Source organism: Sander vitreus, chromosome 20 (assembly GCF_031162955.1).
Source record: "Sander vitreus isolate 19-12246 chromosome 20, sanVit1, whole genome shotgun sequence".
NCBI classification, from domain to species: Eukaryota; Metazoa; Chordata; class Actinopteri; order Perciformes; family Percidae; genus Sander; species Sander vitreus.
Window position 1 is genome coordinate 2,731,785 of NC_135874.1, and position 544,619 is coordinate 3,276,403.

Below are 544,619 nucleotides of genomic sequence, written 5' to 3' on the forward strand. Positions count from 1 at the left end.
TTTAAAATTCTGATTTCATAAACTTTAGGCAGAGAGAAAAAGGAGAAAAGAATAAGGGCTAAAAGGCACTTTTCTACCAAAGCAAATAATGAAAAATCATCATGGAGACTCGCAGGAAGCAGTGGCATAATTATTTAAAAATAGTAAGAATCTTTAAGCCTTGACACAAAATGGAAAAAATGTTTTTTGAATGTAAACAAAAAAAATGCTCATACAGTGAATTCTCTGCACCAACTTTCAAGAACTTAGATGTATATAAAATCTTTTTGTTGTTTTTGTTTTATAAAAAGACATGATATGAACACAGTGTAGAAAAGGCCCGCAGGTTTGGGCTAAGGCAGACAGGAGCCGAATGCACCAAACAGTAGAAACAATGTTAACAGCTGCCAGCTGACGACGCTTAGTTAGATCTCAAAGTCGTAAGAAAAAAAAAAAGCGTTAGTTCTGGTGAGGCAAAGTGGAAAAAACAGTTTGTAAACGGAAAGAAATCGGGAGCGTGAAAAAGAAAACTCTTCTTAATTCCAACAGTGTGACGAGAAAAAACAGAAATCCAGAAGCTGTGAGGTTTTTTCTTTTTTCTTTTTGTGTTGTTTTTCTGTATTTATTTTTTTTTTGCTTGGTTTTTGGTAAAAAATAAGGATCCGTGCTTGCAGGCGAAGAAGAAGTTAAATAAGATGTGACAAACAAAAAAACAAAAAAAAATAGAAAATTAAAGCATCTTTAATCTTCACTTTTGGTGCTTTTTTAAGAGTTAAAAATTCAGTGACGTTGAAGACATCGCAGTTTTTTTCTATCTCTTTGATTCAGAAAAAGGTCCCTTGTCCCTCTTGCGTGTTCATACGTAGTGGTCTTTAATGTCCTCGCTGAGCTTGGCGGCGTTCAGGTTTTTACACCGGTTGTCTTTGGGGCTGTACGCCGTCCGGTGCGGCGCCTTGACCGGACCACTGCGGGATGTGCAGATGACCCCTCCCTTACCCATCCCCCCCCTGTCCTGCGCCGCTGCTACGGCGCACTTCTGTGGCGGACACTTGTCCCCCATGCCCAGCGCCCTCTCCTCGTCTTCCTCCGGCTCGCCGTCCAGCTCCCCTACCTCCTCGCCCTCTGCCCCGTCGCACGCTCGGTCCGACGGGCCCATCAGCTTCTTGCATTCGTACTGAATGTCTTTGCCGCGGTTGTTCCGCAGCGGCTCCAGCTGGTTGTTGACCGTGGTGTCCTCGGAGCGGGCCGCTCTCTCACGCTCTTTCTTCCGCTTGCGCGTCCACCAGACACAGACGACGATGCAGAAGATCCACAGGAGGCTGAAGACGACGCACAGCACTGGGACCAGGTAACCTGAAGGGGAGGAAGTCGGAACCAGGATGTTAGAAAGGACATTTCTCTGGAAGAGCTATATAATATTATATTGATTCTTTAGACAAGGATACAATATTTACTGATATCTCAAAGTCTGCCACGATACAATTTTGATTTGATTCATTTTAGGGGCCTGTGACTGATACGAGACGATACATAAGCCCATTCAACACGTTATATACAGTATACGTATTTACAAAATCCAACTAAAATATGATTTGACAATTTTATTACTGAGCTCTTCCAGACATTTAAATTAAAAACAAACTACTCTTTCTTATACAATGAATAGATATAAAGTGGGAATTTCAAAATAAAGTTCGATCTGACAGATGACGATATGTATCTATATTTTCACTTTGCATCGATAATATTAGATTGTTGAGGACTTAATCGATATATCGTTACACCCCTAACCAGAACCCCCCCCCCCCAGCCGTTGCTGCAAAGAATTTTTTTTAAAAACGTTTTTTAAGCAAAGGACCCCTTAACTGAAAGAGAGATGGAGCATTCTACAAATGGTATACTGTATAAAATGAAGTTGCATAACAAACTGGGCCTACAATAACGTGTAGGGCGGCTTAAAGCCTTTATACATTTTTTAATGCATGTTTTAATGTTACACATACATGTGGCACAGTGAATCCTCAGGATGAACTGTATCTCTGGATGGCTCCCTTAGTGACTACCTTACCTATAGACCAGTAAGCCTATCATCAGTAAGGATTTTATATTTGCTAATAATATAATGGATTCATGTTAGGACTTATTGATTTTTTTTTTTTTACTTTTAAAAATTAACAATAATTTGGTGGCCACCCCTGCATTGACTCTGAGGACCCCCTAGGGGTCCCGGACCCCCTGTTGAAGATCTCTGGTGAAGCCAACAGAATTACTTGATTTTTATTTCCATGTTCTTCCCACTATATACTACTCCACCTTTTTAACAAAGATGTAATTGAATGTGGCTCACCAACAGGCGGCGGCTCAACCGGCGTCTCCACTTTGATCTCCACCACGGCCAGCATGACGCTGCTGTTGTGGCGTTTGGACAGGGCACCAATGACGGCGCTGGCGGCCTTCTGGATCTGACTGCGGTCCCGATCACTGTCCTTCGATCGCCCGTCCTGCTCAAAGGACTGCACGGTGGAGAGAGAGAGAGCGAGAGAGAGAGATGGAGGACAGGAATCAGTTAGTTTTGCGTTAACACGGCATTCCACATGTTGAAAATGACCGGCGTGAGTGTGTTCACATTAGAGAAACGGAGAAATGGTATAAGTGAAGTTTGGGGTTTGTTGCATTCGAGAGGTTTCTGTTTGACAGTCGATTCAGCATCTATTAACATACAGACATACTGTACATACATGCTCTCAACTGCATCGCTTGATTTAGAATGTATGTGTGGTTGTATGCGTAGTATGTAATGTGTATGAAAAAAAAGAAAAACGTATTTCAGTGCATATCGTCGTCGTTATATCTCCATATTGCGTCATTTTTTATTTTTTTCCGTAAATCTGTGGTATAGGTTACCCTTCACATCTGTCTGTGGGTTTCACAAATGTTGAAACCAGGACGAGGCAATTTCATCTGACTTTGTCTGAGTTAAATAGCTCAATCAACGGCTGTCAATCGATTAGAAGGGTACTAAACAACAGTTGGTGACATTAAAGAATGGCTTGTTTAATGCTAAGGCCATATGGTCAAAATGAAATGATTTAATAATAATGTATAACAATAACAATAACTAATTTCAGTAGTAAATTGCTGTTGAACCATCAGATGGGAAAAGGACATTTACAATAACTTCAAATGCACCACGAGGCTGTAGTTTACCAGTTTCATTGAACGCACCATTGTTTCTCCGACGGCAGCTGCAGATTGTTACATCCCGGTGTTGAATCCTCTACAGTAAAACAGTCAAACTTTACACCGTTTAGCGTTAGCGGTCAGCATTGTAACCGTGTTTAATCCAGCTACTAGCTAGCTAACATTAGCTGCTGTCGAGTATAGTGTTAACTAGCGTCACGTGCAGCTGTGTTTGTGTTTCAGAGCATCAGAGAGAAGCGCAGACATATCAGTGGCACCAGACTTCGGTAGCCAGGGTTGGCAGGAAGCAGATTTTTACAAGTAAATGTTCCAATCAATGATCCAGGCAGAACATTCTCGTTTCCCTCCTTCATTTTACAGTCCAATGGTGGCTAGAACGGCTCCGGGTCAAACGTCAATATGGAATGGATTAATCTGCGTTATTTTTTTTAACAGTTATTTTGACAGCCCTAAAATATATATATATATATATATATATATATATATATATATATATATATATATATATATATATATATATATATTGTATAGATTGTACATATAGCAAATTGTATATTGTAAGGGTCAGGACGGGAAGTTCAATTGATAATCATTAAATAATGTGGAGAAGAGGTAGGATTAAATAATGTCTATGCTGGTTTCTTTTTATTTATTTTTTGCTTATTTGTGAACAAATTTTTACATTTTTCTGCGTTTTTGTTTTGTTTTCTTTTATTTTGATCGTTGTTCATTCATTGCTTGTTTTAAGGAAGTATTGAGCATCTGAAAGTTCACTACAGGGAACCCAAATGCACTCTAAAACCTTGTGGTATGCTTAAAAAAAATGGTCGGCGATAATGTAGAGAAAAGCCCATTTGCACGCGGTTTTAGTGAAGAAACTGACAGCACAGATTCAATCAGTACAGTAGAGAAAGGAAAATAAAGCCCATTTGCCAAATGGTCAGAATGTTGCTTGAGGCTATGTAGGACAACAAAAAAAAGAGAAAGAAAAAACACACACACATTCATCCGTCAGAATAAAAGAGATTGTCCTCCTAACATCTGGCTGTAGCCCCCCCCCACTGAGACCACAGAGGGTGGAGTTAATTGCCTAATAAGGTGCTGAGGGTGAGAGCAAAGGGGGGCAGGGGGGGATTAGCTGTGCTGTGCAGTTCAATTAGGACAAACAATAGAGAACAGGCCAGCTGTGCTCCCCGCTCGGCCAGGGACAAACACTCCTCTTTTCTTCTCCGGAGAGAATCAGCAGCTCATTCACACACCTCTAGCCCCGCCCCCAGAGTGACTGACAGACCGCATCGTAGCCACGCAGACCAACCACGCAACCTCAGTACTGCTGACTGACTGTGTCCAGAAAGATCTACTGAAAGTTAGCATGGTTTCATATTTATTATTGGATATTGCATTGGCATTTAACTATATTTCAGACGATTGGAGCTGTAACAATTCCAAATTTGACTGTACAATTAATTGTCTCAGAAGTAATTGCGATTAACAATCTAATTGTCTCTCTCTTGTCTTTTTTATTTATTTTTTTATTTGTTTGGGCATTTCAGCCTTTAATGGAAAGGACCGCTAGATATGAAAGGGGAGAGAGAGGGGGAAGACATGCCGGAAAATCGTCCAGGTTGGACTCGAACCCCGGACCTTCTGCGTCGAGGCATACACCTCCATACATGTGCGCCTGCGCCACCAACTGAGCCAACCTGGCCACATAAAAATATTTCTTAATGTATTACAGGAGTGGTGAGTGAATCCGAAGCAGAGGGACAGACACAGAGCTGTAGCGGAGCCAAAGTAGCACACATTTTAATTAATTAACTTCATTGGTTATCAGGCAAATAAAACGCTGACGCAGATAATCTGCAAACTGCCAAAAAACGGCCGAATAATCAGCCATGGCCGATAATTGTTCTATACCTAGTTTAAAGGACATTGTGCCTGAAGAAAAAAAGCTAACTTGGCTCTCAGACAGCGTGTCTGGGTGTTGCTTCCAAACATTTTTTTCTAAAACTACTTGAAGAAGCTACTTGACACAGCCTCAACATGTCAAGATAAAGCACACACACACACACACACACACACACACACACACACACACACACACACACACACACACACACACACACACACACACACACACACACACACACAGAAACATATTGAACCACTTGTTTCTTGCTCAGGTTGGAGGCTTTGCAGCAGAGCGTTTCAGGGGTTTACACACAGAAAGCCTTTTGGAAGAGAATAAATCGACACAAGCGGCTGCACGCTGCGTGGCTTCGCTGGGTTTATAAAGATTTCACCCACACTTGGATATTAGCGCAGACATTTTGCTGCAACACGAGTCGTCAGCGAGTGGGAGTGAGTTTTTTTTTTTTTCCTTGTTGTGGGGTTTGGGTGAATGTCAGGTTCGCCACTGCTTTTCCTGTATCTGTCGCTCAAAACAGGCCCGCAAACATCAGAGGAACAAGAACTAATCCCCTCCATTAAAAGCTTAGAGCCCCGATGAGACTGATTTCCCCTCTGAGTCTGGGTGGCCGAGGGAGGAGGGAGGGAAAAGAGAAAATAGGAGAGAGAAAGAGAGGACCGAACATTAGAGAAAAGAGAGGTAGAAAAGACAGCAGCAAAGAAAAGAGTGAGGGAGAAAGAGAAACAGAAAGCGAAAAAGATAAAGAAGAAGAGCAGAGACAAAGATTAGCAAGGTGTCCCAGCAGAAATGCTTAATCTCATCCAGATGTTGTTAGAAGCTTCAAACACCTCTCCCTCTTCTGTCTTTTCCTTTTCTCTTTCTTGTTTCTTTTTTAAACAAAGAGGGATGAGACTCAAAATAGAAAAAGTGCAGATTTTACTGGACTCCTCTGGAAACGATTTGCAGTGAAAAATGAAGTGTGATGTAACAAAGAAGGGAAAGAAAAGATGGAAAGTGAGGTGGAGAGAAGGCAGCGGCTTTCAATTCTGACAGTGTGTGTTGCTGTGTATATATACCTGCTTGACGATTTAAATATCAAACTCATTAATGGGTTAATCATTTCAGGTTCTAACTTTCAGTATTTATCTCTAAGTAAAGTGGTCATTTTTTAGGCCAAGGACCCCTAACCTGAAAGAGAGACTAGCAGGGACACCCTACTACATATATTGTATAAAATGAAGTTGCATATTAAACTGGGCATACAATACAATGTAGGGTGGCCTAAAGCATTTATACATACATTTTTATGGTGTCCTACTACAATACTAAGCTATTAAGATAATAATTAATGGGAAAGGGCAGCTGTAAGTTTTTCATTTTTTTTTTTTCATCCAAGGTGCAGTCAGAAGGTCGCCTGCGGCGAAGTGTGTGTTTATTGGGCCAACACTTAATATCAATGTGTGTGTGTAATAATCACCATGGCAACCTCCACGGCGTCACTGTTGGAGTAGGACTGGTCACAGAGGATGAGCAGCGCTCGCTCCTCCGCCAGCGTTCGAGTGACAGGGAGGTACCGCAGCTCTGAGCAGATCTTCTCTACAGTGGTTCCCTGCAAAAAACACACACACACACACACACACACACACACACACACACACACACACACACACACACACACACAAAAGATTAGTATCTGCATTGCTGGCGAGGAACAATCCATTTAGAAGTCTCCTAAGTCTGTTTCAGATGCAGCCAGACTGCTTAGGCCCAGCGGGGGGACGCTGTGGCTCAGATCTCAGATCAGTATCTTGTCAGAATGAACCGATTCATTTCCATTCATAAAACTTCATTCAGAGCTTCCAGTTAAGGTTTCATGATACAGCAGTAAACAACAGGAACACCATCTGGACTAACAAGAGAAGAACAAAGCTTCATTAAGGACGTCCGCCACTATGAGTCATATTTCTGTGTCTCTCTCTCTCTCCCCTCTCTTCCCCCCTCCCTCACCAAGAGCCTGATTGTGCCTGATGTTTCTGCCTGTTTAAAGGAAGTTTTTTCTTGCCACCAAATGCTTGCTCCTAGAAGCAATTGTTGGGTCTCTGTAAATTATAGTGTGTGGTCTAGACATACAAATTCAAATTGCTTCATTGGCATGAAAATCAGAAAAACAATATTGCCAAAGCATCAAGGATAATACAATTCAATAACAATGAGATGAGAAACATACTCTATCTGTAAAGTGTCATGCGATAACTTCTATATGATGATGACATTATAAATGAAATTGAATTGAACTTTATGGGGTAAGTTTATGGACTTTATCTATGCAGTAAAAGTCTTCCCCCTCCACAAAACAGCCAGCAGAGACAGCTTCAAGTAGTCCTAAGTGATATTTTGTCTTTTCAAGGCGGCTGTCAGCTTTTTTCTACCACATACAAAGTTTTTATTTTTCATCAACCCAAAAAAAAAAAAGGTCCACACACTGATAAAAAAAAACTGCAGCTTCACTGCCATTTCTTCGCTCCATGATTTGTTTTCTCAGCCTCCGATGTCTGCATGGAGGAGTTACATGATGTGTGGCAGGGTTGGATGAAGTGGGGGTTTATATCACGAGACAAACATTTTCTACCGACCCTGGGTTGTTAACATCCAGCAATTATCAAATGTTAACAATCCAGGGTGGGAGGACTCTGAGTTTTGATATATTGTTATGACATGACACATCCACGAGCATGACAAAAGACCTGATGGTTGGATTAGAGGCCTGCTGGTGGTTTTCAAATGTCTCTCCAGCCTTATTTCAGACTTTTCTCTCAGCGACAACTCGCAGAAACTTATAGTCCCAGCAGCGCTATCAGGGCTGATAAAAACCTGCACCCTCTGCATTCACAGTCTGGCTTGCATTTAGAACATTGAAACCATAAAGCATTATGTTTAAAGGTCATATTTCAAATATTCTCTTGTTAAACATAAAAAAAAATTGCTAGGGCTATCTTTGCCATTGTTTCCTCTTTTATATTTGTTTAGTACCGAAGAAGGAAGAATTAGAAACTATAAAACTGTGGGAGCTGTGTCAAACCACAGATTTTCACTCTGAGAAGCTTTGTGAAACACCAAACAAAGTTATTAAAAAAAACAAAAAACAGAACATTTCAGGTTGCTCAAAGGCAAAGTGGCAGCAGCTGTTGAAGCACTGAAGCATTCTGTTGTTGATGGTCGAGCCCACTTCCTTCCCACTACGATGTTTTGATTATTTGTCAAAAATGGCGTCCAAAGCAACATCTTGAAATGACTTGTTGAGTCCACCAAAAATAAATAAAAATGTACTAAAAGTTACAATGAACAGTGGTGGAAGAAGTATTCAGATACTAAAAAGTACTAATACCACACTGTAAAAATACTCTTGTTGCAAGTCAAAGTCCTGCATTGAAAATGTTACTTAAGTAAAAGGATGCAAGTATCATCAGGAAATGTACTTAAAGTATTAAAAGTAAAAATACTACACTAGAAAGTGTGAAGGATCCAAACAGTTGTGTGTTTAATGGTCGTAATGGTAGGTCGTTATCTTGTTGGCTAGTTTCATTTATAATAAAACATCAGATTTTATAAACTACATGTGTTTTGTGTGCAAAAATCTTAATGTGTAAAGTAACTAATAACTAAAGCTGTCTGATTAATGTAGTGGAGTAAAAAAGTACAATATTTCTCTCTGAGATGTAGTGGAATAGAAGTAGAAAGTGGCATGAAAAGAAAAGACTCAAGTACCTCAAATTTGTACTTAAGTACAGTACTGGAGTAAATGTACTTAGTTACATTCCACCACTGGCAATGACATATCACAACATTATAACTTTTCTTCTTCATCCACACACAGAAAGTCCCTCACCTGCGGCACTTTGTCCTTTTTAAAGATGAGCGTGATGCGAGCACAGCTGTTGTCAAGGTACCCACTGTTGGGCTCGCACTGGGTGTGCACGGGTGTCGGGGGGTCGGGCGTTGAACACACGCCCCACTGGTGGCAGGGCGGTGAGAAGCAGGTGAGGAACTGATGCTCCACACACTCGTGGCTGGCGGGGCAGGGCGGGGCGTCGGCATCCGGGGGGGGCGGAGCCTTCGGGAGGAGGCAGGGCCGGCGGCCACACCTCACCTGGAAACAACATGGACAGCTTCAGTCATTCACTGCTTTTGACTTGTGTGCCACTCAGAAAAGTGGCTGTGCAAACAGTCTCGGTAGGGAAACAATGACACAAAGATGGCATTAGACGGGAGTAGACATGGGTCGGTTACTGGTAAGGTTTCAAGGTATGCCGCGGTTTGAAAAAAAGTCACTGTTTCAAAACCACTACAATTTTCCTTTTTAGGGCCAATTCCAATACCAATTATTAGTTAATAAAACCGATAACTGATATTTGGAACTAATGAAAATCTTTAAGTCAAAATCAACATTTTTTGGAATGTTACAAACTCCAACACAAAAGTTTGTTTAAATGCTTTAGTCAATTATTTAATATAACTGAAACTTTAAACATAATACACAGTACACAAAAATGAATAAATAAAAACTAAAATAGCTTCCTGAAGTTTTAACATGTAAACATTTGTTTGCAGGTGTTGCAGACTGCTTACAGAGCTGTAGCCGAGCCAAAGTAGGACACTTGTTAATGAATTTACTTTATTGGTTATCGGTCAAATAAATCACAGATACAGATAATCTGCAAATTGCCAAATATTTGCCCCAATAATAAATAATACTACCACAAATAATGTGAGTCTCTTTCACGATATTCGCAGCATTTCACGATGTGTTTATTGTAAGGATCGACCGATACTGGTTTTTCAAGGCCGATACCAATTATTAGTAGTTAATGAAACCGATAGCTGATATTTGGATATGCATTTACAGTGAAAATAAAAATCTTTAAGTCAAAATTAAGATTTTGGAATGTTACAAAATCCAACACAAAACTTTGTTTAAATGCTTTAAGCAAGTATTTAATAAATGAGAAACTTTCAACATAATACCCAGTAACAGATAGTGTTGTGGGGGGGGGACATTAAGTCAGACTCAGTGGAGAGTGAAACCGAAGCAGAGGGACAGACACAGAGCTGAGGCCGAGCCAAAGTAGAACACTTTTTAATTCATGAACTTTATCGGTTATCAGGCAAATAAAACGCCGATACAGATAATCTGCAGACTGCCAAAAAAACGCCCTGATAATCAGCCAGGGCCGATAAACAGTCTATCCCTAATTTATTGCACAGGCTGATATTGCAATGACGCTAAAAAAACAATGTATTGTGCAGCCCTATTATGCAACGTCATTATTTGATTAACCCTTCCTTGCGAGCCTGACCTTGGAGCAGCCGACGTATCCGTTGACACACTGGCAGGCGTTGCACTCCTCCTCCCAGCGGCTGCCGTGAGGAAACTGCAAGCCAGCGTGACGACACGACTTCCCGAGGCCGATGACTGGGGGAGAAGAAAAGGAGACGTTGAGAAAACAAAAAGGCAAGTGGCTGGGTTGTCAATCTTCTTCTTTACTTAACCCATCAGGAAAATCCACTGGAGCTAGTCAACTAACTGTTAACACAACATACTGTAGAGCAGAGATCTTCAACAGGGGGACCGGGCAGTGGCATAAGGTCATACTTGAATATATCTCACTTGATTACTTCACTTGTGTTTCATAGAACATGGGAGCCTTTCATGTCCTACACTGGAATGGATATTTCAACTACTCTCACCAGGAGGTTTATGTAGGATTACATTTGTGTGTCTATATATGTTTATGTATATATATGTACGCGTGTGTATATTTATATTTTTTGTCATATAACATGACGTAACACCTGAGTCTCTTCTCATGTAAATATTTGTCTGGATCTGTGAGCCGAGTTTAGTTTAGTTTGTTTTGACTGGATACATTTTGTCTATTTTTGCTTGTTTTTTGTTCTTATTTGGGGGTTGCTACACACACACACACACACACACACACACACACACACACACACACACACACACACACACACACACACACACAACAGGGGGTCCGGGACCCCTAGGTGGTCCTCAGAGTTACTGCAATTAACTCACTGCATTAACAAAATGCAAAAAAAAAACATTGATGATAGGCTTTCTGGCCTAAAACATGATTTATAAAATCATGCCAACAACTATTATTTGAATAGCTTGTATAAAGGCATGAGGCTGCCCACACGTTATTGTAGGCCCAGTTTAATATCCAACTTAGTTTTATACAATATGTAGTAGGGCGTCCCTGATCTGTCTCTCTTTCAGTAAAGGGGTCCTTGGATAAAAAAAAACTTTGAATACCACTGCTGTAGATATTTATGGCACTTACACTCCTGACAGCGCGCTCCAGCGTGTCCCGGGGGACAAACGCAGCGGTAGCCATTGATTTCATCCACGCAGGTGGAACCTTCGGCACAAGGAGATGACTGGCACTCATCTATGTCTGGAAAAAAAGCACACAGCTGTTATTTTAAACACGTGTCCTCAGGCACAATTTAGACTTTTACACAGGAGCTGGAAACAGACTGTCCAGGTAACAATGAGGATCTCTTATTGATTTTTTGTATAAATGACCTTTTTAATGAAATGGAGGAGAGACAAACAGACTCCTCTTAACTTAAAAATGTCACACAGGTCTAGGGCTGCACCATATGAGGAAAATATGCGATAAAGTTGTTGAATGTCGTGATACCGATATTACTTGCGATACAAAAACAGATATTAGTGTTTTCAGTTCTGCTGCTTTCAGTATTCTGCTAAAATACAAAACAAACTGCTTGTTGAATTTAAAACAAATAAAAGGAAATCATTTCCAACATTCTTTAATTGAACAAATTGAACATTGAATTGAATATAAAAGGCAGAACTAAAAAAAGAATATCCTATTTTATAAACGACGTGTTTTGTGTGCAAAGATTTGCTAAAAACACAACTACCATATTCATTTCTGTTCATGCTTTACAGGAAAAAGGTTCTAAAGCGTTGTACTTAGCGTCTTCATGAATTCATAGGTGTGTTTTGGGCATAACATGCAATAAACCAATCAGAGTGTCATCTCCCATTCCCTTTAAAAGCCAGCCGCGTTTGGACCTTGGGGCATTGCTATTGATGCCGGATTTGCACCGTAATATTTTTATTTGTAATCTTTTGTGTACTGATGCCCTGTGTGTGTAACAGACATAGTGTGCACATGCTGTACACGAGCCTAGGCGCATTTTACTAATTTGCTGTTAAAATAACAATGAAATGCTGCGCTACTGACTTTAGACCAGGTTTTTGTTGGTCAATGGCACGATTGCTTCCCACTGCCTCAAGATAGCAAATACGCCAAGAATGCACCTGAACACACCTCCCTGTAAGACCAGCACGCCCATGGGCGCAACGATGGCCGCAGGTGCATTTGCTATTTAAACGACGTGGGCGCTGGACGGGAAATTGACAACTGTGTCAGTCTTGTTGCATTTGTTTTCGGGGATTGTGTGCTTTTCTTTTGCATCGTTTCTGTTTTTTGGGTTGTGTGCTTTTCTTTTTGCGTCGTTTCTGTATTTGCAGCGCTTTTGTGTATTTGGTTGTGTTGTGTGTATTTGCAGCGCGTTTGCTAAATGCTGTAGCCTGGCTACGCCCTCCTACGCACTTTCGCTCAATTTTCATTTTCCTTCAGTACTCCGTCTGGGTTGGCGGTATATTCTTGGGTTTTCTCCGGCCAAATATTTGGCGGTCCAACCAGCGAACAGAGGGAGTGGCTGAGAACGATGACGTTGAGGTCGTGACGTGCGCTAGTTTGAGTTATAGTTCCGTAATGTCGGTGAAGAAAGATGCGGTCCGTTGTGGCAACACTGCCGAATATCCAGAAGTTAAAGCCCGGGCAAGAACGGTCTTTGCTGAGTTGTGTTGGTGGCCATGATGTTGTGGCCCTCCTCCCCACGGGGTTCGGGAACAGTTTGATTTTCCAGCTCGCTCTGTTAGTGGTGAAGGAGTTGGCTAAGGCTAACGCTAGCGATGCTAAGCCGATAGTTGTCGTTGTCTCCCCTCTTGTTAGCCTGTTCCTACCAGACAGTACATAGGAGGGCGGAGCCAGGCTACCAAAGTGGATCTGGGCAGATCCAATAGTTTAAACTTCAACAGAGTACCCGCCTTCAAGGAAGTTAACACTTGTCAATGGAGAGTGGCCAGACTCTCTGTACAAATGAAATGGACCAGAGTCTGGTAGGACCAGGCTATAAATGCTGCGCATGTGTTGTCAAATTTAGGAAGATGTTTTCTCACTTTGCTTGTGTTTTGTCTATTTGCGTGTGTTTCATTAAGTTGCAGTGCGTCGGCAAAAGTCATGAGTAATCTGTTTGGTAGGGCTGGGTATCGTTCAAAATTCAATATCGGTACTGATGCCAATACCAGGACTTTGAAACTGGTTCCTAAACAATCTTTTCGATACCAATTTTATAAAACAAAAATAAATTCAATCACACAAATCACACATTAAGGCACAAATCTTTATTTTTCACTCTAGTGTAACATTATTAGAGCTCGGTAGAAGCACGCTGCATGCTTATTGGCTCACTGACGCGGATGAGATTGGGTATTGAATGATGAGGCATTTTTCGATACTTAATATAGAGAGGCAGTCGGTGCCTCAAAAGTACTGAATTCGGGACACAGCCCTAGCGTTTGGACGAACTTTAGATGTTAAGTACAGGTGGCACAGCTGGGCGTAGTAACATCAGAGTGGTGTGTAACGCCCAAGACGTAAGACTTAATGCCATCACTTTCTTTATGAATACTGACTCAAGCAGGCAGTATTCTCTGAAGTCATGGCCTACAGCCAGTTTTCTGCCAGTTGGATTGGGCTGTTATAAATTGATGATGCTAAGCTCAGTCAGAATTCTGTAGAAAAAGTAGAAACCCTATTTGACCTCAGTGTGCACCGCCTCTATGGAGGGAGTATTTATTCATAATTCAAATTGAAAGTCCAAAGTCTGCTATTTCACCACTAAATTCATTTCTGAGACTGGTTTATGCGAGAAATTAACTGTGTACAGTTTGAATATGGGCAGTTTTACAAAAATTGATGGCCAATTGCACATTTGCTCCGATATGTTGTCGGACTTGGAAGCTCCAGTCTTAGGTGACAGCCAGCTGGCGGTGGCCGGGATCGCTTGCTTTCCGGCAGCCAGTAATACTCACAGCAGCCGCTGTCAGCTGGAAGTCGTTTCAGACCCCCCCACCAGCCGTTGGGCCACGCCTCCTCATTTAAATTGACACCTGTCACTTCTAAATGAAAAGCTTAATGTTAAATCAAAATGTAAAAGGTGAATCTTAAAATGTCAATGTCAAATGTAAAACGTAAAATTCAAAAGATAAATTGTCAAATTGAAAATTATAAAGGGGAAAGGCTAAAATAAAATTATTTCTTTTTTTCTATTTGAGATTTTAATTTAAGTATTTCCATTTAAGCTTTTACATTTCACATTTAATTATGGCATGATTTTTCCTAGTAGCGTAGTAAAATAATACTATTTTTAATTTGATCTTGCTTCGTTTTCTCTTTGGACTTTCAATTTGAATTATGAATAAATACTCCCTCCATACACCTCTGCTTTCAAGACTCGCACCTTCTGAGGAAACACTGTTTGATCACCTGCCAGCTTGCTGACAGGAAGCCCACTCTCCACCTCTGCACATACCAGGGAACAAACACACAAACACACACACACTCTCTCTCTCACACACACACACACACACACACACACATATGTATTTCTACCTTAAGAGTGAACTGTTGGAGGCATTCCAAATGAAGCATTATCCACCACTTTAACCTTCTTCTTGCCATGCTTGTTTCAGTCACACCTCCAAACACATATTTCTCTGTTTACGTAGTTCTTATGCAGCCCACGGAAACATTCCTTGCATCAATGATGGTGGGCTGATCCACAGATTTCATTTCAGGCTACATTCATTAAAGTGGATTAAATCTGAGTCAAGTCAAGTTTATTTCATCCATAAAAATGGAAATGACAGTGCTCATACACGCCTTAATGCCCATAAAAAGATAGAGCAATACAATAAATACAAATACAATACATAAATACAGTACAGAAATTATAAAAATGTACGTTTAAAGTGCTTGTTGTGCTGTCTGATAGTCTGAGGTATAAAAGAGAGAGCATACTGCCTACCGCAGCAAGATTCTCCGCTTCTGAGACGCTCCCGGTGTGGTATGGCACGTGGCGGAGGACGGAACAAAACCGCAATGCAGCTGGAACGTAGCACAGACGCGGCCAGTGGAGAATCAGAGTTAGAATCAGTATGTAGTATGGAATTAAGAAAATTAGGAGTTTGTGGAACAGCTGCATGTTTGCCAAACAATAAACCACGTCGTTCTCATGCCTACAATTAGTGTCCTCAGTTTCCAAATGTTTTATTGAGTGTTGTTAAGTCACTTGACCCCACAATCTTCTGAACATAGCCATACTGAGAAATCCAGAGAGAGTTGTGTGGAGCTGATAGTCTTAATTAGCTTTGTAGTGACTCATTTGGCAATGGCTTGAATGTAACGGACGTTCATTAATATCAAAAAGTTACGCACTAAAGCTTTAAAATTGTATTGGTAGTCACTTTAATCCATGATTAGGTTGCAAGAAATACTGTTGCTGTGTTTATCTGCAGTTTAAGGGTTAACCTATTGATATGATGTGTGCATTCCGTCCCATGTCGGTGCTATAAGTTTCTCATATATTCAGGGGTTGTTCTTCACAGCAATGGTTCAGGAGCCTGAAGGATTTATGACCCAACACGTGTTGCTGGTTTAGTTTAAATCAGAGCACAACATGTTTAAATGTAAACCAATGTTAGCATCTCTGTGTGACATGGGGAGTGTGTCGTCGTGGTTTTTCAAGTGAGCAACATCACTATGCAGAATCTCCTGAAAGCCACAAATATTTAACCTCAAAGGCAACCCCATCCCACACGCGACTACATGCGCCCCCACACCCACACACACACACACGCACACACACACACACACACACACACACACACACACACACACACACACACACACACACACACACACACACACACACGGCAGGTGGCATTGAGCAGGTGTGTGTTCAGTGTGTGAGCAGCAGATAACACCGGAGCCATGATGGTTTACTGCCTTTATCACCAGCAGCACCTGTCTGTCCAACACATCCCCATACCTAACCGACATAAAAAAGGTAGATTTACAAAGACTCCCAAAAACAACATGTATAAGCGTTCTATTTATGGCCGCATGGCCGTTTTTAACAGGTGACCCTTAACACTGTTTCAATCATGTGACTGCTCTATTTGACGTAACAGCCGCTGTTATAACCACGTAGTTAATGTTGTGAAACGGAGCTAGTTAAGTTTAGGCAACAAAAATACTTGGTTAGAAAAACATCAGGGTTTGGCTTAAAATGACTCACGTAAAACATAACGCCACTGCTGTCACTGCGTCATGGACTAAGGTCCGTAAAAAGTCGGTTAATTTCAGAAAGCGACAGTTGACTTTTGGTTTCACATGGGAAACGAACCCCGGTCTACTGAGTGAAAGTCCTGTTTTTGTTTTCTCACTTCCTCGTTTACTCCTGCGATTATTACTATGGCCACGAGAGCTCGCCGCCTAACAAACGTATATATGGATCGTTCGATCTGCTTGCACAATCGAGCTATAGAGTCGCTTTCCTGTCTGTCCATCTGTCTGTACGTCTGTCTGTCAGTTTGTCCAAGTCTCTTTTCCTAAATACAATGATATGAAATGCAGGCTTGACAAGTTCTGATAACAGACGTTTCTCAACGTACAATTGCAAGGAATTTAGGGATTTCATCATCTACAGTCCGTAATATCAAAAGATTCAGAGAATATGGAGAAATCTCTGCATGTAAGCGGCAAGGCTTTAAACCAACATTGAATGCCTGTGACCTTCGATCTCTCAGGTGGCACTGCATTCAAAACCGACATGATTATGTAAAGGATATTACCACGTGGGCTCAGGAACATTGGAAAACCATTGTCAGTTAACACAGTTCGTTGCTACATCTACAAGTGCAAGTTATAACTCTACCATACAAAGTGAAAGCCATACAGTATATCAACAACACCCAGAAACACCGCCGGCTTCTCTGACCTTGAGCTCATCTCAGATGGATTGACGCAAAGTGGAAAAGTGCGCTGTGGTCTGACGAGTCCACATTTCAAAGATTGTTATCAGTGCAAAGTTCAAAAGCCAGCATCTGTGATGGTATGGGGGTGTGTTAGTGTTCATGGCATGGGAAACTTGCACATCTGTGACGGCACCATTTATGCTGAAAGATACATACAGGTTTTGGAGCAACATATGCTGCCATCCAAGCAATGTCTTTTTCAGGGACGTCCCTGCTTATGTCAGCAAGACAATGCTAAGCCACATTCTGCACGTGTTACAACAGCGTGGCTTCGTAGTAAAAGGGTGCGGGTACTAGACTGGCCTGCAGTCCAGATCTTTCTCCTATTGAAAATGTGTGGCGCATTATGAAGCGCAAAATACGACAACAGAGACCCCGGACTGTTAAGCAAGAATGGGAATAAACACCTACAATTAGTGTCCTCAGTTTCCAAATGTTTTATTGAGTGTTGTTAAAAGGAAAGGTGATGTAACACACGGGTAAACATGCCCCTGTCCCAGCTTTTTTGGAACGTGTTCCTCCTCCAGCATCTCCATATAGATAATGAAACACCCATTGGTGTAACTTTTTGGATTACCAAAAATTTGAAATATATGAAAGCAGCAATACAGAATGCCTCGGGGTCTTACTGCATTATATATTATATTTTGAATTGTCACCTGCCGCCTGAAGTTTGCGTTTACATAACATAAATGCAAACGTTTTGCTGGGGGAGGACCTCCCGCTTCATATGTGCCCCCCCCCCAAAAAAAGAAGTCCATGCTGAGCCAGGAACAACACGGGTTAAGGTGAGATGTGAGGAGTGTGAATAAAAAGGCGGATTGGTGAGGTGTTCACATTACTGCTGACGCTGTACTGGACTGCTGTGGTGAAGAGGGAGCTGAGCTTTACGGCAAACAACATTTGCTGCATCTCTTCCCCCTCTCTCTACCACTTTCCTGTCTTAAAGGGGCGCTATGCAGTTTTGGCCATTTCTTCGCTGTTTTCTCGCTTTTTGCTCGCAGGTTTCTCTATAGAGTTCCCGATACAGCTTCGGAATAGATATTTGGCAGCTCCTATGTTTACTCGTGTCTGACTCCTCGCTCGGTCAGTCTGCCGTTTCCTCTTTCTCTGTTCCTCCGACAATGCTTCCTAGCTTTCTGCTTCTTTTTTGCTGGCTCAGCCATGACGATAGTGTGAAAAACTCCATCGCTTGTTTCCTGAATGGGCGTATGTGTGCAGTGCCGTGAAGCAATTCGTTAGGCCTACATACTCACGCCATACTTCCTGACGCCTTCGGCCGTCGGCTCGCTGGCCGAAAGTTGCAAGGGTGGTTTTTCCGCTCACAGGCGCGAGGGGGAGCGAGACGACCACCATTCAACTCGAAAAAAGTCACATAACCATTCCAGTGACTCCGAAGATGTTCAGTTAAGGTAAATTAAGCTAAAACAAAACTGCATAGTTCCCCTTTAATCTGTCCTATCCAATAAAGGCAATAAAAGCCCTAAAAAATAAGCAATGCTCTATTTTGCACCACAGAATTTAGACAAAAATTTGAGGAGAACGTGCAGGTCAAAACGAAAAAGAATAGAGTGTGTATCTGTTTAACTGAAGAAACCTTCTAAGTCGGCCCACATGCTAAAAATCAGATCCAAATGTGTCTGTCCGTCTTTCCTCCAATTCTGCTTTAGCGCTTTGACTGATAACAGATGTTATGCCGAGTGTCTCTCACCTCACTGCAATTCTGTGGAGGCCGAAGTCTCTGATTTCAGCACTAAAACCTCTTAACAAGGCCAAACACACAAAGCAGGTCCCTGTCATCTTACACAGCAGCATATGGGCCCCGGTTCCCACAGCCAGCTCCATGTAAACATCTCATTAAGGAGCCCTCAGCCATAAAAGGAAGGGACAAAACGACACCACCTCCCCCCTCCTGACAGACAGTGTCAATTAGGCCCCCGTCTGAGATTGCTGCAGCTCCTCTGAAGCTTCAGGTAATCACTGCAAATGAATACCTGCGCAAGCTCAAGGGTCTTTCTGTGAACTCTGAAAGCTTTTGAAAAGGTATGGATGAGGCTCCCTACATCCTGCACGCCTGAGAAGTCACATCAGCGAGCATGTGGATCAGATATTTATGTGTTGAACATCTAATTATAAGTACATAGCTATACACATGAACACTTGAGAGACAAAGAGAAGTACAAACAACAACTGAGAGGAAAAGAAAGGTCTCTTTTCAAAGCAGGTTTCAGTGTTGTGAGGGGTGAACAGAGGGGGGCGGACACATCAGGACCTGGGTCTCTGAACCATCGAGTGTTGCTCTGCTGGGATCTCAGAGGAAACACAGTAGGGCTGCTTGATTGTTGAACACATCATAATCACAATTATTTTGGTCAAGATTGAAATCACGATTAACATGATAACTCATTGTCTTTTGGAAAAATGTTGCAATTATTGAACTTAAAAAACTTTGAAACAGTTAAACAAATCAACAGTGAAAACACCTTGAACTTGTTTTTATTCAGACGAGACAACACTAACTAACACTAACTTGCAAAATGTAGTGTGCAAAATAATTATTTGCACAGCCCTAAAATGCAGCACTGAATTGAGAGACCTGGCGGTCTGAGAGAGGGATTCTGGAGTTTGAACCACCTGAATGGATGGCAGGTATCATGTATATCTCATCTCAGTCTGATCTGAGACTTATCTGCACTCTGCCTTTGTGTTGTTCATCTGATGGCCCTTCTGCTGTGGCAGCAGATAGTGTTGGAAGAAACCTCAGTAAACTCACAGGTGAACAAGAATGTCTTTGTGGATTGTATTAAAACTAGTGATCCTTTTTTTGTTTTAGGGGATACTTTGCCGATATTCAACCAACTTTGCATCATTAATAATGTTGGTAGTATTTATAAATGAACGATGGTTAACTTCCCTCCATCTTACCAGTGCCCATCTCCCTACTCATAGGCCAGCAAATAAAAACGCCAAACCAGACAGCTTGGGCTCAGATATGTCTAGATAGAATGCCTTTTTCACCCATCTCCTTTTCTTGTAGCAAATTAAGGTGAAAATAGCTGGAAATAAGCATGCATTTACACACACTCAGGCGGCCGAAAACGCAGGTCTTCCCATTCATTTTGAAATGGGGGTAGTGCGCTAAGGCTGGGATGGTGGTAGTGGCCGGAGGGGGCAGCTGAAAAGTTGAGACCGATTCAACTTTTGGAGAAACGCAACTATGGTGTCAGGATTATGTCATATCTCGCTGGCGGGAGAGGGAAAGAATGGCACCTGCGCGTATAACACTAAGCAGCACGTGTACAGAGCAGCAGCCACTCTCGAAGTTGAACGAAACTGACGTTTGACATTTTGGGGGCGGAAACCAAGAAGGCACTGGCCCTCTTATGATTGGTCACTTTCAAGGTGATCTCACCCACAGAACCTCCTTAGTTTACCTTGATTAACAGCTATCGGGAAGCCCGGAGTTGGTGTCCTGGCTGAAGACGTGTTTTTCTGTCTTTATTAACGATGTAGCGCAAGATAGCACCGTAAATAAGTGTCTCTTATCCGTTCTGTTGTTGGGAATCCTTAAATCCTTCACGCTTGCAGATGCCTGTCCAACTCTCGATTGTTGAATTGGTGCGCGAAGAGTAATATCTACGTGTGTGAAATTATATAATTTGCTCGTGAGCATGTTTTATCGTGCTCGCGAGATATGACATAATCCTAACGCCACACGCAACCCCACGTGGCCAATTATGTGTGCGTGGATCAGACTGCCACAAGAAAAACAGAAGCACTGAACTGCCCAGGAGTTTGTGGAACAGCTGACTGTTTCCTCAGTCCCTCCGTCTCTTTTCTTTCACTCCTTCTCCGTGAAATGAAGCTGCCTTCAAGTGCGGTCGGAAATGTTGAGATATATAAACGATATGACGGTAAACACCAATTGTGAAATATAAAGTCTACTTGTGCTACATCGGGGCATTAAAGAACACAATAGCACGTCACACAAACGGGCCGTTTAAGTGACAAGTCCACCGCTACACAACCCTGCGGTGAATCGCCGGATCAGCCTATCAGTGTATGGCTCCAGAGTGTCCTAACCTGCCGAGGTGTAGGCCTTAACAGTAAATGTATAGGATTTATAGGCTGTCCATTTCTTTTCAAACAACGTCATAAAGCTGAAATTTTAATGACTTTTCCCCTGACAATACAAATATTCTATGAGCTTATCTCATGTTGAATGTACAATTCTGATTCTGCAAAGGGACTGTAAATGCAGCCATGACTTAAAAAAAACTTAAAAACAGTTTCCAATTGGAAAATACTCAACTAAAATACCCATTCTTTGATACTATACTTAGCCACAGTACTTGAGAAAAGGAGCTACTGTACTTTCTATCTCTGAACTGTCTGCTGTCATGCAACAGCAGACGCAGCAACATGTTGGAGCCTAATAAAGACTTCCTGACCTGAAGAATGCCAGTCAGTCTAAACATGTTAGTTTGTCCTGACAAAGACTTGCATCAGCCTTCATTTTTCTTTCCTTTCTTTTTTCTTTCTTTTTGACTTTGCACAACATCCTTGGTGGGAGGTAAAGCTGGGATGCGGGAAAGGCTTCACTCTCATAACCATCACCAGAACCACAACCAGGAGCAACAAGTGTGTGCTTGACTGCATATTTGTGGAGGTGGGAATGTTTGCCTTGGCTCACACGAATATTTCTGGTTAGGTACAGTAGGTGACAGCCCACACTGGATTAATTCACAAGATATAAGGATGTTATATGGACAGGCTCTTTTGTAACACCATAAAAAGACGTCAATTGTCTCTTTTCACTGGAAATCTACATTTTTGTTGCGTTTATTCTGAGAAGATCTCTCATCATTGCTTTTTTTGCTTTCTCTTATCAACAGAAATGGGAGGGGAAAACTGTGAATGCCAGTTGCAGTTTACTGCATTGTGTTTAGATGATATAGAAAACCAGGGCTAAGCTCATATCTAAATTATGATTCATGACGTGGACTGTCGGTTCAGGCTGCATTCAAGTGACAGCACAGAGGGGAAAACTGCATATTGTCTCGGAGCAACAGCGCTGTATACGTCTGCGTTTACAGCCTAGTGGTAAATGATTGAGGTGTCCTTTCAAGGCGAAACACACCATTGTTTCACAAACAATCCACAATCTGACGCAGGAAGTGAAACACAGGACACAAATACAATGAGCAGCGCGGCTGCGGGTTGACGACAACAGAACGGCGGCTCCACGGAGCAGTGGGAAAATGTTCCTGTGTGCTCTCTGGAGCACCCCGAGCACACACAAATACACAAACACATACAGTACACATGTGTAAGGGACTCACAAGCGAGCACACAGACACAGATACTGTACAAAAAGATATCGCACAGCAAACTTCAACAAACCGTGAAGATTAAAAACTCATGTATGCACACATTTTCACTCTCCTGAGTCATGGCTTTTTATGATAGTGGTGCTGACAAGAAACACGTACTGTAGGGCTAATTATAGAAGTACTCTAACAAGGAGTCAATGCCAAAATGATTTAAAGATAAAATAAATTCATTTCTTAAACATGCTTAACATTTTTTACATTTCTTAGTAATATAAAGTGTTAAGAAACTACGTATTTGCATTTCTTTTCGTCTCGTTTTTGTAAATAATGATAGTTTTGTTCCATAATGTCCATATTTCAGAAAATGGACATCATTAGGCAAAGTATGTTCATATATTATGATGGAAATATGAATACAAATGTTTTGCAATTTTCTACTTTCGGCTACAAAACACTGCAAAAAATACACTGGAATAGATTTAGGGTAATTTCAAAGATGTTTTCAAAACAGCGGTCATGGCCAGACACATGATATTTTGACACTTTAAATACCAGTAAAATTACAAATTACTAATGTTTTTTTAAATGTTAAAGTAAATTAGGGTTTCTGCAGGTTTCACCAAGTCAAATTTAAGATTTTTTAAGACCTTTTTAAGACCATTTTGAATAAAATTTAAGACCTTTATCACAACATCAACTGAGCCCTAAATTCAGTTTTTTCAGTATCGCTAAACTTGCACTTCCCCAAAGCTGAAGAATAAAATCAGTTTTATGTCTGTGGTACAATCTGAAAGAGACTGGCACAAAGAACACGAAAGCTGATTGGCTGCAATATAAGTTACATGTTGGTCTCATTTGTAGTCGTAATACAGCGAAATTATATTTTGACTAGCGAAAGAAACAACTACAGCACCACGGAATAAAAAAAAATTAACATAATGAAGTAGCGTTGCATGGACATAGGAAAATGAAGACCTGTTTAAAATTATTTAAGACCTAGAACACTAAGAATTACATTTTTAAGGCCTATAATTTTGATTTTGAAATTATAGACTTTTTAAGATCCTGCGGAAACCCTGTGAAGAAATATATGGGAGAGGTACTACATATATTTGTTATTTTTTTGTTGCATTTAAACCTTTCTTTAACTGAATAAAATGCAGTCGGACGGAAAATGTATAAATAATACAGCATCTATGCCATAGAAATAAAATGGATAGAAAGGCCATTGGACTGTTTGCCGTGGTCATTTGATTGGTACAAAACAAAATGGCGATTGTTGTTAGTTGCCACGGTGACAATACGCGTCAGTGGAGCCGTAAACTGTGTTGTAGCTTGCTGGGAGGAGAGCCGCACGACGCAGCTCGGAAGATGGGAGTGAGGAGGGACCGTTAGAGCCAGCGGCAGTGGGTCAGCGGACCGCTAACATTAGACCCAGCCCGCTGTTCAGCTCATTCTCTGTAACCAATGCCGGTGAACAACTTGTTAGTAGGCTAACGTTAGCTTGCTAACTCCAACTTACCCCCCTTGCCACATCGTTCACAGAAAACGAGCCAAATAAAGTTGTCACTCGTGGCGATAGCAGTGTGCTCTGTGTGGATGAAGCATGAAGTTAATTTGACTCATTTAGTGGCTGGGTCTCTGCCTTGTAACGTTACTACTCCAAGTCCAAGTCCGTTGCTGCAAAACCCATGGATGTATTTAGGTAAAACCTCAGATACGCAACTCGCCGGAAGTCGGTTTATACTGAAGTTTATACATTACCATGGCAATGGCACACATGATGGCTGCCGCTCTGACAATTCTGCTACGTTGATTTGAATGGAAATGGTCTTTCTATCCATTTTATTTCTATGATCTATACTAGGGCTGAAACGATTCCTGGAGTAACTCGAATAATTTGATTACTGAAAATTCTCGATGCAAAATAATTTGCCTCAAAGCTTGTTTAATTAATGTTACCAACGTTGTTTCGCTCACGGTGTTTCAGCACGGAAGAATATTACTGTCGCGCACCGCGCTAACGCTGCTTGCGACACATGCCATGAAGACTGACGGCAGCGTAAATAGTGAGGGGCTAAGAGAAGAGACAGGCTGGAGAAAACGACAAAGTGTCCAAAGTTTGGAATAATTTCAAACGTAATTAAAACGAAAACTCTCTACAGTGTGTCTACTGAAAAATGGAACTCGCTTACCACAATAACAGCACAACGTCAATGCTTCAGCATTTCAACAGAAAACATTGAGTCTAACTTAATCATCCATTCCACGAAGCGGACCTGACAAAAGAAAATCACAGAGTCATATGGACGATGAAACTACACCAAACACAACAACTACCAAAAACAAAGACAAGAAAATACGTAGTGGTGACCACAATTTGATCTAAACAGCCGACTCGTTGACTATCCCTTCGGAAAAACAGCCGATTGTTGTGCACCAATCTCTCTCACTCTCTCTCTTCACAGAGAAACAGCTGATCAACGATCTACTAGCATAAGTGTAACAGAGCTATGTAGCATTGTTATCAAATATATAAATGAAAATAGGTTAAGTATAATGAATATTTACATATAGGCCTATATACAGATCAGTCTCAGGTTGAAATTTGTAGTTCTGAAAGTTAAGTTGCACAACTTAAGGCAATGTTTATGTATGTTTAATGTGTGCCTTAGTTTGAGGTTGTTATTGCATTTCAGAAAATGTTTTCTTTAAAACAATGTCATATGGCACTTAAATGCACTTAATAGGTTTAGTTTTTTGAGAAATGATATTGTAAGCAATGTAGGCAATAAAAATGTTGCTTTTTCCGAAAATTAAACCAAACTATTGTATATTATTGCTCTTCAATAAAACAAAAGTATTTCTTATCCGATTACTCGATTAATCGATGGAATAATCGGTAGAATACTCGATTACTAAAATAATCGATAGCTGCAGCCCTAATCTATACTCTTAAAAAGAGCCATTTGTGCTCTGTCATATTCATATCTGAGACTGACAACGAACAGTACTAAATCTGATGTTGGATATGACCAAGATAATCTCATTCACAGACGCATCAAGTCGGCAGATAAAGTTAGACACAAGATTTCCTACTACAGCTTGAAGTGTATTAACTGATGTAGACACAAATATCTGACTAGATAAACATCATAAACCTAAAGCTTTGGAGCTGATCCGAGCAGGGGCCTTTTCCTCAAACCACTTGACTTTTCCCTCTGTTCAACCTTCCTGCTGGACTTGGACCTGATCCGGCTCTCGTTTTATACAAGAGAAACTTGCCTTGCTGCCAGCGTTTTGATTTCTTTATTTAGCTTCTCTGTATTATTTATAAAAGAACACAGGAACAATCAGGTGGTAGTCTAGGAGCTGCATTGTTTACTAGAAGTTCTGTGATGTAATCTTGTCAAGTGTAATTGCGGATGCAAGATATAGTGTTGTTTAAGGCGTAAAATGCCAGACGGTTCAATGGGGCTGGGTTAAAATAATCCAGTGTCCAATTCAAATGTATCTTTGTCGGAGTGATCTGATATCTATTCATACGTTCTTTTAATCTATGCCTTTTCACCATGACGTATAACCCACCACAAACTTTTTTGGGGGGTCAATTCTTAATGTAAACATTAACCTGGTGCATTATAAAACACATTTGAGGGTTGCTTCTTGCTTGTACAATTTACAAGCTAACTTATTTGAGAACCTCTTTTATATCCAAGCAAAATTTGTATTATAACTTGAAAATTCCCTAACCTAATTGATATGGAATCGAAAATGAATTGGGAACTTGTGAATTGGAATTGAATCGGGAAATCATTGGCGATACCCAGCCCTACTGATGAACCTTGCATCTGATGATACATGAACAGGTGTTTTCAACTTTGGTCCGAGTAAAGTGGCGAACTTTTTGAAGTCAGTCGACTCACACAGTTGTGTAGACATCCCAGTATTAATCCACATGTTAACCCACGCTTCTTTCCGCTTTTGGTGTTCCTGCGTATGTACTAACCAGCAGCTATCGGGTCGCCGGTGAAAGCCCTCCTGTAGTGTTCTCTGTCCTGCTGTTGTCTCCGTCATGCTGCCTGGCCCTGTATCCATACATCCATGCCCGTAACGTTACCGGGGTTAGCTTCTGTTTCGGGGAAAGGGGGCTTTGCGTTCTCCTTAAGGTAAGCTAGGTTAGCCTCCTAGCTTGTGTGCGCTTCTCAAATGTATTTTCAAATTCGTGGAATTTTTCCCTGTAATAAATTGACCACATATTTTACCACCTTCCACTGCAAGGCACTTTATCTGACACACTCATAATCAAATAGGACTGCCGCTTTCTTCCTACTTTCGGTACCGCTATGATGCCAGGCGAGAGGCATGGAGCCACGGACATGTGCTCAATTTGACGTGGAATGTCGGAATTTCGGGGTTTCCAGTCGGAAACTATACATGTTTACGGGAAATGTCATGCTCAGAGAGATATAACGTTATTTGATCTATGAAAGATCGACAAAGACGAAAACTAAGAACATTTACTCGATAATTTTATTTTAGTTAGTTTTGCAAACAGACATTACAGTTTTAGTTTAGTTATCGTTTATTTGTAATGCCTCGTTTTTATTTTTATTTCAGTTAACGACAATGTTTTTTCCCACCTAGTTTTCGTTATTTCATTCGTTTTCGTTAACGATTATAACCTTGGTATCCACCAAGTTCCATAAATTGGGCCGCTAGTTTTTTTTCGTAATCCTGCTGATAAACGAACCAAACTGAAAACGGAACCTTCTTGGTGGAGATAATTAAACATATCTGAACTTACAGCAACTTTAAAACTTCATGAATCCCACCTGCTGAGAAGTTGGAGTTTTATGCTCCCTGTACTGACTATGAGAGAGCCACTAATAGGGTTGGGTACTGAAACGCGGTGCCAATAGGGCACCGGTGTCGACGTAAACGGTAATAATGAGACCGAATAAGAACAAAAATTTCGGTGCCTCATTTCGGTGCCTGACTTTACACTACACTCAACAGCAGGTAACGTTAGCCTACCTTTAGCTAGCAGCTGGATTAAACACGGTTAAAATGCTGACAGCTAACATTAAACAGTGTAAAGTGTGACTGTATTTCACTGTAGAGGATTCCAACACCGGGACGTAACAGTCTGCTCTGCAGCTGCCGTTGACGGAAAAACAACACATACACTCACTTGAAACAGGTAGCTTCGTGGTGCATTCAAAGTTATTGTAAAATACCCTCAGGTGGTTGTTTTGGTCGTTCAACAGCAATTTACTGGTGAAATCAATTGTTATAAGTTATAGTTATTACATTATTATTAAATCTTTAATTTTGACCATATGGCCTTAATATTATAATATTAATATGGCAATAAACAAGCCATAATTTAATGTCGCAGACTGTTGTTTAGTAGTACCCTTCTGTTTTTTTTACTTTCTTAAAAAGTATCGGTTCAGGCACCGTTTAGACACCGGCACCGTTTTCAAAAGTATCGCTTTAGCACCGGGATCAGAAAAAACCTAAACGATACCCAACCCTACCCACTAATGATGATAAAAGTTAATTTAGTTCACTAACTAGCGTGTTGGCAGAAGCTGAAATTTCCTACTTTTCAAATGATAATCATGCCTATACAACTCTGTATTGTAGATATATTTATATTTAGGTATATGTATAATGTTTAATTTAATTTGTACAATGTGATTGCATGATTCCAATAGTACTGAAGATTTGTCTATAAATCTAATTTGACTTTTACATTCAAACATTTTCAGTGTCCCCCAGAAACCTATGTTAGTTCTGATATGTTCTGTTAAACTCCCAGGGTTTCTCTAATGGCAGTGCATGTATTTATAGTGTGTATGTGTTGATGAGTATGTGTCTGAATTGGCTTATTTGTTTCTTAAATGTTGTTTATGTGTGGTCAAAGTGGGAAAGATGGGGTCTTCATGTTTGTTAAGCTGCAGTGCATTGCACACACAACACTTACACATAGTGCTGGGTAATATATATATATATAATATATATTATATCAGCATATAATAAGATGATAAGATATACAAGACTAGATATCGTCTTACATTTTGGATATCGTCCTTTGGTGATAGACACATAGTGTTGTCTTTTCCTGGTTTTACAGGCTACATTACGGTAAACTGATGTAATTTTCTGACCTTACCAGACTTACTAGCTGTGTAATTATTTGCCTTTACTCACTTAGTCATTGTATCCACATTGCTGGTGATTATTTATCAAAACTTGTGTTAATATTTTGTAAAAGCACCAATAGCCAATCCAACAATATCGCCGCATTATCAACATCAATGTATTTAGTTAAAAATATCTTGATAATGGATTTTCTCCATATCGCCCAGCTGTGTGGATGGTGGTGTCAGTGTGAGCAGTCTGTGTGTGACTGATGGATTGGGTAACGGGTGGATGGTTGGAAGATGAAGTTGAAAGCAGTCACAGGGAGGTGATTTGGCTTTGAGGCTTTCGATTCAAACCAGGCAGCACGGGGTAAACACAATGAGCCGCTCAGAGTGCTCCATCATCAGACCAACAGCACTCACACTGACCTTCCATCTCTGTGGCTCTCTTACCGCACGCTCTCTGTTCTCTGTTTACCGTCAACACAGATAAGAAGCCGCTTCAAACTCTGATTCTGTTTATTTGTCTTTTTGCTTTTGGATCTCCAGCAGAGAAGCTGCTTTATTTGTGGCCACTTTGTTGGAGGATTCCTGCTCTAATCACTTTGAAACTTGATGCAGCAGGTACTCCCATGGATGCATGATTCTCTTAAAATACTTCAAGGGGGAAAGTGTTAGCACTTAAAGTGTGATTGGAATGGAAAAAAACCCAAATGTCCTTGTTCTTCTAATGCCAGGATCAGACTACACAATTTTTTTGTCTTTCACAACAGTCACTATGTCAGACTAGACAGACATATTGCCAAAAAATCTTGCCGTGTCTTGGACAGAAGAGTGGCAACACTACAAGTATGACACTGACCAGCCTCTACACCGATTATCGCGTGCTGTCATGAAGATCACACGCAAGTTCATACGCTTTGGTGGAGCAACAGCCTCTCAAAAACTCACCAAAATCTTTTAAACTGACTGTTGTCAATCTGAAATAAATACAGATTCAGCAAATGCATGGCCTATTTCTCGCTTAAAATGTTTTCAGAAACACTAATCAGGTGCAGCCATCGTGGTTGTAGGAGGGTGTAGCCTGTTTTCTTTGCTCATCAGTGGTCAAAGTGTAGAGAAACAGTTAACTGCTAGTGGCTAGCCCACTAGCGTGCAATGCTGGGAAGCGGGGCAATCCCTTCCGTGAAAAAAACCTATATGGGCACCGTGTTGGGTACCGAACCCGGTACTTTTACCGGTACCGACCAAATCACGTTGGTACTACCGAGTATTGGTTCACGTAAAATCAAATGGTGCCAAATTTCGGTACCTGAGAGTAGTAGTAGTAGTCTGTAGTAGTCTGTCCTCTCTGCATGTTGACAGAGAGCAGAGGTCCGACACACACGCGCGCGCAGAGGTGCGGACGGAGCAAACTACGTTGGCTCTGCAGTTTTGTTGAAGTCACAGAGAGTCACGGCAATGCCGATAAATCGGTTTCAAGTGTGGTTACAGTTTTTCAAAACTTCACGTGATATGGTATTAATGGCGAGCCGAAAGCATATACTTCCTCTGAGACGAGCAGGCACAACGGTGGTTTCTAATGCCCTGGGGACTGACTGACAGGCTGAGGTTGCAAGGCAAAGCAACTTTATTTCGACAGCACCTTTCCGCAACAAGGCAATTCAAATTGCTTTACATGAAACATTAAAGAACAATTAAAAACGGTCATGATGAAAATAAAACAGGCTAAAAAAAGAATAACATACAAATACAAGAATAAAAGTTACAGTGAGTAAGAAATTAATAATTATTCAATTTAATAGGTCGGAGGGACGGGTTTGGGAGGAGAGAGGGAGGGGTTTTATTTTTGTTTAATTTCAGTCAGTGTAAAATATTCTAAATAAATAACATAATGTTCTAAGTAAATAGGTTTGGAATTATTTTTACAACTGAAATAATTTTTTTGTAATTACAGAGGAAAAGTACCAAAAAAAGTACCGTTGGGTCCCGGGAACCGTAAAATTCTGACATGCTAGACTTTCTGCGTCGTGAAGCATCCCAGATTATGTCACACTACAAGAGGTAAAGACACATATTTGTTGGTCCTGACCCTCATTATCGGGCATGACTTTGAACATTTGTCTGTCAAAAACGGGCTGAATTTGTGTAGTCTGATCCTAGCATAAGGAGTCCTTTCAGTACTGCCGCGCCTGTGGTAGCACTTTAATTGAATGATTTGATTTAATTTCAATTTCCACTAGGATGAGATCCTTTTTTTCTTTTTTTAAATCAAACTGCCTGTGGAAATGTTCACGAATCAAACATCATATTCACATTTTTGCATTGATTGTTTAATCATTCAGGAAACAGAAATACCCTTAAATTTCCTTTCTCACTTCTAGGTTTCCAATCACCGTTTATTTAGATTTTTATCAATTTGTATGCAAGTTCTTTGTGATCTTATGTGTCAAGCACAAAGCTCTGACATGGCCTTGACACAACAGAGCTGCGCTGATTATGCTGAGAAAAAAAAGAAAAAGAGTGAGGAAGACAATCTGATAGGAATGCCGCTGGAATTCCCCGGAATCTCCTCCACTTTCCCCCCATCACTGTTTCACGAATCCGTAAGGAGTCTTAATGTGCAGCACAATAGACAAGGGGAGCTATTCTGCGACCATAATGCAAGGAAACGTTACCTCAGCGCAAAAAATGTCAGGACTATAGAGGCCCCCCGTCCTGGAAACAATCAGGGAGGAAGCTAAGGCAGGTGCCCACCTCCTGTGAAAATATCCTAGCGCAAAGGGAAGGGCTGGGCATGTCTCTGGCTAAAGCAGCAGCAGCCGCAGCAGGGCAATTAAAGCAGGCAATGCTTGCAAACACATATCATTGCACTAAACTGCACATGCAAAGAAACCCATGCCAATTACTGTTACAGCTCATCACTATATGCAAATCATTATACTCTGACAAAGCTACTGTTATGTACTGTAAGGGCTGGGCAATATATCAATAGTATATTGACATCAATACATGAGGCTAGATATCATCTTAAATTTTGGATATCGTTAAGTGTCATCTTCCTTGTTTTAAAGGCTGCATCACAGTAAAGTGATGTCATTTTCTGAACTTACAGCCAGAGCTACTAGCTGATTTATTATTTGCTTTAACCCACTTATTCATTATGTCCACATTATTGGTGATTATTTATCAAAACTCTCATTGTGTTAATATTTTGTGAAAGTAAAGAAAAGAAGAAAAAAAAAAGAAAATAGTCAACCCTTCAATATCGCCGCAATATCGACATTGATGTATTTGGTCAAAAGTATTGTGATTTTTTTTCCATATTACCCAGCCCTATGTACTGTACTATATATGCATATCTTAAGGCTCTGACACACCAACCCGATTATCGGTCGTCGGACAGTCTGGCGAGGTCGGTGACTCGAGTCTGTTCGGTGTGTCAGTCGGAGGAGCCATCGGCATCCATTTTGGCCGATTTGACTTGTTGAAACGGCCAGCGGGCAGTCGGACTCAATGACCAATCTGATTGGTGGAGTGCTAGCCCTTGACTAGCGAATCAGTGCTTCTTCCACAAGAAGAAGCCCGAGAGCTGACAACGCCAGTTTCTTCTTATTGCTAGCCATCGTATTTTCTTCCGTTCAGCGAGTAATGACAACAACGACCCTTCTTGACTACTATCACCACTCTCTGATGAAAACAATGACTGACGACAGCGTGCTCTGTGTTTACCATAGACTGTATATTAATGGACAGAGCATGTGTGATGTCACCCATTGGTTTGTGGAGATCTGCTTTGAGTCGTCGAGTTTGCCGTTAAGGGCGCAGCCATCCTGGTTGCGAATGTGACGATTTTAGACGAGAGGGAGGAGTGAGGGAGGAGACACGTTACGTTACACACTTTCACTAGCAATCACATTATAGCCATGCCCTAAAACACCCCCTGCTTTATCGACGATTTTAAAATCAACGAGACCATAATTCAAAAAATGAACATCATTCTGTGTTGCAGAAGACTTAAAACTAGCGATTGAGACCATAAACTCATTATGAAAATGTTTACTGAGGTAATAAATCAAGTGAGAAGTGGGTCACTTTCTCATAGACTTCTACAGAAACCGACCTCCTTTTGCAACCGCACGTGTTTCCCCCTGCTGGAATTCAGATAGAATGCAGGTTTAAGGCACTTCCGCATTTGCAGCACTTCGCCGAACCGCATGCTTTGTCCATTAATATTATACAGTATATGGTGTTTACTAGGTCTAGAGAGATGTTCCGTCATTTCCGGTTTTCATTTTTGGGGCGACAATACAGATTATCGGTGTGTTCCGAGGCACTTTTTTGATAAACAGGAGCCGACTGATCAGTCCGACTGCCTTTTCTGCTGATGGTCAGCCGTCGGGTTGGTGTGTCAGAGCCTTAAGGGAGTCCTTTCAGCGCTGCCGTGCCTGTGGTAGCACTTTAATTGACTGGTTTGATTTAATTTCAAACCAATTATAGAAAATGTTCCACTAGGATGAGATCATGTAATTTTTTTTTTTTTTTTTTTAAATCAAACTGGTTTCAAAATGTTCTTGAATCAAACATATTCACATTTTCATTTTTGGATTTATTGTTAAATCATTCAAGAAACTAAAAAATCCTTAAATTTTTAAAATAGCTGTTTATTTAAATGCTCATCAAGCTGCAATTAAAGCATAAAGCAATAACTGCTTGGCCACAAATCACTGCACTAAACGACACGCATCACCAAACACAGGCACTCACATGCACACGGTTTCGTGTTTAACCGCAATTAATTTCTAACATTAGCGTATGAGGCGTATGACTGGTAATCTTTGATTTTGTTTAGATGCGCCAAATTGTAATTATATAAGTGATTATTGGTCAGACTGTATATTTGTATTATTTTAATTTTAAGTTGTTGGCACTTGAGCAGCCTTGTTCATAGCAACAAAAATGACAAGAGGGATACAGTTCGAAAAAATGTTTTATGATAATTAAGAGGCGTAGTTTACTTCATAGGCTGTGTATTTTTGTTACTACATTATCTGGGTCACATAACTGATATACAGAATAAACTAAATATGTACCCTGAAAAAAGTAATAAATAAATATTTTTTAAATTTGACTGAAAGAGACAACTATATTGTTAATCGCAATTATTCGTGAGACAATTAATTGTATGGCAACATTTTGAATTGTTACAGCTCTAAATGTCTCAGTGGGAAATAATCCATTACAAGTCCTGCATGCAGATTGTATTAGTTTAAGATAAACATGTTTTACTATGCATTACAGCTATCAGGCATTCATTAAATGTGTGCCCTGAGCACATTGCTGCTACCATTTTTTAATTCACATGACGTTCTGTAACGAGCTAATCATTGTGAAAAGGTAGAGTCTAGTTTCACTGTCAGCTGAAAATCTTTTATCTCCAGTTTTCTGGATTTTAATACTTTGAGAAGTTGCGGAAGAAAGGATGAAGGAAAATAGGCCAATATAACCAAACATTTCCACAGTGAAGATTGTATTTGTAAGTACAAATACACACACAACTTAAAAAGGGAAAAAAAAGAAACATGAACCTCTTCTCGTTTAATCTTAGCTAATTTAAAAAGCTGTTTTAGTTATGGAATATTCGAAAAACAAATAAGTAAATATCTATTCAGACCAGTGAGGGAAGAAGTATTCAGGTCCTTTAGATCAGTAAAAGTACTAATACTGCACTTGAAAATGTTACTTAACTAAAAGTATCATCAGGAAAACGTACTTAAAAGTATTAAAGTAAAGAAAAAACCTCACATTTTAGAAACTGGAACAGTTGTGTGTTTAATGGTCTGATCATCTCATCTGGACTTGTAGGCCGTTATATTGTTGGCTAGTTTAATTTATAATAAAACATCAGATTTTATAAACTACGTGTGTTTTGTGTGCAAAAATCTTAATTTGTAAAGTAACTAATGCTGTCAGATTAATGTAGTGGAGTAAAAAGTACAATATTTCTCTCTGAAATGTAGCGGAGTAGAAGTAGAAAGTGTCATGAAGAGAAAAGAACAAGTACCTCAAATTTGTACTTAAGTACAGTACTTGAGTAAATGTACTTAAATGTTACATTCCACCACTGATTCAGATGAGACATGTACATCTGAAAAATGTGTCAGCCAATACTGGAACATAGGAAAACTTAAAGCGCCCATATTCTGCTCATTTTCAGGTTCATAATTGTATTTTAAGGTTGTACCAGAATAGGTTTACATGGTTTAATTTTCAAAAAACACCATTTTTTGTTGTACTGCACAGCTCTCTCTCACTGCTGCAGGTCCTCTTTTCACCTGGTCTCTGTTTTAGCTACAGAGTGAGACCTCTTTTCTTCTTCTTCTTCTGTACTATCTTTGATTGCACATGCGCAGTAGCTCAGATGTAGATCATGTCAGCTAGCTAGCTCCATAGACAGTAAAATAAAGGCTGTTTCTCCAGCTTCAGTCAGTTACAAGGCAGGATTAGCTGGGAGACTTCTAAATGAGGGCGCACATGGAAGTAGTTCTTTTGTAGATTATGGTGAACTTGTGTGTTGTAGCAGTGCTTTGCTATTGAGAACCCGGTAGCATGCTACGCTACGAGCTAACGGTTGCGGTTAGCCAGCTCGTTTCGGCTTGTAACGCCACAAGCCGTGCCGATTTTGAAAAGCTCACCCGGAGACTGAAGGCAGGACACATTCAGAAACCATATCTCACTCAGAACAGCATGGATGGATTTTGCTCAAAGTTTGTATGCGTATGGAAGCACCAGAGACACAAAAGAACACCCCAAATCCCAGAAAGTGTTTTTTTCATAATATGGGCACTTTAATAATAATATATTTTATTTTTTAAATAAATGTTATCTTGCAAATGATTAGGTCTGTGTGTTTAATAAACTTTATACTAAACTGTCGTTCCCCTGAGGCCGTGCTATGTTATTTTGCAAGAATTCATCACTGCTTTTATATCCAACATGTCAACAAATATTCTGCCAATCAAAGCAAAATTTGAAAATACCAGAATGAAACAAAAGACATGTCTTATTATTATGTGAAGTTTCAACATTCAATTCTGATCAGAGATTTTCATATGTGAGATCCTGGGCCAGTTCATGGTCCCTGGGACAAAAACTCTCCATGAAGGGGATAATGCAGGTGCAGTCACCAGCGTGTCGAGGCCTGCAGATCTCTCGAAATTAAAGTGGTTTCAAATCAGCTGGCACACATCAAAAGGTGAGTACACACAAATCACAAAAAACAGATTTTCACGCTCACTTCTCATGTCAAGGCAAAGCCACGTAGGTGGTTTATGTTTCATTTACTGAGGTTTTGAGATATCCATCTTTGAGACTTCTGCTGACCTTAATATAGCCTATATCGACGATGTTTCATTTCCGATATTGTTCAGGTGCCGCCGGAAATTCCGCCGGATGTCCCTTCTTTTCGGCCAGATATGGTTTATGAGGGCTATGGTTAACTGCTCCTCAGATCTCTGCAGGGTAAATCCAGACAGCTAGCTAGACTATCTGTCCAATCTGAGTTTTCTGTTGAACGACTAAAACTACTTTTGAACGTACACATGTTCCACCAAAACAAGTTCCTTCCCGAGGCTATTTTGCAGCGGCACCGTGGCTCCGTCCGGTGCTTAGCACCGCCCAGGACGATTGTGTTTGGTTTAAAGAAATGCCAATAAACCAGAGCACTTTTTTCTCCCATCCCAGAATGCTGTGTGGAGACTAGCCAGACCTTCTTCCGCAGCGCAGGAAGATCTATCCTAAATATAACAGAGCTAAGTTGTTGTTTTATAATCCTCAGAAGTATACAACACAACATGATAGGTTGATGGCTTTATTTGCAGTGTGAAAGCTCAGAAAAAGCAACCTTGATCCGAAAAAGAAATGTGTTTGTGTAAAAGGCTTCAATTTAATTTTCTTATTTTTTGGACAAAAGTGAACTCTTTCCATTTTTAATATATTCTCTTGGTAGCTGGCCCTGCTGGAACTTTTTTGGCAAGACCAGTGCTCATTTTGTTGAAGGTACCAACGTTTCAGCAGCCTTTTAAAAATAAGATATCTTTCTGGAAGAACAAATTTAGTCTCAAAGTCCAAATCTAATATTTCTTGCAGGTCAGAGCGGTTGGGCTGAAAATAAAGTTAAAAGGAAAATGTCTTCATTGGGCATTTACAGTAACATACAATAGCACTGTCTCTGTGCTATTGTTGTACTTCAGTACAAAAGGTTGTTGAAACAATTTGTTTGACATAATCAAACTATGTATGTAAACTGTTAATTGAGCCACACTGCGTTGAAGTTTGGACTCTGGACTCGCAACTTTACGAGGATTGAATCGGAATTGGAACAAATCTGGCAAACTCTGTATTAAGACTCCGGTTATTTAAGATAATGAATTGCTTTGCTGTGAACACCTTTCATCTTGAATGCTTTTTGTAATAAAGCTAAACAAATAAAAAAAAAACGGATGGTGCTTGTTTTGGGTTACCCTTCAAGCAAACAATTACATACAATTATTTGGATGAAATGCTACTGTAAAACAAGCTGGATATCTTGGATTGTTTAGCGTAATAAGGCGTGCCAAAAATAAGCTCAGCATGGCACCATTATTTTCATAAAGGATTCCTCTTAAGCTCTCCTCTCTTTGAGGGTCATAATCTACCCAACCACACATCAAAAACAACACCCACCCACAACACTTCCTGTCTGTGACATGATACGTGATGACGATCCAGACTACAAACGTTTGTGTATCGTTCGATAAATTACAGGCACATTAGAGGCACCGAATACAGTATTTTCTTTTTTCTGTGCTCTGGTTTTTATCCGACATAATGAACAACTAGGCGTCCCACGAGGGGTGGCAGGTATCTAAACTCTGTGGCCTCCCGGAGGACTTCCTTTAATGTCTTTGTGCAGCCGTGGATTTGATACCCTCCCTGCTTTAAATTAGACCCCACTACATCCATTAGTCACATAAGCCTGTTAAAATGTCTCTTCAGAGGGAGGGGACCTGCACATAAAGGTCTATACCTACCTTTTGTGACTCTGAAAACTAAGAGGACATGGAATTTGATTGAGCATGGATGTAGCATCTCATTACTGGCTCTAGATGCGAAAATTGTGTTTTAACTTTCAGAGCATGTGTAGTTTGTGTGGAGTAAGTACCAGTGGGATCACGGCATCGCTGCAGTTTGGATAGTGTCAAGTTGCTGCTGAGATGCGCTCCAATCAGGGGCCGGGGGGGGGGGGAATCCACTGCCATCTTTGGACACCAATGATGGTTCTGGATCATGTCAAAAAAAGTAGAGATTAGTTTTACTGTAGTGCGAAAACCTTGTATCTCTTTTTGGTTTACGTAAAGAAATAATGAAAAGAGTCAGTGCAGACAAAGAAAAAAATGAAGGGGGATATAGCCAAAATGATTACAAAATGACACACTGAAGATAATGTTTTTGAGTGTTATTAAATGTGTAGAGGCACAGAAGTCGCAACAACCCATGACTGGCAGGACGACAAGGCAAAGCCGAAACCCAGCACAAGCTGCCAGACAACAGATAAACAACATCAGTCATCAAGTGCACTGGTTGGATCCGGTTGCCAGCACCAACCGCGGCCTGATTACTTCTACCCTTAGCTGATTTTCGGCCCAAACTGGCCCAAGTTCACACCCTCACAACCTCAACAAATCTAGTAGCCATAGCTGGGCCTAAGCTGGCACACATTTGGTCCTCAATGGGTGCACATTTGTTTCAGAATCCAGCTGAATATGCCAACACTCATTTTGACTCAGCTGGCAACCTCAGAAAGTCTTTTTGTACACTGTAAATGTACATTGCATTTAAATGACATTGTTTGTTCTTTAAGTTTACTTCCAAATGCATTTAGGTTCCCTTGTTCCCCGTTTCTCTCTGGCTTTGCCCTCTCACACTCACTCCCTCTCCAACAGGAACCCCCAAACATGAAAGTAATTTTCACTTACAGTAAAACTTCGAGAAATTGTGGGAGCTGAAGGTGAAAAAGCCAAGGCTGTGTGACTACATGTGTTCATGGGTGTGTGCATGCGTTTATCGCTGGTCAGGATCTTAAGAGGGTGCAACTGCATTGTTAATACACGGCCATTTTGTGTTGCACTGAGTGATGGACGGCCTAGAAATGTATGTTCCCCCCAGCTCTCTGAGGAAGGTTGCAGTGGGCCGCACTCGGGTGGGTTTAGCTTAAGGAAATGACACTTTCTCCGGCAAGATCTCAATCTGGCGGAGCGCGCTGCCAGGCAAAACAATGCGGTGTTGAAAATGGGAGTGGGCCACGTTATCCAACACCGGCCGGCCCGGTTCTGAACCAAAGGAGTGGTCCGGCTGGTGGGCCTGATAAGCACCTGCCACAAGGCTGAGGAGGAGGAGAAGGGAGCGCCGTGGTACAAACCGTTCTGATTAACACCCAGAGTGACACATGCAAGATGTCACCCAACACCAAATCCTCCAGGAATGAAATTACCAATTTTTTACAATTTTACAATTTGTAAAAAGAAAAAAAACAGGGACTTGTTTACAGAGAAGAGGTGACTTATTTAAGGTGTGTGAGTGGTCACCCAGAAAAGATTGTTCACCTGAAGATTAGATTAGAACGCTTCCAGGAAGAACACAGGGAGGAACAGGAGATAAGAAATGCAGGAGATGAGCTATTACCCTTACTGCATCCTTTCAGATGGATGAACACATCAGAAAACCCAAATAATAAATAAAAATATTAAAACGACGAGCAAAGGTTTGGGGACCTCTAGTAATTTGTAATAATTACGGAGGTCTGTGATCTCAAAGCTATAGTGCGTAGTTTCTGTCTCCCCCATGAGGAATTCTAAGTAATGACAACAACACTGTCGGCGCGTCCACATGATACAAGCCTTCCGTGATTGCGCACGTGCTTCCACCCCTCCTCCACGCAGTTACTAGTAGCCAAGGACTACCAAGGAGGATTAAAAAAACATGATGGGCTCTTCAGAAGAGGTAATTATCTTCACTCGAGCTCCTGCGGGGGAAAGTCACCGGACGCCACAATCCTCTGAACATAGCCATACTGAGAAATACAGAGAGAGTTGTCTGGAGCTGGTAGTCTTAATTAGCTTTGTAGCAACTCATTTGGCAATGGCTTGAATGTAACGGACGTTTATTAATATAAAAAAGTTACGCACTAAAGCTTTAATCCCATGTGAATCTGCCATTTAGTAAAAAAACTGAAATTAGTACTGTGTGAATCGGCATCTCTGTGATTTGAGGATGTATTGGCTGTGTTGGCAATTCTAAATGAAAGTTTTGATAGTGCCTTTACATCATATCCAGGGGATAATGTCAGCAAATTTGAGTAAAATACAGACTTTGCTAATCCGGTGTGAATGTGCCTCATGAAACACAGACATGGGGGTTCATTTCTAAATCATATGATGGGGTCACCAGGTAATACTAGTCCCATGCAAATAAGGCTAAAGTGTGGATTCATGTTATATATTAAATTATTTCAATTACCATTTTTCTAACCTGTGAATACCAGTTAGCTACATATCAATTAGGTAATACTAACTGAGAATATCACACTTATACTATAATATGGAAGTAGACAAGATCTCATGTCAGCCAAAGTCCAATGTTTAAGATAGATTTGATTTCATCACCCGACATGACCAAAGCAACAATGCTAGATAAGATATTAGTTCTGTCTACAAATTATGTTTGTTATGATGCTGCCTTCAAATGTAACTCATAGATGACATCTGAGATGGAAAACTGAATACACATGGAATTCAAGTGGTTTAATTAAAATGCCAAGACAGTGTAAACAGACTTTGACTTGTTGCCTTTTTTTTAAATGATGAACTGCTGTTTTTGTTTTTTTCTTCAAAGTTGGTGCTGCGAGTGTCGAGTACAGCGCCATTACCCTCTCAGATCCTAATTACAGAGGCCAACAGTGGGACACAGACAGCAGGAGACATGCCTGGACATGTGGACGTAGTGGGCCCCCTGACACGCACACACGCACACACACACACACACACACACACGCATGCACGCACGCACACACACACACACACACACACACAACTCTGTCTGTCACTCTGTCTTTGAAAACCTTTTTATGGTTTATTTAGTCCTTTTGAACTGCTAAATGGGTGTGGTTTACCACATTAGAGAACACAATAAGCAGTAGTGTAATCACAGGAAAATATTGTTTCAGTTTGTTCAGTTTACCTTCCTGTGAGTGACAACTTGCTTTAAACACTGAAAACTCCCAGCCATCTGGTCCGAAGCTGCATGCTGAAACTCACCGTAAAAAAAAACAAAAAAAAAAAACGCTGAAAACCACTCTGAGAGTCGGGTCACTTGGAGTTAATCTGGCCTGACAGAACTCTTAATGGAGCACAAGAAGGTTTTATTCTTTGTGTGAAGCTGCTCAGAACCTGCGAGGTGACAGACAGCGTACTTACAAAGACTAAAATGTCTCCACAAGGATGGAAAGTTCAGGCATTGGTCTAGGCTAAAATATCTCCATAACTGTTAGATTGATTGCCATGAAATTGTGCAGAGACATGCATGGTGCACAAAAGATGAAGCCTACTGACTTTGGTGATCTCCTGACTTTTTTTGAGTGCCATCAACAGGTCAAAATACTTACATAACCAGTGAAACATAAACCAAAGTATTGGACATCTTGACCGGATGATGGCGCAAGAGGGAAAGTCAGGGGATTACCAACGTTATAACAGTTTATACTGAAAGGAACGTGAATGTGTGTATCAAATTTTATTACCATCCATCCATAAATTGTCAAGACATCTCAGTCAAAACCACAGATGTCAACCTCATTGTGGCGTTTGAGGGAAAAGTCAGGAGCTCACTAAAGTCAGTATGTGGAACATGAAAGTAGTGACAGACAAACCAACATTGTCATCCCTGGAGCCATGCTGCTGGCATGGTGATTAAAAATTATAGATTTAATAATTGATAATGAAAATAATCATACAGTGCAACTCTACTCTAGACCCACTGTGACCCTGAATTAATATAGTTTAGGAAAGGGATCAGATCAAATCAGGATCAGGTTTAGAATGGATTGGGGAATACATTTTGTCAATGAAAGTGTACTAAGTATACTACTATAAAGTATTACTAGGCAGCCATGCGTGTGTGTGTGTGTGTGTGTGTGTGTGTGTGTGTGTGTGTGTGTGTGTGTGTGTGTGTGTGTGTGTGTGTGTGTGTGTGTGTGTGTGTGTGTGTGTGTGTGTGCCGTCCCACTGCCTCACATGAGCCATGGAGGCCGGACACAGGCGAGTGGCTTCTGACAGGCATTTTAAACCCCTCCTGCCCTCTCCACCGTGTGGCCTCGACGATAATGGGAACCTGATCGGAGGGAGAGCAGAGCGGGTGGCAGAGGTGGGGGTTGGGGTGTGGTCCGTCTTTTGTGAGAAACTCTTCAAAGCGCTGGCCCTCCTATTTGTCCACTGGAGCTCTTTGTAACGGTATCCTCCACTGTCATTTTGCTCCTTTATTTTTAGGCAGGGCTATTATTGCTCCCATACCCCTCACATACCCTGAGGCTTTGTGTGCAGGGACAGGGTCAGGTTTTAACTTTTTTTTTAAACCCTGTTCAGAACAGTCTTTTCTCCCTCCTCCACAAGTTGTGCGCACGGATCACAACAAGCGCTCTGCTAACTCCAGGTCTCACTGGGACCGACCCATTATTGCACAACCCTAGTCGGACTCCATGACCAATCCGATTGGTGGAGTGCTAACCCGCAAATGACGAGCGGGATGAGCGTGACTAAGCCTAGGCCTGCACGATTAATTGTTATAAAATCGCGATCTCGATTCTCCCTGTTCACGATTTAATTTTTAAATAACTTAGATTTTTTTTATGACTTTGATTCTCATTTAATTTTACGAGCCCACTGCATCACAAAACGCTACTACTTTCTTCCGTGAGTTTTTAACATAGACTGTATAAAAAAGGTTTTAAAGCGCTCCCAAATGCTGCACTGCTCTCCCTTCTCTTCATTGAAGCCTCTGTGTTTACAGGCTTGTGGTGATGCTCAATGTGCTGTAGGTGCCATAATACATCTATGTTTGGTACTGCCAATTTGTTTTGCTTTGTCATGGTTCATGTGTGCAATAAACATTACACTTCGTGAGAAAAAAATCGTGGCAGAGAATCGTGATATCAATTCTAAGCTAAAAAATAGTGATTCATATTTTCCCCCGAATCGTGCAGGCCTAACTAAGCCTCTCAAAATCTGACGAAAATCTTTTAAACTGACCTTTGTCGATCTGAAATGAAGACAGATTCAGCATCTGCATGGCCTATTTCTCGCTTAAAATGTTTTCAGAAACACGTTTCGGCGAACTATCTTCGTAAAATATGAGACCGTATTCTGAACGAGCCGCCATTATGCCCGGTTGAAAAATCCGGGAGCAGCCAGACTCACGCGATGCGTTCGTCCAATCAGCTGCCGGTTTCAATTTTTTGGGCGACAATAAAGATTACCGCCGCCTGCTGTTATGGAGACGTATTACACGCTCAAGTCGGCGTCGCTTCGGTGTGTTCTGAGGCACTTTTTGGACCTCGGGGAGCCGACTGATCAGTCCGACTGCCTTATCTGCAGGGGCTTCAGAGGGGTGCTGTGGGAATGATTACACAAAATTAATAAAAAAATAAATGAATGCAGCTTTAATCTGGTGATTTATTATTAGCCTTTCATAAAGTTAGGGGACTTGCAGGAGACAGATTTAATACAGAACATGCGGGCTGGCATTTATGACATGATGCCTGGCAAAATGCATTTATTTTTTTATTACAATCATCTACCCTGCAGAAACATGTCATTGCATGTACTTTAGACTACATCTGAAAGATTTGGTGTAACTAGGATCAGATTAATCAGATAGAAGCCCTTGTGCAAAAATGACATGTGGGCCCTTTTTGACCCAAAGTCCCAGAAACCAAGCAGTACTAGAATTGTATCCCACTACTACTCCAGGTTTAGTGTTCAACAAGTGCATCATATTAGAATATTATCGACTAAAATATTATTGGTATTAAAACTAGATTTTGAGACGGGGCACCTTTATAAGAGCTCCTTATTAGGTAGGAGCCACGATTGCCAGACAACTTAAAGCCTTCACAGTCGTCCCTCGAGTGTATTAGCAAAGATTTAGAAACTTGCTACTTACCAACACAACTAAGTTGTGCACTGTTGTGCAGAGGTGTTACATTTAGGCAAACTCAAAGTGAATCAACACACCAACAAGACATATAAATATGTACAGTACTTCACTATCAATCAATCAATCAATCAATCAATCAACATGTATAGTGCTTTACAGCAACCAACAGGTATACAAAGTCCTTTACATCAAGGACCAAGAATAAAACTGAATACAGTAAAATCAGAAAAGGTTACATAAAACAGGAGAAGCATTAAAAGCCATTCTAAATAAATAAGTTTTGAGTTTGAATGTAAAAAAACTACATCTGTAGTAGTGTGAAGGTCAGGGGGTAACTTGTTCCAGAGTCTTGGGGCAGCAACTGGAATAGGCCGATCACCCCACAGTTTATACCTTGACCTAGGGTCCTGTAAAACCAGTTGATTGGATGGCTGTAATGACTTGTGCTTGCGAAGGGTTAAAATCTCGGACAAATACTCCAGGCCAGGCCATGTAAGGCCTAGAAAACAAACATTAAAATTGATTCTAAAACGCACCGAGAGCCAATGGAGGGTGTAGAGAACGGGGGTAATATGTGCATGTCTAGAGGTATTTGTTAAAAAGCGAGCAGCCACCTTTTGCACAAGTTGAAGGCACGAGATGGAGGTTTGATTGAGACCAACATATAGAGCATTACAATAATTCAGTTTTTACTTAAATTTATACTGAGAGCAACAACAGGGAAACAGATGGGCCGTTTGTAGAAGAGGGACGACAGTGTTTTCGGGGATATGGTGACAGATGCGTAGTAATGGACAGAGCCCTACAGTCCCTGCCTTGCTTGCCTGTTTGTCTTTCTGGTTGCCAGCCTGCTCACTTGCCAGTCTGTTTGTGTCTACTTCCTGATCCTGGGAAGCAGCAGTGCATGTCACCCCCCTCCCCACATCACCCTGTTCCCCTGTAATATCTGACATGAGTAGATGAATAATAGATCAGAGGCTTAAGCTGCCCCGTAACTCTACCCAAGTCCCAGGACAGGAGGCAGACCAGCGGCTTCAGCCAACAGGGGACGCGTGACCTCAGCAGAATAGCCATTCAGTGTGACCGTTGATGAGTAAAAGCTGTATTATTACCGCCAGTCAAACACCATGTGGTTGATATGGACGCTTAACTGGCTGGTGCCCACAACTGTAGCGTCAGTGTGCGTCCAGCTGCTCGGCTGCACACAGCTGTGGAGGCAGAGCCGCGCGTGTGTGTGTGACCCGCTGGCTGCTCTGAGGCTGGGAGGGGGAGCAGTTCAGACTGGGGCTAGGAATGGGCCGGTATGAGATTTTGACGGTGTGATAAACTTCAGCTAAATTATCACGGTTTCACGGTATTGCTGTATTATTGCTATTACAGCTTTAAAATGTATTATTTTCAAATGTCTGGGTGAAATACAACAACTCCTTTTCCATTGAACACAATGGATTTGATTTTTAAACACACTGCACACTGACAGGGAGAGGGATTTTTAAACTGCACTTTCTGTCCTTGACCACTTAAAAAACAGGTCATACCTTAGGAACGGTATGCCGAAATGTTTTAGTTTTAGGTTTTTAAAACCGGGACTTTTTTTTTTTTAATATACCTTAAAACCAGTAACCAGCACACACCTAACTAGGGCTTGACCATGTATTGTGTTTTTATATCGTCATGGCGATATCAACTGCCGCAAAACAATATTGCGAAAGGCAGTGACATGTCGCGAAAGACACTCTGAGATTTTTTGTGTTAGTTGAGAGAAAATATCAGTAGAGAACTGCAGTTTAAAATGTAACTGATATTTCTTGTTTTAGTTCTGCCTTTTATATTCAATTCAATGTTCAATTTGTTCAATAAAAGAACAAATTCAACAAGCAGTTTGTTGTATTTTAGCAGAATACTGAAAGCAGCAGAAATGCAGAACTGAGTACACTCTAATATCGCTTTATTTATTCAACTATATCTCACAGTCTGACTCAGCAGGGAGTGACAAAGATTGGACACCAAAGACACTTTTTTTTAAACAGAGCCAGGGGTTACGTCTGCATAAGACCACCATTTATTGTCAGGTGAATAAAGTTCCATATTAAGGTCATATTTTGGTGATGACTACTGAGCAATTCAATCTGCTGATGAAGACCATGACATACAACTAAAAGCCCTTAAAAAAATACTTTTTCAAGGACAGGCATTAACTTAACGTTCCTTGCCTTTTATAGTTTATTTTTGATAAGAAACACAAATATAGAGGAAACACTGGATTAAGGCTGGGTTTGAGGTACTGTATTTAACTAAAAGCAGTATGGTGTTACATTTAGCCATTACGTATGCTGAAGCTAAAGAGGACTAATGCGGAGAAACTGAAGCGGAATAAAGACCACATAAAGGAGGGAAGGATGCAAGGGACGGGAAATGATTCAGGGGAGAAGGACGACAGCTATGTTTGATCCTACGACAGGAGAGGGGAAGTACTTGTCTTTCAACTGGAGTGAGAGGGTTATTCCGCTGTTGGGGATGAAACAATAAAAAAGGTTTCTATGAGATATAAAGTAAAAGGTTGCAGCGGTGCTGTGATGAATGGAAAAACAATTTACACGATGAGTCAACCTGCAGCTGCACTCAGATCCATGATCTGGCAAACAGAGAAGCTTATATGTGGCTAAATGTAAATGAAAGTGCATTAAATGTCATCTTTTTACAAGACACTTGAAATGACTTGAGGTGTAAATGAGAGGCAGAGTTAGGTGACATTTCCCCTTATTGGATGGATTTTTTCCCCTTTAAGATTTGGTCAAACTGTACAGATGTCATAAACACCTGGCTAAGATCCAATTACAATGTGAGCCAGACCAGATCCAGATTCTGTTTCTGCATTCACATATCTCATTAACGTGCATTTCTTGCATTTTTTTCTAATCCAGATATATCTGAATAAGCCTGCATATGTGCAGTAAAACCAAATAAACAAGCTAAGGAGGCTAAAAACCAAAAAGCTCTGTAGAGCTGTAGAGTTGGTAATAATTGCCTGTTACTCTAGCTTTCACATTATACATTCATTCATTTGATTTTATGTTAGTAAAAATCTTGATCAACAGAGCTTTAAAGCTGTAGTGTGTAGTTTCTGTCCTCCCCGTGAGGAATTCTAAGTAATGACAAAACTGTTGGCGCGTCCACATGATACAAGCCTTCCGTGATCGTGCACCACCTCCCACCCCTACTCCACACATTTACTAGCAGCCAATGAGGACACAGAGGATCAAAAAAACATAATGGGCTCTTGAGAAGAGGTCATTATCTTCACTTAGACCCAGCCCGCTGTTCAGCTCATTCTCTGTAAGCGATGCAGCATGAAAGCACGGCGAAACCAGCAAGCCAGCCGATGTTAGTTGGCTAACGTTAGCTTGCTAACTCCGCCTTAACGTTACCCCGTCGCCACATCGTTCACAGAAAACGAGCCAAATACAGTTGTCACTCGTGTTTATACTTTTACTACTTGTTGTTAGGATTGTTAAGTACGTTGGGGTTGAGTAAAATATTGTTTTCTGTACCGCTATCGAGGCTTCTCTTGCGAGGCTTTGCTAGTTCGTCCGAACGGAACATAGCATCCGTTCCGGAGTTTTCACAATAAAAGCATCCAGCCGTTTAGTTAGTTGGAGGCTTTAAAGCATATCATAGTTAACAGGAAGTGCTGTCTACGTTAGCGGTAACTTAACGGATGGGAGAAAATGTCTGAGAATCCCATATAATAAGTGTTTGAATCATTTTTCTCTGCTTGCATTATTTGAGCTTAAATGATATATAGCCATATTCTGACTATTGTTTGTATTACGTTTGGTAATGTATATTACTGTTTAAGGAGGAATGAGTATACATGTTTGATTTATTCATTTGTATTTTGTTTCTCTCTTTATAGAAACCACACTCACCATCACACTCACATTCACTCACACAAGAAAGAGAAAGGAATAAACATAATAAGAACCATCTCTCAGCTCTTCATTTCATCCTCTGGAATATTTGGCCTTGTGTTCTGGCCGACACACCTGAGTGTACCTGGTGATAAACCCAGAACTAGCACCTAGACTGAGCGTCTACCCATTATCTCCACAACAGTGATAGCAATGTGCTTTGTGTGGATGAAGCTTTAAGTTAATTTGACTCTTTAGCGGCTGGCTCTCTGCCTCGTAGCGTTACTACTCCACTGCTCGTTTGTCCGTCAGTTACTGTTGTAATTTTACCTGATGAAGGTCTAAGACCGAAACGTATTTTCTAAATAAATAATTGCCTTCCCGGGGATGGATAGCTAGATATACTGAGGTTAGACCCATGAGGGGCAGAAGAGAGGAAGTAGAAAGACAGAAGATGGTTAACCTACAGCTGAGCCAAGCTCACCTTTTCTCTCTGAGGGAGAAGAGGAGTAGACTAGCCTCCGATGCCTCCTGGGTGAGCCATATCCATCAGAGTGGATTAAATATCAGCTAATCAACTGTAAAGTAGCTACACCTTTTAAAGGATCCCTTGGTAAATCAGCCTCTGCCGGGTAGAAAGTGAAATTGTAGAAAGAAAAAAAAAAAGTTAACACCAACATTTAGAAGCAAAATCCATTGTTATGTCTACAAAATAATTTTAGATATAGTATAAGTTAAAGTTCAAGTCACCACTACCTCTGGTGATACACTGCACACTGGCGTGAAACGTATTACTTTGTATTAAGGAGTCTGGAGATCCTTCTTTCTTGTTGAAGGGGAAATCTATTGTTGGGACACGTTTGTTTCTACTGCATTTTATTAATGTTGATAGTGTTTGGATGCTTTCAACGGTTTGCTTGAATTCTGTATTAGCAAAACACAAAAAAAGAATTATAAAATGATAAATCTTTACCCGACAAGTGACTTTTGTGCATGGACAAGTGAAACGTAAATGAACTTGTCCAAAGGACAAGTGCCTCAAAAAGTTAATGTCAAGCCTTGATAGCCATACTGAGAAATCCAGAGAGAGTTGTGTGGAGCTGGTAGTCTTAATTAGCTTTGTAGCAACTCATTTGGCAATGGCTTGAATGTGACGTTCATTAATATAAAAAAGTTACGCACTAAAGCTTTAAAAAGACAAAAAGAAAAAGGAGTCTTCCTGTTTTGTCAAAGGCTGGGCTCTGAGGAGAAATCCTAGCCGGCATTGAGTTGAATAAGGAGTCGATTACAACAGAGCCCAATCAACACAGTGCATCTGATTCACACATTGACCAGAGAATAATGCAGCACGCTTGGATACTCACACAACAAATGCATGGAGAGGGCGCATACACACACAAATACACAAACACAAAAACACACACACACACACACACACACACACACACACACACACACACACACACACACACCGGCCTCTCCGGAGAGGATCACGTTTCCTTCTGTGTCCAGTGGCTTATTAAACATTAAGCTCAACAGCTTCCCCACAGGCGGGGGGAAAGGCCTCCCCCACCTTCCTGCCTCCCCTCTCTCATTACAGCTGTTGAGGTATGAGACAACAGAAGCACGGCCACAACAATGGAGTCGGAGGCCGATAGCCAATCCGTATGTTCGCTGTAGCATTCGCCCGGCGACAGCAGGTAGGCCTGAGTGGGTGAGATTAACTCTGTCCAGAGTAACGGACATTCAGCTTTTCATGGGGCTGGTCAACAGGAGTGATGTGAATAATGTTATACAGTACTCACTCTAATTCATACCGACAAGTAATCTCATACACCTGTGTATACTTTACAGATCAATAACAGATGTCATTTCAAAATAAACCCAAGGAAACTGCAACCGCAAATCAATCAGTCACTTCAATTATCCAAGAGTAAATTTGTGTACCAAATAGCAATACCAAAGAGGCCTAAGGTTTACCTTGTTAATGGAGGTTTTCTCCAAATACTGCAACCGACTAACTTAATGTTTCATATGTGAACCAACTTGCTCTGTGCATCTATTTCTGTTTTAGCAGACTGAATAGTCTAATATGCTGCCAGGTAAAAACAACAGATAAGAAAGCCTTCTGGAGCTGAAACAATTAATCAATTAGTCAATTTGAAGTTATTTGGCAAAATCAATCATCATCATTAATGACTGGTTCAAGGCTTTGTGTGTGTAATGTGAATAGTTTCTGGTTTCTTCCATATTAATAAACTGAAAAGGTTTGGGTTTTGGATTGTTAGTCAGACAAAACAAGCTACATGTCAACTTGGATCCCAGAAAGATAAGTGAATACAAGAGGACATCCCGGGACCGCCAACACTGACCAACATGAATGTAACAACTGAATCCTGCCAAATAAATCGATTTGTATATATATAAATCTACGGTTTCTCTAAAATGTGTTGGAGAAAAACAAACCCCTTTTTGATTCTACTCCTCTCTGATATAATTTTAACATTATTATTATTATTGTGACTATATTTTAAAAAGGTCAATACAAGTATTACGTTATTACTCTGAGCGCAGCAGCGTCTGAGCGGGTTTCTCAGCTTCTCGTGTTTGGTGTTGTGGCGACACTCCCTCAAGTGTGTGTCACCTGATACCTGACAACAAGCAAGCAGTGTGTGTGTGTGTGTGTGTGTGTGTGTGTGTGTGTGTGTGTGTGTGTGCGTGTGTAGGCTGAATAAAGTAAAACACTAATCAGCTGCATGTTACCTTGCTACCGTTGCCTAGACACCAGTGCCACCTGCTGGCAGCAGCACAAAGAGATATTACTAACAACAACAATAAAACGTTATGTACATACCACCAAGTACTGTTCTTACAGTAAGTAAAATGTTCAGGTAATTGTACTTTACTTGAGTATTTCCATTTTGTGCTACTTTATAATTCCCCTCCACTGTTGTGGAGAATAATAGCAATGTTGATTTTACTCTTAATCATAGCTGCCAACACTCCCCAGTTTTTCCCGGGTTTCTCCCGTTTTTTTAGCCCTATCTCCTGGTTTGTTATTTCTCCTGGGAAACTCACGGAATTTGCATGGCCCAAACTCCTTTATAAATAATTGGACCAATATGTTTGTCTAATGTTGACCAGTTGCCAGATCTTGTATGAAACGCAACCTGTTCACACAATCCACACACCATATACAATTTTCAACCCGTTTGTCACCTCAACCTGGCAACCTATAACCCAGTTGATGAAAAATGGCAGGTGAAGGCGGTGTTCCTGCAAAGAAATCGAAATATAGCTGTAAACTTCAACAGTGTTGCGCGCAATCCCCCCGGTCACGCCGCCATGCTATCCCGGATTTCGAAAACCAAATGTTGGCAGGTATGCTCTTAATGAATTCCTTTCTTTCTAGTTTTATGCAAATAACCAAGTACCTAGTGAAAATTTGTATCAATATTACTAATAAACTAATAAAATAAATCTGTAAAAATAACCAGTGACCACATTTAACTCCATCATGGGATTCCCGCGGTACGGGAGTCAATTTCACCGTTGTTAACATGATAGAGACAGAATAGAGCATAGAAAGCAACGGGAGCAGGCGGGAGCGGGATGGAGAAATGTGTGTTTTGAGTGTGAGAAGATCTCCGTTAGGAATTACGTAATGAAATCGCCTAGGCCTGCAGGTAATGCATGTATAGTGTAGCCTAAATTTCCAAGGTGACCTCAGTGATTTTACCACGATTAACCAAATGCACACACGCAATATCAACTGGCTAGTTATCCTCTAGACAGTGACGGACAACGTCTCTTTTTCTTTCTCTCTTTTCCGCTGGGTGGCGCGCGAGCCTGCTCGCGGTGTGAAGCGTGTGTCCGCGACAGAGTCCCCAACAGAGTCTGATAACTGTAGACAACATAGGGAACGAAACGGGAGCAGGACGGGATTCGGGAGTCTTTCTCTAGGGATTTTGCAGGACAGGACTTTTTTTTCGGGATTTGACGGGAGTATTTTCGTGCGCTCCGGATGGGATGGGAGCCACAATTGATTCCTGTGTCACCCTCTACTGCTGTGCAACCAAACATTGTTAAAACCAACAGAACCTTATTTAAATAGTAGTGGGAGATACCAATGTTTCTGAAGATACCAAATATGTCGGGCTGAATTTGGGGGAAATGTGTATGAAATAGGGATGTAACGATTACCGGTGTAACGGTAAACCACGGTAAAAATGTTGACGATAACAATTACAGTTTTCATTTAAAATATCATTATCACCACGGTGGATTACCACGGTGTGGAAACCGTGTGTTCCCAGCTTCATCCCAGTCTCCTGAAATTGCCGCACGTACGTTTATTCATATTTCATGTTCTGCTACAATGTGGATTAAGTTTTGCCCGTTAGCCTACGACATGACATTTATTTGGAGTGAGAGAGATATATTATCGCCTTAATAATATTGCTGTTGCTGTGTTTCTTATTGCATAGCTGATAGATGTGCAGATTGTTTAATTAATATTCAGGTTGTGTTAGGGCTATTTGCTAGCAACGTGCAATCGCCAGTAAACAGATAACAGATTTGTGTTACTGAGCAATCTGTTACATTTACTGTATGTTAATTCATACAGAGAAATGAATGTAATTCTTAGTATTGTTTCTTGTTATATGCTGGTGGCTATAACATTTCGTTTTGGTAAATAATGTTCATAGTAAATCAGATGCTTATTAATGTGTATTATTATTTGCTTATATTTCAGAACCACATCCAACTTCACATGTAACGTCAAATACAACTTCATAGTTAACTTCATGTTGGAGTTGTAAATAAATCTTCCTGGATCTCAAAGTCAGACATCTCTGGTTCAAGTTCTTGAAGATGAAGATGCACAATATATCGGGGGTTTTTTGCACAATAAACACATCGCGAAAGGCTGCGACATATCGCAAAAGCCACTCAACATTTTTTGAGTTAGTTGAAAGAAAATATCGGAAGACAAATACACTTTAAAATGTAACTGTCATTTTATGTTCAATTCAATTTGTTCAATAAAAGAATGTTGGAAATGATTTTCTTTCAGTTTTTTTAATTCAACAAGCAATTAGTTGTATTTTAGCAGAATACATTCTTGCATATCGCATATTTTTTTCATATCGTGCAGCCCTAGTTAAGAAATCTACAATATTTTCATTTGATGGAATGATGCAGTTATAAAAGAACCAACGTTTTAGATTTGGATGATATAGCTTCAATGTACAGTCAGAACAAGCTGATAAGACAATATGTGATAGGAGATGGAGATGATTTGTCCAATCATAAGGGGAAAAAAAGGGGGGAAACTATGTGTTAGATAGTTAAAACCACATATCAATCTAAGCTTAAAAAGCAGATCAGTGCAGAGCAAAGACAGCAAAAGCACTTCCTAGATGAATAAAGAAGAAGTTCAAAATGAAACAACAGACCACTGACAGACCACTGAGTCTCATCCTGACATAAAACGTCAAGTCTTCTCACAAAGGCCTCTATACCACGAACACTCACTTTGTGATAGCTGTAGAACCTCTACCGAGCCTCGGCTTCACTTCAAAGTTCCCAGCCATCATATGACTCTGATCTTCATCCTTACAACATCAAATTCCAGGAAACATCTTCCTCCCATTCGTCTTCTGCAGCTCCTGACATGCATCAAAGAAACCAGTCATCTCTTCTATTTCTTCATCCTAACAGTTAAGGCAGGTATTGGTAATGCATTAGCGGGGCGCAGACAGTGTAGCAGACACTTGAATGATCTAATTAGCAGTCATATTGGATTAGTCTGACTCAGAAGAGGGGAAGAGATGAGACAAGCCTCCTTCAGGGCCCCTCAACGTCCTCTTGAACCACAGTCTGGAGTCTTTGGGTGGATATTTAAGATTAACAGACCATTTTCTCTCTCTGAAGAGCAATAAGATAAGTGAAGAGGGGGTAAGGAAGCAGGAAGTAGCCTCACATTGCAGCCTAAGCAGTGTAATCACTCCATCAATAAGATACTTATTCTAATCAAATCTGTGATAGTTTGTGAATTATGCAAATAAATAAAAGAGTTCAGCTCTCTTAACTAAAATAAAAAAGCAAGCATGGCGGGGAATAAAAAAATCACTAATCAGCGAAGGTGATACCAACAGGGCAAAGAGCCCCAGACCCTAATGGACACAAAAGGCCCCAGATGTTGCAATTACTTTGTGGCAATTGGATTCATTACATATATTTTTGAGGTAAAATAAAAGCACGATAAAAACTGAAATGGTAAAAGACTTAAGGTCACTTCTGCATTTTGATCCATGCTGGCAGTGTTGTTGTAGGGATGGAAATGTCAGTTGGTCTGATGATCCACCACTTTTGTTCTAGAATGAAATACCACAACTATTGGATGGACTGCCACAAACTTTCTGCAGACATTCGTGGTGCCCCAACTGGTTTAGGTGATCAGCTGGCATACTCAAGTTCCACTAGCAGGTTCAGAGTCAAAATGACCAAAAACAGTACTTGCAGCTAATTTTTGCCCAGAGGACATCTTGCAGGTTAGGTCAGGCCCTCCTGTAGCTCTGGCCCATTTAAACCACAGAGCCCAGACACAGGGACGAGCTGTTCTTAGAACTCTCTTACATTTACAGATTAGTACTAGATACTAAAGTAGATTAAAAACACTCACAGATTTAAACGTTTAAATTCACATCAAAAAGTATCATTGCATGCATCAAATACAAGACTTACACAGTCCTATCTATATATATGGTGTACATAAATAGCCTACTAGGCCTAACTTACAGTATACCACATAGGCCTATTTATTAGTGCGAATGATTTATTATACAGCATAACTTAAAATCCATTAATGACGGGATTCTGCTGAACACTAGCAGACCTGCACAGGCAAATATTCATAAATCACACAAATTCTCATTCTGAGTTTACTCATTTCAAATACTGACAAAAAGGGCATTTTCGCATTGCTGTTTGCAGAATCTTGATAAAAATGACCACTGCGATAAAATTAGTTGCTGTTTGACAGCGTAAAGAACTATGAAGAGACATTTAACCAGCAGGAAAGAGACCAGCAACCGAGACAGACACAGAGACAGTCAAAATATATATTTAACTCACGTTATTTAATGTTGAAGCCCATTCTCCTTTTTCATGGAAATGAAGTATCCACATTTGTAATGTCCCACTGCACTTGTTGCTATGATGGTCCTCTACTCCTCTCTCCATCTACTGCTAGCTAACACGTTAGCTTACATTAGCATAATTAGCAACACTGAAAGCATGCTAACTCTACTGTTTTTATTATTATTATTATTATTATTATTATTATTATTATACTATTAAAATACTGTTTTTAAACCTCCATTGTTGGTTGTGAGGCCAAATGCGGCTGGCTTCTCAATTCGTTTATTTTTCAGACGCCTGTCTATTCTCGGTTTCTTAGCGGTTTGACACTGACCGCATTTACGTACTATTTCCAAGACTGTATGGCTGCAGCCTGGAGCGTCCCGTGTCATGCCTTCCCGCCTGGTGCCGTCTCCGAGCTTCTACTTTTCAAAATAAAAGCTCGCGTCTGGAATAAAATCCCCGAGCTTCTACTTTTCAAAGTAAAAGCTTGCGTCAACTATCATGCTAATGAATGAAATACTTTAAAATATATTTGGTGATTTTTTAACTAAACAGTAAGATAAATGCAGACTATCATGCTAATGAATAAAATACTTGATATATTTGGTGTTTTTTTAACTAAACAGTAACGGCAATCATACAAATGAATAAAATACTTAAAAATATATGTCTGTCTATAAAATAAATGCAGATTATAGGCAAACAAAAAAATTCATCTATGGCTAAACCTGAGCTCCTCCTGTCTCATGCCCTCTGCCTTCTGATGCAATTGTATTTGCAGCAATGTCCCAGTGAAGTGTGAAAACAATATAGACTATAAAAATAAAAAGGAGTCTTGGAAAGAGTGTAACATGTTTATTTTTGTATTCTTGTGTGCAGATCCTTGTTATCCCTCCTCAGGAAATCCGCTCAGTGTATGTTTTGGTCATTCGATTTTCATTTCATTAACAGATATTAAAAAAAAACAAATGGCTATTTGATTTTCGTTTTATCCTTTTTCTTGTCAAAAGGGAATGTGAACATTTTAAACATGCTTCGATTCTTATTTCCTATTTCATATAACATAACATAAATTAAATCACTAGAAAACAGAAATTAAAAAATGCCTTTGTCTTTCATATTCTGCAAAGAAAAGAAAATATGAATAAAACACGAGCGCGGCAGATTCGTCTGATTCCCAGCTTAGCTAGAGCGGGTAACGCCAGTTCTGCAGACAGACCAGAGTCAGTCAGCACCGGGGAGCGAACATAGAGCGAACCGGAGACCCAGGTCATAGGGCTGGTGGCTGTTGCTACAGTTGCAGCGGCAGCGGACATTATAACATTAGACCCAGCACAGGAGGTCTGATCCCATGATCTGATCCCGAACCGCCGGTGACTTTCTGCCAGATCAGCAAGCTTAACGATTAACAGAAATGCTGGGATCAGACTTACGCTGTACGGTAACGCTAATGTAACAGTAACGCTACAGCCGCGGAACTGAAAGTCTATTTCAGCTGGTTTGACTCTCTTCGGGCGAAGCTGTCTGCTGCGGGTAGAGACAGAGAGTCTGAGGAAGGCAGGGAGAGAGGGGAATAAAGAAATGTATTGAATCGAATGACCAAAACATACACTGACCCTCCTTGATTGCAAACGTGGTCACGAACTTAACTGTGACTCCATCTGGAAAATAATTCGCGATTTTGTATTTTGGCCCGCTGAACTTACCGTTGGACACGCTTCGGCATGAGACGGGATGGCATGACATGGGACGCTCCAGGCTGCAGCCATACCGGCTTCACTATTTCAGACGATGCTAACTTCACCTGTGTTCTTCGGTGGAGCTCGTTAAGTTGCAACGCCATGTTTGACCGCAAAGATTGGATGGCATTTCCCAACCGTTACCAAGGGGGCGCTGTTTCACTCATTTGAGACCGGAACAAAGTACAAAGTGCCTTTGCTTGTGACAAAAAAATAATAAAATCGTATTATTATCTGATATTATCTGATGTGCCCTGTAAATCTGGATCCTTTTTGTTCTTCCTTTTTTTTCTTATTTATTACAGTTGTGTAAGGTTGGATATTGTTGTCTGTTATGTTATGTTTGATTAAAAGAAAACACTAAAAAACAATAAGTAAAATATCTTACAGAATCAGTGCTCCACCCTCTTTATTTTTGTATGAACACAAACTCGTACTATCAACACTAGTTTTCCTCATCAGTATGCTTTTGTCATACAAGGAATTTGTTATTGTACTGGTGCCGTAAATAACATAGTAGCCTAAGAGAAAATTGAATGTAAAGAAATTAAAAGAAGTAATGATCCCCTCTTTGTTTTTGTATGAACACAGAATCAACACTATCAACAATAATTTCAACTATAATCAACTATAAACATAGTAACAGAAAATGAACTAAAACATATAAAAAGTACTGCAAAAATCAAGAACATTAATAGAAAACTTGTACAATATATCTGAATTAAAATGAAAGAGCTGTGCTGTTGGTTTGACCCACCACATGGAGGAGCAATAATCCCACTTTTCTCACTAGTAAATATTTTCTATCATTCAAACATTCATATTAGCAATGAGAAAACCACAGTGTATAACAGATATGTATAGGCAAAGCACAAATGTATTCATCACAGAAAATGTATGCACAGACTTGCATGGTTGTTGCTCTGACACTGTAGGTATGCATGTTATGTTTGAAATCTTACAAACCCTTTAAAAAGTAGAAATGAGAAGTCCTATTCCAACCATAAACATCCGCCATTTACAAAAAAGTCACATTTGTAATAAAGTTATCATCAAGTATGGCTTTTTAAAATGTAAACCAGTGTTGAAATTGGATAATTAATGAGACATGAAGCTCATCTTAAGTTCATTCAGGAAGACACACATTCCTCTCTCTCCCAACCTAATCAGCTGGATTGTCATCAGCTGAATGTGGGCGTTTTCTCTTTCAGTTAAACTAACCAGATTTTGCCACAATCTCTGTGAGCTATCATGTTGTTGCATTCAAACTTTAAATCTGTTCTACTCTCTGCTGCTGGCAGTGACCCTCCTCCCTCCTATTCACCTCCAGTTCTCATCATTCCCAGCACCCAGGGTTCCTCCATCAGAAGCTCCGCTTCACATCACATTCATCCAGATCTTCAGGCTTCCTTTATCCCTCCATCACCCCACCAGTGTCTAGACGCCATCGGTGTAGTCTCCCATCGCCAGACCTTCGACCACATCGCTGTGGAGGAGGGTGTGGCTAGTCCACACAGCATTCCAGGATAGGAGAAAAACTTGCTCTGGTTTATTGGCATTTCTTTAAACCAATCACAATCATCTATAATATAATATGGCGGTGCTAAGCACCGGTTGGAGCAACGTTGCCTCTGCAAAATAACCTCGGGAAGGAACTTGTTTTGGTGGAACATGTGTACGTTCAAAAGTTGTTTTAGTCGTGCAACAGAAAACTCAGATTGGACAGATAGTCTAGCTAGCTGTCTGGATTTACCCTGCAGAGATCTGAGGAGCAGTTAACCATAGTCCTCATAAATCCACCAGAGTTAAAAATGCCAACACAAAGTAAGTGGAAGGTAACGGACATCTGGCCGAAATGAGGGACATCTGTTTGAATTTACGGTGGCACCTGAACAATTCCGGAAGTGAAACGTCGTCGATATAGACTACCATCAGAGTGATATTCTTATATAGCCACGGCCTCCATACCCCTTATAATGTAACATTGCGATGGAGTCTAATCACCAAAGACTCTAACATATCAACCTATCATGCACCATTTTCATTGAACTTATTTCACTCTTAAATTAAGTCTCTCCTGATTGAAATAAAAACGTTAAAAAGTAAAGGAAATTTGTGTTTGGTAGATTATTTTTCTGTGGTAACAATGCTTTTTGGCAATAAATCTTATACCGTTGGAAAGCCTGTTTAGTTCCCTTTCAAATGGTGCCCCATTTGTAAGGAACATGCATTTGTGGGATGAGCAGCAGCGCTAAGTATGTGGGTTGCGCCCATGAAAAATTTGCCAACTCTTCTCTGCAAATGCCAAACTTTTCTGACATTGACTCGTTTGGTGTTTGGTGGATTGGATGATTCTGCCAAAGTGTGGAGAACGCTATGCTGATTGCTGCACCGATAGAGTAACACCTTTTGGTGGAGACAGTGTGATGGTGTGGGGCGGCATCTCCCTCACTGGAAAAACAAGGCTTGTCATCATTGGAGGCAATCTCAATGCAGAGAGATATAGAGATGAGATTCTGTAACCAGTGGCAATCCCATATCTCCACAGTCTGGGACCAAACTCTATCCTCCAAGATGACAACGCTCGCCCCCACAGGGCAGATTTTATCAGAGACTACCTCCAGAATGTGGGAGTGGAGAGAATGGAATGGCCTGCCAGCAGTCCTGACCTCAACCCCATTGAACACTTGTGGGATCAGCTTGGGCGTGCTGTTCGTGCCAGAGTGACCAACACAACCACGCTGGCTGACTTGCGACAAATGCTGGTTGAAGAATGGGATGCCATCCCACAGCAGTGTGTGGCCAGGCTGGTGACCAGCATGAGGAGGAGGTGCCAGGCTGTTGTGGCTGTGTATGGTTCTTCCACACACTACTGAGGCTCCTGTTTGTGAAATGAATACATTGTTAAATTGCCAATATGTCTTGTTTCTTCAAACTTCAATCATCCAATCCACCAAACACCAAACGAGTCAATGGCAGAATAAACTGTTTGGCATTGGCAGAGAAGATTTGTAAAATGTTTCATGGGCACAACCCACGTACTCAGCACTGCTGCCCATCCCACAAATGCATGTTCCTTACAAATGGGGTAAGTTTACTTCAGGATAACTGACAATTACATAAAAATGGTTTTTAAAACTTATTTACAAAGTTTGCAAAACAACATAAGGTAACTGCTAAATATGAAAGCTATGAAATTAGCAATGGGATGTATAATAAAGAAGGGTAAAAAACACATTAATTAGAATCCAAAGAAAACAAGTCCACACCAATGCATTACCACTATGGAGATTTGCTACGTTAAAAAAAAACAAAAAACAGTGATTCTCTTTCCAGAACAATAAATGGTTATTCTACTAGGTAGAGTTTACAGGACAGATGATCAGAGGGGCAGAGTTTTTATCACCATCATTAAAAGAGGGACAGAAGACTGGGAGGAGTTTTCCAGTAAAGGAGCAGCCAGTAAACACCCCCACCTTCTTAGATATCGACTTCAGATGGAGAGCTACAGCAGCCTTTTGTATTTGTCAAACATAAGTTCCAGTAACCATTCTTAGGGCTAAAAGTGAATAACACCTTTCTAATGGCAGACACTCTGGCAACTCCTAAACCCCAATTAGTTTTCCTTTTGACCTGAACCTCGAAGTAAAATCTGCCTGAAGAAACAATCTGCTTCCCTAATACACAGAGAAGATTAGAAAATCTCTTTGGGTTATCTAGTCTTGTTAAGACCATGATGCACTTTTTTCCCACCTTCAGACAGGATGAGTTCAGGATGTGCTGTATCAGGATCGAGTGTGACGTATACTGGGGACTTCTGGAACCTCTTCAGCTCAGTGCTTTGAGCATCTCCACCAACTGAGCAATAGCTGTTCTCACATTCCCCTCGTATTAAGGTTGACAAACTCTGACCTCTGTCCAGATTTTGGTGGGTGTAGCATGGGTCAGGGACTGGAAGTTGTGGATGATGTTAAGGTGGTCTTCAGACCATAAGAGCTGCTCCACCTCAGTGCTTCTCATCTTCAGTTCAGAGATTTCCTGTTCCAGCTCTTTGATGAAGCCATCAGCCGTCAGTTTCTCCGTCTTTCTGTCGTCTCAATGAATTTGGCCTGGTTTCTCTTAATAGCCTTCTTTAGCTTGGTGAAGATATCAAAACTTAGTTCTATCTCTCTGTCTACATTTTCCCTGCTGACCTTGACTGAACGTTTGAACTCTTGTCTCTTCAGTCGTCTCTTCTGGATCATCTGCTGAATTTCAGCCTCTGTCTTCCCTATTCTTCTTTCAGAGGAATAAACTCATGTGTCTTGTGGTCTAAAACGGTGCAGAGCACGCAGACACGTTTGGTCGGTCTTACAGAACAGCTCCAGCAGTTTATCGTGCTTCACACGCATCCTGCCTTGCAGGTTCTCCACAGGGTCAATCAGCTGATGTCTTTTCAGACCTGAAATGGTCAGATGAGGCTCCAGGTGAGTTTCGCAGTAGGAGGCCAGACACACCATGCAGGACTTCAGGGCCTTCAGTTTGGTTCCAGTGCAGACGTCACAGGGAACCTCTCCTGGTTTAGCAGCTTCTTGCTGTGTCTCCGCCTTTTGTTTAAGCTCTGTTTTTTTTTTCCGTCTGTAGCTTGAGTTATTGTGACATACCTTTGGCATAAGATACATTTAATAAAAAGCAAAGTACAGGTAGCAGTAAACAGCCACTTTGCAGATATAGGAGACTTTTAAACTTTTTTAATGCTCTGTTTTTAAATGGGAGTCTATAACAGCTAATAGAACATACATTAAAAAACAAGCAAAAGAGGTCAGTCTTTGACATGTAAGAGCATACTGTATTTATTTTTTAAATCTTATTTTAAAAGTTGGCTTAACACTGAGAAGATGCTGTCCCCCCTATACTTATTATTATTTAAGAATGATGCATTCTTACTGCACTTATGTCGGTGTTTGGTGTTTTAAGCCCCCAACGTCGTCTTCCAGGCAGCGCTGCCTGGAAGGCACTAGGACTAGTCAATGGTTAGGGTTAGGGTTGAGGTTAGAGTTAGGTGCCTTGAGGTCGACGGTCACAGCGTTTCCTTGAAGTTGACATTGGGGGCTTAAAACACCATCGAGCACTTACAGTATGTCCAGTAATTCAACAACAAAATGTACCTATTCCAGCAAATGCAAAATGTCAACTGTCTCTTACAATACAGGATACTGTACTATAATACAATATAACTACACTGCGCTTTGTGCTACACTGAGTAATGTTTTCCTTGATTCATTTCTTCATCCATCCATTAATTTGTTCCCAACCTTCCTACCTGCATTTCTTGTTTTTTTGCTTCTAACCCCATAATTCAGGTTTGAACTTAGAACTTGTGTTGAAAAAGATACTTTTCTGTTGTTGATGCTGTCTTAACTGAGGATATTTTCCTACAGCATTTTCTTTTTAGATACCAGTGTGTGATTTTGATACTGTTTTGGTGTTTGTATCATTTATTGTATGTTATCATAAATGTTCTTTTTTTTTTTTAAACAATCATCAAAATGATTAAGAAACACTGTAGGGAACAGATCAGGGTGGCAAAACCTTTTCATTAACCTCTTAACTTGATATTTCCTCTTTACCGCATCTGAGTGGACCCCAAGGCCACACACACACAGACACACACACACACACACACACACACACACACACACACACACACACACACACACACACACACACACACACACACACACACACACACACATACACACACACACACACACACACACACACACACACACACACACATACACACACACACTCCAGTGCTTGCCATGCTAATGACATGAACTACCATATACACACAGACCATCTCACTCATTCACTCTCAGGTGGTCAGCTCTTAATGAGCACCGCAGAGTGAAAATCACTATCACACACACACACACACACACATACACACACACACACACACACACACACACACACACACACACACACACACACACACACACACACACACACACACTACCTGCACATGATCATATGAGCCACATTAATAATGTATGAGGAGAAAAATGTTCTGAGAAAGGGTTATTAGTGTTTCTAATTAATTGGTCTTTCTGCAGCCTGGGGAGGTGTTTGAGTGCTTCTCATGAGAGGAGGAGGAAGAGGCAGAGGTGGAGGAAGAGAAGGAGGAGGCTGGGAAGGTCAAGTAGAGAAAGGAAAGGAGAGACAAAAATTGGAGAAAGCAGTAAGGGGTGAGAAGAACAAAAAGGATAGGCCTGAAGAATTACAGTGAGGGGTAAAGAGAATAAACAATAAAAGAGAAAGAAATGTAGGGGGAAAAAAGTAAGGGTAGAAGAGGAGGGAGTAAGGAAACAAAAGTGGAAGATATAAAAACTAAAGTGGTGGAAGAGGGAGAGGGAAAGTGAAGGAAGAGGAGAAACCAAAGAGGGAATGTCAACTAAAAAACAAACTAATGAGATAAAGAAAGGAGGCTGAAGAGTGGGAGAAAGAGGATGGACAAATAATGTAGAGATTACATTGCATTTATCCATTTTACATATCTTTTCCTTTGCAACAATGTGAAATAAACATTATTTTAAGTTGAATATATTGGTTAAAAGTGAGAGTGAAGCAAAGTAACAGATGATGTAAAGTCAGAGAAACAAAAGCACTGATTAGTTTACGTTGGCAGAGGGCGCAGTGTTGTATTTCCACCACTGGATGGTGCTGACTGACCATCCGTGTTGTGTTACTGGGGGGGTCGCCAGGTCAGCGGTCAATGCTTCTTCTCACTTTTATTCACGCACAAAGAGGCAATTTGTCTTAGTTATCAGTTATTTGAGGACACAGTAGTGTATGTGGCTCAGCTTTGACCAGTGTGAGGTTTTGATTGGGGATATTAGTTCTGGTAATGTTGGGGATAGAAAACATTTTGTAATAATGTTCAGTTTTTGTTAAATTGAAAGTTTCCATGGTCATTCATATCATGCAAGTCTTCAGGGTTTTGTTTCATGAATTTAATTCTGAAAAGGATCAAAAATATAAAATAAGGCACCATGGTGATGTCACCATGGTGCCTTATTTTATATTTTTTCCAGTGTAGACCAGGACAACCCTCTGTTTTTACACTGTTACATCTACTACAGCTACTACTGCCACAAGTACACAACTACAGTACAATTACTATTACTACTCCCTCTGCTGCTTCTACTTTTACTGCAGGGCCCCCAAGCCTCTTTGGCCCTTAGCAGGATTTGACTATCTCAACTCGGCCCCTAAATGTGCAAATTTCTCAAGTAACAAGTAACAACTTCGGTTTCTGGCAGCTGAAATCATTTAAAGCAGAAAACAAGCAAACAAAATCAATCATTTTACATTAATCTAATCAATCTAATAACAACTTACTCATGATGGGTATTTTAGAGGCTGATTCCAGTAAAAATAGACACTAGGAAACAATATACAGAGGAAGTCAAAGAGTTACATTATTAATTACATTTGTGTCTGAAGGGAGCCCTGGTGGCTAAGCAGCCTCCTAGTTCTTTCTCATGCTAAACAAAACTACTACTGCCAGTACTACTACCCCCAACTGCTGCTGCTACTAGTATTTCTACAACTGACACTACTGTTGCTCCTGTAATAGAGAACTATTGCTGATTGCCATTATACTCCTCACACAGGTATTATTTCCTACCTCCTCATCATCATATCATAGACTTCCTGTTCACCTCATTGCTCCACTTCCACCTCTCCCACACCTTCATGATTCACCTGCACCATCACTCAGATATTACATGTACATTTATATATATATGTTTAAGCCTGGGCTAGCTTTTAACATAAATGAATCATGAATAAATACTAAAATACATATAAATTAAAGGGCCAATTCAGATCTCATGCAGTGTGGTTGTATGAGCTACTTCTCAATAGTCAGTGTGTTAGTTACAATAGATGGCGTTCGGCATGCCCCCAGTTTGGAGAATCAGGCAGGAATACCGACACGGAGGATAAGCAATGTCCTGCTGTGGCCCGTCCACAGCAGGACATTGCTTATCCTCAGATAAACACATTAATCTCAGCAGATAAACACATTTTAGACACCTAAAACATCTCTATCAGTTTAAGTGGACGCTATATTTAGAGTATTTTTAGCGCTTTACCTTGCTGTCAGACAGCCCTTTACAACGGGGAAGACGTTATCTCTGCTCTCTTCAAAGCCACCAGACTCCTTTGACAAAAACATTTTACCTCACAGAACACGAAAGTGTTATCGTGTGACTTTGGTGTTTTAAAGCTATAGTGCGTAGTTTCTGTCTCCCCCATGAGGAGGGAGCGTCCAAGTAATGACAACAATTCTGTCGGTGCAGCCACATGATACAAGCCTTCTGTGATTGCTCTTCTCCCCCCTCCACGCAGTTGCAGGTAGCCAGGAGGACATGGAGGATTGAAAAAAAACATGATGAACACTTTAGATAAGGTAATTATCTTTACTCGAGTTTCTGCGCCGGACCCCACAATCTTCTGAACACAGCCATACTGAGAAATCCAGAGAGAGTTGTGTGGAGCTGATAGTCTTAATTAGCTTTGTAGCAACTCATTTGGCAATGGCTTGAATGCAACGTACGTTCATTATTATAAAAAAGTTATGCACTAAAGTTTTAAAGGGTTATTTTAGATTCACCAGTCACAAAATAACACAAACTAACCAATTTCCCCTGAATGTGGCACAAAGACTCCAACTAGAGTTTTTCATTTAATCTTTTATTCCTTCCTGGGAAATAAAGAAACTTAACCCTGTGAAGTGAGCTCTTTATTACTGCTTGCTAATTATGAGGCCGCTGTGCTATCATTAAAAAATTAAAATATGAATACTGTGATATGACAGTTAATGGGCTCCTGGAATCTTCGTTTCCATAGTAACAAAACATAATGTGTGTTAATATTTGAACAGGGCTGAGAATTGAACTACAGGCCAACATAATGTAAGGGATAATCACCTCAAGGAAGGACAATAAACAGTTTGATATGCACGGCTTGTGGACGGCTTACCGCCTTCGTCTTGGGCGGTAAGCTGTCCACAAGCCGGGCATATCAAACTGTTTATTGCCCTGCCTTGAGGTGATTATCCCGTTTATTCTACTTCTTGCTTGCCAACATAATAAAACAATTCAAATACTTAAATAATTATGCTTTTTCTTATTCATATTGCATGCTTATTAAATGTATACTCTGTTTGAGTTCATCTCCCTCAAAAAGTAGTCCACTTTAGAACTACGTGAATAACGTTAGCTCAGCTGTAGCTAATTAGTTTCTATAGCAACCACAGTCCAGGTCAGTTGTCACTGTCAGTCTATCCTTCTGGTGGCTCTTCCACTCGATGAAAACCTTGATAGCAAAGGCAGTTGGCTTTTTTGTGTTTGATTCAAGGGCCCTGTCTTCAATTGTACGCAGCTCCTCATCTGTCAGATCTCGGAAACGGGGACCCTGGGCCTCGTCTTTTTCTTTTGTCATTCCGTCGTCCTCGTCGCTCTTTAACCAGTCCTCAAATGTTTCTATAGCAACCACACAAGGCTGCTTCTGATCAGTAACGTTAGTTTAATAACGTAGTTGCTACATTGCATCTCGCTTGCGAAACTATGTATCGACTGACCCTCTGATAGATTACCGACACATTTTAGAAACCTTTTTAAACAAGGTTTATTTTTACAATGGACCTCATGTTTGAAATTTCTGTGATAGAAAAAAAATACAAGCGGCGTATTGATCTACTATTTGATGACGCTGTGCTCAGTCAGCGGGCAACCTGCCGGGTTAATGCCATCCTCCCAGCCAATCAGAATCAAGCATTCTTAAACAAAGTAGAATAATATTAAATAATATCAGTGTGGAGGTGACTCTTGGCCCGTCGCAGGGCACTCAGTCAGAAACACACCGGCTTCCTAATGATGAAATAAGCGACTCTTTCCTCCCTTCTTGTCGTCTCAAAGAGGAGAGATTGATTCTCTGATTCATTCTCTGGGATACAAAAAAGCTTAATGTAGCCTTTCACACTCCCACCTCCTCCTCCTCGTCTCTCCATCTTGAACACAACACCTCGCTCTCATGTTCTGGGTTAACTCAATTACACCCAATAATCGGCCTCTCCCTCACATTTCTGGAATCACTGCCAGTGTGAAACAAAGCCTGATACTGGAAGTCCACTCTGCAACCAGGAACGGGATGGGATGGGATGGCACCCGCCCCCCCCCTTTTTGATACCATGGAATGAGCACTGGAATTGTTGTTTTTTTTTTAAAAGTGGCAGACTGAGCCTATAGAAAATGTGTATTGAATTTGGATATACAATTTGTTTAAAATGAAAACAAGTGAAACTAATAATGAATGTGATGTTTTAGCAGAATTACATTGTGTTGTTCTATCCTACCCAATATTTCCTATATTTCTATGCAGATTAAGAAGTCAGGTCCCACCCTATCACCAACTCTGCAATTCTAACGTGTTCTCTTGTCTCTATGAGCTCGTAGTTTGTGTCAGAAGTGGAAGAAGTATTCAGATCTTTTACTTCAGTAAAAGTAGTAATACCACAGTGTAGAAATGAGTACAAGTAAAAGTCCTGGATTCAAAATCTTAGGAAAAAATACATAAATATTAGCATCAACATATACTGTACTGTACAAAAAGTGCGGAATGCCAATGTCAATTTCATTGCTACAGCACCTTTCATTACACGCAAACCCAAAGTGCTTTACATTAAAAACAGCATACACTTTTTTATACAGTGTGTACTCTTCAAACATGAGCAGAATGAGAGAGCAGAATGCCTCCATGGCAGGGTCTGCAGGGTCTGCACCTTCCCTTTCTCCACCTCCACCTCCCCAAAGCCACTGGAGAGCGCTGTGAAGTGGCAGATGAAATATTAATCTTCTTGAATTGATGATAGAAGACAGCGGGTGGGGGGAGAGAGTGAGAGAGAGAGGAAGAGAAGTAGAGAGATTGGCTGGTGAGTAGAGGGATATTAAACCAAGACATCAGGAGAGAGGTAGAGGAGGAGAGGGAAAAAGGAGTAGCAATGCATGGTTCTCCTTTGCCTCTATCCTTATTAACACCTGCAAATGAGTACAGTAGATGTTAGTTTTTTAATTAAATCGATGATACAAAAGGCCACATGATCTGCTCCATTTGTGGGTTAAAGTAAAGATGACTTGAGATCCTAACGCAGCTGTTGAAGTAATGTTTTACTGAATTGCATAGTTGAATAAAAACACGTGAAAATACCTTAAACCTTGAACAAAAATGTCAAGTAAATGAACCATGAAACATCACAGCGATACAAACAGAAAATTAATTTTACGTTTGTTTTTATTCCAGTTGACCAGGTGATTTCAATCTCACGTGAAGATTGACAGAAGATAATGTGCTCATCGTTTGTCAGGGCTGAACTCAGGCAGCACAGATTCACGCTGCAGCGAGAAATATTCAGAGGTGACTTGTTTTACATGTCCTGACATTGAAAAAAGAAAATGATTCTGATAAAGCAGCCCGTGTCCATATTGTGCCCTTGTGGAGAACAGGCAGGGCGGAGTTCTGCTCCTGAGTTTAAAGGGGAGACAAAGAACGGCACCTGAACCCCATTAATCGTCTCCCACAGTGCTGATTTCTCTGGCTTAGAGTCAGCAGGAGCAGCAGAGTGGAAAGAGAAGACACGCTGAGGAAGTGTTTGAATCCGTCCTGACAAGACAGGCAGAGTGTTACAGTGACCGGTGCCAACAAAGGGACCAGTCGAGTTTCTAAAAATAAGCTGCAAGGTAGACTTTGTCTAATTTGATGCGTCAGTCTCAGTTTACCAGTCTAATACTGTAGCTCCATGGGTACAAAGGGGTAGGTTTTGTTTCAACATTGGGAGGGGGGACACATTGTAAGACCTCCCCCAGAAAGTTTTGAGTGTCATCATTTCCTACATTCTGGTGAATTCTGATGCAACAATTTGTGCCTTTTCTGCATCAATTTATGATGCTAATTATTTTATGGTGCTCTAAGCGATGTTGGGTGACGTTACTTCTTGTTGACGTTTGAAGTATTGTCAAACACTACAGAGACTAGCTTGCCCCTCCCCCCTCCTCATCCCGTCCCCTCCCCCTCCCTTCTGTGCTTCTTGAAAAAGTCATGAACACGCATTGTGGATGTAGCCTACGTGCTAACGCTGCTGCGGTGATGGCTTAACCAAATCCGTCTTGTTGGTTATTGGCTGGAACACTGTTATGTTTGGTGGTGCAGGTTGGCACAATTTGTTTTTGTTGCAGTTTGTGGAGCCTGGGCTGTCTACAGAGACAGTGTTTTTTTTTTTTACAGTGTGTTCAGGGGACAGGCAGCTAGCGGATAGTGAGGAGATGTTTGCTGTATGTGACAAAAAATGTTGTAGCCTAAAAAACGTGTGACATCGAATAGAGCACCTTTAATTATCATTATTTTTAATGTGTCTCCTGTATTGTTAAACTTGCTGTATCTTCAAAACATCACACGTGAGAGAGTAGAGTCATGCACTGCAAGGTTAAGATGGTATGCCCCACTATAGGGGTGTCTGAAATTGTTAGGAAAACATATTTACATGTAAGAAGGATATATAGCCTACATGTCCATGACCTGAACCGTTGTTTTCACCTCTTTTGGGGAGTGGGTGGTCTTTCATAGACAAATGAAGGGGGGAGAAATCTACCTCTTTTGATTTTATTGAGGGGGACATTACCCCATACAAACCCAATCGGTCTATCCCTACCGCTTTCATCAACATTTTTCTAGCAACGTAGCAGGCAGCTGTTCTCAAAGAAAAGATGTGATAAACCCAGTGCTCAGCAGCAAGTAGAAAACAGCAGACAGACACAGTTAGAGACTATAGCTGGTGAACAGAGTGGAACATTTAGCTGCTAAAGAGACCGATATTTTACTTAGGAGATGGTGGAGATCAAAACAGAGCTAAAAGAGAGAGAATGTTGGTGTATGTGAAAGAAGGTAAATCAGAGAGAAGGTAGAAAAAGGAAGAAAAAAACATAAAATAAAATCCAAAGGAAAAATACCAAGCTGAGTTCCTGGCTGGCTTCGCAGAACCGATTATTGCAGGATAGCCTCATGCATTAAAACATAACTTTCCATGAGAGTAAAATGGCTGTAAGCATTGACAAAAACATGGCTCCAGAGACTGTATCTGTGTTGTTTTTCTTACAGTATGTACAGTTTATGAGCTCATCTACAGCCTGTAGCTGTGAATGATTTCTGGGATGTTGCTCATTAGAGTCATTTATACACAAACACCTACATCTGAGATGTGCCCAGCAAAGCCAAAGTCATGTACTGTTGACCACTGAGCAGACGCACTGCAGCAGTGGGGGGTTAAGCACCTTGTTCAAGGGCACCTTGATGCTAGTTAATGAAGGGGTGTGTGTGTGTGTGTGTGTGTGTGTGTGTGTGTGTGTGTGTGTGTGTGTACAATCCTACTTTCTTAAATCTGAATTTGTTTGAAAAAAAAATGTCCTGTTTTTACGGTCTCCCAAAAACAGGACAAGAGGATCACACTACAAAATAAAACAGGAAACAGAACATCAGAACAGAAAATCACAATCATGACATATATATGGCTCTAATATGAAAGGATCCATGCTGTTCAAGCTGTTCTGTTATTATATTAAAAGAACACCAAATATTGGTTTTTGACTTATATTGTCATGGTTTGTCAGGAAAGGCTTGGACCCAAATGCAGTTAAGAGGTAATTTATTAACAAAAAGAGTCTTACACAAAGTCCTCAGGAAGGTAGCCAGGCAGGACCAAACAGAAAAAAACGGAATCCACAACAGGAAAGATCAGCACGGTACACAAAAACAGAATCCACGACAGCACAGAGACAGCATCCAACAGAAAACACAGCAACAGAATAAAATGATCCAACAAAAGACAAGGGAGACACAGAGACTAAATACAAGAGGTAACGAGGACTAACAAGGGACAGGTGATACAAATAAGACAATCACAAGGGCGGGAAACTAAAGACAGGAAGTAAACTAGACAAGACAAGGGAGACAAGACACAGAAGACTACAAAATAAAACAGGAAACAGAACATCAGAACAGAAAACAGAAAATCACAATCATGACATATATATGGCTCTAATATTTAACTGAAAGAAAGCTGTGCAGGAAAGCCATATTAACAACAACTATGGAAGAAAGCAGTGATAAAAGGAACGAAAGGGAAGCTGAATGTAGAAAAACATAATGATCTTATAGACCATGATGCATTGCTGTAGATTAAATTAGCCAACAGTTAACACAAGTTAAAATGAGTACAAGCTTAAACATCTGCAGCAGTAAGATGCAACATACACATTAATGTAGCAAGAATATGACTCCAGAAACATCAGATATACATATATATAAGGGGAAAACACTGACAGGGAACATTCTGCTGCCCAATTAGTGCTTTTACTTTAGGTACTTTAAGTACATTTTGCTGCTAATACTTTACTTTGCTACTTTTACTCACAAAATATACTTTTTTACATAGAAGTTTTACTTCACTAAGGCTTTGAATGCAGGACTTTTTCTTGTAGTGAAGTATTTTCACAGTGTAGTATTAGTACTTTTACTTTGCTAAAGCAGGGGTGTCAAACTCATTCAAGAGCCACACTGGAAAAGAGAATCACATCAAGGGCCAATCCTGTAGAGTTTATTGACATGTATACATCGAAAAAAGTTAAATATCTTAGACTGTATTACTGCATGTTGTTTTTTTCCGTCATTTTTGTTGCTGTTTCCGACTTTTTTGTGGCTTTCTCAGGCGTTTTTGTCATTTTTTGCAACATATTTTATTTGTGTTTTTGTCACTCTTTTGGACTTTTGTCGCACTTCGGCCGACATTACGCCCTACAAAAGTCAGCAAAGAGTTCCTTAGCCATCATAGAGTTTAGAAAAAAAAGCTTGTTTAACAGTCTGAATATGAAAACTCTCTGCTTCTGTGGGAATTTCTGAGTTTTAAAGTCGGCAAATCTGCCAAATTCAGCTCAGTTTCCTGTCCTTTTGATTTGGTGCACAACTAGGCGGGTCAAAATGTATTGTGAACCTTAATTAATATGCAGGCCGAATCAAATTCTGCGAGGGGCCGGGTTCGGCCCCTGGGCCGGGTTCGGCCCCTGGGCCTTGAGTTTGCGGTAAAGCATCTGAATACTTCTTCTTCCCTGCTTAAAACAACTCATATGAGTTGTTTTCTGACCTGCCACCTCTGAAGTTTGGTTTTCGGCTGTTTGTGAGCAACTAAAACTACTTTGAGAAAAGAAACCAACATTGTCTAGAAGATGGGCAGAAACCAGAAAACCAGTCTTCAGAAACAAAGAACATGAGTGAAAGAACATGTTGTTGCAAACCAACCCCTGCAACCTCTGGTCAGGACAGATTAATGGCTGACGGAATCAGGATTGATCCGCAGAGTGCGTGGGAGGGACAATATAAAAAAAGGTTATAATGGTTCGTTCTGTATGTTGCACTATTTCACTATTTCTAAGAAGAGGAGTGTTTTTTTGACCCAGCACCTCCTCCTCCCGTTCAATCAATATAAACAATAAATGTTCAAAATGTAAATTGTACTATAACGCAGGTGCAGCTCCCGGTGGGTCCCTGCCCTCCCTGTCACCCACCCCCTAACGCACACTCCCACGCGCCTGGCCTTCTGGGTCAGCGTTACAAGCGGGTCACCAGAAATTGATTTGCTACATACCCCCGGCCACATCAATCACCCATTCATCACTTCACCCGGTGAAGGCTGACGTCTGGTGAAAATCAACTCTTAAAAAAAACTAAGCACCATCCGCTTTGATACACACACTTCTTAGTTTGTTCTGTTGTCTGGCTGCGTGTGAGGCCTGTTTTAAAGCCATTGTTGGCCTATAAGCTCACTTACACATCAACCATCAGGCTGTCAGAGATGATCGGGGGGGTTTACAGATGAAATGACAGCTTTCATCCACAGACTAAACACATTGATGCTGTCATTTATATTGTAATTTAGGGATGAATATGTGAATGAGTTTTGTATTAATCTGCTGTAATAACTACAGCCAGACTGTACAGCTTTGGAACAGCTGTTAATGTAATCATAATAATAATAATAATAATAATAATAATGTAATGAACCATAACGGTAATGGAAATTGACATTTATTACTGTCTTAATCAAATTAATCTAATAAATTCCCCTTAGTATACCAGGACAAATGCCTTTCAAATCCCCAGTGTTGAATGAATATAGTGTATGTTTTATTGTCATACATTCAGCTTCCGTCTCTGACTGCCTCCTAGAAATCAAATCCTGGTTCACTCAAAATTTCCTCAAACTTAACTGCAATAAAACTGAATTTCTTCTCGTCGGCACCAAGTCCACTCTGGCAAAATGCAACAACTTCTCACTTACAGTTGACAACTCCTTAGTTTCTCCCTCCCCCCATGTTAAGAGTCTGGGTGTCGTCCTTGACAGCACTCTATCATTCAAATCTCACATCAATAATATTACCGGATCATCACCAGAACCCCATCCATCCAACACATCCCCCCCTGTCCTTCAGCAACCGCACTGGCTCCCTATCAAACACCGCATATACTTCAAGATTCTCCTCCTCACTTTCAAAGCTCTCCATGACATGGCACCTCCTTATCTCTCTGACTCCACAACTACATCTAGCATCTTTTAAAATCCTTAAAACCTTCTTTTATAGGAAGGCTTTTATGAATATTTAATACGCTGTTGGGTTTTATCATCCTGCCCTGCCTGGCCCATTTAATGTATGTCTGTGTACATTTACAGGTATGTCTGTATGTGTGTATGTGTATATATATATATATATATATATGTGTGTGTGTGTGTGTGTGTGTGTGTGTGTGTTTGTGTGTGTGTATATGGTGCTTTGACACCTCTGTTTTTTGTATTTTACTTCAATGTTGTTGGCTGTGTTGTTCTTGGTTTTATTTGCTGTTTTTCTTTAAAGCACTTTGTAACCTTGATAAGTAAAGTGCTATAGAAATAAAGTTAATTATTATTATACACCCCTACCCGTACTCTCCGTTCTTCCTCCTCCATGCTCCTCATCACACCTCCTGCACGGCTGTCTTCCATGGGGTCCAGAGCCTTCAGCCGTGCAGCCCCACGTCTCTGGAACTCACTCCTACAAGCCATCCGTGACACTGACTTTGTGTCAGGTTCACTTATCCAGTGAAATATGTAACAATCTATGTGATGGATTGCCACCAACTGTGTTGTGTTGTTTGACCCATTCAGCCCCCCAACAAGCCTCCCTACGGGGACTTTAGGTCTTTCGTACTACTCGCTACCGTTGTTGCTCTTCATACTACGTCATCTAACAGAGCTGCGGTCGAGCTACTGCTCTGCCCGCCGGACGGAGCCCTGGTGCCTCTGCAAAATAGCCTCTGGAAGGAGCTTGTTTTGGTAGAACATGTGTACGTTCAAAAGTTGTTTTAATCGTGCAACAGAAAACTCAGATTGGACAGACAGTCTACCCTAGTTTACCCTGCAGAGATCTGAGGAGCAGTTAACCATAGTCCTTATAAATCCACCAGAGTTTAGAATGCCAACACAAAGAAAGCGGAAAGTGATGGACATCCGGCTGGAAAGAGGGACATCCAGTGGAATTTCCTGGAAGTGGAACGTCATGGATATAGACTAGTGTCCGATAAATTACAATAAAGTTAAATGTGAATTCATGTGGTCCTGTTTACAAATCCAGTTTGGTTTGTAGCAGTCGCAGTTGGCACAATTCATATACAAGAATGCCTAAAAGCTTGTCCTTTCACATAAACCAAAAACATGTCATAGCACGCACACACATTTCCCACAGACATGTAACCATTACCCCATCAGCTGCCCGTTCACATTTGGGACAAACAATGCTGCTGTGTGTTTTTTTCTACCCTGAGCTGTGATTAAATTAGGAAAATGGAGGGGTGAGGACGGTGGCTGCCAGCATGGGGGAGGCTAAACAGGGCCAACACAAAAGAATTCCTGCTGCCATTCCACTGATGCCGATGTGGTCATTTCGACAAACTAGAGGGGCAAATGGAGGCATCTGGGCTCTGGGAGGGAACAAAGGGGCAGACTGTCGGCCCACCGGGAGCTCATCTTAACCCTGGACACGCTTGTTACCCCCAAAGCTTTTTAAAGAGGACATGGGAGAAAAGAGAGAGAGTTGAAATAAAGTCAGTGGCGGAAGATGCATTCAGATCCTTTACTAAAGTAAAAGTACTAATACCACACAGTAAAAATACTCTGTTACAAGTAAAAGTCCTGCAATGAAAATCTTACTTAAGTAAAAGTATGTAAGTATCATCAGGAAAATGTATTTATTGTATTAAAAGTAATAGTTCTCAATGCAGACAAATCCTCCCATTTTAGAACTTTCTAAAAAGTTCCAAACAGTTGTGTGTTTAATGGTCTGATCATTTCAGCTGGACTTGTAGGCCATTATATTGTTGGCTAGTTTCATTTATAATAAAACATCAGATTTTATTATTTACATGTGTTTTGTGTGCAAATTTAATTTGTAAAGTAACTAGTAGCTAAAGCTGTAACAGATGAATGAAGTGGAGAAAAAAGTATGAAAAGAAAAGACTCAAGTAAAGTACCTCAATATTTGTACTTAAGTACAGTACTTGAGTAAATGCACTTTGTTGATAAAGTACACAGAGGATGGTATAATGAGGCTTTTTTTGGGGTGGGGGGGACAGGTTAAGAAGGAAGAGACAGATTGGGCAAAGTCTATATCACATTTATTACATTGTAAAGCTATTTACTGTGCAATGCATTCTCACTGCATTTGTATTTTTATCCCTCCTCCTAAAATGCATTTGTGTTGTATTGTATTGTGATTGTATCTTGTATTGTACTGTAGTATTGTATGTTGTAGTATGTTGTACTGTATTAATAGTATTGTGTTGTAACTGTATATAAGGTACCTGGCTGCGAGGACATCTTAATTACCCCGCTAAGGATTAAAAAAGTAAAAAAAAATCTATCTATCTATCTATCTATCTATCTATCTATCTATCTATCTATCTATCTATCTATCTATTAAAACAAAACTATCAATATGTGTTTATAAAAGCAAAGGATCTAATGAATGTGTAAGGTGCTTTCTGTGACAAACCCACAGAGAATATTCATCACCCCTGCAGCTCTACGGAGCTTTTTAGCCTCTTTTAGCTCCTAGCTTGGAGACCAAAACTGAGCTAAAACAAAAGTGAATATTGGACTTTGAGTTATCAGTGGGCCACAAAGATGACTTCAAATAAATGCTTATATTTCTCTGTGACTGCTGAATATGTTGATAGGCTGTAGCTGTTTGTTACACATAAAATCGCTTAATTTTTCGAGGGTAGTGTTGATAGTCTCAAATCGCATCACAGGCCAGAAGTGGAGCCTGACAAGCCAGACCCACATCCAGATGTTGGGTCTGGGAACTCACCATTGGCAGGGCTCAAGCCGAGGGGCGGGATAAACGGTTGTCTTTCAAATTCCCACTGCACGCAATAGGATATTGCTACAACCAAGTAGCGCAACGAAGAAGGTAGCGGAGCTAGTTGATAGATTCAACTTTTGCCATATCCGGTCGGCAAGAAATCTTCCTTTTTTAAGAACGACTTCAGTGCCGTTCTTTGTTCTTTTCTTAAAGAAAAGCTTAACTCCAAGTCTTCCAGAGTCATGGCCGAAGCCGTCTCAAAAGACCGCCGTTCGCCAGCAGCAGCAGCCATAAGCCCGCCCACCGACTCTATACACAGTGTGATTGGCCCGGTCAGAGTTTGGTTTTTCCAGCTCGTAAGCCAACGGAGAGTTGCTAGACTGACCCTGGCTGCAAATTATATTTGCTAACGCTAGGCTGCGTCTAGATTTCTAGGCTAGGAGCGGGCTAACCATGGCTGGAAACACATTACATAATGGTGGGTAGTAGTGAAACAGCTCTGGTGGCAGCTCAGACCAAACCAAACGATGTATCTTTGGACATTTAATCATCAATGTTTTTGGGAAGTTTTCAAATTTAAAATTAAAGTACAGTTAATTGCTAATTTATTGTGAACCACCTTACATTATTGCCTGTTATCTAGTACATTCATTTTGTACTAGCTTACCAAAATAATGCATCATTAAGGCAAGTGCAATACTTAGTTTATACAGGATGCAGGGTTCCCCCTGTGTATTGCAAGCCCGGTAGACCCAGCAGGCCTAAGATCATTTCTTTTTTTGGTTGGGAAACTTAGTCATAGTCATATTTTGACATCTCCAGTCAGTTTTTAGCATTGACTTAATATAGGGTCCTATGGAATCTGTCTTACAGATTTTTTATATTCTCAATTTTGCAATTCCCTCCATGATTCTGTTACTACGGACGCTATAGGGCCCTGCCATAAAGCTGCCATCATTCTGTTACTGACCTGTGCCGGGCCCCTGTTAAAGGCAAATAAAAGAACACTCTGGTAAGATTAGAAAATGACATCACTTTACTGTAATGCGGCCTTTTAAACCAGGAAAAGACAACACTGGTCATACTACGTTATCTAAAATCTAACACGATATTTATATTGATATCGATATAATTCCTATATGTTACCCAGCTCTAGTTTAACGTTGCATTGAGATTACGTATGGCTCCTGAGCAGCTCTGCCTCTGAGAAAAAGTTGTAAATAAATTGAATTTAGAGGCCAAACATTCATGAAGGCCGGGAAAAGGAATGAGAGGGTAGTTTAATGAGTGAGAATAGATGAAAGCATGGAGCGCACGACAAAGTAAGACAGAAAATGTGAGAAAATGAATCAATTATTCCAGGCAAGAGATGCAGAACAGCAAACAGCTGCAAGCAAAAAACGACTGCACCTCAGTCCTCTGAATGCCTGCTGAAAAACCAAACATGAACTTTACGAAACATGCACTCTGATAAACATCCAGACACACACACACGACATGCCAACACACACATGACAGCAACACTGGAGGGGGTGCGAGACACAACAGCTGTCCTTTTTGAGAGGAACCACAATGGAGGAGCTCTGTAGGGGGGGGCAGCACCTGCCTCTGCACCCTCCCTCCACCCTCGATCCTCCCTACAGGACAGGACTGGCTGAGGAGGGGGAAGGCGTGCTGTGCCTCCAGTCGGGAGCCATCTATACCCGTTCAGCTGCCTCATCTGCATACTGTTTGACTCGCTGCTTCTAATTTAGGCGCCTTCCCCCTTTGAAGGGAGATGTAAACAATGTCTCTTTTCATCTTGGCGAGGATAAGAAGATGACGGATTCTAGGTCATTAACCCCCGGAGGACTGACGGCTAACTAACAAAGGCAAACCTGCCGCCGGTTGAAAACCCGCCTGGGTAATCACCCACAACAGTTGAGACTGGTTGTCCAAAGTGTGTGGAAATATGCAAGGCACACAAATTGTGTGAAAACTGTTACCATTTCAGGATTCAGATAGCAGGTATTTTAAAATGTGGGGAGGGGGGTTGCAATCAGAGTTTTAATCATAATAGTAAACGCTCTGCTGTCTAAACTGTGTAATTTTGGGGGAAAAAAAGATAACTCCATAGAAATGGGGGCTAATATACTGTGTTGATGTGAAGGAATTTTCCGTAATGATTTTTCACAGGTGTTTATCCGTATTTTTATTTTTTTGATTAACAGAAGTTTCAGTTTTCAGATTAGCAGAAATGTCCGTAAACTTAACGGAAAAGGTACTAGTAATTTTCTACCAGGACATTATCTGTTTTTTCCTGTCCTATACTGTAAATATGGCAATTAGTTCTGTTTCTCTACGTGTATTTCTCTTTATTACATTTTTATGAATGTCTTGTACAGTAACATGTACTTTTGATTTTGTATGTCTACATTTGTGTATGTCCTTTGGTTGTATATATAAGCCGTTACACGTTTTTTTTTTTTTTTTAAAAGAGCTATATTTAAGTTTTTACAAAATGCAAGTTATGAACAGTAGGCTACATAGCATATCAGAGAAAAACAAAACAAAGCAGACATAATTAATAATAACAAGCTTAACTAATGAAATGTACCAGTGCAAAAATTGGCTATTAAAGTGCATCCAGTACAAAGAGTCCTTTGTAAAATGCATATCGTAAAATACATATCATAAAGTGCATAGAGTCTTTCGTAAAGTGCAGTATATCACAAGGTCAATATATTCCAAGAAAGTTCTTCTTCTCTTTAGTTCAGTGAGCACCTATTTACATACGTCATCACTGTTTATGTCTGTTGTATAACCATACAGCATCTCGTCTTCCATAACTTAAAACATACAATACATATGATAATTTGTATCAGTTCCTTGTGTTTCTCTGGTAGAATCTCATCTATAATAGAGTACATTACAGATTTATATGAAAGGTCAACATTTACACCATACACTTTTAACTTGTCCTAGACTTCTTTTGTTCTGTAACAGTCCATTAAGAGATGCTGTTGGGTCTCATCTTCGTTGCAGTAAATCATTGGAAATTTTGTTGTTGTTACATAGCAACTCCAACGCCATTCCAGTCTATCTGAAGTTTTTCATATTCATACATAAAATCACCATTAATGAGGTTATATTCAGGACTTTGTCTGGCTCTCCCTCCCCTTTTCCTCCACTTGGAGCGGTCACCGACCCAGAGAGCATTCCTGGAGATGGCTGCTGTAACATTTTTAACAAAAGCAATATTCAGTCTTATACCCATTTCTACTGCCCCTAACCCCCCATATTCTTTGCTTTTATACATAATTTCTCTTTTTGTTACTTCTCTTGTTACATGTTTCCACACCCTCACATGTATTTCTTCAATGTCATTTGTTTTTTTGTGGTCTATGAAACATAAACTAAAACTAAAACCAAATAATTATAAACTGAAGTCATTATTATTATTCTTCCCTCTTCTTCGAGAGGGAGTTTATTTTTTTTATTTATCAGAAAAGAGTGGTCATACAGGTGCATGTTGAAACTATATTTTAGAAAACAGAGCATCACTATTTTGAGTGGTTGGTATTATTCCACCTCAAAGATGGTGAACTTGTAAGAGCAATTACTGTTCCACTAACAATATTACTGTGTAATCTAAACTATGTAACAGCTTAACATTTTATGTGTGAACCCGTATGTCTATTAACAAATAGATGCAAGTTGTCAACTCATCGACATGATATTCAAGGAAATAAAACAATGATTTTATACTACAGTCTGTACAGTGTATGTTAATTGTACAGATTGTTTGCCTTGTGGTGACCCCAAAAGATGAAAGTTCACCAATAAGAGAAACACTACACCCCCCCCCACACACACACACACACACACACACACACACACACACACTCATATCTATCCCACACCATCACTTGCACTGTGACCCTGCATATTCTCCTGCAGCGATGCTCTGCATATTTATAGGCAACACTTGTATGTGGATATTGATGTAGTATTTATGAGTACTCTTCTGTGTGAGATAAGTACCTCTCCACACGTGTGTGTGTGTGTGTGTGTGTGTGTGTGTGTGTGTGTGTGTGTGTGTGTGTGTGTATATGCGTGAGTGAGTACATATGTCCAGTACTGTATGTTATGTGCATGCAAAGAAGAAAGAGATCCTCCCTGGATCTCTAACATTTTGTATTGAAAAACACTACACATGTCCATCTGAGAAATTACATTTACTTGAAGTAAACTTAGCACAAAAAGTAAGGAAATTTGTGTTTGGTAGATTATTTCTCTGTGGCAATAGACATATTGGCAATTGAACAATTTATTCATTTCACAAACAGGAGCCTCAGTAGTGTGTGGAAGAACCATACACAGCCACAACAGCCTGGCACCTCCTCCTCATGCTGGTCACCAGCCTGGTCACACACTGCTGTGGGATGGGATCCCATTCTTCAACCAGCATTTGTCGCAAGTCAGCCAACGTGGTTGTGTTGGTCACTCTGGCACGAACAGCACGTCCAAACTGATCCCACAAGTGTTCAATGGGGTTGAGGTCAGGACTGCTGGCAGGCCATTCCATCCTCTCCACTCCCACATTCTGGAGGTAGTCTCTGATAAAATCTGCCCTGTGGGGGCGAGCGTTGTCATCTTGGAGGATAGAGTTTGGTCCCAGACTGTGGAGATATGGGATTGCCACTGGTTACAGAATCTCATCTCTATATCTCTCAAGCCTCGTTTTTCCAGTGAGGGAGATGCCGCCCCACACCATCACACTGCCTCCACCAAAAGGTGTTACTCTATCGGTGCAGCAATCAGCATAGCGTTCTCCGCGTCTTCTCCACACTTTGACCCTACAATCCAACTGCCGTAGGTAGAATCATCCAATCCACCAAACACCAAAAGAGTCAATGGCAGAATAAGCTGTTTGGCAATGGCAGAGAAGATTTGAGAAATTTTTCATGGGCGCAACCCACATAGTCAGTGGTGCTGCTCATCCCACAAATGCATGTTCCTTACAAATTGGGCACCATTTGAAAGGGAACTAAACAGGATTTCCAACGGTATAAGATTTTTTGCCAAAAAGCATTTTTACCACAGAGAAATAATCTACCAAACACAAATTTCCTTACTTTTTATGCTAAGTTTAGCTTGTTTCATGTTTAAAGCAACAATCCATCACATTCAATACCCTTATTTCTATTATAAGATCTACAGTCATGCTAACAGTTCTGTGGGGCTGTACTTAGGCACAGGGTGCTTTGAGCTAAATACAGCATGCTAACATGCTCACTATGACAATTGTAACATTCTGATGTTTAGCCTCTCTAATTTTTACCATTAGTGTGTCCCAATACGTAGAATAGTATGTCAAATGCAGCATGCCAAAAATACCAGCATATTCTATTGCTCCTGTCACATTTTACAGTATGCAAGCCAGTATGCTTTTCTGGCTATTTTGACCCACAATCCTTTGTGCAGCATCAATCAAAAGCAAGAGCGTCAAAGTTCAACGCACAATGTAATGAAGAAGTAGTATGTCGCAATTATATGCATACTGCATGCAACAGTATGTACTTTGCAACCTGATCTCACAGAAATACGTGAAATGAACACGGCCCCTTAACTCAAAATCTGTGGCAGTATCGCAAAACATTCCGTGATGGGCCCACGGAAGAATTCCGTGAAATGAACACGGATCCCCGAAAATTCCGTGATGGGCCCATGGAAGAATGGCAGCTGCAGTACTTACTAAAAGTAAGAAGAAAAAGTATGAGATTTAGAACTCAGCCTGTGTTTATCATCTTAGTTGCTAGCATTGCTAACATTTTATTTACAGTGGAAAGCCCGGGTAATGAGCTGCCAGTCCTTTTCTATTATTTTACCGATTTATTTCTTGTGCAGGAAATTAAGGAAACTTTTCTGGAAGCCAGAGCCCCCGGTTGTAATGAGGTCTAAAAATAATTTTAGAAAAATAAAAGATGTCATCGCTATGAAATCAAAACAAAAGAGTTGAGCCTTCAAATAGAATCCTTTTAGGATCTACTGACCCAACAGAAAGCAGAGAGGAACACAAAGCCCTCGCAGCTTTATGGGGTGGGCGGCTTTAGGGGCGAGTGTGTGTCAGTGAAGTTAGTTGGGGTTACGAGGGGCGAAAGTGTGTGTGTTTGCAGGGTGTGTATTGGGGTCAGGGGTTAACACACACACACACACACACACACACACACACACACACACACACTGCCTGGCTTCTGTCAAGCCACTTCTCGATCTGTCTTTTTATTACCTATAATGCTTTTAAGCTATTGCTGATTTAATTAACTCTTCTAACTTTGTATTTTTATTGACGTTGGTTTTACCCTGCAAGTTGTTTTATGATGTTGTGTTTGTTATGTTCTTTTTTATTTATATAGCCTGCTGTTGTTTATCTATGTATCAAGGCATACTTCACCCCATCTGCCCTGGTTGTAAGACACTTTGGGTCAGCTTGTAGCTGTTTTAAATGTGCTATATGAATAAAGATGACTTGACTTGACTACATTTCCTTAAGCTGATACTTATATCCAAAGCAACTTCCAATAAGTGCATTCTTCTTGTCAACTTTTAAATTAAACGCCAACTACTTTAATAATCAATTCAATCGGTTGGAGTCATTTTTTAATAAAAAAAGAAAAGAAGAAACTCTCTGATTCCAGCTTGTTAAATGTGAATATTTTCAAGTTTTCTTCACTCCTCTGTGACAGTAAACTGAATATCTTTGAGTTGTGGACAAAACGAGACATTTGAGGACGTCATCCTGGGCTTTGGGAAACACTGATCGACATTTTTCACCATTTTCTGACATTTTTCCAAACAACTAATCCATTAATCGAGAAAATAATCGCCAGATTAATCAACGATGAAAATAATCGGTAGTTGCAGAGCTACACAGGAGTATCCCAAATCCACCCAATATGCCTAAATATGTCTGACTGTTGAGTTGCCATGTAGGTGGATCAAATGTTCGACGCTTCTATGCTGAGCGTGTGCTGACAGGTCCGATCCAAGGCCGAATACTGAAGGAAAAAAAAACCTGAGGGGGTTGCCTGCCACAACTTATGATCATCAATCATTCACAGGCATGCAAACTGTGTTTGCGCAGCAGGTTTTGGGTCTACCCTCTGATCTGCTTCACAACACAGGAAAAACCCCCAGAAGCATTAAGACAGAAAAGGTGTTTGATGAGGCGTTAAAGCTGCAGAGCCGATAAAAGTCGGCTGTAAACGCAAAGAACAGAAAACACAAAGAACACCTGCTCTTCTCATGAAACACACTGATCAGGGGAATCCCACTTATAAGCCATTGATTTCAGAGGTTAAATCCACTCCAGCCATCACACAGGAGAAACAAATACAAAGACGTGGTTAAAGAGGATTTCTGTTCGGCTTTGATACAACTCAGACATTGGGCATTTCCCCTTTCCCAGTTTGTGCATTCCCGAATCCTCTCCTCGATTCCTCTCCTCGATTCCTCTCCTCGATTCCTCTGCTCGATTCCTCTGCTCGATTCCTCTGCTCGCGTCTTAATCCCGCCCACAGGAGATTCAAGCCGAGCAGTCAAGGAAGAGCCCCGAGGAGAGAGGAGTCGAGGCAACAGCCATTTAACAAACTAATCTCTAACAAATCTCTGCCCTCCGAGCCATCATTAAAAGCAACGTCAATTAAATATGACTTGCAGCAGCACTGTATCAGCTGTCTATCGTTCTGTCATACGCTGCATTTTCTGATCTCTGTCAGAGGAGCAAAAATTCATGACAACTTTTGTATTTACTTTGAATTCAATTCACAACGTGGATAAGAATGTACAGGGGTCGTACATTTTTATATGTTGTATTTAACACACACACACACACACACACACACACACACACACACACACACACACACACACACACACACAGGCCTATGCTTTTTATAATATCCTATGGCCTAGGCCTATACACAGTATGGCTGTATATTTAGTGTAAAACACTACAAATGTTTGTATGTAAAGAAATATGAAGTCTAGGCATATATTATAAACACACAAGCACACTATCTGCGTGGATTGGCTCTTTATCCAAATAAGCTTAACATCTACCACCTTCCACACACCTGAATGAATTATTTTCTCCAATTTAGGGACCCGCATGGACCCTGGGAGTCCCTGCAGGCTCCGTTGCTTTTTAAATGATGTATTGTATTAATGTATAAGTGTTTTCTATAACAATTTACTTTTAATGATTAGAGATGCTGTTTGTAAAAGTTTCCATGCGCGCAGAAATGCCACTGCAGCTAATATTGTCAGATATTTAAGCAGCAAAACTAACTGTAGTTATAAACTGGACAGAGCAAACAAAACTAGACCTTTAGATTCTAAAATAATCCTAATGAAGTTAAACTGCCGTTTCTCTCGGTCGATCTTACAAATGAAGCTGTCTGTCCGACAGCAGCTCTGCTATGTTCACCTTTTACGTTAATAATATTTTCCTTGTTGATTGTGTATTTTTTCACACATACATCAGTGTATCCTCGGAGGAGCCTCCTCGATGCTTGACCCTCACTCCTCAATGTGCATTTTAGGAATTGGGACGTCCTTCAACATGACGCGCTGAGAACGATTTCCGGGTCACAATCCGGAGGATCAAGGAGTCAAGGAGGTACAAATTTAGGAAATGGGAAAGGCCCATAGAGGCAAAAGTTATGAGCTTCACAACACACACAAAAACACAGAGCTTACAGCAGCACTGGAAATAAAATCCACAGAAAGCTGGGCAAAGTTATACAGTTAAACAGAAGAGGCAACTACAGCCTAGGGCGTAATTTCCACTGGGGACAATGGGGGACATGTCCCCCAACTTTTCAAAATCTTGTTTGTGTCCCCGTCACTTTCAAATTGGGAACATTTTTGACGCTATAGTATGACTCTCTCAAGTCTTGACGATCAGGCCCCTATATTAAACAATAAAGAAAGTGACATAGTTTAGGACTTTTCTTTCTGGGAGAATTTATCATTACATCAACTTAATCATTTCCTGGATTTTGTATCACCATAGTCCCTAAATGTATGTAGAAATGCAGGAAGTGGGATCCTCTGGACCCCCACTTCTCAAACTAAAGTTACACCCTTGGCTACAGCTGTACAGGTTTTACATATCTTCATCTGTCTTGATAATGAAACATGCATGTAAGTGCAGGTTTAATGCACTCAGAAGTCAGTGGCATTGGAAGGTGATCAGATGAGGCAGGCCACTAGTCTGGCTATCACCAGACCAAGCTCAATCTTTTAAGATTGAACATTAGTCTGGGGAGTCTGCTCTGTATTTTCTACTGCACAAGAGGCGTGATCAACGGGCATAGTTCAAACAACTCGTGCAATTGGATAGTCCTTCAACCAATCAGACCAATGATCCGGGTGATGTACTTGCCTTTGAAATCTCTTAAAACAGCAGCGACAGCGGCATCAACGGGTTGCTACGCTTCGGTGGCCGCCATGTTGAATGTAAACAAAAAGCTGCTTGCCGTTGCTTCTCTATCGTCATCGTGTTAAACCCGCCAATAGTGTGATTGTTCCACACAGATTTGTTAAGGATAGATAAACGTACAGGTTTCCAGCCTGAGCTGCAGGGCGAAATCAAATCGCCGGCAGATCGGGCTGGGTTTACCCAGTCTAGCAGACCAATCAGGAGGAGGATTTCAGACAGGTGTAAAGGACATCTATAGATTGTCTTACACCACCTCGCCTTGCTTTCTCAAGCTACACATGAAAAAGCTACAGAGAAAATGCCAAACTAGCACTAGTGGCAAATAGGGGTGTAGAAATGAATCATTGCATCGATGCATTGCGATGCGGACCTGGGCGATTCTGCATCAATGCAGCGACAGATCACAATCGATTACTGCCTAATGATGTTACTTGTTTGTTTTTCCGGTCGCTGCTTTTTTTTAAGTAAGTGTCCACAGATCAAAAGGATAACAAGGGTTTCATCATCATCATCGTGAGGAAATGTGTCCATTTGCGATTCGTCAAAATATTTCACTAAAAAAACAAAAATGTTAACCTTATGGTTATGAAAAGTCAGCAAATCAACAAAGTCAGTAGAATTCATTCTCTTTGCACCATGAATGTCTGTACTAAATGTCATTGCAATTCATCCAGTACTTGTGGAGATATTTTACTCTAAGCGATGGATGGACTGAGCAACTGACATCAGCATTCTTAGAGCCACACTGCTTGCATGCTCAAAAAACAGTACAAAATACACTTTTTTAAAGAATTTCTTTGCACTCACAGGTAGTACCAGACTTTCCGCTAGAACAAATTGGTGCTGGTCATGGGACCTGTAAGGTTTCATTTTACTGGTCAAATGGGAAAAGTTCAGGTCAAATATTTTCCGTGTTTATTGGGCTTAAAACCAATTGATAGGCAGGATATATAAAGAATAATATAATCAAGGAATGTAGATTAATACTATTTTTATTGAAATGTAGGCTACAAGCTACAGGCAGAGAGGTCAAAACAATGTAATCAATGCACATAACATTGTGCCTTTCTGAATTATAAGGCCTATTTTCTATTTGCTAGGCAGAGGAGAGAAAACAATACAATCTACAGTACAAACAAACTCATAAAATTAAAATTCATAAAATTATCAAGTGCCGACTTGAATCAAAATAAGTGTCTTTCTGCAACTCGCGATGTGCATAACCCTACAGTCACATTAGCTACAAAAGACAGCGGCACACACTCGCTTGATGGGCATTCCTGGGCATGCCTAGCCGCTTCTGTATCGATAGTAGCATGCTATTGCCTGGTATCTGCAAGAGGTCCTACAAGTCACTTCAGAGGTATTGTCACAAGAACGATGTTTTTGGATTTAAAAGTATTTATTTCTCGATAGGGGTAACAAAATATATGAGATAAAATGCCAACCATATCAGATATGTACAGAAATACAATGTCCTGAAGCGTTTCCGCCATCTTGAATGATTTTCTTCGACTCAAGCAATACGTCACGCTGCCCTCACGCTGCCTTCACTCCAATTGGCAGTCGCTTTGTCGCATCACTCAGCATTTGCATAAAATATATTTCTTGTCTATTTTGGCGCCGCCTTACTCGTGGCAACGGCAAGCTCGTCGCAAATGGCCACTCCCATTGAAAATGAATGCTGCTTTTTCGCTGTCTCTTGTAGCTAATGTGACTGAGGGATAAGCCTCTGCCTCACGCGGCTGCACTGTTTTGCTGCAGTTCTCTCTGCTGGCACACTGGAGACGGGTTTTACGCAGGCTACCTTGGCCAGTTCGACCCAGTCTGGATAGATTTCACCTTGCAGGATGTTGAGAAAGTCAAGCCTCCGTAACCACAGATAGCTGTCATCATATATGGTGTCTGGATGTGCGTCTGTGGCATTAACGTTAATGAGAGGGGCTGTAGCTGGTGCCGAATCCTCCTCGCTGCCAATTTCTTGGCTTCATTTATGTTAGACCGGCCGCTGCTTGGTGTTACAAAAGTAATACATAATATTTCCCTGTTTCGCCAGGGCTTGGGCTTTGACTTTCCCGCTTGCTTGTTGCCATTTGTTGTAAAACTACGGTAGTCTTCTGCATTCAATCAGAGTGAGAACGCAACATGTAATTTTTTCTTTATCGCTTACGCTACAGTCTACAGTCATTTCTAAATGAAAAAATATGATTGTTCATTGTTTTAATAAAACAAAAGATATGAGAATCACTGTAGCCTATTTTAACACAATTCAAATTGAGGGAATTATTTCCACCAGTCACCCTGACCGGAGACAATTAGAATGACCGGTAATTACCGGACAACGGAAACTCAGAGTAGTACATTACAACTTTTGTTTAACGAGCCCCCTTTAGGTGTGCTGTAACAAAATACACTTTTGTGGTGTCGAGATTTGACTTTCTTGCACTTGCTGTGAATTTCAACAGAGCAAACATGGAAACAAACTTCAAGTGATACAAAAGACATCCATGCCAACTCCCCATGTAGTTTAAGAGCCTGCTCTGTCTGCAGATAGATCACCATCTATTGTGAGATGCCAAAAGTTTTCAAATCTTTGAAGTTATCAACCTGGTTTCTGATACTTCTCCAGACTTTTTCCAGACCTGTGTGTGAACCCGGAGAGGATAAAGCAGCGGTGTGATGCACCTGTCTTGTTTCCTGAGAAGCTTCTTTATGCGTCAGCTTGATTTTCTTCATTGTGATGTTCAGATAAGGCAGGCGTGGGAGGCGAATGTCCCAATTCTTCCTCGTTCATGTTACACTGTATCCATTTAGCTGACGTATTGACACAGAGTGCTTTACGCTGAGTGAAAAATATGAATAAGATCTGATTAGCTCAGTCCGTAGGGAGTTGGGCTGGTTAGGTTCAAGTTCAAGGTTCAAGTCCTAGGCACCTCCGAAGAAAGGAGGTGGATTGGTAGCTGGAGAGATGCCAGTTCAACTCCTGGGCACTGCTCTTGAGCACGGCACTGAACCCCCCCCCAACTGCTCAGGGCGCCTGTTCAGCAGTCACTCACTCTGACATTTCTCCATTACCGGTAATTTCCACTGGATGCGGAACGTCTGCGGAACGGCTCCGGAAGGTCAACGGAGTCATTAGGTTTCCATTAAAGTCAATGTGTGTATTTCCACTGACTGCGGAACGTCTGCGTCCCTACTCCGTCCCAGCTCCGGCGTTCCGCAGCCCTCCGGAGCAGATACGCAGAGCTTCTATTTTTGCCGGACGGCGGAGAGCTCCGCAGCAATGCAGCACACGGCAGATAGTGCGGGACAGGAAGTCGAGCACAGAAACAAAATAAAAATCTGGTTAATTTTCAAAATAAAATATACTGTGCTCACGGCGGATCATATTTCTCTGCACTACACCTTGAAAACACAGCACAGAGTTGTTTTCCCTCTACTCCTCTGGATGGAAACTAACTGTTGTTGGTTTTGTGGTTCTATTCTACGTGAATTCGCGAGAGATTGTGGGTCCCCGTGACTACAGCTGTCAGTCATGGCCACAGCCGTGCCGCAACAAATCCGGACTTGGTGGGTATTGACAGACGGCGGAGCACGCTGCCGTTCCGCATCCAGTGGAAATTGCCGGTTAGTGCACGTATACGACCTGAGCGTGTGTGTGTGTGTATTTCAGGCCTGTGTGTAGTGTGTAATAACAACACAGTGTAAATTGTATTTTCCCCATTGGGGATCAATAAAGAATATAAATTATAATTATAATTATTATTAAGAGGTCAAGGGTCAAAGTTACCAACCAGTAGAAGAATGTAATCTTGTTAGTAAAGCATCAGATAAAAGAATGAGTCAAAGAATGTTAGAAAAAAACTTTAAATGTTAGATTTTATGATTTAAATAGCTTTTAATTGTGTCCTCGTTATCAGATCTACATCACTGAATCACTAGTCTATATCCACGGTGTTCCACTTCTGGGATTGCTCCGGTGCCGCCGGAAATTCCGCCGCATGTCTTTCATTTCGGCTCTCCGTTACCTTCCTCTTTCTTTGTGTTGGCGTTCTAAACTCCGGTGGATTTATGAGGGCTATGGTTAACTGCTCCTCAGATCTCTGCAGGGTAAATCCAGACAGCTAGCTAGACTATCTGTCCAATCGGAGTTTTCTGTTGCACGACTAAAACTACTTTTGAACGTACACATGTTCCACCAAAACAAGTTGCTTCCTGAGGTTATTTTGCAGAGGCGCCATTGCTCCGTGCGGCGCTTAGTGTCACCCAAGATGATTATGACTGGCTTAAAGAAATTCCAATAAACCAGACCACGTTTTCATCCCATCCCAGAACGCTGTGTGGACTCGCCAGGCCCTCCTGGAGGGAAGGAAGGAGGAGGAAGGTCTGGCAATGCGAAACTACTGAATCACTAACAACAGCTGCATCTGTTCAGAGGTGGAAAGTAACTAAGTACATTTACTCAACTGTGTACTCAAGTACAGATTTAAGGGTATTTCCATTTTCTGCCTCTTTATACTTTAGAAGTTACTGGTACTTTATAAATGATTTTTGCAAGAACTTAAACCTTTGCCAATTTTATGTTACAGAATAAAACATTACCCCAGATTGACTCAGTGTTCTGTGATTTTATTAAAAGTGCAAGTTGAGTGTAGGAAAAACAGAAATGGATGTGTTTTCTGATATCTCTCAGCCTTTCCCCAATCCCACTTTAGGTCAACGTGCATTATTAAGAGCCGCATCTCTGAGAAAGTACCAGCGCTGTGTCGAATGAATAAATTGTGATGGCAAATAGGATGTGAGTGAGAACTGGGTCAGAACGACTCGGTACAATATGACTCAGCATCATCGCCCGGCTCTCTATTTCGCTCCCCCTCCTCCTCACTAAGCTCCCTCTCACACACAAACACACTCACTCCATTAAAACTTCTAAAGCTTCCATTTCCTACATTTAGATGCTCAGCGTGTAGCGGCCTCACTCTCACCCTGCTGCAGCATGCTAATTGAGCCAGGAGTAGGAGGAGGAGAAAAGCCACAGTTGTGATATTCTCTCGCTATAAATCAGGCTTTTCTTTGTTCCTGCATTTCTCTCCCACACGGACATTAAATAACACCAACTCTTCACAAACATGCTGCTTTGAGCCTCTTTACAAGACTATCAGTGCATGTATTTTAAGCACGGGTAGCCCCATTGGGACACGGATCCCATTAACATTAATACAAAACTGAACGCTACACAGGGAATTGAACTCTTAAGGCGACAACCACACAGGACTACCCTTTCCCACTGGCCAAAAAACCCACTTACACTAGGGTGACCTGATTTCCCTGAACTAAAACCGGGACACTTTGCGTGTGACCGTAGTGCTCGTGCACCAGGCTTGTGCACAATTCAGAACTGAATTGTGAAGGACTCCTAAATTCCAATTCCATTCTTGAATTTGAATTGATGTCAAAAACAGGATCTAGAATTAATCTTCAAATTTGAATTAATGGAAGCAGAATTGCAATTCAATAAAAATTCAAAGTCATTCATATACATAATTTAAGTGAAGTGTTTAACAATGAAGCTTTACAATATATGTCAGATATGATTGCATTACATATTCTATAAATGATATTAGTTTGAACTACTTGTACAGATTGCATTAACAGGAAATGTTTTCCCCCAGCAATGAATGTGTAAAGCTCTAGTCACAGAACAAATAATTAAGTTTGATTTATTGTAATTGTAATTTTGTGGAACATGATGGAACATGACACCATTTCCCAGAATGCTTTACTTTAATCAAGTATTTAAAATGGTTGCCAAACAATTTGAGGTGGACATTTGTTTGAAGCCTCTTTTCTACACAATTTGATGGTCAACACTTGACTTTTTAAGTTTCAGAAGTGCCTTACAACTTCAGATTACAAATGTATATAGATTTGACACCTGTAATAACAGCGACATGGAAAATAATAGCAGGCCTAAAAGGTCATCTGTACTAGTTCATTTTGAAGAACAATTCCAACCAGAACACCTGGAAACCACCGAGCCATATGCAAGCCCTGCAGTGCTCCAGTCTGTAGCTCCATCAAGGCTACTTCAAATTTCAAAAGGCATCTACAAGTAAGTTAACAGACAGACAGTCTTTTATTTTGAAAACCATCTCTTGATGGTATTATGCTACTGATAGTTGATATCATCAGTGTTGGGGTCACTACTCAATAGCGTGTAATACACATTATTCACTTAAAAAAAAAAAAACATAATGCATTACCTTACTTGTTATTCTCTATGGATAGTAACTCATTACTCTACTCATTACATTACTGTAGTGCAACACAGCAAGAGCCTGGCATATAGCTTATAAAGGGCTTAAACACACCTTCAACTCACAACACAACAGTAACAGTAACATTAATGTGTTACATTACTCAGTTACAGCCAAATGTGATTATATTATGGCATAACTTCGTAAGGAGTTACCCCCAACAGTGACTAGTTACGTGTAATGAAATTGTTATTAAATTACAAAATTAATGTAATTGTATTTAGTTGTATTACTGAGGTAAAATGTGTAATTCAATTAGTTACTAATCAAATTAAAAGGAAATTGCTTTGCATTGATAAAGTAATCCAAACCACATTTATAATGGGTAACTTATAACAGTAAGCAATTACATTTCCAAAGTAATCTTCCTAACACTGAATGTATGTGAGATTCAACACATTCTTTCTGTTGTGTGACTGTGTGGAATTTCTTTGAATTTCCCTTAATTCCACTTCCTGTCATTCCAATTCCAATTCCAATTCAACTTTCTGTGGGGCGGAGTCAATTCAATTCAAATTCCAGTTCATGAATTGAATGGAGGCCAATTCTGAAATTCTGAATTTTGCACAAGCCTGTCATGCACGCATGCGTTTTTTAACGTGAACATGTGCCAGCCCAGGTCAGACATAGACACAGACTGATTAGACACAATTTTGCCAACAACACGCAGGCCTACTGCTCACAACATAATGGGGTATCTCAGTTAATATTCATAAATGTTCTTGGTATGTAGCCTACATATCTAAGAAATAATATTAAAAGACACTGAGTGAGTTTCGTGTGGGACCAACTTTATTTTTCAGAATTAAAGCATTTTTTTGGAAAATGCACCCACTGAACTTGTAAAAAACTTTGTGAAAAGGTATTTTTCATTGCATTGCACTAAACGAATTATTTGGACCTGCTGCCACTGGCTTGAACTAAAGTTATGGTAACACTTTACGGTAAGGGTACATGAATTATGAATTCATGCATGAATTAATTCATGATTTGTGCATTACTTCATTCCTTTATATCTTATGAATCATCAAGTTGTGTTCAAATCAGAATGTGCGCAATGATGACCACATTTGTTTTTGTGATAAATAATCATGATCATGTGCCCACTTACCTAATGCTTTATAGTTGTGTTGTTCATGTATGAGGTCACGAATGACAGACTATGAACATGTCAATTCCTGATGATTTATGGGATATTAAGGAATGCAGTGACACATAAATCATTAATTACATAATGCATAATAATACATAGGCCAATTAATTCATGCATGGATTCATGATAATTCATGTATCCTTACCGTAAAGTGTTACCAGTGTTATTCTAATCAACAACACACACGCACACACACACACACACACATGTAATCTCATTTGATAGAGCAGATAGCTTCCCTATTGGAAACATTCATTCCGTATACAGTTTTTGTTAGAGAAGTGAATTTGCTCAAGAATCAATTTTTTGGCTGACGGCTCCTCTTGTCAGTCCACGTGTTGTTCATGAGCGAAAAGATCCGCTCAACGGGAGCATTTGTGCTCAGTAGACACATGGCAAACTGACAAAGGAGACCTACATTTTTTAACGGAATCAGCGCTCGTCACGGACCTGGAGGGACTGGTTAAAACGATACGGATAAGAAGAAGCATCGTGACAATGGGACATTTTAGCGTCCTGACAGGCTTTTGTCGGGACTCGGGACACGCAACTCAGAATCAGGACTGTCCCGGTCAAACCGGGACGTCTGGTCACCCACTAACATCTGGCTTTTGTCGGAGCGGGAAAGGTTACAATTGGCATTCACTCCCAGGACAAATGACTTGGGGCACGGGTATTTCTCAGGTCCAGCTCAGATCGGCAGTGATGGAAACAGGACACCCGGGTAGATATACGCCAATTTTCTGTCATCTCGGCCACAAATTATGTCAGTCCCCTCAAGGGGCAGCAGGATGGCTCAGTTGTTAGCACTTCTGCAGGCAGGGCCTTTCTGTGTGGAGTTTGCATGTTCTCCCAGTGTTTGCGTGGGTTCTCCTCTGGTTTCCTCCCAGCAGAAAGAAATGCAAGCTAGGTAAATAGGACTACAGTTGAAGATTAGCCGTCTGGCTGACACTGGCGCATTTAGAAATGTTGATTAATGTGCATTGTCCTAATCAAATGAATACATCTTACCAAAGCTGCGCTTGAACATCACACTAGTCGGCACCGAGTTTAAAAGAGACTGAATAAGTAACAGAAATAAAAGAAGAACTAACCACTTTAACATTTACACAAGCCTCCATGATGCTTACTGACCCTATTTGTAAGAGGAATGTATCGCAGAGTCAGTACGTAGTGTGTGTGTTTGGCAGTGTCTGGGGAGTGTGTGGTCTGAGCAAAAGGAGAGTTTATGTTTTTTTTTTTGCGAAGATATCAAGTGAATGTACAGAAGAGTTTAGCAGTTTTGTGCACTGTATCAGAAAGATGTAGCGGGCAAATTTAACCCTGTTTTCCGGCACGTTTGTGACGTCGAACATGACGCAACAACAGACAGAAGTGTTTCCCACAGGTTAAAGGGGTGATTGAATGCAAAACCGATTTTACCTTGTCAGAGTTGAATAATGACAGTTTAGTGGGTAACTAGGACACCTCTTTCCTCTGCAAATATCACAATTTGAAACTGCCTCTGAAAACGGGCAAATCTCAACGAGCTGCCTAGTTGACGTCAACTCGGCGGCTCCTCCTCATTTGGCTCTAGTCTCTATCTTTGTCATGCCCAAACATTTACATAGGATACACCACTGATCTGAGATCTCTGAGGTCTTCTGAATAGGTTGCGCAGATCTCAGAAATTGTATACATTGTTCATCTGCTATTTTACCACTAAATTCACTTCTCAGACTTTTTTATGCGAGAAATCAACTGTGTATGGGCTATGTATGGGCCGTTTTACGAAAATTGATGGCTAATTGCAAATTTTGTCCAACTGTGTGTCGGAGTTCAGCGGCCGGTGCTGCCTGTGTTGCTGCCTCGCCGCCCGGCCTGCCTTCCTTCACAGACCCCGGCCTGCTGGCAGCCCACGGCACTCCATACCTGCGCAAAGTCTCAGTTTTTGGGTTAATGGACTACCAAACGCTGCTGCCCTGACAGAGCTCCAGGGCCTGCAGCTCCCCTCTTCCTGCTAAATGGCTGGTGTGTGTGAGTGAGAGCGCGGTCAGCGAGCTTGTTACGCCAGCAATCTCTTACCGCAGGTTCCAGTTAATCTTATAATGTGTGTAATTATAATGTGTTGAGTTATTTAAACAAACGATCGGGGAAATAAACGCCTCTTGTCCCCGAGTCTCATTGATAGAGCCTGCGGCTGGATGGAGCTCTATCAATGAGAGCTAGCTGGCCTCCTCTTAGAATTCCTCTGAAATTCACAAAAATGCATTAAATTGAAATCGGACACCATTGTTAGTGTGACGAAGGATGGCCTCTTCAGGCAGGTAAAACTGGCTGCTTGAGAATCAGCCAATCAGGAGCGGCGCTGCGCTCTGCTGTTCGCTGAGGAAGACTGCTTGAGTTTCTGTTTCGGGAGAGTTTGGAAGAGAGAGCTGGCGTCGAAAGACTGAGCAGTTATATAGATGGATAAAGAAGATAGTGTTGCTGTATTTATTTCTGAGTTCCTAGTTTGTGTGCATGCAACTACCAGTAAGTAATACTGACGTTTTGTTATTCGTTTTTATCTTATAATAATGTTACACTGTGTTTGTTGCGATGCGATGGTGTGTTGGCACGTTGCTGCTCGTTGCGGAGCCTCGCGCTGCACGGGTGTTTGTGACACTGCGTATTGGCGGAGGTGTTGCTTTGTAAGCCTTACGTGTCTCAATTGGAAACCATTGTATGTTCTTGCACAATGTGTAACGTTGTTTATGTTGAAGAGGAGTTCTGCAATTCCTGATTGTTGTATGTTCAGCTTAATTTAGCATGTGGTGTATTGTTGCAATTAATGTGCAGCAAATTAATCTTTGAAGCGATATAATGTACTGAAGCATGTCTAAGTTTGTAGTTGCTTAGTAATGAGCATTTGTTATGACACTGCATTTAAGTCATATATAACAAAATTATAGAGTAACTTCTTGATTGGGTTTGTTTTATTATATACCTGCTAGACATCTAATTATTATATATACTGATGTATGCCTGTATCTCTGTTTCAGAACCACACACATACTTGATCATTTAGTCCAATAAACCAGCTAAAAGGAACATCTTGTCTGCATTCTGATCGATGCCCCCTGGCGGCCACAATCTTTTAAAGACCAATCACGATATATATATACAGTCCTTTTCAATCACCAAAACAGTTAGCTTTATAAGACCTTGAGGTAGATGTTATATAAGTGGCGTGACGAAGTTCAAACTGTAAATATACTCTAATTACGCTGAAATATAACTGTAAATATAGCTACTCTAGTTATGCCGGCAGCTGGCAGCCAGCCAGCTCCGTGGAGCTCCGCGAAGCCCCGAGTATTCCAGTAGTTCAGTACCCAGGGAAACGGTGACTTTCACTGGGTATGGAGGTTGCCGCTTTCTCGTCAGACTGTGTGGAGCGCCTAGCTAAAGTCCGACACGTCTTCTCAAATTTGCAATTATCCATTCATTTTCGTAAAACGGCCCATATTTGAGCTTTATATAGTTGATTTCTCGCTTTAAAAAGTCTCAGAAGTGAATTTAATAACAAAATAGCCCGACAAACAATGGATAACTTTGCAGTGTCTGAAATATGAGACCTGCTGTCTCGTCTCCAATGTGTTTCTATGTGGTTCGCTCAAACCAATCAGCGCGCAGCTCATCTAAATATTCATGAGCATACCATATTTGGAAGAAAAGCTCTTTTTCCAAATAGAGCCAGATTCACAGGGTAGTTAAGGGCCTAATAAAATAGCATTCGGGCAATTTTCAGCCCAACCAGGGTTGGGCTATCTAATGTAAATTATTGTTCATTTTGTTTGTCAGAACATTGTGTTTTAATCTGTGTTTAGAGGATCCTAAACATGCTGTTTTGATGTCCTGTTGCACTCATTAAGATCTCATCTTAGCAGATTTCTGTAGTTTTAGTTGTAGTTTAAAACTTGTATTTATATATTTATATATATATATATATATATATATATTTTATATATATAATATATTTATATTATTTTTATATTTTTTGTTTATTTATAAACAGCCAATTTAATAAAATTAGGGGTTTTATTCGGGCTCAAGTCCATAAATACAGTTAATGGCTACAGGCACAGAGAACTGAAGGCTTGGTTAGCAGCAATTAGCTCCGTTAGCGGTTACCTGCGGTCAGCTCCGTTATACGCTTGTGGAGGAGACTGCTAGGGACAGGGTAACAACCAGACTCTGATAACTGACGTTCGGGGAGCTTTCACAGCAGTGTGGCTGTTTAATTAGCTAGTACAGTTAATCCCACAGTAAGACCACCAGCACCAACATTGGCGCTGTCATGCACGCGGCCCGCGACTTCACGAGGGGAGGGAGGGAACCTATGCATGGGAAACACTGGGCCTATCGGCTATTTTTAGCGGGTTTATCTGTGTTTAAAAGAAACAGCATATAGGTATTGGTGGAAAAAAGGGTATTAGATTATTCTGAAATGGTTTGGATGTGGTGGCTGCTCAATGTCAACATTTTGGAGGGGCCTGTTTGCACTTCAAGTGGCACAACACATTCAATCATTGTCGCCATCCTCAGTTTCACGAGCTAAACTGCTTCACTGTATTGGGCAAAACTAGATCTGGAAGTAGCTGCTATACATGGGTAACGTCGTTGACAAGATGATAAATGTCTGCTGCATGAGATAATAAATGTCTCAGAACTCTGTTCTTCCAGAGAGAAAATCATGTACCCACTTCCTTTCATTTCAGAAAGGCAGGAGCAAGCAGAGCAATTGCCACTTTTATTATCGCAGCAACAAGCCAGAAACATGTAGTTTCATCATTGCTTGTTTAAACTGCAATATGTGTTGTTCGTGCACTCAAAAGGGTTTAAATCATTTTGGTTTGGTGATGTGTAGCATGGCCTCTAGAGGCCAGTTCAATCTTCACAAAATGCATTTGTAAGAGCCCTGATGTGCTCCAAAAAAAACACCACGCATACATTACACACATGGGCACTATGAATAAAAAATTTAATAAGTGTCCTTTTTGCAGCTTTAAACCTTTACCTGCTATTTAAAAAATCTAAATAAGGTTAAAAATTCCCTTTTTTATATTAAAACTAAAATACAAAGATTGAGCTCCATGACTCTTACAGCAGAGGCATTGATTCTCTCGCTGGCTTTTCGTGCTTGTTGTTGCTTTTCTAGTCAGGCGACAGGGCTAACCACTGCACCACTGTGCCACCTCATTGTTGTAAAAGTTTGTATTCAAATGATCCAACTCATATCTGACGTGTTAAAGGAGATTTCAAACCCCTTTAATGCTAGTATCTTTTTTTTTTTTATATCCGTATTTCAGCAGTGATTGTGAAAGTATGTGCACATGTGCCTTCAAGTATGCAGGAATGTGGAGGAAAAGTGTGCGGCCACAATAACCAGACATGGCTAAGAGGCCCTGGCTTTGCATAGCGCCCTTTTGTTGGTTTCTATTAATGCCTGCTATGTGGGCTCTGGGGGAGGCGTCACAATGAAGGGGTGAGGGGGGTGTGATAATGGTGTTTTGGCGAGAGACGGAGCGGAGGAGGACTGACATTGAATCGTTTAAATTGCTATTCTTGGGTGAGTGGGAGGGATTGATTGACTTATGAGGTATGAAAAGGACACACCTGCTGCCACAAGGGGTGTGTTATCTGGATGTGTACCTGCAAATGCCTGTGTGTGTTTCAGGATGTGTGTATCAGTTTGCATCTGTTTGTATTTACAAAATATGTGTAGTTTACCTGTATGTTTCCAAGTAAATGTGTGTGTGTGTGTGTGTGTGTGTGTGTGTGTGTGTGTGTGTGTGTGTGTGTGTGTGTGTGTGTGTGTGTGTGTGTGTGTAGGAGGTCTCTGTCAGGAGCATCTGTTTAGGCACGGGCCAGATGGAGTGTGTGTGTGTGTGTGTGTGTGTGTGTGTGTGTATGTGTGTGCGTGCATGCGTCCGTGCGTGTGTGCGTGCGTGTGTGCGTGACGAGTCTTGTGTGGAGGCACGAGCTCCAGTCCTCCTCCTCTCCTGCCTTCTGCTCCGCTGCTCCAGTAAAAAGGAGCCCCCCCCGGGCCCAACAGATGTGTCAGTTTAACACCAGAGGTCCCTGGAGGAGACAAAAGGAGGCGGGACAAGAAAGGGTGACTGGCTGACCTCTGACCTCAGCTATAGATACACACGCTTCATATGTAGGCAGGGAATGGCAACATTGGGCTGAATGGGCACAATGGAAACACGCTGCCAAGTCACTGAGGACCTCTGTTAGTTTTGAGCCAATCAGAGAGCTGGTGCAGATATTCCACAGGGAATTGAGGCTCAGCATTAGAGGGTCAAACTGTCAATAAAGAGTTATTGAAGAAGCATATGGTTGTAATGTGAATGTAAGCACATATCTATATATCAATATTTATATATATTTTATATATGTGGAACACTGTTACAAAGCATGTTGGATTGCCAAGTGTACTGAGACCCAAAGAAGTCCAGGTCACGTTTTCAAACACATAATTCATGATGATGCACCGGGCATTCAGAACTTCCAATCAGATATAACGGTGCAGTCGTAAAAAACAACAAAATGCATCCAATATTTAATGAATCCAGTGTCTTGATTGAAGACACTTACACATGTGGACAGGAGGAGCCGGAGAACAAGCCACAAACCCAGTATTGCTAAGATTATTGGAAGAATACTGCAGGCAAAAAGGACTATAGCGCTCATCTGGAAGAAAATGGAGTCACCTACAGTTGGTGATTGGATCAAGAATATGGCGCAATGTATGTCCACGGAGAGAGTAAGATATGTATTAAAAAACAAACTGGGGGTGTATGAAAAAATCTGGAAACTATTTGACCAATATATTTTTTTTTTAAAAAGGATAGGGGAGCTTCTACAGAGGGATAATGCATTGTTAAACAGAAGTTGTAATGTGCATGGCCGCTTCCAGCTTCCATAGACGCTTCTGTTAGTTAACTCCAGCAGATTAAAAGATATTGTTGGAAGAATCTGAGTTTTGTGCTGGCTTGCAGTGACAGAAAGCTATTCTTTTTTTCAGTTTATAAGGACAAATGCATATTAACGGGACTAATGTGATGGGATTAATGTGACCAGTGGTCAGATTTATAAAAAAAATGAATACATTTTGGTGCACATACCCCACTATAATGTTGTCATAGGCACCAATAGGCACCCTTGTTTGTTGAAATATATTTTTCTACCTGAAGAGTTCATTTGGTTGGTGATTGGTGATTTGGTCATTTTGTTGATGACTTTAAGTGGGTGTGATACCTGTGCATTCTGACTAGCTATATGACTGTATCTGTTGATTGCAATTATAGAACAAAACGCATTTACTCATCGGGGAGAAACATAATATCAGCATCATGAATATTGTTTTCAAAGATTATTACGTTTTATATTCCAGTCCTTATTACCTTTCTGGTCTCAGTAGTCCAATCTACTTGTCTACTGTCTGCTGCTGAAATGATGGGATTTTGCTTCAGGGATCAATAAAGATAATCGTATCTCATTGCATCTTATTTTATCTCACACACACACACACACACACACACACACACACACACACACACACACACACACACACACACACACACGACCCCCAGAGGGTACTACAGGCCTGCAGCTAACAAGCTACCGGTCTTTTGATGCTTGTTAGCATTAAAAAGATATCACATCTACAGTGTCTGTTTTGCATTTTCCTGTCAGCAAAGACACGTAAAAGCTAAAATTACTCTGACAATGAGAGGCAGATAGAAAATAAATGTTTACTGTTTAATTGATGTATTCCTCTGTGAGTGTGAACTTCTACTCATTTGTGTACTAAGCTGTTTTTCTCACACACTCAGACACAACATATCTGCTTTTGCAACCTTTGAGTCTGTTGTGATGGATAAACTGACATATACAAGGGTTAAAACAATGTGTCATTGTGCTAATACATCAGGCGATGATTAAAAATCAGATATCAGATGATGAATACCGGAGACCATCTGTGATGACAGAGATTCCTCCCTGATCACAGTCCATATGAGTAATAAGTGTTTCTGCTGGACGTAATTACCAAACTGTAAAAACAGCACTGGCTGACACATAACAACTACACAATTATAAACCGGAAATAGGTGAGAAACCACAACATCTATAAAATGCATCTTCATCTTAACCACTTTACTGATTCACACGGAATATCCAGTTGCAAAAAGTGTGTAGTGAATGTTGAAGGTCATTTGATCACAAACCTGATTCGTCCTTTTTTCCAGCAAATTGTATTTTGCCACTGAAAAAAATATCTGCATGTTAATGAAGTGTGTAGAAGAGAAGGTTGAACTGATTTGATTGCAGCTGCACACACACACACACACACACACACACACACACACACACACACACACCACCACCACCAGCAGCAGCAGCACTGTAATGTAATATGTGTCTTCAATATACAACACACAGCAGCTCTGGGAATTGTAGGAGAGAATTAGCTTCCAGTGTGTGTGACTAATCCTGAGCACATCTGTTTATAGGTGGGAGAGTGTCAGCGAGAGTGAGTGTGTGTGTGTGTGTGTGTGTGTGTGTGTGTGTGTGTGTGTGTGTGTGTGATGCTGTGCTCAGTGTAACCTTTGTTTACCTTAAACACAGGAGACAGATGCTGTGGGCTCTGCTCTGTTGTGGATCATTCTGTATTTTACAGTAACTTCACTGAAAGGAGGCACAATAGGACATTGAGGACGTGCATTTCTAATTACACTGCAAAGTTCAGCTGCTCTACATTTGTATGTTTGTGTAGTGGAGGATAAGCCCCACTATTTAGGGGTGTTATTAGTATAGTTCTGCTCTGAACGACTGGAAGAGTACAAGATCTGGGTCTGTACGTCCCAGCGCAATTGGCCCCAGTACCTAATTCAGTAAGTATGTTGTCACCTATCTGGTTGATCTCTCTGATCAATGTGAAGCAATGAAAGTATGGTAGGATGGGCTTCAGGACTCGTATCTCTAACACGGTGACCACCTGAAGTGTGATGTGCTCCTAAACCGAACTTAAGGTTTGCACAATCTCCCCCCTGTGTCTCGCTCATCTGAATCAGATCCACTCATATAGCCGTCTGATTCGCGCGAGAACTCATGAATCACCTGACAACTCATGAATCACCGACAACTCAGAAATCACCGACAACTCATGAATCCCCGACAACTCACGAGCCCTCGTTGACTCGTGAGTTCTCGAGTGAATCCCATGGTCATGGAGTGAATCCGGGCTTCCGGCTCTGAGTCGGGTCGGGACTTTCTCTCCGCACACTCAGGCGCTTGAGTTGACTTGTGGAGTTGCTGTTGCCTACGAAATTGTAAGTTATAAAGCTTTTTGCAGCTAAGATGGCTAGCATAGTAGAAGCTAATGTTGCAAGAAGCTAATGTTGTGGCGCTGTTATCGTTTTAGAATGAATTGTAGTAGGACTCAACTGAACCGGGTTAATGATACTAGAGACTCGCGATTCGTGAGTCAATTTAAAGACTCAGGTTAAAGATCCGAGTGAATCACGACTCGAACAGGTCTAGTCCGTAACAGTATTACAGCCTTAGCTGCTGACGCTCCCAGTCCACAGTCAAAGTAGGAAAAAATAAACCACACCTCAGTCTCTGGTGTAAAGCACAGCTCTCAAGTGTCAAGCATTGAGCGTGACAGTCACTCATTTCGGTCTTTTGTCACGCACTCCCGCCATACATTGTATTTCTCACGCGGAAAACTATTTATAATATATTTAATATGCCGCAGCGCCCAAAATTTCTCTGGCGCGCCGCTCTCACTATGGAACCGGCAGGAATCAAGCGCGTCTCCCCTGGAGTTCTTAGTTGAGCCTGCCACTAATCAGCCAATCAAAAAAAAGAAAGGGCTACACAATAGCCAATCAGAAAACAGCACTATTGTATCTGGGTAAGATTTAACACAACAACCAATGAAAAGAAAAGCATATAGCAGCGTACAGACACTTCCCTAAACGTTGTCTCATTCAGAGACCAGAGACCCAAACAGGGCTCTGAGTCTGTCAGACGGTCTGAGATCTACTGCATCAGCAGAGCAATCACGTAATGCACAGCAGACTATGGTGCAGGTAGATTATTGTCTGAAATATAGTGACTATTATAACTTTAATTTTCTCAAAATATCACAACTCCTCCAAATCTCAGAGAACACAGATATATTTTGAATGTGCACAAAGTTTTGAACATGAGCAGAAATCTTGCTCAAACTTAACAACATTACAGTCCAGGGGTTTATTAATAAATTAAAATGAATTAATGTATCATTGAGGTGAATAATTGTCATATGCACATTTAAGGAGGTTACTTCCTCAACAAAAGATGCAAAAGAGAAGGGAAGAGTAAATGATGTCTAGGCGACGTGTGTGGTGACTCAGATGTAATTAGAAAAGTGGATCTACCTGAGAATAAATAGCAATACAGAATGCCTGAGAGCCTTATTGCAATATATACCATTATGTTTTTATATTGGGATTGTAATCTGTTTCCCTTTACATAAAGATATTTCCACCATAAATTGATTCAGAAAAAGATAGAAATAAGTGCATACAAATTCACCAGAATGCAGGAAATGAAGTGTTTAATGCTCAAAATTCTCTGGGGGAGGACCCCCAGACCCCACGCATCATTAGTCATCATGCCGGATAGAATGTCACTCTTGCCTGTATTCAAAACTTGAGAGCCCTGGTAAAGTAATGAACAAAAATCCGTGACGACAGAATATTCAGAACGGTGTGCCGCAGATAAAACCAGGTTGACGTCTGGCGTCTGGATGGCAGGGAATCCTAACTTCAATATTCACTCACAGGATAACGTTCTCTTTGCAGGTGCGGGTCTGTGTTAAGGCGAGGTTGCTCTTCAACTCCTTCCAGTCACGAAAAACTCTCCTTTAGAGCTTAACTGGCCGCTGAGTAAAATTAGACAACGCTCCTTTCCACACTCTTAACCTTTTACCATCAAGGCCACACGGAAGGTGGCTAACATCAAAAGACTCTGTCGCTATTGCTAATAGCTTCGCCGACCTTTGTTCAGCTGTGGAAATGTGTCCTAGTCGACGCGAACAGATTCGGCCCTTACTTAAAGCTTAGTTACTCCGACTTGTTGTCCGTCCCTCACACAATAATTTGGTTCTTTTTTTTATTCCGTTCAAGCGAGAGTGGGGCTCTCCAGTAAACTTCTGCGTGCCTTCCTTTCCGCCCCCACAACTCCACACTTTTCTTCCTTTTTTCACCCCACCCCACTATATTGACCTTAACTCTTTACTCCTGATAGGGTGATACACCTGTCACAAGTGATGTGGGGCATTAACTATCTGTACCGTTACATTTGTGTGTGTGTGTGTGTGTGTGTGTGTGTGTGTGTGTGTGTGTCTGACTGAGAGGGACTCACAGAGCGGGCAATGTTAACAAGCATCATGAGACCTGTAGCTTGTTAGCTGCAGGCCTGTAGTACCCTCTGGGGGTCCTGTGTGTGTGTGTGTGTGTGTGTGTGTGTGTGTGTGTGTGTGTGTGTGTGTGTGTGTGTCTGTGTGTGTGTGTGTGTGTGTGTGTGTGTTTTATTTGCCAGATTACTGATAAAGTTCATTAATTAAAAAGTGTTCTACTTTGGCTCGGCTACAGGTCTGTGTCTGTCCCTCTGCTATGGTTTCACTCCCTACTGAGTCTGACTTAATGTCCCCCCCACAACACCATCTGACTCTCTGTTACTATTATGTTGAAAGTTTCTCATTTATTAAATAATTGCTTAAAGCATTTAAACAAAGTTTTGTGTTGGAGTTTGTAACATTCCAAAATCTTAATTTTGACTCAAAGATTTTCATTTTCACTGTAAATGCATATCTGTTCCAAATATCAGTTATTGGTTTTATTAACTTCTAATAATCGTATCGGCCCTGAAAAAACAGTATCGGTAGATCACTAGAACAGAGTGGAGCATTTACAAGCTAAAGAGGCAGATATTTCCCTCAGGAGATGGTAGAGACCAAAAACAGAGCTAAAAGAGAGAATATTGGACATTCATCAGGTGGACACAAACACAAAGACTCCTTAAGAATCATCATATTGCCCCATAACCGCTGAATGTGTAAATAGGCAACCATTTGCTAACAAGTTCTCTAGAACAACCAGGTTAATCGTGTTTACAACTTGTTCTACCGTCCACAAGTTGCAAAGAAATCAATTGATGTAACTTTGTCACCCAGTTAAACTTTGGCAATTTTTACCATTCAAATTCACATCATAAACCAATGACACACCTTGTCTTAACAGTGGATATCATTTCAGTTTCCCACACTTTGTCTCTGCCGAACTAAACACTGCACATCCAACCGTGCTGGTTAGTTTGCTGCCAGTCACATTATAGTATTGAGTAGATGGTGTAACTGTTTGAGCTTTAATCTTGTGTGCTATAAGACTAAGATTAAGACATACTTTATTGATCCTGCAAGGGGACATTACATATACATATATATATATATATATATATATAAACTTAGCACAAAAAGTAAAGGACATTTGTGTTTGGTAGATTATTTCTCTGTGGTAACAATGCTTTTTGGCAATAAATCTTATACCGTTGGAAAGCCTGTTTAGTTCCCTTTCAAATTGTGCCCAATTTGTAAGGAACATGCATTTGTGGGATGAGCAGCAGCGCTGAGTATGTTGGTTGCGCCCATGAAAAATTTGCCAAATCTTCTCTGCAAATGCCACAGCTTATTCTGCCATTGACTCGTTTTGGTGTTTGGTGGATTGGATGATTGAAGTTTGAAGAAAAAAGACATACTGGCAATTTAACAATGTATTCATTTCACAAACAGGAGCCTCAGTAGTGTGTGGAAGAACCATACACAGCCACAACAGCCTGGCACCTCCTCCTCATGCTGGTCACCAGCCTGGTCACACACTGCTGTGGGATGGCATCCCATTCTTCAACCAGCATTTGTGTCACTCTGGCACGAACAGCACGCCCAAGCTGATCCCACAAGTGTTCAATGGGGTTGAGGTCAGGACTGCTGGCAGGCCATTCCATCCTCTCCACTCCCACATTCTGGAGGTAGTCTCTGATAAAATCTGCCCTGTGGGGGCGAGCGTTGTCATCTTGGAGGATAGAGTTTGGTCCCAGACTGTGGAGATATGGGATTGCCACTGGTTACAGAATCTCATCTCTATATCTCTCTGCATTGAGATTGCCTCCAATGATGACAAATGACGTTTTTCCAGTGAGGGAGATGCCGCCCCACACCATCACACTGCCTCCACCAAAAGGTGTTACTCTATCGGTGCAGCAATCAGCATAGCGTTCTCCGCGTCTTCTCCACACTTTGACCCTACGATCCAACTGCCATAGGCAGAATCTGGACTCATCACTGAACATAACGTTCCTACACATGTTCAGGTTCCAGTGCACGTGTTGCCGACACCAGCGCAAACGGGCTTGACGGTGAAGGGCAATGGCAGAGAAGATTTGGCAAATTTTTCATTGCCGCAACCCACATACTCAGCGCTGCTGCTCATCCCACAAATGCATGTTCCTTACAAATGGGGCACCATTTGAAAGGGAACTAAACAGGCTTTCCAACGGTATAAGATTTATTGCCAAAAAGCATTGTTACCACAGAGAAATACTCTACCAAACACAAATATCCTTACTTTTTATGCTAAGTTTATATATTTATATATATATTAAGGCTGTCAAAATAACGCGTTCATTTTGATTAATTAATCTGAGAAAAAATAACGCGTTAAAAAAAATAACGCAGATTAATGCATTCCATATTGACGTTTGACCCGGAGCCGTTCTAGCCACCATTGGACTGTAAAATGAAGGAGGGAGACGAGAATGTGCTGTCTGGATTATTAATTGGAACATTTACTTGTAAAAATCTTCTTCCTGCCAACCCTGGCTACCGAAGTCTGGTGCCACTGATATGTCTGCGCTTCTCTCTGATGCTCTGAAACACAAACACAGCTGCATGTGACGCTAGTTAACACTATACTCGACAGCAGCTAACGTTAGCCTACCGCTAGCTAGTAGCTGGATTAAACACGGTTAAAATGCTGACAGCTAACACTAAACGGTGTAAAGTTTGACTGTTTTAACACCTGGATGTAACAATCTGCAGCTGCCGTCGGAGAAACAACACAGACGGTGCGTTCAATGAAACTGGTAAACTACAGCCTCGTGGTGCATTTGAAGTTATTGTAAATGTCCTTTTCCCATCTGATGGTTGTTTTTGTCGTTCAACAGCAATTTACTAGTGAAATAAGTTATTGTTATTGTTATACATTATTATTAAATCATTTAATTTTGACCATATGGCCTTAACATTAAACAAGCCGTTCTTTAATGTCACCAACTGTTGTTTAGTACTTACTTACTTAGTTTATCTTTTCTTTTTTTACTTTCTTAAAAAAATGCCCATCTTAAAATAATCGGTTCAGGCACCGTTAATTATGTATGCGATTAATTTTGATTAATTAATCACAGAGTATGTAATTAATTTGATTACATTTTTTAATCGATTGACAGCCCTAATAAATATATATGCTACATATAGCTTGCTAGCTTGTAGTGCTGCCTATAATCCTAACGACCCTTGAAATCATTTTGCTTTGCCACTTTCTGACTTGTTTATTCTTGTTGAGGGGGGACAGGGAAGGACAAAAGTCCATTGTGTGCTATTCTGTGCTTTTTAGTTTGTGTGTCTTTATGAGTTAGTGCAAAACCTAGTCGCTTTGTCATTTGCTGCCATCCCAGCGCTGTGATGTGAGTCTAATCACAGAGCTGCTCAGGTAATTATCATGTAAGTAACCAGGGACAAGGACCAGCCAGCACGCACACACACGCACACATGCATGCACACATGCACGCACAGAATATTTTCCATTCATTCCTCTCTGATGACTCTGTCCTCAAACGTCTTTCTTCTTTTATCTCTTTCTCATTTTCTCCTCTCCCTTCCTTAATGAGGCAGCTGCTGAGGTGATTGTGTCATGTCTGAGGGGTGTCGAGGATGAGTTTGTTTGTGTATGTGTGTGTTTAAGTGTGTGTATGTGTGTATGTGTAGCACAAGTGGAAACACCTTGCGGTCGGGCCCGTACTGTGAGTCAACATGAGATAAGGCGAAGACGTCTTAGAGAGTTGTCACTTGGACAGGAAAATAGACACAGACTGACTCGCCCGCTCTGTGAGTCCCTCTCAGTCAGATACACACTCATTCACAGCAAAAAATAATAGTTAAGATGAGTCTAAATCCAAGTCACAAGTCATTTAAGACATGTCAAGACAAGTCATATACCAAGTCATTTGAGAAATGTTCATGTAAAGTCCTAAGTCAAAGTCGAGACGAGTTCAAGTCATGGGTCGAGTCCTTTAGGAAAAGGCCAAGTCAACTCTCAAGTCCAAGTCAGTCGAAACAAGTTCAAGTCAATTGAATGGTGATCAAGACAAGATTAAGTCAAAAGTCAAACTTGATGGACATAAGTCCCAGTCAAGTCTCAAGTCAAAAGTCAAACTTGATGGACATAAGTCCCAGTCAAGTCTCAAGTCAAGGTCAATCAAAATGTCTCCAAGTCAAAACTCAAGTCTTTCATAACAAGTCTAAAGTCAAGTCTCATCAATGTAAATTGTGAAATTCATTCAAGTTATTTGAGACAGGTCTACTGTACTGTAGGAACAGTTTTTCATAGCTAATCTCAGTCAAGTCTAAAGTCCATGAGCGCAAGTTTAATCGTCACAAATCGAGTCTCAGGTAAAAATCTGTTTTGACAACTCAAGTTTCAAGGTAATCGAGAAGAGTCCATGTCAATTTAAAAGTTACTTGAGACAGGTCCAAGTCAAAATAAATCCGTACAGGTTCAATTGAAGTCACAAGCCATTCGTGAAATGTCCAAGTCAAGTCTTGAGTTCAGATCAACTGAGACAAATCCAAGTCAAACAAAGTAATAATTTAAAACAACTTATTAGAGAAATCATTATTATTATTATTGTAATAGCGTGAAATCAGATATCAGACACTAATCTGACTTGTCAGAAATCAAGTTGTGCACGTTCCATCTTAGGCACCAAATGTATTTGCAACATAAATTGAAGGTGACACACCTGCAACTAATCTGCATGGGCGAATGTGTTTTGGAGGAATTGTACAGTCATGCTGTGCATATTAAGTTTTTTCTCAACATAACCACAAACTTTTATGATTGAATGTGTTTGTACATCTTTTTGTATTTATTTTGCCAACATAATCAAATCCTGTTTTTTCAGCTACACCACTTGATTAATGTTTTGATAATGATAGTAAATGATGAGAGTAAAAGTACAATGCTTAACCACTTGGTTGAGAAAAACCATCTTGGTTAAGCAATAAATCATCCTCATCATGGCCTCAGAAGGACCTCAATGTCAATGAATGTTCCTTAAGTGAAAAAAAAACCCCAAACAGGAACATAAAATATGTGTTTTCGTACATGACAAAGTCACATTTGTAACATCCTCAGATAACCTTCCCTCTTTAATTTAATCACCATCAGCTGTTCTGTAAATGGCTCTCTAATATACCACACGTTGCTGGATGCACACAATTTCCACTTACACTCAATTACCTCATCTGTAATGCAGCAAACAACAAGCAAACACATCCTCCCTCCTCATAATTGACTTACTGTATTCTAGCCCACTGCTGCTGCCTGAAAAAAACACTTTGCAATGCTCCAATTTTGTGTTTTCTCACAAACCCAGTATCAAAATGGCTGTGCTCTTTCAAAAACTAGACATGCACAATTTGGAATTTCAAAAGGTTAGTGCAGAGACGGATTTATAAGTGGGCTAATATAACAAACTTGCACAGCAGATGCAATAAAAACGATGTGCCCTGAGACTGATATTGCTATAATTAAAATAGTTTGACCTGTATAAACTTCCAGTTAATGACAGATGCAGTACATTAGTGGTAAATATCTTTACTTCTTGTATTACATTTCTGAATTGCTGAATTGCTTATGCCCGCCCCCGTGACTGATTATTGCCAGGCTCAACTGGACAGCTGCAAGAGTTGAACCCTTGACCTTCTGTTTTTTTCATTCAGTCTATCAGACCACCCTGCCTCTGCAACCACCGGCAACATACCTGCATCTAATGAAGATCTAATCAGATCGAGCTTTTAGCTTTTTGGGTGCTCCCATCCTCTGGAATAGCCTTCCATTGTATATTCGACTATACATACTTTTAAGTCCCTGCTAAAGACACACCTTTTACTCTGGCCTTTGGTCCTAGCTGAGTCTGGGCGTCAAATGTCTTTTAATGTGTTTTGTTGTTCCATGTTATTTGTAACAATGTATTTTTACGTGATCATTTTTGTATTTGATATTCTGCACGTTGGTCAACCACAGTTGTATCAGAATGTGCTATATAAATACATTTGACATTGACGAAGCAATCAGGTTTCTGCACGATGGCGCATATAAGCAGAATGTACAAGTACAGGAGCCCCACTACAAATCTAACTTACTGAAATGTTCCTTAAATTGGGTAATAAAAAACAATATTCCTTGCCGTGTAAGGAAATACCCAGGCTAATTCTTTATGTCTTATTATTCGCTTTCATGGAAAAGCAGCAGGAATCCTGAGGTAGAGTCAGCTTGCTTTGGTTTGATCGAAATGAACAAAGGTGTTGGTTGGAGAAGATTATACATGCTGGGTTAACCTAAACTGTAAATTCTACACAGTGTCTCTTAAAGTGGCCAAATTATGCTCATTTTCAGGTTCATAATTGTAATTTGGGATTGTATCAGAATAGGTTTACATGGTTTAATTGTCAAAAAACACCATATTTTTGTTGTACTGCACATTGCTGCAGATCCTCTTTTCACCCTGTGTCAGATCTCTGTTTTAGCTACAGAGTGAGACCTCGCAACTTCTTTAACAGCTTTGTTGGCAGTCGCACATGCGCAGTAGCTAGGTAAGGATTACATGAGCTAGCTAGCTGTTTCAGGATTAGCTGGGAGACTTCTTCTAAATGAGGGCACTTCCAACTTTGTGTGGAATACCTGCAGAACAGGGACATGTACATCTACAAAATAAATTGTATAGAACTACTATTCTATACAATTTATTTTGTAGATTAGGGTGAATTCGTGTGTGTTGTAGCAGTGTTTTGCCATTGAGAACGAGCTAGCATGCTAATGCTAGCATGCTAACGGTTAGCCCCCTAGGCCCCTCGTCTCGGCTAGTTACGTAGAAAGCGTGCAGATTTTGACCAGCTCACCCGGAGACTGAAGGCAGGACACATTCAGAAACCGTATCTCACTCAAAACAGCATGGATGTTTGTTTTTTTCAAAGTTTGTATGCGTGTGGAAGCACCAAAGACACAAAATAACACCCCAAATCCCAGAAAAAGTGTTTTTTTCATAATACTTTAAGTGCTCATATTATGCTTTTTGGCTTTTTCCCTTTCCTTTATTATGTTTTATATCTTTTTGTGCATGTTATAGGTTTACAAAGTGAAAAGGCCCAAAGTCCACCCCAAAGGGACTTACCATCTTCAACAGAAAACACTGTTCACAAACTGCTCCAAACAGCTCTATTGTAGTCCACACGTAACACATGTTATAATGCTCGCCTAGCTGCTAGCGTGGCACGCCCTCATACTGACTGGCTGGTTGTCCTTACCTAATTACTGCGCATGTGCGACTAGCAACAAAAATGGAACAAAAGTGAGATGCCTCACTCTGTAGCTAAAACAGAGAGCTCAACACACAGGGTGAAAAGAGGAGCTGCATGCAAATGCGCACACAATACAACACTTCCCGAGTGTCACACAACACCACTCTGACAGAGGATAAAATAGTATCCACCATTACTTTGATGGAATGGATGTTGTACTGTATATTTTAAAAGACTACATAATAAATGTTTAGAAAAGTACTTTTCCAAAATGTATATTAAGATATGTGAAAGTTTTCAGGCATGAATACAGTATAAGAATGGTTTAAATCAAACTTGACAGACAGAAGGGTGTCCCAGGGTGGCTGCTGATCCAAAAAGTTAATTTGAAGCATGTGTTTATCATGATAATGTCTCTCTCTTGCTGTATGTGAATGCCTCTCCTGATTTCTGCAAACGTTCCTCCCCGCTGGCTCTGTACCCAGATCTGCTTTAATGAGCCAGGCATGGCCTTGTAATCATCAGGCCCCGGCAGGTCGGATTCCTCTGGAAACTCAATGCAGAAAAAAACAAAAACATTGTAGAAACTGTAAAGGATCCAAACAGTTGTGTGTTTAATGGTCTAATCATTTCAGCTGGTCTTGTAGGCCGTTATCTTGTTGGCTAGTTTCATTTATAATAAAACATCAGATTTTATAATCTACATGTGTGTTGTTTGCAAACATCTTAATTTGTAAAGTAACTAGTAACTAAAGCTGTCAGATGAATGTAGTGGAGTAAAAAGTACAATATTTCTCTCTGAAATGTAGCGGAGTAGAAGTAGAAAGTGGCATGAAAAGAAAAGACTCAAGTAAAGTAACTCAAATTTGTACTTAAGTACCTCGAGTAAATGTACCTTAGTTACATTCAACCACTGTTTTTTATAAAGTGATTAATGGGTTTTCATCTGCAGGATTATGCTGTCAGAGCCCCGAACAGGCAAACATCTCCCAGTAGCTAATAAGCAGCTGTACAGAAGGAAGAAAGAAAAAGAAAAAAATAGACATTGTGCCGTAACCACATCTAAAGTCAGAAATAACCATTTCTCCTCTGACTGAGTGTGCGGATGATTCCAGACAGCCTGTCGAAACGTTCAGTCGGCAGATCTCATGTGAGCCAAAACCGCACAATCACCTCGTCCTAAAGAAATCTTTCATCTCCACTTTTACTTTTAATCTTTACTTTCCCCGCTCTACTGCAATATGTTAATTCTCATCCTCACTGCTGGGGAATCCCCCTCTCATGAGAAAATAAACAGGGTGGTAGAGAAAGATGATTGATAGAAGATTAAAAAATAACTACAATATACATTTGCTTCTGTTAGTATTTTGTAAGTATTTTGTTTTCCCAAATCACGTTTCCCTAACAGTAACCAAGTAGTTATTTTCATCCAAATCATACTCTTTCCCTAAACTTAACCAAACCTTAAGCACAGCGGCATCGGATCACAGAACAGATTTATTTTTTCAACCGGGATTTGTAACAGTTTTGAAAGGCACAGCTTCATCAGATCAGAAAACTGTCTCCTGCATTCACTTTCTTGGCAGTGCGTGTTAAGGGGGTAGGGAGAGGGGGTTAAATTAGAAATGATTCAAGTTATTGGTTGCTTTTGAAGCAGGAAGTTTTACATCCAATCACATAAAATCAGACGATACACAGGCAGTGTAGTGATATCCCTGCAGTTGTGGTCTTGACCAATTTTGAAATAAAATCATGAGTCCTCTTCATCCGAGACCGAGACAATGTGGCCGATTCCTAGACTAGAAGGTCTTGAGTAGGGATAGACTGATTATCGGCCCGTTTTTTTGGCAGTCTGCAGATTATCTGTATCGGCGTTTTATTTGCCTGATAACCGATAAAGTTCATGAATTAAAAAGTGTTCTACTTTGGCTCAGCTACAGCTCTGTGTCTGTCCCTCTGCTTCGGTTTCACTCCCCACTGAGTCTGACTTAACGTCCCCCCCCCCCCCACAACACTATCTGACTCTCTGTTACTGGCTATTATGTTGAAAGTTTCTCATTTATTAAATAATTGCTAAAAGCATCTAAACCAAGTTTTGTGTTGGAGTTTGTAACATTCCAAAATCTTCATTTTGACTTAAAGATTTTAATTTTCACTGTAAACGCATATCGGTTCCAAATATCGGTTATTGGTTTCATTAACTACTAATAATCGGTATCGGCATCGGCCCTGAAAAACCAGTATCGGTCGATCCCTAGTCTTGAGTACTACAAACTGGGTGAACGCAATTTGTTTCCTGTGAAATCTTAAACCTTGTGGTGTCATTGGGTTAAATATGACCCGTTTCCAAAGTTTTTTTATATCAATAATATGAGTTTCTTACAACCAAATTGCCCCAAAATAACTTGGATGCATGGATGTACGTTTTATGGAACCCATGCAACATTCTACGCATGTGCAATTAATGATTACTTCCATTGAACTTTGGGGGTTTTATTCAATTTCATTGCATTTGAAATTAGTTTTTAAACGGTGTCGTAACTAAACTTTAACATAAACCAGTCTGTGATTGACTCAACATCCTCTGATCTTAAAGGGGTGATAGAATGCAAAACCGAGTTTACCTTTTCATAACTGAATAACGACAGTTCGGTGGGTAAAATAGGCATACATAGAACCTCAAAGTCCCATTGACACCTCTTTCCGATGCATGGAGACGCGGTGTGCACAGAGGGGAGGGTGTGTGTGTGCTTTGCTCGTTGTAAACCAACCAATCAGCGTGCAGCTTATCTCAATATTCATGAGAATACCATATAAGGGAGAAAACCTATTGTTTCTTTCTAGTGCCATTCCACAGGGTTGCATTAGGGAGCATAGAACAGCACAGGGGTGCCATTTTCAGCCCAACCAATGTTACATACCCTATATAATCATTCTATCACCCCTTTATAACTCAAGCCTTTATCAATGCTACTTAATATGGAAAGGACTCAAAAAGATGGAAAGAAATAACGGACGCAATTTCTTAACATATCGCGAAGGATATGGCTCCAGTAGCTACAGTGGAGAGCAGTGGATTTAAACACCTAGTTAAAACTCTCAACGGGAGATACACCGTGCCATTGTGGACATATTTTTCACAAACTGCACTGCCCAACATGTATAAAACATGTAGCAAAAAGGTAGCTGCGGAACTGAAGTTTGTTCAGTACTTTGCAGCCACATCAGACATCTGGTCAAGTAGGACAATGGACCTATACTTGAGCCTTACTTTGCACTACATTGACGAACAAATGCCTTGAGACGGCATATTTTCCAGTCGATCACACGTCAGAGAGGAATGCACAGAGCCTGAGAGACATGTAGAAATATAAAAATGCTCTAATAGTGCCAATAATCTGATTTGTTTATATTTAAAATAATTCATAATTTCTTTCTTTAAACAAAAAAAAGGTATAATGTCATATAAATTAGGTTTATTGATAATGAATTTTAAAGTAGTAGTAAGTGTTAAAAAAAAGCGACAAAAGCATTTTAAGTGCGACCATGTGCAGAGTTTTGTGTTTAAGTTGATACTAATAAGAGCCGTCATCCTGAGTATTCCAGGTCAACTCCTCAGCTATTCAAATGCTATTTTATCAAAACGTCTTAACAGTGTTGATGTGAGTCATGGTTGATGCCAGAAGGGCTTTTTTTTATCTTTCAGATCATTCACTATCCACAGATGTCACAGGCAGTTTCAAACAGTGGACGTTTCGGAGAGGATAAAAGGAAGGACTGTAATGCTTTGGCCTCTTCCTCCCTGATCGTTCTCCTCTTTGATCAGCAGCAGAATCACTTTAATCACCGAGTACAAAGGCTGTGTGCATAAAACCAGACTTGGCTAATTATTGCTGACACATTACAAGACAGTTACACAACACAGAATTGACAGAACTGAATACTCGGGTAGCGCAGATAAAAGCATAGTCCAGGAAACATTACCAACGTTATGTAGAAATAATGGAAACATATGAGACTCACAAGCCTATAATACTCGCTACATCAAACAATAAATTGGAAGGGGTACACCAGAATATGCTGCTTAATATTGGAACATCCAGTCATATCCCAATAATAAAATTCACTGAACTGTTCTAGATTTAACGATTTGTCATTCAGGTTTCTGCAGAAAATACATTGAGAGGATCTAATGGATTCCACAGTGCCCCTTCAGTTTTCAGGATTGAAACAGCATGTCTGTGAAGAAATGGAAAATTAACATGTAGTAGAGACCGTAGCCACGCTCTGCATATCGGATCCACTTCAAGTTAAATGGTTTCTTCCACAATCAGTTAGCATCTTGTTTCACACCAGGAGACACATTGAGCTGAGATTGAAAATGAGTTTTACCTTGTCAGATTCTGTCCACTGAAGCATTTGCTTTTTATTAAATGACAGCAACCAATTGTCTGTACAGTATGTGTTTTCGGTAGCCATTTGGGACGCTCCTCTTGATTTATATTGTGTTGGGTTTAAACACATAAAAGCCATGCTAACAGCTTTGTGACACACAGCAGTGCTTCACGCTAAATGCTAACATCGGAATACTAACATGCTCAAATGACAATGTTCGTGTGGGTGTTGTGTGTACCATGGTCACCATCTTAGCGCTTCAGCATGCTAACCTGTGATATTTAGCACTAAACACAGCTGTAATAGAGCTGAGGCTGATGGGACTGTCAGTTTTGCAGGCTATAAACAACTTAAGAATAGATAACAGATGTCAAACAGCTTGTCACCCCAAATTTAATTTTGTTTTCAGTTAAATTTCTTATGTTCAACCTTTTAATACTTTCCACAAACCTTCCTCAAAAATAACTTTGTACTTTGGTATCACTGTTATTAAGTTGGCAAGTCAGGTAAAAACCATGCTAACCAACATAATAAAGTGGAATAAAGTTTCCAATAATATATAATGATGGATTGAATGAATATTTACTTTGGTTAAAATGGACCTTTTCGTTTCGTTCTTTCCTATAATTTATACCAAGTTACATATTTGTTTCTGGGAAACATTGAAATTTATGGACCTGTAAAAATAAATGTTACCAACTTTGAATTTAAAGGCCTATACATGTTTCAAGCTGATAACTCATAATTACGCCCTAGTATGTAGTATTACCTGGTCTGGACTATGGTTATCTGCTCCTCAGATCTCTGCAGGGTAAATCCAGACAGCTAGCTAGACTATCTGTCCAATCTGAGTTTTCTGTTGCGCGACTAAAACTACTTTTGAACGTTCCACCAAAACAAGTTCCTTCCCGAGGCTATTTTGCAGCGGCACCGTGGCTCCATACAAAGACGATTGTGATTGGTTTAAAGAAATGTCAATAAACCAGAGCACGTTTTTCTCCAATCCCGGAATGCTGTGTGGACTAGCCAGACCCTCCTCAGCGCTGTGGGGGAAGGTCTGGCAATGCCCTACTACTAGTAGTAGTAGTCTAATAGGGACCCAGTTTGGGAGTCACCATCAATATCCAATAAAAGCTGTACTACATACTGTACTGTACTCAGCCTGCTGCAATAACACAATATGTTACATTAATGATCCATAATGTTTCTCTGTGTGATAAAAATACAACAGTTCAAGCACAGTATAGTGTCTCCTGATCACACCGCACCAGACTGGCACACTGCAGGGCTGCTAATCTCTACTCTGTTTCAAAGCCACAGCATCATTTACATCTTCTCTATTGTTTCCTCTGTGCAAATGTACAAGATAGAGCTGCTTAAAAGACTTACTGAGACACAGATATGAGTGACGTTTCTGAGGTCAGACTGGATGCTTATTACTGTGTAATGTTTGGTGCCTGTACTCTGTCAGAACGTGTTGTGTGTGGGCTTTAAAAAAGACAAAATCACTGAAATCACTTGTTATGTGTGTGGTCTCAAACCGTACCAAGTGTTGTAGTGTATTTTGTGTTTCCAGCATTGGTTAGAGTTGCGGTTCTGGCAACCCAAGAACTGAGCCGCTCCATTCAATTTACATTGCAAAATTTACATTTTCAGCTGCTGCGCATCCATGAACATTTTACTTTAGAATTCATCCACATGAATAACACAAGTTCCACTGGTGAAGCTTATTGACCCCCTTTCAACAAAATTGTCCCAAGAGAGCTAGGAGCTAAACTCTGGAAATAAATCAGGAACTAAAAAATCCATTTGCACATACTTCCTAGCATTTCCACTGCAGCTGAAGAACCCTGAAGATAAAGGTAAAGTACCTGGGCAGGTACCAGGGGTCCGTTTCAGAAAGCAGGTTTAGTGTAAACTCTGAGTTTGTTAACCCTGAGAGAGGGGTTAATCCAGCCCGTATCAGAAAAAGAGGTAACTTAACCTAGTAACTGACTCTGTGAACCTAATCTGGTCAGGAGCAGGTTTTCTTCAATCATTTTCTTCTCAGTCTCCTCCCTCTGACACAGCGCTCTTTCATTTCCTCATTCATTCATTCAGTCTGTATCAGGCGCATTTTAGCACAGTTTGTTATCTGCATGAATAAAAAAAAAACAGGGTTGGTTTATTAACCATGTTAGGCAGGCTATACGTTTTTTTTCTCAAAACACGGCATTACCTTCTGTCGACGATTCCGTTGATGAAGAAGCTGTTTTACTTCGCAGAGAGTTTAAACATATGTCGGGAGATGATACTGAGGCCCCGACTATATATATATATATATTTGCAGTCATATACCACACTCACACCATCAGGATGCTTCACCATCTATAGCTCCACTCTGTCTCCCTCCTCACACATCCACAACATCAGGAGTTATTTTTGACAGCAACCTCTTCTTCGAAAGGCATGTCATCAAAATCATCAGAACTGCCTTCTCCCACCTTAAAATCTGTATCAGTATTATCTTATGATTTTTATGTTTGTTTATTTGCGCACTTGACATTTTCCAGAAATAAGTATCACCTACTTTATTTATTTATCATTTTTGTATTACATTATCTGCAAAAAATATTATATGTGGTGGTGACAAAACCCGTATTAAATATGTACAGTTAGGTGATTATGGCATTTAAACAGGTGTCTGTCACTCCAGCCGGGCTGTGGTTCTCTGTCATGTCGTGCTGCTGAAGCTCAGGGTGGTGATGTTGTTCTAATTGGTCATCTGAAGCATAGACTGTTAATATACAGTCTATGATCTGAAATAAACTCCTCATCGCTAGCATCACCGCAGGCACCGCCAGGCTCTTTATTAGCGTCGAGCCGACATTTGAAAAAAGTGGAGATGGTTGGAATATTACTCCTAAATCCTCTCTGCTATCCTTCTCCCTTTTAGCTTTCCGTTTTGTGGCTCCACTGCTCCACCGTTTTTTTTTATCCATGTTGTTTGGTTTGTTGATGTCCTCTCCTCTCATTCTTTCACACTATCCTCTACCGCCTGTCTTGCTGCTATCAACAGTTTCCGCGGTAACCATAGTCATCAGACACAGCCGACAGCCAAAAAACTGATCCATGATACTTTTTTTGTGTGCAACAAAATTTTTATTAACACACATAAACACAAACACACACTCATTAATTCATTTGATTTTAATTTCATTTTAAATTAAAAAAAGAAAGAAAAAAAAAGGATGAGGCCACACAGTTAAGTGGGGTCTTGGAGGCCCCCTAGAGGTCGGAGGCCCCCGGGCACCGGCCCAAACATATAATAAATAATAAATGATAGGTTATGGATCATCCATTAAATCATGTATATATCAGAAAATTGTTTGCAAGGTTGAATGAATTTAAACTGCAAATAAAAAAAACTTGCACCATTCTTACGTTTGTTACCGAGACCACCGCTTACAGGCTTTTGTTTGGTCCGCTTTAGAGTTGGAATAAGCTTTCGCACCGCCTCAAACCAACCAGACTATCCAACGAAGGCTCCAGGGTTCAGTTTAAACGGATCAGACAGCTCAGGTGTAAAAGCATTCTCAGTGTAGTTCCCTAGGTTCAAACTGTGCAGTCGAGGGCAAAGTGGCTTTTTGTGTTTTCAAACATTTTGGAAGCACTGGAACCTGTGACGTGACGACAGGCAGCCCAACTGCCCTTTTGGTGTGACCTAAGCACCAAAATGAAACTTTGTGATTCCCCATCACTGTATGTGAACAGGCTGCCTTTCATGTTGGCCCAGTCTGTGCACACCACCGCCTGGGTGTGAGCTGGAAACCAACACATCTTTCGCCAACCCTAAATCAAGTTGGACTTTTTTGGACTTATGGTTTTGTTTTTTCACCAGAGATGCCTGTCCACATTAAAGCAATTCTCTCACTGTGATGGTGATGTGGGAATTAAACAGGACAGTCTGCAGTCCACGCTCTGTCACTTCATTCAAGGGTCTCTGTTTGGCCTTGCATCATCTGAACTGTGTGTGTGTGTGTGTGTGTGTGTGTGTGTGTGTGTGTGTGTGTGTGTGTGTGTGTGTGTGTGTGTGTGTGTGTGTGTGTGTGTCTGTCTGTGTCTGTGTGTGTGTTTCTGAGCAGTCGTCCTGAGTCTCATTGGGGAAATACAGACATAAAGTGAGGATACGTTTACCGTGTCAGACAGGACTGTGGGTGGAGGACAGGACAGCCGTGTGCCAGCTCCCTGCATGCTGTCAGGAGCTATCTATGTCTCACACACACACACACACACACACACACACACACACACACACACACACGTGCACACAAGTTAAAAAAACTCAACACACGCTACAAAAACAGATGCGCAGACACAGTAGTAAAAAAACGCATTCTCAGACACAGACTCACTTCCATGTCACATTTACAGACACATGCATAAACATCACAGACACACACTCATCTCCTATCAAACACACACGCACACACACACACACACACACACACACACACACACACACACACACACACACACACACACACACACACATGAGCCCTGACAGTCGTGTTGGCTCTCGTCACACATGACCAGGAACATGACTCAGCTTCTTCTTCGCCTGTTTGTCTGCTAAAGCCGCGGCCACACTGAATTCTGTTTCATTTGAAATCAAAGAAAAGATGCTTCACTGTCGCTGTGTGTTTGTCTTGATTGAAAGTCCTTAAACCTCAGATTGCTTTTGTTTTTTGTTGCTTCTCTTGGTTGCACTTTAACTCTCCTTTGTCAAATAGCCTTTAGCCTTCGTTTTTTTACTGTATATCATATAAATTAAATAGTTAACGTAACAGTTGGAACATTTAGGGAAATATGCTTTGACATTACCTTTCTTTCTAAGATGAGAAGATCAATATAAGGGAAGTTTGGGGTCCCCTGCTGGAGCTGCTACCCCCGCGACCCGACCCCGGATAAGCGGATGAAGATGGATGGATGGATGGATGGACGTCTGAGTTAATTACAGAGCTAGAGCTATTAGCTTAGCTTAGCTTAGCATAAAGACTGTCAACTGAGGGAAACGTATATACCCTGGTTCTGTCCAAAGTGAAAAAAGCATAATGATTGTATTTCCTTTGTACCACAGAGCTAAAAGAGATTTTATATTGGACTTACATTCAACAGGTGGAAACAAACAAGACTCCTATGGCATAAACATAATTTTGCTGTGTCTGTTAGATAAGTAAGAAGGCAAATGTTACTAACATGCAAGTATAGAACTTTGAGATGAGAACTAGACTTTGTAAGCCATAATATTATAGTGGCTATGTATCTGTCAGCTCTGTTTGGTGTTTTATTGGGCAAATATCTAATCAAATCAGCTTGACATCCGTTTACTGGAAACAATTTGAACTATTGTATTTTTACATTTAGACAAATTTCAGATTTTGCACGTTTAGCTGACGTGATGTGTTTTGACTAAAAGACACACTTTACACTGCAATTGAATTTACTGAAATGAATGCCTGCATTGAACTGAATTGAAAAATGTCTTCATTTTACAATTACTACCAAAATTACAGGACATTTCGAAAAAGTTCTTAAGAAATTACAAGCTTTTAAAAAAAGAAAGCGTTGACCGTATTCTTGCACAAACCAATGTTGATCTAGCCTGGTCCTACCAGACTCTGGTACATTTCACTGGTCCAGAGAGTCTGGCCACTCTCCATTGACAAGTGTTAACTTCCTTGAAGGCGGGTACTCTGTTGAAGTTTAAACTATTGGATCTGCCCAGAGTCACTCTGGATCTGCCATAACCAATCGCTAACGTTTGGTCGTGATGTATGTCATGCGCATGTGCAACAAGAGGGGAGACCTACAACTATCGGCTTATATTTAGCATTAGCATCGCTAGGTGAAGGACACCACTAACGGAGCGAGCTGGAAAATCAAACTTTTCCTGAACCCCGTGGGGAGGAGGGCCACAACAACATGGCCACCAACACAACTCAGCAAATATCGTTCTTGCTCGGGCTTTAACTTCTGGATATTCGGCATCTTTCTCGCGCACGTCCTAACGTCATCGTTCTCAGCCACTCCCTCTGTTCGCTGATTGGACCGCCAAAACCCAAGAATATACCGCGATCCCAGACGGAGTACTGAAGGGAAATGAAAATTGAGCGGAAGTACGTAGGAGGGAGCCTTTTAGGGTAAAATACCTCAGAAATGCCACAAAAGAGGTGAGTCAGAAGAAATCACATCTTTACTGACTGAACATCACTTCTGTTCTTCTCAGAAAACAGCATTTAAGAGGCAGATTACATTTCAGAAAGCATCCTCCAAGACACATCCATTATCTTTAATGTATGACGTAAAAACATTTCCATTTGGTGATTAATCCATTCACTAAAGATGACAAAGGTCCACCCTTTCCGCTTTCCTGAGGTAAATATTGGTTGGGAATTTCTCCAAATGGCAAACATGTACCTTCTACCTGCATATACTGTGTCAGTGCAGCTGAAAATAAAAGCGAGGGGAACACAGTGCTTGTTTATCTCCAAGTATAGAGTAGTATTATTGTGTTTAAATTGGGGTTATTATTTTGTCTTTGTCAACCAAAGATAGCAGGAGCTGCATTTTCACCTCCTCCTGCTCTGTTTACTGTGACGAGAGGACAGATTTACCTTTTAGTCTGTTTGTGTACAAAGATTTACTGAGCTAATATATCAGCTGCAGCCGAGCTCAGAGCAACGACAGAGAAAGCAAATACTTTACTAACACATACACAGGACTCACATACAAACACACACACGGTAACACACACGGACACACACACCTGCACACTTTTCTTGTAAGATGACCTTGAATGCTTTGAAAGGTGCCTATAAATAAAAGGTATTATTATTATTATTATTATTATTATTATTATTATTATTATTATTATTATTATTATTATTATTATTAGTGCAGAGAGTGAAGTTGTTTAAATGAGCGGCTCTCCAGAAGGCTGCAAGCAGCACAGGCCAAACAACCTGCCCGTTCTCAACTGGCACTGCACTAGTGTATATTATAGTAAAACTTAAAAGTTGCTGCTTAATTTGTAAATGTTATGACGCTTTCAAATATTCACTTCCAAAACACAGATAACATGCTACTAAAACATGATGCATTTCTGTCATTTAGCTACCTAACTGTCCACAAAGTAATCACACAGCTCACATGGAACCACTACAACATCTTAACAGTGAATGCTAATAGTTCTATATTATTTCGAGGTTTTGGCTAAACTAAGGATTTGTTTACAACCTGTCTGATTGGCTGCTTTCTCATAATGTTCCCAGGCCTCAGCAGTTAACTGGGTGAGTCCAGTGTTTAACTAACTGATAGAAAGGATGGACAAAACTACAAAAACAAGACAAATTGTGATAAAACTGGAATTATCCTTTAAGAAAATTACCTGCAAGATGAGCACATTTGGCAAAAATAGGAAACACACACACACACACACACACACACACACACACACACACTTCCAAAGGCATTTTTATGAATGATGGATTGCCTGGTGGAGGAAGGAGAGAGGAAAAAGCTGAATATTCACAACGCCTTTTGAAGCGGACCTCCTCCGGCTACATCAGACATCAGTCGTATGGGGAAGGTCAGAGGAAAGCTGACTCACGTTAAAATGACCACCTCCCACTTGGCCTCCCCCCCCATCCACCCATCCATCCCCTCCTCCGCCTCACTACGCCTGTCCGCTCAGCATGTGACACATCCCATCTGTAGGCAGACAGCGGCACAGAAGATAGGCTACACACGCACACACGAGCCTGCATTCATGCGTTAACACACAGGTACAAAAAACACAACGTGAGCCAGGAAATACACACAAGAACACACAGTAATCACACTCATACATGCACAGATTAAGAAATGAATAGGAAGGAAAGCATGTGCATTTAAAGAAAAAACAAAACACATTCAATAGCTTAAAAACTACTATCTACTACTACTACTAATCACATGCACACTGTACAAACAGGAAGAAAAATACACACACACACATACACACACACACGCACGCACACACACACACACACACACACACACGTCAGAACCCAACTGCTGCTTCATCACTCAGGTTCATCTCCCATTCAGGATTGGCTGATTCAGTTTGGCAAGTCATGTACCGTGAACCACGATTAGCCGACTCACGGGAGCTTGCTAATCTTCACACATATTGAACCGGCTGCTGGATCCTGAATACCAACAAGGTGTGAAATAGAGGGAGGATGTGTAATGGCCATGATTTTATATCAAACTTCACGTCATTTCTTCCCCTTCCTTTCCTTCTTTTTATTAATTGCTTGATTAGAAAAGATAAAATAATTAAATACAGATGCATCTGAGGCTTACATGGAAAAACTGCTTTAATTACTACGATAATACATTGCAAAAAACATTGACTGTCTTGAATGTGAACTAATTTCTTTATTGAGTACGAACCATTAATCTTGATTCAGCTCAATGTCCCCTAACTAGCTTCTTCTGTGCTTTTAAGTGCATCACCTCAGGAAAAAAGTTGAACATTTAGTTGGGCCTGAAGCTAAAGGCTAATGCATACTAGCATTGGCTGTGGAAGTTTCCAGCTAATGTGATTGTTGCTCAGAATAAGACCACACAGTTCTTCTGAGTTCTTCTGGCTGATTAGAGTGCCGCTCGGGTTGGAGTTGGGTGGAGTAAATTGTCTTACACTAATCAGCCAAAATAACTAAAAACACCTGAATGAATGGACCGTGGATGTGGCCCTGGTGATAATAGCTTTAGTCTGGATCAATGGAAGTACATTTCCAGGATGAAGCTTGACATCCGGCGTGTGGCTCACGTGATGAACGTCAGGCTTTGTCCCTCCGCTTCCGCTCTCTGTGTGTTGCCGTTCTCAAACTCCCTTCGCTAAGGGAAACAAACTTTGAGCTAGCTATCAATTTGGATTGTGCAACAAGGCAAGCATGCTTGGTTCTTTCGGGACATGATTGTAAAGATTTACAAAGAATATGTTTACGGCATTTCCTCTCTAACTGGGACGTTTTGGGACCGATTGGTGTGGACAAGTACCCATAGCGATGGTGGACAGCGATGGTGGAAAGAGCAAATGAGGTTTAACCGTGTATCCAGCTAATTTAAATAGCTCACGTTACTGTATTGTGTCAACAGTTAACTTCATATATTGTATGTGGCGTTTTCTTTTGCGTGTCTTTTTGTGTGTCTGTTATCCTGTGTGTTGCATGCTAAGGTTGGTCATAACTACAATAGTTTGAAGTAGTGGGAAATGAAAGCATTTCTTTTCATCACCATCTGTTTTCTCAGTGTTTGTTGCAGCTTCACACTGATTACCTCAGCTCTGTGCTACATGACAGCTCGTCAACATCAGTGACAGGTTCACAGCGAAAGTTGTCCAACTGAGAAGGACTGACAACATGCTTCCTTTTCGTCTCCAATCACAGCCTCTAAAATGCAGCCAATACATAACCAATACACTGGGGTTTTAAGTGTTGGTGGTAAACAATGAGGACACGTTAGGTTCAATAAATTGATGCCAGGTGTTATTTACTGATACTTCCATGAAATATTAAAAAAGGCTGAGTTAACTGCATTGTATGTGCATGTGCTTGTGTGTGTGTGTGTGTGTGTGTGTGTGCGCGAGCGAGACAGAGAGCTACATTAAAACGACAGCACCTAACTCAGCACAACTGTTTTCCTCCGACAAATTCAATTTGACGCTTCCTCAGCAGAGCATGATGTTCTCAGATGCATTCGGCGGTGCCATCTGTGACGGAGCACGCCACGTTTTCCTCGGCTCTGCCGTTCCTGCGACTCGTCTTCTGAGGGCTCAGATGTACTGCAGGCTCAGCTCGCATACAGCGAGAGAAAAAAAAGGGGAGAGCGGAGGGGATGTCAGCGGATCTAATTTGACTTAGGGACATGTTTCCTCCTGGGGGAAAAAAACAGAAAACAGCCTGCCAGTCTGTCAGTCGCCCTGTAGCTCTGCTCCAACGCCTCTGAAGTGATGCCGTGTGTCTGGAGAATATTAGAAAGTCCTTTCCGAAAAACTGGGCCTCAACTTCAGCTCATGTCTCAAGTTTCATTAAGTAGACGTCAGACCAGTACATTGGTTGCCTGAAAATTGGGCCATTCGGTGTCAGTGTGATGGATGTCAATGACAGACAAATAAAGACATTTAATAACCAAATAATCTTGCATATTGGTGGTTTTCATTTATTCAGCTCTTCAATTGTGTTTTCTGTAATTAATTTTAAATGCTTAATTACACCGTGGTCTCAGTGCTCTCAGTCTCCCCGCCTTTTTAAAGCTTCTAACCCACCAAGAAAATATAAATCATGCAAAATCTCTACACTGGGCTTCAATGAAGTCTCACATGATGAATATTTTACACCAAACATTATAATAGCATGGGGTGCATTTTTCAACTTGCTAGCAGATTGCAGCATTTGCATGTCAACATGCAAACAATAGCTTTTTTTTTTTTTATTTGTTCGTTTACATGCTAACATTCACCTAGAGCATAATGCTTATTAACATATCACACATCCATGTTGGCCTTAAGCTCACACAGTCCAGCTCAGAATGATGATGGACGTTGAGCTAATTCTGACAATGTAGAGTTTAGACAGACATGCTGAGTTTCCCTAAAAATGGCCACCACACTGTATGCACAAGATAAACCTATTTGGTTTCGATAACAACATGGCACCATTCTTAAGACATACCTTTGTTTTGTTTTTTTTAGAAAAAAGAAATTGGGTCTTATTCTATTCTCATAATTGTGTTCATTGTCACTAACTGTGGCTCATGCTAACTTTGCACTCGCCACCTCCATTGTAGAGATTCTTGAAATGTAAACTCAGGTAAAACCACATATGAAGCTTATTTAGTTAGCTCAAAAGTAGATCCCTATACAGTTTGCAACAACAGCTAACTTTCAGTCAGACACTTCCTGTCCGGCTGTCATGGTTAGGACACAGCCGGACAGGAAGTGAAACAGCGAGAGCATCCAGTCAATTTACCAAAGGACAGTGGCGCTGGCAGGATTCTATTTTATGGTACGCAGAAGAACCGCCCACCCGCTTTTAGGCTACCTTTAACGTTAAAGGTCCCATGGCATGAAAATGTCAATTTATGAGGCTTTTTAACATTAATATGAGTTCCCCCAGCCTGCCTATGGTCCCCCAGTGGCTAGAAATGGTGATAGGTGTAAACCGAGCCCTGGGTATCCTGCTCTGACTTTGAGAAAATGAAAGCTCAGATGGGCCAATCTGGAATCTTCCCTTTATGTCGTCATAAGGGGAAAGGTTACCTCCCCTTTCTCTGCTTTGCCCGCCAAGATAATTTGGCCCGCCCATGAGAAAGAGAGAGACATCATGGCTTGAAAACAAGCGAAGCATGGCAGTTGGTCAAGGCCACACCCCTACCCTCCACCTTTCCCCCCCCCCCCTCTCCTCCTCAATAGCATTTAAAGCCACAGACACAGAAATGGCACATCCTAAGTAAAGCTCATTGTTAACTCAACGTTAACAAGACACCACCATAACTCAAATACCAGCCAACAGGCCATGTTTACACATTCATTATTGCAGCTCTCAGTAGCTCATATTTGCCAAAGAGAGAAATGCACCACACACAAACAGCCACACGAGTTTGCAGATATACTTTTGGAATACCGGCAGACTACTAAAATATGTAGCGGTGCGCAGAATGTTTTCACACAAGCCCAATCTGGGGCTACACATTTAATAAGGATGTTATGCAAAATGCATAGCTTCTATTTTCAGGGCTCGACAGTAACGGCACTGGCCCCTCTGCAAAATAGCCTCGGGAAGGAACTTGTTTTGGTGGAACATGTCTGCATTCAAAGGTTGTTTTAGTGGTGCAACAGAAAACTCAGATTGGACAGATAGTCTAGCTAGCTGTCTGGATTTACCCTGCAGAGATCTGAGGAGCAGTTAACCATAGTCCTCATAAATCCACCATTGTTTAGAACGCCGACACAAAGAAAGCCCAAGGTAATGGATATCCGGCCTGAATGAGTGTAATCCGGCAGAATTTCCATTGGTACCGGAGCAATCCCGGAAGTGGAACATCGTGTATACAGACTAGGATGCGGGCAATCATGTAACGCTAGCTGCCTTCTAGCTACTGTTGTAGTGCTAATGTTAATGCTACCATCTGCAGCACTGGTGTTAGCAGCAGATTCACGGCTCTGCTTTTCGCTGCTCTCGGCAGAATCTTCACTGCAGGTTGGGGCAGTTCGCTTATTAGGCCTCATTTTAAAAGCCTGAACAATTTTTTATGTTTGTTTTTTTGCTTATTTAGGCTATGATACAGGTAAGCTCAGCCATTGTCAACTTCAAAATTAAGCGCCAGAAATTGTGGTCGTTTGCAACCAGTGACGCAACCATCAGCCTTTAAACGTTGCTTCTAACGGCTAGTGAACAAGGGTAAAGTTAGAGAATGGATGAACCCAAAAATGCACCTCTAGCACATTATTCAATAAAATAAAGACAGGATTTGCTGTTGTCACAGTTTTATTTTCAAGATAAAATGTAAACAAAAAATTTTACAATTTAAAAATCCTGAAAAAATATAAATGCAGAATCATGAAAAGAATGTAGTACAGGACTACGGCTGCAGTCAGTGTATCTTTTGGTCATTCAATTTTCCTTTCATAAACAGGTATTAAAAAAGAATATAACTGTTTTTCATTTTTGTTTTAAAATACAAAATTTGAAATTGAAATACTTAGGCATTTTTTTTCATTTTCATGGTCAAAAGGAGATGAGAGATATTTAAAATATGCTTTGATTTTCATTTTACATTTCATTTAACAAAAAAAGAAAAAAAGAAAAAAAGGCCAGTTTTTCATATTCTTAGACTGGATGTTGTAATTTCTAAGGCAACAGCGCTGGTGTACCAGTGTTGCTTTCAGCACATGCTAAAATGACTTTGGGACATAGACTGTTAATATTAATATGTACAGTCTATGCTTTGGAACCCTACTCTGATGATGCTTGAGAGGACTTTTATTTCATGTCACATTTATTTATTTCCCTCTCCCTCCGACTTTCCGTCTCTTAGTACAGGCATTATGCAACAGAAACTCTTTCAACTGATCTAGTCTCCTAAAAGTCTCATCTGTAACATATAAAAAGTCCTAAGAAATCCAAATGGTGAAAAGTATTGAAAAATACTGAAATCGGTGATGCCAATTTCCCATTGCAGCCCATGTTAAAGAGACACTACAGGTGAATAGGGAAAATATTTTAACTAACACATATCACCATGACACTTCCCCAGTTGATTATTGACATTAAGACTAGGGGCGCAACGGATTGCAAAACACAGTTCGGATCACGGTTTTTAATTCACGGATCGGAAACATTTTCGGGTCAGCGCAAAAAAGGGGGGAATTTAAATGATTTATAAAAAAAATTTACCTATAACAATAATAACTTCTTTCACCAGTAAATTGCTGTTAAAGGTGCAATATGTAACATTTCTGCATTAAAATGTCTAAAAACGACTATACCTATGTTAAATATTTTCCACTATCCATATGTTTCCAACAATGTTCAAACCAAGAAAAATCGGTTATTTTATTTTAATGACACGGGACGTTTCATTTAGTTGCCTGTCAGTGGCGTCATAAAAAACCTTTGACCCCTCTGGTTCCTCTAACTTCCATCAAAACGTGGAACCCAGATCATACGTTCAAGAGTAATTGTAAATCATACAGTGTCACAGAAAGAATAATACTCAGCAACCGTAATACATCTTGCATCTTGCCACACAGCATTGTTTGGTCATTGATTACATGCCACTTACAACACAGTAATACAGCAGAGATCTTATTTATTGATACATTTCAATGTCGATTGATCCAGCTTAACGTTATGTGCTACGTTGACAAGTAGCTCATATCTTATAAGGTTACAACACCGTTCAACACGCTCACGAAGTTGTGCTGAAATTCTCCCCCCTTTAGCGTTTAGCAGTCTTCTTTAAATTTATATAATAATAATAATATAAATAATGGTATTTCAGTATTTTTCAAGTTTGTTTATCCACTCAAAACAACCAGAGGATGATATATGTTGAGCCTGCTTATTTATTTGGTTGATTAATTCCAGTTATGACTTCTAATTACTTGTCAGTCAAACCTCTGCTGTAAATGATAAATAAACAATGATCTAATCCGACACTAGCTGGAGTGTTAATGCAGCTGCACGGAAAATGTAATGTTTTGCTCCGTCTAATGCGAGGCTTACTTCACAAACATCATCAGGGCTTTAACATATTTTACCACATCACCTGTTGTCCATTAGGGAGGTGGATTTAATAACAACTTTCACCTGGGCACATCTGTTTCTTCATACACAGCAGGATTACAAGTTGAAGCACATTATATTCAGATCAGATCCGGTTGTTGCAGGTTTCCTCAAACTTCTTGATATTTCAGCCTCAATCCCTGTTAATGTGACTGTTGAAATTACATTAAGGAACTTTTTAAACTGCAAAACAGTAAAAGAGTTCAAATAACAGCAAAGGCATATTGAATTAGACTTGCGACAAATAGAGTAACAAAGGAACAATCGGCTCTGTTTTGCTGTTATGAGAATTATGTTTCCAAAGAGTTAGCAAATTACCCTCTTAGCAGCAATATGGAGCCTCTATTATCTCCATTTAGTGTGTTGCACACTCCATTTCAGACAAAGAGATGGAGGGAATAGAGATGGAGAGAGAGAGGGAGGGGCGAGAAAGAGAAAACGGAGATTAAACGGACCATTAGACCAAAATGACTCCTGTGAAGAGGGATCAGAAAACAAACAGGGCTTTAGAGAGCTGCTGGCAGCGTTAGCGGAGGCAATTACCATCATTATTATTGTGATCATGTTTACAGCAATTATTCGCTGTCTATTACTGCCACACCGTGATACAGCAAAACTGTTTGGGGGACAAGGGAGGGGGGTTGCTGTAAATTTAGTTAGTTATATTAAAACAGTTAGAGATATATTGAGAAGATCTGAAACGGGACGTCTAGTGTTCTCATACAGGACGCATCACACTGAACACCTCTGTTAGCAAGAGGAAGGACGGAGAACGTTAAAGGACAAAGAGAGAGAATTAACGTTTCAAATTTGATTGTTGTTGTGTACTAGCTTGTTTGTCTGTAACAGACATGATGCTGTTCTCTGAACAGGATAATTAGATGAACACATTCTGACCTCAGTGGGGCAGCATGTTAAATAAATGTAGGTAAGTAAACTTTATTTTTTATAGCACCTTTAAAAGCCAGAGTTACAAGGTGCTTCACAGGTGCACATTAAATACAGTACTATGAAATACTAATAAGAATTGTAGGGGACGGTCAACAAGAGAACATAATGAAAAGAACATAGAGCCATTGGAGTAATTTGTTCATGCCAGTCTAAAGAGATGGGGTTTTAAAAGCTTTTTGTTGGAGGACGTAGTCAGCTGTTATCTTATATAAAGCTCAACAGCAATCGCCCACTTCATGTATGCCCTGGTTCCAGACATAACCACTCATTTAATTTCTCCAATCACAAAAAAATAAAGAAACATTATTTGCCGAATAAATAATGAATTGCGATTAAGTTTTAGGTCATTTTATGGTTGCAACCCGCCACAAAACGAGTTGAGTTTTAGTTCATTTCCGCCCAGTATTTCTGCTCTGTTTGCACACATGGCGGGTGTCAACAAAGACAGATGGAAGTGGACCAACGAGGAGACAAGAGACTTTTTGAATTTAATTTGTGAGCAAAATATAACGCTGTCGTTCCCACACCACAGGCCGCCTCCGTTGTCGTCGGGCATTTACGTGCATCTGCATCTGCATCATCACAGCAATGTGTTGATAGCGTCGTTGTTTTCTTATTATAGCTTGATATGTCGCTATCAGCTGGCACATAAGCACTATTACAACTTGTGCAATATGGTAGATGGCGCGATCCATTTTGGCTAGCAAAACTTTGTTCGCAAATGCTTGCTTGAACGAAATGAATGGAAACACCTTAAAATGTCTCAAATCAATTCGATATACCAATTTGACCGCAAAATAGCATGTGACGTCATTACGCACAGGTTTTTATTCACTTTAAAGCCGTTGGATGGAAACACACTTTCACCAGCTTTATTCGCATGAGTTTTTTTTACCAAACTTCAGATAATTCGATTGACAAGTGAACGGAAACTTAGCTGGTGAGTTTCTGAAGAGAGAGAGCGCCAGGCAGCATTAAAACAAAGCAGTAAATCAGAGAAATAAAATGTTGTTTTCGCCGATTTATCACTCGAAATGCAACTGTAGCAAGTATCTCACCATCATTAACGTTATCCAAATTCACAATTAGAAACAACAAATAATATATCCAGCTACAAAAAAGACGGAAAGTCGAAAGTTAGACAGAAGTACAAAGAGTCAGTGGCCATGAAGATGATACACCGTCTCGCCTCTTCTCATTGGTTTAAACTGGCAGCTTTCAGAACGCTGCAGACCGCTGTGTTGCATGTAGCTGCAGGATTTATCTCGTCTCGTCGCTAATCTTTGGTCTGGACTTGCTACCGCACACACAGTGAGATACAGAGTGAAATTGTAAGTTGTTGTTAGTGACTTTTACTTGCTTCACTTCAGTTACATTTACTTGAGGTAAAGATAAAGGAACATTTTAGTTGGCTATAGAAAACAATAGTCTAGCTAGTGTAAACGAGTGAAATACAAGAAACAGCTCGTCTAGTAAGGTATCCGAAGCTCTCTATTCTTTACCATTAATATAGTCTGCTTTCTCTATAGTATTAAAACAATATCAGTCCCTAAATATCATAGTGTCACTGTTAATGCTATTGTACCAGTATATCCTTCAATTCATTGAACAAATGGATACTGAAAGATATTTTAGGAGAGAGAGAGAGAGAGAGAGAGAGAGAGAGAGAGAGAGAGAGAGAGAGGCACCAAGACATAGCCTAAACTCAATTATTTCATGATATTTATTATATATGCTTGAGTCTGACCAACTTAACTTTCTGCATTCCTTTGCTGTAATAAATTAAACAAGTATGTAGATGTTGCCTAAATGTAGACTAGGCTATATATGAGTATACATACATACATACATACATACATACATACTAGAACTTTTATTCTTCTCGCCATCAGGTTATTAATTCAGACATACTTTAAATCCTTGTCAACCATATTGCAACGAGCTAGTTCAGCGTATCATGCCTGACTGGAGTAGTGTGTTTTTCTTTAGGAGTGGGAGGGGCAGACAGCATGTTGCCTGTTTCGTCATTTGGGCTGCCTTGTTGAGTGCAGCGGCACTGAGAACATTATATTTCACATAATTGAAGCTCTTTTTTAAAAAATGAAATAGGATTAGTCCAACAAATCGTTCGGTTTGTAATGCACACCTAACCGAAAGCCTCGTACCGAACGGTTCAATACGAATACGTGTATCCTTACACCCCTAGTAATTAAATAGTCTTATTTTGACCTGCAACGTATCTAATAAAGAGAGGGATTAGGTATGGTATTACTTTACCACACATTTACATGGGCAGATAGATAGCGGTTAAGTCTTAGCCTAAAGAAGAACTCAGCAGGCCTGGCCTAAGTAAATCCCCCCATGCAGCCTTGATGTATCTAAAAGCTAACTTTAGAGTTTGTAAGTAACCCCTCTTTTAGAAGAAGTCTCCCGGCTAATCCTGCCTTGTACAGGCCGAAGTTGGAGAAACAGCTAGCTAGCTCATGTAATCCTTAGCTAGCTACTGCGCATGTGCGACTGCCAACAAAGCTGTTACAGAAGTTGAGATGTCTCATTCTGTAGCTAAAACAGAGACCTGATACAGGGTGAAAAGAGGAGCTGCAGCAATGTGCAGTACAACAAAAATATGGTGTTTTTTCAAAATTAAACCATGTCTGTAAACCATATTCTGATACAATCTCAAATTACAATTATGAACCTGAAAATGAGCATAATATGGCCACTTTAATATATTTCTCTGAGCAGTATGAACAATCATGTCAATAAAACTGAAATTAGCTCTTAGCATCTCCATCGTTTACACACAGCTGTTCTAGTTGTAGCTAGTCTGTGTTACAACTCCATTACGTGAGTTGTCTGCCAGGGAAATCACGACACATATGATTACGTTTATGTTACAAGGTAGACAATCCTTTTTCATCATTGACGCGAGGAAAAGTATGCTAGACGTCGTTCTAGCGTTATGCACAACCATGCTATAGTTAGTCAAGCAACTATAAAACTTCAAATTTACACAAATAGGCAGAATTACCTTTTGAGAAGAAAGCAGGGAAAAAAGGATTTCTTTTTAAAATCCTTGCTCCTCATGAGCTCTTTCCATCTTGGAAAAGCCACTCCAATATTAATTTTGGTCTTGTTGCTTTGCCTCTCGAGTTGTCGTTTTAATTCTCTTTTTAACTTCCTTGGCGACGCCGTTATCTTCTCCCCCTCCTTGGCATTCGTCACGGTGCCACTGAGTGTAAAAGCGCGAAATGCGGAGGTATGTCCCTCTTTGGCTAATGTAGGCTATTTTAAAGATGGAGGCGCAACATGACGGCCGTCATTCGAGCAAGTCGCTCGTACGTATTCTGAATGATTCTGAATGGCAGTTTCTACGCGTACAAGAATACTTTGATTAGTTGGTGGAAGTAATTACACATGAATGAGTACATATTTGTGAAAGAACAAGTTTTTTTTTTGCTAAGAATCAACTAAAAAAATTACACAATGGAGCTTTAAACAGAGATAAGACAAAAACTGTAAAGTAAACCAGATTTTTTTTCTAATAGCTGAAGGTTTTGTGAATAGTTTAAAGTTTGAATGACATCTGTAAGTGAAAGTATGTGGGAGGAGTAGCATTTCAAAGTGGAAGAAGCCTGAAGAGGATTGGAAGATTGCTCCATTGACTTTCAACGTAAAAAGAAAAAAAGCTTAATATTTGTAATTATAAATGGTAGAAAAAAGTTGAATAGAAGCACACATGTCCTTAAAGAGCTCAACACTTTGATACGTGAATGGTCTTTGTAGCTGGAAGTATACAGAACTTTAGGCAACCGTAAGTTGTATGGAAGAGTCAGATAACAATACTGTTATGCTGCTGAATCAGCATTCACACAATAAATGTATGAATATAAATATGCAGTGTCAATGCAGTAATTAAACAATAAGATATATATATATATATATATATATATATAAAATAAATCATTTTGTACATACTACATACATGCACAAACAATGTATATAAGGGCATTATGCATAAATAATAATAAATATATATATATATATATATAAATTTAGAGGTTAGAGTAAAAGTGCTACACACATAAAATACATGCAAATTATCCACAAACATAAATAAATATTCATATACGCGTGTTCTGCAGAACAATATAGCAAGCATTAGCAGTTATTCACATTTCATGCAAAAAAGAAAGCATATTTTTTCCTTTTTAAATGTGGTGATGCTCAACGTTCTCACTTTATTCCGATAAATGTTAAATATTGTGTCGCAGTCTGACAGCGAGAACAGCAGCTCTGCCCTTCAGTTGATGACGACCTCGTCAACCAAAGGTGAAAAATATTTCCACAGCAGGTAATTAACTTCTTAATGAGAACGAATCCCAGAGCTGCGTTCGCCGTAGCCATGGCGACAACAGCAACATATTACATGTGGTGGATTTAACACACACACACACACACACACACACACACACACACACACACACACACACACACACACACACACACACACACACCAAAGATGGATCTATATTGCCTTGCTATGCTGATGTTGACAAATGAGCGTCTTTAGCTTTGCGCCCTATTAGCGTTGTCCTTTATATACGGGCGTCCAGACGCTTTTCATTTGATTTGTCTGAAGTACGTCCAGCTGGGTCAATGTTTCATTTTTTTTTACCTCCTTGAATGACTTAATTATTAACCTTTTTGTGCACAGTGATAATAGCAGCACTCTGCTCTTCCTCCTCTCATCTTCCATGTTTCTTTCCATTTCCTGCCCTCTGCTATCTCATTTCTTTCTTTTACTATTCCCTCTGTCTTCATCTCCTGTTTTTTTCTTCACCTTTCATTCTCACTTTTCGCCCTCCCCTTGCTCCCTCATTCCCCTTAGTGGTCCTTCTCTGTACAGCCTGATTGCTCATAATGACTCTCAGTCTGTTTCTGTGACTAATTGGTCTATTAGAGTGGGATGGAGGCCGTATGGTAACCAGGCAGCCTCAGTCATGGTTTCCAGTATTTGCTTCCTCCCCTCCACTCAGCGTGTCTCGTTTGTGTGATTTAAAGGGAATGCGTGGCTCAGTACGGAGCACGGAACACCAGAGTGCCAGGTTTCAGGGTTTGATTGGTGCAGTGGACCCATTGACCCGAAGAATGGGTGAATTAATGGAGTTGTAAAGATTTAAAAAGTCATCTGTTTTTTGTGAGTTGATGAGAGAAATATAACCCCAGTGTAAAGACAGTTTTACACCAGGAAACAGTATAACAGTCTTTACATTTCTAGCTATACTTAAAAGTCCCATATTATGCTAATTTTAAGGTTCATACATGTAACTATGGTTTCTACTAGAACATGTTTATATACTTTAATGTTCAAAAACACATTATTTTTCTCATACTGTCTGTCTGAATATACCTGTGTTCCCCCTCAGTTTGAAACGCTCCGTTTTAGCGCCTGTCTCTTTAAGTGTACATACTAGAATTAGTGTAAGTACATATTCAGGGATATGAGGTTGTAATGGATAAGATATGGTGCTGTACAGAGACATAGTTGACAAAATATTACTTGTATATATACATATATTGATTACAATTAAACATCATGATGGCACAAGATATTAGAGCAACATCATGAATTATATTATATTATAATTGTTTAATATCAATTGTGTGTGAGAGTTGAAGCTGCAGTCAGTGTTTCTGCTTCCACATCACACAGATAGAAAGTCTGAGCAGAAGTATAACTCATGCTAAAATGCCAGCTTGCATGTAGCTCTTGCTTGTAGGTGTGTGTGTGTGTGTGTGTGTGTGTGTGTGTGTGTGTGTGTGTGTGTGTGTGTATGTCTGTCTGAGCAGCTCGGCCGCCTAAACACTTCCCCTCGCATCACATCAGCACGCTAAGCTCTTACATAACCAACACCCTGGGGAGCTCTGACTCCATGACCCAGACCAGAGGAGAGGAGAGGAGAGGAGAGGAGAGGAGAGGAGAGGAGAGGAGAGGAGAGGAGAGGAGAAACAGTAGGTGCATCTCACTTCCCCTATTTGATAGCTCCTCGTTCCTCGCCTGAACCGGTAGTTGTTCTGGCCCTCCTTTTATTCCTGCCCCACGGAGCGAGGATGGAGGATGGATCTCCGAGGAGCTATGAGCGAGGATACGCGAGAGCACCCTTTCCTGAAGCCGTGCAGCTGAAAGCTGTTGCTAACTCCACCCATACAGCTGACGAATTCACGACGCTTCAGAGGAAAGGACGTCCCATCCCTCTAAAAACACGTTTCCTTTCTCCTCACATGATTTCCTCGCATCTCTCCCATGCTTCCTCGGTGGGAGGGACTAAGATGCGAGGAAGGGAAGCAAGTGGAGGAGCCAGGGATGCAATTCAAGGGAAGTGAGATGTACCTAGTGAAATAGGAGATTTTAATTAAGGAATGGAGAGAGGACTGGAAGGAAGAAGCAATAAAGTGGAAGTAAGTGGAAGAAAAAGGGATGCAGATAGAGAGAGATAGAAAGAGAAAGAGGTGGAGAAGGAGGAAATGGGAGGAAAGGACAGGAAGATGGGAAGGGAGAACAATTAACATTAGACACACAGGAGGATAGAGATAGCAGAAAAAGAAAGAGAGAGATGGAGAAAATGGAAAAGGAAATTAAAAGGAAGGAGGGTGTAGAGAATGGTGCTGAAGAGGAAGAAGAGAAAAAGAAGGACAAAAGGAGATTGTGTGCAAAAGAGAATAAAAAGTGAGAATAAAGAGTGAGGGGGAAAAGAAAGGCATGTGGAAAGGAAGTTGGATAATAGAGGGGAAAAAACGGAATTATAAGGTTAAGAAAAGGATAGAAGAAGATGGAAAGAAGAGTACTGAAAGAAAGAATGGGAGGAAAGTGAGGGAATGACATGGAAAAAACAAGGAAGGGAGAAATAAGGGATGGAGATCAAGAAAGAGATATATAGAAGTAATAAACAGTAAACAGAGTATGGTAAGATAAAAAAAGTGAGAAAGGTGAGAAAAGGGGAAGGATGGGGATTAAACAGAGAGAGAGAGAGAGAGAGAGAGAGAGAGAGAGAGAGAGAGAGAGAGAGAGACTTAGGAAGGAGAAGTATTGAAATACAGGTAAATTGTAAACAGATGAAGAGATGGAGGTGGAGAGGTAGCTGAGGTATCAGTCGGTCCCGTTCTGACAAGTCCACAGTGTGTGTGTGTGTGTGTGTGTGTGTGTGTGTGTGTGTGTGTGTGTGTGTGTGTGTGTGTGTGTGTGTGTGTGTGTGTGTGTGAGTGACTGTGTGAGCCTGTTGAAAAGTTTTTGAGATATTCTGCTGAGTAATAAACAGGGTTAATAGCTCAACTTTCTTGGCAGAAGTAATAATATTCCATGGACAAAAAGTCCAAGGCAATATCTGTTTTCAGATCACAATATTAATCTGGTGTCAATATATTTCCCAGCTGTAAGTAAACACAATTCTGCAAATGAAAAAGGTCAATAACTCCGTGATCATTACAATCCCTGAGATCAAGAGGGAAAAGAAGAGAAGTTCACCGATGCTCTACGAGGAGTTTCCCTGCTACGTTTGTCATGTCTCCTCCTGCGGGGCTGTCACAGGTCTGGACAGGAGGAGGAGGAGGAGGTGGTAGCCGGGCAGATTTCCAGAATAAACCCAACAGCACAAACCTCTTAATTATGAATAATTTATGGGGTCTTTAAAAAGCAGGAGTGTGTTGTCAACAGGAGCCCCTAGTAATGAGGCTGGGCAGGAGTGTGAGCAGATGGGAGGATTCTCGCATGATAACTGTGATGCAAACTCACTAATGACTTACTGTAAAGACAGTGTGACTGACTGTGTGTGTGTGTGTGTGTGTGTGTGTGTGTGTGTGTGTGTGTGTGTGTGTGTGTGTGTGTGTGTGTGCTTGCATCACTTGCCACTGCAGTCAAGTGTGACATCTGGAGAACGGAAGAAAGAAAACCCCTCAAAGAAAACTTGCACAGTGAGCTGACACTCCAACTTTACACCAACACAAACACGCACTCTTGTCTCACACGCAGCCAACACGGACTGAGAGACAACTGAGCACAAATGAGTGGGACCCCCAGACTAAAAGCAGCACACCGCGTCGTTTGTAGTTTTTTTTAGGTTTCTTTGTGGTCTCTTTGTAGTTGTTTTGTATCTTTTATGTGTTTTTTTGTCAATATGCATTTTTTCCTAGTTGTCTAGCATCCATGTGTTCTATGTTTTCTTTTAAGGGGTCATTTTGTGTCTCTTTGTGGTCTTTTTGTGTCTCTTCATTGTCTTTATCTTTGTAGTTGTTTTGGGTCTTTGTGGTCATTTAGCGTGTTTGTCATTTAGAATCTTTTTTGTGGTCATTTTGCATCTCTTTGTGGACATTTTGTATTGCTTCGTAGTTGTTTTGCGTCTCCTCGTCCCAAAATCGTCCCAAAAATCAACCATCTACGTTCTCAGCCAATCGCCAATATATTCATCTATTCCCAACCCTAACACACAAGCACGCGCACACACGCAAACGTGCACACAGCCTTTCCTCCATCTGCCCAATGAGAAGTCATGTGTGTTTGTAAGTGTGATCATGAGCCTTCGTGAAAGACACTTTTGAAGAACAAAGAAAAGAAATGGACTCTTAAGAGCGCCTGTACAAACGCACGCACGCACACACACACACACACACACACACACACACACACACACACACAAATCCGGCCAAACACAAGACAGAGTGGCACTTGGAGCTAAGTGGTATTTAGCTCAGAGAAGCCCTGAACCGGACCCACAGCACTGACTCTTTTTTCGAGTGTAATTCAAAGGAGATGAGCAGCTAATTAACAAGCCAGTGAGGAGAAACCTGAGGCAAAGAGAGAAAACTGGAAGGAAAAAGAGGAGAAAGATGAGAGCCACATCCAGCAGTCAGTTGGAGGAGCTTTTAATGTGTTATTTTTGTTTGTATGATGTATAATTTGTTAAATGACATGAACAACACTGTGATAGGCAAATAAACATGTCACTAAATGTCATTTCTTTATTCATTTCAGACAAAGTAAATGTAAATAAGTAAATACATTTTAGTTTTCCGTGCTCAATGAAAGATGCCAAAATAGTCTTTAAATCATGATACAAGAAGGAATTACTCTGTACAGAAGTGTCATTCAGTTGTCAGCAATCAAACGCAGGGAATGTGTAAGTATCCACATAAAAAAAGTCTCGCTGCGAATCAAAGAATCCAGAACGACTTAACGAAATGAGTTTGATTTCACTTGGAAGAGTAAACAGTTTCCTGTGTGCATCATCAGGTTCAGTTATCAATTAGAGATATCACACGGGTGATATAACGAACAGACTACATAATGTTGTAGGTTAATATTATGCATTATTAAATGTATATATATATAAATTACATATTAAAATAGGTTTACAATTATCCAAAACAACAGTGATAAACAGACACGCAACTAGCACAAGATTGTATTGTGTGTGTATTAGGTAACTAATAACCTAGTCCAACAAACAAAACAATACACGTCTCTCAAACTATGATGAAATTGTTTCCGATTCTAAGGCTTTCTATATTAATAATAGTAGCCGTACTTAAAATGATTTGTAGTTCCAGATACTATCTGATAGATAATGTTTTTGTATCTTTACCACAAAGAGTACCGTGCATTAATGTTTGATGCTTATTCCAGTATTTTAGTTAGGTAGGTCGGTAGATAAACACACTAAAAAGCGAGTATGCTTCTTGATAACACGCCAAAATGGCATATGAATTGGCATGTCATACATACGCCACTCCATGAGATCAGTCTGCATAGTGGGAGAAACAAAGTGTCTCTCCTTTGCTTTCTGACCACGGTGGGAAATCTTTAGCAGGAAAGGTTAACCTTCTCCTTGATTTCATGTTGTTTATGGAGAAGGAGAACCAGGAAATGAGTTGGGGGAAATGCAACGCTACCAAGCCACGGCCGGGCAATGTGCGTCGCCACGACGTGTAGTTACATTTTTCGAGAGGTGCACGTCAGGCTACAATGTAGGGTCCAGCGTAGGGTTGGTATCTCCACGTACCTACGTACGTAGCCATGGCGCAGAAGCATAAATCACACAGTAGTCATTGTATCCACATTATTGGTGATCATTTATCAAAACTCTCATTGTGTTAATATTTTGTGAAAGCACCAATAGTCAACCCTGCAATATCTCCGCAATATCCACATCCATGTATTTGGTAAAAAATATTGTGATATTAGATTTTTTTCTATATCGCCCTGCTCTAATTGGCTCCTTTTCAAAATTGTGCTATCTTTCAATGGAAACATGCAAAGATGGAAACTTTGCATGGACACAATGGAGCCCACATTTCCTAAGCTCTCTGCAGGCTGTGTTATATCCCCCAAATACCCTGTGGTACCCACATTTGGAATAATGAGAGGCAGCGGGGCAGAGAGAGAAATGGTGGGGGTTGGAAGGCAGGTATGTCCTCTGGACTGATTCAGAATGACCTGCTGTGAGAGGGTTGGCGGCAGCGTAGATAAGAGAAAATTATGATCATTACAGGAGCGGGGAGGCAGGAAGTGTCCGACACATTTCCTCTGTCAGCGATCAACTCATTAATCTTCCGCTGACCTTCAGAGGTCAGTCAGAGACCAGGAGGACTCAGTTTGACTTTCGGAGGCACTCGCGCTAAGGTGCATAACATGATAACATCAGTCCAAACCTCTCCTAAATGTCAACCTCAATCAATCAAATGTCACCTTTCCACCGCCAGAAAGAAGAAGAATGTCACGCAAATATTACTGTTAAAGAGAAAACATTATTAAGGTTAAAGGTGCTTGAAACCACACACTGCTTGTATTGTTGTACTCTAAACAAAGTCTGTTGGCAACAGTAGAGAAGATGGAACGATTGCTTCCGGTATTTGTGTTTCTTAGAAAAACCTTATAGGAAAAGTCCTCTTTGCAACTGGAAACAAAAAGAACAATCCTTCATTTTAAAACCATTAACAAGACCATGAAATAATGGGTGTTGTAATTCTTTTCCTTGATTTGACAATAATTAATTGAGTAGTAGTAGTGCCTGTAGTTTCCAAAGAAAGACTTGAAATGAAAATGGAAATGGAAAGGAAAGAAAATATAAGGTAAAGGAAATAAAAATGAATGAAAAGATACAAGCAATGAAAAAAATAAGAGAGGAAAGTAAAAATAACAGAACCAAAGAGAAAAGGAAAGGAACTATAGGAAAGGAAATATAAAGTAAAAGGCAGGAGATATGGGAAAGGAATAAAAAGGAAATACAAGACAAGACAAAAGCAAAGGGAAGGAAAGAAAAGAAAAAGGACAGGAAATAGGAGACAAGACAAAAGAAAAGAGAAGGAAAGAAAAGAAAAAGGACAGGAAATAGGAGACAAGACAAAAGAAAAGGTAAGGAAAGAAAAGAAAAAGGACAGGAAATAGGAAAAGGGGAATGACAGCCAGGAAACAAAAAGGACAGGAGAGGAAATTACATTTAGGAAAGGAAATGGAAAAGGAATGAAATGATACAAGCAAAGGAAAGATAACAGAAAACGAAATCATGAAGTAGGAAAGAAAAACAAAGGAAAGGAAATAAGAGTAAAGGAGATATAGGAAAAGAAAGGAAAGACAAAAGCAAGGTAAGGAAAAGAACAGGAAAGAGGAAAAGGGAAAGGACAGGGGAAGGTAAGACGAGGATGTGCTGATGAGTGTTTCTGCCCGACAGGTTTGAAGGATGGGTTTTTCTTACGGAGATGAAATTTCTCTCCCCATTACTGCTGACAGGAGACAGATGACTCACAACAACAACAAGTGCGGAGACAACAGCCAGCGGAGCGAATCCCAACAACAACACCATCACAACACACCCAAGGTTAACAGCTCAGCGCTGGCATTCGTCTAACCTAATATCATCAAAATATGAGTTCAAACTGTCAGAGGGAAGGAGTCAGTCACAGGGCTTTAAATACTCCCTGTAAGAAACGAGTGTGTTGAGGTTAGATGTTGTTTTTTTGTTAATTAGTCAAATAATTCTGTTATTTGGCACTTGTTTCTTAATATTAGGCCTCCTGCACACTCCTCCTGCGTGGCCTTTCTGTTGCGTGTCAGTTGTGTGGCGGCTGCGTGGCGTTTTCTATGTCTTTGCACACCAGAAACGTGTCTGACACGCCGCTGCTGCTGCTGCTGCTGCTAGCCTTGTCTGTACACATGTATGTTTCCCATCGATAAAATGAAATGTTAAACATAAATATATACTGATTTGATAACAGCAAAGACAACTTTGGCAGTATTGACGGCAAAATAGGCTACAGAATATTTTGTTATGTAATGACAAGTGCAATATTTAAAAATCAATAATTATTATTATTATTTTTTTTAAATTACATTTATATCTACATTTATGTATTTATGTCAAAATGACATATAAACATCTGTACGTATTCTATTTTGCCTGGAAACGCTTCCAACACGCTTGCGTGTCGCGTGAATAATAGGCGTTGGTTCTATTTCTAGCATGCACACATTTTCGGTGCGGCTCGAGCTGCGCCTGAGACGTGCGTGTCACGCAGGCAGTGTGCAAGCTCTAACCTGTTAACATGGGAGCCGAAATAAAAACGGACATGCCACGCAGCTGACACGCTCACTCCACGCAGGCAGTGTGCAGGAGGCCTTAGGCATCTTTAAGTATCCTGGGATATGCACTTTAAATCCTTAATACAATGTAATATATTTAGAGGTATTATTGGTAACATTATTATCGGGACCTTGTCACATCTCGCACCCATGTCTAGGTCATGTTTATATTTTCTTTATTATATTTGTCTCTTCCTGTTTAATTTTGAAATTCACTCTGTCTCTCATTCCAGGTCACTTCACTTCTGGTCTTTGTCTTTGGCACTTCAGCGCGCGGTGTGTTTTCAATGTAAGTTGCCAGATCGTCTTGAACACAGAGACCTGCATTTGCGTCACTACAGCTATGCTGTGCTGGAAGCCCATAGCAGTAGAAGTCTTCATATTAGGGTTACACAACCAACCCATTACTAATGTCTCACTTGTCATAGCCTAATGCTTAGAGTAATGTATCATGAGTTTAGATAGGGAGACATTATCAGGGCACTAATTGTTCATGGGAACACTCAACGATCAGCTTAAGAACAGTTACTTGATGTTATACATTATTTAATATACTAAGTTTACAATCTATTATGCATGAATACATGCATCAGATAAGATGACTCATGCACTAAAACCACTTACCTATTGCTCTTACGTTTTAAATGAAGGTTTTGGGGGATTTAAGTATTAATGGCCATGGTAGTATTTCAAGTAATTGTTGTTGATTGTACAGCTGGACAGTAGATAGTGTTACAGTCAATAGACTTTCTTTAATTCGGCTTACTTTGCTTAGCTGCTGTGCATGACTATAAGAAGTATCACTGAATACAGTGAGTGCAATGAAAGGAAGAAGGGACATTTCCTCTCACGTGTCTGTTTAAATGGAGTGGGATCACTGCAGTGCAGGAGCAAGCTTTCACAGTGCCAAACTCTAAAACCGCTTAAAACCTCTCTGGCCTAGGCATGCATTCTCTGAGTGGTTTGGTCAGCAGATTAGATGCACAGTATCATTTGGAGTCTCCATGCAGAAACACTCCTACACTGCACTGTCTTCTGCCTTCCTTCCAGCTTCCTGTTCAATTTGTGGTGGCCTGTGCATTGTATTACTGGCTACATACAGAATGCGTAGGTAGTTGAGTGTATCTGCATGTCTTTGGATGCGTGTACATTGTCTCCCTACAGCGAGCATTGTTTTGTGGACATGTCCTGATGCATTCTTACAATACATGAGTCTGTATTTATAGATTAAACCCAGCCGGTGTGCAGCGGCACGCTGCGCTCGGTCATCTCTGTGCGTCTCTGTTCTCTCCACACCCTCCTGCCCTTTTCTGAATTATTCATCCGTTTGGGTGAAGTAACAGACATCTATAATTCATTCTGCCTCCCTGGTGTCAAGCTACCAGTGCAGCTACAGCGCTGTGAAACCTGAAGGGAGCGCTGCTTTGGGCTCCAGCACGCCGCTTTAGCTGGCTTACAGTATGCAACACTTTGTAACAGTAGCCATTGTGGGGGGATTTGCATAAATTGAATAGGAATTTAGCATTTCAATGCTCCTCCAAAAAATTGAGCAGTGTTGAAAGAGAAAATGAGTTTAAATCCAAACTGAGATTTTCACCCATTTTCAAATTATTTGATGACTCTTGTTGTGTTTTCTGGCAGTGAAGCTCAGCAGCTCTCTGCGGCAGCAGTCTCGCTCCACACTCACGCCTACACCCAGAAAATATTTGCTGGCATTAAAACTTACTGATTTATAAAACTGAATTTCTTGGTTGCCCTTAAAGCACTTTACTGCAATCAGTGAACATTTGAACTTCACCTTTGTACAAAGAAATGTGCTGTGAAGCTGCTATCAGATGCTAATGTTAATGTGATTTTAGTCAGTTTTTTCCCCTCAATCCTTTTTCCGTTTAGAATTGTACTTTAAACCAGCAGCTGATTACAGCAGGTTGTGTGTGGTTATCTCGGGGTTAACTGCTGTTCTCAGGGTCAAGATTAAACTTTTAAGCTCAACCTTTAAATAAGGCACTACTGAGATGGAAGAAGGAGAGTCGGAGCTCTGAAAGGCAATTACACTGAAGGTGCTACATGTACTGTGGGGTTTTACAATGTTAGTAAAATTGAGTTGTATGTCTCATATTTGTATGAGAGTATGTCTCATAAGTTCTAATATGTATGAGCTGTGAGAATTCAATAAAACATTGTTTTTCTCTTCTCGGACCATTTCATTTGTAAGCATGTTAGAAGCCAGTGATAAAACAATGAGAATAATGGGATTTTTTTTTTAAGAAATTACAATTTTAGTTTGACACTGTTTTTTTTTCTTCTTCTGTTTCACTTTCTGGATTGCTCTGGTGTCGCCGGAAAATCCACCGGATGTCCCTCATTTCCGCCGGATATTCGTTACCTTCCTTATTCTTTGTGTTGTAATTCTAAACTGCAGTTTATTTACTATGGTGTTAACGCTACTAGTTATAGTAGCGTTATTTTGGCACGGGGCGAAGCGGGCAGCCGCCCGAGCAGTTGTATCCGCACTGACGGCTCCTATAGTGGTCTTTGCTCCAGTCTGGCACCGGACACCCTGCGATGCCATCCAGCTCTGTGGCTCGGCGCGCTATTTAGGATTCACAAGGAGGAGCGACACGTGCGGCCGCGGGCACATGCACGGAATGCGCGCATAGGCAAGCAGAGGCACAGGTGGATGACAAAAAACAAAGGCGCACTGCAGAAAACAAATGGCTCATGTTTTGGTATTGAAATGTTGTGTTTAATGGAACACTGATTGGGAGTCAGTTTCAGCCTCACAGTGCATGTGACTGTAGAAAGAATAGCACACATCAGGTGATTTTGTGTGCGCTTGAATTAAAAAGACAGAGGGCGAGCTGTACGTACATTTGCGAATGTAGCGTTATCAGCGCCATGGCCAACCCGCAGAAAGCGCACGCTGTAATACTTCAGCTTACGTCGTATTTACCAAACCTGCAGTTCATCAGGTAATCAGCGCCTTTCTCCGCCCACTATACCGTAAATTGCGCTGTAGCAAAGCGTTAAGTACTGGTGCTATGATAGCCTACGGCTGAGTGCAGACTGCGATATTGCCACTGCTGATGCTTTGACTGTTTAAAATGATCCTGATGCCAATATTTGTAATGTAGCGAGGAGTTTAAGAACTGCTGAAATGGAATGTGAACGCTGAGTCGGAGATTCAATTTCATCTTTGATTTCTTCCAGTAACTGTAATATTGCATGGCTGCTTAATCTGTAACGCTTAATGATTTTATGTTCACTCAACTGAAAAAGTGTGATCCTTGTGGCAAAAATCCTTTCAGTTCGTCTCCTTGGCCTATGTCTTCGTCTTGCTTGGATTACTGCTGCCATTTCACCAGGAGGCAGATGCTGCTTTTAAGAAGCGGAGAATTTTCACTGCAAAATAGAGGCGCGCTGTCACGGGAGGTTTTTGTACATACCGTTAGGCGCACATCTCTTTATGGGAAAGTCCCACTTTCCCCTTCACCCTCCCATGAATGTATATGCATGCCACGGAAAAGCGCAATTTGCCATTTTTAGTTCCCGCGACAGGCAGTCTGCGCTTTTACCCTGTTTGTACATACCTCGCCATGCTTTTAAGTGCACGTTGCGAAACAAATACGCCTGAAGTGGGTGCAAAAGCGTTAGTACATCTGGCCCAGAGAGAGAGAGAGAGAGAGAGTTAGTGTGTAGTATAGCGATCAGTACAGTATAGAATCTATGTGACACCTATGTATTCAATGCGTGACATTATGAATTTTCTGTAAACTGTTTAGGCAACACGTTTTCTTTGTTCATGCCAATAAAGCAAAATGATTTGAGACAGAGAGAGAGAGAGAGAGAGAGAGAGATAGAGAGACAGAGATAGAGAGAGAGAGAGAGAGAGAGAGAAGGGAAATAAATAGAGAGCATAAACAAGCAAGATAATTTCAAAAGATTGGCATTCTCTCCCCAATCTGCTCATTTCATACAAAATGTGTGTGTGTTTGTGTGTGTGTTTGTGTGTGTGTGTGTGTGTGTGTGTGTGTGTGTGTGTGTGTGTGTGTGTGTGTGTGTGTGTGTGTGTGTGTGTGTGTGTGTGTGTATGTGTGTGTCAGTGTGAGCGCCTGTCCTACCAAAGCAGAGAATTAGCTCCACACATATTTCATTACAGGCTAAGTCTTAAATATCTTCGGAATATGTGGGGTGGGGGGGCCCGAAAGGGGTCTCGCCCAGGGTGTAATTCAATGTAGAACCGCCACTGGGTTAACTGCTCCTCCAGACAGCTAGACTGTCTGTCCAATCTGAGTTTTCTGTTGCACGACTAAAACTACTTTTGTTTTACGAACACATTAGGGCTGGACGATCGAAATTCTGAAGCTGTTATCAACGTATTTTTCCCATGACGATAATTTCGGTAATTTATTCCTGTTGATAGGCCTACTTTCTCAAAAACATTCTACCGCGTGTGTAGTCATGTGACTTTGCCCTGACCAGTCAGCTGCATGGAAAGCATAATGGAGGATAACTCTAACACCGAGTCCAAGTCAACTGAGCAAACGCAGGGTCCGTTGTCTGGAAACATTTTGGCTTCAGATGTTTGAAGTCAATTGTAAACTGAAAAACCGTGTCAGTGACCACAGGTAACCAATCTGTTTCACCACTTACAGCACAATCACTTAACAGAATATGAACAGTGCATGGCTCAAAAAGAGAAGTGTCCATAACTCAAGCCTTTACCAATGCTACTTAATATGGAAAGGACTCAAAAAGATGGAAAGAAATAACGGATGCAATTTCTTAACATATCGCGAAGGATATGGCTCCAGTAGCTACAGTGGAGAGCAGTGGATTTAAACACCTAGTTAAAACTCTCAACGGGAGATACACCGTGCCTCTGGTCAAGTAGGACAATGGACCTATACTTGAGCCTTACTTTGCACTACATTGACGATGAATGGAAGCTGCACAACAAATGCCTTGAGACGGCATATTTTCCAGTCGATCACACGTCAGAGAGGAATGCACAGAGCCTGAGAGATATGATTTCTATGTGGGAACTCACAGAAGAAAACCTCGTGGCCATTACCACAGACAACGGCGCTAATGTTGTCAAAGCTGCACAGCTCAGTGGATGGACTCGGCAGTAGTGTTTTGGACACAGGCTGCACCTTGCAATCGGTAAGTGCACATCAGCTTAAACGACACAATGCTAAAATATTCAATAATCTAATTGGGAAACACTATATTGAGTCATCATTAGAGTAGAAATATAAAAATGCTCTAATAGTGCCAATAATCTGATTTGTTTAAGTAGTTTAAGAGGTGTTTTTCCTCTTTTATTAAGTTATTTTTGCCTTGCTTTGAATTAGAAATATAAATATTTGAGCCTATTTACAGTACAAACCTTGCCAATGAACTATGAGGACAAAAAAATGAATCACAAAATTAAATTAATTTAAAAAAATTTAATTATCGTTCATTTTTCGTTATCGAGGTAAAATGTGCAATTAATCGTGATTTCGATTTTAGGTCATATCGTACAGCCCTAGCATGTTCTACCAAAACAAGTTCCTTTCCGAGGCTGATTTGCAGAGGCACCATCATTGTGTCCGGGGCTTAGCACCACCCATGACGATTGTGATTGGTTTAAAGAAATGCCAATAAACCAGAGCACGTTTTCCTTCCATCCCGGAATGCTGTGTGGACTAGCCAAACATTCCTTCGCAGCGCTGTGGAGGAAGGTCTGGCAATGTGAGACTAGCCATTTAGCAACCCATGTTGCTTCCAGCGTCGTTACAACATCCACAAAATCCTTTTTTTAGACTGTTGTTTCTTCCACCATCTAATATTGCCACAGAAACGAGACGACAGAGTCCACAGCCATGCTAGCAGCTCTGTGAGGCTGTAATCAGACACAGTGCCGCGAGCTAAATGCTTTGTTTAGTTTGTTGCAAATGTTGCATGCTAACATTTGCTAATTAGCACTAAACACGGATGGGAATGTCATTAGTTTTGCAGGTATTTGGTTATAAACCAAAGATTTGGACAAATTCAAATATTAACTGATGGTGGCCTTAGATGAAAAGTTGAAATGACTGGTTAAGGGTGGTTTCAGGGGGAAGAATATATTGTAACATTTAAATAATAAAAGAAGAAATAAAACTTTTTTTCCAAAAATATGAAATTATTTAACTTGTCTTTAACCCATACAACTCATAAAACGTGATAGCTGAGCAATCAAGGCATCTACAGTATCTGTTTCTATGGTGACAATCGTTTCAAGATTCAAGATTCCTTTTGTTGTCATTCAGCAAAACACAGAAATGTAAAGCATGAAGGAAATTAGGAGCATGGCTCCTTTAAAAACACAGGGTGATAAAATATGTATAAATATAATATATAAAAAAACCAGAATAAATAATTTCCAGCAGAATATTTGTCCGTACGACGATGTGATGTATTTCCTGTTTGGAGTAGAGAGCGGTGAATGCATAACACCATTTACCGGCATGTTACCGTGAAAATTTATCTCATTAAGGAAGTAAAGACGTCACGGGCCTTCAATGTTTAAACATTTAAAAAGTACTAGCTTTTGGTTGCTACAATTTTCTCTTTCCTCACTGTAAGTCTCTCTCTCTCTCTCTCTCTCTCTCTCTCTCTCTCTCTCTGGATAAGGGTGTGCACTGAAGGTTTTAAAAACGTCAAAATGTAAATGAGGTCTGGTTTTGTTCTGATTGGAGCAGCGGCATCTTGATTTGAGTAATCACAGGTTGCGTTTGTTCGCCTCGTTCAGCGAAGCCACTCATTCTAATGAGCGCACTAGACTCCCAGCTGCCTCTGTTTGGGTTCACATTATTTACTGAGCAATTAGCCATGAAGCACACGCTTTGAGCACAAAGTGATTGTAAAAAGTGATAGAGCAACTCACTCCTTACTTACAGCAAGTACACACACACACACACACACACACACACACAAACGCACAGGATGCCTGAAAACTATATTTTTACATTTATGTCTCATTCAATGACACACAGTAACCAGAGTTTACATTTTAGTCAGCAACTTACAGCTGATGTGATAAAAAAGTTTTGCTATCCAGGGTGCAGTGGAGTTCAAAGACTGAAGGTCAAAGATAATAGAGCTGAGAATAGAAAGGACAATTGGTTTTGGTTTAGTCTTGCTGAGCTGAACTAGATGAGATTTTGATGGACTCATGCATTAATACCATCCGTCTAAAATAAAAAAAGAGGCTGCAAAGGTGTCCCATCCACCTCTGATGGAGGTGACTTTGCATATTACCTTTATTTAGTTTTGTGATTTGTTTTGTTTTTTGTCTGAAATACATGAATTTGTAAATTTTCAAAAGAATCCTGACACTAAGCTAACGTTATGTCCAACGTTACGTGTGTTAGCTTAATTACATTAACAGACATGTAGTTAGCCTAAAACTGACATTTGGATATTTAACTTGGTAACTAAATGCTTGCTGCAAACGTAACGTCGGACATAACGTTAGCTTAGTGTCAGGATCCCACAGTCTCCCCATTCTTCTTGCTGATTCCTCACATCTGTATCCACTTTTGTTTCCGTAAAAGCTCGGTTTTCGGGTCAGCAGCTTATAAACAGACGAGCATCAATTTGGGAGCTTGCATGCTACCACTCCTTCCGTCTCAAATGCTTTGAAAAGGCTGTCGTTTATATACATATATATATATATATATATATAATATCACCGGGACCGAAAGGATATTTGGAGACCTCCCGTCTCATGCCCTCCCGGCTTGGTGCAGTCCGCAAGCTTTGACTTTTCAAAATAAAAGCTTGCGTCTGGCCTGTTATGTTTTTGTACAATGTTTTGGATGTTTTTGAACTAAACAGTACGGCAATCATGCTAATGAATACAATTATTTTTTCATCAGATGTCTTAGTTACAACACGATGGAGCTAGCAAAGCAGTTTTGTGTTTATATGTGTGAGCGGGATTTGTTCAGTTTGGGAAATCCCACAGTCTCTAAAGCTACAGTTCAAATTGTCTGTCTGACTAAATAGGGAGGGACCCATGTGCTAGCGATGGGGGCTGAGACTGAGAGAGCTACATGGAGCTACATGGATAAATATGCACCGAACAAGCCACTTTGAAATGTTGCTGTTCTCACGAAATACAAAAGTTGGGTGACCCTGCCCCCTAGACAAAAACAAATTGGATGACCCTCCCCTCAACAAAGAATAAAAAGACATGACCCTCCCCTATTTTCCTCCGGTGTTACCGAACGGTTCCTTATGGACACAAATCTCCTGAAGGTGAAGGTTGTGGGTGATGGAACTCTGACTGTCCTGATGCAGAGAACTGGACCTGTTTCATCATGGGAAACAGGGAAAATTATTAGGCTGTGACTCAGCCCCTCGGTGGAGACAAGGCCTGCATGATTGACATCATTTTGACATCTACCTGGGGAGCTCTGTGATTGGCCGGCGGTCCCGTGGAGAGGGTTCTCATCACAGGCTGTTGTTTTGATATCTCCCGGCTCCAGACGTCGCTCAGCACTTTCCGCTCGCTTAACTGACAACGGCAGCTTGCAGAGAAATGATACTGAGACCTGCTCAGCCTGTTAACAAATAACCCTGCTGCTTACTGTACATTTACACATTACGCCTCTGCTTGATCAGTAAATGTTAAAGTGCAGTTTAAATTCATTCAGCACGAGAACAATCTGAAATCAATGAGCAGAAACACCATCAACTTGTTGTTTCATCAAATATATAGCCATGCTGTGGTTCTGTGAGTGATTGGTGGATCTATTCTCAGTATCAACACTTTTTTTTGATAATTGATTATTCTTTTATTTTTTAGGGGGCAAAAAAAATGTTGGACTGTTGATTTGACCACAAAAAAGCCATTTCAAGGCTTCATCTTTTGGCCCTGGTAAAATTACACTTAAAAAGTTTCATCCTTTTTCTGACGTTTTCCAGATAAAACAACAAATGGATTAATCAAGCATATAATCATCAGGTAATGTGAATAATTGTTAGCTGTAGCCCTAGTTATGGGATACCAGATTAAGGAAATGCTTCTGTATAGAGAGTAGCAGAAACAGACACTAAAAATGACACTGGATGTACTAAATATGAGACTTCTATCCCCCTATGCATAATTCACATTGCCTTTGTCTCTTTCTTCAAATTCATTCACATATGTAATGGATATGTGAATGAATGTTATGTATCTATGCCTGAGTTCATGTGGAAGTTGTTGCTTGGTGCACAAAAACACTTCACCTCCTACAAAAGATGGCTTCTCAGGATGTAACGCCATTTGTGAAGATGGTCTACTACCGTGTAAACGTTGCCTTCTATTAAACTTTGTATTTTTTCCAAGTGAGACAGTGTGCAGGAGTTTCTTTTTTCAACTTTTGACCTGCTTGTCCCCCTCCGACGAACCTGTCTCAAGTTGTAGCTATGTGAAGTATTTTTCTGTACTACTACCTACTTCTACAATCAGTGAGAGGTAATGCCCTTTGCCTGGATTGTCTGAGGTGTCCAAAACATTGCCACCACTGTTTATTGAAAGTTATTCTACTTTAAGTAAATAAGTTTTAACGCATCCTAAGTCAGTAATCATGCAGCAGGGTAAATCATGCAGCGGAGGCTCTCTTGTTCCAGAGAAAAATACACTTAGACAATTACCTTGGTCCGCCATGTTATCTCTTGTCTTTTTATTTCTTCATGTTTTCCCTGCAGTCATGAATATTCAGGAAGAAGATATTTATGGCTGCTAATGAATATTCTGCACAAAGTCTGCTTCGCAAATTAGGCGAGCGGGGGGAATTGGATAGCCACTAGGTGCTTCTCTCAAGGCAACAACAGAGAGGAAAATCCACTAACCCTGCTTCTGAAAGATTGTTATTACTATAGTTTACATGCCTACGGTCACAGATAATACGTATATAAAGGAATGTGCTGCAGCGAGAAACTGGATCATTGCACTATAATATATCATGAGCACGCCAATAATCTTTTTTAGATTTCACAATCCTTGAAATTGTGGGACATTGCCAAATTTACCATATGTTTTACCATATAACATAGAAACAATGTTTAAGGATAGAGAAGGGGGATATTATTTAAGAGGTACATTTTTGTGTTTCATGTTTAAACCACCTCTTGTATGAACTACTCTAAAAATCATGAGTGTTTCAGATTGTGGGGTGACCTTGTGGAACGGACTGAACAATGAAATCAAACCGAGCCATAGTATGATACGGTTCAAAAATAGATTCAAGAAAACAATACTTTACCAATACAGAAAGAAGGAGACCTAAATATAGAAATGTAAATGTAATGTACGTGTATAGTTGTGTAATATTGTTGTGTGTAAATGTTGTATGACCTACAATTTTTGTATGCTGTATATGCATATCTATTTATTTTTTCTGTAATATGATATTGTGAAGTAGGGGCAGGACTATATAAGCATCATGCTTACGCTTGCTCTTTCTCAAACTCATCCTTTTTTTTAATCTTTGGTAAAAGTTGATTTGTCTACGTTTGTGATTTTATCTTTGTCTTTTTGTTTTGTTTTGTTTTTCTCTTTTACAACTTACTGTTTGTTCGAGATAAATAGAAATATCAAATCAAAATCAAATAAAACATCTGGCGGATGCTTTCAAAACGTGGTCGGAATCCCTCCATCCATGTGAGCCAAACTGATCTCATGTTGGTGATAAAGCTTCTTAGTAAAGTATCAATAGCAGAGCAAAGAGCAGACACAATAATCTATAAGCAGTTTGATTCGCCCTGCAAGCATTTTCATAAACTTGTGGATGTGGACGTTTTCTCAAGGACAGTGTGTCTGTTCTGGGCTCCTTTCTCACTGCTCTCAGGAGCAAATGAATCCCTCCACGCCAAAAGCACACACAAAAAGCAAAAAATGAAATCTATTTTTGGAGGTTCATTAAAGCCACTTCGATGTTGAGCACCGCACCAACATTCTGACTGGAGTTAGGGGAGGTAGGTGTGTGTGTGTGTGGGGGGGGGCAGCATGTTCCACTCACCACTGAAATTGAATGCTTACGTTTTGAACATGCAACTCCAGCATTACCAATGAGGATGTGTAGCGTTAATCAAAAGGCGCTGCCGTGGGTGCCAATCAACATGATTACAGAGAGGAACTGGTTAGGATCACCGCAGCAAAGGATGCTGGGAGCTGGGCACATGATTGTGTGTTAGGGTGTGTGTGCATGTGTAAAAAAAAAAAAAAAAGGAGAGAGGGATAAAGGAAGATAAATAGGGACAGAGAGACAGGTGGTAACAATTGCTTAAAGTCCCCCTCCACTCAAAAATGTGTTTTTCTAATGTTTATGTCCCCTAAAATGTCTGAACTTGACCATACTACATTATGTATGTGCAAAGTTTGTCACTAAAGAGGTGTTTTCAAACTTCTCTCCTGAAGGGGGAGATGTCTGTGCACTTCACTTAAATCTGAGATTCAAACAAATCATGCTAGTTTGATAAGGTATGTCACTAATCTGTTAACCAACCGCTGTTTAATTTGCAAAAGCCAGCAAAGAAACCTGAAAGCTCCAGCGCAGATCGAAAACACACTGTCATCATCGCTGTCAGCCACTGCCACAGTGGCGCTTCTAGACCATTTCAAATGGAGGGGACAGAATGGGGACACATGCGATTTTAGTGGTACTAAATATTTTAAGCACAAGCTTTCCACCATCCCTATATAGGTTTGGTTCTACAAAAGACTAACAATACACATATAATAAACACAAGAATACTCATTCAGTGTTAATCTACTTTTCATCTATCACTGCACATGAATAATATGCCCTCTATGGGGATAAAGGTGGGGTTAAAAATGTATGAAAATATTTGCCTCAGAAGTGGGTCGTAATTGGAGAATGCCCCCGCCTCCAGTTATGGAGCCAGCGACACAAACAGACCAAATGCACTCACTGAAGACGTAATTATCTTTTAATTTTTATGATAGTCTTAATTAGCTTTGTATCAACTAATTTGGCAATGGCTTGAATGTAACGGACGTTCATTAATATAGAATAGTCGCACACTATAGACATTTTTCACGGCAGACATGTTGACATGTCATAGTAGAAAAAGCACAGGTGTATTCAAACCCATTAATGATGGCCGCATTCCACTTAGGAGAGGCCCTGGTATTGTTCATGCTGACTCACTGAAATAGCTTACTGGGACACTTGATGGAACTGAGCCATCGTTAAGGCTATCAATTTTAGCTGTGCTTTTCCTACTATGACAAGTCGAAATGTCTGCTGTGAAAAAGGTCCATAGCATTAAATGCACTACTGCTGGAACCAATAAGGATGTTTATGATACTCAGTTTATACTATACCCATGCACTTGAGTTATTAGAACTACTGTTGTACTGTTGTAATCATTTTATTTACACCAAATCTTTTAAACTACCGACAAATCAGTGTCTCCTGGGAGGCCCGCTTGAATGCCTGGGTGTCTCACATTGAATTTATGTTTGTTTGTGGAGCTTTGAATTGAGCTCTAAATATAAATGATCTACAAAAAAAACTCATTTTATTTCACTAAAAAAATAAATTCTGGATTTAGGTTTCGTATATCTCCACATGCAAATAATAAAGACTAAACAAAACAAAACAAAACACAGACAGAAAAGGAAAGACAAACTATTGTGCCTGTCAGACCCAGTTCACCCCCAGAGGCATAAAAACATCTCACTCCAAAAACCGGAAAAGACAGAGAGAATAGAAAATCAAGATGACAAACAGACTCAGGTGACAAGGCAGCAGAAACCAAATGAAGTCAAGTTTGCTACTGACTGTGAGTGTATAATGAAGTGTGTGTATTTTTGAGGGGAAAAGCTAAAACTCCCTTCCTCTATCTAAGTCTCCTCCTCCTGTCGGGCATGTTTGGGTATCATGGTGATTGGAGGGGAGCAGCGGCTCTGCAGGCATCTGCTCATTTTGTTAGGAGCCGTGTGCAAGTAAACACTTTTAGCTCTCTACCATCTGTCCAAGCTCAGATCTGCATGAGAGTTGGCAGACTTGGCTGGAAGAGACAGAGAGGAGGGAAGAAAGCAGAGAAAATGTGATAAAAGGAAACTAGAGACAGGGAGAAAAGAGGGGAGGGAGAACATGGATTTCTGTGAATGTCAAATGTTGTTGTTTCTTTGCAATTAGATTTTTATCTAACGTACAATCGAAAAATGTCCCGCAACAATCAAACAATATAGTGCCAACCCTGACTTCTGGCAAACCTAAACCACCTCCAACAACCAAATTACTGCGGAAAGAAGTGTGCGCAGCGGATTAACAAAACATAAAAAAGGTTTTTATTGCCTAATAAAACCAAATGAGAAAACTATTTGTCTGCATTATAGGGATGTTCATCAATACCAATGACTCTAGAACTAATTAAGAGAAATGTATTTGCAAGGTCTCAAGTTTCTCAATATGTTGTATCGTAATATATTAAAAATATGTTGACCCACGGTGCAATAAGGACAAGTACAACAAGTATATTATAAAAGATAAGAAATATATACAAATAAAGATAAAAAAAGAGGTAATAAATAAAAAAAATTAAAAAAAGATAAGTCCAACCGAGAGCTAGACTTCTGCTGGCCGACTAGTGACTGGGGAACCATATACATTACACAGACGTTGACACAAGGAATTTCTTTTTTTCTACAATATAAACGTCATTACTTATCAACTATCAACTTAAGCTCTGTGTCATTTGTGTCGTTGGTTTGTTTACCACTCAAAGTGGGATCTAGTTGGCCTAGCTTTCTGACGTTAGCACTGATTCCCACTAGACATTAAAATGTGTGCATGTTCTTAAACACCTGCGACATGGCAAATGTTGGCTGGCTACTGCCGCTTGTGTGTCGACTGAAAACAATGTCAGATGGATGGGCTATTCCACTACTAACTGGTTAGAGCAGAGGTCTTAAATGTGTTTTAAGCCAAGGACCCCTTAACTAAAAGAGAGATGGAGCATACTACATATATTGTATAAAATGAAGTTGCATAATAAACTGGGCCTACATTAACATGTAGGGCAGCCTAAAGCCTTTATACATACATTTTTTGTATAGAATATTAAGCTATTAAAACAGCCTACAAATTGTTGGCATGATTTTATATATCATGTTTTAATGTTAACGCTCAGATACCTAAGGTCATTTTTACAGTTCATTGTCCGTCTGGTTTTATTTTCTAAAAAAGCTTGTAAAACATCAACCCTGTTGTCTACAGTCAATTTATGAACATCATTTTTTTTCAGGAAAAACTGGGCTATTAGAATATTTGTGCTGCAGTGAGGTCACTTGAATGTAAAAAAAGTTGTATGACCTTAAAGACAAATAAATAAATAAAATGGAACATGAATCTCACAGATATGTATTGATATCACACAAGCTAAGCCAATCTCCTGTATAAATCAGTTCCCATATGTCTTGGGAGTCAAACTGTGAAAAAATAAACATGACTTATACAGTTGACAAAATATATAAATTTTTTCAAAAAAAGTCCAGACGCTTTTGCACTCATGACATTCACTTATGCCAATAATCTAATAATAATGTCATATTTATTGAAATCACACACACAGCAATTTTCTAAAACAGTTCTCCTATATATTTGGAGTCATGCAGTGCAAAAATAAACATAATGAACATTATAATTTATGTAAAAGGACAAACTATTTAATTTTCTTCAAAAAAGGCCCAAATGTGTGCCACATCTCAAAACATTCTTCTCTGTAGAACGGTAATAGACTGGAGTGACCTACCTTGCCACTCTATAGCCTTTGTTCTCGCTTGGATTCGCTGGAGTGATCCATCTTTCCACTCCATAAACTCTTTGTATGATGGACCTGCCTTCCCATTGGTTGAAAGACGTCAACACAATCTCGCAAAGCATCATGGGATATTCAAAATGGCAGCTAGCATCGAGCTAGCGGCAAAAATGACGGAAAATTGATAAATTATGGACATCAAGTGGATAAATCTTGGATATAAGCGTTTGGATTTATTGCTGAAGATCTCCAAAAAGAGGCACAACTTCCAGGATGGATAGAAAACCTTCTGTAAAGGCTACAAAGACACCAAAGACACCCCTGTGATGGCTAACTTGGTAAGTGGCTAAATTAAACCGTTATCAAATTATCTAAATATTAATCAGAGGTGCCGTTTCGTACGGTACCGTATCGTGGACGATCCCTTAGGGCTCTTAAGCATCCATGTGGCACAGTGTATCCTCAGGATGAACTGGACCTGGGGATGGCCTTAGTGACTACCTTATCTATAGGCCAGTAAGCAATGGGGATTTATATTTGCTAATAATATGTTGGATTAGGGAGGACACCCCCTAGAGTTGAAGATCCCTGAGTTAGAGCATAACAACCTATCCCAAAAAAGAAAACCGCTACAATGATAAACACATGAATAATGAGGTGTACAGAAATCTGGTTCAATTATCAGGCTAACTCAGTAAGAAATAACTGACACAGTAGCGAGGTTTCTTGCTTTCACAATTCACTATGTCTTGCTTGACAAAACAGGAACATTTTTGGGACAGAAAAAACAATGAAATGGATGATTTTCCTGAATTGGGAAAAAGATAATCACATCTTCACAGCGTTCTAAAAATCATGAATACTCCTCCTTAACCTGGATTTCAATGCCAGACTAGTCTGGATCAACAAAAGTACATTTACAGGACAAAGCCTGACATCATGTCAGGATGTGTCCCTCACCTTCTGCTCTCTGTGTGTTGCCGTTCTCAAAATCTCTTTGCTACGGAACACAACAACACTCTGAAAATGGCAAGTTTTGAAGAAAATTTGGATGGTGCAACAAGGAGGCCTGCTTGGTTCTTTCGGGGAATTATTGTAAAGATTTACAAAGAATATGTTTAGGTAATTTCCTCTCTAACTGGGACATTTTGGGACTGATTGGTGGGATTGCTGTGGACGAAGTACACACGGTGATAGAATGGTAAGAGCAAAAGATGTTTTACCATGTATCCAGCTAATTTAAATAGCTCACGTTACTGTTTTGTGTCAACAGTTAACTTCAGTTAATATTGTATGTGGTGTTTTCTTTAGCGAGGTGCAAATGTTCCACCAAGTTACTTCCCGAGTCTATTTAGCAGAGCCACCGTCGCTCCGTCTGGAGCTTAGCGCTAGATCACAAGACGATTGTGATTGGTTTAAAGAAATGCAAACAACCCAAAGCCTTTTTTTCTCCTATCCCAAAATGCATCTGTGGTGTAGCCAGACTTACTCCACAGCGCAGCGAGATGGCAATGCGAGAGTAATTCCAGACCAACATAGTTCATAAGACAAGAGATAGAAAGAGAAAGAAGGAAAGCAGCAAAGGGGAATCAGGAGTGAAAAATTCTGAATTAGAACAAAGGCAATCTGCCCAAATCAAAGCATGAGAGCTGCAGTGTGTGTTTACGTCTGAGTCCATCTGCTTGTCTTTATGACTGGTGTTGTCTGTCTGTCTGTCTCTTTCTAACCGTCTTTCTGTTTATCAAGCCCTAAGATACACAGAACAAAGGGGAGCATATGAACACATGGGCACACCCATCCAGAGCTTTCCATCTAAAACTGTGCTTTTTATATCATCACTGGATCAAATCTAAACATCTGCCTTCTATTTTTGTCAGCCCGCCATGATCCAGGCCATGTTGACTTTGACATAATTAGTTGTCTTCAATGTTAACCGTCTGGAAAACAGCAATCAGTTATATTTGTGAATTGCCAAGGAGCATAACGGGGGATTAGAGCTGTACCAGCTAGTTCACTGTTCTGTATACTTATGGATGATCTGACTGTCAGCAGGATATTATGAAATGTGGTATTGGCTATCATCAGTGAGATCTGTGTTAGGAAAGATTATGATGTTTGTAAAAGAACTACAACACAATTATTAGCTTCGGTACTCAGATATGTTCACTGATGGGAAATCTCTGACATTCAAGCTGTGATGAAAAGAAAGAAATCTTGTGTTAAAGGTGATATGACCCACTGCAGTTTGTTTAGCTGCTAACCAAAATCAGAAAGGGGATTATTAAATAGTTGCTAGAGATGAAGCAGCCTGTAAACGGGGAGAGAGAGGAGTATGATATGCAACAAAGTTCCAACAAAATGCCAAACATTTCTGGTTCTAGCTTTTCAAATGTAAGGATTTACTGCATCTCTCTGCTTTATATGATTGAAAATCTTTGGGTTTTGGACTGTTGGGCAGACAAAACAAGGCATGTGAGGATGTCACTTTTGGATATGGGAAGCTATGATGAAAAAAAAATTCTTCCATTTTCTGACATTTTAGGTATTATAAACAAATCAATCTATGAATAATCAATGTCAATCAATCAATAAAATAACCGACTATCAATATATTGTGATAGCTGTTACAGCCCTCACTGGATCATAGCAAAGTTTAAGTCCTATTAGCAAAACTGGCATGTTCTGAATATGATTGGATTTTACTAGTCAGCTGGAGTTGATCAGCTGATGTACGAGCCATTGGTTGTGGTACCGTATTAAAAATGACGATACCAATACTAATAATTATTTCTAGATCTGGAAACAAAAAGTATCGAAAGCACGTATTGTTTTACTGGAGAAGTATCTATATATTACTTGGTACTGGGTTATTTCGGTCGATTCCGTCAAGGTATTGAATACCGATACCCTGACGGCCCCAGTCGGGATGCATGAATGAAACAGCTGATGCAAGTACAACATTCAGCGCTCTGCCTGAACTAACAACACTCCATGACTTGGGGTTTGAGAAATATGTACTTTTTTTTAAATGACAAAGAACTCATACATAAATATCTGTTTGGTTTTATTTATTTTTACTCATAGAAAGGTCGGAGTTCAGACTTGTAATCCAATGCAGCAGAAGTCAGAGAAACCAAACCAACAACATCTCACTAGAGCCTGAGAGAAAAAGAGGATGGGGGGAGTTAATGCTCTACAAAAAGCTCTGATAAAAAAAAAATTAAAAATCGATATGATCATTATTATTACTACTACTACAACTGAGCTGTGGGGAAGTGGCAGCTGTTTCAGGTCATCCCTGCACACACTCAGGTACTCTTATTAATTAGAGCAGAATGGATTTGGCCAGCTGAATTTTATTCTCTGTGTGCACAGCTGCTGAGGCTGGACAGGGCGAAGGGAAGATGGGGAGCAGAGAGACTGAGATCTCACTCTATTAGCTTCAAAAAGAGAAGTCAAGGTACGGGTGATCTTTATGCCTAGATTTTTAAAACCAGATTGTGCCAAACGAAAGGGAATTGAAGGCTGTTTAATTTGCAAGGCCGGGCTCTTAACCAGGAAAAACTGGAAACTCACTCTTTTGAAAATTCAGCTTATAGCCTGAGAAAGAGCCAAACTCCCTTAAAATAGACTCAACATGAGAAATGGAGGCTGCAGGGTCCGTCAAAAAAAGCAAAAGATCGTCAGCGTAAAGGGATTTTCTAGTTGATATTTATGGAGCTTCCTCCCACACCAATAGCCTTATGAGGCCAGAAGAGAGGAGCAACCTGGATTTCTGAAATGTCTATTGTGTTGCCATAGATAGAACATGCCAGGGGCTTCGATGGGTAGATTGCTAACAATTTATCTCCCCGCAGACGGGACCCCCAGACTGGTAAGCCCAACGCCCACATCTCCCTGCTCCCCTCGCTCCCCTCCCACGCTGTCTGTCTGTCTGGAGGAAGGGGAAGCTTTAGTGTTTCTGCCCCCAGGGCTTGAAAATACACACTGGCAAGAGGTCTAGTAAAATATACGAACAGCAAAAACATGTCTGCTTTTTATTTTTAACAAAGGATGAAAATTAGCTTCCAGCCAGGATGTCTGTAAACATCTTCTGTGCCAAGTGTGTCTTGTGTTTGAACCAGCAGCTCCAGTACAGGAGAGTTCACACAGAGACAACACAGGTAGCCATGCCTGGAAGGAGCAACTTACCAAGCCCAACAATGTTTGCCAACAAAAATGTTTGTGTGTTTAGATAGTGGGAAGTTCATGCTCAGATAACTGATGCCTGGTGCTCATGTGGTCATACCCAGGATAAAGTGCTGTAACGTCAGTATTTCCCCTACCATTGTTTTGGCCGATCCCCCACCCCCCCCTGAAAGAATGATAAAATTATATAATTATGCTATATATAAAAAAATAAAAATAAAAAATAAAAAACAGATGCGCGAGACAAAGCTGTTTTCACACATACAGGCAATCCGCTTCTCATTCCTCGCCTTAAAAATTCAATTAATTCACGTAATGTATGAAGAGCGGATGTTCCAACACTACGCTTTCACTATAATCAATGAAACTGGCTACACTGGACACGAGAGCAGCACGTAGTGGTGCATGTGCTCCGCGGAGATCCGCTCTACAAGCGTAAAAATAGGACAGTCTTCTATGTAAGGTGTGTGCGGCCCTTTTACACAGAAATGGATCATAAAGTGTCATTATTTCTTTTAAATTAAACTACCAATATACAGGACGGGAATGACTTAATGACTGTGAATGAATGTATTCCATTTTGAGTGTTTCTGTTTTTATTTCTTGTTTCCCTCACCTCCGTCCTCTGATAACAGCTGACAGTAAATTTACGTTTTCACAGTGTTCTCAATGCTTCGGTTAACATTTAGGGACCCTCATTATGCTACCGTTGAAGTTTGGTGATATTTTGAGCCTTTTTAGTATGTATAGTATAGCAAGTATATTGTAAGCTAATCGGCGGTCCGTGCTAGCGTCTTTCAAGCTAAAAACTCATTCGATTAGCATGAAAACATGTCCCAGAGAGCGACAGAGTGGGTACACAATGAACCTAGGGGTTATTAGCAGATGCTAATAATAATAACCCCTAGGTTCATTTTGCGCCGGAATTGTCCTTTAAGTTTAGGCACCAAAACGACTACTTAAGTTTAGGAAAAAGATTGTGCTTTGGATTAAAACATTCCCGAGCAATGAACAAGCTTTTCCTGGATAAAAGTATTTTGTTTTCGCCGCAAAGTGAATTCCGTCGTCAGGCTTGAAAGCGTTATGTTTGATGTTGACACCGCGTTGTGCTATTTCATTTTGAGATTATTGTCCATTAGATATTGAAGTTCATAAATACGTGTTTTGGCATGGCTGGCTGAGGGGCACTATCCATGGTATTGAAAGGGGATTTAATTCTTGCATGTTTTGTTTTGCATGATCAAAAAACATCCCCCCCCCCTGCTTTTTTCACAGTCTTTACTCTAATAGTTTGTCCACCACATTTATATCAATGAGCGTAAATATTAGACCTCTCAGTAAGGCTGTAACGGTTTGTGCATTCCTGATGCGTGTAATGCTAAATACAGTACAATTTTCAACAACTATCAGATGCATTGTCATGGCACAGATAATCCTGTTTCTTGCAGAACGAGCCAGAATGTTGATCACTCGACTTTTCATCTAGTGCCGCCTAGGTCAAAATGTCCACTTCCAACATCTCTGACACACTGACTACCTCTAAAACTAATAACCAAACTCCGCAGCTAGTTTGAGATTAACTGTTAAAAAGATAGATGTTGGGATCCTGGGTAGCTCACCCGGTAGAGCAGGCGCCCATATATAGAGGTTTACTCCTCGACGCAGCGGCCACGGGTTCAATGCCGACCTGCGGTCCTTTGCTGCATGTTAATCCCCCTCTCTCTCCCCTTTCATGTCTTCAGTTGTCCTCTATAAAATAAAGGCCTAAAAAAAAATAGATGTTATCATGCTAAAATACCAAACATTAACATGTTGGGATACTTGCAGATTAGTTTATTTTATTTAATCTAGATTTTTCATGGACAGTGCGAGCCAGAATTAGCCTATTGCTTGCCAGATGTTAAAAAGGCAACACAAAACTACTTTGAGACAACTGAACTAATCCTAACAAGGCTCCAATACAGCGCTGAGCGACTAAACGGACTACAGCATGCAGAGATGAGCTGTGATGGCGTAGCATCAATATGTCTGTGAAGCAGTGTTGCCATTTTTGCCATCCGAATTTGAAAATAGTACTACAGAAAGTTCCACATCAGCTGTAGTTGTTTTCGAAAATGCTCTAACAGTGCTCCTCTTTACTAAGCTAGGGTTATGCTTGCCGTATATGCCAAATGGAAGGGGGACCAGACGTATCTGCTGATCCATACTTATATTTACTTAAACTTTCATTAAATATTTATCTGACACATTAAAGTAACATGTAGCCTTCTTACTTTGGCACATTATTCTGGCCAGATACTTGATTTAAATGCTCAAGGCCCTGACTAAAACTATAAAGTTTATAAGCTAAAATTACAGTATGATTATGCACCAGTGTGTCTCTATGATAGAGATAAATAATAATTATAAAATAATAGAGTAGTATGAATAGTAGCAGTACATACATTACAGTAGAAGGGCCCTTGTCCCTCACATTTACTCTAAACTAGAAATCATTATTGTTGACTATTCATACGTGCCTGGGATAAAATTGGGATCCTCGCTCAGCACTGAAACATTCAGGCATTGAAGACTGGCTTCTCATCCCCAGCTGCTGGATCCTGTTGATCCTGTCAGCCTGTGTGAGATCCACCGTGGAGCTCAGAGGTAGAGATGACACCCGACATGTGGGAGCGATAAGGCCTGATGGCCGGGTCCTGTCTGCTGGCACTACTGACTGTCCCATTAGTGGAGCTGAATGACTGTATTATACTGCCACTGCAGATGGTTCAGCTTCCACGTAATGTAGGGCATCACACTCAGAACCGTGATGGTTAATGTTCGTCATGTCACTTAAAACATGCATTAATCAATTTCTTTTTTTATTTGCATTAAATCGTATGTCATAGCGTAATGCAAATGATTACTTCCTGTGGGAATATCAGATGCAGTTCTACACAGCTTTTTATCCTCTCTCAGCGCCTGGCTTTGGTTTTCTGGCACATTTATTGTTTGTTTGTATTGTATGTTTCAGTTGTTCATCCAGGGCTGGACCGACAATTATTTTGATTATCTATTTGACAATTCTTTTCCAAATGGATCCTTCACTTGTTTTGTCTATATTCGCAATTCACTGTCATGATGTCTTCAAATGTTTTGTTTAACAGTCCAAAACACAAAAATATTCACAATACAACAGATATATCCAGCAAATCCACACATTACAGAGGCTGGAGCCAGAGAATGTTTGGTGTTTTTGCTTGAATCAATGACCAAAATAATGTACTCTACCTGCTCAGCAGCAAAGAGTAGACAGACAGACAGAGACGAGCTGGTGAACAGAGTGGAGCATTTAGCAGCTAAAGATTGTGCAGGTGAGATTAAGAAAACCCATAGGGGCTAGAAGGAATCTCACCTAAGGAAGAGAAGAAAAAGAATATATATATATATATATATATATATATATATATATATATATATATATATAATGAGCAATTACAATTACAAGAGTCCTAAAATCTACAACTTGAACACAAGTAAGCACTGAATTTAAAAAAAACAAGCATAAGGTTGGCTACATATACAACAAAGGCATAAAATAAAATACAAGAATATATATAAAATGAGAATATGTGGACTTATGTGTGTATGTGTGAGTAGTTATGAGAGACAGGAGGGACAAAAAAAATCAGATATGAATAGCTCAGATCAATACAGACAGTTAAGTTTGGTTATTCAGACAGGTCCTAATACTCTTTTTTATCATTTTTGACAGAAGTTGACTGAAATGCAGTGTTGATATAACCGTTTTAAAGCTGTGCTCCCCTGTATCTAATAGAGAATTGGCAGAGCCTTGTACAGAACATTGGAAGATGTATATACTTATTTGCAACCCGTTCTCACTCCGAACTCGTAAAATACGGACGTTTGGACAGTGGCTGTCAGCGTATGAAGCGACGAAAAAAGCGCCCTTCAGCGCTTTGTGTAGAATGTATCGGGGAGAGCAGCAGCTACACGGTGTTTGAAGATGACGTAACACTAAGAGCGACTACGGTAGCGAGTAGTATATAAGGCCGAAATTCCGCGTAAAGAGGTTGGTTTTCCTAATACCAACCGTCCCTTTATTCCCGCGTGTAACGGAAACATAAGCCCACCTACGACCTTTTCCTAAACCCAACCGTCCCTTTATTCCCGCGTGTAACGGAAACATAAGCCCACCTACGACCTTTTCCTTAACATAACTTAACAAAAGGTACGCCAATAGTCCCGACCAAGGGCGTTTATATAAAACGCGTTATATGACACTAAAGGAGACTTTTACCGTCAATAACAATGACAAAGGCACCTGACCAAGCGTCCGTATTTTATGAGATAGGAGTGAGAATACAGTATGTTGATATTTGGCATGTTGTTGTATTATAAACTTGTACCTCAGCATTAGACTGAAAAAATACTACACAATGCAATGGAAGGGACGCTGCCTGGTGCAACATTTTGAAAACACAAGTTTGGTACTTTTAGAAGCTTTTTAAAGAGAGGGGCTGAATGGTCAGTCCTGCTGCTAAATGTGGCAATACTGCAACATTTGTTTTGCAAAGTATATAGCTTATCAAGGTAGAAGGGATAAGTAGCTCCCCAAATAATATTGCAATACATGAGTTATGGATATATTAGGCTATGATAAAGAGTAAGTAAACATTAGTGATGAACCAAACTTCGAAATTTGCCGATGATGCCAATGGATTTAGAAATCTTACTACAAACAAAATGAATATGCTTCTTCCAGCTTTGACTATCATCTATCAGGATTCCAAGAAAACGTGTAGATGAAACCTGGGCAATTGAATCATTTCCAATGCAAATACAAGATTTAGATTTGCAATACTTTTTATTTTTTACTTTTTATGTAAATATGATGAAGTTTGTGTTTTTAACATCAAGGGATACTTTGTTTAACTGAAACCATTTAGGGATCATTCAGTATTTATGGAATGGACCACCGGAGGAAAATAGGGGCGGGTCATGTCTTTTTATTCTTTGCTGAGGGGAGGGTCATCCAACATTTTTCAAACCAGAGGGCCAACTTTTGTATTCATGAAACAGCAACATTTCAAAGTGGCTTGTTTGGTGCATATTTTTCCATGTAGCTCTTAGTCTCGGCCCTCCTTCGCTACCAGATGGGTCTGACCCATGAGTTTGCTGGGGGGCAGGGGGAGCTGCCCCCCTGGTGGCTGAAAATAATTATTGCATTGTTTAAAAAATGAGTGGAATAATTACGTCTGGCATGATCAGATATTTTATAAATATCTTAAATAACACAAAACAAGGTAGGTAATACATCTGATTTCATATACTGCTTTAGTAAAAAAAAGTATTTCCTGGCTGACAATGGGAGCAGCAGGACGTTAAAAAACGAAAATGACTGTTGTACTATGTCTGGATATCTTACCGTGCCAAGGTTGCAATAAAGGTTTCCTAAATGCCACATTTGATGTCAGCTTACTAATTGATTGCGGGTTTTGTGTAGATTTTGACTTTTATACGTTTATTCCACTTTGTTTAAACGGCGAAGTGGAGGAAGCCTAGTGACGAGTCCATAGCAACCAGTTTGTGTGTTGAATGTTACCCAGAGTGCCTTGCTGAATGGTCTCAATATTTTATTGTTTTATTTCATGTGAATACTAGTTTACTAGAGGAGTAAGTTAGTATTTGAAGTAATGCAGTAAGTGTGCATTTAGTTTCCATGCTTATTGTGTTTCCACAACAATGTTAGTGAGTAAATCTACTGAAATGGCCCCCCCACCATAACAGAGGAGTGGGATGTGTAAGATGAGAATGCAGAGGTTTAATCACATATGTCATGGCTTCATCAGGTGGTCCCAATGAATGATAAGGATGCTATGTGAATGGGATTCTGCTTTTTTTTCTCCCCCATTATGCAATAATTTCAAAAGGATGAAAAGACAAAGCATAATTTCTGCAGCATCAACATGCCCATAATTGGAAAGCTGGAGGTAAACAATATAAAAGACTGATTTGACCGTAAACAATAAAAAAAAAGACCACTGATATGAAAACAACAAATGTTCTTGTAACCAAAATAACACTACCCCCCCTGCAGGTACTCGGCAGGCCTCACTGTAAGGAGTACCATGTTTCCCTCAGGCACTATTTCAAACCTTCCTCATCTTACCCCCCACCTTCAAACTCATTTTTCCCTTCCTTCAGTGTGAACTGATTCATGGAGCTTACAAGCATGTTGGGTGTTATTGTGTTTGTGCAGTTTGCTCTGTGTGCAGGAATGAGGGTTATTTATACTGCCACCCTGCAGGGTTCAGCAGATGAGGACTTGGTGCTCGGTGCTCAGATGCTAAAACACGATCTTGCATGTGACAGGAGAAAGAGATGATGAGAAGGACAGAAGGATTGTTTTCACATCTGCGCTTTCCTAATTCAAGAATGAACTGTAAAGGTCCTCACTACTGTATTTAATATTTGATGTCATCTTCTTTGCAGCAGGGACTGCAGCAGTATTCTCTTCTTGCCTGATTTGGAAGCTTTATGTCTTCAGTCTGGTGAAATACATCATCAGTCGGATTGATGTCAGTCAAGAGCATTCCTGTTTGGCCATAAAAACTCCTTGGTCATCTTCTCTGTATGATCAGGATCACTGACCTGCTCCATTGCCCTAAAATTATTTGGAGATACTGTGTATAAAAAAACAAAAAACACTACACTGTTCACCCAACAGCATACCTGCCAACACTCCAGATATACATGCTTTTTCACAGTTTCTGATCTATGTCCATACTGTTGTGGATTTTCTTAGGCCGATTTGTCGAATCAAAGAATCTTCAGGGAGACGGGATGGTGCAATAATAAGATCTTCATTCAATTGATAGACCCTGAGGATTTTCTGCAGAAAATGACTACCCTTCCTTCAGCATTTGGTCCTTTTAACTATAGCCACAAAACAGACATACTCTTCTTATTAGCCAGCAACCAACATCCTCATATAAGGTCACTCAAATGCCTCATGCTCTTCTTGTTGGATTGACTTCCAGATATAGTTCTCAACTTTGTTCAGAACCCTTCTTAGGCAGAAAAACAAGTTACATAAGAGTTTTATGACCAGGGTCAAGTTGACACAGAAGAATAGGACACATAGGTTAACCATATAAGTTAAAGTACTAGATTCAAATAGGATTATAAGAGATAAAACAAAAGTCATACTTATATGACTTTTGTTTGTAGGATGTGTCGTGGTAGTAACTGCCAACCCAACCCAAACAACCCCTCTGCCTTGCCATGCGTCACATTTGAGCTCCGGTTCAAGTCAGAGTCAACTGAACTGAAAATGAATAAAGCAGCTCCTAAAAAGAAGAATTACGCGTCACATTACTGTCCTCTTGGTGCGAGACCTTCCCATTTCTAGCCATTAGCCACGTCAGCAAACACTGTGTGTTTTGCCAAGTATGCCGGGCAGACTTTATCGTAGAACATGGTGGGAAAAATGATGTTAGCAAACATGCTAATTATAGCAAACCATTCCAACCAATCTCACTCTTTTTCACAGCCCAATGTTGGCAGGTAAAGACTTTCAATTGAAAGGTGAAAGGTGTTCCTAGTACTTTTTAATTGTAGACAGACAGAGAGGCAGACATAATGAAGATAAAACAGTGACACAGCACCATCTGAGCTGTGTATCTATTTCTCGGTTCTGGGATGGACCAGTGTGCAGGTTGAGGGTTGATGGAGGGTGAGTTATGGGTCCCTTTTTTTCCTCGGTTGGTGATATACAGCTTTGAACCTGTAAAAATCTGTGGAGGATATAGTTGGGTCATATGGGACCGGCAGAAAAAGCCATATGCTGACAAAACAAAAGTGTTGACACCACATACAGTAAGAAACAGCGCCTTTAACAGTTGGCACTAAGTCAAATCCACAACAGCCTGCTCCCTGTTGCAAATGACAGTGACAAAGATAAGGGGACATAAAAAAGTAGTGGTGGATTTTTCTAATATGTTTTCTATAGGATGCCCGGGCCCCTGATGGAGGACAGCAGGCTTACTGACTTAGCAGTAACGACGACGAGGCTGACAAAGACTGAACGCTGGCCCACAAACCTCAACTCTACACAACTGTTGTCGTGATCCCCAACTGCAGCCAAAATAGTCTTGGGCTCTGGTTGTATGTTTTTATATGTCAGCCCTAAGATCATACAGCATTTGTACGTGTCTCTGACTTGTTTTTTAGCATATTGTTCGTTTCAGACAAAACATACTTTTCAGTGAGAAGTTAATTTTTTCGAAAGAAAAATAATCATCACAGCCCATATGATTAAAATTAGACAGTGGGGTTTTAACAGGTTATAAGTGCCCAGGAGCAGTGAAACACTCAGTGTATAAATGAGCGTGGAAACATTCAGTGCAGGTAAGAAGAAGAAAAAAAGACAACAGTTGTGAGTATTTTTGCTTATTTGCCAGCAGGGAGATGTTACTCTGCAGCTTCAATAAAATCCCCCTGCTGCTCTTACCCTACATCTCTCTCTCTCTCTCTCTCTCTCTCTCTCTCACACACACACACACACACACACACACACACACACACACACACACACACACACACACACACACAACCAGCTCCCCTGAGGGAGATTCAGCAGGTTCAGTGCACATTTCCATGATAAGAGTTGAGATGACAGCCGTGGGCCTGTAAACGGCTTCTGTTAATAGGGAAACATCAATCACGCACAGTAGCCGCCTCCCAGGTGCCACTGACCTCTGCTGAGACCACAGCTCTTCCACACTTCCTCCTGGATACTTCCTGTGTGTGTATTTGTACATGTTGTATTTACACTGAGAAGCATAAGCCTGAGTGTGGCTCCCCGAGGCAGACTCAGGTCCAGTATGTTTTTTTGTTTGTTTCATCTGCATGGCCAGATTTACTCCTGGCATTAGAATAGCCACACTGACTAAATATGCGTCTATAGATTTAGTCTTGATAGAAATCCAAGAGAAAAAAATTACTTCCTGCTACATGCCAAATGCTGTTAAATTTTCTCATTGACTGTGGCAGGTAGTCTCTCTTGAAGAAGTTGTTGAAGCTTCTATTATGGAAGTTTGGTTGTTCATGGCCCCAAAATGCAGCTCAGAATTGGCCCGCATGTATGCAATATGTCTATTTCATTCATAAAATAACTTTAGATTGCGCAATGTGGTTTTACGTCAGTAGCCTAACGTTAAATTACGTCCCCCTTCCATTTAGCGCGGACGTTTTATAGGAATAAAGACATAGTCCGTGTTTGTGTTGGCGTACTATTTTCTTTTCCCTTGTCCCCCTGTAACATTACTTGTGTAAAGTGTCAATGGGTTTCATGAAATACGCTATATTAATCTAAGTTATTACTTATTATTACTCTTATATATTATTATACTCTTATACTTACTCTTATTGCTTTGGCTCGTGACACAGTGACAGTGATAACATTGTTACCCGGTTTAGCTCACGAGACATCCAAAGTAGAATAAGTTACCGTAGTGCTTAATTTGTAAAGTGGGAGGTCCCGGAGAGCAGAGGGGGGGTGGATCCGGCGACTCAAAACGGGGTTTGGAGGTAACGGAACAGCGTATTTGAAAAAGTTAAGCAAACTTAGTTGTCTTTTGACATTTTTCCCCTGAGTGAAATGAGGCTATAACAGCAATCTCAACCAGCACAAGCGCTTGTGTCACTTGAAGTGCAGCGCAGCGCTGTTGAAGTGCCTCCCCTCCCTCCATCCCTCTCCCCCCTCCGTCTTACCCGGAAAATTCACCTTAAAATGCATCGAAAATGCAAACAATTTTTGTGGAACTTCAATGGGGAAAAAAAGGTGCCGGTACTCTCTTGCATTGGCAAATCATTATGACATTTGAGATTTCTACAGTGAAAAACAAAACTTGGAGATATTGCTGGTGCAACAATGTATTGTTATTTATTAACAACATAAATGTATGTATTTATTTAAACAAGTTGTGTGTGTGTGTGTGTGTGTGTGTGTGTGTGTGTGTGTGTGTGTGTGTGTGTGTGTGTGTGTGTGTGTGTGTGTGTGTGTGTGTGTGTGTATGTGTGATTCTCTTGACAGCTTCAGTCCCCTCTCTGTCTGGCCAGCAAGTGACGGGATGCTGCTACATGTTTTGCAGCCCAGTTTGTTATCTTTTAAAACTAATACATAAAAAAAAAAAAAAAACATAATTTAGTCCCTTGACCAACAGTCAGGCCATCCATGTGTTTCGTTACTCACGTTATTGTTGACGTCGGTGTCATTGACTAAGGTAATGTTAAGATTGGTAGCTGCAGACTCCTCATTAACGCTAGCTGTTCCGCTCACATCAACATTAACGTTAGTTTGAAGCTCATGAATCATACCTGATGTTTCTGGTTGGACTTGGACCTCTGTTGATGCGTCTGGCTCTGGTACACGCGTTCTTTTAGTACCTTTCTGAAGCTAGGCTAACATAACCACTTACAAACTCGACACACTTGTTTTTAGTTTCTAGGTTTTCAGCAGCGAAAAATCTGTTACGGTCAGGCTGCAGGCATCAGACAGCTTTTCCGAACTGAGGTAAGTCACAAAGTGCCCTCTGGGTAGTGCAGTTTATGTAACGTTAGGATCAATCTATCTGACACTGACGCTTTCTCCGTCAGTGGTCGAGTACCGGCTACATGCGAGAAGTAGCGGTACGCAAGAAAAAGTGCAGGTACGCTAACAAGACAGATAACAACATTGAACACTACACAAACAGTAATTTATTTTTTTCATTTAGGCAATTCATTTTTCATATTGACACAGAAGGTGCCAGATCCAACAAAAAAGGTTCCGGATCCAACGTCGGAGGTGCCGGAACATGTTCCGGTGTGTTCCGGCTCAAATTAAGCCCTGCGTATGCAACACTTGAAATGCAACGATGCATCTGTAACGTATTCTGTTATTGTAAATGAATGATTTTCTGTCTGAGCAAAACATTCATATGACCTCCCGGTAACGCTAACTCAGTAATCTACAGTGGGTAATACAGCACTGTAAAGAAAAGACCTTTACGACAGCAGGTGTGGTTAAAACTCTACCACTTTTGTCCAAGCGTCCGCTAGAATCAACACAAACTGAAAGTTACATATAGCCCCTTTAAGTAAAAGTAACATTACCCCAGTGTAACTCTGTTACAAGTAAAAGTCCTTCAGTCAGAATGATACTTAACGTAAAAGTACAAGAGTAGCATCAAAATATACTTAACGTAAAAGTACTCATCATGCAGAATTTCAGAATAATGTATATTATATTATTGAATTAGAATTTTTGATACATTAATGTGTATATTACTTAAAGTAAGGTGTGCAGCTGATAGAAATTACTTTATACAGTATACTGCTTTTTATACTCCCCCCCATCAATAAAGTCTTATAATCTGTAATAATACGTCACTATTTATTTGTTGATTATATTTTGTATTTTTAATCGGAAATTGCATACTAACTAGTAACTGTCAAATACATGCAGTGGAATAAGTAGCAAAACATTTAAATACTCAAGTAAAAGTACGTTACAAGTACCTCCGAATTGTACTTAACAGTCCTTCCAGAAAAATGCTGAGTTTTTTTGTGATTGTTGCGGGCAAAAATCCTTGATTATGCGGCACGTTTTCTTAAAAAATGTGATGGAATATGTGGGATATTTATGCAATTTTATGCGATGAAATTGCAGGAACTTGCAAAAACTGCGGTTTCATCGTGGCTTCATCGGGGGGTTTGCAGCTTTTTGATGATGTTCACGTCGCATAATTACGTCACTTCATAACGTTCCCATGGCAACAGGGGAAAATGGCTCTTGTGTGAAGTAAACGCAACATTTTTCAACTTTCTGCTAAGATATATGTGATGTTTTTGCAACGAAAATGCGGGGATTATGAAATCATGCAAGCCCCGCATATTTTGCGCGGAAATCGGCAATTTATGTGCCGAAAGTGCGGCATATTTGAAAAAATGCCCCCCGCATACATATGCGGACTTTGGCTGATTATGCATTGAATTATGCGATTGCATAATCGCGTTTTTCTGGAGGGACTGACAGTAATGTTACTTGAGTAAATGTACTTTAGTTACTGTCCACAACTGCTGCAAAGTAACTAACTGTCGGATTATTCTGGCAGAGTAAAAAGTTAAATATTAACCTTTGAAATGTAGTGGTAGTTTCTTATACATCTTTCATGTGTAAGAAAATATACATACTGATTGGTTTATTGATCGATACGGGGCGGGATACGGGGCGGCGGCTAAACCCAAAACAGGTGTCTAACATTCATTTTTTCAGTCAGATCAATTTCTTTGATTTAGCTACCAACAAGTGATGCTCTGCTACTAAGCTGCACCATAATAAGAAAAACTTGGAAATAAGGAAAGTATGGAAGAGGATAAGGGCCACATGCGAAAAATGGATTTGAGTTCAGAATTATGACTTTATTCTCAGAATTATGACTTTAATCTCACATTTCTGACTTTATACTCAGAAGTCAAATATATTTTTTACACTGGCCCTAATCCTCTTCTGTAGATGGGGCATCCTGGTGGCATAATGGTTCCGGCGCCTACCATACAGTATACTGTAACTGTAATATGGTATAATTTTAGCTGGGGACCTTTGTCATATTTCCTTTTCTGCAAATGTTTTCTACACTGTCAAGTCTCAAACAAAGGCAAAAATGCCAGTTTTAAAAAGTGTTATCTGTTGTTTGGTAAAACTTGACTTCATTAGTAACTGTGTATAAAATTTACTCCCTGCAGGATGCAGTCGAGCTCAAGTTTAAATTTGTGAGATTATAGCTCATTTCGCTGCTGTCAAACCTTTTATCACCATCTACTTTGCATCACAGTTGGCCAGAATAATCTGGAAGGTTTTAACAGTCAGCATGGTTAATGTGTCCGTGCAGTTAAGTGTAGTTTATTCCTCCCGCATGCTGAGTTATAGTAAATAAAAAGTCAATAAAAAGGAGAAATAGAACGTCACCTATAATCAGGTGTAAATCTGCTGCAGCTAGGAAGGAATCCAATTCTGTTAAGATAAAGGAGCAGTATGACAAAGTCAATGTGGATTTTAGTGTTTTCTCTGTTGAGAGAGCATTGAAGGAAGATTGGTTGTCTATTAATTGTGACGGTAAATCTGTCTTCACAGAGATCTTATCTTGTTGTTATTGTTATTAACACTGAAAGAAAACCTGCAGGAATTTGATGTTTCCCATAATGTCATCGTCAGGGAGAATAACAGCTCTGTTGCTGCATCACAGCGAGAGAAAAGGGAAGCTGAGTGAGGATAAGGATGTTAGATGAGGATAAGGATGTTAAAACATCCAGAGATTAGCTCAGACTCAGACAGGACTTCATCTTCTAATCCCTGCCCTCCCCTGGAACTCTGCGAGACAATGACAGGGATTTGGGAAGCAGCTTTACCTGGTGTGGTGCTCCGAGAGCCTGACAGGGTGCAGATAATCATCACTTCCTCTGCTGACAGGAAGTCATTCCTCTCCTCAGGAAGTTCTCGGATCAGACCCGGTCAACGTGTGTTTTTTTTAGGGTGACTGCTGATGTTTGTGGCAGTCGTGACTTCCTCAGGAAGTCTTGAGAAACACTTGGCTTCTTCCCGTCAGCATGACTGTAGAAGAGAGAGGGGAACAATAAATGAGGGGAAGAAAATAGGAAGAAAAGAAGTGAACTTTTCACCTCTTTCACCTTTTAATTGTTGACATATTCCGTGTGAACTTCACGGGTCGTTGTTCAGGCAGCAGCAGAGAAATCATTCACTGGGCTCGTTTCTAACACCCCAGGGCTTCTCCACACATGACACAGGACACACTCGCATGAGCCAACACCACTGCAAAGAATAATATTATGGTACAGTACGGAGACTTTATTCCAGATAGAGTTTACATTATTTAATCTCTCAAAAATCCTTATGACAAAAGAAAAAGATAAAAGAGGAGAAAGTACTTTATTGATTCCAGGGGACAAATGAAGTGTTACAGCAGCACTAGAAACTGACTAAAGAGTACAGATAGAAAGCTTTATTGTCATTGTACAGAATACAACGATTAGGAGTGCTACACCTGATCAGTGCAATAAAAAGACATCAGAAAACACCAACAACTTCAGCAAACAAACATTTCTCTAAAAGTAACCTCAAACTTAATTTGCCAGTGCAGTAAAATAATTTGACTAAAAATACCCTGAAACAAGCTTTATGAATCTAGCGTTTAAAGACACACACACACACACACTGACTAATTTAACAGGACAGACTGAGTGAGGCGTGTGAGCCAGCAGGCCGAGTGACAGATACATATGTCAGAGCCGTCGCCCCGAAGACGCTGTCTGCTGCAGACTGCTGACTGTAGCAACGCTGAGATGGGAAACAAATCCCAAAAGATTGCTATTTTGTCACTTGTAGCAGGAAAGGCAGCGAGGAGAGCCCAACTCCATCAAGGTATTCATGGAGACGACACACAAGAGAGGGAGAGACAACCTGAACTCATAACGCCGTGTTTGGCTAAAAACCAGCGGGAGACAAATGCTGAATAAAGTCTGGGGTTTATCTGCGACCGGAGGGGGTCGAATGAGCTTTGTTTTTCATCTGTAATGAAGGAGGATCTACAACAGATCCTTTCAAAGCTTTCCCTCCAAATTATGCATGAGATGAATATTTCATGTTGCACCAGGAGGGCAGGCAGGGCTTTATGTAGCAGCAAATGGCTAAATTAACTCTCTCTTCCCCCCTTCTTCTTTTTCTTCTACCTGTGTGATCGTCTTAGACACATCCACACCTCGGCACCACCTCCCGCTGCGGGACACAAGTCGCTCAGCTTGATAGAGCTGTCACATCAGCCTGTCATGCTCTACTTAGCGTCACAGCCGGCTAGAAAAAAGGTAGGGAGGGGTCAAAGGTCATGGCAGTCCTTTCTGTCCTAGACACTGTATTACACTGAAGGGAGACATGAAACAGAAGGGAGGAGAAGAATAGGTGTCTTGTCAGCTTGTTTCATTGTTGCAGATATACATGGAGAAAAAGAGAGCTGACTGTTCTGTAGCAGATACAGTTGTTTTCATCATTTGAAGTTGCAAGATGAGGTCCAGGGTCATTTGGATGTGAGCAGTCTTTCATCTCCAGCGAAGACAGAGGACACTGTGAACACTCAAAGCTCGACGAGGTGTTTTTTACTGGACCGAGCCAAAGGTCGGTTTCTGTAAAGGAACAAAAGGTGTTCATTTGAAGAAACGTTTTATTTTAGATTTTTTGTGGCATTTTTAAGCCTTTATTTATGAGAGCTGAAGACATGAAAGGGGAAAGAGAGAGAGGGGAATGACATGCAGCAAAGTGGCGCAGGTCGGAGTCGTACCGGCGGCCACTGCGTCTTGGAGTAAACCTCTATATATGGGCACCTGCTCTACCAGGTGAGCTAACCAGTTGCCCATTTTAGATTTTTTTTAAAAGAGAGAGAGAGAGAGAAATGTAACAGCAGAGCCAGAGTCCTCCCTGCTGCTATATGATCTGAGTCGTGTCCACTGCAGCAGACTGGAATATAAAACATGCTGGAGAGGAAGAAGGAAGACGCTCTCAGCATCAGAAAACACAGATGCTTCTGTAACTCGAAAACTAGATTCATAAAGCTTGTTTCAGGGTATTTTTTGTCAAATTATTTTACTGCACTGGCAAATTAAGTTTGAGGTTACTTAGAGTAAGAAACTGCGTTGAGAAAAAGAGAAATCATCTCACCCCAATGGCAGAGTTTTTCTCTCATGTTAATAAGAACAAAATAGGTTTCTAGGGTGATGTTTGGGACTGAATTTCTTATTAAGCTGATGAAATTATTCTAGTGGGTAATCTAGTGGGTTAATAGATAAACAGGATGTCTCATGTGCAACTTACATCAGACGGATGAGTCTCACACCTTTTTCTTCCTCGCTTCTTCTGCGAGAGAAATTTCCCTGTAAAAGGAACTGAAAGGAAGCCAACACACGCACACACTCAAACTAGAGTTCCCATAATTCCACAGTACCAGGTGGGTGGCTTTGTGCAGAGGAGGCAGGCTTGACCAGTGCTATTTACCAGCTGATAGCGCTGACAGACGGCCCACATGCTACAGCTAATTCCAAGCCATTAGTCACCCACACGTCCAGGCAGGCCAGCGTGCTCACTTGGCACCGAGCGCTGTTTTATTTACGTGTTGTAACCAGTAATTTGGCTTCCGAGCAACAATTCACTCTCTGAGCTGCCATCAGGACAATCATCTTTCACTACGAAAAATATCCACCTTAACAGTGATCTCACTTTGCATAAATAAATTTCAAGCTTCTTGTTTGTTTCTGAGTTCAAGTGAAAGAAGTGACACAAACTACTTAATTTAGAGTTACTCACTCATTTTAAAGAAATTATTTAAGAAGTAAGATGACACGGGAAAATAACCCAAGCGTGTCGCACCTCTTATTTTGATAATTTCAGTGTTTTTGCAGCATGGGTAGTTTTAGTCCTTTCCCTTTAAAGTAGTGGTCCCAACCCAGGAGGGTTCCTACACATATATGTATTTCTGTTTTTCAGACATCATTTGGAATACTCAATGCTTTTTCCTCCAAGGCTTCTTAAAATCCTCCAAATGTAACAATTTGTTAAGGAAAATTCTCTCTTTGGTTGACCTGCTTGCTGTATAATTACCTCACAGAACTACCTTGTCCTTGTCCCTGGCTCTTACTTCATGTTCCATGCGCTTGGTCTGAACTTGGAAAAACTGCTTTTAGATTTAGTGCACCTGACTCGTGGAACAAAATTTCTTTCTTAAAATCAACTCACTTGTTCCTTTTGGACATTTCAGAAATCAGATTTTGGACCTCCAGACTTCTGCTTGTAGTTGCTTTACATAGTTGTATTTCTTTTGCATGCTTATTATCCTAATTTCTTTATCAAATTTTCTATTTCTGAAAGTTTTCGTGAATTCTATGTTCTTATGATGGTGTTGCTTTGCTTTTCTGTGTTGTTTTCTTTGTCTTTGTAACATGTAATTGTGAATGAGGGCTGCCCCTTAAAGATCTCTCGAGTATAAATAAAGGTTGAATGAATGCATAATTTATGTCCACACTAAGGCTGTAATCTAGATGAGGGGTCACAAGTGCCTCATTGCATAATTTAAAGTAACCGCAAGCCTTAAAGGTTGGGAACCACTGCTTTTTCTTAGCCCAAAGCCCATTGTGTGGAAGAAATCCAGAGCTTCAACTGAACAAACTCCATCTGATGATGAAGGCCGTGAGATGTGACTGAAAGCTTGGAAAATATCCATTTAGTTGATTTTGTGGTTGAAGCTTTTGGTCAGACTGCCATTTCCCAGATCAATAATTAACCTATGTGGCCAGAAGTATGTGGATACTCTGCCTACAATAATGTATATGTTTGTCTAAGGCTGTATGGACCCCTTAGTTCCAGTGAAGGGAAATCTTAATTCTGCATTATACAGTGATATTTTAGACAACAAAGTGCACAGCCCTTTCCTATTTCAACATACCAAAGCCAGCTCTATAGCTGAAGAAGCTGAAGAACTTGAGCCCTGACCTCAACCCCATCCAACACTTTTGGTCTTATCAGCCAACACCAGTCCTACACATCATCAACCTCACCAATGCTCTTGTGTCTGAATGGGAGCAAATCCCAGCAGCAGGTTCCAACATCTGGTGGAAAGAGTCAGCCTGTTCTCATGAACCATACGTTTGAAAAGCTACGTAAAGTTAAGCACTGTAATTCGTATGATTTCCACATTTTTTGCTGTATGCACCATATTGACTGCCGGTGTATAAGAACGCCACTGGCCGCATAGGGACTAACCCTAGTCTATGGTCACAATGTTCCACTTCCGGGATTGCTCCGTTGTCGCCGGAAATTCCGCTGGATGCCGTTACCTTATGCTTTGTGTTGATAATTTAACTATGGTTAACTGCTCCTCAGATCTCTGCAGGGTAAATCCAGACAGCTAGCTAGACTATCTGTCCAATCTGAGTTTTCTGTTGCACCACTAAAACAACTTTTAAACGTACACATGTTCTACCAAAACAAGTTCCTTCCCGAGGCTTTTTTGCAGAGGCACCGTGGCTCTGCTCGGTGCTTAGCCAAGACGATTGTGATTGGTTTAAAGAAATGCCAATAAACCAGAGCACGAAATGCTGTGTGGACTAGCCAGACCCTCCTCCGTAGCACTGTGGAGGAATGTCTGGCAAAGCGAGACTACTAACTCTAACCCTGCCAGGGAGCGGTGTTCGCTTCCTGGAGAAAACAAAAGACTTTCACCCAAGAAATCCAAACCACAATCTTTTTCCTAAACTTAACTGCATTGTTTCAATGCCTAAATTTAACTTTCGTCGCCGCATAACGCTTACTTTTTCTTGCCTAAACTTAACCGGAATCTCAACAATTTGCAGTGCTCACCCAGTGTAGACCTATTCTCTGGTAACTGAACCACCAACTACCGCTGACCTGACGGAGCACCATGTGGAGCACCATGCGGAGCACCATGCGGAGCACCATGCGGAGCACCGTAGCCGGCAGCAGGAATCTCTGTAGTGGCTTAAAACATCTAGCTACTGCTGCTCGGCGTCACGGAGCTCTGTAGTTGAGGTCAGGTGACCAGCCGACGGTCTCCTAGTTTTCATATGATATCATACGTTTTAGTGTGCATGACTTTTCGTTCGATGTCATACGAACCCGTTCATGAGAATGCGTTGAAAGAGTGGAAGCTGTTATAGCAGCAAATAGAATTATACCTGTTCCTTTGGAAGGATTTTCAACTATATTATATATTATTATTATTATATCCCTATATTGTTTATGGTATCCACATACTTTTGGACAAATAGTGTAATAGCATTACCTGTCCCTTATTTTTTGGGTCATTTTCAGCCTTTATTTAGACAGGACAGCTGGAGACATGAAAGGGGAGAGAGAGGGGGAATGACATGCAGTAAAGGGCCACAGATCGGAGTCGAACCCAGGCCCGCTGCGTCGAGGAGTAAACCTCTATATATATGGGCTATCCGGGCGCCTGTAATTGCATTTCCTAACTTGTGTGAAATCCCTCAACCTGCCAGTGGTATACCGTCTTTGAGAGCTGAAAGTTCTGGTTTAACTTCCTGGCCTTCTCTGCTAATGGTTATTTTGCTCCTCTTAAAGTATGTTAGTGTGCGTCTGTGTCTTCACCATTTCCAACTGGAGCAATCATAAAGCAAGCATGTATCAATCATAAAGTCTTGATACATGATTCAAACCCCTCTAACTAGAGAAAAACATTTTCGGGGGGAAACTCTGTGTCACAGTAAAGCAGGTTTCCTAACTCTTCTCTCACCCAGGAGGTTATCTCAGACGAGCGGCTTAAAATAGAGCAAAGTCAAATTTGGCACCGTGACGCTTCAGGGAGCCAGGCGCGCTTTCAAAACGCTGAATTTACACTGCTCAAATCTGCCTCTTCTGCATCTGTGACACAGTTTGGATCTTTGAAATGTTGTCCAAACAAATGGAAAAATCTGACTCCATGTGGGTTTCCATATTTAGACGGCAGTGCCAGAGGACAGGGACGGGGCTAAAGTTAGACTTTAATGGCTGCCGCCTGATAAGGTAGAACTGCAAACCTTATCAGCACAAATAATGATTTATTCTGGAAAACTTATTTAATACATTTTTTTGCATTAAAACTAAATACTATTGTATGTGAATATATGTTAAATACAAATGTGAATAGTTTCTCTTAACCCTTCTCTAAATCAACCATCTGGTTATTTGTCCTTTGGTGTTTGTGTTTGTAATGATCCTATTTGTTTAAAGAGCATGATGTATTGTTATATCGGCTTCACATCAAGTGAAAGCAAAGATTGACAGCTTCAGAGTTTGGGGATTTTATTTAACTTCTCATAGGAATGAAAGGCTCTATATCACAAGATGTACACTATTTTGACCCCCTGGCTTACAAAAACACAAAAAGTGAGATTTTTTGGATTGGATCCTGCAGTGTAAATCCGTCTGCAGGGGCTCTCAGCCCGGTGAGCCGCCATGCTGTCAGAAATCACCTCTAATTACCGGCAAGGTAAATCCCCCGGTAGAAACGGCTTAAATCAATTAGCCCACACTCCAGACGGCAGGGCTCAATCCTCGCCGCCTTTCTCACGATCCGGCAGAACTGTGGGAAGCTGGTCTGATCGCCTGCCCTCCCCCTGAGGCCTCATTTCCCCCTTCCTCCTTCCCTTCTTTTTCTCATCCCTCTGTCCTCGCCAGCTCAGGCACATCCACTACCAATCCAAACAAACAAACAGAACAGAGATCTCCTGTTTTATGAAATTATAAAAAGATAATTTCACTGACCACACACATCAGCTGAAAATATGTCTCTATAGCTCTCGCTGCGTCTCTCCTAGGTGACCCCTTCACTGCTGCCAACTTATCCTCACGATTTAGTGAGTCTTTCACACTCCACCAACGCAACAATGACAAATAGGGGCAGGCCAGAATAATAGCCTGCTAATATATCAAACACCGGTTTTCAGCCAAGTCTCCCCATGTTGATAACGATGGACTATGTTCTCTGACAACAGCTACATAAAAAGTGGTTTGTTAAACCTGTAATGAGATTTTGTCTTTATTATGCATTTCTCTTTTTTAATTTATATGTCTAATTATGTCGTTTGCCAAGTCATTATTATGTTATGACTCAGATGAAGTCACTCTGGCTTGAGGACTTTGCCTGAGTCATCAGTGTCCTGATAGTGTAAATGCTATTTTTTAGGCGTTTTTTTCCAAATATTCTTGGCTTGAAAGTGATCAAATCTAAATACATTACATAATTTCTAAACCACTGTGTTTTACCATTGTTAGTATCAAAATATCACTATCCATATTCGGTTTCTCATATACTTACAGAGCTCTACATTAACTTTTAAAAGTGGTTGCCTGGCTGGCAACCAGGCATCAGGCTTTGGTTGACAAAAAAAAATTAAATTATAGTTGCCATTTTTAGTCCCCTTATATTTTGAGTAATTAAGATACATACAGTTCTACGTCAGCTTAATGAAGAAGTTTTGACATAAAAGAATAAAAGCTTTACAGAAGAGGATTAGGGCCACATTTTATTTGAGTTCTGAGTTTAAACTCAGAAGTCATACATTTCTTCACACGTAACCCTAAAACTCTTCCGTACTATTACAGTAACTGAACTAAATTATTCTCTTAAAATTGTTTCCACTGTTAAACAATTTAATTTGGGTCCACTGGTTCTGACTGTAACAGCAATATTGAAATAGCTTACCACCTTAGCTAAATATTTTTTCTGTGTAATCCTAATTTATTGTATAATGAAATACTTATTAATATTTGGATATCAACCGGAGCATGTTACAGCTGAGGGCCACAGCACCTAATGAAGGTTGTGTACAGTACGTCTGACAGCATCTGCTCCAAAGCTGATGCTACAGTATGGTCATCATTAGTCTCGCATTGCCAGACCTTCCTTCACAGCGCTGCGGAGGAAGGTCTGCCTAGTCCACACAGTCTCTCACAAATGTCTCTGGTTTATTCTCATTTCTTTAAACCAATCACAATTGTCTTGGGCAGCATTAAGAAATGCGCTATATTAATCGTTGGTTGCTACAACAAACTCTTAATGCTTTGGCTCGTGACACAGTGACAGTGATGACGTTACCCGGTTTAGCTCACAAGAAGGCTAAGTTACCGTATACAACACTTGAAATGCAACGATGCATCTGTAACTTATTGTAAATGACTGATTTTCTCTCTGAGTAAAACATTCATCGCAACTGTATGACCTCCCGATAACGCTAACTCAGTAATCTACAGTGGGCAATACAGCACAGTAAAGAAGAGACCTTTACGACAGCAGGTGTGGTAAAAACTCTACCGCTTTTGCCCAAAGCAGCCGCTAGAATCAACACAAACTGAAAGTTACATATAGCCACTTTAAGCTTCCAGGCAAAGTTCTGCAGAGGTTGTAGTGGGACTCAAAGGTCAGAGTCAGTTTAAGGTTTACATCTAGCTCCAGATTTAGCACCAGTTACCCTTCACTCCGCAGCTAATACTGTTCTTGGTGCCAGCAACGTTTGGGTTATTAAATCACAGATTAAACTTAGCTGATCCCTGCGGAGAAACGAGATGTTGCAGCAACAGCAGAATAACAGGATTCAACAGGGGAAAATAAACCAGAATAGCAGCATACAAATAGAATGTAAAATAAGCAGGAAAACAGAATACAAACGATTGGAGGCTTATGTAAACACATTCTGCTGAGACTTACAGGACAAAATGTTAAGTAGGCTGCACGAGTGGGAGAGAATATGGATTGCTAATATTTATGGATTTAGCTACATATGTACCTGTCCTGAGCAAATGAGAAAAAAAAAAAAAAAGCTAAAGGGCATGTTGGCAGGAGTCGTGAGCTCTGTGTTTTTGGTTATTAGTCCGCTTCTCTGCCTCCAGGCCAAAACTAAATCCTAAAACCACTGGAATGGCACTGCCCTTGTTAGCACAGATTTGAAAATGTAAGCCCTTGTTAACCATCAACTGCAGGAGGGAAAATGAAAGTGAAAGGCACACCCTCCCCCCAACTGACTTTAAATAAGTGTAACAGTAGTCTCCCATTGCCAGACCTTCCTTCACAGCGCTGTGGAGGAGGGTCTGGTTAGTCCACACAGCAGATGGGAGAAAAACGTGCTCTGGTTTATTTAAACCAATCACAATCGTCATGGGCGGTGCCAGGCAAAGCCACAGTGCCTCTGCAAAATAGCCTCAGGAAGGAACTTGTTTTGGTGGAACATGTGTACGTTTAAAGGTAGTTCTATTCGTGCAACAGAAAACTCAGATTGGACAGATAGTCTAGCTAGCTGTCTGGATTTACCCTGCAGAGATCTGAGGAGCAGTTAACCATAGTCCTCACAAATCCACCGGAGTTTAGAATGCCAACACAAACAGAACGGAAGGTAATGGACTGGCTGAAAAGAGTGAAATCAGGCGAAATTTCCGACGGCAATAGAGCAATCCTGGAAGTGGAACGTCATGGATATAGACTAGTGCAACAGTGACCAGTTAGATGAGAACATTTGGAAAAGAATAGTGCATGCTGTTTAAGAAAAAAATAACTCTCCAACAATCAATTCAGGCTGTTTTTTTAAGGTTTTAGATGCAGATGCATCTGGACTCTCCACTGCTGTGCTGGAGGAGAGTAAAAAAAAAAATAGCATGGATCTTTAGCAGCAGAATTTCTTAGGGAGAAATCATTTAATATGTCAGAGTTTCATCAGACCTTCCCCCTCCAGTCAGAAGTAATTCAAGCCCAGACAGAAAACAAAAGCACTATTAAATTCATATTGAAGCAGCATTGGAAACATTTTGGAGTATCTATTGGTTATTCCAGCTGTGGTTTCACAGAAAAGATTCAAATATAAATTATACAGGCTTTCAAATCAACATCAACATGTTCCCATTAACATGTTAGCATTCATTGTTAGCATATGATCACAGTAGAGGTTGAGGCCAGAACCTAGTACGGTACAGTACCAACAATGTTTTTTTCAATATATCCTAATTATAGTTTGTGCATCATGCTAACATTTGGCATGTTGGTGTAACAGAATGATTAGCATGGTTACTTTAACACGTTATTAGCATGACATTCTAAATTATAATTAGGATTGAACTTATTAGAGGTTAGAGGTTCCAGACCAAACAGACACATTTGGTCTAGTGATGTCAGGCTATCGGGACGTCCCGGGTGGCATTTTAAACTCCCTCAGCAAGATTTTGTTAGAAGTCTAGGGATTGGAACTAGCAACCCAACAGTCACATCCTGCCACCACCGTGCCAGGCATACCGTCATCTCTGGCTAAATTAAGGTTAAACATCCACATCACCACATTTCTGTGGCATGATACCGTGCTGTCAGGAGGGATAAGTTATCACCTCCACTCTCCCATAAACAGCTGACACTTTCACTGTTGTGTCGTACACAATTTGAATTGCGTGAGCCCTGAAAAGCCCTGTGTTCTGGCCCTGCGGCCCCCTCCTCCTCAACACAATGTCCCTGCAACAGCTCGCTCCATACGCTCAGGTAGGAGAGCTGCGATCATTAATTGATGACACAGAAGCCAAGCATCCTGTTTGCTGGCGTGTCCGTGAGCCTCTGTGGTCATTGTCTGGAAAACAATTCATGCAAAAAGTGGAAGGTGGAGTGATGAGGCTCGCCGCAGAGTCCAAACAAGCAGCCATTCACCGCTGTGTCAAAACAAGGTCATGTGGACGTAGCTCATAACGCAGCGTTCCCACGCAAACAGGGGAGTCTGCAGCAGGCAGCGTGCAAGCCCGGGGATGAATGATTTATCTGCTGAGAGGGAGGCATACAGGCAGCTAATGGAGCTGGATGTACAGCTGCAGAGGATGGAGGGAGGAGGAAAGACAGGAAGCCGAAACAGAAGGAGACTCTCACTTCTTCTTCCTTTGTGTGTGTGGCAAACAGACCAGACAGCTGACATGTATGTTTCTGTTTCTGTGTGTGTGTGTGTGTGTGTGTGTGTGTGTGTGTGTGTGTGTGTGTGTGTGTGTGTGTGTGTGTGTGTGTGTGTGTGTGTGTGTGCGTGCGTGCGTGCGTGCGTGCGTGCGTGTGTGTGCATATACCCATATGTGTTTGAATGTTTATTTGGTTTTTAACAAGAATACATCAGCAACTTTTTTGAAAATCAATTAATTTGTTTTTTAAGAAAAAAACTCAAATCATTGTCTGTTTTGTATCATTGCTAACTGAATCATTTTGGGTTTTGGGCTGACATCGGAAAACCTTGGATTATTTTCTGACATTCTATCAACCAAATGATTAATTGACAAAGTTATTGGTACGTTAATGTATAAATGAATATATTTGTTAGTTGCAGCCCTGAGTCGGTGACATAATTATATGAATAAAAGCCCATTTTGAGACTCTAAAACTGAAACACTAGTGATCCAACTTTCATCTCTTGGCCAAAACACGCAGATGCTCACTCCCTAACAGGAAGTGAGGTGTTACATTTAGCATGTTGTCTGGAGCTACAATGCAAATAAACAGATTCACTGGGACAGACCAGGACTGAGTGGGAGTGCTGTTACTCTATGTGTTACTTTTAGCCATGTGTTACTTTTGTGCAATGTCTCTATGGATAGTAATGCTTCAAACTATCCCCTGAAGTTAAATACTAATGACTTTGTTGATCCTCACATGGAAAATCTGACCTGTAGACATGTCAAACACTTCAAACATGACAGAATATACAGGAATTACTGTAATTACTAGAATTGTTGGGACTTTATAAATTATAGAGTGTGGTCTAGACCTACTCTATCTGTAAAGTGTCTCAAGATAACTCTTGTTATGATTTGATACTATAAATAAAATTGAATTGAATATTACTATAACTAATGACCAAATCGTCTTATAGTGAGGGACTGTGGGAGGGACCCTTGGCACCTGTTAGCATTAGCATGTTATTGTGCTAGTTAGATGGTTGAACAGCTTTGGAAACCGCCTCCACACAGTTTGGATCAGCTATAAACACATGTGCCTTCGGACGCGGTCGATAGTGTTGCTTTCGTCAACAAAAATTATGACTAAATACATAAATATATAATATCAACAAACCTTTATCACGACAACAAACTAAATTAAGTCTGACGCAGAGAAAAGGACCGATGGCCGGCCAGCCAGGGTTTGTCTTTGGGAGAAGAAACGACATTTGCAAAAACTTTCATTACATAGAACTGGAAAAGAAAACGGAATGTGTCAAAGATGGGAAAATGCGGCCACAAAATCACAGGAAAAAACACCACGAACCTTAAGAGACATCTCAAGGCATTCCATAATGAAATTGAGGTAAGTCAAGACATTAACATAATGTTACATTCTATTTTAGAAAGCTCATGCCAACTCATGAGGCTGTGGTTAATGTGTCTCATTTTAACGTTAGCTTTAAACATTAGCCACTGGAGCTGAAAATGACTGAGACAAACGTGTGTGACTAGCGTGTGTGTGTATATTTGTTTGTGAGAGAGTGTAAAGTGGGCTAACATGTGTGACGTGTGTGTGTGTGTGTGTGTGTGTGTGTGTGTGTGTGTGTGTGTGTGTGTGTGTGTGTGTGTGTGTGTGTGTGTGTGTGTGTGTGGTGAAGTAGGTTCTTAGTTCCTACCTGACTGACTGACTCCATGTGTACTAAGCATCCCTTGTTGGCCAAAATGTTGGTTTTGTCTATACTACTAGGTACTTATTATATATATTGACTGGGTTAAATAGAATTGCATTACTAAAAAGAGACTAAAATACAATTTTCATTGACTAAAACTAGACTAAATTTCATCAGTTTTCGTCGACTAAAACTAGACGAAAATAGTCATGGATAATTCTGACTAAAATGCTCAGACTTTTAGTCTGACTAGACTAAAAAGAGTATGAACGTGACTAAAACTAATAAAAACTAAAATGACAGGTTGACCCAAAGACTAGACTAAAAGTAAAATTAAAACAGGCCGCCAAAAACAACACTAGTGGTCGAACAAACTCGTTCTTTCAGCATAGTCTAATCCTAACCGACTGTAAAGGGACTGTTACAGGATGCCTAGTCTATATCCACGACGTTCCACTTCCTGGATTGCTCTCGTTCTGCCGGAAATTCCCCCGGATGTCACACTTTTCGGATGTCTGTTACCTTCCGCTTTCTTTGTGTTGAAATTTTAAACTCTGGTGGATTTATGAGGACTATGGTTAACTGGTCCTCAGATCTCTGCAGGGTAAATCCAGACAGCTAGCTAGACTATCTGTCCAATCTGAGTTTTCTTTTGGAACGACTAAAACAAACTTTGAATATACACACGTTCCACCAAAACAAGTTCCTTCCCGAGGCTATTTTGCAGATTCATTGTGGCTCCACTCGGCGCTTAGCACCGCCTAAGACGATTGTGATTGGTTTAAAGAAATGCCAATAAACCAGAGCACGTTTTTCTCCAATCCAGGAATGCTGTGTGGACTAGCCAGACCCTCCTCCTCAGCGCTGTGGAGGAAGGTCTGGCAACGCGGCACTACAGGATGCCTCATTTCCACTGCATGTTTCAGTTACTTCTTGACTCACTTTTGGTTTTCCACTGCGGGTAGTACCCCTCAGTGTAGGTGGGATTCTCGCCATAGTGACATCACCTATAAAGCGACACTCACTGGATCCTTTCATCATCAACAATCTCTGCATTTAAAAATGGCGGGTTTGTGCAGGATGTCCCACTAGTGATGGTTCTCTCTGACCAATCAGAGGTCTGCAGTGCCAAAAAAGTACCAGGTACTGTCCACAACTTATGACAATGGAAAACCAAAAAAGAGCGAGTGGAGGTGGAAATGCGGCATTAGTTTTCTAATTTTAGCATTTAGCTGAGCCTTATTACAGCTGAGGCTGAAGACGACTTGTAAACAGTTGGAGAGAGCTAGCTATCATCTATCTATCTTTCAAACATCATACAATATACAACCTCCCCACTGACTGATTGTTAGGAATAATTGTAGTAGCTACCTTGTCATGTTCAGCTGCCTTTATCGTTAACATCACCATATTTGTTCCCCAGAGTCTCTCCAGCAGGAACTTCGCTGTTTTTTCAGTGAAAAAAAACGAAAACAAAGAAGTTGGTAGTAAGCGTTAGCAGGGACGGACACATCCATGGAAAAACCCATCACACATGTTTTTGAACCACACAGTTTGACTGACTGTGATCTCATGGAAATGTGGAGCAGAAACAGCAGTTAGTGCTTAGCAACGATGATGTTGATCAAACAACAAAACAATACAGAACTTGTGGATAAGCAAAGTGACTGCGCACGCACACACACACACACACACACACACACACACACACACACAGAGCTGTGTGGTGCTGAGGGTTTCTAACCTTTGTTCTCAAGGGCGCCACTGACAGGATCGGCCATCAGTGATGGAGGAGAGCACAGGGCAGCCAGGAGATGGAGGGTGGAAGATGGAGGGAGGATGGATGGAGGGAGGCTGGAAGGAGGGAGACTCTGGGCACTCACACTGCAGCTCAATGAGCCAGAGCCTCTCGGATGAACTTCCATCTGCTCACCACTCTGTCACCTAGGATCATAAACTCAACTGCAGAGGATGGAATAGATTTAAATACAACACATGTAATACATGTAGATGAGAATTTGATTTGTAATTTGTTATTTCATTTTTGTTATACAATTTTAAATAAGGATCTGCAGGGAATTTTACAATAAAAAAGTACTGCACATGGGAGAAGTTAGCCTTCAGGGCTTTCTGCCAGAAATCTTGTTAGGCTTGGGCAACAAAACCACTTGGTAAGGTTAAAGAAAAGATCACAACGCTTTCTGGCAGAAAACACTGAAGGCTAACTTCTCCCAAATGTTAAAGTACTGCCAATTGTTATTCTTCCAACCAGCTTGCAGGTGTACATTCTGATCAATGTATTGATCAAAATGTAAACTCCACCATCTGTACAAAAGAGAAGAAAAGATCCTATACAGTCTGAAGCTCACAGCTAGAACATTCGGACTGAACAGGGATCAGGGATGTTTGTTCTGTCTTTTTTCTGTACATCTCACCATTTAATCACGGCCAGAAAACTCTAAAGATGAGCTTTTCACTCTCAACTCTCTGGCTACGCAAAGGTTAAAATGAACATAGAGGCAGTGTTAATCAAAAACGGTGTTTTGCTCTCTAATAGAATGAGCATAAATCAGTTTGGGTTTATTACCATCACTGGGTACAAAGCCTGTGTTTTTTTTTGTGCTAAAACATTTCTTTTATTGACATTTGTTTTCATAACACAGTTATAGTGTAGTCAGTAGTCTATATCAACGACGTCTCATTTACAGACCGCCCAAGACAATTGTGACTGGTTTAAAGAAATGCCAATAACCCAGAGCACAGTTTTCTCCCAGCCCAGAATGCTGTGTGGACCAGCCAGACCTTCCTCCGCAGCGCTGTGGAGGACAGACTGGCAATGCGAGACTATACAGTCAGTAGAATAGAGTCACTAAGAGAGAAAAACTGAAACTAAAAGTAAAAAAAACTTCCCACTTAAGAGTCACCCCCCACCCCCTGGATCCAGGCCACAACTCTTAACAAGTAGTCATTCCAATTAAAAGGCTTTTATGGTTCTCTGCGACCGGGCTCCACTTTTCTATAGTTGAGTCCTTCGCCCCATGTACACAGGCTGTCCATAGTCTTAAAGAGCCCCTATAATTCTCATTTTCAGCGTAATTCTGATACTGCCCATTGCTGCAGTTCCTCCACCTGAAACATTCTGTCTGAGCTCTTGGTCCACCTTCCTGCAAAGCCTTGCTCAGGTACCAATGGGCAGCACATATGAGAAACTGGGTTGGCTTTGTCAATGATATCACTAATGGAGGAATTTCAAACGGGAATGTGGGCCTGGCGTTTTCACGCAGTTGAGAAAAAGAAAGAAAAAAAATCCATTTGGAGTGAAAAGTGTTTTTTGTACTTTATACATCTATTACATACACAAAAACTGTATACCACACTAAAAGAAAGGAAAAAATCCAAAAAAGCATAATAGGGGTTCTTTAATTGCACAGTATCTAGGTACATTAAAACGCAGACAGTGTCAAGCACAGTGTGCACAGATCATTTAGTATAACGGGCGATTGAGGCATGTTGATCTCAAACACATCAGAGAGGTTAGAGGCAGTCCTAAGCCTGTGTTAAATGTTTCGAGACTGGTCTTATTAAGAGTGCAGGCTGATAACAGTGGATCTGTCGTCTGAGACGAAGAGGAACTAATCCCATACATGTGACTGCGCTGATCACACTGCCAGCATCCCCACAAACATGCACGTCAGTTTGTTTTCACTGAAAATCGACCACAATCAATCTGTTTATTTGTTTCTGTATTGAAAATGTGTCAGTTTAGAAACTCTTCAGCAGTCAGTGGTCTTCTTCCACTGCATGAGGTTACTGGTTCAAATCCCCTCACAGCTGACAAACACCAGGCCAGGAAAATAAATTAGGTGAAACTTCTCTGTGCCCTTTGTCTCTGGAAAATACATTTGTGCATTTGCCACTGAATCCTCTCTGAATTGGACACACCACTGACCAGTGAGGAAATAATGGGCCGCGCTGCACTGGCAGAGTTTCCAGGCCATCAGGTTGGCAATCATGCAGCCGGCAGAGGGAACAGGCTGCTGACTGAAGCTCGGAATGAGTTTGGCTACCAGAGAGGGCTTTGAAAAGGTAAAACAAAGTAGGCGATCATGAAAAATATGATGAATTTCATCCAAAATTAGAGTGATTTATAGTACAAAATTAGATTCAGATGATAAGAGTAACTGGTACAATAAATCCTTGATTGAGAAAATTATTTTAAAAAATTCTGCAGACTCTGAATGTTTAAAGATTTAACTTTTGCCTTTTAGCAGCAGTTTGTAATATGTCCATCTATATTTCTGTACAGTAGCACTTATTGGTCCTGGCCCAGTAATGCTTTGGTCTCTGAGGAACAAGAGGCAAAGCTTGTACATTATATTGCCCTCTGGAAATAAATGGGCATAAAGAGAGCTGGTTAGAGAAGGGATACAGTTGCATGAACAGATTACAGGTTTTTGTAGCTTAAACCGGGCATCTGTAATGACTTGATGATAGTTGATATATTGATGAATCTGTATAGTACAATACAGGAAAATGTTGATGTATTGGCAAGATATATCCCAAAAAGCATTTTTCACCTATACAATTATTGGAAAAATGAGTGGCTGTAAAACATAGGCCTAACTAAGTAAGTCGGGCTCCATAATACCAACTTCTCTTACCTTTTTCCCCCTTTTTGATCTAAACCCAGTTATTTGTCTCTGTCTAAAGCTTTGGTGTCTTTTTCAATGTGCCATCCATTTTTTTAAACTGATTTTCTAACAGCTTGGTTGTGTGTGCACCTCTTTGTCAAACTAAGCACCTTGGGTTTTAGAGCCAGGGCATTGTGTGGCTCTGATCATGTTTGGCAAAGGATTGCTGCACATTCAGTGGCTGTCCTTTTAGACAGAGATTTCGATGAGAGCTGCATCCTCAAAGGGCAGTGGCTTTCTCACACATTGTATCCATGCTGACGTGTGTAAGTTCACTTAAGAGCTTCCCCACTGACACAAGCTACTGCATGACTTGCTCCCATGTACGAGCCAATGTATGAGTTTACTGTAAAGCCGGAGGGTTTGTCTCATAGCAACATATAGTCAACAATGCACCACAGCGCGTTGAACTTCTGCTGTATCATATTGCATCATCATCTGGCAACAGGTTACCATTCCAGTTCCAAACACCTGAAGCTGTGCTGGTTTGATGTTGACGCTGCTGGAAGCAGCAACAGACAGACCGTCTTATACGTTTCTGAAGAGCAAATCTCTAAGTCTCCCCAAAGCTAATCAGAATATTGTCAAACTTTGGGTTGCTAAGCAACAAGGATGATGAAGCACACCTCAAGCTCCTTAAGGGCTCTGACGGCTGACACTTGTATTGGAGAAGAAGAATAAAGCTTCTCTCGGATCATCACCAAACCAAAAGTCGGACGAGAAGAGAAGTTGCCTCAGTTAAGGCGCCAGGTGTTCAACCTGCTCTGCAGTCAGACCCCTCTCTGCATCCCTTTGTCTTACTCTGTCTCTTTCAATCTCACTCAGGCTCACTTGCCCATCCCCTCTAATTGTCGCTCACACTCACACACACACACACACACACACACACACACACACACACACACACACACACACACACACTCACACACACACACACATTCATTTGTCCTGGAGACACAGAAATAACTGCAGTAAACTAAATGTAAAACTTAAACAGTTGGTGCAAGAGAAACACATGCAGACATTCATCTAAAACATATAGACAAAAAGGACACTCACATGCACACACCGTGGCTTTGATACCGTTTATTATTATTTTTTATAAATTTGGTATAGAAAAAGTATTTTTTAGGAAAACAATACTTTTTTCTATACCAAATTTATAAAACAAAAAGAAATTATAACATTACGGCACTAATCTTTTTGTTTATTTTTCAGCTCCTACTATGTGGGGCCCGTCTCTCTGTGTAACTTAAGAGTTTTTCCTCCGTCCCTCTGCGATGTGTAACGTTAGCCAATCACAAACATTATTAGAGCTTGGTAGAAGCATGCTGCTGCATGCTTATTGGCTCACTGACGCTGATGAGATCTACAACTTAGGTATTGAATGACAATAGTCTGGCTATCACCAGACCAAGCTCAATCTTTTAGGATTGAACATTAGTCTGGGGAGTCTGCTCTGTATTTACTACTGCACAAGAGGCGGGATCAACGGGCATAGTTCAAATGACTCCGTACGCAATTGGATAGTCCTTCAACCAATCAGACCAACGATCCGGGTGACGTACTTCACACACACACACACACACACACACACACACACACACACACACACACACACACACACACACGCAGGTGGGCTGCAGCACAGCTCCCACCCTGTAATTAAATTCTGTCTCCCACCTGTGTTACAGAAGCAGATCTGACTCAAGGTAATTACAGGGCTGCAATGGAACAAAACAACAGAGGGAGTACACACACCTGCCTCAAAGCAACACCATGGGGCCACCATATATACACACACACAAACACTATCAGTATGACTTGCATCATACTGCTGTGTATCCCCATCAGGGTCTCGCTGTAAATCTGCTGCCGGTCATATGTTTCAGCATCCTGCTGCTCTTTCAAAGTGATGTCCTGTTACTCCTGAATCACTCTCTGAATGCATTTATACTCATATATCATATTCAGATACAATCCAGATTCAATGTATGCCCTTTCATTTGTGCACCACATAAGATTTCCAATAAAAAATGTATGTGCCCCAACGCACTCCAACTACTTTCTTTCTAAGTTCCAAAAACATCAACACGAAGAAAGACAAGCTAAAGAGAGGGAAAATAAAGGAGAATAAATTAAATGAGACAAAAGAGAAGAAGGAAGCATTGGAGCCAACCATTTCTGATTTGAATCGTGCTACAAAGAGACAAACAACCAACCAGCAACTAACACAGACACAAGGATGAACACAGGCTAAAATTGACCAAAGTGTGACTACTTGTGACTACTACATGCAACTACTGCAATCTTGAAAGGGTTACAGTGTAAAATACGCAGCTTGGAGAGATAGATGCAATAATACCTTTTAAACCTGTTAATTGTTAGTGCGTTCCATTATATTGTGCACTTATATTGTAGGGGGTGGGCGTGTTCATCACAGTTTGAGCGGAAGTGATAACATTATATTTCTTCACCTGTTCACCTGAGTTTTTTGGGCTTTGACAGAGAGGGGGTGAGCCTTGGAGCGAACACTTTCTGTTGACCGCCGCACTAACGCGCTCATTTCGACTCACAAAGTAACTTTACATTTGGTAACTGCGGTACTAGTTGTATTTTACGTGTGGAGGAATAAATCATTGCAATACAATCACAGTGTGTTTATGCATCGCTCAGTGTTTAGTCCCTCGCGGCAGCACTTTGTTGGACTACTTGCAGACGCAACATACGGGTTCCACGTCTCTGAAGATGTGTACATTGTGTTTGAGTCATGCACATACATGTGTCAGTGTGTGTGTGTGTGTGTGTGTGTGTGTGTGTGTGTGTGTGTGTGTGTGTGTGTGTGTGTGTGTATGTGTGTGTGTGTGTGTGTGTGTGTGTCCAGTTGTGGGGAAGATTAACGCATGGCTGTCATGGGAGTTGTCTCCACAGATGGGGCTTCACTTATTCCTTAATGAATTCAATTACAGAGATGGGACCATACATCAGAACAGAGCTCCGAGCGAAGCACCAGAACTCATCTGTGGCTGCAGAGAAACAATTCAGAGCTTCCTGCTCCTCCTCCAATCGTTTACTGAGTCACGCACTGAGCCAAAAAACGTCCAGGATTTATGTTTGTGAACCGGGGGACGACAGGAGCTCGGGGCTCGGCGGTGGGGGGTTCAGCTCGGCTGTGGAGCCAAGAGGCTGGATGGCTCCGCAGCCAAGACTAATTCCTTCATTTTCTACGCCGTTCACACTGATTTGGTTCAGCTCTCTCTCTGTAGCACTCAGCAGTGAGGGTCACACTGTGGCATTTTCCCATCTGAGGAGATGCAAACATTGTCTGCAGTGGCAGGGGCCAGTTCCACATTATGTGCCTGTTTTTTCTAACTGCTGCAGTGGTGGAGGCCTATTCTCAGTCAGATACAACTGCCCAGCTGACATATTGTCACACTAAATTACCAAACTAACTGTCCAAACCGCTGCTCTGAGCAGCAGTAACTCACTGTTGCTTTCAGTAAATGTAAAAAAAAAACAACAACAACTTAAGGATAGAAGAAGTAAATCAAACACTGCCTCAGACTGGGACATGAGCTCTGACCTGGTTTAGAACAGAACCTCTTCTTTTACAGCTCTATTAAAACCCAATAACCCTAATTGGCCTTATTGACCGCCGCAGCACTCTATTCAGTATTCAGAGGCCTGAAAGACTTCACATCTTGAACTGCAATTCACAGTTTATAGAGAAAACCTGCCTTGACTTTGACTTTCACTGAAAGACAGAACCCACATGAATGCCATATTTCTACTGTTGACCTCATTATCGCCATGACAAAAGATAAAACAGTTGATAACTAACTTTCCAGAGTGATAAAATCCTGTCAGAGTATTATGAAAGCATGCATTAGAAGATGATAAGATGGTTCCTCGAATCTTAGCCTTCTAATCACACCAGACGAAATAAAATTAAACCTGAAGTAGACATTTGATACATACTGTAGATATAAACAAGCTGTGTAATAATTATCTAATTATCTTTTTATTTAACGTGGGCAAAAAACAAAGGCGTTTCAGCTGGAAGCCATGTTGATGACCGCTTCCAGCTGAAACGCCTTGGTTTTTTAAATAAGAAGATTACTTATCTCGTAGCATTGGAGTTTTTGTTTTCTTCAATCTCTGTCATTGTGCAGCCAATACACTGTTTAAAATTAGGAGCTGTGCGTGCCACTTTCCATTATAGCCTTACTAATTATTAAATAACCAATGATTAATAACTAAGGAGGAAGTAGTGATTTGATTTGATTGTGGCCCATATATGTTACCTATTAATCAGACAAACAGTAACTAATCAAAGATACGGATAGCTTAATGACAACAGCTTTGCTATGTGACCGGCAATATTAGTATTTAAAAGGAGAGGCCGCAGAGGAAGTTGGAGGCCACAGAAAGTCAGTTTTCCTTTTTTTTCTTCCATTTTTAGATTGATTCACTCAATTTAAAAAAACTCCATTTTCATAAGAGATAGATACTGGATTTGTAAGGATGCAGCTCTCATCGACATTCATATGATATCCTACGAATACGTATGCACACCAATTTGTATGATATCCTACGAAATGATGGTGACCGGACCTGGTCATGTGACAACCGGTCACATCACAGAGTTTAGCGGTCTTTACAGTTGAGTTTAGCCAACAAAAGGTGATCGTTATGCGGCGAAGACAGTTAAGTTTAGACACCAAAATGACTAGTTAAAGGTGCAGTAGGTAAGACTTCTAAAACTAACTTTCTGTCATATTTGCTGAAACTGACCCAATGTTCCGGCTCCTCTGGCTCCACCTACAGCCTGTAGTGAGATTTGCGAAAAATTCACCGCTCCCTGTTCAGATGCTCCAATCATGGCCAGGGGGGGGTTTCTAACTGTGTGTCAATCACTGCTCATGCACACACATTCATTCTCCCTTGTGAGGGGAGGGGCTTAGGAGACCGTTTGGGCTTTAGCAGAAAGGGGGGGGAGGGACTGAGAAGATGGTGGTTTGGGTTAAAACGCCGGTACGTGGGCACGTGTTTAGCTCACCTGGTAGAGCGCGTGCCCATATATAGAGGCTCAGTCCTTGACGCAGAGGCCGCGGGGAGTTCGGTTCCAACCTGTGGCCCTTTGCTGCATGTCCTCCCCCCCCTTTCTTCCATTCCATGTCTAAAGCTGTCCTGTTAGAAATAAAGGCCTAAAAATGAAAAATATATATATTTTTTTAAAACCAACCAAAAAAACACCGGTAGCGTTAAGTAGTACTTCTGGGACACAAATTCCCGTTTCCTGGGTGAAAGTCTTGTGTTTTCCCCAGGACATGAACTCTGCTCCCCCGGCTTGAAAGCCCTGTGTTTTAGGACCCAAACATTTACCCCGACCCGCTCCCTACGCAGACCACAGCGTTGTTATACAGCAGCAGTCACTGTGCTGCTGACAGTAATAAATACGTGGAATACATATGAATTACAGTGCATTACTTTTCGTAGCGATACGTAGGAATGGTTCATGAGAACAGCTCGCACTTTTAGACCTGATGTTTTGTCCTTCAGAAGCACCCACTGGACCATTGTTACACACGCCCCGCCAACCCTCCACCCCCCTTCATCTACCTGACGGGAGCCTTCATCCTGATGATGGCACAGAACACAGGCACCGAGGGCAACATGAATACCTCCATGTGTTTATTACACAATGGATGCTATCGCCTGCAGTGAAGGGAAGGTTAGCGAGGAGACTGACTACAAAACAGAGCGCAGGGGAGAAAGAATCCCTCAAAGCTAAGGTCCCGGGAAATAATTGGGGTGAGGAAGGCAACCGGGGAGGGAGGCTGTGGTGTTTGGGGAGGGATGTGGCTCGGGGCGGGGTGAGTTTGATTTGCTGATGCAGGAAAAACGCAGTGCGGAGTAGAAAGACAGGGAGGCAGGGTGGGATTATTAGGAAAATGGCTCTGGCAAGAAACGAGGCAGCCTGGTCCAGGCCTGGGAAAAGAAAAATGTGTGTGTGTTCCTGTACTTCTGTTTTTGTGAGGACCAATTTCAGCTTTAGACCTTGAGAGGGCAGACACTTTTAGAAAGCAAGGGCATTTTTGGAAGTGCAGGGAATGATGAAAAGTGAGGACACTTACAGAAAAAAAAAAGAGATATTTTTAGATTTTTCTTTTTCATGCATCAGCATATCAAACTCCCCGCTGAGCCGCATCACTCTCCAAACGCCACGATATATAGAAAGTAAACTCAATTTTTTAAAGTGTGAAAAGCAAGAACGTTTTTGAAAAGTGAGGACAGTTTATCAATCCTCGCTTCTTCAAAGCTTCAGAGGTGAACCATGTTGTTAGGATGATTAAGGGTCAGGGGCCAGGCAATGCATTAAGCTAATGATGGGTCCTCACTAGTATGGAAGTACAAACATGTGAGAGAGAGAGACAGACACACACACACACACACACACCCACCCACACACCCTCTGGGGAGAAGTAAGCACTGTGGCTAAACTGCAGCTGTCAGAGGGGGAGGGAATAAAAGATGGAGGGAGGACAAGGAGAGGAGAGTAAGTGTTGGGGCACGAGAAGAGTTAAGGATGGATGGGTATTAGGAGAGTAAACAAGGTGATTTTAGTAGAGATACAGGGGACAAAACAGAAAAGAGTAGATTATTGGAGGGAAAAAACCAATGGAAGGATGTTGGGGAGAAAAGAGAGAAAAGTTGTTTGCATGAAGGGAAATACAGACAGAAGTAAGGAAGGAAAGAGTGAAGGTGGAAATAAAACAAAGTGAGGATAAATTATTGGAGGGGAAAATATCAGAGTCAAAGTCAAGAGTCAAAAGACACAGAGGGACTAGACGATGGAGGGATGCTGGGAAAAGAAAGAAAAAGAGAAAAGACGAAGAAAAGTTGGATGTAGAGCAAAAAAGTGAGACAAAGGTGAAGAGGAGGTAGACAAGAATGGAAGGAAAGAAAAAAAGACAAGAAAAAACACCTCAGGAGAAAAAAACAGCTTTTACTTTGTTCTCTGTAGTGACGGAAACAGGAAACAGGAGGAGAAGGAGGGAAGATAAAGGGAAGATAAAGGGAAGGAGGAAGAGGAGAAGGACTCGCTTCTCTTTTTAAATCTTTCCTTAGAGTCATGCTTGAAGCTTGAAAAAAGAAGAAGAAAAAAATCTGGCTCAGCTCAAAAAATCAACTTGCATAAAAGGAGATTTTTCAGAGGCGAGGGAATCCTCTCTCTCACTGGGGGGGCAGGTAGGTCACAAACACTGCAACTAAACAGGCTACTTTATTTTTAATTCCTCGTCCCTCGGCTGCACTGTAAAGGTTACTGTTAAAGTTTGGTGTCAGACGAAGGTTGAGTTTCAGTGAAACTTCTGTGTATGGGGGTGGGGGGAGGGAGCTACGTAGGTACATTCGAGCGAGAAGGGATGGGTGGAAAAATGAGAGGGGGGGCGAGTGGGAGAGCAGGCTCAGAAAGCTGACCTGACAGCACAATTACAAAGCATCATAAACCATGAAATTATTTTCCGGGTTTGGAGAAGAGTCAACCTAAAAAGGGACGCTAGTGGAGGGTCATACGGAGTGTAAGTTATTGATTTCTCAAATCTTTCTGTTCCAAAGGCCTGAAGCGGCGGCGTGTTCCAAGTCGGGTTCAGATGTTGGCGGGTATGAAGGGTTGATAATTCCCAGAGACAGCCCAAGGCTTACACATGACATTTGCACACCGACTAATAATCTGTTAATAGGACTAATTTAGCTGCAATGCAAATGAACTGGTCATGGTTAATGGTGCTTAAATCTTGGCATTTCTTTTTTTTTAGAGCCGAAGGCCCTATTGAAACTGAAGGAATTCTTCCTTTCCTTTCCTCCGGCAAATTAATCACCTTTTTGAGGGGCTTAACATACTCAAAAACTCACCAAAATTGGCGGTCGCATCAAGTCTGGTGAAAATGTACGTATTTTAATGGGTTTGGGTGTGGACGCACAAAAAATGGCTCACTAGCGCCCCCTACAAAACTTAAAGAATTGAGCTCTTGCAGTACGTTTAACGTAGACCCACGAAACTTGGTAGACGTACAAAAAAGCTCATTGGAGCCATACCGTAAACCCAACAGGAAGTCCGCCATTTTGAATTGAAAGTTCAAAATTAGTGCGATTTTGGCCACTTCCACGTCGTACTTTAACCAACTCCTCCTAGAGATTTCATCCGATCAACTTCAAATTTGGTCTGTTCCATCTTAAGACCTTAAAGATGAAAAGTTATTAAAAGAAAAACCTTTCGTCACAGGGCATGGCCGTGGCGGCCATTTTGTGCGTTTCGCCACCGAAACAGGAAGCGGGTGTAACTTCAGTGTACATTGTCCAATTGGCTTGAAACTTTTCACGATTCATAAGACTAGCTCTGAGGACATTTACCGGCCAAAATTGATTCTAAGTCATAGCGCCCCCTAGTGGCAACAGGAAGTAGGCCCAAAACTATACGTGCTATACTTTAACAAACTACTCTGAGAGATTTCATCAGCTCGACTTCAACTTCAGTCTGTGTCATCTAAAGACCTTAATGATGAAAAGTTATTAAAAGCAAAACTTTTCGTCCAACGGTGTGCGCGTGGCGGCCATTTTGAGCATTTATGAACAAAGAAGTTGTTGTAACTTGAGTGTACATTGTCGTATCTGCCCGAAATTTCTCACGATTTACAAAGGTCCAGGCCTGAGGACATATACAGGCCAAAATTGACTTTTGATCATAGCGGCCCCTGCTGGCAACAGGAAATCCGCCTTACATGACAAACCTCATCCGATTTACATGAAACTTATGTGTGGTCTACATGTCATACTGAGCCACCCCCTATACTTTAACCACGCCCACTTATTCAGACCACGCCCCCTTTAATACCATTTGAACCGTTTAAGGTAGAGGCTTGTGTGAGGTGTCATTGAACTCAGCAGAGAGTTCCTTCTTCATTGGTGACGATTTGCAGTGTCTGAGTGCCGTGCAAATGCATGGCTGCAAGGAGCAGCGTCCAGCAGTAACCCCGACGCGCGCAGAGGAGCGAGGGCCCGTCCAACGCTGCTTGCAGCTTTAATTATAACTATTTTAACTTAGGAAATATTAAAAGATGAGACTCAGTTAGACTTCCTTATTTAGTAAACGTCTTCACCATTTAAAAGGTTACAATTTAAATCAGTTGGACAAAATTAAAACAAATGACGGCATTTTTTGAGGGAGCAGGAAGTCCTTGGGAGATTTTACCCAATTTCCCCCACTTGGGCCATTAAACTTTAAATCAGATCTCATGTAATCTGGTTCCAAACGCATATATACTGCAGAATTTAGATAATTAACCAGCTATAGAATATAGGTGTTCCTAATGTTGGGGTTTAGTATTACAGCTTGAATCTGTGTCATTCAAACTAAGGTATTGATGCAACATTTTTTCTCTTGTGACTTTGACTCCTTATGGTAGTTTCCCAAAAGAAATGAACGGCAATAAAACAGCAATATACGCTGATCATCCCCCAGTAGATCACAGACTGCATCACTTTTTCTTTGGTATTGTTTACAAAAGTCTGCACCATTGGTAGAGACTATAGTCACATACAATATTGTACGTGACTAAAACAAAGGCCTGAAAGTCCCAAAGCATTTCCAAAGAAAAGTCAGATTGACAGATAGACAGTGTCTATGGCTGATGCTGGAACAATAACACTTTTTGGATCACCATTTGCCTCAACAAGACAAATCATTGCGTGTAAAGGCTCAGTATACATCATGTGACGTAAGTGCCTCCTCAGTTTCAGATTTCCTCCCACTCTGAGGAGTGACTCACTTTTCTATAGAATCTCTTCACACACACCTGGAGACACCTAATATATCTGGAAACAACAATACCTTCAGAAAACTGTGACGCTGTGCAGGTGTTAAGTGATCCAGCATTACCAGTGAAATCTGTCTCATCTGATCAAAAGCATCCCTGATGATGGTAGGCGGTGTCGGGTCATGAATAGACCTGCTACTGTAGTCTGTCATGAATGGAGTTCAGGATGAGTTCAATTCTACACAGTGTGTGTGAGACAAACCCCCAGGGGATTTAAAAAAAATAAAAAAACTCACCCCCCAAAAAAGGGGAAAGAAAGTTGATAGAAACAGGTGAATAGACATAAAAGCACCAAGTGAGCATAAGATGATAACATTAACAAAATCAAGAAACAACATGAAGAGAAAGTAAATAGTAAAATGAGATACTTTGACGCAGGAATCCATCCTTGGTGAGGAGCACAGTTGTATTTAAGTCCAAGTCAAATCTCTGATAGTGTGTAGGCGCTGATCATTAACCACGACGTCTCCAGTTTAAGTTGGCATATCGTTACCCATCCAACATCGTCTGTCTAATAAAGGCACACAATGTTCAAAATAAACCTTAAAAAATAAAGGTCAAGTAAGTCAGTCTCAAATCATTCAAGACGAGGTCAAGTCATTGCCAGACCTTCCTCCACAGCGCTGCGGAGGAGGGTCTGGCTAGTCCACACAGAATTTCAGGATGGGAGAAAAACATGCTCTGGTTTATTGGCATTTCTTTAAACCAATCACAATCGTCCTGGGCGGCGCTAAACGCAGGACGGAGCAACAGTGCCTCTGCAAAATAGCCTCTGGAAGGAACTTGTTTTGGTGGAACGTGTACGTTCAAAAGTTGTTTTAGTCGTGCAACAGAAAACTCAGATTGGACAGATAGTCTAGCTAGCTGTCTGGATTTACCCTGCAGAGATCTGAGGAGCAGTTAACCATAGTCCTCAGAAATCCTCAGAGTTTAGAATTACAACACAAAGAAAAAGGAAGGTAACGAGAATCTGGCCGAAGCTAAGGACATCCGGCGGAATTTCCGGCAGCAATAGTGCAATCCTGGAAGTGGAACGTCATAAATATAGACTAGTCAAGTACCAGTGACGTCTGCAGTAAGTACGTTTTCCTAAGCAATGTGCAAGTCACATGACAGTCTGTCAGGTCTTGAAGGGATAGGTCAGATGTTTGCTCAGTGTGGTTGTATGAGCTTCTTCTCCATAGTCAGTGTAGTTACAGTAGATGGGGGTTGGCTCGCCCCCAGTTTGGAGAATTAGGCAGGAATACCGACATGGAAGATAAGCAATGTCCTGCTGTGGACGTCAGCAGCAGCTAAACACATTTTAGACATCTAAAAACATCTATATCAGTTTAAGTGGACGCTATATGTAGTATGTAGTAGTATGTAGAGTATTTTTAGCGCTTTACCTTGCTGTCAGACAGATCTTTACGACAGGGAACTGAAGCTGTTATCTCTGACTAACCGATGGAGGCAGCGGTAGAGCAGCAACTCCTGTGTTCTGTGAGGTAAAATAAATTTTTTGTCAAAGGAGTCTGGTGGCTTCAAAGACAGCAGAAATAACAGCTTCAGAAAATAAGCAACCGTAAAGCCGTTGCGCTGATATGTCAACATAATGGAGTGAGCATGAAGTAATAAGTCTTTTAGACGGTTACACATTTCCTCAAAAAAGAAACAAGCAATATTTTCCCCACTGTTTAGTGAAATCTTTATTGTAGCAGCAAATGCACACAACAATATGCAGATGTAACATCATGACTTATAGCAGCGACACAGAGGCAGTGGAGTTTAATCAAGACGCCTCATTAAATACTGTTGTGTGGACACAGTGTAAAGGCCACAATCATTTGCACCTCCCAAGTACCATTTTTCAACACAAAAATCATAAAATCTTAAATACAAAATAGATCTATTCTCTCATCGGGTTCCCTCTCTCGTTTGGAAAATATAACATTGTAGAGAATGTATGTACATCCTGGCTTTAAAGCCTCTTTGGCCCGTGACAGGACATTGAAGAATATTAAACATAAATCAAATAACACAATCTCATAAATTAATCATAGAGAAGCAATTCCATCAAAAAACAATTAAGAAAAGCCTGAACCAAATTAATGGAAACTTAAAAAAACCAATCAAACAATTTTTGGATTTAATAACAACTCAGCAAACATTGGCACATAACCTGGGATTGCTTAAATTGTTCAAAAGGCAACATTATTGTAATACTTAGCAGAGCAGACAGCATGGATCGGCCCACTTATCACCTAAGGCTTTAATAAATATTGATCTGAACAGTGAGGTTGTTGATTGATCTTACGCTACCTGATTGTTAGATGCTTGTTTCTAAGTACATGTCACTGTTGAGAGACTGTATAGGATACTAGCTTTGTGACAGAATTAGTTATCAGGAAGCACTTTAGTAAATATTTGAGTGTTATGAATGCATAGTGCAAGTCCAAGGATAATATGTTTTGCATTTTGTTCGACTTTTCTCTTTGCTACATTACACCTCAACAAAACCACAGTGAAAAAAGAGGAGATACAGTTAAAAAATCATCCTGATGAGTGCTTCACAGAAAACACTGATATGGTATTTTGCAGGACAAAAGACATCTAGCTTAAATGGATAGTTCAGATGTTTTGCAGTGTGGTTGTATGAGCTACTTCTCCATAGTCAGTGTGTTAGCTACAATAGATGGCGGTCGGCACGCCCCCAGTTTGGAGAATCAGGCAGGAATACCGACATGGAGGATAAGCAATGTCCTGCTGTGGACGGGGGCAGCAGCTAAACACATTTAGACACCTAAAAACATCTCTATCAGCGCTTGTGGACGCTATATTTAGAGTATTTTTAGCGCTTTACCTTGCTGTCAGACAGCCCTTTACGACGGGGAAATGAAGCCGTTAGCTCTGCTCTCTTCAAAGTCACCAGACTCCTTTGACAATAACAGGCATGTGTGTCAATGTGTGACTTTGGTGTTTTAAAGAGTTAGTTCAGATTCACACAATAACACTAACTAACTAACTGATGGAGGCAGTGGTAGAGCAGCAACTTCTGTGTTCTGTGAGGTAATAATATTCTAAATATAGTGTCCACTGATATAGACGTTTTAGGTGTCTAAATGTGTTTAGCTGCTGCCCCCCGTCCACAGCAGGACATTGCTTATCTTCCGTGTCGGTATTCCTGCCTGATTCTCCAAACTGGGGGCGGGCCGACCCCCATCTACTGTAACTAACACACTGACTATTGAGAAGTAGCTCATACAACCACACTGAACAAACTTTCAGTTTTTAAATTTTGTGAAAAAGTTTTTTTTTTTTTTTTTAGATCTTCATTACTATAACTATTGTTTCAGCAGCATTTAAATGACTATATTTCTGTGTGAATCCTTACTACATTAAAATATAGTCATTTCAATGTGGTTGAATCAACAATTATATGGAGTCTAGTCATCTAAAAGTTTAGCCCTCTTTTTTATGTTTTAATGACTTCTGACCTGCAAATCCACAAACCAAAGGTCACTGGAATATTTCCTACATTTGATTTTGCGGTATTACCACCACAGCTGGCCTGTGACCCACACTGATTAATATACCTGAATCCCTTTATTTCCACTTCACCATCTCTGTCAGCATCCAAGTAGTGCGTCCTCCCAGTTCAGTCCAATTGAGATGCCAAATGGGACAAGGAGTGTGATATTTCCAGCTTTTGTTTTCTTGCGCACACAACCCATTTGTTCCTGATGGGAATTCCTTGTTTCTTTTGGCATCACCGCTGCAGCCATTGTGTGTCCCTGGTAGTAAACATGTGATACACTTTCAAGATTCAAAATAGTCCATACTAGTTGGGGATAATAACCCAGTGTAGACCACTGCTAGAATCAATCGTCGTAATCTCCATCACTTCCATATTCTGCAGGGTGGGACACACAGAGGGACAGATTAGATACACGTCTTTTACTATTATTTCTGATGTTTTGGATTAATATTACCGCTGCATGTTGCATTTTACTGTTGTAGATGTACGGCGAGAGATGCTTTAAGAGACAAACACTTTGATTTCAAATGACAGCTCCCATGTGTGACGGTGAGTGGAACTGCACGTACTTAGTAAACAGTAAACATGCTTACTTTCCACAGAATTGAGAGAAAAGTAAAGTCCACAGAGATGCTGTGTGCTGTGTGACTTCATGGAGAGCAACAACAGGTCAGACTAGTACAATGTAAAAAAGTGTCACTTGGCTCTCTGCAGGAGGAACAATCCATCAACGGAGTGACAGATTCTGGATTAATCTCCAGTGCCGGCAGGCGTCCGTCCTGCTCAGCTGTCTTCAAGTCTCTACCAGCTCCAGAGGTGCAGCTCTGAGGCTGGCCCTGACCTCATTGGGGAGGGGGCAGAGTACAAAGAGTTCCCCTACAGGAATCAATTAAGTAGCTCAGGCCTGCTTTTTTTTGCGGCAGAGTTGGGGGCCTTAACTTTTAACAACCAGAGACGTAAAGTGAAGAAATGTAATCTTACCGAGGGCTCATTAAAACATAGCAGGAGTCTGAGCCCAAACAGAGCCATGACCCACAGACGCACAGTCATTAAAAGAGTCATTCAGACTGTTTCACAATCCAGACACTCTCAGTCCTACTGAGAAGTGACAAAGCAGTCTGCCACTGTTCATGTCAACTAGACTCAAATGTGCAAATTATGTCTCTCAGCAGACTTGTTTTCTTTACATTCAAGAATATAAAGTCAAGAGTTCAGATTTATTCCTGACTGTTGTGCAGCAGTCTTCCTGATTCTCTTGTTTCAAGAAACAAACAAAACAATTGATAACTTATTTGTCAATGAGCAGAAAAATGTATCAAAAACAACTTAAATAGATGATTATGTAATTATTGCCAACTTACCAGTCAAATATTGGGAGGTTTCTGCTCCTCCAATGTGCTTGTCGCTGCCTCTATAGCCAAATTACTTTTTTTGTTGCCTAATTGTTTGTGTAATTACTTACAAACCAGAATAAGTTTCAATTTATGACGAAAAACGAGTGATGGATAGAAGTCTGACAGACCACGATGGGTTTAAACTGACCATTGCCGCCCAGCAGCTCCATGGCACTGACACAAGCCTCCTCTTCCTCCTCCTCTTCCTCTTCAGCAGCTGCATCGTCGTAGACCACCGGGCCGCTCTCCACCACCACTCCGCTGGCGGGGGCTCCCGCTGCCACCGGCAGGGGGTTGGAGTTGGCAATCTGGGCAAACAGGAAATATTGTTTGGTCGGTAGCAGATGTGCGTTGTGGAGTATTTTTTAATATTTTCCTCTGCGTGACACACGAGTTTCCCCGGGGAAATCTAAGCTAGATCTGGTTTCATATGCCCCACTTCCTTTAAAATGATAAAAATAATAAACAGTAGTATGGTTGTGATAGTGTGTGTGGGGAGCTTTGGGGCAGGCGAAGGAGATATTTCATCTGCCACAGCATCCCCCGTATATATATGACTGAATACAGCATTACTTTTATCATCTTACATTACATTATTATCTCATTTAGGATTCTACTTATAAAACTCTGCAGTCAACCGTGTACTTTGAATTGTACAAAAGGGTCAGAAATTAACCAGAGATCCTCGGGGGGGAAATAACCTTCAGAGTTCATGAAAAGCCAGTGAAATTAAAAATGAAGGGCAGAAATGTAATCAGAGGGCCTTTTTTTGCATTTCACCCTTTTCAGATTGTCTTGGCTGAGCTGTCAAATGTTTACGCATGAATATGACCACTTCCACCCTGTGGGCAACCGCAGGGGATTCAAACTGTAACTGTAACCAGGAGAGTCTTTCCAGATGCATGCTGGGAGACAAAAACTGAACCTTTTTTTTGATCAGAAAAGAAGCTGCCTGAAACAGAAGGAAATGTTGGCAGCAGAAAGAGAAGATAAACAACTGGTTTAAAAAGTCAGAGGACAGGGAGGGGACTATTTTCCAGCAGTGAAAACGATCACAAAAGTGAGTGTGAATGTTTCATATTTTAGTTTATATTCCCACAAAAAGGACCGCAGTTCCATCAAATGAACACTAAAAACCAAACTAAAAACAGTTAAATAAAATGGCCACTTACACAGGCGTGAATACAACAGTTAGTTTGGGGTCAGTTTCACGCAGGGTAGTTCCATTTAACCAGTGACAGTTAACTGCTTGGACGTAGCTATTGTAGTCGAACGACGTAGCTGTCCCTAGTGTAACAATACTACAGGTTATGGTCTGATCATCAGTTTTAATAATAACTTTTTTTCCCCATCAGTTTGGTGGATGACTCTAAATACTACTATACTGATGAGCCTCAGTCACTGTTGCTATGGAGAAGAAGCCAGTCAGAGGCCCGTGTGAGAATGCTTCATCGTTGCAGTTGGGAACAAAACATTATTCCAAAAGATTGATCCAGAATCTTCAAGTGAAATGATTTATACTGCTGAAATGGAAACTACAGTTTATTACATCTTGGGTATTATTTTGGTAGCTCTGGCCATCAGTTCTTTGGGTTATGGTAACATTGTACTCGCCTAAGTAACTGCTGCTCTGGGAACATGGTGACATTGCCAAAATAGGTCCACCTTTAACTGCATGTCAAAGTAAAAGTGAACGCACCCGTAACTTTGGTACGAGACTCAACTACGGCAAGTACAGTAGGTCAAAGTGTGTTGGATGTTTGCAACAGACACTTGGGTAATTATTTTTCCGTTTGTCTTTGTTGTAGCTTCAAAATAAGTTTGGCTAACCGGGGGACTGTTGCACAAAACTAGGATAAGGGATTAGGTCGGGATATTCAAGTTATCCTGGATGAATTTAGCCTTGACGTGGTTGCACAAAAGTAGAGGCACCTAAATTACCATGGAGATTTATTCTGTGCAGCTAGCCTGACCAGGCTAACAGCCAGGATTTATTAATCCTGCTGCCTTTTCTGTTCACTCAGTAGTGGTTTTTACCTTATTTTTATTAGCCTGCAATATAATACAACAGGTGTATATTGATGTTCAGTTAAGCTCTGTTATTATTTAAAGTTGTGACCATTATTTTTATAATTATTCATGTGACAGTCATACACAATGCGTATTCTCCATTTCTGCATCAGTAAATCTGTGATCAATACCGCGGTCTATTTAAGAAAGCCGTGAACGTGCACTTATCCCAGCTATCTACACCTGGCTTGACATAGCTTCACCTTCTCATCCTGGCTCGGCAAACGTGCAACCGATTAAGCCGCGATGAGCGGACCACACTAAGTCAAGCTGTGCTTTTTCATTTATCCTGGATTTCTTCATTCTACTTTTTTGCAACCCCCTGGTCTCACTGCTCATATTTCATCAAGTTTCTTCTAGTTTCAGCGATGTCACTATGTTCCCAGACCTTAGCAATAAACTTGGTGAGTTCAATGTTATTATTAGCTATATTTTTAAGTACACAGTTTCTTTTGAACTGATGACTCAACCAGGAATGTTTCATGTCCAAATCCCCTGCCATTGATTTAAACTGGAGGTTAACATGTTGACCTGTTCTTTGCTTGAGGTCTGGTTATACGACTATAACAGACACCTGGCAGCCAATCAGAAATTACTTTTGTACATAGCCATTTAACATATCAATATGGCTCCACTGCAGCCACACCAAATCAAGTCCATGCAGACCTATTGCACCTGATGATGAGTGATTCAATACGATATGTTTTTAAAACGGTGCTGCTGTCGGACACAGAAAATTCGGATCTCATTCTAAAAAACCACTTCAATCTGAGCTGTGCTTGTTTTGCTAAGCGATGAACTGTACAGATATCAAAAGGCAAACAAACTGTGACACCAGGAAAGTCAGGCGTGCACGGTGAGGAGGATTTCATTTCTACCCGAGAAACTAATAAAATATCCAAAACCAGACTTTCACTTTGCTTTCTGTGTAAATGCTGCAGATCATTCCAGCTTTGGAATGAAACAAATCTACCTTTGTGCAGAGGACACCCATCATCTTTAGTTTTTTCCACAGCGACTAAAAGGAAAACCTGCATGTTATCAATTTCCCTTCAGCCAGGGCTAATTATAAAGCTGGAAGAGAAGCAGGTGGAGGGTCCACAGTGTGACCGAGAGATTTTTCTGTTCTCCTCAGCAACAGGCTGTTAAAGTCTCTGCTGGGGCCCTTCCTTTCTGCCATCTCTCCCTCCAATTTGCCTCCTTCCTTTCCTCCCACATTTCTTTTATTTCATGCTTCCTCTAGTTTGGCTCTTTTTTCCTTTCTATCCACATCCTTCCTCACTTCATCCTTCTCTCCTTCCTTTGTTCCTTTGCGCATTGATTCTCGTTTTGGCTCCAACTGTCCCTCAGTCCTCCCCACTTTTCTGCACTTCTGATTTTTATATTCTCAGATTTTGATTTTACCCAACAATATGAGCAGAAAAAAATATCCACTGCAAAATCCCAGTGCTTTCCTTTTTCCTTCCCTTCAGTCCTTCCCTTTCCCCTCTGTGGATCCCTGCTGACTCTAACCCCACCAGGCTCCCCGTCACAGGAACTGGACACGTAATTAATTGCTGGTGAACACAGGCAACAATGCGAAAACATAAAGAAAAATAGTTAAAAAGACCTCATAAGAGCATAAAGACGGTGCTCCAGACTAATTAGGAGGTGAGAGCTGTTAAATGGGTCAGGATGAAGGGTCTGGGAGAGGAGATAAAGCTGGGGAGAGGGACCAGCAAAATGTTTTTGTGTTGCTATTAGACATTACTGTTCACATGAACTAATGCTGCACTACAAACATTGTGTCTCATGTTAGAAGCAGAGACTCAAAGTGGAGTATTTACACTGTTAGCCGTCTGTGTCTCAGTGCTTTAACGAGAAAGATACACGGCTCGTTAGGAGTGAGAAGGCAACTCCAACCAACTACAGGAAACAAGCGCTCAGAGGGTTTTATGGGTGTGAGGATGCTGACATCTGATCGCCTGCAGTTACTCATGCATGGAACAACTTGCAGAACTAAATTAACGGAGAGTAAACCACAGTCTGGATTAATGCCATGTCTCCAAGTGTTTTAAATGGCATGACAACCAGGAAGTATAAATTACAGAAAACTCCAAAGTTAAGTTAATCATGTCCTTGTTGGTTTGGTTTTCCACATGCTGCACGTTTTGTTTAGCAGTTGCTAGGTTCTGGCCATGATTAGCGTCATAAAAACTTTCTACGATGCAGAACAGAGTTGCAATAAAACTATTTTCTGCATAAATCGAAATGTAAAGTATCATATAGCAATTACTAAGTTAAATTTGGGACAATTTGCTCATATCGTGGACTGCACTGTAGCTGTATTGTCATTTTTACTCTACTATTTAATCTGTTTTATTCTATTTTAGCTTATTTACATTATTTGATGTTTCTTTTATACCGTGTTTGATGCCTTTATTTGTCATGTAAAGTACTGTGAATTGCCTTGTTGTTGAAAGATAATAAATGTGCCTTGATCTTTAAGAAATGGCACCTTGTGTAACTGGCAGATCTTAAAGAGATAGTATGGCTCTTTTGCAGTGTGGTTGTATGAGCTACTTCTCCATAGTCAGTGTGTTAGCTACAGTAGACGGGGGTCGGCACGGCCCCAGTTTGGAGAAAGGCAGGAGTCTGGCTGCTACATTTTAAGCTTAAGTTTATTTAAATTCAAATCGACAGGCATTTCTGACGGGAAACAGAAGCCGTTATATCACTCCATACTTACATACAGTCATTTTACTTCGCAGAACACGGGTTACTTCTCCAAACTGGGGGCGTGCCGACCGCCATCTACTGTAGCTAACACACTGACTATGGAGAAGTAGCTCATACAACCACACTTCAACAGATCCAAACTATCCCTTTAAGTCTTTGATAACGTATACAAATGCAACAATTGCTCGGGCTGGTTCTCACACTGATGTTAACAAAATAATCCTAACTTGGGTTCATCTTATCTGTTTTAAGACAGGAAGCGCTGAACAATCACAGCTGGTTCAGACCTCTGCCTCTCTGCTTTATCGGGTGAAAGAGAAGGTCACTGCGTTTCTACAGGACGAGCTGAAAACGCTGCTCACCATGTGGTTTACCACCGCCCCGCTGGCCAGACAGCGTCTCTGAGAACCCAACTTCAAATAGACTCCGCAATCAATTGCCAAGACTATTGCTTGCATAAGCAGACTATAGCTGCCACGCCAGAGTGACTGTCTGCAGTTCAAAGCCCCTCTCCCGTGACCTCATCACCCCTTTCAGATTTCTAAGCCTCTCTGAAAATCCCCACGTCTCACCCTGTGCTGTCTGCTCCCTCCACTGGAGCTTCAGACCAAATGTGGTTCAAGGGAGTAGAGGAAGAAGGGAGAGGGCAGTAGAGAACAGCTGGGACACTTTCAATTGGTAGAAATGAACTTGTTACTCCTTCTCTGCCTTGTGAAGGGATTGTTTCCTCCCTTGGCTTGTTTGAAAAATGTACAAACTAATTGCTGGATCACTGAAGAGGGTGAAGGAAATCAGTTTGTTGTTAAGCGCCCAACAGAACAAGTTTGGCAGTGACACCCAACGCACAAACATCTCTTTTCAATCTGGCCCTGCCGCTGCAACATTACATAACACGAGCTGCGAGCGTGGAGCAGCCTAAGCCAATGGCGACGGCCGTTTGCTTCCAGTTCCCAGGGGAAGTGAGGGAGTTGCTAAGTAACAAGCCTTGTTGACCCGGCCCCTCGTGGCAATGTTTTTATACTGGTTGACAGAGCCTGAGCTCCCCATTCAGAGCTGCCAACAGCACATGATGGAGAGGGAGACAAAGACAGAGCAGGAGGAAGAGATGAAGAGAGATGAAGGGATGGAAAGGAATGTGGAGAAGGAGAGGAAATATAAAAGGAGAATTACGGGAAAGAGAGGACAGCAGCAGAGCAAAACATTAACAAGAAGACATGAGGACACGAGGGAATGAAGCATGAAGTGAAATGGTGAGAAAAGAAGAAGAAGAGAGGGAGATTCTAATAGGAGAACAACAGCAGGAAAGGGTGGAGGAATATATGGCAGAGGAAGCACTCGTTTTGGAACTATTTTACCCACTGTAAAGTTTTCTTTTAGTAACCATTCATTTCCTCAACACTTCTACTCTTTTACGAGTTGCAAGTGAACGCACCATTAAGTCCAGTCTGTGTTGTTTCTCCGAGTCAGCAGTGGCAATGGTGCAGTTAGTCTCCTCTGTGTTTTTAGCTGCAGACTGTTGGATGTCCCACTGTTGGAATTCTTTCCAGTAAAATACAGCCACATGGCAATTTAGCTGTCAGCATTTTAACCGTGTTTAAGCCAGCTACTAGCTAACGGTAGGCTAACCTTACCTTCTGCCAAGTGTAATACGCTTCACATGCAGTGATGCTTCTGCTGCCTGTAATGTCCGTTTCGGAGCACCACAGAGCAGCGCAGGCATTTAAGTGGCACCGAAATCTGCGTTGCTATTCGGTCCAGAAGATACCGGTCGTTTTAGGCACCGGGTTTCGGTACCCAACCCTAGTTGTAAATCAGCGTAAGAACACTGTAAAGCCACTTACACTGATCAACGGTAAAATCGTGACTTAGGGTGCAGAGCATAGTGCAAACACTTCAGAGGCAAAGTGCAGTGTAGGTATACCGTAAATCACGATAAGAACACTGTAAAGCCACTTACACTGATCAACGGTAAAATCGTTTTCACACATACCTCATTTGGTCCGGACTTTCGGACTTTTCAATTTGATCCGAACCAAAATTACAGGTGTGTAACCTCCCCCGGACCACGGTCCGGATCAAAAGACCAAAGTTTGGTCCGATAAAAAGAGGTGGTCTCATGGTCCGGTTCGTTTATAGTGTGAAAGCATTTTTTGGATGGTTCGGACTTTTGGACCAAATACAAGAAGCTCTGGCAGGCTCTCCTTGTGTTACAAGACCGGGGAATAGCTCGGTGCTTAGTGTGTAGGCTACATGAGTGTGCGACGGTGAATGTGCTCAGAGCAGACAGCTGTCGGCTATCAGAGCAGAGAATACATCAGCAGTTTATTTGTTAAGTGGTAGTAAATGTACAGTGTAGGTTTCCGTTTGTCTCTGAATAAATGCTCCAGAAAGAAAGTTCCCGTGTCTTGCTTCTCAACATCACAGCAAAACAAAAAGAGCCGCAGCAGTAGGGGAGAGCAGCAGTCAGTTGAAAAAAACTCCGACACAGAGAGAGGATACGAGAGGACGGACAAGCCCGTCTACAACCCAATCAATTACAAGTATCTGGAGACGCAGCTTATGTATGTGATGACGGCAGGACGTAGTTTTGTCACGTACAGATCTTTAGTGCGCTTGCATAACTGCAGTGTGAAAACAAAACTTACCGGGTCAAATGTATACAACGTAACAAGAACATCCAGACCTTGGTTGTCATCATAAAAAAAAATTATTTTTTTTAAATGGCACAGCCAGCAGAACGCAGAGTGGTTTTACAGCTGATCATGTGTAAATACCATGTTGCATGTTGAACTGTACTGATACTGTATATTCATCGAAATATCATCAAAATCAAAAAAATTCATAAACGCCAACTTTTCAACAGACCTTAGTCCAGTCTAAATAGACAGCCAGGTTTTTCCTGCTGCTCTGTGTTGCTCCAACAATAAGCTGAGAAAAGAGCATGCTGAGTTTTGCCTTTTTCTCCCAGAACAAGGTATCTTTGTTAAGAGTTTTATGTCTATCTGAGCTTCTAAGTGCCTTCACTGTGAGTCACCCAACGCTGTACTGTATATGCTGAAAAAAGAACGGGACCTTAACTTCCCAAACATTGGACTCATGAAATAACTCCTGCCACTTTGCTTCTTTATGGAGTGACGAAGAGGAACATGGCAGTAGTTGTGAAGAGCGAGAAGTAAATCATCAGAAAGAAGACAGATCAGCAGTAATGTGAAGCAGAAGGCGAAGAAAGGATAGTTAGGAATGTGTAAAATGAGATATGGGGGAATAGAAAAGGAGCAGCACAGAGTGTATATGAAGTCCAGAAAGCCACTGTTAAGACTTTGAAGATGATGTGAAGCTACCTGTGATTGAATTTGGGTCCAATTTAAAATCAAATTAAGACAAAGTTGGGAAAAGTGGCCTGTATCTCCCTGAAGATGGCTGCTGAAAGCTGTTAAGCTGTAAATGGGCAGCATGAGGACATCCTGTTCAAAGACATATAACTGGGTTTAGTTAAGCAGATAGGGCACATATTGTATTCTTTCTGGATTCATCTAAAAGCTGACGATGGGCCAACAGAAGCCCATCACTGCAGGCTGGTAAAAAATAGCCCTCTAAAGTGCTGTTTAAGACATTTTTATGTCGGAGTTTAAGGCTGTATTTATTTTAAGACCCTGTCAGAGATTTTTAGGAGCAGTGAACGCCCTGGAGGGAGAACGAGAGTGGAGGAGGAGTAATAATGGAAGGGCAAACAAAGACGAAGTGAGGTTCACCTCTCACACGGTCTGAGTGGAGATTCATTTATCGCCCGTCTGCTCTGAAGGAGATCTGAGCAATCAGCAATTAGATTTTAATGGCCAAGCAGGAGAAACTGATGGGGAATTACAGCCTCTGTTACAGTCACAGCTTCATTATGTGGAGACAGGAAGCCTCTGGGTTTGGATCTCTTTGAGAAAAGGTAAAAGTCTGGTGATACTCGGAGTCCATTGCAGTGGCCCGGGTTCAAATCCAACTTGCGGCCCTTTGCTGTGTGTCATCCCCTCTCTCACTCCCCCTTTCCTGTATATCCACTATCGCATAAAGGGAAACCCCCCCAAAACATAATCTTAAAAAAAATAAAAAGTATTGTGAGTGTGTGTGTGTGTGTGTGTGTGTGTGTGTGTGTGTGTGTGTGTGTGTGTGTGTGCGTGCGTGCGTGAGTGAGTGAGAAGGAAAGTGAGGCAGAGAAGATAACAGTGACTGAATAACTGAGTGAGTGTTTTAGAGGAAAAAGCAGAAGGGGAAGTTATCTGTTAGAGTGATTGACTGGGTGACTGAGTATTCGTGCGTGCGTATATGTGTGTGTGTGTGTGTGTGTGTGTGTGTGTGTGTCTGTTGAGTGCAGGAGGGCAAAGCGGGGTCTAAGTGGGAGAGTGAGAAGGCCAAGTAGAGGGCGAGTGAGTGATGAAGACGAAGAGCAGATGTGGTGAAGATGGACGAAGGCTCACCTGCTCCACAGCCAGCTTCTTGTTGGGCTGTCCGCTGATGAACGGCTGCAACCTGCAAGACAAACACCACAGTGCCTTCATTTGTTGCCTTCATTTCACTTTTTTATTGGACATATAAGGTAACAATCCTATTCTGCTACCTTGCATCTTGGATTTAAAGATGTTAGATTCATTCAACGTTTCAAATATCTATCATCTGTTTCATTTGGCACTGGAAATGTAGAAATGTAAGGGATACCGAATTCTGCCATTAACTAGGGGTGGGAAATACCAAAGAATGTGGTTTTAATCTGATACCAAGTAATACCAGGGCCAGAATCACTGTACCAATACTGATACTCTTAGTATTAAAAGTGGCTAAGGTACTATCATGTAAAGGAGAGCCATGTGTCATTAAAAGGCTACTTCTGATTTCATTTCACTTTCATCACTGAATAGCTTTCCATTATGCATCTCTTTTTGCTATTTTATGTTAATGACAAATCAAATGTAAATGCACTTGTTCTTTTTAAAGCAAGCCCAGGATCAGACTCTCCTCTTGAATTAGGAAACAGGACTAAATGCACCAGTGAACTTCACCAGAAGTGCTTTTTGGGTGGTCGACAAGCTTCAGAAACCCCTCCCCCCGACACCTTTCAGACGTCAGCTTTGGGGCACATTTCCGAAACCATCAACCCAACATACACTGCCAATTCATGCAGTGGATGTGAGACTATAAGCTGGGTTTGAACTTCTCTCAACAACTATTTCTTTCACTTCAAGATACTGTCTGGAAATGTGAGTCCCATATTTAAACAATATCGTGTTTCCCCTGACTTTGTGACAGCAGGCTTTTCATTCTGCCTTTGAGTGTGGCCGTTCAGAAACCAACCCTAACAGTCTACAGCCATGCTAGTAGCTTTGTGAGGCTGCACTCAGGCACAGAAGTGCTTTATGCTAAATGCTAAATTCAGCATATAGTAATACAATAGTAACATGCTGCAGGTATAATGTTTGGCATGTTCATCACCTTAGTTTAGCATGTTAGCATAACAACAGTCACTAATTAAACACAACGTACAGTTGAGGCTGATTGGATGTTTTTTTAGATTTGCAGGTATTTGATGATGAAGCAAAGTATTGGACAAAGAAGTTTTTAAGGATTCAGAGGATCACCAAAGTTATTAGGATTCATCCGCTGGGCACAAAGGACATCTGTACAAACATTTGAAACAATCCATCAAAAAGATGTTCAGCAAAAAGAAAAGAAATTCTTTTTATGTGTACAGTTCCTAATCTTAAACCAGGACAGGCACTGGTAACAGCAAGAAAAAACATGGGTATCACAGTCGGCTTCAGGGGATGAAAATAGTGACATAGTTATTAATAACCACTGTAATATTAAAAGTCATATTGAACAACGATTGCTGACTCTTGCCATCTTCATAGAAGGCACAGCTGGATATTATTAACATTCGAGGGCTCCTTGCAACCTGTATTACAATATATTAATATATTCATTACTCTTTTTATTGCAGGATTTACTGTTGACACAATAAAAGTTGAGGATTTCATTTCGATTACTACCGCTGCTCTTTGAGTCTCTTGGCTTCAGGCGACCGGCTCAAATTACCCGGCAACTGATGGGAGCGACAGAAGAAAAAAAAAAAGTGCGTGCGAATGTGAAATGAGACCAGAACTTTGACTGACAGGCAGATCGTCTGTCTGTGAGCGCAATCTCTTCCTAGACAGTCACAGAGATAATCAGCCATGAATGTACCACCGGCAGTAATTCCTTAGCAGCCGTCCCCACCAACCCAGTAGCTGGAATTAGCACAGTTCCCGGAGGCTCCCCGCCCCCTTCCCTGCCCACCCGGCCCGCTGTGGAGCCCTCCCTGGAGGCTTACAGTAAGTGCTCAACTCTCACTGATAAGAGAGAGAACGCGACTGAGCTTTTAATTAATGTGCTTTAACCAGAGGAAAGAAGGGGGGAAGGAACGGGGGAGGATGGGTAACAGAGAATGTGGCATCTTCACCCGCAAAACGACCCCCCTCCTTTCTCAAAGCTCATTAGAAAATCCCAGCCAGGCCGGCGAATCGCTCCCCGCTGAGAGAACTATTCAGGGCCCGGTACATGTGCAAGACTATATTCGCTCCCCTGGGCCCTGACCCGGACACTGGAGGGAGGGAGGGAGGGAGGAGCGAGGGATGAGAGGAAGGTAAGCAAACAGGCAGAGAGGTGGGGAAAGGGTGAAGAGGAGAAGGAGGGCACAGGGATAAAGGGTACAAAGGAGCAAGCAAATAATGAGATGGACTCGGGGCACCGAGAAGGAAATATAGCACTAAGAAAAGAGGGGCGGAGAGATTGAGGGTACAAGGCAGCAGAGAAGGAGGTAAGGAGGGAGGTAATAAGGAGAAAATGGTTGGAAAGGGAGCGAGGGAGGAGGAGGGTGGGAGAAGAAAAGATGGGAGGAGAAAAAAAGAGCGTGTTCGAAGAACAATCTGAGAAATCGCATTAAATCTCATCAAAGATCGTTGACCTGCATGTGACTCCAATTCCATGTGGATCAATAATCAATACAACAAAAATAATTCCCCTTCACCCACTGTCACTGATAAACTGCCCAGACCCTGCTGGTCGCGGGTGCTGTTATCACACGCTAAGTTCACCAACTTCTGACATTTACTGAGATGGAAAACATAACGTTAATTAAAGGGATATTTCACCGTTGGAAAGATGAATATATCTTTACATTGGGTCACTTATGTAGTAGAAATGTGAATTTTTTTTTAGAAATTGGTGGCTTCTAGGCCGAGAAAAGCCAGAAAATGTGTTTTTGGCTCATGTGGATGAAAGACACCAAATCTCAGAATGCACTTCTTCGCTGCTTTAGCGTCTACTCCCAAGCCACGCCTACCGTTTACAGACAATGAGACAGTCAACTCAACTGTGTTTTATTGTCATTTCAACCATATACACGAAACAACGTTTCACCATGGCTCAAGTAGTTACACAATTAAAATATATAAAAACCACATTATATAAAAACGACATACGAAACAGGCTACATTTAGTGCACACACATTATATGCTCCGTAAAGTTCAGCTAACACATAGCTACTAGCATTAGCGCTTGGTGGGCTATAAACACCGAGTATAAACAGCCGTAAATTTGCGTGCAATGTAGAATGGTCGGCATTTAACAGTCACAAACTCCACCAGCAGTTAGCAGTTAGTTGGATACAAGCACCCCATTTCTGCACCAGGCAGTCCGTGTTAACACAGCCCACCTCCACTAGCTCCACTGGCGACAGAGCAGCCGGCCAACAACAAAAACACAGCAGTCTCTGAACTCGCGTTGAGAGTTTCGTTGAAGTCGGATGTAGTCCAGTTTGTTGTCTAATGAGCGGACACTTGCAAGCAGGATTGATGGAACAGATGGCCGGCTAGCGTTAGCTTTCCACCGGCAAACTCTTTCAACGTTCCCCGCTGATGATGTCCCTTTACCGGCCAGAAGCATCGAGCAACACCGCTGGTCTCCATAGCAGGCGGGCGAAACTCACGTAGTGTGTCGACTATTCCGTCTGTAATAAAGTGTCCTCCATATTCTCTGATCTGTACCAATGTATCCCAGTGGTACACGTGTACATAAAAAATAATTATGAATATTATATTCTATTTCTGCCAATAGACCCCTCCTAAATCCAACACACTGGTTATTCAGATATTCCACAATAATCTATCATAGATTAAAATCCTCCAAATCCGCAATCGCACATAAACTGGACCAAACTGTGTGAGCCAAAATAGAAACCAATGCTTTCTCCTGTTCAGTATTACAAATATTTTCATTTTAAATTCTTACTGAGAGTCTCTGGAGTCTTTTACACAGATATTGCATAATGAAACTAGGAGCTGCTGTGTATAAAGTCAAAACACACACTCTCTCTCTCACATACATATCCTCTCTCTCTCATTACCACATTAACTTCTCCCATGATTTCATTTCCTGCATTAGAGCCATTTCATATTAATGTAACAGCCCGTCATCTTATAGATCTTTTAATCATGCAGTGTGCTGTTTATGCTGCTGTTTATTATGTTGTAGTTTAGCTCGTTAGCATCGAGGTGAGACATTCCTACAAGCATCTTCTTGTTTTCAATCTTGCTCACTGGTGATTGCACCCGTTTCTTTTATTTTAATCAACTTCCCACCATGCTTCTGTGTTTTAGTTCTGCATAAATAAACTGAGACAAACCAATGTAAAGGGAATACTTTCATTATTCATACGATAATCTAATCAATAACATGACGAGAAGGAAGGATGAGACAGAGGAGAAATAATCTGCAAAATGGGGGTTGAATAAAATTAGTTCTGCGATGAGCTCGGATGTACATAAATGAAGATAATAATCTGAGCTTCCAACTCGATTTTCCAGCTGGGGACTGGATCCTCCGAGGCACACACGCACACAGAGAGAAACGCGCACACACACACACATAGCCTCCTTCAGCACAATTAAATCAGGCATAATCACAATAAACCCACACACGCAACTAACTGTGGTGCCCACTCATACTTTCCCAGAGACGAAAGTACACACAAAAGTATACATACAATGCAGACTCACACACAATCTCTCACAAATGAGAGAGTTGTGTCCATTCAGACTGCAGTGCATTGTGGGCCGGTGTGCAGCTTGGCAGGAGAAGATGTAGATTAAGCCAAAAGAACTGATTGTGTTTTCTTCTGCTCTGGCTGGCTGGTCCGTACAGCACTGACCCCATTCAGTGCGCACACACGCACACACACACAATAACCCAGTAACCCATCCGTGGCCGTTTGATGAGAGCTGTGACATTTCTCCAGATGGATGGGATTTCTGGGTCATTTAGCGGCCGGCTGAGCACTGCGGTGCTCGGTTCGTCCGTCTCTAATATTTTTGGGGGCCGTGACTGATCTTGTGAACAGAGATTAGCCACTCATTGAGACGGGTGGCTCTTGATGGCTGTGGGCTAAACACCAACACCTTTGCATACACACACACACACACTTTACATTTTTTATATAATTATCATATATTCATATATTGTGTGTTTCATAAAGTATCGTAGTGTGTTATAAGGCAGTGATGACTCTGTGTGTGTGTCGTCAGAGGCTGGTGGTGTGACCAGAGGGGAGGATCACAGTTTTGTACACCACTAATCACATAAATGGGGAGGATCACACGCTATTTGATCTTAGAAGCACTTCAGTTTCTGACATGATTTGATGCTTAAATTCCAAAGATCCAATCTGATTTTCCCTCTCTGACTCTGGGACGGTGCAGTGAAATCGCCCTTTAACCTCACCCAGCAGCGTTACTCTTTGTCATCTAGCTACGGCTGCATTACAGCAAAAAGAAAAAGTAAAAAGAAACAATTACAACTGAATTTACAGACGAATGTATCATTGAATGGACCTTAAAGTGAACTCTAAGTGAAAAAAGCATTTAAAACTATAAACAAGAGGCAGGTAACAGAATTAATTGCACGCTTTGATGTTTCCAACTTTTTAATCTGTATTTAGGAAAATGTTTCTCAACCCTCTTCTGTTCTCTTCTTTGAAGAATAATACACCACACAATATTTCTATTCTACACATATTATGCAATAAACGTCTCTCAAACTGAACCGTATACAAAATGTAGCTTCTTCACAGGAGGGCTGGAGGAGGACCTAAGCAGTATAACAATGGGAGGTAAAAGGACAGAAAAAGTACAAAATATAGAGAAACAAAAAAGTGATTAAATTAATAAAATATGTATAACAAATTAAAGAATAAATGACGATACATAATAAACAAATAAAAACATTGTTTTTCAATTGTTTTCAAATTTAATAATAATAAAACATTCTCAACCCTTTACGACGGGGAACTGAAGCCGTTATCTCTGCTCTCTTTGAAGTCACCAGACTCCTCTGACAAAACCAGTCATTTTACCTCACAGAACACAGGAGTTGCTGCTCTACCGCTGCCTCCATCCACCTAAGCTTTTAAAATACCAAAGTTCACGTCTTTTATTAAAATGAGTTGAGAAGCCGGCAGCAAAGCCTAACTTCACTTAAAATGTTATCAATCAGAGAAAGGTTATCCCCTCGTTGTAAAATGTTTACTGTACCTGCAATGAGTAAAATGCAGAGGAGGAGATTGAAATTAGAGCTTCCATCTCCACAAAACCATCTGGTGAGTGTTTGATGGGCTATTTTGTTGTGTATGTAACGTACATTAGACAAAAGAAGGGCTGAACACGAGTCAGATAACTCAGGTCCGATCCTGGTCGTTAGTGTGAAAGAGGTAATAGAGGCATCAGTATTAAATTGAGACTGTTTTATAACCAGTTAAAAGGTAATTGCAGCTGCTTTAACCTGTTCTTGATATTATGTGACAATGGGAAAAAACAAGCATCAGCAAAATCCTCCACAGAACAGAAGCCCGTTTGCTGCATAGTTTGGGGATTTATTGACATTTTGGTAAAGGAAACGTTCCTTTAATTAGTATGCAACAATTCTTAAAACTTTATCAAGAGGAAGTGGGCATTTAAAGTTGTAATCCCTCCCTGTGGGACGAGCTTCCCACCATCAGCAGGAAGTCACATCATATTAGTATTCGAGACCATGCTCCAGACTTTACTCAGCTCAGTCTACAACTTGCGTCCTTTCCCAAATGTTCATTTTCTCCTTATTTTACTTCCCTGCAGTCTTTAATTCATGCAGGTTTCCTGAGAGGGACCCAGGTTACTGTCTCCTCTCGCATTCATGACTACATGTGTTCTCTGTCCTCTGTAAGCACTTTAGTCCTGTTTCTTTAGAGTCCTTTGTTAACGTGGTAGATGTGTTAATGATTTTCTAGGAAGGCAGATGGTCTTCTCCTATTCACTCATTCAGGTCACCTCTTTGACTTCATCTCACTTAGTTTTAGTGCAAAAAAAAAAAAAAAAAGTCATTCCATTGACTTTCAAAGCTTTTACTTCAAGTACAGAAACAAACTAGCACTTTGTTTTTTGACTGAGTGATTTTTTTTTTTTAGATGTTTTGGTTCAAGGATTCTTTCAAAATCAACAATAGAAAAGAAGTCAAGATCATCTGAAACATGTAAATCACAATGCTATTCATCACATTAAGTTTCTGAAACATTTTATTAGGGCTGCAACTAATGATTATTTTCATTACTAATTAATCTGCCAGTTGTTTTCTTGATTCACCTTTTAATTATTTGGTCTGTAAAATGGCAGAAGAAAAGTTTAAAAGTTGCAAACAAACTCCCGCACACTGTCAAACTTGCAAAGATAATACAATGAAATTAATAATGAAATAGATGTGCAAAGTATTTCCTAAGAAGGTAGTTTAAAAATTGTCCGTCACAGTGTCCCACAGGTCAAGATGACATCTTCAAATGTCTTGTTTTGTCCGAAGAAACGTCAAAACCCCAAAGATTTTCCATTTCATGAAAATCAGTTTTGTTTTGACTTAAAATGACTTACAGTAAACAATAAATCCATTTGTGAATTTGTTGTCGTTTAAATTATGGTTCTGTTTCATTTCAGCTCTAATTGTTAGTCATCCATCCATGGTTGCATTTCTTGAATATATCTTGAAAATGATTGTAAAATGTTGTCCCGCTTCCCTTTGCACAAATAGTTAATCAAAATGAGAAAAAAAAGAATGAATTGAATAAATAAAGACGGTCAATATGAGTCTTCATAGGGTGAGCAGCCTCTCACAATCAAAAACAAGGACTGGATATCAATCAGAAATACAACAGAGGCGATATTTAGTGGCTGATTATGGCAGCATATGTTATGTGTGTTCTCTGAAATGCTCTCCAGCTGACATGCTGGAGGTACGAGCGTTCTGCGTGACAGCGGCGGTTAACCTGCGCTCACTGGGAGAGTCTTGGACTCACTTGTGGAGGTCAGAGGTCAAATGGCCCGCGGCGGCAGACTTCTCGGCAGAGCTCCGTCTCCATGGCGACCATTTACAGCAGCGGGGAGTGGCTCCTGACGCACAGTAAGGGCTCACCGTGCAACACAGCGGCCGTGTATTAATCACTCCCCGAGGAAAACAATGGGGCCATATGGAGCGCACAAACACACGCACACACACACACACACAGGTTGCTGTCGACCACCTCCAGATCTCACAACACGTGGAGAGATGTGAAGCTGTGCTGAACTGTTTTTGTCGTCTGTTCTGCTGGTTTTTTATCTTGTGCAAAAACGGTAATAAAAACAATATTTTTGGGGCGTCCTAGTGACATGCAATGTTTAGGATGCATACCATATAACGCCAAATCGCCATTTACTTCAGTGGCGGAAGTAATCCGATCTTTAGTGAAGTAAAAGTTGCAGTACCACAGTGTAGAAATACTTTGTTATAACACATGCAGCGGTGGAAGACATAGTCAGATTCACTTAAACTTACTGATGCCACACTGTGAAAATACTCCACTTCAAGGAAAAGTCCTGCATTCAAAATCTTACTTCAGTAAATGTAAAAAGTAAGAGTACTCATTATGCAGGACATCCTATTTTAGAATAATATATATTATTGAATTATAATCATTGGTAGATTACTGTGTGTATAACTTTAATGTTGCGGCTACTAAAGGTGAAGCTTGTTTTAATTAATGTATATACTGCTTAGCTTATTCTATCATCATATTATACAATTTAATTGTTAATAATATTTTGTAAGAATCTGAACTTGTAAAGTACCTAGTAACTAATGGTGCCAAAAAAAATTTAGTGGAACAATATTTCCCTCTGAAATGTAGAAAAGTAGATGTATAAAGATGAAATTACTCAAAATGAGTACAAGTACCTTAAAATTCTTACTTGCATACAGTACTTGAGTAAATGTATTTAGTGACGTTCCACCACTGGTTCCCTTTGCTGCAGGTCATACCCATCTCTCTCCCCATGTTTCCTGTCTGTCTCAAGAAAAAAATGATCTCAAACAGTAACAGAAATGAAATGCATCTTTCATGCCATTGAGGACTCCATTAAAACCATTAGGCAGCACTGCAAGAATATTTCAGCCATTTTCCAAACAAAGTAAGCATACTATTCCTTAGAAATCAGTGTCTGTAATCAGAAAAATTAACCACAAGTTTTTTTCTGGCACTGGCTGCTCACTTAGCCCATAAAAGTAATCCAGGATCTGAACATTGGCATGAGCAACACATTTCATCAGACTCATAAAAAAAGACAACAAGCCATAGGGCTTAAAAGGGGCTCTGTGGAGTATTTTTATAAACAATTAAAAGTGTTTCACTTCCCATTTACTTTTTTAAATCCTGCATTTTAAAAAAGCAGTCTTGGATGTGAATGGCATCACACACGTGTTCCTGAGCGCCCACAATACAAACAATAAGGGAACCCACATGTAAAAACATCGCTCCATAGCGTTACCAGGGGTCAAAGACAATTCAGACGAACTCTCAACATTGTACTGATAAATACAAGAATATGGTGATTCGTATCTCAACACGTTGACACGTATCTCAATCACAAACATTATTAGAGCTTGGTAGAAGCATGCTGCTGCATGCTTATTGGCTCACTGACGCTGATGAGATCTACAACTTAGGTATTGAATGACAATAGTCTGGCTATCACCAGACCAAGCTCAATCTTTTAGGATTGAACATTAGTCTGGGGAGTCTGCTCTGTATTTACTACTGCACAAGAGGCGTGATCAACGGGCATAGTTCAAATGACTCCGTACGCAATTGGATAGTCCTTCAACCAATCAGACCAACGATCCGGGTGACGTACTTTACACACACACACACACACACACACACACACACACACACACACACACACACACACGGGGCTTGAGTTGAGCTCCATTCTTTTGGCCACCAGCAGGGCTAGCCGGTAAATTAGGCTTTCACCAAAGCCGGTCGGTAGTAAGGCAAACACATCCTCCTTTTGTAGGAATTGTTCCAGGGAAAGTTTCTGTTCCGTTTTTAGAGAAAACTTGCCTTTGAAATCTTTTAAAACCGCAGTGACATCAACCGGTTGCTGCGCTTCGGTGCCCGCCATGTTGAATGTAAATAAAAAGCTGCTTGCCGTCGCTTCTCTATCGTCATTGTGTTAAACCCGCCAATAGCGCGCCAGGTGGATAAGCCAGTTTGTGATTGGTCCCCGCAGATTTGTAACAGAGGAAGAATAGAAAAATGTACAGGTTTCCAGCCTGAGCTGCAGAGCAAAATCAAATCGTTGGCAGATGGGGCTGGGTTTACCCAGTCTAGAATGACGAGGCATTTTTCGATACTTTAGAGGCAATTCGGTTGGTGCCTAGAAAATATCTGACCTGTAACCACCTCTGCATTTTCACTTTGTCAAAGTATTAAGAGCATCAGTGCAACTGCAACCTGTGGGCCAGAGAGATCAATCAGCTGCTGTGTGTGCAGATGTTCATGATGCTGAGAGGTCCAAAGAGTTCAAAACCAACATCAGCACTGTGTGACAAAACCATGCCTCCTGATTCATTTCAATGAGACATTGCATGTTCAAGTTCTGCTGGAACACAATGCAACACATGTTGTTAGCCAATCAAGTAAGTGCAAGCACACATTCCCCTTAGACGGCTTTGTAACGAGAATTGTCGATGTGTAGCTTTTTGGGATCTGATCTGAACTTTCGGTCCCTATCTGTTCATATAACCACGTGCAGTGCAACAAGTATTCAGATTCTTTATGTAAAAGTATTAATACCACACCGTGAAAATACTCCACTACAAGTAAAAAAAAAAGTGCATTCAAAACCAACCATTCTTAAGTAAAAGTATGTATCAGCAACATCTTCCTAAAAGTATGAAAAGTAAAAGTCATAAAATCATATTCTATAAGATCACCAGGTTTGTAGTGTCACTGTCCTGTGAGAACCACATATCTCTGAAAAGTCAACTTTTTATGGTGTTAAAAAACAGCCCTGTTTTCAGCTTTGTGACAGTTTTAAATTTTGGTTTACATTTTGTGAAGTTATTTAAACTTTTAAAAAGATTACCACTATAAAAAATAACTTTAATATCAGCTGTTGTGCAGAGCCCGAACCAGGCACACGGCGTAGGCTACATGCAAGTGAAGGCGCCCACCATCCCGCCAGTGCTCCGCAGTAGGGGGGGGGGGGGCAGGCGCCATTCATCTGATAAATACAACGCAGCGGGGGAATAAACAGCTCCGTAAGAAGGAGGGAATAATTCTGGAGCCTTTGCTCCACTCACATGCATTCAGCAGGCACACAGTCCTTATTGAATCAGACAGATAGGCTACTGAACACTGCTTATTGACAGTAACACGCCTGCGGTGATGCGGTGATAAGCCTGACTTTGCGGTGGGGTTCACGTGACTAACGGAAATGCTGTAACCGCGACAGCCTTATAAAAGAGGCTTCTGGTCAGTAATTTAGTCTGTATTCCAGCTTATGTAATATTCTTATGAAATAATAGACCCCAGGAAGAGTAGCTTTTGTTTAAGACCGACAGAAGCTAATGGGGATCTTAATGAACAAACAAACAGATGGAAATGATACATCACTGATAACCGGTTTTACAACGAGGTTACAGCTTTATCTTTCCCTCTGACGCCATCTCTCTCTCTCTCTCTCTCTCTCTGCCCTCTCCCCTCTTTACGTTGTATTAAAAGCTCCTTGTGTCTCTTTTACCTACTTCACCTCCTCAAAGCTAGAGTCAAAACTCAAAAAACTTTCTGAATGGATTATATATCAGCTGTGAAGATGCTAATGTGTTTTTGTGCAAAAGTTACATTTACTTAAGTTGAAATTATTAGGTACCATTCTGGGCAACACTTCATTTTAACCCCCCTATTTAATATATGTATTTGAACAATGTTTTGTAAGACATTGTAACACTGTGATGTAGTTGTATATTGTACAATGTATTTGCCAACAACTATAAATCCTCATATAAAGCAAGAGATAATGACTAGTTAACCTCAATTATAAAAAGATTGACTTCCTGGAATCATAATAAATAAAAAAATAAAAAAAACAATCCCATTTCTAAAAACACAGCAGCACCGTGAGGCAAGTTATTTGTGAATGGAATAAAACCACTGACAGCACTGCACCATCAGTGTGTTCCTAATTCACCTTTCATTACAAAGACACATCGCGGTCAATCTGTCCTCTCTCTCCTTCAGAGTACACTGTGTATGAAAATGTCTGATGGCTTGTGGGATTTCATGTGTTTACAAGCACATAGTGCACACGCTGACGTTCAGATGGCCGATGTCTCCTGATCTCTACCGGAGGACATGGACACCATCTTTTTAAAGATATTCCCTATAAATCCTTTTTTCAATATAAAAAACATTGTTATTTAGTTCACTGTGATGATGATTTATTTACAGTGGAAATATTAGACGTATGTTACTGACAATAAGAAGATTCTTCTTCAACTCGATACATGTAGTCTTCACTATCAACAACCTTCACCAGCATCACAAACTTGTAGGAGAAAACGTGAGCAGCCCAAGCTGACCAATCTCACTTTAAAGGCTTGCTTTGCAGGAATTGTCACTTACTGAATGTCAACACAACATTTAAAGTTGGCCCTCCCTCCCGCCAGCTCAATGACACCAGAAGTGCACGCCTCCTGACCACAGTTACCCAGTGACCCACCTGCAGCATCATACACAGCAGCCAAAGTGACTACTTTGGTTGCTGTGTATGACAAAGTCATACCAAGACTACAAAGAGTAGACTAAGTAGACTACAAAGTCTACTTGGCATTTCGCGATATTTGGTTTTTTTTTACGCTGTGCCCACCATTCATAGCTTCCTCTTGGATACGTGCTTGCGCATGCATGGGAACCACACCAAGGGCACAAAAGCTGACAGACAGAAACGTCCTGGGGGTGGTTTCACAAAAGCAGAATTTATAAATCCAGGATATATTCAAAACAATAATAGTCACAACTTAAATAATAACAGAGCTTAACTGAACAGCAATATGCACATGTTGTATTTTAATGCATGCTGATAACAATAAGGTACAACCACTGCTGAGTGAACAGAAAAGGCTCCAGGATTAATAAATCCTGGCTGTTAGCCTGGTCAGGACCAGGCTAGCTGTACAGAATAAATCTCCATGGTAACTTAGGTGCCTCTGCTTTTGTAAAACTGAGTCAAGCTAAATTGAGTCAGGATAACTGGGAAATCCTGGCTTAATCCACTATCTAGGTTTTGTTAAATAGCCCTCTGAACACGGCTCTCTGTTGATACAGACACTGTCACACACTTCCATTCCATTCCATTCCAGTGGGCCATAAGTGATGACTGAGAGGAATTACTTTTGTGTTAGCCAATACATTGTTTTTTAGGAAGACATATTATATCTTTAAAACGTAGTCTATAGAGCTGTGTATCAGTACACTGAAATAACCCAGTACCAAGTAATGTTGTAACTTCTTCAGTCAAACGATACCTGCATGTGATCCTTTTTGTACACAGATTTTTCTCAATTGGTATTGGTATCACTTTCAGAGTAATGGTAACGATTCCCAACCCTAGTAGTCTAACACCTTAATGCAGAACTGTACATTTACCTTGAGTGCAAAAGAAAGTGTATTAAATTGCATCTAGATAGGAGGCTTTTCTTCCTGCCAACTAACTTGCAAAGGTGCTGCTTCCTTTCTATTTCTGTTTACTTTAACATTTCAGAACAAATACAACTCTCCTATCTGTCCGTTTCCCTCACTCTTTCATGTCTTCCATCCTGAGTGCTCTCTTTGGCTTTGCATCTCTCTCTTGAACACAAGGGCTCATCAATTCAATGTACTTCATGACAACTAAAGCATAAGCATTCACTTTATCTCTTCTACGCCTCTTCTGCTACTCTCACTTCTGTAACGCTTCAGGACACTCCGCTGGCCGATCCAGACTCCCTCCTCTTCAACACGGGGGTCAAACTGGGACAGCTGCTCCTCCGTCCTCTCTCGTGCTCATTCTCAATTCTCTAACCTGCACTTCCATCCAAACAGAGCATTTTCACCTTACACAAATTTACGCCACTCTCCCAGCCTCCCCCTACTGTCTGTCTGTCTCACTAAATATCCTTCCACTGGCTTTTTCCCTCTCGTCTGTCTCACCTTCCTCACTCCACCGCGACTCTCTCCGTTAGGCTATCAGTCTCTGCTGAGCTTAGCGGCTCGTTCCTAATCAGCTTACTGCCAATGAGACTAAGCCTGAGCTGAAAAGGCGATTGAGGGAGGCAGTTTAGCCACTGGCTGACAACTGGCAATAGCTGGGGGGATGGTGTCAATAAAACTTAGCAGGGAAGGGGAATAAAATATTAAAATGAAACTAATATATCATCTTGGGTTTTCAAAGAGTGGAGACCGACTTGAGAGTAAAGATAAAAAGGGACAAAAGAGGAAGTAGCTCAATGTCTTGCAGTGTTAAAGCGTCCCTTCTCGTGGCTCCAGGGGGAAAGTCGTCAGCTACTAAGCTGCAGCTCTGTGAGGCCATGAACTACCACAATAGTATCAACTATTTTAGTGTCTACATTTTCAGTTGCTGGCTGGCTGTTTTTTTTCTTTTCTCCGTGGCTAAGCTGTGGATAAAAACTGAGATGTTTTTCAAATGGCCCAGTTTATTCCAGCCCTGGCTCTCCCATTAGTTACAGTGCGAGGCACGCTGCAGAACAAAGCTTTGGCCGTTGAAAGCTGTTTGGATGGAAAAGGCTGCGGAGGGGAAGCTGCTGTCGCTGCTGCGAGCAGAGCTGAATGTCCAGAATCAAAGCCATGCTCTCATTTCTCTGTGCTTCATGAGAAATGGGTTCGTCTGAGGAGGGAGGCGAGGGGAGATTAAATATGTCAACATCTCTGTAGATAAGAGTGGAAGCTAAAGGCCTAAATGTAAATGTATGTGAAATTTGCTTCGTTTAACATGCGACCAGCAGTGGAACATCTCCACAGGCCTGTGAGCCTCTGGCATGTACTGTCATGTATGGACTAGCACAACATGGCATCACTGGACAGATTGGGAGGCAAAATACTTGAAGTACCCAAATCACTGAGGAGTCGAGCTCATGTTAACATTTTATCTCATCAAGCCATTACATCATGCATGACTGCTGTTAAGTAACAGATGTATAATTCCTTATTTGGTTCAGTTTCCTTTCTTAAGTTTAAAGTTCAGATGTTCCTTTTCACAATACATCATGCTGCGTAACAGTTTAATGGTTGGATCCCATTGCTTCCTATAAACTTCTAAAAGAAGAAAGCCAACAGTTAATTCTTGAGATGTTTCCTGGGATGTTATTTGGTACCAATTGTGGGAGAAATGGAGGCAATGTCAATTAAAATAGTTTCTTTTTTTTTTTTATTCTAACTTCTTCACAAAACAGCAGGTCAGCTGAACATGCAAACATGTACAATTCCTCTACAACCTAGTATTTTAACAATTCTTTAGAATGAAGTCCTCCAAACAGAAATTACAAAACTAACTAAACAACTGTCTAATGATTCTCATGACTTTCTCAGAATTCGTACCACGAAAACTTCTCAGGAATTTACTAAGAATCTACAGGACTCGTAAAATAAATGGTCTTTACATTGTACGATGGCTACTTCTGTTCTGTCCACTCTGTATAAAATATGCAACACCTATTAGACATGTGTTCGTCCTGGAAGAGTTTCTCCCATTTCAGTTTCCTGATGAAAGTTTTTTGTTCTTATCCAACGGTGGAGGGATAGAGGAAGTCAAATAGTGAACATTAATAGTGATTATAAAGCCCTCTGGGATGAAGAGCTTGGCAATGACAGAAAGTATTTTTACTGAAGCACTGCAGTTAAGTACCATTTTTGATGTACTTACATTTTTTTATGGGAATTTATGCTACTTTATACTAGTACTTTAAATATTGTGCTTTGTACTCCACTACAGTTATCAGACAACTGTATTTACATGCAGATTAGGATTTTACTAATTATCTTCTAAAATATGATACTGTAGTGAATGTGACCTTTATTGGTTAATGTAATATGTTGTGCATGTAATACGTTGGTTTAGGGATTGCGGTCCCTTTAAGTGTGTGATGACGTGGGACCCGGGGGTTGGGTTGCTGGGCAGCACCATTTTCTGAATGAATTGTTTTCCCTATATAAATAAACGAGACACGCATTTGTGTGCTCAACGTGAGACGTTGTCTCTTGCAAGTTACTACAATTTCCACACTGGTAACCGCCGTTTGGTTGACGCCGTCACGTTTTGTTCTTATATGTGCACCCTGAGCTACAGTGACTCTATACGGATGTCTAGCATGCTCTCGGCTTCTGATGACTTCAACCGTCTGCTGGCCAGATTCCCAGCCCTCACTCAGCCTACTTTCTCTGCATTTGCCGTGAAGCATGGTGTGGAGCACCATCTTGCCACTACTGGTCCGCCCGTCTACGCCCGTGCTCGGCGCCTCGACCCGGCTAAGCTTGCCGTTGCAAAGGCTGAGTTTGCAAACATGGAGCGCCTGGGTATAGTCCGCCGGTCCGACAGCCCGTGGGCGTCGCCCCTCCACATCGTCCCTAAACCTGGTGGCGGTTGGCGCCCGTGTGGCGACTACCAGCAGTTTAATGAGGCAACAACACCTGACCGATACCCGGTACCGAACATAAAGGATTTTTCAGCGCAAGGTGATTTTTTCCAAGGTGGACCTCGTCCGGGGATATCATCAGGTGCCGGTACTCCCACTGGACATTCCCAAGACGGCGGTGATCACGCCGTTTGGGCTGTTTGAGTTCCTGCGCATGCCGTTTGGCCTTAAAAACACGCTCTAACTTTTCAACGGCTCATGGACTTTGTTTTGCGGGACCTACCTTTTCTTTTTGTGTATTTGGATGACATTCTGGTGGCGAGCACGTCCATATCTCAGGTCCTGGAACACCTCCGGACCCTTTTTGAGCGGCTTAGCCAACATGGGCTAATTGTCAACCCCGCCAAGTGCCAGTTCGGTCTCTCCACCATTGACTTCCTGTGACACAGAGTCACCAAGGATGGTGCAGTTCCTCTTCCATCAAAGGTGGAGGCGGTTGTTCAGTTCCCATGCCCGCTCACTGTCAAATCCCTGCAGGAGTTCCTCGGCATGGTGAATTTTTACCATCGCTTCATCCCTCGAGCCGCTCAGCTCATGCGGCCCTTGCACGAGGCCTTGCAAGGTAAACCCAAGCATATTGTGGACTGGACTGTGTGCAGGGACAGGGCTTTTGCTGCCACTAAGGTGGCCCTGGCGAACGTCTCCATGCTGGTGCATCCTTATCCTGCAGCCTCCATCGCCATCACCTCGGACTACGCTGTCGGTGCTGTTTACGAACAGTGGGTGGGCGGGGCCTGGCAGCCACTGGCTTTCTTTAGCCGTCAGTTGTGCCCCAGTGAGCGGAGGTCCAGCACTTTCGACCGGGAGCTGCTGGGTCTCTACCTCGCCATCAGACACTTTCGTTCCCTGCTGGAAGGTCGACACTTCACTGGTTTTGTGGACCACAAGCCACTGACTTTTGCCATGGCCAGGGTGGTTGAGCCATGGTCCGTCCACCAGCAACATCATTTGTCCTACATTTCGGAGTTTACTACGGACTTACAGCACGTTGCCGGTAAAGACAATCACGTGGCGGACTGCCTGTCACGGGCTGTGACGGGGGCTGTCCATCTTGGTTTGGATTACAACCGTGTGGTAGCGGATCAGACCACGGACCAGGATGTGCAACTCCTGAGGACCTCTGCTAAGGGACTGCGGGTTGAGGACGTTGTTTTTGGCGAGGCCGGCACCACGCTCCTGTGTGATGTTTCCACAGGCAGTCCTCGGCCAATCGTTCCCACTGTATCGAAACAACATGTTATTGATGCCGTCCATGGACACTCCCACCTGGGTTCCAAAGCATCACAAAGACTGATTGCAGCTAGGTTTGTTTGTCTAACACCTGTGTTGAGTGCCAACGGGCCAAAGTATGCCGCCACGCTAAAGCCCCGTTGGAGTTGTTCCCAGTTCCAGAGTGACGTTTTGACCATGTAAACGTGGATCTGGTTGGTCCTCTGCCTTCCTCTCACGGTTTCACATACCTGTTAATGATGGTTGACAGGACCACCCGCTGGCCTGAGGCTGTGCCACTGACATCTGTGGGGTCTGTCGAGGTGACACGGGCATTTGTCGACACCTGGGTTGCCCGTTTCGGCACTCCTTCGGACATATCCTCAGACCGGGGGGCGCAGTTCACGTCAGCTGTGGAGTTGCACGGAGCCTCGGAGTAACGCTCCACCGCACAAACGCATATCACCCGCAGGCTAACGGACTCTGTGAACGTTTTCATAGGTCGATGAAGGCTGCCCTGCGTGCCAGCCTCAAAAACGGCAACTGGGTCAAAAAGCTCCCGTGGGTGATGCTGGGCATCAAGACTGTGCCAAAGGAGGACCTTCAGTCCTCATCCGCAGAGCTTGTTTATGGACAGCCGCTGCGGGTTCCAGGGGATTTTGTCCCTAGCACCACGGTTCCTTGGTCTGCTGCTCTCCAGAGGTCTGTTCTGCTGGACAATGCAAGGCTTTTCACTCCTGTCCCCACTTCCCATCACGGCCTCCCTCAGTTGCACGTCCCTGCTGGGCTGCAGACTGCTGACCATGTGTTCATTCGCCACGATGCCCACACTGTTTGCCTCCCCGTTGACTGTTTGAGTCCTCTTCTGATGTGGTGAATTCTGGGGGGACGTGTGTAGTGAATGTGACAGACATAATTCACCTTTATTGTTTAATGTAATACGGTGTGCATGTAATACGTTGGTTTAGGGATTGCGGTCCCTTTAAGTGTGTGATGACGTGGGACCCGGGGGTTGGGTTGCTGGGCAGCACCATTTTCTGAATGAATTGTTTTCCCTATATAAATAAACAAGACACACATTTGTGTGCTCAATGTGAGAAGTTGTCTCTTGCAAGTTACTACAATTTCCACAATACATTGTTATAGATTAAACTACCCAACAGTATAAGTAGTAGTTGAAGGCCCACCTAGGGTCGGGCTATATGTGGTGTGTGGCAGAGGTTTATATACCTGTCCCTATACAAAAAAACATTCAATAAAATAAAAGCTCCACTGCAACAAGCTGCAATACTGAAATGCTGCTGTTAATTTATTGGACATTAATAATTATTTAATGCTTTTGTTTTCCCTTATTCTTCTTGTGTTTTTGGAGTTTTATATTTTGCTCCTGAAGAACTGATATTTGATTTTAACTGTACTTTTACAGTTTTACATTATATCACTCTGAAAGGGTACTTAATTACTTTGTATACTTATACTACTACTTGAAAGTTTTTCCAGGACTTTAAATTGCAGTATTTTTACATTGGTAAAGATGGGGGCTATACAAATAACCTAACCACATGTAGGAACTCTGTTTCAAAATTGCACAATCAGCTTTTTAAACTAACGTTTGCTGAACCCTTAATTCCTAAAAAGTGTCACATTTTGCAGAAACAAGCTTTTAATCTCATCAGCAACGAGGCACTTCACGTGGCACGTCACGTGGCTGCTGCAGAGTGTGTGTATGCATGTGTGGGACCCTCTCTCTGCTAACCTTCACCAGCATCCAACGGCTCATTGGTCACAGTTTGCTGGGGGGGAATCAGAGGCTTACAGGGAGGGGCTGCAAACCACAGACAAATTATACAGCCTCCCCTAACACAGCTGGTCGCATAACAAGAAAAAACATCCTCCTCTATCGAGAGAATCGGGCAGGAAAATATGATGTACACAACCCGTTTCCCTTCACTGAGGGTAGAGGTTTCACTGGAGCTGCTCTCAGTTTTTCCGGTTTCTGATGTGTTTTTTTTAAATGCAGACATGCCTTTTTGACTCTCTCATGACACCTGCTCTGACAGGCTGAAAAACCAAAATGGGAAGCATTTCCTTTTCCTCCCGTCCTCTGGCACAGCCGTGGATCAGCAGTGGTGGCAGCGGCAACATCTGGCCACAAAACTGCTGAGTTCTCCAGTTTGTCCTCAGCGCTGGCTAAGCCTGTGGGTCCGATTTACATTTCTGGAAAACCAAACACAAACCAAAGTGGTAGCCCTGACTCTTTCCTCTCTATGAGGAAAATGCAGTAAGGAATTCTCTTTGTCATTTCCCCCTCCCACCTCCACCCCCTAAAAAGCTTTGGAATCAGACAACTTCTCTAAAAACAGTAGGAGGAAAAAAGCTTTGAATGGGGAAAAAAAAACAGATGAAGGAGCAGAGGAGCGAGTGGAGGAAAAAATATCACTGGAGGGCAATTATCTGGGCTATTTCTGGAAGAGTGCTTTTCCATCCTCCACTATGGACGGAGGGAACAGGGAGGGTCTGTTTGGCAGCTGGCTGGAGGAGGTGGAGGGTGGAGAGACAGAAGGAGGGGGTAGAAAAAGAAAGGAGAAGTGAATGAGTGCATGGGAACTCTGAAAACGGAAGGCTGTCCAGTACAGTGAGTACAGCAGGGCTCTGAAAGGCTGAGTTAGTAGGAGTACAGAGTGAAAGATGAAGACAAAAAGTGGGAGGAAGGGAGGAAGGGAGGGAGGGACGGAGGTGAAATGGACTGAGACAAGATAACAGAGGGACAGACGCCAAGAGAAGAGTAAGAAGTGCTGCAGGCCTGTCTCTACACAGCTCTGAAGTCTGCTCATCAGCCAGGAAACGCACAAAGTCAAAGTACTCGTTTCAAGGCAAAAAGGAAAACTGAGTTCAAACAGGAAACACAGGAAAATAGAACTGAAAAGCAGACAATCTGAAGACCGCCAACAGAAATCTGAGAGGTCAAGAGATGATTATAAAAGTAGGAAAGTTGAAGAAATACTGTGAAATACTGGAGTGGGCCTCTGAACGACTATAAAAACTCTCTTCGGTTGAATTGCTCACTGCTCGTGGTGAAAATCAAAGAATAACTAAGTACATGTGAACCTTAAAGCTGCACAAATCAATATTTCTATAAGAACAATGGATCAAATGACTACCGTAATGTGTAAAGTGTTTCTCATCAGAATCAGAATCAGCTTTATTGGCCAGGTTTGCGCAAACAAACAAGGAATTTGACTCTGGTTAATCTTTGCTCTCTAAGTACAACACTCACTTAACAAATAAGAATATAAAAACAGAATAAAACATGGTTTGTTGGAGGGCGGCTATTTCTGAGCGTTCAACAGAGTGACTGCTTGGGGAAAGAAACTGACTTTGTATCGGCTGGTTTTCATTGTGACGAACCATTATCACAGAATTTAAAGTTCCCCTCAACTCAATGTTCTAGCTTTTTCAGTTCGTTCTTTGGGTTTTTACGGTCCACAAACTGTTTTTGGTTCACTCTCATTAATGTCGTTTCGAGCCAAAGCAGGCAGATGTTTTCAGCAAACAAGCTCTAATAACCCCCTGTATACTACCTGCTGAGCAGCAAACAGAACAACATAGTGGGGCATGTAGCAGCTACAGAGCCACACATCTGTATCACACTGTGATACTCACTGGTCTCTCTTTATCTATAAAGCTCTTGTTGGAAAACTACCACACTACCTTACAGAACTTCTCTGTTACTCAGAGGGACATTATCAGACTCCCTCTGCTGACTGGCTTTTGATTCATGTTCCACGAGCCCAATCTGAACAAATCTGAATAAAGGTTGAATGAATGAATGAATCTCTCTCAGGGTTTAATGGGATCCAAACCAGAGTGACTTAAACCACTGGTGTTACTTCCAACTGTTGAATGGGTTACATTGTCAGCTGCCTCTTCCGTCTGACCAATACATCCATGAGTTTGAAGACTTATCAGATGCCAACATACTGCGCAGTGGTTTACATTACTATGAGACAAGATTTTATAACTCTGGAAAGTTATAGTATCACGGCAACAATCGTTTTCGCTTTCATATTGAAGTAAACAGCAGAAATATGCTGTAATAACGATTATTTGTAATATTTCAAGTATTGATGCCTCATGCACGTTTTTTCACTCTATATCATCCACGTCATCATGAAGATTAAATCCAGCAGTGTTATTTGCGCTTGTACTGAGTGAGAATTGTTCCATAAACTCCTTGTAAAATCCAACTCAAACCTTAAATCAAAATTCGTTAATTAATGTTTAATCGGTGCTGTCTCACCGTCACATTGTCTGCTACGGAGTGCAGGAGATGGCCCGACTGCATGGAATACAGGATAGAATCAAATACCCCAGCATTAGATAACGGCAGAGCACAGTGTAATTACAGTAACTAAATATCTGTCTTTAATACTGTGCATATATCATCAAATGTCAAAGTCTGGAAATACAGCCGTTAAGCTCTCACGCAATCCTATCAGTCTGAGCTTTAATACTGTTTGTGACAAAACCTACTTGAAGAAAAGTTTCCTATTAGACTTTCATCTTCAAATTGTATCTCGGGGTGAGGGATACCACTATTGATGCTGTGATTTTGGCAAGGTGTTAACAATCACAAATGGTTGTAAACATATAAATACTGCAGGGAACCCGTGTGCAACGCTGCATGTAGGGCTGCAGCTATTGATTATTTTAGTAATCGAGTATTCTACCGATTATTCCATCGATTAATCGGATAAGAAATACTTAGTAAACAGCAAAAGTAAATATTTATTATTGCTGTGTACTAAAAAAAAAGGATGTGTATAAAAGGATGTCTATATACAAAAGACAGGTTTTTTTTGAAAAAGCAACGTTTTTTATTGCCAAATTCCAAGCACATTTTTGGTGGCCCAAATGTTAATATTTTTCACCCCCTCTTCTTGCCTCTGGCTCTTTGCACTGGATATGCAAAAGAGCTGTTCACTAACCAGAGGGTAGATGTGACGGTACAAAGCTTACAGCAGGGCTGTTCAACTACACTGTTCTGTGGGACACATTTTAAGAAGCCTAATACAGAGTGAGGAGAAAGAATAAAGAATGCAGACATCACCGGCATGATGACGTCATTCACGTGCATATTAAGTGGCCATGCTGGGGGGAGGAGCCGGTTTGTCTCCAGCAGCAGCTAGGTTTCCAAAGATTAGTAGCAAACTGATAAACAGTTAGACTACAAACCGACAGCTTTCGTTTTAGCTTGTTGGTAAAACATCGCTATTAGCAGAGTAGCGTGCTGTAGGCTAGTTGTGTAAAACAGCGCGGTGGACGAGAGCAGCAGACGTTAGTTAGCTACCTGGTGTCGGGTTCACTCCGTGGAATGGATGAGTAGACTGGATGTTTTCTACAGAGATGATGTAGCAGCATGTTTGCAGCTTTAAATGTTCCCAAACTTTCTGTCGTTTTCTCTCACCTGTCTCTTCTCTTAGACCCTCGCTATTTTCGTCTTCGTTCATTTGTAATCTGGGCCGTCAGTCTTGTGCATAGACAGCATATAAACGTCTTGTGTCCACAGAAGTGTCAACCTGTTGTGTGCGCTAGTAATTATCCTCCGTGCGGAAACACAGTGAGCCGTACAACCTTAATTACGTTGACTTAACGAAGCTTCGAGGATTTTTTGTAATCGAATTATTGGAGTTATTCGAGGAATCGTTTCAGCCCTAGCTGCATGATGACACTGCTGGCCCTGCAGGAGGACTACGCCAATGGAAGAAACAGGAGAAAAAGAGGCTTCAGGGAATATGCCGATTTCAATTCCCTAAAGCTGAGCTCTTGGATCTATGTACTGAATTGGCTCCAGTAGAGAGGACAACGTGCTGGAACCGTGCCATCCCGTTCCAAATACAGGTCCTTGCCACTCTGGGGGAAACCGGCTGTTTCCAGAGGGAAATGGCAGACAGCTAAGTGTTTTATATAAATATTATATATAATCTTCAACTTTATCACTAAGGCTTGTTTGGATATAAAATATAGTTGTGTTACATCTTATCATATAGGTCTGGTATATCGAAGCTGTCCCCAAGTGCCGTAATGATAATACGTCCTGCCGTTTTGGACGTATTATTAATATAGGTAGTCTATAGATCAGGTTTCACTACACTATGCGAGAACAGGCCGAAATTATAATTCAATTTGCAGCTATTTGTGAGCGTCTGAGAAGTTTTTTGCTTTTTCCCAGCCAGTCGTCATGTATCGGCCTAACGAAAGAACAACTGCCAGGGTCATTAACATACTGAACAGCATTCAGGTGGTGCTTTGCATTGACCATTTATGGTTAAAATGGACGTGTACAGGGCGGGATAAGAGGCTGATCCACGTACTCACACTTGTGGGTAATCTGTGAATTACAAAGGGAACATTGCTTACAGGTGTGCGTATGCGCGTTTTTATAAATCTGGATCTTTTTTTTGGCGTATGCCATTTTTGGCTTTTGGGCGTACGTACACTTTTAGTAAGGATCCTACGCACAGTTTTATAAATGAGACCCCAGGACCTTATTATTTTGTCCCTGATCAAATCTATAATATTACATTTTATAAAATATTAGAATGTTAAATTGCTGAATGTTAAATATCAAATATTCTAGCTTCTCAAATCAGCGAAGTTACTTCCAATCCTGGAATAGACATGAGAAATATTCTTGCTCCAGTAAAAAGCTTTTCTTGTAAACGATTCCACCGACACACAGTGAGTCCAGCCCAGTGAGGGAAGCTCTATTACCCAAAATCAGACAGTCCGTCAAGCCTCAGGTTCATGTAATCCACCACATAAATGGAATCAAATCCTCTCTGACTTTTAAAAAACAATCAGGTGAAGTAAGATATCAGCTGAAGCCAACAAGCTATAACATCTACAACTTTCACCCTTTCTGTTTACATCAAACTCGCCGCTCTGTCATCACACCAGCTCTGCTGCTCATCTCCAAGTCCTGAGATCAAACTCGTCTGAGTGAAGTGAGGCTAATTTGCATTACATAAAACATGGTGTAAACACTTCAACAGAGAGATCAAGAGAAGAGATGAAAGACACAAAATGGGGAGGAGATAAAAAAAAAAGAACACAAGAAGAAGACAAGAAAGGCAAAGAACTTGTTAATGAGTTGCAAAAAGCCCAAAGCCAGAGTGGACCTGATGGTGCAGAGTGATACAACGAGCCTGGAGCTGCTGCTGAAGGCTTTAAACTAAGAGACACAGCCAGGATTAGAAAAGTAGGTAGAGATGGGGAAAGTGAAGGAAAGGAGGGTAAGAGACAGTGAGTGAGGGAGCTTTTCTCGAGTAGAAGAGATGATGGCAGCAAGAAAATGGAATGTTTTTTTCAGGTGCCTGACACTGGCAACAGATCTTCACTGAAAGCTACAAAAGTAAAACATCCCACACATAAAGGCCAATTACACCAACATACGCAGAGCTTTTGAGCACATAAATAATGACTAAGAACATCACACTTGAGGCAAAGATCAAGAAAGTGCTACATTTGTATGAGATGTGAAACATAGGCAACAAGGACTGTAAACTGACTGACTCTGACTAAACCTGACTGAATTGACAGATTGTGTTGTTGACGACATAATACAAAGCAGAAATTCAGTATAGGTGAGTAAGGTTAAATTACTATTTAAGATCAAAGCTTAAGGGGATCAATATAGAAAAAAGAAAAGTAAGGTAAATATGAAGGTTTGTTCATTTCTGTCATAATTTGAGTGTCTGTAGTTTGCTAAAGGCCGGCCAACCATTGTGATGATTATTAACATTAAACTGGCTTAAAACTCAAAATGAGATCAACCTGTCATAACTCTTCATGTCAATGCCCTACATTTAAGAAAGGAGTTGCACAAAATAACATAATTTACTGTAATATTTTTACCTCTCTATATGCCATCAATACATTTGTTTATCAAAATGTTACCTACATGTTATCATCACTGACGAGTGTGTATATTGGGGATAATAATCTGAAAGTTTCTTTTCATGTGAGCAGATAACATTAGCTCATTAATGCTGAATGGAATTTGATTTGCATTTCTGTCTTTCTGACTTCACAACAGAAGTGGACCAAAACGCTAACACAGCCACATAATAATACATCAATGAATGAATGTGAATGGAAATGTGTAGCCTGAAGCCACAGCCAATCTCACTAAACAAAATGAACACAATTTAGGAGCAAGCTTCAAACAATCCAGACAACATCAATCATTTCTGGATATTAATATCGTTATCAACAATGCAAACTTAACAGTTGCACTCAAGACACTTTAGGTAGTAACAATATCTGCCAATGAACGTCCGACTGAAGGCACCACAGTGGCCAGAAACTAGAACTGGGTGTCGTTCAAAAATGTTCAATACCGATACCAATACCGTGACTTCAATACCGGTTCCTAAACGTACCTACTTTTTTTTTATACAAATTCATAAAACAAGAAGAAATTACAACATTATGGCACTAATCTTTGTTTATTTTTCAGCTCCTACTACGTGAGCCCCGTCTCTCTGCGTAACAGAGTTCTTCCTGCGTGTCTCTACGACATGTAACGTTAGACAGCCAATCACGTTATTAGATCTTGGTAGAATCATGCTGCATGCTTATTGGCTCACTGACGCGGATGAGATTTACTCCTTAGGTATTGAATGACGAGGCAATTTTTGATACTCGATACTTTAGAGGCAATTCGGTCGGTACCTAAAAAGTATTGAATTCGGTACCCAGCGCTACCAGAAACTGCCCTGAAAAGAGAAACAGAAGAGAGAAATCACTAAGAGCAACAGCAGGAGATGGGAAAAGTGGAAGAAAGAAAGAGAGAAACTCCAGGATGATCTTCAGAGGCCGACGGCGAGCATCTCGGAGAGCAAAGCGTCGAGTGGAGCACTGGGAGCAGCCAGGAGCCTGGAGGAGGGACCGGGAGAGGGAGGGGAGGCCGGAGCAGCACAATGCCTCAGTGTAGCCCCTCAGCATGGCCTCCAAACAAGGCACAATGGCTGCACTGTCAGCAGGCCTTCTCCTGCACTCCCATAGGTCTCCCTGACACCAGGCCTCTCCCCTTTTTCAACCAGCACAACAACCTTTTCAGGGGCCGGAGCAACGGTCTGCTCCTCCACCCCGGCCTGAAAGAGACCATTCTGCGCTCAACGGTCGCTGTTTGAGATGGTTTTTGTCTTTCTTCTGTTTTTTAGTTGTTTCTTTTTTTTCATTCCAGTGCTACGACTGACATGCTATGGGAGAATGGGGGATTATCACCATCTTGTTGCTCGCTAGGCCATGGGGCATTTTCCTGCTCCTAATGGCTTGTGGGTAGTGTTGCTGAAAACTGAAAAACCGCAGGGGTTGAAAACATTGTTGTGCATTCAACGCGACAAAGTGCAGAGTTCAGCGATTTCTGTATAAATTGATGGAGCGAGTTTCCATTCAGGAAGAGAATGAATGATTCACAACAGCATCACCCATGAATGTTTCATTGACGAGACAGGAATGCATTTTAAAAATTCAAAAGGGGTCGAACACTTCAGGAGAGAGTGCCCATTCTTAAAAATCACCAGTCAGGTCTTGTGCCAGTGAAGCCCCCCCTTCAGACAAGATCAAAGCCAAAACATGAAAATGGAGATGGTGCTTCATTCATGGTGCATGTTGGCTTTCCAAGGAAGAGATTTGTCATTCTGGCAACAGCCATTAGCCAACTGGAGCGGCTCAAATCCAGCAGCCTCTCATCTCTGTTGTTGTTGGACTGGTGTTATCATGACTGCTGCTTGCAAACTTTGATCAATACTGGGGTCAAATGATATGTCAAGATACACTGTGCCAAAGTTTGAAAGATTGATTGGGTCCATGCAGAGGGGAAATATATAGACATAGAGGACTACTTCATACGTCTGTCTAGGTCTTTGATGCGTTCAGGTTGTAGAAAGTCCTCTTTACAAATAAATGTTTAGCTTAGTACATGGAGAACAAAACACTGTACAATGGTTCAACCAGACTGACAAGTGAAAGGGCAGAAAGAGACAAAAATCCCTCTGAGCAACAGTTGAATAAGAAGAGAAACAATCAACAGTCATTGATAAAAGAAACTGGAATCTTAAAGCATTAAAATGAGTGCTTCAGATTTTTTCTATCTAATATCTAATACAGATATCTAAGCCTATAACAAGCTGGAATAAACAGGCAACGTGTTGCTTTAGTTAAGCAATTCTTCAAACTTCTCAATAGAAACAGAAGGTTAGTCTAGGGTCACTGTTGGATTATCAGCTCAACATACTATGGCCAGACAAATCAGTTTCTTCAATCTAACCACTGAGCAGACTGCAGAGGGCCCAAAACAAACAAACTCAACATTTAGAGCCGCATTGCACTGTTTTACTTCAATAATGATCGAGGGGCACACGAAAAATATCCAATTGTGATTATTTTGACTAACTAATACTGCAATTGTGATATGATTTACGATATTGGAGGGAATGATCATTTTTGTAACGTTCTCATTTTCATTGAAAAATACTAAAATTTAAAAAATGATTAGTGTGATTTTTGCGAGGATCTGTACCAAACAAAGATTTTTTCTTTAGTCTGTAGGATACAATTTGTAGGCTGGGATGTCTCTGCAGCACCACAATACTTCATTCAGAATGGTTTGACACATATTTTGCATTTAACAAATATTGCGCCCCCCATTGCGATTTGTTTCCTTTTGTCGTTCCTTTTGTCTGTCCTTGAGCCTTGTATGGAGGATGAATAGGAAACTTGAGCAGCAGGATGCAGATTAAAGTCTCGTCAGACAGACACTGTATCACACTGCCAGCGTCCCTGTGCTGACGCCGACCTCTGACCTCCCTGTGGACCAGCGTAAACACAAAAGCTAATTTCCCCACGACGATCAATAAAACATCACATTACCGCCCTCTAAATGGGAAGTGCTGTAATGTGTCAACATTTGTGTCATCAATCATCTTGTCAGAGGAAGAGCATGGGCTCTTTTTTAATCCCGAAACAGTGGCTCTCGCTGATTTTGGTCACAATTGTGAGATCTGGTCTGGTTTTAGGGTTATTTTCTATTTCTGTTTCTCCGTTTCTGTTTTTTCTTCAGTGTCTGCTTTTGTTTTTCGTGTCAGTCGTTTTCTTTTTCCATCGTTTGAGTTTTTTGTGTTTATCTCAGTTTTTCAGCTTTTTCTATTTTTCTTTTTATGTGTTTATTCAAGGTTTTTTGTTGAGGTCATTTTCAGTTTATTTATTCTTTTAGTTTTTTCTCTTTTCCATTTTTGTGTTTAATTTTCATCTCTTTCTGTTTTTCAGTTGTCTGTAATAACAAACTTCCAATGAATAGTTGGCTGTCTGAAGGGTAAATAATGGAAAACACAACGACGGCTGATCGGGGGGGTGTTTAGGCTTCAGTGTCTTGCTCAAGGACACGTGGAGAAGAGGAGCGGGCGATCAAACCACCAACCCTGTGACTAAAGAACAACACACTCTTGAGCCACAGCCCTCATACAGCATAAATTATCTTATTTGACAACATCTTAGTTAGAGAAAATGCTTGAAGGGTTTCCATTAAAGTGAATTCCAAGTTTCATATTTGTTGCTGTGACCCGTTTTCCTCTCTTTTGTACACAAACAGGCTTTGGCTGCGATCCTTAAAGTCTGTAATATGTTTGTTATCTTGCTTTTATCTGTGTTAACATCCCTGTCATTCTTAGAGAGTTGAGTGACAAACCCATTTAGTTAAAGAGCGTTTTTTTAAATATATATATATTTTTCTGCTGCTAAAGACTCCCCAACTGTTATAAATAAAAAAAATAAATGAGCAGACTTATCAAACTCCTCGTTGGGTCTGGGACCAAATACAGTGAATTATTACAGAGCCCAGGACAGGGTTTACGAAGGCCCTGCAAACTGCAACCAGATGACTCAACACAGTGTGAGGGAGGAAAGAGGTAACAGGGGGGGGGGGGGGGGGGGTGGGGGTGTTCCCTTAATCACTAAACAGCTGGCTCTATAAGGCTCCTGTAAAGCTTTAAGATGCTACCTGAAACCAACATTAACTGAAAGGGCTTTAAGTTTTTAAAAGAACCACGGGAAACCAATTTCCACCTACACCAAACCAACTGAAAAAGCCCTTAGCTTTTCTCCTCGCTGCAAAAAAAACCATTAAAAGCTGTCTGAAAGGCTCGGTACGGATCAGTCCCCTGAATGCATGTCGTGAAAGGGGGGGGCAACAGCCAGAGACAAATCCTGGCAGAGAAGGTGGAAGAAGAGAAAATCCCACAAGAGTTAAGAAGCAAAAAAAAAACACTGAGCATCTGTCCTCCTGTCGCAGGTGATTATTCTGGGCGATAGGAGAAGGGCCACCTCATCATTATGGAGTGCAGCCTCCGTCTTGTGCCAGAAAAACTAAACAAAAAGCGAGTGGCTTTGACCCCAGTGACAGAGGAGGGACGGCTGGTGTTGCATCAGACACGAGCAAACACGCGCCTTCATTCAATCCAGCATCTGCTGTTTGCATTGAGGATTATTAACTGAGGGACTGAGTAAACATAATTAAATATGGATTCATGTACTTTAGGTGTCGTTTATAAGGAGTGTGCTGGTGGTTGACATTACAGGTAACGGTGGTAACAAGTGGAGAGCACAAAGTTATTATCTAATTAAATTCAGAAGTATTTAACATGATAGGCAGGAATGGAAAGGATGCTAATACAACAGCTGTTATTTTATGAGTTTGTGTTTACTCAACATCCATCGCAGCTCCTTAATATGCTCACAATATGGAGGAGACTTTGACATCAGATCTGATGCTAACAAATAGAAATAGACAGACAGCTCGATTCAAATTTGTATTTAAGTGGATTTCAGACAAATGTAGTCGAGTAAATAGTACAACATTTGAAATGTAGTGAAGAAGAAGTATAAAGTAGTAGGAAATGGAAATACTTAAGTAAAGTACAAGTAGTCAAAAAAAGTAAAGTACTTGGGTAAATGTACTTAGCTACTTCGCAAAGGGACTACCGAATAGCTGTCACGTTACATCCAAGTTTATTTTCCCCTTTAAGATTGATGAAGGATGAATTCATGTGATGGTTGTTTTAATGGTTCTTGTTTTATTGTCTATTTTCATTATGTATTTAAACGGTATCTAATCTTTTATCTATTTGATCTAAAATGAGCTGATTGCTTGATTAGACAGTTATTAGCCTACCAAAAACTACCAGCGGATGATCGGAATTTCCTACTGCAGCAGCAGATGTAGATTATGTTCACTGGTGCAACTAATCATTTAGTCTATAAAATGTCAAAAACTAATGCCAAACAAGACTGTGGAGCCAAAGCTGCTGGATTTGTTAAACCAACAGTCCAAGACCCAAGGACATTCAATTTACAACAACATAAAACACAGAAAAGCAGTAAATCTTCACATTGGAGATACTGGAGCCAAATTATTTTATCGATATTATTTATGAAATGGCCAAAAATCGTTATTGGTTGTAAACCTTCTGTCATCAACTTTAAATAATGTACCATATATCAGTACACTCAATACAAGGCTGATATTTCCACACACACGCACGCACACTGTGATTTTCTGTCTGCGCCCCCACTACACTGAACGCTGATTTGTCCGCTTTTACTTCAGTTTGCCACACTTCCCAGAATGACTTCTGGAACCTCTAACAAATGGTGTGAACCTGTTTTCGTGCACAGGAATATGTCGGTCGGGATTGTACAGTGTCAGTGATCAGTCAGAAAACCTGATCCGGTTTTTGGAAGGTGTTAATCTGGTTCTCGACCAACCCAAATATACCTGGTGGTTTATTCTAAAGAGACCGGGTACAGACGCCTGTACTGATTCACCTGCTCACAAGTACAAAACATGCCATCCACCGACCTTTTTCCCAGGGTGCTGAGCGGCGTGCTGAGGCTGAGTGGAACCCGTGCAGGTTGGCGGTTGCGTCCCGTCAGTTTGGTGGCAGACGGCTCCTTCTTCGGGGTCTCGGCCTGGCGAGCCGGGCTGGCGCCGGGCTTGATGTTGAGGTCCTTCAGGACGTCATAGTTAATCTTGTTTGAGATCTTCTTTTGCTCCAGCATCTTCTCGATGGCCTCGTCTGCGGTGTTGGCTCGGATCGGGGGGTGCCTCTTGATGGGTCCTCTGGGCTGTCGGGGGAAAGGACCACAGTACAAAATAGCTGTTATCAAAGAAGAACCTGTATCATAATGAGCAAAAAAAAAAAAAAAAAAAGCCAACCCAATACCACCCTTATTGCAGTGCCACATTTTAAAACTAAATTTACTCCAATTCCACTCAGAGGATGAGGGTCAAAGGCTATCTGGAAATGTTTGGCTTCCTATTAGACCAATTAGGGCGCAGATGAAAAGGATTTGCGAGATGAACATCATCTGCAAGCAAATGTACAGCTGAACACATTTCTGTAATCAGCCATTTATCTCAATTAGGACGCCACATTGGGGTTCTCACCCAGTTTCAGTCATTCAACATTCACCTTGACCTCACTCCACATTATGGCTACAGGTCAGCAGAGATTCTCTTCACTGGAACCAAAAACTTTTAAACACATTTCACAATGACATGGGTTTAAATCTCACAAGTTTATATACACATTGACTTCAGGCAATTTAATTTGAAATCCTGAGCTGACAGTACACTGACCCCCCCACAACAGCCGCTAATCAACTCACATTGTTAAGTGTTATAAGCCACAAAAGTATGCTTGCTTTGTCATGCACACACAAAATGAGACGGTCCTCCGTTTTATTCATTTATTCACTCATTTGTCAGTGAAATGACAGAGTGTGGCTGCTTGGATCAGTGCTGTCAGGAGGCTGCATGTCTCATTAGATCTCTCTTCCACTGCAGTTGAGCCAGCTAGTTAAAACTAGTGAACAGATGTTGACTCTAACAAAGGGCCTGTGCCAAAACCAGTAATGGGACATGAGAGGCCGCCTGTCTGTCTGGTTTTAGTCTGATCATCTGTCTGTCTCACTCTGCATCTGTCTCACAGTGTCACTATGACTATATATGAGTGTCTGTCTGCCCACCTGACCTGATGAATATTTCACTACTTTTTTTCTAAAGATTATTTTGACCTTTATTGATAGGACAGATGAAGGCAGAAAAGGGGGTAGAGAGACGGGGGGGCGACATGCAGCAAAGTGAACCTGGGCCACTGCGGTAAGGACTGAGCCTTGGTACATGGCGCGCACGCTCTACCAGGTGAGCTACCAGGGCGCCCCACACACACATTTCTTAATAGGTAACTTAGTTCTCCTGCACTGCTCCTCTGCACCCTTCACCGGCTCCCGGTGGCAGATCCAATCCAAGTCACTGGTAAGTACTCAAGTGTACTTGAATCGGCAAGTGCCTACCGCGCAGCGAACAGCTAAGGCCCATCCCACATCCAGGACATGGTCCAATCATACACCCCCAGCCCGTCCACTACGCCCTGCTGCTGCCAAATGGCTTGCTACCTCCTCACTCTGAGGGGGGCCCTGCTACTCAACACAATCTCCACTGTTTGCTGTCCTGGCGCCACCAAAGTGGAACCAGTTCCCCGCTCACATCAGGACAGCAGATACCCAACGTGTCTTCCTTCACAGACTGAAAACTCACCAGCTCTTGACCCATGAAATGATTGGAAATAAAGAAAAGTTATTTTTTATTTTCTTTATTTTTTAAATGTAGCATTTTAAGCAGTTTTGCTTTTTTGGTGAATTTTATCTTCTCGAAACTCTAAAACAAAAAGGATTAAGCGCTCCTTTGTGGGTTGAGAAAATTCTCCTCATGCTTAAGATAACTAAACATTTTAAAAGCTAAAAACAGGGCTGATTTTAGGGCTGAATGTTGACCTTTCTGGAGAGCCATAGCTTTCTAAGGACTGCGACAATATGCAACCTGTGAGGAGCCACAACTGTTTGTGTTTCGGTCTGTTTGCTTGAATGTTTTGAGACCACCTCTGAGTGTCTGACCATCGCTCTTTGCTTCCTGTCTTTGCCGAGCTCTGACAAGCTGCCCTTTCCTTATCTCATAGGTTTTAAGGCTGCATGCTGTTACCTTCTTCTCTTTGTAGATCCCAAGCTCCTTCTCCTTCGCTATCTTTGCTTCCTTCTCTGAAAGCAGAAACAAGAAACAGTCTGAACATACAAACTGAGATAACAACATCAATATGACGCAGTGCGAGGTCACCGCAGGACGCTGGTAGGTTCAGTCGGACGTTTAACTCTGTTGGGCTGCTAAAATACTGAGTGTGTAAGGTAAGTTTTGGGACAACTGAGCCATTGCAGGCAAATAAAAGTTAAATTCTGCATTGAAACACAACCAGCACAGAAATCATGTTGCACTGTGAACATACCTCTCTGCTCTTTGAGGTAGTCAGAGTTTTCTGCCATCCACAGCGCCGTCTTCACTTTGATTTCTGTGTCACTCAGCAGATACTGCAGAGAGGCAGTGGAGAAGAACAAAGACTTAGATGGTATTTTTGTGTATTATCAAATGCTTTATCTCAGCTGTCTGGGCACCTGGGTGTGTGTGTGTGTGTGTGTGTGTGTGTGTGTGTGTGTGTGTGTGTGTATATATATATATATCTATCTATCTCGCTCTCTCTCTCTCTCTCTCTCTGTAGAGAGAGAGAGGAGTTTGTGTCGAGGAGTAAATCTCTCTCTCTCTCTCTCAGAGAGAGAGAGAGAGAGAGAGAGAGAGAGAGAGAGAGAGAGAGAGAGAGAGATTTACTCCTCGACACAGCGGCCGCAGGTTCGACTCCCACCTGCGGCCCTTTGTTGCATGTCAATCCACCCCCACTCCCCTTTCATGTCTTCAGCTGTCCTATATAAATAAAGGCCTAAAATGCCCAAAACATAATCTTTCCACCGTATATACCTGGCCCATAACTGTATGTATTCAATATGTTCATTTTTAGTTTTATTTTAAGAACTGAGCAGACAAATCTCCTCCATGGACACACACAGTGATCAGCTAATACTCCGGTGTAAATCCGACAAAGCTGAGGTTTACTAAACACAATGTACTAAAGGGCAACATTGCAAAACATGTTCATAGTTTTGTACTTAAGTTTAAAGTAAGATACTTAAATATGCAGTGAGAGTACTTAAATTCTGTTTATTCAAATTGAAGGGCTCTGTAAACCATTGTGGGCTGATTATGACACTTTGAAAGGATAATTCTGTTAACTAATTTGAGTCGAAGCCTTAGCCATCTCTCCTATTGGTTACGATAACACTGTACTGTAGCCAACAGGCCAACAGATGATCCAGATGAGCTAAAACACTTCATGTGGAGGTTAAACTGAAAGTGTTGGTCGTAATTCCTCACAGCGCAGAACAACTGTAGGTCAAAGTTGAAGCTGAAAGTGGGTCTGTACATTGTGATGGATGTTTGCAACGGAGAGTAATACTTTTGTTTTGCCTTAGTTTGATTAACTCGTTGGCACCACAATCTTCTAAATTTAAATTATAAAATAGAGACGTTTAATCAACATGAAATACACAGTAACATACACGTGCATCCTAAGATTGCTTTTTCATTTAATTGTATTCTGATGAAGTTAGTCTTTTGTTACGTGAAAGCTTATTTATTTTTATTTATTATTTGTTGATTTTAATTTGCGTTTTGAAATGTGCTTTTTTTGATAGAGAGTTTAGTTGTTGAATGTTGAAGAATTCATGGCATCAAAAAGGATCACTTGAAACTTTCAACCAAAATTTCACTAAATCTGTTTTAATGTTTTGCGATATCCTGCTAACAAACAGAAAACTCCAACATTAACATTGTAAATTCAGAACAAAAAGAGTTCAAAACCAAGAAACATTTTTGAGAGCTATTAAAGCATCTTCAGGAAAGGGAATGTTGTTCAGTAGTAGGACAGAGAATTCTGATTTCTTCATTTTAGGAACTTGTAATTGTTAAACTTCTGTGTGTTCCAGTGTTGTGTCATTAAACAGCAGGTACCTACCAGCTCTATCTCACTATCATCTATTCCACTCAGGTCCAGCTCCCCACTGTCAGCAGCACCATCTGTCACACATACAAATCACAACAGACACACTTTAGACAATTTGCTGTAACGCACGTTTTCACGGCAGCTTCCACGTCCTAGAGGGGTCCAACAGGAAACAGCAGCTCCATCGGACTGTTGCATCTCTTCCTCGTGGAGCATCTTCCATTGAGGGTTAATCAGCAAATAAAACAGCACTGGGACTTCTGATAAGACGTTAATAGGCTTAACTGGCGTTTAAGCGGATTTACCTTCAACACACTTTCTTTTCAATTACGATACGCTTCCTAGATTGCAACGCGCTTTATTTTGAAACATGCTGAAACGGCAATTTGCATTTTTCATGCCGCGATGCCCGAATCTCTACTTTTCCCTGCGTCTCTTTGCGATAGAGCGGATTGCAAGCGTGAAACAACAGACATTTTTAATGCGTTGATAAAAGAAAAAAGGTGTTTTGAAATCCCCAGGTGTGCACACAGTTCAGTTTTGGAAGAGAAAGGTTCAGAGAAAATGTGATTGACTTTGATAAAAGGAAACAAAAGGGAGGGAGTGGGTACCAGGCTTTGACAGTAGAAGAAAACCATCAGTGGAAATTCAACAGCTTTCACTCCAAAAGATCCTCCACCTTGATTAGCGGTTCTGGAACAAAGTGAAACTCTTCTCTGGCTGCCTGCAGACATTAGACAAGTCAATCAAAGGAGTAGAGATGGAGAGAAATGTTTTATAGAGGCAGCAAGCGGCAGGTTTATGGGAGCCGTTTAACTTCTGTCAGCTTTCTGCCTTTGACACGTTCACAGGGGGCCCTCCTTCCTCAAGTTCAAACTCCCAACAGGGCGGCAGCTTCAAAGACGTGCCACCTGAGTCCCCGGGCATCTTTCCCGCTTCATTAAGGAGAGACAGGTGCACAGACAGGAATACACCCATCCTCAGACAGTAAAGGGTGTGTTCTCCCACAGCCAAGGAGGTGAGAGGGGGGTGGGGGGGATAATCTAGTCAGCCAAGTTCAGTTTGCAGATTGCGGCTTCCTTAAAAAAAAGAAAGCGCGCCGAGGGAAGAGACAGGTCAGTCGCTATCTGCCGGGCCCAGCCCTCTCAGAGCTTCCTCTCCGTGAAGTGCGAGGGGGAGATAAGATGGAGACAAGCCCTGGGAGAGATTGGCAGCTCCAGGAGGCAGAGAGGCAGCGAGACGAGGAGCTGATAACACCGGTCCAACCCCGGAGAGAGGAGGAGGGAGGGAGCATTACCCAGTTATTATTCAGCCTGGCTTTGATATATCTACACTCGCTAATTTGATCAAACCCAGAAAACGTTTTTCTTGGTGAGCGTGCAGAACAATCTGCAGACTGAGAAGATGCCAAGAAGTCAAATTACTGCCTGAAAATACAAACAAAAAGAGGAAGGCGCCGTAGCAGCAGTCTGCGTCGACGGTGTAGAATAATGTTCTTACTATTTGCAGGTAAATATAATAAGAATGTAAAAGGTTTCCATAAGAGACCAAGTGTGTTTTGCTGTATGCTTATTTCACAGAGTTGTGTGCTGTCATAGAGAGGTGTTGGTTCAAAAGTTCTCCGGGCAGGACACACATCTGCATTCCCCGAAAAAAAAGGAAACTGACGCACAGAAGGTTTAGCTTAAGCCATAACTATAGTGTAGTTATAGGCCATGAGTCTCGAGCAAAATACAGTGAGTAATAATAACAAGTGAAACAGGAGCAGAATGTACCGCTTCGCGTGAGAGCAAATGAGGACGACACATAACACAGTGGCCCCCACCCTGGTGTGTGTTGTGTGAAAATAACAATCCCTGTGCTGGAGAAGAAGAGGGGGCCCAAGAAAGAAAGTATAAGAGATGAGGGGAAGAACAGATCAGGGCTCACAAGGTCTGACCGTGTAGAGATACGTGGACTGGCTCCGGATTCTTGTCTGTTGCTAGGGAAACTTAGTCTCTGCGTGCTTTGTGATCCCACAGATCTATGTATTGTGACTCCGATGCTTGACTGATTAAATGAATGTATTTGACTTTATCTTATCGTCTTATTTGGCTCTTGCTTAGGATCAATGGAATTCCAATTTAACGAACTAGTGCAGTGCCCGTTGAAAATGTGTTTGTTTGGAACAGACGATTGCTTGGCCTGTGGTATTGCTGCTTGTAGAATTCTTCGAAACCAAATTGTACCCCAAAATTACTTAAAGAAGGACCCCAAACCACTTAATATGCACCTCCACTGTATAGCCTACTACTGACTTACAGTGTAGGCCACGTCTACATCAGAGGAAGACATTGCACTACTATATTTACCTGACAGAAGAACGGGGCAGATTAAGAATGTAATCCCAAAACATCAAATGAAAATGTGGAGTAATCAGACATTAGCGTCATGGACTCATGGCAGTGTGCTACCCATCCGGCACATATCTGTGTTCATCAACTACCAGAACCGGACCGTGTGTCCGTGTGTGTGTGTGTGTGTGTGTGTGTGTGTGTGTGTGTGTGCGCAGAGAGAGAGAGAGAGAGAGATACGTCTTGTGTCGTATGATTGTTCACAAATTCAACACTTCAGCAGAGATGCTCATTTCCATACATGTTTAGTGGCTTGACAGTTAACAGTGAAGTATGGGTGGGGGTATTTTGGCAACGGTAATGTTATTAGGGTTGTAAGTTAGCAGTAGACTTAATTAACCCGACCAAGGGTGAGAGTCTGATGAAAACTGATGTGTTTGAGATTTTCTCACATTGCACAGCGCTGTGAAGGAATAATATCCAAGATTACGTTATGTTCTGCCAGCTCACAGCAACTTAATACCATAGCAGGAAAAGAGTCCCCCCCCCCCGCTGTTGTAAAGCGTTCTGCATGTGGCGTCTGCGTGTGATGTGCAGGTTACCTTCCCACCAAACATGCCCCCAAACACGGACACACATATACAGATACGTCTCGCTGCCACTTGTCTGTAGCTGGCTGTGCTTTGCATGTGTGGGATTCTGAAACGTCCTTAAATTCGGGAATTGTCGTTTGTGTATTCAAAGTCAAAGACAGTCCAAAGTAGTGCAACTTTGCACATTTTTGTGGGTCTGAGGTGTATGTCACATTTTAGCTGCCAAAGCTCTGCTGCTCTCTGTCTCTGGTCCTCAGGGTGAGAGGGGGAGTGGCCAGCGGCTAGAGCGGCAAAAGCCAATGTGTGCTTCTTTTACCTATATATTTAACGATATATTTTGCATTTCTAATCCAAACAACGTCAAACTGCACTGCACTTACTCGTGCCCGTAGCAAGACACCTGTCAAGTTTGAAATCCATCGGACTAAGGGTCGAGAGATATGCGCATGACACACAGACAGACAGACAGACAGACAGACAGACAGACGTTCCTGCAATTAACAGATAGATGCGCGGGGATATATAGGTCTTTTATTTGGAGTCAGACACATTGTCCCAAAAGGGGGGACACAGGGGAGGAAATCCCCAACAACGGCATGCCCTCAAGGTGTTAACTCTATCGCCCTGTTCTCTCTTGGTCCTCGCAAGACAGGTAACCTGACCCCGCATTTACCCCCCCTCCTCCTCCCCCGTCTCCCACACATCAATGTGTCCCAGGCGGCGGCAGGCCTGTCTGATGTGGTCAGGAGAATAAGATGCTTCACTGCAGAGGCTCTCTAATACCAAAGAAGAAAACACAAAGAAACAGAGGAAATGTGCCCTGCGGGAACGAACGCTAACAGGTGTAGGAGACGGCCTTTTGAAGGCAGCGTGGGAGGGAGAGAACAAGAGATTTTAAAGAGCTAGGGGGGGAGGGAGAGAGAGAATAAGAGATACAGAGATATTAAAACATAATGCTGGTGGTGTTCTTTATTTTTCTTGGGTGTCAAAAAATCCCAGAAAAAGAACAAAACCAACAATGTGTTAGTCTGTCTCTCAGTACGTTCTGACTTCCTGTCTGGGGCTCTCAGCTTCAAGCCCATTGGTCGCTGAAGACGTACATTTTTAAGAACGTTTCACAAATGCATAATTTAATTTTTCATACTGAAACATTCTTAAAAACAGCTGGTCACTGTAGTTTAATTTTGTTGAGAAAACAGCCTTTAAAAGAATGTAGAATTCATTTTGCAAGAACTACAGGAATATGATATATATGAATAGGGTAAAACTAATAGATGAAACTTACCCAGTTGATTACTTACATTAAGACAATTATTTTTTGTATCACAAGTTTTACGAAACTATTTTAAAACATACAAATGAGGCATTATCTTATGTTAACTTTTGGTGAATTTAGAAGAAATCTACAGATGCAAAAAGCCAAAGTAAAGTAAATACCTAAATGTTTTATTTCCACTATTCTGAAAAAAGACATGTTATTGAAGCAAAACAGCCAAAAATCTCAACATTGATCAGTGCATGAAAATCCGTAGTGTCTAACCTTAACTTTCCTCAACAAAGTTAAACTCTTACGATGTAGTTGGATATGAATCGTCAGGCTAACAAGACGACGGGTTTTGGTCTTTTCATGGGACAATAAGAAAAATAAAATATTGCCAGCTTTGTCCTTTTAAGAGACAGAAAGGAAAATTGTAAGACTGCAGAAGAGATCCAGAGAAAACAGCAACAGCAGAGTAGGGTGAAAGAATGAGAGAAGTAGGCAGAGAAAGACAAAGAGAGGCTAAGCAGGAAAGATATAGAGAGAAAGAATGAGGTAGGTAGGAGACCGAGGGAGACTGATGGGAGGAGAGCAGCAGGAGGGAAGACATGGAGGAATGAGCAAAGAGCAGCTGAGAGAGAGGAGAGACAAAGGAGGCAGAGAGAAAAGACAGAGGACGTTAGGAAAGACATTGAGAGAAAGAAGTTAATACAGAAAGGAGGAGGAGAAAGGTTGAGACAAAAAAGATGGAAGAGGGAGAAAAGGGAGGCTCACTGATCTCCTTATAATCCTGAACCGTGTTTCATTTGGGATCTGAGGAGAAGACAGAAAGGAAAGACGAAAGACGGAATAAAAATGAAAAAAGCCATGCTGGCTAAATTAAATGGAAGGCTCAGTCTGACTCCTCCACATCTCCTATCCTGTCCTCTCCCTCTCTCTCCCTCTCACTCCCTCCCAAAAAACAAAGTGTGTGTGTGTGTGTGTGTGTGTGTGTGTGTGTGTGTGTGTGTGTGTGTGATCTGGAGGATGAATGGGCCCGTGTAGCCCCAGTGCTGCAGGATCAGCCGTCATCCACACAAAAAGGAACCCACATTATCCAGACTCACAGCTCTTGATGTCAACAACAATCCTGATCTTCTCCCACCTCCCACCCACCCCCCGACCTGCAGCGAGCTCGGCCACATGGCTGCAGGGAGGAGAGGTACACATGAAAGTAGACATTTCAATTTGTCAGTACTCTGCCTTTTAGATGGGATGGTGACTGTTGAAGGTAAAGTGAAATCACCTGCTGCAATACAATCGCTGCAGAGGGATAAAATGAATGAAATATTACCTTTGCAAAATGCTGGCTCCTCAATGGATGCGTATCTTCAAAGGAGTACACCATGTTTTAAATCTGATACATAAAATGCGCTGAAAAATGAGATGAAAATACAGCTGCAAATGCTTATTTTTATTATTGCTCATTTTTGATGAATCTGTTGGCCTACAAAAAGTAAAACGAATAACAAAAACTGCTGGTCTCAAGTTATCAGAGCTCATAACAATGTTGTTAAAAAGGGATGATTCGACATTTTGGGAAACATGCCTATTTGCTTTCTTTCCAACTGTTAGATGATAACATTGATATCACTCATGTGTATGCGTTAAGTACGGAGCTGGAACGGGTGGTGCTTGGCTTAGCACAAAGACTGGAAACAGAGGAAAAAGCTAAAAACTTCCAAAGCTGACTAACAAACACTAATCTCGTTTGCCTAATCTGCACACAAAACAACAATTTGTGGATTAAGAGGGAGTTAGGCGCTGGAACTATTTCTTGACAAACAGTTAATCCATCTGCCCAGTACTTCTGTGCGGCGATGTCGGCTACAGTGTGGGTTGCCAGATGCCATCTGTTTTTAACAAAGGTCTTCGTAAAAAGGTACACATCGGATGGTGCCAAACCTGGATACCTTACTGTGAAAAGGATGTGGAAATAAACTTAAGTATTCAATTTCTGATGATACCAAATGGAAATGACCACAAATCATTAAATGTTGAAAGCTAGAGAGAGGAAAAGTCCTTCCCCTTCCGGTGGCTCAGCATGGGGCCTTACGTCAGAAAAATATGAATAATAGTGAAAGGTAAGACAAATCATTTTTTGATCTTCATTGAATTGTGCCACATGTGATGATGTCGATTTATAAGAAAATTTTGCAAGTCGAGAATGTCAAAGATTGAAAATATGTAATGTGAAGGACTACACACCCAAAAGTTGCGTAAGTGATGTTATAACTTTCTCTCGCTGAAGCTACGCAACAGGTCTTGCTCATTCTCTCTCTTCCCGACTGATAAAAAAAAGACGCTGGATAACACACATCAGGTAAGAGAACGTTACATTTGTGCGTGGAACATAGCTGCATTTACTGGCTAGCTAGCAAGCAAGGTGTAGGCAAGGTAAACTTTGATAATGATGCTACAAACCCAACAGAGGAAGATGTCACATTGTTGGTAATGAGAAAAAAATGCCATATCATAGGCCAAAACATTTGTAATTGCATATGCAAATTTGAGTCCATTAGAAACAAAGATATTGTCCTGCACGTAGCAAAAAAACTCCTGTTTGCTCGACCCTTTATTCTACAAAATCTATGAATCTTTGTTTTTATCTGCAGTAAGGATACATCAGTGTTCCCTCTACCTCCTGTTCTACTGTTGCACTTATGCTAAGACATCTCTGGATCAGATCGTCAACACAACAAAAAACAGCTCCTGGTGTAGAAGTCCTTCCCTGCAGTAGTATGAGGTAATAAGGCTCTGTGCCAGCTCTGCCCCGGAGAAATAACCAGCCAGCCGAGGCAATAAATAGAGGGCTAGATTGTCGCTGACACGGGCGGGCCGGGCCAGCCCATTAAAACCTGACCTCCCAGACCTTGGAGAAGCCAAGACTGAGCGTACGCCCACTCAACCACCCGCTCCTCCTCCTCCTCACCCTCCCCTCGGAGCAGGATGGGGAGCGGGGAGATATTTACATGCACATAGGAGCTGGTGGACGATAAGAGTCCTGGAGGCACACTGGATCCCACTAGTTTTGATCTATGATACATACAGCTATGTTCATAAATGCATTGGGGTTTTTTTTTTTTTACAGTATTCTTCTTATTGTCAACAAATTCCAAGCCAATCACAGCTTGACATCCCTGCTTTAAATCTGTTCTCTCCTCTGCGGTTATCAGTTGTCATTTCAGGAATAGAGTGCGACCCGTCTCCTCCCCTTCAACCACCGGTCTTCTCACCCATGATATCCTGGGTCTTCATCCAGCTGACCGCCCCTTTGGCACTTTTGATTTGGTCTTTTGTGCTCCTTCATCACCACCACCAGTGTCTAGACTCCATCGGGGGATATGTCTGGGTTTCTCTACCCCTTTAAAACATATTTGATGAGATAGAGTCTAATCTCCAAAGACTTTGTACATTTCATATTTCGCTTATGTAGCTTACAAATAAATCTTTTCATATCTGCAATGAAGTCTCTCCTGATTGAAATGCACTATTACTCCCGTTTGTTTGACCAAAAACGGCAGACAAAGAGAAGCTGCGGCGGGACAGCAGCTTCCGTCTGCGGCTGCAGGACCCGCTATCTGGGAGCCAACAGCAACACCATGCTGCTGGAGGCCCAGGCCGTACTGCTGGGCCCGCTGGAGGAAAGGGAGCCAAGGCAGAACCAGAACCAGGACCAGGACTGGGGGGGGTCCTGCTGCAGTAAAATGAGGTTTTCTAAAGGGAGTCAGGCAGCTGCAGATCTTTGCGACCTGAGGTGGTGGTGCTCATGGAAACACTCCCGCTTTTGTCCACAGGGGTGCCAACATAAACACAAAACTAATTTAATTTAAGAAATCTCACATTTTGCATATCGTTACCTGTCTGTACATGCTCAACATCTGTAACTTTCCACCAACTTTCCATAAAGAAAATAATCACTAGATTGTGAGATATTCTAATAAACAGACAGTAAACCTAACCTCTGAGCCGAGGTACTAACCCTCTGAGCTGTGTTAACAGCTGCGTTTCCATCCAAATGAGCAGTTTTAAGGAAAAATCTAAAAATGTGGTCAATTAAAATGCAAACTAGGCATAACTTTTTCATTAGCTCGGGTTATGTGAATATATTCAAGAGGACGTGACAATATTAGATTATTAAACGAGAATCAGTGACTGTGGTCCGTCGTGACATTTTTATTGCAGTATTACACCGAAGATGGCATTTATGATATTTTAATGAATGAATTTGTCTCCACTGTGCACACATGGAACAAATGTCAGGGGACGCTGTGGTTACCTGGTACGTGTCCTCGGCCACAGGGGCTCCTGGGCTCACCTGCTCTTTTTTAGTCTTTACTTTATGGTCTTTCTGGAGGAGAAGAGGTACTAAAACAAGAAGTAACTCGTCCACCTTAGCCAAGTGTACATTTTTAGCAAATATTTAGGCCTTTTCTTTACTTTGAACATTTTTTCTCATTGTATTAATGCAAAAACTAAAAAAAGATCCTCATACCTACATGAGATTTTGTCAGTGACTTCCAAAACGACCCTGGCTATTTTCTGATCTGACACCTTTTTAGTTAAGGCTTTGTTAAGCTTTTAAGGAAACTAAAATTATTTGGTTGAGGTCAGGGAAAGACTGATTGAAAAGAAACCAACGTTGACTGTTGGTAGGAGAGGAGACCCAAATCTTCTCCCTAAAAGGTTTGGTCATCTGCACAAGATTTTCCTCACTTATCCAACAAAGAGTTTTTTGACTACAGTTTTCATGGATACAACATTAGCCATATTGTTTTTCAGCTACCTCTCTTTGCCATCTGTGACTGCGTCCTCTCAGGCGAATGTTTCTATTGAAAGTGACGGATCTTTTCAACAGTGTACACCAAGTTTTCCATATTTTGAATAAATGGCTTCGATCAAAGAGATGTCTTGTAAATTTGTCCTGCTTCGATATTCGGCCTATTTTTCCGGAACAGTGTGTAATTTTTACATCACGAAAGTGGGATGAATTAATCATCAGCACTGAGTGAATCGACAATGTAAGAATATTAAGAGATGAACTGATTGATGCTTTGATGGATAAGTAGGACAGAGGAAGAATTTGGAGAATGCTGTCATCAAAACGAGAGGTTTAATGTGTGCATTGTTGTGCATGAGAATCAAACATTTGAAATGTCAGACGACTGCCACAGGAATGTTTAGCCGAATGTTGCCTTTGCCACGCCGATGAATCAGCACTGTGTTTCTTACAGGCACCAAAACCACATGCTCATCTGCATGAAAATATTTACAAACTGTCTATGGAAGTAAATCTGCCCGCGGATCTCCGTCTGCTGTTCTACATCATCAGTCTGTGATGTTCAAAGAGCTCCAGCAAAGATTTGGGGATGAGAAGTGGCAGTGTACTTTGTCTGGCGGACCCACTTTGCTTTAACTTTCTACATGCGTTTCTGCTTAGGATATTGATTTTCTATTTTTGCTTTTCAGTCAAGAATATGCAGGAGTCACAAGCACTGACTCAAAGCACAAAATGTCTTACAGTTGTAATGCATTATGGTATATTCTAAGCAACTGTGGGTGTAGAAATCTGCATGTACGCCTCTTCTCTAATGGATTTCTGTCTGGACGAAGGTGGAATGTGGGTGCAAAATGGTTCTTTTCTAAATGATAACAAAAGCTGACGTTTACTGTTGATTTTTTAAATCTTTGAAATGTTTCAAACTCAACAGCTGGCAAAACAATCTCAGCACAAGGTATATTAGAAGGTCTGGAGCTTTCAATCACATCACACAATCTTTCTCAGATCTCTACAAGGTCAAGGATGAACTTTTAATCCCAATTTTTAAGCCAACATGGACAAGAAGTCCCTAAAATAATTAGATCTTCAATGGAATAAATGTCTGTTAAGTCACTATCTATTGCCGAATGAGATAACACAAAAGGTGAGTGAGCCTATGGCCCAGTGATGAAAACTCTTGCATTTGCAGTATTACAAGTTGGCACAGTAAGCAGCGCACAGTTAGTGACGCGTTTTCCATCACCCAGCAGTAGATGGTCTGCCGGAGAGGGTAGGCGGAGCTAACGCAACAGACTGTGGTGGTCGTTAAGGAGATAAGATAGGGACGGTTGCCCACTAATCAGAAGGTGGGTGGTTCGATCAACAGCCCGTGCAGTCCACACGTCAAAGTGTTCTTGGGCAAGGTGTGGAAATATGTATCGCTCCTGATGAGCAGGTGGCACCTCGCATGATAGCCTCTGCCATCAGTGTATGGATGTGTGTGTGAATGGGTCAATGCTGGCTTCTGTTGTAAAGCGCTTTGAGTGGTCGCTAATTTAATTGCATTTAATTACTGCATTTTTAACCCATCCTAAGTATTAGGAGCAGTGAACAGTTATACATACAGTATCCGGGGTGCATCTTGGGGTTCCGTGTCTGGTGTGTGAAGCGGCGTGCTTGTTTTTCCGTTCTCTGCTAGCGTTGCGAGTAAAAGGTTACTACGGCCAAACGAAGAAAGAAAAGAGAGATGGCAACTGACTGACGTCACACAGACGACACTGTTTGGATCTCTGGGAAGTAAAATCCATCAAACCTGCGATTACCACTTATCGCCATATGTGTCGCCAATGAGAACTAAACAGAGATCTTCAAGATTAACTTTAAAATGTTAAATGACAGCTGGACAATCGCCACTTCATCCGCTGATGAAGACTGTGTGATAAAAACAAAAGCTCCAGAAGAAGGCCGTTTCCAATGGTGACAATGAATCATCTTAACACTTTAAAGAATGTCAATTTCAGGATAAATGACCTTCTGCATGAAATCCATTTGGCCATATTGAGTCACTGCCTTGCTCAAGGGCTCCTCACAAGTAGCTGCACAGGATGGCAGTGTGGGGAACCAAACCTGTGACCGTTTAGCTTCAATCTGCTTCTCTGAGCTTAAGTCTTCCTGCTGCTGCCTCCACAGAGGACTGAAACAGCTCGTCTCGACAACATTAACACATTAACGCTGATGTAGCTGGAAATCAGAGACGCTACCTGCTGCTCCACTCTTCCTTCAGCTCTGAGCGAGAGGCCACTTTGACTGAAGACTTGAATGCAATTTAAATTGACCCAAGTGTGCAGAAATGGGATCCTTTCAAAACAGAAATGATATTTATTTCAAACCCGGATATGGAGATGCCGTGCTCAGACTCAGAGTCTCTACTAGTTCTCCTATCCTTCCAGCCGTGTACTGTACCTTCATACTAGAGATGCACCGATTACGACTTTCTAGGCCCATTCCGATTTTTCATTGAGTTTGACCAGCCGATGCCGATTTTAGCCGATTCAGAGTTCATTTTTTCTAACCACTTTACAACACACAAATATTTATTTTCTTTTTTCTTTAATAGAAAATTTTACATTTTGTATAGACCATATTTGAATACATAATCGATCATTATAAAATAGTACTATATAAATTACTCCTGGTATGGGAAATTAACACACATCTAAAGTGCAATGTTATGGAAGAACCATTTCCTTCTTTTCACATCCAATATCCAACTAAACAAATGTGATATATTTAGCTAACTAAACTTCTGTATGTATGAAAACAGGGAAAACAGGTAAAGGCAATAAAATAATATATAAATAACAAATAAAATAAATACAGCCTTAATGCAGATATTTCTCAAAACACACACAGGCCTGTTTGGACGTCAACAGTAACGTTGCCTGAAAACAGCGTGTAGTTCCTGTTTTAGGAAGTTTGCTTTATGTGTCATTGTGCATAAATATGAACAATACCGTTGCTGTCGACAGGCTTATTAACGTTAGTTACCGACGGTTACCTCAGAACAATCCAGCAAATAGACGGTATCCTAGAGTGCCGTTACCTGAAACAGATGATTTAAGGTCACCGCTCATTTTACACACAGTTTAGCAACAAAACTAAACGCTGAGGGAAGATTACTATGTTTTTAATGTTGGTTTTGAGTGGTATGCACCCCCACTAACCTGGAAAGCGTTTTAAACAGTAACGTTAATATAGCGTGTCGGAGGAATACAGCGTCTCCTACAGCGGCCAGCGGGGCGTCAGAGGGACCACAGCGTTTGTTAACGTTAGCTTCTTGTCTGATAAACCGTAAATTCATCAAAGTCAGTGTGCCCAACGCTATTTTCCGATAAACTGTAGCTGTCATATTTCACGGGACCCGCGTGAGTGTGGTTTTCATGTTCCAGTTGTTCAGCCTCAGAGGGGAGAGAGCGGCTGACTGTTCTAGCCATGTATAATTACGACTTTATGACATTTCATAAACAGCTGATTGAGCGGCAGTGCGCCGCTGCTACATGCATATAGCGGAAACCCTGCATGTGCACGTGTGGTGCTGATGTTGCGCGATGTAAATCATGCGGCGCCCGAGTGAATTTGACCGGCATAAAATCGGAATATGTCAGACATGGCCGATGACGTCAAAATCGGCCAATTCCGGTCACCGGCCGGTCAATCGGTGCATCTCTACTTCATACTAAAGAAAATGATCCTCTTGGGAACGTTTTTTTTTAAACTAAAAGTTCTCCATGCATCACGGAGACATTAAATACCTGAAATGTATCATGACACTCTGGCTTTGACTCCTGCTCTCATATTAGTTGGTTGAACTGTTGACAGAAAGTGGATTTCATAGTTTCTGGATTAGAGCAGCTGAATGTCTGTCCTTAGTTTAAACATTATTTCTGTACTGGATGCAAAGATGCTAGCTCAATAGGATGCATTGTTAGAGCAACAACTTGTTATATGAGTGTGTTGTCACTGTGAGTGCAACAAGAACTTCTTTGTTATGCTCGACACAAGGGGTTAATGGCAGTCCTACAACATGGTTTATATTTTGATAGCACTCCTAATACAGTAGACAGATGCATCTTACATGATCAGCCAGTTTTAATCATATTCTGCACAGTAAGGTGTTTACATTATTTCATCTAATTTGTGACGCAGAGTGAAGGCGGGCCAGGTAACTTCTATTTCACCCTGTTTACCAACTTGTATTCACTGTGATGGAGAGCGGTGATTGCGGTGAGCAGAAGGAAGATGATAGAGTCTTTCTCCAACTCACTTCATGTTTTTTTCACTACCAACAATCTCCACCGGCAGCAGAAACTTGTAAGAGAACACAAGCAACCGCTGCTGACCAATCGCAGCACTTGCCATCTCCACGCTGCATCTCCATAACCACAGGATCTGACGTGCAGTTAGGTTCAGGTTACTTTATTTGTACCCGTAAGTAGATTTGGTTTGCAGTGACATGAACAAAGCTCGTGTTAATGGTTAAAGAAAACCAGTGATGAAGCTTGGTAGGGGAAAGAACACAAAACCTCAAAAGTCTGTGGTGTCAAAGTTAAGTCCACTCCCAATTTTTCAGTGGTACAGGAATATCAGTCAGACATAAACACGGCTCATTTTAGGTTGTTGGATTTCACCAGTAAAACAGCAGCACAGGCTCTTTGTTCAGTAACTATACATTGCAAATCTGTAAGATTATTCTTAACCTAAATCTTGACTTGTGTGGGAGCCTTGATACAACCCCCAGTCCTGCTGCATAAGGAGGAAAGGGAAGAGGGGGGAGGAGGTTAAGCTGTAAAATCTGCTGTGACGCAACAGCCAGGGGCGAGCGGTTTCCTGCCTTTCCCTGCCTACTAAACGGTAGCTGTCATCTCCCGTCAGGCTGGCGGCGGCAGACGAGATGGCTTCGTTTTCCCTCCTCGGGCCAGAAAACGCACATCATCTCCAATCACAGCCAGCTGCTGTGACGGGCCACTGCAGCCATCTCTCCAGAGAGACTGACTGCTAACTGCTGCTCTAACACACACACACTTTCATATTCCACACCAAACTGCTGCTGAGGTAGCATAGCTTGTACTGACTCACGGAAAGCGTATGATTGGCCGTCCACAGAGAGCGGCCTGAGCTTGCAATAAACATTAGACTTTTGTTCTTCTTCTGGTGTTTCTGCTGTGTATCAGTGACGCCCATCTCCCTGCGCTGTCACTGCCTGTCGGTCTGCCATCCCATCCAGTCGCTCTCCTCCTCCCAGAGGTTGTGTCCATCTGGCCATATGTCCATCAAGCTCTACTGTACCACCCCAGGCACTGTAAACACTCCCCCCTTCCCTCACACACACTCAGGCCTGCCCAGCTGTCCCAGCAGCAGAGAGGAAATGAATACATTTGTGAATGGATTGGTTGCATCAATGAGTAATACGTCATTAACAATTAAAGGGGCAACATGCTTGAATTTTGAAGAAGATGGCCACAGGTTTCAAACTGCTGTGGATTGAAAAATACCACTCAATCAAATATTTATCTGACAGGTGCAAGGATTCATGTCTTTCAACACCCCTCCCCCACCACACACACACACTGTTCTAGACTTGTGAGGACCACCACTGACATGATGCATTAACAGTAACCAACAACTACAGGGCTAACTCCAACCTCGACCCTCATGCTGAAGGATTAATTATACACTTTGGAAATTACTCTCAATGGTTTCCTTGCTGAGAGTTAGATGAGAAGAGCGATATCATTCTGATGTATGTTCAGTACGTTAAACATGAAGCTACAGGCAGCAGCCAGTTAGCTTAGCATAAAGACTGTAAACGGGGGGAAACAGCAAGCCTGGCTCTCTCCAAAAGTAACAAAATCCTCATACCATCACTAAAGCTCAGTGAATTAACATGTCATATTTTGCTTGTTTAATCCGTATTTCAATTTATTTATAAAAGGGACAATGTACAATTAAAAAACATAAATGTGACCATTTGATGCATTGCACCAGAGTTAGCCTTTGGCTAATTTACATCTGCAGTCCCTCGAAAAACACAAATACCACACTTTAAAAGTTGAAACATCGCTTAATGAGTAAAAAAACAAACATGTAACAAATAACAATATTTTACATTTCATATCACACACACACACACACACACACACAGTCAGTCCCGTTCGAGAGACAAGTAAGACCAACAGTTGTGAGGAACGATTAACTAACAATGTGCTGTGAAAACGGCATGTGGTGGTTTTTCGGGGGGTTTTGTGCTGGACTCTCTTTTTCTTGGCCAGGTACAAGTCAAGACCTGAGAAAGTTATTGCAGTTTATTGATCGTCCTACTGCCTACCCTGACAAAAAGGCATTACTACTGTGTGGTGTTATATAGAGCTGGGCAACATATTGATATTATATCAATACCGTGGTAAGAGACTAGATATTGTCTTAGATTAGAGGTCGACCGATGTGGGTTTTCTCTGGCCGATGCTGATCTTTAGAAATCAGGGTCAGCCGATGGCCGATAAATGCTGCCGATTTATTTTGGCCGATATTTGGCCGATATGTGCTTGTTTTTAAACCTCTATTTGAAAGATAAAATGTAACACTAATATACACAGAATTTCTCAACAAAAACATTTATTGAACACTTCACCAATCTACACTTGTATACTTCAATTAAAAATGTATAATGTAAAAACGTACTGTATATTGTATAAATAATAAACGAAAACAGGTAAGAAGAAAATAAACTTGGTCAAATAAACTTTTCAATGAAAAAATAAAGTTTAGTGCACTTTAAGCATTTATTAAACTTCTGAGAATACAAATCTGCAAGCTTCACAGAAAGTGACATGTTATTAATCTCAACACTATTTCCTCCTAACTCCTGTTGAATCACATCAGACCAGGGCTCTCTAAAGTCAGTTCTTGTTCACCTTGTTTGTTACAGTGTGTTTATCTGTGTTTTGGGGGCCCTACTGTTACATGTCCTGTAGCACTCATTAGGATCTTATCTGAGCAGATTTCTGTCATTCAAACAACTCTTAGTTGTAATTTAAAACTCGTCCAGCCAATTTAATAACATTAAGGGTTTTATTCGTGCTCGAGTCCATAGATGCAGTTAATGGATACAGGCACGGAGAACTGAAGGCTCTGTTAGCAACGATTAGCTCCGTTAGCAGTTAGCTCCAGTTAGCTCCGTTATAGGCGTGGATGAGACTGCCACGGACAGGGGTAACAACCAGACTCTGATAAATGACATTCGGGGAGCTTCCACAGCGGTGTGGCGGAGGTGTTTTGTACGGTTTTATTAGTACAGTTAACCCCAAGGCAAGAACACCAGCAATATGCTACTGCTAACGGTAGGGTCTGAGCCTGAAGTGACTGCGCGAGACACACGGCAAGACTTCACGAGGTGAGGGGCTGGAGGCAGCTGGTCTGGGTGCGCTGCACAAAATGTCGCCTATTCATGTTTTTAACACTAGGCTGCCCGCAGATGCTCCTGCCTATTAATCGGCTTGATATACTGGGATATTGGCCGATGCCAATTACGTAAAAAAATGCCAAAAATCGGCCGATTAATCGGTCAACCTCTATCTTAGATTTGGGATATTGAATATGGCGTAAGTTGTCTTTTCCTGGATATACAGGCTGCATTACTGTAAAGTGATGCAATCTTCTGACTTTACACTGTAGACTTGTATTTGGCTTTAGCCACTTAGTCATTATATTTCACATTAACGATGATTATTCATCACAAATATCTGTGTAAATATTTTGTATAAGCACCAATAGCCAATATTGTAGCAATATCGATAGAGGTATTTCTTCAAAAATATTGTGATATTTAATTTTCTCCATATTGACCAGCCCTAGTAATATACAGATTATTTAATGTCCCTTAAACTGAAGGAGGAAAATTATACAGACGTGTTTAAATGACGTGTTTAACTGTGTTAAGCTTTTTCAACAACTCCCTGCTTCATTTCTTTACAGTTACACATCCACAGCTGTCCTTCACAAGTCATTTGGTCACAGACTCAGCCGTCAAGCCTTCAACACTTACGTACGTAAAATGTGGTGAGATACTGTAGTTCAACTTTTCTCCAGTGCAGTTTCCTTTGTCTGAGGAAATGTCTCGAAATGAATCTTAACATAATTAAACAGTCAGAATAAAGCAGATTGTTGCACTTAAATTTGGAATTGTCTGAACAATCCCAGAGTTGGAGACGCTGGTGGCTGCTGGGATCAAACCAGTGACCTGCTGGTTCGGAGGGCTGCCTCTCTCCTCATTAGCTTTCCAAAAGACAACACAAAAGGAGCTTGTAGATCTTTGTTTTCTACACATCTGACTGCTAAGGAGGTAAAGTGTGCTGACACTAAAGCACAGGATGAGACTTTGAATTTTCTTTCATCCCTGAACGACTCCTCTGTGGACAGAGAGAGAGAGAGATGAGACAGATGTTGCTCATTTAAAAGACTATAATTGACTCAGCAGAGCTGCTGTCAGAGTGCAGATCTGTTAGGATCTTCTACCACGCCCCGAACGGCTGAGAGCTACGACTCACTGCAGTAATTGCCGTTAGTGAGGAGGATGGATGGTAGAAAATGTTTTAGGACAACAGGTCTGTGTCTGGGGAGCACTGAATGCTTCCCTAAACGCAGCCTTACACCTGTAAAATGGTTACAAAAACGGGGTGTGAAACCAAGTTAGATCCTAAAAATGAAATGGATTCTTCAAAGAGCAAAAAGACTCGGCTGTCTTCAAAGACTTCAAACGGCCCTTTTCCCTGACGTTTTCAGGCAATAAAAACGGCAGAGGGGTTTGATAAGAGCTGGGGAGCTGTGCTCACTGGGGTAGTTAAGGTCAGTGCAAACGTCATTGATTGAACTAAGTGCTCCGCTGAAAAACTGTGTGCCTCAATCAATGCTGCCTCTAATGGTGCGGGGCAGAGCTCCCCGAAGACTAAGGCTATAGACCAATCTGACAAAGTCATCCGGAAGGTGCTGGAATCACGCTCCTTCTGTCGGCAGACTGCTCTCGGTTTCTCCTCTGATGACATGAGTTAATGAAAATGCCATTACTCCGACAGGCCTTCGATGAGGGAGCGGGGTACAACAGGGTGACCGATAGAAAAGAGTTTAACTAGGGATGAACAGCTGTTTCATTGACAACAGCATTTCCAAAGTGGATGCACAGATCCTTAAAAAGGGACAGTTCACTCCAAAAATCTAGAATACATATGTTTTCCCCTTATCTGTAGTGCCATTTATCAGTCTAGATATTTTTGTATGAGTTGCCCAGTGTTGGATATATCGGCCGTAGAGATGTCTGCCTTCTCTCCAATATAATGGAACTACATGGCACTTGGCTTGTGGTGCTCAAGCACCAAAAAAATAAATACACTTGAGACACTCAACAGCAATGTTTCTTTCCAGAAATCTTGACCTGGTTACTCAAGATATTCCACAGACCTGGCTGTGAGCAGTTTCATGTAGAAACATTTTCCTTCTCCTGAATTACACCCGCCAAAAAAACGGATCTGTACATCTGTTCAATGTTGCTACATGTTGTTTATCTGAATGAAGGCTGCTGGAACAAAGCTGTTTTTATATAAACTATAAAAGACTATAAACTCCATCCTGAAATTCACTGTGCAGAGAGCGGAGTGCGCTGAAGCACAGAAGGGAGGGGACGGGATGAGGAGGAGGGAGGAGCGAGCTAGTCTCCGTTTTGTTTGAAAATACTTTGAATGTCAACAAGAAGTAACGTCACCCAACATCGCTTAGAGCACCTTTAACCCAATAAGTTTACAAGGGAGACTTGCAGTCACTGAGAGTCTTGGCATCCGGTTGTCCTCGAACTCGTCCATGCTTCCCGTTTCCGCTTTGTCGTGTGCCGCTGAAAAAAATAGAGTGGTGCACAACCTGTGGTCGCTCACTTTAAATCCTGGCGCACCAGCGAGATCAACGTCATTTTGACGTCACATTGTCGTGTGACAGGTCGCCGTTCCCGACTGTAAAGAGGCCTTTAACTATTTGATTCTGTTCTGGTACTTTCGCCTGTGAGTAAATAAAGACATTTGAAGACGTTTAATTCTGAGTACGTGATACAGCCTTAGTCAGTGTCTTTGTATTAAAGCAATATTTTGACACCTGGGGAAATATATTTACCTCTTTGCAGAGAGTTAGATGAGGAGATTGATACCAATCTCATTTACTAAAGATGTCAATAGCATAAGAGCTCCTTGTTTTAAGTGTTAACTGCTAGAATTATCCCTTGAGTCTTCTGCTGGATGATTGGGACACACAATCTGTGATAATCAGTTGAAACTCACCACTTGGCTTTTTCAAACCGGGGTATTTTTTACGGTGAAAATCGATAAAAACTATACGAAAATAATGACGCTTATGTATCCTTGCTAGTAAATACACAATAATAACAGCTCTTGTGTGGCTGTCTGCGTTCACCATATTCCAAACTATGTTTCCTTTCTTGCGCTTTTCCTGAGAGAATCCAAAATTACACCCTCTTTCTCTTCCTCCAGTGCCCTGCCCTCTACTAACAATGTCCACAAATACTACACACACACGCGCACGCACACACGAATGCACGCGAGTGTACAGATGAAAGGCTCGGCCCTAATGACAAGGTACTCTGTCCACTTAATACTTCAAAGATTGAGCTTGGGGGGGGGGGGGCCATGATACCACCCCCCGCCTGCCCTTCCCATACCCACCACAATTAGCCGTAAGAACTGAACCAGACCAGGACCAGCCTGAATCCACAGAAACTCCATCTGCATCCAGCTCTGTGTAACCAGCCTCCAAACAAAAACACAGAGGCAGGAAAACACTCGCAGTGGACATGGAGATACATAAACTAACACACTAACCCTCACAGTGGTCACACACACACACACACACACACACACTACATCAAGTGTAATCAGACACATGTTTGTTTCCGAACACAATGACGACACACAAATAAAACAGAGTACCAAACATTGGAAGACTTGCACATAAATTGTCCATTTCAACCCAACGGTCACAGGAACTAAACTGAAGAGACTCATGACGTTCTTAAAGTGCTCATATTAAGCTTTTGGGATTTTTCCCTTTCCTTTATTGTGTTATATATCTTTTTTGTGCACGTTATAGGTTTACAAAGTGAAAAAGCCCAAAGTCCACCCCAAAGGGACTTACCATCTCCAACAGAAAACACTGTTCACAAACTGCTCCAAACAGCTCTATTGTAGTCCAGCCTTTACTTCAGAGACAAACGTGGTCACTTTGGAACACACGTTATAATGCTCGCCTAGCTGCTAGCATGGCACGCCCTCATACTCTGCTTCTGACTGGCTAGTAGTCCTTACCTAGGTACTGTCAGGGCACGCCCTCATACTCTGCTTCTGACTGGCTAGTAGTCCTTACCTAGGTACTGTCAGGGCACGCCCTCATCCTCTGCTTCTGACTGGCTAGTAGTCCTTACCTAGGTACTGCGCATGTGCGACTCCCAACAAAGATGGAACAGAAGTGAGATGTCTCACTCTGTAGCTAAAACAGAGAGCTCAACACACAGGGTGAAAAGAGGAGCTGCAGCAATGTGTAGTACAACCAAAATAGTGGTGTTGTTTTGTTTTTTTTATTAAACCACATAAACCTATTCTGGTATAACCTCTAAATACAATTACCAAATACCTACAACCTGAATATTTGCAAAATATGAGCAATTTAAAGGACTTTTTTTGTTTTTTCGCACTAGCATCACTAGCATCAAAAATAAGACCAATAACACAGACCAAAGACACGACACGTTGCTTCCAGGCAGCAATTTGAAATCCAACAGCAACACAGTAGACATGAAGCAGGTTTAATCTATCACGTTGTTTGTTTTTTAATGTTGAGCGACTTTAATGGCTGAATCCACGTTGGAAAGCAGATGTGTGGAGTAGGGATGGGCATGATTAATCGACGATCGATAATTGATCATTAAGAATTTTGTCGATCACGTTCATTTGTTATCGATTAAACTAATGCTGGTTGCGTTGAGTAGTGCGAGTCTTGAAGCAATGAAATGAATTTCACTGTGTGGCAGCAATTAAACATTTTACCACCCGGGGGCGTCATAGGCTACTCAGTTACCTGCAAGTTTCTGTTGATTTCAAAAGTAATCATGAAGGGGCCACGGCGAAGTGTGGCGTGGGACCATTTTGATTTAAAAAAACGACTGCAAACACTGCGACGCCGTGTATAAGTACAACACGGCCACGACTCAAATGATGTACCACTTAAACAAAGTGCATCCGACCCTGGTTAATGTCGGTGGCGGTGCATCCTGCTCTGTCTCAACCTAGCATCGTCTCGGTGTTAGCACGGAGGAGCTGCAATGCACAACGAGCAGAGAAAATTACCCAAGGGATCTGCAAGTTCATTGAGATGGATATTGGAACCAGCATGTCACATTCTGTCACGACGTACCATCACCAGACTGGTAGAAACTCACTACGAAGAACGGAATAAGGTTCCCTGGCCCGGGCTGGCTAAGTTAGCGCGGAGGTACCTGTGCATCCCAGCGGGTGTTTTCGGCGGCTGGACTGACGGTCACCAGGTAGCGGTCACGTCTGACCCCAGATCATGTCAACATGCTTATTTTTCTCAACAAATCCAGTAGACTGGTGCAGAAGTTGTATGTGAGTTATTACTGGTTATTTTTTATTAGGCTTTGTCCGTGCCTTGGATAGTCTTGAGTTACATTTTGACAAAACCTGTCAGATCTAAGTATTATGTTTTTGGTTAAGTTATTATTTAACATGATTCTTTTTATGTATTATTTTGGAACAAACGAGGGTCTCTGTTTAAGAACGCCGGCTCGCAGCAGCAGGTTCCGCTGCTTCAGAGCACCGCAGCGCGCATATATATATATATATTATATATATATATATATATATATATATATATATATATATATATATATATATATATATATAATATATATATATATATATATATATATATATATATATATATATATATATATATATATATATATATATATATATATATATATATATATATATCGATCTATCTATCTATCTTCAAGTTTAGCCTAACCTCCAGTTTAACTGCCACAAGTTGTTGTTCTTCTTGTAATTAAGATCTCATTGAGGAAAAACACGCTGTATTTTTGTATTTTCATTGAATTTTTAATTTATAAATCATTAATTTTAATATAAAAATATTAATGATTAATCGATAGTCGATCGTTAATTCTCCCCGACGATCGACTAAGAAAATTTAATCGAATGCCCATCCCTAGTGTGGCGGTAGAAGAGGCAACTGAAAATATCAGCAAAATATGAGAAAACAGTTGGTTTACTGAAGCAGAAATCTGCTGACACAAGTCAAGGTTTTGTAAGATTGTAAATGTCAACAAACAAACCATTACAGGTAACCCACAGCCCAAATGAGATGTAACATACGACTAGGTGAGGTAAGATTAGGGTGATGTAATCATGATTTTGTCTTGCTGCTGCTTTGTCTACAATGAGCTGCCTGTGTTTCAGAATGTGGGCCCATGGGTGTGGCAGAGCTCCAGGTTAGATTGCTCCAGCTTGGTGATATGTTGAAAGGAATCATGTCCGTGTCAGGTTGGATCTGTGGAACAGCATGAACCTTATTCCTAGCTCATCACTGGCATTGGCTTGTTCCTTCCCTCAAAATGAATCTGTATTTCCTCCACAGTATTATATATTCAGCCAAATTCCAGGTTTGTACGAATAGTACAGTTGCAACAATTAGTCGACTGAACGATTAGTCCTTCACCAGAAAAATAAATCGGCAACTATTTGGGGTTCGGGTTGGCTCAGTTGGTAGAGCAGGTGCACATATACCTAGAGGTTTATGCCTCGACGCAGAGGTCCAGGGTTCGAATCCGACCTGTGATGATTTCCTGCAGGTCTTCCCCCCTCTCTCTCCCCTTTCTCACCTAGCTGTCCTGTCAAAATTAAAGGTGGAAAAAAATAAATCTTTAAAAAGAAAAAAATAATACATTTTCTTGCTTTTCTCTGTTTTATATCATATTAATCTGAATATTGTTGAGTTTGGGACAAAACAAGACATATAAAGACATCACCTGGGACATTGAGGTACTGGGATGGACAATCGTCACAATTGTCTGACATTTTATTGACCAAATGATTAATCGAAAAAAATATTCGCTGTTTTGTCATTTCCTGTCTTTAGGCTAAGCTAAACTAACTGGATGTAGCTTCATATTTACCTTACAGACATGCAATTTTCTCATGTAACTCTCAGCAAGAGAGTGTAGTTTCTCAAAATGTTACTATTAAACTGGTATCAGGATACATTTTATTTCGCAGCATTAATGGACATTAGCGCTCCAGAAATGCAGCGATTTTAGTTTTTACTTATTTTACTTTCCTGATTGGCCCATGCTGGCTATTGTGTTCTGACTACTGCTTTAGTCAGTATGAAGAGAGTACGGCGTGTGCTACAGGCATCAACTGACAAGGGTCAAATGAAGCAACACAGCCAGATGATAAAGTGTTCACGCACTGCACTGGTTCTGAGAAAATGAGATGATGTCAGATTGTCTTTAGAAACTTCTGCCAATGGTGAGAAAAACAGAAAAGTAAATGCATTTGATTGGTCAAGGATGGTCTCACAACACTGCAGCATAATTCTGTTACACCAACCAAAACAGAACCAACACACACTGCAGAAGCAGAATGAAGAAAAGACACAGACACACAGAGAGACAGACACACACAGAGAGATACAGAGACACAGAGAGAGATACAGAGACACAAAGGGAGAGACAGAGACACAGAGAGAGACAGAGACACAGAGAGAGAAAGAGACACAGAGAGAGAAAGACACACAGAGAGAGAAAGACACACACACACACACACACAGTGAGTGAGCAGCTTCCCTCTAATCACACAGCACAGTGCGATCAGCGTCGAGTCCCACTGGCCAACAATTAAACCCTTTAATCACAGCCATGCTTCATCTTTTAAAGCCCATTTTGTCATTCACGGCCACATGCGATGACCATCATGATAGGTCGACTTGAAGAGGATGACTCAAACTAACATCACTCCACATCAACAACCTTTGTTTTTTAAAAGGAGACACATTTACAATCAACATAAGAGCCTATGATTCAGATAGCGGTGATTCATTGCAGTTTGGCAATTGTGGCTCCTCTCACTCTTCACCTCGTCCCAATTGTGTATTCCCCTGATGAAATGAGGTCAGTGGCATAACTGGGGGACACTTTCATCAGGTTAATGGGTGGCTTGACCTGAGCTATGGATGTTTTAGGGACGCAGGTTTTTACAGAGGCCTTTCCCCATGGAACAGGAGTGTCATAAAGGAACGGAAAGGGATCAGCGTCTTTCTAAAGGACACTTGGACAGGACTGGGACCCGTTTCCCAAAAACATCATTATCGTTAATCATATGGGATTGTCATAAAATCCATTTTACGAACCTTCTTAAGCTCAGGAAGTGTTTCCCAATGTCATTGTCTCTTACAAATGATCGTAGATTAACAACTTGTTGTTTTGTTAAGTCAATATATCTCATGGTGAACACTGATGTTCTCTGTTAAGAGACAGTCGATGTAAAATGAGGTTTAAATTAGAGACCAAGCACTTTTGTTTTTGTCATCGTCCTCCTCTCCCTCTTCCCGCCTCAGTCTCCATTCCTTATTATTTCTAATATTTTAGAGTGTTCATGAAAAAGCTCTTAACTTCTCTGTGGGATCATTGTGGAGAATAAAAAGATTTTAAAAAAAAACTATTTATCCCGAGGGAAATTTCTTTGCAGAAGTTGCAATACAAAGTGGGAAGAGTGCAAATATAAAGAGTGTAAATCCAAAATATACACAATATCAAAAATGCCAAAATCAGGTTGACAGTGTTCATACAAATATAAACAGGTTAATGGTAGGGATCAGTGTTGGTGGGGTTGCATATAGTATGTACAGTATCAGATCTGACATGAGGCCCAGGTCAATATTTATGGACACAAAGAGGCCTCAAACCTGTGACCTTTAAGTTACAGGATGCTCTCCAAACATTAGACCACCTCATCGCCCCTTCCCTCACAACATCCATCCATCAAAACACACTTCACCTCCCACCCCTGGCCTCTCCCGACCCCCCCATGCCCCCGCTCAGAGCCATAAAAACACAGGTTTCCTCATCGGGGCAGATGTAGCTGCATGGCACCATTACCTCACATCCATCACCGCCTCTGCACACCCAGATAGAGGCCGGGCAGAACATCCCACTCGCGTAATTAGGTAATTATAGGCAACGCATGATGGATCCCTGTAGCTGCTTTATTTTTGCAACTGTTAATAAGTCATATTGACAGAGGGTGTGATCACGCCTACGGTTTGTTTACCGCGACGGAAAACTTCAGTTGGTTCTTGTGTTTGGCTCTTTATTCACGATACCTGGCTGCACAACATGTGAACTAACATCGCAAGGATAAGTGTGTTGAAATATTCTTTTAGATCTACAAATCCACAGACAACACCAAAACAATAATTAATGTATCTACTAAAAAGTATTGTGTGTGTATCACAGCCTGATATATCTTCTTCCTCGGTGTTACAGAGCTCTATTGTTGTTAGAAACGCATCAGTGAGCCACACTGCTGCACTGGCTGACATGTTCCTTCATCACCATTAAAAAACACACACACACACAAAATTCTGACTCAATCCCACATACACCGTCCTGCTGCAACAAACACTCACTACAATACAGTACCAACTGTGGATTCTGTTTGATAAAAACCACAGTGATTAGCGGTTTTAGAAAATCACTGAACCTTTTTAAAAAGAAGAAACATCTTTGTGAAAGCTTGGAGCTGAGAGCCACAGACAGAGTGGGGAAGTCAGAAAGTATTGAGCGACAGACTAATTAAGGAGACATGAAGAAAAGGCTGAATATGAGCAGTCACGCTGATGTGGCATCACAAGTAAAGTCCAAGTCAGGACCAAGTCCTAAACTTTAAACAAGTCATTATATATCTGCTGATCGGAGCTGCCAAACGTACCTTTACCTCCTGCTCGTGCAACGTGATTGGCTGCAGTCAGACAAGATTCAAAGTATATCTGTTGTTAGGAAAATATAGTTTATTCACGGCACATCATTTTTATGACAGGATCTTTTCAGTAAGGATAGAATTCAATTCGTCATTTTAAGTCCAAAGGCTTAAGTCCATGTAAAGCTTTCTCCAAGCTTAAATGAAGTACACTTCAACTTCCAAGTCTTTTTTAATTTTCTTTATAATTTTACAGGTAATGTTCACCTAACCAATCATGCTGTTTAGAGTTATTTTTCCTGTCTTGGTGTAGTAATTTGCTTCACCAGAGTTTAAATGCCATTGTTCGCTTCCTTCCTCTGAATGTGCTGCAAATAAACAAAACAACTTGCAGTATTTTGGCACAAATCCACCTCAAGAGTTGAGAAACTCTGCTACCTCGCCTCCTGAACGTCTCCCACACATTCAAATTTCACACATACAAATTTCAAACACAGCTCAGCCAATTTCATCCTGGAGCAGAGTTAATTACGACAATTAAACCTGAGAGAGCATTCTTTAACTTGATTATGGGTTATTATGGGGATACAGTAGGTACCAGACACAGCAAAGGATGAATGGTATCACCTCAGCATTCCCAATCAGACCATCAGAGCATAAAGCTTTTAGATAGTTGTTTGCTAAATCAAACAACATAATGCCTGAAATGTTTTAAAAGCACCAGATTACTTTACATACTACTGTATGTGATGCATTAAATACACCCACCATTCCTCTCCCTCTGCTTGGATTACACTGATGACATCCAAAATGCAAAAGAATAAAAGTATATCAAAGCGCAAACAGATGACGTTTAAGAAACAAATCTAAAAACAGTGCCGGGAGAGAAGCTTGAGAGCTATTTTTTGCCGACAAATCAGATTACCATGCCCCAGAAGTCGGGACTCTGTGACAAAACCCAAGAAAAACTTCCAATCTAGTTAATCTGATTTCAGGTAAAGTGATACCAAATGGGATTGTTCTGCCTAAAAATGAGGCCTCTAGTCTGAAAAACCAGATTTAAAAAAAGCCAGGCTGCACTCACCGTTCTCCTTCCCGTCTCCAATGCAGTGGTCGATGGACTCGGGGAGGCCGAGAGTTGCTGCTGTGGGCATCGGGCCCAGGATGGACACCAGCGACGGGGCTTTTCGCTTCGGGACATCCTCCTCCTGGTTCTCCTCTTCCTCCTCTGGTCTATTCTGCTCCAGTTTCAGCAGGGCCTCCAGTGTCAGCTCGCCCAGGTCTTTGCCAAAGTGCTTGGCCACGGCCTGAAGCACGTCTTCCTCCTCTGGTTCCTCTGTCTTAGACGATGTGGAGAGGGTGTCGCCATTGTCCTTATCGCCGCCTGGGAGAGGGACACGGATAGCGATACAGGTCAGACAATGAATGCGGTGTTCAACGGATCCCTTTAAAGGGACACCAGAGGTCAGGATCAGCTACAGATCAGCAAGCATGGAACTGGTACTTAGCTCAGGAGTCAACAACATGGTGTTTGGACAATGGAACCAGGCTCAGGGATAGATATGCACGACAATCGCATATTAAATTATAAAATGTGATGGTTCAACTGGAGAAAACACATTTTATCACATTTAGAACCACTGTAGTAAAATAAGATATTGATCAAAATAAGATGAGCAGTGAGATGGTTTAAAAATCTCTAAGAACAGAAATGATGAATGATCCAGACAAAATAATTGGGATCATAATTTTGGTCCTGGTGCCTAATTAAAATGTGTCCGGATCTGAAAGTGTCACAGCAGCTGGAAGAGCAACATTGCCCCACCCCACCCCCCACTGTGTGGAAAGAGGGGGGTACGTGTGTGTGTGTGTGTGTGTGTGTGTGTGTGTGTGTGTGTGTGTGAGTGTCTGACAGAGTAATAAATAAAAGCACCATCACATATTAACATGGCAGTGTGTGTTACCCCGGTGATGTTTGGCGACCCACTCAACTTGAGTCAACAGCTGGTCGTGTTATGCTGCTATATTCATTTTAGTGCTTTTACTGACACATCAAATCTCATGTTACTCAATTATAGTTTTCAAAAAGACTACAAATGTGCAGCCGTTTATACACTCCACAAAATAGTGGTGGAACGGTACACTGAAGTCACGGTTCGATTCATACCTCAGTTCAGACATCACGGTTCGGTACAATGGAGGGAAAAGCATAACAAAAATGCAGAAGGTAATTTTTTTTATTGTGCATGTCTCAGGCTGTACCACCTAGTGTCATCCAGTCTCTCACCTGAGCTAGCTCCAACAGCCTGAAGCGTATAAAGTAAGATGTAAACAGTAAACATTAAGTACACACACCCACATCATTTCCAGACTCCATCTGGAACTTGTAAACAAAATAAGACAATCATCTAGTAGTGTGATATGGGAGACAAGCACTGCTCTCATATGTGAATGCACAGAGCAGGGGTGTTAAACGAGCAGCTTCGGTTACACAGAGTAGTTGTCGAATTGTGGCGTTAGCTTCACACGCTAACAGCTGAGCTAGCAGCTAACAGCAGAGCTAACAGCTAACGGCGGAGCTAAAAGCGGAGCTAACAGCGGAGCAAGCAGCAAAGCAAATGGGCCTGGAAGCCATTTGTGGTCGAGGCAAGAAGGGATAGAGCTACAGTACATCCGTGTTTGGTTGTATATGGAAGGGACTAGTTTGCTTCGTGTGGACTCACTGGACCGACTCAACATGTAGGCGGAGATGGGAGCTTCAGAGCGAAGGCGGGGCTACAGATTAGGTGTCCCTAAGAAACGCGTATGTAACAGTAGTTCCACATTACATTAATTCATTTGCACGCAAGTTTTATTTATTTTTATACCGCGTACTCTCCGTGTAAATTCATGTACCGAACTGAGACGCCCGTACCGTTTCGGTTCAATACGAATACATGTACCGTTCCACCCCTACCACAAAACTAAATAGTTTGACAGATAAGCTGAGAGACGCACTTCCTTTTCTTGCATCTTGCTTTAACAAACTCCTTTCTGCTAAGTACCTTCTTTAGTGTAGGCAGCGTAGACTCCTCTTAGTTTGGGTCGATTGTTCTGAAGCTCTGAGTCTATTTCATCCTGGAAGCCTTGAATTTCATCTGTTGAAGACAACAATGAAAAACGGAATGATTCCTGAATCAACAACGTTACATGCAACAATGAAAAGTAGAAAGTGAGATGCAGGAACTTTTCTTATGTCCCTAAAAATAAATGACACTTCTCTTGTGTGCTAACCCTTTAAATGATATCTCCCATAATTACAATATAACATGTAAGTACTTTTAACATGAAGTACAGTTAATTACATGTCGTGCTGAAACTCAATCATATAAAAACAATGTGCTGCAGCGTTTTGGTTTCTTTTCTCGCTTTGACGACAGTCAACACTGTAGTGCACTTAGTCAAGGTCAGCCAACTGGCAGAAACATCCAACACAATAGGAAAATGTTACCAAACTCCGCCTTTGTCAGTGTAATGTATGGGAGTCCAACTACCCTGAACAGCTAAGAGGATTCATTTTTGTAAAATAAGAAGAAAAGCAAGTGCTCTGAGAGTCAAGATGCCATTGACATGTTGGCAAACAGACAAAGGATAAGGATAATGCTTTCATACCTTCGACGTCATCCATCTTTTTCTTGAGCTCGATCTCTAGCTAGAGGGAGGGAGACAAAGGAGAGAAGTTGAATAAAAGAATAACAGCTTGTTTTTTTCCAAACAGTGACTACAGGGTGAAACGATTATAGAGTTAGACAGAATATAGTTATACGACGGAACCTTGACAGTTTTACTTTAGAGGTTAATACCCTTCATTAATTATTGGAGAAAGCCTGCAGGCTGCATGTAATCATCAAGAAAATATAAAGATGAAATTTTAATATTACCCGAGGGGGAAATTGATTGATAAAAACATGGATGTGAGCATGTATTTTTTTTATGATGTGACACATTGATTGACACATGCTAGCTTGTTTTTCCTGATAGTATGTGTGTTAAAAGTCCATACCTGATGGACTTTTTTCTTCCTGAGTCCGGCAGTAAAGCAGGGCGGGTCACATTCTTGGTCCAGATCGGTCTTCAGGAACTCTTCGATGGTCAGGTGACTGGTGGGTGTGTCCTCAAACTCTATCAGTCTAATGCAGGAGAAGTTGCAGGGTGACGACAGGCAAAACCATCACATAAAAAGCACAAACAAATTAGGATGAAACACAGAATTGGGTCACTGGGGCTGATAATTCAGGACACCGGCAGTCCAAAAAAAAAAAAAAATAATAATAATATAAATAATGAATCTCCTGCTCGCTTATGCACCATTAAAAAACAAGACAACTCCAGAGTATGAAAGCCTCCTTCAATACTTTAACTGTCAGAATGTTCTTGCTGAATTAGAACTATCAAACGTCATCTAATATCCAACAAGTTAGCTTTCAAGTGAAAAATGTCCATGTCAAAAACATCAAAAACTTGTACCACCCACCTTTTTCTTAGCGTGGTTTCACACACTTTTACAACGCTGACAATTTCTTTGATAGTGCGGCGAAAGTCGTGCATACGAGCGGCAACGAGAAGAGCTGAAAACAAAGAAACAAACACAATGTGATGAGATTTAACAAACAGGTTAAATGTCTGGCCCTACACATTATTTAACTCAACCTATGCCATCCCAAAACTACATAAATGGTTCACACCACAAAAAACAGAACAGAGATATTTCTGTGTATTGTAATTCAAGTGGTCTAAGAGAAAACTAGGCTTCCTCTTGACTCCATTTTCAGGCTTTAGATGATCTAGCATGTAACAGGAGACTGTGGCCAATCACAGGTCATTGCAGAGTAAGAGTGTTCCTATTGGCTGTTCTAATGAAAATGTGCATTACGTCCCTTCAGATGGTGAAAGCCTGATTCATTGGCGGAAAATCCTGCAGAAAACTTTGCTATTTCAGCATTGGCAACAACTGCTGACACAAAGGCAAAGCAACCCCAAAAAAAGGAAGACAGACTTCTTAAAGAGAATCTAAAAATAAAACGCAATAAAACGTGTCAATATCGGCAAAGTTTTTCAGACACTGAAAGGAAATGTTGCTAAAAGGCAGGGCTGCTTTGCCTTTTCCAGAAAACTGTATACAACAGCTTTAAATATTATGTTTGGTTTGTAGGCACCTCTATGTGAACACCTTGAAGACTGCAGGACAGAGCTGATGGGACAGGAGCACCACAGCCTGCAGAGCCAACAGTCCGCCCCCAGTTTTCAAAAAGAGTAACACTAATGTTATGCAATGAATTGCAGTGCAAGCCTTGAAGGGGAACAGTTATATAACTGTCATTAGAGTTGCCTCGCTCAAGAGCCTGTTAAAAGATAGATGCATGCTTCTACTTCTACATGCACACTTCTAACAGCCATAGTGATGGCTTTTTAGCTCCGCTGACGACTCTCAAACATATTACTGCCGTTACCTTGAATCCACGTAACTTCAAAGCTGCTTTTTCTTTCCTAATGCAGAGTTAACGATTACTTTACATCCATGACTCCTTTGTCCTTGAAGTTTTATGCAGATACTTGTTGCTGGTTCATCAATGGCTATATTTGCATCATATTTGGGAAGAACCTTTTCCTTCTTCCATCCGACTGTACCCTTCTCAATGATTTATAAGAAATTAATTATTCAGGAAATGCAGCAGAGGAATAGAGAAAGACGAAAATTGAAACCCTGCGCGTAAACAGGAAGTAAGCCCGTGATTCGATTTCAGGACGTCTTAGCTGGTAATGCATCAAAGCCGAGTGGATTCAGGTTGACACCAGCAGAGACACAGCACGGGGAGGAGAAGCTTTGAGGTCAGCTGTTTTACATAAACTCACAATGACGGCCAGGGTGGAAAATCAACACTAGACCAGCTGTGGTAAGTGTAGGCAGGTGCTGGCAGGTTGGCCTCACCTACTCGCCTTTGGCAGACAACCAACAAACAGTTAAAAGGCCCGATGCCTGATGGGCCCGATGCCTGATGGGCCTTATGCCCGCGCAGCAAGGGGCAGAAACTCAGTGCCACACCGTCTCTGATATCTTCTATACGGATATTATCATTATCTACACATAGAACAACTTGCTGGAAACCAGTAAAACTACTTTTTAGAGGTGAAGTGAATGTAAATAGCTAATCCTGCACTTGCAAGCTAAGCTAACAAGATTGCTTGTTGGGATATTAAACATTTTCCATAAATTTATGTTGCGCTTCACGCAGTTTCAAGGGCACAAAAACAACTTCTTGTTGTTGATCTCCCCCCTGAGCTCTCACTCATTCTGGTTTGTAACTCTTTTCACGGAGTCCCTCTCTCACATTGATATAATCCCCGGTTGCAAAGTAAAACTAGTCAGAGTTATGAAATCCACTTATTTAGTAGTGTGAAGTTGTTGTACTGTAAGGTCAGAATGGGAAGTATCCTAAGGGCAGCTTGATGTTCGATGCCAACAGAGCACAGAGCGTTAATCACTTTCTCTCCTCAGATTTTTCTCAGAGGACTGAAACCAAGAATCCTCTAATGACAGACTCGCTGCTCGGAGCATCCGGGCCGCTGCCAGCAAACCCTCCATCTATCTTTGGCCACCTCGTGTCATGGTTACCTGCTCCACAGAGTCCCGACGGCCTTCGTCCCGTGTGCATCCAGTCCCTCTTCATCCTCTGCACCAGCCTCATGGCCGTCATGGCCACGTCGTGGTTCTTCTCCCCAAATTCTAGTAGCTGGGCGAAGCGGGGAATGTACAGGCACGGGTCTGGTGGAGACAGGAATGTTTTTTATTAAAATGTTGTCGATGAGAAAAAAAAAAGACTTGCCAAAGGCGTGTAATCTTGTTAAAGGATAATAACTTTTTTTCAACCTGGACCCTTTTTTCCCTATGTTTTTGTGTCTAAGTGACTGATGGGAACAACAGTCTTTGACATTGGTCCAGTATTAAGAGAGATCGCTGCAGTCGGCAGCAGCGAAACAAGCTACAATGTACAGTAAGTTAATAGGGCAATTGTCCAGCTTGTATTGTACCTTCACAAAAGTGCTCGTTTTGCAAAAGTGTCTGACAACACTATGGAAAGGATTTCTAAAGAGGACGACCTTTCTGTTAAAGAGTAAGATCCTTTTTTTAAAACATAAAAACATCCGCAAAATTGCATTCGCTAAACCCACCAGACTCCATATAAATAAAAAAATGTAGCATCGTAAAATACACTTCATTAAAAGTCGACAAAAACAAAATAAAACTATGAAAAGCCGTTTTGGGTCGTCTTTCCACTTTTCCAACCATTCCAACTCTAGTTTTGGTTGAAATAAACACATAGTTTACCGATTTACATGTGAAAATACAGTTGTGTTCAGAATAATAGCAGTGTTTATAAAAAAGTGAATAATGCTCAAAATCCTTAGAATAGCTTTTAATTCCATAATATCAATGCATTGGGAACACTGCACATTCAATTCCAAATCAAAACATAACCAACATTGATCAGGTTTGTGTTCTACCTTTACAGAAAGTGAAGAAAAAGGAATATTAGGCTGTAAATAGCAGTATTTGCATTTTTCTTTACAATCTCAAACATTTACTGTATAAACTGAAACATGTCTCAAGGGTTTGCTTTACTTTGAATCACTGCACTAATATTTAGTTGCATAACCATTATTTCTGAGAACTGCTTCACATCTGTGTTGCATGGAGTCAACCAACTTCTGGCACCTGTGAACAGGTATTCCAGCCCAGGACCATTGAACTACATTCCACAATTCTGCTGTATTACTGGGTTTTGCCTCAGAAACAGCATTTTTGATCCACCCGACAAGTTTTCTATGGGATTGAGGTCTGGGGATTGGGCTGGCCACTCCATAACATCAATCTTGTTCATCTGGAACCAAGACTTTGTTCGTTTACTGGTGTGTTTTGGGTCATTGTCTTGTTGAAAGACCCATTTCAAAGGCATTTTCTCTTCAGCATAAGGCAACATGACCTCTTCAAGTATTTTGATGTATTGAAACTGATCCATGATCCCTGGTATGTGATAAATAGGCCCAACACCACAGTATGAGAAACATCCCCATAACATGATTTTTGCACCACCATGCTTTACTGTCTTCACAGTGTACTGTGGCTTGAATTCAGTGCATGGGGGTCGTCGGACAAACTGGCTGCGGCCCCTAGACCCAAAAAGAACAATTCTGCTCTCATCAGTCCACTGAATGTTGCCCCATTTCTCCTTTGGCCAGTCAATGTGTCCTTTGGCAAATTTCAACCTAATCAGTACATGTCTTTTTTTCAGCAATGGGACTTTGCGGGGGCTTCTAGCTGATAGCTTAGCTTCACATAGCCTTCTTCTGATCGTAACAGTACTCACAGGTAACTTTAAGTCTTCTTTGATTTTCCTGGAGCTGATCATTGGTTGAGCCTTTGCCATTTTGGCTATTCTTCGATCCATTTGAATGGTAGTTGACCGTTTTTTTCCCACGTCGTTCAGGCTTTGGATGCCATTTCAAGGCATTTGAAATCATTTTGGCTGAGCAGCCTATACTTTTCTGCACTTCTTTATATGTTTTCCCCTCTCCAATCAACTTTTTAATCAAAGTCCGCTGTTCCTCAGAGCAATGTCTGGAACGTCCCATTTAGCTGAGTATTTCAGTGTGAAATGCACTATAACCAGCATGCACAACATTTGCTTCCTTCCTTCCTTAAATATGGGCCATAACTGACACCTGTTTCTTCACAGAATCAATCACCTCACTAATTGAACACAACACTGCTATTATTTTGAACATGCCCCTTTCAATTACAGATTCAGTTACACAGAATGAGCAGCATGCACGTCATGACTGTTGGGTCTGTTGGTTTTCTATGACTCTACAACACTTACTAGGAAATTATTTGCCATGTGGAAATATCACTTCTACCAACAAATTTGATTTATGAGATTAGTGATGTTGGACTGCTATTATTTTGAACACAACTGTATTTTGGCTCTATTCATGCTAAAAGTATTGCTATTTTAAATGGAGTCTGGTGGGATTAGCGCTAGCGACTTCAGAGCTGTTTCTGGTTAAACAGAAAGGTCTCAAAGAGGTTTTAAAGGTCGACCTCCTTAGAAATCCTTTCCATAATGTTGTCAGACACTTAGAATATTAATCTGAGCCTGTCAGCGGCAAAACGAGCACTTTTGTGAAGGTAAATACAAACTCGACAATTGCCCCGTTAACTTACATTGTAGATTGTTTCGACTGCGGCGATCTCGCTTAATACTGGACCAATGTCAAAGATTGAAAGGTTGAAAAAAATGTAAGTGTATATTCAGATTCACCCCTTCAGAATCTGGAGCACTTGTCCTTTAGGTACCCCTGCTGTAGGGGGTTATGTTTTAGACCTTTTTTGTTTTCTGTAAAATAGCAGGATCTCTCAAAAACTTTTTTTTTTTTTTTTTTTAAATCAAATGATATTGGCTGGAAAGAAAAGCAATGGGCCAGAGAATAAATGATGGGGTTTTTTTTAACAGATCTGGACACAGAAGATTTTAAAGGATTTCTTGCAACACTGCGAGATGTAACTTTTTTTTATAAAGCCATTGTAATATAGATAGATGACTTCATGATGATGATGATTATTATGATTTGATTATTATTCTTATTATTAATATTATTAGGGTTGTGTCCAAAATCACACCATATTTACTATATAGTGCATTAAAATGACCCTGTATAAATGTATTCACTATATAGCGCCCCCATAAAATGTAAAAAGTGTGCATGGCATGTACACTACTTTCTGCAGACAATACCACAACACTCTGCAACAATTAAAGTGTGATGATACAAAAAGTTAATGATTCAGTCATTTTACTGCTCACTATAGGGGAAACTATTGAGTACATTATACAGGGAGTGAGAATGAATGAGTGATGACAACTGAAGCAACTGCAGCACACAACACGGTTTCTGGGTCTAAATGATCACATTCAGCTTTTGTTTCATGTGTGATTAGCTGGAGAGGATAAATCATGGCATGCTCAAGTTTCAGGGACTGAAATCAGACTCTGCTGCCCAATCTCTCTCAGGATGGCTCTTTAACCAAAACTCTGTCCAATAAACAGGCTACTTGTGTGTTCATGTGACTTTTGTTTACACGCCCTGGTTCGTGTCTGAGCAGTAAACAAACCAAAAGCAGATTTGCAACCGAGTAATCTTTTTTCCACTCTGGTTCAGACCAATGAAAATACTGTTTGTCTGCTTCTGATTTATACAGATTAAAACTTACTGGCACCTGTGAGCTTCCCAGTAAAACCAGGATCCTACTGCTGGCTGCTAATTAGCTCCACTGGAGAACTTGAGGATTAGCATTTAGCTCAAGTGCCCCTCGAAGCAGCCCGTTTCTCTGTCCAGATTTTCGCAGCTGGCGAAAGGATTTGAACGGGCAACCTTCCAATCACAAGCCTCTTGCTTCTTGAATGTCTCTGAGAAACTTGCAGTGTATCATATCGTAAACTTTATGGAAAATACTACAGCTGAAGAGAAGAAAGCTATCAGAACCACCTGCTTTTGCCATGAAACTGCCCGGCAGCTGGCCAGTTTGACGTTTTGATGTATTTTAAAAAATGATTTTACCATGCTAAGGAACCTTATTTAATACTCAAATTAGAAGGAGTCGTCTTCCCGCTGTAGCCAGGAGACAAAAGTAGAGTTGCGTGCCCCGGCTATGACGAGTCAAATATCTTTGAAGTCAGTGGCTGCGTTTAAAGAGCAGTCCAGTGGAAAGCTGGTAGAGCCAGCTGGTAATAAGATCCAGACTAATCTCTCCCCCCCCATGCACCATGTAATGATACGTCTGCAGAGCTCGCCATCACTGCTCCAAGTTTTACTGAAGAGTCTGTAAATGCGAGGCCAGCCAAGATCCCCATAGAAAAAAAGAGGCTGTTTAAGGAAAAGAAAAATCCACCTTCAATCCTCTTTCACTGTCGAATATAAATCAATCTGTGATGCTCAAACAGCCCAGCAGTCATTCTGTGATGGAGGGCTGTAGTGTACTCTTTCGTGTAGCCACTTTCCCCTCAGCCTGCCTCGCCTACTTCTACTTCTGTTCCCCACATTCCCCAAAATTACTTTGGCCACCCCCTGAGAAGGGCCGTGAACTTGCTCCTTTCAAATCAAATGTGGGAGCAGGGATGTATGTATAGCATTAAAGGGTTATCATTCAGCCGTGGGGAAGCTACGCCTATCTCTCAAAAACTCCAAAACGGACTTGGAGCTGCAATGCATTCTGGTATATTTTTTTGGTACTGTAGGTGAAGAAATTGGTCTACGAGTTTCTTTTTCTTTGATGGAGAGTTTGGTAAAAATCTCTTTTTCAAGAGTGTCCTGGCCAAGACAGGCAGCAGTACAACCACACAGACACATTGAATGATTTCAAACTCCACCAATGCCATTTGAAATATTTCTTTGGTTAGTTATCCACATAAATAACAAAGATAAAACCATCAAAGACTTCTGGGTACAATTAGTCTTTTAAATCTAGGCTTAACACTTTTGTTTGCCTTTCACAAGGTCATTTAAAGATGTTACATTTTTATACTTCTGCACTAAATCTATTGTGTTTTTACTAATTGTTATGTATTCTGTCTTTTAGAAATTGTGTTATTTTCCATTGTATTTGTTTTGAATGTTTATGCTTTTTTATGCTAATGTAAAGCATTTGGAATCCGAGTTTTGTCTGCTACATAAATAAACTTGCCTTGCCTAGGGTTTCACATAGTGGTAAAAAAGAAAAATAGTGGTAAGAAAAGTATTGATTTTGGAGTTCATAAAATGTGTTAGTTTGCCTTGTAGCATTCCCAGAAGGATAAAGGGTCATTCTTATTTATACTTACCACTATACATGGGTGTATTGCAGCAATATTGTTTTTTTCCCCCCCATCCTTTTTTATTGTTTTAGTGAGGTGGTGATTCAAGTATCTGGTGATTTTAGAGGTTATAGTTTATGGTTCCATTGAACTGTAAACTACAGTGTAAACAGCATTGTCAAGATGTTGTAAACATGTATGGCAAAAGGTATGGCAGTGGTGGAATGTAAATAAGTACATTTACTCAAGTACTGAAGTACAAATTAGAGGTACTGGTACTTTACTTGAGTCTTTTCTTTTCATGCCACTTTCTACTTCTACTCTGCTACATTTCAGAGCGAAATATTGTACTTTTTACTCCACAACATTAATCTGACAGCTTTAGTTACTTTACACATTAAATGTTGCACACAAAACACATGTAGTTTATAAAATCTGATGTTTTAATACAAATGAAACTAGCCAACAATATAACGGCTAAAGTCCAGCTGACATGATCAGACCATTAAACACACAACTGTTTGGATCCTTCACACTTTCTAAAATGTGAAGATTTCTCCATTGAGTACTTTTACTTTTAATACTTTAAGTACATTTTCAATGCAGAACTTTTACTTGTAACAGAGTATTTTTAGAGTATTAGTACTTTTACCTAAGTAAAGGACCTGAATACTTCTTCCACCACTGATGTATGGCCATTATAAATAAAACATATTTTGGGATGTAATTACCTAACAATATTACTATGAAGGAAGGAGGTCAGTATTTGTAGGAACATCTAAACCAAATGCTAGCTGAGCTACTCAAGAAGCCACAACTATCTGTAACTTCAGTTCCTACTGCTGCAGTAAGTTAACTAACCTAACTAACTAATCATCGAGTGTTAGATAGACACATGACATATACGGCAGCAGAAAAGTACACATGGATATAGTTTGGATTTTGCCAGTTAGACAAAGTTGTGTTATCTTTTGACATCTTGTAAAAATGTGTCACAAACTTGTCACCGCTATGCTTAATGCCCTGTTATGTTATTTTGAACGCACACATGAGATTGATTAACTTGCACCCTTTCCTACACGACACCTGCGGGTCCATAGAGTTAAGTGAGGATTTTTTTCTCCTTTATTTTCAAACATACTTGCCTGTACAAAATTGCTATACATTTATATAGTTTTGTTTAAACTGCATTGTTTGTCTGTTTCTATCAATATATTGAGAGCCTACTTTTACTTCTCCTCCACTACATGTTAGAGGCAAATATTGTACTTTCTACTTCACTACATTTGTCTGACAGCTTTAGTTACTCTAAAAAATAAGATTTCTGCACACAAAACTTATAAAATATGAGGTTTGGTTTTTAACATTCCACTGCCCAAAGTCTATACATTTGCAGCTGAAACGATAATGGAAATAATAAGTAGTTGTAGTTTGTTGAGATGGAGCTCATTTGGAACAATTTTGTATAAAACTGCAACAGTAAATTCCCGCTTTGACATCAACGCAGAGTAATAATAATGATATAATAGCATAACAGTCACAGGGGACATTTTTCTGCATTGAGTACTTTTAATACTTTAAGTACAATTTTCTGATTTAACTTAATGAATGCATGATTTTCACTTGTAGTAGAGCTTGAATACCTCCTCCATCTCTGATATTTCTACACTGTAGTAGCTGTTTCTGGGTTATTTCTCCTCATTACTGTGCTGTAGTGGAGGGTCATATTTAACAGACCTTTTTTATTTTTATTTATATCTTTACACCGGGTTTAATCAGCGGGACAGAGGCGGAACGGTTGAGCCGGTGACGCAGTCTGCGGAGCTGCCAGGGGAGGCGCTTCGGCTCTCCTAACGTCACCACCATGCGGGAATCTGATTGGTCCTCAGCGAGCCCTGGGCGTCCGAGGAGATCACGACGGGGGAAAAAAAGCAGAAAAATGGAGCAGACCTTAAAAACTCCCGACAAATGACTATTTACCTCGGATGCGGACGGCAGCAACAGAACATCGTAGCTGGCTTCGTGTAGGTCGACAGTCGGTTCGGAGAAAGAGGGATAAATATCGGTGAGGATTAACGCAGAGGCGGGGTGGGAAAAATAGGAAGGACTTAATAGCTGCGAGTATCCGGATTAACCACTCGCTGAAAAAGGGAAAACAAGCGACGCTTCGTGGACATTTCTCCGTCCAAAGAGGATGAAGTGACCGCCAGGAAAAGGAGAAAAAGTGCTTGTGGTCGAAGTTGGAAGCGGAGGAGGAAACGGACTCCTCCGGGCCTGAACGGATATTTAGATGTTGTCGTGTAAACTTCGCTGTCGATGCCGTTTTAAAGCGGCGTTGTAGAAGCAGAATTTCACCCAGAAAACGTTGAATTCTACGCCGAGCAAGCACCCCAATAGTGATTCAGTTCACCGGATACTAACACGAAGAAGATTCTTTGCTTGTGCCGATGCCAACGGCAGACTGCAGGTTGCTCCATCATGGCCGGATCATGAGGTGTTTGACTTATCTACTCCTACTTCCAGAAACCCTGAAAAAGTCTAAGAAGGTCGGCAAGCTACCGGGCAGGCTGCCGGTATGTTATGAGATCCTGACTCTGTCCCTGACGAGCAAGAAGAAGCAGCAGCAGAAGGAGGAGGAGAAGATGGCTGCGGAGTTGTACCCCGCCGCTAACACCAACAACCCAAACCTGTCCAACGGCACGACGGTAGCGGACACGGAGAAGACCAAGGAAGTACATGTGAGCCAGGCCAGCAGCGCGGCGACCACACCGACCACCCAGCAGAACATCAACAACAACAACGTCGACCCGCCGAGCTGGCAGTGCAGCCACCCCACACTGAGAGAGAGGTAACTCCTGAATACACTGGACCAGATTATCGGGCACAAACTGAAGTAAATGTCATACGTATGCCCGCAATATCTTTAAAAGTCCCTGCAGCGATATGTCAGGAAATATGGATCGCTATAAAATGCATTTAGATCATTATGAAGTAACGACAGGTCACTCTAACACACGGCGTAATTATGATAGTAATAAAAGTGCAGTAAGGTCGCTGTACTCATCAGCCCCAATTGCATAGGTGTTTTTTTTTTTTTTTTAACTATTCCTGCAGCATTACTTAGTTACATTACCCTTAATGTTTCAATGTGCATACGAGCATTTATTCAGGTTCTATGTACTGAGCTGTAATAACGAGTCGATTAATATGCATACAATTTGGTTAATAGATTACTCATTTAAGGACGTTTTTAAGCAAAACATAGCTATTATAATTCACTGGAATATATGTTCTGGTTTATAATGATAAATTGAGTATCTTTGGGTTTTGGACAGTTGATTGGAGCAAACAAAATTCAAAATGTCACAATAGGCTCTGAAAACAATAGCTTAATAGATTAACTGACAATTAAGTACTCTCTAGTCCCAGGCCTACTTCTGTTGCTCTATATCCTCCCCAAACCTATGAAAATAACAAGTGTCTCTAGGCAAAACGAATGTGGGAGGACTTTATATTATACAATCCTTGATTGTGGCTTATTCATGAAACCTGCTCTGCTTTTAGGAATGCCTTGATGTTTAACAATGAGCTGATGGCTGATGTCCACTTCATTGTTGGCCCCTTGGGGGAATCACAGAAGGTTCCAGCACACAAGGTAAAGACATTTTACATGTTGGGAAAAACTGTTTTTTGATTTATGAGAAAATAGAAAGCCTAAAGTCAGATCTAAATGGAGTGATGTCCAATGTTTGTTAAATGTATCCGTTGGGCGATTAGAGAAGTTGTGTACGTCTCTGCATCAGTGTTACTGAAAAAGCGCTACTCCTGCTCCTTCATTGAACTTGAGATTGATTGTGGTTGCATGTGTGTCTGACGCATCTGTCTGCCCCCCCCACCCCCAGTATGTGCTGGCTGTGGGAAGCTCCGTCTTCTGTGCCATGTTTTATGGCGATCTGGCGGAGGAGGAGTCCGAGATCCATATTCCAGATGTGGAACCTGCTGCTTTTCTAATTCTGCTGAAGTAAGCCACTCACTATCCCTCACACAGCCAACCAGAAGGAGAGATGACAAGCGCAGTCAGTGTCACTTCAAAGCATATTATTACTCATCCAAAGCTAAGCAGAGGCGAATGCCAAAATGCTGGGAGCGCCTGAGAGCAGGGACAGCAGCACAGTGCTCTGTAATTGCTGCTTTTCTCAGTGCTCTTTTCCCTCATGCACAGCCTGACAATTTTCTTTGAGGGAAATATACACAGAATAGTAGTTATAAATATCCTGCCTTTGTTGCTCATTCGGTAGCATTGGCTAAGTCAGCACCATAAACTGTTTAATGTTAGGCTTTTTCTGAAAGGGGTAGGATGTTTTAAGTCATCATACAATCCTCTTTGGGACACAAAAAGAATAATTGTTTGCTTTTTTTTGTGAAAATTATACTAGAAACGAGGAAATTAGCACTTCCTAGAGTTTTTCAAGGATCCAAAGTCATGTGTTATTATTAATATAATATTAAATAAACAGTTGTATCTAGCAATGCCAGCCAAGTTAAACTTCTGCTCATGTACAGTGATTAAAAGGTTATTTTGTTTCTCCCAGGTACATGTACAGCGATGAGATCGACCTGGAGGCAGACACGGTGCTGGCCACCCTGTATGCTGCCAAGAAGTACATCGTTCCTGCACTGGCCAAGGCCTGCGTCATCTTCCTGGAAACGAGCCTGGAGGCCAAGAACGCCTGTGTGCTGCTCTCCCAGAGCCGCCTGTTCGAGGAGCCGGAGCTAACGCAGCGCTGCTGGGAGGTAATCGACGCTCAGGCCGAGCTGGCGCTGTGCTCAGAGGGCTTCTGTGAGATCGACCTGCAGACTCTGGAGATCATCCTGCGAAGGGAGACGCTCAACACCAAGGAGGTGGTGGTGTTTGATGCTGTTATGAACTGGGCCACAGCGGAGTGCAAGAGACAGGGTCTGGGGCCCACCACCCGCAACAAAAGAAATGTGCTTGGCAAGGCGCTGTTCTTAGTGCGCATCCCATCCATGAGCCTGGAGGAGTTTGCTGATGGGGCGGCGCAATGTGATATCCTGACACTGGAGGAGACTCACAATGTGTTCCTGTGGTACACTGCGGCTAAAAAGCCTGATCTGGAATTCCCTCTGACTGCGCGGCAGGGTTTGGTGCCTCAGAGGTGCCATCGCTTTCAGTCCTCAGCTTACCGGAGCAACCAGTGGCGCTACCGCGGCCGGTGCGACAGCATTCAGTTCGCGGTGGACAAGAGGATCTTTATCGCCGGTCTGGGGCTGTATGGGTCGAGCGGCAGCAAAGCCGAGTACAGCGTCAAAATCGAACTGAAGAGACAAGGGGTGATCCTGGCGCAGAACCTGACAAAGTTTGTGTCGGATGGGTCGAGCAGTACGTTTCCGGTGCGGTTCGAGCATCCTGTTCAGGTGGAGCAGGACGCGTTCTACACGGTGAGTGCCGTGCTGGATGGGAACGAACTGAGCTATTTTGGCCAGGAGGGCATGACGGAGGTGCAGTGTGGGAAGGTGACATTTCAATTCCAGTGCTCCTCCGACAGCACCAACGGGACTGGAGTACAGGGAGGACAGATCCCCGAGCTTGTGTTCTATGCATAAGCCGCTCTGGACTGCTAATGGATAACTAGCTTTATCCTCGCCTCCCAGCCTTCAAAGTAATGTAGCATTAAAGACACTTGACTATGTCACACTAAATGGCCTGGTTAGTTCTTTGAGAGACTATTTCAAAAGTCAAGGAGCTGTTATTTAATTTAATGTTATTTTTTTTATTTAAATACTGGGTTAACGTTATTTGCTCTGTCGCCTGTGTTCAAGAGCTGCGGCTGCTGTAGAAACAACATTAATAGAGTCATTTGTGGTTATGTAATCAAGCTGAGCTCCACAACTGAAACAAGTAGGGACCGCTTCAAATTGTGTAATTGCAAGTCTATATACAATGTTGTTGCTATAGTCTGTCTAAGCAGCAATGTTACATGAGGAGCAAACTTTATGTAGTGTTATGATTCTGAATGCAAAAAAAAAGTAGAAATCTTGTCAGAAACAGAACTGTTTTGCACTTGAGGACGGCCTCATAAACATTGTGTCTTTTGTAAAATACAATTTAACTGTTAACAGCTTGATGCTGTTAAAGATGACCAGATGTGTTCTGTACAAGAATGCTTATACACCTGATGATAAAACATAAAGGTTATAATGTGATTGAAGTTACAGATGTCCCATCATTTTGGGAGAGGGAGTGGGGGATTTGGGGGACTGCAGTGCCCTCTGGTTACTGCAGTGTGAACTACACCTGGGTTTTTAGGAGAACATGTTTTTTTGCAGCTATGGATGGATTACTCACTAGGCCTCCAGTACAGGGGCCCAAGGAGTCATGGGGGCCCCTGAGCAAGGTTTTTTTCAGCCTGAACCCTATTTTCCCATGTTTGTGTCTGAGTGACTGGTCCAGTATTAAGCGAGATCGCTGCAGTCGGCAGCAGCAAAACAAGCTACAATGTAAGTTATTACCTTCAATTTATGTCCACAAAAATGCTTGGTTTTGCCACCGACAGGCTCAGATTAATATTCAAAGTGTCTTACAACATTATGGAAAGAATTGACAATGAACATTTGCCTTTACATCGCAGGCCGTTTCACGGCTGAAAATACTGGACTAATTTTAAAGATTGTTCCCATCTCTCACACACAAACGCACATGCACGCATGCAAAAGTAGCGTTGCTTTTTTTGGCGCTTTTAACCCCATCCATTGGTATCTGCCGATTAAGATTTGACTAAATGCCATATTTATAACAATTACTTCTCCACATAAGACATCTGCCAAATGGAGAGTGGACTCAATTTAAAACAAGCTTAACATAAGTCTTGAAAAGTGAATCCAGTAGAACAAGGTGAAGATAAGTGAAGTCTGTACCTATAGCCGGGGCGTTGATGCAGAGCTCTCTGGACAGAACAAGGAAGGTTTTTCCCAGTACGTAGACGTTCACCTGTGAAGGAGAGCAATGGTTTCTAAAAAGTGATGAGCAGCAAAGACAAAAACACTTAACATCAGTCTGAAATTAAGACTTCACAAGATGTTGTACATGATTGATGATGACTGGTGTGTTTGAGAGAGAAAAACAGACTATTAGGATATGAATTAAGGCCGTTGCGTCAGCATCAGGTTAAGTATTCTGGTTATGTAATCGACCTGAAGGTTGCAGAACGTTTCACTTCAATATGTGTGATTAAAAGCTAAGCTGTGGGCCATTTAAAAAAGGGATTTCCCCCTAATACAGTCTCCTAAAATTGCAGCTCTATTAATTCCTAATTAAAATATCTACCACTCAGTCCTTCCTCTACTCTCCTTTTTCTTCTGCTGGGGCTTTTCTGATGCTTAGTAGGAATCAATGAATTATCAAGAGACTGAGATGGTGCAATATAGAAGACCTTAATTTCATAAATAAAGATCTGAGTTCAACTCTACAGAGATACTGCAACTGAACTCAATCGAATACTAAAGAGTCAAGACCCTCCTCCTTCCAGCTCTTGGAAATTGTACAATGTCTCTAAAGTATGCCTTCAGATCGATTTCCTGAATCTAAATTACAGATCTGACCGGTACACCGGTGTGTCTGGATAGTATTGACTCTCTGATATTTCTTTCCACCTTTTGGATCATAAACAGTCGACATTTTAAATCAGTTATCAGTTGTTTTTGGTGATTTTTACTTTGGCTGGTTGAAGTGTGTATCTAAGAGGAGGGCGTGACTGATTTATGTACTTTAATCACCTAAAGGGGACCTTTCACAGACATCTGCACTGGCAACTGTTTCTCCAAAAACAGCACAAAAGGTGAAGGGACAAATGGTTATTTTGATAACTGACTGAGCTTTGAGGTGAAAAAAAAATCACCTCAGAAACTGAAAAAAAATGGGACAACTACTGGCTAAATGACTGTTTGCCTTAAAGGTGAACTGCTTGTGGGTTATCACTGAAGTTATTTATCTCAAGACTATTGCGAACATGAAGGTAACATTTCAGCTTCCATAACTGCTTGCAAGGATGCAATACTAAGTACTGACCAGAATCTGTTAAGTACCAAAAGTTAACATACAATTCTTTGTCTTTAAACAGTTATTCTGTGATTTTATTCTTTACTTTGCCAACTTTAGAGCTGAAACGATTAGTCGATTAACCGTGTAGTCAACGACAGAAAATTAATCAGCAACCATTTTAACAGTTGATTTATTCAATTGCTTCATTCATTTTTCAAGCAAGGATGGCAAATCCTTCTCTCTGGCTCCAGCATTTTATGGGGTATTTTTCACTATTGTTTTTAGACAAAAACTATCAATTGACCAAGAAAATAACCAAGAGCAGCAACCCTTGCTAATTTCACATTTCATTTTGGCAAGTTCTTGGTGAGATTCCAACTATCCCGATTCTAAAGTAGGTAACAAACCTAGCTGGAACTAAAATGAGGCCTCAGCAGTCGAGTTTGACAAATCAAGTGGGGATCGTCCAAAGTTAAGTCATTTTTTGTATGAATTCCTCTGTGTGTTACAATCCCTCCACAGCAGCTCAGCAAAGAAACACTATACAAGTTTACACAACTAGAAAAGTTTGTTCCAAAGGCGTGTGAGTGTTTCATTTAGATCAGGGCTTCTACAGGTTCACAAAGTTAAATATTTTTAATACCAAATAGAATTAAATTGAATACCCGTTTTACAATACCAGCAAACGTATGATGGAAAACCAGTAGGGACGATGTGGCCTACCATTAGTTATAATTCAATCACATTTTTTCAGTACTTTCCAGCCTTATATAACAATAATTCCTATGATGATTTAAGATTGCTACAGAGAAACAGCAAGAAATGCATGGATGGATTAAAAAAATGAACAGTTATTAAATCATCATGTTCATCCAAGTTTCTCCTCAAAGACATTTGCACATATTAGTTTCCTAGCTGCAGTAGTGACAGTGTTTGCTGCAGGTCTGATGAAACTCCACAAAAAAAGGATTAAACAGCCTCCTGCAGCACAATCCCACTGTTGGAACAATCCCACTTTTAGTTTATGTGTGTGTAACATCTCCCCTGACAGCCTGCAATCGGATATAAAACATTTTGTAGCGAACATTACTGCCTACAGCGGGCAGGAGAAACTATGCAAGACTCTTGTAAATTGAATTAAAATCTTTTTAATACCTTCTAAGGCAGAAACAGATGACCTGTTAGATAGACTTGAATTAATGTGAAGCTATCCTTTAACCACTGCTGTGTTTGAGAAGTTTAGTTAACTAACAGATTAGAATTGAGAGAAAAGAACCTGCTTATATTTTTCAAAATAAGGTAGGACATTTTCTAACAATATTGAATTCTTAATTTGGATAATTTGGGGTAATGAAACATTTCAAACGCTCTGGTTTAGGATGGGATGAGGAAGTTGCATGTGCAGTTAAACTAGGCTGAGCAGCGAGAAGCCTGGCTAGTTGGTGGTGGATGATGCGTCGGTGGATGGGTGGATGAGGGCAAGTGTGTCATCGGGGTTATCACAATGGCACCTCCCCTCACAGATGTTTCATTGTATTTAACCCACAACACCTCCAGAAGGCTGGGCAGTAAATTCTGGCATGCCCCCGACCCGCCCCCAATCTATCTAAAAAGGATCTAAGGATGAATACTGTCGAATAACAAAGACACAGGGCTGCACATCTATCATTTCCTCCACAAATTATCAGCATTACAGCCCAGAATTAAGTTCTGGTGTGGCAAGCTAAAGCAGAAGGGCAGTGAAAGCTGCAGGATCAGGTCATGAACTCGGGTCAGATGTCTGTCATTCCTTCAGACTGACCGGCCAGACCTCCAGGGCTTCGGGCCGAGGGATAGCAGACAGACGGACTCTCGCTCTCAGCCCCCTCTGGAGTCGGGCAGGGACACAGATGCTCCTCTGCTATTCTGGGAAGTAACTTCCAGCAAGGAATGTATACACAAAGGCAGAAATGGTGGTGGAGAAGTGGAACAAGTGCCGACGCTTTAAAGCTAAACGGCCTGATTACAGCTCAACAGATCATTACATATGATTGTTAGTCTCAAGAAACTCTGGAACAAAATCAACACCTTTACAGCATCTTAAAGCTACACTAAGACAATGACTCAAATGGATACGTTCTCCAGAGCGATTTAGCATCTTTCAGCTCGATGTCTTGGTTTATGACCTGCAACAAGCACCACGTCTTTTGTTTCCAAGCCTTAAACTGACTCCTCAAAAATAAAATGCTTGCTGTACTCAACATCTTTTGGTAACAGACTTGACCCTGCTCTTTTCTGAAAGAGAGTTCTTTGGAGTTTACTAACACAAAGTTCATTTTAGTCAAAGTGATACTGAACTAAATTTACAGCGGCACAAACATGGTGATCTTTTACTGCCCTGTCTTGTATTCTCTAAACTACTTCTGTTGCAGTGATACTTGGATCGTGAAATGGTTTTCACTGGCTCTCACAGTAAATGATAACGTACATTTTGTAGACTTTTGAGTAAAGATTTAACGGGATGCTGCCCACTAAGAGGTTAACCTGTTCGGGTTCAGTCTCAGCGCTCTCATCAACGTTGCATTGAGACACAGCAGGCAGCTTTTTGAAGCAAAAAAAGCTCCAATAAACTTGACTCTAGACTACCTGCTCCGCTTTGTACATCTCAGCATTTACTTTGGTAAGTACGATACATTAAGGAAAAGAATAACTTACAAAAGTCAGAAAATGATATGCATACCAACTCAAATTTCTTCACTTAACTGTAAAGGATTATAAAAAGGTGCAAGGGATAGAACACCATTTAGCATATGTTCATTATTCCCAAATAAGATACAGATTTAGAAGTAGAAGTTTTAGAACTGTAAATATAGCATTATTTTTATTTTTCATAAATATATATATATAGAACTTTACATTAGGTGCGTATCAAATTCACAACTCTGATGAGTTTTGTTCATTGCGAATAAACAATTGCTGAATATGAGACCGTCTGAAAACTTTTCTACTTTGATATTAGAATCAGTGAGACTGAGCACTGAGCTCAAGGCTTTGAATTCAATTTAATCATCACTTTGAACTGCCGGTGGTGGAGCTGCTTGTAGATGGAATGGAGGACCTGAGGAGAATTGATCCCCCTCTCCACTGCAGGGCTAAGTGAAACTTTCCAGGCCGAGGGGTCAAAACTCAAAGCGCTCTATGATCAAAAACACTGGCGGTTACCCGATACTTCACGGCAGAGTCTCAACAGGTGGAAGAGAAAAACTTTCAATTAAAGGATTCCTGATGAGACTCGTGTGACTGAGGGCTGCTCCAGTTATATTAGTGAGCACTGACAACTCTCTGCTAAAGACAGAAACTACCATAGATTACAGAACCAAACAGCTTGTGTCAACAGCTTCACTGCACCAGAGGAAGATGGTGAAGGCACCCAGGAAACAGTAAGTAGTCCATTTTCCACACAGCTTCGTAAGGATAAACCCAGTACACGGGAGAAAAGCTCAAAATAATTAGATAATAAAATAGTATTTCAAAAAGTTTATAAATACAACTCAAAGATCAACTTTGCAAGACCTACACACTGATAAATGAAACAGCACCCTAAAATATATACAACAGATGAAAATAGCTTTCTGCCTCATTTACAGTTGCTACAGTTCAACAATGAGGATTGTGTCTGAATATGTGCACAGTTTGCTTTCCAAAGCACCTGTTGCTCAATACTCCGCATTTGTGCAGAGATATGCATCTTATATTGAAAACATTCAGAGCATGTGATCGAATGAAAAAAATCTGGAACACTCATCACATTAGCAGAAAACAGCTGATTTTTACAGCCAGTATTGATCTCGCCCCTGACCAATGTGCTTATTCCACGTGATTAACTATGTGGCGGAGACTGACAAAGCTCCCTGTTCATCCAAACAATGCAAAGCAGACCAAGCTGCCTGGGTGGGGATTCAATAAAAATGTGATTGGTGGAGTATGGCCTCCTCACAGCCAAAGCAGCAACAGCAGCAGTCTAAATGCTAGACATTAATAACCTCTACAACCCCACCTGCCCAAAATCCACTCCTAATCCACTCCCAGCCTCCTCATGCCTGGGTGTGGACGATGGGGGAGGGGCCGCACGGCTACTCCAGGACAGCTGGGTGCATAAAAATAAAAGCCCCTGACCAGCTGTGACTCGGAGAAATGTCCCACCACCTCCAGCACCACCACACCCCTGACTCACTGTGAATCCACTGCCATTAAATATGCAGACAAATGGAGGGCTTTCTAAATTTACACGACTCAGGTTTAATTACATGGGTGAAAGTCTGAACGCAAGATGACTGCAGGACCAAGTGGTTAGGCAGAGGTGCATTATGGGACTTGTGGTGAGTGGTAGGAGTATGTATTTAATGGCTGCTGTAACAGGGTGGGCTTCAGCACACATTAAAGAGTTCAAGGTCTGGAAAAGTTATTTTAACATTAGCTTTTATAGGCTTATTTTCATAGATTATATGACGATAAATGGTGACTCGACCAAAAAACAGCAGTGTTTAAATTACAGTTGCACCAAGTAGTCAATTCATCTAAAAATAAAAATTAATTGGCAACTCTTGATAACGGATTCATCATATAACTCAATTTTCAAGCAAAAAATGCCATGTTTTATGGTTGAAACTTCTTATAATAAAGTATACCTACATTTGTTACTTTTTCAATGTGAGCAGTCTACTGTATGTACTCAAAACCTGGTAAGAACAACTGTACGTGTAAGGCAGAGCCTTTGTATTAAGGTACTGGTTTTAGGATTTGATGTTATACACAGGGTACTCTCGTCCAGGCGGTATATGATGTGCTTCCCAGCCCATCAAACCTTCACATATGGGGCAAAGTGGAGTCACCAGCTTGTACACTGTGCTCCAAGCGTGGAACCCTAGAGCACATTCTGAGCAGCTGCTCAAAGGCACTGGGAGAGGGAAGGTACAGGTGAGACATGACCAGGTGCTGAAGGCCATTGCTGCAGGAGTCGAGTGGGCCAAACGTTCCCGCCCTTCCATGAAAGCCATCACCTTCATTAGAGCTGGAGAGCAACCAAGACCAGCTGCAAAAACATCTGCAGGAATCCTGGCCACTGCGAGAGACTGGCAGCTGTTGGTGGACCTGGAGCAGCAACTCAAGTTCCCCAACCACATTGTGACCACCACCTTAAGACCAGATGTTGTTCTCTTGTCTGAATCCACCAAACAAGTGGTTCTGTTGGAGCTAACAGTCCCTTGGGAAGACCGTTTGGAAGAGGCCTTTGAAAGGAAGCTTGCCAAGTACGAGGGACTGGTTAGCGAGTGTCGACAAGCTGGATGGAGAGCACGGTGTCTCCCAATAGAGGTTGGAAGCAGGGGCTTTGCAGCCCAATCACTGTTCAGAGCCTTCAGCGTGTTAGGCATCGGTGGAGTGAGAAGGAGAAGAGCCATCCACAATACCACCGAAGCGGCAGAGAAAGCCTCAAGATGGCTATGGCTAAAGAGAGGAGATCCTTGGGGGCAGAGTAGCTAGATTCGCCAACTGGACACAAGCTGGGGTCTGATCAGCCTCAGCTGGGTTGCCTGGAGGAGGGTGTGTGATGTTGAAAGACCCGAAACATCCAATGATTCCAGGAACATTACTGAAGATGTGTCCAGTAGCATCAGATGTATTTGCACAGTTACTTTTTCAATGTGAGCACTCTACTGTATGTACTCAAAACCTGGTAAGAACAACTGTACGTGTAAGGCAGAGCCTTTGTATTAAGATACTGGTTTTAGGATTTGATGTTATACACAGGGTACTCATGCCTCAATCAAATTGTACAACATTTTTACAAAATTAATCGTCAATCGAAGAAAGAAAGAGTTGCAGAGATAATTTGATTAATCTAATAAAAATGTAATTTATCTGCAACCATTTTGACAATCGATTCATGATTCAAGTCTAATATTTGATGGTTTCAGGTCCAAAAGGAGAATTTGCTGCTACTTCTTGTCTTACATTATGCTATTAAATATTTGGGAACTTTTGGAGTTTTAAACTGTTGTTTGACTAAACAAGACATTGGAAGACTTTATCTTGGGGCTCTAAGAAATTGTGATGGACATTTTAAACTATTTTCTAATTAAACAAGGAACTAAATGAGCAGAATAATCAATACAGAAGATAATCATTAGTAACAGCTCTAGCTTTAATTTGACTGGAGTCTTGAAACTTACCTGCAGGAGATCACTGAGGTCCAGCAGCATGTCTGAGAGAGACTGATTAAGGAAACTAAACCAAAACAATAACGGTTGTAAGTTAAGTTGTGACGATTTTCTTTTTTGCCCAGGTAGGACAGACGAGTGAGAAACAGAAAGGTCAGATGACATGCAGTATAAAATCCCTTTGTGTGATTGAGCCCACATCAGACTCCAAACTGGTCAAATCAGACAACATAAGCATTCATTTAAAAGTATACTAGCACACTACATACTCAAGAACTAGTACTGTACTGGTGAGCTGCTCTGGCTTACCAGTCAGTCAAGCTTTTATATTAAATGACCGATTTTAGGATTTGACATTGGAAAATAAAAAGCTACTTTTGTCCCAATCAAATCTTTTTGCACCGAATCCTTTAATAAAAGGTGTGGGTTAATAGTCTGACCTGACACTTTTTATTATTGAACATAATACAGCAGTACAGTGCATACTGAGGCTACAGTAAGCCAACATTAAAATAAGTAACTGGAATATAGTATATGAAAACAGAATAGCTCCGTTTTAAGAAAATATAACTTAAAAAGGTTTTCTTTGATCCTTTCCAAATTATTATGAAAAGTAGTTTTTTTTTGCAGAACAGTGTCATGTGTATCTGCTGTGGCAGAAAACTTTGGGAAAGATTCATACAACCCCTATCTACAGCATGAACAAAATACTTGAGTTTAGGATCCGTCAGGTTAACCTGTAAGTAAGTGGAAAAACGGCCACTAGCGACAGACGGGAGGGGGGTGCTTTGGTACGTCGGTTATTTCATAATCTGATGGTTAGCAGTGTCTGAATCCAGTTACTTCCACCTTATTTTCAATAGTTTTAACATTTAAAATATTTGCTTTCAAGCCTGCATTCACATAAAAACACTTAACATCTATAAGGGTATTTTATGGCTCTCCACCTGCACAGTTGACACCGGTGTAACGTTGATGATGAAACAAGATAAGTGAAAGACGTTGAGCTCGGGCAGCTGTGGCAGTAAATCTAATGAGACACTGAAGCGTCACCTCTGACCAGACGGCTCTTCTAAATATACTGACAGACCTGTCGCTCCCCCACTGTGACCACACACGCACGCCTCATCAGCCTCTGGACATCCCACCCTCCCAAGACCGTCCCCTGCTTGTACGTCAGTCTCCGTGGCGACAGCGTCTCCGTGGCGACGGGTGCACCTGTCTCCGGGCTGCCAGAGTGGATTAGCGGGGCTCCTCTGAAAAAGGCCTCACAATGGAATTAGCAGCAGCAGCGGAGATGAAATGGAAAACATTATCTCAGCGCACGCTGTCTGGAGATTACAGGAAAATAAACGACAGCAGGTCCTTCAGCACATCTGGGTCCACTGAGGGGGAAACAAAATGTTTACACCTTTAAATAGCGCCACAGGAAGGACGATCCCAATGACTCACTTATTTAAATGTCCAGGGAAATGAATGCTTGAACTGAAGCAGAAGCTGCATTTAGGGAGAACGTATCTGCATTGGTCTTTACAGACGTCAAGCTTCGTAAACTCTGACAAATGTCTAAATGTTCGATTAATGTGGGCGATAACATCACAACATCTCTTCCGTCTTTCACTGGTTTTCCTACTACAGCCGATAAATATTTAAGATTGCAACCACACAATTTTTGTTATAGTTTGACACAGTATGCTTTATCCTATTCAACATTAACATGGTTATTTTAATGACAGGGCTCTAACATCACTTTTTTCACCACCATCCTGAAGTCAAACTGTCCCAAAGAAAATGCTAACTGTCCTAATTATATAAAAGGCTGTGCTACAATGCCATTACTAAGCTAATTAAAAGTGATATGTGACATAAATAAAAACGTGTGGCCGCCAGTTAGAAAGCGCAAAATCCCACCACCGAGTAGGGACATCATCGTGACTTCCTGACAGCTGCGACAGGTACGCTGCTTTCAGGTGTCACTGTTCATCTTCCCGCTCTCTCGCAATTCTACCATGACTTTTGTCAGAGATTGAGGTTATGGTTTAATCGCAGTTGTATTATATTTTAGGCTAAGGCCTACCTTCCGTCACGCAACCATCTGGAAATCAAACATTTTACCATCCCTGATCTTTTTTTTCCCGTCGCCAGGACGGCGGGAGACCCTTCACTTAAGGTGCTGTACTCAACATTCAGAACATTAATACAGCAGCAAACTATTTTTGATGTAAAGTATATGGTGGGGTAAAGGCGCCCTGAGCGGAAAATGGAGTCACACTCCATCGGTGTGTGCTGTAATCCGAGCTTCTTTGTTCCAATAGCCAGTCCAGCAGCACGTGCATGTGAGTGCACGTGCCAGCGGGAAAAATTTTTTAGGTATTTTAGGTATTGGGGAATGGTCTTAACTTTTCTCCTGACAGCACGTTCAATGATGTGGCAATTGTGGTTTCTTAGAACTTCTTTGTTTCGGCCATCATTCCAATCAGTAATAACAACATTGTTCTGTCGGATCGTCCGACTGCTCGTGTTTTCTTGCCTAGTCTAACGCTATTTTAGCGATGTTGCAGCGTTCCCTTAACCTGCCGAGGATTGATAGAAAGGGGGAAAGAAAAGCTTAAAGTGCATCCGATTGTTCTTTTGGTGAAAATATACCGTCCAGTTTGTTCCAATACAGTTGTGATAGCGGCTTCGACAGAGAGTTCATAACTGAATGACGGGCACATTTTTATTTGATTGTTTTATTGGATACATACACTTGTGTCAGTTTTGGGGACAACTTCCCTTATTGAAGAAGAGGAAGGGGCAACTGAAAGCAAAATGCATGGAGGGAGGAAGGAAAGGGAAGTCCAGTGTAGGAAGAAGGAATGTCACAGAGACAAAAAGGTGGATGAAAGCAAACGGACTGTCCGGTTTGCCGTGAGGTTGGTCCTCGTTAAATTAAACTCCAGATGTAGACGGATGTTTCTTTTTACACTCTGTTCTCCTTCTGCCTTTGTCCCGATTCTCCCCCGAGACAACATTACAGACTCACCCAGCTGTGGAAAAGGAAGTGAGCAGAGCTATTTTTACCCTGGGCTCAGTCCTCTAAACATGCACAGACAGACAGACAGACACACACACACACACACACACACACACACACACACACACACAAACACCTCTTCGCCCTGCTTTCATTAGGTAAACCTATCCCGGCCGTCCTGCGCTGCTGTTACATAACACATTTATCCTCAGAGGTGAAATGAGTCGGGAGTAAACCGACAACGGTGCAAAAACCGCCCTGCTTATGAAAAAACCATGAACCTAAAAGTCCCATTATCCCGATGATGACACATCGCTCTCGACTTCAATAAGCTGCCATTAGCAGATTATGAAACATTAAGAAAGGCAGTGATGGGCGTCTCAGCCTCTGCACATCAAAAGTAACCTGCACACTTTGATGTGCCGTCCTCCATCAGTTTCAGATGCACGTTGGCAAAATTAGCATGCAACTTTGTCTCAGCTCTTTGTCTTAGATCAAATAAAAAGTGTCTCATACAGGAAACAGCTCTTCATTTGTGGAAGTCTTTGATCAGGTTTACTTTCAGAGGAGATTTTTCCTTTTTGTTACAACATTCAACTATACTAGACACACAGAGTCCACACATGCAGGGATGCTGCTTTAGGTGCTGCTTTTGCTTGCGTTGTTTGTGCTCGCTCTCTATTTACAGGCTTATGGCATATAGAGCAGAAACAATTAGTGGATTCATTAGTAAGTCAATCAACAGAAAACTATTTAGATAATCAAGCAATTGTTTTAGTAATTTTTTAAGCAAAAATAATCGCTTGTTTTTAGCTTCTCAAATATGAATATTTAAAGCTGATTTTTTTTCTTTGTTTTTCATGATAGTAAACTGAATATGTCTGGGCTTTGGACTCAAACCAAAAAAGGAATTTAAACACTATTTTCTGATACTTTATAGATCAATGATTAATTGGTGATGACTTGTTAGTTGCAGCATAGTGACTAGATGTCTTAGCTCGGCATGTCACATTAATATGTGACATGCTAATGCATGTTCCAAATAAGCTAAGCTTCTATTTCACATTTGTGTACAAGTTGTAGAGTTAAACACAATTTAAAATTATTTGGATGTTTTTGACAAAAACAGACAGACGTTACATAGACGACTGCATATGAATGGACAAAGGAGCGTTTCAGTGCAGCAGTGATCCTATTGGTCAATCCTATTTGACTTTCTTATTTCCTTTTGAGATCAGAGTGTTTTAGGACTACAGTTTCAATTGTGCTTTGGGTGATATAAACAGCAAGTATAATGTTGTCACAGAGTCAGTAAATTAGCTGTGGGCTAAGCCTATATTTATTGACATTTTTGCGAGTCCTCACTCAGAAAATAATTAACTAATCACGATGTACCTGCACTACTTTGATACTGTAGAAAATGTCTCAACAGATTTATGGAGTGTTGTGTGCTATAACCCATTTGTGCATCATGGTCTAAAATCCGTGTTGAATGTACTTTCTATCTTATTAACCATTATCAAAACGTTTTGATAGGAAAGGATACGTGGCGTTCCCTCGGTGCGGCATACCAGGTAGAGACATGCAGCAACGACGTGGGCCGACTTGCGGCCAGTGGTCAGGTGTTTCATAAGCGCCATCTTGTAGAAGTTCAGGGCCGTGTCCAGACAGTGCTGGTTCATCTGCAGCTGGTGACCCAGAGTGTTGATGTTATGTCGTGCTGGATAGACACACACATAAAAAAGCATGTCAGCTCACAGAAACATTGCAACCATTTTCCATTAAAACAGGTACAAGTATTCAGCATCACGTTTGCTTGAGGGCTGTCAACCAATATTCTAAATTCAAATATATATTCTATTGTAAAAAGAAAAGGCAGTGCTATCTCCCTCGCAGCTGGGCTGCTGCTCCTTAAACGTTTATCTCCCGTCTGTGTAACGTCTATATAAATATTAATATAAATACATCCATTGTAATGCCCGGTTGAGCCCAGCCAGTTGCCGTTTTGATTACGTTTCTGTCATGGGGATGGCACTACCAGAAGTAAACAAACAACAAGGGTGAAGAAGAAGATGCCACAAAGGCAGCAAGGGAAACTGGAGAGAAGACAAGATTAGGGAACTTCTGTTGGTAATTTCGACGGACAAATTCAAGGAATGGCAAGAGACTCGGTTGTTTATGACCAAATTTCAAACCGGCTCTGTGATTGCTGCCCACGTCATGTCCTGAGGTCTACAGTGTCGAAATTAAGTTTTACATTATATAGGACATTATTTTATTAGTTTATTTTGCAATATGTAAGCCAGATCTTTTAAAATACAATTCCGTTGAAATAAATATACGTATACAAGTAGTTTGTATCCCGCTGTAATGGTTCGCCCTCTTATGGACATATTGCACACAAATAAATATTCAAATATATTTGAACCTATGTTTTTTTTTTTGAAGGAATATTTAAACATCACGACACAGTGATACACATGCTTTTCCATGGGTAGTGAAGCTACAGTAGTCAGTGTTTGATGTTCGCTGCAAAGACAAACTAAATCACCTGATTAATGCAACGTAATCACGACGTCTCCCGTCCATTTTTCACCGCAGAAAGCTGCTACCAGCCAGGCTAAAGCTAACATAGTTAGCCTAAAGAAACAAGGCATCTGTCCCAACTAACGTTAGGGTTCGGAGCTGCGACGCTGGAAACGTAACACTAATCTACAACAGCAGTCTGTTTCTGATATAACGTCATTTACACTGATTTAGGTGCTCTTGGATACACAGTTTGTTGAAGAGTGTGACATGCAGGCTCTGCATGCTCAGCAAACCAACAATCATGATCAATTTTAATCAATTTATCAACCAACCAAAGCAGGCCCCGCTAGTCGACCACAACCTGACATTTAGAGGAAGCAACATGCATGCATTATTAATATTCACTTTAGCCTGGATTGATATTATATGAATACAATGGTGTCATGTCAGTCAACCAGTGTATTTCTTCCTAATTTCCCTCTCCAAAATCACTTCAGAGAGAGAGAGAGAGAAAACGTTCAATCTCAGCCGTTGTGAAACGGTGTACAACTGCTTTGAGATCATAGACTGTAAATATTAAGTCTATGTTTGAGATATGTTTTCTCTCGTTTGGTGGGTGTCTCTCTAGTTCATTGGCTAAGGTCACAGGTGAGACCCAATCAGCAGAGACGTGTCTGTAAACTCGTAATAAAAAGGCAGAGCTTGCTTGTGGTTTGTCTATTTGTGTGCGTTTCATTAAGTTGCAGTGCGTTTGCCCCCATCGGCCACCGTACCAACACACTCCACAAACCTGTACGGGTGTAGCAGTAGGTGTAAAGAGTTTATAACTGCCAGTGTGTGTGTGTGTGTGTGTGTGTGTGTGTGAGAGAGAGGATCTGAGCTCATCATGTCTAGTCATGCCTTTTAACTTTCAGATCTGTAAATGGCAGATTTCACACACGCACCTCTGGATCTCAGTTTTGTGTTGAATCTGTTTGTCATCATTCCAGTCAAGACGTGAAAGTTGATCAAAATACATTTAAGAAAACAATCTCACCACAAGGTTCACTTATTAGCTCTGGAGCTTTTGATTCTATTTCATTCTTCAGCAGATGAAAGATTCCCAATTGTTGTGGAAACACTTTTAAGGCACAATTGACAAGAATTGTTTTAAAATCACTCAGAAAAACTACAAACTAAAAGATGCCATTTAAAGACAACTCCATGTGAATCTGTCGAAAACAGCAGGTTCAGCTTTGAGGGGAAAAAAGCTGAAAAAAAACACAAAACAAAAAAAACATCCTAAGGTTTTTTTGTATAGTGTCACTATACAAATGTATTCTGCTTGATAAATCTTATTTTCCTTAATTTCAAGCAATGCCAAATCGACGTTTGATTGTAAACAACTGAGCTTTATGAATACTTTTTGTCAAATGAGATTTAATTAAAAAGGACCCTAACACTTAACACTGCTTCCTCCAGCTCAAAATCCCTTCACTTTATAGAAGACATGCAGTACAGAAATACATGAGATTAATACAAATAAATATAACCCCAAGAAGCCAGACACAATCAGAAACAAACAAACCAAAGACCTAGAGGCAAGAGACCAAAGAAAAAAACAAATAAACTCACAGCTTCGTAGAAATGTAGTAGCATGAGATACAAAATAAGGTTTGTATCGGTTGCTTTGGTTTCAACCCAAAAAAGTGAACTGCTTCCCCTCATTACGACCAAGTTTGAGTCACAGATTATAAGTAGGGCAGAGACTCAGCTGTAATCATTAAAGAAATACAAAACTTAGTTTCCTGCCCTTTATGTGACTCTTCAGCTCAAACCCCCAAAACAGTGACTGATTCCTTCATAGGAGGCTCTAAATATATAAATAACACCTTAAAACATTTATATGATCAAAAACTGGGACACTCTGAAGCAGAGTGGCATTTATACATCCACACGGGACGATCAAAGTATCTGGGGAGCTGTTTGTACCAACACCTACATACACCTGGATTAGAAAACAGGTGATTTATGGCCACCAGTCACACACATGCAGTCCAATTTAACCCAGAACGTCACCAGAAAGAACATGTTGCATTTGTTTATCACAGAAGCCACGAGTGAAAGTTTATTCTTGTCCTTGAGTTAGTAGCTGGAGCGCTGTCCGTGGCCCTGTTTACACTGGGTTTTAAATTGCGTTTTGGTGATCCAAACACAAGTGGACAGCCGACACATCGCCGTTCACACCCGTATCTACCACGCGTCTCCAGCTGAACACCTGCGTTCAGATTTCCTTACTGGCTAAGTCACCAGAAGGTCAAAGGGCCCCGTGCACAGTTATAACGTCCACGCTAGCGCCAGTCATGTTGTGTCAGTACAGCTGGAGATACCGCCGTCAGCAGAATCCAACACATCTCCTTCCAGAGGGTTTGATGGACGGTCTGCAACACTTCATCAAACAGCAGAGTAAAACCAGTAACAGCATCAACTGGGACGGGGTCAAAGTCATCGACCAGCGGACGCCAGAGAAAGATCAGGAAGATGTTTACCTCCGACGCCAGAGACAAGCTTGGAACTTTATTGATGTGGTAACAACCGAATCATCTCCATGACAACCGCATCATTCCCACGACAACCAAATCATCCCCATGACAACCAAATCATCCCCACGACAACCAAATCATCCCCACGACAACCAAATCATCCCCACGACAACCAAATCATCCCCACGACAACCAAACCATCTCCAGTCACCGATGAAGACAGTGAGATGTGGCTGGAAGCTCCAGAGAAAAGCCAGTAAGTGGACCTTGAGTTAAGATTATTACATCAAATCACTGTTTGTCTCAAACTTACAAACCGTTAACTGCAAATTCATCAGACACAAACATCTTGTCCTTACCGGTAGGTAAAAGCCCAGTTCATGGCTTGAAGGAATACTGTAGTTCGACATTTTGTTGAAATATGTTTGTGCATTTTGTTGCCAAGTGTTAGATGAGAAGACTGATACCAACCACACACATGACAGCTGTATCAATGTTTTAGTCCACCGCTCTGCAAGAATGCATATATCTGAAAATGTCAAATAACTCTTTCTTTAATAAAAAGGAAGTAGTTTCAGCCATGGTGGAGCAACAGCAATTTGATTTTTTGTAAAAAATCAATGTAAAACAAACTAGAATCACAGAAGATATGTCGCCTCATATTTTGGTATGAATATATCCACACACCTTCCAGCTAAACATATAGATTCATGGGAATCCCACACTCAGTTTTTACTGCAGCTCCATTTTGTGATTCAGACAAAGTGTGTTTTTGCACATAAATCTTGCCTTTAAAGCTACATTTAAATTCTAGCCGTTGCGTCCACACACTCACTGTGTACTGATACATGAGGGACTGGTCATACATTATTGTCCAACACAAATACAGGAAGAGGTGGGGTTTGTGCTCCCAGATATGAATCAGTCGGCAGTGAGACTGAGGAGGAGGTGGTGCAGACGGCCGCTGGGGAAAGTTTGTGGAGGACAGAAAGAAAGAAGAGCTGTTCCACACACACACACACACACACACACACACACACACACACACACACAGGCTATTCCCACTGCCACACACAGATAAAACTTGAGCTTACACACACGCACACACTTAAAGCTTCAGTGGAAAAAAACAGCAGAATCTGAAGTAGAGTGAGACCTCTTCCCGCAGCTCCCATGATAAATCGTCTGGAGCAGGGTCACACCCATTGTTAGCCTCCTCCCTGGTAGAGATGCATGGTGGCTGTTTTCTGTATGATGTGGGACATACTGTATAAAGCTGAGTGAATGTAGGGTTACTTTAAGTTGGGAGTATGACTCACTGTGCCCATGCATACATCATGCTGTACCAAGATCTTCTGACGTCAGATTTGTGTTGTAAACTAGAGGCTTGTCGAGTTTATTGTACTGTTGTTCATCAAAGTGAAGATTGACCAGATCCCAGTAAGCCATGACGGTGAGCCAGCATGAAACCAGCTGGCCTTTATGGAATCATTTTTAATTAAACCTGCTATGACACGCTGTGAGAAAGGTACATTAGGGAGCTGCTGGTAGACGGTTTTGTACATTTGGACAGAGCCAGGATAGCAGTTTTCCAGTCTTCATGCTAAGCTAAGGTCAGCTAACCATCTCCTGCTTCATATCACCATGCAGACCTGAGAGCAGTATTGAGCCTCTGATCTCAAATCTCATTCCCACCGTAATAAGCATAAACTATTGCTTTAAAAGCAGTGTGTGACATTGATTTATATACACACACATGCATATAAATCAAACAGCATAGAAAACATATCTTGAAGCCTCTACATGCACGCACACACACCCAATTACAAGTCGAATATAAAGTAGTATATAGTATAGTATTCCCCAATCCTCATCCTCCTATCTTCCCTCACACACAAACACCGTGACTCAACTAATCCCCTATCGACACACACACACACACACACACACACACACACACACACACACACACACACACACACACACACACACACACACACACACACACACACACACACACACACACACACACACAACTCAGCGTCTGCTGCAGTCTGACAGCTCTGTGGCTCCGTCGCTGAAACATCAGCGGCGCAGACGGCCGTCGCTGCAGCAATCAGCTGCTCAGACTCTCTGCCCGGCAGCCAGCCAATCAGCCGAGCGGTTTTCCCCCCGTCTCTTTCAACAAGTTGTTGTTGATGCGATGGGTGTAGCATATATCGTTCACGATAATTCCGGTGTAATTTTTTATATGATTAAAAAATGTATATTGTGATACTTGTTGATGTAAGGGCGTCATACACACAGCAACAACAAGCATGGCTGAAAGCCAAATTGCTACCGGCTCCACTGGTTTAACGTCCGTCATTGTTCTGAGTTCATATCAATTCAAAATGACAGCAGACCACCTCAGAGTGTCACTTAGACAATATCAGGACATTCTGATGTGGAATTTCAACAGAACAAACCAAACAGTTATGGTATTTTAGAGAAACTATCAAGCTATATATTGTATATTGCATAATAGTCCCCTAAAAATAGACAGATATTAATTATTAGCCATATCGCCCAGCCCTAGTTGAGATAAAACAGCTGTGTTAGGTTGAGGTGCGGGGGACACCACAGAGAAGAAGAACGAGGAAAAGGTCAATTTAGAGGCTGACAGATATTTACCAACAGGGCCTACGTTATCAGCTCACACTGGTTCATCACAGGGAAAGAAAAATCACAGAGAGAAAAGCTGCAACTCTCTTGGAACAGAGGAAGGGGGTATTTTTGTTCCACTACTACTACAGTTTTGGTTTATTTTAATCACTAAAATATCACTCTCTGCCAAAATCCAAATGAGAGAAGCTCTCAAGAGAAAAATGTAGATGTGCTCATCTGTACTAAGGCTTTCACTTTTTTTTTTTTTTTTAAATGTTCATGTTGCTCTCAGCGCTCTCACAGCATCTTTATCAGAAAAGCACCACTGTAGACCTGCTCAGCAGCAAACAGCAGACAGACACTGTAGTGTCTAGTGTAGAGAGACTGGCTGGTGGACAGAGTGGAGCATTTAGATAATAAAGACAAGATATTTAACCCAGAAACACTTTAAAGAATGACATTAAGTTAATAAAAAATGTATTAGGAGACGTGAGGTGAAAGAAAGCTTCTGCTGGGACTTAAGGTGCATTTACTGTCTGAGGGGTTCTTTGAACAAACAGGATAAAAAGATTCAAGGTGAATCAGCAAAAAAGAGCCTTTAATTACTCGGCTGCCGTGTCAGACGAGGTTAAAAACGCCAACGTGTTGCAACACAGCTGCTTTCTGAAGACAACACTTGCACGCAATACAGAATAAGTTGAAATAGAAATATGTTTTCCTGACATTAAATTGCAGCCTCTGCTGTAAAAGTCTTCATCTCCTCTTTTGCAATAAATGTTGACTTCATTAGATTATTCTACTTTGTGTGCTTATTTAATGTGTCTATAAAACAAAACCTGTGCATTACATGTGTATAAATGATGATCTTGACCCTCAACTACTCCTATTTTTGACTTCTACGTGTGAAACGGAAAGCAACAAGACAATCAAGTAACACAAGTCACATTATCAAAAGACGCAAACTTCACTATCAGGAGGAACAAAGCCGTTTGAGTGTGCAGCAGGGGCTTGTGTAGATTGTAATGAAGGCATGCGGCGCCCTCTGCTGGTCACTCACCTCTCTGCAGCGTCTTAGCTCTTGACTCCCTCCCCATTCCCGTGTAGTGTGCATCTCCAAAAGAAGGGTTGAAATTTCCACCTGAAACAAAAGATCAGACAGACTCACATCAGAAATGTCCCTATCCCACAATAGATAGGCCGTGTAGACCATACTCCAGCGCTGGCACAGCGCTGTGGAGATAGGTCTGGCAATGCGAGACTACCTGGACTGTAAACTCTGGACTGTTTCCAGCAGCGGGAACTTCATTTAGATAAACCTTACTATTACAACACAAGTAGGGCTGCCACCATATACTGTATAATATTAATGGACAACGCATCCGGTTCGGCGAAGTGCTGCAAATGTGGAAGTGCCTTAAACCTGCATTCTATCTGAATTCCAGCAGGGGGAAACACATACGGTTGCAAAAGGAGGTCGGTTTCTGTAGAAGTCTATGAGAAAGTGACCCACTTCTCACTTGATTTATTACCTCAGTAAACATTTTCATAATGAGTTTATGGTCTCAATCGCTAGTTTTAAGTCTTCTGCAACACAGAATGATGTTCATTTTTTGAATTATGGTCTCGTTGATTTTAAAATCGGCGATAAAGCAGGGGGTGTTTTAGGGCGTGGCTATAATGTGATTGCTAGTGAAAGTGTGCAACGTAACGGGTCTCCTCCCTCACTCCTCCCTCTCGTCTAAAATCGTCACATCTGCAACCAGGATGGCTGCGCCCTTAACGGAAAACTCGACGACGGATAGCAGATCTCCACAAACCAATGGGTGACATCACACATGCTCTGTCCATTAATATACAGTCTATGGCTGCCACCAACAATAGCCTGGTTTTCACGATTAATTAACCTGCTATTTTTTAAGATTTGTCGTTAAGTCTATAAAATGTCTGAAAACTGTGAAAAATGTTGCTCAGAGTCCAGAACAATGTCTTGTTTTGTCTGACTGACAGTCCAAAAAGACTACTATGATAAGTTTATTTCTAGAGCACATTTGAAGAACACTAGGAAAAACTTTTTTATTCTCTGCCAATCAACTAATTGTTCTTTGTTCTTTCTAGTTGCTCTGAATGATGTATTATCTCAAACCTAAACTAAATCTCCGCTCTAAAACAAGTATGAAGTATTGTAATCCAACCGCACCCTCTAGTGGACATCTGTAGGAACTACAACACATTGAGCATGAGTCTGTGCAGACTCAGCAGGAGTGAGCCCTGCAGGCTGACGGTCAAAGATAACCTGGAGGTAAATGTTACACACTGATAAGCAGCTGTGGACGGACACACACGGACACACTTCTGACATGTAGAAACTCACTAATGGTTCTCATCTTTATGTTTTATTCAGTTTCTTTAAAAAAAAAAAAAAGAAGAAAAATCACAAGATCAGTTCTTTCTTTAAAAACAGGACTTGTACTGTTGTAGGTGGACTTTAACATTTGTTTTAGCCCAGGTGACTTTAGATTAAGCCATCACAAAAAAGTACAATGTTTGGGGCTCTCATTTCCAATTTGAAAAACAACCCAGAAATACAATCAGAAAGGCAGAGACTTTAAGAGGAAAGTCTTTCTTACCCAATCCAAAGAAACAACTTACAGTAAAAATATAGCTTCAACAGATCATAAAAATATGAATTATTATTAATAATAAAAAGGTCACACTGGCAAGTAACCGATTCAGAGTTTCTCTTGCATCTTGTTAAACTTTGTCCCTTCTGGCCACCATACTCCCTCTCGGATTATAAGTTAATTGAATCAATCGAAGCATGACCTTTTTTACCAAGAAGGCTCCTCTATATTAGTGAGCAAAAGAAGCACATATACGTTACAAACTGCTCCAGTTAAACAGCCAGAGTTTGGATCATTTTTCTATCCAGGCAACAATGAAGCAAATGTTTTGTGTATCTTCCTAAAAAAAAAAAAAAAAAAAAATCAGAAAAAGTATCACACAGTGTGACACTTTTATTTTAAGTCTACCTCCAGTGATCAACCCTCGGTGTGCATTACTTTTCTATATTATATATTGATTATCTTTCTAAGCATCATCTGCAAAAAGCTCTTTTTCACACTCTCACCTTCAGCAGAAACAAACTGTCCGACAGCCGACGAGCTGCCGCCTCCCGTCTCCACAAACTCCACCTCGGACACGATGATGTTGTCCTCCAGCACCGAGCCGCAGGTCATGCAGACGGCGTCGCCGCGGGCATGGTCCACGTCGATGTCCGAGCTGCCGCAGTTCCTACACACCTTGGAGCTCATGGTGGCGGACGGCGAGCCTCAAAGCCTGATGGGAAAACATCAGGGTAATTAAAAAAGACCTCAGCATTAAGCAACAACAGTTACATGCATTCTTTGTAGATAATGGGTCTTATGTGGATTTGTACAAACCATTCCAGTGGTGGAAAGTAAACTAAGTACATTTACTGAAGTATTATACTTGCAGGAAGTACTTACAGTAGTACATATTTGAGGTATGTGTGCTTTGCTGAGTATTTCCATTTCATGACGATTTAGACTTCAGAGGGAAATATTGTACTTTTTACACCACTGCATTTATAGTAGTTACTCTACAAATGTAACATAAAACACATTAAGAACATCCAAAATATTATGCATAAAAAAGTCTTGAAATTAAAACCTCAGCTTTAAGCAACAAAAGTGAGACATTAGCTCATTTTTTCAGGGTTCATTGTCAGAGTTTAGTTTCTTCAACACAAAACTCCCTTCTACTGCCTAACGACAATTCCCTGCAGCTTTTACTCTTTGTAAAAAAAAAGTTGCATCAAAAGTTAAGCTGCTGGCCAACATGCAGGTAGGAGTTAAACACGGCGAGCGGGGGAATATTAACAGCAAAGTCACTGTCCCTGCACTGTTTGTCTGTGCAGGGACAGTGAAGCCTGACTCTCTGAAATTAAAACTAGTAATCGTTTCTGTATTTTTGGGATGATATTGTCATCAATAAAACCATATCAGATCCACAGAAATTATAATAAATACAATGACCCATACATAAACCTGGGTTCCCTCTGAGGTAAACTCAGTTTTTTGTTAATATTCGATTAAAAGTCAGAGCAAACCCTGTTTTCCTTGTCGGTTGAGTTGGCTGGGAAACCCCAAACTAGCGCATGGTAACGTTGACAGTCAGGTGGAGAGCAAGTCCGTTTACTCGTATACTGTGCTGAAGCACATTTTAGAGATTCTTGTATTTTACTGGGGTATTCCCATGTTATGCCCCTTTTCTACTTCTACTCCACTTCATTTCCAAGGAAAATATTGTAGTTTGCACCCAACTTTATTCATCTGATACCTGTACTTTCTGGTTCCCTTTCAGATCACAATTTTACATTTTTAAAACATGCCATAACCTTACAAAATTAGTATAAATAGCCAGTGGTTCCAAACATGTTTTGCACGTGGCCCCTTACAAAGAAGCCGTGTCTAATTGGGGCCCGTGTTTTCAGCTTTGTGACGATGTTTCCAGCTGATCCAAAAGGCGTTTTAAAGACTTTATTTAGCTTAAGGAGGAGGAGAATTTTCTCAACACATAAAGGAACACTTCATCCTTCAGTTTATCTCACACATTCAACATCAACACATCTGGAGATACATGGTTTCACTGGATAGTACGGTGGCCCTGGGAGGCCACTGCACTGCAACTTAAGAAAACGCATGCAAATAGATCACAACACGCAACAATAAGAGAACACAGGCATGATCGCAACAATAACAAACTTTTTGTGTGTTGTGGTTTATTTGCGTGCGTTTTCTTATTGTTCAGTGTTTCCTCTATATTGATATAATGGCGGCGGCCCGCCACAGTAAAATGTCTTCCCCCACGGTATCAGAAATAGGGCAGACGCACAACAGGGCAGACGCACAACAGGGTTTCCGCTATGTACACCGCGCAACGCCGCTCCTTCAGCTGTTTATGAAAAGTCATAAAGTCGTAATTACACGACTCTGCAGAGCCGTGTGCTCTACTGAACTCAAGCGAACTGTCACCCGCTCTCTCTCCCCTTTAGGGTGAGCAACTGGAACAGTGACAGGACGTCATCACTCGCGAAGTCATGGCAACCAAATAAACAACAGGGTGGGTACTACTTGTCACTCAATCTTAGGCAAAGTAACAGACAGCGACGAGAAACAGCGACATGAAATCCGCACTCACGCGGTCCCGTGAAATGCTGTATTCCTCCGACACGCTGTATTAACCTTACAGTTTTAAAACCGTTGTCCAGGTTAGTGGGGGTGCATACCACTCAAAACCAACATGAAAAACTTAGCTAGTAATGTTCACTCAGTGTTTTGTTTTGTTGTTATACTGTGTGTAAAATGAGCGGTGACGTTAAATCAGTACGGTACCGTCTATTTGCTGGATGGTTTCAAGGTAACGGTCGGTAGCTAACGTTAGCAGATAAGCCCGTACTTTTTTACGTTCACCCCCCCTCGCCGCTGCTGCAAAAAATAAAAAATTCTAGAGATAACACTGTTGGTGCATTTTCTTAAGTTGCAGTGCAGTGGCCCTCAGGGCCACCGTAGAATAGGTAAAACTGTCAGAGAAGTAACTAAGGCTGTCACACAAATGTAGTTTAGTTGAAGTAAAAAGTTGCATGAAATGGAAATACTCACCTAAAGTTTAAGTACCTCAAATTGTGAGTACTTGTAGAATGTTACTTATTGCTAATAAGTTACTTTCCACCACACTGCCCAGCAGGAATTAAAAGTGGCACCACATTTACCAGCTGCAACATTAAAGTGATAAACACATTAATAATAATAATAATTACAATCCAGTAATACAATACAAATTATTCTAAAATGGCCCATTTTGAATAATGAGTCCTTTTACGTTTGGTACGTCAATTATATGTTGATTCTAATGATTTTGTTATATTAAATGCATGACTTACTAGTAACAGTAGTGTAGTATTACTACTTATTCTACTCGAGTAAAGTATCTGCATCAGCTGCAGTGATTCTGCTCTGCTCCCAGTAGCCGGCTAGCTACGTGGCACTGCACCCGGGGGGCTAGCTCAGCGTTTTCTTTTTAGCTGGCCAAATTGCAAATCTTTTACGGGCTAAAGTCGGCAACCACAACCATGACCTGTCTCGTTTTTTTTCCCTACATTAAGTTTAATATGTATATAACTTGTCAATGAGCCGTTAGAACAGCATGTGTGAACCTTTCACATGTTGACAGCTGAGGGCAAGAAGCTAACGGGTCGCTGCTAGCCGGCAACACCGACTTCCTACACACCTTAACAGACATGAACGTGATGTAATGAGTATTTAATGAACATAGCAGCGTCACCGGTGGTTAAACACACACACACACAATGAGAGTGTGTAGGTGCCGGTGACTGTACATGTGTTACATACCTTCAGACTGGTGAACAGCAGCCGTTTGCAGCCACGCTGGGACGCGTATAAGCCTCCCCACCGAGTGTTTTATACAATAAATCAAATTTTAAAGTATGTATCATTGACTGCGACACTTATCGCATTGTCACTGTGTTAAGTAGAGAGCAAACAGCAACGTCACAGCGCGTAGAGGTTTGCTATATACTGTAATATCGCTGCAATCCTTAACACAACACACCCAACATGTGCGTTTGATGCTGTGGAGAAATGGGCGAGACCAACTCGGACCGAAGGGGTGGCGCAGTGTCAAAATGTTTAATTTAAGTATTAATAATAAAACTCTTTTTGGACATGAGGTAGAAGAGGAAGGATTGTGTTGTAATTGTTATGTTGATTGTTAGGATAATGTAAAATCTGCTAAAATTATAGCATATAGAGTTAACACCGGCACCAGAATCCCCTACTTGTGTAAACGCACTTCTTACTTTCCTGCTTTTAAAAGGACAGTTACGCTACATTTATGGATATAATGGATGTGGGGAATGAAATAAAATAAAGTAAAATCTTGTCTTTTTCTTTCTTCATACTTTCTATTCCCCATGTTTATGCCGTAACTATTTGTTGCACTATGATTTTTATACATTGTGTCGATATCCAACCACTAATGGAATGTAGCCTAAGTACATTTACTCAGATACAAATTTGAGGTAGGCTACTTTACTTCAGTATTTTTCATTTTATGCTACTTTATACATTTCTTTATACATATTCATTTTTAATGAATGGATGAAATTCCCTCTTTAATTCTCTGTTGAGCTGTAGTGGTAGAATTGCAACACAAAACAGGGAATTCCATACTAAAAAGGCTTTAAATCTGGAAGATGATTGATTGATTGATTGATTGATTGACTCAGACTGCTGAAGCCTCAGATTAGCTTCAGACAAAACCTTTTAATACATTTTACACAGAACAAGGGCTGTTGGATTTTGTCCTTCACTTACAATTGAAGCATTTCAGGAAGGGATATTGTAATTGCCAGTCATAGACTGTAAATATTAACAGTCCATGCTGCCAGTATGAATGGAGGAATGATTACAGCATGCAAAACCTGCTTCAATACTCATATGGTCACCTAACTACTGTTTTAAGGCTAATTGATTTATGTCATTGGGATGTTGCAAAGTTAATTTGTACTTAATTCAGCTACCTAACTGAATTGCAGCAATCACCTTTGATCACATAAACACTCCTGAAAACACAGCCAGCATCTGACCTAAAGCCTGTCAACTGGTCTTGTTCTATAGAGCAGACGTCAAGACTTGTCCATCATTGCAGAGAACCCTTCAAAACTTACAATAGTACGGCTCCTCTAAGCTCTGTTGACGGTTTACAGTTCTGTAGGTTTAGCCTAGTATTACCAATGTACCAGTACACTTCACATCAAACCTTTTCTCCCCACGAAAGAAAAACCACATCAGCACAGAAAACACTAACATAGATGAGTACGATTAAATGGTTTTATTATGACAGTGGATAATATGTAAGAGGAACAACAGTCTGAGAGAATGCCTTATTGACTGAGCTCATGAAGCCCAAAAAGGTCCTCTAGAGCAGTCAGTCACAAGTCTCTTTTTTTTAGCCCCACCAGCTCCTTTTATTTTAGGCTTCAGATACTTTCCTTATTAATGCACATGTTACATTGACATAGACCCCCGAAGCATTAGAGCAACTTCAAAGAGTATACAGATTAGGGGAATTACTAGAATTGTTGGGTCTTTATAAATTACAGTGTGGTCTAGACCTACTCTATCTGTAAAGTGTCTTGAGATAACGCTTGTCTTGTTATGATTTGATACTATAAATACAATTGAATTGAAATTAGAAAGTTGTAGTGCTTTTCTAGTATGGTAAAAATGAAGTCAATCATTTTCAGAAATTAATATTTGACCCATTCTATTACATATACTAATTATCTTCACTTATCCAACTATTAATACAAAAGTCGTATTGTCTGCCAAACTTGATGAATAGCAAGTTACAACAAACTCATTACATAGTTATAGAAATCATTATTGGTGTTTAAATTGATTGAATTGTTGTAGTTTAGAGAGAACTTTCCTCAAGAACGCTAAACAGGATTATGATGAGTGGAAGCAGCCACGATGATGAAGAAAGGAATACTGGAACACATGACATGATTTAAGTACTAAGGTCCTAAGATCTGAGCTGCAAGTGTGGGTGGGCAATATAGATATACAGGTCATATCATGGCATATGTGATTTTATATCAAGATAATATATATTGGCAATAAAGTAGATAAAATAACAAGGAGTAAATGGCTGGAAAAAAATACAAAAATAACAATTTTCCTTTATATTTGTTGTATTATGGTCAATAGTTTTGATGATTTAACCTAGTTTCTGAATGTATCCATTTTGACCCATAAAATACAAGCTTTCCATGTAACATACAGTACTTTAACTCTGCTTCTAGAGTTGGCATGAACTGATGCATGATTTAAAATGACAGTCCTCCATAAATAAACCAAGGTATTGACATACTTCTGAAAAAAATGAAGTTGTGCATCATCACCAGAGCAAATATTGAATTTCCACATAATACCTTTCCCAAAGGCTTAAAGGAGAATTCCGGTCGATTTCAACACATAGCTCAGTCGTTTGTAAATTTGGAGTGCTGTCAGTAGCGAGACGGCAAGACGAGTGCTTAGGCACCATCTACAAACTACAACGCTGAAAAGAGATACAAACATATTTAAAGAAATAGGCATATGCTTATTTTTGCACTTACTACAAGTAAGTGCTGTAGTATAACTAGCAGGAGACAAGTTATAATTGAGGTACGTTTGGAGACACTACCTTGTTTAATCATTAAATTAATAAATATTTTTGTTGTATCTCTTTTCGGTGTTGTAGTTTGTGGACGGTCCCTAAGTCTTGCCGTCTCAACACCAGAACTAAACAGAGCTGAATTAGCAAAACTTTCATGCATTTCTTTCACATCTACTGCAGTCATATTCACTGTGTTCACTTGGAAGGAATCACTTCACATGGGTAGGCACTTGTAATGACATTTCAAGCATGTTGACATGTTAAGAGGCTAAAAGCACATTTAAAACCTGCCCTGTTTCAGCCTCCTGGGTGCAAACTGTAGCAGGAGGATAACACAGTGTAGGCAGCACAGATTGGTTTAGTTTTTCTCGCTACTGACAGCACTCCAAATTTACAAACAACAGAGCTACGTGTTGAAATCAACCGGAATTCTCCTTTAAGCTCGCTTGCCAAATCACTAATCAGAGCAGCTAATAGGGCTGGTGATATTATATAAAAAAAATAAAAAAAACGTTTTTTTTAAGGTTTCTTTTTCTTTTAATGTAGCACATTAATTCACATTGGTAAACAGTCAGTTTCACCGGAACTTCTTTAGTAGCAGCCAATCCGAATCGAGTATTCACCCAGTCCATGGTATAATGCACTGCTAACCCCTGAGGGTGTAGGAAACATCCTATGAAATATTCACCTTCACACATGCAACAGGTGCGCTATGAAAAGATTTAACAGGTTGAGAAAATTTACCGCAGTGTCCAACTTCACCTTTTTCACTCCCACTGGTCATTGGGCTAGTAGGGGAAAAAAGAGAAGAAACTTTACATAAAACTGTTAAAAGGTATAATATTCAATGCTATCTTTTAAAAAACAAAGTTATCCCTCTCATTCATCACTTATGACCCACTTAGTGGTGGTGTCTGTATCTGCAGAGACCTTGCCCTCCGTCTGTATTTTGTCTTTTCTTTTTGCTGTGTGCAGGACGTTTCTGGGCCTGGTCAAATAGCCTTTGGGCCCCACATGCATGTGTAACCACCGGCCAATAACAGCGTGCAGGATGTGCAGCCCGTTTTCAATCCCAACTGCTGCTTCGCCCCTAAATGTGTCATACCGATGCAGTTTTACTGACACACATGGCAATGCAGCACCTTCTTGTGGAGGTGTGGGTGTGTTCATTTGTTCTTTAAAGCATAATCGCTACGAAACAATCAGAATTCACTCTCCAGCTAGCTCGACCACCACTGCGTTCTCTCTCTGGTCATTGAGCCGGTGAACATTGTGTTTACAAAGAGTAAAGCCATACTCACTACATATTCTACCTTTAATTTATTAATCATATATACATTGTAATGATTCGTCCAAACAACAAACAAAGCCTATTCTACAAATATGAGTTCAGTCAGTTTAGCGGAATTAACACTAATAATAATTCCTAGTTATTATACAGTAATGATTGTTTAGGATTGTTGATGATTGTTGATTGTTGTTTGTTGAGTGAAGCTATATTTTAGCTGTGTCAAGGCCATGTCACTCCTGCCTTCACACACTCTTTGTAAACTCCCAATGTCGATGATTGTCATGAATCGATATAGTGTATTTGGGTTCAAAAGAATAATGATAACTTTTGTAATATGGTTTTGTATGTATATTTTAGTTCTAAAATCATGTGACATAGGTCATTTTCGGAAGATGAAGGCGAGATGACATGCTGAACAGGCAAATGGCAGATATTTTAAGTGAAAGGGTTTTATTTTTAAAGCAGCCATCTGGTAATTTCCTTGTTTCCTCTCTGTGTTCACATGGAGTACGTTTACATGCACACCAATATTTCACTATATTTCAGAATATGACAATATTCAGAATTTGATACAGGTCATGTAAACAGCATATTCCGGTTGGATATTCTGAATAAGGCCATTTTCTTAATATAACATTTTCTGATTATAACATGTGGGATATTCCGGTATTATTCAGATTTTAGAGGCATTCTTTGGACATGTATACAGCGCATACACAACGCAGCTTTATAAGAGAGCTTTAAAAGAGACTAGCGAGACATAGCAAGTGCTTTGTTGAAACATTCAGCTGTTACACAAACTCCAGTTCAGTGCTTGTGTTTCGTTTTGTACCCTCATAGTGTTTTAAAACGTTCTTGTGGCAGCAATAGAGGCAGTGAAGTTTCCCGTTTCCTGTACGGGATTCTCACACCGCCTCAAAACACAGCTCAAAACAAACTGACCAGTCTGATCTCTGCTTACATGATTGGCCACCGCAGCGTGACGTGGGGTTGTGTTTCTCCAAAAGTTGAGTCGGTCTCAACTTCTTGCTGCAGGCCCGCTACGTTTTTTTGAGTGTCCCCCCTGGGGCAAATGATGCAAGACTCAAAGTAGCAATGAGGTCGTGGTGGATGGATGGTTCATCAAAGCATGTGACATGGGAGAGTTTGTTTCAGCCGGTCGGCTGATGAGCAATACTTGGTTTTGGCTCGAATATTTTCAACACGTTGGCCGGGTCACAAATGTTCTCATTTTACAGCTAAAACAAAATATCTTTCTGAAAACATTTGAGGCAAAAAAAGGCAATGAGGTAACAGAATCTTGATTCATATTTGATTAGCGCTGCCTAGTTTTACTGTTTGATCGCAGTTGAAAAGCAGATATTGACACTGCTTTAAAGACTCCTTGACTCCCTGCTCTGATTGGTGGTTGTGTTGTGCGTTGGAAACCTGCAAACACCATTAGTAGCACTAGGGAAAGGCAGAGGTACGGGATTTTTAACAAATTATCTGCCCCATGTACTACTATCAGGATCTCGTGACAATTTCAGCAAATATGATGTAAAACGCTGATTTTTGGGTAAGTGGTAAAGGTTAGGTTTAGGCAAGTAGTGGTTGTGGTCTCCAGGAAATGAATGTAAGTCTAGACTTAGGTGTAGCAGTAGGTGTAAAGAGTTTATAATTACTGCCATTGTAGAGAGTGTGTGTGTTTGTGTGTGTGTGTAAAATGTCATTGAATGCAATTATATTTTAATGTTAATAAAAGTATACCTGATAGGCGACACTCTTTCTTTACAATCAAGGTTGAAATTTCTTGAATTTAAAGGCTTGCAGGGTGTCGTGGATGTTGAGGGATCTTTGCTTTCCGTACTTCTATTAGACAAGAGAGAAAGATTATATTATAAAACATGTAGCCACATTAATGATGTTAATAAAAGCTTAGGCTACCTCTTGCGTGAGGAGCGTCGTTTTGGGCGATTACTGATGTCACCTTGTGGCATACGACTATTGGGCACACTAGATTCATTGCTGCCGTTACTAGACAGACAGAGACAAACCACGAGGGTACCAGTTTAAACTGAATCAGAGTGTTGAGCACACAGATATGATGATCTTTGTTCCCATCTGTGCAGCCCTCACTTGTATCCTCATAACTAACAGCTCTATAATGGAAGAACGTCTTTTATAAAGTGGCTTCCCTCTAAGAAAAGATAAAGAAGTTGATTGTACTGACTTTAGTGTCTGTCAGTGTGGATGCACATTAAATTACACATACAGTAGGTCACATAGCAAAAGTAGCAGTAAAGTACCATAATAACGACTTACTCTGACCTGTCTTTCTCCACAGGGACAGTCTGGTCTCTGCTGCTCTAAGCTGTAACACAACACACACACACACACGTTTGAATAAAGATGCTGAGTTCTGACTCTGGAGTGACCAATGGAGAACCCAGTTAGAGATCCTCATCTCACCTCTGAGCTGTCTTGTTCCCCATGCAGAGGGGTTTCAGAAGAATGGACCCCCTCCCCTGTCTCCTCACGCTGACTCATTGCAAGATAACACCTGCACGGCAAAAAGAAGTGGGTGTACAAATGGATGCAATCACAGTGCTCTGGTCGTGCACTGACGCTGTGTCACATAGCATACACAAAGGTTCAGGACAATTGCTCGAAAACAATCAGGATTGTGTTAGCCTGAACTGTTTTTCAGTGTGATTTTCTTTACGCTTCCATCTTTTGCAGTGCAGCAGTTTCAACCACAACACATAGGCTTATTTAGTTCAATCCATCAGTCCTGTTTTTTTAGTCTTTTGTCTTATAGACAGTGTGTCTCCGTGTGTGTGTGTGTGTGTGTGTTTGTTTTACTATATTCGTGGGGTCCAAAAACCAGGGAATACAGTATACTTGTGGGGTCTGCACAGCCTTGTGGGGCCCAGAATGCTGGACCCCACAAGGTTAAAGGTCTGTTTGAGGGTTAAGACTTGGTTTTAGGATTAGGGTTAGAATTAGGTTATGGTTAGGGTAAGGGTTAAGGTTAGGCATTTAGTTGTGATGGTTAAGGTTAGGGTATAAGGGGCTAGGGAATGCATTATGTCAATGACGGGTCCCCACAAAGATAGTGAAACAAACATGTGTGTGTGTGTGTGTGTGTGTGTGTGTGTGTGTGTGTGTGTGTCCTATATGTTGCTGTTAATTGTATTTGCTTATCGGTTACATGTTTCAGTTCATGGGTCGATGCAATAAACGCTATTAGGTTTAAAACCTGCTGAGCCCATCTTTTGATCCAACATCAAGTCACCTTCAACATGTGCAGCTTCTCAAATGAAAGAATGTGCTGCTGTTTTAAGCGCATTAGTCATTACTTTTATAAGCGAGTTATAGCCTTATACCGTAAAATACCGTAAATTAAGAAAATAGAAACAAATGATCACAGTCACGTCTATTCTATTTAGTTGACGCTGCAGAAAGCACACTGCCATTTTCCTTTTATTGACTACGACAAAACTTCTGAACCGTTTTCATTTTAGTTTTTCAGACTGAATGAAATAACTGAATAGGCTATAAGATTATTAAGGATAATCAAAATAAGCAAAATATAAAAATATTTTTTTCCTCACGTGAACTAATCACACAAATAACTACAACAGTAATATGCTGCTTTCACATTAATGCATCAGTAAAAATAATGATATAACATAACAGCCACAGGGCCGTTTTCCTTCACTGATCAAGTTTCTCCTGAATCAAATCAGCTTTTCAAATGAAACAATTGACACCACAACTGTATAAACACTTGATTTTATTCTCAACAGAATAATCCAACAAAGGGTGTAGAAGTGTTTTCAGCGCTGGGATAAAGCGGACTGTAATCAGAGTGGGCTTTAAAGTGCAGGTACAAACACTGGCTGAGTGATGACTTATAACAAAAAACTCTTCATTAACTCATTACTGAGGACAGACTGAGAGGGCTGCACAGAGAATATAATAAACAGCTACATATGTTTGCATGACGGTAATGAGACATAAAGCTGGCAGCTTCAAATGGAAATAAGCAATTTAATTATTTTGAATTAAACTGCAGAAATTCATTATAATCTTTTGTATTTTTAATCAAACTTGTTAGGGTGGTGCATTTTGGCAGCATAGTACTGTGATGCAAAATGTCCAATTTACCAATTTCAATTGAACAAAACTGATTTTGATGTTAAGACCTCACCGGAAGAGGTTATGCATCTCATTAGTGATAGATAAACAGTACAGTAGCCTAAAAACAGACCACATATGACCATTGTGTTTCCTAACTGTGCAGGCCTCACATCCGTCTTCATAACAAACAGCTCTATATAGGAAGAACTTAATTGTGAATGTACAGTTATGCCTCAGACACAACATCAAGAGCGACCACACAGACATCTTTTTACAAAAAAAAAACCTTTACAAATCTTTCCTCCGTCTCCGTTCTGAAAAACACTTGAACCAAACGACAACTAGTGCTTTTAATTCTTAGGTGAGCAGCGTAGAAAAATAAACTATGTTACAAAGTGGAGGTGGAGAATGTTGTTTTCATTGGGTGTCAATGACACTAAAAAGGTAAAAAAGCCAACAAACCCAGTTCTGTGCTCCATTAAACCACTAGTTGTTTCTTCAAGCTTAGAGAAAAAAAAGGGAAGACACAGATACCAGCGAGATAAAAAAGAAAAGAAAAAAGAAGCTAATTATCATTTAGCTGATGCTACTTGGTAATCCTAGTGTTAGCAACTGAAATGCATTTATAATGTGTGTGGTTTAAGGTCACGCAGGGTTGTTTTGACAAAAGAGTCCTATCAAGGTTCACTTATTAGCTTTTTCTGGAGCTTTCATTCACATCTCACGGTCTTAGTCTGCCTATTCTGGCTCAACAGATGTACAGATGCTGGAATGAAGCCGGAAATCGGGCATGTGATGTCCCTTCACTTCCACTATCTATTTTGCAAGGGCACTGTCGCTGTATAAGGGTCTTAGTAGTCTATGTCCCCAACGTTCCACTTCCGGGATTGATCCGTTTCCGTATGAAATTCCGCCCGATTTCACTCTTTTCAGCCAGATGTCCGTTACCTTCCGCTTTCTTTGTGTTGATATTTTAAACTCCGGTGGATTTATGAGGGCTATGGTTAACTGCTCCTCAGATCTCTGCAGGGTAAATCCAGACAGCTAGCTAGACTATCTGTCCAATCTGAGTTTTCTGTTGCACGACTAAAACAACTTTTGAAAACGTACACGTTCCACCAAAACAAGTTCCTTCCAGAGGCTATTTTGCAGAGGCACCGGGGCTCTGTTCGGCGCCCAAGATGGTTGTGATTGGTTTAAAGAAATGCCATCAAACCACAGCACATTTTTCTCCCATCCTAGAATGCTGTGTGGACTAGCCAGACCCTCCTCCACAGCGCTGCGGAGGAAGGTCTGGCAATGCGAAACTAGGGTCTTAGTGCTGCCCTTGTATTTCTTTAAACCAATCAAGAAGCCAGAGCATTTTTCCCCTATCCCAGAATAGATAGGTGGTGTAGCCAGGCCATGCTGACACAGCGCTGTGGAGATAGGTCTGGCAATTCGATATACTATACTCAGCCTGAAAAAAAGCTATTAAGAGGCTGCTAAGTTAAGATTTTTTTGTCTAAACACTTTGTTTACAATTCAGGCCAAGATAATTTTTTCTTGCACTGGCTTAAATTCCCTCAACACTTTCAAGTTTCTCTTTCTAATAATATTAATAATAGGTCCACGAAAGCAGAACAAACTACCAAACTGACAAACCCACCAACTCAACCAGAACTGAACAGCATTTGGTTGATTTAAGGTGGTCATTTTACATCCTTGTTGTGTCTTTGGACCACGATAACAAAGAAGAAACAGACTGTTTAGACTAAGAGCAAAAGGAATTACAGATAACAAGTGTTACAGAACCTATAGTCATACTTCAGCTTTAAAAATTATGTAAGTAAATGATGTAAGTACGCACACACCTCGTGTTAAAGTAGGAATATTTAACAAAATAGCTCATACAAAACTTCAATACATGAAACTACATTTAAAGCATTTATTCATGTCTGTGTGGTTATGCTTCACTAAATCAGTGAATAGTCTGTAGCTTCCTTAGACGTCGAGGCCTAAAGATTTAAATCTGTAAATAATTGCAGCAGAGAGAAGAGTTTTTAACATAATCATTTACAGAGAAGAAACATAAACATGTCACCTGAAACTCCAACAATTTTGTTTAAATTGTGGATAAATCTGTGATGTTCTTTGCATTTCAGGAAATATTCTAAAATCACAAAAGTTTCCATAACCTGCTTCTGTTTCAGTTACAGAATCCTACATTTCCCAGAAGGTCTTTCACTCCTGCTCATATCTTGCCCTGCCACTGCATTCTGGTCTGTACTCCTGGTGAATGGTAAACTCCACTAAAGCACACATCTTTGTTGTCTATGGAGTTACCAACAACTGCAATGCAATGAATGCAAAACACATCACACAAAGCTGCTTTTCTATCTGCGTTAAAGGGATTTAAAAGGTGGAACTGTCCTTAAAGATCAAAGTCAAAATCCTGCTGAAGGTCCCTCGAGCAAAGACATCCAGTCCCTACTTGGCGCTGTTTAGCTGACCTCTGTGGAAGCAGGGTCAGCCACATTTTAATTCAAATTAAAAAATATCCCTACAGGGATCTGTAAAGTGTCTTATTACTTCTTCCAGGAAATAAAAAAGATGACACAAAAAAAACAACAACATTTAACTGCAGCATATAAAGTTATCGACACAACCGTGCCTCTATCTGAAGTTTTACTGCATCTCTGAAGTTGTAAAAAATGATTTATGAATGCTGTAATGTTAACATTTCATAGGTGTTATAATGGCAAGGTCCAACTGTAAGTATCAAAGACAAAAAACAATGTCCAGCTCTCTAATCTGAGAAACAGAACAGGAAATAAAAGTAGAAGCCTCTCAAAACCAACAGATCCTAACTTGTATCGGAAAGCTTCTTTTCCTGCGTTTGTCCCATATTTATGCAGAAGCATTAATGGTGCTTGCCCTGATTTATGTATTAAATCAAAGAGGATTAAACAACTCTGAAAGATGGAAAATGCAAAGAAAAAAAATGAGAAGAACAATCGTCCTATTTGCGGTAAACATGATGTACAAAGTACTGGTTATAGAGGTAATAAAGTGTTTTCTTTTTATAGAAATTACCATGATAAGAACTGGTATCAAGAAGCAGAATCTGAACTGGCGTTAATAAAAATCCAAACGATACCAAACCCCGGGGATACCGGGTACAAAAACACTTGGGTGTGTGCTGTGTTCAGTGTTGCAGGCTGCCTGTACGTCACTGGTCCCGAGCTTCGTACAGCAGTTTGGCCGCCTGAGAGGAAAGAAAGAGATAAAAAAACAACAACAACAACAATGGATTAATGGAAAAACAACTTTTCCATTCTTAGATCCTTACTAGTGAGGAAAACATGTGAACTTTGGTCTGAAGGGGGCACCAGAGGAAAGGCCATGTTGTTACCCCGCTACATTGTCCTTCGTTTCAGTCTTCATGCTAATATAACATGCTAACATGTTAACGCTTGGCAGACCAGTATCTTTGCATTAAGTACAGCTGAGCCATGCTAATGTCTCCATGCAACATTGACTGTGCCAGCATGCTAATGCTAACAAAAAAACCACTAGCATATTGTAGCATTACTTCTGAACTGCTGCAAATGCATCCATATTAAAAAGTCATGATCAATCCAAATGGGACAAAAAGACTATCTAATCAAGGGTAGTGATTTCAGTTATGAATTATGTGATGAGTTTATATTTACACAGAGTCAGCAGTATTATTTGACTTTATTAAACTATAAAGCCTACATGTAGGTGAAGTGCAGCGACAGTGTGCTGTGTATACTACCTTGTGCATCGCAGCCAACCATAAGGAGGCCGCCTTCTTGTCATCTGCTGCCTCCATGCGTAGGTGCTGGCCGTCCTGACAGCCCATTGGCTTGTAGTGAAGCAGCATTCCGCTGGCCCGCGACATCCCTCCTATACACACACACACACACGCACACACACACACACACTATAAGACAAAAGACTAAAAAAATAAATAAAAAAAAAAACAGGATGGATTGAACTAAATCATTTGTGAAAGAACATTTCTTTTGTTCGTCCTGTCTCCCAAATGCATCAGGCAGCCAAGAAGAAGATTTAAGTCTTCAGCGCAGACTGGATGACATTTTGAAGAAAGTTATCTTGACATTTTAAAGTCTGTTACTTCTGTCCACAAAGCCCTCGCCTCACTAACACATTAGGAAAGAGCTTTGACACTTTGTAAAATCAATGTCAAAAGAACTGCTATACCAAGAAAGTCTACTTTTGAGTCTTTTTTCTGGCTCATTACAGAACAGCTGCAGGTTGTTAAATGAATGAAAAACAAAGGAAAAGGGAAAAGGGTGTGTTACAGCTACATGTGTAGTGATTAAAATAACAAACCAAAACTAAAAAATGTCAAGATAACCCTTCACAAGGAACCCCCCCCCCATTGGATCATCCTCAACAATATCAATAACAAACCCTTCAAAATGATGAATGCGTGCACAAACAGAGAGATGCAACAACGGAGAGATGCCAGAGGGATAACAATCAAATTAAAATGAAATCAACGAGAGAACAGAACAGACAAACAAAGAAACGTAGTGCTTTAGAATAAGATGAAGCCCCAAAGAATGATGGGAAGGTGTAGAAGGGACTCAGAAATCCGAATACTGCCATGATGTTACGAGAAGTTTTGGTGAAATGTTTCCATTGCTTTGACACACACACACACACACACACACACAGTTATTGGCCAAACAATGCACTATGGGAATAACATTTTGACATGTGGGGTGATTTATTTTCCACTAAGATGCTTTCAGGACTCAGACAGGCGTAAAAAGACAAAGCAGAACACTATCTTTGGTTTCATGTTCAGGCAGCTTCATGCACACAAGATGAAAACCCAAAAGAAACCAGATCTGGAAAAAAATTAAACAAAAAGGAATGGAGTGACGACGATGAGAGCGACCCCACACCAGAGCGAACCAAAGCTAACCTTCAGAGATATACTGACTGTCCAGCAGACTGGTGTAAGTGTGAATGTCATTCTCTGAGCCAAGAAGAAGAAGAAGAAGAGGAGGCGGGCCACAAGAGTCAAAGCAGCAGAGGACAAAGAGTTTGTTAATGTTAGTTTGGGGAGAAAAAAAATTGTTAATCAAGAACTCTCTCAGTTGGTTAGAGGATCCATCTCAAGAAAAAAAACAAGAAGAATTTACACTTATTTATGCAATAGAAAAAAAGTAATACACTGTATATTTTCTTTGTCATAACAAGCCGTACAGCTGTACAATATAATCACAAACATGCTTAGGCATTCTGATTTGAACACATGATTTCCGGGGTGTTTGGAACAGAGTCTTACCTCCTGGACTCGACCCGTCTGTCAAAATCTGCATGCTGGAGATCCGAGACAACTCCACCTCGAAGTGACTCTCACCGTCCAGGAACATATACCTTTTTAAAAAGAAGACTAATTGGATTAACAAATCAAACCAGTTTGACTAATAACGACACGGTGAAACTGATTTTGAATGGATGTGTCACCATCTGCTAAACCAGATAACCTACACTGATGTCGTCTAACAGGACATTTGTACATGTGTTGTGTTACTACGTCGGTTCCGGAAGTAAGAATACAATACAATTTCTCCATTGACAATTGGAATATAAGCCATAGCTAGTAAAACCAGCTACGACATGACTAAGCGATTGTATATGCTCATATAGACTCCAACCTTGTTTTGAGATAAATGTCTTTTATTCGCGAGGTCTTGGATAAGTACTTCATTACCCACAATCCTGAACAATCCCACAATCCCACAGTGATGCCTCTGATTGGTGGAACTCATGTAACTGTTTGGTTAAACCCTAAACCCCGCGAAAGTCCGTTAGAGTCTTTGCTGCTGTATTGGTTAGGCTACTGTAACGTTACTGTCTACTGTACGATCTTTAATAAAAATATTTAAAAAACAACCTGTGTTGCGTTTCTGCAAGGTAGATTTATCAGTGCAATCGTGGCAAGAGGCACTTTCGCGGTTGTCTTCGACTATATTATTCAGTGGTGCGCGGTGGTTTATGGGATGAGTAGTTCCTTCGCTCGGAAATGAAAATATGTACACAGTCTTGTACCCTTGACTTTTTGGGGATTTTCTGTTCATTTTTTTCCACTCAAAATGATATGTTGTATGCTTATGAGTCACGTCGTAGCTGGTTAGCCTAAGGCATGGTCTAAAACTCTTTATGTACGGATTTTTCCAGACGTCGATTGGAGAAATGAATGGGAAACTTACTTCCGGAAACTAAGCTCTCTCGGAGAAGACAGTTGAGGTCTATTGCGATTATGATTCAATTTGCAATTTATTTTTTAGCTACATGTTGCACCTTCTACAATCATGTTAAATAAAGTAATAACAAATAGGACATTTCTGTTGACAATCTGTGATATGTAACATTATTCCAGCATTTATCTTATAAATATAATGAAAAGAGGAATACAAAATGTGAAATTAGACCAAATATTTCACATGTGATTAATCCAAGTCTTCACCATTAGCTAATCACATTCTTTCAAATGTTTCGATTTGAAAACGATTAATCGTTCAGCCCTATTGTATACTTCAAGTGAAATATCTGTTGACTGAATCTATTAATCTTGTTATCTTTGGCCCTCTTCATATCGGTTATCTTGTATCAGGGTCACTAGTTGGACATTGGTTCACACAGAATCAGGACCAATCAGGTTCAGATTTCACTAGGGCTGCACCATATGAGGAACATTGGAAGGAAGGGTATTCACTTCTGCCTTTCTGCTGCTTTCAGTAGAACGCTAAAATACAACAAACTGCTGGTTGAACCCATTTTTTTTTTAGGGCTGTCAAACGATAATTATTATTATTTTTTAATCATGATTAATCGCTGAAGTTCTACAGTTAATCGCGATTAATCGCATATTTTATCACATGATTAAAATTCTATTAGTTTGCTTTTCATTGTTAATATGTACTTAAAAACTGTTCTGAAAAGCAATTTTTACCAGTGTATCTTGATTGGGAATAAAATGAATGCAAAGAAAGTTACTTTATGAACTTCATTTTAAGATTTGTAATTGTTTATTTACTGTAAACAAAAGAAAAATGTGTGAATCTGTCATTATTGCACAATTCCTCCAAGTACCTAACTAAAAAACTAAAAATCCCTATCCTTACTAGAGTCAATATAGTGTTTAGTAACTCCTAAATAATGTTGATTACTCACTGACGTCCAGTGATCACCGGTTAATGAGCAGCTCATTTCTGCACAAGTCTGTGTTAACACAGCCCATCTCCACTCTTACCCAGCGACAGAGAAACAGGCTGGATATACGAGGAAGTGGCAGCTTGATGATAAGTACCGGTGCTGCAAAGGGTCAAAATAGTAGCCTGTTAGGCACGACGCAAAGCCGAGTTTAGTGTAAAATAAATTAATAAATGCCGGCATGCGATTAAAAAAAATTAATCGCATCGGCCCTTAATCGCATCGCGATTACGCGTCAACGCTGACAGCCCTAATTTTTTTTTTTATTATTTCCAAAATTCTTTTATTGAATTGAACATTTAACTGAAGACAAAAGGCACCATTAAACAAAGAAAGAATGATAGTTACATTTTGAAGTGCAGTTGTTGACTCAAAAAAACTGGATGTTTACTGTAAACGTGATTGGCCAAAAGCAGCACTGGGCGTAATACGTTGTCGTTACTATATTCACGGTGTGATATTTTTTGCGATATGTTATTCTAATAATACTGAACATAAACCAGAAAACAACGATGCTGCCGTCCGTAGACATTTACCACTAATGAGATAAACAGAACAATAACAATTAAAAATGATACATTTAATGTGCTAAAAGTTGGTTTGTTAAAGGGCAAATTCTGCCAGATTACACCTTCCCCTGGATTTTATTCACCGAGGTTTTCAGATATACAAAAGTTTGTTTGGAACTACATTCTCCTGAAGAAATAGTCCCTATGATGACTGTTCACTGTGAAGTCTGTGAATTGCATCAAGCTTTCTGTCCTCCCAACATCCATCACGCCAGGAACACGCTGCACGTTGTGGCGCTGCGAATAACCACGAAGCGTCGATTCGTGCCTGATCGCACGCCTGGCAGTTCATACCAGATGTGCAGTTCTCTTCGCCGGTCACAAAGTGATCCTTCTCCTCTCCACGCAACAAAACGTCTCTCTAGGGTTGGGCATCGTTTGGATTTTAACAATTCTGATTCCAATCCCGATTCTTCCTTTCGATTCTGGTTCTGATTGATTCCCATTCTTTGAGGTGTAGTGTTGAAACGGGTCATATGCTTATTTCACAAATAAGACAAGTTTATGGTGGTGTGCAGTTTTACCGGGCATTTTCAATGTAAAATAAAGCCACACTAGAGCGCTATTGCTGCAACACAACAAGTGCCTGGCCGCTACGGAAAACCAAAACTTGCGTATGTGAAATTTGGAACCGATGATCGGATTAGAAACCAAATCCTCTAAACGATTCCACTGGAATTGTAATTTTTGAAACGATTCCAAGTAGGAATCTCTACGACAAGTCTGTGTGATGATGGGGTGTTTTACAAGCTGCAATTTTGCCGTTTGTCCGGCATCTGTTGGCAGAACGCGGTGTTGCCTGCCCCAAAGTCCAAGTCACCGCCACGGGAAACGTAGAAGGGTGTGTTTCCACCCGTTGGATGTGGGTGATCACCATTGTGTGTTTGGATGTGGATTTTAATTTAAAACACCCCCCCTTTGAAGGCAGTTTTCAAAGTCAGTCAGTCACTCTCTCTCTCTCTCTCTCTCCCCATTTTAAAAAGCTCACCTGTGGTTGTTGGAGAGGCGACATGTCATGGTTTCAGACTTCTCTGACGTTCCCAAAGTGACGACGAAGGTGCCACCTGGAGACACAAGAACACGAGTTCACATGTGGTGAACAGGAAAGACAGGAACATCGACTCTGTGAGCATCGGATACGCTGCAATTAAATGGAGAAACCAAACACAGACTGAAGTCTCCAATCTCCAATCTATAGCGGAGTGTCTGGTCTGATTTTTTTTATGTCTTGTTTAAGTGCAGAAAGAAAAAACGAAACAATTATTTTGATTGTTGATTGATAGCTTATGTCATTTATCAAGAAGAAAATGTCAAATATTCTGTGGTTATAGCTTCTCATATGTATTTGTTGTATGCGTTTTGTTTTTGTAAACTGGATATCTTTGAGGTTTTTGACTTTTGGAGAAGAACACAGAACAGAACAAAAAATATGAAGGTGAGCATTTTTAATTAATCACAGTAACTGCTCGTTGTGCTCCTTTATTGTTCTTTGATCCGATACTTCCTGATTTAAATAAACTTATTAGGTCAAAATATAGTACAGCTTCTTGTTCCTTCTACATTTAATATTTGAGAAGTTTAGCTTCTTTTGTGCAATGAAAAACAGATTCAATTTCAAACAACACTGTTCCTTCCAAGCTGTTAAATATAATTTATTAGAGCATTTACTTCTGAAGTTTTTGGGCCGAAACTAATAGTTGATTGGTAGGCTTTTTGGATAATAAAATAAAATAAATATATGTCTATAAAAGTTATGGGATACAAACCAAAAAGCCTTATCTAGCTCTGCTAAAGCTTTAACTTTATCACTGGGTGTTGAAACACAAAATACTGTTTCCAGAATATCAATAGACCGATATTGATATGGCAATGTCACGGAGAGATGTATTGCTCTGTATCTTCATCTTTTGTGACCTTTTGTTGTCTGTCATCTCTATTGATAACTCCATTATCAATAAAGCATGAGGCCCCAACGTGCTGCAGGTTTTACATCAAGGCGTCCGGCAGCTCCGGGGGAAAATCATGGATTTTTCATTAAGAGCTGCTGCTGGGTATTTATAGCTCCACACTGACTCAACAACAACACAATGGATTATCAGGGCACGAGGAGGGGGAGAGCATTAGTTGTAATTGTATTAGTATTTCTGCTTCCTGTATAGAGTGCCAGTGCCAGTGTGTGTCCTGTGTCAGGTCATACAGTCTCTGTAGGACCGAGACATTTTACATACAAACTCATACTAGGGATAGACTGATTATCGGCCCGTTTTTTTGGCAGTCTGCAGATTATCTGTATCTGCATTTTATTTGCCTGATAACCGATAAAGTTCATGAATTAAAAAGTGTTCTACTTTGGCTCAGCTACAGCTCTGTCCCTCTGCTTCGGTTTCACTCCCCACTGAGTCTGACTTAACGTCCCCCCCCCCACAACACTATCTGGCACGCCCTCATACTCTGCTTCTGACTGGCTAGTAGTCCTTACCTAGGTACTGTCAGGGCACGCCCTCATACTCTGCTTCTGACTGGCTAGTAGTCCTTACCTAGGTACTGTCAGGGCACGCCCTCATACTCTGCTTCTGACTGGCTAGTAGTCCTTACCTAGGTACTGTCAGGGCACGCCCTCATACTCTGCTTCTGACTGGCTAGTAGTCCTTACCTAGGTACTGAGTATGTGCGACTCCCAACAAAGATGGAACAGAAGTGAGATGTCTCACTCTGTAGCTAAAACAGAGAGCTCAACACACAGGGTGAAAAGAGGAGCTGCAGCAATGTGCAGTAACAACAAAAATATGGTGTTTTTTGAAAATTAAAACATGTAAACCTATTCTGATATAACCTCTAAATACAATTATCAACCTGAAAATGAGCAGAATATGAGCACTTTAAAGATTCTCATTTTCACTGAAAATGCATATCCAAATATCCATTAACTACTGCAAAACAATAGTAGAAAAGTGTGCATGTTAAAGCTGAAATGATGAGTGGATTAATCAATTAAGTGATTTAAAATTAACCAGCAAATATTTGGCTGGATGGATTCATTGTTTCAGTCACTAAATTACGCCTATGGTTTCACTCCAAATTTTTATTTGCGACAGGGTTGACAGAGGTTTGGAAAAGAGGAATTTAAGGTAAAAATTGGCGAGCGTTAACCACATGAACATGCATCCCATATTATAACCCTGTATTTTTACTTCACAAACTCTGACTGAAGGTGTTGCACAGTTCGAAAAATAGGATTCTAGGTTGAACGTCTCACCTCCCAGGAGCACTCTGAGCTGCTTGTCGTAGAACTCCATCTCTTTCTGGGAGGCCAGGCTGCACTCGGCACACTGCCGCACCGGATCCACGAAACACATGCGGGGCAGCGAAACCTTCTTACTGCAGCACTTATCACAGAAACAGCGGCCGCACCGCCGGCAGTGATGCTGCAGGAAAACATTCAGACATCAACACTAAACCACTGGTGGAATGTAACTAAGTACATTTACTCAAGTACTGTACTCAAATACATGTGCATGGTACTTGTACTTTACTTGTCTTTATTTACGCAACTTCATATTTTTTACTCCACTACATTTGTCTGACAGCCTTAGGTAGTACTTTTCAGATGTTTTCCCTCCCCTTCCTGTCCAGTGAAAACCATGTATCTCCAGATGTTGAATGTTTGTGATAAACTGAGGGATGAAATGTTCCTTTATGTATTTAGAAATTCTCCTCCTTCTTAAGCTCAATAAAGTCTTTAAAAGGCCTCTTGGATCAGCTGGAAAATGCATCGTCACAAAGCTGAAAACAGGGCTGTTTTTCTGACACCATGAGAAGATACGGGGTTCTCACCGGACAGCGACGCTACAAACATATGATGATCTTATAGACCATGATGCATTGCTGTAGATTAAACTAGCCAACAGTATATAAAGGGGTTAAAAATGAGCACAAGCTTAAACATCTACAGCAGGAAAATGCAACATACTGTAGACATTAATGCAGCAGGAATATGACTCCAGAAACATCAGATATACAAGGGGAAAACACTGACAGGGAACATTTAGTACTTTTACTTTTGATACTTTTTAAGTACATTAGTTATACGATTTAATTACTTATACTTCAGTAAGGTTTTGAATGCAGGACGTTTACTTGTAATGAAGTATTTTAACAGTGTGGGGTTAGTACTTATTTAAGTAAAGAATACTTCTTCCACCACTGCATTAAACATAACACAAAACTATAAACAAGTGTGTGAAAATACATTATTTAGAGGAAAATCGGTTTTATAATGTAGGTGATATATTAAAGGAGCAGTAGGTAAACCTTATAAAACTACCTGTCATATTTGCTGAAACTGACCCTATGTTCCAGTAGAACTACATGAAGCAGGTCATTAAAATAAATCCAGCTCCTCTGGCTCCACCTACAGCCTGTAGTGAGATTTGCAAAAATCCACCACTCCCTGTTCAGATGCACCAATCAGGGCCAGGGGTCGTGTGTAACTGCATGTCAATCACTGCTCATTCATTCTCCCTTGTGGGGGGAGGGGCTTAGGATACCGTTTTGGGCTTTAGCGGAAAGGGGGGGGAGGGACTGAGAAGTTGTCGATGTTCAAATTTTTTGGCTAAGTCCTGGATCTTCACAATCCTACCTACGGCACCTTTAAAAGAAGCGCCTGTGCTGACTTATCACTTATGAGGTTATTCATTTCACCAATCAAAGCATTAGTTAGCGTTAAGTGTCCTCAGGGAGGGCACTGAAGGTTCCATCAGACATGTTTGACCACATAAACTGGTCATTTATGTACAAGCAAAGATATATTGGGAAAGAACATACAGTACAACAAAAATAAAGCCCATGGTTCCTGTTAAAGTCTGACTGATGCAGTGACAGGAAGTCTGTCAGCAGAAACTGCAGCGTGTTGAGCTTTTGGTCAGAAAGTGATTATTTAAGCAGAAACCTCTGAAGCTGGAGCAGAAAGTCTGACTCACTGACACTTATCATGACATGCTGAGGTAATCTGGTGGGACAGCCAGCTACACCATGTTGAGTCCAGCACTTTTTAAAATGGGACAGGGAATTAAACCCTTCCAGCTGTTTGTCCAAAACAATGCGAAGCATAAGCAACACATTTACATGCCTACATTTAGGGGACATGCAAAGCTAAGTTAAAAAGGTGCTCTAAGCGATTTTGGGTGATGTCACTTCTCGTTGACGTTCGAAGTATTGTCAAACAAAGCGGAGGCTAGCTCGCCCCTCCCTCCTCCTCATCCCGTCCCCTCCCCCTCCCTTCCATGCTTCTGTGCACTAACCCCCCAACCCCCACCCCCAAATCCTTCTTGTCGGTTATTGGCTGGAACACTGTGGTCCAGGTTGGCGCAGTTTGTTTTTGTTGCAGTTTGTGGAGCCTGGGCTGTCTACAGAGACTGCAGGTTTTTTTTACAGTGTGTTCAGGGGACAGGCAGCTAGCAGATAGTGAGGAGAAGCTTGCTGTTATCTAAATGCTTAGATTAGCTTAAATCGCTTAGAGCACCTTTAGAAAAAAACAGAAACTGCAAGACAACTGAGAGGTGAGTACCATAATAAGGAACCCCTGTGTCATTTACCCTTCTTATTTTAAGTTTAGTTTAAAATACACAGTTATAAAAGTAGAAGATGAGTTTTGAAAATACTAGCAAGAGATGAGAAACACTGAGCTGATTTTACTATAAACAGAAAGTATTTTCCAGCAAATATGCAAAGACATTTGGAGCAGAGACACAGACCTAGTGGTATTACGTCAGTAGTCGTTGGAAAGACATGTCAACAGAGCCCTCAGGGTGTCTCCATGCCAAAATAAATGAACAGAAGCCAAGTGGGGAAAATAAGGTTTCACAACACAGACACAAACAAAAGCCCCAAATTCTTCTTTTCTACCTGCATGGGTTTTGTACTTTTGTCTGTTTTTTTTGTTCAAGAGTCAGATAAAGTCTGTGTTTTATGAAACAAAACCAACCTTTCTTCTGATGAAGTCGAACTTGGTGTCACACTGCATACATCTCGGGCACTGGAGGACGGGAAAGAGGACAAACAGGAAGTTACACAACATGCTGAGCTGGCACGTTCAAGTTCAACAGTGGCTCTAATACATGTTCTTTTAGCTTTCCTGCCAAACAAAACCGTCTTTTACAGACATGTTGGTACTGTTGCTGTAAGGTAATTCTAATGAAACGGCCCACAAACCCAAATTCATCCAGTCTACTATTAGAGAAAATGAAGAAAGCCAACATATATTTACATTTGAGAAGTCAAAACCATAATTTGTGGCACTTTTGAATGTCAATCCATTACCAAAAAAACTACAGATTGATTTTCTGTTGATTCACTAATCAGTTAATAATTGTTGCAGCTCTGTATGTTCATACTTAATAGTTTACTTACTGTTAACAAATGTTTTATTACTATTTTAAATTAACTGTTTTGATGCATTTTTATATATATATGAGAGCCAAATGTCCCATCCAGGACAATAAAAAAAACTGAACTGAAACATACACAAACGTTAACTTTTCTGAAATATAAGGCTGTATGATGTAGAAGAGAGTACTTTACAGTGTTTTAACCATGTTTTATTTAAGTAATATTCTGAATAAAAGGACCTTTACTTGCAATATAGTGTTTTTCCATGTCAGTATTGCTACTTAAACTTCAGTAAAATGACTATTACTTATTCTAACCCATTTTATATCAAAGAGAACTAAAAAAAAAATAATATTCACATTTGATTTGTGAAGTCAAAAGCAGTTTCTTTTTGGCACTTTTGTTTTGATGTGTTTTTGACATGCTGCAAGTAAAATATCCTATGGAGGACAATACAAACTTAACTTTGGAATTAAATACACAAACGGTTACTTTTAGATCAGATATATACGGAGAGTATGGTGTAGAAGAAAGTGCTTTACATCCTTTTTTTATACATGTATGAGACTGTTTACCTAAATAATATTGTGAATGCGGGACTTTTACTCACAGTATTGTTGTTGTTGGCATTGTTACATGGTATACATGTTGGTATTGCTACTTTTACTTCAATTAAAAAGGCCATGAATACTTATTCTAACACACTACACCCCATTATAATCGTGCCTATTACTCTGATACACGGTTTACAGATTAATCTTGAGCACATAAACCAGCAGAAGAGAAATGATTAACTTTGCTGGCTGTAGTTCAGTGTCAGTCTGGTCAAAGTGTCTCTGTGAGCAGCAGACAGTCGGTGTTTCTGTTCCCATACATCCCTCCTCCTGTAGTCTGTGACACAAACAGACACAAAGCTACTGACACAAGAGCTAATAGCAAGCTAAGTGTGGACCTAACGTTAGCTGTTAGATGACAAACAAAAAAACGGGTTGTTGTTTTGTCACTTTAACCATTTCTGGTGAAGATATAACATCATAAGTGCGTCTGACAGCTAGTTGTAACAGTTAACGTAGCTGGTATCTAACAGGCTATGTGTTAGCTAGCTGCCAGGGTGGCCGTGCCCACCTGCAACGCCCAATCCCGTGGCCAACTACGATGTCCAGTGCCGCAACAAATAAGCTACAGTTAGCACGGAGGAAACCGGATGTTGGGAGGCTTTACTTTTAAAATAAAAGCGCTCTACACAGATCGCCCAGTAGTGTTGTAGTCACATACAGTCTGCAGTGGAACGCAATTAATTACATTTACTTGGGTAACTTACTGTACTTAAGAATATTTTTGAGCTACTTGTATTTTACTTGAGTAATTCAAATTTCTGCAACTTTATACTTCTACCTTACTACATATTTGAGGTAAATGTACTTTTGACTTCACTATATGGATTTTAGTTTAAGTTACTTTGCAGATTCAGATTATGAATTTAAAATATCAACTAGTGAACTATGATGTATTATTATCATAAATCAAGCTACCCAGCAAAATATAAAGAAGGGATGCACCGATACCAATGTTAAAAATAACAATTGATCCAATGCCAAAGGCTGTGAATGTGGATTAATGTACTGTTTTTTACCTAAGTACGAACGTGTCCATTGGTTACTTATGTCAAACGTTTGTTGAGAAGGAAATGTGACTGTATCAGTAGAACTACATTGTATTGATAATGTGGAATTATTAATTATATAGTATTTCTTTATTGTATTGATAATATGGAAGTATTATGTAACGTTGATTGTCTTGTTTTGTTTTACCTTTTGTGTGGACCCCAGGAAGAATAGTTGTTACTTTGGTAACAACTAATGGGGATCCTAAAGAAATAAATGCTGATGTTTTTTTTGTTCTTGTTTATTTTGTTTGTTTTTGTGATTTATTCCACCTTTTTTTTGGCCAGGAAAATATTGAAATGTTCATTATAAAATATCATTCGGTATTTAATAAATAAGCACAAATTCAATCATACAAATTTAAGAAGCAACCTGTATTTTTTTAACCTTCTTTCCAATGAAAAATTTTCTTCTGCTCTTTTAAAAAATAACCGTTTTAAAAGCCTTTTTAACACAGCATTTAGTCAGTGCAGAATTGGTGAAACACAGATACGACAGATATTCTGTTTGTTTCATTATCCTATCTGTGTGAATAATTCTGGATCCATCCTTTTTTTTTTTTTATATGTTCATATGCTAAGTATCATTTTGACATTTGGACTGTCTATACTGTAATTTTATTTTGAAGAAAAATAGGTAGTGCTGCACTGGGTCAAGAAACTTGGTGTTGGTGATGAAGTAAAAAATGTAATGTAATGTCATTTTATTATGTTGGTTATTGTGTACACATGACATCTATTGGTCTAAGGATAGAGGGGGCCGTGTGCTGTACAGATTGTAAAGACCCTTGAGGCACATTTGTGATATTGGGCAATATAAATAAAAATTGCCTTGCCTTATTAAGTAAAATAGCAGGTTATTATTAATTAAGCAGTTGATACGGAGGTACCCAGGCGAGGTTAAAAAAAATAATCTCTTGAGTCTGTCTAGTCTGAATTAATTAAAACTACTTAGGCAACTGTTGAGAGAGGCATTGGAATCTGAAAAAGCAGTGCAATAAAATTAAGTGTGTAGCTCATTTAAGTAGTGGTACAGTTTCACTTTTATAGTACTTTTAGATTAGGTTTGGCAATGCGAGACTACCCTTCATTATATGCTTAACTTTTCTTAACTGCCAATGTTCAGTGTTTGCAAACGGCGCGTTTATTTTGAAAATCTCAACCGGAATAGCCCTGTTTAATATCCTAGCTAGCTTCTCGCTGGTGTCCGCGGCTCCGATAGCTTCTCGCTGTCAAACAAATCCTCCCCGCCTTGCCTCACCTCTTTATCCGGGACCCACTGAGGTTCGTCCAGGGAAAAGGGGCTGTTAAAGGCACCGTTTTCCGGCACCATGCGAAGACCACTGGGGCTCCGGACGAGTTTCTTCCCATCAGGCACTGCAGACATTGTCCTGTTAGCAGCTGTTTGTCCTCTCGGTACAGTAGACTCCTTCAGCCACAAACTCCTGTCTGGATACGCCCCTCATGAATGATTGACAGCCACACTCAACCAATCAGAGCACATCGCTGATATTACGTCGTGCGTGGGGATGGAGTGTTTTGGTTTTTACAACTCCACCCAAAAGCGCTCTTGCAGAACCGATTCATCATTATATTATTGTATATGACAAATTAAAAAAATATTCAAACACCTTTTAAATTTCAATTGTTTTACCTTTTCTAATATAACTGAATTATTTCTTCAAGTCACTTAGTTTGTTAATAAAGTATATCTCAAAGATCTTCCATACCATCTTAAGGCTCCTGCTACTGTATATACGTATGTGTCCATGTTTTTATTCAGGCCGTTTGCCAAGTTATCAGAATATTTTGTATCAAAATTCTCAATTAAAAAGTAAGCACAATCTTTTGGAATAAAGTAAATTCCATAATTAATAATAAAAGCAAAATCCTTCAGCACAAAAGTAAGTCAATGACTCCATGGAACAGTGTGTAGGATCAGATCAAATATTAAAAACCACAGTACAAACATCAGGACTTTCACCAGATTATTTTAATACAGAGGGTGCGCAGTAGAACATCAGTTTGCAGACAAACGTCCCCAAAATCACAGTGAAATTAGAGAGTAAAAGTTTTTGCATGTTGTTATATTGTTATTTCTCTCTAATAAGACCATAATAAGAGGAATGTGCTGTCAACACAATAAAGGCCTACATGTCTGGGAGGGTGAGTCATGAATGCCAGTTTTTCATCCAGGAACATTTTCTGTACTTACAAGACATGCAGAGGAGTCACTTTTCTTTCATATTTAACATGGAGGCTACAGGAAGCACAATGTCCTTCAAAGAATTTCATCCTACACAGAAAAAACAAACAAAACAACGGAGGACAACTTGACATTCAATCTTGTATTTAATTATTGTGCCCGTAGAAACTTAACTTTAGGAGATTGGACATCCCTGTGTGGAGGGGTATATGAAGAAAAGTGCAGCATCCACTCTGTTGCCGTGGTAACTAGGATGGATATGTTGGGTCTATTACTCTATGTGATCTCAGGAGCGGAGCCACATCTCCAGCTCAAAGAATAGAAGTCTAAAGAAAATGTTTTCATGAACTTAAATCTTTGACACTTCTTTTTAAAGCCTCCGGAGGGTTTGTTTTTTTCTGCAGTCACAGAACGATTATCCTCTCATTTGACAAAACCTAAAACATGTTTAATCAATTGAAACAAAAAACACAAAAAGATAAAAAGGTATGATGTGTTTGGTAAGGTTACCATCGGAGTGCTGTTTTAAAATAGTTTTTAAAAGTCACATTTAAATGAAATTATTTTGGCCTTTCTTTGCATCCATACAAAAACTACTTTGTATTTTAATCTCGTGTAAACTACATTCAGAACTTCCCAACATTAAACTACGTCTTTCTATATGTCATGAACAACACTTTGTTGCCAGTTGCCGAAGGTGTAACGTTGCCCAAAATGTTGCCCAGTTGATCAAACCCATCAGACAGAGCAGAGTTATGTGCCTCTTAACTTTGTGGAGCCTCTAAGAGTAAAACAAACATTAAAAAAAGACCGATCAACAGTCGACAAGAAGCTTCAACACACTCGACTCTGTAACGTCAAACAGCGTCAATAAAAAGAAGAAAAAACAAGAACTTGTGATCTTTAACATTTTTAAAAGATCACTGCGACTTTGACTAAATTATTGCTGGCACAGAAGGTCAAATGACCATGAATATCATTCAAGTTATCAAATCTAGTCAGCTTTTTATATTTACATTTCAGGCCTTCATCTTTGTTGTTTTTATAGAGTGTGGTCTAGACCTACTCTATCTGTAGAGTGTCCTGAGATAACTTCTGTTACGATTTGACACAATAAATACAATTGAATTGAATTTCAATTCTCTACTTCGGTCCAGATTTGAATTCCTTTTCCATTAAATCAGAATCAGAAGAGTTTTTCCAACAAAGGAGGGTAAAGTCAAGCTTATTGCACACCCCTGCAAAAAAAAAAAAAGTTCATGTACTCTCCAATAACATAAAAACAAACAACTTGTAATGCAGTAAATGCATTAGTCATTAGTCGGATTGAAGTATGTCAGTATGTAATCAATATACAGTAAAGTCAGTTTGCTTTCTTTCGGTCGGTCTAATGTTTCCAGTGCAAATCTCTCATTACTGACACATTTACACACATGAAACGGGGTTTAATGTTAATTCAGATATAAATTCATTCTGAAGATGATTTCTGGAAACCCTGAGACTGCTTTAAAGATGCACGAGGGTTAGACCCGATCAGGGCTGGGTGTGGAACCCCTACACATTGTTTGGTAAAAAGAGAAATGTGTCTGCAGCAGAGGAAACTGTCAAGAACCAAAAAGCTGGCATCAATTGTCAGATTTTTACGCATTTCTTTGAACTTATCGCAATTTTCAGCTTTTCTGTTGCGAGGATTTGCAGCTGTTCTTCCTCTTATTGTTTTGCCCAGTGTAATTAAAGCTGCAGTAGGTAAGACTTATAAAACTAACTTTCTGTCATATTTGCTGAAACTGACCCTATGTTCCAGTAGAACTACATGAAGCAGGTCATTTAAAAAAATAAAAATCCGGCTCCTCTGTCTCCACTTACAGCCTGTAGTGAGATTTGCAAAAATCCCTGTTCAGATGCACCAATCAGGGCCGGCGGAGGATCCCTTGTGAGGGGGGGGGGGGACACTGAGAAGTTGTCGATGTTCACATTTTTCAAGTCCTGGATCTTCGCAATCCTACCTACAGCACCTTTAAGTTAGCAGTCTGTTTTGGGTGATGCAAAATCAGCATCCAGCTGCTGCCATGATGAATATTTGGGAGTGTGGATACATGTTTTCCCCTTTAGACTCAATTCTGTAGGCTATTTTGTAAATAGGTCAGTAAATGAATTGTAGTTTTAAATAACACTTTGGATTTCAAAGTGAATCGCTGGTATACAGTGATACATATCTGTTAAACTATATCTATAGTTAAACCTAGCTATGGGAGGAATACTCCCTCTTGTTTTGGTAATAGCAAATATACATTTTCTACATTTGCGACTTAAATCTCAGGAATAACTCTAGCATGATGATAAGCATTTTAAATGATTCATAATTTGCACCTTTTGGTTGGATTTGTTCGACTTTACTCGCGTGGTAAAGTGTTGTCTTGAATGAACCTGGAAGTAACAATAAAAGCTGTAACATTTCTCCCTTAGCATGTGAAAGTGTGGCGTGGCTTTAACTTTGCAGTCAGTGTGTGAAACTACCGCCTGGATCCTGAGTGTGTGTCGGTCGGCCTTCATGTGCCAAAAACATGTCGTCGTCCTGCCTCCCTATTTCAGAGCATCACTTCAACGTTTAGGAAGACAATGCTGCTGTTCTCCAGAAGATATAAGGATAAACTCTTCAGAGCAAACAGACAGACAGAAACAAATAAAACATCATTTACAAAAACAAAACAAATGTAAACAAAGAACTTCATACAGCAAAAGCAAAAAAATCGTCAATCAACACAGGACACAGGAACATTTTTGGAAAACAATTGTTAAAGAGATGTGTGCTCCCTCCACAGGTTTCCAACGGGTTCATTCATGCAGAAAATCCGATCTTCGTTTTGATGGTGCAACTATTGGAAATGTCTATTCATTTCTGTGACTATCGTAAATATTACTTTGCTACAGATCTTATTTTCGCAATCAATCCAAAAACCCAGTTCAGAACTTCCACTGGAAGCCTGCAGATTGAGCACAGAGCTAAGCTAACGTCCGGGTCGGCCTACAATAAGACGTCATTGCTGGACTCGTTTCCTGCAGAGTCGCTGCAGTTTTAGTTGTTAAAAACATTTTAAGTGACATTGAGGCAGAACTGTCTCTCATTGCATCAAGTTAAACCTCAGTGGGTGAAGCCAAAGTTTAGGTTGGTAAAAGTTTATTTCCCTCATTCATTCATTAATATGTGCAGTACTGGTGATCAATTAGACTGCCACTTCAAAACTTTCCTGCTTTGATTTAAAATTTAAAAACTTTTAAAGTCTTCCTTGATAAAGGTCTACGGACTAAAATCTCATTAATCAATAAATAAAGTGAACTAAAGTGTGCTGTATTTTTGGTTTTACTTCTTATGGAGGGATCAGATCATAGTTTCGGCCGGACGTCCGTTACCTTCCTCTTTCTTTGTGTTGGCATTCTAAACTCTGGTGGATTTGTGAGGACTATGGTTAACTGCTCCTCAGATCTCTGCAGGGTAAATCCAGACAGCTAGCTAGACTATCTGTCCAATCGGAGTTTTCTGTTGCACGACTAAAACAACTTTTGAACGTTCACACGTTCCACCAAAACAAGTTCCTTCCAGAGGCTGTTTTGCAGCGGCACTGTGGCTCTGACCGGTCCTTAGCGCCGCCCAGGACGATTGTGATTGGTTTAAAGAAATGCCAATAAACCAGAGCACGTTTTTCACCCGTCCCAGAATACTGTGTGGACTAGCCAGACCCTCTTCCGCAGCGCTGTGGAGGAAAGTCGGAAAATGCGAGACTATTATTTTAGAAATTCAAGAGAAATTGGAGTCCAAAACTTGCGGTTTGCAGCAGGTTTCATGTTGGTTTAGGCTTCCTTCAGTGTGACGTCATGTAGCTAAAACAACTGAGCTCATCTTTGGCTTCATCCACAACAGTTCAACTGGACCAATGAGTTCTGAGAGAAATGTTTGTAAAACTAAAGCTCCACTCTGCATCTGCTTTCATTCAAGCTGTAGCATTAAATATTGATTTGAGATGACAATCACTCACACCAGCCCACACTTACAGTACATACAGTACACGCACATACAAATCAAAAGATACACACACTCAAACCACAAACACACAGCAGGTCACTGTACTGTATGTTCATCTGCTCTTGTTCCTCGATGTGTGTTGAAAACAAAAAATGCCACAAAGCTTCAGAAAGTGCAGTGAAACATTGAGACCTGTACAGCGGGGCACTTGGTGGTGTGATGCTGAAGTATAATGTGGGAGGCTGTTTACAGTGAGGAGGCTGTGGACAGGAAGTGACCTCTCAGGCTCCGACCTTCACCCTTCACCCCCCCCACCAGGGTCAGATAAACCTTCAACGCGCCAGGTCGGTGTGGCTGGCACTCAGGTCGCGACTGTTCCTCAGACGATTATTTCGTTCCTGGAGAGAAAACACAGCAGAAAAGGAAAATTACATGAAGAACTTAACAACATGAAATACTAAAAGGAGCCAACTGACCGGGGTCAGCCCTATGTTCCCACATTTCTAAGATTTTTCTTAAAAAATCTTAGAACTGTGGGAACATAGGGCTGTGGGACCATAGGCACGCTCCCAATTGATCCATCCCATCTCACTGCTCTGGTGTTATACAAGAACACAACAGAATATGCATTTCAGTAATAATAAGTGTAACATGCTGGCCCTTTAGCACTTTTTTGGCCAGGCGACTCATTCTCTTCAGATGGAAAGACCCTCTACCCCCTTCATAGTCTCAATGGGTTATAGAAGTTATGTAATATCTTAAAACTAGAGAAGATAGCATACTCTCTCCAAGGGGCTGTTTTTAAAGTTTCATACTATTTGGCAGCCTTTCTTGACATTTGTAGAGAAAATGGAAGCAAAGAATGTGACCACCCATATACATTGTATATTCCTATGTTGTTATTGATTTCTCTTTATTTTTTTTTCCTTTCAGGTAAATATATAATGCAAGTGTTTGTCTGGTAGGTAGGTGGGTGGGTGGACAGATGTTTGGGATTAGTTTTAATCGTTGTATCTTGTTAATATCTCTGAAAATCTTTAATAAACAGACCTTGATCAAAAAAGAACTGAACAACAGACAGACCCCCAATATTTCAACTTTTTAGGAACTAAGACTTTGCCTTTAGCTCGACCAAAATGACTCGAGGCTGGTAAACATGTAAATAGGCTTTAACCCATAGTGACTGATATGAGTAGTGATGGAAGAAATACTCTGAACTTCTACTTAAGTAAAAGTAGTACAGTGCAAAAACTGTAAACATTTTAACTTCTGCAAGTATTAGCATCAAAATATACTTAAACTACCGAAAGTAAAAGTACTAAATGTACTTTCTATAACTACACATACAACACATTAAAACCAATGACATTTATTACAACTTTCCTTTGAAATGATTATTCTGTTAGCTCTGAGATAGCAGCTCCTTTTTTTCTCTGACCTGATGTAAGATTATCTAAATAACCCGGAAGACAACATCTGTTGTTGTGTCAACTGTGGATTTGGGTTTACTTATATTACATTATACCACACTTTGATTTCCATCCCGTTTGTGAAAGTGTCAAATGAGAAAAACACATTCTCCCAGTTAATATTTTGTGTTGATTAGTAAAAAATGATGGTGCGTGAAGTAAGTGTGTGAGTCATACTCATGTTGTGTCATTAGTGATGAATCGGACACAAAATAACTCAACAGATCCTCAGGTGATAGTTCATACAGACATGAGAGGAGTATAAAATAAAAGACCGGGTCCAAAAGTCTCTGCAAAAAGTTCTGTAATGGTTTGTTTTAACCCTCTTGGTAAACCAGGTGGCCCTAGGTTAACTTTTAAGTATTTTTCATAAACTTTCTGGCCCTCTCAAGAGCATTCTGGCATTTATTTTTGAAATCAATGTTATTTATTGTTGTTCATCCTGATGTAATGTTCAATTTACAATCATATCTAACAGAGAAAAAGCAGCGACATTTGCATAACTGACAACCTGGAATGAGAAGTTATTTTGCCTTTTTGCTTGATAAAATACAATTAATGTATTATAAACTAAATGGTAATGAGGGTTATTTAACCAATTGCGTCAGCAACAAACTTATGTAATCAATGTAATTGATTATTGAAGGATAGATTAATATAGAATAGGGGTAGGACGAGACAATGCATGTCCACTTTCCTACTCTTCCCATATTTTAAATGTTCAAAATAAAGTTGAACTTTGACCTTTCTATAACAGGATGTTGCCGCCGGTTACCAGCAGGGTTAAACAAACTGACAGATACTTTTGGACTCCCGGGCACTCGGCCTCCTTACTTGGTAGTGGTCAGTCGCAGCCTTGTCCGCCACGTTAAGAACCCCCAGAGAGCTGGCTCGCTTCATGCTGCACCCAGAGCAGGGACATGCAGGGAGGGGGGTGGGGTGAAGGAGGAGTCAGAGGTCAGAGGTCCGGGGGGTTGGAGAGGCAGGTGTGAGGAGTTTAGCTCAGTGGAAATGGTGGTGGTATATATGTTTGTGATGGTTAATAACATACATGATCATTTCATACGAAGGTTAGTCTCACTAAGTGTCTTGACAACTTCTTCTCATCCTATTTATGACATTTAGGAAATTAAATATAAAACTTTGGTACCACTTTCTAAAATGACGCCCTCTATTATTTAGTCTTTTTTAGCTCTTTCACCAACAAAACAAAAATCTATTTATTAAGAGATGACTAAGGCTACGTTCAGACTGCAGGCAAAAGTGGCCCAGATCAGATTTTTTTTTTGGGTCAAGTGACCAGGTCAGACTTCTTCAGAAGTAGTGTGAACACTCAAATCTAGCCCAGATCTGATTTTTTTTCAAATCAGATTTAGACCACTTCCATATGTGGTCCTGAATCAGACTCAGGTCTGATTGTTTTCAATGCGGCCACAGTGTGACCAACTAAGGCGGATTTGATGCGACTTTTACGTCAATCTACATCGATATTTGTCACAATTATGTGCCGGCGGGAGTTAAACTGCGTCACCGTCAAGCCCTTCACAACACAGCCCCACCACTCCTGGCTTCGTCGCTGCCTCCACACAGACCTCTGTAATGAATTTGCAGCCATAACCCTGCAAAAAGCCAAAATAGCCAATTTGGCTCTCTTTCTCTTCATTCTACTCCTCCTCAGCACCTGCTCATTAATGTTACGGCTGCAATTACACAAACATTTTGAAATAAAAGTGAAAATGCTTACTTCCTCCATAACCTCCCTAACTTTAGTTCAACAGCGTGCTGCGTCTGATGTCATCGTTATTGTTCTTTTGTGCGTGTGGGTCAGTTCGAAACATTAACAGTTCACACTGGAATCTGATATAGGCCACACTTTAAAAGGTAATGTGAACAAACAAAAAAATCAGATCTGAGCAAAAAATCTGAATTAAGCATTAAGACTTGCAGTGTGAACGTAGCCTTACTAACTTTTGCTGTGGTGTAATTATAAAGTAAGAAATATGTGACAATCATTAACATAATGGCTTGTGCCTGATATTTAAATCGTAATAAATTACTTATTATTGAAGTCATTAGTTACACGGTACAAACCCTCTCGAAAAGGTTCCTTATTAGAAAGTGGTACCTACATTTGTATTGAAGTAATCTGCAACAGGTCTTTTTATTAATGAGCTGTAAAGTGATATTTACAGGTCAGAGGAGTTCATGCACATACCAACAATCATGCCTGAACAAAAACTTGGGTTCAGTGAAGTCACACTGCAGAAACACGTCCATCCTGACAAGAAATGGGATCCTTTCCTCACTCTGCACTTTTTCATTAGACACTCAAATAAACAATCTAACACTGATTTAAGGCTTTTCCTTTAAATGTGTACACTTTGTCCTTTTTAAGAAAATACATCTGCTGTATAAAAACAGGATGGCTGAAACTTAAGATTAAAAACATTTAAAATTATGTTTTTAGGGTGGCCAGTTACACACTCGTTTGAGTTGGGTGGGGGTAACACTACTTTCTTTCCCCATGTTTCCTCTCTGTATCTGTGGTCGCTTTTAAATAAAGGGCAAAATACTAAATAATACTTAAAATGACTCGAATTGTTTGAAAGTGTGTAAAGTGGCATTCTTCATTCTACCACCAGATAGCGCCAATGTAAGGAATCTAAGTTCTACACATGTGGCGTATCAACCTGGCAACATTTTGGACGATAGTTTGGTGCAAGACTGGCCCAATTTGATTTTAATGTTGATGTGGAACAGGTATTTTCATTATTATTAGATATCATCATCATCTAAAACTGGCTTCATTTGCTGGCGGGAAGATTGAACTTCCATTTTAGGGAAACCTCTTGGAAAAAACACGCAGCTTTGTGATCTACTGTAGGACGCATAGCAGGTATTAAACATCCACACCTGTTACTCTCTGCTGTAAACTGTCAAATAAAAAGGCAAAAAAAGGCCCAAAAGTGTTCAGTTCTTTTCGTGTAGTAAGTGGTAGTGACATCGGTCGGCCGATTAACAATGCCCTGCTGTAAATATCGGCATCTGCCATTCAAAAACCCCCACCGGTCGACCACTATAGGTGGTGGTATCTTCAAGAGAAGCATCACACTTAATGACTTGTTAAAATGGACATTTCTGCAGTGATTCACCATCACCGGATGATCGTCATGACGACGATGTTAGTGCCATCATCATCAGGACCATCATGTTAAGGAGCCACAGAGAAGAGCAGCACAGAAAGGAAAATAGAAACCCGTGAGCAAACAGATGAGGCATGCAAGTCCAAACATTCAAATGAACAAATTTATTCATAAATAAAAATTCAACAAAAACAGCCATGCAGACAAGTTTGTTTTTCAGAGTAAAATTCACAAAGAAAAAACTGAAAATAATAAAATCCAAAGAAAGTAAAACTGAACTATATTTCAAAACAAATTGAAATAAATAGTCCAAAAGCCCCCAAATGCAATAAATAGGTGTATCTATTAGTGGTTAAAACAAAGTAAATGAGTTCCAGGCATAATAAGCATAAAGGCATTTCATAAGCAGACATTAGTTTGTGTCTGGTTGCAGCCTCCACACGTCTGCTGCATTATTTTCCCATTTCATCAGCTCTGTACATGTACTGCTTACTGTACAGTCTTTGGTTTTCTAACTTCATCAGGTTTGGTCTTTACGACGGAATATTAGGACCACTGTGAGGAAAACAATTCAAAAATCAAATGTAATATTACGAATGACATATTACATCTTTCTCAAATTATTTGAAATAGTGACTTTTCCTCGAAATATTACACCTTTCTTCTAAAGATTAAAGTTTTTTTTTTTCTAACAATATTACATCTTTATTCTGAAAGTAGTACGACATTTTACAGGTTATTTTCTTCATTTTTTTTTTATAATTTGCTTTCCAACAGTGGCACTCACTGACAAACAAACCAAACCATGAAGAAGAAAAGTTGGACACTGTACCGAGGCAGTGTGAGGACAGAAAAGTAAACCAATGTGATGGGAAAAAAGGACCATGTGTATGTGCCAGTAAAAGCTTCCTCCGTCATTTCATGTGCAAACAGCTTTAGAGTTACTTCACCGCCAGCAAAGTAGAGTGAATCCCTTCTTTTATTTTTGGTTAGTTTGCCAAGCAGCCGAGCCGAGCCGAGGGCTGGAGGGCCGGCTCGTTCCTCCAGTGCATAAAGTCAGAGTCACCTGGGTCAGTCAGGTGTCTGTTGGGATAGTTACCCGGGGTTTTTGGGCTCGCTGTTTTGGGACGAGCCGCCGCCCTTCAGCTTGCGGACCAGTTTCTCGCTGCTGCGACGGATGGATGCTCGCAGCTTACTGAAGGAGCCACTCCTCTTCAGAGAGCCGGAGCCGTCCTGATGGGAGACGTCACAGCGTTACACTCATTTATACACACAGGACCCCCCCTTTTTTTCTTTTTTAAAATAAGAGCGCAACACACACACACACACACACACACACAGCGTGTAAACCTGTAGTGTCAGATTGCCCTTCAATAAAAATCCAGCATGTTGCCTGATGCAGATGATAAAAATGCAGATTTTTAATTTAACCAACAGACTCAGAACTGCTTCTAGTCTGCAAAACCTGCAACAGAACCTGACTGAATGAGGACATTGAGTCTCTCATGGTCTCGATTTAAAATATTCAGAGGGAAAAAACAACAACAGTGTATATTTTGTCTTAATCATTAGTTTTTTCGTGACCATATGTCAAAGAAATCCGGCTATACTGGTATATTAAATTAAAAGCTTATGGGTAGCAGTCTTCAAACAGCAACACTGGTGAATCTCTCACACACACACACGATACAAAATGTCGTATGCATACACGATGCAGTATTGCAGATGCACTCATTTGCAAACCTGTAAAGTTACAAGCTCAGTAATCTGTGCATTATAATTCCATACCCCCCCCCCCCCCACACACACAAGCATTGTCCCCGATTCATTCAACATAACCATGACTGGACGTTTCTAGACTGATACCCTCAACACACCCTCAGTGAAGCTGCATCACAACTCATTTTCTTGACTTTACTCTCAAAATATCACAACCTTTTTTTTTTTTTTTATATATCTTTCAACATTTTTCTTAGACCTTTTTTCTCCATATATTGCTCACAATATTAAAATCTATAGATTGTTTGTATCCTTGTCTATCATGGGTACAGTGTGCGCCCCGACACCTCCCTGTAACACCTCTCTTTCAGCCTGGATCCTAAACAGAAGCGAGGCTTTGACAGTGTCGTCTCTGACTGCCACTCACTTTCTGTTTGAGCAGAGTTTTTAGTCATTTAAACATAACCTCACACATGACAACATATTGTCAACTTAAACCTCAATGGCCAGAGTCAAACAACCAGTGTTTCTGGCAAAGTAATGCTAGGCGGAGTCAAAAAGTCCAGGAATAAAAGAAGAAGCTGATAATGACACTGAGCATGCTGGGTACTGACAAAAGTACTCTAACCATACTTCTAAAATCTGATTTCATCACAAAGGCAGGACAGGAAGAAGTACTCAGATATTTTCCTTAAGTAAAAATAGCAGTAGCACAGAGTACTTCACATATTGTTAATAAGTTATAAGTAAAAGTCCTGCATTCAAAAAGTATCAGCATCAAAATATACTTTAAGTAAAAGTACTCATTATGCAAAATGGCCTGTTTCATAATATTATATTATTGGATCATGAGTATTGATACAATAATATGCAAGCATCATTAATGTTGAAGCTGGTGAAGGTGGGGCTCATGTAAACTACTATATACACACACGTTTATAATACATCATTTATTAGTTGATTGTATCTCTTATTAATCTCAATGTGCAATATAACTAGTAACTAAAAGCTGTCAGATTAAGTGGAGGAGTATTAGTAGTGGAGTAAAAAGTTCAATATTTGCCTCTGAGATGTAGTGAAGTAGAAAGTAGCATAAAATCAGTGGTGGAATGTAACTAAGTACATTTACTCAAGTACTGTACTTTTGTACAATTTGTAATGCCAATACTGTTTCTAGAAGGACCTCAAACATTTCTTTACTGCAGTTTCTTGTAACTTAAAATATATCTGGGATCAGCGTATATTGGCTGAAAATATCAATACTTGGTTGATTAACTGTACATCTAAAACCGTGGTTCTTTTGGTTTAGCCCTCAAATAGGAAAGTAAACTCACAGGGATTTCTTTTTAGTAGGGTTAACTCATTATTTGAAGCTTTGGCCACGTTTAATATGAACATCTGACATCGTTACATTATAGATATGACAGAAAATACGGAAAAGCATAATAGGTCTCCTTTGAAGTATTTTCAACAACTGCTTTGACTCGAGTTTCAGTACCTAGAGAAGTGCTGCTGAGAGGTATTATTAATGTTTAGAGCTCACACAGTTAAGAAGGCACACACACAGAAAAGAGAGGGAACACACAAAAAGGCGACAGGCACAGATTTCAGGTGAGCAAAGAGTTTAGGTTTTATTAGAAGTTAAGAAAGATGCACAAACAGGACAGAAAGGACACACAGAAAGATCATTAGCAAGGAGCCGAGAACAGAGATGGGGAGACTATTTCAAATCCCAAATTTCCAACAAATGCATAATTGCTTGCTTAGCCCCACCACCTCCACCCATCCTGACATCTATATACAGAGATATACAGAAGGTAACAGGCTGGATGCACCATGTTTAGGCCAAAAGCTTTACTTCTTTTATCTTTAAACTTTGACATTTACTTGAAAATGTCCATTTTATATCATAACTTTATCAGATAAACTGTTATGCTGAAGTTAAAACACATTGTGCATGCATCCGGTTACGTTTGATGTGTCCTCTCTGTGACATCACAACATTAGTTTGTGTCTGATATTGCCAGCAGATGACACAGAGTGCAAAACTAATGACTAAACCAGGGTTAGCCGGGCTGCTTCTCGATCATGCTGACGAGTTACGCTAATGTAATTTACAGCATGTTAAGGATCACTATGCGCTTTGAGGCACCACTAATGACGTTTAGGTGTAAATGCTAAATCAAACTCAATGGAGAAGAGAAGCTTCTACCCTCCATAGAAAGAGAGACGGCGAGCTGGGTGAATAAAGGGTTCAAAGCTTTAACTCTGGCCATTTTATACCTGGAACGTGTTTGACAAAGGTTGTGTGGTAAGTGTATTTTTGGAGCGGCCAATCGGCTTTTTCTACCATTTCTTTTAAGCTCCAAGGAAGCAAAGAACTTTGAAATGAAACAACAGGTGTTATTCTGGGTCAGAATTGTTGTGTTTGGGTGGGATTTGGAAAGTTCAGAGTCCAGGTCAAAATAGAGAGAGTTATGCTATAAAGGACAGCTGAGAGGACAAGATTCAAGGGCATACTGTCAATCTCTCCACATAATCCCCCCAACAACCAATAAATGAGTCTACAGCCAATATGAAAGTACAGTTAGAAGACACCAGAGAGGAAGTAGAGAAGCAGAGGCTAGTGTTAAATGGCAGCAGAAACAACATAAGAGTTTAATGTTGTCATAAAGAAACATCAGCCCTGTCCTCTCCCACCCACAGCAGACAAACACAGTCGAGCACAGAGCTTCAGAGACGAGTAGGAAGCAGAGGTTTGGATTTAGACACACAAGCTGTCTCCACAGTTTCCCCCCCAAAACCCAACAGAGAAGAGGGTTTAAAAGCAACACTATCACTCTATTTTGACCCGGTGTGAAGAATCCCCACCAGAACATCGAGAGCGAGAGTGAGAGAGAGAGAGGCGGGTTCATAGCTGAAGAAAACTGCGAAGCTGAAGGGGTTGAGGCGAAGTGAGGCGTCCGTCATGCAGAAGACAAGTTTTTAGAACCATTACAAGGCATCTGGAGTTATGCCTGCCGGTCAGACAGAGCAGAAAGAGAGAGAAGGAAAGAGAGATGAGATAGTTTGAAATGAGCAATTTAGGAGTGAGAAAGAAATGAAAAAGAAACAGTTTAGGAAGAGAAGAGGTAGGGAAACAATAAACAGACAGACAAGGTTATCGAGTTCCCAGATTAGACACAGTACTTCTCCACCATCTTGTGCATCAACTAGAGAGGCTTTGGCAAAAGCATTGGATCAATTTCTCTTTTTTAAAAAGGCAGCCCAGTTACATGATAGACAATGGGGCTGAGCATTATGAACAATATAAACACTGATTGTGAGAGAAGCATTTCCTCAATAAGATAATGAGAAACTTGGATAAACTGGCAATTAGACCGATCCCGTCTAATGAGTAGCGAGGCACACAAAGAAACGCTGCCACAACAACGTTAACTTCTTCTCCACATAACACATACTTTTTATTTTTAAATAGTAACATGTTGATTCTAGGCTTAAGGGAATCTTTCAGCTCAGAAAAATGTTATCATGATGTGCACTCAGTTGCCAGTTTAGGTACACCTACAGTAGCTAAACATAAAATTCTACCTTAATGAAGATTATAATGTTTAGTTTGCTTGCTTTTTTTGGTGTTGATTTAATTTTATGGTCATTTAGGAGGATGCAGTTTGTGTTGCATGCGTTTCTAATATTTTGTCCACAATGTTTATATACATTATATCCCAATATAGTTTAACAGCAACACAAACTACATTCTCCAAAAAGGAGCACACAGTTGAATCAACACCTTTCTAAAACTAAACATTATAACCTTCATGAAGGAGGATTTATTGTAGGACTGTTGTATTACTGCAATAGTTTTAACTATGTTTACCTAATTAACCGGTAACCAAGTGTATATCGATACTGAAAGCTAAAATATCTCTTACAACTTCCGTTTGTGGACCAAAACACAAGAATTATGTACATAAACATGACCGATATTTTAAAATCAGGCCAAAAAGCTAAAATAGTATTTTTGTTCTATGTCAGTAAAACAAAAACACCCAGCCTTTAGTATTTCAGCTTATCTTAGGCCATAGGCCATTTTCCACAGTTCGGTTCAAATGGCCTGGGGTCTCACCCACTGACTCGTTAAGAGCTCCAAAAACCCAGAAAAACAAAACAAACCCAAGAGGAACTGACTGGTTTTGAGGCATGGAAGACAAGTTATCATCAGCTCTGTCCAGATAGAATTCACACCTCCTGCTTCAGGTGTGACAGTGAAAATCTAATAAAAAGGTCTCAGCTGACTGAATGAACCTCTACATGTTCGATTACAGATGGACAGCTTTTGACAGGGTGGGAAAGTAACACCCAAAATATGCCAATATGCCTATAAACTTTGGCTCAGGCTATTAGGCAGGTTTATATAATACGTGCCACTTAGGGCGGAAACTAAACTATTTTTTTAAGATGCAACAACATAGTCTCTATATTGTCTGCAACTGCTAAAAGTACCTGACTACTTATTCAAATACAGACGAATACTAATACCAACATAGCAAGGCATCAGAAGGTGATTACAGATCTTTCTTTGACTATTCTTTAACCATATATGCATAAGAACTGCAGTTCACTGTGGGGTAACTCACAGAGTTCGCCACCAGGTGGAGCCTTTGCACAGTTTAAACATGGTGGAGAGGTACTGTGTTTGTTTGTGTATAGCTGTAACATGTGTTAGCACACTTTATCAAGTAGAACAAAGTTAAACTCCGCCACACAATAAAACACAGAGGGGAAGCAGGTAGGAGACACATGAGAGCAGCCAGACTTCTGAGTACTTGTAGTACTTTTGTTTTCGTTGGTTCCAACTAAGTAGGGCTGCAAATAATGATTATTCACATTATTAATTTTTAATTAACAGACTAACTGTTTGGACTAAAGATGTCAGAAAACAGTAAAAGAAAATCCATCACAATTTCCCAAAAACCAAACTCACCTATTAAAATTGCCTGTTCAAACAGTGAAAAATCCAGATATATTCAAATCTTATCACAGAGAAATTAAGAAAACCAGCAAATATTCACAATTGAGAAGCTAAAAACAGTGTATTGTTTTTGGTTGTTGTTTTGTAATTGTTGAGCTACTATTTGATTATTTGACTAATCGTTTTAGTGCTAAACTGAAGTTTATTCTTAATTGTTGCAGTATTCTGCATTTGACTGGATAAAACAACCAGCCGAATGCTGGAAATGTAAGTGTAAAGAAAACAGCACTTTAGTGATCATAATAATACAATTATTAGAGATTACAGTGTTATATTTAACACAAGCCAACTTAATGATAATCAGCATTTATTCTGTTTTAGGCGTTCTTTTTACTTCCTAGACATCCATTAAACAATCGTTCCTTCCTCTCTGGCTGCTATCATGCTGACAAAGCAGGCAAAGGAAAAAAAAATAAAGAGCAGAAAGAAATTGACTTCACATTCTTAGGCAGCAGCTCATCACACAGATAAAATGGAGGTAAACACACAGGTAGATCCAGCACAGTGGACACAGATCCGAAACATCACACAAAGAGTACAGTACAGAGCCCATGTTGAGTCAGATGAACACACTGATGAGTCACAGTGCTTCTCAGAGGACGTATTTATAATACAGTGAGAAGAAAACTGTTTTCACACCTGCCTGTAGAGAGAGCTGAAGTGGAAGTGATTTATTATTTATTTGATTTATTGATTGGAAGGCAAACGTGGTTTGACAGCTGCAGGGAAGCAGTAGAGGGTATAAATACTTCCAATACCATGTTTTTACCCTTCTAATGTAAGCCATATAAACTAATGATAGTTAGTCTGTTATAGTGCAAAACTGCAATGCACAGTGGTTATGGTATTTTCTACACAGTATTCATATTCATTTTACATCTAGATTATTTTCACCTCATTCTAAATTCTATTAATTATGCATTCATACTAATATATATATATATATATTTTTTTTTTTTTACATATCTTTTTATTTACATATCCATTTCCTGTTCTAATCTACCTCTCTGGTTCTCTTGTGCTGCTATAGTGCTACATGTCCCCTTAGGGATCAATAAAGTTTGATCTTATCTTGAATCAAATTCAAAATGAATTCAGGAATGTTTTTAAGTTCGATATTGTTGTTGTTTATGGTGACATTTCAGCCATAAATGTATTTACGGTTAGATAAAAGAGGGCAAAACAAAAAGACTATTATTGAAATGTACTTCCAGCTAAAGCTCTTTCCAGATAGGACAGGCTGCTCTCCTGATATAAATAGGTCCAGAGATCAGCTGGTGATGGGAGATTGTCTGCTAATAACTGGCTGACAGGGCACATTGTGTATAGACACTGATGTGTATCACAACAAACCTCCCAGAGCCACAGCCAGAGGAACAGGAGGAGATGCTGATTGGTTGTTCAGGGTGCTATCTACTGTTGCTATGTGAGCAGGCAGCAGCAGAAATAAGATGGCGATACAGAGACTCTACATCTACATGTTCTCACCCCTGCAGTCACTAGAGGCTGAGAAAATACTGCAGAGACTGTGAAATGTACCCGCTCAGTTAGAAATGTGGCTCTGCAGCAGAGGGAATTAGGTGGGTGTTGTCAACATGTGTAACCAGAGGGGCTTTACTGCTGTGGAAGCAGATTTCTAAGAGACAGAGTTAGTTGGGAAAGCTCTACAGTAAGAAAGTTTAGTGGTTTATTACGATCAAAGCACTATGTAAATGTAAAACACTACGACTGAAGCAACTCAGAGATCTAAGATCCAGGCAAGAGCAGTTGTTCACTTATTAATCACATGATAACAGTGAAGTACAAGCAATAGCTACTGCAGGAGAGTGATTCTGACAGTCAATCAGCATGATCAGTGTAGCACAGTCTAAAATGTTCTTTTGACTATCATTCACAGGTTTTAGGTTTCTAATTAGAATAACCGTGATTAACGGAGGAAAGCAACAACCTCATAGTATCTTTTTTGACAGAAACCACTGGAACCCTGAGAAACATTTACATCTTCATCATGCCATCATTCAAATGCCTTTTGTCAAACACAAAGTAGACAATGAACAGTAAGGAGAAAGAATATTGCATTACAGATTTTGAATCTACACTTTTAGGTGGTCTTAAATGGAGCTCTTCAACAAACATCATTCGGACTCAGAAATAGCTAATAGTCATTATCTGTCATGTTGCGACAGTAATCAAAAACACATTGTGTAACTTTAGCTAAGAATAGTAAACTGGTCTCCTGTGTCTCCTCTGGTTTACCAGTACTAGTAACACATGAATGTGAGTATCAGGTTTGACCTCTTCAAATAAGAGGAAACGTAGTTATATGCACACTACATATGTACGTACTGTACTGTAGCTGAAATCCGCACAAATGAAAAGACAAACACCTGCTCACTGACTCCAAAACACAAATTTATTTAAATGGAAAATGAAAGCTGTTTGGAGACATTTGTGGTTTGAAGTCAGTGGGCAGGTGTTAACTTCTTCTTTTTTTTTAATAAAAAAAAACAAACCAATCATCCATCTCTTTCTACCCATTAAACATGCTTATTCTGGTTGTTAACTGATGTTTCAGATTGCATTTTTACTCGTCTACGGTTCTCCTGCACCTTGATGGAAAACTGTCTTGCTGCATGTCTTGCTCTTTTAAAATACCCATTTTATAACATTACCAAGACAAACATAACCAAGTAAAGCAGTTGATGCTCCAGAGTTTAAATAATAATCTGCATGAAGGGTACTGCGCTGGTATCAATCTCTCTGTACTAATAGTATATACACACTTAATAGATTTATTTCAACAAGACTTTATCAGACTTGATCTCTCTGTATGTGGCTTCTGTCCAGAAAGAAACAGGCTGTTTGTTGTATAAACATGTCTGAAGACTCAGTATTGTGTCGAGGGCTGTGTACTGTACTTACCCCGTTCCACTCCACGCTCATACTCACTTCCTCGCCACCGTCCGGCCCGCTTTCGTACTTCACCGTGTCAGAGGTCAAGCTCTCGCGGCTTCGCTGCTTCTCACGGGCCTCCGGCTCGCTCAGGACCTCCGCCACGCGCTGCTTATGCACAGTGTCCAGACCCTGATAATAAACACAAAGACACACACATTACACAACAGGCAGCAATTAATGCCAATTCAAATAATCCAGTTAACGCAAAAGCTGAGCACCTCTGCCACCTGCAGCTTTAGCACACTGTCACACACATGGACACTGTACAGCTGGCAGGAACAAGTACCAATTCATCCAATCCAATTAATATTAAAGCTATAGACTTCTACCGCCTGCTGCACTGAACCCAGGCCCTGGCACACACTCACACACCTTATATTAGACACCAGCCGAAGGAACTAATTCAGCAAAGTCAGTTACAAAAGTAAAATGAGGCAAAACTCAACGGTTTCTTTTAAGGGAAATGTTGAACAGCAAACAGAAACCTGTTGTTTCCTGCTGCAGAGGATGGTATTCTACAGTGCCACCACCACTTGTATGAAACCCCCTTTCTTTTTAGAGATGATTAAAGCAAAAATAATCTATGATATGGAGGAATTGTTTATTTTAATTGTTTAACTACTGGACAAAAGATGACTCCTCCTTCACTGCAAAGTCCATTTGTAATGTTTGGCACTAATCCTCGACGGCCCACTTACGTAATTATGCGGGGATAGAAAGAAAGAAACTTTAATAAATTATTTACAGTTACAATAATAGATAGCACAGAGTAGTGACCCAAAGTTTGCCAGTATCTGCCCCCCTGGTGAGATGGCACAGACATCTGGACTAATCACAGCTGGCCTGGCAACCCAAAGGCATATTGTTTCCAGATTTTGCCAACAGACATATGACGTGGGGGGTCTGGGGGTGATTCTAGTGAATTTGTATACCCTATTTGTACCTTTTTCTGCATCAATTTATTCTGAAAAACACAGGTGACAATTGAAAATATATAAAAATTGAATGATACATGATGATTCATTTTAATTAATTTATAAATCCCTGGACTTTAATAGAAATAAAATTAGATGCAAAAGTTTCAGCAAAATGTCTGCTCGTTTAAAAAACATTTAAAAAAAAAAATCCCCCTGCCCCATAGTGTGCTATGCATTACGTTACTGCTCTGCCGATACATCTCATTCAGAACCGTCTGAAGGACTCAGAGCCCCATTTGGGTCTCTGGTCTCTGAATGAGACAATGTTTAGCGAAGCAGCTGTACGCTGCTCTTCATCAGAGGTGGAAAACCGAAAGTATGACAGAAATACATGGAGCACAAGCGTGACCGTTCTGCCGCAGCATGCACACAGCTGAGCACGTCCATTATAATTAACTGAAAGCCAGTTAATTATAATTTTACAGAAAAAGTAGACACAAACTAACGCACGGGTCTTCTTCAGAGCTCCGTGTGTTTGAGCCTGAACCATAGACTGTAAACATCACGGGAACTTTAAAAATGATGTAGCAATATTAATACGCACCTAAACTTTGTACTACCTACATTTAAAATTACAGTTGGGTAACCTGGTGGCACCGATGGACTTTCAGCGAGACATCTCTTTTGCTTTGAGCCACGACACTACGTGCCTCCCTATCATTGCTGCGCCACCACCCGTCGGTGCGGACTCTAATGCAGCAGTTCCACGGACGCCCATGCACGGTTATATAGCCTATTTTATTTTGGGGGGGTCCCGCAGCCCAGTATGCATGGCACATGGTTTGAGAAAGGCTGCACTAGAGGCATAAGTATTCATATCACACTTGTGTAGATTTAATATTGAACCGCAACTAGTTTCAAAAATAGTTGTAACGTCACCAAATCATCCTTATACGTACACGTGTTCAACTAAATGAATGTTAAAACTGCCTTTTCTGAGAGTCAAACTGCACAGTGAAATATCCAAGTGAAGGAACAATAAGCAAAACATATTTGAGAAGAGAGGGAAGTTTTCATATCAAACAAATGCCTATTTGAAAGCAAATTCAGTGGGATTTCTCTCTAGGAACAAGTTGGCAAAGTCAAGCTGCCTCAGTCTGGCATAATTAAAGCTGGACCAATGATAGTGTTACACCAGTGCAAAGACTGTTCCCTTTGAACCTGCCTGAAGAATAAATGATTCAAGAGGGGGAAAAAAATCACAAACCAAACAGACAAACTGTTGAACGGCGATCTGAATCTAAATGCTTGTTATTTTATCTTTATTAACAGGTTCCTCCTCTCACATTGTACAGACTTAAAAACTGTAGTTAATCTTTAAAATGCTATCTCATTCTGGGTCGGATTGTTTTAAACAGATTGTTTTAAATGTCAATATCTACTTATCATATCATACCTATTCATCTGCATTCAATTGCATTTGTAAAAGCTGCTTACATGTTGCACCATGACCACATTTCACAAGTTTCTGCTACTTAAATACTGTATGTGCACTAAAATAAGTAAATGATGCATAAATGACAAAAAACTTTCAGAGAAAATATCCTGCAATTTGTGTTTGTAAAATCTGTAATTTCTTTAGTTTCACATTGTCAGCATATGAAACTACAGCCCTAAATATTGATTTGATTCACAAAGAAGTATCTATACAGGTATGAGGTATTTTTAATTTGATTACCAAAACATAATAGCTCTAGCCAGCTGTAACTGTAGCACCACCACAGGAATCCAGTTTCATTTGAGTATCATGTTACTTCCCCAGCAAGAGATACTTGCCATTGAATCCTGGAAGGAGATCCTAATTTAGGATGAAAGCTGCGGGGCTTCACCACTTCTCATCTCCCCAGGAAACCCCATTAGGTCTCATAAATATCACACCCTCAGAGGCAGTTTCAAAGCTGCACCCCAGGCTTCTCGGCATCTCAAAGTTTATCATCTCATCCCTAATTTTACACTAGATGAAGCATTTTCTGCCTCTAAATCGGCCGTTTATGCTGAGCTGACCCATTTCATCTGCCATTATCTCTGCAGTTTTAACACGGACGGTGACGTCTCAGCCGCAGCAAGGAACCCTGTATTATTAGTCAAATCTTTTCGGCGACCACACCTGCTTTCTGGAACGCATGGCAGCCTCCTCAAGAGTCTCGGCCGCCTCGAACTTGCCCTGGCGCCTGTAGAGGGCGCCGAGGTTCTTCAGGGTGGTGGTCACTGTGGGGCTGCAAAAACAACGAGGAGGAATATCTCATCACAGAGAATCAGCCTGGTGAAGGCAGAGTAGTGTTATACATTCAAACAAAAAGAAAGTCTTGTATGTCTTATGGGTTGGGAACCCTATTAAGGGTTCACTGGATTAATCTGAGGGGTCAAAAGATGATTAACAAGAAAGGAACCACAAAATTTGCATTTATTCTTTCATACTTTTCTCTTAAATCTTCTCTATGATTTTCCTTCTTCAGGCTTCTAAAAAATAAAGTTAAGAAAAAGATCACTTTTTGGTAACAACCAGTAGTCATTTACCACCCGTGATGAAGGGTCCAAAGTAGATGTTACTTTGTGGTAAAAGGTCCCGGGATCATTCAGGAACCTCGTTATGTGTTGTATTTAATTCATCTTGTGTTATTACTGTTGTCACTACTGTACAACCAATTGCCCCTCTGCGGACTAATAGTGTTTTACTTGACTTGACTCTTGTTATAAATAAACATTTGAATAGATTTTTGTTTGTTTGCTGCTGGGAGCATCACCCATCTTCACTCAAACACTGAATTCATTAACCAAACTGACCTGTCGACTTTGCAGGCTTTGTACCAGCCTCCATATTCTCCAAATGGTGAGCCGTCCTTCTGCTTCCCCTATGAGACAAAACTCATGTTCATTAGTTTACAGCCAAAGTGCTTCAGGGAATCTACCTCTACTTACATGAACATTTTATGTCCTGACAAGAAGCATGAACCCATGAAGTAAAAACGTGAAGTGACTCATGCTTTAAAAGGATGAAAATTAACCCATTTGAAAACGAGAGGCTCTTTTTAATACCATCAAAGATACCATGAAGGGGTATTTTAGTGGTGGGATTACAGACGAGTCAGAATTCCTTCCCTGAAACCTTTTAAACCCTGACAAAAATAAACTCCTCTAGTTAGGGAAGCGGGGTACTCACACCATCAGCACTAGGTGGTTATTACAGAGACTTAATCTAATAATACAACTTTGTAAAGTCAATCCTTCATATTCTATTTTAAATACGATCATAACACTTTCGGAGTAGTTTAATGCTGCCGTCAGTGTTACATACTACTTACTACCTGACGTTGATAGAGGTCAAATTTAAATGTGGTTAACTACTGAATATCTGTCAGATTTTTCTACTGTAAGATGCAACTTTTTAAAGTAATTAGAAGATCTTGGGGACAAAAACAACAATTAATGAGTATAAAATGATTTATACATGATATTTTTTAGTTATTTTCAAGTCTATTTGTCAATCTGCATTCTAACAACAGATTTCGCTCACCTTGCTTTGTTCTTCTCTCTCCTCAGCATGCATCCATATTGGTTTGTTCTCATCTGCAGAGAAACACAGTCAGACACATGAGAGGAAGTAAATCAGTACTGACATTCACTCAGATAAAAAGCAGGAGAAAGCACCAGTTTTAGGAATCCCCTCTGGTTCTGAAGAACTACGTTTTTTTTTTTTTTTTTTTTTCAGCTGAAAAGGTCATTTTTGTTTACAGCTACTTAAAAGATAAGAGCAGCCTGACAATATTAACCTTTCCGTTGAAGAGAAGCACAGTGGGGTTGCCAAAGAAGTAAATATTTGTGTGTGTTATTTTAAATAACTGTGGATGAGAAGATACTGGCTGAAATGCGTGTGTGTACTTGTGTATATTATCCAGTCACATATCGTACCATCAACAGAGCCAAACTCCCTCTCGTGAGCGCGGGTGAGGATCTCTTTATACAGAGTTTCAGCCTGCTTGAACTTGCCCTGCTTCAGGTAACAGGACGCCTGAGGAACACAAGAGAACCAAACGAGTCAGCATGACACTGTGAATGATAAGACGTGAACTATGTCGGAGGTTATCCAACATATTACACTCTCAGGGGATCCATGTTTGTATAAATATAAAGTATTGTACATTTCACTGCGCTGCACCCTAAACTTGTATTAAACCCTGCTCTGCTGGGGTAGAAACTGCTACAGTACACACAAAGGGACATGGTTTGCAGACAGTTATGACACAGGAGTTAATAGCACAAATATGTCTCTAAATAAACTGTGGGAACTTATTGTCCCCTTAGTGACTGAGCTTGTTTCCAAGTTTAGCTTGATAACTAGCTCCGAGATGTTTTTTTCCCCCCCATCAGTAACTCTTTGTTGAAAGGGGAGTTTAAAAAAAGCCTTGTGACTGCTAGCCTAGCATGATAGCTTGCATATTTCGTGAAGACACACGGTTACTGTGCTTCAGTCCTGTAGAGTTTATTTGGTAACACTTTACTTGAAGGTATCTACATAAGAGTGACATCACACTGTCATGAACACATGACACTGTCATGACACATGAACCCTAACTTGTCATGACAAAAACCGAATGACACTTAATGACAGAAGCGTTATGTCATAAACGTTTATGACTTGTTTATAATGTTTATGACAGTGTCATGTCACTCTTATGTAGATACCTTCAAGTAAAATGTAACCGTTTATTTTCAGTGTTACTGGCTAACATACAGTACATGTGTTTAGCACAGGGTAAACAGTTTAAAGCTTAGCATGAACATTCCATTAAAACTGACTTATTGTTATAATTTTTTTTATATAGCCTCAACTGACAATGTCAGTGATCAGTGAAATTCTGCTCCCATCCCGCCTCCACCCCTCTCACCAGGTTGTTCTTGGTCTTGGCCACGTTGGCGTCGTCGGGGCCCAGTTTGGTCTGGTAGATGTCCAGCGCTCTCATGTAGTAGTATTCCACCTCGTCGTACTTGCCCTGGTTCTGACACAGCAGGGCCAGGTTGTTCAGCTGCTTGGCCACATCTGGGTGGTCCTTCCCCAGCACCTGGGAGAGAAGCAAGGGGCGAGGGGGTTTAAAACAACATTACATCAAACCAAACGAGTTTTAGAGGACACCCTGTGTCTCACATTGGGCCATTTGGTCGACAGCTCTTATCAAGGCTGAGGAATTACCACCGGCCTGTAACCAGGTGGTGTAGCTGGTACCCAGTCATTTTGCAGTTTCTATCTATTCTAAAGTGGCTGGAAAACTCTGGCATTCACTCATAACTGGTGAGTAATGATTTTACTCTATCTGAATTTCCCTTAGCGTCATCCTTTGGGTTCAAATGTGTAACCCAGTTTAAATACTCCTGTCTGGTTTTGTAATTTTGGATTTCCTGGAAGACGAAGCTGTCTGCCAATATGTCAGGAATATTTGTTACATCTCTTGCCAGGTTGCGTTGACCCTTGCACTGCTTTCTACAGATCATATGTAATGTTGCTGATCTTAGAGTTTAGGCTGAGTCCAACATTACTAACAACGTTTCTCTCAATAGCAGTATACACAAAACACTAAACGCTATTTTAGACCCATAGATTCAAATGCCATATAGGGAATTACATCTGGTTTTACAACAGGTTTTCAAAGTCTGATCTAACCTACGGAGGTAGGTCTCCTAAAGAATTTCGACCTGTAGACTATTGACCTGCTTGATTAAATAAAAGCGGAGTCCAGTGGACACACACATCAGTGCAGGAACAAACCGCATTCATCACAGAAAACGACAGCCAAAAAAAGCAGAACCACCATGAAAAAAAATCTTTTAAAAGTGGATGTGTTTGCATTATTGTGGATATGAGAGCGGTGTAAGCTATTCCTGTGTGCTGAGGAGGCTTAACTCCAATAGAGTCAAGTGTAGCGAGCGTGACAGAGATGCAGAAGGATCATTAGAGACTATGTGGCAGAGAGGGTTTTATCATAGTCTGACTGACCAGCAAAGAGAGGGAGATCAGAGACGGATAGAAAAATCTGCAGAATTGAGAGGGAAAGGAGAGGAGACCGGCTGAGACTTTGAAACTCTTTTTTCCTTCTGGCACTTCCCTTTCCAAAGAGGATGAAGGATGAGAGAATGCAAAAGAGGAAAGGACATTACTGTTACCCCGAAATTCCACCAACTGCAGAACAGCTGCGGCCATGACTGACAGCTGTAGTCGAGGGGACCCACGAGATCTCGCGAATTCACGTAGAATAGAACCACAAAACCAACAACAGTTAGTTTCCATCCAGAGGAGTAGAGGGGAAACAACTCTGTGCTGTGTTTTCAAGGTGTAGTGCAGAGAAATATGATCCGCCGTGAGCACAGTAGATTTTATTTTGAAAATTAACCGGATGTTTTATTTTGTTTCTGTGCTCGACTTCCTGTCCCGCACAATCTGAATTGTGCTGCATTGCTGCGGAGCTCTCCGGCGTCCGGCAAAAATGGAAGCTCTGCGTATCTGCTTCGGAGGGCTGCGGACTGCCGGAGCTGGGATGGAGTCGGAATGCAGCCGTTCTGCAGTCAGTGGAAATACACACATTGACTTTAATGGAAACCTATTGACTCCGCTGCCATTCGGGAGCGGATCCGCAGACGTTACGCAGTTGGTGGAAATGACCCGTTAGTCAGAGAATGACTGACTCTCTGCTGGCTGCTGCTCATTGAGAAACCGCTTCATTAAAACACTGGGGAAAGGGGGACATTAACAGAGGGAGAGTAGAGGAAAAACTGAGAAAGAAAAGCAGTATCAGAGACAAGTTGAAGGTAAACCAAGTAGCTTGTGGTTTGTCCTTTGGGGGATTTTTGGCTTCAAATTATTGAATTATAAATCTGTAGGAGCTCTGAGATCAAACCCCTTGCAGAATCACCTCCCTCCCTGTTGGAGATTGACAGCCTCTCGGTGTCTTTGATCCACAGGATGGTACAGAGCTAGCTACAGTATTCACTCCATCCTGGCCTCCCACGCCTCCTCCTCCACAGCATTACACACCCGACAGCTTTCCTGTAAACATTGTTAGCTGGAAAAGGATTGCCATAAGTCTGGGTCGCTGAGGATTTGATGGTGTTTATTGATCGCTATGTCTTCAAATACCAAAAGTGCTGCAGCCTGAGGTGGTTTCTGGGCAGCTCTTAGAAACACTGCCTTCATTTAAAATGAAGCTGCAGAGCCTCTTCTTACAGGGCGCTGAATGATTCTGAGTTTTATCCAAATATTTACATAATATGGAGGTTTTTGAGAAATTCAGAAATTTGCCTTTATCCCTCTGGGACACGTACATATTTCAACAAAGACGTCAGTGCAAAGACACAGCCAGCAGCAGGTAGGGCTTCAGTTTCACAATCAAGGTCATTTAAGCAGAAAAGAAAGCTTTGGCTGTTGTTGCAGTTAGAAGACAGTCAGGTTCTCTGCTCCATTGAGCACTGACTTGATTAAATACTTGTTTAGTGCTTCAAGTTTGGAGAAAACGTTGATGCACTGTTGAAAAAGATAACTAATGTTTGATATTTAAACTCCTATTCAAGTCTGATGAGTCTAATTTAATGAAAGGCAAACACGCATTAGTCTCACGATATGTTCCACCTCGTCTTACTGAAGACAAATCTTTACATACAGGTCCAGACTGCATCAGGGATAATATGGAAATTATAGTCAATCAATACAGTTACTTATATACCAAATCATACTGGGTTTTCTTCTTTCTTCTCAAATAAACTGAATAGTCGAAAGCTTCTACACCAGTTTATAGCTTCACTGCCCCATTGTCCCTGACGCCAACAAAACTCACTTAGAAGCTGAGCTTTCCTAAGCTTCTATAAAAAGCCAAAAAGGAAGGAAAAAGGAATCCTTCTGATTCAGCAAATCTGCAGCAGCCACTTCGCCTGAGCAGGCAAATCTTTAAGCTTAAGCGAGAGCATTATCATCTGAAGCATAACAACGTAAATCGCTCAGCTTCACCAAAGCTGGCGTCTCTTTCTCAGAGGAGCGAGAAGAAGAGTGATTGAGGGTTTGTTTAAAAGGCAAGAGCTGAGGACAGATACAGAGTGGTGAATAAAAAGTGTTTTCTGCACTTTGAGGTTTGCTGAGAAGCACCTCTGTAAGCACCAAACTTTGAACAATACAAAGCTAAAGGTAGAATGGGATGGAATGAATCACAGGAGAACAATGCTAATCACCTAACACCTAGAACAATACCAAGAACTTGTCTTATGTATCTAGTCAAGACTTGTGATGACAAATTAAGAAACAACAAAAAACATAGAACACATTTTGCGTTTGTTGTATATTTTGTAATTTCTTTATTATTTTATGCCAATTATTTCAAATGTACCGTAATGACAGACTGATCTGAGAGATCTGATCATTTGTTAACCCCCTCCCCTGAATAGCGATTGTCCAATCGTAGCTTAGCAACAGTGACTAGGCACAAACGGTCTGACAAGATATCTCATGTGATGGAGGTTATCTGCAGCTAAAAGCTCTTTCTTTCAATCTAAAATTCAATCTTCCTTCTCCAACCTAAAAAAAAACTCTTCTCTATCTCTTCTTGCAATGCCTGGGGTTGTACCCTCATGGTTTAATGCACTTATATAAAAGCGTAAGCTTACCTACTCTAACAAAAGCTAGAAAAATACCTGTACAGGGATGGAGCTTTCACATGAACCATTTAAAAAAAACTTTTGGAGACCGTTTAGAACTGACTCATAGAGTTTTAGCGTTAGCATTACCTTATGGTTGCTAGCTACAGCTGAAAAAAACGAAGCGACGGTCATCGGCTAGAGATGAAAAGCTTCTTTTGTTTACTGATGCGTAAAATGTTCGATCCATTGTTTAAAAAATATAAGTTAGACTTTTGAGTGGTAAATCTGTCACTGTTGATCACTGTAAACTGCTAAAATGGAGAACTTTACAGGGCAAGTGTTTCCTTTATTCTGCTGGCTCATGGCTGATGCTTTCCTACCATTCATTTAATTACTACTGAATGTGTTTCGTGTTTGATGACCTTTGACCCACCTTTTCTCTGATCTCCAGTGCTCTCTTGCACAGGGGCTCTGCTTCCTTGTACTTTCCTCTCTTCCCATACAGGACGGCCAGGTTATTGAGGGTGGCAGCAACCTGACAGAAACACAAACACATTCATTATTTCAAAACCATGTTCCAAATCTGGTGATGAGACTCAATCATATTCACCCAAGTGCAACCACAAGACTCCACCACGGCAGCAAAGTGTCATTGATCTGGTGAGAGAGTAATTAATGAGGAGGAAGAAGGAGTGCAGAAACAGGAAGTGATTATGGTGGGCTGTAATTTGATCACAATCAGCTGTATGATGAATCTCGTGCACTCAGGAGGAGGGAGACTACAGAGGTCCCCTCTGATCTCTGATTCAGAGAGGCTCTGGCGGCCATGTGGGCAGAGTGGAAGGAAAAGACGGAGGGAGGGAATACAGAGGTGAATTGAGGAGGGGGAGCTCATTCAGCAGTGGAGCAGTGATGGAGAGAAGAGAGGACAGGACGGAGGGCAGCGCAAAAAGAGAAATCTATCGCACTTACAAAACACTCACTTTTTCCAGATTGTTATTCTTTACATTTGATTTCTTGTTCAGTATAATATTATATGGATGCTCACTTTTCCTTCACAAACTATAAGAAACCACTCTAAAAGATGAAGATTATTCCACACAGCCTCAAATATAAGAATATCAGAGAAGATAAAGATCTTGTGTTTTGTGTGTCTAAGACATACTGCTGCAGATCAGATGATTCGGCTACAAAATGGAGGATGGATCTTTAGCCCAAAGTGTTCTTATGAACCACTTCAGTATCTCAACCAGCGGTCTGTGATCCACGCATTGTCCGTGGCAGTATGGCAGGGTGGTCAGGAAAGATTTGTATGAAAGTATGTCTGTTCTGTCACTCACACATTAAGATAGACGACAAAAAAGCCGCAATACTTCATGACTTGAATGCAGCTGAAAAAGCCCTTTTCATGAACAGGTGGAGTCACAGGGGAAGGGGTACTTGGTCACGTCAGCTCATCACCAGGAGTACTAAAAGATGGTTGAGACTAGACACTGAACTAATCAAAGCTTGAACGTGGTGTTTGTTACGTCCAAAACTAGCTTATATGTCCAAAAGTAGAGCACCACAGCGGCCCAGATCGGACATGCTGTTCCTCCCAGTGACCTTCCTCCAGGCTTCTCGTCGTCCACCTGCAGATTCATGGAGTCCCCAGGCGGCACATCTCCAGGAGGAGAGACTCGAGAGCCAGGTACTTCAAAGTGCTGATGTGAAAGAAGAAACTACAATAAAAAGGCTTCTTGTCTCTAACCTTAGTGTTTGCTGGGGGTACAGTGGCACTTAGCTGGGGGCTCTGAACTATTTCCATACGTCCCCCTGGAAAGACTACAGCCTGTCTAGGATCTTGGTTCAATAACCATTCCACCTTTCACACTAGCTTTAGTTTTTTTTCCCAGGATCCAGTTTTCATAGCCGGGAGACACCATGGCCCAACATTTGCCTGCTGCCCAACTGGCAAAGCTCCAGACCACCCAATGAGCTATTATTGAAACACGATGTACGTGTTGGTACACGTATAACAGGTGGTGTTCAAACCTGATCCAGTCATCAATAAGCAGACTTCAAGAAAATGTTTCTTAATGGATACCTGGCTCTCATAAATTTGGACCAGTTCTCAATAGTGAACTTCCAAAATAGGGCAGAAAAGAAAGGAGTAGAAGAGATTGAGAGATAAAGACGATCAGAAATACTGTCGGAGAAAGCGACTAAGAGGCAAAAAGCTGGATTTAAAATGAAGCATATAGTGAGAGGAATCAGTGTCAAATACCTGGCTATATTGTTGCCAAAACTAGGATTTTTTTTTTTTAATGCTAAAATCCCTGAAAAAAAATCACTTCCTTGAAGAAAAAAAAGGATCAGGGCCTAGTGGCAGGAGGAGATGGTGGAGGTGGAAGAGGGGAGAGCTAACCTCAGAGTGATGGAGGTCCAGACAGTGGAGACACAGGCCTGCTGGGGTTACAACAGTTAGTCGACATGCTGTTTACAGTCACACTGACAAACAGAAGTTAATGAGGTCTGAGAACAGGACTGGGTCAATCATTTATGAAATCTGTTCACAGTGATCGTCCTGGACTGCAGTCACAATCCTGGACGAAACATTAAAAGTGGTTTGGAAGAAAAAGTGTACTTAAAAATGTATAAGTGAGGTGTCCTGAACACCGCCAACATTTCCCAAAAGCCTTTAGGGTTTCGTGTACTACTGTCTTCCCCTGGAAAAGCATTCAAACTTAATGTCAGCAGTTCAGAAGTTTTGCTATTGACTCAAGATGTTAAACTATATTCAAAAATGGTGAAATGATAAGCACCACCTAAAAATTCAAGTTATTATATAGAGGACACTCAAATCTGGTCGATTAAAATAAACAAATACTCAACCCAACCTTAATCTCTGACAGTAAACCAGGTAAAGCTCCTGTTATATAAAAAAAAGTGTAAGCTGTTTATAATTACACGTTTATAAAACCTATTTTTCTAGGAGCACATTGCATCAAGAGCACCACTAACAGCTCTGAAACTCACTCGTAGCTTTATGGGCTCTTTAATTTAATGAAGTTTTATTGATCCCCTGAGGGGAAACCGGGACACTGCAGCAGCCAAAAATAGCTGTAGATTAAAGAGTAAAGGGTAATAACAGTGTGAGTCTAACAAGATGAAGAACTGTAATTGTCTTTTCCTTAACTGTATAATTCAGCTTAGTGTTAAAGCTCTTTATATTAAAAGGAATAGTTTGACATTTTGTGATATACGATTATTGGCTTTCTTGCCATGAGTGAGATGATAAGATCAATACCACTGTCATGTCTGTACAGTAAATATGAAGCTACCGCCAGCAACCAGTTATCTTAGCTTAGCATAAAAACTGGAAACACGGGGAAATCATTTTTGTTTGGATTCAATAAAACAAGTTATAACAGGGTAATTAGTGATCTTCAGAGGTGCTGGTAGGCAGATTTTGTCACCTTTGAATAGAGTAAGACTAGCGGTTTCTAGTCTTAATGCTAAGCTAAGCACCGCATTGCTGTAGCTTCATTTTTACTGTACAAACATGAGTGGTAACAATCTTCTTAAAAACTTATTAAAGCAAATAAACGCCTTTAAAAAAAACATTTTTAATTATCCCTTTTAATGTACAGATGGGTCAACTTGCTCAAATATCACTTGTGTTGTTTTTTTTTGTTGATTTTGTCTATTTTTTTTGAGCACTTATTTAAGTATTTATACATATTTTTCTGTACTTTACTGCTAGGACAATCTACCCTACACACTATAATACTACTATGTTAAAGTCAAATACAGGATAACACATCTCTATAATTCTGATAAAACTGATTATGTCACAACAAATATTGTACAGAAAAACCAGGCACAGCTGAATAACTAACTTGCAGAGACAGATGTACTCACAGCTGGGTGGTCCCTGCCTAGAGTCTTCTCCCTGATGGCCAGAGCATCATTCAGCAGGTTGGCTGCCTCCTTATATTTGTTCTGATCCCTGAAACCGACAGAAGCAAACAGAGTCAGACAGAAGCACACAGACAGACGGACAGACAAGCACACAAAAAGAGAAACATAAACTATGCCAACAATTTCCACCAACAGCCCATTATTTTCAGGTGACATGGTCCAAATAGCTTTGCAGCAGTTCCCACAGTCTATGCAGCAGTTCGCTGACAACAAGTCGACCAACTCTCTCATTCCTGACTATTCAATGGATAAGATTTGTGGAAGTAAGAAACATGGGTCCAACCACTGTAAAAGACTTGTCCAGCTCTTGTTTGTCATTCTTTTGTTCTTTTGTTCTTAAGCTGGGAGATTAACATTTTCCCAGTTCTATTACTGTACTGTAAATCTTTGGCTCTGTCTGCTATGTTTGCCATGTTCCACTTCCGTCGTAGAAAGGCGTCCAACTATCATATGTAGAGATGCACCGATTACAACTTTCTAGGCCGATTCCGATTTTCTTTGAGTTAGGCCAGCCGATACCAATTTTAGCCGATTCCAATTTAATTTTTTCTAACCACTTCACAGCACACACAAATATTTATTTTCTATCTTTTCTTTAATAGAACATTTTGCACAGAACATAGAACACTTTTTGAACAGATAATGGATCACTATAAAATAGAACTATAAAAATTACTCCTGGTGTGGGAAATTCACACACATCTAAAGTGCAATGTTAGAACCATTTCCTTCTTTTCACGTCCAATATCCAACTAAAAAAATGTGATTTGGGTTTTTGGTGTCGTCCCTCCACGCCCTACTTTTTCCTTGCAGGTGTTGCATATTGCAAACTTGTTATCTTCTGCACACACGCGGAAGAATTTCCAAACAGCTGACATGTTGCAGGTTAATTCACGAGGTTCCCTACATGTTCAAGAATAGCGCGGACACGCGCTTCACACCGCGAGCGGGTACACGCAACACACGGCGGAGAAGTTGAGAGAAAGGAAAAGAGACTGTGCTGTCGCGTGTGCGTCCTTGAGAACTAACTCGTATAACTTATGTTGTCAGTTAATTGTAGCATTGACCGGCATGAAATCGACATATGTCAGACTGACCTGCCGGTCGCCGGTCATGGCCGAGCACGTGAAAACCGGCCAATTCCGGTCACTGGCCAGTCTATCGGTGCATCTCTAATCATATGAGAGGTCCTATAGAGGCCTGTCACACAATGCTTTGATGGTTGTTACCAAAAGGCTTTAAAAAGGGACATGTCACCGTATTGTGAGGAGAAAAAGATAGAAAAAGACTACATTCCATAACCATTATCACATATTTCCTTTGAAGGAAAAAATATTTTTGACGGATCTAAAAAAGTATTCAAATTGGGCTATGACAGCAACAAGGTTAAAAATATTCCTTTAATTGATAACTACCAAAACACTACCCCTGCATTCACTAACAAGCTTCTACTCCATTCTGAAATCCTGGGATGGCTTGTAATATAGCCAGCATGGCCCGTGACCTTAAGGAAGACTTTTGTTTTGGTCATGGTGCCAACAGAATAGTAATCCTAAAACTGACTACAGTTGTTTAATATAATCATCATAGGAATTTGACAGAGAAAAATTATCATATCGGTATCTTACATCTTATTAAAAATCTATGTTGTATATCCTAAATCTGATTAAATTAACTTATTTTTTATCGTTTTGATTTAGTTTACAATTACAACATTATACTCTTACACAACTGAAAGAGGAAAGCGAAACCGTCTGCTCTAATAAGCATTCTCAGTAATACAAGTCCTTTTGTAATTTGTAACCATGAAGTTCAGGGCCAAGATAAAATAATTGACAGACCAACCTGTAAACAAGGGCTAGAATATTTAGCATGGTGGCCACGTCTGGGTGGTCATGTCCAGAGGTCTTCTCCAGGTCTTCCAGGGCCTGTTTGCAGAGGGGCACAGCCACCTCGTACCGGCCCTGGGACGCGTACTGGATCACCAGGTTGTGGAGGGTCCTCAGACGGGCTGGGATCTCATAGCCTCCCTGCTGGGCAGCAGCCGCCGCAGCGCTGCCGTGGGTCGGCTGGACTGGAGACGCAAAAGAAAAGATTAGATGTCAGGACACACACCTCTGTGCTTCTGATCAATTCATTACAACTGTTCTACTTAGATGTACCTTCCTTGTTGGTTTAGCTTAATTTAGTAGTTTTTTCAATGAAAAAAAATAACCTTATCACAGAAGGCAAAGAAAAGCAGCACATCCTCACAACTGAGAAGCTGGAACCAGCTTATATTCAGGATTTTCTTTTCGAGAGAAATGTCTTGAGACTCTACAGAGATGCAACACAAATCCCCAGCTGGACTCGAACCTGGTACATTGTGGTTCACGGTTGGCATCTTAAGCCAGAGGAGCACACCGACCACAACCAGTGTTACACATCACACTCAGTTTACCAGTCCTGGGTAATACTTGTTAGGACACCCAATCCATTGCATTATGGGAATTGCAGGATGCACTATTGTTGGAGCTTGAACGTTACTAAGGACGTAAAGTTGAAATATCTCAGTTTCTGCTTTTCACCATTCTTTTAAAAAATCTGTATAGCGGTGCAACACAGAATCCCTGGAACAGAGTTAGGTGAAATATAAATATTAGTACAGAAAAATCAGTGCATACAGTATAAGCCTAAGGCCAATCTAAATAAAGGCAGAGCTGTCATCACCATTATCTTTGTTCCTGCTGACAGCAATTTACCAAAACCCCAAAAGCTGTCTGAATAAGCTTGAGGAGGAAAGACATCTAATCCACACACACACACACACACACACACACACACACACACACACACACACACACACACACACACACACACACACACACACACACACACACACACACACAGTGAAAACAGCATTTAATGATGCATTTCTACAAAATGCACTGGCCTACTACTGCCTTACCATCCTCTCTCATCCGTCCAATCTCTTCGTTCATTCATAAACACAGTTCTTTAAGCACTGCAACAAGTTTGCTCATCTGTTCTTATGATTTTCTTTTTCTTTTTTTTAACTTTTATTTGAAGCAACAAAAGGAGGAGCAGATATTTAAGTTTGGAAACATGAAACCAATAAACTACTGCTTCACTACCCTCCAGGCTACCACCCATCTGTTTCTTATTTTTGGTCCTTTAAGTGTTGTATATACCATCCACAAAACTAGCTTCTTGACTGTATTTACTGTAAGCACTGATGTAGGTGTGAGCAGGAATGTGCGGGTGTCCAAACAATGAGAATCTGAAACATGTTTATGTGGAAAATGGGTGTGCCTTCATAAGTATTGCATTACAATGGGATATTTATTTATTTATTTTTATTTATTTTTTTTAAATTAGGTTTATCTCAAACCTCACTTATAATTACCAACAGTTCATTTTCAAAGTGTTGTGAACAATTCCCAATTTTAAATTAATCTTTCAATCTTGGAAAACATGGTTACCTGACATACTTAGGCAACCATAGACAAATGATTACTAGTATTTTTTTTAAATGTTTAAAATGGATACTAGGAATTGTGTTTATCAGTGCCATAGGCCCTTTTGCAAAATAACTGCCCTATCCATTGGTGTAAAACCTCAACAAAATGAATAAAATAAAGCTACCAATCTTTCTAAATACATCTTCTGCTCGTCCATCTTCTCTGTTTGCAGCTCCAGAACGTATTTAACCTCAATAACTCAGAAGAGAAATGTCACGTATTTTTTTATTTTTTGTTATCATAATTCAGTATTGACCTCTAAAGTGACACTCCTTTTATTGAGATTTATAGTGCAGAAAGTCAATCTTGCGCTCCCCCTATTCCTTATCCCAACTAAACTAAATTAAAGTCTGTCACTCCTGTCAAGTCATAATTCATATTCCGTCCGTGCTGCTCAACACAGCAATGGCTATATTAACACTGCTAGGAACAAATGCTGGAAACAGCGTAATGAAACTAAAAACATGAAACAAATGTAGTCCTATAATTTGACACAGTACCCCCAAAACAACCTGTTCTGCTTCCTCTGCTCTACAACCTGCACTGCAATCATAATTTGGGCCAAAACACAGAAAAAGTCTGGATAACAACCTGAAATTCCACCCACAAAATACTGCAAGAGGAGGAATTACTATTGGACACACAAACAGTTGAGAGCAATAACACATATAGTTAAATGTATAAATAAAATAAAAAATAAATAAAAAAAAAAGGGGGAAAACGTGAAACTTAATTTCTTGCATCCGACTTATAATATGCTATGCTATATAGCAGACATTGTTTGTTAAACTTTCTGCCCAGCTGGTAGGTTAAATTAAACAGTTTAACAAAGAAGAACAAAGAGGGACAGTCTGGCTCAGAGTGATCTGAGCTCAGTGTGAACCAGTCTGCTGTCCATTTTGTCAGAAATTTAAACTGGCTGGCAAATTGGTGCCAGGAGCCAAATGGGAATTGCCTTGGTGCAAAAAAGGGTTTAAACAAACTCCATCAATGCCAAGTTTGGGAACAAACTGTTTGCCATTTTTTTGTAGAGACCAGAGGCATGTGAGTCTCTTTGTCAGTTGTCCCAAAGAACGTTAAAGCTACGATATATTTCTTTGAATTAAGCTAAATGAGTGCTGCAGCTCTTCTGGTGGGGCGTTGGGAATTAACTGTAGTATAATCCCTGACAAATGAGGCTTTGGTAGTAGAGGTTCAAGTTTTCACTTTCTTTGCCAAGGTATTATTGGTCAAATGTTTAGATTTTAGACATTTCATTTATACATAAAGCCAAAGTTCATAACAACACTACTGTGGTATTTTGCCAAACATTATTTCACCTGAGAACTGTTACACAAAAAGAAGACACTGTAGAAATCCTGGAACTATATTACACCAATCTGTTTGGGAGGTTTTCACCCCATTTGGCCTCCCTCCAGGCTAAACTAGGTCCTGACTAATGAGCCTTTACAGCCAATACAGCTTTACTGTCTGGGCTACTGAGCTATTGAAAGACCACCCCATCAAACACTGAGAGAAGGTATGGACATGAAGAGTGGGGGCAAAGAGGCAGGGAAGAGGCAGGGAAAGTTTAAGTTGACAGATGAAGAAACAAAGATTTGTAAGGCTTTAGAAAAGTTCAGAAAAGCGATGTATGGCAGGAGAAACCATATATATTATGACATATACTGTATATTCCAACTCTGGGGACATCCACTGACTAGACTTTGGTATATTACATAACTGTTGCTGGTGCAAATATTGCAGTTTTGTTTCCAGAGAACAAATCAATTTTTACAGCAGTGACATTTTCTAAATTACTGCAATCATCAGAAAAAGAAAATCTAATTTCCAGTACCGTATTTTCCAGACTATAAGTCACACTTTTTTTCATACTTTGGCTGGTCCTGCGACTTATAGTCAGGTGCAACATATATAAAAATATATATAAAAGTTATTTCATGCTGAAAACATTACCATCTACAGCCGCGAGAGGCGCTCTAGGCTTGTGACAGCTATATGCTGCTCCTAAAGACAACTGAAAGAAAAGAAGCTGCAGGAGACTGCAGGTAGTAAAACACGCAGCCGGAAACGGTAATCGAGCAGCAGAACGAAAGTTTGGAGTGAGTGAGAAACTTGTGAGGGACTGGAGAAAAGGTTAGTCTTACTGCAATGAAGAAAACAAAGAAAGCTAGTCGCGCTGAAATCCAGACGGCCAGAGCTGGAGGAAGGAGTCCACAGATGGGTGCTTGAACAACGTGCTGCTGGGAGAGGCTCGTCAACAGTGCAGTTACGTTACGTTAACATAGCGGACACCTACCGTATTCAGCCCCTTGTTCTGTGTGCTATTGTGTAGTTTAATAACTTGCCTTTCCAGATTAAATGTCTGTTCTTGGATTTTGTGAAATACATTTCTAAGTAAATGTGACTTATATTCCACTGCGACTTATATGTTTTTTTCCTCTTCATGACGCATTTTTTGACTGATGCGACTTATAGTCCGGAGCAACTTATAGTCCAGAAAATATGGTATTAATGTTGTGGAAGCTGAAGTTAACTATGTCTTTCAACTATTCCATAACACATTTTAGGAAACTATCTTTCCACTTGACAAGAGCACTCCTGCACTTACCTCAATGTCCTGAGGCCAGGAAGTACATTTCATATCTGTGCACAGGACGGAAAAATGCTTGAGAATCCCCTGAGGAGTAGAGGGAAGAAGACACTTACTGCCTGGGGCTTGGTCGTCCTGGTCATCTGGGAAGAGATCATCCAGAGTCTCTTTACTGGAATCAGAGTCCTTATCCTCCTGAGAGGGGAGGGAGTGAGTGAGTGAAAGAGGAGGAGGGAGAGAAGGAGGACAATGAATGAACTGACTCAATGTTTTCTAAATTCATAAAAGAGCATTACCGACTACTTATTTATAAGGTGATGCAGTTGTTTTGTAGCCTGGGTCCAATCAAGCACATGTCAAAGAGTTAAAATACTTGAGATTGTTTATATTGATAACTTTTAAAATCAACTCAGCTGCTGATGAAGAGTTCAGGGAAATGACTTAAAATGGAAAGGAATCGGTGGGAGAGAAGTTACAGGAGGAAGAGACTCTTACAAAGGAAGAAACAGACTTGTTTAAAAGCAGAACATCTAGGGGTTAGCATGGGACATGAGAGCTTATTCAGATATTTGACACAAATAGTTGAAATCACAACAAATGAACCACTAAGGACAGCTTAAGACATTTTTTCCTTTTTGTTTGACTCTCAGAATTTTTCAAAGATTTTCATATATGAATTTTTGTCATTTTCTCAAGAACTACTTCAAAACACACAAAATCCGGGACATGTATCACATAATTGTCTGGCATTATGAAAGACCAGAATATTTTCTATTATCATTATAGTACAGTCTTTGTAGAAGCTCTCCGAGTGACTTCTCTGCAAATGTGACCCATGAATGAGCAGATTATTACTCCAAACTGCCTTGTTTTTGGCATTTTCATCAGTAGTGTGAGCTAATAGTTAGAAAAATAGCTTGCATACTTTAAACACTGACCTCTGACTTCAGCTGCAGACAGTAAGGTGGCATTTGCCCTAGTTAAATTGAATGTGATGCATTCTTGACATGAATCTACGTATCTGTTCTCATTAGTTAGTCACCATCCACCAGCCCACACAGCAGTTACATCACTTACCCTGTACCCGCAATTACCCATGATGCTTTCCGTTTTCGTTTGTAAAGGTATTTTTTCTACTTCCGAATTGCACTTTTATATGTTATACGTTTTTTGAAGGGGACCGTACACTTCAGAGAGACTTTAAAATCGGATGCATTCAAAGGACACAAGGCCCATTAGTAGGTCCCCATGTCTTTCTCATTGTGTCATATATCTATACTTTTATTTGTGTTTTGTTGGTAAAGAAACTCACGGATGAAATCTCCTGAAGCTCTGCTTGATTTACGTTGTGTAATACTGTTTCCAGGGACATTTTATAAAAACAAACAAAAAAAAAACTGCATTGTGGTCCTTTAACCCATCAAATCTGACATTTAAAAAAAAGGTGATGAAATGTGTATATCATTGATTATTGATCTCTGTGAATGACCTGGAGTCTGTCCACTCTTTTTCTCCCACTAAAAACGTACCATAACTCAGGGTATGCTGATACGGAGTACTGATCCAAGTACTCGCTTACCCCCAATTTTAAAATCTGTATCACTAAATGACTTCACTTAGAACATTTTTATGCGACGTAGCATGAAGCCAAAGATTTCTGTGACATATTAGATGTCTGGTCACAGGGTTTCTGCAGGTTTCACCAAGTCAAATTTTTTTAAGACCATTTTGAATGAAATTTAAGACCTATTTCATAACATAAAAACCCCGCCAGATGTCAGAGTCCGGAAAAATCGTCTGAAAGAATTCCCCGATAGCCTCATTTGCATTTTTGGACTGGTGTCTAGTCACCGTGTGGATGACCCAGAGCACCTCCGTTTTGTTGGCTCTAATCCAAAAGCAACACGCAGGTCGCTTACGGAAGTTCCGGAGTTGTTGTGCGGGTCTCGCCTAGGTAGCATGGAGGTAGTGTTGGGGCCGGGGCTGGGGCCGGGGCCGGGGCTGCCAGATACTCGGCAGAACTGGCATTAGTTGGATGTTTCTCAAGTCCAGCGCCCGTACACCCAACATTCCTAGTTTAATTGCTTTCTTGCATAAGAAGCAGTAGCCCTGAATTCAGCTTTTTTTTGTCTGTGGTACAATCTGAAAGAGACTTGCGCCAATAACACAAACGCTGATTGGCTGCAATATAAGTAGCAATCGTAATAGAGTGAATTATATTCGGACCAGCGAAAGAAAGAACTACAACACCACGGAATACTTTTTTTTAAACATTCTAAAGCGCTGCAGGAGCATTTCAATGAGCATTAGAGGTAGCATTACATGGATGTAGGAAAATTAAGACCTGTTTAAAATTATTTAAGACCTAGAACACAATATTAATAAAAAAAAAATTTGATTTTGAAATTCTAGACTTTTTTTTTGACTTTTTAAGACTCTGTGGAAACCCTGGCTCAAACATTATATTAAACATGAGGACTCACAGATGGGGACAGGTCCTCGTCGTACTTCTTCAGCTGGTTCATGAACTCCAGGTGCTTCTTCTCCTCCTCCAGCTGGGCAACGCTCTGCTCGCTCTTCTGCAGTTTCTGCTGCGTCCCGGCCAGCTCATCCCTTAGCCACTGGTTCTCCTGGCAGAGCCGGCGGACCTGGGCCCGGAGCTTCTGCTTCTCCGACTCCACCGAGCTCAGGTGGCTCGACAGCGCCATCATCACCTGGGCAGAGAGCAGGGCAGAGGTGGTTCAATAATAATCATATCTCATATTTTGGATGTTTGGAGAATGTCTTTGGGGTGATCCACTAGACAATATTCCCTGCATCCCTGAGCTACAGTGCTTGAACATGCTCTCGTTAGGATGAGTTAGCTCAGAACCACCTTAAAACAATATTCACACTAATCCCCAGTCACTCCTAGCTACAATCATCCTGGGCTGTTTTGAAAAAAATGTAGACCCTTCAATTCCTGTGGTATTTAAGAGTATCTGATGCTTTTAGAATATCATAATACCAGAATCTTTGGCACTATACTTTTAGTACAATGCACAAATTACATTAAACATTAAGTATATTAAATCTAAGGCAAATAGTAGCAGATTCAGTGACTCTATAATGTGTAAATTAGGGTACTAAAACTGACAGTGTTAATAGTACACTTCCCACCAGAACTAAATATGTGTACACTAGTGTTACTGTTACTGTGAGGCACATGGGTAAAAGAATCCACCTGAAAGCATATGTTGTAAGGTGAAAGGCTGGGAGAGGTGTAATCAGACAAAAAGTTTGAGGCATACTGACATTTGCAGTGTTAAAGCAGGAAAATTATGCAGCAAAATATGAATCACACTCTACTGCATCAACAGTGACTCATAGGCCAGTGTTTGCAAACTGACAACCATTTGGGAGTTTTCAAACTTTCTCTGAAAAGAATCTGCATTTTTAAGATGTTAAATCTGAGCAGTAAAGGCGTTTGGTTTCTGTTCTCTTTCTTCAGGGAGGATTTGGAGAAATCAGTATTTACCACCACCCGCCTACAGGAGGGGAATTTGGTCTTTGAAAAACACTAATTTTAGAATACTGTATGTAAAAAATGTATATTTAAAAAGAGACAGAAAAGGCAACATGGTGTATGATCTTTAAAGAGGTTACAAGTTTGCATTTGAACTTCTGTGTATGCTTTATATTCTTAGTTAATATGTACAAGACAAACTGCTTTCAACTAAAGGCCAGTCAACACCAGCAGCATTTTTTGAAGCGTTTCTGGAGCCGTTACGAAGTCTGTCACTCTTCATTCTTGGGACCTCTCTTTTTAGCAAATGTCCAACCCCTTTCATCGAGCATTCCTGAAAACAAATTGTTGTCGACTGAACGTTGATATTTGTAGACCACCAAAAAGGTAGAGCTCCAGCAACAAAAATATTATCCTTATTTTATTCTTTTGAAGTGTAGAAATCATACACCAGTTGAAACCAGTGCTTGTGAAGTTTTCCCCATGTCATTAATACTGGATGTGCCAGAGAGAATTAAAACCACTGTATAGCTAACATCACGTGCTTGTCATCGGTAAAATAAAATAAAATTCAATAAAAATGCTATTTTCTTCCCCCAGTTTTATCAAAATGTTTACCTGCAGCGATTCAGATAAGAATTAATGCTGGTTTGCTGGTTCACACCCTCACACAAAAAAAGTGTTGAAACCTGTGCTGAAACGGTTAATAAAAAGCTGTGATCCCCAGTGTTCCTGCCCTCATGATCGGCTTTTTAAATGACATCACGAGAAAAAAATGTGACTTGCCAAAACTATTACTTCTATTTTGTATATATTTTTATATATTATATTTTGAAAATATAAACACAATGAAAAGAATGGCAACATTAGATGGTCTGGGGCAGAGATCTTCAACAGCGGGTCCAGGGCCCCTAGGGGGTCCTCAGAGTTGCTGCAGGCAGGGGCCACCAAATTACTGATCGATGGTTTAAAAAGAAAATGTCTGAAAATATTAACATGAATCCAACATATTATTAGTAAAGATAAATGTTTTTCTAATGTACACAACATTGATGATAGGCTTACTGGCCAATAGGAAAGGTAGCCATCCACAGATACAGTTTAGCTTAAGGATTCACTATGCCACATTTCAACATTAAAACACGATGTATAAATATATGAACATGCCAACCATTTTTATTTTAAAAGCTTGGTATTGTATGCACCATAAAAAGGTATGTCTAAAGGCTTTAGGCCGCCCCAAACGTTATTGTAGACCCAGTTTAATATGCAACTCAATTTTATACAATAGAGGGTTTTCAGACTCGAAGTCGCCATGTTGGAGGTACTCCGCATCACAACAAAGCACAGGCACTGAAGTAGATCCCGCACGGCGTTAAGGAAAATGGTTAATTATTGCTGTGTTTTAGGTTGTACCAATAGGTCAGACCGAGAAAAACATTTGGAATATTATCGACTTCCAAAAGTTATTAAAAACCAGGGAGAGGAATGTCAGAAGTTATCAGAGGAAAGGAGGTGCTTGTGGTTGGCAAAGCTCAACCAGGATCTACGAGGGAAAACTCTGTCTCGTTCGGTCTTTGAAATGAAAAAAAACAAACTATTGAGAGTCACTTGGCTACACTTTGAGTATCACAATGATATCATACAGTTAAGGTTAGGTTGATTAAAGATGTTATTGCATTACTTACTTTGGCATTCACAACACAACGGTCGTTAATGACTTGGTACTGCGTCTCCCTCACCCATCCACACACCATCTGGTTATAAGTCTCCAAACTTTTGTAGGATTTAAGGTCTTCTGCTGTATGGGCTCAGCGAAAAAACCAGGTAGCTGACTATATCGGGATATGCAACTGAAGGAAGAATCACCGGGTCGCCATGGATCCAAGAAGAGGGAGCCAACTTGTAGGGATCTGCACCGCCAGTAAACTGTAATTTCTCAAAATATCGTGCCTTTTTTTTGTGGTCCAAGTCCTTCCATGCCTTTGCATCTTGGACGCGTTTTGATGAGCTTTTCTGTTGTTTAGACATTAAGTATTAAAGTATCCAAAGTGCACAATACTCCATTACTCCATTCAGTTGTTTACACCGAGTGCCTCCAATATGGCCATGCATCCAGGTTACCACCCAGAACGTGACGTCGGTGAAAACCCTCTATATATGTAGTTGGGGGTCCCTGCTCCATTTCTTTTTCAGCTAGGGGTCCTTGGCCTAAAATACATTGAAGACTCCTGGTCTAGGCAGTTAAAGCCAGGATATTCAGCATTTCCCTGTTTAGTTCCTGTGGTTGACTGGTCATTTTTTAAATCTAATGACTGTAGTTGGACTTCTTTAGCAAGTTTTCTCATTACGCTTTTTGAGTGTTATTTATTAATTATCTGCTCTGGCTTTTCCAAAAGTTTTAGTCACAGATATGGTGATAATTATGGTCCAAATATTATATCGAATTGCATTTTTCTTTTTTTATTGAAAAACATCACATTTTCTTGAGGAAAGACCCTTAAACCCCTCCGCCAAATATGCACACCTAAGTCTTGGATAAACCCAGGGAAAACACTGAATGTGTATTAATCATTTATTTATGTATTTTTATTTTCAATTATATCTTCAACTTGTTTTGTTGTAGTTATTTAAGAAATCTTATTCAAATATTATTCACATAAAACATACAAAAGCATGGTTTGGATCTGTTGGATATTTTGTACAGACCTATACCTAACAGAAGAAGCCTGATATTTTAGTTGATAATGATTCACCAATATGGACATGTACCTGTGCCTCGCTCAGCCCGAGCTCCAGCATTTCCAGGGACTTGCGGATCATGTGGGACTTCTCCTCCACCAGGACGCCCTCCTCGTCCTGCTTCAGGCAGCGCAGCGTGCCCAGCAGGCCCCCCAGGATGGAGTGGTGCTCCTGCTTCAGGGCCTCCAACCCCTGGATCACCTGCTTGGTCCGGGAGATGATCTCATCCTGGGACAGCTTCTCCCCAGGGTCCTCCTCCTCCTTCACACACACCATGGTGGACATGTCCTCACGCATCCTAAAGATTTAACAGGGAAAGGAAAGTCAAAATCATGTATGAGTCCATTTTAAAGTGGTGCAGTTAAATACAGTACGGCCCCAGAGATCAGACAAATCAAACGAAGAAAATCCCATGCCAAAACATTGTATACATTTAGATCACACAGAAAAGTTAATTTAATATGACAGGGGTGTTCTCCTAAAAAGTGAAGAGTGCAAACAGCAGCCTCTAATGCAGGAGAGCAAATGATTTTCTAAATCCTGTCCAAAAAACTAAAAGCAGCTTGTTGTCATCTAAAGACTCTGAACTTGACATTATTAGTAGGCTATCCACTTGTCTCATGAATTCTGTGCTTGTTAGTCCTGACAAAAAAAATAAATGACTAATGCAACAAATGTTTAATCAAGGTTAATGCTTACTACTGCAAAAATGGCACAGACAGGACCACCAGGAAAAAGGGTCTTCACAGAGCAACAGATTGGGGCTGCCCAGAAACGTGTCAAGGGTTCACCAGCCGTCTAGCAGCCATATGGCTAGGGAATGTTCAAATGTTACCAACCACTCAATAGATTACCATTGGGTTTTTTGTCTGGTGAGTAAAGCAAATACCAGCCAAAAAAAAATAAACATCATGATATTCTTGACCAAATACATCAATGTCGATAATGACTATTGGCGCTTTCACTCAATATTAACACAATGAGATTTTTGATAAATAATAATCAGCATGTGGATACAATGACTAATAATAAAACAGCTAGTAATACTGGTAAGAAAATTACATCACTTTACTGTAATGCAGCCACTGAAACCAGGAAAAGACAACACACGCATCATATCAGGATATCCAAAATTGAAGACAATATCTATCCTCATATATTGAGGTCTATATAATATCCATATATTGCCCAGCCCTACAGCCACATGTATATTTTACCAGGATTTGGCTGGTGGATTTTGAACCCGAACATAATATTAATGTAGAGAAATCATTAATGAGCACACACATAGCCTTCAGACGTTTCATTCAAAGACGCATACTCCTGACCTTTTCTGGTCTCATGGCCACTACACAGTCAGATGCAACTCCCTTACAATCAATACTCAACTCAGAGTGAGAAACCACATTGGCTTAATAAACAAAAGGTTAGATCCTGCGTGTGTGTGTGTGTGTGTGTGAGACTGTCTGGACAGTTCTTGGTTCAGGAGTCTAGGCAGTTCATCTTGAGAGAATTAGAAAGATTTAGAATTTAAAATATTCATGCTTCCCTCTCCAACAACACTCAAGGTGCCTTTGAGCGAGGCACTGATGGCAGCAGGGTGTTGCAACAGCTGAAAAAGCTGCATAAACAAAGGTTTAATGTAATGCCGCATTTGTAAAAATGCTGTTTGAAGTGCTCTTCAAAACCGAGGCATCATCACTTAAGATGCTTTAAGAAAAAGAGCGTCTTAGGTGCAGCTGTGATGAAAGGTTGAAACCAAACCGCAGACGTTAAACCTGCTGCCTGCTGACAGTTCAAATCCAAATCTGAGGCTTGTGGGCTGCGTGTGATACACAGATAACGACAGATATGAGGTGAGCATTGTTAGAAAGGAAAACTCTGAAATGAACAACTTAAATTACATGATGAGTGGCTGCCACCAGTCGCCACATTTGTTTTGTTTGTTATTATAGTGTTATATAGCATCTTTAGTCAGCATCTATTAGTTTTCCCTGTATCTAGCCAGATATATATATATATATATACACACACACACACACACACACACACACACACACACTTAAGAGGATTATGACTGAGCGCTTCGATAGCACTTGTAGCGAGCTTCCTCAAATCTCTGCAAGCACATCTAACTGAAACAGATAATTACAGAAATACCAGCTGGAGTTTTGTTTAACTGCAGCTATGGCTGTGAAAAATACAGAAATGAAACACTGGAGGAAGACTGACTTTACATTATCCTGAATCTTGTAATGAAATGATGAGTTGAACCAGCTTGCCCACCTGCGTATAGAACTGCTATGATACGGTACCAGGTGAAGACAGATTGGCAGATTTGTCCTGAACTGCCTCAGAATTCAAATTTCAGTTGTGGAAGAAAAAAAACATCATCATCATCTGAAGACCACTCGGAGCAGACGAGTCGGGAGGGCTATAGCTAGATCTCTCCATGTGACTCGGCAACTAGCACACAGCCTATCAGCTGACAGCTAGCCAGGAAACTGTGTGCAGGAGAGAGATGGAAAAACAGCAGCTCCAGGTGAGCAGAGCTGTACAGAGATTTCAGTGAAATTAACTTGAAGTGACTCTACATGAGACACAACAAATGATATCATCTGTTACAATACTCATACCTATCGGAGTCGAAATTAATAATTGCCAGTAATCAATCAGTTAATTAGGAAAATGCACATTATGTCAGTTAACTACTTGCCTCTACGTCCCTCGCTGATGTAAATGAGCTGAAAAACTGTTAAGTAGATCTTATTGCAAAGCTTAAAAGGGAAAGACGCATATCCTTCAAAATGTAAAAAGTTGAACTGGCTCCTTTGAAAAGGGCCAAGCGGTGAACATGGACATCAATCAGAAATTACTGCTTTATACCCCAACGACACAGAGCAAGGTCAACTTTAAACCACTGGGAACACCCAAACTGCAAAGAAAAAAGGCAGAAAACAACTGCCACTGCAGGCTGTGGAATACAGAAGTGAAAGTGACAGCACAAGCCTTTTTGTCCTGCTCCGATCCAACAGCCTTTTATTTCTGGCATCAGATGAGTCTCAGAGCACAAAGCACCACAGGGAAAGGCACAGAAAACTACTTCTGATGTTAACTTTTGAAATGTAAATGGCTGGCTTGAAGTGGAGCGATTGGGGACACTGCAGCTCTTCATGTAAGCGGGTTAAGGCAGTGATATAAGGCAGTGGGGAGGCTGGTAGGGTATAATTGGGGGGGGGGGCTTCCTGCATGAGGACTGAGCCGGCAGCCGGAAGAGCAGCACTGTCAGCAATGTGTGGGCTGATAGTCATTGATGAGATGAGAGCTGGGACTTGAGCAAGTTAAATTTACTGGATCATTTTTATTTTTATAAATGTTTGTTTGTTTTGGCTGTTCTCTCTCCGTTCTACCTGTATCCTGTCGATGCGATTTTAAACCTCTGCTACTCGCAAACTGATGATAAGTTTGTCTGGTATAAATAGCTTTAGGAACTGGTTAGGGTAGTTTATTACGCCAGCGTTACGTCTACAACAGCTAAAAACAAAGCGTGCAACCCACAGTCGAGTGCAGAAAACAGAATAGCACTGAGCACCGAAGACAGACAAAAACTAAGTTTATCGAAAATCACTATATAAACTTTAACAAAACACTCTCAAAGATTGACACTTTAAACCTGCAATAACTGATTTTTTTGGCCACGTGGGAGCAGAAACAAGCAACAGATGGAACGACATTAGCATTTATTTGGAGTCGTGTCTCTGGCCCTAAAAACTTTAAGTCCAGTGTTCACTCTTCTTTGAGCTCTGTTTTGGCTTTTTCATTGCAAAACGTTCCGCTTTCTTCCCCAGCTAGTTTCTAACTTTGCCTTTCTATCGTTTGGTGCTTGGCAGCTAGTGTAAAGTGGCTTTATCAGAGCTTTTTCCCTGCAAACAGCTGCATGCTGCTGCGACATGGACCCTGATGAGAGTGGTGAGAGTGAACCAAACGGTAAAGTTACAGCACAGAAAAATAAAAACAATGAGCTTAAAAATGGGATAAATGTCTGTAGAGCTGGAGGGAACTGCAGATATAAGTAGAAGTAGTGAAGTGATCCTTTGATTAAAGCCGCTTTAAAATGATCATGGTTGTTTACGTAGCCTATATCTTGTGCTGTTCCTTTTGCACTTTCTGTGATCTTCAACTTGCTGCAGTCTTTGATTTCACTATTTCTTCAGTCTTACTCAACTATCCAGCCGTTATAATGTATCATTTGAGGAAATTAGCTATTTGCTTTGGGGACCATGAAAAAGGGTTAACACATCAGACAGTCACGAGACATGACTCTGCACTGCTGAAACACAGGAAATAACAGTACGATTAGTATCAATAATGGACAGATGTACTTCTACAGGCAACACAAGGATAATGCTGAAAACTGAAAACATCTTATTCTAAATTAACCCAACGGCGGAAGATAACTACCCTATTCTGTGTAACTTATTTTGTTGCTGTTCAACCATGTCATCTCCTGAAATGAGTCGCAGGCTCACTTCTGGTTAGCCATCACATGACATGAAGAGCAACTGCTTTTCTATATATATATATATTTCTATGAGCGAGCCTTGGGCAAGAGATGAAATTAATAGTTTTATTCAGTGAAGTAGTTTAGGATGCTCTGATCTACAGAGACAGTAGTGACACCACTCCTTGCCCCCCCCGAAGGTTGGAAGATACCAAGACAATATAGTGGATTTACTTCTTATATAGACACTGACTTTGATATACAAGTTGCTTCTGCACAGATTAAGTTTCAGGTTTTAAGACTAAAAACTAGGTTGAAACAGAACTTTGAGACGGAGAGGCCTTACGTATTCCTGTGCCTCTTTAACCAGATATTTCTCACAGCTGATATCATTTCAAATTGACACTATTCAAATTAGCCAGAGCCATTATGAAAGAGCCATAAATTAAGGAAATCTGTTTAAAATATGACAATTTTTTACAAATGTTGCCTATTTCTTTCTAGAAGCTAAACGGTCAACAAGTCAGCCTAGATTTGTTTATTGCAGAACGCATGTCAATACAGGCATCCATCCGTCGGCCAATAAGTAACAAGAAATTACAGAAATGCCAAGTTGTATAAGGTACAGTACAAGAGAATTTAAGGAATCCTTAAATCCTGGCTGGGCAAATGTTTAAATATTAAATTCATAATTACCTGCTGGAAGTACCATACGTAAAAGTACACTACAGTAGAATAAAAATGTACTACATCTGCAGTGTTTCAGCAGGCCTTACGTTTCACTTGCCGGTTTACATGCTTCACCTGCAGCATTACAACTAAATCTGCAGCGACAACACATTTATTACACACAATTATCATTTCCCGCCAGGAGTAAGAACTCTATAAAAAGGTCGACGCACGAAACCTTCTGGGATGTTCTAAGCCAACAACAAGCTGTCCCAGGAGTGCAGAGGGGTGTTAGCCTGGCTGCAGGTTGTCATGAGTAGCCCTTTGGGCAGGGGACTTTAATGTGAAACATTAGAGTATGCAGGCTATAAACACAACTCGCAGGAATACACACAAATATTCCTGAGAGATTTCTGACATGCAGCGTATACTCTGCGATATTGTGTCCTAAATCTCAGATATTCATAGACACCTCCCAGTGTTTTTTGGTTTCCCAGCTGTGGGTCCCACACTGAGATCCACTGTCCCTCTGAAGCGGTCTCCCCAAACACAGGCAGCTTTCACAGCCTTCAGCCCCGCTCGGAATATCAATGAAAGGGACATCCAACTACTTTTGGGTGCTGCAGTGGCCCAAGTGCACCTTCCAGGCATGTTTCAGTCGTGTCCATGCCCCTGGAGTTCCTGCTGCTTTGTCCCAGCTATCTCGCTTACAAATGGATTAACCTGAAGAACCAGTTAGCCAATACCTCCCTGTCACAGACTAACCACAGTGCTAACTCTGAGCTAGCACTCTCAGTGACTGTCAATGTGCTTCGGAATGTATAATTCCTGATTCCTTGAGGTTTGGGGCTTTTTTGCTTCCATAACATGTCTTCTTTCAGACTAGAGGAAAAAAAGTTTAGGTTATTACACTTGGTTTATTTGCGTCTGTAGATTTCACCTAAATACACCAAAAGTTAGCATTAGATAATGCCTCATTCACTTGTAATGCAATTGTCTTAATGCAAGTAGTAATCAACAAGGGAAGTTTTCATAGTGAAACTATTAGTTTTAACTTTTACCCTATTCACTTCAAGTGTTTTGCAAAATGTATGAATTTTCCCATCCATATCTTTAAAAAGATTTGTTCTCATACTCTGAGCCAGTAATCTCCCCAAAATGGAGATTTCAACATACACCAAACTTTGCAGTTACATTCATATCTATAATCTGAAGGTTTTTACAGAGGGGTTTGTTCATATATCATTCATAGCCTGATTAATGTAACATCGTATACCTAAAACGCGGCGAAAATGTATTCTTTTTATGGCTGTTGATAGTATTTTCTGATTTATGGAGTGATAAAAAGATGTCCAAAATTCCCTGTAAAAACCTTTGACTCTAATATGTAAACAAAATGAAACAATAAGTGTGAACCTGGCTTTATCCATTCTAACATATCTAATTTGCATATTTAAACAAGATTTCAGAAAACTTGTAATACAAAAAAATATTGTCTTAAGGCAAGTAATCAACTGGGTAAGTTTCATGGTGATATTAGTTCAAATGTTTTCCCTATTCACCTGTACTGTAAACACGGACCCCACATCAAATGGGGCTATCCTTTAAATCCTATTAAAAACTAAAGAAATTCAAATGCTTGTTGTTTGAGCAGATGAAACCTAAAAACAACACGGATATTTCCGGGAAAGTAGTTAATTGGCTAATGACACAACTCCAAGAAATACACGGAGCCATTCTTACCGTTCTCTGGAACATCCGTTGCCAATGTAGCTTCACCGTAACGTCCTTTTGCCTCGCCTTTTTACCGTCTAAATCACGTCTTTTTTGAATGGAGGTGTTGTTGCGTTGACAGACAACACTTGCCGATGAATGTAAAAAAAATATTTAAGTTATAAAACACAATTTCCAAACTGTGTCCGGCTGGAATATGTTCTGCCGACTGACGCTGGGCTTCACTGCATCAACCGCCGTTTATGATGACCAGCTAGCTACATAGCTAGCCACCTAACTGTCAAAACACTGGCTTTACTCGGAGCCATACAAGAAAAGTCTGTTTTCCTTTGGTTCCATGGCAGGAACAAGTCCGTAAAACTAACTTGATAGGGGCTTCATGGGGCTAAATGAAAAGTTGACTAGTCGCCCGTGAAGATGACAGCTCGCTAGTCCACTGGCTGGATGACTGACTGACTGACTGCGCGGTGCGTGAAAATGGCGTTACCCGGCGCCCCCCTCTTCCTCGGTAATGATGTCATCCTTGCCCGGATTAAAGGGGAAGCTGTGGTGCAAACTGAGTTGCCAGATTTATTAAATCAACACTTCACCAGTAAACACAAAAAGTATTGGTAATGTGGTGGAGGAAGTAAAAGTACTAATACCCCAGTTTAAAAATACAGTTAAAGTTCTGAATTCAGTTAACTGAATTCAGAACTTTAACAGTATTTGTGATGGGAATAATAATTATTCATTATCTTAATTACTAAATCTTAGCATCAAAATATACTTCATCATTATCATTTTTCCACCATCAACTGTCTCAACAGATGCAGATGCAATGCAGCCACGACATGTTTTAGGGGTTGTTTCAGCTGTGGTTTACCTGGGAATGACAAAAGCGAGATGTAAATCTTTCATCAGATATGAGAGGTAGTTTTCTAATTCCTTGAAACACAAATGAATGACAGAAGTACACAACAAAGCAGTGCAAACAAAGAGTATAGGGTGGGTGAATACATTATTTATTATCTGTGGTAGGAGAGCTGTTTTTCTTGCTGCTGTGTCTTTCAGTAACAGTCCTCCACATGTTCTTTAGGGCGACTTGGGCCATGAGCAAGGTGATGGTGAAGTTACGTCGGTACCATTCCCTGAACATGAGAAATATAAGAGAATTAGAAGAAGTGTGTTCAATCCAGTAGTACAGTATGATTTAACAAATACAAAAACAAATCATTTTAGATTTGTAAATGATTGATTTGTTGTTGTTTTTTCTAGAAGCATTGTATAGTATTTAATCTAATGGCCACATCATTTATGATGCTACAGTAGCTGCTAACCTTCAACATGAACAATACGGAAATTAGTGTGAGTAAATGTAGAATTGCAAATGCAAATGCAATAATTAAATAAAGGGTTGTTGTACTGGAAGTACATTCGTATAAATGTGGTTAATAGAATGAGCCAAGAAAGCAATAATACCTGAGGGAAGAAATGTTATTCCTTTGATTTATGCTAACCTGGGACAATTAGCGCTGGGTACCGAATTCAATACTTTTTAGGCATCGACCGGATCGCCTCTGAAGTATCGAGTATCGAAAAATGCCTCGTCATTCAATTTCAATCCATAAGTAGTAAATCTCATCCGCGTCAGTGAGCCAATAAGCACGCAGCATGCTTCTACCAAGATCTAATACAGGTACACAGAGACGGGGCTCATGTAGCAGGAGCTGAAAAATAAATTTAAAAGATTTGGGCCGTAATGTGTAATGGTGTCATTTATTTTTGTTTTATAAATTTGGTATTGTAGAAAGTATCGTTTAGGAACTGGTATCGAAGTCACAGTATTGGTACCGGTATGGAAGATTTTTGGACAATACCCAGCCCTAAAGACAATAACGGGAATAACCCGGACACAAATCAAAAGTTAGAGTGTAACTCTCACACGCAGAAAAAGAAAAGAAAAGAAAAGCAGTTGCGGAGGTGATGTGTGTGGGCAGTGAACGTCATTCTTTATGAAGGATTCACTGAGCTAAAAACAAGTCAGCCACTTTGTAATGCTAATTCACAGAAAGCTCTTCAAAGGCTGCGATGTTTGTTGCTCTCTAGGTGCAGTATATATGAGTCTGTTTCAGCCCACAGCTCCCGTGGAGGGAGATGTACCCCCCCCCCCGACCCAGCAGCACCCTGGGAGATACCCAGCTGCAAAACAACTCACTTGTTATAATCTGCATGGCGTAGTCTGTTTGTTTCCAGGAAGCTTTTGTAAAACACCGCCATTTCTTCACTGTTCAGGGCCCGGCGGCGTCCTGAGGGTAGGGGGGGCGGGTGGGTGGGGGACACAGGGGAAAAACTTAATATTCTCATAAAGATACTGTTAATTTCCTTTTTAAAATCACCTGATGTTACATAACATGTCATGACATCAATGTGTATGAAAATGTCATTTTTGTGCTGTTTTTGTTTGTTTTGTACGGGGGGGGGGCAAGGGGGTGGACGAGGTGAGAACAAATAAAGCACAGAGGGAAGGAGATGAAGAGGAAAGAGAGGAGACAGACGGACAGAAGAAAAGATGAATGGAGGGAAGGAGGTGAAGAGGAAGGTGAGGGAGAAAAGATGAGGAGGAAAGGAGACAGATATAACAAAAAAGTGAGGAAGGAAGGGAGCAAGGGAAGAAGCAAGGAAGGACAGAGGGAAGGAGATGAAGAGGAAGGAGAGGAGACAGAAGGAGGGAAGTAGGTGAGGGGGAAGAAAGGGAAGTAAGGCTAAGGGGGACATAGGGAGAAAAGAGGTGGAGGAGAGTAAATAGATGTAAAAAGATGAGAAATAAAGCAAGCAAGGAAGCAAGGAAGAACAGAGGGAAGGAGATGAAGAGGAATGAAGAATGGAGGGAAAGAGGTGATGAGGGAGGATAAAGGAGAAGGAGAGGAGACAGAGATAAAAAGGGGAGGAAGGAAAAAAGGAAACAAGGAAAGAGAGGGAAGGAGGACAGAAAAATAAAGATCAAGACAAATGTTGCAGGCTTCGGTGGGTCTCGCAAAACCAGGGAGCTGTGTGAATGCCGGCTGCAGCCCGAAGCTTTCTGGGTGAAAAACAACCGAAACTCTCTGCGACGTCGTAAAAGCTTTCTTATTCAGTGCACACAGGAGGAGGAACTGACGTCACCTGACCGCTCAGTTTTTAGGTTAATCTCTAACACGGCCTGACAGACAAAACTGGCTCACAGATTGTGAATACATTTGCAAAAGCATGCAGTAGTCTTTTCTTCTTAATTCTAATCAAGCATTTCATCTTGTACGCAGGAGTGTTTCCACTTTTAATAGATGTAGAAAAGCTGCAGGTCCTCACCTTGCTCATCACGCACAGTCAAGCCTTTTGCTTTCAGTGATGCAAAGATGAACGCATCTTTTTCCTGCAGAGAGCATACAAATGTTTCATTAGTTTTCTTTCTTTAGATTTTACAACACAAACAAAAAGACAACGATGACCCAGGTTGAATACAGACAGCAAATCAACAGGGACAACAGGGTTGGTCTAAGTGAGTCAGAAAACGTCAACAACAAATTGATGCACACAACAAAAATATTCACATTTAAGACAACTCAGTTTTCCTGTCTTTCCTTTCCTTTCTATCAGTGGCCGTATAGCACTGAACTTAAATTGGAAATGTGAAACAAATGCATCAGACCAGTCTTGAATGACCATTCATTATGTCGCAGATTAGGCGGCGTAGACAGAACCCCTATTATGCAAAAGTATAACAACCATTTTCTAGAATACACAAACCAAAACATTTAAAAAGTAACACGTGAAATATCTTTGCTCAATAAATAGCATCAAACTCAAGGTATTTATTTCCTCACCAAGTTTTGAATATAACCAAGAAGGGAATAAGAAAGGGGATACTAAGGTCTACTACTGCACCTGTTGACACCTAATGCAGGGGTCTTCAACGTTGTTTAGGCCAAGGACCCCTTAACTGAGACAGAAACGGAGCAGGGACCCCCTACTACCTATATTATATAGAATTCAGTATAAAAGTTGCATATTACTGGGCCTACAATTACATGTGGGTGGCCTAAAGCCTTTAAACCTACATTTTTAGTGCATAGAATAGCAAGCTATTAAATAATTGTTGGCATGATTTTATAAATCATGTTTTAATGTTAAAAATACATGTGGCACAGTGAATCCTTAGGATTAACTTGGGCCAGTAAGCCTATAATCAATGTGGGGTTTTTTTTTTCCCACAAAAAGATTTATATTTGCTAAAAACATGTTAGATTAAATGTTAAGACATTTTAATTGTTGAACTCTAAGGACCCACTAGGGGCCCGGGACCCCCTGTTGAAGATCTCTGACCTAACGGCAAAGCTTTGTGGTGCAATGCTGCTCTCTGCTGGTGGAAAGAACAACGTACATGCTGTACATGAGAGCTCATCATGCAGAGGACACTACCATTCACTGACACTTCCACATGTGGAGGCTCTGCAGAGGTCAGCAGCTCTGGAGCCGGCAGAGGAGGGGGGGGATGTTTGCTGATTAGAGGCTTCGCTCTGTACCATTCTGTTATCTAAACATGTACACAGTAAACGTGGTACTTCTTTTAGGGCTGCCAATCTGAAAACAAATGAAAGGAAAGCATTACCAACATCCTTTCATTGAACCAACTGAAAATGTAATTGAATATAAAACGCAGCACAATTTTCTACAGATTTTCTTTCAACTAATAAAAAAAATCTTGTGTGTGCTTTTTGCGATATGTCAAGGCGATAAAAAAACGGTATGTTGTGCAGCCCTAACTTCTTTATATAACTGTTAAATCAATGAGTCAATTAGCCGACTGATCCATCGACGGAATAATAATCCACAACCGTTTGATAATTTATTGATCGTTTCCACTATTTGAGCAAAAATCCCAAACATCCACTGAGGGTTTGTTGCCTTTTTGTTTTTATTAACATCATAAATAATAAGATGTTTGGTTATTTTATATTTTGGACATCAGTTGGTTCTCTGGGACTTTTTTTCTTCAAACCTTTTCCTGCACTTTATAGAATAACATTTAGAGATTAACAGATAAGTAAGTAATCATTAGTTGCTGCTTTTTTCTTTAAATGCATTACTTCTGTGCAGCAGAAGTTTAGATTACCTCCAGGGCCCCCAGCCTCCCTCCCAAGCCCCAGTAAGTGGCTCTATGGCTGGGTATAGACCTCCAGGGCGCCCCGGGCCTCCCTTCCATGCCCCAGTAAGTGGCTCCATGGCTAGTAAACACAACTTTGCATATATACACTGCCTCAGTGTCCTGAATCAAAAAACACTTCCACCTTGCTGTAGCTGATGTTCTGCTTGGTCCAGAAGTCGTGGTTCCAGTCCTCCGTCTCCTGCCTCAGGTGTCTCAGACGTTTCTCCAGCTCCGATTCGTTCCCAGGGACGTGGTACACGATTGGCCGCAGGTTGGAAAGAGGGTTGGGTGGACCGATCCAGTCGTGTGTGGAGCTGGCTGCTGGTCTGAAGGCAGATCTCTATGTAGACAATAAAAACAAAGTCATTTGAGATGCCGTTAGGGCCGCACAATATTATCATATTTATAAAAAAACGATAATATTGTTCTATACACATCGCGAAAAGGTGGGACATTTTTTGTGTTAGTTGAAAGAAAGTATCGGCAGAAAACTGCACTTTAAAATATAACTGTCATTCTTTTTTAGCGGTGCCTTTTATATTCAATTCAATGTTCAATTTGTTCAATAAAAGAATGTTGGAAATGATTTCCTTTCGATTGTTTTTAATTCAACAACCAGTTTGTTGTGTTTTAGCAGAATACTAGCTTAACATCTTTAAAAAGAGAGCTCCACAGATATAGCATTGCACTCCTATAACACTGTCAGACTCAGGATGGACAGTTAAAAAAAAGGGATCAAAATAAATGCAGAAGAACTGGCGATATCGTCTCTTCACACTTCCACACGTTTTTCTTCCTTGTCAAAACCTGGCGCCTACATTACCCACAATGCATCTCCACCGCCAACTGTTCAGTTGGAGGTTTGTTGTTAAAAGTAAAATAAAGCGGAGAAAAAAAGAAGAAGGAAAAACTATTCTCCCACTAAAAAGTTAAATAAAGTTTAAACCATTTTAAATTAAGTATTGCGGTGCTGCAGACGTCCCAGCCTTCAAATCATATCCCTCACAAAAACCACACTATAATAATTTTAATTTCAATGAAAATGAGAATAATGATACAAAAAGGATCATTCCCACAAATATTGTGAACCATATCGCAATACCAGTCAAAATAATAGCAATTAGATATTGTCCTCATATCGTGCAGCCCTAGACTGAAGGCCAGGGTGCCACTCTGCAGGAGCTGTATCAGTCAACTGAAGAGTTGAATTTGCATAAGCTGAGTAAACCTGGGGTTTTCAACGTTTTTTAAGCCAAGGACCCTTTTATCTGAGAGAGACGGATCAGGGACCCCCTACTATATATTGTATAAAATGATGTTGCATATTAAACTGGGCCTTAAACAACGTGTGGGTGGCCTAAAGCCTTGATACATACCTTTTTAATGCATAGAATACTAAGCTATTAATAATATAATAATTGTTGGCATGATTTTCTAAATCATGTCCATCCATCCATCCATCCATCTTCATCCGCTTATCCGGGGTCGGTCGCGGGGGTAGCAGCTCCAGCAGGGGACCCCCAAACTTCCCTTTCCCGGGCCACATTAACCAGCTCTGACTGGGGGGATCCCGGGCGTTCCCAGGCCAGGTTAGAGATATAATCCCTCCACCTAGTCCTGGGTCTCCCCCGAGGCCTCCTCCCAGCTGGGACGTGCCTGGAACACCTCCCTAGGGAGGCGCCCAGGGGGCATCCTTACCAGATGCCCGAACCACTAAATCTAAATCAAAAAAAAATCTAAATCATGTTTTAATGTTAAACATACATGTTTAGGATGAACTGGATCTGTGGATGGCTATCTTAGAGACTACCTTACCTATGGGCCAGTAAGCCTATCATCAGTGTTGTTGTTTTTCACAGATAGGCTGATTTTTATATGTCTGATTCATATTAAGACAATTTAGGTTTAACAATAATTTAGTGGCCCCACTGCAGTAACTCTGAGGACCCCCTAGGGGTCCCAGACCCCCTGTTGAAGAGCTCTGGAGTAAACAGTAGAGGTTTTGCACACACAGAAACAGACGGAGGTCACGTGGATTAAATAAACAGCTGAGCAACAGGAACCTGCTTATCATTCCAAAGCAGACTGTGTGATGAGGCGAGCAGCGAGCCAGAGAACACGATGCAGCAGGACTCAGAGACCAAAAACAGGTAGAAACGTATATATATATATATATATATATATATATATATATATATATATATATATATATATATATATTTACTGAATATACGCAAGGGTTCAACATGGTGGGGGGGGTTGAATTCTCCACCTATTTAGCAGAAAACGTTTGTTTTAACATTAGGGGGGGACAAATTATAACTGGGGTGTCTGGTGGTCGTCCCCCAGGAAACTTTGAGCATCAAACGCTTCATTTCCTGCATTCTGGTGAACTGTTTAATTTGGGCCTTTTCTGCATGCAAATGTCTTTATTCATGTAAATATAAGTATGACTAAATAGTGAATCTGCTGTATTGTTCAAAACTTTCTGAAGATTCTAAACATCACTCATGTTTCGGGATGGGTTTTTTTAAGGAATCATGCACGTTAACAACAAATATTTGCTTGCCACAGCATTTAAACTCTTTGACTCCAAAATAATTAAATTACGCCTATATATATATAAATAAACGTATTTATATCTATGGGTAGAACAACTGCACTGCTAACACTGGTTCAGTCAGAGTCGCCGTACAGCCAGCTGAACTCATGTCAATGTTATTATTAAAGTGGTCAGAGGGTTATTAGTTTGCAATTTAGGTAATGGTTGTAAAAAAATATGCAGTTTTTTTAACACAGGGTCATACTCTACTGAAGTATGTCAGTGATGGAATGTAACTAATAAACTACTCTACGTACTGAAGTAGTATTTATTTGGCATAATTAGTTACTTTGCAGATTTGGATGATTAATACAAAATATAACAAACAAATAAATGAGCATGTATTAGTATAGGTTAAGATTACCAGCAGTATTAAAATGTTTAAACAAGCTCCACCTTTACCAGCTGCTACATTAAAGTGATGAACACATTAATGCATCAATATATAACCCAATAACATAATACATAGGCTATGATTCGGGGCCATTCTGCATAATGAGCAACGTTACTTTTTTACTGTTGGTATATTGTTATATTGCTTTTGTACTTTTTAATATTTTTAGTATTTTTTACATTGTGGTATTGAATTTTTTTTTTTTTGTATATGCATGCGTATAAAATGAAAACTTGGCAACCACCACAGCAACAGACAGTACCATGGCAACACACACACGCTGGTGTGATTGTAAATGAACTGCCGAGGACCTCGGTAACACTTCCTGTAAGTCGAATATTCAACATGGTAGCTCTTATATTCAGTATGTTTTACGACGTATTATGATTTACTGTACGAACCTTTGGTGTTTTGTCCGGTTGGGTTGGCAGTTTGGAGCTGCACTGCCGAATATTCAGTGTTGATAAACTGCATGGAGCGTGGAGGGTAAAAGGACTGAACACCCTCCATGTTAAACAGCCCGCTGCTGCTGCTGCTGCTGCTGCTTTGGACGCCATTTTAATTAACCCAAATTAAACTGCAGTTTGAAGGAGAGTCAGTAGCCGTTACAGAGCAGAGTATCCCGGTGTTAACATTATCCAACAGTGTACTTTACGTGAGTACTTTACGTGAGTTCATGTTGGTGTCCTTCTGCGTGAGCACAGCCGTTTCTGGTCACTCCCACAATGAAAGGACGGGCTCCAAAATATTACCGGCGCAGCCCTTGATTGAGCCAGTCGGGCGGGGTTTCTTCGAAACCATTTTTTTTTTTTTTAATCATAGGTACAGTACCAGTCAAAGTTTATACACACTTTCCCATTCACTTGAATGCTTTGTGTTATGAAAATCGCTATATAAATGGAACGAATTATTGTCATAATGATGATGATTATTATTATTTACCTAGGGTAAGGGAGGGGGAGTATAACAAAAATGTACAACAGTATCCAAAGGTATCAGTGTAATGAATACAAAGTTCAATAACACGTACAGAAGAATAAAAAACATTTATTTTGATGCATTTTAAGTGAGCCATTTGTTACTTTGCAAAACCTCGTTGATAAAGCAACAATACTAAAACGATGAAATAAACCATCCACAAATTGCTATTTTTCATTTCTTTAGGTAAAATCAACGCGTAATGCAGGTCCACCTTCACTGAATGCGTGCGTGCTCCAGCGGCCAGGTAAGGGGCACACTTCCTAACAGAGGGAAAGGAATATAGAAAGATTTTTTTATTATTAGTCTTTTTTTAAACATCATTAACAGTTTGATCGTTGGTTATGATAACAAAGATGCTCTATTACGATCAAATAGGCTACAGGTAGAATGCTATACAGGCTTGGCACCAATGATGTATGTGATGATAAGTAATTACTGTTACTGTTATAATCTGACAAGGAAAATAGAAGGAAGGAAGTATATACTACTTTTTTTAAGGGCACTTGAGCACGACACCCGCACTAGCCGCTACGTATCAGACGGCACGGCCACAGGATAAAATGGAGCACACCCATGTTGGACGACCAAAACTTACACGACGTCAAAAAATAGCTAAGTCTATCACGGGCAAAATGACACGTCAATGTTTTTCATTCTACGTCGATGTGTATTTAATACACGTCAGCTAAACACCGATTAACATTTTGTATTCGTCGAGAGAAACAAACACCGGTTAAACTGGTTTATCTCCCCCCCCCCAAAGGAGCGAAGAGAAACTCCGCGTTAGTTCGTACGCGTGAGCTGGAAAGTAAGGTAACGTTAGCTAGGTAAGCTAATGTTTAGCATTAATCAGGGGAGGTGCGCACTTTTCCGCAACAGTTCAGATGGCTGTACGCTGGCTATGCAGGTGAGTTAAGGGTGGAACTATTAAAGTGACAAAGCGGTGTATTTATATTAAAATCCCCAAAAGCTGGAGTTATTCGGCCAAAAGGTGGGGCCGAGTCAGGTGATGATCATCATCAGTAGCAACAAAAGGGACATGTCGGAGAAAACAGTGTTCGGTTACAGCTTTGTTGGAGCCAAAGTGGTTATTACAAATAAAACAATCTGTAAGTTTCAGTAAGATATCATTTCGTAAAGTAAGTTGTTTAAAAGCGAGAGACGGCGGAGGAAGCCCCTCTGGTAGTGTGTGGGAGGGGCGACACCAGCCCAACCGCAGTCAGTCAGTCAGTCGCTCGCTCGCTCGGTCGGTCGTTAGGTGCTGAAGCTGACCAGAGGAGTACCACCGAAATCTCGCTCTTATTTTTTTGAGGGGGGTTATCCATCTGGATGCCACTTTGCTCCACGACCCGCCCTGCTGTGGCCGATGGAAACAGACATCCGTAGAAATGTGCGCGCATGTATTCGGAGTTTTGAAAAGGTGAGAAATAATGCTCTGTGTGTGCGTGTGTGTGTAGTTCAGAGAGAGAGAGAGACACACACACACAGAGAGAGACACACAGGATATAGCTGACAGGAGATGCTTCAAGGTGTTTTGTGTGAATCCGGAGGTGTGGTGCGTCATGTGCTGGTTCTGATAATCGGTCTCACAGGAGGGCAGATACCTTCGCAACCAGCTGTGCCAAATAGGATTTTGCATGGTGACATAATGCGCAAAGCCGTGCAGGACCGGTGCATGCAGCCATGCAGGAAGGTGCTTGGACGGTTTTGGGGAACATTTAAAGCAAGGATGTTGGGGGTTGGTCGTTGCATGTTACCTCCTGTCATCTGCAAAGACAAAGACAAAAAAAATGTCATAATCAGCCGAGGTGCCCTGAAAGCATGATGTGGTTGTTGCATATGAACACAAAGCCCACAATATGATGTTTTGTCATCCACAGCATCAATACCACTTACTGGAATAGACGGGATTATGTTATCAGCATTCCCTAAATGACTTTTTAAAATATTTATTTTTTTACAATTAACACTTGCAGATGTCAAGGTAGTCTGAAACGTAAAACATATTTTGGTGTTTCATTTTTTACCTCTGTTCTTAATGCTGTGTGACTCATGGGAGGGAAGATTCCTACTAGCAAACCTATTCTTAGCTTCATCACATCAGACTCCCTTTTTTTTCTTGTCTCTCTTGGATCAAATTAAGGGATGAGCTGTTTTTGCCAGGCTGGAGTGGATTTTGCTGAGATTATCCTAATAAATACTCCGATTTGTAAGCTCTGGCGCCGGCATGCGTCCATACACTATTCTGGGAATGCCCATCCCCTCTCCCTCCTACATAAAAGTACTTTAGGGAATGCTGATAACATGATCCTGTTTAACCAATATGTGTTATTGATGCTGTGGATAACATGGCAATATATTGTGGGCTTTGTGTTCATATGCAACAATCACATCATGCTTTTAGGGCACCTCGGCTGATAATGACAGCCTGTCTCATGATGCAACCTTCTCCCCTGAGCCATGTTCTGTTGCAAAAACTACAACCGTACGGTCCTTATCGTAATCCTGAGTATTACTGTTCACCATGCAGATATAGTTAGGGTCTTTGATGTGGCTGTTTGTAGATTGATAGGAAGAATTTACTACTCTCTCTCTCTCTTTCCTTTTCTTTGATATAATATATTTGAATGCTGGAGGTGGTTCATCATTTCAAGCTAGAGGTTTACATTGTGATTATGGATGAATTACTGATGGGGCAGCAGCCCTGGGGTGCTCCGGGTCAGAGCCTCTGTGTGCATGACTGCTAACATTAATGTTGAGAGTTCAGTTAAAGGGTAGTAATGTCCTGATCATGATTTTTTGCTCCTGTCAAAGTATTTTGATATATATCATCTGCCAACCTAGTTCAATCCAGTATGTGTTTATTTTTCCCTTCATATTACAGCTACACACAGCATTCAAATACAGTAAAATTAGTAAAGCAGTTTAAACCAGAACAATAGTATACCTCCGCTTAAAATTTTTTGTCTCAGACTTCCTATGATGGTTTCCTATAACATTTGTATATTTTGCGGTAGTATTTTGTATAGTATCTCTGCTCAGGAGTGTCAGTGTGGATCTGTAATGGCAGCAGGCTTTGCACAGGAGTCAGACAGCCTCACCTCATCTCCAGTGTCAAGTGAAGTTCAGGGGCAGCTTTTGAACCAACAGCAGCATGAGAGACTTCTGGATCAGCTGCAAAGGGTTTCTAAAAGACAAAGAGACACAACAAGACTGAAAATAGACGCAACGCAACTACAAAGAGACAACTACAACCCAACAAAAACAACACAAAGATGCAAAACGACTACAAAGAGACACACACCAAATAGAGACACAAAATCACTACAGAGAGATGCAGAACAACTACAAATAGACACAACACAACTACAAAGAGATGCAAAACAACTATAAGGAGACAACACAACTAGAAAGATGCAAATCGACTGCAAATAGACAAAACTACAACAAGACGCCTTACAACACCAAGATGCAAAACAACTACAGAGACCCGCAACTACAAAGATATGCAAAATGACTAAAGAGATGCAGAATTACTACAAAAAGACACAAAACTACAAAATGATGCAAAATGACTACAATAAGACTAAATTACTACAAAGACAGGCAAATGACTGCCCCACTGACACACCCTTCTCTTTAAAACTAGCCTACTGATGATGATCTGTATAATACAACACCAGAGGCAGAACTGTCTTTACCTCAAGGTCCTGACATATCTGAGAACTAGGGCTGCAACTACTGATTATTCACGAATATGTATTATGTTCAGTCTATAAAATGTCCTATAAAATGTGAAAAGTTCCAGAGCCTTGAGGTGACGGCTCCTGATTTCTTGTTTCATATTCAGTCTTACAATGATTCCAAACGGAGAACGCAGCAAATCCTCACACTGGAGAAGCTGAAGTCAGTAAATCTTTGGCCTTTTGGCTCAAAAGATAATTTAGCCGCTTAAAAGGGAATCCTGTTATTAATCCGACTAAGAAGTGCTGAAGACATATAATTCTATTCTAAGTAGTGTTGAATTGGGAATACATTTCTCAGCTCGTGACACACTTTGACATGCTTACTACACGAGTGTGGACACTCACTGAACTGTTTCCATATTTTGAGTGTTGGTCAGTTTGTGTCCTCAGTATTTGAAGCCTGATTGGCCGTTTGGATCCCGTTTACGTGGAGATATCACCACCATGTCAGCCGAGGAGCCTGGTAGAAACGCTCAGCTATACTCTGAATGGTTGTCATGTGGGCGTTCTTCTTGTCGAGACGAAATCTAGGCTATCCTCATTCATTTTCTTACATGATTTGTAAGGGGTACGGATTTCATATGAATATATTATGTGGGCATTTTTTCTTGCCTTGTCTTAAACTGGGTTTTCATGTGATTCATCTGGAGTTAAATCTAATAAGAAAAAAGTCAAGAAAAGACGTTTTTACTCGCATATCAATCACAGTTCAGTCATTAGAGGGACATATTTACAGCGTCTAACAGGCTGTTTATAGCACTGTTTATGGATGTGGGGGCATTGTGCCATAGTACTCTGCTTGTTTTTTTGTGATTAACATTATTATTTTTTTTTTTTTTTAAATACAAAACGTACAACTGGCAACATCAACAAATCCCCCTTCCGTCATCACCACCACCCACCCAGACAAATATCAAGAAAAGATGTCACAGTAACTACAATATTCAAGACCATTCAACAAAAAAGTATCAAAATAGACACTACACCATAAACCAAATAAACATATGCATAAATGACAACACCATAAGCCCACCATACACGTCTCTCCCCCGCACAAAGCTTCTTAGGAGCCCTCCAGAAAGTTCAGGTACTTTCCCCATTTTCTAGTATTGACATCCAAGTACTCCGCTTATTAATACTATGTACCGTTTTGATTTAGTGGCTCTAAACCAGTTAAACAAAGTAACTCAACACAATCTAAAACGCACTGAATTATTTAGCCTTCCTCTTCAGGTTAAAAGTTTGACAAACAATGGCAAACCTCACGGAGAGAATTATTCAACCTGCTCCATCCTCATTGAAGGCGAGAGTTTGGGCACATTTCGGCTTTTACAACCTCGAGGGGAAGACAGATAGGACTCATGCTGTATGCAGGCTTTGCAAAGCGAAAGTTAAGTATTTTTGACAAACTTGCGAACTCGCATGGTACGCCATCACCCAGAGATTAACATTAAAGACGTGGACCAACAACAACCTAAAGTACCCAACATGCCAGTCAACCAACGCACTCTCTTTCAATGCTCTAAACTCCCACCCAACTCTGAACCAAAAGCTCTTTTTATTTAACGGTTTTATTTTATACTTTTTTAGTATTTACAGTTTTTAGTTGCAAAAGTAATATCAAACTACATTTAATTTGTTGTTTCTTTTCTTTTAAATTGTATGTCTACGGCAATCACATGGGAGAAGTTTTATGTAAAACTACCTTTACATACTGTGAATCGTTTTTTTTAATCGAGAATAGTTTTTGAATCGAAAAATAGATTTTTGAATCGAATCTTGAGCCTAAAAATCGATATTGAATCGGGACATTTTCTGAATCGTGCACCCCCTATTTAAGAAAGGGGGTTATTATTATTGATACAAGTATCGGCTTAAAAAAATCCAGGATTGCTCAGTAACTATCAGTTACAGTTTGACGAAAAGGCCACAAGGAATTAGGAGCAAACCTTTTTTTACAAACCGAACCTGCAACAAATTGAACATGGCAGGTTGAGTTTCCCCAATGAAGAGGAAGTTCCAGATAGATGAGGCTGGTTAACATTTCTGGAGACCAGCAGAAAGCTGCAAAGTGACAGCACAGTGGTAGAGCGTCGGGATTGCTCGCACTTAAAATGGATTATATTTCATGTTTAATAACTCTTTAGAACCCAGGCTGCATTTCTGACATGTTAAGGATGACAGACCTGCCTGCAAATTGGAGATACAGCACTTTATCCTTATGGTTTTTTTTTAGATGCCAGTGGGTGACTGTCTCCAGTGCAACATTACAGCCATTGTGGTTCTATCACAAGGGTCTATGTTTTAACTGAAGCGCAGAAATGTTGTTGCTTTTTTTCCCCACTGAAGATGCAGAGAAAGATTTACAAAAATCAAACTTTTGTTACCAACACACATTATTTACATATTAAGTAGCACATAAGAACAGGGCTAATAGCATTTACATCCAACATTGTCGTTAATTTCTTTCCGGAGTTGGTGGAGATTTGAATGTTTGGCGGAGGTTGCAAGGTTTTTTCCTTATGCCCGCTGCTTTGGCAGGGATCCAGACATTAGTTTGAGGTCCTATTCTACCAATGATGGCTGGGAGTAGTTTGAAAAGAAACTTTTGAAGTAATCCAGTCATTCTGGCCAGTAAACAACAATGTTGGCTCTGCTGAGGCTCTGCTCTGGATTGTTGCTTATTGTTCTGACTCTCCTTTCGTGCTTCCTATTTTTATTTTCTCTTTACCTTTTTTTTTTTATTTTTTTTTTTATTATTCTTCCCCAGCCTGTTTGGGAAGCCCTTTGATGGTGGGAAGAGGATGGACCATGGCGGCCCACAGCAGCAGCAACATCCCATGGAGCAGCAGCAGCAGCCGTACCACCCGCAGCACCCCGCCATGATGCGGCTGTACGAGGTGCAGAAGGAGGTGGCGTCTCTGGGCCCTCAGGTCTGCACCTTCAGCGGCCTGCAAAACGACCGTGACTACAAGCGGCTGGAGCGCGAGCTGACGCGGCTGCTGCTGGAGGTGGACCAGGTGGACACGGAGGGGAAGGCGGAGCTGCAGGGGGCGCGCAAGAGGGCGGCCCAGGAGGTGGAGGGCCTCCTGCGCTACCTGGAGGAGAACGCCACCCATCCGTCCCGCGTGGCCATCGAGGAGCTGAGCAACGAGGCGCGGCAGCTGGTGGACGACCGCGTGGTGGCGCCCCAGCGCTCCGGCGGCGTGGCGGAGATCAACGACGAGCTGGTAGACGCCCTGCAGGAGATCGTACTGCGGCTGACCCAAGTCAAGACCGAGGGGCGGGTGCCGCTTCGCAAGGCCCGCTACCGGGCGCTGACGCGCATGTGTGCCGTGCAGGACGTGATCGAAGGGCGCACGCAGCAGCAGACCCTGTCCCTGCCGCTGTCGGGGGACACCCACGAGGCCGTGCACCGCATCAACCAGGTGATGGTGAAGGTGAGTGTGGCGCGCAGTCAGCTGGTGGCGCTGCTGATGGGCCTGAGCGGCCGGGACAGCTGCACCCACCTGTCCCGAATCCTCACTGAGATGCAGGTGGAGCTGGACGCTCTGGATGTTTCCGGGAACGCAGCCATCCGCAACTACAGGAAACAGGTCGTGGAGGAGATAAACGGGCTGCTTAAACATCTGGATCTGGAGGTGGAAGGAGACGACACGCGCAGGTAGGCATCACTCAAAGGATGGATCACGGCTACAACTAATTCTTTGAATTATCGAGTAATCGTTTTGGTCTATGAAAATTCAGAAAATGAGTTTAAGACGAAGGGTTCAAAATGTCTTGTTTTTGTGTAACCACCAGTTTAAAACCCAAATATATTTAATGTACTGTCATTGGAGACTACATAGCAACATTATCAACATTTAGAAGGTTTATTAGCGCTTTTGCTTAAAAAAAGAAAGAAGACAATGATAGAAGATTATCCCGATTATTTTCTGTATACCAATGGCTTCGGCTCTAGTGCAGATGTTCATTTACATAATTTTTTTTCAGCAGGAAATACCACTAACATTTTCTACATTTCAAAGTATGAAGTCTACACTGTGCCGTCCTTACAGTGAGTGTAGCTGATGTTACCCCACATCACCAGTAGCCTGGGTGGTAGACTGGAGGAGAACATTTTGATTTGAATCATTGTGCACTCTCAGGAGTGAATTAGACTCACATCACCAGAGAAGCACTGATGACAGTAATACGCCTACCGAGTTCTCTATTATGTAGAACAGCAGACTCGAGCACTGATTCAAGTACCACTCCATTCACATGTTTTTCTTTGTGCTGCCTAGTTTTGGGCCTCAATTACAGTGAAGGAAAAAGGTTGTTTGATTAAGTTTGGTTGATACAGTATGCACTAAAAATAAACACATCTTTAATGGAATGGAAAATCTATTTTAATGTTTATTTGCTTGCAAGACCAGCCAGAATAAAAAATAATGCCTTTCTAAATTAGAATTCTACAATAGATTTGTTATAGTACCTACGGACTCCTGAGCATACCATGGCTTTAAAGGTCCCATGGCATGAAAATGTCACTTTATGAGGTTTTTTTAACATTAATGTGAGTTCCCCCAGCCTGCCTATGGTCCCCCAGTGGCTAGAAATGGTGATAGGTGTAAACCGAGCCCTGGGTATCCTGCTCTGCCTTTGAGAAAATGAAAGCTCAGATGGGCCGATCTGGAATCTTCCCTTCATGACATCATAAGGGGAAAGGTTACCTCCCCTTTCTCTGCTTTGCCCACCCAGAGAATTTGGCCCACCCATGAGAAAGAGAGAGAGAGACATCATGGCTTGCAAACGAGCGAAGCATGGCAGTTGGTCAAGGCCACAGGTTCAGATACAGTATTAGGGGACCACTAAGGCCTATATGAAAGAGACTTCAGATACAGTATTAGGGGACCACTAAGGCCTATATAAAAGAGACTTCAGATACAGTATTAGGGGACCACTAAGGTCTATATAAAAGAGACTTCAGATACAGTATTAGGGGACCACTAAGACCTATATAAAAGAGACTTCAGATACAGTATTAGGGGACCACTAAGGCCTATATAGAAGAGACTTCAGATACAGTATTAGGGGACCACTAAGGTCTATATAAAAGAGACTTCAGATACAGTATTAGGGGACCACTAAGGTCTATATAAAAGAGACTTCAGATACAGTATTAGGGGGACCACTAAGGCCTATATAAAAGAAACTTCAGATACAGTATTAGGGGACCACTAAGGCCTATATAGAAGAGACTTCAGATACAGTATTAGGGGACCACTAAGGCCTATATAAAAGAGACTTCAGATACAGTATTAGGGGGACCACTAAGGCCTATATAAAAGAGACTTCAGATACAGTATTAGGGGGACCACTAAGGTCTATATAAAAGAGACTTCAGATACAGTATTAGGGGACCACTAAGGTCTATATAAAAGAGACTTCAGATACAGTATTAGGGGACCACTAAGGTCTATATAAAAGAGACTTCAGATACAGTATTAGGGGACCACTGAGGCCTATATAAAAGCATCCAAAAGCAGCATGTCATAGGACCTTTTAAATATGATGCTACTTGACTTATGCTTTTATTTTGGTGGTATTAACTGTGATTCTCTGGCTGGTGTGGCGGGGCTGCTTACAGAAGCCTCATCTTGGCACAGCTGGCGCCACACTGCAGACATTTTCCCTGCTGGTGCAAATCATTTCACTCATTCAAATATCAAGAAGCTAATTTTGTTAGCTGAAAAACTAGCTACGGGGTGGGGGACTCCACTGATTTTACACATCATTATCATCACACATCAGTTTACAAGTGTTTCGGAAGTACGACTGCATAAGTAAAAAAAAGTTGTAATAAAAACTTTTTGTGGCTCAGGGCTGCATTAGCTGCTACCAGCATAACACACTGGAATCTTCAACTAAACTATCTGTCTCCAGCCGTGTTGCATTGTAGGTAATGTAGGCTAGGCTCCAGGTTTTGACAAGGAAGAAGAATGTGTGGAATAAAAAAAAAAGACAATATTTCTGGTTCTGCTGCATCGATTTTAATGCTTTTATTTTTAAACTGTCCATCGTGAGTCTGCCAATGTTACAATATATATATATATATATATATATATATATATATATATATATATATATATATATATATATATATATATATATATATATATATATATATATAGAAAACCAGTTTAGGCGTCCTTCCTCAAGAAAATATTACGCTTTTCAATAATAAAAAAAAAGCAATTTTGTGTCTCTTTGTAGTCGCGTTGTGTCTCTTTTTGTTCATTTTTGTTTTCTTTGGGGTTGTTTTGGGTCTCTGTGGTCATTTGGCGTCTCTATGTAGTCAGTTTGTGTCCCTTTGTGGTAGTTTTGCGTCTGTTTTTCACATCACTTTGGACCGTTATTATCTCCATATCTGTTTCTAAAAAGTTAAAAAAGCTAGAGCAGATAATACATAAAGAACACTTAAAAAAGCTTAAAGACAAAACTTGCTAAAGAAGTCTGCAAAACTGCAATCATTAGATCTGAGAAAAGTCTTTTAGAAACATTCATTCGGCTTAGGTGCTGCACCTAAACCTTATGATGGCAGGAGAAACTTTCACGAAGAAAATGTCACCCAGACCTACTGTATTAGTACTAATACTTGGGTGCTGGAACTAGGGATCGACCGATACTGGTTTTTCAAGGCCGATACCGATTATTAGTAGTTAATGAGACAGATAACCGATATTTGGAACCAATATGCGTTTACAGTGAAAATGAAAGTTCACTACTTTCATTGAATTTGGGTGTTTTATAAAATGTTATAGCATTGATTACAATTTAACAAAATTGATAAAAGAACATTGAAAAAGTGACAAATGTTGGAAAAAGCGTTTTTTAATTTAAAATTTTGACCCAGAAAAACAAAAAGTTGCATGGTCAATGAGAGGACAACACAAGGGTTAAGCAATTACTTAATATTAATAATGAGAAACTTTCAACATAATAGCCAGTAACAGAGAGTCGTGTTGGTGGGGGGGGCATTAAGTCGGGCTCAGTGGGGAGAGAAACAGAAGCAGAGGGACAGACACAGAGCTGTAGCCGAGCCAAAGTACAACACTTTTTAATTCATTAACTTTGTTTATCCGGCAAATACAACACAGATACAGATAATCTACAAACTGCCAAAAATCGGCCTGATAATCGTCCAGGGCCGAGAATTAGACTATCCCTAGCTAGAACTGTGCTGATTGGGATACTACAGCTAGTAATGATGTATATTACAGGTTTGATCTTCCTGCAGCTCCAGTTTGTGGTTGACGTCGAAGACCTTTTGAAGCAGTGACTCAGTGTTTCTGTTTCTTCAGGTACGACTTGGGGCAGAACAACTCCATCCGTGAGATTGAGGCGGTGCGAGCTCACGTCTCCCACCTGCGAGACGGCGTCCTGCGGCACTGCATCATGGGGGATCTGAGCTTCAGGCCCAAGGCCGAGCTGCAGAGCCTGCTCACTCACCTGGACCAGGTGGACACGGGCAGAAACCCGTGCATCCGGGAGGCCCGCCGCCGCGCCGTGGTGGAGGTCCAGGCCATCATCACCTTCCTGGACCTGCGCGAGGCTCTGGCCCGCCGCCAGCCGGGCCCCAGCGAGCACCCGTCGCACCGGGCCGTGTGGCTGGTCCTGGGCAGCCTCTCGGACCTCCAGGCCCAGGCACTGGGCTTCGACGGCAAGCGACTCGACAAGAGCTACATGATGCTCGAGGAGCTGCTGACCAAACAGCTGCTGGCGCTGGACGCCGTGGACCCGCAGGGCGACGAGACCACCAAGATGGCGCGGAAGCAGGCCGTGAAGTTTGCCCAGAACATTCTCAACTACCTGGACATGAAGACGGACGAGTGGGAGTATTGATCTGTTTCAAAACATCCCGGTGTGGTAGTCACGTTGCTAGACCGGCACACTGGATGGGACGTCGCTGCAGGAAAGAAAGGAGCTGATAATGTGTGTAAATTAAAAACAAAACAAAAAAACTGGTACGTTATCATTCCACGGGCTGTACATATTGACTCAAATCCCCAGAATGCACTGCAGCAGCGCTTTTCTTTTGTCTTTGTGGTAGTTGTGGCCGAACCTGAGAAAAACACAGAACTCCTCTTTTTCAAACACACTTTGAATTTTTGTTGTACTTTTTGAAGATTTACTTTAAAAAAAATCTCCATTATGTGTGTCTGTGTAAGTTGTCATGATCGTGTGTGTGTGTGTGTGTGTGTGTGTGTGTGTGTGTGTGTCCTCCCAGACTACACTTGTTATCGATAAAGTGTGATGGATTACTTAACAGTGGTCTCCCCTTCTGGCCTGATTAATCTGAGTTGCTAATGGAGACCGTCAATGCATGTGTTAAATACAATGACCTAATTATGGAGTCGTCCACGGCTACTGCCTCGGTCCAGACTGTGATACCTGTTGTACTGTGCTAATTATGGGCGCCAAAAGTATATATATAAAAAAAAAAAAATTCCTGGAGCTTTTTTATTTTGGTTTTGCTGCAGTTTTGTATTGAAATCAAATTTGGTTTGAATGTATTTGGCAAAGCAGATGGTGTGAACAAATGGTAAATGGGAAATTTGATCTGCAGTGAAAATTTGAGATTAGAGGCAGCATCAAAGGTGAAACATTAGAAGCCGAGCTGTGTCGTTTGCACAAACATTAAAGTGGTATTGAAGCCAGGCAATCTGTGTTTGAACAGTTAGGAGTTTGCTTTATTGACGTAAGGTCACTCTCCACTGCTGCGTGATCCTGTTTATCCCCTCTGTGTCTCTGGTAGCGCTCCAAATTCACGACTGGTTGTGGCCAACGAAAAATCCTGCAAACCACAGCTGTCGTTGGCGAGCTGTCAAACGACGAGAAATGCAGCTGAGATACAGATAAAGTTAGCAGTCGAGATTTTATGTTGTGAGGATGTTTGAAAAGATAAAAGTACGTTTCCCTCGCTGTTTGTGTAGCTGCTAGTCTGTAATATGTTTGTTGTGACTGTATGATCGTGCTAGGCTATAAATGGATCAGGTTTTTTAAAATTCAGAGATGGAAGAAAGAGGAGGAGGTGGAATCTTTGCTGCTTTTTGTTTCTACCCACTGCTTTCTACTGACTGGGACTGTGAGAGGTCCCCGGGGAGAGGAAGAGGAAGGGAGGCTGAGGCGGTGATATCCTCTGGATTGACACATCAAGGCTGAAGCTCACAGGGACGGCAGTCGGCTCCTGTGCGGTACAGAGCATTTGATGGTAATCGCAGTCGACGCAGCCTTCTAGAAACTTCTCGAAGCTGCTGCTCGAGACGGTGGGAGGAGAGGGAAAGGGAAAGGACTGGAAGAGAAAAGTCCCAAAAAATCTCTGTGCCTTTAGTTTCACCCTTCCCTGTGAACCGGTTTGTGTAAAAGCAGCCTTGTAATGAGTAGGGAGTCATTTTTGATATGCATCAACGCTAAAGCACTGAATGTGTTAGTGGAGAGCACCCCGGCTCTGAACGCCACAAGAAATTTGCACTACTTGTCAGAAATTGAGGCGGTTTTTTTTAATCCGTATTTGTTCCCTGATGATAAAAGACGCAAGCTAGAAGGTGTTCGGGTCAGTATTTTGTGGTAACACAGAATGACAACGCTGCTTTGCAGCAGGCAATAAAATGAGTGACATTGTGCTTTCACACTGCAAACAGCCTGGCTGCTGATGGGGCCGATCTCTGGCTCTCTTTTTTTAAAGCTCATGCTTGACCTCTAAAACAGCGGTTGACGAATCACACCTTATTCAGGAGCTCTTCTGGAGCTTTCAGTCATATCGCATTATCTTCATCGGCTGAGTTTAACCCAGTGGTCATGGAAATGTAGATGTTCAAATTGACATTTGAGGAATGGATCAAATGGATCAAAAAACGATGGATCAAATGACATGTATGTAAAAGGGGTCGCTCGTACGGAACTCGGAGAATTATCACCTGACTCTGCAGTTCCCCTCAGCCCAACAGAGCTTTTTAGCACCTTACAGCTCATTGTTTGGGTTTTGCGGCAACTTTGCTGTTTTGGTTCACTCTCACAGCTCTCATAGCATTGTTTCCAGCAGCAGCAGCAGCAGCAGCAGCAGCAGCAGGCAGCTGTTGTTGTTTTTTAACAAAACATGCTCTCATAAACCCACTGTAAACTACCTGCTCAGCAGCAAACAGCAGAGTAGTGGAGCGTTTATCAGCTAAAAAGACAGATATTTCTCTCAGGAGTTGGTGGAGACCAAAAACAGCTAAAAGAGAGAGAATGTTAGTTACATTTATCAGACGGACACAAACACTACTCCAAAAGAATGCTAATGTTGCTCCATTACTGCTGGATGTGTTAATATACGACCGTTTGTTAACATGTTTGCCCCATCAACTTTATAAGGTGATGAAATGTCAACGTTGTGCCCCTAAGAAGCCAAAGGTCTGTTAATGCAAGTTTTAAAAACAGGAATTTAGGCAAATACAAGAATGAAATTTGAACATCTACCCTTGCATGGCAACTGCTGATGAAGACCATGTCGGACATAACAAGCTGCGTAACACCAATTTAATCGGTGGGGGAAAGTAACTAAGTATATTTACTCAAGTACTGTACTTGAGTACAATTTTGAGGTACTTCCAATTCCATTATTTCCAATTTCTGCTACTTTATATTTCTACAACACTACAATTCAGAGGCAAATATTATACCTTTTACTATATTTATTTGATAGCTTCAGTTACTTGTAGTTTCAGATTATTAATACAAAATATAATCAATGCATACATTATGATGTATCATTATAGATTAAGCTACCCAGAAGTATATTAAGTAGTTAAAATAAGCTCCAACTAACTGCAACATTAAAGTGATGAAAACATCAATGAATCAATCATTATAATCCAATAATGTAATATATATATATATATTATTCTGAAATGGGCCATTCTGCATGAGTACTTTTACTTTGAGCACACACACACTATTTTGATTCTAATCCTTAGTACTTTACTAAGGTAACATTTGGAATGCAGGACTTTTACTTGTAAAAGTATTTTTAAACTGCAGTATTAGTTTTCGTATTAGTAAGTAAAATATCTGAGATGTACTTAATGGACTTTGAGGTGAAGTGGAAGATTTGAATTAGACTTATGAATTGAATTCTACCTCAGGAGGAAAAGAGACAACCTTTGGCCCTTATCTGACTGGTGGGTGTCCCTGTTCTCTCAGCTCTGTAGGAATAGTTTTCCTTTGCTTTGTCGATGCTGGTTGCTCGCAGTGTGAACGCAAACTAAAGGGTCAAATGTGTCGATAGTTTCCCGACAACAAGTTACAATAAAGCTGAAGCAAATCTTTGTTGCTCGGCTGCCTAGAAAGCTCTGTGTTTCACTGCTTTGTAAATAACATGTCCCAGTGAAGTCCCACAGACCCTTTTTATGTGCATTAAGCTGCTGTTGGAAGCATTTTTTTGGCACGAGGCCTGCAGCTCGGCCTCCTGGGTATGGAGCTGTCTCATACGGAAGAAAATTAGATTAAACAGTGTTCATTAAACATCGTCAGCCTGCTTGCTGGTGGTTGTTGCAACAGATGCTTTCTCACAGCGAGCCTTATGCTCTCTCAGACCAAACCTTGGTCCAACCTTAGGTTCACATTTGCTCTTTTTGTATGCAAAAAAATAAAAAATATGTATATGTGTGTACGTTGTACACATACATGTATTTAGTTATTGCATTTCTGTACATTGCTTCCATTTTAAACATTCATTTGATAATTTATCAACATAAAGAAATGTTACTTAGATCTTTTTTTGTCTTGTCATCATAGTGTCTCGAAGCCTCTTTTTTTTATTCAGTGTTAGTGGAGCCTCCATGATTGGCCGTTCTGGCAACCATACTAATTTATACTCTGTGGTTCATAGAGAGAAGTACAAACCAAAAAAGGAGCGTGGCAGTGAGGTAAAGCACCATTTTCTAAATGTTTTCTGAAGGTTTTTGTCAGAGAGGGAGCTGATAACCCTTTCCAAAATATTCCCAAATATCCCCACTTCTCCCTTTTATTTTGTACTGTGTGTGTATGTGTGTGTGTGTGTGTGTATGTATATATATATATATATATATATATATATATATATATATATAGACCAGATTCTAGTAAGTAGACTTACAAACGAATTTCACTTCTGAATGAATAATAATTGATGACAGTATTATAATGCATTTTAGCGGCCATTATGTGTTTAGACAAGAAAGGATGATGGATTTTATAGGTCTGAAAGAACGTATTTCTATACATTAACTACTACGTCCTTGCATGAGTGTAAAAGTTTTTCAAATATAAGTCACGGAGCAACATTTTAAAGGATAAGACTGCCGATATTCCATATATTATTTTTTGTCAAGAGGTATTGTGGAAAGACCAAAACCAAGCAAATCAATGCAAAGGTTTAAAAAAAAAAAAACAGGCAACAAAGATATTGTTTCACTAGTTTTTTAAAAATGCTAAATCATTTCCTAAAACAGTTGGACACTGTATTTTTTTTAGCAAATGTTAACTCAAACAGGAGAAAATAGTGCATTTGTTGGGGACTATTTTCAGCGGCAGATTAATTCACATTTGGTGCTCTAGTGAGTATTTGTGGCAGTAGAACGGTGTTTGTAGGATTGAGTCAAAATAAACTACAGTGTGCGTGTTCACGGTGATACATTTACTGTTGGTTTGGGTCTTTTTCATGAGATTTGTTGAACAATGTAGAATATTACATGTAGACTTATCCTTTAAAACTGCTGAAACAAAGCTTCAGAGAGTCAACTTCTTTAAATCCCATTTTTAAAAGGACATTTCATGAGAAAGATGTCATTTAAGCTCAAGCGCAGCGTTGTGTGGCATGACAGCTCTTTAAAAAACTGATGTCCTTAAATTGATAGGTGGTTTAGATTTGATAAATTCTTAATCCTTAATCCTGAAACAACATAACTTCCCAGTCTTCTCCACCCAGACGTCTTGTATTCCCCAACACATACTGCGATGGAGCGCTAAAAGCAGCTCGGGTCCATCCAGAGTATCTAAACTTGGTGGCACTGGAGTCCATTAGTCAAAGAGTTTCAGAGATTCAGACTCAGTGGGTATTGAATGGTGGCTGTCTGACGTCTATCAGCCCTTTACAGGACGATGCATTTACACCAAATGGAGGGAGTGACTTGCAGATTAAAAGATTTCATTTTTTTTCTGATCCTATATTGAATGTAGTCATTGAGGAATGTTTTGTCTTTGTATTTCATAGTACCAAAATTGATTTCAGAATCCTTAAAATGGGGATTACGGTGGGGAAGAAGAAGGTAGACGGTTGTACAAATCTAAAAACCTGAAAATGGCAATTTAACACCGGCTAACACCTTTTTCTTACCACACCCAAAAATTATGCTGGTTGTGGTTTAAGGTGCAACTAATGTTTTTGAGCTTGTCCTTAAGTTACAGTTTGCAGCAGCTGATTGTAAGTTTGAGTCTAAAGTCAACACTATGCTGGGTTTATGTTCAAACACAGCATTGTACTTGCACAATTTGTGCTTTTTATATTCCTATCCTTAACCTCTGGTACTTTTTTTTTCTGTGAGGTTTTCTCATACGAGTGTTTCGTACACCGCAGAAAACTGAATACTACACAAACTCGATGTGAATCCATGGTTTCAGCGGGATGAACACCACCTGTTCGCGAGGAGGTGTGCATTCATGATCATTGGCTCAATCGAGTTTGTTTCATTCACTAAAATCTCACTAAAGATAATAAGAATTTCACACTGGAGCTTCACGTCAGGGATGTGGTGAGCCTAGCTTAGCACAAAGACTGGTAACAAAGGCAACACCTCTAAATCTCACTAATTACCACATGTCATTTGTTTTATCGGTACAAAAACTGGAGTGTAGAAAATCTAGAAATGACAATTAGCTGTTCCACTGCTAGCTTTTTACAGCTAGCATGGCTCTGTCCAAGTCTCCGTTGGTTGCCTTAATCCAAGAATTAATCCAAATCTTTAAAAACAGGCAATGGATATTTAGTGTTTTAGTGTGTTAGTGTGTTTTTAGTGTGTTTTTTTAAACAGCTCTGTAATTTCCTGTTCACAGCTCTTCACTGTAGTTTTAAACAAACGTTACTCAAAACAGGAGAAAATAAAAATAAAATTTGTTGGGGACTATTTTCAGTGGTGGATTAATCCACATTTCGCTGGTCCCAGTGAAGAAATAGTCCGGCACATTACCATAAGTACAACTGCGAAATGTCATTTTTAAGCATTTGTTTTTACAGATTTAACAAATGAGATTTAAAGTTAGAAGTTTTGGAGCTGCTGGTAGGATGATTTCAACTCACCCTTATACCTAAACGACAGTATAGGTAGAGTTCCAAAAAGTCCCAAAAAGACACAAAGAACCATTCTATGTAGTGCCTCACGGTGGCGGTTTAATGATGTGACAGTTTTATTTAACGTAACGTGGCGCTCCTATACTTTGTCACCTCACTTCCTTGTTTGCTCTCGCGATAATTACTCCAGCCACAAGAGGTCGCCACCTAACAAGAAACCTGACTGTGGGTTGTTATGAGCTGCTTGCTGACCCATATGGTTGTTTTCTGGGCAAATACGGGCTAAATGATTTTTTTAACTAAGAGCCAGGGTAGTCGTTTCCCCCCGTTTCCAGTCTTTGTACTAAGCTAAGTTAGCCGGCTGCTTAGCATTAAGTACAGACGTGAGAGTACTGTTCCATTTATTTATAATGTTGTAACTATCTTGTTTGGTGCAACTAGTTATTACTAAGTTACTGCAACTCCTCCTCTACTACTGCAACATCCCGATCGATCCAGCAACCAATCGTACGACGCAGGGCGAAGGTTGATTGTTTCTAAAAGTGGACAAGATGTTAGAAAGCAAAAATGTCTACCAGGAGGGATCTTCCTTATTGAGCTTTAGCAAAAGGTTCTTTTATTGAAGCACAGTTTTTATGTTCTTTAGTCACTGTTGGTTATTGCTGCTCTGCCTTTCTTCCTGCAAATGACAGTCATGTGTTCTGTGATGAAAAAAAAGGGTATTGCATTCCATTTATTTTCCAAATATGTTTTCTTAAGTCGCCTTTACCTGCATTGATTGTGACGGGCTTTTGCTGTTTCTCCTCCGAGACGCGCTTGTACAAAAAGCACACTGAGACTGGAAAAAAAAATATTAGTCGTGTGAATGCTCCATGGATGGTTGTGTTTTCAATTTGTATTCCCACTGCAAAATAAAGACAGCGTGTCTTGATCAGTGTTATGTTAATGTGTTTTTTTTTTTTATTCCTGGCAGCTCTCCAGAGAACACAGGCAAAGTTTCTTTTAAAAGGCGATCACAAACTTTGAAAATGCTGACTCAGGGTTATTTTAAGAAAACATACAGTATCGCAGCTGGATAAAAGACATTTCATGCACCACAAACTCACTCTCTGCTGTAAAACGGGCATTCAAATTTTAGCTGACGCTCTCACCCAGAGCAGGTGGATGGGTGTCTCGCTCAAGGGCACTGCTGCAGGAATCAAACCTACGATCTTACAGTTACAGGACAGTTTGGACAACATCTGCCCAAAGACTTTACCTGTGACTGGGTGACTTAAGTCAGTTTTACCATCAAGCACGTACTTAAAAAGTGCTCAGAATAAGTGACGTGTTGTAAAATGCTTTTACTTGGGTAACACCACAATGTAAAAATACTCAAGTTACGGGTAAAAATCCCGCATTCAAAATCTTACTTAAGTAAAATGATGTATTATCAGAAAAATGTAGCCTACTTAAATTTGTGCAGTCAAATGTTCCCTGTCAGTGTTTCCCCTTGTATTTCTGATGTTTCTGGAGTCATATTCCTGCTGCATTAATGTGTATGTTTTAACTCCTTTATATACTGTTGGCTAGTTTAATCTACAGCAATGCATCATGGACTATAAGATCATCATATGTTTGTAGCATCTCTGTCCTGTCCTGTGAGAACCACGTACCTTTACGATAACCTGTATCAATAAATAGATTTTTTTGGGAAGATCAGGGGCATATTAAGATAAGACAAGATAAGATAAGCCTTTATTGGCTCCTATAGGAGAAATTCATCTTGGGCATTTGAGAGAAACAAAATGGCGACACACAATAAACATACAGTTAACCTACATAGAAACATAATCATACATTATCTCATCCAATGCTTCAATGAACATTTAATAAACCTCACACAATACAGATGAACAGGAGAGAACCCAGAACACATCCTCCCCCTCTTATTGCACTTCATTTTGATAATGATTGAACATTTCCCGTTAACTCATGCTGTGGTCAATAACTTCTGTATTGCACAATGTCCAATTGCATAATACCATATCAAATATGTATAGCATGTATATATATATATATATATATATATAAAATATTGCACCAGTACCCTATCAGGCGTTGCACATCCTATAACCATAATGGTAAGTACCACAAATATTATTTAGCAGTATTAGTCACAAATACATCACTGCAGCCACTACACACACACACACACACACACACACACACACACACACACACACACACACACACACACACACACACACCCTAACCCCCCCACACATCTTATCTGTTATTATTCATTAATTTGATTGAAAGCCGCACAAATGAGAATTTATACCTGTTAAACTTGCAGTTTGGGAACCTGTACCTTCTGCCTGAAGGCATCAGCTGATACTCACTGTACAGGACGTAATTTGGGTCGTGGGTGATTTTGAGACCCTGTTTCCCCACCGCCTCCTCGAAGAGCCCCTAAAGAGGAGTTGGTGGCATTTGGCCAATTATTTTTCCAGCCCTTTTTATCAAGTTTCGAAGCTGTCATATTATCACCTGGACACACCGGTGTTTGTGTCCACTTGATAAATGTGGAGTATTTCCACAGTGTGGTGTTATTACTTTTACTTCAGTAAAGGATCTGCATACTTCTTCCGCCACTTGAGGTTTGTGGGGGTTTACCAGTGATGATAACAGCAGGGAGGAGACTGGACTGGGACGAGACGGCGGCTATGTTTTCCGGTCTCTGAACGCCCGGGCGCCTCTACAGAGAGACTCTCCATGTGGGGGATTAAGTGACCTTTCACCAACACTGAGTCTCTCTCAGTTAAAGCTCACATCCGCCTCCATCAGCAGCACTAACAGGCAGAGTTACTCTGAGGTCACATGCAGCACAAGTACTAATAACACACTGTAAAGAATTAGTTACAAGTCCTGCATTGAAAATGTAACTTGTATAAACTTGTATGTAAAAGTATGCAAGTATAATCAGGAAAATCAAGTATTAAAAGTATAGAAATGTGACTGTTATACTATTATATATTCTATCATTAGATTATTATTCCTCATGCATTAATGTAAAAGCAGATTTTACTGTTGGAGTTGGTTGAGCTCATTTTGAACCAACGATTTCTGAAAAAGTAAAAAAAAAGCAACATCTATGATTGCAATAATTAAAAGAACTTTTCAAAATCTATGCAAGGATATATTTTTACCATTATACAAAGCTCTGGTAAGATCCCATCTTGAATATGCTAGCTCAGTCTGGTGTCCATATAAATTAAAATATGTAGAAAAAATATTTAAATAAATAAATATAACTATTTCCCACTTAAAATGCAATCAAATGTGTACTAAGTGCAGTACTTGAGTAACATTCCCGCACTGCTGGTGCATTTCCATTTCATGGATTTAGCTGTAGTTTTTTATTCACAGTGAGATTCAGTGAAACAGGAAAAAAAAAAGCAGAACAAATTCCTCAACTGCCAATTTTTTCTTTGCAGAGAAATTCGGCCCCACTGGTTTCTTTGTATTTGACACAGAGCCAGACTACTTGCTGGAAGGATACATCGTAAGCAAGTAGGCTTTAATCTGCTTAAAGACAGGCTTACATTGCTGAAACTAATGGATGGGACTTGTTCAACATCCAGAAATGTAAACACAGCAACTGTAAAACATATCTTTAAAGCAACAAATGTATCCAACAATGACATTATGTGGATATTTGTTTGAAATATGAGTACTTCTTCCACCACTGTCCTTTTCTGTCAAACTTCTGTCATCAAATCTTGTGTATTTTCCAGCCTTAACTACAGTACTGTAAGCAGGCTACAGTACACTGATATGAATATTAATATATTGTAATGAACAAAAAAATACAACCTTTTTAATTCTAATCCAGCTGCTGGTTTATTTTGGGCAGAGCGGTTTCTCTGTTTGAGGGTGTAATGTGTCTTCTCGAGTGGGAACCTGTAATTTTCCTGCATCGACGCTGCAACGAAGGAGATAATGAAGCAGCTTCTTTTGTTCCGTACAGCAGTGGCTCCTAACCACGTAGGTCTGTTACACAAAATAATGTAAATGTTTTCAGATTTTTCTTTAATTTTTGCTATTTTTCTTATGAAATAGTGGATACGTTATTCAAATGAAACAATGAGACAGTGGTGGAAGAAGTATTCAGGTCCTTTACTCAAGTAAAAGTACTTATAATCCAAACGGTAAAATAGTAATAATCCAAACTGGTTTTTTTCCAAAGTTTTTGTTCCTTTCAATGTTTTTTGCCGTTTTTTTTCAACTTTTGTTGCTTTTCTCTGATTCTTGGTCACCTTTTTTTTGAGTTTTTTTGTAGCAATTTTGTCTCCTTTTTCAAGGTTTTTTTGGACACTTTTTTCAAAAAATTTCGTGCCTTTTTCAGTTTTTTTTTTTCAAAGCCTTTGGTGCAAATGATTGCTTCTGGACGATTTTTTTCGATGTTTTTGTTGCTTTTTTTGAATCCTTGCAGACCCCCCCAATGTTGAACCCAAAGTTACGCCCTAGCTATAATATATATTATATAACTAGATTATTATTACTAATGCATTTATGTAAAAGCAGGCTTTTACTGTTGGAGTTGGTTGAGCTGGAGCTCATTTTGAACAATTAACTATTAAGTCATTTTTTATTAAGGATTAATCTGCTAATTATTTTCTCCATTAATCGTCCATTAATCCAGTTAGAAATGGCGTCACAATTACCCAGAGCCCAAAGGGACACCTCCACGATGTTTGTTTTGTCTGTTTGACCAAGAGTCCAAACCTCGGCTAAGGAAAAGCAGCAAATCCTCACATTCGAGAAGCTGGAGCCATGAAATGTTTGTACATGACAAATGAGAATCAAAATAACTGCAAATTCATTTTCTGTTAATGAATGAATTGACTTATTGCCAAAGCTGTATTTAGCATTTCCATGTGTTTTATGTGCAAACATTACATTTACTTACTCAACTAACTAAAGCTGTCAGATAAATGGCGTGAAATAAAAAGTACAACGTTTCCCTCTAAATTGTGGTGGAGTAGAAGTCGAAAGTGACATGAGATTAAAATACTCAAGTGAAGTACAAGTATCACAAATACTTAGATAATCAGATGAGGGGGTAGACATCGGCAAGTCGAGAACAAAAGGAGGAAGCTTTTCAAAATAAAAGTACAAAAAAATAAAAAAGACTCACCAACTGAATCCCTGCCAGCACTTGAGTAAAGGTACTTTATTGTGACATACACATACATGTAGCGAAATTCATTCTCTGCATTTAACCCATCCCTCAACGGAGCGGTGGGCAGCCATTTACTGCAGCCGGGGACCAACTGTACATGTTTTTTGATGGTGGCGGAAACCGGAGCACCTGGAGGAAGCCTGGGGAGAACATACAAACTCCACACAGAAAGGCCCAGAACGACCTGGATTTGAACCCAGAACCTTCTTGCTGTGAGACCACAGTGCTCTGACCACGACCTCTGACCTTCCTGTTAAGAAAGAAGAATTAACATCACATCCCTGTTTCACGTGCAGCCACCAGAGGGCGCTACATGCTCAGCTCTGCAGGCAGCCTGTGGGCCAGCAGCAGGGGGCGTATGGACTGATGTACTCTGGGCAAGGTTCCAGTCACACACACAGTGTTGATGACAGCACACAATGGTGTGTTATCACTCTGTGAGGCTGTGCTGATTACATAATGTGGAACACGGAGGTGATAAACGCTCTGCAGCAAGCATCACCACGGCAACGTCAATACCATCAAGGGTGTGATGACCTACATGCAGCCGTAGGGCTTTAATGAACCTTTAACAGTGGTGGAATGTAACCCATTTAATCAAGTACTGTACTTGAATTTTTGTGATAAACTGAAGGATGAAGTGTTCCTTTATGTGTTGAGAACATTATCCTTCTTCTTAAGCTAAATAAAGACTTTAACCCTCATGTTTTCCTCGGGTCAAATTTGACCAATTGATCAGAAATATGGGTTTCTTTCAACCAAACAGCCCGAAAATAACATGGATGGTTCCTACAAAATTTTGTAGCATCTGTTGTCTTACCTGGTCAAAATCTGTCATAATCCATAAACATATATTCCTCTGATCTTAACAACTAGGCAAAATAGTTGATACTTTCTGCTTTTTTCTAACTCAGAAATTAAGTATGCTTTTATTGACCATGAATTCTAAAAAAGGTGTAAAACTTGTTGTAATGAAGTTGCCTAAAAATATGTAACACAGATTGGGTGATCATTTTTTACTGTTTGCTTTAAAAACACGCAAAACAGACCGGGTCAATTTTGAACCAGGAGGAAAAGCGAAAATGCTGGAGAATACATCGTCACAAAACAGACAACAGGGCTGTTTTTCTGACACCATGAGAAGATACGGGGTTCTCACAGGACAGCAACGCTACAAACATATGATGATCTTATAGACCATGATGCATTGCTGTAGATTAAAGTAGCCAACAGTATATAAAGGGGTTAAAAATGAGCACAAGCTTAAACATCTACAGCAGGAAAATGCAACATACTGTAGACATTAATGCAGCAGGAATATGACTCCAGAAACATCAGATATACAAGGGGAAAACACTGACAGGGAACATTTGACTACACAATGAGTACTTTTACTTTATGGTAAGAGTCTGTGTTTTGTTTGCTCAACCACACTTCAGGGGAGTTACATTTCTGGTGTTAGTGAGAAAATTCACAGGTCTCTAGGTTGAGTTAATTTAGTTTGTGTGCAACATTTACACCTCAAAGTCTTAATATGGAAACAACACCATAGTTATAAAATGACACTGCAAGGGAGTCTATTTCTAACATTGCACATTAGTGTTGAGAAAAGCTCTGTGTTAAGTGTTAAAATACCAAAACTTCAAAGTTAAATAAACACTGTTGTGTGGACCCTTTAAAGACACCTTTAAAGTGTTTAAATTTAGAGTGTTAATATGTATTTGATAACCTCTTTAAATCATCAAAGTGAAACATTGCTAAGTTTGTACGTACTTTACCAAGAACACTAGTCTCTAATCCTCATCAGGGCTCAAATATTTGAGATGGAAACTCACTCATCAAACAGAGCACACCCATGCTGTGTTATGCATGTACACATGGTAAATGTAGTTCATCATTATTGTAGTAGTAAGTTTTATGTTTTAGCTCCAGTAGAGCTTTGCCAGTTGTGCCTTTTTTTCGTTAGCTTTAAGCACTAAAGGTCTTGATATCCTGTAAATTCTTTCGTGTGTTGTACAGAAAATAAGCAAACAAAAGAAGATGGTAGCTAACATTAGCCTGCACTAGCCACTAATTAGCCTTAATTTTAGGCTTTAGCTATAGCTTTGCCAATGTTAGCTATTTTGTTTTTGGCCTGCAGGTCTACTACAGATGAAATCCTGTAAATGATTGGGTGTAGTGATGGTAGCTAACAGTAGCCACCAATTAGCTTTCACGTTTTGCTAGCTACAACTTTTCCAATGTTAGCAAAAGACAACAACAAAAGAAGATGGTAGCTAACAGTAGCCACCAATTAGCTTTAGCTATAGCTTTGCCAATGTTAGTTTTTTTTGTTTTGTTTTAGGCCTAGAAAATAAACCAAACAAAATGAGTTTTTGTTTTAACTTTGTCTTTATTCTTAGAAAGGCAGAAACAAGCATAGCATTAAACCAACGAATCACAGACACAAAGTAACATTGCAGTAGTCTCAAGATCAGAATCAAACACGACAACACTTTAGTTATATTTCCTGGCTGTCTACATCTGTTATATGTCTCAACAAAACCTTTTTGACATGAGAGTGTCAGGCAGCTGGGCTTAAGGAAACAGGGATAAACATGCAGAGATAAAGGGAGGGCAGAGTGTATACTGTGTGTTGATGGTTATGTCATGAGGAACATAACATCCAGAATGGACCGAGACGGAGAAATGGGTGAATCATAAGACGCATGAGACTCTGAGCAGTGCAAGAATGTGGTGCAGAGTCTGTAGATGGATAGACTATTAATAAACTGAGTGTATGTCTGCTTTTTTTCCGTGTAAAACTAGTCACACAGAAGAATCACTTTGAACAGAGAGAGCTGCAGAGAGAGCTTGGGGGGGTAAAATAGAGATGAAGGGAGGACAGTGTGTAGTCAGATGTGTGGGGGGTTATGTCATGTAGTATGCAGCAGGGTCCCTGGTGCTGTCAGCTGTGCAGCAATGCAGAAACAGATGAGTGTTATGTAATATTCCCTCTTTACCTCTCTTTACCGGGTGAGAAAAGCTTGCATCGATTAGCGTAAGCTGCCATGACTGCAGGGCTGAGGGGGTTAAAATTAAATCGTTTATAATCTCTTTGACCTGTGTGGCAGATACAAGGAGCATCAGCAGGCAGGGGATTGATTCAGTACATTTGACATTGGTTTGGGATTACCTATTGTGTCTGCGCTGATGAAACACAACCCTGTTATTGGTTAGTTGAATAATCAGTCCTGGTTGGCTAATAAGTGCACTATGACCCTTAAAATGAATGCACACAAGGTTTGGTGTCAAAGTGGCTTCTGATTTTCTCTTTTTGTGCGACACATTTTTTTTATATCTAAATAAAGCACTAAAGTGTACAAAATACAAAACATGTATACAACTTCTGCATGGATTTCCATACGATTTTGTGCAGACCAGAGGTATGGTTCATCACCAGAGGATGAACCATACTGATTTTACCTTTAGCGCCACCATTAAGGTTGACATTTTTGTTTTAAGTGAAATATTGCAAAAAACTATCTCTGGATTATCCACGTCACCCTCGGGGTGAACTGTAACAACTTTGGTTATCCTTTAACGTGACCATCTAGCGCCACCATCAGGTCAGGTTGAATTTGTCCAATACTTTGGTTTATGATTAATACCTGCAAATAACTGACTTTCAGCTGTTGCCATGTTAACTCCATAGATATATCATTTCAATTTGCAAACATTTTAAATACAAATATATAACAAAAAAAATATTGGTTTTTAAAGGTCCAAATATCGCACACAAAAAAATGTGTACACTTGGCTGAGGTGGAAAAGTTGATGCATCAATAAAAGCAACATGTGAAGGTGCAATAGCAAATGAATCATGACATGGAGCATGTGACTTAAATGGCCATTGAAAAGAAATGAATGACATCTACACACAAAACAAATAAATGCCATATTTTCATGTCCTCTTTTAATTTACATCATCTTGCATCTTCTTCTGCATGGTTTAGTGGCACCTGACCGGAGTACTAGCGCCACCGACTGTTTATCTCAATGCGCCAACCTTGTTATAATTATATAAGTGTAGTGGAATGACATGCACATTCATTTGCATTTTCTTTTGCCGATTTTCTGTGAAATCGGATAAAATTTGCATTACATTTAGATTGATACCTGGCTATTATAACCAGCGTGCTGATAGCATTTAGCTCAAAGCACCGCTGTGCCTAAGCAGTACAGTCTCACAGAGCTGCTAGCATGACTGCAGACTCATTGTTCCCATGTCTTCCCAAACCTGAACCGTAGAGGCATCTGGTCATATTCTTCGGTCTGGAAGGTAATAACAAATAGTGGCCTCAGCCTTTGGTAAGTCTCATGCATTTGTGCAGTAAAATAAAAGAATATTAGTAATATCAGCACATCCCCTAGTTTTTTTCTGCTCGTTTTTGTTCTTTCTCTAATCAGTTACATGCTGTTTAATGTTGTGGATCCAGAGTGTCCTGTATGTGTGAACTGGTCGGCATGGTAGAATAAACACAGCTGTAGCCTGCACTCATTGTCCATGAAAAAAGAAAAAATCTAAGGTCTTTTCTCTCCTCAAAAACCATTCATCTTGATTCTGCTCAATTGTATACAAACACTGTGCCATCTGACTGTGACTGACAGTTGAAGGTAAAAAGCATTTTGAAGACATCGACTTGGAATCTGGGAACATGTTTTTGGGGCATTTTTCACAATTTACTGATATTTTAAGGACTAAATGTTTACATTTGAATTTAAATTAAACAATTGTTGATTGCCGTCCTACTTTGGTTTAAATTCTTGCTCATGAAACATGGTTTTACTTTTTTGTGAACTTCAGAAATCCTAAACTTAAAAGTGATTTCACACACAAAAAGGCAAAACATTCAAATCATGTAAGGAAATCTCTCTCTTCTGCTATTTTTTTTAGTTTGAGGGCTTTAAACTTCACAGTACTTCACAGATGGGGTCAGGGGAGGACTGGTGATAAGTCAATTGTCCCAGCGGACTGAACTGGAAATACTGGCTCTGGTCCGAGGTCCATCTGTCTGCAGTAAGTGGGACCTAATTTTCTGGAAACCTGGACAGATAACCAATTCGTTCAGGACAGCAGCTGGAGATTCATTTTTTTCATATCTCCGGTCAGCCTTGTGAGAACAGAATTTATGCACCATCACAGTTTGTGAAAGGAGAGAGATTTCATACAGGGAACACAGGCAGGACAGTTTCCTGTTATCTCCTATTGATGCTTATGGGAAGGATAGATTTCTTGTTTTTCATTTGTTTTTGGATAAAACAAGTGGAAGATTGTTACAGCTCTTTTAACCCATACTTGTTTGCAAAATAGCCTACCAGAATAAAAATCACAGTAGGCCAAATAAAATTTGATGAGGAGATTTTTGTCGTGATCAGTAGGCTATCTTTGTTACATTTCAGGGATCCTTGTCAAATAATTGGCAAGTTTATGCTCCTGCTTATGTAAAAAAATAGATATATATCAGCTAATATTCAGGCTTTGAATAAACCTGTGTATCTCCAGTATGCCATATTAGTGTTGTCCTGCAGATCCCCCCCCCAACTAAATAAGGGATTCAAACCACAGCCCTCCTGTAACAAACCGACTTCTGTCTTTTCCGTTGCTGTGACCTGACAGCCTGAGGTTGTGAGACATTTGGTACATTACATAACCTCATTACATAACCTCATTCAGTCCAGGCCACAACATTTTAGTGTGTATAGTTCAGAGACCAATGAATGTGATATTAAGGTTTTCCTTGCATGTTTTGTCCCCATGCCACACATGTGCCCTTTGATTTTCTTTTCATTTAACTGTTCAATCAGTAGCTAAAACACTTTAGCCAGCAAGCTAACACAAAACACGTTTAGCTAGCTAAAGTAAAATGCACGTAAGTGGGAATATTTAATAATAGTTGTTTTTATTTCTTGTGTTATCCTTGACAATTTGTACATTTGTATAAGATTTTATGTTTCTATTCTCAAAACGCCAAACAAACTAAGCTAAAAACTTAAAAGTCACGTTAGCTAGTTTGGAGGGTTTAGATAAAGTGTGTAACTAGAAAGAATATTGTCATTGTCAGGTAAAACCAGATTTTGTAGCCTAACCGTGGCCTAAATATTTGGACAATTGCAAAAAATAATCACTGTCAATAAATTCTCAATTTAAAAGATGATATTCATCCATGAGTTTCATTAACAATAATTTCATTAATATTAATTTGAATAGAGATTTTTAGTGGCCTATCTATCTATCTAAATATCTTCATGATGGTGATGGTGCCATATTTGGCTGGTTACCATGGCAACAGCAGGAATTACTCACTCCTTGGTGACAGCTGCTCTCTGTTTGGCCCACGGATATTATTGTGTGTCTCCACTCCCACGTGTTACATCTGCAATTTAGTCTTGAGCCCAGAGTGCAATCTGAGGAAGGAGCCAAAGTGCACTGGTGTTGGCAGACATAGCGATGGATTTACCTAACGTGATTGTGATTCAAGTATTAGTGTCGTAAAAAGTCAGTTTAAGAAGCCACTGTGGGAATTAAAGTCAGCTTTTGTGGCTATTCATCCTTCACCCCAAAAAAGATAAATATAATTTTCCCCCTGCAGAGCATTGTTTGCTCCAGTAAATGACTTCTTATGTGTAAAAAACAAATGGCATGTACAGATACACAGGAATAGCATGAGTGCCTGGATGGATGGGTGAGAGCTTGAATGTCATGCTTTATTCAGATCCATAAAGTCTAATGTAAAGGGCCATTTGCTGCAACGGAGAGCTGGAAACCAGTCCACTTAGAGAGCTGACGTCTCTACTTCAGGATACAAGGTACTAACGGTGTGGCACGAGGCTGGCACACCTCTGTGTGAGCTGCAGGGGGCAGCCGATCATCATGCCACATCCAAAGCTTTCTCACCTTCAACAAAACATGTGCTCTGTTTGGGATTTTAGGACATGTAGGATACAAACTGTTGTTCCCTTCTCTTTCCCCCCTGTGGAAATCTGGGCAGTTTGTGTGGAAGCAGAAAGACAAGAGGGAAAATGGAAAATGAGCCTTTTCTAATTTCACTTGTGCTACACTTACCAACAGTAAGCTGAGTCTGAACAGGAAGTTTGGGAATCCTAAAAGGGGCATAAAGGTTATAAATCGGGTTAAGGCTGTCTGCAAACACCAATTAGGAAGTGAAACAAGACAAAACTATGAAGTACATCCTCCTTTTGGCTAATGGTTGTAGGGACAATGTATCATGGCCCTACAAAAAAAAACTAAATCCAGGTTTACAGCCCCATAGAAAAATGTGACAAACTCCTATGCAATTTCTGCACCTTGAATCCAAATATGTCATCATGTATGGTGATTTAGTGACTAAAAACATAATAAAGCTCCTTGACACTGTGTATAGTTTGCACCTTATTGATAATCTTTATATTTAGTTTTTATTTCCATTCTTTCCTACTTTGTACTGCAACTGCTGCACAACAATTTCCCTCGGGATGAATAAAGTTCAGTCTTATCTTATCTTTTTCTCTGATTTTTGTCACATTTCATGGACATTCAGACATTAAAGAGAGTTTAATTGACAGTATGAAAAACGAAAGGCTTATATTTGGGAACGAGAAAGCAGGCGAACTAATCTAGACAAGTGACTGGAGTAACTGGACATCCTGGGGGCTAATGTGGTAGTCTATATCCACGACGTTCCACTTCCAGGATTGCTCCTGTGCCGCTGGAAATTCCGCCGGTTGTCCTTCTTTTTGGCCGGATGTCCGTCACCTTCCTCTTTCTTTGTGTTGGCGTTCTAAACTCCGGTGGATTTGTGAGGACTATGGTTAACTGCTCCTCAGATCTCTGCAGGGTAAATCCAGACAGCTAGCTAGACTATCTGTCCAATCTGAGTTTTCTGTTGTACACATGTTCCACCAAAACAAGTTCCTTCCGGAGGCTATTTTACAGCGACACCGGGGCTCTATTCGGCGCATAGCGCCACCCAAGACGATTGTGATTGGTTTAAAGAAATGCCAATAAACCAGAGCACGTTTTTCCCCATCCTGGAATGCTGTGTGGACTAGCCAGACCCTCCTCCGCAGCGCTGTGGAGGAAGGTCTGGCAATGCGAGAAATGGGAAAGTCTGGAAAGGTCTATAAAATGCAGAGGTTGCAAAGGATCTAAGGATCTCTTTAGCCTCTTTTAGTTTTGTTTTTACTGCACACTTACTGTATGGTTAAGTCTCCGATGGGATGATAACCCACTAAGCACAGGGCAATGCGAAGCTCGATCACACTCGATTTTCAAGGCATTGTGGGATTCCAGTCTTCACCTGGTGTGAATAAATGTTTGTGGAGAAGATCATTATTGTAGTTTCTGGTGTTATATACAGCAGTTTGGCACAAAGTCACCTAAATTGTTGGATGTAGCCATAGGTTGCTTATTTACACAAAAATAGCTATTTTTCCTTCTTCTTGACAAAAGAAGAAAAACACATGACAGTAATACAAATAATAAACAGGCAGGAAAATCAGTATTGGCTTTTCATCGCTAAATGGACAGATTCTACTATTAGGAGAGCTTGGAAGAGTTTCAAACCAGTTTACCAACTTTTGTTTTTGTTTAGCAAGACTCAGCAATAGCTCCGGGTAATAATTTAATCAGGATTGATTTATGATCCAACCGTATGCTGATAAGAGTGCTTCTTCCTGGATATTGCTGGAGAGCTGCTGCAGTGTTGCCTGTTTGGCCAAAGTCCAACCTGCGTCCTCACGTCTGTCCTCGCTGCACGTTCACACAGCTGAGGACAAACCCTCTGCAGCAGGAATGTGCCACACCTTCTCCTCACTGCTTACACAAATCAGACGTAAAGATACAAAGGCTGCAACCCTGTGGACTTATACACACCTGTACCAGGATTTATTATTGTTATTTGTGTATTATCCTGTCTTATCAAATTATTTTTAGCACACACATTTTTAGCCATACTAGTTCAACGATCAAAGTCTTTATAACCTCACCGGATTTCATTTGAAGTAGATTGGTAATATTCAACAAAATACGGCCTTATTAAACCTCTTCAGACCAGGCAGTTCAAAGCAATGCATTATGGTCCTGCTGAACTTAAGGGAACAGTTCGACATTCTCAGAAATCCTACAAAAAGTGTAAAAACAAAACTGTCAAATGATTCCTTTGCTTTTCCTTGCTTATGAAAGGCAGACATTTCAGAGATATTGATGTTGTTAATAAATAAAGAGGTAATAGCATGGAGCTCTGTAAAAGTGACACATAATGTTTTATGCTGCCTTTAATATTTCAAAATGCACCACTGTTATCTGTACGGTCTGTCAGTCATTCTGTGAGCGTAGGTGTCATTTTTTCCAGCTGATGGCGATGAAATTCTTCTTCTTTAGTTTTTATTGTTAGCCAGATGTCAGCTGCATGCACTTCGTCCGACAGAGCAGACTCGTCCCCATGCTTCCCATTTTCTGAGAAAAGCACAATGCTCTGGATGCTGCATCCCATGACACAGTGACTCACAGCCTACATACAGGCTGCACGTACTCAGAGGAAAATATAGATCAGGGGCCTCATTACAGAAACTCCCCCAGTCTCAAATCCTATCTCAGTTTAGGATGACAGTCAGGATTTTTGGTATTACAGAGACATGTTTCCTAAGTGCATTTAGGAAAAAATCTTTATCTTATCTTAGGATAGAAATGTAACTAATACAGAAGCGCCCCAACTTAGGGATTCTTTCCAAGTTAGGAATCATGCATTATAGCAGATAGAGCAGATATTTCTTCTAGGAGTTGGTGGAGACCAAAAAAATTGCTAAAAGAGAGAAAATATCAGAATCACAATCAGCTTTAAAGGGTACTACTGTTTTTTTTCAACCTGGACTTGTTCAACCTATTTTCCTATGTTTTTGTGTCTAAGTGACTGATGGGAACAACAGTCTTTGAAATTGGTCCAGTATTAAACAAGCTACAATGTAAGGGCAATTGTCCAGCTTGTATTTACCTTCACAAAAGTGCTCGTTTGGCCACTGACGGGCTCAGATTAATATTCTAAGTGTCTGACAACATTATGGAAAGGATTTCTAAGGAGGTCGACCTTTCTGTTAACGAGTACGATCCTTTTTTAAAACATAAAAACATCCACGAAATTGCGTTCGCTAAAGCCACCAGACTCCATGTAAATAAACAGTAATTTTAGCATCGTAAAATATACTTCATTCAAAGTCAACAGAAACAAAATAAAAACATGAACAGCCATTTTGGGTCGTCTTTCCACTTTTCCAACAATCACAACTCTAGTTTTTGTTGAAATAAACACATAGTTTACTGATTTACATGTGAAAATATGTTGGCTCTTTTCACGCTAAAAGTATTGTTTTTTTAAATGGAGTCTGGTGGGATTAGCGCTGTTTCTGGTTAAACAGAAAGGTCTCAAAGATGTTTTAAAGGTCTATATCTGTAGGGATCCTTTCCATAATGTTGACAGACACTTAGAATAATAATCTGAGCCTTTCAGTGGCAAAATAAAGCACTTTTAAGTGGACTAAACTGACGCTGAATATTTGCCCCATTGGCCGGTCTGTGGCTGCCGGTTACAGCGTTCACGCTTAATACTGGACCAATTTCAAAGATTGAAAAAAAACGATAATTACCCTTTAATGACCAAGTATGCAGATACACACAATGACTTTAACTGTGGTTTGGTGTTGCTCTTAATGTACATATGAAGAAATATACATACAGCTAAAACAAGTCAAAGAGTCCCTAAGCAAGACACTTGCTCCCCGGACGCTGTATATATGTATATATATATATTTATATATATATATAGCTGTCTACTGCTCCTAATATACTTAGGATGGATTAAATTGCAGGAATAAAATTTCACTACATTGTACTGTGTGTATGTGACAATTAAGACTAATGTTGTTGTAGTTTACATGTTTAAATGTAGCCTAGCCTGGTCCTGCTAGACTCTCGTACATTTCATTTATACAGAGAGTCTGGCCACTCTCCATTGACAAGTGTTAACTTCCTTGAAGGCGGGTACTCTGTTGAACTATTGGATCTACCCAGAGCCACTCTGGATCTGCCATAACCAATCGCTAACGTTTGGTCGTGACATACGTCATGCGCATGTGCAACAAGAGGGGAGAATGAGAAGGCTTATATTTAGTATTAGCATCGCTAGCGTTAGCCTTAGCCAACTCCTTCACCACTAACGGAGCGGGCTGGAAAATCAAACTTTTCCCAAACCTCGTGGGGAGGAGGGCCACAACATCATGGCCACCAACACAACTCAGCAAAGATTGCTCTTGCTCTAGCTTTAACTTCTGGATATTCGGCAGCATTGCTACAATGGACCGAATGGCTTCGCTCGCATCTTTCTCCGCCACCATTACGGAACTACAACTCAAACTAGCGCACGGCCTCAACGTCATCGTTCTCAGCCACTCCCTCTGTTCGCTGATTGGACCTCCAAAAATTTGGCTGGAGAAAACCCAAGACTATAGCCTAGAGCTCAACAGTCCCGCCCACAGCGGGTTCCGGAAGTAAAAATACAATGCAATTTGTCCATTGACAAATTGGAGTATAAGCCATAAAATCGTAACCGTCGATGGTAGACTTAAAACCAGCTACGACATGACTAAGCGATTGTATATGCTCATATAGATGCCAAAAGTTCATGGGACACCAACATTGTTTTGAGATAAATGTCTTTTATTTGCAATGTCTTGGATAAGTACTCCATTACCCACAATCCTGAACAATCCCACAATCCCATAGTGATGCCTCTGATTGGTGGAACTCATGCTGGTGAGGAGGGGGAGCTGCCGGGGGCTGCCTGCATGATCCGTCATGCGCATGCCCAAAATGATAATCCTGTTTTACGAGGATTGACGACACTGTATGAAACACGATCGGTTCCGTGCTTCTGCCGTTAGCCTCTACCGGGAAGCTAACGTTAGTTTAGCTAACAGCTAATTTGGCTAACCGCTAGCTGACAGCTTGATTAAGGCTAAAATAACTTTAACTCAAACTAAACACTGGGTAAAGCAGGCTACAGCTCACGTTACTGTTCTATAGTTTAACGGTTATTTTCAGGTTTCATTTTGAGGGTCTTTTAAAGTTATTACATGACGTCTCAGCTAGCGGTTAGCCAAATTAGCTGTTAGCTAAACTAATGTAGCTACCTTTATTCAGTGGTGCGCGGTGGTTTATGGGATGAGTAGTTCCTTCGCTCGATAATGAAACTATGTACACAGTCTTGTACCTTTGACTTTTTTTGGATTTTCTGTTCGTTTTTTCAGTCAAAATGATATGTTGTATGCTTATGAGTCACGTCGTAGCTGGTTAGCCAAAGGCATGGTCTAAAACTCTTTATGTACGGATTTTTCCAGACGTAAATGGGAGAAATGAATGGGAAATTTACTTCCGGAACCCAAGGTCTCTCGGAGGAGGGGCGGGACTGTTGAGCTCCCAGACGTAGTACTGAAGGGAAATGAAAATTGAGCGTAAGTACGTAGGAGGGCGAAGCCAGGCTAGTTTAAATTATGTTTAACACTATAAAAACCTATAATTTACTTGAAATGTGGATGCTTGGTGTTACAGGGTTATTGCACAGGGTTTGTTCCTGACACTAAGGTGTTAAGTGTTCATCGTAGTGACGGCCTGTGGATATTGGACTTACATTCATCATGTGGACACAAGCACGGCTGTAAATGAATCATCACGTCGCTCTGTAACTACTGGATGTGTAAACAACTGTTTGCTGACACGATGGTCATATTAACTTCATAAGCTGGTAATATTTGACATGTTTACAGCTTGTTGTGATGCCCCAGAGTGTCCAAAACAATCAGCTAATGCAGATGTTTTACATTCAATTTATTGAACTGATGCTTTTATCCAAAGCGATTAAATAAGTGCATTCAACCATGTGGGTACAATCCAAAAAAGTGAAAGAATCATGCAAGCAGTACATCAACTTCATCAAATATGCTGATCTACTTCAGGTGCTACATTTGGACACAATAATGAATAGAGAAAAATCGTTTTTTTTAAGGTAAACTCAAGCAACATAACCACTTATAATGGAAGCCTGAGGCATTCTGTTATTTATATTTTAGATCATTTGTATTCAGTTTTCAAGGTCAGCTTGTCTTTGAGTGCTTTCTGAGTGTGAGTAGTAATGTTTTCAGATAGTTTCAGTTATGAGCACTACACGAGTCCGGTGCCTTTTAAAGAACTGTGTCAGCGTCCTGTTTCGTTATCACAAGGTTGAGCTGTGACTGTCGGTATGTAAAGTCATGCAGGCAGCGATTAGGCCAACTCTGAGCCAACATGCAGGGCACCCGGCGCTCCTTGTCTCATATTGTCTTTTTATGACTTTTAACTTCCTCAATAACAAGCCTTTTAAACATATGATATCACCAGTACAGGTTTTACAGGTAACAGTAACAGGTTTTTATATTCTGTTGATAAACTGACAGGTTGGTTAAAATGAATATGATGTAAAAGTGTGACCAAAGATAAGATGATTCAACCAGTATGAGTTTTTATTTTTAAGTTCAAGTCTTTTAGGTTTTGTTTTAATTCACACTTGTGTTATCTTACTTTATTGTGGTTCATTTAAAAAACATTTCTTACCGTGTTCCAACTTATTATGCAAGTTATATTTTACACAGATTTTCCTAAATAGTCGATGCAATTGACATTATAATTATATAATTTTCAAGTCACCAACCGTTAGGGTATAAGTTGAATTTCATTGAACAAACCACCCAATGAAAACTGTATTTTTTTCAAAAATAAAAAAACTCAAAATGCACTGTTCCAAATGATTATGCACAACAGAGTTTCAAAACATTTTATAGGTTGTAAAGAACTGAAAATGGTCATTTGCTGAATTTGCAGCATTGTGTGGTCATATTTACTGAAATAAAAAGTTATTTCAATCAAACACATCTTAACAGGGCAAGTTACATGTTAACATAGGACCCCTTCTTTGATATCACCTTTTTTTTGAGGATGCTCCAAAGGTTCTCAATAGGGTTGAGGTCAGGGGAGGATGGTTGCAGTGGGCCCAGAAATACATGAAGACTAATTTTCAAACAGTCTTGTTTACTGATGAGTGCCGTGCAACCCTGGATGGTCCAGATGCATGGAGTAGTGGATGGTTGGTGGACGGCCACCATGTCCCAATAAGGCTGCAACTTCAGCAAGGAGGTGGCGGAGTCATGTTTTGGGCCGGAATCATGGGGAGAGAGCTGGTAGGCCGCTTTAGGGTCCCTGAAGGTGTGAAAATGACCTCGGCAAAGTATGTAGAGTTTCTGACTGACCACTTTCTTCCATGGTACAAAAAGAAGAACCGTGCCTTCCATAGAAAAATCATCTTCATGCATGACAATGCACCATCTCATGCTGCAAAGAATACATCTCTGTCAGTTATGCTATGGGCATAAAAGGAGAGAAACTCATGGTGTTGCCCCCATCCTCCCCTGACCTCAACCCTATTGAAAACCTTTGGAGCATCTTCAAGCAAAAGATCTATGAGGATGGGAGGCAGCATCAAAACAGCAGCTCTATGGCTATGCTGACATCCTGCAAAGACATTCAAGCAGAAACTCTCCATAAACTCACAAGTTCAATGGATGCAAGAATTGTGAAGGTGATATCAAAGAAGGGGTCCTATGTTAACATGGAACTTGCCCTGTTAAGATGTGTTTGATTGAAATAGCTTTTGATTTCAGTAAATCGATATGACCTCCTAATGCTGCAAATTCAGAAAATTACCATTTTCAGTTCTTTACAACCTATAAAATGTTTTGAAACTCTGTTATGCATAATAATTTGGAACAGTGCATTTTCAGTTCTTTATTTAAAAAAAAAAAATGTCATACCCTAACGTTTGGTGACTTGAAAATTATACTGACTGTCATTTGCATCGACTATTTAGGAAAATCAATGCAAAATATAAATTGCATAATAAGTTGGAACACAGTGGTAATATTGTTTGTTTAAAGCTATAGCGCGTAGTTTCTGTCGTCCACATGAGGAATACTAAGTAATGACAACAACACTAAACTTTATTTTGAAGTTGAAAAAGGAGGTTGCACGCTTCAACAATGGAGATTGTCGATGGGGTGCTAAACCCCAAATCCAATAGGCATGTTCCAAAAAAGTGAAGAAAAGGTAGCACATCTCCAGGTCCTACATTAAGAACGACAAAATACTGTCATCTCACTTATTTAATTAGGCTCCCATCACAATAAATCAACGCACACCTTAATAAATAAGTGTAATGACAGTACTTTGTCCTCCTTAACGTGGGACCTTGAGATGTGCTACCCTTTCTTAACTTCTTGATTTAGACACTTTGTAACGTTGTTATGAAAAGTGCTGCACATGTAAAGTTTATTATCATTTTCACCACCTTTAAATACATACTTTGTGCTGATTAAAGGCTCAGAAAGTCCTCTAGCATTAAGAGACACAAAAACTCAAAATAATAAAGTTCTTTCAACAAAGTGTGACCAACTGGGACAAACCACACCTACACTGTAAATTGTCACACAGGAATTCAGTAGAACTCATTGGGATGCCGGTGTTCGGCTGGGACTGTTTTTAAGGCAGCACGAGAACTTACATTTTTATGTTGAACCAGCAATAAGAAGTGATGTAAATGCCTACACACGCCGATTCCTTCTAAGCACGAAAAAAAGTCGTCTAACAAGCACCTTGATGTTGTTTCCTTCGACCATGATGTCATTTTACAGTCACCTTTGCGGGCTTTGACTCACACAGTCACCTCTGCAGGAGTTACAGATAACAGCCTGTGTTCATGCAGCATATCTGCTCTTATATGTACTCTGTCTGTAGGCAAAGAACAGGCTTCACATTTACATTTTGTTCAGATAAGATACTGACCGCTGCAGTAACTTTCCTTCAGCTCCTACATTTAGCCTACATGTGCAGTGTGTTCACTCAGGATCCTCTCATGAACTCATGAATTCCTACATATCACTACGAAATGTAATGCACTGTAAATGGTATTGTACGTATTTATTACTGTATGCACCACATTTGACTGCTGTCGTATAAGAGCGTGAAGTGCTCTGCAAAGGTTGGAAGTCGGGGTGGATGCTTTCAAGCAGGTTTTACCCCAAACCATGATCTATTTTCCTAATCTTAACTAGTCGTTTCGGTGCCTATACACTTAAATGTGGTCGCCGCATGACGCTCACTTTCTGTTGGCTTAACTCTGCAATGGCCTCTGAAAGGACCGTCGCCTCACTTTAATCTTCAATTTAACTGTAAAGACCGCTAAACTTAACTGTCATGTGACCAGTCGTCGCGTGAATATCATTCAAATTGTTGTGCTTACATTTTCGTACGATATCATACGAACACGTTCGTGAGAATGTGTTGGTTCACTTATCGGCAAAGCTAGGCTGCCGTCGAATAATCCAAATATTATTTTTCCTAACCACTTTTCCTTGGTCAAGGAGACATGAAAGAGAAGATGGACTACTAAAAGCATCTTAGATACTTTGCTCCATCCGTTTTTTAACATGTTGTTTCATGCAGGCTATATGAACTTGGACAACGGAGTGAATAATATGACTTCATTGCCAAAGTTGGAATTGAAATAAAAAGAGGAATACAGGCTAAAAGTGAAATAAAATGGTTGTCACATTGAGAATGGTTGCTCACGATCACCTGCCTGTCCACTCATATTTATCTACATGAATCCCAATTAGTAGGCCTATCATCTAACTATAAATCGAGGAATCTCTGTGCGTGCGTGTGTGTGTGTGTGTGTGTGTGTGTGTCTACCGCATGCGCAGTACAGCAGCAGGGGCAGGGAGTTGCTACATACATTACATGAGCCCTTCATTGATTGCAGTACACCGTCTACCGGTGTCGTACCAAAACCTGATGATCCGCCAAAAAGTGATTGCTGTCCACCCTATGCACATGATGAAATTAATCGTACACAAACACGTTAGATGAACGCCCAGGCTCTTGGAATAAAAGAAAATACTGGGAACCAAGCAATCGGCCTGCTTGGAACAGACAGACTCCAAACGGGCACTGCACTAGTCGTATGAAAATAATTGTTTAATTTATGCAAGATCGTTTGTTTTTTCGTAAACGGCCGAGTGGTGTGTCGCTTTAAATGCTGACCGTAATTTGGGTTAAAATCAGGCGTCACTTCAATTTCGGTTAAGCAGGTGACGCGGAATGGTTAAGTCTTCCACAAAGCTAGGGAAAACACTGCATTAAAATACATAATTTAGCTTCAGATACTTCTCCCCAAAACATAAAAAAAACTGGAGAAATAAACATAACTTGGGACGTGGGCTACACATTGTGTAACGTGAAATGTCTACAGTGGAACAGACGCGTGTGAATTCAGCAGAGAAGAAGAGGGTATTCATCTTCCAGTTTACAAACATGTTGCTAAAAATGTATCAGGAATATTTAATCTCCTGCCCTCTTTAAATGCTTTTTTTTTTGTTGCTGTGGTGTGTGCAGTACACAGGATCCATTTTCAGAGCTGCAGAAAGTGTAACAAAGACTCAGCTGACGGGTGGCTGACGTCAGAGCGAGGCAGAACAAAAGCCTTGACTCTGACCTCTGAGAAACCACCGCTGATAACACACAAAGACTTACAGTCCGCTGACACACACTGAGAATGTACTCATCTGCAGGCGTGGACACTTCCTGTCTTCCTGTCTGCAGATTTACAGTACATTTCATGATTTCAATATCTGCTGATTATGGTCCACATTAAACTTATAAGAAATGTTGTTCTGAGAGTCCATTAGGGCTGGGTATCCCCACTGATTTCCAAAATTGATTCACATTTTTACCAGGACAGCTGAAGACATGAAAGGGGAGAGAGAGGGGGAATGACATGCAGTAAAGGGCCGCAGGTTGGAGTCAAACCCGGGCCCGCTGCGTCAAGGAGTAAACCTCTATATATGGGCGCACGCTCTACCAACTGAGCTATATGGGCGCCCCCCATTAGATTTTTCGAGTTAATATCAAATCAGTTATGGAAATGTCTGTTATAATACCAATTTTTCCTAGATATAAAAGAGATTCTCAGAGAACCCATGCTGTTAATTGTACAAGCAAGAAGAAACTCTTTAATATTTCTAATGGACCACATTTATGGTAAAACGGCATATTAAAAGATTGATTTTGGGACTTTATTAATCAATATCAGACATCAGCAAATTTACGAACCAAAAGTAAAATCCCCATTATGCCGACAGTCCCGTTTCAGAATAATGTATATTATATTATATTACAAACCATAAATTGTAGTTTCTATTCTCTGTGTATTTATTAAAGAAACAAGATACAACACTTACATTTATGATTTTTAGAGGTGTTTCCCGAGCTGCTTCCAGTCTTTATGTAACATTTGTAATTCATTTTGAATGTTTTTTGTAATCGACTTTGGATTTTTGCCACTTGAATCTGGACAAATCTGATTATTTATGTGCATTTTAAGGTGTGAGAGACTGCATCTAAATTCGTCACACTATGTCTTTTCCAGGCTTTTCTAGTGTTGGACAAACTCCTCACACCAACACAACAAACCCTCTTTTCCCAGAACGGTCCCCAGTGCACCCACTGCTCAGTTCCCATTTGCAGCGGTGGCCTCCTGCCAACCAGTCCGCCCATTAAAGGAGGACGAGCAGAGAAACACTGATTGTTGTTCTACTCAGGGGGTGACCCCGCACCCCAGTGATGAAGACGATTGGCCCCGATCCAAACTGTCACAGGAATGTCGGCGGAGACGAGGCTGGTGTTGTGTTCTAATGAGGGTGGTTCCCAGGGTAACAATGACTGTCTCTTAAAGCTCAGTGGGTGGTTGAAAAACAGTGAAACTATCCTTTAATTCCATTTAATTTATCTATCAGTCCATTTAATTTGATCTGCATTATCTACACCTTTTCTTTAAGGTTGCCCCATTTATGAATCATGAATCCCATAAACCATACTTTAATCTGGAGATCATGTCGCCTATTCTGACCCTCATGTGATGGAAGAAATACACTTTGTGATCAGGACATTTTAAAGATACAGTAACTATCAGTGGTGGAATGTAACTAAGTACATTTACTCAAGTACTGTACTTAAGTACACATGTTGAGCTACTTCACTTGAGTCTTTTCTTTTCATGCCACTTTCTACTTTTTACTCTTATTTTACTTTATTTTAGCACACAACACACATGTAGTTTATAAAATCTGATGTTTTATTATAAATGAAACTAGCCAACACTATAACGGCCTACAAGTCCAGCTGAAATGATTAGACCATTAAACACACAACTGTTTGGATCCTTTACACTTTCTCCAATGGGAGGATTTGTCTGCATTGAGTACTTTTACTTTTAATACTTTAAGTACATTTTCCTGATGATACTTACATACTTTTACTTAAGTAACATTTTCAACACAGGACTTTTTTACTTGTAACAGAGTATTTTTACAGTGTGGTATTAGTACTTTTACTTAAGTAAAGGACCTGAATACTTCTTCCACCACTGGTAACTACATTTATTTATTGAAATAGAAATCTATTGGTTGATAGACAAAAAAACAACAACAGTCTACAGCTCTGTGAGGCTGAACCTAGGTACAGCGGTACTTTGAGCTAAATGCTAACAAGAGCAAGCTCACAACAAACATTAACATGCTGATGTTCAGCAGGTATAATATTTACTATATTCTGCATTTCATTTTTGCATGCTAATACTTACAAATGGGCACTAAACACAAAGAACAGCTGAGGCTGATGGGAGTGTCATTAATGTTGCATGTCATAAACCAAAGTATTGGACACATTAAAATGTTGACCTGATGATGGCGCTATAGGAAAAGTCAGAGGTTATTACAAAGTTATTACAGTTCATCCAGGGGAGGACATGAATGGTTGAACCACGTCATGTCGTTGTGCAATATGTTAGTTGTGCAATTCGCAGGCTATTGGGGTTGTGCAATATGTTAGTTGTGCAATATCTCATTGTGCAAGGGCTGTGCTACACTTATTGAGGAGAATGCAGCCGACAGGTTGTTCAATTAAAAAATGCCAATGAAAAGAGTAGTTAAAATGCTTACTATATAGGTACCTGTCTAATGTATATGAAAGCATGTTTTGTGTTGCATGAGAGTATGTGTTGAGAGATGCTTATTTTCTGTATTTTGTGTTGTCTTTGTAAAGCTGCGGAACGGACAGAGTCCATAACAAATTTCCCTTCGGGGACAATAAACAAATAAATCTTATCTTATGTCAATCCAGTTAACTGTTGTTGAGATATCTGATTAAAAACCACAAAAGCCAACTTGATGGTGGCGCTAAAGGGAAAGTCAGAGGATCATCAAAGTCAGTAGAATTCATCCTCTGGGAAACATGAATGTCGGTCTGACAACATTTGATAAGTCTAGTTTATCGAATGTTAGGATTCGTTGCTTTTTGAGTGTTATGTCATTGTAAACTGATTATATTTGGGTTTTGAACTGACGGATGAACAAAACAAGCAATATGAAAACATCACCATGGGCTCTGGGAAACTGTGCAGGACATGTTTTATTCATCTCGTTGTAGATCAATGCATTAATCATTCATTGGAAACAAAAGACTGAGTGACACAAATTATCATCAGTTGCAGCTTTTCAGGATGGAAAGTAAGTCAATTATTCATTTACGTACACAAAAAAAGTAGAAAGAGGGCGTATATACTGTATATTCAAATAAAAATAAAAATAAAATGCAGATTAGCAGTCATTCTAAGACATTGAACAAACGGCATTGTCTTTCAATCCCAAAACTGATCGATAATAATTTAGGAGACAACTGGAACAGATTCAAACAAGCCGCCCTATCAATATTTCATACAGTAATGAGACCACAGAGGAGGCCCGTGGAAACATTTGTCCCTCACTGAAACTGGGTCACAGACATTTTGTCTTAATTATTACTGGTGGATCCCCAGATTGAAAAGATTAACATCTTTCTGTCTAAGTGAGCGGCAGAGTAAGTCTGTTTCTGTATTATCATGTTTCCTTTTCACACACTGTAAAAAGCTTTTTATGGATTGTCCCGAGTCACCAGAGCTAAAACATTGAGTATACGACAAACAGAGCAAAGCAAAGAACTAGTTCAGTTAGGTCCGGACATAAAGGGATAGTTAGATGTTTTGCAGTGTAGTTGTATAAGCTACGTCTCCATAGTCCGTGCATAGGCGTAGATTTCAGCGGGGATGCAGTAGATACGTCCCCTCCAATATTTAGAAGAGGTAGATTTTATCTCCCTCAACATATATGAAAGACAACCCCCTCCCCAAAAAGAGGTAAAATAACCGTTCAGGGGGCTCAAAACAGGTACGGGTCTACCTTGTGCTACATTGGGGGGGTTAAAGAACACAGGAGCGTGCATTTTTTTGTGATTTCATGTCTTTTATGTAGATTTAAACTTTGGAGCTTCTGGCTTTAACAAGGTTTCATTCTCTAACAGATTTGTTGCTGAGATGTACATGATTCCTAACAAAAGCATCCCGAAACACGTGTGATGTTTTGAATATGCAGAAAGTTTTGAACAAGAGAAGGAGAATAATAATTTCCTTTACTTAAATAAAGTGTTGCATAAAAGTTTTTGACTCTCAACACTTTATTGGGGAGGACCCCCAGCCCTCCAGTTATAATGTTATTAATGTTGAAACTGAACCTACGCCCTTGAGTCAGTTTGCTAGCTCCAGTAGATGGCGGTCGGCCCTCCCCCAGGTGGAGAAGCGGGCAGGAGTACTGACACGGAAGATAAGCAATGTCCTGCTGTGGACGGGAGCAGCAGCTAAACACATTTTACCAGACTCCTTTAAAGCGTAACTCTCGCCAAAATGCAACCTAGGGTCTTTTTGTGAATGTACCCGAGTCAAACTTTTGTTTAAAAGCATATTTAGGACGGAATCGCCACTTTTAAGATTTACCGTATTTTCGGTCAAATGGCCTTTTGAATGAGTGCTAGGGGCACTTTTATGCTAGCCTCAAAATAGCTATTTTTAAAACACTAAGAAGGCTCGACACAACATGAGACTTTGCTCCAAGTATCACCAGAGGCTCTACACCTTAACGAAAGCATTGACAACATTGTTTATGTACCCAGAGTTTACTAAAAAGAAAGGTTTTGAACAACTCACCATAGGTCTTGTTGTTTCCGGCCGCAGTCATTTTATCAGTCAAAAACAATCGATTTCCGAATGCAACATAACAGGGAGGAGAGTAAAGATGGAAAGCTCCTAAAGCTTAGTTCCATATAAATGCACGGATTATTTCTTGTTTTGTCGTTATTGAAAAACAATATTGACCTCGTAGTTGAAAAAGGAGCCTCATATGGAGTCTGTTCATTCGCATTCGGATATCGACTCATTTTGACTGCCGAAGTGGTAGCGGCCGGAAACAACAACCCTATGGTGAGTTGTTCAAAACCTTTCTTTTTAGTAAACTCTGTGTACAAAAACAATGTTGTCAATGCTTTCGTTAAGGTGTAGAGCCTCTGGTGATACTTGGAGCAAAGTCTCATGTTGTGTCGAGCCTTCTTAGTGTTTTAAAAATAGCTATTTTGAGGCTAGCATAAAAGTGCCCCTAGCTCTCCCATTCAAAAGGCCATTTGACCGAAAAACGAAAATACGGTAAATCTTAAAAGTGGCGATTCCGTCCTAAATATGCTTTTAAACGAAAGTTTGACTCGGGTACATTCACAAAAAGACCCTAGGTTGCATTTTGGCGAGAGTTACGCTTTAACAAAAACAGTAATTTTACCGTGCAGAATACGGAGTTGCTGCTATACCGCTGCCTCCATCAGTTAATTTGTTTGTGTTATTGTGTGACTTTGTTGAATCTGAACTATCCCTTTAAAACACCAAAGTCACACAATAACACTAACTAACTAACCGATGGAGGCAGCGATAGAGCAGCAACTCCTTTGTTCTGTGAGGTAAAATGACCGTTTTTGTCAAAAGAGTCTGGTGGCTTCAAAGAGAGCAGAGATAACAGCTTCAGTTCCCTGTCGTAAAGGGCTGTCTGACAGTAAGGTAAAGCGCTGAAAATACTCTAAATATAGCGTCCACTTAAACTGATATAGACGTTTTTAGGTGTCTAAAATATGTTTAGCTGCTGCCCCCGTCCACAGCAGGACATTGCTTATCTTCCGTGTTGATAGTCCAGCCTGCTTCTTCAAACTGGAGGAAGGCGGAGCATCATCTACTGTAACTAACACGCCGACTATGGAGACGTAGCTCATACAACCACACTGAACAAACATCTGAACTGGCCCTTTAAAGTCGTAGCTACCAGTTAGGTTCAGGTCTCAACAGTATTTTAGGCCTGTGTAGAACTCTAGTCTTAAAATAATTAGGATTTATCTTCAGGAGAGCATAAACATTTGACTAAATGTAAATGTAATACCGGAAATCTGAACGTATTTTCAATAAAATCCTGTTGTGTGTTTAAATGTGTCATTTTTTTGTCTTGAAGGTTTCTGGGCAGCTTTATATTCTCCCATACTGGCAGTAAGAAGAAATGCATTTAAAGTCAGTTTAATCTTCATGTTTTCTGAACACAGGACTGTTGCAGTGATGTTCTTGTCTTGATTTGAAAGGTTCAGTCAGACAGGAAGCTGGATGTACATACCGCCTTCCCCACTGACGGAGTGTTTGTTACTACGATTATGTTCTTTTATTACTGCTTTTTAGTTGTATGTAGAGCTGGGCGATATATAAAATATTATATTCTTGACCAAATACTTCGATGTCGATATTGCGGCGATATTGTAGTGTTGATTATTGGTGCTTTCACAAAATATTAAAACAATGAGATTTTAGATAAATAATCATAAGTAATGTACATATAATTGGGTAAAAAAGACCATTTAAAAAAGACTAAATGGGTAAAGGCAAATAATATTTATTTATTATATATATTTAAAAAGTTATTTATTTATTTGTTGTCGTGTGTGTGTGTGTATGTGGGACCTGTCTTGGATGAGGACCAGCAATGTGCGGGTAAGTCTTGTAAGTTCAGAAAATTACATCACTTTACTGTAATGCAGCCTTTAAAACCAGTAAAAGACAACACTTCATATCACATTATTACAATATCCAAAATCTAAGATGATATCTAGTCTCATATATCGATATTTTTCCCAGTCCTAGTTGTATGTAATGTATTTTAATGTAAACTCATCACACTTGTAAAAGAGAACCTCCTGTTCCTCAGTGTGTTTTTACCATGTGTAAATAAAGGAGATGGTGCTTGAACAGTCTACAGTTCTGACCTTTGACAACAAATCTTGCCAATCACTTTAACTGGACAAACAGGAGCACAAAGCCCCCTCTTGCTGACGTGAGCAATAATGATCTATGGATGCTGCTCTGCTGACCTTTGACCTCTGACTCTGGAGGGCAGCTTTTTTTTTTTATAAATCTTGTACTTTCAGCCTCACTTTGACTTTGATAAATCCAGCCATTATTGATGGAATTAGAAACTATCCGCTGCCATTTAGACAGAGAGACGAAGACTTGTGTAAGAGGTTTATTCAAACCATGGAGCAGCAACAGAAGCTTTATTCTCCGAGTCTCTTTTCAGCCTCTAATCTCATCATCGCTGCTTTCTTCATCTCGCCCTCTCCTTCTCTTTTAGTCCCACCAGGATTAAAGGGTTAACGGCAGCCCTGTTACCGTCCTCTGTTGAACTCCTGACAGGGTTCTTCATATTAAAAGAAAAAGGAAATGAAACTGGACTATCACCTTTTTTTTTTTTTTAACAAAACTAAAGACATCTTAGCATTTCATAAAAAGTCATAACCAAAACACTGAAAGAGATCTGAGACTTTGTGTCCTTTTTGACGCATTTTTCTTCCCTGCAAACAGTCGCCGTTTAATTCAGTTAGCAACTACCTTTAACTACAAAACATATTAATATACTTAAATCAATGCTTCCTCCATTCACCGTATACGGTAATATCTAACCTCAGTGTCCTCTCCACAACAACCTTTGTGCACCATTTGTTCAGTTACCAACAAACCTGCAACTATATCTTTAAAATGACCACTTGATCTCCTTTAATTCAAGTACAAAGTAGTTTTAATTGAAGAAAATGGTGAACCCTAACCACATGAAACATCTAACTACTAATTATTTGCGTCTATAAAACGATGACTGATACACCATTTACACGAACATGGTTATTTTGAAAAATTGAGACATTTCTCTTCATTTGCGCCCTTCGTTTACACGCAAACGGAGAATTCGCCTCTGAAAACGATTCTTTCTAAAAACTCCGGCCAGAGTGGAGATTTTGGAAAACTTTGTTTGCACATTTGCATGTAAACTGAGAAAACGTAGGTTTCATCTTCGTTCAAAAGAGAAAGAGGAAGTGATTCGTTGCTGCTGTTGCTATTTTCGGGATTCTGATTGGCTAATGTGGGCTTGAGCTTCTTGTTACACTGCCCCCTGCAGGTTTGGCATGCTCTTGATGGCATATACACGGGTTCGTGTACACTTTTCTGAAAACTGAGAGGGTAAATCAAATCATTGGTCTGGTGATGATAACTTAATCTTGGTATGGCTGAGATAAGGCAGATAATTCATTATGAGATACTACAATGTCACACGTGGAAGTTGGCTGCAGTTTAAAGTGGCTATAATCAATATTTTTAATAAATGTTTAGATGTGAAAGGATTCGCACATGGTCAGGAAGCCACAGAAAGCCATAACCTGACGACTCAGTTCCCCTCAGCTCTACGAAGCTTTATAGCGTCTTTTAGCTCATTGTTTTGGTTTCTCTCTGCTCCAGTAGCGTTGTTTTCAGCCGTAAAAAAAAAAAAAAAAAGCTCTAAAACCTACTGTAATTTACCTGCTTAGCACCAAATAGCGGACAAACAAAATACCGTAAGTAGTTGGTCAACATAGTGAAACATTTAGCAGCTAAAAAGCCAGAATGAATGTCTCTTCTTCAACAAGACACCACCTGAGATCAGCTCAGTGACAAATAAAACCTGCAACTATTTTAAACCTAAAGCGATGACTCTCAGTTCTTGTGTCCACTTTGGAGGCCTTAAACGCCCCCTCGCCGGGATTTGGTCACGTGCCGCCTCGCCACATCTGTGGTCTTGCTCTCTGGCAGCGTTGTTTCAGGCCCGGATGTATTTGGTATCAGCGTTGGGGCTCAGGAGGGCAGAAGACAAGCTGATTACGCGGCAGGATTTCCAGCAGATCAGGGCTGCTATTCCCGGCCTCGGCCCGGTGCAGATTAAGACCCTCCAGAGCTGCCTGCTGCTCTGGTGTGCGGGTGGGACGATTCACTGAGTGCTCGGGCGTTTCTCCAGCTTTCACTCAATTACATGACTCTTTTCTGGAATCTCACCAGAGAAGCTAGTATTTATTTAATGGCGGGTTGAATAACATGCTCATCAGCCTCCTAGAGGTCATGATAGTAGGACATCTCTATCTCCCAGAAGAGCAGCCAAGAGAAGGCTTTATATTATACAGGTTTGGATTTTTTTGTATGTATTTTTGCTCCTCCAGGCATCATTTGTTTCCATATGGTATAAAAAAAATCAAGTGTTAAAACTTTAGCTTGACTTTATCCATCGCAGTGAATATCAAGTTTGCTTTACTTTGAGTCAATGTTGCATACTCATTGCATGGTAAAGAAAGTCTGCACTGTATTACCTTAACAGAAATGTCATTAATGCAGACATGTTCACACAACTGCAGGTTTCAAGAGTCTAATCATTTTGTAAATGAATGCCTGGAATGCCAGAAAAAAGGACATTTAAATGTATAGAGCACTTAGATACTTCGAATGATTACCTGTTCTAAAAGAGACATGATTTGTAGTCAAACTATTCATTTATAGTTTTGCAGTCCTCCTATTCTTTTTGAGGGCTATATTACATTATGTGTTTTTTCGCGGGATATAAAACTAAAAAAAATGAGTTGAAAGACACCAAAACTGTCCAGAGAGATTTGGGTGATAATTCTCTGTGGGTTTTTCTCTATGAGCAGCACCTTTCACTTTACACATAATCATTTGATTCATTGATAATTCCAAAATACTGATTAGTGCAACTTTAACTGGTCATAACGCAGATTATCTCCAACTAAATGCATTCTATAGGAAGAAATATTTGCAGTTTTAGGTCACAGCCTGGCCTCGATAAAAAATATTCCTAATCTGTGGGGGTGTTAACTGACAATAACAGTCATAACATGAATCACCAGTAAGATTCACAGTTAACATTTTCCCTCCCTCTCTAAAACAACCAGATCAATGTGACGCTTCAATCACAGTAACACCCACGTCCTCGATATTCACTCCTGCAGATTCATGCGAACGCAATCTAGAAAACACAGTTATTAGTCATTTCTCCAATTAAACAACTCCCCCGTTTCCCAGCCAGGGCATCATTTATGATATGTGACATAAATCCAAAACAACTTCAAGTAACACCCCATTCACTGGTCAATTTCTAGTTTGCGCCTTTTTGACAATGAATATTAGTGATATATTGATAGTAAAACAGGCTGCGATTGGTCTTTGGCCTGGTCCAGAAGTGGAAACTGGCTGTTATAGCCACTCCTTCATACACCGTCAAGATGCAACCTGTCCAACACAGCGGACTAAAACAACCACAGTGCTTTTTATAGCCTACGGTAAACCGCCAGGATTATACCATTTAACAGGCCCGAAACGTCCCGACAGCCTCTAAATGTAGCAGCAGGTTTTGACTATTAACAGCAACAGCAAAGCAGGTCCAATTTAATAAGATATGATCAAATAAAAATGTGTCACAAAATGTCATTAGATTTCTTCAGTTTTAAACACTAAACATCTTCCAGTGACGCTTTGGGAGTGACCTTTCCTCAAAGATGAATGAGAACACCCACAGTCCAAAATTTAAATACAGCAGTAATGATTTTCCGGTGCTTCTTGGTGCACCGGATCTCTTTGTGTCAGAGAGGGGGAATGGGAAAGCTCACTTTGGGACAGTGCAATCGGTCAGAGAAGGGAATAGTAGAAACTCCTCTGTGTTTAACTGCAGATATTTTCCTCTGCCTTTTTTTGGTGCTGAGCTGCAGAGAAGGGAGACGCTTGAAGTGTTTCAATGTGTTGCAAAGACTATAAATTGTCACTGTAGTTGTAGTTGAAGAAACTGGAAAATAGGACCCTTGGTTGATGTTTTTGCTTTTAATTTTTTTTTTTTTTTAAATTCAAATACCTCTATGTGCATCTTGAATTAGATATGGTTATTTTTTAGCCTGTTTATTATGTATTTATTGTGAAACAAAAGAAACTTTGAATACAAGGAAAGAGAACGAAAAGGAGGCTCAGTTGACATTGAGATGAATCCTTTGACATGCAACCTCAGTAAATGTGATGATTTCATCCAAAACACTTTAAGGACTTCTCATCTGTGTTTGCTTAAAAAGCTTTCCAAAAAAAAGCCAGTAGGTGGATCTAGTTGGGATCGGATCTCGATGGTAACGGAGTATCCAAGTCGAAAGCTCCAGAAAAAAGCTTTTACAAGTCAAATCAGCGAAGGAATTAAACTTTCTGCTTGTGGTGCAACAGAATGGAGAAAAACCAGAATCTTTTCACACATTTATTGTATTTACTTGGAATACAAAAGTGCGAAATAAAAAAAAAGGGAAAAAAAATTCTTCCCCCAACAAATGAAAGAACTGATTAAAAGTGATTTTTATAAAAAGGGGAGACAAAGTATAGTTCATTCTTCTCAAATGAAATCACTGTTGACTTGATTTTCACTCTTGCTTGATGCAAGCAACAAACCAGTGCCAGGTGACAGGAGGCTAAAATGATGTAACACAAACTAAATCCTCTTGGTGCTGCAGTGCCAGCCGGGACCTGGAGGAGCCTGGTGCCCCTGCTGGATTATCACAGTCTTATTAATGTACATGGAAAACACACTGGAGCAAGGCAAAGAGCACGCATTATAACCACGTCCTACTTACTGGAGGGGAAAATAAAGAAAAATCCCTTTAGGTTCTGGGTTTGGTAGCGAAGGTGAGGTACCCTGTGTGACCTGGCATTTCTCTGGGCGGGATGGTGGTCTTCATGGCGACCGAGGCCTGGATTGGAGGCGTTTTCTCTGCAATGTCGGGCTGAGTCTGAGCTAAGGAGTCAGGGCCGAAGTCGGGCAGCGGCAGAGAGACGGTTCGCACGTCATGGACTCTCAGCAGGATCTCCACGGTGCTGATCTCCTCGAAGCCCTGATCCACCAACGCCTCGCACGTCCTCTGAACCTGCTCGATACACGGAGAGAACGAACATACCCGACCTCCTAGACAGAGAGAGAGAGACGACAGTTGTTGATGAACGATTAATAGCTTGTTCACCAAAAATAATAAAGACCAGTTAGTAACAAATATGTCTTCACCTTCTTTTGAGCACCATCTGTTCTTTCTGGCTCATTTTAACCCACATTAGTGACTCTCGGGATGGCTCCACCACTTTGGTCCCGTCTGAAATATCTCAACAACTACTGGATGGATTGCCATGAAATTCTGTACAGCCATTCATGGTCCCTAGAGATTGGATCACAGGGACTTTAATGATCTGCTGACATTTCCTCTAGCGCCACCAACGGGTCAAAGTTTGATTTATCCAATGAAACAGCTTATGAATGGTTCCCAGAGGGTCCATCCCGATGACTATGGGTTATTCTGAGGGGCTTTGGTTATCCTCCGACTTTTCCTCTAGTGCCACTTGTAGTTTTGAGTAAACATCTCAGAATTATTGGATGGACTGTCCGAAAATTAGTACATGTACATGTCTGAACATCTTGTGCTTACTGGGAATCTTACTAATTTTGCCAAAAATAAGATGAGCCCATGACCCCCATGCATCAGCAAATAAAAGACTGAAACCCAACTGAGTAGCAACTTGAAATCCCTACAGTATTTCAGCTAATGCTAACATACTAGCTGACTGATTGTGGCAATAAACCTTTTTCTGATGTTTGGCGAATATGCAGACCAAAGTTGGACTGTTATGTTGGTATATTCCCAGCTGCAGTATATAAACAAATTTGATTTAGCAATCCAACACTATAGTTAAAATATGAATGTGTCTAAACAGGAGTATTTTGATTTCTGTAACCAAGAGCAGCCAAGATTTGTAGAGCAAACAACAAGTCCTTCAGACAATGGTACAGCCTATTTGGCTCCCCCTAGCCTGAGAGGATGCCCCAAATTTTTATTTACTGCCCATGTTTCTGACCTCATTTGGGACGCCCCCACTGTTATCAAACATGGTGGATATCTTTGCTAGGTATCTTCTAGCTAGCTCAAACTAAATGATCTGATACTGGGTTATGTGAGAAGTCTGGGGAAATGCCAGAGACACCGCTATTTCCTGAAGCATGATAAAAAGAATTTCCAAAATATACAACAATCAGAAGCAATAACTTTTGTTGTTCTTCTCCTCTAACACTGGGGTGGTCTGATCATAATTAGGGACAGATATAACACCAGAGGCCTGTACTACGAAGCAAGATTTGGCGTTAACGAGGTAACTTCAGGTTCAACCCAGGGTTTTCTGTACCACGACGGTGGATCACTTGTTACTGGGTTAAATCGCCGTGGTAACTTATGCTAACCTGGTCGGGAGCAGGTTATGTTGGAGATTAGACATCAACCGGTGTAAAAGCACCACAAAGAGAGAGAGAGAGAGAGAGAGAGGGGGAGAGGCTCAGAAAAGTTCAAAAATGTAGAGACCGACAACCCCGTTAACATTCCCTGATGGGTATTTTTATGAAATATAAATTTTCAGCGGAGGGAATTACATATAGGCTATTTGTCGGCTTCTTGAGCCGTGTGTTGCCAATGCGCACATCGGTTTGAATTATGTTTTTATATATTGCATTTGCTCTCACGATTGCTTACCACGCCAGGGTTGCAACTGAAATAATAGGCTAAAGCAACGACAGTTTATGGAAAGCACAAGTGTAATAATGGTCAGATCTTGTGCCTGACTGATGGGTTGATAAGCCTTGTAATTTACGTATTTACAGTGTCGGCTATTTTTTTGCCAGCTTTCCTTCCTGTTTTAGGAAGCAGCGACTGTATTGCGTTTTGCCTGTAAAACTGTGTTCTTCATATTTATGTACAATTATAGTTTGCTCTTCTTATGTAAAATATGCGGCTGATGTTTGCGATTGGTGGTGCTGTGCAAACAGCGCCTCTTTTATGTGAACGCACGCGTCGCTGGATTGGGAAACCCTGGGTCGATTGAACTAGTTGTTAACCACCGTCGTGACACAGCTTATGCGGGGCCGCGGTTGTTAGGTTAGGTGAAACCGGGTAAAATCCAGGGCATGTTGATCTTGATTGGTAGTACAGACCTCACAAGTCACTCACAGTTGTAATTAACTAAGTGATTCTTTTAAACATCAAGACAAGATTGCGTCAGGTCCACTTATCCTGGGATCTGTGTTCACCACGTCCTCTAAGGGAACGTTTGTGAGATTATACACAAGGTTTATGAATGAGGATATTTGAAAAGATTATACAATTTACCATCCTTGCATGGTTATTCTTTGGACAAAATCAAAGCTTCCTCAAAACATCAAGCATCTCAAAAAGGAGTGTAGAAGGTGTTTTCATAGTTATTATTATAGAATTATGCTTTAAAAAGCAGTCACACACACAAATAAAAATAATCAAAACCAGATTTATGAACTTAATATGGACTCAGGAGACATTTATTCAACTCCAGGGAAACCCATGATACTCCTACTACTATTAATAATTTGTTTTTATTACAACCAAAAGCACTTTTCATAGCATATGGTTTTCCTTAACAAAGCAGGTCTGTGACCTGTTAGGCTCCAGGCTGTAGTGTGTGGATCATCATGGGATGAACACAGATCACCTCTCTGCTCTGGGTCTCTCAGCCCGACATAAAAACCCTGCGGTGATTCGCGACAGGAGGTCGGCGCAACGAGCCAAGAAAAATTTCACCGGCTGATCTGAAGAGCGAAGAATGTGACTCTGACCAGGACAGCTGGAGAAGGGTTAGGGTTAACGAAACAAATTGAGTTTCTATACGTTTTCTACTGTAAAGTGCTGAGAAATCATGTGGGTTTTTCTTGGATTTTGCAGATGAGATTTAAATGTTGGGGGATGAAATTGGTGCAACTCTGATGTGATGAATGTGTAGCATTTGAATAATTTTACCTGGCTTAAGTAACAAAAATAGCTAAATGGTGTATGCCAAGGGTGATGGCATGGCCAGAAATACGTTTGATAAATTATGAATCACAAATAGTTGCTGCAGGTTTGACATAACAATATCACTGTTTTTTTAGGGGCAGGGGCAGAGGGAACAAGTTGTTGATATGGTGGACTTAAAGGTGCTTACACACCAACCAGACGGCCGACCGTCGGCAGAAAAGGCAGTCGGACTGATCAGTCGGGTCGCCGAGGTCCAAAAAATGCCTCAACACACACTGAGGCAACGCCGACTTGAGCGTACGCTCTGCGCGTGCGCGAAACGTAATAAGTCTCCATAGCAGCAGGCGGTGCGTCTCTGTATTGTTTCTATTAACAGTCTATGAAAAAACGTCTACGATCTCATATTGTACTAAAATAGTTCACCGAAACGTATTTCTGAAAACATTTTAAGCGAGAAATAGGCCGTGCAGTTGCTGAATCCGTCTTCATTTCAGATCAACAAAGGTCAGTTTAAAAGATTTATCAGATTTTGAGTGGCTCATCCAATTGCCATTTCTGGTCTCCAACTATGTCTGGCTGCTGAGCAGGCAGTGTTCAGTGGGGTTTTACAGCTTTTCCTCTGATAAAGACGCTATGAGAGCGCTGAAAATGAACCAGAACAGTAAAGTTGTGTTGAAGACAGCTAAACAATGAGCTGAAACACATTATAAATACTATACTCACCCCAATGCCGAGGAGCTGCAGATTAAGCTGATAATTCTCTGTAGGATCATCACTACGAGCGACACCTTTCACATTGTCATTTGATACATGTCTATAAAAATATTGATTATCTATTGCATGTCAGTTGGTTGTTCGCTGTTCAGATTACAAAGCCCTTTGAGGCACAATTGGTAATTATTTTACTGTCTAGAACAGAGCTGGGCAGTACAGCGATATTATATCGATATCGTGATATGAGACTAGATATCATCTTAGATTTTGGATATCGTAATATGGCATAAGTGTCTTTTCATGGTTTTAAAGGCTACATTACAGTAGAGTGATGTCATTGTCTGAACTTACCAGACTGAAATATTTTGTGAAAGCACCAATAATCAACACTACAATATTGTTGCGGTATCGATATCGAGGTATTTGGTCAAAAATATTGTGATATTTGATTTTCTCCATATCGCCCAGCCCTAGTCTACAATTTATTTTGTATTGCAGGCACCACATACAACAGTAAACTTGTTCAAGACATCCATTAGTGTTTAAATCCTCCTTTTCTATCTTCCACTGGCCACAACTTTGGGTTTTTTCACCTATTGAGTATCAGAGGCTCACAGCTTTGCTGCAATCTGCTCATTTAATCTTACTTTATATTTCAGAGGGGAAAAATCTGCAGTCTGAAGTGATAATGTGAGACAAATGTATGCCTGATGGGAGACATGTGTCTGGGATTCAAGCTTTATATTCTGAAGTCATCAACATGGAATAAAAAAAACACACTGCCGAGTTACTGACTGAAATAAAGCACAAGTCTGCAGAGGGCAGCCTTGTTGAAGAGTCTGTTGTGTCTGATAAACATTCAACTTTGAGATGTTTCAGATAGCAGGCGTTCCTACAGCTAACAGGACCAGTGTTCTCTCTTCAAGATGGCCATAAACAGAACTCAATGGTCTCCTAGAAACCAGGACTAACACAGAGAGGGGTCCGGTTGATGATTGTACAAGGGCGTCTCAGGTGGCAACATTAGCCTCAAATATCAACCTTATGTCCATGACTAGCGTCTATACATGCATGAAACTATGATTCCTTATCGGGTTGTTGCGTGTTTGAGTTCATGGGACATGTTTGCTTTACACTTGAATAAAAAGAGTCTGAGAGCAGGGAGGGAGGGTTAATCAGGATCCAGGGTCCTTCTCAGAGTCCAGACTGGGCTGCAGGCCAAAACATTAGAATAATTAGAACTTTTACATTCTGTCCACTGCAGTAAACTAACTCTCAGCAACTTTTTTTCTTGAGCCTGAGAACAGATCTGGGATCAGTCTGTGCAGAAAAATGAAGGACAAGGTAATGAATTTAGGCTGTGAGTGATAAGTCATGCCTCCTGTGGTTTCCACTCTACAAACAACTTGTCTGGCAAAACACTGGCTAGCTTCCTACCATGTGGTGCACAACACCTCAGAGCTTTCCCAGGTTACTTTTTTTTTCGTTTAGCATTTTTGGGGGGCAATGGTGCTCAGCTTGCCCTTGACTCTCTAGAGAAAACATCCAGTCTGAGCAGTGGGAAGTAAATCAACAAGCCTTTCCTTATGGAGCCACATTCACCAGCTCTCTCTCCCTGCAGCATAACCCTGTATGGTCATGGGACTGCTTCTACAATGGCTGCACTCTATTTATCTGTATCTGTGTGTGTGTGTGTGTGTGTGTGTGTGTGTGTGATATGTAGCAGTGGCACCATAAAAGGGATTCAGAGAGGAGGAGGCAGAGCAGCATTCCTCTTCATATTGGGGCTTACTTTTTAAAATCAGGCTGCATTAAAGTGGCCACATGAGCATGTACACATAAACCACTGATCCTGTGCATCTTAACATTTTACTTCTAAACACTGACCACCTCAGTAAACCACCAACCTGCCCAGACATGCTGCTGCTCATGGCTGTCACAGAAACGCCAACATCATTCTGCCACCAGGTACAAACACACACAAGGACAAAGTTAATGAGAGATGTGTCGATCAACGGTCGATGTGCGAGTGCAGAGTGAGGCGACACAGCCGGGGGGGAATAAATTCCCTGGCTGGTATTTTAAAATGTGCTCAGTCACAGTCATGTTCCTGCAGTGTAAGAACGAGTCACAGAAAAGTCAACATCAGCTGATGGTGAATGTTTTTCTGCAGAAACAAGGGATATAGAGATATAGATATATACACACATATATATGGAGAAAATCAAATATCACGATATTTTTGACCAAATACCTCGATATCGATACCGCAACGATATTGTAGTGTTGACTATTGGTGCTTTCACAAAATATTTACACAATGAGATTTTTGATAAATAACCATCAGTAAGTGGGTAAAAGCAAATAATACAACAGTTACTTAACAGTCTGGTAAGTTCAGAAAATGACATCACTTTACTGTAATGTAGCCTTTAAAACCAGGAAAAGGCACCACTTATGCCATATTACGATATCCAAAATCTAAGACTATATCTAGTCTCATATCACGATATCGATATATTGCCCAGCTCTCTCTCTCTCTCTTTTTTTATTTCATTTTTTTTTAATATCTCCACACAGCGCCACTCTGAGTACTGGAGGAATAAGAAAATTCCAAGAGGCTTACGTATCCAAAAAGCTCCAACAATTGGAAAATCGGACGAAGGCTTTATTGGAAAATGGGGAGAGATCCTCAATAAATGCTCCCTAGACCTCATGCTGCTCATCATCGAGCAGAGAACCATGGAAGCACGAGAGGTAAAAGCTGAAATTGAAACGCTGGAGAATAACATTAAACAAAAAAGTGGACCTGACTTCCTTTCGATTAAAACAGACCATTAAGAACTCCGTTTCCAAATACAAGGAGGAATTGCAAACTGTGAAGTTGAAAAAATACAAACGGGATACAGAAGATTACAAAAGGAATCAAGTTTACAACTGGGAGATTAAGGAACACCGCTTCAGCCGACAAGTGCACCATTACGCATGGGGATATCTGCACCGAGGCGCCCACGATCCACAATGAGACCTTACCAACGTGGAGGATACCAGCCTGGCAGAGGAAACTCGCCTTTAGAGAGTGATTTCACTTTCGACAGTGATTCCAGTGGTCCAGCTCAAGCTGTTCCTTTTTTAGGTGGACGGAAAAAGGCCCAGAGAGGAGGCCAAAGAAACCCAGGAGGGGGAAGCGGTCCTCGAGGATCAGACCAATACTGGACACATCACAAAATGAGACGGTAAACATTTCTTCTAAAGAGCTGTCCGATAACCAAACGACCCTTTTGGCCAAAGGACTGTCTTTTGTGCCTACTAGTGGCATTAATGCTTTTGGATTAAAAGTGGATTTATTTAAATGTTTCAGGGAAATCAAACTCAGACATTTATTTTCTAAAAATGTGGACACTGCCAGCACACCCGCCACCACTACTTCTTTTAAACCTAGAAGTATGTCCTAACACGACGAATGCCTCGATTAACACGTTTTGTAGGCTTGTCGAGCAAGACATTTTTAGCAAGATTGAACAGCCTTTTCATTTTAAAAAATCAAATCGAGTGTCATCACTTGTGCCTCCACTCATGTAGTTTACATTTTAACGTGTCCATGTGGTCTGGTGTATGTAGGTAAGGCCATAAGGCAGTTAAAACAACGCATTAGCGAACATAAGAGCTCTATTCGCAGAAACGACCGGGATTACCCAGTCGCGGTACACTTTAATGATCATAAGCATGACATCTCATCATTGCGCTTTTGTGGCATTGAACAAGTCAGTCTTCCAAAAAGGGCGGGGCCAAACCACGACTTGCTACTAAAAAGACGCGAGGATATTAGATATTTACTTTGCAGACCCTATCGCCAAAAGGCCTTAATGATGAATTTAATCTCAATATCATGTTATGCTAATTTGATGTTCTTTCCTTGTTTGTTGTTTTTTCCTCATTAGTTTATCCTCAGAAACTGTTCATTGTACAGGTGCATATGGACTGTTATAATGTAATTTAACCAATGTAATGATCCACTTTTGAATGGACTGTGTCCTTTCTGATTAAGAGTAGAAAAATATTGGGCTAATGACAATGCATTGATCATGAGCCTATAACACAATTGGTCTGATTATCCATTGTTTTTAAATGTACTGAGTGGCATTTTTTTCTGCCTTTTCCTGTTCACAGTCCATGATGGGAATGCCACTTTGTGAATGAATGACGTCATTCAAGAGCCGGACCTGATTGGTCCTGGTTAGTCAACCAAACTATTTAAGGCTATGGTTGAGGTGAATGTGTGAATTTACCTGATGAAGGTCCGAGACGGAAACGTTGTATTTTTCTAAATAAATTATTGCTTGCGTAATGGTCAGTGTGCGGGACTCTTCTCTAAGTTATTTATTACAAAACTCTTTTTCTTACTTCACAAGTTGCTTCTACATGCACATGTCTTTTCTTGGTAAAAACACACAGTCAGTCAATCAGTGTGAGCTTAAAAGACTCCATTGGTCAAGTACTAATATAAAAGTCTAACCTTGTTTCTTCATAGCAGCCTTGGCGTGTCTCACTGCCTCCCAGGGACTGGGGATGTCCAGGAAGACGGCATCCGCCACCCCGGTTACTCCAAAGCCGTCCTTGCACACATCCTGGTTCCTGACGGTGACCAGGTGATCCACGCGGTGCTCCTTGAACTCCTCGGCCACCTTCTCCGCCCGCTGCTGGTGGAACTCCACCGTGTGCAGGTAACCTGTGGGGGCAATGGTGCGCAGGATGGCGTGGGAGAGAGAGCCGCTACCTGTCCCTAAAACACAGACACCAGCAGGGAGGATGAGAAAATGTATCTGCAACCGTTTTTAAAATTGCTTCGAGTCCTTTTTTTGGAGTAAAAATACCCAAATTCTCTGGTTCCAGCTTCTCAAATGTAAACATTTTCTGCTTTCCTTTGTCTTCTATGATAGTAAATTAAATATCTTCAGGTTTTGGGTTGTTGGTCAAAACAAGACGATTGAAGATGTCACAATGGGCTAAGGGAAGATTAGATGGGCATTTTAAAAAGGAACTTTATATGATGTTATTAATCAAGATAATAATCAACTCAGAATGAAGCATCGAGAGCACAGCTAGAAGTCAGCAGATCCTCCCCCTCCCCCTTCTTCTCCTGACATTACATCACGGCCGCCTTTGTTCGTGCAGCGACAAAGAGGGCAGTGTAAACCCCAGAGCAGCACTTTGACGTGCTAAAACCTCACACTGCTGAGGCGGATGGAAAACAGTAAATGTGGAAACTGTGGATGGGTGATGTAAACCGTAACAGGATACACAGATGTAAATATGCAGATATAAACAACAAATGTCTCATAAAAACACAGCAGAGACAGACTAAAACCTCTTAGATAAGCTTTCTGCTTTCAATCTCCACCACTAATGCCACAAATATGGGCACTTATTTTCATAACTTTATTTTTTATTATTATTCAGTGAGTTTTACTTTTCATCTTATGTTATGCATTCTTATTTCTACTATTATGAAGTGTTTTATTTCCCATTAATTATCGTATTCTATCCCCTTACAGATTAATCAGTCAATTATAGATATATCAATCGTAGTCTATAAAATGGCAAGAAAAGCCTAGCAAAGTTTCCCATGTCTTAATGTCTTATTCTGTCTGATCAACACTAAAAAAAATAAAAAAGATATTCAATGTATATAAAAGAAAAGCAGGAAAGAGCAATTGGTATTTGCTCATTAAAAGGTCACATATTATGCTTTTCCGTGTTTTCTGTCATATCTACAATGTTATGTTGGATTTTCATGTTAAATGGGCCAAAACTTCAAACAATGAGGTAAACGTATTTTAGACAAATCCCTGTGAGCTAAAACGTTCAGATTTCCAACTATTGGACACTCCGGTTTCAACAGTTTTTTCTACTCTCGACAAAGTGTTACGCAACTCTAAGCCAGGCTTCTATGATTGGTCATCTGCTTCGAATACGCAGGACTGGTGTTTTTTTTTTTTGTGTTAACATTGTCTCATGTAACTACATGCTAACAGCAGTAAACTATGTCACCTTGGCTGCCAGTGTCATTAAATTCTCCCCAGTTCCGGGTCGCATTACTGCTGAAACAGTGTGTCAGATTGGGTAGTGTTTGGTTCAGAGGCCTTTATCTGCGATTTCTGAGGGTAGAAAGTGCTGCTTCGTTCCACTACCAATCTAACGCTGGCATACTGCTAACTATTAAGTAGCTACCTGCTAACGCGACATAGCTGTAATCTCGGCCAACGCTGGTCATTTCTCCCCAAATTCCGGTCACTTTACTGCTGGGACACGTCCGGTTGTGTAATATTTGGTTTAGAAGCCTTTATTGGTGATTTTTCACGGTACAAAGTCCTGCTATATACTCCGTTGCAGTAGCTCCAGCTTCAACTAGTGAAACTAGAGCAGACTGGGCTTTTTCAGGAGGAGGGATTAAAGAGACAAGCGCTCCTACAGAGAATTCCATACAGAGGGTGAATACATGTTCAGCAGCCATGGGCAGTATGAGTAAAATAAAGTGTTTTTTTTTTTTTTTATACATTAAAGCATGTAAACATGTTCTAGTACAAACAACATGCAAGTATAATCCTGAAAATGCTATATAATAGTTGCCCTTTAAATGTTTTAAATGATTAACCAATTATCAAAATAGCTGTTGATTTTTTTTCCGTTGACCAACTAACTGATTTATGTGTTATTTACTGCCATTTCATCGGCAGTGACATAATAAACTTAAATGGCTGTATAGTCTGAAATAACTAAACCAAGACTTTGTTTATTATTACACTGTTATATTGGCTGAACGCATTGTTCCCCATCTGTAAAGCAGAGTTTACTGTTGAGAGGAAATGGCTGTGCATCCAGCAGCGTTCTGTCTGAGTGATGGGCGAGCCTAAAGCTTGAACACTATCTGAACTTGATCCGTATTAAACAGACGATCAATCAGCACAGAATAAAACTCTGGACCTCAGGCTTCATGCCAGCGTGCTGACGGGTTCAAGTCAATCGCCAAGTCCACCAGAAATACACTCAGTATCAGCCGTTTTGTGTAATATCATGTCAGGAAAGCAAGTCAGAAATTTGTAAATACAAAATGAAATGTGATTATTGAGCACAAATGTTTAACATTTGTTCTAAAATTGGAATTGGCATCTGGAGTATACAAAGTGCATATTCTGGGAAAGGACAAATTTAATAAAAAGGGATCTGCTGTTGTAAGTGTTACTGTAACTGGAGGCACATTTTTACATTGAGAACATGAGACAGTCGGTCCTAAAGTCAGACTGTCCTCTAACCCAGGACTTGCTTATGATCTGTTTACACTCACAGGCTCCTAGCAACGATGAAGCACGAAACCCTCAACAAAACCACAAAGAAAATTGTGAGAAACTCCTTCTGAAGTTAAAAACGTGATGTTTAGACGCAGAGTCTGAACAGTTCGTCACATTTTAAAATACTGGAAGAATTTAAAATGGTTTGACCCGATGATGGCACTAAAGAAAAAGTTAAAGGATCACCAAAGTTTCTACAATTCATCCCGAGGGGAACATGAATGTCTGAACCAAATTTCATCTAAATCCATCCAAAAAGGTATCAAGAAATTTCATGAATGTTTTTTTTGTCCCAATCCATCCAGATGATTAAGATTTTATGAAATTCTACTACTTCACTGGATAGGTCAAACTTTGACCTGATGGTGACGCTAGAGGAAAGGTCAGAGGATCACCAACATTTTTAGGATTCATCATGTGGGGACCATGAATGTCTGTACACAAGTTGATGGCAATCCCTTTAGCAGTTGTTGAGATATTTCAGTCCAGAATAAAGTGGTGGTCCAGCTGATTGACCTTGTAATCCCTCGAGGCATGTTGCTAGCATGGCTAAAGAATTAGCATGTAGTAGTATCAGTATTGTCCGATATTTACATAAAGAGGAAATGCAACTCTGTTTGACCCTTTAGACATGTCGGCTAAACTACGTGTACATAAAGAGGAAATGCAATTTTGTTTTACACTTAAGACGTGTCAGCTAAAAAGACCTGGGGACCACATTAACCACCAGCTCTTTATTGAGGATATGAACACAATAAAAATCTCCTGTCACCGTCTATGTTATAAACACAGTTTGTTGTAGGTGTACTGAAGAACAAACTATTACACAATACTTAATGAGGGCTTTGCTTTGATGCAAATGGTCAAGGCTACTCTTACTCATATCAGCGTTTCTAATCTGTTAACAGAATAAGATGTCAAGTCAGTGGGCAGCTACTGTACGAGAGTTAAAAGAGGATGATGATGGGGGAGGGGGCTGTTGATCTGCACTCATCTCTGCTTTCTGTTCTCCAGTACTATCATGTCGTTAACTAACATGGTCGTTTCCTGGGTGAGACGCAAAAGCTGTGACTGAGGTCAAAGAACTTGAAATCCCTGCAGGCAGAAAGTGAAAATAAAAAAAAGAGTAAAGTCCTCCAACTTCTGTTTCTGTAGACATCAGTAAAGCACTCAATTCTTAAATGTTGTAGTAAAGGCCAACTGTAAGTGGTTGTTCTGGACGATCTTCAGGGGGACTGTTTGCTGCTATGAAATGAGGTTTGATCAATGTACGTTTAAGGGTAATTATACAGAAATTCATACACATTTATTTACAATACCAATTTCCATTTTCTACGCCCTAAAAATCACAATCTATGTTGAAATGCTTCTTTAACAGTAATTAGAACATCACGAGAAACTTAAAATCATGAAACCACTAATGAAATTACTTGAGGAAAAAATGTCATCCATTAAATTTTAAACTCTAAGCAAAAGGCCTGGAAGTGATTAAATCAATTCTAGTTAGGATTACTAATTCTTTTTTTATTTAAATTTATTTTAAGGAAAATTCTCTTTAAAAAAAAACACATTTTTAGGATTAGGTTAGTGACCAGCCAGTACAACCACAGCCTTATGCTTAGTAAAATTATTCCTTTGGAGTTTTAGATACACATTACTGCTAATGGTGTCACACTAATTCACTGATCTACAGGTGGTGGTGATACACCTACATATGCTGCAATTAGGATTGTGGGCAGTGTCCCTGGTTTCTCAAAGTGCAGCTAGTCTACTCTGTCTTTAGCTGGAGACTGAGGGACGTCCCACTGGAATCCTTTCCAGTGAAATACAGCCATGCGGTAGACCATTTAGCTGTCAGCATTTTAACCGTGTTTAAGCCAGCTACTAGCTAACAGTATGCTAACATTACCGGCTGTGTATTGTTAACTAGCTTCATGTGCAATGATGCTTTTGTTGCCTCGAATGTCTGTAACTGAGCACCAGAGAGCAGCGCAGGCATTTTAGTGGCATTGAAATGAGGCACCTAAACCGCGTCGCTATTCGGTCCGGTGGATACCAGTCGTTTGGTTACGGTTAATTGATGGAATAATCGGTACAATACTCGACTACCAAAATAATCAATAGCTGCAGCCCTAGTTGTCAGTAATGTTTATTAAAAGCTTCATATTGGTAAGTGTCTCCATGTCAAACAATGTTTGTCTAAGCAAGCCTTTTCAGATCAATTTCATAATTAATTTGAAGACCTGTGTTTTGGTATCCTTTCCAGTGAAATACAGTCACACGCTTGACCGTTTCGCTTTTAGCATTTTAACCGTGTTTCCTAGCTAACGGTAGGCTAACGTTACCTGCTGCCAGGTATAATGTTAACTAACGTCACGTGCAGCGATACTTCTTTTGCCTCCAATGTCCGCAGTGCAAGCACTTAAGTGGCACCGGGTTTGGGTACCCAACCCTGTCTACGACACAACTGTTTTCATCGGAAAGCAAAAACAAGCCAGAAGAACGGTACACACCTGGACTTAAACCCTGGGTCTGGGTCTTTGTTGGTGGGCAAATTGTGTCCCTGTACCATCTGTGCAGCCTAAATACAATGACGCAAAAAGCCCTTGAGTTACTGAGAGTATTTACCGAGTACACTGAAGCACTGATACAGGTGTAAAAAAAATAAAAACATACAGTAAATAGTTAGCTTGGCCAAGGTGACTCCTCTACATGACCGAATGCTCCTTCAGTGGTTTCGGCTTGTAGGCCCAAGTGAGAACAGCCAACAAAATGATCACCTCTAATCGCTGCATGTTTATACAGTTCACTGACAAAAAGTCACGCCTCCACAGGAAGGCTAGTACTGGTTATAGATTATCAAGGTGGACATTATGAGTCACCACTGTGTCGTACAAAACACTGCAAAGTTATATGCAGCTAATAAAATGCTGCATTCAGGAAGTAATTTAATAAAATGGTCATTTGATATTCATATTTCAAAACCAATTCCTTGGAATTTAAACAAGATAGGATTCCAGAGTGATGGTTTAAATGTAATGCCAGAAAAAAGCCAGAGTAATGTGATGCTGATGCAGATAGTGCAGTCCTCTTCCGACTAAACAATTTCCTTCTGAGCTCATTCATCACCCTGACCCAGGAGCCCCCTCCACCCACCCCCACACACACACGGTTGCCAGCAGTAAAACATGATGAAGCACTGCACCACCTCACACATATTAACATCCTCTCCCATCCCCCCCTCGCTGCCCTTGGAATGGAAGAAACTGCAGCTCCAGCTAACCCGGAAAACACACCTAACACTCTCTCAGTGATTGGAATTAAACAAATGGAAATGCAGGATGCAGCTGAAGACGAGAGACATAAAGTGACGATGTCAACAAACTGTATTACATAATTGTCTTTGGCACATCTGTGAGCTATGATGTTCAATATCAACAGCTGAGGCTTTGTGGGACAGAACATCTGACTCAAAAGGTGAACAGGACAGGACAATAAAATCAGGTGCTTTTTAAAGCTGCAGTGGTGAAGATTTGAGGCCTTAAAACATAATAAAATATAGGCTGCAAATAACTAAAATATCCCATGACTCTTCTTGATACCAGTGAAGAAGTATTCAGATGCTAAACTTAAATAAAGTAATCAATACCACACTGCGAGTACACTTGCATGTAGTACACTGTGTGGCGACCGTTGAGTGCAAGCAGTGTCCAGCTTTTCACATTCAACATTTTGACCGTGTTGAGTGCAGCATCCGGGTACTTACAGTGCACTACAGTTGGCCACACTTCGTCAGTGTGAACGCACTATGTACTCAAAATAGCAAGTGTAAGTACAGAACTGCGCGATATGAGAGAGCACAAATGTTCCCTGTGCGCGTTTTCCTATCAATTATCAAACTATGTGACGCTTTTTCTTGATTTAACCATTCTAAAAAGATTAACAAATACTATGTATAAACACATAAATATTTGTCTTGAATCTGAAAGAACCGTCACCTGACTCGCAGACGACTGAGCCCGGCTTCAGCTCCAGCATCATGGTGATGGTGGCGATGTCGGTGGTGTAGAGGATCTGTGTGCGGTGCGGCAGGGTGACCGTCCACAGCTCAGGTGTGGGGTGAAGCACGTAGACCCAGCCGCCTTTGCTGCAGGTGACCTTCGACCCGTACCGCTGACCTATCAGGTCTGTGGAGTGGCGAATAGCTCCGTAGCGCGTCTGCGTTTGGGCGCCCTGCTGCACCTTGACTGGCATCATGGATTCATGGCCCAGGTAGACGACAGCCACGTCCCCGTCCTGAATGAAGTCTGAGTACTCCACAAAACTCATGGTGAACACCTTCACTCTGTAACAGGGAGGTAGGAGATTAACTCAAAATGATTTACATGTCTCCATGTGCATCAGCCTGTCAAACTAAATGCATTTAATGTTGCTTATATGAAATTGTTCATTGAAATTTGAGAGTACCTAACCTTTTGTCATCATGGTTGGGTTTTGAACTAAATGTTTATCATATTTTTTGGATACCACAAAGGCATATTCTATATTAGACCTAAAATGGTTAAATTAATCAATTAATCAGCAACCATTTTCACAACTGATCAAAAACTCAACTGCCCGTCAAAACAATTTAAGACATCATCATCTTGGTAAAAATAATTTCAAGCTGAACAGATCCGACTTTGCAACAAACCTGAGAGATTATCACTAAATTCTAATGTAGTATTAATCCCTTGAGTTAGCTGGTACATTCCATAAGTCCTTCCCAAATATTAACATTTTACTGGTTGAATTCAATTTGTATATCGTCACACATCACATCAACCCTTATGACAAACAAATAAAGCTATATTGTAAAGAATTACTACCTGTAACTCCTGATTAAATTGTGTTGAATGATTGATGTCAGTTTATTTATTATGTTTAGATACATTATATTTTATATTACATATACAATGTAACTGCCGATTTCATGTGACAAATACAATTGATTGAGGTTTAATAAAGAATTTAAAAAGGGGGGGGGGGGGGGTCCTCTTTGCCATGATAACAGTTATGCATTCCCCTCTCGAGCCTTTTTAAATTAACTATCTCGCACTAAACCCGTTATTTTTTTAAACCAGCATCTTTCAAACTGAAGAATAACAGTAGCTTAATTCAACAGCTAGTTAGCTAGCTAAACTAACTGAACTCACACTTCAGAAAGAGCAGGACGAATTCACTTTGCTGATTCACGAACGTAAACATGTCGGACAACTTAGAGAATATGTGAGTTAGATGGATGAATGATTGATTGATTGATTGATTGAATATTGTTAAATGTCTGATGTTTCTTGTGGGGGAAATCTGGGTTTGTTTTAATGTATGTTTCTCCTTCAAAGTCTTTCCTGTATCGTGTGTTGAGGAGGGTTGAGTTAACGTTAAGTTTGAAAGTTAATTTGAGATTAATTTAGCCTAAGAATTAAGTAGGTTTAGATGTAAGCCAAGTCGATGGAGAAACAGACTTCGACACAATAACGTTAACTGAAGATTTGTTTTCCCTGAACCGTTTATTAGCTAACGTTAACTTTGCTAACTTTTCGATAATGACTGACGCTAAAGTTAGCGATTATCAATGACTGTTCGGTTTGGTAGCTAGCAGCTAACGTTATAATGTATTGGGTCACATTTTAATAATTTAACGTTAGATTATATAGCTAGCTAGGTCACAGTGTTTCCCCTATAACTGTGCAACGGGAACCTCCGCCAAAAGATGTCTAACTGCAGGACAGTCGAGTATCTAAACTGCTAAAATCAGTTGAAACGTTGTCGTTGACGGTTAATGTGCTAACGGATTCGGTGTTTTGTGTTTTAGCTGAGATGAACCAGAGAGTATTTAGCTAGTTAACGTTAAAACGGATCGGTGATGCTGTTCTGCCTCCATTGTTCTGCGTGAAGTTTGCTGGAAGTGATGTAACGTTAATGTAGCTAGCGTTTTGGTAGTGGGCACTGCGCCAGACTCCTTTTAAAAAACAAGTTGCCTTTTAAAAATCGACAGTGCTTGTATGGAAATAACGGGAGTAACAGGCCGTTAGTTGTAAAAGCAACTTTTTTTTTCAAAAAACGCTGCGCAGTGGTTCCAATTCATACCGAGGTTAAGAGTGGTTCATGTTGATTTCGAAAAGTAACGTCAACTGATAACGTTAGCTAAATATTTGAAGAAACGCTCTCAACCTAGGGGAAGGTTAACACTGTAAATATATTACTTCAATTTATATTAAAACACTGTCTAACATCAATCACACAGAAAGGTCACAGTGCAAAACGTCTGTACGCTCAATTTGTTTGAGTTTGAACGTTAACTGGTTGCACTTGCTAACTAGCTAATATGCTAACGTTAGCTGTTGTAGCCGTCAACTACGCTCAGCAGAACCGTTGGCGGACTCTCCACTTACCTTCCCCAGAAGTGGCGTTCTTTTGAGTTTAAACGAACGCAAACGTTGGTCAGTAAACGGTAAGTCGTGCTCTTAATGCCGTTGAATGTGCATGTGTGGACAGCCCTGACAGCTACCCATTCATTTCCCTCACACGTGGTGTTGTTTTCAGAGGAAGTTGAGGAGACGTTACCGGATGCTGAGCCGCCACACTGATAAGTAAACTCCCTTCGCCGAGACAGTGGATTCAAAGAAGCCGTCCAGATGATTTGTAAATCTGCTTTTCCCCCGCAGACGCCGCATATTTTTATCAGGCTCCAGAATGTAGACCATAGATGTAGACGCACGGATCTCCCGAAGTACGATGAAGCTGTTTTTGAATTAAAATTACACCATGTTCAAGTAGTAAAAGGGACATACTGAAACAATAAGCCAGATACTTTTTTTTAAGCAATTACCTTTCTGTCAAAATACTAAATTAACGTTAAAAGTAAAACTCTTGTAACGTTATTTAGATGTATAAAACCCAAGTAGCTTTAATTGTATTGTTATTGCTTTAATTGTAATTGTGTGTAATTGTATAGTTTTTAAATGTCAATGTACATGGCTACTTTGCTACTTGCCACCACTGCCAGTGAATTAACACCACAAGAGCAATTGCATCTGATCAAATTTTATTCGATTAGTTTAATCATTATACATTTACATGGAGGCACTTGACGCAACTTCAGTTCCACTCAACGTTATTGGACGTATGTTGGAAAAACAGGTACTTCATTTTGTAAAACAATAAACTGTTGGGTTGATTCGTTTCATTTTATATTATCTGCAAATTATGATTTACTGCACAAAAATATGAATAAACTAGTGTAATCTGTGTATGTAGAAGGAGTCCCCACTTTAAGCAGAGCGCGTGTCCAATTAAATGAATGGACTACAAATACAGACCAATGGGAGGACAGATGGTCTAGTATAAATAACGATCTCCTGTCATCGTCTGCCAGTCTGACCGGAGAGCTGCTTGCTGTTAGGCCTGGTGGTTGGTAATTAGTAAGCTCCTCGGCTGGAACAATAGGGATCTTCGTATCAACCACCACTAGTAGTAGTAGTCCTCAAATCCGACAACAGGTAGGAATATTATTTAATTAAGATCGAAATTCCGTCACACGTGCAGATTATCTTTGATTTTTTTAACGATTAAATGATATCTGGGCGGTAGGCTAGAGACAGATTGTCTCGGCTAATGAATACGTCCGCTCTTCACTATAAGAATGTATGGTATCACTTTGAGTAGCTTTAAGAAAAATAATCTAGAATTATACGATGCATAAAATGTATCTCAAAATGTCGGCTACACATTTCTGCACCTGTTTAATTCGCATTCAGGACACTCTGTTCACTGCAAGATATTTCATTGTCATTTCAGCTAAAAATGTAACCTCCATCATAATCTCGGCACGAGCTGTAGAATCGCACTGTGCATTCATTCGGTTTATTTCGCTGCTTTTCACCGTGTCTTCCCTCCCATCCTCCGCCCAGGGATCAACCATGCCTTTCGGTAACACGCACAACCAGATGAAGATGAAGTACGCCTCGGAGCAGGAGTACCCGGACCTCAGCAAACACAACAATCATATGGCCAAAATCCTGACTCCTGCTATGTACGAGCGGCTGAGGAGCAAACAGACACCCAGTGGATTTACTCTGGATGATGTCATTCAGACTGGGGTTGATAACCCAGGTAAAAAAAATTTTTTAAAAGCGGCTTTTCGGCAAATCAGCCATCTGTTCTGCCCCACCGAGCGCGTTTAATAGCCGCAGCGGCGCTCTGCTTCATGCTCCTGAGAGGACGCTAACAGCTCTCTGCACTGTGACCTTGCCAAGGGGATAATGCACTATGGGCAACATTTAGAGACAAATGGATTGCCGAATCAGTTGGAAAACATTCCATCTTCCTCTAAATGGGCCCTGATTATCAGAGCATATTGCACATCTTTATAGCAAATGTTAAAGATTAGCAGTGTTGCATAATGTATGCAGGGCGGCAGCTGATAATCCACTGCCGCTTTCCCTGTTTCATTATGTCACTTACAGTCTGTAGTGTAGATGAATTGTATCAGCTGAACAGTGTTTACACCATTCAGAACAGGGTTCAAAATAGAGCCCGACCGAGAGAGGATTTTCAAGGCCGATATCTCCAGAAATGCATAACGAAACAGATTTCCTTAACATTAGTTTATTTAGGAGTCCTCACTAAATAATATGATAATGCAGTTTAAAAAAACTTTGTTTTATTGTCACAACAGAACAGGAACATCAAATATATTAAAGTTCTGACTAAACATGAGTGTTGCCAACAGGGATGTTGAAGAGCTCCCTCTGGTGGACAGACTACGCAACACCAACACTCAGAACATGGTTGAAGGGTGTTTTGTCCGTTTTTATTTTTTAAATATTCATTTATCGGCCATTATAAATACCGATACGATAGTTTAGAAAATGCCTAATATCGGCCCACCGATCTCGGTCGGGCTCTAGTTAAAAATGAACGTTTTTGTCGACTAGCCATATGGCTAGTGAATGTTCAGCTTTTACCAGCCACTCAATAGGTTTTTGGGGGGGGTTGGTGAGTGAAGCAAATCTACCAGCCACTTGCATATTTTACCAGCATTTGGCTGGTGGATGGTGCTAATGTTGAACCCTGATTACCGAGTATTCAGGTGAACTCGGTCACTGCAGTGTAGCAGGTTGACGCTCCCTCACCCTGTAGACTGTTTCTGTTTAGCTCTGAGAATATGGCCAAGCTGACGCTGAAGAGGCTGTCGGCCGAGGAAGAGTTCCCAGATCTCAGTCAGCACAACAACCACATGGCCAAGTTCTTAACCCTGGACATTTACAAGAAGCTGAGAGAGCGGGCTACACCCAACGGCTTCACCATAGATGGTGTCATTCAGACAGGGGTTGATAATCCTGGTACAGTAACACAGTCCCACCCCGAGCCCCGATGACACGCAAGCAAATTGAGTTAGTGAGGATGTTGGTCAGTCTGTCCCTCTGTGTCCACCGTCTCCTTGGTGACCTGGTTGTCTTTGTGCGCAGGCCACCCCTTCATCATGACCGTGGGCTGTGTCGCCGGAGATGAGGAGACCTACGAGGTCTTCAAAGAGCTGCTGGACCCCGTGATCGAGGACCGACATGGAGGATACAAACCCTCAGACAAGCACAAGACCGACCTGAACCCAAGCAACCTGAAGGTACCGCAGCCGTCCGTCCAGCTAACCAGGCTGACCATAACACCCAACAGAGAAACTAACATGCAGGGCTTTAAAGTTCTCAGGCACCATGCCGTAATTTAGGCATGAAGCGGTTTTACATTTTATATTATACTTGATTCAGTACATTGTACACATTTCCTCCAGGGCAGCATTTCAGGCTTACAAATGTTTTTCTTGCTTTAACCCCTGAACATGTGTTTTTCTCCAAAGGGTGGTGATGACCTCGACTCCAACTACGTCCTGAGCTCCCGAGTGCGAACCGGCCGCAGCGTCCGCGGCTTCTGCCTGCCGCCTCACTGCAGCCGAGGAGAGAGGCGCGCTGTGGAGAAGCTCTCCATCGAAGGTAAATGGAACACTTGAACCTATTAATCATTAGAGGTGCTTCGTAAGATTCGAGTTGCTTGAGGCAGACGTGAATAAAGTCTTTTTTTTTTTTTTTCCTGGGCATAGCATGCATGTTACATAAACATTCTTGCCTTTAATTTCAATGAGCGAGAAGTAGTGCCGGTACTTTCAGTTCGAGAACGCTACCTTTTGAATTCGCCTGGCTCGTCGCCACTGTCGCTGTCTTGTGTTTAGTGGTAGTCAGAGCGTGCAGTGAGCGCCAATCATCGTCACATTTGCAACAGTGTCATCATCCCCCCCCCCTCCCGCTCTCTCCAGGCAGCTGATGTGTAGCCAAAGCCTGACACCTCGCGCTTCATTCAACCACATTGTAGTAACGCACCACTTTACATTCTCAGTAACGATAACTGCGTTGCAACGATGGGAAAAGTAATTAATTAGATTACTCCGTTACCGAAAAAGTAACGCCGTTATACTTAAACGCCCTTACTCCCAACACTGATCAGAATCAGCTTTATTGGCCACGTTTGCGTAAGCAAACAAGGAATTTGACTCCGGTTAATCTTTGCTCTCAAAGTACAACACTCACTTAACATATTAAGAATAAAAACAGGACAGTAGGAAATATAAAAAAAATACTGTTCAGTATACAGTACAACAATAGAATTTACAAAAAATATACAATAACAATTGAAGAGGGGGAAGGAATAGTGCAATATTGGTATAGTCTTGAGATTTAAATAGTGCAAGGCCGTTCAGTGCAATGGTATATATTAATAATATTGTAATTGTAAGATTGAAATATGAGGTAGATGAGCAAAACAGTGTTGATTGACTTTGTTCAGTGTAAGGGTGGGGGCTATTTCTGAGCAGTTCAACCGAGTGACTGCTTGGGGGGGAAGAAGCTGGTTTTGGCGAACAGTGCCCTGTATCGCCTACCAGAGGGAAGGAGGTTGAACAGTTTGTGACCAGGATGTGAGGGGTCTGCAGAGAGTTTTGCTGCCCTGACACCCTGACACTGCAGGTGCTTCTGTCCATGCTGAGGCCCTGACCCAGAGACTGCCGTCTGTACTCGGTGCTCTGCATACAGGGAGAGACGCGATGACTCTTTTGTGTAAAGTGCATGAGAGTAGAAGGCTGTGGCCTGAACCAGTGATGCTCAGTGTAGTCGGCATGATGTTGGTCGGTCTCCTTTTTTGTGTAGCGGTGGGTTCCCTCTAGTGGTAGCACAATGACTAACATAGTACAGAACTCATGTAAAGTCAAACATGTGAAGTAGCAATATTGTCCACAAACAAACTTGGAGCCAAACAGCCACTGAGGCACCGACGGAGTGACTCTTACGCAGTTTAGAAACGTTCCTTGTCCAGGCAAAAGATGGCGTTCTGTGATTTGTTTTCCAGTTTTTTGGTAGGCGTAAACATTTCAACAAAGAAAAATGGTGTCTCTGTTTTCAGCCCTCCTGGGTGTCTACTACTTCATCTCTGCTCAGATAGATAGATAGATAGATAGATAGATAGATAGATAGATAGATAGATAGATACTTCACCTGGGAGGCTAAGGCCGCATGGTACTTTCAAAACAAAAGCGCCAACAGATACTGAAGTAACCAAATATAATTAATAAATATGTAACTATTAAATGCAACAAAATGATGAATAGCTCCAACTTGAATTTCTGCGTTTTGGTTTTTGACATTTGAGATGTGTGGTCTTCAAACTTGCAGCTCTGGCCTCCCTGAGCGGAGACCTGAAGGGGAAATACTACGCCCTGAAGAACATGACGGAAGCAGAGCAGCAGCAGCTCATCGACGACCACTTCCTGTTTGACAAGCCAGTGTCTCCTCTGCTGCTGGCCTCCGGGATGGGCCGCGACTGGCCTGACGCCAGGGGCATCTGGTGAGCCTTTATCATCACCGGCACACAACCTTGTGTGTGTATTTAGTTTTTTCTTTTTGGGAGATTTAATTTAGACAGAAGCTGAACGTAAATCCGTTTGTTTGAAGGCACAACGATAACAAGACATTCCTGGTGTGGGTGAACGAGGAGGACCACCTGCGTGTGATCTCCATGCAGAAAGGCGGGAACATGAAGGAAGTGTTCGATCGCTTCTGCACCGGACTCACCAAGGTTAGCAGGACATCTGGAGTGTATCTGTAGTGGGAGACTGTTTACATGAGCCAGACTCCAAGAGATGTTTTGAGTAAATGATTGTGCTTTATATTGACTTCCATGATCTGTACAAGGACTTTTTTTTTATATTTTCTTTATCACCCTGGTTCTCTTTGTGTTCAGATTGAGACCCTGTTCAAGGAAAGAAACCATGCCTTCATGTGGAACGAGCACCTGGGCTACGTCCTCACCTGCCCTTCTAACCTGGGCACTGGCCTGCGTGCGGGTGTGCACGTCAAGCTGCCAAACATGAGCAAACATGCCAAGTTCGAGGAGGTTCTCAAGAAGCTGAGGCTCCAGAAACGTGGAACTGGTTTGTACAACCTTCATTAGTTTGTAGGGCTGTGCAATTAATTGCAGCTGAACTTTAGTCTTTGAATCAGTTGATGGAAGTTTTTGAATGCGTCTTGTCGCCATCAGGTGGAGTGGACACGGCCGCTGTGGGCGGAGTCTTTGACATTTCCAACGCCGACAGACTGGGCTTCTCCGAGGTGGAGCTGGTGCAGATGGTGGTTGACGGAGTCAAGCTGCTGGTGGAGATGGAGAAGAAGCTGGAGAAGGGCCAGTCCATCGACGACATCATGCCCACCCAGAAGTAAAACCATCCCAACGCCCAACACCCCCCCCCCCCCCCGTCCCCTCTGTTTGAATGAATGTTTGAATCTGTCCTGAAACGCACTCAGTTTGGACTTGTTAGTGTATTTAAAGTGAAACAGTTCCTGCGAGAATGGAAATGCAATAAAAAAAAAAAAAATGTTCTGGTTCAACTTCTTTATGATTTCATGCACTGAGATTGATAATGTGTTAACATCATCAAGGTATCCTAATTCTCACCACCGTCCGTAGCGTTACAACGTTGAGTCTAATGTGACCTGCAGGTAGGACTGGACTTTGACTCTTACATTTTTTTTTTATATTGTAAAATGACACGTGTTGTCTTTTCCTGGTTTTAAAGGCTGCATTACAGTAAAGTGTTTTCTGAACTTTCCAGGCTGTTCTCAGTTCTTTTCGCCTTTAACCACTTAGTCATATCCATGGTACTGATTATTTATATAAATTCTCATTGTGTTTTAATAATTTCTGAAAGCACCAATAGTCAACCCTACAACATGGACATTGATTTCTTTGGTCAAAACTATATTTGATTTTCTCCATTCTTGCCCAGCTCTACCTGCAGCTACTTGTTTCTGTTCTGGAAACTGGCGTTCCATGAAGAGCTGGAATTACACCCGCAGAGTTTAAACCACCATCTTTAGGTTAGGACTAATGTAGACCAACTTCACTGCTCCTATAAACCATTTCAGTTGGAAACCCAAACCTTCTAAATGGCCCCAAGTTGATTTCCTGTTTCAGTGTATGTGAATGACATGTGACAGGAAGTTAACAAGGGGCCGGGCCGTCCTAGCAATGGACTTCCATTAAAAAGGTACTGTATAGTCACATGTACGGACAGCTAGACCTACATGATTACATGCTCTAGTAAAGCAGATTAAATCATTGGGACAAATTTAGGTTTCTGCGATAAGTGTGTTGAGGATGCTACCGTGTTGCACTATGGGAAATGTAGGGTCTTGCTATTGCAGCTTGACTCATGCTGGAGACTATGATCTCTCAATCTGCTGCTTTGATAATTTTTGATCCGTCTCTCGTTTCCCAAGTTTATGGAGGTGCAGTGATAAATATTTGGAGTACTGCTTTACTGCATTTGTATTTATTCTGCAGTCATACCAAAAGCATCTTAGTGGTTAATTAGCTGTTTTGTCAGAGAAGTAGTTTGTGGTTAAGGGGAGACACTGGAGGTGAATAAGAAAAAAAAAAAGATGAACTAATAGATATCACCATGAAACTTCCCCATTTGATTACTTACATTAGGACAAATATCTTTTGTAATACAAGTTTTCTGGAATTTTATGTTTAAATATGGAAATTAAGCATTATCTTGTTAAATGTGCTTATTTGCATACATTTCCAGAGAAGAAATTTGAACATTGGAAAAAGCCAGGTTCAAAATTCTTCTTTTATTTTGTTGGCATATTAGAGTCATAAGGGTTTTACAATGAGGATTTTGGATATCTCCTTTTATCACTGCAAAAATCTGAATATGGCGTCAACAACCACGAAAAACGACCTTATGGATTATAAAATAGACATTTTGTGAATAGGGTAAAAACATGAAACTAACAGAGAAGCATGAACCTTTCCCAGTTAATGACTTAAGACATATTTTTGTATTAAAAGTTTTCTGAAATGTTTTGTTAAAATATGCAAATGAGGCATTATCTAATGCTAACTTTTGCTGAATTTAGGAGAAATTCACAGGTGCAAATACACAAAGGGTAGTAAAATAAACACATAAATGTGTATTTCGGATGTTTTTCCCCCCTCAACAGTCTGAAAGAAGTAAAATAGCCCAAAAACTCAAAAATGATGGTTTTGCCTGGGGTGTTCCCGCCCAGCTGTAGTGAAGGAACAGTTAGAAATATGTCAAACTAAAATACTGGAGCTTCAAACTAATCCAGAACTAAACTAGATCAAGCATCAGTGTTTAGCGGAAACCCTGAGCTCTGAAACTGCTTCAACACCTGAACAACTCAAAAGTTGTAACATTTCATTTAGGAACTGTAAAGCATGGTGTTTGGGATTTGTAATCCTGAAGACATCTTTGTATCTGGGATACAACTGGGCTAAATTATTTGTTTTGGTGTCTAGATATCTAAACTGTTTCCACCCAACTTAATAACCTCAACACAAAGATGTCTTTGGACCACAGCACGCTTATGGAGACTCTGCAGCGCCAAAGAGACAATACAGCCAAGAGTACTTTTCCATTACAAAATACTACATATTTTTGGGGAAAAAATGAGTCTCAGTTCAGTATCTCAAAGTGGAAAGGTGAAGAATAACCAATTTCCAAATAATCACTTAAACATGAAGTCACAGACAGTGTTTCTATAATGTACAAGCCCAGATTTAGTTAAAGGCTTTTATTTTAAACCATCCATTTTTTTCTTTTTCTTTTTGAAATGGTCAAAACTTGGGTTTCAATCCTTTTCTTCAAACACTGAAAAAATCCATTTAAATACTGGAATGAAAGCTCCACACAGAAGCATCAAAACAGAAGCAAACATTTTTTTGTTTTATATTTTCATCTTGTCCAGATACAAATAATCAGCGTGAGACATTCAAGTTGACAGACACTTTAATTGAGACATGAGTGACCCTTCAACCAAGTGAGCATTTACACGGACTCCCCATCATCTCTACTTTTTAACCAAATACAAAAGAAAAACAAAACAAAAGAAAAACAAAACAAAATGAGTATTGCAGTGAAGCCGTCTTGAAAGTAAAGATACATTATTTACACTGAAAACAAAAAAACGCTACGTCCTTTTTTTTTTTCTTTATAGAAGAGAAAAACAAAACAAAAAAAGATGAAATAAATAAGACTAAAAAGGTTTTCTTTTTTTTCGTCCACATTCACAGCATGACAAATCATATTCAGCTCGTTACTGTCGACCCTGTGTGGCCAGAATAGACTGAGATATTAGTAGGTAATTCAGTAATTATTGCCAAAAGCCTTAATCTATACATTATAATATTCAATACATACTCTGTATTTTGTTTAAAAAAAGGAGACATTTGGAAACTGCTACTTGGATGATTGTACAGCTTAAATACTTCTAGATATATATATGTATAATTTTAAACCCCTTTTGTTCATAGCTTTAATTCGTTGGCAACTTTGGAAGCAATGTTTTTGAAAGCGATGGATGATCCGGATATCCGTTTGAATCTGACGCCGTTGAGGGAGAGACGGGGCAGCTTGCAAACCTCCATCTCCCACTGGACCAGGTTCTCGGCGCACCCGTCCCCGTGGACGCAAAGAAGCAGGAAACTCTCTTGCTGTTCATAATCGCAGTTGTTGGCATCGAGCACCTTGCGAATCTCCCGCATGATGTCACAAGGCTCCATGGAGCTGGTGGTCCTCATACTCCAAGTGAATCTGAGGGAGCGGGGTTTACCGTCTTTATTTTCCCCTTTTTGATCCCCAGGTACATGGCGACTGTCGGGAAAAACACACGCACAAAAAATTAAATGTTTTAGTATGGCAGACTTGATTCGCCGTTTCTTCATCACAAGCTGCTTTGACTGTTTCACCAAAGAATGTTTTATTCTTTGGTAGATTAAAGGAGCAGTAGGTAAGACTTCTAAAACTAACTTTCTGTCATATTTGCTGAAACTGACCCAATGTTCCGGCTCCTCTGGCTCCACCTACAGCCTGTAGTGAGATTTGCAAAACTCCACCGCTCCCTGTTCAGATGCACCAATCAGGGCCATGGGGGGGGGTGTCTAACTGCGTGTCAATCACTGCTCATGCAGGAGCAGTGATTGGAGACGGTTTTGGGCTTTAGAGGAAAGGGGGGAGGGACTGAGAAGTTGTCCATGTTCAAATGTTTTGGCTAAGTCCTGGATCTTCACAATCCTACCTACGGCACCTTTAAATATACGGTGTGACGTCAGTCAAAGCAGCTGGTCAAAATTTAAAAAGGAATAGTTTGAACGTTTAGGGTTGTATTCGCTTTTTTGCTGAGAGTTGGATCAGAAGATTGATACCAGATAAAATATAAAAACCAAATATGAAGCTACAGCCAGCAGTCAGTTAGCTTAGCACATAGACTGGAAATGGGGAAACCGTTAGCTTGGCTCTGTCCAAAGGTAACAAAAATCCAGCTACAAATTAACATGTTTTAGCTAACCCTAACCCTAGGTTTTACTGGATTAGTTCTTGGTCGGGCCTCTCATCTAACTCTCAGGCGAATTTCCCAAAATGTCGAAAACTATTCTTTTAAAATCCACTTGGCTTGTGGCTGGGTGTGTGTTTTGGTTTCCACTAGGACACATCCACCAACCCCAAGTTCAAGCTCCTCACATACAGTAGCATCATTGCATTCTAGTCACAAAGCTCAGCATTCATTTTTCCAAAAAAACTAGAAACAGCAAGATCGTTTGACAAGATTAAACGCTTTTCTGAAAGTATTTCCAGATCCCTTAAAAGACTCCTTAAAACCATCTGGATAAAAAAATATTCTGCCAAACCTCATAAGAAGTTTGTGACTGGTTTTGTTTCGGGTAACTGAAGACGCCATACATCCTTGATACATTTATACGACATGAACCAAAATTGAGAAGATTAATTATCAGTTAAAGTGCTCATATTCTGCTCATTTTCAGGTTGATAATTGTATTTAGAGGTTATATCAGAATAGGTTTACGTTGTTTAATTTTCAAAAAACACCATATTTTTGTTACACATTGCTGCAGCTCCTCTTTTCACCCTGTGTGTTGAGCTCTCTGTTTTAGCTACAGAGTGAGACCTCTCACTTCTGTTCATCTTTGTTGGACAAAGATGGAACTTTGTCGCACATGCTCAGTAGCTAGGTAAGGACTACTAGCCAGTCAGAAGCAGAGTATGAGGGCGTGCCCTGACAGTACCTAGGTAAGGACTACTAGCCAGTCAGAAGCAGAGTATGAGGGCGTGCCACGCTAGCAGCTAGGCAAGCATTATAACGTGTGTTCCAAAGTGACCACGTTTGTCTCTGAAGTAAAGGCTGGACTACAATAGAGCTGTTTGGAGCAGTTTGTGAACAGTGTTTTCTGTTGAAGATGGTAAGTCCCTTTGGGGGGGACTTAATATGGCATAATATGAGCACTTTAAATCCATCTATATATTACTTCAAAGATATTTATTTTGGCAATTCTGTGCCCAAATCCATCGGGGGACGTTGCAGTTACATAGCAAGCTCCCTAATCGTTATGCCACCAAGGCGGCACACTTTCTATTCTTTCATTTACTAGTTTATTCATACAAAATACCGTGTGTATCTTTCTTGTGCCGTACAAAGTGAGCAAAGAAATATTGAACTCTCAATAAGTTCATACAATCAAAAAGGAGAAGAGCTCAAGTCAAACGTGACAATAGAGCAGATCAAAAAATACATTTGAGTATTCAAATGAATATTAAAAACGGTCCTATTTTGTTTCCATACATTTAAGAGGCTTAAAGTTCAGTTGAGTTCATTAGAATATGCTAAAAAAAGATTGTGAACAAAAATCGAAACTTTTGTATCAACGCAAGGGACAAAGTTTTTCTACAGAAATTCTACATTCGTGTTCTTTAAAATGAACCAAAAGCACAGAAAAATTAAGTTTAAATGGGTTAAAAGAAATCTAGTTTATTGAACAGTGGACAGAATTTATTTCTAATCCAGATGGTGAAAAGGAGTCTGAGGATAAAGTGTTTTTAAATATCCATATTAAAATTTTCCGGAAAACGTAGCTCTGTAACATGAATGTAATGTAAACTAGGGCTAGACACATCCATGCTGTATTGTTAATGGCAGGTTTTTTTTTTTTTGGGGGGTGTGTGTGTGTGTGTGTGTGTGTGTGTGTGTGTGGGGGGTTATTTTTCAAGTTGACAAGAAAAATATGCCATGCTAACAGAGCAGCACACGAGTACAGAGCCATGCAAACAACACAATAGAAAACAAGCCAAAACACTCAGAAATGCAACACAGGTTTTCAAACATCCCAAAGCAGAGAGGGCTTCCTGTGCAAAGACGAGGACAAACGGAACGTTTAAAAGGACCACTGACACATTTGGGGGGGGGGGGGGGTGGGGTGGGGTGGTGTTAACCTCACCTTGAGCCCTCAAGTCTCCCGTTTCTCTCAAACTCGGTTGAGACTCTGAGGTGCATCAGAAGATCAGAAGGGGAGGAGGAAGAAAAAAAAAAAAGATAAAAAAGATGTGGATTGTGCACGACAAGAAACATTTTTTTTTATAAAAAAGAGAATATGTGACGTGTAAATAAGGAGAGTGACACCGATGTGAAACGAGAGCCACCACCGAAGAACACAAAAACACAAAGAGATGGAAGTTATTATTTTTTTGTACTTCCAGTGAAGACTAAGAGTCATGAGAGAAAAATAAAAACAGCGATGAATGTTCAGACACTGATCTCAAACTTAAACCAACACTTTAAAGCAGACAGAAAGAAACACTCCTAAAACACAGAAATGCATCTCTGGAACCGGTGCGATTGGGTCGACCCAAATGACAGCAGAACAACAACATGGACTCCAGCCGACAGGTGAGACTCAGGTAGGGTGGTGTTTACAGGGGAGGGAGGTGAGGGTGCGGTGGGACCCGTTTTTTTGGCAGTTTGCAGATTATCTGTATCTGCGTTGTATTTGCCTGATAACCGATAAAATTCAAGTGCGCTACTTTGGCTCAGCTACAGCCTAAACGGTGCCTGAATTGATACTTAAAAAAATAGGGTAATAGGGTATTTTACAATAACATTGAATGCACCACGGGGCTTACTAGTTTCAAGTGAATGCACCGTCTGTGTTGTTTTTCCGACAACAGGAGCTGCAGGCTGCTTAACGTCCCGCTGTTGGAATCCTCTACAGGGAAATACAGACACCTTTTACACCGTTTAGCTGTCAGCATTTTAACCGTGTTTAATCCAGCTGCTAGCTAACGCTAGGCTAACGTTACCTGCTGCCAAGTGAAGTGTTAACTGGCGTCACGTGTAGCGATGCTCCTGTTGCCTCTAACGTCTGTTTCAGAGCATCAGAGAGCAGCGCAGAAGGCATTTAAGTGGCACCGAAACGAGGCACCGAAATCTGCGTTGCAATTTGGTCCGGTAGATACCGGTCGTTTAGGCACCGGTGCCATATTAGCACCGAGTTTCGGTACCCAACCCTAGTTATCGGTTTAATTAACTACTAATAATCGGTATCGGGCCTTGAAAAACCTGCATCGGTCGATCCCTAGTGACAATCTCTAATATCTTTATTTTCTACTTCTTTTCTTTTACTTTCCTCCTCAAAAAGATTATTTGAAATCTAGATCTATTCCTTTTTCATGGTTCTAAAGTAGTAATAGCAGATATGGTTAAATTTAATATTATGAATTAGCAAATGTAAAAACAATTACATAATTAAAAAAAACTATATACATGAGCTTAAAAAGTTCATTATTAACCTTATCCCAATGTTCCATGTAGTTCTTAACAGTGTAACACAATCTATATAATCTCACAACTGTCAGCTGCATCTATCAGACTTCCTCAGTGGTTAAAAACATAGATAGGATTAGCTCCATCTACCTAAGGAAGACCATGAGACGCGGTTAAAAGGTCCAGAAAGGCTCAGAGCTGTACGGCGTAACATTTCTTGCCTTGAGGTTCAACTGTCTTTCACCGTTTAAAATTACGTTTTAAAAATAAAAATGTGCAAAACAAAACCTAATTGTTAAATGGTGTTTAGTATTCATTTTGAAAACAGAATTTGATCATATCATGTTAATATAGTTTTGTGAATTATCACCTTTTAAAAGCTTTATTATCTGATCAGCGGTGATGGTTTTTATTGACCGTTGGTCGTCTAACTTTAGATTTTGTATTCTGACTGGGTCTTTGTTTCTCATGTTCCTTTTAAAGACTAGAACTCCATCTGACAGTTAAAAGATACTAAGGAAAAGTGGGAAAGCTGCATCCACAAACAAAACTAGGACACGGTTTGTGACATTTCTGGGTCGATGCAGAAGGGAAACGCTCCTTGCAAAAGGGAAAAACTCTAAAAATAAAACCAAATGTTCCCTGACAACAATTGTGTCCCTGTGACTAAGGCAGCAACATGTTCAGCAACTCAGCAGAAGTCCATTATTTACTTCTCTAAAATAAGGCTGAGGCTCAACGAACCTGTCAAGCTCTTCCAGTCAGATGTATGGCTAAACATACATTTCATTTAAATATAGTTACAATAGACGAGAAACAAAAAGTGTTGTATGATCAGCAGAACTTTGTCGCATGTTGTTTTTGGGCATGGATTGTATGTAGTTCCATGACGGTGTCAAAAAAATGTGATGCTTAATCAGGGGTGTAGTGCTGCTGGAATGCACTGGAACAATGCTCCGCCACCTTTTAAGTCCAAGTGAGGAAACAGAATATTTGCAGTTTGCATTAGTAGGGCTGTGCAATTAATAGAAATTTAATCGCGATTATGTTTTCGGCTCCCAATGATCACAAAAACACAATAATTGGGAAAAACAATTATTTAGCTCTTTACGTTTTGCAAGTAAACTCTTATTTTCTCTTGTGTTCTGAATGAAAAAATAAAGTTTAGTATCAAGGCAAATTTCACAGTTGTATGTGTTTTTTTCTGTTGATTTATTTAACTTTTTTCACTGTTTTTTTAAGTTCAATAACTGCAACATCTTTCCAGAAGCGAACAAGTAATCGTGTTAAATTATCGTGATTTCAATATTGACCAAAATAATCGCGATTATATTTTTTTCCATAATCGAGCAGCCCTAATAATTAGTTGGTTTTTTTGTAGATATTTTAAGTGCTTGAAGATCCAATACTTACTAAAGCGTATGTCATGCAAGAGAGACAATATATACAAATGAAATGGTCAAAATTCTCATATTGACATTTAAGATGTGTTGATTGATTCACAAAGTCAACTCATGCATTGAGTTAAATGCAAAAAAAACATTCCACCTTAAAAGTTAGATTTGGCTCAGCACAGTGATTTTAATTAGTTTTCTTCTCAGTCTATAGCTAGCTAACTGTTAGCTAGTAAAGGTTACAAGGCAGCAAAACAGCCTTTCATTTGATAGATACTGATGTGGGGGAACTTGCCACCGTAGGAACAGTGATTAAATAACCTTCGAAACGAGCCACAATTTAACCGCACGTCCACGCATGCACACGTGTCATCGGTGCGTTCCGGCACCTAAACAAACAGCACTACACCCATGGGCTTAATGTCCAAACTGTTGTCCCTGCATCATTCACGTATAAATCACGAGTTCTCTGAAAGTCTTGGTTTGAAAGTGTACAAGAATAACAATTTGAAAAAGAAATAATTCCTGAATATCGGCTGCATCTATAACTAGAATATAGTATAACTATATTATGTTAATATGTTATACTGTCTACCACATTCTACACTGTATTGTATTTTTATTATGTTACTAAATTACCACACCATTCATTTTATTATTCTGGTGTATGCCGTTTACATACGTATATACTTGACTTGCTGTCCTGTAACTTTGGCTTCAATTGCTCTTATATAGTTCATATTTTTACTTCTATACTTATTCTAGTTGTAAGTATCTCTTACGGTTATTTTTTTACTTCCCTATTTATCTGTACATATTTCTGTCTTTGTGCTGCCACACCTGAGTTTCCCCGCTTATCTTAAATAAGGAAGACTGCTTCATGGCAATACTGAATATTGATAAACTTATGCATCAACGTGATGAAGTACTTTGACTTCGATTTAATTTGCTCGATTAGACAAAGACTTGCATTTCTGTCTGGTTATTTTTCCGTAAAGTGATTGTCCTTCCTTAAAAACTAAATATGTCAAAAACATCAAAATAAAATGACAAACTGAGGGATTTTATCCATAATGTTGCCAGAAAATAGTAATTTTAAGACAGCAACACCAGCACAGAGCAACAGTGTTTCTAATGTGCTGCTGCTTTTACTGGGTGAAAACGGTTAGACAGACAGGAAACCAGTCTCTGAATCAATGTCGGAGTAATATCACAAGAGATTAGAAAAAGAAAAAACAGAAAGCAGAAAGCTCCCTGCTCCTCTCACAGGACGGGTTTATGGTTAACATGGCTCCCAGCATGCACTGCAGCCTGGAGAACAGAAAGAAAAACAGGACGAGGGTGGAGGAGGAAGTGACTCTAAAATCCCCGACAGCTCCAGAGACTGGACAACAAGAGGACAGGTGGACAGACAGCAGAGGCCGTGATAGGACCAGACCGGGGGGGGGGAAGTCCCTCCACACAACTAAAGACTTTATCTCAGAAGAAGAGATTGAGGGATTGAAACAGCCCCTTACGCTAGATCTTCATCTTCCTACAACTCTCTATATCTTCCGCTCCTGAATCTGAAAGAAAAAATGGGAATCTGAAAATTTCCTCAATGAACACACGACAAGAAAGAAAAAGAGAGAGGGAAAGAATATATTAAAATGTATGGACATGAGGACAGGCCGAGAAAAGAAAAAAAACATGGCGGAGGATGATGAGAAGGAAGAAAGGAGGGAAGGAAGGAAGGAAGGAAGGAAGGAAGGAAGGAAGGACAGGCTTATAAGAGACTTACTAAGGGTCTTTCCTCCCTGGGTAGAGGGGATGGCAGGCCCTGTTTTGGCCGTCTGCCGTTTGGCCGGGTCAATACTGACCCTGAGAGGAGAGGAAGAGCAGCAAGACGTCAGAAGGTTAAAGGACACAGGAAGGTTAGGAGACAAAAACACACAAACTGTGAGGAGAGGAGACGAGGAGGAGAAAGAGGGAGGGGACTGAACCTAAAAACATCCTGAGGAGAAGGGAAATGACAAAAACTTGTTGGTTAAAGTCCCAAAATGTGTTGAAATATACGAGGTTCGAAACTGGCAAAATGTAGTGAAACGTTGTCAGACGAGTCAAAAATATAACTATACATAATATTGTTAGTTGAATAATTAAAAAAAGGGACATTAAAAATAAATGTATGAACTTTATACTTTACATTTAAACTTCAATCAGTTGGTTATAAAAACTAGATACCATAAACTTAAACTTTATTTCACTCTTTCAGTTGCTTGTTTTATCATGAACGATTTATCTGTGGATTATTTCTCGATTAATCGTAAAAAAAAAGAGAAAAAAAAAGTAATAGTCTCAGTTTTATGCTCATTGCAGACTGAATATCTTTGGGTTTTGGACTAAACAAGACTTTTGAGGACGTCACTTTAGGCTCTGAAAAACCTGAATGGACATTTTTTCCCCCCGTTATTTTTGTATTCATTTTAAACAAAAATTACTGGAGAAAATAACCCCAGAGGAATTGATCATTAAAATGGTTAGTTTAGTTTCAGTCCAGAGCAGTGATTGAACCAGGGTTCATAGAAAAATGAAGGAGTTTAAAAATAAAATGAGCAACTGAAAGATAAAGTTTATAGTATTTAAATAGTATTTATAGATTTCTATAACTAAGTTATTGAAGAGTAAATGAAAAGTATAAAGTTCATTTTTACACTCCATAATAATCATGTAACTAACAATATTATTAATCGATGTGTTCAGTTATGTTTTGTACTCGTGTGACAACATTGGACTGCATTTGGTCTTGATTGAAAATGGAGACAAACAGAAAAACAAAACAAAGTTAGGCGATTGGAGTGAGATGGGAGGACCGTGGTGATGACGACTCCAGAGCTCTGGATAGTGAAGACGGGCCACCAATCAGCCACCAGAGGGCGCTGCCAAGCCGAGAGACAGCACTCTGGGAGGGCCAAAAAACCTCCTCTGCTGTTCCTGAGAGGCCACAGCTGAGACTGATCATCACACCAGTGGCTGGTTCTGGTGTCTAATCACTTAAAAAGCTCTATTTTAGGAATCCATTTGGCTTGTTAGGTTTTATTCGTAGTGTCCTGGCCTGATAAGAGTCCCACCCTGAGCCCTCATTAGTGGGAGAAACCAACTGAAACTCACCCGACAGGAAACCACCAAAGGATTAAAAGAGGGTTCAAAAGAGAGTCCGAGATTGTATTTGTTTCAGAGTATTCTGAAAAGTTGATATTTTGCGTTTTACATTTATACTACTCTTCTGCGTCCCTGGGAGTAAATGTGATATTTTTGCACAAAATATTAAAAAAAGTTTGTATTTTGTTTAGTATATTTAGTATCTATGGTAATTAATAGCTCTAATAAACTAATCAGTGGACTGTATATGAAGGAAACCACCTCTGACACCACCCTGATAGCCAGACTGAAGCTCACACTGGTCTCAAAGTTTGATATTCTTCTTAAAACGATTCACCGAAGCCCAGAAATCCTGTTCAGGAACACCAAATACTCCCAAAAACAAAACAGGTCTATAAAAAGATATTAGTATAAATTCCGATATGCAATGCAAAGCTTAATGAAACACTTAACACCACTGGATAGATCAACCAAAGCCCTACACAAACACGACAATCTAGGATTTATTAGAGGAAGACACAAATAGTTAAGCTCTTTATGGCCCAGACATTTCCTCCTCTGAAAAAAATCTCATCCGACAGCTAGAGAAAAATCACATCTGAGCCAGAGGGAGTTAAAAAAAAAAAGAAAGAAAAAAGAAGCTGAATAAATGCAGCAGAATAATGTTTAAAAAGGCTCCGTCTAAAACGTGCAGTTTCAACAGCAGAGAGACAGAGAGTTCAGTCGATAACAGCAATCAATGTGGCGGGAAAACAAACCACAAACCAATGGCAGCTGTACGAAGCCACCCCGGTGCATGCATCAGCGACTGGTTAGTTGCAAGCTGCTGCTTTGTTGTTGTTCCCGTTGGTTAAATCGACTGATTGGTTCCAAGAGTCTGGTCTGCTCTCCCAATCAGCCGTTAGCCACGCAGACCAACCACAGCCACACTGGCTACATTTACACACTCACAAACACCAGCTAAAAACCTGACCAACGCACAACTCCAACTGATACAATTATCATTTAGATTTATAATCACATATTTATAATTGATGTCTTCTTCAATTAGCCGTCAGACATGGTTTAACGTGGAAATAAAAACAAATAATCTAACTAGATCTGACTGTGTTACATCCTTCTTTAAAGGAATGGTTTCGACATTTTGGGAGAATACACTTATTTACTTTCTTTACACAAGTAAGATAAGAAGATTTATACCACTCTTATATTTGTACAGTGAATATAAAAGTTAGCTTAGCGTTAGCATAAAGACTGGAAACAGAGGGAACAGCTAGCCTGGCTCTGTTCAAAGGTGACAACATCCACTCCCCTGCCCCTCTAAAGCTCACTAAGGATGTTTAACTGTATTAAATTATACATTTGTTATTTAGCCTATCCTCATTGATAGAAATGGGGTAGACAAAATAATACAAACACCTGCGGCCTCCAATATGACCATAAAGTTAAATCAACACCTCTCTTAAACAGCTAAAAACTGAACATTAGAGCCTTCACAAGGGTTGGATTTATTACAGGACTGTCATATTAGACTGCATTAGCTTTAGCTTGGTGTACCTAATAAACTGGCAACTAAGCGTGTCTCTATGTAAGACAGTGAAGAAGTGGATTACTCGTTACAGGAAAAAATCTGTTTATGTAGGGATTAAACAAACAAGATATAACATGTTAATTAGAGAGCTTTAGGGGTGCTGGTAGTGTTGCCTTTGGACAGAGCCAGGCTAGCTGTTTACCTCTGCTTCCAGTCTTTATGCTAAGCTACGCTAACTGAATGCTGGCTCCATCTTTACATTTACGGTGCAGACATCAGAGTGGTATCAATCTCCCTATATAACTCTCGGCAAGGAAGCAAATTAGTACATTATCCAAAACATTCCTCAAACTAGTTATTGACAAACTATACTATCTACAAAGCTATTAGTGTAAAATCACCATATTGTAATCACATGAATCCGTTTCTAAAACTGTATGCATGTAAATGTAGCCAGAGTTCTTTTTCCTGCTAAGCGGTGTGTTAGTTCAGTGCCAGCAGCCCCACGCGTCTGTGGAGTTTCAGAGGAAGTTTTTCAGTGAGTTTGTTTTCGAAAAAGGCAGTACAAGAGTCCTACCTTTTGGTAAACCTGAATGACATGTTTCTACAACAGAATCAGACAAAGAAACAGTGAAAATGGTGGAGGAGGAGTGAGAGGAAGGAGGGAGGGGGCAGGGGGTATGAGGAGTCTGAATGAGTGAACAAAAATGGGGTCATTGGAATCATCAACAGTGAAGGGGAAGTTTTTTTTCATCATTTATCAAATGATTTCAATTCCTCATTTTAGGTCAGTCATTGCAGGAGTGATGTCACTGGCCTGGCTGCCACTTTAAGAGCCTTTCAATGCAAAGATGTCTTGCGGTTTAATTGGGGCTGCGATTCTTTATTATTTTCATTGTCTGCTGATTGTTTTCTTGATTAACTGAATTATCCTTTTCAGATTTAATATGTCAGATAATAAAAGAGATGTCCCTCATAATGTCCTACAGCCAGTAGTGGAAGAACTACTCCGATCTTTTACTTAAGTGAAAGTAGAAATACTACAGTTTAGAAATACTCTGTTCCAAGTCAAAGTCCTGCAGTTAAAATCTTACTTAAAGCGTAACTCTCGCCAAAATGCAACCTAGGGTCTTTTTGTGAATGTACCCGAGTCAAACTTTCGTTTAAAAGCATATTTAGGACGGAAGCACCACTTTTAAGATTTACCGTATTTTCGTTTTCGGTCAAATGGCCTTTTGAATGGGAGAGCTAGGGGCACTAGTATGATCGCATCAAAATCACTATTTTTAAACCACTAAGAAGGCTCCACACAACATAAGACTTTGCTCCAAGTATCACCAGAGGCTCTACACATGAACTCCAGCATTGACAACATTGTTTGTGTACACAGAGCTTACTTAAAAGAAAGGTTTTGAACAACTCACGTTAGCGGTTGTTGTTTACGCTATCCGCCATTTCCTCAGTCAAAAATAGTTGATCTCCGAATGTGAATGAACGGACGCCATAGGAGGAAATGTCATTCTTATATGAGGCTCCATTTTCAACTACAAGGTCAATATTGTTTTTCACTAATGACAGAATAATAAATTATCCGTGCATTTATATGGAACTGAGCTTTAGGAGCTTTCCATCTTTACTCTCCTCCCTCGACTATTTTTGACTTGCGAGATGGACGGAGACTGGAAGAACAACAGCTACAGTGAGTTGTTCAAAACCTTTAGTAAACACTGTGTACACAAAACATTTTCTCAATGCTGGAGTTCAAAATAGTGATTTTGACGTGATCATAGTAGTGCCCCTAACACTCCCATTCAAAAGGCCATTTGACTGAAAAACGAAAATACGGTAAATCTTAAAAGTGGCGTTTCCGTCCTAATTTAGCTTTTAAACGAAAGTTTGACTCGGGTACATTCACAAAAAGACCCTAGGTTGCATTTTGGTGAAAGTTACGCTTTAAGTAAAAGTACAAAAGTATTTTGCACATCTCTCAACATTTTGGCACATCCTGCACTACACAAATAAAGAGGCTGTATAGATTCAGCCTCTTTTTTCTTAATGCTCTACATGTTAAATGTAAATTATTAAGCACCTCATAACTCTACTACAGTATTTGAGTAAGTGTACTTAGTTACTTTCCACCACTGACTAAAGCCTAAAGTTAAGTCTTCAAATGTTTTGTCCAACCAACAACCTTATGTTTCTTATGTTACACTAAGATATTCATTTTACTGTAACATAAGAAAAGCAGCCAATACTCCCATCTGAGAGGCTGGTTTATTTTATTTTTGCCTGAATAAAAATAATTACTTTCAAAATTGTTTTGACTGGAGACAAAAATCCAGGTTCTTTTACGAGCTCTGGTTTGCTTGCGATAGGACAGCCCAAAACATGATTCCAGATTTAGACCAAAGAAAACCAAGTGAAGGTGTTATTTCACTGTTGTATATCTTAATTCTAGAAGTATATACACTGCATGAGAAGATCTTTATGACTAGTACGCAAGAAAAGGATCAGCAAACATCTTTAATGAATCACAGGTCCTGGTTATGGTCCAGGAAACGGGCTATAACCAGTTTCTGGACCATAACACAGCTGTAACCATTAACAATATCACAAATTCCATTAATAAAAAAAGAAGGTTGAATTGAGGCTAGCTCAGAGTGGTTTCAGTTCTCTGTGGCAGGCGTCCAGGCAGCGACAGATAAACAATTTAGATTTAGGAATAAATCACATCGTACAGGACAGTGAAGCGTTCCTCCGCCATGTAATTAATCATCCTAACTCTACAAGGCACTGTGTTGATTGGCTTCTAATTGGAACAGAGTCACAGGAGATTGAACTGAACAGAGCAGAGGGCTGGAGTCTATCCACTTTCTAGTTCAGATTTAATAACTCAGAAGTTGTGAAAATGTGTATGCAAATGATTCTTTTTTAAATTACATTTTAATTGGAGTGAACAGAAAGAGAGCTAAACCCCAACCCTTGGTGCTTCACTTAAGAGGTGTTTCCTCGCCTACCTGCGGGTGAGTTTGGAGGTGAGCTTGGAGAAAAGGTTGCTGGTTCCACGGCTGCGGGTCTGAGAGAGAGGGGTGGCATCGTGGGAGAGGGTGGGCGAGGCCGGCGGCCCGTTGTACGTGGCCGTGCGGCGGTCCCTCAGCTGGCCGCCGTGGAAGGTGCTGCGGCTGGCGGTGCCGCGCGGGAAGCGCAGGCGGTCCGGTGTGGTGGCGTTGGCAATGCTGTTAATGGACGCCACCGGGTTCCTCTGGCCACCGGGTGACGCCGCGACACTGCTAAGGCGGAGGAAGAAGAGGGTTAAGTTAAGATCAGAGTTTAAACCCCAAAAACAGACAGTAGTTTTTCCACTGCAGACGTGTTCTTCGCTGTATTGGAAGGTAATATTTTGTCTTTTACTCATGTGTCCACTAAGTGGGATTGACTCATCTAGCCTATTTTATAGACGTTTCATATGTGGTCTGCAAGATTTCGCTCCAAAATAAACAAACCTGTGTTTACAGTGAAGGTCAAAGGTCGCTGCTAATGCACAGTTTGGTACACAAGCATACAACTGCAATGGAAAAACGTATCTTATCCGAGTTACATCACTGTTCCTTCCTTATCTCCAAAAATGGCTGAGAGTTGGTTATTCCTACGTGGATTTCTAATGTTGCCATGGGTTTTAAGTAAATGAATCTTGCATGTTAGATGTCAACAGGGTAGTAAATTAAATACAAATGTATATCACCCAATCACAGTAGCTGGTGGAATCAGACTTTAAATAGCCAGTTTTGTTTCTTGATAAGCCCTTTGATCACCTGGTTACACTTCTCTAAATAGGTGCGGTTCTCAAAATACTGAAAATAAAGTGGCCTGGCACTGCATCCACAGGGCTCTCACAGACCATTTCCCAACTCAATCCAGACGCTTTGTCACAGCACATGGCATCTGATACCAATGCAAAATGAACTCGCATGCACGCACAGCCAGACCAGCTATCAGTACAAAAAAACATACATACAGTATACTATATCCATCAATACATACTGGGTGAATAAAGTTGTACACAACTTGTAGACAAGTTGCAATTTTGAAGTTTGCTTTTGACCAAATGGTGCGGTTCAGCATTGCAAACTCTGCCCCGATAGCCCCAGACCAGAGACTTCTGGGGGCCAGAAACTATGACGGGGGGTAGGAACCACTTTAGACCCTGGCTGCTTCATACAAAGGGCAACGTTTTCTGAGCTGCTACAAGGGTTTATGGGCCCCTGGATAAACAGGCTTTAGCCATGGTACCAGGACCCAAACATCTTTGATTAAAATGTTAAGAGTTAATGAATCCACCAGCTGAAAGATCATTTCATAAAGGAAAGATTGTAAAGGTGAAGAGAGAATTTAACAGCTGTAACTGTGGTTGTTAATTTCCCACCCTGAACATCAAGCTCCTGACGTGCACAATGAGGGGGGTGAGTTGGCTCCCTGATCAGTTAGAATCTAAACAACAAGACGATGGGTCTGAGGGACAGCAGGGGAGTGCTAGAGGTCGGCTCATCGTGTTGTGGACGCCGACCGGTGGGGGGGGAATGGGGGGATCCAGACGGCGAAAATCAGGGGTCAAAGTTCACAGCAGAGATGGAGAGGAGAGATCAGGAGCAGAGCTGTGAGAGTTTTGTTATTGCAAATGTCTCCAGCGGAGACTCGCGGTCCTCCAGTTCATGGTTGGCAGAGGGAGATGATGCAAACATGGAAAAATATTATCACACACAGAGAGTGGCAGCTTGATTTCAGTGTGAGGATATATATTTTTCTCTTCTTGTGCCTCCACTTTTATCAGTGTCTGAAATCAACACCCACCAGTTTCCAAGTGCACCCAGACTCCAATGTCGGAATCCAAGCTTTTTATTACGACGCTGCCATAAAATTGCTGCTAATAGTGCAGCATCACTTCCTGCACATTATTCACAATAAACGCATGTTAATGTAAGGGCAGCGGGGAGCCGTTACTATGAAACCGGAAGTGTTGACAATCGCTGTTAGCGCATGCAGTTTTTGTCACACGGTCGTTCTGAAACATTGCATGGACCAAAGACAAACTCAATAAAAGGAGAATGGTTCAAAGCGTCAAAAAGTCGTTTTATTTTCCCTGCTCGTGGCTGATGAGTATACATTTCAGACACTGACAACCAACAACACGTTGCTTTCCTTTCCGTTCTTTGCAGTGAATGGCGTCCATGGATTAGTTGTGGGGTTACAGAGTGTGAAGCTGGCTGGATGTGTGGGTTAGCGTGGGGCCAAACAGGGGCTGAGACATGAGAGGAGACAGACGGGGGGGGGGGGGGGGGGGTTTGGAGGCCCTGCCGTCTTACTTGGGCGAGCAGCAGTCCAGAGCGTAGTAGGAGTGGGGCAGCGTGGCCCAGCCTGCCTGGCAAACGTACAACGGGCCGACGTTTTGATACCTCAGCCGCACTGAACCGGACGAGGCACCGGACGAGGCACCGGACGAGGCACCGAACGCAGCGGCCGCAAAGCCAGAGGAGGGGCTAGTGGCACAAGCCATCTCAGTCATGCTGCTCATGCCACAATGAAAAAAAACAACAACATCCCCGCCGAAACCACAAACACACAGGCAGAAATGAAAACAAAAGATGAGAAAAAAGGGAAAGTAAATACAAGAAAGAAATAAGGAACAGAAACAAAAAGGGATGAAACAAAAAGGGAAATCTTTCCTTGGGATCCTGTCTGGATTTTCTTTCAACAATAAAAATGGTTCTCAAATGGTGAAACACTGCTATTAGAGTTCAACCAGTATGAGTTTGGAAGGCTGAAGTCTATATTTTTTCCTATATCCATATTTAATAGCCTTGAACTTGACCACATTCGTGTTCATAATGAGGAGTTTTGCATTCTTGTTGGGTAGAAAAAGCTCTAAAACAGCATTTAGACCACAATACTGGCAAAAAAAAGCACAGACTGGTAAAAAAACAAACATAGTGGCTTCCATAACAGGTTCCACAAAAATGTACAGGCTCAATAATCTCATTAGAAGCTTTTTGTGTCCACTGTTCTTTCTGTGCCGACACAGATTTTTAGTTTTTCGCGATGAAACTAGGTCAAAGACAACAAACATCCCCTCTCACCTGTTCTCCTTGCCGTTGGGGATGACGGAGAGGCGGTCGGTGTTGTTTCGGTCACTGCAGACGTATGTGTTCCTCCGGGTCATACCTGCCGACGCACTGTTATTCTGTAGACAAAATCAGATGTAATGCCATATTAAAATAATGAGTCCGTTTCAAGCTATAGTATCCACATTAGTTTCAGCTGATGCAGATACAAGTCTTCAGATATAAATGGGACAAAGAAATAACAAAAACATCATGAGGACTATAAAATAACTACAAAAATCAAATACTTAATAACAGACGGAAAAGTAAGACAAAGTACAGAACAAAGTAAGACAGGTTCAAAGAATGACTACAGTTAAATGTAAATGTTTATATAACTAAAATATATTTCAAGGGCTGCCCTGGTATCTATTTTTAAAATTCCACTTGCAGTTTGAGGCTTTCTGGATAAGTAATTAATTTGATGGAGCCTTTTAAATAACTTGGGTTACAGACTGAGACGTTTCCCTGATAAACAACAGGATACAGCAGATGAATGAGTATTTGTTGATGTTGGTGAGCTGAGCTGGAACTGATAAAGTGACTCACGCTCGGGCCTGTGGTGGCGCCTTTCCGGCGGTCGGGGATGTCGGCCTTGTTGGGGTTGTTGGCGTTGCCCAGCAGAGGGCTGGCGGGCGGAGCCCCGCGGCTCCCCGGGGTGCTGGGTTTACGGAGCTGGACTCCACTTTCCTCCTTAATGCTGTTCTCCGCTGTAGTGGTCTGACTCCTCTTTGGATGGGACATCCCTGGAGGGACATTTTGACCAACTGCAGAGAAACAGACGTGTGAGGGAGGACTCAAAGATGTTGTTTGCACCACTGGCAAAAATACTTTTCCCCCCCCCCCCTTTCTAAAATGAGACAACCTACATTTGGAAAACACAGACTTAATTAATAAAAAGAATTAATAATTGAATCGAGGGTCCGCTTAATTGATAATAAAAAGAACCATTTGCAGCGCTACATGTGCAGAACTGTAATTGAACATATTGCTATTTTGTGTCAGTAAAAGAATACACAAAAAAACTTAAAAAAACACCATGGTGTTCTTTAAAAGTATGTTGAATAATTTCTGTTAGAGACGGAGCTTAAAAGCTTCTTAGTGTAGCTCTTTACGCTGCAGCTCTAACGTAGAGGAAAGCAGTACAAACAGAAGTTATTGACAAAGCATTATATTACAGTGGACAGCACTGAGCTAAGGTTAAAGTGCCTTCACCATGTTAACTACATTTATCAGCCTGACAAAGAGCTACTGACAGCAACCAACCTTTTTAAGGAGGTAAAGGCACGACACAGTTTGAGTGGTGTTGTTATAAAAAGAAAAATACAACTGCTAAAGGTGTAAAATAAAAAGGTTTCCAGATTCAGTTTGAATCAATAAAGCCTTTTTAATGTTAGATCTCTTATTTAAAAGACACGTGGCTGAGGAAACATGTTGTGTCCGCCTCACCTTGTTCACTGTAGCGTCTCTGTTTGTGGTTGGAGGAGACGCTCCTCTGGACTTTGAGGTGTGAGGGCGACTGGCCGTTGAGCTCGCTGTTGGGTCGGGCTTTGGCCAGAGACAGGTTGCTGCTGGACGCCGACTCGCTGGGCTCCAGCTGGGAGGACACACCAACACATTGGAGTCAAAACATGCAGTACATGTACATGAGTGCGATTTATAATCAGTGGTGGAATGTAACTAATAACATTTATGTATGAACTGTACTTTGTACAATTTTGAGGTACTTCTACTTTACTTTCTGCTCAACTACAATTATTTGACATCTGTCCTTACTTTGCAGATTTAGATTATTATACATGATTATGTATTATTATAGATTAAACTACTCAGCAGTATATGAAGTCATTCAAATTAGCCCCACATTTACCAGCTGCAATATTAAAGTGATGGACACAATAATGCATCAATGACTACAATCCAATAATATGTATTATTCTGAAATGATAAAAAAAGCATTCTGCATAATGAGTACTTCAACTCTTTGTACTTCAAGTATATTTTGATGCATTAGAGACTGATTGACACATGGTGACAGTGACTCCTAGTGAACTGTGGTCAAACGCAAGCAGCGCTGAACAAACATGAATCAAGGTTGTGTTACTGCATTGCTCACTTCTCACCTCAAATGTTTTCAGACATATTTTAGTGTCCTGTTCAGCTACTGTAGCTGTAACTGTAGCTTTAACTGAACAAGATATGTAAAGATGAACTACTGTGCTGATACCAGGTGTATTGTAATGTACTGTTGTGATACCAGGTGTACTGTAATACATTGTTTTAATACCAGGTGTAATGTACTGTGCTAATACCAGGTGTAATGTACTGTGCTAATACCAGGTGTAATGTACTGTGCTAATACCAGGTGTAATGTAATGCACTGTGCTAATACCAGGTGTAATGTACTGTGCTAATACCAGGTGTATTGTAATGTATTGTACTGATACCAGGTGTACTGTAATGTACTGTGCTGATACCAGGTGTACTGTAATGTACTGTGCTGATACCAGGTGTACTGTAATGTACTGTGATGATACCAGGTGTATTGTAATGTACTGTACTGGTAGCAGGTGTATTGTAATGTACTGTAGCAGGTTGATGTTTGTACCTCAGAGGCCTTCCTGCCCAGCAGCAGGTAGGTGGCTGTGATCTCGTCATACTTCATCTTGGCCAGAGAGTCCTGGATCTCTTCCAGGTTATAGCCCATCCCCACCATCACATCTGCACAAAACAAAAACAAGGGCTCATTTAAAAAAAATATTACAATCAGGATTTTAATAAGCAGAATGTATACACAATACATGATTGAAAGCTCAAAGACTTTCGTGAGGTATACGACAGAAAAACTGTTGCCTGATGTTGGAAAAAAAACATTTCCTAGACCAAACAATTAATCAAAAGAAATTGGCAGATTAATAGATGGTGAAATAAATCACTGATTGTGGGCATAGTGTGATGTCTGTTCCCCACTAGTGGCGATGGCTAAATATACTTTAGGTTTCTGTTTGTCACTTGAGCTATATCTGTTTTATGTACCTAGCAGGTCCGTGTGCCTAAATCTCTGTGTGTTATTGTTTGTTTAACCAGACTGCAGGATACATTCCCCCTTGGGACAATACATCTAAGTTGAAGTACATGTGTTATACTTGGATCTTTGTTGACAAAAAAAAAGAAGTAATAAATATCTACCTGAGGTGTTACTATATGAATTTGGAGTAACGGTTTTGGGATAAAGCTCTAAATTCTGTCTCGTTTTTGAAAGAATGTGTCAATTAATGGTGTTAACTTCCTGCACCTGTCAGAGGACAGCCTCACTACACCAGCCACACGCTTTTAAAAAGGTGATCTCTACCAACCCATACAGCAGAGCAGTGTGACTTGCATTTTGCAGGGATTTACCGTTTCTGCTTCATAGGCAGCAATAAAATAGCAAGAAATAGCCAACAACATATGGCAGATGATGTAGATTACTCCGTCTGACATTTTGCAATTGCTAATCGGTGACTGCATCACATGAACGGTTAATGATGATCACGTTTATGTGACGGTGTGTGAAATAATTCAGCTGGGCAGCTGCAAAGTTCAAGTAATCAGCCCCCTGTGCCTCCCAGTTCTGCCTCGACCAATCAGAAGCAGAAAAAGACGCTGATTTGGGGGGGGGGGGGGGGGGAGAGAGAGAGAGAGTGTAAGTATATATAAAACACACACAAGGCTATGACGTGATGCCTCCCCATCCTCCAGCTTGTAGCATGCCAGCTGAAGTAGAGTGCCGTTTCCTGCTGTAGGTCCAGTCAGATCTGCTTAAAACATTTATCTATGTGCACGTGTGTGTGTGTGTGTGTGTGTGTGTGTGCGCTTCATATGAAGGCTTTCATGTCAACACTACGCAGCCTATCCATTTTTAAAAGACTTCCTCCATCTGAAACATGTTGAAGAACATTTCTAATCTGGTTTCTTAGTACAGGTATTAAGATGAGTCACGATCAGGTTGGCGTCATGTTTTCATTCAAATCTAAACCTAATTTTGAGATCCAACTCTTTAGCGATAACCACATAGCGGTTTAAGCAGCCTAAAGGAAGATGTACCAGTAAAGAGAGTGCAAGCATCGCAGCATCTCTGTGATCTGGGTGAAGTGGAAAGTCAGTCCCATTTTCTTTGAACTGCACATATGATGATGATTTAAGGGAGTTAATGTTGCATGAAATGTCTCGACAAAACCCACGGCTGTTTAACTTTGATGCGTTTAAGTCTGATAACGTTGTCTCAAAAGCCTGGGAAAAAAAAGGAAACCTATTTAATTAGTATTTATTCAGATTTTTCCCCTCAGTACTACATAGTAAATGATTCTGTCAGCGATTTAAGAATGTTGTTGTACTCAATGATGGTCTGAAGATTGGACCGTGAAAGATGCTTTAGTCGTTCCTCTACTTTTACACTATTTATAGATTCTCTGTTGTGTGAATAATGTGAAATAATGGGACATTAATTGCAATATCATAGACATAATCATGAACATTCTGTATTGCAACTGCATGCTGCACTCTGTTTTATGAATTTATGTTGTCTTGTTTTCATTATATTTTGATAATTTGTTACAATTGCCCAACAGTTATGACTTAGCTCAGGGATGCTTTGACATCGGTTGTAACCTGTAAATCACATCAGCAGGACTTATACATCTGCATGTATCGGCTTTAAGCAGCCCACAGTGCTGGTTTTAAGATCCCTGCAGCTTTTGAGTAAATGTTATGCAAGTCTGATGTTATCAAAACACCAAAAACCCTTAAGAATTCAAATGCTTTATCCTGTCTAACAGAATTTGACTTGCCGTCAGGGTGGAAAAGCCTCTCAGGCAGCGTTGTGATCACGTCACACTAAAAAACTCCACTGAAAGCTGTTCTAATGCCATTATTCTCGGTGGGTTAACAGCTCTCCTCTGCAGCTTTTTACTGACTGACATCTTCTAAATTTGGTCGGATTAAATTTTCCCACACCAACATGGAGTAATCCACCCTGACAGATGTGATAAATTTAGGTAAACTAAAAAAAAAGAAAAACACCTACGCCATGAATAAAAAAAAACAAAAAAAAAAAAAACATCCGTCTCCTGACCCTGGAACAAAACACTCAAGTGACTTTGATGGTGAGCGACCTGCAGGGTAACATCATGTAAACGTCAGGGAGAGAGACCGACGATGACAAACTAGCTCTGCCTCTGTAACCAGGCAGAATCACTGAAAACCATCTTCCTCATCCATCTCTGTCTTCTCCTCTCTCACTTTCAGCCTCCTGTTCCTCCTCAACACTTCTGCTGCTTCCTTTGTTCTCCTCAAAATGTGCATAGAAGTCCTCATCTTCAAAGCAAATAACTGATATTTTTATGATCAGACTCTAAATTAGATTTAATAATGTTCCAAATGAAAAACTGCATGTTTTAAACCCTTCCCCCCACCCCACCCATTTTTATTTAATCATTCAGTCTCAACAATGTCAATTAGTGAAAAATGTACTTCAGTTACCAGAACTAAAAAAAATGTCTTGTACAAAAGCCCAACAAACCATTCACTATCATAGAGGACCAGCAATAATTCACCTTTGACAGAATGGAAGTAAAGGAATTTTCAAATAAAAAAAAAATTTTGCAGATTAATTTCCTTGATTGATTAACTGACATTGTTTCAGCTCTGATCTTAATGGCTCATTCAAAGATGTGTTAATGCCTGTGTCCATAAGATGATAATCAATTAATAAATGTATTACAGTGCTCTTAATAAGGCAGAACAAGACATGCATTTGATCTCTCTCTGTGTACTGAACTTTGTGCTGCTGCCGCCTTTACATCAATGTGACGGCATTCAGTTCAAATGTGCTGAAAGGGTTACACAAATGTTACTAAGAGTATTTTCACACCTATAGTTTGTTTGCTATTCGTTGATGAGTTTGTAAACTTGGAGCAATGTTTCCCATGGTTCAGTTTCATTTCACAAATCCAAGCGTACCAAAATGCATCATTACAAACCACGCAAGAACGTTCACTCTGCTCACTTCTTTCATCTCCGTGGTCAAAGCAGCTCATTTCATTCAAATAATCAGACATTGTCACAGAGACTTGTGTGTCGCCAACTTCAGCACTTAGCAGCGGCTGGTTTGACCCCGGAGATGAGAGTGACGGCGAGTCTATTTCTGTGAGAGAAACACTGCAAGCTGCTACAGTTTGCTGCTCTGCTGCATCACAGATGGCAAAGCACACCTGACCATAGGAGACGTTTAGCTCAGACCTCAGGAGAACACGTACAGTAGGTAGTGCGGTTCGAAGTCCGATCATGTTCTCACCACAAACCAACCGCCCCAGAGTTCGTTTGAAAGCGAAGCGAGACCACCTCATCAGGCAGGTCTCGGTATGCTTGTTTGGTCCGCTTTTGGTGCGCACCCGAGTGCGGTTGCGCATTCACACCTGCCCCAACAAACTACACCAAGGGGGCAAACGAACTCTAGTGCTATTCAACCGAATTAAATAAGGTCAGTGGGAAAGCCCCCCCAAGTCCAACTTTGTAAGATTGCCCCCCCCCCCCCCGTGAATTATGTAAAATTTACTCCATGTCAAACTGCCAACACATTTAAAGACATGCACGTGCTGTTTTTTTCCCACAGGTATTGTTCACATCGCTCCTGAAGTTTCTGCAGTTTAAAGCATTTTTCCATTTGGTGGTTTTTGTTCTGTTTTTTATTTGGGAAAAGGTTTATGTAAAGTTCTAAATGCATTATTTAGGATTCAGGGATTCCTTAGCAACATTAAGACATCTCCCCCAGCTTCTCTTTTCCCCTGCATTGACTGGGAGACTGGGAGGTTGCGCTGACGCATGTGCACCGACAGCCATCCCCAGCTGCTGTTACATAAGAACTCCCCCCCGTTTACAGCTCCCATCCAGGGCACGATGGAGAGGCTTCTCTCTCTCTCTCATTCTATTTGCATGCAGCAGCACTGCTCCCGTTTATTTATTCATCCTCACGTTTCATCTTTTCTTTTAAAGCTCTTCATCGCTGAAATAATGAGACCAGCTCTGTGACCTTGTTAACGTTAAAAACGCCTCACACACTTTCAGCAACGCACACATCGTTGCTGTAATAAAAAAAACGGAAAGGAGATCAGGCTTCCACAGGCACAATGGTCATAAAGCTTCTTCAAATGCAGTCATATGACTTTACAGGCTTTTTTTTTTTTTTTTACCTATTCTCTTCTGATCCGTGATGTCCAGCTCTGGCTCAGTGTAAGGCTTTAGCTCGTCCTCTTCAAATCCTGCATTGATCCATCGATCTTTCATGATTTGCTGCAAAAGCAAAGTGAGACAATTAGAGCCAGACTCATGCTGAATTTTACTAAAACAAAACACTAATAATGACAAACCAAATATACATAAATATTTCCAAAAAGAAATGAGCAGCCCGAAGCTCTCATTTATTGGGGTCCCAGTGGTGGCATCTCCATTTGACGTGAAGTTGAATTTAAATAAAGCCACAACAATCAATAATCCCCAAAGCTATGCTGTAAACATACAACTATAAAAATCACACTTAAAACAGACTAGGTTGTTAACTGTTAATCTGTTCTTATGAATGCCTATTAAACAATTTTAAAAGCCAGAGATTATACAGGAATATCTATTCCTATAATATATATTGTTTTGGTGTGCTCCCTGCAAGTTTTAAGTTAATTTAAGCACCAACTTCTGCACTTTAAAGAAAAGGCAGAGAAGAAAATTGCATATTTCATGTGTATTTTGTTCTGGCCTTTGACAGCAACGTCCATATTGTTCTGCGCTGCATCTAATTTGTTTGCACCTTTACTTAAATTTTGGAGCTGATCAATTGCTCTCCGGGGGTTTTAAGAGAGGACAGAGCCTAACTAATTACCGCTGGCCCTGCTCTGATGTAAGCAGAGCTTCTGATATAACCCAGGCCAATCATGTGGCATCTGAGGCCAACGCATGTGGCCCTCACAGTCCAGCCAACAACATTTTGGATAATTCACTTACATTCAACAAGACACAATAAAACTGTTTCCTTATTATAAAAAGCTGAAAGATGTAAACCAAACCTCTTTGATCAAATGTCCCATTTAAAAAAACAACAACACAAGACTGCCTTTAAAGCTGATCAAGTTTAGAGCCCATGTGCTAAAAATGTTCGTGAAAAGAAATTGTGTTTTATATGTTAATGATGCACTGCTGGGTGTCAGGCAGAGCTGCACGATCACAGCTAGAAAAAAGATCATTAACACTTTTCTGACAATGTGACTGCCGCTCTGATTGATCTGTGGAGCAGTTCTCTCTCCGTCCTCTCTGCCTCTTACATCAAAACAACTATTTTTATCCCAGCAGACACTCTAAAAGAAACAAAAATGCCCAAATATTTTTAGGATTATCCGAGAAAGGAATTGTGGAAAATGAAATAACGCTGTTTAACTTGTATCTGTCAGGGCATTTCGACACATTATGACCTTTAATAAACTTTATTCAGAGGTCAAAACTTGAGCAACACTTCCGGCCACAAAGCCAAAACGTGTTAAATCTAATTTAATAAATAAATTGGGTATGACATGCAATAAATGTCCCACAGCTGAAATCGAACCGGGGTCGTTGCAGTCATATGGCGCTGTAACCTTTCGGCTACCGAGGCGCCCCAGTGATTTTTGCATTTGTGCAGACAAAATCATTAATTGTCTATTTTGGTGAGGTCTCAGTCACGAATAAACCTTTAAAAACCGTACACAGTCTATTGATACCAGCTTAGACTCGACTGAGCTGGTTTTAAGTGCCCTCCACTCATAGATGAAGGCAGAGAAGTGAACAAGAAAGACTTTGGTACAAACACAAGGATGATGATGCATTACAGAAAGAAGGAGGAGAGTGTGGGCCAGGCGCTCACAGGAAACCGGACACTGTGGGCGTCAGAGGACATGAAGAGGGGGGTGTGGATAGATGGCATTCTCCGATGGTGCAGACTAGCTGGGGGGAGTGAGATAGGAATTGAAAAGGTATATTTACATTGTCTGCGTCCTCCCTCACCTCGAGAGTCCCCCGCTTGGCCGGGTTGAGCACCAGGAAGCGTTTGAGGAGGTTCTCGCAGTCCGTGGACATGTAGAACGGGATGCGGTACTTCCCCCGGAGCACGCGCTCCCGCAGCTCCTGCAGGGAGAAGAGCCACGACCAGGCATCAGCAACGGCACTTAAACATGCAACGGGTCACATTTTGGAATGCCAACTGAACATCGGAAGAAATCAACACATGGATTTCCTCTTCATGCTGGAAGAAATGTGACGCAGTAATAGCTTCTAAGGTCTACATTTGCTTATATCTAAAAAGATACACACTGGCAGGAGCAACTTAAAGTGGCTCTGATGTCTGCTTTCACACCATCATTACACAGCTAAATACTTGAGTCACATATAATGAAATTGTAGCCAGTGAACCAGAACTGTAAGAGGTGGCGAGCGCTTACAGAATTATTTGGACAATTTGGACCCAAAGACGTACAGGTCTACACACGTACTGCCGAGTCCAACACCAAAAATTAAAATACCAGTACACACTTATATCACCCAGGTAACCAGCACCTTGCATGAGTGCGTGTATGAAAGAAAATATAATAAATCTACTCTATCATTTACGTAACTTCATAATCTCTTTAGGGTCTTTAGGGAATACATGAAAATGAAGGTCCATTATAGAACAGAACGGTCTGGTTGTTACATAAACATTATTTATGCATCCCAATTTTTACATTTTAAAGAAGAATTAAAATACAAACGTGTGTGTGTTTTCATCACAGATCACACTAGCCTCATTTATGACCACAGTACTCCGTATGTGTCTCTGATGTTTTTGTGATCGTAAAGATGTCCCGTTTCCGATTCAGATTTTTAAACAACATTATGGTAGATGTTTAAACTGCAGCACGGCCACGGCCTCCTACCTTGAGGTTCTGTCCATCGAAGGGCAGCGAGCCACTGACCAGCGTGTACAGTATGACCCCCAGGCTCCAGACGTCCACCTCCGGCCCGTCGTACTTCTTCCCCTGGAAAAGCTCGGGCGCTGCATACGGCGGGGAGCCACAGAACGTGTCCAGCTTGTTGCCCATAGTGAACTCGTTGCTGAAGCCGAAATCTGCGATCTTGATGTTCATGTCTGCGTCGAGGAGCAGGTTCTCCGCCTGAGTACAGACACGAAAAGGTTCACCTACAGCACATCTATCCAGTTCATTACTGTACATCAGCTCATTCAGTCGTTTTTAAACCGATGGACATTCAAAGTGTATTCCTCAAAGCTACTTAAAGTATTTTTAATTCAGTTTCACAGTCAGGGTTGGGATTTCAATTAATCAATCTTGTCATCTAACCCTCAGCATGAAGCACGTTTCTCAGAACGATGAACTCTTCCCTTAATTGTTAAAAAAAGTCTTCCACTTGCCACTTTCCCAACCAAGAGTTTAAAACCCAAAGATAATTAATTCACTAGAATATACAACAGAGGAAAAACAGCAAATCTTCACATTTTAAAGGCTGGATGAAAACAAATTTGGGCCTTTTTAGTTCATAAATGACTTAAAACAATTCAAAACATCAAAACTGTTGCGGATACATTTCTCTGCGACTTGACTAATTGATTGATCCTTTCTCACAAATAAAAATGAACACAACTAACACTTCATATTCATCAAGTGATCAGGTTTGAAGTAGTCTGATCTAATAAAAACAGTTAACATCTCATTTGTGAATCAAAGTGTTCTAAGCGTAGGTGAGGATTTCAAGTCCAACATCTGCTCCCATGCAGCTGTAGGCCAAAGACTAATTAGGAGGCTGGAGCAAAGAGAGCAGGAGGAGGAGGAGAAATCTTCCACTGAGCCCGAGGATCAACCATGAGGGGATAAACAACACTCATTGTAACGTGGCTGACCATAATCACTCCCACCGACGGTGAGATGAAAACACAGAAGCATCAATATTTATACCCCGAGACGGAAAGCGGTGTCACGAAATAGAGGAGGTCCATTTACAATGCAACGGGTGATGTGGTGCAGAACATGTGAGCAGTTCAGAGGGGACACTCATTTGTGGCATAATGAGTTTTGAAAAGATGGTTGTACAGCTTAAAAAAAAAAAGAAAAAAAAAAAGGAAAGGGCAAAGTAGTGCCTCATTAGCAGCATATGCAATGTTTTTGGAAATAGACGTGCTGTGTTAGAGTCGTCAGTGGGAATATGGGAGTTGAGACGAGAGTGATAAAACAGGCAACACTGACATCAGCTCCCTACACTGTGACCTTTCTATCCAATAGGAGTCAGAGGTAATTAGCCTCAAAACATGGAGACAGATTGTACATTGAAACTCTTCAAAAGGACGACTGATAAACATGAATTTGACTAAAAAGGAGTCATCATTTTTTTTTAGCTCTATAATGCAAATTATAATCTTAAAAACTAAGTTTTCTGCAGCTGGAAATCGGAGCTAAAAACGTCATTAAGCCTCCAAATACTCACAAATATCCCCAATCGGTGATGTTCACCGATATATCTGCACATATATTTACCGGCTCCATATCACAGATATATCAGTACACAGTATCTGGAAACTAGAAGTTTAGGTAATAGGAGGGAACTAGATAGGTTTTTGGTTTGCAAGGTAAAACTGTGTATAAACTATACACAAGTAAAAACTTATTTTCATAGTAGTTTTGGACATTTAGACATGCTTACATTGTCACAGGGCATTTGTGTACTTGTGTTTTAATTAAGGCTCTTCTACCTTTCAGATTTACTGTTGCTCAAATGTTTGAGACCAAGATCAATTGAAAATGTCCTGTGTCAGTTCATGTCTTTGTTACAATATTTTTATAACCAAATCGCAGGAGTTCTTGCTAAAAATGTATGTATAATACAAAAATAAATCGGAAAATGCGCGTTTTAACTAGGGCTGTCAAAATAACAATTAATCTGAGAAAAAAATAATGCGTTAAAAAAAAACCCGCAGATTAATCCATTCCATATTAATGTTCAACTCGGAGCCGTTCTAGCCACCATTCGACTGTAAAATGAAGGCGGGAGATGAGAATGTGCTGCCTGGATCATTAATTGGAACATTTGCTTGTAAAAAAAAAACCCTGGCTACCGAAATCTGGTGCCACTGATATGTCTGCACTTCTCTCTGATGATAAAGACGATACAGACAACACAAACACCGCTGCACGTGACGCTAGTTAACACTATACTCGACAGCAGCTAACGTTAGCCTACCGCTAGCTAGTAGCTGGATTAAACGCGGTTAAAATGCTGACAGCTAACGCTAAACGGTGTAAAGTGTGACTGTGTTTTACTGTAGAGGATTCAACACCGGGATGTAACAATCTGCAGCTGCCGTCGGAGAAACAACACAGACGGTGCGTTCAATGAAACTGGTAAACTACAGCCTCGTGGTGCATTTGAAGTTATTGTAAATGTCTTTTACCATCTGGTGGTTGTTTGTTGTTCAACAGCAATTTACTAGTGAAATAAGTTATTGTTACACATTATTATTAAATCATTTAATTTTGACCATATGGCCTTAGCAATAAACAAGCCGTTCTTTAATGTCACCAACTGTTTAGTACCCTTTTTTTTTTTTTTTTACTTTCTTAAAAAGTATCGGTTCAGGCACCGTTAATTATGTATGCGATTAATTAATCACAGAGCATGTAATTAATTAGATTACATTTTTTAATTGATTGACAGCCCTAGTTTTAACTCTTAATAACCCAGTACTGTTCAGACTCTTGAAATGGATCGACATTCACCCTGGTTGGTTGATGGTCTTATCTCAAAAAAACTTAAACTCAGGAGAACACAGATGTTGATAATAGTTGCACAACAACCCATCATGTAGCTGCAGAGCATTCTAGTCGATGGAAGATTCTGTCAAGTTGATCATGTTCTGCTAGCAGCCAGTGTGGCTTCTCTGAACTCACCTTGAGGTCTCTGTGAACAATGTGCTTCTGGTGGCAGTACTGCACCGCCGATACAATCTGTACCATGGGAAAAAGACAAGAGTTTAGTGAAATGGCTGGCACTCTGTTCTCAGACTGTGATAAAGGATGTGGTGGAGGAGGAGGAGGAGGAGGAGGAGGAAGAGATGTGGCGAGGAGTGTGAGCGAACTGGCTTTCTCTGTGCATAATATGTATCGGTCTCACAGTCCAGATAACAGCCTGCACTAATTCTACAGAAAGGCTGTGAGGCTTTATCATATCAGGGCAAACAGGGGTTTGACACTTTTGAAAGGTTTACTCCTCCCAGTTAAGATTTAATGTTCACTCCTCCCAGTTAAGTTTATTTATTTCTCTTTGTTTTGCATCTTCAGCTCTAATTTGAATAGAGCAAGGTGTTGAGAAAACATTACCACGGCTGTAAATCTATAACATCCACCCTTTGCAGCTCTGTGATAGAAACCCCTTTGCTAGCCTGAACAGATTTGGAGTGCATGTACTTTGTATTTGCAGTACAAAAGATCCACATTTGGTTGGCTCCATTTTTGCTGAAGCCAATATTTCCAAATCCACACTGCTGCAAAATGCTGCTGCCTTCAGAAAGAACAGGAACTGGCAAATGACACCAAACCATCATTGAAAATGTTACAAAAAGGCACAAGTTTTGTGTGTGTGTGTGTGTGTGTGATATTATATATATATATATATAAAAAAAAAAAACACTGTATCATGGTTGTTTATAGTCAAACATGAAGACTGGGATTGTCTGTAAACAGAGTATGAAGATTCTTTGAAGACGAAGTGGAAAAAGTTCATAAAGTAGAACAGCCACAACTAAATAAGATACATTTTCACAGAACAATCACTTAACATGTTTTAGCTGCATGACACGGTCTTATCTGATGAAGCCTAAAAACTGTGGCCATGTTCGGTCATACAATTCAAAGACAAAAAGGTTTTTGAGTTGTTTGCTTTCTTTTCGAGATTTGAAAAGATGTTGTCATGCCTCACTAACATGCAGTTCTTTGCTAACAGTGACTACCTCACAGTAAGTGTGGACAATATTTCTCAGCAACAGACATTTGTTAAGAAAGGTCTCGATTTGCAAATTTGGTGTCGTAGAAGTTTTGACCCATCTCAGAATGATGAATTATTCCTTTGATTGTTTAGTATACAAACTGCTAGAAAAGATTCCTAGAGCCCATAGTAATGTCTTCAAATTAACAAACAGTTCAAACCCCAAATAATTGCCTCTGCAAAATAGCCTCGGGAAGGAACTTGTTTTGGTGGAACATGTGCACCGGGCGGCGAGCTCTGGAATTAAAATGGCTGTTGAGGGTGCGATGAGAATTTCTCTCAAAAAAAGATTAATATAATTTCATTGTCAGTTCTAGCTCGGAGGATGTTTCCAGAATCGACAGGAGTTTAGAATGCCAACACAAAGAAAGCAGAAGGTGAGGGACATCCGGCGAAACCTCTGCCGGCCCCGGAACTATCCCGTAAATGAACCGTTGTCAATATATAGACTAAACTGACAGCAACAGAAATGTATTAAGACATTTTGGTGTCTCTAGAACTTCTTAACCTTCCTTTGAACGCAAAATAGTAAAGTTGCTTATTGTCAAACAAGACTCGATGCCTTTGCACCGTGTGTGTGAGTCATTGAGGGGTGAGTGATGGGGAAAGAAGCAGGTCTGGACGTTTCTCATCAGTCTTTAAGACAACAAGAGACATTTCTGTCCCAGAATGAGGACAGAGGATGGCGACCTGTGTGAGGTAGAGCCGGGAGAAGAGGTGTGAAACCAGAACACTGCAGGGGGAGAAAGCTGGGTACCTGTCTAAATTTAGCCCTGGCCTCTTTTTCCTTCATTCGTCCATGTGCAACCAGGTAGTCAAAGACCTCTCCTGCAGAAGAGACAGAGAGAGAGAGATACAGAAGGAATTAGAAGATGACAAAGACCGCAAAAGACAGAAAGAGCAATGGATGAGAAGTCAGAGAATAACGAAATGACAGAGAGAAACAGAAAGTGACTTTCAACTTCTACGAATAAGCAGATACAAATAACTTCACAATGAACTTTTCTGGAGCAGCTGGCCGTCACCCATGTGCATGGTTCCAGGGCGTTTGTTGACCATATTGAGGGCGAGCTCGGTGCTGCCTTCTCCACACTGAGCCCCTCCTGGAGGCACAAAGCTGCTGCCCATCTCTGCCCAGGCAGCAGACCCTTCCCTCTGCCCACACTTCACACTTCCAGCCAAAACGTGACTACGCTTGCTTGTGTGCTAATTAAACTTGAGTGGTTGCCGTGTGTGTGTGTGTGTGTGTGTGTGTGTGTCTCCATACCGAGGCGAAAAAAGAGGAACTAAACAAAAAAAATAAGCAACCAAAACGCCTCCCCCACTTTTCCTGAAACCTCAAAACCCTCCCACTCTCGCCGCTGACCTGCAGAGGCGGTCAAAGTGTACATTTTGTGCACTTCAGAGCTCTAGAAAACCAACAATTTGTTGCTTCTCTCTGACTCAACTGCTAAAGACAGAATGTGGCAGCTAACACTTAGCATGTCAGAGCTAAAGGGCACAGCGTGTACGGTTCATGGGGGTTGAAATTAGGGAAGAAAACTGGAAAGCAGGAAAGAAATTGTAGCCTTGCTTTAGAAATGAGAGTGCCATTAAACAAACAAACACACAAACACACACACACACACACACACACACACACACACACACGTAAAGAGAAAAACTAGAACTTTGGTTCATGTATGAATGGGAGTTGAAATTATGTTTAAAACATTTTCTGGCAGCATGACCTTCCTGCAGAATTCAATAATGCTGAGGCAACTTCTCAAGTTTAAAAGTAAAAAAATCACAAACTTAGGCCCAGTGGGGCTTTGAGCTACATGCTAACATCAGCATACTAAACATAAGCAGGTATAATGTTTACCACGTTCATCTTAGTTTAGCATGCTAACACCTCTAATAAATCACTAAAACAAAGTAGAGGTGAGGCTGAAGGGAATGTCTGTATCATCTGTATGTCTGAAACACCCTCGGACCCCAGAGGGAATATTAAGTAAGTACTTGGTCTTTATATATTAAAAAAGTATCGGTGCATCCCTATAATTTACCTTTACAGAGTCATCCCTAAAACAGAGACCCAGTCACAGACAGTTATGAGTTATGAGTTATGTGGGGCTACAGAGGAGGAGAATCTCCACCAAGTGGCCGAAGTGTGTTCATAATCTGGTCGAGGCCGAACAAGTTAACTTAATAAAAACATAGATGTTGATAAAGTCGACGTTTTGGTTTCAGACATGTAGAAATCCATGGAGCTGATGGCAGTCCACCAGCATTAGTTTCCTGCTTTGTGTTTCCAGGGGACCTATTTGTGTCTCTGCATTGACTTATGTCACCGTCTCTTTCCATGTTCCAACCTTCAGGGAGCAGCTTGAAAGTTTCACACATTTTCAGAAACTATGTTTGCTTAAGCATTACTTTAGGGGTCAGTATGTTCCTCGGCAAAAGAAGAATGCGAATTCATGCTCGGTTTCAATTGCACTTTTTCGCATTTTGTTTCATCAGCTTCTTTAGCTCAAAATTCAAAAAGTTAAAATTTCGGGTGTATTCACACTACATGTGGATGGAAACGCACTTAGTGTTCAGTCGATACACTTCCAATTAATTGCCAAATTACATCCTCACCAGTAAACATTATAGAAAGAAAAATTGGAAACAATGGACCCTTAAAATAAAGCGTTATACTCTATATATTATTGTAAAGATGCTGATTTCATGTTTCATGTTATGGACTTAACTGCATGTCCATATGTTCTGTAAGCAACCTCAACTTAAACAACGGCACGAGTCATCTCTTTACGCTCAATCATACTGTAAACACCACTCAGATTTATGTTCTACATTTGTACTTTCAGGTAGAAGCAGAGTCTGCAGACTATATGCAGCTCCCAGTGTGTATGAATTATTAACGCACACATATATCACACTCTGGTGTTAATAAATCATACTTATGACGTTTGGGAGCAGCACACAGCATACAGATTTCTATCGACTATATCTGGTCTTCTGTACACCAGCTGTGTGTGCATTTCTTAGTCAGACATGGGGAGTTTAGTGTGCAGCAACAAGATCTTGACATTCGTATTTCCGTCTCACCTCCACTGGCGTACTCCATCACCAGGTAGAGCGTCCTCTCCGTCTCAATCACTTCAAAGAGCTTGACTAAATGGAGGAAGAGAGAGAGAGAGAAGAAGAAAGAGAGCGGAAATTATAAATTAAATTATTTCCTAAAGATGGAGGAGATTCAGACAGAGATGGTAACCTATGTATGGGCACAAACGGCAAACATGTTTCCAAACAGGCACCTAGAGAGAAAAGAGAAAGTGAAGTTACGTGGATCTCTGTGTGTGCGTCTGTGTGTGTGTGTGGTGATCATGTAACAGCATTGAGCCGAGCTTAGCAGCACTCAATATTTACTGTACAGTACAAAAGCTGCAGTGTGTTCAGCTCGAAGGTATAAAAGAGGGAAGTGTGATGAGCGGCTGAGGGCTGCACTGCTAAATATAGACAAGGTGGGAATGAAAGACAATGAGGGAGAGATGGTGAGTGTTGGCTGCTGAGTGTTTACTATCACCCTGTTAATTATAATCACATTTCTGCAGAGGAAAATCATGGAGCGCAGGGAAAGGAAATTAAAAGGAATTAGCGGGGAAACGCGTCTCCAAAACCAAACACATTAGGGAAGGTTTGTCTGATGTACACAATCTGTGTCTGTGTGTCTGTGTGTGTGTGTGTAATTGAGTTCACGTACAATAAGAGAAAAACACATTTTGGAGCCTTGAGACTTTTTGGAGGCTTGTCGCCGGTCCTTATGAACACCACTAACAGCTGAAATGATTAGTGGCTTCATCAAAAAAGTAACTATTTGGATAATGAATTGAGTTTTTTTTCCTCAGGAAAAAGAAGCCAAATATTTCCAGAATCCAGCTTCTTCAATGTGAGGATTGCTGCTTCTCTTTGTTACAACTTTTGAAAGAAAATGTGCTTTAACCTACAAACTTTTACTATATTTCAACCTCACCCACAGTACTTTATGTATTAATTTATTAATTTAATTCCAGATTATTTTCCGACACGTTTGCCTTTGTGGACAGTTGAACAATGACAGTAAAGGAGAAAAAAAAAAAAAAAAAAGGTCCGCAAGTCGCAATCAAACCATGGATGTCAATTACCTACTGTTAATTTACTTGCTTTAAAAGTGTCTTCTTTTGGTTTTTTCTTTAAAAACATCTTGTTCTTGTAGTCTATGATATTAATAACCTTAATTTATTCTTGTTGTCTTGTGCCTTAAGAAATTGGTGACACTTTTTTTTTTTTATTCTTTTTTTTTTTAAATTTTAAATTTTCTGTACGAAACACGAAGTGAAGAGATCAAGAAACTATTTTCATTATCAATTAGATAATGAAAATAACTGTTACAACCCTAAACATCCCATGATGCCATTTCTCATCACTGCTGAGCTTTTTGTGTTATTGGCGTCTCGGTGCTGCAGTGGTTTGTTGTTAGTTGGCATTTGCTCTGGCAGCCGGCTGTGCGATGCTAAAGTTTGTGCTGCTCCAGACAGTGTGCTCTCTTTGTTTAAAATCAAAGCGGCTTCATTTTCTAATCCCAAAACAAAAAGTAGAGAATAACCTTCCAGTTTTAGTCACATCAATGGTCCACAATATAATGTCCCAGATGTTTCATCAAACATTTAAATTTTACATACTTTCTTCTTTTTTTTTGGCATAGGCTGCAGTGTTTAAGCTTCCCTCATGCTTTTGATGGCGGCTATATTTACACAAACGTTCACTTTTGCCAGGAATGTTGGATTTTAAATAATACGTCTGTGTGAACAAAAACAAAATAAAAAGGAAATAAAAAAACTGCTCAAACAGCAGCACTTATAAGTTAAGGCAGGCTGATGAAATCCATGCTGGCAGCATGTTGATCTTCACTTTTGGCACAACAATATTTTTTAACGTCTGAACTTCCACGTGTGGAACTTCTCAACTAGTCCACCACACATTTCTCCTACATTACTTATATCCAAGTCTCAAAACACATGTGAAAGGATGCCGTTAGTGCCAATATACTGCGTTTATGAAGTGTATGATGCACTTACCTATATTGGGATGATTCAAAATCTTCATTATTCTAACTTCTCTGAAGAGCTGAAATGGAAGAGGGAAAAAGAAAGTTTATAGTTCACTCTGTGGGTTTCAAGATTTTATTGACATTTCAACTTAGTTAATAGGAATATGTTTTGATTTGGTGAGCTCAGGACAGCACATACAGTAACTGACAAATACAAAAGGAGTGGTAAACTGAATTCAACCCCTCTGGATTAAAAAACATGATATTAAAAACGAGAAATAAGGAGGAAAGCGCCGACAGCGTTTACACTAAAGTTATTAAAATGTCTGTCCATCTTGAGGGGTAGTTGTCCCTCTTTACAGTTTGAGCACACAAACAGAATTTTGGGGACTATTTTCAGTGTGTCAAACTGTACCAATATACCACAGCATTAAGGAAAAAAAAAAAAGCATATAACAAATATCTATAAAATGTATTTATAAAGCGCTTTCCACAGATAATCACAAAGTGCTTTACATAAAGCATACATTATGATAGATGTGGGTGTGTGGAGTGCCCCGTGAGCAATCGGCCATTCAAGTCATTATTTGATCTTCCCCCAGCCACACCGCGTCCCAGAAGCGTGCGTGAAGCAGGTCTATTTTCACACGAGCCGTTTGAACAGCCGGACGGGAAGTGAAACGACGAGACTATCCAGTCAGTTTGCCAAACGACACCCCCCACTATAGTTTATGTTTCATCTACAACACCACGGACAACGAGAGATTAATCTTGGAGGTTGAAAAACCTAAATATGACATCACTGATCTTTTTTATTTTTTATAAAAGGACAACACCAGAAAAGAGAAGGTACGGAGTTTAATTACAGGAGTACATGGAATGGAAGGTAGATACTAGCTTAATAAAAACGTGATTGTTCTGTAAAGTAGCCTATAGAGACAATAAAATCTGCGAGTTGGGCAGCAAGACGCTCCGCTTCTGATACGCTCCCGGTGTGGTATGGTGCGTGGCGGAGGACGGAACAAAAGCGGAAGGCAGCGCAGGCGCGCCCAAGCGGGGAATCGGAGTTACCTTGCAAAGCTCTGTGTTAATGTGAGAATCTTAAATATAAATAATTATATTTGACAGGTAGCCAGTGGAGAGACTTGAGAACATGGTTTGTGTCACATTGCTGGTGACAAGGAAACCCGTAATCCGGGAAAAATTTGGACCAAAATTTGACAGGACAGCTAGGTGAGAAAGGGGGAAGACATGCAGGAAATCGTCACAGGTCGGATTCAAACCCTGGACCTCTGCGTCGAGACATAAACCTCTCAGTATATGTGTGCCTGCTCTACCCGCTGTGCCAACCTGGCCACAACACTGCTGTTTTTAACAAGAGATGAGTTCAGAAACCCAAACACTGGTCCTTGTGCTGTACCAACATCAACACATTGCACAAGGAAATGTGATCATTTTGTCAGCGCCGAAACACAATCGCAACAGGATCCCGTGCAGCAGCACAGAGTCGGTTTGATCCGGCCTGAGAGGATCTGAATGAAGCTAAACATGCACCATCACATCTCCCGCCTCTGCACTAATAACAAGACACTCAGTCAACACACGCTCTCTTCCCCCATCAGCACTCAGAGTGACCAGACAAGCAGATTTGTAACGGCCAAAAGTGCTTTTTAGTCTTCCGTTGTACGAGGCACAAAAAGGAACTGAGTGCTATTTATTATTGATCCGCTGTTAACTACACCTCGCCCTCTTCCCTTCCATAAAAATATAAAAAGGCATCAATGTTTCATGAGGCAGGAGTAGCCACAGTGTGGGCAAGTCGTGAGGCTGCGCAGCCAGAAAACACACACACACTAAAATACTCCCACCAAACCAACAAATACATACAGCAGAACATGTATTTCCAAAGTTATCGGAGCTCAAAGTGTTCAAATTATTAATTTTGTTTGAAAAACATTCAAACAAACTGTTCCATTAATTAAAACACCCAAAACCATTGTTAAAGCATTAACCACCAAAATGACTGACATTTTTACTTGCTTACAAGATTAATTATTAAAAATTGTTCATTGGAAATGTTCCAGCAGCACTGTTATCTTTTTATATATATTTATGTGAATACCTTTCTACAAACTTCTTATTACACATTTACATTTAACTGTTATTGTAACCCTGCCTACCAACCACAATAGATTTTATTTTTAATTCTAATCCTACATTTAGCCGATTTCTATACATATTTTGTAAGAACATTGTTGGAGGGAGCCTGAGATCTAAGAATTTCTTCACCAAGGACTGCTTCACTGTAACTGCCGTGCATATAGTCTATATCGACGACGATTCATTTAGGGAATTGTTTCGGTGCCGACGAAGGATCCACCGGATGTCCTTCTTTTCTGCCGGATGTCCGGCAGTTATGAGATGTTCTAAACTCCGGTGGATTTGTGAGGACTATGGTTAACTGCTCCTCAGATCTCTGCAGGGTAAATCCAGACAGCTAGCTAGACTATCTGTCCAATCGGAGTTCTCTGTTACACAACTAAAACAACTTTTGAATGTACCCATGTTCCACCAAAACATGTTCCTTCCCGAGGCCGTTTTGTAGAGGCACCGTGGCTCTGTCCAAAAAAAAGCTGGGGCGTCCCGATAGGTGACTGCTATGGTTTAGTTCACAAACTGAGCCAGGACGAGTCTGGCTGCTACGAGGAGGAGTAGGAGAAGAAAAAGAAGAGCCTAAGGTCTCTCCTCACTGTCATTACACTCTGCCTGTAATACCGATCTGCTCATCATTACACTGAAAATACTCTGTAATACTGAGTAGTAGAGAGAACAGATCTGTTTTTGGTATTTAGGTTGTCAGTCTGAGACTAGCATATTAATACTTTGTTACTGACAGTCTGTAATGTCCTGCAGAGCAAAAACAGTCCTTTTGACACCTGGGTAGGTTTAAAGAACCAACATGTACATGGAAATACTTTGTCAGGTATGTTAACAGAATTAGTGGAAAAAGCACGCGATGATTCACCACATAATGGATGTAACAAGGTAAACCTGCTGGTGATCCAGTCATACCACCGCGATGATGCAATCAAGCTGTCCCGATTACACAATCGCTCTTGTGATCTAGACAAAGCACCTTCAGGACAAATGACACACAGTTTGAGGGTGAAATCACACCTTTCAGTCGCCTTGTTTCAGTCCAAACAATAGGGGGAAACTGCATTTTCCTGTTTAGGTTGCATAAATTATAACTTATCGGAGGCTCGTAAACAAAAATCCTGCAGATTTTGATCATTTACTGCACGTTTCTGGGAAACGTTCATCACACCAGGTCAGAGAGTTAAAGGCGAGTCACAACAAATGAGATTACAGCAACATCAGCTAAGAACGATGGACGTCTGTGCAACTTCTTTTGCTGTAAGTGACCCCCGGGGTTTATTTCAGGCGAGAGAAAAAATACCCAGACTGCAGTTTTTTGTTAAGCTCAGCGTCCTGAACAAGGGAGACTTCACAGTGATGTTATTTGGTCTCTCTAATGCTCCAATTTTATTGTTCCCATCTGGACACACAAATGAACCTGAGGGAATAAACACTCTGGTTCAAATAAACTGCTCCAATCACACTGAGATCAGGAGACTTTACAGAAAACGGGTTGATCTCAGACTTCTGAAGTTACGAGGCCACAGATGAAGAAATGGCTGCTTGGGATCGGCCTGCAGACTTCAACAGAACAACAAACTTCAGCAACAGGTTAGGAGTTTGAAACCTTTCTTGCCAGGTCGGCCTGTGACAACTATTACATAACTGTCTAATCGCAATTTTTTGACATAATCACCAATTCTTTGTTTAACCGCAATTCATCGCTAAGATTAGCTAAGGTCCTAAGGGGTATCACTGTTGATGGTAATTGTCAGTTTTATGTTTATTTAAGACACAAAAAAAATGTTTTTATGATGATAATAAAGAGGCGTAGTTTACTTCATATGCCGTGTACCTGTGATATTACAATATCTGGGTCACATAACAGTGATATAACCAAAAGATGTATTCTGGGATTCATTCAAAACTGTAATTTGTTATGAATATCATATGAATATGAAGCCATGTCTATTGGTTACTTCTCATCCCTGGTTGTATTTCTATTTCAGTTGCAGTTCAATTAAAAACTAAATGTACGCGATTGTTTCATTTGAATCATTTTTAGAGGCCTGAAAAAGTCAAAATTTATAGTATTTCACAAGAAAATACTGAAAATGTTGTTAGTGGTCACCTTAAAGCAGTCAAACTGTACAAAATCTGTATATTGCCTCCAAGTTGAGAAATGGTGCGATAAATAAAATCTAAAGGCTTTAAATAACTGCTCTGAAACCACAAAACCTCAGCCCCGGGAGCAGGTTGTTTACATTTAATCAAGACCTCCAAGTGTCACACTCCCTCCCTAACTTTTGACCGGGACAGGTTGAATTAGGAAGAGAGAGGAGGGGGAAGAAGAAAAAACAGAATGGGAGCTGAGAGCAGTTTGCCAGGAGCCAGTGACAGATGTGAACGTCGACTCAGCTCCTCTAAACTATTAAGAACAGAGGCTGAAAATAAACATTTAGGCTTCAGAGACGATATCCCCCGCTATCAGCCTCTCGCCAATTCTTCCAGTTACATAAGAGGTCAGGACGCAGCAGCGAAGGCTCTGATGCAAGCACTGGCTCAGAGGAAAGAAGAGAGCAGAGCAAAATAAACACCGGATCATATCCCTCTAAACTCTGCCTGAACGCTTGAGCTAATCTAATCCATGTCAGGATTTCCTTTAACTCTGAATATTAAACTCATCAACCAAAAAAAGAAAAAGAAGGAACACAGAAAGTGAGCCTATAAATGGAAACATGTGACAGGAATGGAAATATTTAAAGTGCCAATCATGAAAAACTATACTAAAAAAATCTCTTGTCAAGTGTGTTCCAGTTCCTTAAAATAAACATGAAAAGAAATCTCAGTCCCTGGCGAGCAGCTGAAAGATAACCCAACAAATTCCTAAAAGTTGTTTTTTTTCCTAGACTGTGACAAAGCAGTTACCTAAAAACAACAAGGACGGCAGACAAAAGCCTGGCGCTTTGTGTTTCCGTGAACAGCGGCGTCATGACTCAGTGTTTTTCTGTCAGCGCCGTGTCACAGCCAACGCCAAAGGGCCCGGGCCTCTGAGGATACAAAGGCCAGAATCAATGGAGCTTTGGAAAAACTGATGGAAAACCACTAGCCGATCGCCGAGAGGGACGAGGGAGAGGAGAGCCTGGGCCGACGGGTGAGCGGCTGAACATCAACACCTAACACAGTGCCCGCAGCAGCAGCCGCTGCCGCCACGCTCTGCCCCCTTATCTCTGTCTGATGGGCACGAAAGCCTCCGGAGCTGCAGAGTCGATATCGCTCTGACTTCCCCGAAACCACTTCCAGGCCGAGAGACCAAGCCAAAATCGACAGCGGCACGGCTCAAAACAACCACACGCACATCTCCATGAGTGTAGACAAAAAAAAAAAGAAAAAGAGGAACAGAGTTATGGGCAGCTCGTTCTCAGCTCACTGACTTCAACTGTCAGGTCTAACTGCTTTTCACTGCGTAAAAAAAAAAATAACAATCCCATTCAGTTTCTTTTGAAAGGTTAATATGGTAAACAGTTTCCAGCAAAAGGTGTTCAAATGAGACAAATCTAAATCTTGGAAACATTATAAAAGTGGAATAAATACTTAATATTTAAATTAAATAAATCCTGAATTGGCAAAGTACTTTACTTAATTACAATTTTGAGGTACATTTTATGCTACCAGTACATCTTAGAGGGATATGTTGTACTTTTTTACGTTACTACATTTATTTAACAACTTCAGTTACTTTAGAAAATCAGATTATTAATACAACATATTGGGGCTGCGCAATTAATTACAAATGTATCAAAATCGCAATATGGACTAGTGCAATATCCAAATCGCAGGTGGGGCGCAATATTTGTTAAAGGCAAAATGTGTGTCAAACCATTCTGAATGAAGTGTTGTGGTGCTGCAGAGACGTCCCGGCCTACAAATCCTATCCTATAGACTAAGTCCTCGCAAAAATCATACTATAATCATTTTCATTTTAATATCTTTCAATGAAAATGAGAATAATGATACAAAATTGATCAGTCTCTCCAATATCGTCAATCATATCGCAATATCAGTCAAAGTAATCGCAATTAGATATTTTCCTCATATCGTGCAGCCCTAAAACATATACATCAACTGATCAATTATGAGGCATTATAGATTAAGCCAGCAGTATATAACATAATTAAAATTAGCCCCATCTTTACCAGCTGCAACACAGTTATAATCCAATAATGTAATATGTATTATTCTGAAAAAGCGTAGCGAGTTCTTTTACTTTAGATACTTTAAGTATATTTTGATGCCAATAGTTTTGTACTTTTACTTAAGATTTAGAGTACAGGACCTTTACTTGTAACAGAGTATTTCTACACTGTGGTATTACTACTTTTACTTAAACCCAGTTCAACGAGGGTTGCGGTGTTACCAAGCGGGTAAAAGCCAACTCCAGATTCACTCTCGTTTTGGAACGAGCTCGGCGTTTCGCCTTCCTATATTTGCGATTTTTCCGCGCTGTCTGCCTTTTCCGTAGCTTCCTCTTGGATGCGTGCTTACGATCTGGCACGTGGTCGCTAGGTTTTTCTAGAGGTTGACGCCCAGAATCTTCCCGAACAAACCAAAATGAAAACAGAGGATCCTGCCCGAGGGGAGTTAAAAGTACTTTTTCCACCACCGACGGTGATAAACTTCTTTTACGGCCTCAGGTTAGGTTTTAAAAAGGAGCGTCACAGTCCAAAGATTTCAATTCAAACCTAAGAAGGACAGTCAATGTAGAGCTGAATCATCTCCTCCACTGCAAAAGCCTCGCACTTAAATAATAAAACGCTCTTAACTCTATATGGAGAACACATGCTCAGTCCCAGCATGCCCTGCTTCCCATTTACACAATTAATACTCAATCTGTTGTGCTTCATGAATTTATAAATTAATTCTGCCACAGAGTGAGAGTACAACGTGACAGCGTGAGAGAGAAGGGGGGTAAATTACCTTCTGAAGGCTGTTTGGGTTCAGCTGCGTCTTGTCTATTATCTTAATTGCCACCTGGGGAGAGAGAGAGACAGAAACACAAAATCGCAAGTGAGTTAAATAAGACATAACAGCATAAGTGTGAAAAAGGGGAAGTGGAATATGAAAAATCAATCAAATAGCAAAGAGACAACCACACAGAGAGGGAAACTGAATTTATCTTTATCATTTAAAAAAGACGTTACAGCCAATCTGAGAGAGCAATATGACCCTTTCAACTTCCTCCTTGAGGGGGGGGGGGGGAATAATTGTACTGCCAAATAATTAACAACAGAATCAGAAAGGGATTGAGGGGAAAAGGGCACCAACGTTTCGTTAAAATGTCGTACAACGTTAAGGAGAAGCTTGCCCTTTCTGTTCATCAATTATGGAAAAATCTGAATGCTCAGCAGCAGCGACTCAACCCTGAAAGCATCCATTACTGCCAACAAGGTTTGGAGCCATGACTCTGTCAGTATATGGAGCTGAAAGGTACCTGATACTAGCGCCTATACCAAGTTTCTATAAAATCTTTTACTTTACTTACGAAAACAGTCTAAGTTTTGAAATGTTTAATGCCATCCAAACAAGCAGATGTTTGGGCTTCATCATGAATTGCATCTGGAACTGTCTGATCAAAGAAGAATACACAGTACTACAGATCTCACTGAGAATTAAATGCCAGATTTTGACAGTTTTCTCACTTCAAAATCGGTACAAAAGTAGTACAGAGATTTGGCTTGAAATAAAAACTGGATATCGGCCCAGCAGTGTTATTCCCCACCAAAATCGTCAGTAGCGCTCAGAGGGAGTGTAAAACCTGCAGTGAAACTTCAGACTTCTCGTCTGAAAAGAGCCGCAAACTAGGGATGGGCATGATTAATCGACGATCGATAATTGATCATTAAGAATTTTGTCGATCACGTTCATTTGTTATCGAGTAAACTAATGCTGGTTGCGTTGAGTAGTGCGAGTCTTGAAGCAATGAAATGAATTTCACTGTGTGGCAGCAATTAAACATTTTACCACCCGGGGGCGTCATAGGCTACTCAGTTACCTGCAAGTTTCTGTTGATTTCAAAAGTAATCATGAAGGGGCCACGGCGAAGTGTGGCGTGGGACCATTTTGATTTAAAAAAACGACTTAGTTCACTGCAAACACCGCGACGCCGTGTATAAGTTAGTAGACTGGTGCAGAAGTTGTATGCGAGTTATTACTGGTTATTTTTTATTAGGCTTTGTCCGTGCCTTAGATAGTCTTGAGTTACATTTTGACAAAACCTGTCAGATCTAAGTATTATGTTTTTGGTTAAGTTATTATTTAACATGATTCTTTTTATTGACGTTTGACCCGGAGCCGTTCTAGCCACCATTTGACTGTAAAATGAAGGAGGGAGACGAGAATGTGCTGCCTGGATCATTAATTGGAACATTTACTTGTAAAAATCTTCTTCCTGCCAAACCTGGCTACTGAAATCTGGTGCCACTGATATGTGGCACTAGATATAGTATATAGATATATAGTCTGCACTTCTCTCTGATGCTCTGAAACAGACCATACAGGCAACACAAACACCGCTGCATGTGACGCTAGTTAACACTATACTCTACAGCAGCTAACGTTAGCCTACCGCTAGCTAGTAGCTGGATTAAACACGGTTACAATGCTGACAGCTAACGCTAAACGGTGTAAAGTTTGACTGTTTTACTGTAGAGGATTCAACACCGGGATGTAACAATCTGCAGCTGCCGTCGGAGAAACAACACAGACGGTGCGTTCAATGAAACTGGTAAACTACAGCCTCGTGGTGCATTTGAAGTTATTGTAAATGTCCTTTTCCTATCTGGTTGTTTTTGTCGTTCAACAGCAATTTACTAGTGAAATAAGTTATTGTTATACATTAGTATTAAATCATTTCATTTTGACCATATGGCCTTAGCAATAAACAAGCCGTTCTTTAATGTCACCAACTGTTGTTTAGTACCCCTTTTTTTTTCTTTTTTTACTTTCTTAAAAAGTAAATCGGTTCAGGCACCGTTAACTATGTATGCGATTAATTTCGATTAATTAATCACAGAGTAGGTTATTAATTAGATAAAAAAATTGTAATCGAATGACAGCCCAAATAAATAAAACACACACAAGTTTAGCCTAACCTCCAGTTTAACTGCCACAAGTTGTTCTTCTTGTAATTAAGCTCTCATCGAGGAAAAACACGCTGTATTTTTGTATTTTCATTGAATTTTTAATTTATAAATCATTTTTTTTAATATAAAAATATTAAGGATTTATTGATAGTCGATCGTTAATTCTCCCGACGATCGACTAAGAGAATTTAATCGAATGCCCATCCCTACTGCAAACTGATAAAACAATTCAATCGTTTTTACCCTCAATGAACCGTTTTCATACTTCTAATGTAGTGTGTAGAGGTTTAACTAATGGTGGTTCAACTTATTTACTTAGGGCACACAGAATCTCAAAACTCGGTAAACCTTAATAAACCAGGTCAAATTAAATGGCAATACCGACGTAAAATATGTGTAAATCCAACCGTTAGTGCCGACGCTCCGGCTCACAAAGCACATATAGTAGACACAGGAGAGGCTGCGTGTACTTTAAAAAGGAGAAATCCGACCGATATTTACCTGAATCTTGATCGCTAGATGTCACCGAGTACTATCGATAGGGGGAAAAAATGACCAAAAATCGGTGCTAGCAAACTGGAGTTGCTGCAGCTAATGGCCAAAGCTCCCAGTTAGCTAAAATGCCAGTTGTGGGGGCATATTCTAACGAGTGCCTTTGTGCCTCCTAACAAACAAAAAATGCAATTAAAATTTCTGTGCAACATGAACAGGGCCCTTACGAGACAAGATGCGTTTTCAACTCAGACATTGTGAAGAAACGGATTAAATTCCAAGTTTGTACTGTCACCTACCTCTTTTTCCATCGGTCGCTTCACCGAAGCAACTCCAGTTTACTAGCACTGATTTTGGTAGTTTATTTTTTTTATTTTTTTCTATTGACCATACTCGGTCACATCTAGCGACCAAGATTCAGTTAAAAATCGGACTGATTTCTTGTACTGTTTTATAGTATTAATCTTATCTTGCATACGTTTTTACTTTATTTCTCTACTTGTTTATTTGCATTGGTTACAGAAATGTACAGGCTGGTTACAGAAAAAAAACATTTGCCTAACTTAATTTGTTGCATTTCTATTTAAAATAACATTTCTATCTTTTCATCCTACAAGGAGTCGTAGGGAAAGATTACACAGATCTCATGTCTACTCGGTGTGCATTTTAATCGACCTACTTTCTTTCTAAGACTCCAAAACCACAAGAATATTCTTATTTACCAATATTTCTAAGGTTGCTGTTGAAATTCAGCAATTTATCAAAAAGGTGTCCTAAGTGAAGTTTCTCAGAATAAGAGTGTCAAAGTTGATCAGCTAAAACGTGACTTTACTGTGTATCAAATCTGCGATTGTGTCCGTCTCACCTCTCTGCCGGTGAGGATGTGTCGGGCCAGTTTGACTTTGGCGAAGTTGCCCTTGCCGATGGTTTTGAGCAGCCGGTAATTGCCGACGTGGGGCTGCTGCGGCTCCTCGGAGCTGCGGGATCGGACGCCGGTCCGGGCCGAGCGTGTGCTGATCTCCTGACGTCCATTACTGTGAGACGTGTGCTGTGGGGGGAAGAAAAGTGCTATTGTTATTGAATGGTACACGCTGTGACTCATGTTGAACCAGTGTGACGTATCCACTTAGACTCTGCAGAAAATAAACTTGATATTTATAGTTCTGCATCCAGACAAGGAAAGCTTTCCTTCCACCAGATGGCTAATAAACTCGGTGCTTTCTAGGCAGTTTCACCATTTCATCAAGCGAATATCAGAGCTTCAAAACTAGAGGAAGATATTACACTGCTCCTTTTCTTCTTTTCAGTTACTGTATGTTATTTGTGAGGTTTTAAAAAGGTGATAATTATGTCATCTGGCTAATACTTGACAATTAGTTGATTAATGTTGACTCACTTCATCAATGAAATGTCAGAAAATAGTTCCCAGAGTACTCAGTGACGTCTTTAAAATGCTTGTTTTGCCAAAACAACAGTTCAAAACGCAAAGATATTCAGTTTAGCGTCATATACGATCACAAAAAGCACTAAATCCTCACATTTATAGGACTGGAAGCCTATAAAAGCCTATTTTAAAAAATAAAAAATAAAAAACTTCAAACAATGAATCTATCATCAAAATTGTCGCAGATTAATCTTCTGTCAATCAACTAATTGTTTCAGTTCTAAAAATGGATCATTTAAGATGCGAACGGCCAAATGAACACTCGAGTTGCACTGCTAACATTTCTATGAACTTAAATCATAATGAAGACAAACTGATTATCAGTTTAGGAACTGCTTCTTGTGGGTGCTTTTTGATTTGCTTAGATTTCCCTACCCAGAATGCACTGAGAAGACTTGTCCCGTCACTGGCTCCCACATATTAATATACTAAGTTTATTTGATATAGCACCTTTTACAGACAAAGTCACAAAGTGCTTCACATGATAAACATTTGTAAAAAATACAGCAAAAACCACAGGAAAATGACTGAAAGACCAATGAAAATCATTTAAAAGATTAAAACCTAAAACCCAAAGTTACAAACATGAGTCAAAAGCAAATTTAAACAAGTGTGTCTTCAGCTGCTTTTTAAAAGCTTCAACAGAGACTGCAGAACGTAAGACAATAGGAAGGGCGGTCCACAGGTTTGGAGCCACCGCTTCAAAGGAACGGTCACCTTTAGTTTGTAAACGAGTGCGTGGGACCACCAGTAGTCCCTGGTTAGAAGACCTGAGGGACCTGTTAGTAGTGTACGAGCAGGTCCGAGATATAAACAGGTGCCTGACCATGCAAAGCTTTATAAGTCAGAACAAGAACTTTTAAATTGGATCCTGAACTTGATCGGAAGCCAATGTAATGAGTATAAAATTGGAGTGATGTGCGATACCCTGCTGGACCTGGTCCACAGCCTTGCAGCAGAGTTCTGGACCAGTTGTAGACTAAATAACTGGTCACGTTCACGCACAAGTAACTGACAACTTAACTGAAATAAATGTGACCAGGTAATCGTTATCTCAGACAGTTTCTTGCTTAGTTCAGATATTTTTGCCTCATGTCTTCCTCATTTCTTGTCCTGTAGGTAAGCTACCGTAACAAAAGCTCTCAGTTTGTCCACATGCATTAGATTTTGTTATAGAATCATTGTGTTTTTAAAAGGTTGTTCCACTGCATTTTTGCCTAATGTAAAGCACCACTATGTTTGAAAGGTGATACACTAATAAACTTCAAAATGAACATTAACATGATCTGGTTAGCAGCTACAGTCAACGTCATATCCTGTGGTGCAGAATGTCTGAAAACAGGATGTGCAGCAGAGCATAAAGCAACACATGTTTCAAAAAGGTTAATGAAAAGTTAAAAAAGGTACAATCCTAAACAGAAGTCTGGTTCAAATACTGTAACACACTACTGTTCTGATTTAACACAAGTCAATTGTTCAGCAGAGTGGTTAAACCGCCCAGATCTTAATGCATCTTGTCTCAATATCAGTTAGTAGTTGACAGTTGAAACAATATTTAGACAGTTTAAGTTTGAGGCTGTAAAAAGACGTAAAAGGAATATATTGAGAGGTAAAATGGATAACAGAAACTTCTACAACACTCTGGTTTGCATCTGTAATCAAAGATGAACTGCTCGGTGCGGGTACTGGGATTTGGTGGTGCATAGCTCTGCCAGCAGCACCACCAATGGAGGGATTGATTTTTTTTTGGGGTGCTGTGTTGAAAAGCACTCTCTCACACCCCTCTGTGTCTGATAGATACTCGGTGCTGCCTCAGTATCGACTGTCTGAGCGATGCCTCATTGACAGTACCGGTGCCCTCTGCCCATCCCCGTCCTAACTGACCCCATTCACCCCGGAGACAATGAAAAGGACAATGATAAAGGTGGGGGAACGAATAACAAGAGTTTAGACTTTCATGCAAACCCAGACTCTCATATAAAACACATAGGGACAAAGGTCCAACATGAGAAGCAAGAAACATTCTCTCTACTTTATGGTTTCACCTCACAGGGCATCAATCCAATTAAATATATAGTTAGATAACTAATTCTATAAGATAGTTTGCAGATATTACAGCTAAAATAACTCTTCATTTAGAGATACCACAGAATATAAAGTTCCCACTAGGTAGGACATGATCACAATAAACTTTTAAAAATCTCTGCGAATTATTTTACAGCTAACAAAGTAGATATAAAATGTAAACAACAAGGTCACTTTAAACTCTCTCCTAAGCAGCACACACACTTTAAGTCACTAAAAGAATATTTTAGTTTAAAATACCACAGACACGCCACAAAAACACACCTGTAGGAGGCAGTTTTTCCCCCCAAATTCAAACATTTCATCTGCTAATCGTAAAAGACACAGCAAAATCTAAAGTTTTTCAAAAAAACAAACACGCATTTCCATTTTCCCAGTTAACAACTTCCTGTATGAAAAAAAAAAGAAAGAAAATGTGATCCTTTGCTTGTCAGTAGTTACTCACAAGGCTGCGGTGTCTCCTGGCTGCCTGGGCGCCCGTCATGTTTCAACAGGAGAGCACTGATGAAGCCCATAGAGATTCCCACCACACCAGACTTTCCCAACTCCGAGAGCAGATAACCACAGAGAGACAAGAGAGCGAGACGGCAGCACTGATCCCAGTCAGCCTGCTACTGGTAGACACCCCGAAACCGGAAACCAGGACAGTGTCCTTTCAGATTAAAAGCATTTGGTCAGCTGCTTTCAGTGTCGGGAGTCTCTTTTTAAACCGACTATTTTGCTCCGGTAGAGTGTAATGCTCACATTTCCAGCGCCTTTAATTCTTCATTTTCCATTTTAATTATAGTTGCACCTAAAGATTATTTTCATTATCAATTTAACTGTTGATAATTATCTCGATTAGTCAATATAAAACATCAGAAAACACCAAAGAATGGCCATCAAAATAACCTAGAGCACAAGGTGACGTCAGCAAATGTCTTGTCCAACACTCAAAAATATTAACTTTACTAATTGTAAATTAAGAGGACCAGAAGAGGCACATTCTGAAATTAAGAGAACCCGATCCATCAAATGTTTTTGCCATTTTTGCTTCGGAAAAAAAAAAACTTAAAAGATGACTCAGTTATCAAACTAATTGACAGTAAATGTTCTTATGATCAACTGATGAATGAATTGTTATTTCTTCAGTTTCAATTAGGGTTGCAAAAACTTATTTATAAAAAGAAACGTTTTAGAATGAGGACAGAATGGAAATACTTGAATTAAAACTCCTCAATTAGCATGCTCAACCAAGCAACATCCCACATGGTAACAGCTGTTGACAAGTTATAAACTGTGTATTTTGTTTAGGCTACTATGTGCTATTAGGTACTATGTTTAGTCCTTGGGCTCAGAGTGCACGGATGCTTTCAAATGACCTGTACATGGTGGAAGAGTGTGCTGTTACAATTCAATGGGCATACTACAACATGCCATAAGACCTAGTATTGCTTTTATGTGCATCATCACCCCCTCCCCCCCACCACCAAAAAAAAAGGTTCACTAGTGAAAAATGTCAGATTTTTATATTGAAATGATGCAAACATTCCAAATTCCCCAAGCATAACTTCCCTTGAAAAATGTCCAGAAATGTCCCGACCCTTTGCAACCCCAGTTTCAATTATTGCTTCTGCTGGTTTGCGAGCGAGTCTCTCTCGCTACTGAGTCTTCACATTTGCAGCCATTGAAATGGTCTACTTTCCCTACAGGGATCAATAACATTTCCCCACATCTTATCGCCCTCAGTGCTCGTTTGTGCAGGATAAGTCATATCTCCGGCTGACTCTCTGCTGCTACCGTGATGAGTCATGTGATACTGATGATCACATGTAGACGTTATGTGGCTGCGGTTACACAGGTCGGATGTTGGGAGAAATCAAAGGAATGTATGGAAAGGATACAACAAAATGGAGATACGTGGAGTATGAATTTATATAACCCACTGAATTCATGCCAAACAGAAAAAAGCAACAACAAAAAAGACTAAGTATGGATTACAGCATTACAGAGAATGTACAAAGCAGCTATTGTAGATTACGTTTGTAATTGTGTGAAGTAAAGTGAAGTAAATTTGCATCTTACAGGTAGATTAAGATAATAATTATGTATGTACAGAGGCTCACATTTCCTTATTTACGACCAAAAGAGTTAATGTTTTGTAGCGCTGAAAGAATTAGTCAATCGACAGCAAACTAATGGCCAACAATTTTGATGACTACTTAGTCGTGTAGGGCATTTATCAAGATAAAATGTCAACATCTTCTGGTTTCAGCATCTCAGTGGTAAAGATTTGCTGCTTGTCTCAGTTTTTTTAGTTGTAAATTTCATTTTGGGGCAAAATTTGAAAAATCCGGTCGGGACAAAAAAACATCGCCTTGGACTCTGGAAACGTGAAATGAGCATTTACCACTATGTTCTGACGCCTTATAGCTTAAACAGTTAGTTAAATGTATCAACAGCAAAAAAAATAAGCAACACAATCAATTGTTGCAGCACTAAATTAGTTACCCTGCACGGCAGCTGGATTCTCCGATTATCACAAGATCACACGGGAAAAGAATCGCGGGATTTCATAGCACACAAAAACCTATCTTGTCAGGCTCCAACCGAATGCGTTTGTGTCTCAACTACCAGCTTACCGCACCAATCGGTGTCCGGCAAGGAGCTAGCGGCAGCTACGGGCGCGGGAAACTTGAAGACGTCACTTTGGATGTGGAAACGTGATGGTAGATCATTACTAGGTTTCCTCCCTTTCCTCCAGTTCCAACTTCTCAAATGTGAGGATTCTCTATGTTTAATGTCATTATTTGAATATCATCAAGGTTTTGGACAGAAGACCTCGCCCTCAATTTTGAAAAACTAACTACTACTTCTCCATAGTCAGATATCAGACAGTTTAAATATCTGGCACATGTTGTGCGTAAGAGGCCCCCTGCTCCATTTTTCCTTAAATGTTTCATGATGCTAATGTATCTGTTTTTTTATGACGTTAGTCAGAAAGTCATAATAACAGTATTGCATAATAGTCATTTTATCTTGCAGAACACAGGATTTGCTGCTCTACCGTAGGGCTGGGCAATAATTCAATATGATAATTTATCGTCTTTCAATGGAATCATATATCGAGATATTGAGATATACAATTACCTTGTCTAAATTGATCACAACAAGCGCACACACACTCAATTTTCTCATTGCGATTTATTTTTTCTCTATAATTTCACTTGGAACCGTTTACCACATTATTGATGATTATTTATCTAAAATCTCATCTTGAAAAATAGTTTGTGAATGCTGTCAACCCAACAATATCGGCGCAATATCGATGTATTTGGTCAGGAATATTGTGATATCTGATTTTCTGCATATCGCCCAGCCCTACTCTACTCTACATCAGTTTGTTTGTGTTATTGTGGGACTTTGGTGAATTCGGACTAACCCTGTTCTGCGAGGGGAAATACAGTTTTTATCAAAGGAGTCTCGTGGCTTTAAAGAGAGCATAGATGGCTATACCTTCCTAAGTGCCATGTGCTCAGTGCTGTAGTTTCATGTATCCAATTGATTTAGCATTAGAGCACTGCAGAATGTTTTGTTTTTGAAGCTTGAAAAGCTATGAATTAAATATCCTATATGGCTTTAATAGAACATTTTATTTGACGCATCGAGATTGCGATACCGCAACGATATTGTAGTGTTGACTACTGGTGCTTTCACAAAATATTTACACAATGAGATTTGTGATAAATAACCATCAGTAATGTGGATATAATGACTAAGTGGGTAAAAGCTAATGATAGAACAGTTACAACAGTCCGGTAAGTTCAGAAAATGACATCACTCTACTGTAATGCAGCCTTTAAAACCAGGAAAAGACAACACTTAAGCCATATTACGATATCCAAAATCTAAGACTATATCTAGTCTCATATCACGATATCGATATGACATCGATATATTGCCCAGCTCTACACTGACTATGGGTCAGTACCTCTTACAAACCCACTTTTAAAAATCCAAGTTATCCCTTTAATAGATTTCTATTTTATACTTTTTTTAATTTCTGTAGGTTTAAAAAGCTGAAAATAGAGAAATAGTTTTATGACTACAACAATGCATTATTGCCACGATTATCACAAGTGGGAGATTAGTTTAAGTTTTACAATCCTGACCGGAAGCTACATTGTCGCTGCCTTGACAACGCTCTTTCGACAGGAGATTCTGTTGGTCACAAGGAGGCGGGACTAAAGTGGTCCATATTTGGAAGCTGAGCGGTTGAAACCTTTGAGTGACAGCGGGGAGAACCAATAGCGAGCCTGAACAGAAAACTACTGTTGCCTGCCAGAACCCAGCAGGCAAAGTACCGTAGTTTTGTTCGTGGTTGGGCCTAAATATCCCGACTACATCCAAATTACCTTCAGTTACATTACAACTTAGCACAAAAACATAATTTACATGTAAATAAATACCAACATGGACGTTGGGTAAAATTAAAGGGCCTTTTTTACTTGGAGGATATGCTTGTTTACGATTTGCTAGCTAACTAAGTGTGAAACAATTCATCCAGTCCAATAATGCAACATAATCAGCCTCAATTTCAGTAAAACATCCACCTCCTTCTAGAACATTTAGATAGATTTCACAGCGATTAATTACAGTACAGCTAACCCAATAAACAACCCTTTATACTCACACTTTCCGTCACCTTCTCGTTGACCGTAGGCAAAGGAGTTTTTGTTGACATGTTTTTATTCGTCCTTTCTTTCGCCAGTAACGTCTGAAGTCCAAAAATCCACCGACACCTCCTTCAGTCTGACAGCCGAGAAAAAGAGATTATTGCTTTGCAGCGCTGCTCTCCGGGGGGAAACAGTCTCAGCATGGATCGTGACAATTTTCAAACCAAACCGGACGTGTTAGAGCAGAGCACCTGAACTGTTAGGGACTGAAATAAAAAAATGCCTGCAATAATCTTATGTTCACTTATTTGCATGGCGCGTACATACACGCTCACGGCCTGCGTTCAACTCAAATCAGTGTCCGTCTGTCCGTTTGTGTTTGAGTCAGTGAAGCTAACTAAACTAACGTTAAGGCGCTGTCGGTCGCCACTTCCAAAAAAAAAAAACCTACCCCAGGCTTTTTCTTTTTTCACAAAAACAACAGTTTAAAAAGAAGCCATGGCGTCGAGTGTCACCAGCCGATGTTTCTTAGAGGGATTTAGAAGGTCTTGGTGGCTGAAATACTCGCCGTCGACTCGGTTTCTTCCATCTCCGACGGCCCAAAGTGAAGCTGGTCTGTCCGTTTTAGGTGGGACCAAAATGGCTACTCAGCGGCTGGGCTGGATTAGGCTGCTTTCACGGATCCCTCCCCGGCTCCGACGTCAGAACGTTATCATGAGTAGTCAAACAACCTGTTATTTTTTTGTTCCCAAATCTTAACATTTTTCTGGTTAAATTCAATTTGTACATCGATACGTTAACCCTTATGACAAACAAAAAACGTGAACGGACATTTTATAGAATTTTTCTGTAGTCCTGAGTAAGTTATATTGATGTCTGTCTGTTTACAATGTTGAATACAGAATAAAAAAACAAAATATTTTCATTATCAGCAGTGGTGGGATACAACTAAGTATTATTATTATTATAAATACAGTAACAAAGTATAAAGTAATTAAAATTAGCTCCACCTTTACCAGCTGCAACATTAAAGTGATGAACACGTTTAATTATAATCCAATAATGTAATATATATATATTACTCTGAAATGGGACATTCTGCATAACGAGTACTACTAGTTTAAGTATAATTTGATGCTGATACTTTTCTACTTTTACTTAAGCAATAT

General features: G+C 40.6%; 10 protein-coding genes and 1 long non-coding RNA gene across 43 annotated transcripts; 4 read left to right on the top strand and 7 right to left on the bottom strand.

Moving 5' to 3' along the window:
* Positions 1-256: 256 nt before the first annotated feature.
* On the bottom strand, positions 257-74,030 carry LOC144535551 (protein jagged-2-like). The gene is made up of 9 exons (XM_078278089.1): positions 73,908-74,030; positions 61,194-61,482; positions 60,593-60,790; positions 11,452-11,565; positions 10,444-10,559; positions 8,976-9,236; positions 6,567-6,698; positions 2,327-2,492; positions 257-1,332 (listed from the first exon to the last, which is right to left on the bottom strand). Exons 1-9 carry the CDS (start codon positions 74,028-74,030, stop codon positions 836-838), a joined length of 1,896 nt encoding a protein of 631 aa, XP_078134215.1. The 3' UTR covers positions 257-835.
* A 133,318-nt stretch (positions 74,031-207,348) lies between these two features.
* On the bottom strand, positions 207,349-323,804 carry brf1a (BRF1 general transcription factor IIIB subunit a). Of its 2 annotated transcripts, XM_078276771.1 has the most exons (20): positions 323,560-323,804; positions 322,810-322,922; positions 320,256-320,464; positions 318,186-318,266; positions 310,978-311,151; positions 306,428-306,459; positions 299,096-299,168; positions 286,924-287,073; positions 284,785-284,878; positions 284,314-284,440; positions 283,923-283,962; positions 283,316-283,408; positions 281,356-281,655; positions 254,179-254,240; positions 252,562-252,643; positions 252,264-252,319; positions 250,083-250,348; positions 218,313-218,364; positions 209,207-209,366; positions 207,349-208,039 (listed from the first exon to the last, which is right to left on the bottom strand). In XM_078276771.1, exons 3-20 carry the CDS (start codon positions 320,437-320,439, stop codon positions 208,008-208,010), a joined length of 2,058 nt encoding a protein of 685 aa, XP_078132897.1. In that variant the 5' UTR covers positions 320,440-320,464; positions 322,810-322,922; positions 323,560-323,804; the 3' UTR covers positions 207,349-208,007. The 2 variants fall into 2 exon arrangements, with proteins under 2 accessions (XP_078132897.1, XP_078132895.1); XM_078276769.1 differs by lacking the exon at positions 322,810-322,922.
* LOC144534761 (uncharacterized) lies at positions 286,038-287,853 on the top strand. Its single transcript, XR_013503608.1, has 2 exons — positions 286,038-286,204; positions 286,807-287,853. It is a non-coding gene; the product is annotated as an uncharacterized LOC144534761 (long non-coding RNA).
* On the top strand, positions 294,049-298,393 carry LOC144534760 (BTB/POZ domain-containing protein 6-B-like). The gene is made up of 4 exons (XM_078276772.1): positions 294,049-295,007; positions 295,724-295,814; positions 296,062-296,180; positions 296,752-298,393. Exons 1-4 carry the CDS (start codon positions 294,607-294,609, stop codon positions 297,782-297,784), a joined length of 1,644 nt encoding a protein of 547 aa, XP_078132898.1. The 5' UTR covers positions 294,049-294,606; the 3' UTR covers positions 297,785-298,393.
* A 7,640-nt stretch (positions 323,805-331,444) lies between the features above and the next one.
* On the bottom strand, positions 331,445-349,133 carry zfyve21 (zinc finger, FYVE domain containing 21). 2 transcript variants are annotated; one of them, XM_078277405.1, is made up of 7 exons: positions 348,949-349,133; positions 345,621-345,671; positions 342,894-343,062; positions 340,626-340,701; positions 337,138-337,229; positions 335,590-335,720; positions 331,445-335,055 (listed from the first exon to the last, which is right to left on the bottom strand). In XM_078277405.1, the coding sequence occupies exons 1-7, from the start codon at positions 349,072-349,074 to the stop codon at positions 335,020-335,022; spliced, it is 681 nt and encodes a 226-aa protein (XP_078133531.1). In that variant the 5' UTR covers positions 349,075-349,133; the 3' UTR covers positions 331,445-335,019. The 2 variants fall into 2 exon arrangements, with proteins under 2 accessions (XP_078133531.1, XP_078133532.1); XM_078277406.1 differs by lacking the exon at positions 348,949-349,133 and adding an exon at positions 346,635-347,160.
* A 529-nt stretch (positions 349,134-349,662) lies between these two features.
* klc1a (kinesin light chain 1a) lies at positions 349,663-401,151 on the bottom strand. 4 transcript variants are annotated; one of them, XM_078278286.1, is made up of 16 exons: positions 401,060-401,151; positions 394,177-394,444; positions 390,383-390,613; positions 388,016-388,094; positions 383,631-383,859; positions 381,726-381,813; positions 378,256-378,357; positions 374,096-374,269; positions 373,119-373,218; positions 372,724-372,776; positions 371,994-372,061; positions 371,317-371,425; positions 368,200-368,361; positions 359,626-359,759; positions 356,218-356,284; positions 349,663-354,312 (listed from the first exon to the last, which is right to left on the bottom strand). In XM_078278286.1, the coding sequence occupies exons 2-16, from the start codon at positions 394,441-394,443 to the stop codon at positions 354,247-354,249; spliced, it is 1,929 nt and encodes a 642-aa protein (XP_078134412.1). In that variant the 5' UTR covers position 394,444; positions 401,060-401,151; the 3' UTR covers positions 349,663-354,246. The 4 variants fall into 4 exon arrangements, with proteins under 4 accessions (XP_078134412.1, XP_078134413.1, XP_078134414.1 ...); XM_078278287.1 differs by lacking the exon at positions 401,060-401,151 and adding an exon at positions 396,433-396,599; XM_078278288.1 differs by lacking the exon at positions 356,218-356,284.
* Positions 399,171-409,947, bottom strand: coa8 (cytochrome c oxidase assembly factor 8). Of its 2 annotated transcripts, XR_013503685.1 has the most exons (7): positions 409,612-409,947; positions 406,357-406,554; positions 404,378-404,441; positions 403,248-403,338; positions 402,050-402,180; positions 401,060-401,915; positions 399,171-400,198 (listed from the first exon to the last, which is right to left on the bottom strand). XR_013503685.1 is itself a non-coding variant. In XM_078278295.1 (5 exons), the coding sequence occupies exons 1-5, from the start codon at positions 409,765-409,767 to the stop codon at positions 402,051-402,053; spliced, it is 639 nt and encodes a 212-aa protein (XP_078134421.1). In that variant the 5' UTR covers positions 409,768-409,947; the 3' UTR covers positions 402,032-402,050. The 2 variants fall into 2 exon arrangements, 1 of the variants encoding a protein (XP_078134421.1); XM_078278295.1 differs by lacking the exons at positions 399,171-400,198; positions 401,060-401,915 and having other exon boundaries at positions 402,032-402,180.
* On the top strand, positions 408,287-422,640 carry bag5 (BCL2 associated athanogene 5). Of its 4 annotated transcripts, XM_078278294.1 has the most exons (4): positions 408,287-408,364; positions 410,375-410,435; positions 416,708-417,601; positions 421,284-422,640. In XM_078278294.1, exons 3-4 carry the CDS (start codon positions 416,742-416,744, stop codon positions 421,822-421,824), a joined length of 1,401 nt encoding a protein of 466 aa, XP_078134420.1. In that variant the 5' UTR covers positions 408,287-408,364; positions 410,375-410,435; positions 416,708-416,741; the 3' UTR covers positions 421,825-422,640. The 4 variants fall into 4 exon arrangements, with proteins under 4 accessions (XP_078134420.1, XP_078134418.1, XP_078134419.1 ...); XM_078278292.1 differs by lacking the exon at positions 410,375-410,435 and having other exon boundaries at positions 408,321-408,364; XM_078278293.1 differs by lacking the exons at positions 408,287-408,364; positions 410,375-410,435 and adding an exon at positions 410,779-411,098.
* A 10,930-nt stretch (positions 422,641-433,570) lies between these two features.
* On the bottom strand, positions 433,571-480,478 carry trmt61a (tRNA methyltransferase 61A). 2 transcript variants are annotated; one of them, XM_078276995.1, is made up of 4 exons: positions 480,320-480,478; positions 477,884-478,230; positions 471,053-471,319; positions 433,571-433,764 (listed from the first exon to the last, which is right to left on the bottom strand). In XM_078276995.1, the coding sequence occupies exons 2-4, from the start codon at positions 478,212-478,214 to the stop codon at positions 433,586-433,588; spliced, it is 777 nt and encodes a 258-aa protein (XP_078133121.1). In that variant the 5' UTR covers positions 478,215-478,230; positions 480,320-480,478; the 3' UTR covers positions 433,571-433,585. The 2 variants fall into 2 exon arrangements, with proteins under 2 accessions (XP_078133121.1, XP_078133120.1); XM_078276994.1 differs by lacking the exon at positions 433,571-433,764 and adding an exon at positions 462,218-462,929 and having other exon boundaries at positions 480,320-480,475.
* Positions 480,479-481,305: 827 nt separating this feature from the next.
* ckba (creatine kinase, brain a) lies at positions 481,306-487,077 on the top strand. The gene is made up of 8 exons (XM_078276993.1): positions 481,306-481,426; positions 481,838-482,039; positions 483,398-483,552; positions 483,784-483,916; positions 485,645-485,816; positions 485,924-486,047; positions 486,213-486,402; positions 486,510-487,077. Exons 2-8 carry the CDS (start codon positions 481,847-481,849, stop codon positions 486,686-486,688), a joined length of 1,146 nt encoding a protein of 381 aa, XP_078133119.1. The 5' UTR covers positions 481,306-481,426; positions 481,838-481,846; the 3' UTR covers positions 486,689-487,077.
* A 2,193-nt stretch (positions 487,078-489,270) lies between these two features.
* mark3a (MAP/microtubule affinity-regulating kinase 3a) lies at positions 489,271-544,102 on the bottom strand. 23 transcript variants are annotated; one of them, XM_078277932.1, is made up of 20 exons: positions 543,468-544,102; positions 536,132-536,314; positions 532,610-532,663; positions 525,522-525,570; positions 523,513-523,578; positions 521,177-521,247; positions 519,327-519,383; positions 516,306-516,542; positions 515,377-515,517; positions 513,561-513,660; positions 508,940-509,052; positions 507,781-507,928; positions 506,881-507,098; positions 506,308-506,411; positions 503,194-503,466; positions 500,754-500,780; positions 497,285-497,364; positions 497,022-497,069; positions 492,789-492,833; positions 490,126-490,152 (listed from the first exon to the last, which is right to left on the bottom strand). In XM_078277932.1, exons 1-18 carry the CDS (start codon positions 543,516-543,518, stop codon positions 497,023-497,025), a joined length of 2,019 nt encoding a protein of 672 aa, XP_078134058.1. In that variant the 5' UTR covers positions 543,519-544,102; the 3' UTR covers positions 490,126-490,152; positions 492,789-492,833; position 497,022. The 23 variants fall into 23 exon arrangements, 21 of the variants coding, with proteins under 21 accessions (XP_078134043.1, XP_078134047.1, XP_078134046.1 ...); XM_078277917.1 differs by lacking the exons at positions 497,022-497,069; positions 497,285-497,364 and having other exon boundaries at positions 489,271-490,152; positions 543,468-543,586; positions 543,902-544,102; XM_078277930.1 differs by lacking the exon at positions 497,022-497,069 and having other exon boundaries at positions 489,980-490,152.
* Between the last annotated feature and the right edge of the window lie 517 nt (positions 544,103-544,619).

Bases quoted from the DNA above. Each gene is read 5' to 3' on its own strand.
- LOC144534760 (XM_078276772.1), top strand. From the start codon at position 294,607: ATGCCAACGGCAGACTGCAGGTTGCTCCATCATGGCCGGATCATGAGG. The intron at 295,008-295,723 runs GTAACTCCTGAA...CTCTGCTTTTAG, and splicing joins CACCCCACACTGAGAGAGAG to GAATGCCTTGATGTTTAACA. The intron at 296,181-296,751 runs GTAAGCCACTCA...TGTTTCTCCCAG, and splicing joins GCTTTTCTAATTCTGCTGAA to GTACATGTACAGCGATGAGA.
- trmt61a (XM_078276994.1), bottom strand. From the start codon at position 478,214: ATGAGTTTTGTGGAGTACTCAGACTTCATTCAGGACGGGGACGTGGCT. The intron at 471,320-477,883 runs GTGACGGTTCTT...TCTGTGTTTTAG, and splicing joins CTCAGTCGTCTGCGAGTCAG to GGACAGGTAGCGGCTCTCTC. The intron at 462,930-471,052 runs GTTAGACTTTTA...CTCTCTGTCTAG, and splicing joins GGCTGCTATGAAGAAACAAG to GAGGTCGGGTATGTTCGTTC.
- klc1a (XM_078278286.1), bottom strand. From the start codon at position 394,443: ATGCGTGAGGACATGTCCACCATGGTGTGTGTGAAGGAGGAGGAGGAC. The intron at 383,860-388,015 runs GTAAGTGTCTTC...TTGCGTCTCCAG, and splicing joins GGACGACCAAGCCCCAGGCA to TCCAGCCGACCCACGGCAGC. The intron at 359,760-368,199 runs GTAAGTACAGTA...GTCTCCCATCAG, and splicing joins TGAGCGTGGAGTGGAACGGG to GACGGCTCCGGCTCTCTGAA.
- ckba (XM_078276993.1), top strand. From the start codon at position 481,847: ATGCCTTTCGGTAACACGCACAACCAGATGAAGATGAAGTACGCCTCG. The intron at 486,048-486,212 runs GTTAGCAGGACA...CTTTGTGTTCAG, and splicing joins TCTGCACCGGACTCACCAAG to ATTGAGACCCTGTTCAAGGA. The intron at 486,403-486,509 runs GTTTGTACAACC...TGTCGCCATCAG, and splicing joins GCTCCAGAAACGTGGAACTG to GTGGAGTGGACACGGCCGCT.
- coa8 (XM_078278295.1), bottom strand. From the start codon at position 409,767: ATGGCGTCCAAAGCAGCAGCAGCAGCAGCAGCAGCGGGCTGTTTAACA. The intron at 406,555-409,611 runs GTTCGTACAGTA...TTGTCTACATAG, and splicing joins AACCGGACAAAACACCAAAG to AGATCTGCCTTCAGACCAGC. The intron at 404,442-406,356 runs GTGGAAGTGTTT...TGCTCTCTGCAG, and splicing joins AGAACATCAGCTACAGCAAG to GAAAAAGATGCGTTCATCTT.
- mark3a (XM_078277917.1), bottom strand. From the start codon at position 543,518: ATGTCAACAAAAACTCCTTTGCCTACGGTCAACGAGAAGGTGACGGAA. The intron at 492,834-500,753 runs GTAGGACTCTTG...GATGCACCTCAG, and splicing joins TCATTCAGGTTTACCAAAAG to AGTCTCAACCGAGTTTGAGA. The intron at 490,153-492,788 runs GTGAGGTTAACA...TTTTCCCGACAG, and splicing joins GGGAGACTTGAGGGCTCAAG to TCGCCATGTACCTGGGGATC.
- LOC144535551 (XM_078278089.1), bottom strand. From the start codon at position 74,030: ATGGCTTGTAGGAGTGAGTTCCAGAGACGTGGGGCTGCACGGCTGAAG. The intron at 9,237-10,443 runs GTCAGGCTCGCA...TGTTGTTTCCAG, and splicing joins GATACGTCGGCTGCTCCAAG to GTGAGGTGTGGCCGCCGGCC. The intron at 1,333-2,326 runs GTGAGCCACATT...CCTCCCCTTCAG, and splicing joins GGTTGAGCCGCCGCCTGTTG to GTTACCTGGTCCCAGTGCTG.
- zfyve21 (XM_078277405.1), bottom strand. From the start codon at position 349,074: ATGTCTGCAGTGCCTGATGGGAAGAAACTCGTCCGGAGCCCCAGTGGT. The intron at 335,721-337,137 runs GTAAGACTCTGT...GTGTGTGTATAG, and splicing joins AGACGGGTCGAGTCCAGGAG to GAGGGATGTCGCGGGCCAGC. The intron at 335,056-335,589 runs GTAGTATACACA...CTTTCCTCTCAG, and splicing joins GGTTGGCTGCGATGCACAAG to GCGGCCAAACTGCTGTACGA.
- brf1a (XM_078276769.1), bottom strand. From the start codon at position 320,439: ATGAGCTCCAAGGTGTGTAGGAACTGCGGCAGCTCGGACATCGACGTG. The intron at 299,169-306,427 runs GTAAGTTTCAAG...TCTCCTTCACAG, and splicing joins ACCTCAGTGATCTCCTGCAG to GTGAACGTCTACGTACTGGG. The intron at 252,644-254,178 runs GTAGGTACCTGC...GCCTCTCTGCAG, and splicing joins ATGATAGTGAGATAGAGCTG to TATCTGCTGAGTGACACAGA.
- bag5 (XM_078278290.1), top strand. From the start codon at position 411,580: ATGTGCGCGCATGTATTCGGAGTTTTGAAAAG. The intron at 411,612-416,707 runs GTGAGAAATAAT...ATTCTTCCCCAG, and splicing joins GTATTCGGAGTTTTGAAAAG to CCTGTTTGGGAAGCCCTTTG. The intron at 417,602-421,283 runs GTAGGCATCACT...CTGTTTCTTCAG, and splicing joins GAAGGAGACGACACGCGCAG to GTACGACTTGGGGCAGAACA.